Source organism: Emys orbicularis, chromosome 2, assembly GCF_028017835.1.
Source record: "Emys orbicularis isolate rEmyOrb1 chromosome 2, rEmyOrb1.hap1, whole genome shotgun sequence".
NCBI classification, from domain to species: domain Eukaryota; kingdom Metazoa; phylum Chordata; order Testudines; family Emydidae; genus Emys; species Emys orbicularis.
Window position 1 is genome coordinate 110,790,476 of NC_088684.1, and position 541,333 is coordinate 111,331,808.

General features: G+C 42.6%; 8 protein-coding genes across 11 annotated transcripts; 6 read left to right on the plus strand and 2 right to left on the minus strand.

The window, feature by feature from the left end:
- Nucleotides 1-8,939: 8,939 nt before the first annotated feature.
- Nucleotides 8,940-52,695, plus strand: DEK (DEK proto-oncogene). Of its 3 annotated transcripts, none has more exons than XM_065398754.1 (11): nucleotides 8,940-9,119; nucleotides 11,500-11,631; nucleotides 14,775-14,876; nucleotides 15,466-15,575; nucleotides 31,802-31,896; nucleotides 35,482-35,602; nucleotides 39,731-39,919; nucleotides 47,508-47,643; nucleotides 48,152-48,306; nucleotides 49,649-49,717; nucleotides 50,756-52,695. In XM_065398754.1, the coding sequence occupies exons 2-11, from the start codon at nucleotides 11,511-11,513 to the stop codon at nucleotides 50,765-50,767; spliced, it is 1,110 nt and encodes a 369-aa protein (XP_065254826.1). In that variant the 5' UTR covers nucleotides 8,940-9,119; nucleotides 11,500-11,510; the 3' UTR covers nucleotides 50,768-52,695. The 3 variants fall into 3 exon arrangements, with proteins under 3 accessions (XP_065254826.1, XP_065254828.1, XP_065254827.1); XM_065398755.1 differs by lacking the exon at nucleotides 8,940-9,119 and adding an exon at nucleotides 10,477-10,571; XM_065398756.1 differs by lacking the exon at nucleotides 14,775-14,876.
- A 3,645-nt stretch (nucleotides 52,696-56,340) lies between these two features.
- KDM1B (lysine demethylase 1B) lies at nucleotides 56,341-94,785 on the minus strand. The gene is made up of 22 exons (XM_065399318.1): nucleotides 94,735-94,785; nucleotides 94,149-94,213; nucleotides 90,921-91,023; nucleotides 89,831-89,955; nucleotides 87,962-88,051; nucleotides 86,646-86,757; nucleotides 85,629-85,745; nucleotides 84,322-84,360; nucleotides 82,965-83,175; nucleotides 82,144-82,322; nucleotides 80,799-80,975; nucleotides 79,680-79,754; nucleotides 76,674-76,811; nucleotides 74,012-74,183; nucleotides 70,810-70,937; nucleotides 65,782-65,913; nucleotides 63,653-63,727; nucleotides 62,498-62,614; nucleotides 61,390-61,515; nucleotides 59,725-59,847; nucleotides 57,619-57,771; nucleotides 56,341-56,424 (listed from the first exon to the last, which is right to left on the minus strand). Exons 3-22 carry the CDS (start codon nucleotides 91,008-91,010, stop codon nucleotides 56,341-56,343), a joined length of 2,463 nt encoding a protein of 820 aa, XP_065255390.1. The 5' UTR covers nucleotides 91,011-91,023; nucleotides 94,149-94,213; nucleotides 94,735-94,785.
- An 88-nt stretch (nucleotides 94,786-94,873) lies between these two features.
- TPMT (thiopurine S-methyltransferase) lies at nucleotides 94,874-109,988 on the plus strand. Of its 2 annotated transcripts, XM_065398843.1 has the most exons (10): nucleotides 94,874-94,962; nucleotides 96,898-97,124; nucleotides 98,752-98,844; nucleotides 100,508-100,640; nucleotides 101,768-101,820; nucleotides 106,172-106,246; nucleotides 107,587-107,672; nucleotides 108,619-108,663; nucleotides 108,851-108,889; nucleotides 109,611-109,988. In XM_065398843.1, exons 2-10 carry the CDS (start codon nucleotides 96,985-96,987, stop codon nucleotides 109,730-109,732), a joined length of 786 nt encoding a protein of 261 aa, XP_065254915.1. In that variant the 5' UTR covers nucleotides 94,874-94,962; nucleotides 96,898-96,984; the 3' UTR covers nucleotides 109,733-109,988. The 2 variants fall into 2 exon arrangements, with proteins under 2 accessions (XP_065254915.1, XP_065254916.1); XM_065398844.1 differs by lacking the exon at nucleotides 108,851-108,889.
- A 4,240-nt stretch (nucleotides 109,989-114,228) lies between these two features.
- NHLRC1 (NHL repeat containing E3 ubiquitin protein ligase 1) lies at nucleotides 114,229-115,431 on the plus strand. Its single transcript, XM_065400159.1, has one exon. It carries the CDS (start codon nucleotides 114,229-114,231, stop codon nucleotides 115,429-115,431), a length of 1,203 nt encoding a protein of 400 aa, XP_065256231.1.
- A 23,339-nt stretch (nucleotides 115,432-138,770) lies between these two features.
- On the plus strand, nucleotides 138,771-341,741 carry KIF13A (kinesin family member 13A). The gene is made up of 40 exons (XM_065397999.1): nucleotides 138,771-138,906; nucleotides 139,527-139,620; nucleotides 228,534-228,546; nucleotides 236,281-236,341; nucleotides 257,272-257,364; nucleotides 258,026-258,206; nucleotides 262,066-262,153; nucleotides 263,542-263,676; nucleotides 264,947-265,059; nucleotides 271,739-271,850; nucleotides 273,794-274,006; nucleotides 277,075-277,185; nucleotides 278,424-278,558; nucleotides 286,127-286,257; nucleotides 288,364-288,450; nucleotides 288,558-288,724; nucleotides 291,582-291,792; nucleotides 297,012-297,174; nucleotides 299,853-299,993; nucleotides 301,670-301,819; nucleotides 302,470-302,634; nucleotides 303,350-303,523; nucleotides 304,010-304,161; nucleotides 304,298-304,430; nucleotides 304,527-304,673; nucleotides 305,554-305,592; nucleotides 306,995-307,094; nucleotides 307,589-307,715; nucleotides 309,167-309,222; nucleotides 310,460-310,584; nucleotides 312,052-312,228; nucleotides 319,710-319,802; nucleotides 321,024-321,180; nucleotides 321,423-321,496; nucleotides 322,099-322,140; nucleotides 323,929-324,040; nucleotides 325,065-325,216; nucleotides 325,788-325,892; nucleotides 338,227-339,343; nucleotides 341,455-341,741. Exons 1-40 carry the CDS (start codon nucleotides 138,852-138,854, stop codon nucleotides 341,739-341,741), a joined length of 5,988 nt encoding a protein of 1,995 aa, XP_065254071.1. The 5' UTR covers nucleotides 138,771-138,851.
- A 9,475-nt stretch (nucleotides 341,742-351,216) lies between these two features.
- SIRT5 (sirtuin 5) lies at nucleotides 351,217-381,801 on the plus strand. Its single transcript, XM_065397926.1, has 9 exons — nucleotides 351,217-351,306; nucleotides 355,135-355,273; nucleotides 358,705-358,838; nucleotides 362,415-362,640; nucleotides 364,303-364,390; nucleotides 368,357-368,410; nucleotides 376,475-376,598; nucleotides 380,097-380,212; nucleotides 381,222-381,801. Exons 2-9 carry the CDS (start codon nucleotides 355,159-355,161, stop codon nucleotides 381,295-381,297), a joined length of 933 nt encoding a protein of 310 aa, XP_065253998.1. The 5' UTR covers nucleotides 351,217-351,306; nucleotides 355,135-355,158; the 3' UTR covers nucleotides 381,298-381,801.
- A 724-nt stretch (nucleotides 381,802-382,525) lies between these two features.
- On the plus strand, nucleotides 382,526-395,609 carry NOL7 (nucleolar protein 7). Its single transcript, XM_065399234.1, has 8 exons — nucleotides 382,526-382,712; nucleotides 388,449-388,509; nucleotides 389,888-389,946; nucleotides 390,610-390,641; nucleotides 391,900-391,981; nucleotides 393,264-393,385; nucleotides 393,468-393,545; nucleotides 394,986-395,609. Exons 1-8 carry the CDS (start codon nucleotides 382,528-382,530, stop codon nucleotides 395,057-395,059), a joined length of 693 nt encoding a protein of 230 aa, XP_065255306.1. The 5' UTR covers nucleotides 382,526-382,527; the 3' UTR covers nucleotides 395,060-395,609.
- Nucleotides 395,610-397,413: 1,804 nt separating this feature from the next.
- Nucleotides 397,414-466,725, minus strand: RANBP9 (RAN binding protein 9). The gene is made up of 14 exons (XM_065398670.1): nucleotides 466,311-466,725; nucleotides 458,230-458,341; nucleotides 437,448-437,500; nucleotides 433,622-433,789; nucleotides 431,048-431,070; nucleotides 429,141-429,325; nucleotides 426,140-426,252; nucleotides 424,407-424,515; nucleotides 417,588-417,778; nucleotides 415,397-415,544; nucleotides 404,090-404,211; nucleotides 400,639-400,790; nucleotides 399,536-399,647; nucleotides 397,414-398,392 (listed from the first exon to the last, which is right to left on the minus strand). The coding sequence occupies exons 1-14, from the start codon at nucleotides 466,723-466,725 to the stop codon at nucleotides 398,262-398,264; spliced, it is 2,034 nt and encodes a 677-aa protein (XP_065254742.1). The 3' UTR covers nucleotides 397,414-398,261.
- Between the last annotated feature and the right edge of the window lie 74,608 nt (nucleotides 466,726-541,333).

Sequence of the window (541,333 nt, forward strand, 5' to 3'; positions counted from 1 at the left end):
TGAAGTTTTAAGCTTTGAGGCTGTTTCTTCCTTAACCCAGCTCCTGTTATCTTGTAATTTCAATAGTTTCTTGGTGCCTAACAACAGCGAGAGAACTGACAACAGCTTCAGGTAATAAAAGAAAAACCTCTCTCTTGCAGATACCCCTCCCTCTCTCTCCACTTCCTCACTCCTCTACTCTGTTCACTTCTTTCTCTCCTCTATCATTCCCTAACTCAGCTCTCTCTCTTCTCTCCTGAGGAGGATGTTAGCAGCAAGTTCAGGATCTCAGTTGACAAGAGCTGGGGTGGGCGGCTGCAGGACCACCTCTGCCCACATACATCTCTCCGGCTTGGACTAAAGTTGTGCCCTGAGCAAGTCTGGGGAAGGGATACACAACCGCCAAGGTCTGCTCATTGCAATTCATACATGCGGTGTGTGTCTGAAAGCACCGCCTCCTCCTCCTCCTTCTCTTCTTACAAAGGGAAAATTCATTTTTTACATTTCATGAGTACAGTATAGAAACCAGGCCAGGGGTCAGTGTCTGAGGATTCCCACAGCTACTGAATTTTTGAGGGGGAGCAGAAAGAAAGAAGCTCACTCTGAAAAGAAAAGCCTTTTGTGTTCTGGAGAATGTCAGCTTAAATCATGTATTGTCAGCAAACCATTTATTATTGTCCCTGTTACTAATCATACCTTAGATTATAAATGCTAAAGACTTTTTAAAATCCAGATTGTCATTCTTTACACTGTTTACTTCATGTATAAAAGCAACAAGGAGTCTGGTGGCACCTTAAAGACTAACAGATTTATTTGGGCATAAGCTTTCATGGGTAAAAACCTGACTTCTTCAGACTAACACAGCTACCCCCTGATACTTCATGTATGTCTTTCATTTTGGACAATTAAAATCAGTTTGGTTAATTTCACTTTGAATTACAGCTGGTGTAATGATTCTCAGCACTGAATTGTTTGATTGCAATAATAATAATAATAATAATAATGGAAACTTTTCTATTGGTGTTAGATGTAGTAAAACCTTTTTTTAATTATAATTATGTAAGACAATCTAAAGGCCTAGTATCTGTGAATAAAGATTTGCAGAATCAGGGCAAATACCCCTAAATGAAGGGGGAAATGTAAATTAACCGTTTCCCTTTATCTTAAATACAGGTTACATAATGTTTGCACAAGTGACTCACACATACAAACACACTATTCATTACAAAAACTATGCCAAAGGTGACAAGGGGCTAGCAATTGGCTGAACGCTCATCCTGGGCAGCATTCTGCTCCTACCATAGTTGCATTAACCAAACCTCATTGTTTGCAATGATGTTGCACCAATGCACCCGAGAACAGAATTTGATCCCGTGTGTTGAACCATGCAGATCTAGAAACCAATTTCTCAGCCTTATCCACATCACCCAGATCTTTGCAGCAAACAAAGAGGGATTCAGGATAATTTCCACTGCTCTGCATTTCTTAAGAGCGCTGTACTGAGATCTGTGTGCAGAGCTCTCTGACAGTAGATTTAGCTCTAAATATCAGACCTGCTGCATAACACTTTTATATGCTTTCCCTGAATACACAGTTTCAGAGTTTTTACTTTAATTTGTGTACATTTTGAAATACACACTCTGCAGTAATCTCCAAACTTCAGAGTATATGATTGAATTTCACTTTATCCTACAAGAGCCAATTACATTATATATAGCCACTTTCTGGTACCACCCAAGCACAGATAGCTCAGGTTGCCAGAATTAGTGTTGTCATTCATTTTCAATGTATGTATCATATAATCTAATGAAAGGTTTGTAGCATCTACTTAGAAAATGTCCAGTTCAATTACAATTTTGATTCATTATCTATATCTGGGGTTTCTTACAGCTTTAGGATCTAGTTTGATCTTTGCATATGCTTATCTTGAAATATGGTACATATCTATGTTTTGTCCTTTGCAGTAGGAGGAGCAGCTGCAGCTGGAACTACTTGCATCAGTTTATGTTTTACTACTTATTTCGTGTAAATGATAATACCTAAATACACATGAACAGTTTGAATGCAACTATATTCTGCTGTTCTACAAATATACAATAGATGTAGGAGAAAAACACAGCACATTCTCAGGACATTGTTAGAGTCCTGGAGAATCTCATGAGGAAACACTTCACTAATCAATTATTCTTGACAACCAAAACAAGTTTAAATTATCCTGTATAAGCCTGCAGTGAGCAGTTGTGCTATTAGATTAGGCAATTATTGAGTAATCATGATATAAAGTAACTGCCTAGTGTTTCAATAATTTTCTATTTTCTACTGTTTTGATGTTTAGATTTCTATTTTGACAACAATTATGTGACATTTAGGTTTAAAAGCTGTATAAAGCTTCTAATGTAAATAATAATTCTTAGCATTTATATGAGTCTTTAATTTTTTTCAGTGCTTAACAACACTTTACAGACATTAACTAATTAATTCTCTTAAAACCTCTGTGAGGTAAATGAGCAAGTTTTTGTATTCCTGTTATACAGATGGGGAAACTGACGGAGGGGAGATTAAGTGACTCACACAAGGACACGAAGGAGATCAGTGTCAGACTAAGAAGTAAAGGTATTTATTGTATGTATATTATTAAAAAGTAATATCACACTGCCCACTGCAGTAGGTTTTCTTCATGGAGAAGATCATAATCATACATAAACCATTAATAAATAAGGCTGTAAGAAAATTGTGGGCCATGATTTTGCTGCAGAAACCAGAACTTTCAACATTCACTGCAAATTTTTCACAATGCCATTCAGTCAAATTTGGCCTGGCCAACCATCTGACATAATCCAGGAGGATGATGGGGCCAGGACACATGTGGGTTGGGCCCGGCCCCAGAGCGGGCTTGTCCCACTTGCTGCCCCGACTCTGCACCAAGTGCCACGATCTGCACTTAGCCCTGCTGGTGCTGGCCTCACCCTTTGCCCAGGGCCGGATTAAATTTTTGTGGGCCCGGCGCCAAACATATGTGTGGTCCCCCATTGGGGAAATAGGGCATGTGATGGGGGGCGGTCCGCAGAGCGAGGGGCCGGTTGGGGGCAATGAGGCACAGTGGGAGTGGCCCCACTCAGCCCAGCATAAGGGCACTGTTTACAAACCCAAAACTGTTAGACACACACTGGCCCGCCCAGCCCTGCGCTGCCAGCGTGCCCCTTCCACACTGCCCCCTGCCCAGTGCCTTGCCCTTATGCCAGCGCCCCCTCACCCAGAGACTTCCCCCACAGATCCCTATGCCCAGCACCCCCTGCCTAGAGACCCCTCCCACTGACCTCCCACCACAATTGCACAGCACTCTGCACAACACACCCCCTGCCCAGCTCCCCCACCCACAGATCCCTACTGTCCAGCACCCCCTTCACAGTCCCACCATCACAGCTGTACAGTGCCCCATATTCCTGAGGGAATTCTGCATCAAATTATGTGCATAATATTTTAAAATTCTGAATTTTTTTTATAATAAATAAATGTGGAAGCTCCACCACGGCAGTGGGGAGCACAGGCCACTGGCTGCATGGTGGTGGGAGAATACCCTGCAGCCTCCCCCGCCTCCCTGGGACAGAGACTTGGCAGTGAGACTGAACCTGACCCAGCACAAGGGCCAGGCCTGCCACAGAAACACCCTGGGGCCCTGCCCCTTTTGTGCCAGGCACACCAGATATGGGCAGGGAGGCTCAGCCTGGCAGCAAGATCCAAGTGCAGAGGGACTTAGTGTGGGGGTATCTAGATGGGGGTAAGAGGGTTCTGTGTGGGGGGTAAGAGGGTTCTGTGGGGGGCAGTCTGGGGGCAGCCAGCTCAGTGGGGGATCTGGATGCACAGGGAAGTGCCAGGTGCAGGGGCAATGGGAGTCTGTATGGGGGACCAAGTGAAAGTGGTTGGAGCTCAGCGGGGGGGGGGAAGTCTGGGTGCAGGGGAGGTGGGGTTGTTGTATTTAAAGTACTGCACAGGATCTTTTCAGGGGGAATAAGGCAAATGCCACATTCATTGGTAATACATGCATCAATCAACACTGTATCATATGCATATGATCTATATTACACTCATGCACTCACATACACACACACAAACACACTCTGTCTTCTTGTTGTTACCAACTAATTGCTCCCCTTAACTTCACTGGCCAGGTGAGTTAGATAGGGGAGGGGTGGAGCTGGGCTTCTGCCGATCTGGATCGCTGCTCCGATGTTGACAAGACGAGACCCGGGGTCCTCTGCAAGACACTTCACATTTATAGCAGCTTCCCTCTCATGCAAATCTGTACCAGATTCAAAATCTGTGTCTGTGTCAGTTGATCCTTTGTGCTGCTTCCTTCTGGGTGTTGTCCCACTGCTGTTCAAAGAGGGTGTTTCCAAAAGGAGGGGCTTGCTTCTAACCCCCCCCCCCCCCGAGGCCCTCAATATGTCTGCTCTTCTTTAGTGAGCCCACTTGACAAGTTTTATTGTCCTTGGGTCTGGCTTCCATCCCCTCTCCAACTAGCTGTCTGGAGGTGCTTGCCGTCCATGCCTTGCTCATTCATACCTCATTCATTCAACACGGCAATTGATTAAGGGGCGGGGGGGGGGGGGGAGATCTTATTCTACTCCTAGCAAAAAGACACTTTTCTTCTACTTTAACTATCCTTAGGGGCTATAACATTATACCAAGGCTTAACCCAAAGTTTTCTATATGTTTTTCTACATAGGGGTCTGATACAAAGTTCCTATATCAAAGGACTTGATACAAAGTTGTATGAAAATAGCTTAATACAGGGTTATATGAAGAGGCATAACACAAAGTCATATGAAAGAGATTTATCTACAGGGTTCATTTGGGTGGGGATCTAGGTGTAGGTGGTTGGGGCCCAGTGGGGAGGATGTCTGGGGGGGGCTCATCGGGGTGGTACAGATGCAGGGGAGGTGGGGCTTGTCAGGGTGAGGGTTTGATGGGCCTGCTTAACAGGTGAGCCCCAGCTGCTGCCAAGGGGATCCACATGCTGGGCCCCTGTTTCCTCTATCCCAGGGATCGGCAACCTTCGGCACGTGGCCCACCAGGGTAAGCCCCCTGGCGGGCCGGGCCGGTTTGTTTACTTGCCACGTCCGCAGGTTCGGCTGATTGCGGCTCCCACTGGCCATGGTTTGCCACTCCAGGCCAATGGGGGCTGCGAGAAGCCGCAGCCAGCACATCCCTCATCCTGCAGTCCCCATTGGCCTGGAGCGGCGAACCGCGGCCAGTGGGAGCTGCGATCGGCTGAACCTGCGGATGCGATAGGTAAACAAACCGGCCCGGCCCGCCGGGGGCTTACCCTGGCGGGCCGCGTGCTGAAGGTTGCCGATCCCTGCCCTATCCCCTTCTCTTCCCCATCCCATGCCCCTTCCCCACCACTCCATCTCCTCCCCATCCCACCCCCTTCCTTCCCCACTGCCTCTTTATCTCTACCCCTGCTTCACCTATCCCCTTCTCTTCCCCATCCCACCCCCTTCCTTCCCCACTGCCTCTGTCCCCCTGCCCTGCCTGCCCCACCACGGGCACTCACTGTTGTACAAGATGAAGGATGGCTCCCAGCACACAGAAGGGAGCTCAACCAGCACTAGGACCCAGAAGGTGGTGTCCAGCTGCAAAGTCCCCAGAGCTGAGCAGCACCTTCTTTTTTCAGCCTGGCTGTGCAGCTCTGCAGTCAGAGTAGGTATGTTCGTTCCACCCCCTGTCCCCAAGCTCCCACCCCTTCTCTGCCTCCTCTCCCCAGGTGAGCATGCTGCCGCCTGCCCTCCTGCCGGCAAACAGCTGATCAGCAGCAGGGAGGGGGAGGGCGGGAACAGAGCAAGCTGTGAGAGGAGGCAGGGGAGGGGGAGTTTGGCTGCCCTACTGCAGCAGGAGCCTCAGTGCCAGGAGCACCAAGCTTCTGCCCCCCGCAGAAGAGAGCGGGGGGCGGAGAAGAGTGGCCCTGGAGCCCCCCTGGAGTGTGGGCCCAGTGGCGCCATGGCAAATCTGCTACTGCCTTTGCCCAGGTGCAATTCCATCTCCTTCAGATTGTGTGGGCTGGGCCACTGAAGAGCAGTGGCTCCTGTGCAACTTTGAGGACTTCATCTTTTGCGGCTGTCTGGCTGTGCTAGTGCACAGGTTCAGGGAGGCCCCAGTGAGTGGGGCTGGGCACAACCTGTGGCTTATGCCTCCCATACAGTGTGGGACTGGGATAGGGGAACCAGGGTAGTGCCAGCCCTCTCCAGTCTCTGAGCTGGGGCTGCCTCTAGGGTTCAGGGGTGTTGGGGCTCACATTCTGCCTTGAGTGTTGAAGGTTTGTCCAGGATTATGCAGCCCCTGTGGGAGGGTAAAGGACCTGCTACCAACTTGACATCTATTCAGTTACAAAACAAGAGTTTAGGTCCTGCACCATCCCCTGCAACCTGTCCCTCCAGCTGCCAATATGCACCTTCAACCCAAGCGCAACTTTAACAGACTGGCCACAGCTTTCAGATTAACAACAATCACAACTTTCTTATTGTCTTATTTATAAATGTAACATGATGGCCCCCCAAAGATACTTCATGGGTTGCAATATTTGTCACAACTCCTGCCTCAGTTTTCCTATTCTGGTCTTCCCAATAACTGCATCCACACTCTCATGTGAGTCAATAACACCTCTTTGGGGATCTGGTTTATTAACATAGAAATAGTTTAACTTAATGCTATACATTCCTGCTCCCCTAGTAATTTGGCCTCAACAGCTCATTAAGAACCTGTGGGGCTCAGCAGTCTGTTTGCCCTGTTGGAGCAGGGCAATGGAAAGCCAACTTCCTTCTAACCCTAAGCAAGCACAAATGTCAGTTTGCTTTGACACTCATTAGCACTTTACTCCTGGGGGAATTCTGCACCACTGCACATGCGCACAATTTATGTCCCCCTGCAGATTTCTTTGTTTGCCCGCAGAAAAATGACTTTCTGACAGGGAAGCAAAGGGAAGGCACAAAAAGGGTCATGCAGCCCTTCCAGCAGTATGTTTCAGGTGCCCAGGGCAGCCAGCAGAGAGGTAAATAACTGTGGGGCAGGGGCAGGACTGGGGAAGACATGGCTGGTGGCTCCTACCTTGCACCGGGCTCAGCTGCTAGTCCTGGCTGGGCTAGGGAAAACAGGACTTTCTCTTCCCCAGCATGGCATCTGGGGCTGGGTCAGACCCACCTCCAGATTTCTCCCCAGGCTGTAGGAAGCTCTGCAAACTTTCCCACCCCATCCCAGCGCTTCCTGCACACATCGCTCCTCGGCTGCAGGGGGAGGGATCTCTGTACAGGGAGCTGAGCTGTACTCAGACCCCCACTACCTTCATCTGGACCCCCCTGCAGAGTCCCATTACGGCTGCACCCAGAACCTCTCAAGCCCCTGTGCATCCCCCACACCCAGATCCCCCACTGAGCTGCCCACACCCACATTGCCCCACAGAGAACCCTCTCAACCCACACGTGGATTCCCCACACACTAAGCCCCTCCACACTTGGATCCTGACTTGCTGAGCCTGCCTGCCCACACCTGGTGTACCTGGCACAGGGGGGCAGGGCACTGGGGTGTTTCTGGGGCAGGCCCAGTCCTTGCGCTGTGTCAGGGTTGGGTGCAACCTTTTTGCTGGGTCCATGCCCGGGGGGGAGGGGGGGGGGAGCTGCACAGTGATCTCCCACCTCTGTGCAGCCAGTGCTCTGTGCTCCCCAATGCCATGCTGGAGCCTTCACATTTATTTGACAAATAAAATTTGCAGAATCTTGCAGAATTTTATAATGTGCGCAGAATTTTAAATTTTTTGTCACCGAATGCCCTCAGGAGTAGCACTTTCACTGTCCTGTCCAGGCTACTTATTCCTTCTTAAGGAGCTTGATCCTACCCCTGGCTACAGATAGAGCCAGGTCTTTCCCTCTGGCTGCTGTGGAGCACTTCTTCCCCACAGCCCTCTGGAAATGAGGTAGGTGCTTTGCTCTTGCACCTTTCTCTGTCTCCCTCTTATAAGAAGGAGGGAGACAGAGAAAGGTGAAGAGCGCAAAGCACCTACCTCATGTCAAGAGGGCTGACATGAAGTAGGTCCCACCCCCCAGGGTACTGCACATGTTGCCTGGTAACTTGAGCCAACAATACAGCACATTTAGGGAAGAAACTAGGAGATAAAATATGACTGCTTCTTGGCTTTGAGTAGCAGCACAGTCTATCTCAAGGAAGCAACCATGGTGGATAGGAAACAGAACCATTGTAGGAAAAAAGGCCAGTTGAAAAGGAGGGAAACAAGTAGGCTGACCAGATAGCAAGTGTCAAAAATCAGGACAGGAGGTGGGGGGTAATAGGTGCCTATGTGAGAAAAAGCCCCCCAAAATCAGGACTGTGCCTATAAAATCGGGACATCTGGTCACCCTAGAAACAAGCAAGTGGAACGTAAAGACAAAAGAGATTGGGAAAGAGAGAGAGGAAAGAAAACAGTTTGAAAACTACAGATACCAGTAAAGAAAGGCTGGATTTGTGGCTAAGGTATAGGGCTGTGAGCTCAGCTTCTGTTCCCAGCTCTGCACTGACTGGCTGCGGGATCTTAGGAAAAGCACTACCTCTTTCTATGTCCGGGTTTATCCAGGCTTAAAAGGGGGATGAAAATATTGCCCCACCTCACAAGTCCTGGGATAGGAGTATTAGAGTGAGTAACTATTAGAGGGGGAAGTGTGCACCCTTGATACACCCTCCTCGTACTGAGCACCCACATCATTCCTTTCGCTGAGAATCTCCACAGGCTCTACACAGACAGTCACAATTTCATTGCTTCCATTAAGCTAGTGACCAAGCGGCAGGCGCCCGCGCGCTCCGAACAGCCATCGTCCCGCCCACCTGCGCGCGCTCGCCTTTCGTTCGCTTCACTCCCTCCAGCCGCGACTTGGGTTCTGGGCGCTAATTGGCTGCCGCCTTCCCGCTTCCTTCCCCCCTACCGAGAACCCGCCATTTTGAAAACCTTGTTGATTCCGGCCCGGGGACTGTGTGAGCGCAAGACGTGAAGCGCGCGCCTGTCCCCACCCCCATCCCGGTAATTGTGAACGGTCGCCTCCAGCCGCCGCCCACACGGGCGAGAGGAGCCGGACCCCGCCGGGCAGCGCCGAGCCGAGGTGGGTGAATCGCGGCTCCGGCAAGGGACCGCGGCCGCTAGGATCACAGGGCGCAGGGGCTCTGGGGCGAGAGGCCTGTGCGAGCCCCGGATCCCTAGCGTGGGCGGAGTCACTCCGACTGTCCGGCCCTGCAGGGACCTAGCCCGGCCAGGCCTGCGCGGGAGCTTGGGAGAGCCGAGCGCGGCGGACGCCAGGCCCCGCGGGGAGAGGAGCCGGGCCCTTCCCCCGCTCCAGGGTTTCCGATCCTCCGGCTCCCCGGGCCGGGCCTGGCCGCTCTCACTTCTCCCCGCGGCGAGTTGTGTTTCCCGCCTGAAGGGTTTCCTGGGGGCCCCAGTCCTGGCCCGGCGCCCGCCCGCTCGGGGTCGCTGCTTCCCCAGCCACAGCGCGGGGCGACCTGCGCTTCCCTGCAGCGTCCGGGTGCCCTGAGCCCTGCTGTCCCGTCCCGCCCCGCCCCGCCGAGCGGATGCATCCCAGTGGGCCAGGGTCATCAGTCCGGCTGCGCCGCGCACACGCTGCAACGCCCCCCACCTCCCCCGCCTTGTCAGTTCGTGTAGGTCATTCTCCATCCCCAGACACTGGGCGCTGTCCAAAGCTGGGTCCCGTCGGTTAAGCAAGGTAACCTTCAGTGACTTGAGTATTACAAAGGGGGAGGCTTGGCTACGTCTTTAAAATTGCTGCTACTTTTGAGTTGTGTGAACAAACTGAACAGTTGGAAATGCCCTGAGGGGTTCCTCCAGGGCCAAGTTCGATTTTTTTTTCTGTTTAGTATTGGAGTAACAGCACAAATGATTGAAAAGTTACTTCTCAATTTGTTCATTAGGCATCTCTTTTGGCAAACTGTGTGAAAACGCTTCTCTCCTCCTACTTCCCTTCCTCTCCTGAAATCGCAGGCCACAACATCCCTGAGTACCAATGGTTCTCAACCTTTCCAGACTACTGTACCCCCAAGTTTGTCCTCACTTTAAAAGCTCAGGCACTGATTCCAGGGCTGGAGCTACAGGCACCAACTTTCCAATGTGCCGAGGGGTGCTCACTGCTCAACCCCTGCCTCTGCCACAGGCCCTGCTCCCACGCTACCCCGTCCCTCCCCGACCCTGCTGTGCCCTCGCTACCCCCCCCCCCCCGCCTCCTGCATGCCACGAAACAGGAGGGATGGGGAGATGCTAATTGGCTGCCGGTGGGTGGGGAAGCTGATGGGGGGGCTGCTGACGTATTACTGTGGCTCTTTGGTAATGTACATTGGTAAATTTTGGCTCCTTCTCAGGCTCAGGTTGGCCATCTCTGCACTAATACATGATTGATGTTCCATAGATTTTTATCGTCAGAAGGATCAGACTAGATCATCTCATCTGATCTTTTGTATATAACACATGCAACCTAGAATTTCACCCAGTTATCGTTGTTCCAAAAGCAGCATGTACTCCTCTAAGTTGTTTTTTGTTCGTACATTATGTGAGTGTGTACTTACTATTATGTGAGTGTGTACTTACTATATGACAACATAAATGTAGGTCAATATTCATGTTTAACCAAAAGCAGAAGTAAATATTCCCTATCTGAAGTGTGGCATAATGAAGATTGTGGGGTTTTTTTTTAAGCATTTGTATTTTCTAACTCTTGATATTTTTGTCGTCAGCTTCAAGCTATGTTAATGCAATGTTATTGCTTTCAGTAGGTATGGCTGTATAGTTCAGGATGCAGACTATGAGACCTTCATGTCTGGAAGGATTTGATAACATTGCCATTTGTTATAACTAAAACTTTTACTTTAAAATGAGCTGTTCTTTAGTGGGGTATTTGCAGAGTCACAAAAAATGACCAGACTTGCATTAGGAGGATGTGAAAAATTGTTCATATTCCTCTTTAGGTTACTTGAATTTGTGTTTATAGCATCAAATAGTCAGTCTAAAGTACTCAAACATCCCAGTAATATTGTGACAGGACTTTTATCCAACAAAGATGTCTGGTAGATACATTTAGACTTGGACAAATTAGGTTTTTATTGGTACACCCAGGGATGAAAAAATATTTCCATCAATAATAATTTAAATTTACAGATAGGCAAAGTAAGAAAAATGTTGCTTGAAAATGTACTAGAGTTTGATTTAAGGATATTTACTGTGTATATTTTGACATAACGTTGACAGTTTGTATTTTAATGGTTACAAAGCTTTAACTTTTTGAATTTGTCATTAAATAATTGTCTGACCCTCCATAATTTCCCACAACTGAAAATGTTTAAAATAAAGCTTAAAACCCAATATTATCCATCAAAATTATAAAAAAAAAAAAAAAAATCTGAGTTCTGCCATGCCTATATAGATTCAAGACTTTTTCTTAGATGTTGTAATAGCAATGACAGTTCCCTTGTGTTCCACAGAGTCACTCACCATGTCTTCCTCAAAAGAAGATACAATGTCTGCTGAACAAACAGATGAGAGAGAACCTGAAACTGAAAACAAAATTGAGGAAAGTGATGAGGAAGAGGAGGAGGAGGAAGAAGAAGAAAAAGGTAGGTATACATGCAAAGAAAGGGCTGAATTGGGGTCAAAGTATCAGATTATATTCAGCAATAATTCTTTGGAGTAGTCAGTGTTCAAGGATGAGTGAAATGTAACAAAGTAGAATAGCTTTGGGAATGAAAAAGGGGGCATGGCTCTATGTGCAGATATTTCCTAATGTCTAACATATGAAAATCTAAGTTTATTTTATTAAGCTTCCCTAGAACTTAATTTTAGGAAACAATTTCCTTTTTTAATGTGACTAACTGTATTTGTAATACCTGTGGCACATCTCCACATGAGAGGAGCCTCAGTGGACCCTGTTGTTGCAATGGAAACAAGCATCACATGGACTCTTACACTGTATCCATGTAATGGATGTTATTGTGGTGGGCAGTCCAGGGATAAGAAATTCCTGGTTGCTATGTACTTGGCAGAGAGGGAGATTACAGTTGAAGACAGAATGAGTCTTTCCATGGTAGAGCCTTACAAGTAGTTTCTATTCTGGGAATCCAGTGGAAGCTATAAGGAGCAGCTCACCTGAACAAAAAGCTACTTTTCTGTTGTCAAGAGAAGACCACATTAATAGGGGATGCCTTCTTCATCTGCCGAGAAGGAAAGTTCATGTGTGTCTACCCACCGTTACTGCCTATGGTATGATAGGTATTGACTAAGGCTCAATCCTAATAGTTTCACACTGCTCTGGACCAGTGTGGTCCTCAACTCTGTTGTAAATGGCCAATATTGATACAGTCAGACTGGAAATCTAGCCTCAGATAATCTTTCAGAACCAGGGCACCTCACTCCATCCCAAACTGAAGAGCATTTTACCTCACTTCTTGTTTCCTGACAAGGTGGAACTCTGTAGGCATGAGGTCTCTGAGGAGTTAGCTTATATCCTCTTTGCATCTTAGAATTATCAGTCCTTGTAGAAGGCTTCTAAGTGGAATAGTTCTTCAGTATGTTGCAGAATCATAAATTAGCATGGGGAATTAACAGCAGGAGCAGTAACTGAAATGACATAGACGTGTCAGACTGTGCTGGCATCTGAAATCTGACAGTTTGGAGGTTCTGTGGGTCTCCAGTCCGATTTTGTGAATCCCATGTTATATTTCAGCCTTCATTTTGAGTGTCAGCTTGATTATGTGCTTCACTGTATAATGTAACTGTCATGTGGGACTGCATCAGTCCTCTTGTGTTAGGCAGAGCGTGGTACCTCTGAGTTTGATCCTGAATGAGAGAGTCATCACTGGCCATTAACTATTCAATGGCATTACCCTGGCAGGACAATGGAGACTACAAGCAGAGACTAACTGTTAAACCAGCAGCCCACGCAGGGTTGAATGTGTAAGTTCTACTCAAGGGCTGGATAATGGAAAATCACTGCATGAGAAAGTAAAAGCTGTTTCAGGTAGGCTTTAAGAGAGAGGCTTTCTAAGCGGGGGAGACACCATTGCCAGAAGAGAAAATGGTGCTGGACCCCCTCGAGGACACTGACCAAAAACCCAAAAGACTTGGGAGTGGTGAGGACACTAGAGGGAAGGATTTCCATTCAGATACTTGTTGTTTATCCATAAATCTATGAACAAAGTGTATATGGTTAATAAGTTCCTTTGCCTATGAATTCCTTGCTTTGACTATCATGTGATCTCTGAACAGTTCAACTGTAAACTGTAGTGCCCATTATGGGTGGACCTTTGGGGAGAGACTTGGGAGGTCAGCACTGGTTCTATGGGGTCTTGCGCTATATGGCTCCACATCCCAAGAGGATGTACAGTAACTCCTCACTTAACATTGTAGTTATGTTCCTGAAAAATGCTACTTTAAGCGAAAAGATGTTAAGTGAATCCAATTTCTCCATAAGAATTAATGTAAATGGGGGGGGGGGGGGTTAGGTTCCAGGGAAACTTTTTTTTGCCAGACAAAAGACTAATATATACTCACAGTATAAGTTTTAAAGAAACAATTTAATACTGTACACAGCAATGATGATTGTGAAGCTTGTTTGAGGTGGTGGAGTCAGAGGGTGGGATATTTCCCAGGGAATGCCTTCCTGCTAAATGATCTAGTATTCGGCTGAGCCCTCAAGGGTTAACACATTGTTGTTAATGTAGCCTCACACTCTACAAGGCAGCACGAATGGAGGGAGGAGAGACACACATGGTGTGTGGGACAGAGACACGCACATTGTCCCTTTAAGTACCCTGACCCCACTCTAAGTACACTGCCTTTTTAAATAGATCAGCAAGTTGAGACAGCAGCAGCTGCTGCCAGCAAGCTCCCTCCATCCTGAGCCCTGTCGTGTCCATCCCTCCTTGCTCTGTGGAGAAGGGGTACAGGGGAGGGGGACACCCTGACATTAGCACCCCTCCTTCCCCCACCCCCCGCACAGCAAGCAGGAGGCTCCCGGGAGCAGCTTCAAAGCAGAGGGCAGGAGCAGCACACGGCAGTGGGGGGAGGGACACCTGAACTGCCTGGCAATTGATAGCCTGCTGGGTGGTTGCCGCACAGGGAACTTAGGGGGGCTGCTGGCCCACCCTGGTTCCCAGCTCCCACCAGCTAGCTACAATGAGCTGCTCTTTCTGCAAGCAGTGGACAAAGCAGGCAGCTGCCAAACAGTGTTATAAGGGATCATTGCGCAACTTTAAACGAGCATGTTCTCTAATTGATCAGCAACGTAACAAGGTTAACCGGGATGACATTAAGTGAGGAATTACTGTACAAGATGGAGTCTAAATCCTGGGGTGTGGCTGGGATGCTACAACTTAATTAAAATAAGATCTCATCAATGGGCTTGTATAGAGATTATATCGAAACCTACTTTTATCATATTTGTATGTATAGTTCAGCTCAGTTTTCAGCAGGTGTGGCTCCAATTAGTTGTAAATCAGTTCTGTAAGTCTCTTGGTTACGTAAATTATAAGATGTTGTTTGGGGCTCTTCTTGTTAGTTCAGACTAGCATTTTACACTAAAATTTTGTGCAATGTCTCTTTTAAGTTAATTAGGTACTTCTACTGCATGTTAGGATACTATAGCTGATACCTTGAGATATATTGAAATTCTCCCCCTTCTCTCCATATGATAGCAGTGCAGTTGCAGTGTTTGTCTCACTATTTGTGAAATGTTATACTTAAGGGAAACTGTCTTTTGCAGAAAAGAGTCTCATTGTTGAAGGGAAGAGAGAGAAGAAAAAAGTAGAGAGATTGACCATGCAGGTATCCTCGTTACAAAGGGAACCTTTTACAATTGCACCAGGCAAGTTTGTTCATTTATTTCAGAACTATAATTGTTCTAACTAGTAGTGAATAGTGAAATTTCTTAAGTTGACTAAATTATGAATCATAGATAAGATAACTGAGCCACCATAAATCTTAAAATAGGGTGTTGATTTCTTTTTACGGAAAGAGTGGCTATTAAAATTACAAATGTGGAGAGGTTTGTGTAACTGTCCATCAACAATGTTGAAATACTTGAACAAAGTACATTTTTACCTGATCTCAGGCAGGCACATGATATATAGCCACCATTTGTGAATGCAAGAGCTGCTGGGAATAAATGTGCAAGTGTGTGTAACCTCTATTTGGACACAGAGCATCGGGTAACAAAGGAATAATATAAAGGTGGCTAGCAAGTTATTTAATTATGATAGACCTGGTAAACAGGCAGTCATCTGCCATCTGAAGTTTTTGGTTTAGTAGTAAAATAACTTTCCTTCTCTACCTAAAAAATATTTCAGTTTTAAACACTTGCTATATTTAAAACAGATACTACAAGTTATAAACAAATGTGTCATTTTGAAGAACATGAATGAGAGACGCAACATAACTTGCTTTAACTCTTTCAGGAAAGGGACAAAAACTTTGCGAAATTGAAAGGATACAGTTTTTTTTGAGTAAGAAGAAAACAGATGAACTCAGAAATCTACACAAACTCCTTTACAACAGGCCAGGCACAGTAAGTCCGTTAAGTCCATCTTTTGCATGATATTAACGCTCTTTTGGTAGAGTAAAACATGTATAGTGTATCCTCGCTTTTCCAAGTGGACATGTGTGTCTTTTTAAAAGCTACATCGTTACAATGCCTGCCCACAGAATGTTAGCATTAAGGTACATAGTCACTTAAAGGATTTCACATGTAATTATAATTATCTACCATTGTTACAATAACATCTAAGATTACGAACACAGAAAATATTTTTTTTCTCAATTCTTCTAATTGTTTACCCCGTGCGTTTGAGAGCACTACATGATAGTTGGTTTCACTGTGGTCTCTGCATATTTGTGACCCTTTCATACAGCAACTGAGGGGAAGAGGACACTTTTTATTTAAAACAAAACAAAACCCTAGTCTTTTCCCCCCTCAAATATGTTTGAAAAACCACAAAAACTTGCAGGACTTGGGTAGATGAAGTACCTGAAACAACTTAACTTGCCTTTTGAGGCTGATCACACTTCAAGCTGATGTGTTACCCCTTTAAACTAATGTAATTCACATGATTAATCTCTTTAAAGGGATAAAATACAAAAGTAAAATAAACTTGAAATTTGAAAAATAATTTGCTAGTGTAGAAAATGTTCCAAATGATCTTAACTTTCATCAATTGCAAATTTGTTTCTGAACTATTTATATGCTAATGACCATACATTCAGTTTTGATGTGGGGGTGGGAAGAGGGTTGGGTCATGGCTCATGTTGTGGGGAGCATCACCCTTGAGAAGGGAAATCAATCTAATACTTTAGACTTTATTTCTAAAGGAGATGTTTTGAAATATGGAAGAGGCACTTATTCTTAAGCCTCATGCATTAGGGAAATTTTTGCAAAAATTTCTTATCGTTGCCAACACTGGGGTCAGCTTCATTGATGGTAGCAATGTTGAAGGAGCCCTAGTGTGGACAAGATGCTGTAATTTTAAGCATCCTGTTGACTACAATTGCTTCAAGCAAATGTAGATGACCAAATGTTTAAAAGACCAGCTTCTGGTCTAAAGTAGAGCTCTCAATGCTGTAACCAATGGTGTAGCTGAACTGGTGTTAGCAATGACTCCAGAGTTGCTGAAACATGCAAGTCCTTCACCTCCTTTTACATCCCATTCACTTTCACCCACAGGATTCCATCTAACATCATTAAAGCACAAAAAGTGGGTGGGGGGAGAGGTTGCCCACACCACCTTTCCTCTGGTCCCCTGGAGCTGGCAGTAGCCAATGGGATTTATTTGCATACACTACAGGTGCAGTCAGTGTGTTAGGAGTACCAACAGTGAATGATGGAGGCATTAGTTGGGCCTGCTTGGTAAAAGTGTGTTTGATACAAGGACATTTGTGGATTACTTTGAGGTGTTTGACAGAATTGTGATTATATGAGGAAATCTGTGTTTTGCACCCTCCGAGAGAAGAGCTGTTATGTGTACCTTTAGGATCCAGTATGCATAATTTCAGTAAAGAATTGTGCGTTATATCCGTAGTAGGGCATAAATCTCTTATTACAAAGTATATTGTCAGCAGTTTGGTGGAATATGAAAGGATTCTAATGCTTTAATGATCATAGAAATGTAGGGCTGGAGTAGACCTTGAGAGGTTATCAAGTGCAGCCCATTGTGCTGAGGCAGGACCAAGTAAACCCTAGGCCATCCCTGACAGGTGTTTGGACAATCTATTCTTAAAAACCCTCCGATGGAGATTCCAGAACCTCCCCTAACCTAAATTTCCCTAGCTGCAGATTAAGCCCATTACTTCTTGTCCTACCTTCAGTGGACATAGAGAACAATTGATCAGTCCTCTTTATAATAGCCCTTTACATATTTGAAAGTCCCCGTCAGTCGTCTTTTCTCAAGATTAAACATGCCTAATTTTTTTCTTTCTTCATCGATCATGTTTTCTAAACTTTTTAATCATTTTTGTTGCTCTCCTCTGGAGGCCATCGTATTTCCTAAGGTGTGGAGCCCAAAATTGGACACAGTAATCCAGCTGAGGCCTCACCAGTGCCAAGTAGAGCAGGACAATTTTCTCTTGTGTCTTACATACGACATTCCTGTTAATAAACTGAAGAATATTAGTGTTTTTCCCAACTGTATCACACTGTTGACTTGTATTCAATTTGTGATCCGCTATAATCTCAAATCCTTTTCAACAGTACTACCACCTAGTCAGTTATTCCTCATTTTGTAATTATGCATTTGATTTTTTTTCTTCCCATGTGAAGTACTCTGCACTTGCCTTTATTGAATTTTATTTTGTTGATTTCAGACCATTTCTCTAATTTGTCAAGGTTGTTTTGAATTCTGGTCCTGTCTGCCAAAGTACTAGCAATCCCTCCGAGCTTGGTGTCATTACTACATTTTATAACCATACACTTCATTACATTATCTAAATCCATTAATTAAAATATTGAATAGTATCGGACCTAGGACTGGCCCTGTGGGACTCCACTAGATACTTCCAGTTTGATAGTGAACTATTGATAATTACTCTTTGAGTATGGACTTTCAACCAGTTGTGCACCCATCTTAGTTATTTGGTCTAAACCACATTTCCCTCCCCCATCCATTAGGCCAGTAATCTGCTAAATAGTTAATTAGGTTGGTTTGGCATGATTTTTTCTAGGCAGATCTTATAACTATTATCCTCTAGGTCAGAGGCTCTCAAACTTTTTTACTGGTTACCCCTTTCACATAGCAAATCTTTGAGTGTGACCCCCTCCTCCCCATAAATTAAAAACACTTTTTTATATATTTAACACCATAATAAATGCTGGCGGCAAAGCGGGGTTTGGGGTGGAGGTTGGCAGCTGGTGACCCCCCCATGTAATAACCTCATGACCCCTTGAGGGGTCCCAACCCCCAGTTTGAGAACTCCTGCTCTAGGTGCTTACAAATTGATTGATTGATTTTTTTCAGTAGCTTTCAAGGTATTGAAGTTACGCGGACTGCTCAATAATTCCCAGAGTCCTCTTTGTTCCCCTTTTTAAAGATAGGTATGTATGATGTTTGCCCTTCTCCAGTTCTCTGGGATCTCACCCATCTTCCATGAGTTCTCGAAGATGATTGCTTCAGCTAGTTCCTTAAGTACTCTAGGATAAATTTCATCCAGTCCTGCCAACTTGAATACATCTAATTTATCTAAATATCATTTTAAACTTGCTCTTTCCCTATTTTGGCTTGTGTTCCTTTCTGTGACGCTTCCTGGGGGGTACCCAGCACCTACCCTTAGTATGAGGAAGCCTTGTCTCTGCCTGCTGGGTGTCAGTTTGTTTTATGCCTGTCAAAATATAGTCCAGGAATTTCTTCAGATCTGCTTGTTGGGTCAAATCATTCGGGTTCCAATGGGGCGGATTGGCGAGCCTTATAAAATTGCGACCTAATGGGGCCTAATGGGACCTTATGGGGCCTAATGGGAGGAATGAGGGAAACCACTGCCCTTGATAACAAATGCCTGTTGGTCTCACAGTAATGGCCATGTGCAGGAGACAAGGGGGTTTGGGGGCATTCCCAGAGGTATTCACACTTTGGGCTTCCCAGAGGTGACAGTTACTGGCCACAGGCAACACAAGCACTTCCACCTAGGCCTACATAGACCCCACTGCCCCTTTACAAGTTAGCAATAGGCAGCCTCCAAATTTCTCCCTTGAGTGTCCAGCCCCTGATTTACTGGACAGTCATAATATTTACAGATTTGCAGCTCCCAGGGGAATAGTACAACCCAACTTACCAGTTACATCTTTGATCACTGCTCTGTTTTACACACACAGGACTTAGATAATTCTGTAGTGAAAACAAGTAAAGTTTACTTAACAAAATATAGAGATTCGAATGATAACTATATACTTCTGTGTCTTAGAGCAATGCTCATCCCAAAGTCCTAGCGTTTTACAGCCAGGTCCTTCCATTCATGAGACAAACATGATGTCAGCTTGCCTGCTAGGTGAAATATTCTGGGTGTATGCACCCCAAGATATATCAGAACAATCCACTGTCCTTATTCATAAATAGGATGCCCCCGCCCCCAGTTGTTTTTTCCTGTAGTTTTCATATCTTATTGAAATCGCAAACTCCTGATTAGCCTTTGGCTCAGAATGCAAATAGACATGCATTGTGGTGTGGACGATACCCACTACACCAGGTAGGGAAATAAATGTCTGTTACCCCCTGCCTGAAACGAACATTCCTTAGATAGGTCTCACTTGCTTATCTGCCTTAGGGTATGTCTACACTACGAGAGTAGTTAGATTTTACTTAAATCGAATATGTGGAATCGATATTGCAAAGTCGAACGTGTGTATCCACACTAAGGACAGTAATTCGACTTTGTGAGTCCACACTAACGGGGCAAGCGTCGACATTGGAAGCGATGCACTGTGGGCAGCTATCCCACAGTTCCCGCAGTCCCTGCTGCCCATTGGAATTCTGGGTCGAGCCCCCAATGCCTTCTGGGGAAAAAAATGTGTCGAGGGTGGTTTTGGGTAACTGTCGTCATCCAACTGTCACTCCCGCCCTCCCTCCCTGAAAGCGCCGGCGGGCAATCAGTTCGCGCACTTTTCTGGTGGGTGACATCGCGGACGCCACAGCACTGCGAGCATGGAGCCCGCTGCGACCATCGCTGCAGTTATGGCCGTTGTCAACACCTCGCACCTTATTATCCACCTTTTCCAGAGGCAGATGCTGAGAAATCGGGCGAGGAGGCTACGGCAGCGCGGTGAGGACATGAAGTCTGAGAGTGGCACAGACCTGTCACAAAGCACGGGACCCCGCGCCGTGGACATCATGGTGGCAATGGGTCATGTTGATGCTGTGGAACGGCGATTCTGGGCCTGGGAAACAAGCACGGACTGGTGGGACCGCATAGTGCTGCAGGTCTGGGATGAATCACAGTGGCTGCGAAACTTTCACATGCGGAAGGGAACTTTCCTGGAACTTTGTGAGTTGCTGTCTCCTGCCCTGAAGCGCAAGGACACCCGGATGCGAGCAGCCCTGAGTGTCCAGAAGTGAGTGGCCATAGCCCTCTGGAAGCTTGCAATGCCAGACAGCTACCGGTCAGTCGCGAACCACTTTGGCGTGGGCAAATCTACCGTGGGGGTTGCTGTGATGCAAGTAGCCAACGCAATCGTTGAGGTACTGCTGTCAAAGGTAGTGACCCTGGGAAACGTGGAGGTCATCATAGATGGCTTCGCCGCGATGGGATTCCCAAACTGCGGTGGGGCTATAGATGGAACTCACATCCCTATCCTGGGACCGGACCACCAGGCCAACCAGTACATTAACCGAAAGGGCTACTTTTCAATGGTGCTGCAAGCACAGGTGGACCATAGGGGACGTTTTACAAACATCAACGTCGGATGGCCGGGCAAGGTTCATGACGCTCGTGTTTTCAGGAACTCTGGTCTGTTTAGACGGCTGCAGGAAGGTATTTACTTCCCGGACCACAAAATAACTGTTGGGGATGTGGAGATGCCTATAGTCATCCTCGGGGACCCAGCTTACCCGCTAATGCCCTGGCTCATGAAGCCCTATACAGGCGCCCTGGACACTGAAAAAGAACTCTTCAACTACTGGCTGAGCAAGTGCAGAATGGTGGTGGAGTGTGCTTTTGGACGTCTCAAGGGGAGATGGAGAAGCTTACTGACTCGCTCGGATCTCAGCGAAACCAATATCCCCATTGTTATTGCAGCTTGCTGTGTGCTCCACAATCTGTGTGAGAGCAAGGGGGAGACCTTTATGGTGGGGTGGGAGGTTGAGGCAAATAGCCTGGCTGCTGATTACGCCCAGCCAGACAGCCGTGCGATTAGAAGAGCCCAGCGGGACGCGCTGTGCATCTGGGAGGCTTTGAAAGCTAGGTTCCACAGTGAGCAGGGTAACCTGTGACTATTAAGTTTGTTTACAGAGAAGCTGAACCTGCCCACGTTTCCTTACCCAGTGAATGTTCACTATCCTCTCCAGTCACATACCCCCGTTCCCCCCCCCTTCCAACACACGTTTAAAAATAAAATCACTGGAAATTTGTTAATGAACACAGTTTTCTTTATTACTGTTTTCGCGGTAAAGTGTTGAAACTGGGACGCAGACTGTGGTGGGGAGCAGGTGTAGTGTAGTGATGCAAAGGACGCTTCTAAACTCGAGGAATGACAGGCTCCTGCTCCTAGAGTGGTCCGCACTGGTAGACTGGTTGTTTCAACGGAGCCTGCCACCCCTCCTGTTCGGGACTCTGTGTGTGGGGGCTATGTGACTTTGTGGCAGGGGGAGGACGGTTACAGATCCCCTGCTGCGTGGCTCTGTGATCCAGGTTAAGGACCGCTGCATAAGATCTCTAACCGCCCTCCCCCGCCACAAAGTCACATAGCCCCCCCACACACAGAACATGAAAATCACCTCCCAGACTGACCAGGGTGCCTAGTGACTGCAATGTGTGTGTGACCTGCTGCTGAACCTGCCCCTGCGTCTGTACCCTGGTAAAGGTGACTGTCCTGTCCAATTACCAACCCCCTTTCCCCCCCTTCAAACAGACTCTACTCTAAAAGAACATGATGGAAACAGTAATGAACAGAAACGTATTTTTTATTAGCAACTACACACTTAGGGGATGAAACTGGGATGGGGGCTTGGGTGAGGTGGGAAGGAAAGGACTTATCAAATTTTGGGGAATGAGAGCCTTCTGGTACTTGAGCGGTCTGCAGGGGTGGAGTGAGAGTTTTCACGGACTCTGCCGCCCCTCCTTCTTGGGACTTTGGGTGAGGGGGGTATGGGACTTGGTGGCGGGGGAGTGCGGTTACTGATAGACTGCAGCGGGGCTCTGTCCTCCTGCCTCCGGTCCTGCAGAACATCCACAAGGCGCCGGAGCGTGTCCGTTTGCTCCCTCATTAGTCCAAGCAGCGTTTGAGTCGCCTGCTGGTCTTCCTGCCGCCACCTCTCCTCCCGTTCAATGTGTGATCGATGGATTTGGGACATGTTCTCCCTCCACTGGGTCTGCTGGGCTGCCTGGGCTCGGGAGCAGCCCATAAGTTCCGAGAACATGTCCTCCCGTGTCCTCTTCTTCCTACGCCTAATCTGCGCTAGCCTCTGGGAGTGTGATTCCAGGGTAGGTCGGGAGACAGTCGCAGCTGTGGGATGGGAAAAAGGGAGTGAATTCCTCAGAAAGATAAAATTTTTTGTGAACAAAGAACATAGTCTTTCTCTGTGAACAAGACCATGCACAGCACCTATCACATGCGCACTCAGGACAAGGTCGAATTTTCGGCCTTCGCATTCAGTGCCTGGGGTCTTGCAGTGCAGATCTGACAAGCGGGGCAGGACAGCGGAATTTAGGTAGCAGTCTGACATGGTAAGCCGTAGACTTGTGGCTGCTTAAAACTTTAATAATAGCACTGGCCTCCTTTCACGTTCAAAGCAATGCTCCTAGCGTTGGCCAGTTCCTGCTGCCAGCAATCCGGCAAGCATGAACTCTGCCCCTGTCCCACCCCCTCGCGGCTGTCCCAGGGAAAGATCCCTGTATGCTGCCCCTCTCCTGCCTCCACCACGTGGCTGTAAACCGCCGGTTACAGTTCTGTAAAGGAACAGGCAAACAGTCCCAATACTAACATTCCCCTACCTAATTCAAAGCAGGTCACCATGAGCGACATCACTCTGATGAGGATTTCAGAGACCGAGAAAGAAAGGGTGCTTCGGGAAAGCCTGCAAAGACCAGGGCCGTATGCCGCCATGCTCTGCAAGGCAATGATCCCGGAGTACTTGCTGATAGCCTGGTGCGGAAACGTTTCCTACTACGGAGGACACAATAAGGCCGCTCTCCCAAGGAACCTCATGCAAAGGCTTTCCAATTACCTCCAGGAGAGCTTCATGGAGATGTCCCATGAGGATTTCAGCTCTATCCCCGGACATATAGACCGAATTTTACTGTAGCTGCACTGCCAAGGACTAAACAGTAGAGCGCCTAGGGCAAACCAATCATGATAAACCGGACATTGTTAGATTTTTTTTGCAGTAGTTGCAGTGCCAAGGACTGAAACGTTAAGCACCTAGGGCAAACAAATCATGAAAAACACACTGTTAATATTAATGTTCTGTTCAAAATAAATGTTTACATGTTTAAAACACTTACCGACTGATCCTTCCCCTGATTCTGGGTCCGGGTTAACGCCTGGGGACGGTTGGTAGGGGATCTCTGTGAGGGTGATGAAGAGATCCTGACTGTCGGGGAAATCAGCGTTGTAAGCGCTGTCGACTGCCTCGTCCTCCTCATCTCCTTCCTCATCTTCCCCGTCCGCTAACATGTCCGAGGAACCGGCCGTCGACAATATCCCATCCTCAGAGTCCACGGTCACTGGTGGGGTAGTGGTGGCGGCCGCACCTAGGATGGAATGCAGTGCCTCGTAGAAATGGGATGTGTGGGGCTGGGATCCGGAGCGTCCGTTTGCCTCTTTGGTCTTCTGGTAGCCTTGTCTCAGCTCCTTGATTTTCACGCGGCACTGCGTTGCATCCCGGCTGTATCCTCTCTCTGTCATGGCTTTTGAGATCTTCTCGTAGATCTTCGCGTTCCGTCTTTTCGATCGCAGCTCGGAAAGCACGGACTTATCGCCCCACACAGCGATCAGATCCAAGACTTCCCGATCAGTCCATGCTGGGGCCCTCTTTCTATTCTGAGATTGCATGGCCATCTCTGCTGGAGAGCTCTGCATTGTTGCCAGTGCTGCTGAGCTCGCCACGATGTCCAAACAGGAAATGAGATTCAAACTGCCCAGACAGGAAAAGGAATTCAAATTTTCCCGGGGCTTTTCCTGTGTGGCTGGTCAGAGCATCCGAGCTCAGGCTGCTGTCCAGAGCGTCAACAGAGTGGTGCACTGTGGGATAGCTCCCGGAGCTATTACCGTCGATTTCCATCCACACCTAGCCTAATTCGACATGGCCATGTCGAATTTAGCGCTACTCCCCTCGTTGGGGAGAAGTACAGAAGTCGAATTTAAGAGACCTCTATGTCGAACTAAATAGCTTCGTTGTGTGGACGGGTGCAGAGTTAATTCGATTTAACGCTGCTAAATTCGACATAACCTCCTAGTGTAGACCAGGCCTCACAAACATAATTTTCAGTTTAGAGATGTAACGACTTAAATGTTATCCATACATATGTTTCACAAGTGATTATGATGACCAGTTGTTAAATGGCTCTTGGTAGAAACCTCATATGCCACCCTTTCGTGAATTATTATTCATATATCTGATCCGGGGGGGTCCCTATAAAACTGTGTGCATCCCCTGTGCCTTCTCCCAATTGGCATCAAGAGGTTCCTGGGTCATACTTCCCCATTGTTAATTGTGTTGAGTATCTGTTCACTGTTAACCTTGTTAGTGAAGACTGAAGCAAAATAGGCACTAAACACTTCAGCCTTCCTGATGTCATCGGTTAGCTCTCTTTCCCCAGTAAGTGGAGAACCTACGCTTTCTCTCATCTTTCTCTTGTTCCTAATGTATTCAAAGAAGCTTTTCCTGCTTTTTATGTGCCTTTCTAGGTATAACTCTTTGTGCCGTAGGCTTCCTGATTTTGTGCCTATATGTTTGCACTATTCTTTTGTACTCCCCCTTAGCAATTCATCCATGTTTCCACAAAGGATTCTTGTTTGATTTTTCAGGTTATTAAAGAGGGCCAATGGAGCCGTATTGACCTCTTACTATTCTTCCTCTCTTTCAGGGTGGATTTGATTTAAATCACTAGTCAGGAAGACTCAATTTAATCCTGGATTTCTACATAAAAGTGCATTCTTGTTGGTTGTTATAACCTTAATACATATTCTTTACAGCTGCGAGCTATATGTAGGTTTCATTTTTAGAAGGTACACACTATACATTTTTAAGTGATTTATTTTGAAAACTTTTCAGATTAGTTTTACAGCTATATCAGAAAATGAATGATTGTTTGGTTATTTCATTTACCAAAGGTAATTGAAGCAGCTATTTATGAAGTCATTGGGAGGTGAACTATCTCCGATTCAACAGATTAATCATTAATATTTGGAGGATTTTCTTGCCGTGCTGTATTAGGAGAAGAACATCACCAGACAGACATTTAAATTGTTTTATTTAACTAAAACAACAACATTATGTATTCTGGATTTTTTTCTTCAACAGCAAACATAATATTTTAACAAAACGAGCATATGAATTTTTGAATTTAGTTAAACATTCAAGTTTTTTTAAAATCAGATTTGTTTTTGTTAATTTGTTTTTAATTAAAATAGTTAATGAAATATTAAAAAAAAAAATTAAATAGACTGTCAGCCAGGTCAACGTGAGAAACTTAAAATATTGGCTTCTGCAGCTAACTCAGTCATCTTCACCTTCATTTTCCTGTTTGTTCATAATCTGGAAAAGGAAAAACAAGCTTTCCTGCTTTTTCAGGTCCCAAATGATTTCTCAGTTTGGAATGAATTAGTCCAAAGGAAGAAAATATTCTTTCCACACCGTCAGAAGAAGCTACTGCTGTTAAAAGTGAGATCATCACTTCACTAGTCTCTGAATCCAAGTGCTTAAGTGACTTCCACCAGTTCACTGGTGTGACTTTCTTTAAAACATCATCAGCAAACATATATTTCTTGAATGGTTCATCCTTAGCTCTGAAGTTTATTATAGTTGGCATTATGGAGGGATGATTGCTGGATGTCCATGTCATAGCCAACTCCTCTTCTTCAGCATTTAAGGTTTGACCCTGGTATCGAGTATTGAGAATATTTGCAAGAAAATGAGCTGGAGATAGTGCTTGTCCCATTTGTTTTTTTAATGCTTGTATTTTAACTCTGTCACTGCATATTTCTCTTTTTAAGTTCTCACTCAGGGCATGGCTACACTTGCAGATGTAGAGTGCTTTGAGTTAAACCAGCCTTCATAGAGTGCAGTAGGGAAAGCTCTGTAGTCTGTCCATATTGACAGCTGCCAGTGCACTGGCGTGGCCACATTAGCAGCTCTTGCAACGGCCATAGAGAGTAATGCATGCAGGTGGCTGCAACGTGCTTTTCAAATGGGGGGCTGGGGTGGAGTGTGACAGGGAGTGTGTTGTCTGTATGGTGGGAGAGAGAGAATGGGTTTTGGGGGGGGGGGGCTGAGAGCATGTCAGCATGCTGTCTTGTAAGTTCAGACAGCAGCAGACCCCCTTCCCCTCCCCCCCCCCGCCTCTCTTTCTCTCACAGAGCATTCCACAGTAATGGTTGCTTTGTCTCGGAGCAGATAAGCATGCCGGCTGTCAAACGGAGCTTTCAAAGGGCATATCCAAAACAATGACAAGAGTGGCCACTTGCCTTAAGGGGATTATGGGACGTTTCCAGAGGCTGATCAGAGCGCAGTAATGCAACACCTCATTCACACCGACGCTGGGGCGCTCCAGCGGGGACGCATTAAACGTTATTCCACTCGCTGAGATGGAGTACCAGGAGCACTCTACGTGCCTTGCCAGTGTGGACGGGTAGTGAGCTAGTGCGCCCAGGGCTCCTTTAATGTGCTGTAACTCGCAAGTGTAGCCAAGCCCTCAGTTACTTCCAAATTTCAACAGCATCAGCAATAAAACAGCTATTTCCCTGCATTTTGTTCAAGGCTACAGAAATAGGCTTCAGGGTACTCAGCATGTGTTCAACATTTCACTTAAGCCCAATGTTGAGAACTTTGACTGTGACAGTGCCATCTATTTTTTTTCACAATTTTGTTCACAAACTGTCATCCGATTAGGTCAGTTCTTGATATAGTGGTCAAAACAGTCCACTACTGAGTTCCATCGCATGTCTTGTGGGAAAGTTAGCTTGGTTCCTCCCACTTTTTTCAGAGCAGCGGCTGCAAAGTGGTTGTTACGGAAGTATTTTGCAATTTTAACAACTTTAGCCTTTATTTCTGGAACACTGAAGTCTTTGGCTAGGAGGTGCATCAAATGAGCACTGCAACCGTATGTTATTAGCTTGGGACTCTCTTCACTCCCTCCTAAATTTCTTCTAATCTTGGATACATTTGCAGCATTGTCCATGACCAAGCTGTATACTAGACATTTGAATTTTTGTTCACAGTTTGTGATAGCTTTTACTGCTACTTCTTGTAAGTATTCTGCTGTGTGTGTGTGTGCATTTCCTGATGTATCAGTTGTTTCTGTAAGGAAGACATTCCACACAAACACATGCAACAGGATCATTGTGGACATTGCTCCACCCATCAAGACTCAGGTTAACAATTTCACCCTCTAGACCTTTTGCACACTGCTCAATTTCTCTTTGATACACTTTATCCAGCAATTTACTTGCAACATCTGCTCTGTTGGGTGGACTGTATCCTGGTCTTAATGACTGAACCACGTTAATGAAGTGTGTGTTCTCAATCATACAGAAAGGACAGTTTGTTGAATAAACAAACTGGGCAATTTTTTCATCAATTACCTCTTTTTGTAATCTGCTGGTTCTTATCACAAACTTATCTAAGGTTGTTTCTAGATGATGGAGATTTTTTTTCTTTTTGCTACAAGTGATATACTGTGGCTATATGACATACATGATGTGACTGAAACACTATCATTGGCAGATAACTATGAAACTATAGAAAATGGTGATCTTGAAGGTGGATAGTCTTCAGAATCTTGTATGTTGAGGATGGATTCTTATCACAACTGCATCTAAAATGATAGTACCATAGAGTAACAACTATATTTTTTGCTCAAACATGAGAATTCAAGAATAGTCCAGAAAGAAGACAGGTAGTCCTTAAGAAAGAAGTATGAAATAAAAAAGTTTACCAACCTGAAGAGCCTGCATGTTCAGACATGTTCCTTTCATCATCGTTAACGCAGCTTCCTCCTGAGAAGGAACATTTCTCATGATGTTGTTTCATTCGAGCAACCAGGCCTTGCATTTCTTTGTTGCCCTGTTTGCATTTTGCACACATGCCTGTCTTACCCACAGGTAGAGGAACTTCATTAAAATATTCCCAAACTGGGTCTCTTTTATGGCCTGCTGCCATCATAGGTCTTCCCTTCCAGTGAGAGAATGGTATGGTAGATCTCAAATCCATGAAGGCTACACTCAGAAAGACCTCAAGACTTCTGGAATACGCTGCTCAAACAGTTTCACTTTTGTTTCTATTGCCTGTCCCTTCCTTCTCACATTTATTTCCAGACTTTTTCTCCTTGTCCAGATCTAATCTGCCCCCAACAATATTCTATTCATTGAACTTTTTGAAACTTTGCACTTTTAGAGAGAGGTAAGGGACTGACTGTGTACACAAATTTGCAGAGGGACAATAGGGTTGAGGTCTGTTATTTCTCACCTCTATATTTATTTATTTTATTTATTTAAAAGCATTTTTGCTGTTAAGCATGTTATCTCTGGAAACACAAATCCACAGTTTGAGAACTGCAAAACTAAGCATCTCTGGTATCTTCTAGACTGAGCACTGAGTCTCATTGGGTAGATAGAAAGATTAACCTAAATAATCTATACAGAAGCCCCTGGAACCCCATAAGATTGGGTCCCTAATCCATGAACTATTGGAACTCATTTACAAAACTTTTCTTAAACATTACATGACTATATTGTCTCATACTATAGAATTAGAATTTATAATCCCCATTCCAGGATGAGATATCTTTGAGTTATAATGTATCTACTATCTTTAGATCGGATTCTTTTGAGGAAAAAAACTATTTAAATTTAAAAAATCAGATTTTATTTTTATTTTTTTATCCACCCTGCTCTCTTTCTTTAGCACTGGAACAGTTGACAGTTTTGCATTTAATATGGTCTCCTGAAAAACTGCCAGCTCTCCTTATCTCTTAGATCTTCTTCCTACAGACCTTACCTACTAGTTCTCAGAGTTTGTTCAAGTCTGCTTTTCTGGAGTCCATTGTCCTTATTTTGCTGCTCTCACTCCTTCCTTTCCTTAGCCTCAGGAAATCTATCCTTTCATTATCACTTTCACCCAAATTACCTTCCAGCATCAGGCTTGCAACCTATTCCTCCCTGTTGGTCAGATTCAAGTCTAAAATTGCAGTTCCCCTGGTTACTTGGTCCACCTTCTGAGACCAGAAGTTGTCCCCAGTACATTACAAGAACTTATTGGCCATTTTGTGTTTTTTCTGTATTCCTTTTCCAAAAGGTCTCTGGGTAGTTAACGTTCCCTATTACTACCTAATCTTGTGTTTTGGATATTTCTGTTGTTTGTTCTAGAAATGCCTTGTCCAACTCCTCTTCCAGTTCTGAGGGTCTGCAGATGTCTACTATGATGTCACCTCTGTTTTTTCCTCATTTATCTTTACCCAGAGACTTTCAACTGGTTTGCCTCTCACCTTCTGGATATCAGAACAAGTATATCTATACTTGATGTATAATGCAACAGAACCTCTCTCTTTATCTGCCTGTTCTTCCTGAACAATACGTACCCCTCTATACTAATATTCCAATATGAGATTCATCCCACCAAATCTTTGTGATGGCAATTGAGTCATGATGGTTAAGTGAAAGTGTAGGTTGAGATGGTATCCTGTCAGTAATGGTATGTCTACATTTGAAGTGGGAGATCTGATTCCTAGCTCGCGTAGATGTACGCAAGCTAGCATGTTAAAAATATCAGTATAACCGCAATAGCAGAGGCAGCTGATCAGAATAGCCGCCCAAGTACGTATCCAGGAGGTCTGGATGGGTTTGTACTCAGGTGGCTACCACAAGCCACCGCCTGTGCTATCCTTGATGTACTGATCTTTAGCATGCTAGCTCAAGCAGAATCACACCACCCAGTCTGTAAAATGGTTGTACATTTTATGTGCATTGTACAATATGTAAATTGTACATGTATTCTTTCTGGGTAGTTGTCTAAGTGTGTGAGTGTAGAGTAGGGGTGGCCAACCTGAGCTTGAGAAGGAGGCAGAATTTACCAATGTACATTGCCAAAGAGCCACAGTAATCAGTCAGCAGCCTCCCCATCAGCTCCCTCCACCCCACTTCCAGCGCCTCCCACCCACCGGCAGACCTGCTGATCAGTGCCTCCCCCTCCCTCCCCGCACCTCCCGATCAGCTGTTTTGTGGTGTGCAGGAGGCTCGGGGTGGGGGGAGGAGCGAGGGCACAGCAGGCTCAGGAGAGGGCGCGGGAAGGGGTGGAGTGGGGGCTGGCTTGTGGCAGAGCCAGGGGTTGAGCAGTGAGCACCCCTCGGCACATTGGAAAGTTGGTGCCTGTAGCTCCAGCCCCGGAGTTGGTGCCTATACAAGGAGCTGCATATTAACTTCTGAAGAGCTGCATGTGGCTCCGGAGCCACAGGTTGGCCACCCCTGGTATAGATACACCAGGATCTAGAAACTCCTGAATATTATGGTGCCAAGGGCCAGTGTGTGTGCGCGCATATTGTGGCATTGCTCAAATAGGGCAGAGGTAAGGTGATATTAAAAAAAAAAAAAAAAAAAAAAAGGTAAAACAGCACAATCAAAACCAGTCTGTTCTTTACTTTTTATGCTGCTTACTCAACTTATGCAATAAACCAGACCAGCCAATTTCTGCCTCTTAGGCACTGGCAAAAGGCTGCAGATGTTGGGGGTGGAACCACTACATTAGTACTTCATAGAGCTGAAGGCCAGCAGTGACCATCAGACCCATCTCATCTGACCTCCTCTAACATAAGCCATAGCATAACTTGGGTTTTCACACCTCTGAGCGATGTAGTTATAGTGATATAAGTGTGTAGTGTAGACCTGGCCTGAGTACATTTCCCAGACCTGAAGAAGAGCTCTTTATAAGCTTGAAAGCTTGTCTCAGTAACGGGAGTTGGTCCAATAAAATATATTACCTTACCCACATTGTCTCAAATACACCTCTACCTCGATATAACGCTGTCCTCGGGAGCCAAAAAATCTTACCGCGTTATATTGAACTTGCTTTGATCCACCGGAGTGCACAGCGCCCCCCCCCCCCCCCCCCCCCGAGCACTGCTTTATCGCGTTATATCCGAACTCGGGTTATATCGGGTTGCGTTATATCGAGGTAGCGGTGTACATGAATACTCGAGTATTTTCATACATTTTACCACACTATACAATGGCTGATCATAATGTCCTAATTCTGTATTGCCTTTTTGAATGTAAGCATCTGAACAAACTTTCTCATATAGTAATAACAATTAGCTGAATAAACATTGCTGGATGTAATCTATTAAACTGTTTCCAATGAGACGTAATCAATGTGTTCTGTTTTTTAGGTTGCCTCACTAAAGAAGAACGTGGGTCAGTTCAGCGGGTTTCCATTTGAAAAAGGAAGTGATCAATATAAAAAAAAGGAAGAAATGTTAAAAAAGTAATGACTTCTATAACTACTTAATGTAGCTAAATCATGCTGGTTACTCTTATTTTCTAAGGTTTGCTCCAAGTAATCTACATTTTAGGATGAGGGATTGTTTTCTAGAGCTCTGCTTTTTGTCCTTGAGCTCAGCTTAAACAATTTGATTTCTTAATAGGTTCTAAATATTGTTTCAAATCACATTTAAATATTTCTAAAGAACTAGTTTAATTAGACATGCGCTCTTTAACTTCAGATGCAGGTTTAATCTTAATGGTGTAGGATTGTACTGGAAAGCAATTGCTGTTATGTATTGTAATTTTTTTCTAGAGATTAGAAAAAACATATTTAATGAAGTTTCAACACCAGAGTGGCTTGAACGTCATGTAGAAGGCTTTAAATAATTTCCTCTTGTATTTTATGTAATCTCTGGATGTTAGCAAATGTCTACCAAGAAGCAGAACTCCCATCTTAGTTTTCTGTAGCTCTGATCTTTCTTTTGCTAAACCACTTGTAAATGTTGGGTTTGGACAATGCAGCCCCCACATTTCTAGGTGTAGTTGGCCCCAGTGCTCTCCACTCCACCTAATTATTTCACGAGGAATGGCAAGACTGCTGTGGGTAGCATGTTGGTCTGACCAGTGAGAGACTCGGGTTTAATTCCCAAGGTTAAGCAAAATGCTTTGAGGGCAAGTATAACACCTATATTGTGCACTGGCCCTTATAGTTGAGCAAGGAACTCCTTTGGCTCCAAAGGGATCCCCATTCATCCTTCTGCGTCTTATTGAGGAAGCCCTTTTCAGGGCTAAAAAACATTTCTGATTATTTGCATATTTAATTGCAGCCTTATTCCTTTCAAATGTATGCCAAGACCTGAAAATATGTGCAAATAAGAACAGTAGCTGCATGTTTCTGCTGGAAATGTAACTGTAAAATGATTGATTTTTAGCACTTACATTTGTAATTAACTCCTCTGTTAAGAATGGGAGAAGTTCACACCTACTTTGTGCTGCTATTTCAGTCTGGCTTCAAATTCAAGACAATTTACTGACTTACATTTTGAAGTTAGTTCTGGTAAGTGGAAAGAGCAAGCAGACTTTTTAAATTGAAAGTTTTGCCCTTTACTTTCTTCAGTCTGCTGAAAATCAGTGGAAGGACTCCCATAACTTTGTAGAGTTTTGTTCTCTCTCTCTTTCTAGTTCCCTAGGACATGCAGTTTTCCAGGAGTTTCATTTTAAAAGTTAGTGCTTATCAAATATTCATAGACTTACATAACAAATCATGGCAAACTATCGAAAGATGAAAATCTTAATCTTTAACAGGTTGATTTGAAGAACATTTGCATTACCCTCGATATGCAAAATATTATAGGGTATACTTAAACACTTTTGCATATTCACACTCGTGACTAATATGAAAAGCAGTTGATGTATGTTTGATCTGCTGTGCTAATCCTCTTCAACAACATTTCCATGTTAATTCTTAAAATCCTCCTTCTCTGAAAAAGCAGTTGCACATGTGTTATTTTAGGTCCTAGTACATCTGATTATCTGCTTGCTTTACTGACAAGTTTTTACCCCCTTCAGCACTGAAGAGTCTATACAAATGTGTGGGGAAATTCTACTGTAGTATTAATTACATTCTGACTGCAGGACCAAACTCTGCCTTCTGTACACCTTTGCAACCTCACTGGTTTCAACAGGGTTGGACAAGCATAACCGAGTACAATGTTTGGTCTGCAGAATTTCTTATGGTGAAGAAGGGTAAAGCAAAGCAGAAAGAATGAGCTTGAGCTTCAAACAGAACATTGGGTTTGACAGTACGGGCAACTGGCATTTTTACTTAGAAGCTGAACTTGGTCTGGAAGGTACTGACACAAATGAGCATAGAATCCCTCAGTGACCTCTTCAACACTCTTCATAATACAGCTGCACTTTAATACTTACTGGCTTGCACCCTACCAAACATCATTACTTTATCCATAGAGACCTCTTCCAGTGCAGTATAAACACTTATATGTAATTCATAAGTAATGTGGAAGCTTTGCATTTAAAAAAACAGTGTTTACACTTATTCAGAATAATTTCATAGCAGACCATTTAAATCCATGTTGATGAAATATTTGGCGATATGTTGTTGAGGTTTTTGATCATATCACAAAAGGCTCTAACGTAATGCATACCAACAATAACATTGCTCATTGCCATAGAAGCCTTCATCAGTTTTCTAACTTTTGTGAGGCTAAAAAAATCAACACTAATGCAACAAGAAGTGTATTTAAGCCGTATCTACTCATGTTTTCCTTATCAGTACAGCATATCAACTAGAGAATTTAAGTCAACCCTTTCATAAATATACTTATCTTTAGCTCTGTATTGATAGCTTAGAACAGGGGTAGTCACTGGGCGGACCGGGGGCCAAATCCAAACCACCAGAGGCTTTTGAATGGACCAAAAAAATCTTATTTACTTGTTGTAGTTTTTTGTATTGTTTTCTCTGGAGTCTGGACCTTGATTATACCTTCACCAAAAAATTTGGACCCTGACAAAAAAATAGCTGTTGGGGCTACTACCAATATTTCTAAACCAGGGATAATCTAAATTCTTGGAATGCTGTCAGCATATGTGTATCTACTTACTATCTTGTCTGGTGGGTGAAGGATTTGGAATGAATGTTGCAAAGGTAGAAACAGACACTTTCTGTTGTCTCTCCCAATATGATCTAGCCATGATCTGTTCTTGGCTGTCATTCAAAACTCAGTAAGTATAGTGGGAAATAATACTGTTTTTCCTGTTACCTTAAGGACTTGGGGAGCCAAATTAAAGGGACCCTGTTAGATCTGAGCCGAGAATTTCTTTGAATCTCTCTTCCTTGGTTATTACTCTTCTCTTTGCTCATCTTGTACAATGGAGCTAGAACAATGAGTTTCACTTTCTGGTTATTTTGCATAAATATAGTTGCAATTTCTGGATAGAAAATTTCATTGACCACTATGTTTAAAAAAGGCAAAACATTTAGTTTCTGATCCTGCAAACCCTAAATTGTAACATGACACCCAGTTCTATTTTCTCTTTATCCAAAACTGCTGATAAAGTAGACAACGTGTTCCAGTGTCTACTGTATATTTGGGGCATGGATAACTACTAGATGGCTGAATGGAAAGGCAGGAGCAATCAGAAGAAATAGTAGAGGCATTTTTGGTGGGGCTTGCCTGCAAGGTGTTTTTTTTTTTTTTTTTTTTAAATAAGTCATGTTCATCAGACTTGTCCTGGAGTGGATAACTTCAAATCTGGAAAAAAAAGTTCTTTACATTGTAACTAGGGAGACTTTTCTGAGGGAACTGCTGCTTATATGTAGGTATATTTATATCCCACAGTATATAGCTCTGAGTTGGGTTTGGGGAAATTGTTGAGAAGGGAGACTTACTTTCATTGATTCTTGATGCTGACCTATGTATGTAACAGATAGGAGTACTTAAGTTGCCTACACTTGCATGTGTTTGTAGGATCAATGTCTAATCAAAAGTGTCTCAAACTCACAATACTTAAATGTTGACTTTTTTTTAATAACCTGTTAAGATAATTAAATTTTGTTTCTGTTCAGATTCAGGAATGCCATGTTGAAAAGTATCTGTGAGGTTCTTGATTTGGAAAGATCGGGAGTTAATAATGAACTGGTTACCAGAATCTTAAACTTCTTAATGCATCCAAAACCTTCAGGCAAGGTGAGGCACAATTTTATTATGCTTATTCGTTGTTATGATTCCAACTTGGGGTGGGATGTGGGCAGAAAAAAACAATGGGGACATACAAGGTTGCCTTATGCGGTATGCTCCTCCTCCTAAATGTGCTTGTGCTACCATAGCTAAAGAAGTGGGTGGCTCCTCGAAAGTGAATGTCTTTCTAAATCTGCTCCCACAGTGACTCAGTGTAGCTGACCATAGCAGATCACATGTATAGGGCTACAGGCTTAGGCAGAAGCCACAAGCTTCTGTTCTCTTTTCCCATCATGCTTGGCTAGGCTGCAAAAGCATATGTATCCAGCTCATGGAGTTACCATTGGACATCCCTACCCAAGCAGCATGTAGCCTTTTTGCTTTGAGGAACAGAAAGGGAGCTGTAAAATGTGAGCCAAAAAAAAAATAGAAATGAGGTGGGGGAAGGGAGGAAGATGAGAATGGACAGAAAAAGGGTGGCAACTGTATCAGGGAATGATGTGAGAGCTCGTTGAAGGTGGAAACACCCTTCAAACCATTCATCACAAAGCACGAGGGGAAGGGGGGATCACCAGATCACGGCTTTATTGGAACTGGAGTGTGTAACAATGCACTAAAACCAGCTGCACAAAATACTTTAATTAGGCTCCTGTTATTCCACCTTATTTTTTTTTTTTTAACCTAAGCAATACAGAAATAGTCAAAGGCTGTCATTGCTTATCAAAATTCCTTTTATCATAATTGCTACAAATGTGAAGTCTTACACAGAAGTGAATAAGGAATCTCTCTCTCTATGCTGCTTTTTTTTGTTTGAGAAGCAACCCAGATGGTTCCATTTCTGTCAACAGTTAACTTATTGAAGTGCTGTTCTATCCTGGAAAGTTATCTTCATTGGGGAGTTGATGTTTGTTTGTCAATAGTTTCCCACTCTTCTTCATAAACTGAGCAAATTAAACCTATCTTCTAATAGCTTCCAGACCTACAAGTCAGTTTAGGTTCTTTCCTTCTTGTGCATCATCTCCAGTAATAATAATAATTTAAAAAATCTGCTTTGAATTACTTTTGTGCAGTTACACTGAAGGCTTTTAAAAGAAACATGGAATCCCCCAATGCCATTTTCAAAGTTGCTTTTCCAGGGTAGAACCACACTAGAAGGGATTACAAATTAAATAAGGAGAGAATACTTGAGTGCCCCATACAGAGATATTTGTTATTTAAAGCAGAAAATATGGAGCTCTTCCTAATAAACTTTAAATGACCATGTTCGTAGTCTTCAAAGACAAGTGTCTTTTGACACATTGAAGAGGTTAATCTAAAATTAAGCAGATATCACTAAAATGTACTGTGTACTTTCAACCTCACAATGCTTAACTTTAGAGGTCTGCATATTAACGGGGATCAAAATTCTTCCCCTCCCCTGTTGACATCTTTCTACACACATAATCACCTGTTAAATGAGCTGGTTTGTGTCATTGTGTCGGCAGGCATTGTGAAGTTTGGTGTTCGTCTTAACAGTGAGAACAAAAATTCAACAATAATTGAAGTTGGGCTTTTGTAGAATTATGGCTGAGGAATTAAATTAACTTTGCCTCAGTTTGCAAGGGGAGGAATATGTATAGGTAAAATATGTATCTGGAGTTTTGTCCAACTTGAGGAACTTCCATTATATAGCCAACACATACTGCTGTTTGCATGTGATTCTACAATGTAGATCATTGGTTCTCAACCTTTCCAGACTACTGTACCCCTTTCAGGAGGCTGATTTGTCTTACATACCCCCAAGTTTCACCTTACTTAAAAGCTACTGGTTTACAAAATCAGACATAAAAATACAAAAGTGTCACAGCACACTATTACTGAAAAATTGCTTGCTTACTTATTTTTACTATATAATTATAAAATAAATCATGACCCCCAGGTTGAGAAACAATGATATAGAATGTAAAGCAGTACAAACAAGTCATTTTCTGTATGAAATTTTAGTTCGTACTGACTTCAGTAATGCTTTTCATGTAGCCTGTTGTAAAACTAGGCAAATATCTAGATGAGTTGATGTATCCCCTGGAAGACTTCAGCATACCCCCAGGGGTACACGTATCCCTAGTTGAGAAACACTAATGTAGATTATTGGATGGACATATTTGGAGAAACGTGTAGGTGGTAAAATAATTTACAGCAACACCCATCGAAGTAGCTTCACCAAACGTAAGCTCTAAAACTGTTCATGTTAGGCAGCAACAGTAATCCATTCTTACGGAATACAAATGTTTACCTAAACAGGGGTGGGCAAAGTTTTTGGCCTGAGGGCCACATCTGGGTAGAGAAATTGCATGCAGGGCCATGAATGTAGGGCTGGGGCAGGGGGTTGGGGTGCTGGAGGGGTGCGGTGTGCAGGAAGGGGCTTGGGGCAAGGGATTGGGACACAGGAGAGGTGCGGGGTGTTCAAGGGGGCTCAGGGCAGGGGGTTGGGGTGCAGGGAGGGATACGGGGTGCGGCAGGGGCTCAGGGCAGGGGGTTGGGGTGCAGGAGGAGTGCAGCAGGGGGCTTAGGGTTGGGATGCGAGAGTTTGGGGTGCAGTCTCCAGCCCGGCGCCGCTTACCTTGAGCGGCTCTGGGGTGGCAGTGGGGCTAAGGCAGGCTCCCTGCCTGCCCTGGCCTCGCGCTGCTCCCGGAAGCAGCCAGCACCATGTCCCTGTGGCCCCTGGGGGGGGACTCCGCGTGCTGCCCTCACCTGCGGGTACCTCCCCTGAAGCTCCAATTGGCTGCGGTTCCCCGTTCACAGCTCCCATTGTCTGGGAGCTGGGGGGGGCAATGCCTGCAAGTGAGGGCAGCACGTGGAGCCCTCTGCCCCTTCCCCCCCACCCCACCCCGCCCCCGGGGCCACAGAGATGTGGTGCTGGCCGCGGCGCATGGCCAGGGCAGGCAGGGAGCCTGCCTTAGCCCCGCGGCCCCACCGGGGTGGCAATCCCGTGGGCTGGATCCAAAGCCCTGATGGGCCGGATCCAGTCCGTGGGCCGTAGTTTGCCCACCCCAACCTAAACCTATCAGGCAAAGTTCTGTCTAAAAATGAGGATTACACAATGCTCTGAAAACTATTAAATGCTGACCAGACTGCCAGAGGGAGAATTGTACAATTAGGGGACCATCTACTGAAAATGTTCATCTCTGGTTCTCAAGAATCCTTATATGAGCACTTAAAGAGACAAGTCAGGTGAGGTGGTAATTTTGCATTGGACCAACTCCTGTTAGTGCGAGAGACAAGGTTTTGAGCTTACACAGAGCTCTTCTTCAAGTCTGGAAAATGTTGTCAGTGTCACAGTTAAATGCTGTCAGCAGAACGCTTACAGGGTTCTCTGTTATTTTTGTGACTCAAAGGGAGAGGCAGTCTTTAATGCCAATTCACAATAAAATACAGTACAGTATATACCTTTCTCATCTCCAGAATGAGCCAGTATGCTTGGTAATGTCTCTATTGGCAAGAAAAAGATGTCGCATTTTTTAATATGATTGGCGGAAAAAAAATAGGCCATAGCCATCTAGACATTTTAGTAGGGGTGGAGACTCTGAAAGAATCCAGGGTGCCCTTGTCAAAAATGTTTATATTTCTAAATAATGGAGCAATACTTAAGATTAAGAGTCTCAGCTTTTTAAATCTGAAAATTTAACTTGAGTCCATTTAACTCTAACTTGAGTCCATTTTTGAGATAATGGGTTGAAGTGATTGGAGGGCAAGATGTTCATCCACAATGAATGACAGTCTTTTTTGGGGGGGACAGGGAGAAAATAGACACAACAAACTATAAACTCAGTGTCCACCTGATTCCCCCAAACCACAGGCACCGACAACTATGTGGCTACAATTTTAATGTAATTGTGTTTCATTATGCTCTAAATTGTGGTTTTGTCATGAACTTAAATAAAACCAATCCCTTGAATTTTTTTTAGTGTAAACTGTTCACTTTAAAATGATGGTCCCTAGTAACGGGCATCTGGGGTTGCCAAAAGCACATCCTTTTATGGGTCAATGGTGGCTCTAGCTTTGCTTATTCTTGATTCATATGACTTGACAGAAATTGAAATTTAAAAAATTCGAATTAAATTTTATTACTTTTTTAACCCATACTTTTATCTTAAACAGCCATTGCCAAAGTCCAAAAAAACACCCAGCAAAGGCGGCAAAAAAGAACGCAGTAGCTCAGGAACTGCACGAAAAGCAAAACGCACCAAATGTCCTGAGATTTTGTCGGATGAATCTAGTAGTGAGGAGGAGGATGAAAAGAAAGAGAAGGCTGAATCTTCTGAAGAAGATAAAGAGAGTGAAGAGGAGGTAAATATAACAAAACTTCTTTTTCAAGAAAAAATGAATGAGTTTGTCTTGCTTAGTTTGTAACTAACTGGTTATATTGAAACCCCCTTCCGGTAATGTAGTGTTAGTGTTTTGGTGGTGGGTTTGTTTTTTTTAAGGTGGAAAGTAAGCTATAGTTAATTGAAAGGATTGCTTCCCATATGGACAACTTGAGACAAAAGTTCATAAGGTACTATATGTCAGGAAAAGCTGACTTCTTCCATTGTCAGAAATATGGTGTGATCCAAGAACTAAAACTTTGAGGGATGAAGAAACAGAAATCAGAGGACCTGGTTCTGATCTCAGATGCTTATGTGGGTCTTGTAAAATCGGTTGCTGCATGTGATGACTTTTTTTTTAACATCTCTAACAAGCAGTGTGGCCCAGGGTAGAAATTTAAGCATTGCCTTTCTTGTATCTCCTGGTGACGTTTCTAGTGGAAACACCATTGCTTTTTGACTGGGGATTACTGTTAGTGAGCTACAGTTGAAGTAAGCATTGTAGAATTCAGTAAGTAAAGTCACTCCTACCTATCTAGCATTGGTCTTGGGACATAAGTTCCCAGATTCTTGTGTAGTTCTGTAGTGATCCCTCAAATATTTATTAGTACAAAACTAAGCAACCTTAAATGGTTTTCTTCAAAATTTCAAAAGGTGATAGTCCCACTACACTCAATTTTCTACTCTTTTGTTTATTCTTTTCAGAACCTTAGTTTTCCATAAACATAATTGTTTTCTTCAAACACTAGCATTTTTCCTCATACATTCACAGCTTGAGCTTCCCCTCATCCCTTTCTTCCACCTATTCTCAGAAAAGGTACAAAATGTGGAATGGCAATACAAGCATCTTCACATTGACTCAACCCTACAGTATACCAGTGAAGAGACTTCAGGCTTTGTATCCTTTTGACATCTTGATTTCTTAGATGAGATCGTTTATTACCGGCAGTTATGGCTATGGGTTTTGTGATGTGGACACCAATTCACTAATTACAGGACTGAGACCAGCATTTCATATAAGCCACTGAACTACAGGGGATGATAAAACTTCAGCCACTACTGACCCAAATTTATGATTTACAAGTGTGGTAGGCCATATATTTGAATTGTCTGAGCTATGGAAGGTAGTTAATCATGAAAACTTTTTGTTGGAAGGCAAATTCATAAACTTCAAAATGAAAATGTCATAAAATGGCAAATGATATTCCACCACCATTCTCCATAAAACAAGATTGGAACCACACGTTCTTAATTCTTAACTTGCCATTTTTTTGGTGGTACTCCCAGCTGGTGAGTTGAGAGGGCTAGAGTATTAAAAGCTAATTTTATATTTTGTTCATCTGTTCACCAGTACAGTCTTTCTGCTGTGAGGAGAGGAATCTGGCTCTCTGTGGCAGGAGTCTTTAGAAATCCTTTTTATAGATTCATAGATTCTAGGACTGGAAGGGACCTCGAGAGGTCATCGAGTCCAGTCCCCTGCCCGCATGGCAGGACCAAATACTGTCTAGACCATCCCTGATAGACATTTCTCTAACCTACTCTTAAATATCTCCAGAGATGAAGTTTCCACAACCTCCCTAGGCAATTTATTCCAGTGTTTAACCACCCTGACAGTTAGGAACTTTTTCCTAATGTCCAACCTAGACCTCCCTTGCTGCAGTTTAAGCCCATTGCTTCTTGTTCTATCCTCAGAGGCTAAGGTGAACAAGTTTTCTCCCTCCTCCTTATGACACCCTTTTAGATACCTGAAAACTGCTATCATGTCCCCTCTCAGTCTTCTCTTTTCCAAACTAAACAAACCCAATTCTTTTAGCCTTCCTTCAAAGGTCATGTTCTCAAGACCTTTAATCATTCTTGTTGCTCTTCTCTGGACCCTTTCCAATTTCTCCACATCTTTCTTGAAATGCGGTGCCCAGAACTGGACACAATACTCCAGCTGAGGCCTAACCAGAGCAGAGCAGAGTAGAGTGTCCTGCTCACAACACACCTGTTAATACATCCCAGAATCATGTTTGCTTTTTTTGCAACAGCATCACACTGTTGACTCATATTTAGCTTGTGGTCCACTATAACCCCTAGATCCCTTTCTGCCGTACTCCTTCCTAGACAGTCTCTTCCCATTCTGTATGTGTGAAACTGATTTTTTCTTCCTAAGCGGAGCACTTTGCATTTGTCTTTGTTAAACTTCATCCTGTTTAACTCAGACCATTTCTCCAATTTGTCCAGATCATTTTGAATTATGACCCTGTCCTCCAAAGCAGTTGCAATCCCTCCCAGTTTGGTATCATCCGCAAACTTAATAAGCGTACTTTCTATGCCAATATCTAAGTCGTTAACGAAGATATTGAACAGAGCCGGTCCCAAAACAGACCCCTGCGGAACCCCACTCGTTATGCCTTTCCAGCAGGATTGGGAACCATTAATAACAACTCTCTGAGTACGGTTATCCAGCCAGTTATGCACCCACCTTATAGTAGCCCCATCTAAATTGTATTTGCCTAGTTTATCGATAAGAATATCATGCGAGACCGTATCAAATGCCTTACTAAAGTCTAGGTATACCACATCCACAGCTTCTCCCTTATCCACAAGACTCGTTATCCTATCAAAGAAAGCTATCAGATTGGTTTGACACGATTTGTTCTTTACAAATCCATGCTGGCTGTTCCCTATCACCTTACCACCTTCCAAGTGTTTGCAGATGATTTCCTTAATTACTTGCTCCATTATCTTCCCTGGCACAGAAGTTAAACTAACTGGTCTGTAGTTTCCTGGGTTGTTTTTATTTCCCTTTTTATAGATGGGCACTATATTTGCCCTTTTCCAGTCTTCTGGAATCTCTCCCGTCTCCCATGATTTTCCAAAGATAATAGCTAGAGGCTCAGATACCTCCTCTATTAGCTCCTTGAGTATTCTAGGATGCATTTCATCAGGCCCTGGTGACTTGCAGGCATCTAACTTTTCTAAGTGATTTTTAACTTGTTTTTTTTTTTTTTTTTTTTATCTGCTAAACCTACCCCCTTCCCATTAGCATTCACTACGTTAGGCATTCCTTCAGACTTCTCGGTGAAGACCGAAACAAAGAAGTCATTAAGCATCTCTGCCATTTCCAAGTTTCCTGTTACTGTTTCTCCCTCTTCACTAAGCAGTGGGCCTACCCTGTCTTTGGTCTTCCTCTTGCTTCTAATGTATTGATAAAAAGTCTTCTTGTTTCCCTTTATTCCTGTAGCTAGTTTGAGCTCATTTTGTGCCTTTGCCTTTCTAATCTTGCCCCTGCATTCCTGTGTTGTTTGCCTATATTCATCCTTTGTAATCTGTCCTAGTTTCCATTTTTTATATGACTCCTTTTTATTTTTTAGATCATGCAAGTTCTCGTGCTTAAGCCAAGGTCGTCTTTTGCCACATTTTCTATCTTTCCTAACCAGCGGAATAGCTTGCTTTTGGGCCCTTAATAGTGTCCCTTTGAAAAACTGCCAACTCTCCTCAGTTGTTTTTCCCCTCAGTCTTGATTCCCATTGGACCTTACCTATCAGCTCTGAGCTTACCAAAATCCGCCTTCCTGAAATCCATTGTCTCTATTTTGCTGTTCTCCCTTCTACCCTTCCTTAGAATTGCAAACTCTATGATTTCATGATCACTTTCACCCAAGCTGCCTTCTACTTTCAAATTCTCAACGAGTTCCTCCCTATTTGTTAAAATCAAGTCTAGAACAGCTTTCCCCCAGTAGCTTTTTCAACCTTCTGAAATAAAAAGTTGTCTGCAATGCAGTCCAAGAATTTGTTGGCTAGTCTGTGCCCCGCTGTGTTATTTTCCCAACATATATCCGGATAGTTGAAGTCCCCCATCACCACCAAATCTTGGGCTTTGGATGATTTTGTTAGTTGTTTAAAAAAAGCCTCATCCACCTCTTCCACCTGGTTAGGTGGCCTGTAGTAGACTCCTAGCATGACATCACCCTTGTTTTTTACCCCTTTTAGCCTAACCCAGAGACTCTCAACACTTCCGTCTCCTATGTCCATCTCTACCTCAGTCCAAGTGTGTACATTTTTAATATATAAGGCAACACCTCCTCCCTTTTCCCCGTCTATCCTTCCTGAGCAAGCTGTACCCATCCACACCAACATCCCAATCATGTATATTATCCCACCAAGTTTCAGTGATGCCAACAATGTCATAGTTGTATTTATTTATTAGCACTTCCAGTTCTTCCTGCTTATTACCCATACTTCTCGCATTTGTATATAGGCATCTAAGATACTGGTTTGATCTTTCCTCCCAGTTTTGTCCTGACCCTCCTTTCTCTCTGCCAATATAGCCCACACTCTCTCTCGTTTCCGACCCATCTCCCAGGTCTCCATGTTCCCCACTTACCTGTGGGCTTTGCTCACCTGTCCCCGTCGAACCTAGTTTAAAGCCCTCCTCACTAGGTCAGCCAGTTTGTGTCCAAATAGGGTCTTTCCCGTCCTCGAAAGGTGAACGCCATCTCTGCCTAGCAGTCCTTCCTCGAATAGCATCCCGTGGTCTAGGAAGCCAAAGCTTTTTCCGAGAGCTCAGCTGCCTATAAAAGATAGGTAAGCCCCACTCACCTCAGTTTTTTGCCTTTCTTCAAGAGGTAGGAGTTAAACCCTCTGTTCCTTCTGAGCTGTCAGGCAAAACCTGAAAACTTTTAGATGGCTGACACTCCTAAGGAGTGTTTATAGACCCACCTCCGAGGGATTATAATGTTAGAGAACTTCAAAGGAAACTTGATTAGCTCATGGAAAAACTACTCTGCTCTTAAAACATTCTACCTCTTATGCCCTGCACGGGCAACTCTCCTGATTGAGGGTCTTAAAAGAGAAGTTTCATCAAACCAAGGGCTTGTGTATATTTAAAATGCTGACGGGGGGTTCTCCTGTCAGCACAGGTAATCCACCTCCCCGACAGGCTGTCTACACTGGGGATTAGATCAGTGTAACTGGATTTTTCACACCCCTGAGCAATGTTATACCGACATACTTTCATAATGTAGACCAGACCCAAGTAAACTCGCTCAAGTTACCCCAAATTCCATGAGATTCAAACCAGAGTTGTCCAAACAGTGAGAAGTCAGACACTTAGTTTGATCTTCAAGTTGATTGTAAATTTTCACAAACAATCTATAGATGAATGAGGCTATAATGTATGAAGTTACTGAAAATAAATTGAAATGATGAACCTGCTTGGAATAGAAGCTTATTGACAACTGAAACTGGATGTCTCTCTAGCTCAGTTGTGGCAAAAGGTAGGAAAAAACTGCCTATATATTTAAAACAACAAAAAAAGTGGGTTGTTTTTTGTTTTTGCTGTGTGCTTAACAGCACAATAAAAACTAGCTAGATGGCCCTCATTTAGTTAGCTCAACAGAGAGCAGAATAGCCTAACTGTTGGAGTCATGGGTGAGGAGTGGTTGGGACAGATGCAGACACCTGCATGCTTCTCTTGATTGAGATTCCAAAAAGACAGCTTCTTAGAATTATCAGGATTCAAAGACAATTTCTAGAAAACAATCGAGATTCTGAGGAAAGAACACTCCAATACGTTATAAGGCAGACTGAGTTCCATTTAAACTTCTAACCTTGCTCTGTAGCCAAACACTTAAAACACCAAAGCATTCTAGTTTGAAAAGTAACCACTTAAGGATATGATCTGTGTGTATTTCCTGCTGACTACAGTGACAGAGTTCTCAGTGCTTCTGTTGCCTCTGCAAAGCCAACAGCTCTGAAGCAGTGAGCTGGATTCTAGTCTGACTGGGGGACCAACACAATTAACTAAGTTTTATGGGTTGCACAGGTGTAAATGAAAGTAGTTACTGGTAATGTGAGTCAAAATTCAGTTTGGGTTTTTTTCACGTCAAATTGTTTTGCACTATTTACTAGTTACAATTTACAGGACTTCAGCACATGCTTAACTTTTTTGACTTTGAGAAATTCCCAAGTTCTTATTTCTGCAGTATCATTTGATGCTAAACAGTGTTGTGGGGTTCCATGCTTGTCTCAGTAACTTCCAGAGGAAGTTTCTTGGGCTGGCCATTAAACAGACTCTGATCCTGTAGACCTAAATACATGTTTAACTTGTGTAAATAAAGCAAACACATCTAGTTTGTGTATCATGTATCTTCTATTGACTCAGTTGATTTTGACTTCAGCAAACATGTTGTAGTTTGTCTATTTTTCAAGCATCATAACTGAGCCAGTTGTGTGCATTCATTAATGTAGTTCACTTCTACTAGTAAAAATTCACCCATGTATAATAGTTAGAGGCCATGCAGCCATACTTCTGCCTGATTGAAGGGAGAAGGGATGCTAAGTTGCAGTATTGTGGGCAAGGATGGAAACTAAAACTAGATTGTTTATAGAATACCGTGGTTTGCTTGTTTAGTTTTAATCAGACTCTCAAGGAGTCTGTTGTAGGGCAGATGGTGCCTAGGGTGTTCTAGAAATCAGATGACATAGCATTCAGTTATTGGTGCTCCTCTAAAAGGAATTGACTAAAGTTTTGGGATGATAAAACTGACAAAGTAAAAGGAAGGTAAGTATAACCTTGTGGAAGGGATAGGAGTTGGCATTCTGTTAGTAGTGGATTGCTTTCTTGGTGCAACACCTCTGCTTATTTTTGGCAGACTGGAGCAATTATGCATACTTCTTGCTTTGTCTTAAAGGATAGTCACTACTTATAGGAAAAATAGAATCTGCTTTGGAATATTCATTGATGGGACACTATTGTATTTAGTGTAATTCTACTCTAAAATTATTAAAAATGGCACTTTTAATTCCAGTGTCTATCATTTATTGTGAACTGATCCCATATGTCACACTTTCTAACTGCCAGACCTACAAATGTAATCAGGATTCTTTCCCTCTGGTGATTTGTCACCAATAAAATATTTTGTATATCAAATTAGATCCTCCATTACACCCATACAATCTTGTTTAAGACTAATGGGGTTGTCCAGGTATGGGGGGTTGAAATTTTGCTGGCAAAAGCTTTATTACTGGTGATGCTGTGTGAGCAGGAAAAATGTAGCGCTCATGATTTTTCTAAGGTGGAATGAGTCCTGGGTATGTTTGTAGGATTGGCGGTTAGAAAATGCATCTTGCTTCACAGATAAATTCAGGTTACAATAACCATTGAACCCTCTGCCATTGTAGTCCCTTTTCAGAGTAGAATTGCACTTTAACCAGGCCTATGCTCTCTAGTAGCATCAGACATAATTATGAATGGAGATACTTAGCACAATCACCCATAAGGCTAGAAAAAGTTCTAGCTGTTTGTTAAAACAGTCAAGAATTTGATTGTCTTGGTTTGAGCTCCAGAGTTTATGCAAAATTAAAATCTAATCTTGAAGAATCCAGATTAACTTCACAGTACCTATGCATTTTCCTCACTACCATCAACTATGGTACACAGCTATAAGTTGCCAGTATTTCACATCTGAATGTAATAATTCAGTTTGCAATTACATGTTTCTCGCACCCATGTAGCATATTGGTGGGGAGTGAGAGCTGTTGTGCTAGAAGTCAGGATTCAATCCATTCTTTTCCCTCCTACAGCAACCTAAGAAAGCATCTAAAAAAGAAAAACCTAAGCAAAAGATGACTTCGAAAAACAAGAAAGCTGTGAAAAGTGCTAATGTCAAGAAAGCAGATAGCAGCACTACAAAGAAGAATCAGAACAGTTCGAAAAAAGGTAAAGATTTTAGTCTTGTTTTCACTGTGTTGCTTAATTTAGAAGAGGAGTCTTAAGGTTTAACTGTCCAGCAAAACATTGCATACTTTTTACTGCTTCTCTGAGGTAGAAATCACAAGTTTGTTTTGCTAATTTAGATTTGAAATATCAGGATGAGACCCCCTCTCTGCTGGGGGGCCTTGGCAAGGTCTTTAACAGGACCTGTAGAGTTATTTAACAGAATCTTGTAACCTGGTCTGCAGCCATTCTTCAGCCTGATTGATGGGAGAAGCTGAATTGCAGTATTCTGGGTTAGGGTAGAAATTAATACTAGATGGTATTTTATAAACAAAGTGTTTAAAACTAAATCAGCAAAACATGATCTGTCAGACTGTCAAGGAATAATGTGGAACATGGTGGAGGCATATGGTGTTCTGTGGGAGATGACTGTCCTTTGTTTTTTTTTCTGGAGGAAGGAAGCAGCAGGGAGATGTCAAACATTTGAATTCTAATAAAGTAAATCTTCCAGATTTAGAAAGTGAGTCTGAGGATAGTTCAGATGACGAACCTTTAATTAAAAAGTTGAAGAAACCACCTACAGATGAAGATCTTAAGGAAACTGTCAAGAAGTTATTGGCCAATGCAAATTTGGAGGAAGTAACAATGAAACAGATTTGCAAAGAGGTATGTATAATAATTCTACAGCTTTGTTTAAAGCAGCGGTTCTCAAACTTTTGTACTGGTGACCCCTTTCACACAGCAAGCCTCTGAGTGTGACCCTCCCCTTATAAATTTAAAAACATTTTTTATATTTAACACTATTTTAAATGCTGGAGGGGAAGCATGGTTTGGGGTGGAGGCTGACAGCTCGTGACCCCCCTATGTAATAACCTCACAACCCCCTGAGGGGTCCTGAACCCCATGGTTTAAAGCATGTAAGCCTATTTATAAACTAACTTTGATATTCCTCATTTCGTTTTGTAAATTGTAAATGTATTGTGTGTAAATAGAAATATTTCATATACTAATTACACTCAAAGAAATGTGTGAATGTCTAAAGCTGTACCACTTAAGACTTTGATCTTGAACTAGGCTACATTAAATCTTGTCAGCACTTGACTGGAAAGCCTCAAGGAAAAACTCAGGGTGCTATCGGTTAACAGACGGTGCCTCTTTCCCCTCAGCCTCCCCTACCCCTGGCCCTGGCCCTTTTGTGAATTTAGTCCTTGTTGCTTTTTGTCAAAATACCTAAAATAAAACAAAAAATTGAGTCAAAGTATTTTTTGACTTGCCCAAAATTTTGTTTTCAGCTGACCTGAAACTAAACTTTTTTCAATTTTTCAGAATTGCCAGCAAGTCGAAAAATCCATTATTTGCCAGCTTAGTGATTATTTTTTCCCACAATTTGGCTACTGATAGTGTTAAAAGAGTATCTGTTTTTAATAACAGCGCTATGTCATTGATTTAAAGGACCCAAAACTGTATTTACTGTGGACCTGGTCTTTGTTCTTTTAGTATCTTTCATACTTATGGGGAATGCAGCTGACAGCTTAAAGCAGTGGTTCTCAACGTGTGGTCCGTGAAAAACTTAGACTGAAAACTGACTGAACAAATTTCAGCGTGCACTGTGTGTGTGTGTAATATGACAATAGGGGTCTGCATCTCTGTTCAAAGTTTCTTAGGGGTCTACAAATGAGAAAAGGTTGAGAACTACTGGTCTAGAGGATACAACACACCCACTGGAAAACAGCCTGAGTTGCTTGACCCCAGGGTATTCTGTCACCCACACATTGTGCTTTATTAATATGAAAACTGTAATCCCTGTTGTGATTAAACTGCTACACAAAAACTTTCAAAAACTGAGTTTAGGCAAAATGTGGGAAATAAAAGGCTTGACACTTCAAATGACATTGTACAGCTTACATTTGGATTTATACAACTCTGCATTAAAATAATGAAGTTAATATGTTCTAAAAGTAACAGACTTCTCACTCACACTAGCTCTTTTTTGTATTGCTTGCTTTAGGTATATGAAAGTTATCCCAGTTATGACTTGTCTGAAAGGAAAGATTTCATCAAAAAGACAGTTAAAGAGGTAAAAACTTATCTGAAAAAAGTCAATGGTATTTTTTTTTAAACATCTATCAGAGGTTGGGACACTATACAGTACGAGTTTCAAAAAGCTTGGTTTTTAGTATGGGAACCGTGATTCAAGAGCTGGATCTTTGCCCTATGTGCTCTTCATCTAAAAGCAGGTACAGTCTGTTTTTTTTTTTCTTAACAGTCAAACCTGAACTTCACTCACAGGTGGATCCAATAATTTCTTTATCTTTAGGAAATATGAGTTACTACTGAGGAAGAACTAAAATAGTAAAGCTACCATGGCCTCTATTAATCTAACTAGCATAATTAATAATGCACAGCTCCGAAAGTGCCAAATCGTGGCCTAGGCTACACAGCAATTTAGGGATGCAAAGCACTGGCTACTTGCATCACAGGTAATAGCACAGGAGAGAACACAAGCTTCACGTCCCCTCTCCATGCAGCTGTGTGGGGAGAGTTATGATGCTGTCTTGAAGAGTACACTGCATCTGATGTAGACCCCATACTCCTGCTCCACAGCAGTAGTGGAAACAGGAAGGAAACTGACTCCCTGAATTGCAATTTTGCTTTCTTTAGCTGCTACAGCAATATGCCACCCTTAATGCAGAGCTCACGATCTAGGCCATAGCTAGTAATGCTTAAGAATAATTTCAAGGGCATTCATTTTGTTTCTCCCTAAAATAAAAATGGGATGAAGTAAGGGAATCAGTACTTCTGTTAGTAAGAATGCAGAAAAATTGTAAGTGAAATAAGAGATTCAAACCCTCTAATCCACATTACAGATGAATCAAAATAATGCATACACCTCTAATGTCGTGTATGCCAGCTAAAACACAGTGGAATATCCTATCACGAGATGGTACTGAAGAATTTTATTTGTGGTGGCACTCCCATGTAAATAGGATGGTTGAGAGAAGAGCATAATCATTTCTTAACTAGCCTTTTTTTGCATGTTCTTGAACAGCCTTTATCTTAATATTAGACTGGTGTGGAATTGATTAAGGCTAAAGGAGAAACTGTCTCATTTCAGTTGATTTCATGATCTAATCTGACTGGAGGAAATGAAAACTGCTGACTTATCTTCCCATGGATTTGAAGATGATAGACACCAGCAAAAAGAATGTTTGTGATATATTATGTTTAGTCAACGCTGATTCTGCGGACAGAGTATCAGTGTAAATTGCTTTGTGTACCTTTTTAATAATTGCATTTGATGCAGGTTTTAGTTAACTTGCTTACATTTTTTTGTGCATGGCAATAAATGTTCCCTTTTTATAGTTTTGTACATTTTGAATTGCTTTGTAGTAGTAGATTCATTAAGACATCATAGCTTTTAATGTGCTTTAATTCCTTGCATAAATTTTTTTTAAGAATCAAGTAGGATAAAGGTTGTCTAAGTGTTTGCACATACATGCAGAGATTGTCTGGAATATTGCAGTATTGGGTTATACAAATATTGAATACATATCATTCTGAAAATCACTCATGCTAGTGTTTATATTCTGATTTACATGCTATAAATTCAGAATACTCAATCTACATTACTGTCTTGCATGTGTATGCACTGAGAACCATCAAAGCATGGTAACTAATTGGCAGATATTATTTTTGTACTTTTAAAGACTCTGTATATAAAGTTATTGGAGATTTCTGTTGTGCAAATCAGTTTTTTAAATCTCTAGTTATCTTAGGACTTACGACATGTCAGTGTTCAGCAGTGATGCTGGGATGAAAAGTGGGAAGCTCCATAAAAGTTTATACAAAAGAGTTGAAGTTTTACTGTTTGTCTAATCTTGCCTTGTAAGGAAGATTCACCTGTAATTTTATACTTAAGCATTTCAGTGTTTAACTTTATATAAAAGGCTACAGATGTATTTGTTCCAATAGCTTGATCTAATACATTAATAAAGTTCAAAGTGAAGGCTATAGGGGAAAAAGTAACTGACTTGATAATACTAATTTGGACTCTATGGCCAAAACTTTCAGAAGTAGGTGCCTAAAGTGATGAACACCTGCAGGCTTAACAACTGAAAATCATGCCCCAAATTTAGGAGCCCAAGAAGGATAGTACTTAAGTAAATGATTAAGTGCTATTCCAAATCAGAACGCTTTTCTAAATCTGAGCTTAAATATGGTCTATGGTACTCCTGTGGTGTGTGTGTGTGTGGTTTTTTTTTTTTTTGTCCTTGTGGCACTTTAGAGACTAACAAATTTATTTGGGCATAAGCTTTTGTGGGCTAAAACCGACTTCATCAGATGCATGGAGTGGAACATACAGTTGGGAGGTAGAAATACACAGAATATGAAAAGATGGGAGTTGCCTTACCAAGTGGGGGGGTCAGTGCTAACGAGCCAATTCAATTTAAGTTGGAAGTAGGCCATCCTCAAGGAGTGGAGAGAGTTACCTTTTCATATGCTGTGTATTTATACCTCCCTACTGTATGTTCCACTCCATACATCCGATGAAGTGGGTTTTAGCCCACGAAAGCTTATGCCCAAATAAATTTGTTAGTCTCTAAAGTGCCACAAGGACTCCTCGTTGTTTTTGCTGATACAGGCTACCACTCTAGAATCACATCTCAAACTTTGGCCAACTGCTTTTGGTTCAAAGTGGAAATTTTCATGTAAATTGTTTTTGTGCACCATATACCTTTGTGCTATTATAGAAAGTCACACATTTATAATTTATGTAAAATACTAACAGAGGCCAAACAAAGTGTTGCTATCAATGCTATGAAAAACAAATCCTGTAATGACTCCAGTATTCAAGAGCAAAACATTTTTAAAATTTAGTATTCTATATTTGCAAAATTAGGAGTCAGAATTTAAATTCTGAATGTTCAGCCAGTCAGGATGTTAATTAACCTTTACCTTTTTGACTTCTTTGCATGTAATCTTTTTTTTTTTAAAGAAAAAAAGGCTGAATGTTTCAGTTTTGTACTCAATAAATGTCTTTCAGAAAAACTTAAATCAATTTTGATATTCACTTACCTGTACAGTAAAGTTTTACAGCCTCAGATGTATACCTAGTCATCTAGAGGAAGCTATTCAAAACTCTGGAAAAGGTTTCTCTGCTTTAGAGGTGCCGTAATGTCCTGCCATCAAAATATGACTACAACAAATGACTCTTGTGCAAGTGCTTTGAACAATCTTACCAGCTTTAACAAAGGCATTCAGACAATTTCAAAATCCTGGTAATGCAGTAAGTTACTAGTCACTGAATCTTGCCTTGGGTAGTACTACAATAGGTTATTTTTAAATTGTACTTCTAAACCGTCTGTAACTAACACTCATGGCCAAGTCACCACCTTATTTGAATGAGGTGGACAAGACAGAAGTTACTGAATTTCTTCTCAAATGCTTTTCCTTATCCTTGTGTAGGAAAATGCTAATGAAAGCTGGAGTGCATAAGTGTTAATGCTATGATCTAACTCTACCCCACTGGTTCTTAACCAGGGGTATGGTCTGTGGGTGAAGCTTGTGTGTAGAGTATCATCTCTTGTCCCCACCACAGTCACTGCTTGGTGAGGAAATAATCTATCAGTTTGTGAAGTGTTCTGTGATCCTTTGAAAGACCACTGGATCCATTACTGTATAGATAATAGAATCAGGACTTGCAATTGAAAGACAGTTCTAGAACAGTAACTACCCTCAGATAATGCGACCCAATATAACACATTCAGATATAACGTAGTAAAGCAGTGCTCCGGGGGGGTGGGGCTGCACACTCCAGCAGATCAAGGCAAGTTCGATATAACGCAGTAAGATTTTTTGGCTCCCGAGGACAGCATTATATCGGGGTAGAGGTGTATAAGATTCTACCTCTAGATAGTAGTAGTGTGTTTGTCATGTTGCTTAGTACATGCTTAGCATCCATTTCAAAAACAGTGTGCAACATCCAGTGGACACTTTCCAGTTTTATTCTGAGCCATAACACAGTCATACAGACGAGTTGAAGTGTAACAGATCATGCTCTGCCCTCAGACATTTTGGTCATATTTTAAACAAATTTACTTAAAAAGCCATTCTCCAGTTGTTTATTTACAGAGAATAAACTGTACACAAGTTAGAAAAACTGGCATGCTTAATTAAATTTGACATAATTATTAGTCCAAGAACTTCTCCAACACTTAAGTCAGGCCAATTCTAAGGCTCTTAAAGTCTTAAATGAGTGTAAACAAAATGGAACACTCATTTTATGCTCGTTTCTCCACAACTGAATGCAGCATAATACAGTCTAAATGCCTGATTACCAAAGTAATAACAGACATGGTAAATTTTAAACTGTTTAGTCCATTATAAATAATGGTCTGCATTTATTATCCCTCATTCTTGCCTTTTTAATAAGGCCTTAATTCAGCAAAGCATTTAAACATGTGCCTATTAAGAATGTATATAAATTCCAATGCAGCTGTCAGCAGGACTTGGGTCCATACTTAAAGTTCAGCATGTACAGAAATGCTTTGCTGAAGAGGGATAGACTGCTGAATTGGGATCTAAGACACTAAGGATTAACTGAAAGGTCAGGCTCTTAACTGTTTCCATGCTATTACGAAGCTGATTGGAGCTTTGACTAAGGCCTGTAAATAGAGTTTATAGTCTGAGCTTGTACCAATGATTCTTTTATTTAACTCTGTTTCTAAGCTGCTTTCCTATTAAAATTTTGCTATCTTGTATAGTACATTGAGAGAGGCAGGGAGCTCTTCCTTTCACTTTTGCCAACCATGGATACTTTCAGTTTCCCATTGAAATCTCTCTCACTTCCATTATAAACTGGTCTATAAAACATGGAATTATCAAAGTAGCAATGATTTAACAAAAGCAAAATTTAAACTCTGATTACCATTTCTTCTATAAGCAAAGGATTTCAAGCCTTGCTCTATATAACCTTTAAGCCAGTTACAATTTAGTACTTGGAAGTATTTCAGAACTGTAAATATTAGCATTCTTTAGAGCAAAAAAAATTAGGAACACTTACACTTTCAGTCACATCCTGAATTCAATTTTAAAAAGCCGAATATTTAGCTGAAAAACAGATCTAGTTACATGTATAAACATCTTCAACCTTGTAAATTAAAGATTAAATAAAAATATTTAACATCTGAACATCACTTCTACCCTAGAAAACAAATTAGGTATTGAAGAAGAGTAAAAAAATTGCTTTTATTCAGCAGGCTTCTTTTCTAAAGGTAACCTTTCTAGAGTTAAGCACTGTAACTCAAGAAGGCTTGCTTTGTCACACAGAGCATTCTAAAAAGAGTGCATGCTTGAGACTAAGAAAAATAATTAAGTGCTTATTTTCCTTCCAGAATCACACAGAACTCTGCAGTAACATCACAGGAGGAAAAATATATATTTTTTAAATTTTATTTTAAAACATTTTCCATTTACCCTGTTCTGTGGGATGTTATTAAGGCAGGTGTGGATGCTGTGCGTTTTATTTCTTGCTGCCTTCCCCTGTGTGAAAAACTTCTTAGGTATCTGCTTATCCTTTACTGAATTACTCCACAGAGTCTTTTTTTTAATAATACCTTCAAATAATAAAAAACTAAAAGTGCAAGCCACCTTATTTCAGCCCTTCATAAAAAGCATGAATATTTTACCTCATTCATCTTCACCTATTTTAAATACAAAAGCTGAATGAGCTACTAATAACTTACACCCTCTTTATCCCCAATTAAGCTCTCATAATTATATGTGTAAGTGATTCACCTACTCAGCTCAAATGAATTTGGAAGTTCACTTTCAAAGGAAAACATCTAAACCCATACAATTTTTTTTTGCTACCCTACTTACATGATGAGCAACACTGAGCAAACCTAAACTTACTCTTATCATAAAGATCATTCCTCTACATGTACAACTCTGAATATGCAGCACGGAGAACATTTCAGAGATATTTTTACTGTAACATGAAAGCTTTTTTCCTTTTGAAAAATCCTTTAGCTTCAATAACCCTTTGATGATTGCACTATAAACTTCCAGCAGTTTTTATTTAAAAGGAACACATTGCCAAAGCCTGACTGGTGGACAGTAAGTACACTGAAAAAATGTCAGAAGAGGTTATTGGGGATAGGGTGGGGAGATGTAACTGATTTTGTTCTCTCTTACAACCATCTCCATTGTCATTCCATGATTTGGCTTGTTTGTTCAAGTGCTACTCTGATCATGATCAACCTGAGAACAAAATGAATTTAAGAGTCCCACCACCAAATAATCCACCATGTTTTAATACTGTATAGAAATCAATTGCTCTCTTATTCTGAACTTCTTCAATGCAGGTGGGTTACTACAATAGCGTGGGCTGAACCATATAGAAAAAGGCCTCACACAGCAGGCTCTGTTAGTAGACCTGTGTGTGCCACAGTAGCAAGAGACTCCAATGTCAGTGCTGACACGTTACTAATATCTTTGTTGGAAAAGTGACATTAGGAAAAACTATGACTTCATGTAGCACCAGGATTTGAAAGAAAAAAAATTAAAGATGAAGATTTTATCTTCAGATACCATATACTGTTTTTAGTACCACTTGGGGGAATGATAGCAAAGGGGAAATTGAAGAAAGTCTTACCCACAGAAAACAATTAAAAAATATATAGACACAAATGTCAGTATTCAAAATGCTGCTATTTTGCTTGCTTCTCGAACGCCGCTCAAGTAGGCTCCTGTAACCGTCTGTGGAAAGTGCCTGTTTGTGGCCTATAATAAAATAAAAATTGCACAATTTCTGAAACAGCTATAGAAGAACAAAAATAAAATTCTGCTCCAAAACAAAAGTTCTGTGTAGTGGAAGAGTATTTGATATATGCTTTTACACAGATATTTTCTAAAGCAGATACCAATTTTCAAACTATTAAATACTCTCAAATTTTAAAAATAGCTTGTTAAAAAGATGAACCAAAGAAAAGCCTTTAAAAAAAAAAAAGTATTGAATTTAGCAAAAAGGTAAGCTCTGAAGTTGTCATACATCCATTAAAGCTAAGAAATTTGACTCTTAGCAGAGGTAGTCATTTTTGCTAGTTTGAACAATACTTCAGAGAGATTGTTCATACACTTTCATATATCAATACACAATAGTATCAATGGCATGAGTTTCTTACAGCTGCATTAGTGACCAATGGAGAAGTAGTGAGTCAACTATACAGTTCATCTGAAATGCAGTGGGCAATTATACGTGTCTCAATCTACAATATGAACATGCATTTTGTCTTGTTTATAAAATCAGCAACTGACCATATGTATCCAAATACAATTATGCAAAACCAGCAAAACAGAACTACAATAAAGGGCATGCCTGAAGAGTTATTTTTGAAGAACTACAATTTATCATTATTACCCACTTGTGAGACATTCCTCCATACATAGGCAGGGACTTGTCTTTTAAAGAGCCTATTGCTCTTCTGTATTCCATAGGGCAAGATGATAATTACTGTTCACCCCTAAAAACATGTCCCCAGGGACTGAAGTCAGTTATAGCCACGCCAGCATAACAGTTTTCCATTTTGCATCTTGTTTTGGGTATAAATTTTGGTGCAGATTTTCAAAACTAGAGGCTCTGGCTCATATGGCTAGACAGATTAAAACTACACACACTTCTGCAGAGAGAAGTTCAAATTGCAATTAGATCAAAAACGTAAGTAGATTTTGTGGCCTCATCCTCGTCTGCATTTATCCACTCCACAAAGCCACCCCGCAATTTGGTACAACTGGCAGTGCCAGCTCAAAACAAGCCAGGAAGTGCTGCAGGTCAGAATCAAGGTGCATTGGAAAAGGGGATATTTACAAAATGTCTGTCCACTCTGTCTTTCTCTACCCAGCACTTAGTTTTTGTTTGTTGTAAAAGAGATTAAGTTCTTGAACCAATTTTAGAATGACAATAATGAAGACATTTACCTCACCAGCAAAGAAGATTGTTCCTTGTATGTCTTCAGCTATAACATCATAAGCCTCACCACTGCCACCTGTCTTTACAAAACTATATGCCATCTGGATCCAGGGATCTTTGTTCCATCGTGTAACAAAGTACTTAACTGGGTCTGGAACTTCCTGAATTATCAAGGAAATAAATTATGCAGTATAATGAAGAGAACACATTTTTGATAATTTTCCTCCATTAACACAGCTTCTAGTTTTCCTGTACAAGATTAAATGTTTCCTGTTTAGAGTGTACATAATAACCTCTTATTACTACACTTTCAGGAGATGTGCACATTTGCCTAAATTCCTGGTAATTTTTTCTAATGTGAAACATTACTCCCCCAAAAGAGTTTATAGGAACCTCCAGTGAAGAATTATATTTGTTAAAATGTTTAACCTAATGTTTGAAATATTCAGGATATACTTATGCAGCTTTGAATTTAGCAAATTTGTCTGCATAATACAAGGGTTGTAATGTTGCATACAGCTATATTTGGAGAAGAAGAAACTCTTCTTCCCTCAGACTATATGCATTGCTTCTTGTACCTGTTCAGAAGAATATACATCAGTTTACCAGTGATAACCTCAGGGTCAACGTTATTATGCACAAAAGTTTCCGCAACCAAGAGACTAAAGATCAACTTTGTGAAATAATGCTGAGATTTCTACAATAGTAGGGTACATCTTAGAAAGGACTCCTGGTGCATCGTGTCTTTACAAACTGTAGTAACTGGTCCACCCTGAAAGAAGTTTTACAGATAATTTTTTTTTTTTGTAGGAGGTTCTTTTTCTGGTTGTATAAGATGGGGAAAAAAACAATCAGACTGGCATGGAGACCAAATATCAATTTGCCACCTGTAAGTTCTTGAGAGGTCAGAATAGCAAGTAGGTGAACTTTTAATATGAATATAGTTTGTTATAACTAACAGCTGCTCATGCAAGTATATTTTCTGAGGAACAACTGGAAACTCAGGATTCCTTTGGGTGAGTCACTTAAAAGTTAGCTATTAGAGTTAATTCTGTTGAGGCCATTAGCCTCATCCTTGCTGGTGTCTGCCTGCTTCATTAAAATCTCTCCCATCTAAGGGGTGGGGGCTGGAAGTGAGCATGGACTCTGTATGCACCAACTGTTAGGAAGGGCTCATTCAAAGCATTAGAGCCACCAATGTACATCATGCATTACACAACTCCTGGAATTGCATATGGCTAATTCAGAATAGAAAGCTCCAAACAAGATCCAAATTTCAAAATAATACGACATAACAGCGGCAACATTTATTTTACGCATCAACGCAAAGAATCCAGAGGTCAGTATAGCTACTAAGTCTTCCTTAGCGTCCAGCTGTTAAAAATCAGAGCCGCTCTAGAATATCATGAGAGAAAAGTTCAGCCCCCAGGATTGGGTGCAAATGATACTGCTAAGTAATGATCTCCTGCTTCTCCAGAATTGGCAAATAGTGTTTATAATAAACTTTGATATTAGTTATTATCTCAAAGGTGACCTGCCAAGAAAGAGGGGGAAGAGGACTTGTATCCAACAGATATACAAGGAAGGCTTGCCTTTTGGGGGGGGGGGGTGAGACAAAAGTTTTTAGTCTGCTTGGTTTTCACATTAGAAAGCCAGCTCTTGTCTAGCCTATACAACTTTCTGTATGGATGGAGAACTAGTGGGATGATAACATCCGAAAGATCAAGGACATGACACCTGATTAACTGGGAAGTGATTTTTACTGAGACTGTTCAAACTTTGGTTTTTGTTAATGCCTCGAACCAAAACACGTAGAAGAAAAACTCCCATTTGGTTTACAAATTAACACCCCTATTTCTTCAATTCAGGCCCAAGATAGCTCCCACTTCCCATTTTTGTGATCACAGAAGATCAGACTTGACATTCCTGATATTTCTCAGACAAAAGACAGGCAGAAAAACCCACACACACTTCAAAAAAACCCACATGTTTCAGGTCTTATTTCTACATCATAGTGAAGTAATAAAAGGGCACAAACTTTTTGTTTCTTTGCCGGTCCCTCTTTAAATCTGTGGCAAGTTAATTCTTCTTTGACAGAAAAACACTTCTCTTACCTGCTCCTTAAACAGCTCCCGAAGTACAGTCATGCACAGCTGTAGTACTTGTTTGTCATCTAAATTCTTAATGGTTGTCACAGCATCTCCGGTAACTACTGACATTAGAACACTATATTTACCCTAGAATCAAAACATTAACATTTGATATCATTTCAGAAATACTAAGAATGTCTAGAAAGTAACTTAAATTACTACTGTCCCCAATAGACATCAGTGGGGGAAAGTAACTTTTTTTTGGACCAAATCAGTTATGATCCCTAAGAAAGTTTATCCTCTGTAGTTTTTACTCTCAGATATAAAAAAAACTAGAAGAAAGTCAGAGGACAATACAGAACCTCATTAGGTAGTTTTAGTCCTTTTTATAACTGTGCAGAATTTACTGGAACCCATATATTTGTCAGCCTAAATACACAAAGGATGTTAACATGCTTGCATTCATGCATACAAGTCACATTCTCAGTGCCAGATCTAATCTCCTGTTCAATGCTAAAGCTCCACTGCTAACTTCAAGAGACGGAAACAAGAAGAGGCCCCACTAGGATTCTAGTCATTATGGGCCTGAGACAAAGCCCACTGAAGTCAATGAAAGTCTTTATATTGACTTCATTGGGTTTTGGCTCAGGCACCAAGTGCTCTGCTCTAAACCTGCTGTGGTCCTGCTTACCTCTGTTACCAGGAAACTCAGCTATCAGTTAGGAGTTTCAGAAGTGAAAGAGCAGTGGCTACAGAACATGGCAGAAGGCCTCATCTTGCTCACAGTGTGCCATTCCTCCCTCTCCTCTTTATGGGGCAATTAATCTACCATCATTACTAAGCTACAGAACAATCTGCTACCTAAGAATCACACCAGAAGCCCCCAGTTATCCTCAAGAGCTCCCACCACGAGCACACTGAATCTTTCTGCAGGAGTAACTTCTCAAATACTGGTCAGCCAGGAACACAGGATTACAGGACATTGTCTTCATAGGGTCTCCTGGAAAAGCCAGCAAGTTACAGAAAGCTCTTTATTTGTTCACAAAAAGTAGTAGATAACAGGGCAAGGTACACTGAGAGTAAAGGGGGACGGGGGAAGACTTGCTGTCAATCCACAGGCTGGAGTTGGTATTAAAATCCATAGCTTTTGAACTGACCTTACAGCCTTATTATTGTTATGGGCAAAGACAATTTGACTGCAGTGGTGCCAGACTATGGGTCCAATCTATGAGCCTGATTCTCTATCTCCCTTACTGGTTTAAAATGATTACACAAGGTGTAGGGAAAACAGAGAACCAAGACTTATGTTCCTAAGATGAAAACTGAATTCCTCATTCTTTCTACAGCACTTCAGCCAGTAATATCACCCCAGTGCCTTTATCTGACCCCAGAAGCCCAAATCTTTCAGACCTAAAACAAGGACATCCTAGTTGCATAAGGATCGCTCTGCATCCAGTCTTGAAAAATGTCTCCTACTTACTACAAAGCAATGCTTTAAAAAGAGTGTTGTCAATTCACAATCTGTTCTTTTCCTACAGAAAAATACTGGTGCCATTTTTCTAATAGCAAGGGAGCAAACAGCAAAGAAAACCTCCATTGTTCAGTAATTCTTGCACTTGGGTTTCAAACTGAAATTTGTTAAAAGTCAATTGAAAATACTGACATTCCACCATATACAGCATATGGTACCTGTGGATCCATGTCATAGAACACACTGAAGAGCCCACGTTTGCTGGAACTAGGTGGAACGTGACCAAAAAAATCAGCTCCTTGAATTTTGCTGTCCCAAAATCTATAAGGAAACTGCAAAGCAACCTGGAGAGAGAGAAAAGATTCAGTCAGAGATAATTTCACATTACAAAATTTGCAACCTGCCTTGTACCTCTGTATTTAAAATGTATCTCTCTCTTTCCCCTCAACCTCAGGTACCCAAATATGCTAGAGGTTTCTCAGTGTAGGATATTTGGGTCTTTTTAATCAAGAAAGAAGAGTGGTATAAAACTGTTGCGGTCTCTCAGATTAAAAAAGCACAATCTGAGTAATGTTGGCAATCAATTTGGCTACAGAAAACCTTGGGCAAGATACTGGGCTGTACCTCTTATGAGGCACTACACAGAACTCATAGCCCAGAGGGACGGTTGCCCTATAGGGTGCAGCAATACCTGGAATTTCTGCAATGCTGTGTTCCCTCGGCACAGTCCTCCTCCAGCCCCACCCCCAGCACACAAGAATTGTCAATGTGACGGGAACCTCAGTGATAGTCTTATGTGTGACTTACGCACTAGTGGGGGAAGGGAGAATCATCCCCAGGGCAAATATGGGTCTTTCAGTGTCCCTTTATGCCACTCTGGCCCTTTTACCTAACAAAGGAACCAGAGTGGGTGGATTCCACCCCTTATGGCTGTTAGATTTAGTACTCTACCATACACATTGTTCAAATGTAGGCACAACGTTTAAAGACCAGCAGTGATTTTCTACAAAATAATTTGTTTCAAAAAACGTGGTTAAATTAGGATGGAAAAAGAAAGGGGAAGAAAAATGAATATACAGGATCCAGATACCATTTTGCTCTTCTATGCTTTTTTGTTTATTTAAATGTATGTTGTGCAGGTTAAAAAAAAATTATGAAAGCAAATTTCACAATATACATACCCAGGCATACCACAGCAGCTCTATGCTTATAGCATGAAAGGAAATTATGCTACAGGATGCAAGTCAGAATCATCCTACTAAGAGGCTCAAAGCACTTGATGCTCATTTTCTTTCCCATAACTAAAAAGTAACTTTAATTATGTACCTTCTCAATGACTCCTGCTCCCAAACTGTTAATGGCTTTCATTTTTCTCTCTGGCAGTGGTGGATTAAACTGAATGGCATTTTTCTGAAGAAGGGCCAGTGGCACGGTAACTAAAACCTATGGAAGAATAAAGAATCCTGATCACAACAATAGCAAAAGCTTTACAAAGCAATTAAGATGACTAATCTCTCGTTGTAAGTACCCATTGTTCTTGTAATAGAACAAAGATGAGGAGGCACAATTCTCCCAGGGCAACTTGGTGTCTACTGTCACTACACGTTAATGGCAGCCATATCACACATTCAGGGGAGAACAGACTCCTCGGTACAGTGGTTCTCAAGATGTGGTCTGTAGAGTGACTTACAGTTACATCACAGTGATGAACGATGCTAACAGTAGTAATGCTTCCTGATAGTTATAGTTCTAGAGTTTCTAAGTGGCTTTTTTATTACTTTTCTCTACACCCTGCACAACAGCTTCATTTCTTATTCTGCTTGGTTTTTCTTTAGTGTAAATTCAGCCTTGATCAAAGCTGCACACGGCCTCAAAATTTGAGAAGCAGCAAGACTGGGCAGATTAGAGCAGTTGGAGTGATAGGAAATGAGGGGAGATTCAGTAGTAAAGGGTAAAGACCTACTCCCAGAGAAAGGGAGTAAATAGGCTAGATAAAGGGGATTGTAACCAAACAGCTGCCACCATCACTAAAGCAAGCTGATTTTCATCTTGTCTCGTTTATATTGTCCTAATACTGACATCAGAATATTGGATAGACTCTTACAAATAGTTGTTTAAGGCGAAATAAAAATATACTAGTCTTACTAGTGCATTATGAAATATCATTATAATTTTAAAACCATCATCAAAATAAGCAGAGGACACTTCATCATCCGTTAATCTTAGATATTTTTAAAACTGTGTTTGTTTCACTTACTTGCAAAATTCAGGTAATTCTGAAGAGGTCATTAGTTCAAATGAGCGAGTTTCCACAGTATATATAAATTAGCATTCCAAACTCAAACATGCCCAGTGAAAAACGGTCACTATATCAACCAAACATGGGTCACTGAACAATTAAGTTGTAAAAATATACAGTTTTTTTTAAACCTCTAAAGAATCTATGATCTAAATATAGATAACTTGAAACATACTGGTTACCTTTTGTGCTGTCCACACAGTTCCATCTGCTGTAGTGACCTGGACTTCTTCCCCAGAATAGTCTATACTGTGTACCTGATTTACAAAGGGAAAGTAATAGTGATACACCAAAAATTCTATGAAATAATACAATCCACATTCAGAGGACAGCAAATTATTACAAGTCTATAAACTTCACTTCCCGATACGTTAGCTCCCATATTTGATGCAGAAGGGCACGTTACATCAGAAAAACTAGCCATGGTGGAAAAAGGGAACCTGAAACAAAAGTTCACTGTTAAAATGAAGCAACTCATCATATGATGAGGAGGATAACGATGTTATAGAGCAGGGGTCAGCAACCTTTCAGAAGTGGTGTGCCGAGTCTTCATTTATTCACTCTGATTTAAGGTTTTGCGTGCCAGTAATACATTTTAACGTTTTTAGAAGGTCTCTTTCTATAAGTCTATAATATATAACTAAACTATTGTTGTATGTAAAATAAATAAGGTTTTTAAAATGTTTAAGAAGCTTCATTTAAAATTAAATTAAAATGCAGAGCCCCCTGGACCAGAGGCCAGGACCCGGGCAGTGTGAGTGCCACTGAAAATCAGCTCGGGTGCCGCCTTCGGCACGCGTGCCATAGGTTGCCTACCCCTGTTATAGAAGTTCTCTCAAGATTATCCCTGAGTTCCCAGAAATGGTAAGGGTAGAAGTCAAACAGTGCATTAGTAAGGATGCTAAAGCTAAGGAGTCTGACACATGAAAGAAGGGAAAATATATGTTTTTTAAAGTTAAGTTAGTTACAAAAGTGACTTTTTCCAAGACTGAATTTTATGTACTTGCTAAATATTATGATTAAGTTAGTCATAAATTTTAGACTATGCCTCTAGGATGCAGATATCCACCTACATTTCCAGTATCACAGGTTTGCTATAAATAGAATCACTTGCTGACAATTGAGATGAAATCTAAACACTGAAATTATACCGAAATAATTAAAAAACAAAGCTTCCTCCTCTTCCGTCACATCAAAACTAGTTATAGTTATCTCAAACCCAGATTTGTCTGTGGAATATGAAGAGATGCTTGTACAGACACCCCCCGACTTACGCAATCATTCCGTTCCGGAAAGCCTTGCGTAACTCGAATTTTGCGTAAGTCGGAAACGTATACCCGTACGTTACACAAAACTTTCCGCAACTCGAAAATCCTATTTCTGGCTTATGGAACTTTTTCCATGCGAATTTGTGTAAGTCAGGGTTTGCGTAACCGAGGGAGTGTCTGTACGCTTCAAAGCTAATACCCTCTCATTATCTTCACTGGGGGACAACCTTGACTGGGCAGCAGGGAATGAGAGAAACCCAGAGCATATGTATAGCAGGATGTGAGGTGCCTCCCTTCAATACCCTCTTCAGTCCTCTGCTTAGCCACTGGCTGGGCAAAGCCAGCTGATTGATTGTCAGGTGCTCCTCTTCCCCCATTTAAGCTAGCACAGGCATTTCAAAAGCCTCTTTCTCTCCAAAAAGAACGAGGAGTAGACCTAAAAGTCGCAATTCTCCATCAAAAAAACTTCAAAAACAGATTCCAATGAGAAACTGCAGAATTGGAATTAATTTGCAAACTGGACACCATAAATTAGGCTTGAATAAAGACTGGGAGTGGATGGGTCATTACACAAAGTAAAAACTATTTCCCCATGCTAATTTTCCCCCTACTTTTACTCACACCTTCTTGTCAACTGTTTGAAATGGGCCATCCTGATTATCACTACAAAAGTTTTTTTCTCCTGCTGATGATAGCCCACCTTAATTGATTAGTCTCGTTGGTATGGCAACACCCATTTTTTCATGTTCTCTAAGTATATATATCTTCCTACTGTATTTTCCACTGCATGCATCCAGTGAAGTGGGTTTTAGCCCATGAAAGCTTATGCCCAAATAAATTTGTTAGTCTCTAAGGTGCCACAAGTACTCCTGTTCTTTTTGCTGATACAGACTAACACGGCTACCACTCTGAAATCTTTCTCTCCAGTTAGCTGCTTTCCCCTCCCTCCTTCCCTTCCTCTCCTTGGTTGTAGCTTAGGAGCTGTGCCTCTTATGATGCTATGAGTCTGACCGATCCCCTGACACCATCATTTTACAACTCACCGGAAGCTTAAGTCGAACATCAACCCCTTCAGCCAGTTTATCTATGATGGTAGAATACCCTGGTGTTAAAAGGGTGTGATCTCCAGCAAACTGGGCAAAAAATTCATTGTGGTCCCATGAGCGTGCAGATACCTGTAGAAAGAATACAACAGGCTACACTATGCAAATTGTCTAATTAAGCAAAATGACACAATCTGGATAGGTTACTAGGTGATACCCTACTGAGAGCATCATTTGGCACAGTGCAAGAAGAGCACTGTGAAAAAGATTGGTGTATAGGCATAAAACATTTTAGGTACCAGTAAAAGGTGTTTTCTGACCGAAACAAGGGTATACAGCTATCCAATCTCTCAAATGATTAGATGCTACAGTGTTGTTATACCAATAAGGGTTTTTAAGCATTAGTACTCAGATAACAGAATATAAAGAGTTGCATCAGATTCCACACACACACACACGTCTCCGTGGAATGTTCTAGTTTTCTTAGAAAAGACTGGGAGTGTTCAAAATGTTGCTCCAATCAGTTGGCCGGCCTGCCCGCAGAGTGAAAGGCTAAACAGAATGTGAGTGTGCGATTCTAACAGCCACTCATATCAAATATGAAAGATGCTTGAAATGGCAAACTTTGTCCAAAGAGAGGTAATGAATAAATCTCTCGGGTCTGTTTCTAAGGCCAGCGGATTGGGGCCACTACAAAGTTAACAAGCATGGTTACATGAGATTTAAAAACAAAGGGTGAAATTGTTGACTCCTTTGAAGTCAACAGCAAAACTCCCAAAACATATGGCTGAAAAATACTAGGAGGAGGGAAGGTGTTGTTTTGAAATGGTTCTCAGCAAACTGGGCAGGAAGTAAGAGTAAAGGTATGTCATCCATAGGGTTTCTACTGAAAATGAAAATATTCTACTACTAAAATAGTAAAAATATAATGCAGCAGCTATATTAATGATTATCATTTTTACTATCACAATACAGTAGAACCTCAGAGTTAAGAACTGATCAGTCAACAACACACCTCATTTGGAACCAGAAGTACACAATCAGGCAGCAGCAGAGACGAAAGAAAACAAAAAACAAATACAGTACAGTACTGTGTTATATGTAAACTACTAAAAAAAAATAAAGGGAAAGCAGCATTTTTCTTCTTCATAGTAAAGTTTCAAAGCTATATTAACTCTCTGTTCAGTTGTAAACTTCTGAAAGAACCACCATAACGTTTTGTTCAGTTACGAATATTTCAGTTACGAACAACCTCCATTCCCGAGGTGTTCATAACTCTGAGGTTCTATTGTATTCTCAAGTGCTACAGATAACACTGCTCTACAGCCAAAATGCTTCTGAAATAAATGTAGTCAAACTTTACTAATTCTGGGTCACTGAGAACGAAAATGATGCTTAAATTGTTGATTGGCTCTAGTTTTAAAGATATGCTATTGGGTCAGTGTATACGACCCTTGACTTGGGAATGGCGGAGGATAAGTGAGTTATAAAGGGAAGGGATCTCAATTTAAACCAGAAATGACTAAAATACATCTTTGACTGGATCTATGAATAAATCTATGACTGGGTTTGGACAGTACTTGCTTTTTAGGCAAAACAATGAATGATGCAATCTGAAGCTGGTATTGCGTCATACATGATATGAATTGCATCATGTTATTCCTAGAAGTCATGGATGATGCAATCATAACGAAGCTTACATCACTCTGCTGAACAAATTGCCCTATATCAGCTCTAGAAATCATACAGTGTCGTGCTCTCTTATTTGTCAGTGTTTGATTTTGCAAAGGGACACATTTCTGTTTAGCCAAAGTGAGCAGAGATGCCTCATACTTGTGTGAACAGTGCAGATAACTTCTGCTATGTTTATGGTGAAGTGACTTTTGCATCACAAAAGCGCAGTATAACCACTATGGTTAAGAAAGCATATCACCTTTATTTTGGCTGCCAAATTGGAGATCAGGACAAGAGGTGGGCCCCACACATATGCTGCAACACTTGTGCAACAAATCTTGGCCAGTGGTTGAATAGGAAAAGGAAATCTATGCCTTTTGCAGTGCCAATGATTTGGAGAGAGCCAACAGATCATACCAGCAATTGTTACTTCTGCATGGTGCCTCCAGTTGGGAAAGGTGTGTCAAAGAAGAAAAAGTGGACTGTGCATTATCCAAACATTCCATCAGCTATACGCCCAGTACCCCACGGAGAAGGACTGCCTGTTCCTGATGCACCAGAATCATTCTCACCTGAGTCAGACGAGGAAGAGGATGAAACTTCTGGTCCTGAACCATCAATGTCACAGGACCCACATTTTCTCCCATCCTCCTCCTCTGAACCACACCTCATAACACAAGGTGAACTGAATGACCTTGTCAGGGATTTGGAACTAGCCAAGAGTAAGGCAGAGCTGTTGGGCTCCAGACTACAGCAGTGGAGTCTCCTGGCAGGTGATGTTAGGGTTTCCAAGTTCCGTGACCGTCAAAAGGATCTTGTCCCATTCTTCTTCATGGAAGGTGATCTTGTAGCCTGCAACAACATGGATGGTGTGATGGCAGCCCTCAACATCGTTCACGATCCAGATGAGTGGAGACTGTTCACTGATTCGTCGAAGACGAGTCTTAAAGCTGTTTTACTGCATAATGGCAATGTTTTGCCATCAATTCCAGTTGGTCATGCAGTCCATATGAAGGAAACCTATGACAACATGAAACAACTTTTGAGGTGCATAAACTATGACCAACATCAGTGGCAGCTTTGTGGCCATTTGAAGGTTGTTGCTCTCTTGCTTGGTCTGCAGACTGGATACACAAAGTACTGCTGTTTTCTCTGCGAATGGGATAGTCGTGCAAGAGATTCCCACTACATCAAGAAAGATTGGCCACTCCGACAGTCATTGGAGCCTGGGAGGAAAAGTGTTCAGCATCCACCACTTGTTGAATCAAGGAAGATTTTGTTACCACCCTTACACATCAAGCTGGGTCTGATGAAGAACTTTGTCAAGGCCATTGATAAAACACAAGCAGCTTTCAAGTACCTCCGTGGAAAATTTCCAAGGTTAAGTGAAGCTAAGATAAAGGAAGGTGTCTTTGTTGGTCCTCAGATTCGTGAACTTCTTCGAGATGATGCATTTGACCATGCACTGCGTGGCAAGGAAAAGACGGCATAGAAAGCGTTCCAGTTAGTGGCAATAAATTTTCTCGGAAACAACAAGGCAGACAACTACAGGTTGTTGGTGGAAAACCTCCTCAAGGCATACAAAAGCCTTGGTTGCAACATGTCACTAAAGATACATTATTTGCACTCTCATCTAGATTTTTTTCCATCGAACTGCGGAGCAGTGAGCGACGAGCACGGCGAGCGATTTCACCAGGACATTGCAACAATGGAGAAACGCTATCAGGGCAAATGGAGCCCATCAATGCTTGCAGACTATTGCTGGACAGTGACAAGAGATGCTCCATTTAATGAATACAAGAGACAAGCCAAGAAGCGCCGAGTAGACACTGAATAGGACTAAACTATGTACATAATAGTTTTTTGCCTTTTGTTTCATAATAAATTTTATTTATATAACCCTTTGGCTGATTTTTAAAGTGTTACATAAACAGGACAGGTGAAATATTATCATGTAAAGCAACCATAAACACATGAAAAGACCTAGGTTTACAATTTATGATTAAAACTCTACTATCTACACAATATACATAGACATAAAATGTAAAAACTTAAATATCTTAGAAACAGTAGCCAATCAGTTGTTTTAATTGTCATATTTGAATTCAGCACATCAAAATACATAATAAATAGCATATTTTATCTCTGAAGCAGACGACTTCTCAAAAATTGTAGACCAGTGTAATTTATCCAATAATATTTCACAGCAACTAATACAGCACTAGAAAACTGACTACTGCAGGTAAAATGATACATGTAAATACATACGTGCACTCACATACACTATATTGCCAGTACAACACTGCAGCGTTCCCTCTAATTTTTTACATCCATGTGCGGAATGAATTTTGTTATGTGCACCAATATGGAGGTGATGTGTGACATCACCTTCATACTGGTGCACATAACAAAATTCATGTGGTGGGGGTGGGGCTGAGGGGTTCAGCATGTGGGAGGAGGCTCAGGGCTAGGGTAGAGGGTTGGGGTGTGGGAGGATGAGGGCGCTGGCTGGGGATGAGGGGTTCGGGGTGCAGACTGCCCCAGGTTGCAGTGGGGAGAGAAAAGACTCCCCCCAGCCCTCTCTCGCTGCAGCACCTCAGGGCCAGGGGAGAGGCGCCTCTCCCCGGCTGCAGCAGCTCTGGCGCAGCTGGGCCGGGCCGAGGGAGGGGCTCCTCCAGCCGCAGCAAGTCCGGGGCAGGTCCACGCTGTGGCCGGCGGGGAGGGGTGTCTCTCCCCACCACAGCCTTGAGACCCTGCACAGGGCTTAATAGGCAGCTGTGCGGCCACATGGCTTAGAGGAAACTTAGCAACACAGTGACATTTGCATTCTGTGATCACCACTTGCAGTAATCATTTGGGTATGTGGATCAAAAGCTACTTTTCAAAACCCAGTTTCCACTAGAGCAGAGGAATTTACCTCACATTTTGCAGTGAGCACTTGGGTGTAAGGTTCAAACTGGAGGTGAATTTCTTTGAGAGGGGAGTTGTTATCTCAGTTTTAGTGATGAGAACTGAGGCACAGAGAAGTAACCCAGGAGGTCTGAGGTGGAGCAGGGACTGAACTCCTGTTTCCTAAGTTCCAGGATAGTGCCCTAGACACTAGATTATCCTTCCCCTCTCTCTGTTTCTAAGTTACATCACATACACCTCGACCTCGATATAACGCTGTCCTCGGGAGCCAAAAAATCTTACTGCGTTATAGGTAAAACCGCATTATATTGAACTTGCTTGATCCACCAGAGAGCGCAGCCCCGCCCCCCCGGAGCACTGCTTTACCACGTTATATCCAAATTCATGTTATATCGGGTTGTGTTATATTGGGGTAGAGGTGTATTTAATCAATCATGCACTCACCTGATGGAGGTCACTGCCACAGGCGTACTCCAAGTTACTGAGGTGGAACTGTAGTACCTTTTCCTCCAGATCACTGAACTGGATACCGGACTCCTGAATAAAAGCCTTATAGATCTCCTGTATCTTCTCTGTACAGAAACAGATTTACAATAAAAATGTAGAAATAGGTGATCGTAGTTCATTGTTCTCTGAATCTCACAAGTTTACAAGTTAGCTATTAATACTCATTCAAATTTATTTCTTATGTAGTGAAAAAGCTGCTACAGAATATATGATAGCAAGATCTCTCACATACGATCAGATGAAACCCTAATTTGGTTTAGGATTAAAATAATTTGATTTCAGATACAGACAAGGCAGTGTAGGTTTCCCAAGAACTGCCCTCAAAAAGAGAGTAGATATTACTGTCAACCTCAGAAAAAAAAGTCTGGTTAAAAAAAAGGAGCCATATGGGATAACAACATAGACAGCAGAGAAATTCATTGTTCAGCTACCATCAGTACATCATGCTGCAGTGATGTGGTTTAAATGACACTCATTCCCCAAGGCTAATTCATTAAAAAAAAAATTAAAACAAAAACAAAAAAAACCCCAAAACAAACAGAAAACAACTTATGAATACTACTCTGAATGCCACCTTCTATAGAATTCTGTGTAATTTTCACAAAAGCAAAAGATTTGAGCGACTTGGGGCCCAATTCAACAAAGGATTCTCTTCATTGTTTTCCAGTGGGCTTTGGATCAGGCCCTTACTCTGTGTGTACTCATCATAGGGGGAAAAAAGAGCAGAACTATATTCTGAAAATGTAATTTAAAAAATAAAATCACAGCTGCCCTGACCATCTCTATCCAACCAAAACTGCTTCAGCTACTTAGGGTATGTCTACATTGCAATTAGACACCTGCGGCTGGCCTATGCCAGCTGTCTTAGGCTCACGCTAAGGGGCTGTTTAGCTGCAGTGTAGACATTCAGGATCAGGCTGGAGACCGTACTCTAGGACCCCATGATGTAGGAAGGTCCCAGAGGTTGGCTGAACGTCTACACCACAATTAAAAATCCCCTTAACCTGAGCCCAAGTCAGCTGGCATGGACCAGTCGAGGGTGTGTAACTGCAGTGTAGACATACCCTTAGAGACAAACTAGTGGTAGTACCAAAGCCAAGGACAGGTATATTAAAAATGGCCAAACTATGAAAACAACTGATCCAATTGTCACGGAGTTGGGGGAAACAAGAACTGATAAATGAAATGGTTTTTAATTGTTCACTTTATTAATGTAACTTCATAAGTAACGTTTTATGAATGAAACAACATCCATTTCTAAACCGGTTACCCCAATAACTGGCTAATTGACAATTAAGATGCTTGTTAAGATCCATAGCTGTTCAGCCAGTTGCTCTTGTAAATTTCACTATCAATCCAATTCCTGCTTAAATCACTAAGACTTGCACTGTTTCAGTATTGTAACTTCTGTTCACCATTCATTACACTTGACTACATTGTAACTGCTGTTCACTGCCATCCACTACACTTGTCTATATTGTAATTTCTGTTCACTTTTTGCCATATTGTAATTCAAACCCCATTTTAAAACGCTTACTCCATTTTGTAAGGGCTTGCTGTAACCTTCATTTTTGCAAACCCTGCTGTAATCTTATTAGTTTAGTTTAGATGTGTGAATGAGGTATGTATGGATGATGGAATCAACCTCCAGCCCCAGCCTGTCCTGATGAAATCGAGTTCAAACACCAAAGGCTGAAGATGCAGACAAGAGCCCTAACAAAGTAAAAAGAGTCCACCCCAAAAAGAGAAGAACAAAGGTACAATAGAAGGAAGATCAACGCCAGGTCCCAGGCTGAAAGTCACATCTGCAATTGACGGGTGATCAGTCACCAAACCCAGAGGCAGGGTGACACAGCAAGACCTATAGACTCTGGATTCAAACTAAAGCCTACAAAAAGGATGGGTGAGATGGAAAACTTTGGAGGAGGGTAACATTCTGCTGCCAACATGGAAGGGCATCGGTACACGCCCAACAGAGACCCAGCTCGTCCTTGTGCCCGGCTTTCCTGGCCAGTTAGTTGCCACAAGCTACGAACCCAAGCTGCAAACTCAAGCCACAGACTCAAGCTATGTTCAGGACTGGTAACTATGCAGCAGCTGCAGAACATCTGGGGTGTGTGTGTGTGTGTGTGTGTGTGTGTGTGTATAGGTATTAGGTATAATGTGTGTGTATAAGAATTAAGATATTAGTTATTGGTCAAAAATCAAATTATCATCATAATAAATGTGGCATCTTTGTCTTGCTCCCTAAAAAGAAATCTGTTAGTCTTTAAGGTGCCACCAGACTCCTTGTTGTTTTTGTAGATACAGACTAACATGGCTACCCCCTGATACCTGTGTAGTTTTGTCTATAAAACACGGCTTCCTGCAATTCACCATGACTCTTAGCTGGCCAGTAAAGCAGAAGGTTTATTTAGATGACAGGAACACAGTCCAAGACAGGTCTGGCAGGTACAGACAACAGGACCCCCTTAGTCAGGTCCATCTTGGGGGGCCAGAGGAGGCCAGGAGGTCTGTCTGGCCTCCCCTCCATTTTCCCAGCCAGCTTCAAACTGAAACACTTCAGCCCCTCCTCTCCCTTTGTTTCTTTTCCAAGCCAGGAGGTCACCTGATCTCTTTGTTCTCCAACACCTTCAGTTGGCACCTTTACAGAGGAGGGGCCCAGGCCGTTAGTTGCCAGAAGACAGGGTGTCGGCCATTCTCTGTGCAGACCCTTGCACACCCCTGCCTTCTAGGGCTCTGCAACAATCGCACACCCTTATCCCACCACCTTGATACTTAAGAAATGCATAGGGGAAACTGAGGCACCCACACAGTATTCAGAGAAAACATTAAGAACATTCCCATTTCGTCACACCAATCTCCTATGTTACTATCAATGTAGGAAAAAATTACTCTTCAAATGAGATATGGTATGGTCTACAAATCAAGGGGTGAAATCCTGGCTCCACTGAATTCAGTGGCAAAGCTCCCATTGACTTCAATGGAGCCTAGAAGTTTAAGGCCAACCATACACACAAATATTCAGAATCCCCAAATTATGGACGAAATGAAAGGCAAATTGGCATAAAAGCCCCCTTATTCTTATGGTTATGAACACTGTCAACATATCTGGTGTCCAGGACAACTCCTCTCTTACCTCCAAGAGGGACATCTTGATGTTGGGTCTTATCTTTTCTCCATTCTGAGACAACATCCAGGATGGCATTGAAATGAAAGTCCATGCGCTTATCTATAGTGGGGTCAGTTATCCTTCCACCTTCTTGGATCAAATCACATCTCTCCCCTAGTTTGTGCATTTTAATGCCAAGCTTCAAAAGAAAGTTAAAAAATGAATATGAGTAAAATTTCTATGGGGAAAACTTCACTTTCTAAGCTGCTCAAGAACATTTAAAAAAGAAGGGTAAATCCTTAGGAATAAGGCACTGTTGCTAATATGGAGATTTTGCACACTTTAAACAACTGGTCAGGTTAGACATGAATCTCAACCTCTTAAAATAATACAAAAATTTAGTTCTGAATGGAACCTGAAACTCAGCAGTTAAACCAAGCCTATGACTTTTAAGCAACAATACATCAAAGGCAGTACAAAAATCCAAGGATTAGGAAATGGTAAAACTAGAGAGTTGCACACTTTGTTGCTTCTGTAGGCAGAGTGCATTGCACACAGCAGGAGCTCCTTCCCTTCCTCCACATACATCCCACAAACTCTCTGTGTCCCACCCTTCCATCCCACTCTATTTCAGAGACTAACTGCAACCTCTTGGCCCCTTCCCTCATGCCAGGGGCTTTGTGTGTCCTCCATGCTGCTGAGTCTGCCAACCAGAAGCCAGGAGCTCTGTGTGTCCACCATTTGCCCCTTCCAGTTTTCACCAATATCAATATAGTTCTGCCCATAGAGGACTAAAACATTCCCCAAATGTTCTGGAATTGATCAGATGTTCAATAATTCAATAATTATTGCATTATAGACAGAAAGACAGACAGAGGGATGCCATTGAGTTGAGTGTTAAACCTTGCTTTGCTTGGCCAACTGTCAATATTTTTTTTAAAAGAGTCACACAAAGAGTTGACATGTTTCAAAGAGTCCAAGTGAAACAGTTACTTGGAGATGTAGCACAAATTCTTTTCAGTGCACTTTTACCTAGTCAGAGATATGGCCTAAGATTTCCCCATTCTACCTATCCTGTGAGACCCTGGGCTGCTTCCCACTGCAGGTCTCTTTTCAAAATACAGTTCTATTTTTAAAAAAGTAAAAAATACCCTCAATAAATGATCACACGCTATTACTCAACATATGAGCTCCCTCTGGGTATTCAGAAGCCATTCTCACTTTTCTGATTAAAATAAGGTTTTGCTATTTTTCCCCGTTATTCTTCCCAGTGGCATAGAGCATTGGACAGTTACAGGAAAATGAGCTGGATTTTTCCCTGGTCTCCAGCAGACTAGTTAGCTAAGGTCCACATGCAAAAACTCAGCCTGGGATCTGAACATAAAGCTGCTTTGGAGTTTGCAATGTTGGCAGTTAAAAAACACCTTTTTACGGTAGCCTATGTGAATTTAATCTGGAAGTCAATGAGAGACAATATACATGAATCCCCACAATGCCATAAAACCACACATTAAGGTCAGTTGGGGCTTACAGTTGAAAACTATTGCCAACTCCAGTTTAAGGGCTTATCTATACTACAGCCACCAAGCTGCTGGGGACCGTTACATTATCCGCAGTTACAGGCAAAAACATGGCTTCTTCTTGCAGCTGGTGCCTAGCCATTTTTATTTTAGCAATGTGCCTGACACTGTGCTAAAACCCTGCTCTGTCCAAGGCTGTAGCACTAATCAAAGACATGGTTACCACACAGATGTCACTTAAAAGGCAGAATTATGTTTTAAATCACACCAACCAGGTCATAAATTGCATCACCAGATGTGGTTGTTATTGCAATACAGATGGGCCCTAAAGTTCTCAAACTTGATAAACTCTTATGCTTTACAGACTGACCATTTCTCCATATATGTATTAGTACTACTAAGGATGGTTATGAAAGTGATGTTTTTCTATGGAGGTCAATTTGGTTGCTACGAGTTAGAATAGCATTTCATCAGAATCTCTTGTTCTCACCCATTAAGTTGAGAACTTTCTCTATTAACTTGGTTCACTTAAGAGATGGGACTACAGATACTTTGAGAAGAATATATCTGAGCTAGTTATTTCTTCACCTCCTTTCCTGAATCAAAGTGGACGATAATTTCATTTGAATTGTGTGCTGCAAGATCTTCAATTAAAAATTTGCACTCAGAAAACACTTTGTCTTTTGCTTTATTTATAGTTAAAACGTGGCATAGATCAAACTTAACTGTATTTAAAGAGCTATTCAAGAGAAGTACTCTATCTGAAAGGTAGTAGCTGAAACCAAGAATTTTTTTCTATTCTTTAGAATTCATAAAGGACTTAAATGTATCAGGGAAATAATTACAATCATAAATAAGAGCAGCCTTACCACAAGGAATTCTATTGTGAGGGATCATTTGGTTTGATTGTTTTTTTTTTTTTTTAAGATGACTAATGTTAAAATGGAGATATTTTAAAGAAACAAATTATTTTAAGGTTAGCTCAATCATTGCTCTGATTGTAAGAGGCTGACCCACCTAATTCCTGGAAGGAAACTTTTATATTCAGAAATATTAACTCATGTGGAGCAAAATCATGGCACTCACACATATATACATGCCTACATGGCTTTGTAATTAGACCACTTTCACTGACAATAATGCATAACCATTGCAGGGAAGAAACCCACTTGCTCACACATTAGTGCTATCGGGTTGTTGACACAGCCATTCACAATCTGTGCTCCTTTTCCTACAGTGACTCCTTTGAAAGTCCTATCGTCCCACACACGCCCGCCAATTCTGTCTTTCGCTTCTAGCACAATGACCTGTAACACAAATATAGCTTAGGAAGTTGTCAGAGAAGATATTTTAAAAACACTTATCTAGGCTCCAGGACAAAGACAAAATTAAGCTGCTTAGTTATGTTATTGAGCTTAATACTTTACTTTGTTGATAAATGGACACTAATGGAGCAGACCTTCTATTCATGTTTCTCATATTGTAATTTTAAAGTTACTTTAAAGAGATACATACACACAGTTATAAAAAAAGGCTCATTTAAACTTTAGCCAAAATTAATACCTTAATAAAACTAGGCTTGCGCATATTATCATTTCCTTTTTTCAACATCTACAAGGTGAAAAAAATTCCAATTTTTCAGGTTTAGGGAAAGGTGCTCCAGTTGTCCAAGTCAATATATGTTGACCTTTTGCTGCTTCTTTTAAAATACATTTAATGTACATTTCCTATACTGAAAATACATATTTTCTAAAGGGATAAGCAATATTTTCAATTAAAACTGTTTTTGCTGTTTGATATTAATATAATTCATTGCAAAATACATTTCTGCATGACTGACACAATGCACATGGAGGACAACATGCATTCCTGATTCAGCAATCATGGAATGGGCTGAAAATGGGGCAGAATTCCAGCCTTCTGGATTGTGATGCTGTGCATAAGAAAGGTGACCATTTATATCACTGTTGTTACTCTGTTACACAATTTCCATAAGTCTTGCACAAAGTGTATCATATAAGGTGTCAATGGAAAAGTTACAATCTGTCAAATATGATTATCCTGATTAAATCCACTTATGATCTTTGTATCCAAAGTTACGAATATTGGTTATGTATTTGTATCTCCAATATGTGTATTGTTCCTGGGTGACACCCTCCAGATAGATTTATATCAGGGTTAGACAGCTATGTGTTGATGGCCCATTAAGGACACTCAGCTCACAATGGGTCATTGAAGAAATTCATCCTGCCCAGTAAGCCTTTCCTGTGGACATCTTGGAAAGAATATGACAAATAGCTGCATGAGTCAGCAAAGCATGTGAGAACATGTGATAATGACATGTGACCCTGGACTCCATCTTGGGACAGAAAATTTCCATGCACATGGCAAAGGATATAAAAGACACCTGAGACCAGGGACGGCTCTAACTATTTTGCTGCCACAAGCAGCAAAAAAAAGCGCTGACCCCCGACCCCCCCCCCCCGCCGAGCGCCGTGCCGCTGGAAACCCCCCCCCCAGCGCCGCGCCCCGCGCCGCCCCCCGCCAAGCGCCGCCGGAGCCCGCCCCCACCCCCCGCCGAGCGCCGAGCTGCGCCGCCGGAACCCCCCCCGAGCGCCGCGCCCCGTGCCGCCCCCCCGCCGAGTGCCGCGCTGCCGGAGCCCGCCCCGCCCCCACTGAGCGCCGAGCCACGCCGCTGGAACCCCCCCCCCCCGAGCGCCGAGCCACGCCGCCGGAACCCCCCCCCCCGAGCGCCGAGCCACGCCGCCGGAAACCCCCCCCCCCCGAGCGCCGCGCCCCGTGCCGCCACCCCCGCCGAGCCGCCGGAGCGCCCCCCCCCCCCGCGGAATGCCGCACCGCCGGAGCGCCCCCCCGCCACCCCAAGATTGGCCGCCCCTTACCAGGAGCCGCCCCAAGCATGTGCTTGGTTGCCTGGTGCCTGGAGCCGGCCCTGCCTGAGACATCTCCATGTTGCCTCTTTCCTGCTCTAATTCCTTGGACTGTGGATTTATAACTAAATGGAGTATCTTGAACTCTGGACTGAGACCCTTCCAATCTTTTGGAAGTTACCAGAGAGACTTTTGCAAGCCAGCAATCTATTCCATCACTGCTACAAACCTGATATAAGGACTTTGCAATCGTTTGTATGTATATGATCGATTAACCTTTATAACTCTCTTTTCTTTTATTAATAAATCCTTAGTTCATTTACTAAGGATTGACTAACAGCAGGATATTTGGGTAGGATCTCAGATACATCCTGATCTGGGGTAAGTATCTGATCCTTTGGGATCAGTAAGAACCTCACATATGCTGAAATAGGTTTTCAATAATCTCTCATTATATTAGACTTCGTTGTCTGGATGGGAGCCAAGGGCTGGAATGCCCAAAGGAGACCGTGTTTGGCTTCCGGTTAACCAGTGTGGTACTGCAGAAGCTTTTTTGTTACTGGCTTGGGGAATCTAATTATAGAGTAAACCACCAGCTTTGGGGATTGTCTGCCCTATTTCTTGGGGTCTGCCCTGAGTGTGGCCTTCTCAGTGTGGCCCATCCAGGCATCTGGTCACAAGGATTTTCAAAAGAAATCAAGGAACGAGGTGCTCAACTCCCACTCAATCTCCAATCCTGCAAACATTTAGACATGGAAGTATTTCCACTGATTTTAATGGGACTACTCATGTGTGCAAAGTATTGCAGAATCAAGATGAGTACGGGAAGAGGGATACAATTAAATATATGCAATTTACGTACACTTGTTTATTATAAATAGATTGTGTCAATTATTTTTAATTCTGGTAAAGTTAATTTAATAAATAAGAGTTAATTTTTCCTTATTATTTACATTGTGATAGCGCCTAAGAACCACAGTCAAGGATCAGGGGCCCTCTGTTCTGGACACTGTTCTCATATGTCATTTTTTAAAATAGTATGTAAAATACATACTAAACGTACTGCTGTTTTGCTTTATTGTTTGACCTGAACTAAAACAAACAACAGATATTACCTAACCTAATTAAACCCTAGATTTTGTACATTTATTGGGCTCTTCTATGGAGGCATCTGTATTAGGAATATTATTTTTCCACTACTGAGGACAGGTTTCTAAATCCTATGAAGTAGGAGGTCTGCTATTTGTATGTGTTGAAAAAAAATTAATTTATCCTAAAACTTCTTACCTTAATTCCAAAATTGTGCAGTTGTCTTGCAGCTGCTAATCCTGCTGGACCAGCCCCAACAATAATGACAGTTTTCTTTTTTGTTTTAAAAAAGAGAGAGAGAAGGAAAGTAGCAAATGTTCTTATAGAAGAAATCAGTCGATGCAAAACCAAAAATCAATCATTGCACTTTATGGGTGACATCTGTGCTCCCACTGATTTCAGTGGTGTGGGATAAGGCCTGTGTCCTCTAAAATAGTCAAAGATAACTTTGAAAGGCATGATTTGTTAGGGTTCATTTAGAGTCCACGGAAGGCCAGTTACTGCTTTGGGGATACTAACTGGTTTATTTGAGGCCTTTAAAAGCAGATGTCTCAATTTACTTCGACTAAAACAGTGCTGATAAAAAGTCAAGGAAGTTAAGTGACCTAGATCAAACGTACCATGTATCTTGTACGAATCTTTGATCACAAAAGCCGTTAAATAATGAAAACTAGTTTAAAATACACACACACTTTTCATTTACATGTAGCATAAAATTGTACTTGTCTGTATTTCTAGGAGATATGCCCTTACAGCACATATTCATTTTTGATCTACATTTCAGTGTTGTGTCACACAAATTGACAGTCATATACAAGTACCCATTGATCACAGTTCTTGAAGGGGGGAAATGGATCAGCGTCCATGTCACGCTCCCTGTCAGTACCTGGGCCGGGCAAGCTAATGATCCAACCAGCAGAACAAATTCGGTGATGAATCCTGGTCATGTGCCACCTGAGGCATGTTGCGCATACACTAAGAAGAAGACAGTTCTTGAAAGCCATGTTTTCTAGCCTGGGTAAACAGGGGTGAATTACTATGCTAGGACGTGGAGGAAAGCAGAGTGTATACCATGGGTTTATAAAACAGGTTACAACGTAGTTCATCCCTGTCCATAATGGCCACGGAAACCACCGGCTTGATGCGCCCACTGAAGTCAATGGGAGTTAACACTTTGCTAGCAAAAGCTAAGCTAGGTTTAAACATGATCCTTGCTAATATGGTTGGAATTACAGATTGAAACAAGAGCCCAAACATGAAAACAGAAATTAAAGCAGCAGCATATTCTATCTACTAATTAATATTATGGTTACCTACATTGTGGTATTCTTTGGGAAGAAGATGTTGGTCAGGACTGACTAACAAAATCCCTGTATTAATCAGCCCTTTTCTTGCCATAAAATAAAGTATCCTCTCCATCTCTTGGACACAGCGAATACGCACAAGCCCCCGCACAATGATGCGATGAGTACATTTGTGAGGGGTAAGAGCTTCCTGCATTTTGGGAAACAAAAACAAAATAAAGACATGTTCATACAAAATGTTCCATGCTTTCCCAGGCTTAAAACATATTTCAACTGTAATTCAGATGCTGAAGTCTAACCTCTAATCAAACAGGTTTCTAAGAGAGATTAACAAAGAGTAAAGTTCAATTTTGTATGCCAGCCAACTGCAGGAAGAGAATCTCTAGACCATTTGATTCTTCCAATTCTCCCATAACCAAACAGAGTGAATTAACACAGAACAAATGAGATAAGAGTACAATGGACCTCAGCTACATCCATGATGCCTGTCAAGTACATTTAGATATCGCAGCGATGCTAGATATTCAAGCTTTTCCACTGAATGCCCTCTGGATCCACCCAGTAGAGGCCTGTGCAAGTTGTACGCTACTCCAGCCAAAGTAAAAAGAGGATCATATTCAAAAATCTTGTATTAAGAGACCTAAGTCGAGAAGTCTTAGTTTTGAGAAAACCAATAGGGCTTCTGATCTCATTTATATTCCTATAAATCAGGAGTAACTCCAGTGAAGATAACTGAGTTAAATCAGTACAAACAAAGAGAGACTCAAGCCCACAACCATGTCTGGGGTCACTTGTGTCCCTGCAGATACACTAGAAGGTGACTGGGAGACTCCTATTCTCTACATGGTGTTTGTGTTGCAAATAACATGCTCAATCTGGACTAAGTTTCTAAAATGCTAGTTTTGATGTTCTACTTTTACTCCTTAGTCATCCTCAGCTATAGTTTGTCATGAGCCTGTTCTCATGCCTACCCAGGTATCAGTAGTTACCTAACATTCACATAAACAAAAAGTACTGAAGTGCCCTAAAAAGCCATTTAGAAATATTCTGAAGTTTCCCTTTACCAAGCTTGTACAGGGCTTTCATCTTAAAGTTGGAATGTTTCAAAAACATTTGCAGATCACTTTAAAGGAAGTTTCTTGGCATTATTAAGTATAAGCAATTTTTTTGTTTAGTGCTGTTTTTTATTTATTTATTTATTTACAATTTTTTAAAGTGCAATTACTTTGTCTAATGAAGATTCTTCATAGAACACAGACTCCATGAGGGCTCTTCTGCCCATACTTCTTGGAGGCAGTGCCTAAGAGCACATTATTTGTAAATATAAAAGTATACCATTAACTCTCAGCCTTGCTTACTTTGCAATTTGTGTACCACAAAGACAGGATGAGGTTTCTCAAAGCTAGGTACATGGTAGGATCTCGTGAATATTCTGGGAACTCATAGAGCTCATCTAATTCCATGACATCTGGTCTCACACAAAGTGCTTTACCACATTCATTGGGCTGGTAGAAGGGCTGGAAGTATCTGTTCATCCCTGAAATGGAATAAAGACAGGCCGTGAATCAGTTGTACTCTGCTGTATCGACTAGTCCGTTCCTGGCCACTCTAAGATTATACACTGAGCATGCCCAATGACCATCCTCTGGGTGGTAGTGAGGAAGTCCTCAAACCCCTGACAACTCTAAGGATTGTCTCAAGTTTTCACTGCTTTATTCCCTCCTCCACTCTCCAAGTCCTGCAATGCCGACATCATCCTTCCAGCTGAAGAGATCTGGACCTATCCAGGTTAGAGGGTTTTTTTGGCTTTCTGGGTAACACACCCAGATGGGACAAATGGATGCAGTAGAAGGAATCGAGACCAATAGATGTTCTAGTCTGACATTCATATAATTCTTTGTTCTCTCTGAAATAAAACATCACCTTGAAATGCAGAATACATTGAAGAAGAGTAAGTTGCTAGACAGTCTCTGACATCAGCCCCTGCCTGGGGCTGTAGCCCTTGGGCTTCGGCTTTGGTCCCCCGCCTGGGGTGAGAGGGCTCGGGCCTTAGCCCCCTCACCTGGGGCAGGTTCAGGCTTTGGTCCCCCCCCCTGGGGTCCTGTAGTAATTTTTATTGTCAGAAGGGGGTCGCAGTACAATGAAGTTTGAGAATCCCTGAAACAGACACAGAAACAGCCCTTACCAGCTACATTAGGTGCACTCTTTAGGTGCTCTAACTTCACAGCGTTGGATTCACCAAGTAATCGGTTAGTGCTGGTACAGGAGGGACTCATGCCTACGCAGTCTGGATAGTACGCAGAGAGCAAAGGAGCTGCCACACTGTCTTTAAGCAAAGGAGGGAGGATGAGCATGGAGTACCACCAATGGTCTGAAACCTCAGCAACTCTCTGGATGGAGGAGAGAAGGCAGAAGAGAACAAGCATCAATACTCTGAACACATTTTTCCATTTTACCCCTCAAAACTCAGATCTGAGAGCACTAAAAGCCCCAGCCCCAGAGACAAGACAGTTTAAATCACACAGACATTTTTCTTCCCTTTCTCTCCCTCCTGTGCCTGACTTAGAAAGCCTGAACTGTTGCCATGTACAGCAGAAATGAAGCTGCCAAGAGTCACAAACACAGCATCCATTTTGCAAGCTAAAAAAAATTAGAAATACTCATCCAGATTAGGCATTTTTAATTGCTTCTGATTCAAAACAGCTGAATTTAGCTGTTTTAAGAGGCTTATGGCAATACATAATTGATCAGTTTCATTTACATTCTTCCCTCCCTGCGACAATGAACCTTGTCTTGCAGATCTATAGTTACAATGCAAAACAAATACATATCAAAAAGCTTAAATATATAGGCAAGCTCATACAAGTGTTAACAAGAATTAACTTAAACAAATTGTGTGGCATAAAGGAACTGTTCATACACTTGCCAACTTCGGTTTATTGCACATGATGTTTTGCAGAGAAACTGCAATGCACTGTCACCATGCCATTCATGATGGCATCCCATCTAATCAAAATATAATGCCACACTTCAAAACAGTCAAACCTGTGTAATAATTGGGAAAAATTACAGTTTATTTTTTCACGTACTTAGGAAGACAGTTTACGAAACAGGACACCAGCCTGAAAGAAAATGGAGATCCCCAAAAAACCCCAGGGAATTTTCTGCCCAAATCTGGATGGTTAGTGCAGGCACTGTATGCCATTTTTGCCCAATCAGACCCTAGAATCAGGAGTAGACCTAGAATCAGGGCCTTAAGTCAGAGACTATGAGAACCACATTAACATTTATACTAAGAGGGAAGAAAGATTAGAAGGTTGAAGGGCCAGCCCTTCCCCATTATTAAAATAGATCCTCCTCCAGATGAGGCATATGCAATCTCAATTCCTGAGGCTGAAACGCACACATGCCAAAAGACGACGCTGCAGTTGTAATCTCTGGCCAAGAAAGGGGAAAAAAACACCTACCCCATTCCCATGTTTTAATCCCATTTTTACACTATAGAGCAAATGAACAGCCATGTACAGGCAACTCACCAGATCCTCAGGCATGGAACACTGGTCCGAGCCCTCAATCTGAAAGAGAAATTTAACTATGTAAAGCCACACAAGAATATTACATAAAAGAAGCAATCAGATTCTGGTACAACTCCTTTAGACTTAAAAATGTATTAAAAAAAAAGAGAGTGCTCTATTTTAATCTTTCATAGCACAGATAATTACCATATGGTAGTATTTTAGGTTTTTGTTTGTTTGTTTGTTTTGTTTTTTTACAGTACATATTAAAAAATACTAAAAAGCCAAACACCACAGATAAAGTTCCTGCTGATTGAACTGAATGGCCTTGACTATCTAATGATCTCACATTAACATATACATAGCTGGGGGGTTGAGTGGAAACAGAAAGGCATTTCGGCTTACACTGCATTTCAGTGCTCAGCAATCCAGATACTTGCCTCTTCACATATGCATGTATCTGCAGCATTGTACAAACATTCAATAAAATCACTTCCTGTGCATACACAGTATACTACTTTCATATGCATACTAAAGGCACCTGTCCTCAATGAGAACTATGTCAATAGCAAGTTAACTGTTTGTTTGAACAGCAATTTCAGAAATATCTAAAAGGGTCTCAGCAGGTGAAAAAAGTGTTTCATGTTAAAATTCCACAAAACAAAACAAAAAACAGCCAGATGTAATTTTATCAGATATTCCAGGAAGATTCCATGAGAAAATTCTCTTGACCAAAGAATTAAAGGGTGAACTACTGGCCTCACTGACATCAATAGTGCCAGAATTTCACCTTAAATGTCTGAAAGCAGACTCGCGACAAAAGTCCTTCCTCAACCATAACTCTAGTACTGCTAGTAAGATACTGCAATGACTTTTAGGAGTTTACTATCTTCCTATTAAATCTGAATCCTTTCATTTCAGTTGTCAAGCTCAGATGCACATTAAAAAACTAAAAAAAGAGCCATTGGACATTTCAGATGTTTTGACTAGGGGAAAAAAAATCAAACCAAAAAAGGATATTGGAAAGGCACATATATTTTGGAAGCAGCAACTTTCATGGAGACTGATCTCTTAGCATTTTGAAGCATGATTTTACAACTAATTGCATGGGCGTTTCAACAAATGATGTTTTGGATATTGCACTTTCACTCTCATGAGGGAAACATTTAAATTGCTGTAGAATACAAACTATACAGCTCCTAAGATATTCAACTCATCATTCTAACAAATATAAATGTTAAAAGAAAAAAAATAAGCAAAGTTAATGACTATAACAAAAGAACCACCTTAACTGCAGCTTAATTAGGGACAAACAGTGTTGCTGTTACCTTAGTAGAATTGTTCAGTTTCATACCACATCGGTACGTTTTTGCTATTTGCGATGTCAGCTGGATTTCCTTTGTCAGCTGACGCCATTTCCCACACTCTGGTTTTGTGCACTGCACCTAGAAGTAAAAAACAAACATGTGTTAACTTGAGCTTGATCTATAATCTGAGTCAATTACATGATGCAACAAACACCAGCAAAGGAACGTGATAGGAAATCTACTTTGGGACCATAACTAATGGGTAGGTAAGAAGGAAGATGCAAGGGAGTTGTTAAATACATTATTAACATAAGGTGAAATTCATCCTCATGCAGAGGACCAGTACAAGGGTTATGCACAGTTTAAGCCTACTTACTCCCTATGGGTTTATGCAGATGGCCAGGACAAGGCCTATGAACCACCTAAGCCCACAGGGTGTAAATAAGACTTAAGCTGCGCATAGACTTTGTGCTGGTCTTCTGCATGAGGATGAATTTCACTCATAGGACTTAATTCTATGATGTATTGAGCACACAATTTCCACTTATTTCATTGGGGTTTGAAAGTATGCAGTACATCTCAGGATTAAATCTATATTGTCCATTGCTGCCTGAACTCTCCCTTCCATTCCACCTCCATCCAGTGAAGGTATACTCCCTTCCCATTCATTTTACCCACCCTCTGTTCCCTTATGGCTGGTTTTCTCCCTCTCTCTCCATTTTCCCTAGTGTTACCATCCTCTTTGCCATCACCACCTGCCCACTCCTGACATCTGCTTCCATCTGAACTACATCCTAAATGCTTCCTGCTGCCTCAGTAATTAGACTGAGAAACAGAGTATTGCATAGAGAGCACTTAGCCAAGGATTGGGAAAGATTTCTGACAGTGGAGAAACTGATCAGGATTATTATCCGGAGTCTGCCTTATCCCGTCTTCCTAATACCAGAAATCCTCCTAGAGTCCCAGAGCAGAATCTGCTACTTGATCTTCAAACAAACACACACACACACACACACACAAAGCACTATAATTCCTTACCCAGTAAGGAAGCTGTTGATCAGCCATGAAAGCTTTAGGACTGGGCTCACTTTTACCATTACTGGTCCAAATCCTTTTCCAAGCAGTGTATTTCTCATAACCATCTTTATGACTAAGAAGAAAGTTAAAGTAAATGGCAAGCAGTTAGCAAGTGGGCTGGTACAGTCTATTTTAAAGAACAATACTTATTCCAAAAAATCATGTTTAAAAAGAGAGAGACAGACAGACACACATAAGGCTGAGGATAGCACTTCTTTAAAGAAACAAATGTGATAGCAATCAGGGAAGTGTGTAGGCCTACATTTCCTTTCGATAATAAATACCGGGGCTAATATGCAAGGTCGAGGTGAACTACAGCTCAGCACATAACTGCCATGTTAGTCCTTCTAGTCAGTAAACTTTGAGCATCAAATTATTTCACTGATTTGGGATACTTTGAATCTGAAAGGCACTTTGTAAAACCAAATTCCTACCACCCTCATTTGATTTACTCCAAGTGCACTTACTTAAGTAAAAATTGGGCTTGCTTATAATTAGGCTTGGCAGAATTCAAGTCTTTTTTTTTTTTTTTTTGTAATTTTGACAAATAATATCAATGTTTATTAAGTACTTTTTTCTATTTGTATTAGTTTAAATTTTCACAGTTGTGGGAAATTATAGGAGGGTCAGACAATAATTAATTAATGACAGCAGACACTGAGATTCAAAAAAGTTAAAGCTTTATAACTTGACAATTTGTGTTTTAACATCTCATGTCAAAATATACAAAGTAAATATCCTTTAAATTAAACTCTAACAATTTCTCAAGCAGCATGTGTCTTACTTTGCCTATCTGTAAATTTTGATGCTCATTGACGGAAACAGTTTTTCATCGATTTGTGTGTGTATGGTGAAATTGACATTTACGAACATTTACCAATAAAAATCTAATTCTTCCAAGACTACAGTGTATGTATCTTTAAAAATAAGGAAGTTTTTGAATTATTTTCCAAAAGAACAGCTTCATAACTCATTACTTGTTGGTTTTGTTCTCTTTATTTACACTCTTTTCAAAAAGCCCTGAACACTTTTTTAACAAGTCACAGAAGAACTGACATGCAGCTCAGATTGCCACTTTTTGGTTGATGGACGGCCCACACATCAGCTGCAGTTTGTGTAACTTACACTCAGCAGTCTCTAAGTCTCACTTCAAAATAAAGTCAGTAGAGAGGAGAAAGTTTAAAATATTTGTTTCAATAAACGAGACTTCACATTTTTAATATCCAGTCAATCTCTCCAGGACTTCTGAAAACAAGACATGGTCTCAGTAAGTATACCTTCGATAATAGTGATCAAAACACTCATTGCAGAAATGTTCCCCACAGGAGAGATGATACCATCTAGATGTGTAGCCATTTTTAGCACACCTAGGACACAAGAAAACATGTAGACTGCATTATGACACTTAAAAAAAAAAATTCCATGGACTCGGCTTCATTTTAAAATTTAAAGAAATGTTAAGACCAAGGCATGGGAGAAGAGAGTTTGATACTCTGCTGTTTCTTTTTATGTTTGTACAGTGCTTTGCACAATGGGCACTGGCCTCTAAGCACTACAGTAAAAAAAGTAGTAATAATAAAAATAATAATTAAAAAATAATTTTAACTGTATCAAAGATCTCATATTTCATCACGCGCAATACAAGATGCAAAGGTGGCAAAATGTATGTCATGTACAGTTTTATAAGTGCTCTGAGATTGCAGCAGCTTCTCTTTAGTATGGTCAATTGGGCATGCCCTGAGCCAGATCTCAGAGGAGGTTGCTGGATATTGATAATTATTACTCTTATTTATACTGTAGCAACACCCATTTACCTACACACAGGAAAACTCAGTCCGAGCTTCAAGGATCTTACAATTTATTAAAATAAAATAAAATAAAAAAAAAAAGCATGGGACATTTTCTTCTCAAAGCCCAAATTCATAGGTTGATTAAACCATAAATATAGAATGACTTGCTGCTAGGTCTAGGTCTGTGTATATGAAATATCTATTGTCCAATTATTTTCAATTATATAAAATTACTGACTTGGTTGCTATTTTAACCTAAGACAAAAATCTATATAATTACACATTGCAAGTGTTCATTCTCTTTTATTGTCACATATATATAAGGATTACATTCATTAGACAAAGCAATTAATCCTGTACTCCTTATTCAAGCAACAAACCCAATAAAGTCAATTAAATATTCCTCTAAAATTAAAATAATGTGGTGGCAAAGCACAATGGTGTCTGAGCTGGCTAGCCATGAAATGGCCTAATTTCCAATAAGTGATCATATGGAAGTATTTTTAAAAAATAACACCAACAAAATAAGACTTAAAAATGATTAAAATGCCTTAATTGCCTCCTGAATACCAACATTTAAAATCACTTTCCATGGTTTCCTGGGTATCAAAAGTCCCATATGCCACGTACTCAGTTGCCAAAACTTCCAGCTTTCCTGTGACAACTTTTATAATGCAGAAATTCCCTCTCAATATAAAAAGATGCAATACATACACAATTTAAAACTTGGAGGCAGCATAAAATAATTGTATATCATGGTAAAATTAATAGCACAACATTATACTGGGAGGGGACATTGCCACATACATTTAGAGTAACGTGCTGCATATTATAAGCCCTGCCAATATAGTAATGCTTTACTTCCGCATACCTCTAAATTCAGAATGTTAAAATAAAAAAGTACTCATATAAAAGCTGAACAGGAAGTTAGTCCTGAGTGAAAACAGGATGTTATAATGAAAATAGTTTTGTAAGGCTTCGGAGCCAATCCTGCAGACTCAGCACATTAACGAGAGATTACAGAACACTATAACAATACAGAAGTAGTATAGGATAGTATATGATGGTTTCATTTTGTGTTTTGATAGGGAAGCTCTTCTGTGTATGTTTCATAAATACGCCGTTAATTTCACAAAAACAAAATTTGTGCCAGAAAACAGCAGACATGCTGCAATGACAACCCTTATCCTTGAGAAACGTTATTGGCAATACACTGCAAAAAGTCATCTGCAAGAGATGCTGTTTGTGATGATTCACAAGCACTACAACCAGCATTACACTAGTACCTCTCAGTTTTGCCTGTAGATTTAAGAGATTTTGTCAAAAACATAGGTATGTAAGTACAGAAAGACAAACCTTTCAGCAGCACTTGCAAAGCAAACAGGACATGTTGCAGTGCACCCTGCTTTTTCACATTTTCTATATTTCTTCTCTGATGCGTCATCATCATCCTCTGCCGCTTCAGCTGCCTTCTTCTTCACCTAATAAAGAATAGTTAGAATTGAACTCTCATGGGATCTGTGACTGGAAATGACAATGGCGCTGAATTTTCTACAGTGCAACACCCAAAGATTCCTTTGTTTCATAATTCAGAGCACAGCAATGACTGGCTAAAATAATATAAATCAGATCTTTGGAATCCATAGCAGCGTGGGACAACTTGACAACTGTAAAGGAAGGTCACTTTTAAAGAGCCAACAATCTTAGCAATGTCCATTTAAGTTACAGAACTCTTGATTTAGTCTTTTAACTGACACTCTTAAAGAATCTATAAAGCAGGGCTTCCAGTTTAAATTAATATTTACATTCCTCTGGATCCCAGTGTTTCTAGCACCATCACTCCAATCTCTCATTAAAATTCTGTTATTGCACAGAGCCAATCAATGTTAATATACATTAATAAAGATATTGTCATCGGCTCCTAAAATTTATCAATTAATTTTTAAAATAACAAAACTCCAATACAGAACCATCCTCCTGGTCACTCTGGGCATTGTGTGTCCAATTTGTATGGTCTATCTAGGCCTCAATCCTGCCAACTACTCTGTATGGATGTACCCCAAAGACCCATTGACTTTATTTTCAAAATACAGCCAGTAATTATTCAAACAGCTTTACTACAAGTGGATGAACTCCAAATGGTCTGACCGCCCCCCACCCCCCATGGAGGTGGAGCCCATTGCAACATCAGGGCCTTTGCCTAAATTTACATCTCTGTCTTGTCCAATACTTTATAAGTGCCCCCTTCCTGTCTTTTTCTGGAGTTGTAAAATGCTCTCACCTTCTCTTTGGACAATTCCAAATACTTCTCCTCTGTTTGTGGTAACTGGGTGTAACCCTTTTGGGCAGTACAGCGGAGTCCTTTTATAATAAATGTTAAACAAATACATACTCCAACAATCATTTCTATGTAGCTTTAAATATATAATTTTTAACACTTAAGTACCTGTCGCCCAGAACTCCTCAAAGGAAGGTTATCTGGAGACTGGTCCAAAGAAGATGACTTTTTTTTTGTTCGTACCCTTCCAGTTGACATTGTCTTATAGGATCTGCAAAATGAAGTTAGAAGATTGTTAAGTAATATTACAAAATGGTTTGGTTTGAGAGAGTGAACTAATTTGATATTACATGAACATTCACCACCACCATCACATTGGTCAGAGCTAGTTAGTCAAGCTACGTTCAGTCATATCCATTAATGAAAAAAGAAAAGAAAAAGTGGGTGAGCAGGAAAGAGGAACAGTAACTTTATTTTCAACTAAGCTCAATGTGAACAATTAAGAGCAGATCCTCAAATAGTGTAAATCAGCAGAGGGATGGTCTTACTTAGGCATTACTTAATCCTACCTCAGCACAGGGGGATTGACTAGATGACCTGTTGAGGTCACTTCCAGCCCTTCATTTCTATAGCTGTATTGATTTCATTGGACTTAAGCTGATTTGCACCACCTGAAGACTTAGCTGATAATTATAGTTCAAAAAGTGAATAAGCATAAGCTCATAATGCAAGCCTTACACGGTTACTCTCAGTGACACTGGTCCTACCTATTGATTTATGGGGAGGGCTGAGGAATTTGGATTGTATAGCAACTTTTAACATAATGTATTTGAACTCTTATTTAATCTAAAGTCAAGGACAAATTAAACGTATTCCGAGACTTGCACACCTTGCATACCTATGAACGTACTTGTTCATTTGGAGTCTAGACAATTGTAGTTGCATTGTAATTATATGTAGTTATGATACTTCATAAGTTACCAGTAAATGTATTGTAGCATACATTATAAAAATAAATAGTCTTAGTAACTTTAGGCTTCACTATAATTCTCCCTGATTAAATCTTTGATTGGAAGTGGGGAAGAAACCACCATTTATTGCACAAGTTATAAGGTGTGCAGATCTTGGTGTATAAAAACATGCTGCAAAAGATTTAAAAATATGCTATGTCCTTTTCTCCAGTGAGTGAAGTACAAACAAGAGAGAACACAGAAAAAGAAAAAGACACAAAGGGGAAGCGATACCATAGAAAGATATCTATATTAATCCACTGAACCGAGAACTCAGTCTGTATTATTCAGATATAAAAGTGACTATCAACTATAATCCTATGCAGTTCATAATATCTATACTTGTGAGCCTTTCCAATAATCAATCACTGCCATTTCTACATCTACCCTTTTTATGTTATATCTTATTATGAGGCACTAATTGCCACTGAAATGCTCATAGCAATTTCCTTTTGGGAAGGCATTTAAGGCATGGGTATGTCTACACTGCCCATGTTACAGTGCTGCCGCTCTCCTGGCGATAAAAAAAACAAAAACCAAATGGGGGTGGTAGCTTTATCGCCGGGTAAGCACTGTGTATACTGGCGCTTTTCAGCCCTAAAACTTTTGTCACTCGGGGGGGGGGGGGGTGTTTTTTCACACCCCTGAACGACTAAAATTTTAGCACTGAAAGTAGCAGAGTAGAAAGTTTAGTTAGACAACAGGAAGAGATAATAGGTGTTCATACAATGAGATTTATTTATTACCAAGTGGACGTGATGTGATCAACTAAACCAACACAGTGACCTCACCCTGAGGTGAAAGGATTAGACTGAAGTGGGGAAAAAAATCACACTAAGATATCTGTGTAAATGAAAACGGAAAGGGAAGAGAGTTTAGACAAACCAACATATTACCCTCCTTTTGTTTATGTAGCTAACCTAATTAATTAGAATAAGATCAATAGAAGCATGGTGATCTGTATTGTATTGAATAAAGAACAATGTCACCACACCACAGATGTACTGAACTGGGTAACATCTCACCTGCATATAGAAAAAAAACACAGTCTGTATCGTATGGGGCTTTTCCTAGGCATGCACACACCTCTCTGTGACATGGTGCTGTTTTTTCCTGCAACCTGCTTTCAGGAGTGGGGTGTAACTTGTATATCCTTTGTAAGTCTTACTTGGTAACAAAGTGTAATTCCTTAGCAGAGAAGCTTTTGCCATACGTGGCTAGACATGTCTGTTTATAAACTATATTATCCCGAAGAAAAATTACCAATATACATTGAGTTTGGTGAACCTGACTTGAATTGGGTATTTGACTATTACCAGCTGGACAACTGCTGACTAGTGGACCAGAAGAGACAAAGAGAAGAGAAGGTAATTCTTTCTGTATACAGGGTCACAGACATGGAGAAGAAGGCTGCAGTTATCCTCTGCCATTTAGGGCACAGATAACCCTTCACACCTGACGGGTACAAGGTCACGGTTACAGAATGGCTGGCATATTTATCTGTTTAGATGTATAGAGAACTTGCATTTCTGGTTAAACAGTCTGCTTATTGGATCCTGCCAGTGGTGAAATTTTTTTTTTTTTAAGTGAGTAAACTATCCTAAACTCCTATTCCCCAATGAGAAGTGGGTAAACTCTGTTTACCCACATTTACCCTCAGCTACACTACTGGATCCTGGGAGGGATGGGGGGAGAATCCCCCACCCCCCAAAAAACAAAATCTTCATTTCCAGTAGCAAATTGTTCTATTATTCTATGCTAGACTTTACATGTATCTTATTATTATTAATAGTAGCTTTTTGGCTGCTAAAGTAACCCTGAAAGGGAGACATTTATGATACATTAAAAATGTCACATGATGTGACAAAATGTGTTACATATTACTACATGGGAAAATATTTCAGAGTTTAAACATACAGTGACAACTAAGCCATCTGAATGACATTAATATGATAAGATTTTGGATAATCAAAAATTTTATATACATGCACATATTTAAATGTATCCATTTTAAAATAAACTATTTAGGAAAAACATTCAAATGGAGTTTTAACTAAAACATGTCAACAAAACCATTTGACAGAATATTTCAACCCATTAACCATAAAATGGTAAAAATGACATAAAATTAGCATATTTAACATTTTATGTCATTATCTGCAAGTATCTTGCAAGAAAAGTCCCCTTTTAGACACAAGACAACATTAGCAGCTGTAAGGCAATGTGTCAAGGGTCACCACCCCAGCTGGGGATAGCCAGGTTGAGGTTCCTCTTCTAAATCTTGGGGTCCCGCAGGCTCCAAAAGAATCCCGAAGCTACAGAGCACAGGTGGGAACTGCAAGAAGAGAAATCTATCTATGTTCTGCAGGAGCTGGTTTCTGCTCACCTTGGATCCAAATCACCCAGGAGCTGGATATTAAACTAATGTGTCCAAAGCACTTCCAACCAGAGCTGCAATAAGGAGAAACCATGGTAAGGTCAAGCAATAGACCCTCCCTGGAAATAATCCCTGCTGCACTCTGGAGACAAACCCGCGGACACCTGCTCACTCCTAGCGCGGTGCTCCCACCCAGACACTCCCTACTCCCCACAGAGACCCTCCTTCCCACGGCCTGCCAGGTAAGAAGACACCAGACTCCCAGATACACCCCTCTCCTTACCCTCCCCCCCACCCACCCACCATATAAAAATCCCAGAGATCCTACCCCCAAAATAATCCCCAGGGAGCCCCAAATCCCTGATTCCAAGAGCGCGCCTAAGCTCCCACGCCCACAGACCCTCCCCCCAAAGGAAAAGATTCCTTAGGGACCCCCCAAAAGAAAGACCCGCTCGGGGGCTGCTGGGTCCGCTTTGTGCGGCGCTGTCACCACATCCCCGCCCCAGGCGGCAGCAGCGCCGCCTTCCCCAGGGAAAGGAGGCAGCTGCCGCGGCCAAGCGCCCGACCCCGTCGGCAACCGGCCAGGGGCACTCACCGCAGGGCGCCGCCGCTCCCACCATCCTCCTCCCGGGGCGGCTGCCGCTCACCTCTCACCCCCGCCCGCCTCCCTCCGCTGCTGCTTCCGCTCTGCTCGGCGCGTAGCGTGCGGGGCAGGGGGAGGAGACAGCGGGTTCCTCCCCCCGCGGCCAGGCGGGCCGGGCTGGCTGGACTCGGGAGAGTAGAGGCGGCTTGTCCGGCTGGGGGCTTCTCGGTCCGCACCCAGGTCAGGACGGGGCGCTCGCTCGCTAGGAGTCCCGGCGTGGAGCGCTGGGGGCCGGGCCCGGGGCTCGGCAGGGAGCCGGAGGGAAGGGGGGCCGGGGCTTTGGCGTTGGGAGACGGAAAGACGCTGCGGGGGGCGGGGTCCCTGCCCCACGGAGCCAGAGGGGGCTGGCTGAGCGCCAACAGCTCGGGTCGGACTTTACACGGCGGGCGCTGGTGGCATGTCCGGCTCCGCAGCCTGGCCCTTCTTACAGAAAAGATTCTAGGGTTCCCTCGGGTGCTCTGCAGCCTCCATCGCCCTGGCACTGGTTGTCCCCTGGGGTGCTCCTGGTCTGCTGTTTAATCCTCAATATACGGACAAGCCACTAAAGCCCTGATCCAGCAAACGCTTGAGCGCCTGCTTTATTTTAGACAGGAGAGTAAATTTCCTGCCCTTGCTGTCCATCATGGCACTGTTTGAGCTTTAAGTTAAGCATGAACATGTTTGCAGCATCAGGGACCAGGTGAAGTGTGGAGAAATCGCATTGTTCTAAGGCGTTAAAGGAGGGTAGAGTGCTTCAGAGGACCCAAATTAACTGTTTGTGTAACCTCATAGTCTCGTAGTGCTGTACAATACACAGTTTCTCAGCTCAGTCTTTCCTCCTTCTGCTTTGTTTTATTTTATTTCTGTTCTTTTTTGACTGTTTATTTCCTTGGATGCTGCCCCTCCTCCTCCCGGGAAAAAAGTACATTAATGAAATTGCAAACTGAAATAAAAATCAAGAAAAATTACTAGTAAATTTTCCATTGTGAGATGGTCACTTGCTCACATGTGGTATTTTTGGATCACTCTTTAGGCAATTAATTATTTAACTTCTTCTTTATAAGATTGCTACAATCTGGAACTATCATTTGCTGTTCAGTTTTTGGTGTGTTTTGTTTGTTTGTTTTTAGGGAAAAAATCAGTTTTGATTACTAAAAAGTAATTTAAAATGAGATGTTATTTTTCTCTGAAACCTTATGTTATTTATTTCATGACCTTTGTATATTTTAAGCTTTCAACATTAATATTGCATTAAATGTGATTTTGCATGTTGATTTATTTGGCATATGATGTCAGCAAGCTGTTAAATCTCTGTTTTGGGGAACAGAGCAGGGAAGAAGGGCACTGTAACTGTGCTTTGGAGAGGAAGCTATCAGTGTAAAAGTATCTCCCTCTCTCCCCAATGGGGGAAATGGGTGAACGTCCCCTTTTTAATATTAGCCCCCCATTTAAATAGAGCTGCTTCCTACAGAGCCCTGTCCAGCAAACTGAAATTAAGTACAGTTTGAGAAACTTCTGGGACCACACCTAGAAAAAGGAGAAAAATTTGAAAAGAGCAGCCTTGCTATAATGCTTTCTATTCTTTATAATGAATTCCTTTAACCTAGTGGTTTCCACATTTCTGAAAGCTGAACCTCCTTTCAGGAAAATGGAGACCATTCTTGCCCCCCTTCAGTCCGACCATGCGTTGTGAAAAGGCAATTTAAAAATAAGCTGTGGAAATTTATCTTCAAACATTCCAACCAACCCCAATTAAATCCTTGTGTATTTCTTTGGAATCTCATTGCTACTGTGTTATACTGTGCATGAATGGAACATAAGGGTAATGCATAAAATGGTATGTAAAGATTTGTTTTAGAATATAGAACAAAATTTCTTAAACATCTACCCATGCAGGAATTCTGGATCGTCCCATAGATGATATCTGCTCAAAATAAAGTGATCTGAGGTGATAGAAATATTGTCAATAGGTTAGGACCCACATTTAAATTCTGTTAATAAATTAAAGGCAAACCTGATATGAATAAAATATTTTCATGATCTTTTAAAATGCCAGTTTTTAATAGTGCTTTTATTCAGACAAAATTCCAGTTGAAGCTAATAATAGCAATTAATGAAAGTTCTCCCTGATTGCAGGATCAGGACTTCCGTGCATGGTACAAAATATTGGTTGGGGAATATATATTTTTACCCGCTACACAGACAACATAAGTATACAAGACCATGGAAAGTTTTACAGATGTACCAAGAATAAAAGAAAGCTCTGATATTGGGCAACAACAGGACAGAGTGGTGACTGAAGAGGAATGGCTGCAGAAATGGAAAATGAGAAAAATTGGATTTCATAAGGAACAAGGACATCTGTATGTAACTCTTCCTTCTACTTAAACTGTAATGAACAATAATGGAATAATTTGACTTTCATAAAGCCCGTCATAAAAATGTAGCCTGGGTACAAACATCAAAGTGTTTTGTACTAGTCTTGTTCAGAGCTTCTATAATTATGGTTGTTTAAGCTGCCATCAAAAGGATAATGGAGAGCTGGAAAGATCACCTTGCTCGTCAAACTTTTACATCTTAAATGAGATCTTTAGGCCCCGAAACTTATATATGGTGTGTGTTTTCTGATGTGAAATACTTCTGCAGTATTTATGAATTGTTTTAGACCCCAGTCTTGCAATATGTAGTGCATATGCATGGCAGTTTACCCACATGATGCACTGTTACATTGCCAAAGTTGAGTTAAATACAAGAAGTAAATAGTGTAGAGTAAATTCACATGTTTTAGGTTCGTTCAATTTTAATAATCTAAAGTAGCCCTTTCAGAGGTGGGGAATTCTTTTGCCTGAGCAGTAGGCTGTGCCCATTTATAACAGTAATTGAATTTACATTTTTTTGTTTAATTAAATGTCTATTAAAAAGTGGATGTTATATTGAAAATTAATGGAGACAGTTTGAAACACCAAAGTATAGTACACTTGGGGTTGAGTAGAAGCTTTTAGCTGGGCTATTGCATTATGCCTGGCATCGCCGTATCTATAGCTATGGGTTACTTTGACCAATTACCTGTCTCAGGGTGAGGGTTTACACCTATACCTTAATCTCTGAAAGTTCAGCCCCCAAGAATGACTACAGTAGAGAGGTTATCAATAGAAAGAGGACCCCCAAGGTGAATAATAGAGACTGCATAGTGCTCTTTCTATAATAATTACTTTTATTAGCAATCAAACAACAATACACACACTGCAATCTGTTAAAGGAGAGAGAGACCAATACAAAACACATAGTATTTGCATTACTCACACCATGCCTTGTGGAAAAACCTGAAGTGCTAGTCATCCTCCTCATCCTCACCACCACCAGTGGTCATCATCCTGGTTTCTCCCTCCCACCCAAGGCACGTAGGCCACAATGCAGCTTTTATAATCAGTTGTGCTGATGCCCACTGGGGTTCATACATATTTATGATGGTTTTAGGAGCCCCTTTCCTTATTTGACTTTCCATACCTCACTACTTCTGGGGTGTGGCATTTTCCATAGGCTAACTTGTTAGTTCCCCTTATACTCATTAACGTTTGCGTCACCTTACCACCATAGTAAGAGAAAGTCTCTAACATTTCACTCAGGCTGCCAATGGTCAACTTGCGGTGTCTACTGAGCTCTCAGACGTTTTTATCCAAACTCAGCACTTCTTTTAAAAAATCAGTGTATCACAAACATAGACACAAGTTCAGCGAGTTTATTAGTAGCTTACTTAGCTCTATTATAAAGGTAAGTTAGCATAACTTATCCTAAAGCCTAATTTGGCTAAACTAAATATTTTACAGCCAAAGGCCTGTAGGCCCTATGTTTACATCATTAATTAATACTTATATTTCACCTTTATAGCCTATAAATACCTTATACCTTTTATGCTTGGCAACGCTGGCTTTTCAACTATGAACATGAAACAATTCCAATATTAAATAGTTATTTATTTTTCTTCTGCAGGATTTTAAGGAAGTATCTGGATGTTCTTCTTAATGGCAGGAGTGGACTCAGGATATTTTTTCCACTTTGTGGCAAAGCAGTAGAAATGAAATGGTAAAACACAGCCCTTAGGAGTAGAAATCTTCTAAGTTATTTTTCTTGGAAAACATATTATCCTGTTTACATATCTGTAAATAAGTGAATATAATAGTCATTCCTCTATTTTCACCATAAAATATAGTTCCTTTGCTTTTACATGCTCACTAGAGATTTTAAAAGAAGGCAGCATTTAATTCTTCCAGGTTTTCCAGTGATGAGGTAATAGTAACAAAGTTTGGAAACATTCATGTAGGAAAAATAACAGCTGTATAAAAATTTGATGTCTACAAAAGAAGGTAGGTTACAAAAGAGTAAACTGTTTAAAATTTTTGGTATGGTAAGTTGATTGAGAGCTAGAAAAAATTGCCAGGCACCTATTATCCAAATAGGGAGAGTGGGTACCAATGAGCTTCAAGGAAAATGACCTGTTAAGAAGCCCAGTACCTTACACCCTGGCTGCTAGGAAGTGGGAGGGTGCTGGGATTCCTACCAGGGTGCTCTCCCGGGACCCTACTTCAGGAGTATCATAGTATGTACTATCTGCTCATTAGTAAATGTTTGTTTAACTTTAAGCTTTTCAATCTCTGGGGACTAGGAGGGAGGAGAAGCTCTGTCTTCGCTTCCTTCCATCATGTCCCCCTTCTCCCTCCCACCCTCCCCAAAAAAAAGGTTGGGGGGGGGAGTGTCTCTGCTACTAGCCTCTTAGTTAGTACAGTCTCTGTTTTGCCAAACAGCAGCAGTGTGAAAGAAATGTGATTCTTATCAGTTAACTGCTGCACAGAGTTCTGCACAGTGAACCTGACCAGTGTGTTGTTAATTTCATTCTGCTGTTGTTTGGCAAAGCCAGGCAGCAGCATAGGTCTTGAGCTGTGTATCTTGAGACACAAGAGAACAGTATAGTAGTAGTAATGTGTAAAATGTGGTAATGCTGAGTCATTCAGCCATGCAGTATAAGATTGCTCGTTTTTTGTTTTTTTTTTTAAACTCATGTCATGTATTACTATTGATCATGGTTACTAGAGATTTCACTTCTATCCCTTGGCATGGGTTGGCATCCATCTTCAGTTCAAATTTGGAAAATTTTCTTCATAACCATGAAATGAAAGCCTAAGTGTTTGAGAAAGTGATGGTCTTGCTCCTCATGCTTGCCAGAGAAAGTTTCTTACTATTTAACAGCATTTGAGGTTTTCAAACCTTGATGTTGTAATAACTTTAACAGGATGTGAAATATCAAGCAAACACTTTATCCACTGAGTGACTGAATCCTTTGGTCATCCACCATGGGAGGGAAGTATTATTATTGGTCATTGTAGGGCCCCCATATTTTCCATTAATATAGTAAAAATGAATAACCAATTGCATGTAAAGCTTATCAAGTTCACTCCTTAGTTCATATCAAGATCTACTAAAATAACCATGTAAAATTGCATTAAAATCAGATACTGTGTTTTTTTCCAATAAAGTATGAAAACTCCAAGATTAAAAATACCTAGATAAATCCTATCTGACAAGAGCCTGGATTCTGAAAAAATTGCTGTAATAAACCACTGTTCTGTAGGAGACACACATGTACCAGAGCCCCCATCTTGAGCTAGAGAATGGATGAGTATAAATCAAAATTATGTAATAAGAACTATGAATCACAAGTAAACATGAAAACTTTTATTGCTGTGCATAGGTTAGCTGACATGGGACACTATGTAGTTGGTGTGGAACTCAGCGAATGTGCACTGAAGGAATTTTTCACAGAAAATGATCTTTCTTATTCTGAAGAAACAATCCCAGGGATTTCTGGAGCCAAAGTTTTTAAGGTTTGTTTTGTGCTTGCATAGTCAAATATTTTTGTATACTTGATGATGCATTTCAGGGATAGCTGAGCAGGCCAAACCATTCTTTAGCCATTTAGAGCTCCTTTGCCTTGCCTTTCATCTTTCACCTGTTCTAAAGAGGATTTGGAGAGAGAAGCATCAAAGTTGAATTTTGTATTGGGTAATTATTCTCAAGCTGTTATTTAGGCCTTGGCTACACTGGCAATTCACAGCGCTGCACTTGCTGTGCTCAGGGGTGTGAAAAAACACACACCCTGAGCGCAGCGCTGTAAAGCGCCAGTGTAATCAGCGCCTGCAGCGCTGCAAGCTACTCCCCTCTGAGAGGTGGAGTACTTGCAGCGCTGCGAGACAGCTCTCGCAGCGCTGGCGGCGCGACTACACTCGCGCTTCACAGCGCTGCCGCGGCAGCGCTGTGAATCCGCGAGTGTAGCCAAGGCCTAAGTTTGGCCCTCATTCAGCAAGACATTTAAGTGCCTAACTTTAAACACTTTGAAGTTAATGGGACAACTCACATGCTTAAAGTTAAACACTTGCTTAAATGCCCTAATGAATCAGTTGTATGCAGTGGTGTTGTAGCCATGTTAGTCCCAGGAGATTAGAAAGAGATGGTGGTTGAGGTAATATTTTTTATTGGACCAACTTCTGTTGGTGAGAAAGACAAGCTTTCGAGCTACTCAGAGCTCTTTTTCAGGTCTGGGAAAGGTACTCCCAGTGTCACAGCTAAATACAAGATCAAACAGATAGTTTAGCATAAGTAGTTAGCGAATCATCTAAGGGACCAGTCAAGGTGAAGTGGCCTGTTAACATTCCTGTAGTGGTAGGACAAAAAGGGGGGGGTTAGTGATTACAGATTGTTGTAATAAGCCATAAATCTAGTGTCTTTAGTAAAAGATATTACGTCACCCACCTTTTCTCTCTCTTGGAACCTTTAAGCCCATGCCTCATGACAGTGGTGAAGCAGCAGTCACAGGGCCTTGAGATACATCAATAAGGAAAAAGTGAAAGAACATTCCTCCTAATCCCTCCCCCACTTAGGTTTTTTATTTTAAAATATATCTATATTAAAATATGTCGTTCACTAAAAGCTGTTTCCCTGCTTTTCATTGTAGAGTACCTCTGGGAACATTTCTCTGTACTGTTGCAGTATCTATGATTTGTCCAGGTAGGAATGAACAGCATTTTTTGACAATCACATTTTTAACAAATATTGTTAGGTTATGTTTTGTCTGAACTAGCCAAAAACATTTGAGAAGTAAGGACCAAATCATAAGAAGCACTGAGCATCTGCAACTCTTACTGATGTATGTCGTAGGCGAACATCTCCAGGTTGCCCCTTAGGGGTGAGAGCAGGCACCTTGCTTACCTCCTGTGTTCTACAGACAGCCACAGCCCTGTGGTCTGTTTCTGGGATACAGAGTACAGCCCTGCAGCTGTGCCTTGTATGAATCTACCCCCTTCCAGGGGATATAAAGCAGTCCATACAAAAGGAAAATACTTCCCTGATCCCTCCTCCCCCTTCATTGTGCAAGAGAGAAGGAAGTAATCTCTCAAGCCTTACAGGCATTCTCAGTTCCTTAATATGAGTAAAGGTTAGGGCTTACTCATGATAGAATTGTAATAAAGATAACCAGCCCAGGCCATCTGCTTCTCCAGAGAGCCCGGCAGGCAGCATGTGGAAGCCACAGTGAGTGCTACAGGACTCTCAGTCTGGGAGTTCTGCTTGCCACCTCTACTACCCTGATTTCCTCCTTTTTAAGGGCCTGCCTCCAGGCCTGACCCACCTCACAGGTGTGAGAGGTTGGGGCTGATTGTGACCACAGGAGTTTCTTAACTTTGCCTTGTCAGTGGGAGTGGGGCATGTCATCTGCCCCACCACGCTACTGTGTGGGAGATGCAGTTATTCAGCATCTCTCAGAATCAAGCCCTGCCTGCTTGTTACTGACTGGGCTCAGTCCCTTATAATGCCAAAATGCTCTCAGTACCCAGACCAGTCAATGGGTCAGATTTACCAGTCCATTAAGGGGGCTTTGCACCTGTTTTCTGGCTCAAAACTGCCAGATCCAGCCAGTGGAGGCTTTCCTTTGTGCCAGTGAATTATTGGGTGGTACAAAGCCACCTATGCCACTTTCCAGACTCCAGCATAGGGAGGGATACAAAGGAATCTTAAAACCACCTTCCTTGCCTCTGATCATGTGCTGAATACAGTTCAGCCCAACCAGAAAATCTGTCCCATAAGGAGTTAAGGGCACTCAGCATCTGCAAGATAGTCCCAGTCTTGCAGTTCTTTTTTAGATAAAACTCCCTCTAGGATTGGTTAGTTTTGCCTCAATATGAACCTCAGGAGCAGGCTGTTAATATGAGCAGTATTGACCCATAGCTTTACAGAACTATTAAGGAAATCAATCATTTATCTTTGCAAATGATAAGAGTGTCAGAGCTAGTAGAGAGAAGGCATAATTTTAGACTTGGAGACTGGAATGTGGTGTTGGCTCTAAGATATTTTATATTTTGGGTAAAATATCCAAAGTTATTAACATAACAGATGGTCACTAAACCTTTTGCTGACTTAGCTGATTCTCTTTTGTTTGTGTGATTAAGCTGGCCTTGCAAGAATGGAAGTTTTAATATAAAAAATATCTCTGTTCCATCCAAAGTGACAAGGTAGAAAAAGATTTAGACAATGTTGCTGCTTGCACAACAGGCACCTTTAAAACTTTCTAGCTATCATCGGATACACAGCCAGGAAATGTTCAAGCTTATTGTCAGCAATTTTTTAAAACGTTAATGATTTTTAAATATAGTTGTAAGTAACATGGCAAAATGTATAACCTCCATCATACCAATATGGAATTATATTTCAAAGCAAAACAAAATATGTAACACGTTAGCAGTGCTGTCAGTGGGAATCACTAGACCAAATAGTGAGGAGATGTGGTCTGTTATCTACAGAGGACAAAATAAACTGGAGTCACATGCATGTGTTGTGAATTTTCCTCTACATTCCTGTTTTGTTTTGTTTTTGAATAAGATGCTCTTATGCAATGTTCTAAAAGAGTGATGAAAGTGTGAACATCTTTCTGTCAATACAACAACTGGAAGACTCCTTTGAGTATAGAAATGCATCAATACTATTGTGGCTTCTGTCCACACACAATATGGGTAATACGCGGTTAGTAACTACGGCAGTTAAGCTTATTTCACGCTTGCCTTGGCTGGCCTGTGATCAGTCACTTTTGTTCTAAATTCAGAACATAATTTGGGCAGGGGAACCTAGATGTGTTCATGCCCTGGGTCAGAATGAGACAATTCAGACTTTTTTTTGCTAGTTAATGAGTAACAGGAATTATTACTCTTTGCAGGAATGCTGTGTTGAATCTAAAGCAGTTAAACTAAGCAATCAATTGTGGCTCATAACAATTCTGAGTGCTATAATCTGTGTACTTACTAAACACACCGATGGGGCCCAGTCCTGAGCCCTTATTCAGGCAAATATTGCCTTAAATCAGTGGGATTTTTGCTTGAGTTTAATCTTCAGGATTGGGCCTAAAGACAGTATTTAAACCAGGGATGGCCCAGGAGTCACATCTGGCCTGCCACATCATTTTATTTGGCCCGTCACAGGACAGCTTAGGGCAGGAGATCCAGCAGAGACAAGGGCAGGAAGAGGGCAAGGCATCACTGGGGAGTGTTCCATAACATTACATTGTGGCAAGAACAGCGGGCTGGAGCGAGGAGCTAGGCCCAGCCTTGTGGGACGGGAGCCACCTCTGCCAGGGTGAGTGGAGGGTAGGCTCACTCTCCAGCCCACCTTCCTGGGCCCTCTCACCACACAGGGGCAGGACCCTACCCCTCAACCACCCAGACACTTGTGTCACATGCCTCCAGGGACAGGGCCTGACCTGACTCCTCTCCTCACCCCTCTTCCCCTTCCCCGCATCACAGCTCCCAGGGGTGGTGCAGGACATGACACACACACACCTGTGTCACATACCCCATCATCCCAAAGGGTTTTAGTGGTTTTTATGGCCTTCTACTGCCTTAAAGTTGCCCATCCCTTATATAAACGATTGTTTTATTTATTATCATTTGTATTACAGTAGTTCCTAGAATTCCAAACCAAGATCAGGGCCCTTGCACAGCTAGGTGCTGTACAAACACAGTGGGAAACAGCACCTGCCCCAAAGAGTTTACTGTCTAAGTAGACAGTACAGTTAAGAGGTGGGAGGAAAAACAGAAGCACAAGGAGGTGAGGTGGCTTCCCCAAGGCCATACAGCAGGCCAATGGCAGAGGTGGAAATGGAACCCAAATCTCATTAATCCAAATCTAGGATTGTGTTCACGAGACTATGCTTCCCCTCCCCCCCACTTAAATTGCCGGCTCTTAAATATCATGTCTTGGTTGTGAGATGTTCTATTTAAAAGCCAATTGTAAGTGCATGTAGAAGGCAAAGTGGTGTGATCTCCTCTCCTTGCAGACCTTTAAAAGAAAACAAGCTTTTAAAATCTTTCATGTCTCATTGCATCAGACAGAGAAATACAGGACAGGGTTACAGGTCAGAAGCCAAAAACTTGATGATGTTGCGCTTAAAACAACAACAGAAGAAAGTGTGATTTTTGATGTTAGTGGACTCTGAAATGAAGCCCAGTATCAGGTGGAAAGCTGCTGCACAATTTCAGGATATCACATATTTTTTGTTTTAAGGCAAATTTATTTTAAACTCTTCTTTGGAATTATGTCACTTACTCCATTGTTACACAGCACACTAAATCACAATTTTCATATTTACCTGAAGGAAAACTTACCTAATGTCACCCTGCTAATTCCCACCGGCAACTACTGAGGACAGTTCTCTTTAGCAGTAGACTTTATCAAACTGAATTTGGCTGCCAGTGCCACATCAGCCAACACAAGTCCTGATCAATTTGTTGGATTAAAGCAAGCAGCAATGAGTCTTAGCTTTTCTCAAGTGAAAAGATACCTCGGAATAAACATCTGGGGCATATGTTTGGGTCTTGATTTTGAGTTGCAGGTGAGCTGAGCTTAGTGCACATTGAGGAGAATGGAGTGAACTGCTTTGAACCACCTCTATGACCCTCTTGGATCTGGAAGTTCCCAAGGATTGCTGCAGTCCTTGGCATAAATTAGTGGTATCCTCAGAGTTTCTATACATTATGACTGCCTGAAACTGCCTCATAACTAAGAACAGCGGTGCTCAAACTAGATCTCTTCTTGCCCCTGGCACACCCTTGCCAAAGGGCAACAGAATCATTCCACCATTTCTGTGGCACCCAGAGAAGGCCTCTACACAGGAAATGTTCCTTGAGGCCCATTTCAAAATGTTTTATAGCATAAAGGGGCCAGACCATAGCAGCATATCAGCCCTCTATGTATATGCACAGCCTATCAGAAATTTTTCACTTCTTTTGCAAAAGTGTCTCAGTCAAATTATAAAAAACAAGATCATTTTAGTTTTTAATATAAAATCTCTTTTCCCCCCACCCCCTATTTGTAGCACAATTGCTGGCAGGTTTGATGGGATTTGGGACAGAGGATCTCTAGTAGCCATTAACCCATGTGATAGAGAACAGTAAGTAATGTATTTATTTTATGACTGTTTTCTTTCTGATATGTTGTGAAAGGTACAGCCTATCTTCCTGGCACTGACTAATCAGCCATTCCTCACTTAGCTTAAACCCTGAGTAATCCAAGCCAGTCCTTCTTTGCCACGTGGGGCAACTAGAGTTACTGAACACTGTGTTCTGAATCACAGAGTTTCCTTCCGGAAATGGTCTCACCAATGCAAACAATACCATTGGCATAAGGACAGTACAGTAGAACGTCAGAGTTAAGATCACCAGAGTTACAAACTGACCAGTCAACCACACACCTCATTTGGAACAGATGTATGCAATCAGGCAGCAGCAGAGACGACACCCCCCTTCCCCCCCCCAAAAAAAAAGCAAATACAGTATAGTACTGTGTTAAATGTAAACTACTGAAAAAGAGGGAAGGTTTAAAAAACATTTTTTATAAGATAAAGAAACTGTTTCTGTGCTCGTTTAATTTAAATTAAGATGATTAAAAACAGCATTTTTCTTCTGCACGGTAAAGTTTCAAAGCAGTATTAAGTCTATGTTCAGCTGTAAACTTTTGAAAGAACATCCATAACGTTTTGTTCAGAATTACGAACATTTCAGATTTACGAACAACCACCATTCCCGAGGTGTTCATTCAGAACTCTGAGGTTCTACTGTATGTTGCTTATTATGTTCTATACCTAAAGCTGCTGTTCCCTTCTAGTGGTAGATTTGCACAGAGCAGGATGCAGATCTGAATTTTACCTTTACTCTTTGCTTTCCATGTTTGTTTGTTTTGTTTTTGGCCTCCACCATTTTCAGCCTGTTCTGCCTCACTCCATCCTCTTTATTCTCCTTTTCCCCTTTATTTCCCTTCTCCAATCATTCCCATGACCCTCTCTTTTCACCTTACCCCTACTACTGGACATTAAGTTACGTTGAATACATGGCCCTTACTTTGTTTAAAAAAAAAAAAAGCCAAGAATTAACAAAATCAATACTGTATAGGCCATTCTACAGTAACTATAGACTATTGCAGACTTAAATACTATCTCAGCTTTACATTTTCTTGTTTTTGTTAGTTCATATTAAAAAATGGTGTGTGTGTACATGTGCATAAGGTAGATTTTTATTAATTTTATTTAGGATTTCATATGTTGCATGTTTACTGCATGGAATTTTACATTAGAAGTACCTCAGTTAAATTAGTTTATGTGTATTTCAAGGATGCATTTGAACTGTTCTGCATAGGAATACATTATGTTTCTTTTTTGCTGAACATTTTGAGTACTCTATGTACCATATATTTACAAAATAATCACAAATGCAAATATTTATTTTTTCTTTTTAGCTATGCCAATTTGATGTTGTCTCTAATGAAGAGAAGCTGTTGTTATCTCTTGGTTACTGTTTTATATGATTCAAATAAACATAAAGGTAAGAACTTTGAATCATTTTGTTTAGAAGTTAAGTAAAATCATTTTTTACCTTTACACTAATGAATTTATACACACACACACACTAACAATTTTGCCTCAGTTCGTGTCAACAGGCTTGGTGCTCAGATTTAGTATGTTTTTCTGTTTAACTATATTTTGGCATTCACAGTAGCAAAAGTTTGTGATTTGATTTTTGGGGGGGGGGGTATGTACATTTATTTATAACCCTGTTTCCACTTGCTTCTCAGTTTTGGGGGGGAAATTCCTACAAGGCAGAAACTTTTCATGCTTGGTCTCAATTCAAAGGGTTTTGTTTTTTTGAGGGTGTGTGTGGGGGTGAATTGTGAAACAAAATGCAAAACAACGTTGCCTTCGCTATTTTTTGTATAATGTATAGTGTGTCCTGTTTATCTCCTTCTGCTGTGTCCACCTCCTTGGCACACTTCCCCTACCCTAGCATTGCTCCCTCACTTGCACCCTCATTATCTGAAAATCATATTATATTTCTGATGGATACTAACTCAGGATTTTCAGTACCTCATGACCTAAAATCAGGAATTATTGCCCAATTTACTGTAGCAAGGCTACCTCACAGGTGTTATGATAATTCATTAATGAATGTTTGTAAAATGCTTTGAAGATGAAAAGCTCTATGTAAGCATTAAGTATCATTACATCAGGCTGATTAATTATTTTTATTAAATCCAGAAGCTCCTTAAGTTTTCCTTGATAATTATTAACTTAATACAAATAAGTTTTCCACTGCTTTTTTAACTACACTAAGTAATTGTTGTTGAAAGAAAAAGTCTTATAATTAATAACCTATAATAATTCTTTTTTTATATTTTAACATTTTCCTTTGTATTTGGTCAGTGTTTGCTTCATTGTTATATTAGAAGGGTCATTGTGACTTTTGCCAATTCAGCTTTCCCTTTTTTTTCCAGGCCCACCATTTTATGTTCCTGATTCTGAAATTAAAAGTTTATTTGGTAAGTTATCTCCACTGCAGTTATGATTTTTCTCAAAACATGTGGCAGACAAATGTGTTTATATTGTAGTGTTTTGACTCATCCGGAGGCAAATGATAGGGAAGTCTGTAAGGTTGTTTGCTTCTTGTACAAAATCTGGAGATAATATAGACATATAGTTTGAAAATAAATATCCTTTTCACTCCAGGGTTATTGATATCAGGGAAAAACATCACTTCCCTAAAAGGTATACAGGCTCATTGTTTAAATACACATTTTAAAGGAAATTTGAACCAGTGCTACCAGTAAGACATATACAGTCCCTTTTTGGCCCAAGGTTACTTTCCATGCTGAATCTCCAATCATTCAAACTCGATCCCAATGTTCATTCTTATTCCCACAGCTTCTCACTCTTGGTCCTGTAGTCACTTTCTCATGTCCTTTCTGTTCCAACACTTTGGTTTGTTGCCCCCACCACTACCACCCCCAACTCCCATTATCTGCTCATTTTACCCAGATTTAACACAGGAACCTTCCCCTCCACCTGTGTGCTTTCTGCTATAATTTTGAAACCAAAGTTAACTTGCAGGAAAAAAAAGTATGATGATAGGAAAACACTGCGTTAAGGGAATTAAATATCCAACTTAAAGCTACTGAAACAAGAAAATTGAGTTAAGGTTGACATTTCATCCTTGATATGCCTTACATTAAGCTTTGGTACTACAGTTCCTGTAGTTTACACCCTCCTGAAACATCTGAAGTGTCTACACCATGAATTATTCTTAATTAACAGTGGCATACAATTGTGAGAGAGGGCTAAATCCTGCTCACCTTATTTATGCTAGTCTACAAATGAGTTAAGTCAGCGAGATTTTTTCCTAATAGCGTAAAAATTCATGATTAAAAAAAGCAAAACAATCTATCATAATCTTTCATCATATCTGTACCTTGTTATTCTTCCTTTTCAGGAAAAGTCTGTGAAATTAAGTGTCTTGAGAAGGTCGATGACTTCTCGGACCAGCACAAAGCCTGGGGACTAGATTATTTTCTGGAGGTAACATATCTGCTTACCTTAAAGTCTGTTCCTTGATGAAACAAGAGAGACAAAATTTATTAGCAAGGCGGGAAGAATTATATTGATCTCACTTGGAAATGAGCTGGATATTTGGGAATTCTGAAACACCTCAGGGTATGAAAACTGGGTTATGGAACATCTTTGTCTTTTGAAGACTTAATGGTTTCTAAGTCAATTACACTGTACATCTGATTTGACTTACAGTATCTGTATTTTAAGATGTGTAGCACTTAACCACATTGAAACTCTTTATAAACAATCATTTTAACTTTGTACCTTTGTCTCCTGTATTATTTCAAATAATTAAAATTAAAAAGTCATATATATAAAGAAATGACCATTCTCCATAGCTACCAATGTTGTCTGTCTGTCTGGAGCTTTGCAGTCCCATCCCAGCTGTTCATAGTTCCAACCTGTGACCTAGGAACTATGCCGTGCTGACAGCTGTTTTTTGTAATTCTGAGCTCCTGCCACTAGTGGCTGCTGGATAGAAGAGGCAGGAGGCTGCTTGGTGGCTGCTGTCTTTTTCTCCCTACCTCTGTTGCTCTGTGTTATGCAGAGTAGAGACTGGCTGGCAGAGAGCAAAGCAGTATATTCAGCCGCAGCCAGGACTGGATGAGGGGGGACACAGGCAACTAGAGATGTGCAAGAGGGGTAAGGAAAGTGAATCAATTGAGAGGAGAGCAGAAGACACCGGCAGTAGATGCCACCTGAAATTTTCTATAACTGTGATATTCTTCCCCCTCAGTACAACAATTATGAGTCCAGCCACAGGAAGAAGGGTTGTATGGAGAATGTGGATTGTGGGCCCTAATGGAGACCCTTCTGCGGTTTGGATAAGCATATGAGCTTTAGGATATTTATCTGAACTCACATCTTTGAGGGTCTCCCATCGCTAGTTTATAGACACTAGTACAACTTTGCAAAGGGGAGTTTTAGTTTTGAGTCCCTAATAATCGATTATTTTTTAAAATAACCTAAAATTCACCAGGATGCTGACACAGTCTAATGTTCTTTCTCCATCCCCCATTACCTTATGCGGAGAAGGGTCTCTGAAACCGAAGCTGATTTACAGTATTACAACATGACATTTAAAGGGTGTGATGGGTAAGGCCTTCCTCAGGGGTCACACTCAGGCAGCTTCAAAGCCCTTTTCCCCTTTCAAGGGTGTTTTGGGGGTTTGGAAAGTCTTTGGGCGGTGAAGTCTTGTCAGATGTTTTCCTCTCACCTACTCCATAACATGAATCAACTCCTTCTGAGGCACAGCAGTTTTCCTCCGGTTGCTGCCCCTTCCCGTTATCAGCTCTCCTTTTTAACCTTGCTTCCTCCGGCTGGAGTAGGCTCTGCAGGCACGTCTGTTTGGTAGGGATTGAGCCCAGAGGAACTCATTAGCCTTCTCCTGATTGGGATGGGGATGTGCCCCTTCACCCAGGGGTTATAAACATTAGAGTTGGAAGTAGAAGCAATGTCTTGTATCAAGTATGTATGTCTCTCTTGCTCATAATTTTTTTTTTTTTTTTTTTTTGGAGGCAGGTATAGCTAAAACAGTTGTTTGAAATTTTTGAGATTATCCAGTTTAAAAGATTTAGCTGTGCATTCAGTGTATTTGTATCCACATCTGATCAGTGCTCTGCAAACACGGTCCGCAGATATCCACAGATTAGCAGGGCTTTTGAAATACATGGCAATTTTCCTCCATTTCTGTTTATGGCAAGCTTCTGATGTTCATTGCAAACGTATTCAAAGAGCTGCAGACTCAGGTCTGATGCTTTCAGGATATTTGTAGTTGTAGCCAGTAGTGAGTGATCGTTTTAATGAAACTTTAAGGTTTTGTTGTTGTTGTTTTTTTAACCCTTGAAGTTGATGGTGACAGGGTAGAGCAGGGGTGGGCAAACTACAGCCTGCGGGAAACTACGGCAATTCACGTCCCTGTGGCACCTGGTGGTGGGGAGCAGAGGGCTCCGTGCACTGCCCTCGCCTGTGGGTACCTCCCCCCGCAGCTCCCATTGGCCGGGAACGGGGAACCACGGCCAATGGGAGCTTTGGGGGAGGTACCCACAGGCAAGGGCAGCACGTGGAGCCCTCTGCTCCCTGCTCTTCCCCCAGGGGCCATGGGGCCGGGGCCAGGGCAGGCAGGCAGGTAGGAAGCCTGCCCTGGCCCCTGTGCGCGCCACTGCCACCCCAGAGCTGCTCCAGGTAAGCGGCACTGGGCCGGAGCCCAAACCCCTCCTGCACCCTGCACCCCAATTCCCTGCCCTGAGCCCCCTGCCGCACCTCTCCTGCGCACCAACCCGCTGCCCTGAGCCCTCTCCCGCACTCCGCACCCCTCCTGCACCCGAACCCCCTTCCCTGAGTCCCCCTCATACACCCTGCACCCCTCCTCTGCCCCAACACCTTGCCCTGAGCCCCTTCCTGCACACCGCACCCCCTCCCACACCCCACACTCCCTCCCGCACCCCAACCCTGCATACAATTTCCCCACCCAGATGTGGTTCTCGGGCCAAAAAGTTTGCCCACCCCAGGGTAGAGAGCAAAGTAGGACCCCTACTGGCTGGCTATGTAAATACTGCTCTCCCAGCATCCCAGTCAGTTCCTTTGCTTGCAAGAGAGTCGCTCGTCTCAGAAAGATAAGCCAACTACAGAGGATCAACAATGTGCTTTGGCAAATAATAAACTACAAGGATCAAGAGAAAAGCAACTCTCAAAAAGCAACCTCCAAGCACTGAGGAGAGGCAGGCAAAGTGAGTGTCCTGCAGTTTGATATTTTCAGAGAAGAAGTTGAAGGAAGTTCTTTCTCTTCTCCAATGATACTATCTCTGTGCGATTCTCACTCTTGGGCCATGAGATGCTCAAGGGATATTTGAAAATGAAAATGAATGTAAAGCTGAAGTGAGCAGCAGTAATAAGGCCAAGGCCTACAGTGTGAACAAGGAGGTTTTAAAAAATATAAATACAAAAAGGAGCAAGTTACTCCTTAAAAGTCCAGGGTTGGATCTAACATTCAAGTTTGCCAAAAAAGACAATAATCAGGGACAAAATCAATGCAAAAAATTGGCTGTCTAAGCCATGTAAGAGACATCCCTAAAGAAAAATCAACGCTTTGTGGGCATGGGGGAAGTTTGATCCCATCTACCTTGGAAACAAGTTCTGGAACATGGTGAGTCTGAGGGCTTGTCTACACTGGCAATTTACAGCGCTGCAACTTTCTTGCTCAGGGGTGTGAAAAAACACCCCCCCTGTGCACAGCAAGTTTCAGCGCTGTAAAGCGCCAGTGTAGACAGTGCACCAGTGCTGGGAGCCGCACCCCTCATTGAGGTGGTTTTTTTGTTTTGTTTTTTGAGTGCTGGGAGAGCTCTCTGCTCTCTGCTGCAACCACACAAGCCACATTAAAGCACTGCCGCAGCAGCGCTTTAGTGTTGCCAGTGTAGACTAGCCCTGAAACAGCATTCCCAGGAGGCTGAATCCAAGCAATAGTACTTTTGTAAAGGCACACAGAGGGCATGATGTAGCCACTTCACATACATCTGTGATAGAAACACCCCTGAGGCAGGCAGCGGTGGCTGCATTGCTCCTGACTGAGTGAATCTTGGCTTGGCCTCTAGTTGCAGGTCAGCCAAGTAATACCAATGAGAAATGCAATCAGACATCTTATTAAACATGGTTCTCTTGGTCATCGCATTGTTCAGTAAAATGGTGTTAAAAGGAACACAGTCCTGTGACTGTCCAATGTGACCAGATGGCAGCGTCACATCGCTAGCACAGACTAATTGCTTTAGTCCACTTCCAGCAGAACCCCAAGGACCTTTTAACTTCCTTTGAGCATGTGGAGAAGGGCCCTCCTGGACGGGCAATGTGGGCATGGGAGGAATGTAAACAGTTGGAGGTCAGAACAGGAAGCCTTTGGGACCTAGTCTAACTTCCCAACCCCTCTCTAGTAGCAGGATAAGAGGTGGAAGAAACCAGTGGTCTGAACCACCTCTCTAACAGATTGAATTCCTGCTCTTGCCTGGGTTCCTGAAAATGATAAACACAACCCTGTTCATTCATTGCATCCTGAATAACTACCCCACAATTGCCCACTTCCTCTCCCTTCCTCTGGCTTTTGCGAGGTTTATTGGACTTTAATCACGTATTGATTCTTGAAAACTGATGTGGACTATGAAACCATTCTTGCTATGCTAAATTGCCATGGTTGAAATGATATGAGACTGGATTTATAGTTTACAGTTTAGATATATTTTCATGCCAAATGAAATTAAACAAAATATTTGAGGAAAAAGTGAAGATAACAATAAGAAAATATTAAAATACATTTTGGTCAGCCCATTGCATTTTCCCAAGTTTCCTTTAGAGGGCAGGAGACTACAGCAAATGCTTTGAAACGGAACATACCATCAGCATTTATGGGAAGGCCTCTGATGTAACACAGTCCTGTGACTGTCCAATGTGACCAGATGGCAGCGTCGCATCGCTAGCACAGTATAATCAACAATCCTCTTAAAGCTGCAACTATGTCTGCCAGGGCCCCTGATAGAATGCAGATTATGACAGAACTGGTCAACGAAACTGAGGTCAGTCTACTTGAATGCAAAGTGTGTTTTGAAAAATATAGCCAGAAGAAGAAACACCGGCCGAGGAACTTGCCTTGTGGACATGTTATATGCTTGGAGTGTGTGTTCTCTCTAGCACACCCAAGGAATTTTAGGTTGGAGTGCCCTTTCTGTCGAAGAGCTTGCAAATCCTCAGAGACAAGTGACTGCTTACCATTGCTGCACCTGATAGAGATCTTAAGCCGCGCAACTAATATTCCTTTAGCTTCAGGAACAACAACTGGGACAGGTGATGAAGCAGCTGTATCAGCATCTCTAGGCTTAACGTTCAACCTTTCTTTCGGAGGCTGGGGGATGCTGATCAATCCGACTGGGATTGCAATGTGTCGGGGGTCTGACTGTGTAGTAGTGGCACATGATGGCAAAAAAAGGATTAAGCTGTTTGGCTTGAGTGGAAGCTGTATACAACAGTTTGGGGAAAGAGGAGATGCAGGCAATGATATTAAATACCCACTTGACGTGACAGTCACATTGGATGGCCATGTGGTTGTCACAGACAGCGGAGATCGCTCTGTGAAAGTGTTTGATTTTAATGGAAGAGGCAAGCTAATTATAAGGGAATCCTTTTGTTTACCATGGGGTTTGGATACCACCCCAGAGAATGAAATTATCCTGTCTGATCCAGAGGCAGGTGCTCTTTCTCGCTTGACAGCCAATTTTAAAAAAGGAGAACTAAAGAAGGTTCAGAAGATCCAGTCTAACTTATGCAACCCAAGAGAGGTGGCAGTTTCTCAGACTTCTGGAATTATCGCTGTAATAGAGCACCTGATAGCTAAGGGACCAAACTACAGCAGCACAAGAGTGAAGATATTCAGTGCTGACATGAAACTTATTGGCCAGATGGATAGCTTTGGTCTAAACCTAGTGTTTCCCTCCAAAATATATGCCACTGATTTGGCCTTCGACAGGGAGGGACACATAATAGTAGCAGATGCCTATAACCAAGTTGTATTGTGCTTAGGAAAACCTGAGGAATTTCCTGTCTTAAGGCCCATAATTACCCAAGGGCTTTCTTATCCTGTGGCATTGACTTATACAGCAAACAATTCTCTGATTGTCTTAGACAGTGGTGATCATTCAATTAAAGTATATACTGCTAGCTGAATTGTTTTGGATTCTTACTATAATTTCTTTCTATTTCAATTTTTAAAAGAAGTCATTATGGTTTTATCAGATGCATGTGTGGGTTTTTTCTGCCATGATTTTGTGTGAAATTTATCATTTTTATGGACATGCTGTATGGTCTTTGACATTTGCTCATCAATTCTGACTTCTGAGTATGTGTGAGAGACAAACCGGGTCTTGGGGGGCACAGAGGAACGCTTGGTGGGGCATGTTGGGGGGCTCAGGCCAACCCCCACTGTGGGTGGGGATGGAGTGTGTCCCAGCCGCAGCTCCACTCCATCCCCAGCCCAGCTCTGCCTTCATTCCTTCTCCGCCCCCTAGAACAGCTGCACCTTCTGCCCAAGCTCCTCTGCTGACCAACAGTGCAGTAATGGGGGGCGCGGACAGATTCCATTACTGGTAAGTGGGGGCGTGACAGAAAAGTTTGGGCACCACTGCAATAAGGGGTCTGAGGGTGACAAGATTTGGATTCTCCATAAGAATAATTCTGCTGGCCACAATGGGATTCCTCTGTGGGTCAGGACACTAATGCAGGGAGCACTTTGTTACTTCTCTGAGTAGGAAAAAGAACTGTGGTGTCTGTGGAGGATACCAAACTGATTTGATAGAGGAGAGAGAAGGGCACAGTCTTCCTCTTCCTTCAGGGAACTGATGTACTTCTAAATGCATGGGAAGGGTACCTTAGATGTATGTAAAATAATGAAGTGTGCTAGACAGTTTGACAGTTTACGGGGGCTAGACACTCAGGCTGTGATCTATCAACTGGCTTGTCCTTTCAACCAACATAACCTCTTCCCACACCCACCTCCGCAAAACCCCACCCTCTTGTGCACCAGCACAACAGAGAGTAAGAGTTTGTCCTTACTCTTTAACTCGTGGATGAGCAAACTTTGGACCACCTAGAGCCACAATGGTAACTAGCCAGGAGCTGAAATACTGAACTTAATTTTTAAATAAATTCACACCATTTTAAAATCCAAACACAAAATCCAAGCACAAAACACAAATTGTCTTTGTTCCGTATTTCTCTTTTGATAGATAATAGAAATAGCTTGATGATTGAGTTCACAATCAAACAAACTGCTTTTGTCCCCAACCTGCAGTAGTAGGAAGATGGCAGCTGGGACAGAAGGATCTATTCTAGAATGCTGCAGGCTACACTGACTTTTGCTTGTGTCAAATGTGTGTTCTTTAGTTGAATGATACATTATATATTGTGTTTGTTATGAATCTCATTGCTTTGCCTTGTAAAACACGGGTCAGAGAAACTATTTAAAATTCTGTCTTCAGTTATTAAGGTTGGGTGCCTAAAATATGGGCACCTAAATAAGTGTCCTGTCCTATGAAAGTGCTGACTACGTGCAGCAACCACTGACTTATGAAACTGCATAAATATGGATTTAGGTGACTTGGAACTTTTGGCCTGAGTTATTGGGTGGCGGTGTAACCATATGACTGCAGTACATTTTTCTCCTCCTATTTGCTCTTTTATTCTTTGAAAATGTGTGCTAAAACTTAAAATCAATAAAATGCTATTTTTTAGGGGGGGTGAGATCCTCTGTGGTGTTGGAATTTTGTTCCATTTGTTAGGAAAAATGCAGGAATAGGCGGAAATCTTTCTGTGATCATAAGCAAATTATTTTCAGTAACTAAGTATATCCTGAGATTTGGTGTCAGTTGTATAGATAATGAACTGAAATGCCCTTGATTTTGTTTTTCATGTGTTTTCCTTTTTCTTTATACATAGAGCAGAATTGTCACATGCATATTTTATATACACCTCTACTTCAATAGAACGCTGTCCTCGGGAGCCAAAAAATCTTACTGTGTTATATGGAACTTGCTTTGATCCGCCGGAGTGCGCAGCCCCGCCCCCCCGGAGCACTGCTTTACCACGTTATATCAGAATTCATGTTATATCGGGTAGCGCTATATCGAGGTAGAGGTGTATGTCTTCCATTCTTTTAAAAGAAGAGACCACAACAATGGTTGTTTTACAAAGGCCTAATGGTCAAATACGGGTCCCATTGATTGAAGTCAGTTGGAGTTTTAACACAGACTTCAAGAGGATAAACATTTGGCTCTGTGGGAGAGGAATGGCAATGGAAAAGAATTCAAACTCAGATGTCCATATGAACCAAATACAACTGTATCATTGGGTAAACCCTGGTTTCATCTACTTTATACAACCTTAGACTTCATGTGTCCCAGCACATGGAATGTCTTTCTAAAAGTTGGTTTGTTGGTTATTTCTCCCAGACTCTTTAATTTCAATAACCATTGCTTGTATTAAAAAAATAAAAAAAAATAAAAAAAACTTTGTCCAGTCCTTTGTGAACCACATACTCTAACAATTTGCTTCCAAACAAATGTAGTGGCAGAATTCCCACTACCCTCTAATTTCAGATCTTTGGTTCCCAGATAGATAGATCCTGTACATTTGTCTGACATACAAACTGTGCAACTTCTATTTGGTTTTATTTTGAGCTCATGTTATAGCTGCATATAAACATACACTCTGGTATGTTTACAGTATGTGGCAGTAAAATATTTGCCTAGAGGAGTTTCAGAAATGCCAATTTTAGGTGCCTCCTTAAAACATGCCTTGTTGTTTGATTTTATGCTTTGTCAAAAAAGGATGTAGGTTCGTGTCCTCTGTCTGTTTACCCCCTCTTCAGTACCCCTTTGAACAAACTTTCTGCCACCAATGACTCTCAGCCCAGGTTTTCACTGCTAGAAGCCTAATCAGTCTAACAGTTGTATCCATACCACAGCCTACAGTGTATGAAAATTCCACACACAAAATTACACGATTACAAATCTTTAAACTTGAAATATGGTATTTCAAAGAACAACGTAATCCCTTCCCCCCCCCCTTTATCACACACTAATTTGGTAAAATATAAGTTAGAAGGAATAATTATCAGTTCTAGATTTTCCATCCTCATAGGGCACCAGCTGCTTCAACAATGTTGTATTATATTTCCAACCTTTGAGTTAAGTGATATTGGTAACAAAAGTATAGGTTTCAATAGAGAGCTTTCTCAAAAAAAAACACAACCCTGGTTTTTCTGGATGGTTTCAGAGCTATCCAAGGTAAGAAGTATAAAGAAAGTGGATGATGCAGTGCACCTTATACCATTTTCCATGCTATAATCTCAGGGGTTTATAAATATTAATAATTTAATTCTTCATCCCTGTGAGGTAAGCAAGGAGGTAAATATTATGAGCCCCACATTACAGGCACAGAGTTTATCCCAAAGTTACACAGGAAGCCTTTGAGACTAGAATCCAGATTTCCCAGCTCCATGTTTCATGTCTTAAAAAAGGGAGGAAGATTTTGTGGTTACTTATCTTTTTGTCTGGAAACTGCCTTGCTGTTTTTAAGGAGGTTTGACATTTCACTAATGATCTTGTCATTATTCATTCCTTTGGTATTCACTGGTGAAAATGCTTTAATCATGTGAATTAATACCTTTCTACAACATTACATTTTAAGATAATTGGAGCCACTGTACTCTCCCAGTCTGCACAGTCTATACAAATTTTTGGAATGCACTCTAAAGAGATGTACTGCTGTGAAACTTCTTTCTGGTGAGCAAATTCCTTTTTTTAAATTATTTTGGGGGTGGAAGAGAGGAGAACTGATTTAAGGTGAAGAGGAGTGAAAGATTTAGTGAATAGATGTTCATTGCTTAAACACAAGAGGGCCAATATCAATTCAAAGCACAGCCCAAGTGCCATTAAAGGGAAAACATTCTTAAGGCATGAAGTATTTCAGTTTGGAAAATTGACAAGATAAGGGCTCTGTCCTTTAGATTAGTATTGAATTTTGGCATTTAGCCCACTTTTGAGCAGGTGTGACTTCACAGCTAGAATATGGCACTTCCCAGGCAGTAATAAGAGAACTATCAATCAATTTCAACTTAGTATTTGTAATAATAAATGTGTAGGACTTGAAGTTTTTGGACAGAGTAAGCACCCTAGAGCTGCACACACTCTTCATATAAACAGATCTTCAAGAAAAATGAAGTATTCAAAAACAACCCCCCCACACACACACCTTTTTAGCTATACCTCTACAATGTAATGTATTGTGAAAATACAAAATTTGTTTCCATTAAACTTTTTTTTAAAAAATAATGAAAATATTTCTAGCCATGAGGCTTTATAAAACCTTTATTTATCTCTGATATAAATTTTGGGCCTAAATATAGTTGTCCCTTTTAACTATGGAAAATTAGAACTAAAGAATTTTAAGCAGAGGGTAGTCAGATGATAGTAAGACAATATATTATACACTCTGCATACTGATCAGAATCTATTTTGAGGAAATTATAAAGATGTAATAATAGAAGAAGAGTAAAATTGTCTATAGTAAAAGTTACTTTTGAAACATGTAATACAAAAGGCCATCTGCAAAGAACTATCACATCTATTTAATCAAACAAAGTATTTTGTAATAAGTGGATCACTGGAATTTTGTACCCAAGAATAAATAATTCATAGATTTAAGGCCAGATGGAACCATGATAATCTGGTCAAACCTGCATAACATGTGATATATAATTTAACCCAATGACTCCTCCATGGAGCTCAGTAATGTGTGTTTGATGTAGAAAATGCAGAAGGGAAGTCTTGTATGGTATGACAACACATATATCCTAGAAGGAATCTGCATAGATAGCCTAAGAGGAAGTACAATATCTTGAGACAAGCCTAAGAGATCTTGTGACGAACTGGGACTGTTCTTACTGTGGGCTTTGAATGCTGACAGGGGAGTGTGGCTAGGATAGTCTGCATTGGGGGATGGGAGACTGACCTACGGAGAATACCTGAGCATGTAACATGAGAACCCAGGAAGGAGTTAGAGGCGAGGTGACACCTTTGCCCGGGAAACTGAACAAAGGCTATGGGAGGGGTCGCTGAAGGCAGAGTCTCTGGAGCTGGCTGGTGATGTGGCTGGGAGGGAGACAGGTCTCTGACCTCCCAAGGGGGTTGTGGTGCCCTGGGACCCCAAGATGGACCTAACTGAGGGGGGTCCTGTTGTCTGTGCCTGCAAGACCTGTCTTGGACTGTATTCCTGTCGTCTAAATAAACCTTCTGCTTTACTGGCTGGCTGAGAGTCATGGTGAATCGCAGGAAGCCGGGGGTGCAGGGCCCTGAGTCCCCCATACTCCGTGACAGATCTATAGGAAAGATGTTGGAGAGGTAAAATATTAGGGAAAGATTATTTTAAATCTCTGTAAGAATATGTTTCTTAAATCACAAGCTCTTTTGCTAACTGTACTCCAATTTTCATTAATTAAAAGGTTTTTAACTCTTTACAGTAATTTGTCTAAGTTGGTCCTTGATTCCGCATTCTGTATTTATATAAATACTCCTTAGTATCCCAAATGGGACTACTCACATATGTAAATACTCCAGGATTGGACCTTTAGATACACTGAGTCACACAAGTCTCACTGCAGAGGTCAAGCCTTAGAATTTAAGCTTTTGGGGACAGTTACTTGTATCCTTACATGCCTAATGTGCTGTGACATTTATTGTAACATTACAAAAAAGATTTCACCAAACACATTTAACATAATTTATTTTTCATTATGTATTTCCCCCTTTTACCATAACAAACCCTTGGCTGGATCACAGTAACCCACCCAGCCCTAAGGTGGATTAGTAGAATATCTTCACTTTTGGATGTGTAGTTGCTCAGCAACCAACAGATAGGGACTAGATTGACTCAATTGCAGTCAGTGGAAGATAAATACCAGGCCTGCTCTTGCAAATTCTGAATAGGAGGAGAATGGATGGGCCTGTTATGGGGGGTGGTTTAGGATACTTTTTGTGCAAGGAAAACTGTGCAGGGTCTGGTTATTGTGTAGAGCATGGACTTGTGTTTAAGGCTGCTAGACATTTTGATTTTATCTAATCTGAGATTCATGAACATCCAACTAGCATTTGCAACAGTTCAGAGCAATTTTATCATTTTTAATATAGTAGAGTAAAATTAAAGTTACTCCAGAGAGACATGACCCTCTAATTCTAATGAGTTAAACATTTTTGTGTGCACTTATATAGGGCCTGATCCAACCCATTAAAGTTCATGGGACTCTTTCCATTGACTTCAATGGACATTAGATCAGGACCCCATTTACTTTTTAACAAAGGGAATCCCCTCCCTCTCTTCCGCTGCTATTCAAGCCAAGGATTTATTCAGCTTGTTTGGATGGAATCTTTTGATGAATGACTTTAATGATCTTTTCCAAGCAACATAGTTGCCTTTATCCACTGCATTGTATAGGGATATACAATTTTCCGTATGGTACAAACAGGGAAACATATTTGTATGCATAGTTGAGAAGTCATTTTATAAGGTCCAATTGTGGCCAGCGAGTCTGGCTGTCACCTCAGGCAGGCTCTGCAGAGCCACTTTAGCCCCACCTTATGCAGGTGGGCAAGAGAGGGCAGAATGGGCAGGGCAGAGCCTGGGCTTCATCTGCAACCAGGTATCAACCTGGCATAGTTTACTCTTTCTCTGCAGCAGACAGGAGGGAGATTGTGACTGAATTTAAAGGGGTTAATAAAAATCTTTACTAATTTTTGAAAAGGCTAGTTTCATTTACTGTATCATAAAGAATGTGTATTTTATCCATTTCCTGTCTACCTCCATAGAGCAGAAACCATATCTCTCTATAGCTGAACATAAGGGTTTCTGAATGTTAAATAGACTTGATGTGATATTTTACTGCTAACTCTATAGTCTGTTAGACTGCACACTCTTCAGGGAAGGGATTTTCTTTATATATTTTGAACAGTGCCAAGGAAATTATCTGCACTTAGCAAACATATAACAACTGTATTGATGTATCAGACAGTATTTGCAAGCTGGCCCCCTGCTTTCTGTTCCCAAGATCCTAGGGGCTCTCAATTCAGGATTCACATTCACAATAGAACTGCATGGATCTGTTTCAGTCATACTTGCATACCAGACATTCTTTATAGTAATGATGAAGAAAGTGAGGGCCTTCTGGGGTGGGGAATAATGGAAGAGTTGTCCTTTACAATGTTTGCTGGGGCCTGCCCTGCTGATCTACATTGTGATAATGTCAGGAACAGACTGGGGCAGCTAATTGTTTTTGAGGGATGAGCAACTAATTTCTCTATTGTTAGATGGTGCAACTAAGTACTACAAATGAGTAAACACTAAAATTAATGTGGTTAATGGGAAAATCTCAAAAGAAGAAAATGAATATTTGATCCTATTTTAAAAGTTTAACTACTATTTATATTAACAGTATATATCCAATACCAGTAAATCTGAGGCCTGAGACTCAGTATCTTTATTTTGTTCTCATCACAGTGCTTACTTTTTATGTTTTCACTTTTCTTCCTTTCTACCTACCATACACCTGTCACCGTGGTAAATGAGTACCATGATCATTTATTAAAGTGAACCCAAGAAAATCTGCTTCTCTTTCTCCCCCCCATACTGTAGGGGGTGTGTGTGTAATATGTTTGAGGTTTTTTGGTGGAATTATTGAAGGAAGACTAGGTCTTTTGATTCTGTAATACCAACAGTATCTGAAGCCCTGTACTATGATTCCTATTAACTGTAGTGGACATTGCTAGTTAAGTCTGATAACCTACAGTGCTAGTTTTGCTGTTAGTCATTTAAGAAGCTGTTTGAATTCCAATATATTTTTTCTTTTGAAGCCAAAAGTGAGGTGCTGTTAATTTATTTCCCCTTTAGTATTTGGGGTAAATGGTAACCAAAGTAAAAACAAACCATCTTGGTCATACGTACTCAAAAGTCCATTCATATGAATGTGTTTTCTTTTACTGGCAGTAAAGGATTCTGAACTTGGATGCAAAAAGATTACTAGGTTCTGAGCTTGACTGTAGGGATATTAAATTCCCCATTTCCACCATATAGACCTGAGCCAAAGCTCATTAAAGGCAATGAATGGAAAGATTCCCTTTGACTTTAATACACTTTCAGTCAGGCTCCCACTGTACAAGAAGATAAGATTTCCTAATATGTGAGCTAAGGTTTGTTTATTTTGACATTAAAGCTTGTCTACATGCGAAGTTCTTATAAACTTTAAGACATTACTGCATCTGCCACCTCTTCCTCTGCCTCCAAACAACTCCTTGTAATACCTGCTATATAACAAAATGTCTGACTCCAAGATTACTTCTTTTCACCGATACTATTTTTCATCTATAGGTGGCATTGGCACTTAACAGTTCCCACAGTAATTGAACAGTGTGAGGTAGGGCACAAGGCAATGTGACTCCCTCTCCCTGCTCTTAGATCATTGGAGAAGGGAGTATCCTCTGCAAAATTTTAATGCAGTTTAATGTGTTATTTTTACACATACTTCCCTTTTCTCTTGTGTTGCGTGTGTGTACTAAGCTTTTTTATGGCCACCATTACAAAACAGTATAGGGATTAGAGGCACAGACAAAATGTCAATATACTTAATCAGTTCAACGATATTACATATAATTGTACCATCAGCACTGAAACATTTCAGCCTGACAGGAACATGATGGATCCTGCCTCAGCAACGCTTAAAAGAAAGTGCTCACCTGGAAACATTGTCTTTAAAATTCCAGACTGCCTGAATCTCCACTGTTTCAGACATGCATATGAGCAAACCTACTTCAGAACAGGGTGGATAAAAATCAATGATTAAAAAAAAAAAATAGGATGTTTTTTATTTAAATCGGATTTTTTTGATAAAATGCTTTTTGAGGAAAAAACCTATCTAAAGATAGTTTTAATTAAGATACATTATAACTCAAAGATATATCATCCTGGAATAGGGATTATAAATTATAATTCTATTGTGTGAGACAATATATTCATGTAATGTTTAAGAAAAGTTTTGTAAATGAGTTCCAATAGTTCATGGACTAGGGACCCAATTTTATGGGGTTCCAGGGGCTTCTGTTAGATTATTTAGGTTAATCTTTCTATCTACCCAATGGGACTCAGTGCTCAGTCTAGAAGATACCATCAGAGATGCTTAATTTTGCAGTTCTCAAACTGCGGATTTGTGTCTCCAGAGATAACATGCTTGTTAACACCAAAAATGTTTTTAAATAAATAAATACTATATAGAGGTGAGAAATAACAGACCTCTACCCTATTGTCGCTCTGCAAATTTGTGTACACAGAGTCAATCCCTTACCTCGCTCTAAAAGTGCAAAGTTTCAAAAAGTTCAGTGAATAGAAGATTGTTGGGCGCGGAATAGATCTGGACAAGGAGAAGAAGTCTGGAGATAAATGTGAGAAGGGAGATGTGACGGTGTACCCCATAAGGCTTCATGGGAATATGCTTATGAATGTATATATGATAGAACTGGAATATGTTTTATGCTACATATGCCATGTAACATATCTATGTAACATATCTATGTAAAGGTTGTGTGGCACCTTTAAGACTAACAGATGTATTGCAGCATAAGCTTTCGTGGGTGAATACCCACTTCATCAGACGTCTGACGAAGTGGGTATTCACCCACGAAAGCTTATGCTCCAATACATCTGTTAGTCTTAAAGGTGCCACAGGACTCTCTGTTGCTTTTTACAGATCCAGACTAACACGGCTACCCCTCTGATATGTAAAGGTTATGATCTACTGAATACATTCCTCCTATTTGTATGCATGTATCATTTTTGTGCTTGAAGTTAGGAATATTGGCTGTATATTTGCTTGATTTCTAAGTAGCCTTTGTAAAGCATTTGGTCAGCTTCTTGAGAAAGGAATGTGCAAATTAAGTGCCCAGTCAAGAAGCACTTGGAGCCTGCAGAGGACTTGATACAAAGTTGTATGAAAATAGGTTAATAGGGTTATATGAAGAGGCATAATACAAAGTCATATGAAAGTTAGAGGTTATATATGGATAGGCTTAATACAAGGTTATATAGAGCGGCATAATACAAAGTCATATGAAAGTTATGTGAAGATGCTTAATACAGAGATTTATCTACAGGGTTCATTTGGGTGGGGGTGTAGGTGGGTGGGGCTCAGTGGGGAGGGTGTCTGGGGGGGCTCATCGGGGTGGTACAGATGCAGGGGAAGTAGGGCTTGTGAGTGTGAGGGTTTGATGGGCCTGCTTAACAGGGGAGCCCCAGCTGCTGCCAAGGGGATCCGCATGCTGGGCCCCCGTTCCCCTATCCCAGGTATCGGCAACCTTCGGCACGTGGCCCACCAGGGTAAGCCCCCTGGCAGGCCGGGCCGGTTTGTTTACTTGCCACGTCCGCAGGTTTGGCCGATCGTGGCTCCCACTGGCCATGGTTTGCCACTCCAGGCCAATGGGGGCTGCGAGAAGCTGTGGCCTGCAGATCCCTCATCCTGCAGTCCCCATTGGCCTGGAGCGGCGAACCGCGGCCAGTGGGAGCTGCGATCGGCTGAACCTGCGGATGCGATAGGTAAACAAACCGGCCCGGCCCGCCGGGGGCTTACCCTGGCGGGCCGCGTGCTGAAGGTTGCCGATCCCTGCCCTATCCCCTTCTCTTCCCTATCCCATGCCCCTTCCCCACCACTCCATCTCCTCCCCATCCCACCCCCTTCCTTCTCCCCTGCCCCCGCTTCCCCTATCCCCTTCTCCTCCCCATCCCACCCCCTTCCTTCCCCACTGCCTCTGTCCCCCTGCCCTGCCTGCCCCACCACGGGCACTCACTGTTGTACAAGATGAAGGATGGCTCCCAGCACACAGAAGGGAGCTCAACCAGCACTAGGACCCAGAAGGTGGTGTCCAGCTGCAAAGTCCCCAGAGCTGAGCAGCACCTTCTTTTTTCAGTCTGGCTGTGCAGCTCTGCAGTCAGAGTAGGTATGTTCGTTCCAACCCCCTTCCCCAAGACCCCACCCCTGCCTCTTCTCTGCCTCCTCTCCCCAGGTGAGCATGCTGCCGCCTGCCCTCCTGCCGGCAAACAGCTGATCGAAACAGGGAGGGGGAGGGCGGGAACGAAGCAAGCTGTGAGAGGAGGCAGGGGAGGGGGAGTTTGGCTGCCCTACTGCAGCAGGAGCCTCAGTGCCAGAAGCACCAAGCTTCTGCCCCCCGCAGGAGAGAGCGGGGGGCAGAGAAGAGTGGCCCTGGCCGGGGCCCCCTTGGAGTATGGGCCCAGCTGATTGAGAACCCACACTTCATTAACATGGTTCAGTCATTAAGACCAGGATATAGTCCACCCAACAGAACAGATGTGGCAGGCAATTGCTGGATAAAGTGTATTAAAGAGAAATTGAGCAGTGTGCAAAAGGTCTAAAGGGTGAAATTGTTAACCTGAGTCTTGATGGGTGGAGCAGTGTCCACAATGATCCTGTTTTATGTGCTTGTGTGGAATGTCTTCCTTACAGAAACAATTGATACATCAGGAAATGCACACACAGCAGAATACTTACACAAAGTAGCAGTAAAAGCTATAACAAATTGTGGGGGGAAAAAATCAAATGTCTAGTATGCAGCTTGGTCGCAGACAATGCTGCAAATGTATCCAAGATTAGAAGAAATTATTTAGAAGAGAGTCCCAAGCTAATAACATACAGTTGCAGTGAACTGTTTTGAGCACTATATCAAGAACTGGCCTAATCTGATGACAGTTTGTGAACAAAATCGTGAAAAAATAGATGGCACTGTCACAGCCAAAGTTCTCAACATTGGGCTTAAGAGAAATGTTGAACACATGCTGAGTACCCTGAAGCCTATTTCTGTAGCCTTGAACAAAATGCAGGGAAATAGCTGTTTTATTGCTGACGCTGTTGAAATTTGGAAGGAACTGAGTGAGATTTTAAAAAGAGAAATATGCAATGACAGAGTTAAATTACAAGCATTAAAAAAACGAATGGAACAAGCACTATCTCCAGCTCATTTTCTTGCAAATATTCTCAATCCTTGGTACCAGGGTCAAACCTTAACTGCTGAAGAAGAGGAGTTGGCTATGACATGGACATCCAGCAATCATCCCCCTATAATGCCAACTATAATAAACTTCAGAGCTAAGGATGAACCATTCAAGAAATATATGTTTGCTGATGATGTTTTAAAGAAAGTCACACCAGTGAACTGGTGGAAGTCACTTAAGCACTTGGATTCAGAGACTGTTGAAGTGATAATCTAACTTTTGACAGGAGTAGCTTCTTCTGCCGGTGTAGAAAGAATACTTTCTTCCTTTGGACTAATTCATTCCAAACTGAGAAATCGTTTGGGACCTGAAAAAGCAGGAAAGCTTGTTTTTCTCTTCCAGATTATGAACGAACAAAGGAAAATGAAGGTGAAGATGACTGAATTAGCTGCAGAAGCCAATATTTTAAGTTTCTCATGTTGACCTGGCTGACATAGTCAATTTAATTTTTGTTATTTTTTAAAATATTTCATTTAACTATTTTAATTAAAAACAATTTTAACAAAAACAAACCTGATTTTAAAAAACTTGAATGTTTAACTAAATTCAAAAATTCATATGCTTGTTTTGTTAAAATATTATGTTTGCTGTTGAAGAAAAAAATCCAGAATACATAATGTTGTTGTTTTAGTTAAATATAACAATTTAAATGTCTGTCTGGTGATGTTCTCTTCCTAATACAGCATGGCAAGAAAATCCTCCAAATATTAATGATTAACCTGTTGAATTGGAGATAGTTCATCTCCCAATGACTTCATAAATATCTCCTTCAATTACCTTTGGTAAATGAAATAACCAAACAATCATTCATTTTCTGATATAGCTGTAAAACTAATCAGAAAAGTTTTCAAAATATAATGTATAGTGTGTACCTTCTAAAAATGAAACCTACATCTATCTCTGAGTTGTGAAGAATATGTATTAAGGTTATAACAACCAACAAGAATGCACTTTTTTGTAGAAATCCATGATTAAATAGAGTCTTCCTCACTAGTGATTTAAATCAAATCCACCCTGCTTCAGAGTGTGTATATTATTGTCAATTTTTAATTTGAAAAGCTCATTAGGAGTGGTCAACAGTACAGTAAATAAGCTGTTATTGTCCCATCTGATGAACATAAAATACAAAAGTAGAAGCTCAATTGTACTGTTGATGTACTGTCCTATCTTGGAGGAGGTGCAGAGCCACACAACCACAGAGAGAAGTTAAGTGGGGACTGTGCTTCAGGGAGGCATAACCCCTCCCCAGCATGCAGGGAGAGTGAATACGAACCATCAGGGATATGTCTACACTAAAATTAGACATCTGTAGCTGGCCGGTGCCAGCTGACTCAAGCTCGGGCTAAGGGGCTGTTTAATTGCAGTGTAGATGTTTGGGCTCAGGCTGCAGCCCAAGCTCGGGGACCCTCCTCCCTCACAGGGTCCTAGATCCTGTGCTCCACCCTAAGTGACTACACAGCAATCATCATGCCCTTAGTCAGTGCCCTGCGAGACCAAGTCAGTTGGCATGGTTCACCCATGGGCTTTTAGTTGCAGTGTAGACATATCCGGGGTCCCAGGCTGCACCATCCTTTAGGGAACTGTGCCTATTGAAACAGGGCAGAATTTAATCCAAAAATCTTTGCGTTAAATCCTTGAGCCACAGAAGACCACTCTCTCTGTCCTCCTCCTTCCTCTTCAGCCAGCTAGTGTAAGGATGGAAGGATTTGGAGAGGATCCTAGCCAGTAGGAAGAAGCTACAGCTAGCAAAACTGTATGCTAACAGTTGTTGCAGCCATATAGTAATGGCCATATTTTGGGATCCAAGATTCTTGAGGATTATTTGTAATCAGTACAAATATCTCCAAATTCTAGTATTCATAATGACAGAAATTTCAGATCCCAAAACCTCCCAGTCCTAATTTATAACTATTCTTACCTGCCATTGCTTTTTCATATGTACCTTTTATATAATACTTTTCATCTTCATAATCCTCACAACACCCAGAGAAAGAAAGTTCTTATTTTAGATATTTCACTCTAAATTTATTCAGGCTTGGTTTACTGCAGTGGAGATAGAGCAAGAATGAATTTGGTGCAATATTATTTTAATTCAATCAAATACTTCTGCAGAGAAGTCATAATTGTAACACAGTGGACCGTATTCTCTACTGATGTTGGCACAACTCAATTGAAGTCAATGAAGCTGTGCCAAATTACCCCTGCAGAGAATTTGTCCCAATGTGTCTAAGTAAACACATGACATTGTTCTTGTAACTTTTGTCTCCTTTCCCCCATTCTGTTTATTGCTTACATTCATAGCTTGTTGTCTAAATTTAAGCCCTGATCCTGCAGTTGGAGCAATGCAGGTGGACCCACACTAAGCTCATACAGAGCCCTATGGGGGTCTGCCCATGCAGATCTAATTACAGAATCAGAGCTTTAGACTGAAAGATTTTAGTGGCAGTGGCCACACCTTATTTTTATTAATTAATCTGGAACATGCCTATCCCACTTGTGGATGTGGTATAAACAATAATACCAGTGGTGAGTATGATGATATACAGTAAAGTAAAAATAACATTGCACAAAATCAGATTTCTCTTTGAAAAGTAAATTAAGCATGAAGAAAAATAAATGAGAGAGGAATGGACAAGGAAAACTCCTATACTGGTTTTAGTTTGCATTATCTATTGCTGGGGAATTGCGTAAAGTACCCACTATCACAATCCTTTTGAACTACTCCAGCTGTGTACAGTTTCATATAGTCCTCTGGGCCCAACATTCTTAACCACTCAGAAAGAATATTGAAGTTCAATTGTTCTGGACTGGGACTCAGACTTGGGTTCTATTCTCCGCTTTGCCACTGGCCTACTGGATGACCTTGGGCAAATCACTTCCCCTCTCTATACCCCAGTTTCCCCATCTGTAAAATGGGGATAATACTGACTCCTTTGTAAAGACTCTTTGAGATCTACCTATGGAGAGCACTATAGAAGAGCTAAGTATTATTATGTTAGTCTTTTCATGAAGTATTTTACTGGAATTGAGAGATTATCAATCATTCTTTTAAAGAAAGTGTGTGCAGTTGCTGTAAGACTGGTGGTAAAATAATCACATTTCAAAGGTAGGTGGCATATATACTGACCCATAGTCAACTAGCTTCAGTTGCAATTTTACCCACCTATCATAATTAAAATATTGATGTTTTCAAAAATAGTGTCCAAAGTTGGATATTTATATTTATGCACCTGAGCTAAACTTGCCTAATTTCCAACTGTGCAGAACAGCTCGAGTTCTGGTTGAAAATTGATGGTCCCTGCAGATGCTCAGCAATTTTGAAAATTGGCCACTTTCATGTAGATGCCTAAATATGGTTTGAAAAACTTCACCTGATATTTAAAAAAAAATAAAAATAATAAAAAAAAATATTTGTAGGAGAACCTTAAACAAAATAACTAAAGCAAATGTGGCAAAATGTTTAATTTTACAATTTAAGTTATGCTATTAGGATACAAAGAGATATTGTATTAAGTAGTAATAGCTGGAAATCATTACACTAAAAGGGTGAAATCCTGGTCCCAATGAAATCTGTGGGAAAAGTCCCATTCATTTCAGTAGGGCCAGGATTTTGTTCCAGATATATTATCAAATTCCAGCTCTAAGAATGGCAAACATACTGAACATGTTAGAAGTGTTAAGATTTAAAAGTTCTTTCTACATCTGAAGAGAGTGGGCAATAGTATTTTACAAGATTATGCTAATGATGGTCTGAGATCAGTCATCACAAGGTACCTAATTAGCGAGCAACATGAGGGTACATAAGTCACTTACATGAATTGCCTTATTCAGCTCTTTATTCCAGGAATGCAAGAGTGTGGGAAAAATCCTACTCTCTTTAACACACTGGTAGTGACACTGACTTTAGTGGGCCAATTTGAGTCATGGAGTTTGCTAGTTAATTCTCTCCAAAACACAGGATGCTGTAGCTCTGGGCCAGATACTCAGTTCCCTCATCATTAAATGGGAGCTTTGCCACTGAATGTAGGACCAAGCCCTTAACCGTTTAAACTTTAAAAACAGATGGAAAAAGGGGGTTAATAACTTCAAACACTTTTTATACTCAACTCAAAAATAGCATTGGTCTTAAATATTGAAGATATATTAACTAATGATTTGGGGGAATTAAAAATGACCCATTTTTTAATACTTGAACTCAGTGAATGGTACTCTTCCCTACTGATACACAATGTTAAAAGGTTTTGTTTCCTGGAGACATTGTGATCTGTCAGGTTAATTTAAAAGTAGACATTTTTGAAAGATATCTAAATATGCAGTCATCAGCCACATTAAACAATAATGTTTAGGTACATCTATTCTGCATTTGCTCACAGGACTGACACTTAAGATCCTCCCCAGCCCCCTTTTGGGGCTCATAACACCATTCAACCTGAACTCATTTTAGTCTTAAAATGTTTCTATAAATATGTGACATGTAGACTTGTATACCACTCTTGACATGAAGGACACGTACTTCCACATAGCAATTCATCTTCGTGGTCAACCACGAACATTACCAGTTCACGGCACTTCCATTCGGCTTCTCAACAGGCCCCTGAGTGTTCACCAAGTGCACATCGGTTGTGGCTGCCGTCGATGGCAGGTATAAGTATACTCATACCTCGACGATTGGCTGCTCAGGGGCCGCACCAGAGCACAGGTGCGGTCCCAACTCCGCCTGGTCAGGTTTACGTTCAAACGGCTGGGTTTCCTCCTCAATGTGGGGAAGTCGACCCTGGAACCGACCCAGATAATAGAATTCACTGGGGCAGACTCCCAAGGCCGGCTCCAGGGTTTTTGCCGCCCCAAGTGGCGGGGAAAAAAAAAAAGCCGCAATCGCGATCGGTGGCACTTCGGCGGCAGCTCCACCGCACGGCTTTCTTCTTCAGCAACACTTCGGCGGCAGGTCCTTCCCTCCAAGAGGAACCGAGGGACCCGCCGCCCAAGAGCCGGACGTACCGCCCCTTCCCCATGGCCGCCCCAAGCACCTGCTTGCAACGCTGGTGCCTGGAGCCAGCCCTGTAGACTCCATTCAGGCACGGGCCCTCCTACCGGGGTCCTGTTTCCGAGCTATCATGGACATCATTCAAGGCCTTCAGCAATTCCCAACCTCAACAGCAAGAGGGTGCATAAGTCTCCTCGGCCACATGGTGTCCTGCACTTACGTGACCTGGCATACCACGCTCTGGCTCAGACCGTTGCAGGCATGGCTCGCCTCGGCCTACCGCCCGGGGCGCAACAACTTGAATTTGGTGGTCACAGTGCCGGGACAGGTCCTCGCCTCCCTTTGCTGGTGGCTTGACCCCCGAGCGGTGTGCGGAGTCCCCTTCCGCAGCCCCGAGCCTTCCTTGTCCCTGGTTACGGACGTGTGGGCTATGGGGTGGGGGGCACATCTGGGGAACCTTCAGACACAGGGCCTGTGGTCACAGAATGAGCTCTCCCTCCATATCAACGTCAGGGAGCTAATGGCAGTGCGCCTTGCTTGCCAAGCCTTTCAGGCCCAACTGCAAGGATGCTGCGTAGCAGTTCTAACGGACAACACCACAGCCATGTTTTACATCAACAAGCAAGGGGGAGCCCGTTCCTCCCCCTATGCCAGGAGGCCCTTCGACTGTAGTTCTGCATAGCGTCCTTTCTCCCAGGCATTCAGAACACCCTGGCGGACCGCCTCAGCAGGTCCTTCCACACTCACGAGTGGTCTCTCCGACCAGATGTCATACACCCCATCTTCCAGACTTGTTCACCACCCGATGCAACAGGAAGTGCCCATCGTTCTGCTCCTTCCAGGGTCACAGCCTGGGCTCCCTCATGGACACGTTCCTGCTACCCTGCTACCATTGGCGAGACGCATATCTGAGCTAAAGGACTTCACCTTGGAACCGCCTTACACGGTTTTCCACAAGGATAAGGTGCAACTCAGACTGCACCCGGCCTTCCTCCTCAAGGTGATGTTGAACTTCCACACCAGCCAGGACATTTTCCTACCCGTCTTTTACCCAAAGCCTCATGCTAGTCCCCGGGAGCAGCAGCTACACTCCCTCGATGTCCGAAGAGCCCTAGCTTTCTACATCAAGCGTACTAAGCTGTTCAGAAAATTGAACCAGCTATTTGTAGCGGTGGCAGACCTGATGAAAGGCCTCCCGGTCTCATCTCAAAGAATATCCTCCTGGATCACATCCTGCATCCGCACTTGCTATGAGGTGACCAGGGTGCCAACCCCAGCTCTTACCGCACACACCACTAGGGCCCAGGCCTCGTCAGCAGCGTTCATGGCTCAGATGCCAATCCAGGAAATCTGAAGGGCAGCGACTTGGTCCTCTGTACATACCTTCACCTTTCACTATGCCATTGTCTGGCATGCCAGGGACAATGTGGCTTTTGGTAGAGCGGTGCTACAATCAGCATTCCTTAACTCCAACCCTACCGCCTAGGTAAGTTTTGGGAGTCACCTAATTGGAATCGATAGGAGCAAAGACTCAAAGAAGAAAAAATGGTTACTCACCTCTCGTAACTGTTGTTCTTCGAGATGTGTTGCTCATATCCATTCCAAACTCGCCCACCTTCCCCTCTGTCAGAGTAGCCGGCAAGAAGGAACCAAGGGGGCGCTGGGTTGGCAGGGTCATATATTGAGCGCCATGAAGGCGTCACTCCAGGGGGCTCCAAAGCCGACTCGATGGGCGCTGCTAGGGAAAAACTTTCCAACGGCCATGCACATGGCGCACACACACCTAATTGGAATCGATATGAGCAACACATCCCGAAGAACAACAGTTACGAGAGGTGAGTAACCGTTTTTTTCTCACTTTGCTATTTCTCCAAACACTGCTTCAGATCTGAGGAGTTTTGTGTTATCTTTATATACTTATTTCGTCTGGCCAACATTTTCAAACTTGGGTGCCAAAAAATGTTTAGGCACCTAACTAAATGGCCTGATTTTTCAGAGGTGCTGACAACTTACAGCTTCCATCTGATTTTAATGGGAATAGGTGCTCAGGACCTTTGAAATTCAGTCCATTTAGGAGCCTATACATGAATTAGGATCCTGACTGTAGACACTCTGAGACTTCAGTGAAGAGCTGCCATGTTACTGCCTCTGTACCATCTCTCACAGCAATGTTGCCTTTGCACCATCACTTGCTGCAATACCACCTCCATGTCTGCCCAGTCTGGTCCTGAGACTCCGTTTAACCCAGCTATACTGATTTCAGCTGTATTGGTTCTGGGTAGGCAAGGCCCTCTCAGAAGTTCACTCAGCACTGTTGCTGCCCTCTGTAGCTTCAGTGAAGAGACACCTTGCTGCGGCGTCTTTGCAAAGCCTTCAGTAGAGAGGATTAATAGCATATAGGAGCCTTCAGCAGAGTCCCTGCCACCAGGGATGTACTTATTGCCATTTCCCCTCTGTTTAGCTTGTGTCCATGCTACACTACCCAGCATCAGGCTTTCATTATGGTGACTCCTCACACAGGGCATGTTATGGACAGTTCTACTGCCCTTTTGTCACACATTAAGGATAACAACATTTCATTACCCCTACAACCAAAACAGCTAAAATGTACACACCGGAATGGTGGATAAGAAACATCCAAATGAGTTCAGGCTTATTCTGTCTCTTTCTCCAGATCCTCCGCCAGAATCTTTTAATCAGTCTCTTTTGAATATGTTTGGAACTTCCCATCCAGAGCAGGAGTCAAAATGGAGCCAACACATTGTGTTTTTGGTGCATACGTCAAAGAACAAAATTATCGGAATTGTCCCATATCTCCTGATGTTTAGGAGAACCCCAATTATCCATAGTAATAGTACTCCCATAGTAAATCTAGACCAGGGGTCGGCAATGTTGGCACGCGGCTCGCCAGGGTAAGCACCCTGGCGGGCCGGGCAAGCACCCTGGCGGGCCGGGCCAGTTTTATTTACCTGCTGACGCGGCAGGTTCGGCCGATCGCGGCCCCCACTGGCCGCGGTGCGCCGTCCCGGGCCAATGGGGGCGGCGAGAAGCCGCGGCCAGCACATCGCTCGCCCGCGCCGCTTCTCGCCGCCCCCATTGGCCCGGGACGGCGAACCGCGGCCAGTGGGGGCCGCGATCGGCCGAACCTGCTGCGTCAGCAGGTAAATAAAACTGGCCCGGCCCGCCAGGGTGCTTACCCTGGCGAGCCGCGTGCCAACGTTGCCGACCCCTGATCTAGACTATCCTTGACAGGTGTTTGTCTAACCTGTTCTTAGAAACCTCCAATGAGAGGGATGCCACAACCTCCCTTGGAAGCCTATTCCAGAGCTTAACTACACTTATAGTTAGAAAGTTTATCCTCATATCTAACCTAAATCTCCCTTGCTGCAGATGAAGCCCATTGCTTCTTGTCCTGTCTTCAGTGAATGTGGAGAACAATTGATCACCATCCTCTTTATAAGAGCTCTTAACATAACTGAAGATTTATCAGGTCCCCTCTGAATCCTCTTTTCTCAAGACTAAATTTGTCCAATTTTTTTTAACCTTTCCTCATATAGGTCAAGTTTTCTGCATCCTTAATCATTTTTGTTGATCTCATCTGGACTCTGTCTATAGCTTTCTTAAAGTGCGGCACCCCGAACTGGACAGAGTACTCCGGCAGAGACCTCACCAGTTTCAAGTAGTGCAGGGCAAATACCTTCCATGTCTAACATGCCACATTCCTGTTAATACACCCTAGAGTGATATTACCATTTTTTGGCAACTACATCACATAGTTGACTCATATTAAATTTGTGATCCACTATAACCCCCAAATCCTTTTCTGCAGTACTACTGTCTAGCCAGTTATTCCCTATTTTGTAGTTGTCCATTTGATTTTTCCTTCCTAAGTGCAGTACTTTTCACTTGTCTTTATTGAAGATCATCATGTTGATTACAGATCAATTCTCCAATTTGTCAAGGTTGTTTTGAATTCTAATTCTGACCTCCAAAGTGCTAGCAACTCCTCCCAGCTTTGTGTCATCCACTAATTTTACAAGCATGCTCTTTGTTCCATTATCCAAGTCATTAATGAAAATATTGAATAATGCTGGACCCAAGACTGACCCCTGCAGGACTGTGCTAGATACTACCTCCCAGTTTGACAGTAAACCATTGATAACTACTCTTTGAGTAAGGTCTTTCAACCAGTTTTGTACCCACCTTACAGTAATTTCATCTGGACCACATATACATAGTTTGCTTATGAGAATGTCATGTGGGACTGTGTCAAAAGCCTTACTATAATCAAGATATATCATGTCTACTGCTTCCCCCCAATCCACTAGGCCAGAAAAAAATTGGATTGGTTTGGCATGATTTGTTTTTGACAAATCCATGTTGGCTATTGCTTATTACCCTTTACATTTCTCAGTGACAGTCTAAAGAATTCCTTGTTTTGAATGGGGTAGCAAGTCTCACTATCAGAGAATACTTTGCTGGCAAAGGCCTTAGGTTTCTGCTTGCCTTCAACTCTTTGGTGTGTCACTGCTCCCAAACTTGCATTGGTATGTAGAATAAAAGGCTTGCTTGTGTCAGTAAAGACTATGACTGGGGCATCAATTAGTCAATTAATGATTTCCCGAAAGGCCTTTTCACATCTCTTGTCCTGTCATTTTCCCAGATGTCCTAGGTTTTTGTTCAAAAACCTTTGTGGACCTTTCCTTAACCTTTGTCTTAGATTTTTTTTTTTTTTATCATCCCAGACTGGTATCCTATAGTGAGATTATTCAGTAGCTTTGTAGTGATAGCGCAATTATTAACAAATCTGCAGTCGTAGCTGCAAAATCCTAGGAAAGTCTTGGACTCTGTAATTATGTGGGCATGGCTACAGAGCGAGTGTTTCTGTGTTATCAGGATCCGTACTTACATCTCCATGGGACACAATGTGACCCACATATTTGATATTCTGCAGAACTGGAATTTATCAATTGATAGCTTCAGTCCATAGACTTCCAATCAGTCTAACACTTTTAGAAGTCTCTCTTCATGTTCCTTCAGAGTTCTTCCAAACATAGTCACATCATCCAAATAAACTAATACTTGTAATAGGTTCATGTCTCCCACAACTTTTCTCCATGAGAAAGTGGTATGTGGTAGGCACTCCAGATTTTCCTTGGGGGCATGTGTTCAAACAGAAACCTAAAGGGCAGAGAATGTGGTTTTCTCTTTATCATGTTGTCCCAGTGGGATCGGGTAATATGCACATTAAAGATTCACCATCAAGAACCACGGGCTCCCTAGCAAACAGTCGAAGGCATAGAGTCATGGTGCACTCATCAACCACAGCGTGTCTACTTAGGATAGGGTAGTCTATAATCATCCTTATTTTCCCATTCGTCTTCTGGAGCAGCACAATCAGAGAAGCGTATGGACTATGTGGTTTGCAAGCAGTGCATGAGGTCGCACAGCATCATCTCAAAGAGCGCAATCTTCCTAGAGCGCTCGTGAATCTTGCAGTCTGATGTTATCATAGAATCTTAGGATGGAAGGGACCTCGAGAGGTCATCTAGTCCAGTCCGCTGCTTCCTTTATGCATCTCCCATTCCACTGGGGAGCAAGACCATCTGGGAGCTTTCACATTTCCTCAGTCAGATCCTTTCCTCAGACACTAAGGAATCCTCAAAGTCAAACCCTACACAATCTATGGGTGGGGGCCTGGGCTTTGGCCTGGGGTTTCATGGGGGTCTTCTGCCTAGGAGAGGTCTGATCTACACTGTCTTCCCCAGGCTCCTCCAGCCACTGCTCCGCTCTGTCACCCTCTGGTCACCTCTCCCTCATTCACCCTGCTGAGCAGCTTATCCCCCTGGGTCAGCACCTCACCCCCTCCTCCCCGCCTAACACCCGACCTCCACCACGCAGCTTTTCACGGGCTCTTTCACCCGCCCCTCACCTGCCTCGGCTGCTGCTCGCTCAGCGCTCAGCTCCCTCCCACCTCGCCCTACGCGCGCGCCATTGAGGGCAAAGTACGAGCAGGCAGCTCTTCGCGACTTCGCTGTTCCCTCTGCGCATGGGGCGCGAAGGATGTGCGCATGCCTAGGCGGCGGGGGCGGGGTTACCCTGGGACGCTCCGTTCCACGCCCCCTGCCTCGAAGACACTCGGCTGTTTCCGTGTCTTTCCGGAAAACCCTCCCCTCTACCCCCTGTTAACCCGCCCGTCTCCTAGGCTGCTGGCTGCGGTCTGTTCGGCGAGGCAGCCGCTGGCCGTTGTGGGCGGAAGATGGCGGTCGGGACGGGGAGGCGGCAGCGCCGGGAGCTGTTATGCAAACGAGGCTAGAGGCGGACAGACGTGGAGTCAGACAGAGAGAGGCAGCCCGGAGCTGCTCGGCCGCCGCTTCCCCCCCGGGGATGGACCTTGGGGCTGCGCCTCGCCGCGGGCAGCGCGGGGCTGGTAACGACCCGTCCCTGTGAGCGGCCCCCCGGCAGCAGCGGTAGCGCTGAGGGAGCTGGGCGCCGCCGGGGAAGATGTCGGAGACCAAGGTGAAGGTGGCCGTCAGGGTCCGGCCCATGAACCGCAGAGGTAAACCGAGCCGCCGGCTGCCCGCGGGAGAGCCTCGCAGCTGGGCACGCCGCCGCTGCTTCTCCCCACAGCGGCTTAGCGGGTGCATCACGCCCCAGCGCCCGAAGCCGGGTGGGGGGTCGCCAGGGCTCACGGACCCCGCAGCAATCAATGAGCAAAAACTCTCACCCCGGGGTGTGGCTGAAGCGTCCCTTGTCACAGCCGCTGCTCCCACGGGGGTTGGGGGGGACCCTGCTTTTTCAGATCACTTTGAGTCCTCTCTCCCTTCCCCCCACGTGCACACACCTTCCCTCGGCTGGTGGAGGTTCAGGGTGAGCCTGCGGCTCCCCCATGTTTCTCCTCAGGGCTGCCTGGAGAACCGCCCCCTAAGGAGGGCAGTTCTCCAAACAGCCCCGGGGATTAGCTAGGGGAGCCTCAGGCTCTGGGGAGAAATACCAAATTCTTTCCCCCCGCCCACATACCTCCCCAGTAGTAGTGTGGGGTAAGGGTTGTTCTGCAAGTAGCTCTGGGGAGACGTTGTGGGGAGCGCAGTTTGGCAGGGTGGAGGGGGTGTATGTGGCCCCTTCTTTGCACGAGGGTCTATTCTGGTAGGTAAAGCCCTCTGGCATGTTCTCTTCCAGAGCTGGAGTTGAACACCAAATGTATTGTGGAGATGCAAGGGAATCAGACTGTGCTGCACCCTCCCCCTTCAAACATCAAACAGGGAGATAACAGGTACAAATAAAATATCCCTATCCAGAAATCCCTGCCCCACCCTGTCTACGTTGGGTTAAGCATGGGCTCAAACAATGAGTTGCTTGTGTGCTTTTGTTAAGAGAGAAGCAGCTTCTTAATATTGCTTCAGCTACTTTTGGAAGCTCTTTAGAAAAAAGTCCAGTAGCCTGATTCTCCTTTTGCTTGCAGCTGTGTAAGATGCCAATAACATCAATGGAGTTGCATCAGTAGGAGATCAGAATCAGACCCCAAGTTTCTTTTTCCACACCCTGTCAGAGGAATTGGGGGGCAATAGCATTACTTTTTCAGAGGCAAAACCTCAGTAGTAGTTTCATATATGTTTAAAGAGTTATGCTTTCATCAACTGTTAGATGAGATTGATTAGTGGTGGGATTCAAGAAACTGAAAAGTCCATAACATTTTTGGCAGTTTCATTAAGGAGATTCTGTTAATGAGTTGCTGTAACTTTCAGTTTGATTCGTGGGAACAAAAGTTGTGTGCTGGGTTTTAGATGCTGGGGGAGGTTTTTTTTAAGGGCTGTATTTACCAGATTGCAACATATTTGCATTTGAAAAGTTGTGACTGCTGGATCCCTTATTAATTCTGTGCTGTTCTGTGAAGCAGTATAAGAGAGTCCGCTAAAATAATTTGGAAATCTGGCACTTACTTGCGAAGTCCCTGAAAAGAATACTTTTGGAAATCATCCAAAATACCAGTGCACCAGATTGTAAAAATAGAGCAGAGAAGGAAAATATTTTTTTTTTCATTTGGGGTGGGGGCATGAGGGGAAGAGTTGCATTGTGTGCTAATCTGTTTAGTTACATGTTAATTGATCTCTGTACTTGGTGCCCTGAATATATTTTTTGCTTAAGAGCAGAAAATTGGGCAAATAATCATAGTTATGGCCATTTCCCCATAAGACTGCTTGCACATCTCATAGGCATGGCTTTGTGAAAAAACTGCATATGTCCATCTGAATTATTTGCGTTGGTGCTTTTTTGGTGGACGTTATTTTACGCTTTTATGATGCGTACATCTTAAAAATTCTGAGACTTTGTATGAGGTTCCACTTACATTCCAATTCTGCAGTTGGATTAGTGTAATAAATCTCGTGTTCAAGTTTAACTTTATGCCATTAACCCTTTTGATGACAGCATAAGGCAGGCCAATCTTGTGGTTAATGCACTGTCTTGGGACTGGGAAGATCTGGGTTCATTTCCTAGTTCTTTGCCAGACTTTCTGCGTAACTTTGTCAGAGTCATGTAATCTCTCTGTGCCCTGGTTCCCCATCTGTAAAATGGGAATAATAAATGTAGTCTTGGTCTCTTATTTATTTTGAATGTAAGCTTTTCAGGGCACGGACTGTTTCTTACTGTGTGTGTGCACATATAGTGCCTATAGTATATAGTGTGTGCATATATAGTGCTTATAGTAATACAAATGTTCCCAAATGTGTAGGCTTGACAGAACTTTGGTACTGTAAATTTTTTCTCCATACATATTTCATGATTTTGTACCAAACTAAAGGAAGAAATAAACTGTATATAGTTCTTTTTTTTTTGTTTGTTTTTTAAAGGAACAAATGTATAAATATACCAGAGTAGAATCAAATAACTGTTCAAATAAATAAAAAGTCAACAGTTAAAAAAACTAAAAAAACAACCCTTTGTAAATTACCGGTAATCAACTTAAGGTGGGAATGTTACCCTCTCTGTGAAAATTGTTGCAGATATTTGGGAAGAAGTTACAACGCTACGGTAATATAAGACCACATGTGGTTTGTCTGTGTGGGTTTGTGTTTCTTGCTTTATCACCTGTTATGTATATATCTATCCCTTTTTGATCTTGCTAGAATTAGGACCCAATTCTGTCTTGATAACCACATTTGCAGACCCTTGCAGCTGCATGGAATCCCATGACATAAATAGGGCTCTTCAACAAACACGGGTCTGCCCACCTGAATCTCAGTCTGGCTTTGGGGTCTTAGTTGATTGCAAAACTGTAAATTAAATATTAACAAAGAAAACTACTATCTGACTTTGTGCATTGGAAATATCCTTGAAGTGTGTAATGTGCAACGGACTGTGATCAGTTAATATTGATCATATTTGTTTTGGTCTAAATAAAATTGTAATTCAATGTCTTCCAAATCTAGAATTTATGCATAACTTTTTCCTGAAGCTTGTTGGATCCTCCTGGTGTTTAGCAGAACCACTTAAAATCCATTAATTTAATATTAAATTATTGGATCTTACGTTTTTTACCCCTCATCTGAATAGTCACAATACTCTTGGTACTGGAGGAATTCTTTATATTTTTATGCATTTCCAAAGGCACTGTCTATATGAATTTAATCTGAATCACTGCAGCAGTGCTGCTTGTATTTGGATTAATTTCTTAGCAGAGATAAAAGCACCAAATGGGTTTTGGTTTTCTTTGTGTAGCTTGGTTTCATATTTCTGTTACACTATTGCTATAAAGGAAGATCTATTTCAAAATTAGAATTTCACTTCTTAGATTGCTGGTTGATCATTTTACCATTACTTTTGCTTGTAGTTGCATATTAAAGATGAATAGCTATATGTCTAACTAAAATTAACTTTTGTGTAGAGAGCCTGGGGGCACTGAGTGGGGCCTAGTTTTGTCATCTTTACTCTGCTGTATGGTTCGTCATACTTTGAGTTCAGTAGGAGTACTTTTTTACTCATTGTGAGTAAGCACAGCTCAACTGGGCCTGAAGTGTGTGAAGTCATTTTCATTTAATAAGAGTTGTTCATACTTGTGAGAGAAGAGGAGGGGAGAGGCAGTTGAGATAATGTAGGAAAAAGTGTTTTAAAAATTTATATTGTTGTGCTGAAGCTGGCAAATGTAATATTGAAAAAATGCTTTTATAGTTAAATGAAAGTAAAAGTTTATACTGTGATAAGAGCAAGTGGTTTCTACCAAAGGAAGCAGGCAGGCTTGGCTTCCATAATTGCTTTTCCTTAATGGAATTAAAGCCAAGAAATCAGTGATGGTTTAAAAAAAAAAAAAATTCAGGACCTCCTAGAGCTGCAGTTTAAAATGCACAGAACAGATTGTATAAAACAAAATGATCACACAGAACTTTCATCCACATTTATAATTAAACATGCTGACACTCATTTCTAGAAGATTAGCTTTTGGAAAACAGTTCTCAGGTGATGAAAATTGGAGCTGTACAAACTTGTCTGTTTCATAAGGCTGGTTGGTTTTATTTTGGAATTATATCTAACGAATATGTCATCAGTTTTTTTTTTTTTTTTTTTTTTGTAAACTTTAGGCTTAATCTTCACAAGGGTAGGATTTTGTGGTTTACACAGGTGAGTAAATATTTCCTCCATTTTACAGGTGAGGATAACAAGGCAGTAGTTGTGACTTGCCTAAGACCACACAGTGAGACAGTGGCAGAGTAGTGGGGTAGATCCAACATTTCCTGACTCCAGGTCTCTTGCTCTAACCACCAGGTCACATTGCCTTCTAAAAAATTTAATAACAGAAGACACATCAGTTTAAATTACTTTGATTGGTATTAGTGTTCTCTCTTCATTTAGAGAACTACCCAGAGCAGGCTGGCCTACCTGCCCCCACAAACATCATTTTCTAATTCTGTATTTAGCAAGGACATCAAAACCTAGAAAAAGTTAACCAACTGCATTTTAGTCTCATTGAGCTAGGGAGAGCTTATTTGGTACAGTTTTGGACTCGCATCAGGAAGTGAATGTAAAAAGGAACCATTTTTTAACAGGCATCAGTTGCACCCCCTTCAATGCTGGGCAAAACATTGGAGTTGGGTATCTTTTAGCAGTAAGATCAGGGCTAAGTGTAATTAGTAATAGCTGTAATTGTTTCTTTAACTGTTAGCTGTACTTTTTTGTGGCTGAAGAAACAAATCAGGAATACCTTTTGTCTTTCCTCTATACACAGGAGATTACTTGTCCATCTTCAGTTGGAAGAAGGAAATCAGATTCCCTACTAAACTCTTCTCTCTGCATTACTAAAGATATGAAACACTGTATCTCAACTAATATTTTGTTAGAAATGGATATTGCCGTTCAGAGTTTATAAGCATATTCTGTTATTTTATATCTTTCTAAATAGTTCCTGTTGCCTGAAATAAATGTTGCGATATTCAATCGAACTGCCGAGTGATCAGAGCTGATTAGGAAATAGAATAAAAGTTTCTGAAAGTGTTGAAAACATTTGTTTCTGGGTATTTGTTTTTGTTGAAATTTTTGTCTTGTCTCTGAAATTTTCCAACTCATTTTGGGAGTATTATAAGCTACTGCATTTAGAACTGCTATCCCATTGTAAAGTAATCTAAAATGGACTATTCTGGAGCTTCCTTTGCATTTGTGCTAGGGTTTTGGTTGCTAATTGGAATAGACTCATCCCTCCCTCCCTCCCCATCACGGCCAACTTAATTTCTAAAGAACGTGAATTTCGAAAAGCAAATCTTGTTTTGATTTCCCTAATGACTCTAGTATATACATTAATCCTCTGTCCTCCTTTTTTATTTACTAAATTATCTGCATCTTGACTAAAATAAACAAGAAACCTGCAGAACTGGAATATTACTTTATAACTGCCCAATCTAGGACTGAAACCAGGGAGATTTATTGGGCAATTTATTACATTAAAGCTAGGGTTACCATATTTCAGCAAGCAAAAAAGAGGACGGGAGGAGCCCCGCCCCTGTCCTGCCCTAGCCCCGCCCCTGCCCCTTCCACTCCCTCCCACTTGCCGCCCCCCTCAGAACCTCCAACCCTCCCCCCGCTCCTTGTCACCTGACTGCCCCCTCCTGGGACCCCTGCTCCTAACTGCCCTCCAGAACCCCACCCCCTACCTAAGCCTCCCTGTTCCTTGTCCCCTGACTGCCCCAACCCTTATCCACACCCCCATCCCCAGACAGACCCCCGGGACTCCCACGCCCCATCCAACCACTCCCCACCCCCTGACAGCCCCCCCCCCCAGAACTCCCGACCCATCTAAACCCCTCTGCTCCATGTCCCCTGACTGCTCCGATCCCTCTCCCCACCCTGCCCCCTAACAGCCCCCCCCCAGAACTCCCAAACACCCCCCCCGCTCCTTGTCCCCTGACTACCTCTCCTGGGACCCCTGCTCCTAACTGCCCTCCAGAACCCCACCCCCTATTTATGTACAGGCGTGACTACCTGCCCTTTCCTGGTTATTATACGCGGCCAGTCCGCATCCACATCCAGTAATTAAATAAACTAATAATTTAAATTGGAATTTCATCCATTAATAAGTATTTATTATATAATTAAAACCATTCTATTGAAGGACAGATATTAAATAACACTAAATAAATTAATGTTCAAAACAATATTAAAAATTTGAAAATTTAGAGCATGGAAACCAAAATAGCTAAAATTTAGTTTTGGCAAGATACACGGAATGGAAACTCCGGGATCTTTACCTGTCACTGAATATAGCCATCATACCAATAGTGGAATATAAAACAAGTCTACATATACTCTCCTTAAAATTTTTACTTCTGTCCATTCCCAATAATTGTAACAAATCATTATTACCTTCACTCCACTTGCCACGCGCCCCAAGCACAAAACCAAAGAAGTGAATATTTTTACCTCCCGTTAAGTTTTTAATTTCTTCCTCTAACTCAAGATAATAAGCCACCTTCTCACTGTGGGCTTGTTCCAAACTTCCGGCATTATCCTCCCATCGCACTGTAACATCAACCACCACTGCTGTATCTCCTTTTATAAATATAATATCCGGCTTTCTTAACTCACCCTTACTATTTCTCAAATGGGGCTCTATCATTGCCTTCCACCCTAATTTACCAACCTTATCTACAACTGCAGACACTACTCTATTATGCCTTTTTATCCTAGCATTCTTAGTCTTATAACATTGTCCTGAGATATGGGGAACAGTCTCCCGCACTTTACCGCACCATCTACAAAGAGCATTCACACCTCCTCTTCCTCTTGCTAATGTCTCCCTAGTAGGATAAATATTTGCCCTAAGCTGCAATGCTGCGATATACGCTGACGATTTAACTTTACTAGAGTTTCTAAAAATCGAATTACTAATTAAATCATTTTTAAAATATTTTATCCCTATTCCCTGACATCTCAGTTCCGACCATCTTAAAAATTCCTCTTCCCTCCATTTCTTGGGATGAGATGTTACTGCACTAAATGACAATATTTTATCCACAAGATTTTCTCCTGCATATAGATAAGATAGGTCCATCCAATCATCTCTCGAGACAATATGTCTCCTCCATTTACGAATTAACATATTTGGGATTTGCACACTAGACTTAGTGAGAGCTAAACCACCATCCCTACCTCTAGAATAAAATATCCCATCTGTGGTACACTGAGGTAAATGTAAAATCTCTTTAACTATTTTTCTAACTAACACATCAAGATCGTCTAAAAGATTAAAAGGGGGTTCTATTAAAAGAAGATTATAAAATAGCTTCGGTAAAATATATGTCTGTAAAATTAATATTTTTTGGGCCGGTTTTAATGGGGCCTTAATTAAATTCTCACTCCAATCTTTCAATTTTTCTTTAAGTACCGGTCCCCCTACACCTATCCAGGGATCTATTCTAGCTCCTAAATATTTTTCAAAATCCCCTGGTTGAACATATTCAATCTCCTCTGACCCTATCTGCCAATTATCCTTAGGATTAACTACATAGGTTTTATGTTTAGTTAAAATATGAAAGCCTTTCGTTTTCTTCACATTAACAGAGAGATTAGTATTTTTACAAAACTCCTCTAAGATACCCAAATTTTTAATCATTCCTTTATATGAGCTACTTAAAATTGCCACATCATCGGCAAAAGCCAATGACGTGACACCATTACCCTTAACATAAAAACCACTTCCTTCTACTTCTAATCTAGTTAAAAGGGGATCCATAGCAATATTAAACAAAATTGGGGACAACGGGTCACCCTGCTTGACCCCCCTCCTAATTAAAATAGACTCAGTAACTTCATCACCCACCCATACCCTAGTTGTGCAATTATCATAAAGGTCCCTAATAATATCTATAAAATGTTCATCTATACCAAATCTTCTCAACCCAGCTATTATATGTCCGTGTCCCACCGAATCAAAAGCTTTAGCCAGATCTACGAACACTATTGCAATTTCATTCCCATTTCGTTTAGCCCCTTTAATCAAATTATCTAATATAGCAATATTTTCCTCACACCCAGGGGCGGATATAAACCCTTTTTGTCTACTACATATCTTAACTGTTTCCACCAGTCTTTTTGCTAATATTTTGGTATAGATTCTAATCCAAACTGACCCAATTGTCAATGGTCTCCAAGATGTTAACTTCTTCATTTCCTCCTCATCTTGTGTCTTTGGTATTAAAATCGTTCTATTTTTCTTAAATTCATCTGGTACCTGTCTATTTAGAAACCATATATTAAAAATTTTTGTAAGTATTAAGGAGTCTAAATTAAAAATATCCCACAAATTGCTCACTTTTACTTTATCTGGGCCAGGAGCACTATCTTTTCTTATTTCTCTTAAAGCTATTCTAATCTCATCCACAGAGATCGGACTCATTAATATATCATTATCCGCATTCTCTGTGGATGATGGCCACCCTATCATATTACCATGTCCAATTGTTCCCAAAATATTCACATAGTATTCCTCAATTTCTTTCATAGGGATAGCACACTTAGCCTTATCTGGCTCTCCCATTATAATGCGAGTCAATCTTCTTCTATCCTTATCAAATAATTGTTGATAGAATTTATACTTAGCTTTCTTTGTAGCATATCTCCTAATTGCATTAAATTGCTTCCTTCTCCCCTCCTTTCTCATCTTCCCTTTTCCTTTATTCCTCAACTCTATTTGACTTTCATTTCTAGGGTCCTTTCCCTCTACTAATGAATAACATAATTTTTCCAACATTGCCCATCCGAGAGCTTTTGTTAAATCCTCCTTTAATAATCCTTCAATTTCCCCTAAACTATTTATTATTTCTCTTCCCTCCCTACTTTGTTTTCCCCGTTTACATATTTTCTCCACTAAATCCACTTCTGGATGTCCTTTTAGTGGGAAAATCCTCTCTCTTGGGGGCGGAATTTCTAATATATTTACTCTAATGTCCTCTACCTCAGTCACTTCCTCCCTATCTCCTGTTACCACTAACTTCTTCTTTACTAATTCTCGTCTTTTATCTGATATTTGTTTATTCGTTTTGGTCCTCATCTCGCTCTCAATACATTTATTTATATTCCTTTTCCCAATATATTTCCTTTCCAACTGTATAAGCTGCGCAACCTCATCTTTGGTCCATATACGAGATCTAGTCGATCCCTCTTTGATCTTACTTTTAGCAGCCATATCTTCTTTTCTTTGCTCATTCCTCACAGCAGGGTGTCTATGTCTACAGTGTTGGCTCAATCCAGATCTAGTATGAAAACCAAGCCCACAGACCGAGCACGTATGGCTCTTCATTGGGGTATCCGCCTTCTTGGGTATGCACTTGGGGTAGTGGCAAGCTATATTATGATATTGAGAAGATTTTCCACATTTACTACATACAACTCGTATGGCTTTACTTTTATGAACCACATTAATGTGTTTGGCCCATTTACCAAATGTTGGTAATATCTGGGGACATATTGGACAATTAAAACTATCAACGGGATACTCTAAATAAAAAACCCCATCCTTCCACGAACTACTTTCTAATATATTTATATTACTACCAGTACTGTTAAGATCCTTATTACGATCCCTATTAAAATCAGTACTTGGTCTAAAACTATTTAATAAACTAGACCCATTAACTAAATGAGCATTAAGATATCCCGATTCGCTAACATATGGATCATCAAATGTACTTAAATACTTAAAATCTGGATTAAAACTTTCCATAGTTAAATCATTAAAAGTGTCCCTTGTAAAAACCATCGGTAAGATAGATAAAATCTCCTCACCATGATCATCACAAACAGTCTCCTCTACCTCCTCTCCATGCTCCACTGGGAGGACTTGATTCTCACTCTCATGCTCATGAGACTTCATTATAGTCCACACCATTTTATCCATTGGTCCAGCGACCCTAATCACACCCCTAATATATTTAACACTGTCAGCCGGGGCATCAAAGCCAACAGCGGGGGCGTTATTAACCCGGTCCAGCGCCAATCCGGTATAAAAATATAAATTACTTTTTTCCATAGCTAAAAGATTTACCCTTTCCAGGGGGAAACTTACCCTTTCCAGGGGGAAACTTACCCTTTCCAGGGGGAAACTAACCCGTGCCTGGGGGAGACTACCCTTACCAGGGGGAATCTAACCCTTACCAGGGGGAGTCAACCCGTACCTGGGGGAGGCTACCCTTACCAGGGGGGCATCCATGTGGCACCATATGGGGCTGCCCAACCCCACCCCACACCCCACTGAATGTGGGATGTGGGTTCGTCCTCCGCAATCCGCCTGGCTATCCAAGCCAGTTACCGACTCTCACCACGAGGAGGTAGCGGTTGGACTTGCAATCCAGAGGCTTTCCTCAAAGAGGGGTCCCAAACAGCATAATGTCGAGCTCTAACGGGCGTGTGAGAAAAGGCTCAGATCTTGGTAGGGGTTGCCCCTATTGACCGGGCTCACGCCCACCCCCACCTCACCGATAACCCATTCTCTCACTACCCTCAGGCAATGTTTCCGTCCAAGCCCGACAGCTGAGAGGGTCCAGAGACGCATGGAGAGCCATTAAGAGAGCCTCCCTGTTCCTTGTCCCCTAACTGCCCCCTCCTGAGACCCTACCCTCTACCTGTACCCTGACTGCCCAAAACCTTATCCACACCCCCACCCCCAGAAAGCCCCCCCCCCGCTCCCTGTCTCTTGACTGCCCCCTCCAGAACCTACCTGCCCCTTCTCCGACCCCCTGGCCCCCTTACCCTGCCGCTCAGACCAGCGTGCCGGGGAGGAGGAGCAGGGGGTGGAGCTCCAGACTGCTGGTGCGGGCGGCTGGTGATCTGCGAATGCGGGGAGGGAGGGAGTGCTCTCAGCTGCAGGGGAGAGGAGGGGGAAGCGGAGAAGGGGCTCTCTCTGGCTGTCGGAGCCCCATGTAAGTGGCACCATCCGGCCGGCTGCCCTGTCAGCCACACGCGCTCTGCATGGGGGGGAAGTCCGGACATTTACAAATTCCCCCCGGACGCTATTTTTAACTCTAAAAGCCGGACATGTCCGGGGGAATCCGGACGAATGGTAACCCTAATTAAAGCATATTCTTGTGCAAACTTTGTTCAAATACTTAAATTGGAAAGAAAGTAAGAGGTCATTAGCATGTGTAGCTGAACTTAAATATACTATTTAGGTTAGAAAGTGTCCTGGAATTCTTTTTAAATACATCTTAACTTTTTCTGCATGCATTTTGTAAGGTTTCTTGTGAATAAACCATCTGCCCTGCCTTCTCCCTTGATCTCTTTGTGTTACTTACCAGTTTTTATCAAAGGTTAAATCCTTCAAGCATTACTTGAGCAAAACTTTTATTGTAGTTGTAGATTGATCAGAGCTATGGAATAATATTGGGTGGTGTTTTGTAATGTTTCCCGGTTCCTCTTTAGGAGTTTTGTAGGCTTCTCTGCTTTTTTTAAAATGACTGCTTATTACCTTCGAGGAACTAATTTCCTAGCTATTTAATATTATTTAAAAAAGAATTATTTCATACATTTCTTTCCTAAACAATAACTTTGCTTTTCTTTCTGCTCCTTCCTGTCCCCAGAGGAGGGGGAAATCATTAATCTGTATAAACTTCAGTGGTTGTTGTTTATGTTTTGATTTAACACTATTTGGATCATCAGAGGAGACTGGGAGGAGAAGGTCATTGCTCTGGGGAGTTTGTGTATGTTGTAAGAGTCACTGCTTTAAACTGAAACTTGTCTGAAAGGAGTGTCAAGTGAAATGAGACAGCTGCTAACTCTCCACATGTCTGAAGGAATTATCAACCAGATAGAGGCTTGGATGCATGTGCTCTAAATAATCACCTGCCTGAGGTAGTGGATAGAATAACAGCAACCTTTGTCTATAGGAAACTGTAAAAGTAATCTGACTTTGACCTCTCTTAAATTAGTTTTCCTGTTATGCCTCAGTGTTCAGGTTGTGAACTACTAGCTTTGAATCCTCTTCCAAGAAGAGATGCAGTCGCTTTATGGAATATATATATATGAGATGGGAAATTGCATTCCAGAACTGTTTCAGCAACATTTCACTTAGTCATGATTCAGGTAGGAAACTAGGTCCTGTTCTAGAAGAGCGCTGTTCTCAAATTCCACATCATTAAAAATCCTAGAGTTCAAGTTATGGGTATGTGGCAGTGCTGTTCCTGAGGTGGCCTGAAGCAGGGTGAATGGGAAAACTATTGTTCTTTTAATAAGTTTAAAATCCAGACAGCTAGAAGTACCTTGTGCTTGGGTCTATAAATGGCACTGCCGGAGGAAGCTCATGTTAGAGGCTCTTGGAATTGTAGGCAGACTTTTCTGAATAGAAGAAATAGATTGGCGCATATCAGAACAAGAACAGAAAAGAAGCATTTGAGGAAAAGGAAGACTGGTCTTGGTGTTGTCTTGAATGGTTGTTCCCAGTTTTCCAGCCTTCCTTAACATGACCACGGGTGGAAAATTTATTAAATCAGAGGTCAAAAAAGATGAACCAGTCAAAAGTTTCTCTTGCAGATCTATCATAAAATGTTAGGAACACCCCACGCAATGAAATGTTGAAGTAGTTTGTTAAGAGATTAGCAACCCTGTAGATATACTTAAATCCTGTGGTTGGTCTGAATGAGTATGTTTACACCTGCTTATTATTTTAGCTATATAAATGTTTGTTTTTGAGATTAGGATTACTGCTGAATTTTCCTGCTTTAAATACTGAAATTAAATACACATTTTTAAAAGACTTGTAATTTAAAAATAGATTTTTTTTTCTTTTCTAGTAGGGAGAAGGGAGAGGACTGTGAAGGAAAATCTTTAGGGTTCCCTTTCTTCCCTCCTACTGTAATCGTAGTAATATGCAATAACTGTATTAATGAAAAAGGGGTAAAAACCTTGAAACTTGCTGGGAAATAAATTTTCAATCTGCCAGCATTGTTCATCTGTTGTGTATTTAGTAGGATTATTGAATGTGCAAACACCCTAAGGCTTCAAAATTCCGGTTAAATTAACATTGTTATACTGAAAATCTACCACTTTTTTTTTTTTTTTTTTTTATAGTAAAGGTAATACAGTGTCTTTGGTGCTCATTGATATGGCCCTGATTTTAGCAAAGTACTTAAGCACGTGCTTAAGTCTATCCCTATTTAGCAAAACATGTTTAAGTGTTTTAGTGAATTGGGACCTAAATACCTGTTTAGATTGTTGGTGGTAAAGTGGATTCCTGTTTGGCCCCAGCCCTATGATATGATGCACACAAACAGACCTCATTAAGTGGGGGACCATGTGAAAGATTTGTTTAACATTAACAAATATGCTTGCTGTTGCGTAATACATAGTAGTACAATTTCTATCTTTTTAAAGAATTGACAATATACTTTAATCATAACCAAATAACACCATTCACACCCCTCCCCCCAAATATCCCACTTCAGTGGTAGTGGAAATGTTTCGTTTACTGAATTTATGAAAGTGAGGTAAGGAATATCTGTTACAGGCAGGAACGTTCTAATGTTACATAAAACTAATCCTTAAAGCTGTACTCCTTTTGCTGGTATTTCTGTTATCAAACATTTAAAATAATGCATTGCTTACAACTACACCATTAACACTTGACATTTACATTGTTAACCTGAGTTTTTTCTTTTTCTTTCTTTCTTTCTTTCTTTCTTTTAATAAAGATCACTGTATATTTTTCTGGGAGAGGTGCCGGGTTGACATCATCAGGAACTGAAGTCCCCATAGCTTAGGTAAAAGTTGATTAGCGGAGGTAGCCTCATTGGCTGCCCTGTCAGTGAGCCTCGCATTTTATGCTTAAAGGTGAGCGAGTAGCTCAAACTCTCTGCTTATTTATTCCCTGCCTCTCTGTTGAGCCTGTTAATGGAAGTAATTAGTGCCAGTAATATTGAATAACTAATCACTGCAGGAATGCTGTACAGGCACTATAGCATAACTGAATATTTTTTCCAATCATGCAATTCCTGGTCCTTTGTATGTGGGTGTGTATTACAGGCTTCAGAATATGATTGCTCTGTAGCAAATACAAAACTACAGTATAGTGAGAGACCCACAATTGTACACGTTCATTAAGCATGTGAAAGATTAAAGCCAGGGCTGCCACTGTGCAACAATCTGTGCCCCAGCTGGTCAGCCGGTAGTGAATTTGGGACCTCCAGTGCCAAAGCAAAGGCCTCTACTATGTTAACTAAAGGAGTAACTCCATTAGCTGATAGTAGCAGTAATCTCTAACCCTCTACATGGAGGAAGTAGTCAGTAGAAATAAATAAGATCCACTTAGCCAGCATGTTAGACATCATACTGTCAAAGGAAGCTTGTCCCGAGAGCCTGAGGTCCACAGACGTTCAAATCCCTGTACAACTTTAGTGATCCCTCCATCGATTGTTGGTGGATATTGATTTGGGGACTTTTACTGCCAAAAGCACAGGCCTCTACCACTTAATGACTCAGGGAGGAATTAAGGAGAGAGATGCTGCTGGCAAACAGCTTGAATGTTGAGCATACAATAACTGATCAGCACAAAGGAGTTATAGTAGCCATTTACTTTGAGAGAAGCCTGTGCTGGAGAACTATTAGTGGGACTTCTTACACAGGCAGACATATTCTGTATTTCCAATGCTGGAGAGGGGGCTCCTTTATTCCAGTTCCATTGGAAGGAAAATGAACCCCCTTCCAATACTGTAGGCCTGGGTCAACTTTGCTAACTCCCCTCTCAGCAGTTTTGACACTTGTTATTCTGGTAGTTTGTTTTTTTCCATTTAAAACTTGAATATTAAAAACTTCAATATATCTTGAGGGAACTTCCTGTTAATTCGATAACAAACATATCATGTGCTAATAAATTCCCTTGTCATCAGCCTTACACCTTTTTTCAGCCCATAATGCTGAATGGGACACACCCTCAAATAATGATATATTGATAGCTTGTGAGATGTACTAGGAATTAATCTGAAGCAACTGGCTTCACATAGTCACTAACTACTTTTCATCACTTTTAAGCTGATTTGGATTTGAACTAATGACCTAGAGATATAGCGTTTATACAGTACTAGTTGAGTTGTAATAGGACAAAGATTAATTCCTAACTTGTTCTTTTGCGTGAAGGTAAATCAAACCTTAAGTCATTTAAATGGAGATCTTTGCATTCAGCAATAGTACTTAGCATTTTCTATCAAAGACTCTCAAAGCACTTTGTAAACATTAATTATTTAAGCCAGTTGCTTTGGCTGGAATTTTAGGTATATGCACATGTACTCAGAAAAACATTTTTTGAAAATGAACATGCATAATTTCTTTTAATGTAGCGCCTTTCAAAGTAAAATTTTACAGCACATAAATGATTAAAAGTATATGAACAAGTTGCTTTAAAACGTGTTGCTGTAGGTTGAGTGTTTTAATCTAATGTATAAAAAAATACAACCTACCTCTGTGTGTGTTTGTATATATATGTATAAAAAACATGGACATATTTTATTGGACAGGTATGAAACTCATCTAGAAAATTTAGTTCAAGTAAAATGAAGTAATTACACACTAATTTTTTTGGGTGCTTAAGATTTCTTTACTTTTGGTGTCACTCATTTGTGTTTATGTATCAGAACCAAAACAAAAAACGTGGATTAAGTGATATTCAAAAGCATCCACTGAAATCAGACACTTTTCCCTTTCCAACTTCTTACTTCGTAATTCTCAATAGATTCCTGACATATTTGAGGAATCGGTTTTATCTGCATGTAGATATGTAAACTAATCTATTTTGCTTAGTATTGTGCTGATGAATTGCTGATTCTTGTCACATCTTTGAGTAGATAAAGCTTGTGGTTTCATGATTATCTTTTTGAGGTAACTTAAGGGCAGTGTGTTTGCTTTCCATTTTTCCTTCTATCTTTGGAGTCACAGTGAAATCCTGAACAATGTGGTTGATAAGCTTCATTTCAGGAAGTGGGTATCTTTCAAAATTACTGGAGGGAGGAAACAGCTCACTAGTTCATAACCCGTGAAATAAACATTTGTTAGACTTCATGTGCATTGTATCAGATAAATACTCAGTGATCATTTCTGAAATATTCTTTTTTAATTTAGATATATTTTAGTTGGCTGCAATTAAAAGTGCAACTTTTATATGGAAATATACTATTTGATTTATTTTACTTCATTTCTCTAAAACACAATACTTTAATTGATTGATCTTTGTTTTCCCTATGTTTTGTACTCTTTGAGCCTAAATCTTTTGGATTCTGAGCTTTTCATGAAATATGTTGGCATGCATTGCTATACTCCCTATTGTACACATGCCTATAAGTGAAAAATTATTTCCCCCAAGATTACATGGCAATATAGCTATGTACTAGTATCACTTTACCTGAATATTAATCCTTTAAAATGATATCCAGTTGTTAATTGAAGAATTACATTTTTGTTTTTAAATAATAAAATACTCAATTAAAAAAGACTTGGACAAATACCAGAAATATTTACTTTTCAAAACCTGACAATTCAATTAATGAATTCACTGATTAGCATATTTTTACAGCCAGAAGGAACTAAGTCTGACCTTCTGCAAAACACAGGCCATAGTTTTACCCACTAAATTAGCCAGCACTATGTTTTATGTTTCCTAAACTGTTCTACTGTAAGGATAAAATGTGACTTCATACCATCTTTTGGACCTTCCTTTGCTGGAAAGCCTTTTTTGTTTAAGATGATAAAACCTGTATTTGAGAATAGAGGGGTACAGCAGCTATACGTTGCGATATTCCTTTATAAAGGGTGATTTCATGAGTGTTCTCTTTCCTTGCTTTTAAAAAGTTGTGTAATATATAGCTTAATTGGCCTTTAAGCATTTCATTGTTGTGAGTAAAGATTTCAACTTCCTCTTGACAGTTTAGCTATTAGATAACTGCCCTAATTCATACATTAAGTGAGTTAATGTGTAATTATAAAGATAGAAAAGTTCTTTTAGAATATATATTACCTTTCCCAAATTCTCTGCAAGTGCAGTTTCTTCATGGGAGTATAGGAGTGTATTAAACTTATACAACATTTGATCTTGGCCACCGTGAGGAATGTAATTTTTAATTTTCCAAGTTTATACCAAACAGTCTCTGCCAGAGCTGTGAGTTTTGCAAGTTAGGCTTTGTCTACGCTGGCAAGTAAAAGGCAAAACTTTTGTCATTCAGAGGTATTTAAAAAAACACCCCACTGAAAGACAAAAGTTTTGCCAACAACAAGCGCCAGTGTGAACAGCGCTTTGTCGGTAGAAGTGCTCTCCTGCCGACAAAGCTACTCGTTGGGGGTGGAAGTTTTTTGTCGGCAGAAGAGCTCTCTCCTGCTGACAAACAGCAGCTACACTACATGCCTTTTAGTGGCTCGGCTGTAGCGGCACAGCCGTGTGGCTAAAAGCTGCATAGTGTAGACGTAGCCTCAGTCTTCCCAAAAGAACTTTAAACTGACCTGTTATGTCCCCTCAAGACGATAGGTGCCTTAAGGTTCTCATATTGTTTTACAATTTTGAGAACTAAGTTTTGACTCTTAAACTCTAACAGATCAGTATTTTCAACCATGCCCTATTTCCTCTGAGCTAATTGAGGCCCCACAAGTGACTGTTGCTTTCCTGCTCACGTTTTGCTCAAAAATGGAATGTAAACATAAGACCTCTCTGTAGAATAGAATTTGAAATGGGATGTTGTCATAGAGCATAATTTTTGTCGCCAGTTGCTTCTGATTTCCTGGCTTACCTTGCACAAATGCTCCCAAGTAAACTATATTCCTACCATCTGTTTGGCTCCTTCCGTTAAGAAAAATGACTTTGAATACAAATTTTACGAATTTTTTGTTACCGCTTAAATTCTTGTCTATTTAGGTTTTAAATTTAAAGGAATGCTGTTAGAATCCTAGAATATCAGGGTTGGAAGGGACCTCAGGAGGTCATCTAGTCCAACCCCCTGCTCAAAGCAGGACCAATCCCCAACTAAATCATTCCAGCCAGGGCTTTGTCAAGCCTGACCTTAAAACCTTTAAGGAAGGAGATTCCACCACCTTCCTAGGTAACCCACTGTCGTGTACTTCCGTTCCAAATATTAATGTTCATGTGTGAGTATTTTTTAAAAACCTAATAACAAATGTATTTTTGAACTTTAATGGAAAATTTGTTTTGGTTTAAATGTAACCTTACTGTTGCTACCCAAACATTGCAACATTGGGTTAACTGGAAGAAACAGTGAAACTGCATATAAACAAGTTAATACACCTCATCTATTTTTAATTGTCCAATTGAGTGAAATGCAAAAAGTTAAAAGCACAAGCAGTTAAAAACTCCACAGCCCGCCTGTTCCACAACAACTGTTTTCTACATATAAAAGCTAGGGCTGGCGTTAAGGGGTAGCAAGCAGGGCAATTGCCCAGGGCCCCACGGCACAGGGTGCCCCACGAAGCTAAGTTGATCAGGCTTCTGCTTCAGCCCCAGGGGGTGGGCTCAGGGCCCTGGGCTTCAGCCCAGCCCAGCAGGGTTTAGACTTTCTGCCCTGGGCCCCAGAGAGTCTAACACTGGTTCTGCTTGGCGTACTCCCTGAAACTTGCTTGGGGGCCCCTATACCCCTGGTTGAGAACTACTGCATTAGATAAAGGTACTGGGCAGAGCAGTGTTTTTCCATGATTTGGAGAGTAAGATTCCATTGGGGGTAAGGTGACCAGGCCACCAATTTGGTGGGACAGTCCCAAAATGTACATTTCAAGTTCCGGTCCAGACTGAATGACTCTGGGACAGCATTTGTCCTGGATTCCCTGTGGCACTGCTCTGCACCTCCCCCACCACCCACGGTGCCCCCGGACCACCCCTCCCTGCCCAAGTTTTAGTCACAGTGGGTATTTTGGGGTGAATTTTTGTTTACGGCCCGTGACCTGTCCATGACTTTTATTAAAAATACCTGTGACTAAAATGTAGCCTTGCTTATAGTACCTGGCATTCGTCTGCGATCCCTTGAGGTCGAGGCTGATCTATTTCACAGGTTTTATTTTTTTATGAGTCCTTTGGTGACTGAGGAGTCTGATCCTTGAGCCACAAGCTCGTTGGCAGAGATTGCAGGTGTTGTTGGAAGTCAGGGTTGGGCCATGATTGCTGCATGACAGTCGTCTATCCTTTCTTTTCTGGTGTTTTTCTGCGACCAGGGCAAGGATATTTTCCTCAAAAGTGGATGCTCCTTCTTTGACAAGTCTTTGCCAGTTATCCCTATCCTGGGCTACTGTCTCCCAGTGTGTGGTGTTGATGTTACATTTCTTGATGTTTTTCTTGAGAATGACTTTAAAACATTTCTTTTGGACTCCCCATTTCCTTTCTCATTTGGTGAGTTGGGTGTACAGCAATTGTTTTGGTAAGCTTACATCAGGCATGCGCGCACAGTGCCCGGTCCACCTCAGCTAGTGATGGATAATCAGGGCCTTAACACTGAAGATGTTGGCCTCTGTGAGGACACTGACATTAATGTGGCGATCCTCCCACTTTGTTGAGGACCTTTCGAAGAAAGTGCAGGTGCTGGCATTCCAGGTTTTTCAGGTGTTTTCTATAGGTCACCCAAGTCTCACAACCGTAGAGGAGAGTTGGGATTACCTCCGCTTTATAAACTAAAACTCTAGTGTGTGTTCTGATGTTGTGATTGTTGAACACCTGGTGAGAGAGTCTGCCAAAATCAAGGCTGGTACAGGGGATTCTGTGCTCAGTCTCAACGTCTATGTCTGCCCTCTGTGAGAGATGGCTGCCAAGATAGGCAAAGTAGTCCATGTTTTCCAGTTCTCTGTCAATGTCGATCTTCCTTGCTGGGATTGATGATTGACCGGGAGCTGGCTGGTGGCGAACTTTTGTTTTGCCGATATTCAGAGTTAGCCCTAGGCTTTTGTAAGCTTCAGAGAAGCAACTAAGGGCTGTTTGTAGATCCTCCTTTGTGTGTGAAACTACAGCACAATTATCTGCATACTAGAGTTTGGTTATTGTTGCCGATATTACTTTAGTTCTGGCATGGAGACAAGAAAGTTTGAAGAGGTTGCCGTCAGTCCGATATTGGATTCCAGTGCCCTTTGGTAGACTGTCTTGGGTTAACATTTTCATAGCTGCTAAGAAAATGGTGAGAAAAGGGTGAGTGTCAGTACACAATCTTGTTTTACGCCAGTTGGGATGACAAAGCGTTCAGAGGTAGAGCCACTGTACAGGATGGAAGCAGTCATCTAGTCATGGAAGAGTCTTACAATGTTGATAAATTTGCTTGGGCAGCCAAACTTTGACATGATTTTCCACAGAGCCTCACGGTTGACAGTCGAGGGCTTTGGTCAGATCGATAAAGGCCATATACAGTTCCTGGTATTGTACCTGGTATATTCTCCCTGTGAAGGTATTTATATGCCATAATCAAGATACCTTTCAATTTTCTGAACAGATTGGTCTCTTTTAATATAAGGCATTTCCCCCTCATGAATCTTTTCTGCAGCCTTCAGTTTTTCAGCATCCTTTTTAAAATGGATCGGTCTCACCAATGCTATACACAGGGGTAAACTTACCTCTGTAATCCTACTCACTACTTCCTTGTTTATATATCCTGGGATTGCACTGGCCCCTTTTTGTGACAGCATCATACTGGAAGATCTTGTTCCATTGCTAGTCCACTATGACTCCTAAATCTACTGGCTGCAATACAGTCTCCCAGTCTGTAGATACAATCTGCATTCTTTGTTCCTAGCTAAATAACCTTGCATTTGTTCATACAGAGGATTGAGCGCTTTGGCTGTTAGGCCAAACTAGTTTGACCCATGTTTTACTTCAAAAAATTTAATAGTACATTGATCCTCATGATTGGATTGATTATATGCAATACATTCTACATAAACAATGCAATGGGATTTAAGAATATAAAGATACTGGTTCAAACCTTTGCTATTAAATTATTACTGCCTTTGAATATTTGTTTTTCATCTTCATGTATCAGCCCAAAGAAATGGGGTTGTTTATTCCAACTTATCAGATGAAGACAGGAAAAAAACAAAAAACAAAACCCCCCACCTCGTGATATCACCCATCCTTTCCCCTTTATAGGCGCTTGCTAGTTTTCACTCCCAAATATATTTTCTTCAGAAGATGTAAGATATACCATTTTACTGGTATCCAGAAGTTATCTGTTTAACCATCTGAGGGGATGTTTTAGGCCAAGTTTAGTTTCTTTTCCTACTTTATTCTGGGGTTGCGATCATTTCTGGATCAAATAAGTAGGGTTAGTAATTCAATTGCGTATCAGTAGTTCCCATTAGATAAGTGGTTCTCGACCTATTTACCATTGTGGGCAGTACTACTAGTATGGCCTTGAGGATGTCACATAGGTCACAGCTCTGTGCTGATTGGGCTGCAGGTTGAGAACCACTGCATTAGATCCTCCCCCTTCAGTATATAACATAGGACATTGGCAAATTTTTACAGCCTGGTTCCAAGATGTCATTTCCCTGTAAATTCTTCTTGATGGCCCAAAAGAAGCACTATTCTATGGAAAATCCTCATCAAAGAAGTGAAAGGAGGTGAGTGTCAGGGTGTTAGCTGGCAGTTCCATGCATGTTGGGCTTTGTGCAACATATTACACTTGGAATCAGCATCCATGGTCTTCCTACATGAGTGTGATGGACAAAGCCAAGCAAGGTGCGATTCTGTGCATCTTGTGCAAAAGAATAGGTGTGGCGAAAGCCAGACCAATGTGGGGAAGTATTTCACTTGGCCTCTTTTTAGGCTGTATAGTGCAAACTGAGCTACTCCGATCATCCTGGCTTTCATGGCAACTTCCAGAGGATTGTGAAAAGAAAAATACATTCCGTTATTGCTATTTTAGCAGAGCCTGGTTACTGGATTAGTTGTTCACAAATTTTGCTTTCATAGGTACTGAATGCATTTGTTCCCATTCTAAGAAAAGATGTTTCATGACAATGGCTGCACATATCTTTTTCTAATAGTTTTAAACCTAGAAACTGTATCTTCCTTTCTGAAGGCAGATTCTGGCTTCATTTACTAGAGTGCCCTGTTTAAATTTTCTTCCAAGTCTTTGGTTTTAATCAAGTGCTAAAACTAATGAGAATAGCATGTGTTAGGATGTGCCATTTGCATGTTTCCCTTTACAGTTGAACTGAGATGTAAAATTAATATTGAGCTGTGTGATTAGTTGGTGTATGTGTTAACAGAATGAAAATCTAGAAGCTATGTGTTCTACAGCAGTAACAATTGCTCTTTCAAACACACAGAATATGATAGAAAATAAGGGTCAGATGGCATCTGTTTTTATTAAAATATAAAATCAATATCACTTAATTTTATCTGATACTTAATTGTCACTTAATAGCTTTGTTGTTTTCTGTTATGTCTTCAAAATTGCTTTAGTTACCCATACAGTGAAAGCAATGAGTAAAACATAGTACACTGAGAAAATTCCAGAAAATTGTGATATTTATATGCTGGGCTAAGCTTAATGTTTTAGACTACTTGAAGGCCAAATCTTGCAGAGTTCACTTCAGGCTGGGGGATTTTTCTGTTGGCATACAGATCTGGCTAATGTTGTAGTAATTTAATCCTGAGGGAGAACTTTGGGCAGTTACCCAATCAGGGGAGCTGCTGTCAATAGGCTATGTATAGCTGTTGGCTTCCCCCCCCCCAAATTTTACTGTGTATTTTCCAAGAAGAAATCCAAAATGCATAATAAGAACTCAGTCCTGCAAAGTGCTGAGTGCTTCTTTGAAGGTGCTAATCACTCTCAATTTCCACTGAAGCCGTGTCTGACTATATGGAATTAACTGGCTCCAGAGAGGGCAAGGTCTGACATAACCTTCTTTGTTAAAAGGATGGTCTCGGCTGGAGGGTCTATGAAGTAAGGGGGAGGTGAGAGGGGAAATTTTGTGGACAATGAGTGGTACAGAAGAATTCTGTCCTCTTCGAAAAGAAAAAGCCAAAGAGCAGGCCAAACAAATTTCAGATGAGTGTATACAGTTAAAAGCACTACTCACTATGAGTAAACTCTGCCATTTTTTGTTTTCAAGCTTTGACTTACATTTGACATTTCTGAGCCTCCTACTGGAGGTGGCAGATATTCAGATAGGTCCATTGAGCTCAGTGGGACTAGTCCTGCATACATCTTTGCAGAGTGGAGCATGCGGTTTTACTGAAAGTGAGTTGGGCTGAGAGAACTGCGCTCCGAATTAGTGTACAGCCTACTTTAATAATAATAGCAGGGTGGATAAAAATCAATGATTTTTTTTTTAAAATGTTTTTTCCCCTCAAAAAGCATTTTATCAAAAAAATCCCATCTAAAGATAGTTTTAAGATACATTATGGCTCAAAGATATCTCATCTTGGAATAGGGATTATAAATTATAATTCTATAGTATGAGACCATATATTCATGTAATGTTTAAGAAAAGTTTTGTAAATGAGTTCCAATAGTTCATGGATTAGGGACCCAGTCTTATGGGGTTCCAGGGGCTTCTGTATAGATTATTTAGGTTAATCTTTCTATCTACCCAATGGGACTCAGTGCTCAGTCTAGAAGATACCATCAGAGATGCTTAGTTTTGCAGTTCTCAAACTGTGGATTTGTGTCTCCAGAGCTAACATGCTTAACAGCAAAAATGCTTTTAAATAAATAAATATAGAGGTGAGAAATAACAGACCTCAACCCTATTGTCCCTCTGCAAATTTGTGTACACAGTCAGTCCCTTACCTCTCTCTAAAAGTGCAAAGTTTCAAAAAGTTCAATGAATAGAATATTGTTGGGGGCAGATTAGATCTTGACAAGGAGAAGAAGTCTGGAGATAAATGTGAGAAGGAAGGGACAGGCAATAGAAACAAAAGTGAAACTGTTTGAGCAGCATATTCCAGAAGCCTTGAGGTCTTTCTGAGTGTAGCCTTCATTGATTTGAGATCTACCATACCATTCTCTCACTGGAAGGGAAGACTTATGATGGCAGCAGGCCATTAAAATAGTCCCAAACTGGGTCTCTTTTACGAAGGTCCTCAACCTGTGGGTAAGACAGGCATGCGTGTAAAATGCAAATAGTGCAACAAAGAAATGCAAGGGCTAGTTGCTCGAATGAAAACATCATGAGAAGTGTTCCTTCTCAGGAGGAAGCTGTGTTGAAGATGATGAAAGGAACATGTCTGCACATGCAGAATCTTCAGGTTGGTAAACTTTTTCATTTCATACTTTTCTTAAGGACTGCCTGTCTTCCTTCTGGACTATTCTTGAATTCTTTTGTTTGAGCAAAAACTATAGTTGTTACTCTAAGGTACTCTCATTTTAGATGCAGTTGTGATTAAAAAAAAAAAAGCTTGAAATAGGCAGATTTTCCTTTTACAATTTCACCTTTAAAGTAGTACGGAGTGTCAGTGAATGCAACGAATAATACTAAATGAGCAGTATGGTTATAATAATTAAATAACTGCACTGACTTATTTTGTTTAGGAGAATCCATCCTCAGCATACAGGATTCTGAAGACTATCCATCTTCAGATCACCATCATTTTCTGTAGTTTCAGTGTTATCTGCCAATGATAGTGTTTCAGTCACATCATGTATGTCACATAGCCACAGTATATATATCCTGTAACAAAAAGGAAAAAAAAAATCTCCATCATCCAGAAACAACGATAGATAAATTTGTGATAAGAACCAGCAGATTACAAAAAGAGGTAATTGATGAAAAAATTGCCCAGTTTGTTTATGCAACAAACTCTTCTTTCCGTATGATGGAGAACCCACACTTCATTAACATGGTTCAGACATTAAGATCAGGATACAGTCCACCCAACAGAGCAGATGTCGCAGGTAAATTGCTGGATAAAATGTATGAAAGAGAAATTGAGCGGCGTGCAAAAGGTGGGAAGCTGCGTCCAGCACATCCCGCGCCATTTCCCGCCGCCCCCATTGGCCCGGGACGGCGAACCGCGGCCAGTGGGGGCTGCGATTGGCTGAACCTGCCGCGTCAGCAGGTAAATAAACTGGCCTGGCCCGCCAGGGTGCCTACCCTGGCGAGCCGCGTGCCAAACGTTGCCGACCCCTGGTCTAGAGGGTGAAATTGTTAACCTGAGTCTTGATGGATGGAGCAATGTCCACAATGATCTTGTTGTATGTGCTTGTGACAACAGAAGAAGGGAATGTCATACTTACAGAAACAATTGATACATCAGGAAATGCACACAAAGCAGAATACTAACAAGAAGTAGCAGTAATAACTATAACAAACTGTGAAAAAAAATTCAAATGTCTAGTATGCAGCTTGGTCACAGACAATGCTGCAAATGTATCCAAGATGTGAAGAAATTTAGAAGAAAGTGAGGAGAGTTCCAAGCTAACAACATACGGTTGCAGTACTCATTTGATGCACCTCCTAGCCAGAGACTTCAGTGTTCCAGAAATAAAGGCTAATGTTGTTGAAATTGCAAAATACTTCCATAACAACCACTTTGCAGCAGCTGCTCTGAAAAAAGTGGGAGGAACCAAGCTAGCTCTCCCACAAGACGTGCGATGGAACTCAGTAGTGGACTGTTTTGAGCACTATATTAAGAACTGGCCTAATCTGATGACAGTTTGTGAACAAAATCACAGCCAAAGTTCTCAACATTGGGCTTAAGAGAAATGTTGAACACGTGCTGAGTACCCTGAAGCCTATTTCTGTAGCCTTGAACAAAATGCAGGGAAATAGCTGTTTTATTGCTGATGAAATTTGGAAGGAACTGAGTGAGACCTTAAAAAGAGAAATATGCAATGACAGAGTTAAATTACAAGCATTAAAATAACGAATGGGACAAGCACTATCTCCAGCTCATTTTCTTGCAAATATTCTCAATCCTCGGTACCAGGGTCAAACCTTAACTGCTGAAGAAGAGGAGTTGGCTATGACATGGACATCCAGCAATCATCCCCCTATAATGCCAACTATAATAAACTTCAGAGCTAAGGATGGAACCATTCAAGAAATACATGTTTGCTGATGATTTAAAGAAAGTCACACCAGTGAACTGGTGGAAGTCACTTAAGCACTTGGATTCAGAGACTAGTGAAGTGGTGACCTCACTTTTAACAGCAGTAGCTTCTTCTGCCGGTGTAGAAAGAATATTTTCTTCCTTTGGACTAATTCATTACAAATTGAGAAATCATTTGGGACCTGAAAAAGCAGGAAAGCTTGTTTTTCTTTTCCAGATTATGAACAAACAGGAAAATGAAGGTGAAGATGACTGAGTTAGCCGCAGAAGCCAATATTTTAAGTTTCTCATGTTAACCGGGCTGACAGTCAGTTTAATTTTTGTTTTTAAATATTTTATTTAACTATTTTAGTTAAAAACAAACAAAAACAAACCTGATTTTAAAAAACTTGAATGTTTAACTAAATTCAAAAATTCATATGCTTGTTTTGTTAAAATATTTTGTTTGTTGTTGAAGAAAAAAATCCAGATTACATAACGTTGTTGTTTTAGTTAAATAAAACAATTTAAATGTCTGTCTAGTGGAGATCTCTTCCTAATACAGCATGGCAAGAAAATCCTCCAAATATTAAAGATATTTATGAAGTCATTGGGAGAGGAACTATCTGCTTCAATTACCTTTGGTAAATGAAATAACCAAACAATCATTCATTTTCTGATATCGCTGTAAAACTAATCTGAAAAGTTTTTTTCAAAATAAATCACTGTTTAAAAATGTATAGTGTGTACCTTTTTAAAAATGAAACCTACATCTAGCTCTGAGTTGTGAAGAATATGTATTAAGGTTATAACAACCAACAAGAATACACGTTTGTGTAGAAATCCATGCTTAAATCGAGTCTTCCCGACTAGTGATTTAAATCAAATCCACCCTGAATAGACAGTGTGAGCTTAAAGGCTGTATTTATGTCTGAAAATTTTGTTCCTGTTCTTGTTAGAAGTAATACTTGAGAGAGAGAGATCTCATTTGTGATGGTCTTACTTGGTATGTGAAATAATACTTTGTGTATAGTTAGAGTTTCTCAATTAGTCAGGCCGCAATCCAGTAAATGAATCATACTCATGAAAGATGTCTATACAGATTCTTTTTCAGGATTGGACCATTAGTAATTTTCCCCTCTGTATAGGCCACACACACAGCAGTAGGAGTGAGAGAAACATCTAGGGCATGTCTATAGAGCTCATGGCAGCGAGCCTCTCAGCTGGGTTCATAGACTTGGGTTTGTGGCGCTCATGCTAGCACTCTAAAAACTGCTGTGTAGACAGCATTTTGAAGTGGTAGCTTGGGCTCTGAAGCCTAGGGAGGAGGATGGATTTAAGAGCCCTGAGCTCCAGCCCAAGCCACAACTTCAAGGTACTTTCTACACACCTATTTCTAGAACACTAGTGTAAGCCCCACTAGCCCAAGTCTATCAACCTGGGCTGGGAGGCATGATCTGCAGGCAATGTAGACATACTCCTAAAGACAAAAGTGACTGCAAAATGAAAATAACTGACGGGGGGGACTCAGGGTCAGGTTTAGAATCTAAAAATGCTTTCAGCATTTGTAAAAGCTGACTATTTCAGTTTGACACTATCCTTTTAAGAATCTCAAAATGAGCTTATTTTAAACAAAATGTTTAGTTTAGAGATTATGCTGAAACTTTCTTCTGACAGACTAGGATTAAAGCAGGTTAGAAACTGTGTATGATCTTTCACTGGGCTCTTGCACTACAGTTGTTAAAAATTACATATCTTTTCTGTAAGAAGTATAGAACTTTCAGGGAAGTAATTCCTGTCTGAACTAGAGCATCTCTTAGAAAAAGGTCCAGTCTTGATTTAAAAATTGCCAGTGATGAAGAGTCCATCTCAACCATTTGTAAATTGTTCTAGTGGTTAATTACCTTCCCTGTTAAAAATTTGTAGGCTGAATTTGTCTAACTTCAACTTCCAGCCACTGGATCTTGTTATTCCTTTGCTAGACTGAAGAGCCCATTGCAATATTGCCAACCTCAGATCAAAAACTGTAAATAACACCCCCGCAAAGAGATGGAAAAAATCATGGTATTGCCACAAAAAATCATGAGTTCTTTTAAACAATCAAATCACGTTTTTCAGTATGTCTTTTGACTTTAACTCCCCTCAATACCTCTGCCAATGTGTGAGAATTTCAGGTTGAAAAATCAACCTTTAATGTACACCCAAATGCAAGCCCCTCCCTGGTTGCTCAGATGGAGACTTCACTTACTCTCTGCTTGGTCTTAAGATAGGAAATAGATGGCAGTTGCCCTATTACTGTCTTGACCCAGGAGCAACACTTTTCTGCTTCCTGCTGCTTGGGGGTGTATGTATATACAGCTCTGAAAAGGGGTCTGAAAAGGAAGTCTGTGGCCATTGTCTTTGGCAAGCATGGGAACCCAGTGTAAAATGTTCACATCCCATTATGAAACTTCTGGAATGCTCTTTGGAAGATTTTGAGAGTTCCATGCCTTTTTTTGCAATGTCCATAATTTGTTACTCAAGTAACTAGATTAGTTATTTGGGGCAGTTTTTTGGTCTGTTTTTGCTGTCAAACTTCTCTATTATAGGATGCTCTAGGTGACCTGGCTCTTCTTTGCATGGGTAGCAGTGGACTCAATGAATATAGTAATTCAGTCAGGATAATTAGATTAATTTCTGATGATGCTTTACCACTGTTTACATTCCAGATTTTTTTCCCCACCTTTACTCTGAGATTTTCTGTATCTACTGTACTAGCTAGAGGAAGCTCCCTAATGGACTCATGAATAAGAAGCAGATTTGCCAGTTGAATCACTTCTCTGAAGAGGATCATGTATAACACTTCCATGGCTCAATTTCTCTGGTTAATTCTGTTCATAACTTAAAATTTCACAAACTCATGTTTGAATAACTTGGTTAGAATACTAGAATAACTTGGTTAGAATACAGGTGGTTCCTGGAATTTAAAGGTCAGTGCATGAATACCTTTACGTACTTGAATATTTGCCAGAAGTTGAGCCCTAACTGGCAGGAAAAACTTCAATTCTGACACCAATTATTTTCCTCCAAAGAACTACTCTTACTTTATTCCCAAGTCAGGAAGAAGTTTTTGTTTGACTCAGAAAATGGTGATTCCAGATTTTTGATCCAAACTTGGAGATTTTGAAAAGCACAGGCTTCTTTGTTGAGACACCAGACTGTCTTGATGTAATTAAGGAATTGGTTCTGAATCAAGCTTTGAGAAGCTATCTCTTACATTTCAACTCCTCTAAAAGTCTCATAACTTTCACATTTTAATATTAAATGAGTTTAGTACAATTGTTGCAATAATTACCAAAAGAATTAAAATAAAAAAAACCTCAAAGGACTTTGTAAACTATCTTCAAGGCCTCAAGTTCTATCAATATTTTGATCGGGGTGTGAATATAATATATAATTTGAATTCTTAACACTTTATGTACACACATCCTCAATTAAACAAAAACTACTCTATTCATAACCTACATGTAAGTAGTGGTTTGGACTCTTGTACTCTCTTAAGCAGCAGAGTCAATGCAGTTCAGCTGCATTATGAAAGGTTGAGCAGGGCTATGGTCTTTTCTGATTGGGAAAAGGCAGCGTACATTCAATCTTCAGAGCATAGTAGAAAGTGATGATTTAAAAGATGTTAAAACTATGCCAGGTACTTGAAAATTGTTCCATTCAAGGGTTGTTCATTGCTTCACAGAAATAATTTTATCTTGGGTAACAGAGACAATTATATAAATGTATATAGGACAGCATGGGAGTCCTATTCTTATTGAAGATCTTCTCATGTACAGGGTAATGTCAAAGATTACCCTAGCCCAGTTTTTTTTTTTTAGGTATTGCTGTGCTCAGCATTGCAACACCTAAATCTCATTTTCTAAAGGGATTTGGGCACTTGAGTCTAAATCCCATTGACTTTAGAAATCTGTTTAAAACACTTGACGCTGGATTTAATAAAGTGCTTTCCACAAGCACCAGAGTCCTTTACATGACCCTTAATAAGGAGTAGGAACAAGACTTAGAAAAATAGTTTAGAATTTTGTTTTGAACTGATAAAATAAGTTATCAAAACAGGCCTCACAGGAGCAGTTTTACAAACCTGGGATGATTGTAGGCAAAGCTGCAGTACTGTAGTTAATGGTATTAACTTATTAATTATTAAGACAGCAAACAAACCAGAGAAACAAACGTACATTACAGGGAAGCACATATATGGAAATGAAATCATGTAAATAAGGTGGAAATCAAATGGATGACCTTAAATAAGAGTCATGTTCATAAAATAGAAATGTAAAAATGGGGATAGCCAATGAAAGTACTTGAATAATGCAGTTTCTTGACTTGAACAAAATAACTGTACAACAAAATTTCTATGCGGTCTTGTCAGTGCTTTTATTTCTTCTTCTGATGCAAATGTGACAGGTGACAGCATTATAAATCACTGTTCTGTTCCTCAGGTGATGATTAATGGCTGTAGTGAATTCCATTAGTCTATGGAAATTGGCCTGTATTTTAGTTGTGGTAAATATTCACTACAGAAGAGGTTACTGTTGAATTAAGGTTGTAAATTCAAACACACACAAAACAGAAAATGCTTTTCCTTCATAAAACTTACTGCAACTCACTGTATTTGCACCAATCTTCCAAATACAGGTTGTGTTGGATTCCTTCCAACACTTAACTTTGTAACCACTACCTACAACTGCCCTGCTTATTTGGGTTCAAGAGTAGTTTGGAAATTGGGAAAGATTGGGCGCTTGTTATGAGCACAAGGGGATTGACCTTTTTCTGGGGATGAGTGCTGATTTATGTAAAATAAGAGTTTGACAGGGGAGTGGGGGTTAGGGCTTGTCATGTGGGCCAGGAGGGTTTGGCTAGAAAGTGGGCTGGAGGCTTGTTACTTTGGGCGAATAGAGTGAAGAGAGTTTGACAGCTGGGATAAACTTTAGGAGATGGATTTGTCATGCTCTTTTGGAAAAATCCTAGGGAATTTAGTAGGGATGAAACCAATAGGGTTTACCTACGGTTCAACAGAAATTACTATTAAATTTAGTAGAGTAATATTATAGGGCTTTTGAACCATCCTAAGATTAAATTCTGTGGGTTGATCTACAACACCAATGGAAAGGTTACCATATTTTCTTTAAATTCTATAGAATTTTCCCATAAATTGTGAGGAGTGGCTTATGAAACTAGTTCTTTGTGTGCACCATTTGTTTGCATCCTGCTTTGTGTATGCCAATCTGTCTTTCATTATCAATGAACCCTTTTATGCAGTGTCTGGATAATGAACAATATGTAAATTAAAACCTTGTTGACCAATGACAACATTGGGAAAGTCTTATCTCCCATAGAACTACATAGCACTTCCATAAACACCAAGCAAAGAGATGAGGCCAACAGCCCTGGTGGTCTCTGTGGGAAAGTGATTTTCAGATTTCTGGGGACTTTTCTGAGTACCCTATTTCCAACTTGCATGCTTTTGACTCAAGATAAACAAGTATCCCCAGCTTTTGTGGTGGAATCATATGGTTTGTGAAACACTTTGAGACCCTTCCAGATGAAAGATTTCATTTTTTTCTTATAGTAAAAAGAAATCACATGTTGACACAGTTTGTAAAGATTTAGTTACAGTGGGTTAGTTAAGTTTGTAGACTATACAGAGGACTTCTATGCTGGTGTGTGTCTCTGTACTGTGCTAGTCTGTGTTTATAATTTAAGACCTTACGTTCTAAATCTCACATGTTCTTTATACACAGGCAGACATGGTTAATCTATGTCTGGTTCATCTGTTTGAATAGCCAAGAGATTTAAGTGGTAACTAATTGTATAGCATATTCTATGTATGATGGTATACACTCTGTTAATCTGAATAAAAATGGATTTTGAACATTGATCTGTTTTGAATTACTGTTTAAGAGACCATATCAGCCTGTGGTCAGCTGACCAAGAAACAATTCGTTGTCTTTTTTTCTTGTTTTTGAGCAAGTATGATCTTCCAAACAGTTCCTTCTAAAGAGTTTTTGCACATACTACTACTACTTAGCATATGTGCAACTTGCCTCAGGTGGCACATGACCAGGATTCATCACCAAATTTGGTTGGCTGGTTGGATCATTAGCTTCCCTGGCCTGGGCTGGCTACTGACAGGGAGTGCAATGTGAATGCTGATCCATGCCCCCCTCTGCACATACTGTAATAGAAAATTGCATTGGTTCTAAGCAATGACACAATATCAAGGTTTCTATTATATGTATGTGCATATTTGAAAGTCATTGTTCTTCTGTCAGTAAAACAATGATGCAGTGATGCTCCTCAAAAAGAAATTGAAAAGCAACTAGCCAAAGTCTCAAAAACTACCAGCAAAAAATTTAAGTACATCAGAAGCAGGAAGTCTACCAAACAATCAGTGGGGCCACTGGATGAATGAGGTGCTTAGGGAGCATTCGAGGAAGATAAGGCCATTGTGGAGAAGCTAAATACATTCTTTGAATCAGCCTTCACTGCAGAGGATGTGAGGGAGATTCCCACGCCCTCACCGTTCTTTTTAGAACCCAGAGAAGAGCAAAAAAAAATGATTAAAGGTCTAGAAAACATGACCTATGAGGGAAGTTTTGAAAAAAATGGGTTTGTGTAGCCTGGAAAAGAGAAGACTAAGAGGGGACATAACAGTTTTCAAGTGCATAAAAAGTTGTTACAAGGAGGAAAAATTGTTCTTCTTAATCTCTGAGGATAGGACAAGAAGCAATGGGCTTAAATTGCAGCAAGGCAGGTTTAGGTTGGACATTAGGAAAAACTCCCTAACTGTCAGGGTGGTTAAGCACTGGAATAAATTTCCTAGGCAGGTTGTGGAATCCCCATCATTGGAGATTTTTAAGAGCAGGCTAGATAAACACCTGTCAGGGATGGTCTAGATAATACTTAGTCCTGCCGTGAGAGCAGGGGACTGGACTAGATGACCTCTCGAGGTCCCTTCCAGTTCTATGATTCTATAATGGAGGTTTTGGAACAAATTGATAAATTAAACAGTAATAGGTCATCAGGACGAGATGATATTCACCCAGGAGTTCTGAAGAATCTCATATGAAATTGCAGAACTAACAACTGTGGTATGTAACCACCATTTAAAATCAGCTTCTGAGACTGGAGGATAGCTAATGTGAAACCAGTTTTTAAAAAAGGCTCTAGAGTAGGGATGTAAATATTGGTTTAAAAAGTTAACCAGTTAAACAGTTAATTATATCATTTAACTGATTAACCGTTAACTGAGGTCACTCCAGCTGGGGTCATGCCGCCCGGGGCCAGGGTTAAAGGTTAAGGTCACTTAATGGTAAGCCTAATGCTTACTGGTTAACCTTTTACATCCCTACTCCAGAGGTGATCCTATCAATTAGAGGCCAGTAAGCCTAACTTCAATACCAGGCAAAGTGGTTGAAACTATAGTAAAGAACAGAACTATCAGACACAGATGAACATGATTTGTTGGGGAAGAGTCAGTGTGGCTTTTGTACAGGGTAATCATGCCTCACCAGTGGATATAGTGTACTTGGACTTTCAGAAACCCTTTGACAAGGTCCCTCACCAAAGGCTCTTAAGCACAGTAAGCAGTCATGGGAGAAGAGGGAAGGTCATCTCTGGGTTCAGTAACTGGTTAAAAGCCAGAAACAAAGGGTAGGAATAAATGGTCGGTTTTCAGAATGGAGAAAGCTAAATTGCGGTGTCCCTCAGGGATCTGTATTGGGGCCAGTACTGTTCAGCATAATCATAAATGATCTTGAAAAGGGTAAACAGGGAGGTGGCAAAATTGGCAAATGATACAAAATTACTCAGTGTAGTTAAGTCCAAAGCAGATTGCAAAGAGTTACAAAGGGATTTCACAAAACTGGGTGATTAGGCAACAAAATGGCTGATGAAATGCAATGTTGTTAAATGCAAAGTAATGCACATTGGAAAACAAACCCAACTATACATACCAAATTATGGGTTCTTAATTAGTTGTTACCACTGTGACAAAGTTCCTCCTCTATCTTGGTGGGTCCTGTGCTTATTGGTGGATTTTCTTGCCTCAGAGAGATTCACCATGTGGGTTGGGGAACAGCCCAGAGACCTTCCCCTCTGGAAAATACACAGTCCAGGTCAATTGGGAGGTTTGGGGGGAACCCAGGCCTGCCCTCTACTCTGGGTTCCAGCCTAGGGCCCTGTGGACTGCAGCTGTCTATAGTGCCTCCTGTAACAGCTGCATGACAGCTACAACTCCCTGGGCTACTTCCCCATGGCCTCCTCCAAACACCTTCCTTAGTCTCACCACAGGACCTTCCTCCTGGTGTCTGATAACGCTTGTGCTCCTCAGTCCTCCAGCAGCACACCCTCTCACTCTCAGCTCCTTGCACCTCTTGCTCCCAGCTCCTCACACTCCCACCACAAACTGAAGTGAGCTCCTTTTTAAAGCCCAGGTGCCCTGATTAGCCTGCCTTAATTGATTCTAGCAGCTTCTTAATTGACTCCAGGTGTCCTAATTAGCCTGCCTGCCTTAACTGGTTCTAGCAGGTTCCTGATTACTCTAGTGCAGCCCCTGCTCTGGTCACTCAGGGAACAGAAAACTACTCATCCAGTGACCAGTATATTTGCCCTCTACCAGACTCCTGTACCCCACTGGTCTGGGTCTGTCACACCACTCAATAAAGAGATCATGGAGATGTGGATAGTTCTCTGAAAACACCTGCTCAATGTGCAATCAAAAAAACTAACAATGTTAGGAACCATTAGGAAAAGGATAGATAATAAGTTAGAAAATATAATTCCACAATATAAATCCATGGTATGCCCACACCTTGAATACTACATGCAGTTCTGGTCATCCCATCTCAAAAAAAGATATTAGAATTGGAAAAGGTACAGAAAAGGGCAACAAAAATGATTAGGGGTATGGCACAGCTTCCTTGTGAGGAGAGATTACAAAGACTGAGTCTTTTCATCTTAGAAAAGAGACGACTAAGGGGGGAATATGATAGAGATCTATAAAATCATGACTGGTGTGGAAAAAGTAAATAAATAAATGTTTACTCCTTCACATAACGCAAGAACCATGCATCACTGAATGAAATTAATAGGCAGCAGGTTTAAAACAAAAGGAAGTACTTCTTAACACAATGCAAAATCAGCTTGTTGAACTTGTTGCCAGGTGATAAAGGCCAAGACTATAACAGGGTTCAAAAAAGAACTAGATAAATTCATGGAGGATAGGTCCATCAATGGCTATTAGCCAAGATGGTCAGGGAAGTAACCCCATGCTCTGATTGCCCGAAGCTGGAAGTGGACAGCAGGGGATGGATCACTCAGTGACTGCCTGTTCTGTTCATTCTTTCTAAAGCACCTGGCATTGGCCACTGTCAGAATACAGGATACTGGGCTAGATAAACCAATAGTCTGACCCAGTGTGGCTGTTTTTATGTTCTTAAGTGGTATAATTTCATAGAAAGTAGAGAGTGAGGAAAGGAGAACTGTCACCATGCCTTTGTGGGTCACAACTGAGAATACCAAATTCAGGATAAACTCCTGAGAAATAGGGCAGACACACCCCAAAATGGGCGGTTATTCTCCCTTAAGATATACCAAACCAGCAACAAAAGTAAACTTCTGTTTCACCATACTGGCTAACATAGGGTTACCATATTTCAGCAAGCAAAAAAGAGGATGGGAGGAGCCCTGCCCTAGCCCCGCCCTGTCCTGCCGTAGCCCCGCCCCTGCCCCTTCCACTCCCTCCCACTTCCCGCCCCCCTCAGAACCCCCAGCCCTCCCCCCGCTCCTTGTCCCCTGACTACCCCTCCTGGGACCCCTGCTCTTAACTACCCTCCAGAACCCCACCTAAGCCTCCCTGTTCTTTGTCCCCTAACTGCCCCCTCCTGAGACCCTACCCTCTACCTGTACCCTGACTGCCCAAAACCTTATCCACACCCCCACCCCCAGAAAGCCCCCCCGGAACTCCCGACCCCCCCCCCCGCTCCCTGTCTCTTGACTGCCCCCTCCAGAACCTCCCTGCCCCTTCTCCAACCCCCTGGCCCCCTTACCCTGCCACTCAGACCAGCGTGTCGGGGAGGAGGAGCAGGGGGTGGAGCTCCAGACTGCCGGTGCGAACGGCCGGCTGGTAATCTGCGAGGGAGGGAGGGAGTGCTCTCAGCTGCAGGGGAGAGGAGGGGGAAGCGGAGGAGGGGCTCTCTCTGGCTGTCGGAGCCCCATGTAAGTGGCACCATCCGGCCGGCTGCCCTGTCAGCCGCGCGCGCTCTGCATGGGGGGGAAGTCCGGACATTTACAAATTCCCCCCGGACGCTATTTTTAACTCTAAAAGCCGGACATGTCCGGGGGAATCTGGTCGAATGGTAACCCTAGGCTAACAAGAAGTCAGAAAAGCAGTTTCCTGAGGCATTTCAGTCCTGGCTTCAACACCCAGACACTAGACTTAAAGATGAGTGGTTCTTTAAAACCAATTTAATCAAATAAAAGAGTTCTTTTGATCCCAAAGGACCAGCCACATGCCCAGGTCAATATATAACTCCGATCTTACCCAAAAATCATGCTGTTGCCAATCCTTTGGTATCTAAAATCTAAAGATTTATAAGAAAGAAAGAAAGGTGAGAGTTAAAATTTGGTTAAAGGAATTAAATACATACAATAATTGCAAAATTCTTGATTCAGGCTTGTTGCAGTGATGGAATAAACTGCTGGTCTAAGTCAAGTCTCTGGTTGCTTTCAAATCATTGGAAGGTTCTCAGTCCTTTGGTTAGAATGCTCCCATTAGTAAAGTCCATAGTCCAGAGGCTTGAGCAGGAAAGAGGCAAAATTGAGATGTTTCCAGCACCTTTTATAGCTTCTGCTATGTGGAGGGAAATCCATTATTTCAAACAAAGCCCTCAGCACATCTAGTGGAAAATTACATGAAAAAGATGGAGTTTGGAGTCACATGGGCAAGTCACATGAGAAGCCATTACCTACACCCCAGACAACATTCACAGGACAGTCCATTCAGTGTAGGTGGGCATCTTCCACTGTGAGTTAAGTGTCCTTTTGATGAGCCACTTAACTTGAATAGTTCCTTCACAGTGTGCTGGCTAAACACCTGGTTGGTATTTCCCAGAAGCAAACATATTAGAAATACAGGTAAAGAGCCAATACTCATAACTTCAGATACAAAAATGATACATGCATACAAATAGCATAATGTCAAGTATCAGAGGGGTAGCCGTGTTAGTCTGGATCTGTAAAAAAGGATAAATGGACCTAAGTCAGATATCAGGAATGGCAATATACAAAAACCTGTAGGAGAACACTTCAACGTCCCTGGCCACACAATAGCAGATGTAAAGGTAGCCATCTTACAGCAAAAAAACTTCAGGACCAGACTCCAAAGAGAAACTGCTGAGCTTCAGTTCATTTGCAAATTCGACACCATCAGATCAGGATTAAACAAAGACTGTGAATGGCTAGCCAACTACAGAAGCAGTTTCTCCTCCCTTGGTGTTCACACTTCAACTGCTAGCAGAAGACCTCACCCTCCCTGATTGAACTAACCTCGTTATCTCCAGACTGATTCTTGCCAGCATATTTATACCTGCCCCTGGAAATTTCCATTACATGCATCCTACAAAGTGGGCATTCACCCATGAAAGCTTATGCTCCAATACATCTGTTAGTCTTAAAGGTGCCACAGGACCCAAATAGCATAATGATATTCAGTGAATCATATCCTTTCCATAGACATTTTACATGCCACATTTTGTTCAAGATTTGGTGCAATTATATAACAGTGGTAGCAACAATGATCTACGTGGTCATAGTTTAATCAGATAACATCACAGGAGATCACTAAAATGTGGGGAAAATCCATTTTTAAACACCTAATTCAGACTACCAAATTGAGAGTTGCAGGATTTAGGGAGTACAGAAACAAGACTACTTCTATATACCTCTAATGATAATTCAGCTGTGTTGTTTTTTTTAAAGCTGCATTGTACTTAAGACACATATGCCTTTTTCTCTTGTTTGTTTAGAATATTTAAGAACAAGATATATTAAATTGATTGTCCTTGATCATATACTTGTGATATCTGTAATTCCTAACCTGCTCACTCTGGTAGATCATGTGGCTATCTTCTTATCTGTGCTGAATTAAATATTGGAATTCAGATGCACAAAAATGCCTTATGGAGATTTGCTTCAGAACACATTGTGTTGCCTACTTCAAAATGTACTTTATGAATTCCCTCTGACATCAGAAAATATCCTGGATAGCAGAAAGCAGTTGGTGATTCAAAAAATCCATCAGTGCAATTTCACCTTTCTCTTGAGTAGTAAGCAAGTCATTTGCAGTCTTAGGGTATATCTACACTACCCGCCGGATTGGTGGGCAGCAATTGATCCAGCGGGGATCGATTTATCGTGTCTAGTCTAGACGTGATAAATCAACCCCCCGAGCCCTCTCCCGTCGACTCCTGTACTTCAGCGCCGTGAGAGGCGCAAGCAGAGTCGACGGGGGAGTGGCAGCAGTCGACTCACCACGGTGAAGACCCCACAGTAAGTTGATCTAAGTACGTCAACTTCAGCTACGTTATTCACGTAGCTGGGCTTAGTAGTGGCAACAACCCCTGAACTTAAACACACTAGTCCATCTTGAGAAGCATCAGAAGGATTTGTCATGCACTTAGTAGTGCATAGAATGCTTATGATAGCTATCTTATCATTCTGAATTCTTGGGCTAGCAAGATTTTCATTTGCATACTTCTGGAATCATGCCTACCTTTATTTCACATTGTCTCATATAGCAGTTCTTTCATATTGTTACAAGATCCAGCAATCAAACTGCTGAATGGTTTTGTGTCAGTCCAATCAAGCCACCTTTTGTTTTTTTTTAATCTTTATTGCAGGTTTGTTCAATTGCCTGATCATGTGCAGTTGAAGAGAATCCATATTCGCTTTGATGTTGAACTATCCACTGTCCTTGAGTGCTGAGTTCTGTGTAGCGTTCTGGATGTTTCACCATTTCCAGATAGTATGACGGATGATGACACGTGGCATAGCTCACCCAATATTCATCATGCCCTGGTTCTTCTCTTAAGTGGATAGCTGAAGGATGCAACTCCAGGTCATACTCACCGGTTGTTCTCACAAAAAGGAGCAGGATTTGCACCATATCAATGTAAGAGCTCTAGAAGGCAAATGCTTGGTTCTCTTTGCTCTTCCTCTGGACAAAGTCTTCGTATTTCATGACCACATTGGTGAATTCATCAGCTCTGTACAGAACATCAAATGAGTCAATGAGGAATGCTAGCTTCATTTTTTGATGACTTCTAGGTATTTGTTTGCTTAGTCCAGTGGTAATGATTTAAGGAAAGTCTGGAATCTCAGATGCTACTTGCTTTCATGTAGAAGTTTGTGCGCTCTCATATTGTGATTATAATGGTGACTATTCACAGCACCATTAATTGATCCTTGGGTGACAACTTCTGACTCTATCAAGAAGTCACAAAGTCTTGCATCCACAAATCTTTTGCCAAGGACACCTAGAAATGATATCCAAGTATGGAATTTACCGAGCCACGCTATCAAACATCTTGTGTAGTCGTCAGATTTGTTGTGCTTTAGCATATATTGCTTGGTCAAAGGCCAAGACTACATGCTTAATTTCAAGATGATTAGCTATATCAGTACTTTATTTCAGAATAGTATAAACAGTAGACGTCTCGATGACTAGAAAGCAATGGATAGCTGACTTCTTGAGAGTATAGTCATGTTGAAGAGTAGTAGGAAAACTTGTCCAGCCGAGGAGTGTACATGAGTTAGCATTGAGAGTCTGATAAAAATGTATGCCAGCTCAGTGCTGCTTCCAGGTTTGATCTGTACCTGTCAGCCTCTCTTGGGGTATGTGCATGATGACTCAGATGTTGTGGACCTCACATTCTGATGGTTGCTCTATCGCAAAATGAGGGAGTGCTTTAAGAGAACACACTTTTTTGGTAGTGGGGCTCTCCGTAATGATGGGGTTGAGTCAGTGAGTGGCTCTGCAGCATTATTCCATTTGTATGGTGTGTGGTGCCATGCCCAGGTAGTTTCTTCTCCAAAATCAATATTGACCCAGACTAGAACTGGTGGAGCCTTTTTGGCAAAGCCCAGTAGAACCTCTGTGACGCTGGCAGATCAGGGCCCCAGGCCAATTCACTTGTGTATTAGTATAGATCAAAATGTTAGAGTGTATTCAGGTGTTTAAACTTCATGAAAACTAGTGGAATGTTACTTGTATTGTCACTTATCTATTCCTGTTACAATGTAATAGCAAATATTTACATTGGGTATACCCCTGTAACTAAATAACCCATCAAAGAAATCTTGTGAAATGCTAATGAAGGACTTAAGGACTTCAATAGAAAACGCTAATTTCAAAGCAAGGCGCCATTATGTATGATGGTCGGAGGTAAAAAGATTAAGTGGATTTCTCACTTATCAAAGGAAAAGCCCACGTGGATAGAGACACTGTTAGCTTGTCTTCTGTTAGAAGAGACCTTCATCTCTGAACTATTTGGACTCTTACATGGAAGTATATCAGATGCAAAGCTGAGATCCCCAGAGACAATCTGGGTACCCTGAAAGACTTTTGGGAAATGGGTAGTTTATTACAACACTGCCACCATTTGTAATTACAAACTGTGACTTACCTGTTGTTATATTTTACCAGCTTTAACCTCTCAATAACACTCATTTCCTTTTTTAGCTAATAAACCCATAGTTAGTTTACTATAGAATTGGCTGCCAGCGTTGTCTTTGGTGTAAGATCTGGAGTACCAGTTGATCTGGGGTAAGTGACTGGTCTCTTGGGAGTAGAAGCAACCTGATGTGGGTTTTTTGTTTTTGTTTTTGTTTTGTTTTTTAGTTTAAATAACCTTTTATCACAAAGTCCAGCTTGTCTGGGTGGTAAGATAGACTGGAGAATCTAAGGGCACTGTCTGTGACTCCCTGGTAAGACTGGTATAGTGATTCAGAAGTTCACATTTGTTATTGTTTTGGTGAAATCTAATTATAGAACATACCACCAGCTTGGGGTATCTGAACTGTTCTCTGAAAGTGTGCCCTGAGGTAGGCACTCGCAATTGTGAGCTGCTTCAGACAGCATGACAATCTCATCAGAACATTTAACAAGCTGTAGCTGAGCAAATTTGGCTTTTGTCATGGCTAATGATAGTATTCCAAGGTGCGCAGTGTTTCAGATTGTTTAGTATGGAGACCACTTCAGATCCTGTCAAGTGTTTAATTGTCAATTCAAGGCAAAGGGATTTAGGTGTCTATTTTTGACTCTTGGGTACAAGGTAAACAGCATCTTGGCAAAATTATATGAGTTTAAGGTTCACATCATCTGGAAGATCAACATAGACAGCCAGTGTTGGTGCTTCTGATGCTTTAGTAATCCAGGTCATCAAAAGTTTAAACTTGACTTTACAGCATCAACAGTTAAATCAATTGATGTTGGTAGCCAGGGACAACTCATTCCAGACCTGTCAGCCAGTGTGCTCTTGATGATCAGTGCAGCATTTAACAGTTGACTGCACATCAGGAGCTGGTGTACTTACTGTTGATAATCTATGGGGTGGTAGATCAGCGTGTGGTTGAGAATGAATTCTCTCCTCTGCATTCCGAGTTGTCTCTGTATCTGTTCCTGCCTCTGATTGGATAAGGAAATCTGTTAATAAGCGTACTTGTTGACAGTGTGTCAGTGTACACCATTTAACTAACATTCTTGTGGTGTGGTGAAAGATGAGCTGAAGGAAATCACATTTCAGTCTGTCAACTGTGTAATACAAACACATGCATGATTTCTAAAAACGGGTCTCTAAAAGGACATTGATTGTAGTTGTAAGGCATGAGTCTTGCTATGGTGTTTTAAATTTATTTATTACTATTGTATTAAAAATTTACTACAAACTTAGAAAAATACTGTGATGTTTACATTTCCATTTTTCTCTACCACGATTGTGGGCAAATGATTATGGAAAATGTCAGCCTATGGAATGCATCACTTACCTATAATTTGAAGCATCAAGACCTTCGTACTTTTTTACAAGCTTGATGAAAATCTGGGTATGTCTTCACATTCACAATGCCTCCTAGTCTACAGTGAGCCTCGGGTGGATTATAGTGGCACAAAAAATCTTGTAGGCTTTGCTATACATCTGCTCAGCACAAGTAGGCTTATTCTTATCTGCTGACTTTGTCAAAAATCTTGTGTAGTCTCTGTAACATGTTTTATGATACTGAACTTCAACTGCCACATGATTCTTGTATGTGAATGACAATGCTCTGATCCTCTTTCAGCTTTCCTGCACCTACAGTTTCTTGCATTTATGAACCACAATGATGTATCGTTCCCTTTTCTTGAATGTGATGCAGATGGCAGGAAGGACTGGTTCAGAAGCATGAATAGGAAGGCCAGATCTTGACCTTAGTGTCGTCCAGGGGTTGGGCAAAGGTGTGGAACTGGTGTTGGAGGAGGTAGACTGTCCATTTTTCTGTTTTTCCTGTAATACTGACTACTGAGCACAGCATTTTCTTGCACTCTCTATGTGTTTTTTGTCTGTAAAATGCCTATGGCAGGTAGGGTGGAAACCTGCATCACTGGGGATGTTGTCATATTCTTTTGACAGGTGATCTTGAAACGAATCAGCAATGTATCGATTATCACCATTCAAGTCCAACTGTGCTTGAGCCTATTCATGGTATTTATGCCACCTGACGTGTGTAAATGGTTAAATGGACTCCTTGATTGAGGCTAGATGCAACTGACAATGGAAACCGGTTATAAAACTGGATTTCTTTTGAATCATAGATGATTAATTGGGATTTCTTGGTCTTCATCACCATCGTTGAGGGGTGGCCATGTTGGTTGTGTATGAATACATTTGTTAATTAGTCAAATTCAAAGCCTCCAAGCTTTACTACAGTCTCCTCTTATGGCTGGCTCAGTATTGGGTCAACTTTCTAATATTTGCACACTGGATGCTGAAAAGTAAACAAAACACAATAAAAATCACACCAAGTCTTGGAAACTGCAATGAAAAGTCACTGCCTGAAAAGCTGCATAGTTGACAGTGTTCATTGCTGTGCTTGCTGTAGCCCATAAATATTAATTGTTGCTAGGAAAATGTGGTGGTGCTAGGTACAAACACTTTTTTATTGTGTTTCTACTCTTTTTTTGTTTGAAATTAAATTTATCATCATTTGAGACATCAAAACCTCCCTGAAAGATGTAAAGACTTTGTGCTATTTTTCTACAGTGCTACAACAAAGGAAAATAAACTGCCATGAAAACACATGCAACTTTGAATATTTAGGAAGAAATTAATATCTTGCATTTTTTTCAGAGTAGCAGCCGTGTTAGTCTGTATCCGCAAAAATAACAGGAGTACTTGTGGCACCTTAGAGACTAACAAATTTATTAGAGCAATTTGTTAGTCTCTAAGGTGCCACAAGTACTCCTGTTATCTTGCATTTGTAATCCAAATATTTTGCCTGGAGTTACAAAGGAACACATTAACAGCTATATTGAACAGTGAGTATTGCTGATGGTAAATCAGGAGTAGGGTAGCGTTTTCCCCCTGTAATTTTACCAAAATAGAGAAATGGCTGATTATTCACATTATCTGTTTGCATGATCAATAAGGAAAATTTTGGTGATAATATGCACTAGATGGACCAGACTTCTGGGCTTTTAAAACAATTTCAACTATAATTCAAAGATAAAATACAAGTTTTTTTGAGTATTTTAAACATGTTTTCACCCACGTATAATATAAGCTGTATGATTCTTTCACTAATCATTTCAATACATTTTTGAATATGTCAATCATTTTGAACCATCTCGGTCCCAGATTAGGCAAGTATTGTAGAAATTATAGCCAAAAATTCTTTAATCAGTATGGTGTCAAAATTGGTTGACAACCAGGTAACTTTTGGATGTGCCATGATAGAAAACTGCGGGTTTTCTTGCAAAGAACCTTTAACATAAGCTTGCTCAGGTTATTGCCTACATACAGTTGCATAGAATATGTTGTAGTGCTCCTCTTGCTGGAATGGAACAACACAATAATGAGCCTCACCATATGGCCTATTAGTGTAGACTTGGTGCAGGTAGTTTTACAATTTTCTAGACCAACAGTGGAAGAATTGCTAAAAATTCTCAGTGTAGACAAAGCTTTAGTGTATGACCTTTTTCTAACGTGACAGTGCTGTCTGTCTCCCCTCTACAGTTGTCTGGTAACAATTGTGGAATGGTGTTCTAAACCTGGTTCATTTACATAGATTTTAATCCTGGTTTAGGCCACTTTTTGGCTCAAAAGCAAGCCACATGAGAACCATATTCTTTTATGCAGGGGAGGTCTGCAGACCCCTTATAATAGATCTTCTGTTGAATGTTGTTGAGAGGCAGAACCAGACCTGTCAGAGCATGGTGAGGCTGGCTAGTTTCTGAGATCAGTTACAATCCCAGGGTAGTGGGATGATAGTTACTGCTTCCTTTTTCATCGAAAGATAAATATGAAATCAGATTAATATGAAATACCAAATATGCTGGTATTTAATATGAACTATAAGGTGTATTTTTAAAACATTTAAGAAAAGCAGGTATTGTTCTGAAGCAGGCTGTCAAATGTATTGGTTCAACTAACTTTTGTTTAAAAAAAAAAAAAAGCTACAGGGAATTGAGGCTTGCAAAATCCCTCTTAAAATAAACCACTTAAATTAGAAATGACTCTTCTCCGAGTTCCTATCTCCCCTTCCAAAAATCCCTTCCAAAAAATCAAATCAGAAACTGAAGTATTTTATTTGATTCAACATTTTGTTAATGGAGGAGCACTGGGAAATTGGGGTTAATCATGTCACACTAAAAATTAGTGTTACATAGGAAACACTGACATTCTCTAAGAGGCACACCTGAAGTGGATTTTTGTCCGCCTCTCTCACATACACAAGTATAATGTAACCGTGTATAAGAGTGTAATAGCTTGTAATGGGATACATATTTTTATATGTGTATGTTTTTAAAATTGCCATTTTTGTCCAGTTTGAAATAGGGTACGATGTATTTTGAGGCTAGTTGTTGTCCTTTTCTTTTCCTCCAAGTTTTGCTCTTTTAGAAAGTGGTTTGGCCCCATCTACACGGAAGGAATCAACTGTTATTTGTACAAGTAGGATAGCACCATTGTAAGCAGCACCAATGCAGTGTATCCACATTAGCCATACCACCTGGAACTCAGATGCTTCCCTAAAGCTAGATCTTATCCTTCTTGGTATTTTTGTTTTAAATAGTGAAGTAGAAAATAATCTCTCAAACTGCCTTTAATTTTCTAATTGCCATAATATAAATATTTTAACAATAAAATTGAGTTTGGTCACTTGTTTATATTGGTCACAGTCAAAGCTTCCTACCAGCTTTGTGTTTACTGCTTTGTTTTTAGCTGAGCTTCTATTTCCATGGAGCCTTCCCTTGCATCACGGTTCAGTCTGTGTTTGGCCTGACATGCATAGCCTTTATGGGAACAAAAGGTCCTGGAAGATTGGTCTGAAGTTGAAGCAGGATTCCTGGTTATCTCTCTTGCCAGTTTTTTTTTTTATCATGCCATTAAGGAAACAATTGCTCTTGCTGATAACGATTTTTTCAGATGCCTTCTTTGTTTAGGAGGTGGTTGGAAATAATTACAGCATATTTGTACTGCTGCTTCTCTAAAAATCTTCTGGAAATATATTCATTATCCATGGTGTATTGGTTAAAGTTCTGTTCCTCAGCATGTTTAAACCAACCCGAGGAACCTTTGTGAATTGTATAGGTTTTTTGACTGCTGTGAGTTAATCATTAATGTGTAGTAGTATATGGTGTCATTAACTTTCTGTTAAAGTTGTTAGGTGGTAGGGTTATGACTAAGGACATCCCAGTTATAAAAGGAGTATTGTTGCAATTCAAATAGAGATGTATTGTGATACAATGCAATTCATGTTTTTTATTTTTATACAAAGCATTGGGTGTTTCCCCTTGGTGAGTGGACTTGATGTTCTGTGCATCTCTTCCATTCCTATTTTAAAAAAAAAACAAAAAAAATCATAGCTTTAATTTTTGTCTCCTTTTGTCTGTCACACTTTACTCTCACCCTTCTGTATATAGCTATCCATCCTGCCAGCTGGAGGAAGACTGAAAGTGCTTCCATTCTCACCCAGCACTAATCCCAAGGTGTCTGGAAAAGTCACTAGAGGGTGACATAGTTTACCCTTTCACCATCCTAATCTTTTGATTGTTGCTATGGCAATTATTGTGATGTCAAGTGACTTCACTCTGTGATCAAATAAGAGGAGACTATAGACTGAGAAGGAACAAGTTATTGTTTAAACACACACAACTTTGATAGCTAGCAAACTAAAATACGTTAACTGGAAAATGTCTCTCAGTATATCAAATTGGTTCCTCAATATGTCTCACATGGAATGTTAAACATTTTAAAACAATTTAGGTTTCAGTAGACAACAGATATTCTATTCTGTTGAATTGCAATAAGATTTAGGTATCCACTACTCCAAATAGCTGTTACCTACCTTTGCTATAAATAGACTTTATATTCAGATGGTATCGTGGTTGTAAGGATGTGTTTTCTAAAAATCTATAAAAAGCTGTACATAGATCTCTGTCAGAAAAGACCTTCTGGTGATCATTTACTTGAAAGCTGAGGTGTATCTTCCTTTTCAGAGCCTTAATCATCATCTTTTATGCTGCAAATGCTCTGGTGTTCCATGACTTTGGGAATTGCTTCCCATTTGTCTCAAAGATCTACCTAGCACACCAGTCCCTGAAAAAGCTTGTAATTATAATCAAATAGAAGGTTATAAATTGTTCCAGAATGCCAAGAAATTATTTTGGGGTTTGGGAGCCATCATTACTAAGCTAAAGAGCTTTCTGGGTGTTGCTCAGCTCCTTAAGCTGTTTCTCAATTCACACATTTATCAGGCAAAATTTTTAAAATGCTGTCTTTTTTTCTATTGTACTATATTCCAAATAAGTCTTAGATTCGCTCCCAAAAGACTTTGTTAATGCAGAGTTATGATTTCTTAGTGCCACTTTCATGCCCTTGCAGACTCTGGAAGGGGGCTAAATTTAAACCTCTGAAAATCAGGAAATACAATGTTAAGGTAGGAGGTTGTGTGACAGATACTATCTCTGTCCTCCTTTTGAGTGATGCCTCAACCTGTCTCTGTCAGATCATAGGAGTGTATCCTTCCTGAAGATATGGAGAATGGGGGAAAGTGCACAAGAGTAATGAAGGGAAACTCTATACTAGGATAAAAGGTGGATTGTTAGTACATATTTGACAATTTTGAAGTAGATAAGTTGTATTTCATTTTATTTGCTAAATTGATTGAGTTTAAAGCCTAGGGATGAGCCTTGGAATTTAGGTCAAATAAGATCTAGTGAGGCATATCCTACACTCATCCACTTTGCCTAGTCCAGACAAACAACCAAAGTTGCTAGATGGTAACACTTGTTTGTTCCTGTCTTTGGATTTCTCTCTGGGACATCACCTTATGGTTAGCAGTGACTGAACTTTGTGGTGCACTGTGATGTGTCCCCCGACAACTAGTAGTTATTAAGGCAATGATGCAGCCCAGAAGGCAGAGAGGGTGCATCACAGTAAGGCCATGTCAACACTACACAGTTAAGTTGACACAAGGGAGCTTACATCAGCCTAACTGTGGAGGTGTACACACTGCAATGCTTCTTCTGCCGATTTAAATCTCCTGCTACGCCGACGTACTAAATCCACGTCGACGAGAGGCGTAGAGCTTAGGGGGATGTAGTTAGAAGTGATGCAGTAACAGTGTAGACATTGCATTGCTTATGCTGCCCTAAGTGGCCTCCAGGAGGTGTCAGACAATGCCCACCAGTTTGAACTGAGCTCCCCTGGAGTCTGGTACACAGGCATGCGCTCCTCCCCCTTGAAAGCCCTGGGAATTTTTGAAATTCCTCTTCTTGTTTGTTTGGTGTGGGCAGCTCACATAGTATCTTCCCAGCTGACCATACTGGCTCCCTGCAGCAAACACACTCAAGCCTGGTGTACACTGGAGTTGGTGGATCTGCTGGGTCTGTGGGGAGAGGAGGCTGTCCAGTCACAGCTCCACTCCAGCGGCAGGAACTTTGATACCCATGGGCAGATTGCTTATGGCATGGAAGAGAAAGGGGCATGATAGGGGGACACAGTAGTGCTGTGCAAAGATCAAGGAGCTGAAGCAGGCAAAGGAAGCCAATCGTCTGTTTGAAGTGTCGCCAAAAGCATGCTGCTTCTACAAGGAGCTGCATGCCATCCTCGGCATCGACCCCACCTCCACCACCAGTAGCCCCATGGATAATTGGGGGGTGGGGGGTTGGAGACAGTGGCCAGTGGAGTGAACCCTGAGGACGATGTGGTGGAAAAGGATGGGGGAGAGGTGACAGGGACATCTGGTGGCGTGGCGAGCCAGGACCTCTTTTTAACTCCAGAGGCGCCTGATGCAGGAGAGGGAAGCTCCGGTAAGTACTCATTGTGCTTTGGTGTACTGCAGGGAGACATGAGCTAGTGCCCGTTTGTATCTATTTCTCATACCCCTATGCAGCTAGGCAGAGGGGGCCCTGTGGAAAAATTTGTTTACACACACTGGGATGTCCCAGGAATCATCCACAAAGATCTCTAGGAAACTTACCTGGAGGTACTCTGCAATCCTCTGCTGCAGGTTTCTTGGAAGTGCTGCTTTGTTTCTTCTCCCATGATGGGAAACTTTTGCCGTGCCAATCAGTTACTTCTGCAGGCACCAAAGCAGCACATAGGCAAGCAGCATATGGATTTGGGTCTGCAGCTGCATGCATGCAGGAGCTGCATCCTTGCATCCTTTGTTAACCTCAGGAGCGAGATGATAGCTGCTGTCACCTCCTGCCTGTGGAAAACTGTGCCAGTATTCAGAATAGTGGCCCTAGGTGCTTGTAGTGATAACCCTCTGAAATCCCCCCACCCTTTGTCCCATCTCGCCCTTTCTCCCCTGGGCCAAACTTACCATGACTGGGGTTCTCTCTGTGCTTCCTAAGGGAAAGTGAGAAGTGGTGTTTCTAACTTGTTTGGATCAAGGCTGTGAGTGCACTCTCAATAGTGCCTCTGTCTATTGTTTCTTTAGCTTCTGTAGATGTGGCCTTGAGGGTCTCCTTCTGCACACAGGCTGAATGGCTCCGTCTGATAGGAGATGAAACAGGAGGAGTAATGAAGACATATTCCAAGAGGTGCTGCAATCCTCTGATACTTCAGATTGTGAACAGAGAGCATGGAGAAGAGAGGCTATCCATGAGAAACTGCAAATGGATAGCCAAGGTTGGAAACAGGCAGGAGTGGGTGATACAGCTGCTCCGGGACCAAACAGACATGTTGAGGTCCCTGATTGAACTGCAGGCAGAACACATCTGCACTTGCCTCCCTCTTCAGCCCATACAGAACTGCCTTCCATGCCCTCGCCACACTCCCCTCTTCCCCCTTCCCCCATTCTTCGAGTACCTCATGCACTCCACCCTGAGGGATGTGTTTCAGAATGACAGCTGGACATACACCTAGCTGTGAGAGCCTCATTTAAAAATGTGCTTTTGATTTTCAAGTTCTGTGCAGAACATAGAAATGTTTGCATCAGCGTTGAGTAAAAATGTGTTTCCTGAAAGCGAAGGAGTCTTTGGGTACGTCTATACTTACTTCCTGGTCCGGATGTAAGCGATCGATCTTCTGGGATCGATTTATCGCGTCTTGTCTAGACGCGATAAATCGATCCCGGATCGATCCCGGAAGTGCTCGCCGTCGATGCCGGTACTCCAGCTCAGCGAGAGGAGTACGCGGCATCGACGGGGGAGCCTGCCTGCAGCGTCTGGACCCGCGGTAAGTTCGGACTAAGGTACTTCGAATTCAGCTACGTTATTAACGTAGCTGAATTTGCGTACCTTAGTCCGAAGTGGGGGGTTAGTGTGGACCAGGCCTTTGTCTCCTAGATATGGTGGTTGCTGCTGAAATTCATACACAGTGGCAATTGGTGCATTTGCATTGTAAAATTAATGCGCACACACAGCAATCATTACACAGTGGTCCCCAAACTCTGGGGGGTGGCCCCCAGGGGGCATGGTGGGGCTGGGCCAGCCCCCATGGAGAGGGAGCGCCACTCACCCTGCCCTGCCCCCAGCTCTGCTCTAGCCCAGGCCCTGTCCCCAGCTGCAGCCTTGGCTCCTGGCCCAGCCACAGCTCCGCACCTGGCTATGGCCCCAGCTGCTGGCCCTGACTGTGGCCTGGCTGTGGCTCTGCTGCTGGCCCCAGCCCTGGCCATGACTCTGCTCCCGATTGTGGCCCCGCACCCACCCACAACTCCAGCCCCGACTGTGGCTCAGCTCAGGGGGGCACGTACCAGGGTAAGGGGTAGGGTGACCAGATGTCCCGATTTTATAGGGACAGTCTCGATTTTGGGGTCTTTATCTTATATAGACTCCTATTACCCCCCACTCCTGTCCCGTTTTTTCACATTTGCTGTCTGGTCACCCTAGTAAGGGGGGCGCGATGTAAAATGTTTGGTGACCACTGCATTGCAAGGTTCATGCTGTGTTGCAAGAAAACAATGCCTGGTTCAGTGCATTACAGAAACCCACATTACTGTGGCTCATTGTCAAAATACTCCTTTAAAGCCTCCCTGATTCGAATTAACCCCTCTAACAGCCTTGGTATCTGGCTGCTCAAAAGCAGCAGCCACCCGATCCACCCCAGCTCTCAACCCCTGCAGAAATTTCTCTCCCTTACCTGTACAAATGTTATGCAGAGGCACAATAGGTTGCTATGACCATGGGAATATTTTCCTCATTAAGGTCTAACCCAGGGGTTCTCAAACTTCATTGCTCCATAACCCCCTTCTGACAACAAAAATTACTATACAACACCGGGAGGGGGGACTGAAGTCTGAGCCTGCCTGAGCCCTGACACTCCGAGTGGGGGGCACAGCCAAAGCCCAAGGGCTTCAGTGCCAGGTGGGGGCCTGTAACCTGAGCCCTGCCACCCAGGGCTGAAGCCTCTGGGCTTCGCCTTTGGCCCCAGGTGGTGGGGCTCGGGCTTTGGCCCCGGACCCCAGCAAGTCTAACGCCAGCCCTGGTGACCCCATTAAAAAGCGGTCATGACCCACTTTGGGGTCCCGACCTATGGTTTAAGAACCGCTGGGTCTAACCTGACAAAAAGACAGTGCCAGAGCCCCTTTAAATGGCCAAAGGCACATTCAATAGTCATTCTTCACCTGCTCAGCCTGTTGTTGATGCGCTCCTTGCTGCAGTCAAGGTTGCCACTGTAAGGCTTCATGATCCGCAGGAGCAAGGTGTAGATGGGGTCTCCAAGGCTTACTATTGGCATTTCCATATCCCCAGTTGGAATCTTCTGGTCTGGAAAGAAGTCCCTGCTTTGCAGCATTCTGTACAGACCCGTGTTCCTGAAGATGCATGTGTCATGCACTTTCCCTGACCACCTTGAGTTGATATCAGTGAAATGACCCCAGTGATTCATTAGACCTCGCAATACTATAGAAAAGTAGCCTTTTCTGTTGATGTACTCCATCGCAAGGTGGTCTGGGGCCAAAATGGGGATGTGTGCGCCATCTATCATGCCGCTGAAGTTAGGGAATCCTGTTGTTACAAAGCAATCCACTATTTCATGCACATTGCCCACAATCACAGTCCTTCCTATCAGGAGGTGCTTAATGGCCCTGTACACTTGCATAACTGCAGCCCCCACTCTGGACTTCCCCACTCCAAACTGATTTGCGACTGATTGGTAGCAGTCTGGAGTTGCCAGCTTCCACACAGCAATCGCCATTCGCTTCTCCACCATTGTGGACAGCTCTCATTTTGGTGTCCTTGTGCTGCAGTGCAGGGACAAGCTCTGCACACAGTTCCAGGAAGGTGGCTTTGCACATCTGAAAGTTCTGCAGCCTCTGCTTGTCATCCCATCCCTGCATAACAATGTGATCCCACCACTCAGTGCTTGTTTCTCGCACCCAGAACCGACGGTCTACCGTGTGCAGTTGCTCTATGAATACCAAAAGCAATCTTGAATTGTTTGTCTATGGCACACGGCAGGGCAGATACCATGGAGTCAGCATCAGATTTGCAGCTCATGAAATACTGCAGGATCAGCCGCGTTGTGTTCATCACAATACAGTAACTCCTCACTTAACGTTGTAGTTATGTTCATGAAAAATGTGACTTTAAGAGAAATTATGTTAAGTGAATCCAATTTCCCCATAAGAATTAATGTAAATAGGGGGGGGGGGTTAGGTTTCAGGGACATTTTTTTTTTTGGCCAGATAAAGGTATTATATACATTTTAAACAATTTAAAACAAGCAATTTAATACAGGTATAAGTTTTAAACAATTTTAAACAAGCAATTTAATACTACAATCATCACTGCTGAGTGTTAAGCTTGGTTGAGGTGGTGGAGTCAGAGAGTGGAAGAGGATGGATTGTCCTGCTGCTCCTCTTGCTGTTCTGTTCTTGCAAGCACAGGCACTGACTTTGCCAGGGGCAGGGGGCTCAACCCTCGGCCCATCCACTCCACCCCTTCCCCCAAACCCCCACCCTTGACCCGCCTCTTCTCCCCCCCCACCTCCTCCCCTTTTACTTCGCACACTGCGTCCCCCCTCCCTCCCCTCCTTTCTGAACGCTGCAAGCCAGCTGATTGCCGCGGGCAGGAGGCAGGGGAGGGAGGGGGGAGGCGGGCCAAGTCCTCGCTCCTCCCCCCTCCCTCCTGTCTGGGGCAATCAGCTAGCTTGTGGCATTTAGGAGGGAGGGGGGAGTAGCGAGGACTTGGCACACAGGCTCCCCCTCCCTCCCACCCCTGCCTCCTGCCCGGGGCAATCAGCCGGTTTGTGGTGTTCAGGAGGGAGGGGGAGCCTGCGTGCTGAGTCCTCGCTCCTCCCTCCTGCCTCCTAAACACCGCAAGCCAGCTGATTGCCACGGGCAGGAGGCAGGGGATGGAGGGGGGAGGGGCAACGAGTCCTCCCCCCTCCCTCCTGCCTCCTAAACTCCGCAAGCCAGCTGATTGCCACGGGCAGGAGGCGGGGGGAGGAGGGGGAAGGCGCTGATCCGCGGGGTCTACCGGCAGTTGAGAGGCTGCCAGTTGTGGAGAAAGCAGGCAGCCAAACAACGTAATAGTGGAGCATTGCACAACTTTAAATGAGCATGTTCCCTAATTGCTCAGCAACAAAACAACATTAACCGGGACGACTTTAAGTGAGGAGTTACTGTACTGCAAAGCAGTGCAGAATCCATGCTTTCAGACAGAGATGGGGCAGGGGTGCAGTTTACAGAGGCTGTTGAAAAGCAGTGTGAAATGTAGTTGGAAGCCCATGGAATGATGGGATGGAGAAAACTGCATCATGGGATGCTGAGCCCACCTCCATGAGGCACTGCAATCCCTTCCCAGAACCACCAGTGGCGATGGTAGCAAGAGCACTAACTATGGACACGCTCCACTGTCACAAGGAGCGATGTGTGGCCATGCAAAAGTGTTTTTTTAATTATAGCGGTGGATGAATGTTGACACAACTTAAGTTGACTTAACTTTGTAGTGTAGACATAGCGTAAGGCTATGTCTGCACTTCTGGCAATGTGTAGAGTGCGCACACTTTACACCTCACTAGTTAGATGATAAATTGATTTTTTTGAAAAGATTTGATTCTGTTTTAATTGTTTTTTCTTTTAAAAAATAAACCTGTAGAAAATGAAATGTTGTGTTAAATATAAAGTATGTTAAGGCCTAACCTTTTTATCGTCTCTTCAAACATAAATAAATAACTAAATTAACTAAAAAATTAATATGCTGAATCCATGAGCTTCTATCAAAAACTTGGAGTTAAAGCCTGCTTTTCTATATAAAGAAAGAATCGGAGGAAAAAATCTAACTTCTGAAGTCAAGCTTTATAAATATGGTGCAATAGGTCATGTACTGTACTAAGGGTTTGATCCCAGGGACTGTGTTACTGGGTGGAAGAGACTGGCAAAGTCATCACAGGCATTGAACGTGGCCTTTAACGCCAATAATGTGTCTTATCAGGATCAGGGAACTATGATGCGATTGGAATAACAGAGACTTGGTGGGATAACTCACATGACTGGAGTACTGTCATGGATGGATATAAACTGTTCAGGAAGGACAGGCAGGGCAGAAAAGGTGGGGGAGTTGCGTTGTATGTAAGAGAGGAGTATGACTGCTCAGAGCTCCGATATGAAACTGCAGAAAAACCTGAGAGTCTCTGGATAAAGTTGAGAAGTGTGAGCAACAAGGGTGATGTCGTGGTTGGAGTCTGCTATAGACCACCAGACCAGGGGGATGAGGTGGATGAGGCTTTCTTCTGGCAACTAGCAGAAGTTGCTAGATCGCAGGCCCTGGTTCTCATGGGAGACTTTAATCACCCTGATATCTGCTGGGAGAGCAATACAGCGGTGCACAGACAATCCAGGAAGTTTTTGGAAAGTGTAGGGGACAATTTCCTGGTGCAAGTGCTGGAGGAACCAACTAGGGGCAGAGCTTTTCTTGACCTGCTGCTCACAAACAGGGAAGAATTAGTAGGGGAAGCAAAAGTGGATGGGAACCTGGGAGGCAGTGACCATGAGATGGTCGAGTTCAGGATCCTGACACAAGGAAGAAAGGAGAGCAGCAGAATACGGACCCTGGACTTCAGAAAAGCAGACTTTGACTCCCTCAGGGAACAGATGGGCAGGATCCCCTGGGAGAATAACATGAAGGGCAAAGGGGTCCAGGAGAGCTGGCTGTATTTTAAAGAATCCTTATTGCGGTTGCAGGAAAAAAACATCCCGATGTGTAGAAAGAATAGTAAATATGGCAGGCGACCAGCTTGGCTAAACAGTGAAATCCTTGCTGAACTTAAACGCAAAAAAGAAGCTTACAAGAAGTGGAAGATTGGACAAATGACCAGGGAGGAGTATAAAACTATTGCTCAGGCATGCAGGAATGAAATCAGGAAGGCCAAATCACACTTGGAGTTGCAGCTAGCAAGAGATGTTAAGAGTAACAAGAAAGGTTTCTTCAGGTATGTTAGCAACAAGAAGAAAGTCAAGGAAAGTGTGGGCCCCTTACTGAATGTGGGAGGCAACCTAGTGACCGAGGATGTGGAAAAAGCTAATGTACTCAATGATTTTTTTGCCTCTGTCTTCACAAACAAGGTCAGCTCCCAGACTGCTGCACTGGGCAGCACAATATGGGGAGAAGGTGACCAGCCCTATGTGGAGAAAGAAGTGGTTCGGGACTATTTAGAAAAACTGGATGTGCACAAGTCCATGGGGCCGGATGCGCTGCATCCGAGGGTGCTAAAGGAGTTGGCGGATGAGATTGCAGAGCCATTAGCCATTATTTTTGAAAACTCATGGCGATCGGGGGAGGTCCCGGATGACTGGAAAAAGGCTAATGTAGTGCCCATCTTTAAAAAAGGGAAGAAGGAGGATCCGGGGAACTACAGGCCAGTCAGCCTCACCTCAGTCCCTGGAAAAATCATGGAACAGGTCCTCAAGGAATCAATTATGAAACACTTAGAGGAGAGGAAAGTGATCAGGAACAGTCAGCATGGATTCACCAAAGGGAAGTCGTGCCTGACTAACCTAATTGCCTTCTATGATGAGATAACTGGCTCTGTGGATGAGGGGAAAGCAGTGGATGTGTTATTCCTTGACTTTAGCAAAGCTTTTGATACAGTCTCCCACAGTATTCTTGCCGCCAAGTTAAAGAAATATGGGCTGGATGAATGGACTGTAAGGTGGATAGAAAGCTGGCTAGATCGTCGGGCTCAACGGGTAGTGATCAATGGCTCCATGTCTAGTTGGCAGCCGGTTTCAAGCGGAGTGCCCCAAGGGTCGGTCCTGGGGCCGGTTTTGTTTAATATCTTTATTAATGATCTGGAGGATGGTGTGGACTGCACTCTCAGCAAGTTTGCAGATGACACTAAACTAGGAGGCGTGGTAGATACACTAGAGGGTAGGGATCGGATACAGAGGGACCTAGACAAATTAGAGGATTGGGCCAAAAAAAACCTGATGAGGTTCAACAAGGATAAGTGCAGAGTCCTGCACTTAGGACGGAAGAATCCCATGCACTGCTACAGACTAGGGACCGAATGGCTAGGTAGCAGTTCTGCAGAAAAGGACCTAGGGGTCACAGTGGACGAGAAGCTGGATATGAGTCAACAGTGTGCTCTTGTTGCCAAGAAGGCTAACGGCATTTTGGGCTGTATAAGTAGGGGCATTGCCAGCAGATCGAGGAACGTGATCGTTCCCCTTTATTCGACATTGGTGAGGCCTCATCTGGAATACTGTGTCCAATTTTGGGCCCCACACTACAAGAAGGATGTGGAAAAATTGGAAAGAGTCCAGCGGAGAGCAACAAAAATGATTAGGGGTCTGGAGCACATGACTTATGAGGAGAGGCTGAGGGAACTGGGATTGTTTAGTCTCCAGAAGAGAAGAATGAGGGGGGATTTGATAGCAGCCTTCAACTACCTGAAGGGAGGTTCCAAAGAGAATGGAGTTCGGCTGTTCTAAGTGGTGGCAGATGACAGAACAAGGAGCAATGGTCTCAAGTTGCAGTGGGGGAGGTCCAGGTTGGATATTAGGAAACACTATTTCACTAGGAGGGTGGTGAAGCACTGGAATGCGTTACCTAGGGAGGTGGTGGAGTCTCCTTCCTTGGAGGTTTTTAAGGCCCGGCTTGACAAAGCCCTGGCTGGGATGATTTAGTTGGGAATTGGTCCTGCTTTGAGCAGGGGGTTGGACTAGATGACCTCTTGAGGTCCCTTCCAACCCTGATATTCTATGATTCTATGATTCTATGATCATCCACAGATCCTGCCTGGTTGGTTTCCTACTCCTGTTTTATGGCTTCTCCATACCTGAACTCTGATTAGCTCAGTTCACAAAATTGTCTCCACCCACAATTAGGGTGATCACAAAAAGCAGCCCCCAGCCCGTGTCCCCACCGCCCGGGGCACGCCGACCAAGGCAGGTGGAGGATCCAGGGCTCCCCACAGCAGTCCGGGCTCCCTGGGCAACTCTTACTACTGTCCGGATTTTGGCCTTGTCAGTGGTGGGGCCTTGGGGGGAAGTGGAGGAGCAGGGGGCGGGGCCTCATGGCAAATGGGGGGCTCAGGCCAATCTCACTCTCCTCACCCCCAGGTTGTTATTTTTTTTGAACATATCTAATGGAATGTTACATGTGGATGTGACTGACAGCTGTACTAGTTTCTCTGAAACTCTAGATGTTCTTAAAACTATCATACATAGATAATGGAGCTAAGAGAGCCAAGTGATGTCTGTTCCCTCTATCTACAGCTGCACCTGTCCTCAAATGGCAGAGCGGGGTTTGAAACCTGCTGCAACTAATCACTGGATCAAACAGTGAGGGTGAATAAGTGTATGAAGAAGAAAGAAGGTATAGATTTGTGTTGGACATCACACAGAAAGTGGCAGATTTTGTTAGGTTTGGTTTGGCCCATTGGCTGTTGCCAGTTCCAAGGGTGCAGAATTAAGGTTGTTTAGGAGAGTGGTGTGAAAAGCATTTTCATAATTTTATTTTCTGGTTTTCAGAGGTTTGTTTAATCATCTGTACATTCTGCAGGAACATGAGGTAGTGCTTAGTGCATTAAGGTTTTGGGCAGTGAATTTCCCTTGTTTTAAAGAAAGTGATGGTAGATGTGCTTTCATAGCCCATTGTAAACCAGATGGAAACAGAAAGGGGGAAGGCAGGGAGCCCAGAATCCTTACTCCAGTTCAGAGGCTAGTATAGAGGAACGTGGCTCTGCATGTGGGTATGTAGAATAGGAGGCTTAATGGGATGTTCTCATCTGAATTGGAACACCCCAGTGGGTGAATAGAGCCTGAAACAGCTCTAAAAAGTGTGAGCTACTCCATTTATTTCAATGGGTGTTCTTTTCCATCCTCTTGTGATTGCATCTCTATGTGCCTTTGCCATGAACTGAGCATGCCTGTTATCAGTTCCCCACCCTCTTGTCAGAACTGTATGCTTGTTCCCAGCTCCTGACCAGCCCAGCTTAACTTCTGTACCAGGAAAGATAATGGAGCAAATAACTAAGCAATCAATTTGCAAACATCTAGAAGATAATAAGGTGATAAGTAACAGTCAACATGGATTTGACAGGGTGAGAAGCCTTGTGGATGGGGGGGAAGCAGTAGACGTGGTATATCTTGACTTTAGTAAAGCGTTTGATACAGTCTCGCATGACCTTCTCATAAACAAACTAGGGAAATGCAACCTAGGTGGAGCTACTATAAGGTGGGTACAAAACTGGTTGGAAAACCCGTTCCCAGAGAGTAGTTATCAGTGGTTCACAGTCATGCTGGAAGGGCATAACGAGTGGGGTCCCGCAGGGATCAGTTCTGGGTCTGGTTCTGTTCAATATCTTCATCAGTGATTTAGATAATGGCATAGAGAGTACACTTATAAAGTTTGCGGATCATACCAAGCTGGGAGGGGTTGCAAGTGCTTTGGAGAATAGGATTAAAATTCAAAATGATCTGGACAAACTGGAGAAATGGTCTGAAGTAAATAGGATGAAATTCAATAAGGACAAATGCAAAGTACTCCATTTAGGAAGGAACAATCAGTTGGACACACATACAAATTGGAAAATGACTGCCTAGGAAGGAGTTCTGCGGAAAGGGATCTGGGGGTCAAAGTGGACCACAAGCGAACAACATTCTGGGATGTATTAGCAGGAGTCTTGTAAGCAAGACACGAGAAGTAATACTTCCACTCTACTCTGCACTGATTAGGCCTCAACTGGAGTATTGTGTCCAGTTCTGGACACCACATTTCAGGAAAGATGTGGACAAATTAGAGAGAGTCTGGAGAAGAGCATCAAAAATGATTAAAGGTCTAGAAAACATGACCTATTAGGGAAGATTGAAAAAATTGGGTTTGTGTAGCCTGGAAAAGAGAAGACTGAGAGGGGACATGATTACAGTTTTCAAGTACTTAAATAAATAAATTCATAGAATATCAGGGTTGGAAGGGACCTCAGGAGGTCATCTAGTCCAACCTCCTGCTCAAAGCAGGACCAATCCCCAAGGATAGGATAAAGATATCCTATCTCCTAGAACTGGAAGGGACCTTGAAAGGTCATCAAGTCCAGGCCCCTGCCTTCACTAGCAGGACCAAGTACTGATTTTACCCCAGATCCCTAAGTGGCCCCCTCAAAGATTGAACTCAGAACCCTGGGTTTAGCAGGTCAATGCTTAAACCACTGAGCTATCCCTCCCCCCTGGTTGTTACAAGGAGGAGGGAGAAAAATTGTTTTTTTTAACCTCTGAGGCTAGGGCAAGAAGCAATGGGCTTAAATTGCAGCAAGGGAGGTTTAGGTTGGATATTAGGAAAAACTTTCTGTCAGGGTGGTTAAGCACTGGAATAAATTGCCAAGGGAGGTTGTGGAATTTCCATCATTGAAGGTTTTTAAGAGCAGGTTAGACAAACACCTGTGAGGAATGGTCTAGATAATACTTAGTCCTGCCTTGAGTGCAGGGGACTGGACTGGATGACCTCTCAAGGTCCCTTCCAGTTCTAGGATTCTGTGTTTCACCTAATGCTGGCCAGGAGAAGTTCAGCAATCCTTTTCTAGGACAGAACCAGTTAATCTGGGACAGTACTTTTGTTCTGGTCTATGTGGTGTCATTTTGTACTCCTGCTGTTGTTGTGGCAGTTGTTTGTGACGATTTCCCTAAGCACACGCATTTTAGAGCATTTTGAAAAATCAGCCCTAGCGTTCTTCCATAGTAATGCCTGCACTCAGAGTAAAGCTTTCAAAATCAGTCTCACACAAAGCAGAATGCATGTGTGGAGTTGTAATGTGCACAGCAGACATTCTTGTAAACCTACCAAAGGCAGGACCTGAGTCTCATAGACTCATAGACTTTAAGGTCAGAAGGGACCATTATGATCATCTAGTCTGACCTCCCGCATGATGCAGGCCACAAAAGCTGACCCACCCACTCCTGGAATAATTCTCTCCCTTGACTCAGCAGTTGAAGTCCCCAAATCATGATTTAAAGACTTCAAGTCGCAGAGAATCCTCCAGCAAGCGACCCCTGCCCCATGCTGCGGAGGAAGGGTCCATTTGACATGAGTGCAAATTTATAGTCTAATAACTTTTAAATATTGCCTTTCTGATCTTTAAACTGGGTTCCAGATGTTAGCTGATGTCAAATCCAAGCAGGCAAAACTCAGTTTAGTGCAGGTCAGACTTACAGCATGGACCCCAGGTGTGTGGAGAGAACTGGCAAAATATATTGACCAGCTTTTTTTCCTCAGGCTCTGTATCTGTGGAACCTCTAGCCCAAGGGACCCCAAATATGCACTGCTAACCCTACCCTAAGTGGCTTACTGCTCCTGTGTCGGGGAAGGCCATGCCTCAGTTTTCTTTCATGCTGTTTAGATAATCTATCCCCTTGGCAAAAACAAGAACACTATGACAAACAAAAAAGCCTTCCTTCCCTTTTGAGGAAACTAAAGCCCAAAAGAAAACAGAACTCTTAACATGAAGCCTTGGCCTGGTTCTTCACAGCTGGGTATGAAGGGGGGTGAAGGGTGGTTTTTGTCGTCCTACTCTCAGGCTATGTCTAAACAATAGACCTTACAGAGGCACAGCTGTACAGCTTGCGCTGCTGTAAGGTCTCCCGTGTAGCTGCTCCATCTCCCACCGACATAGTGCTGTCCATGCTGCTACTTATGTCGATCAGGGAGGTGTTTTGTTTCACATCCCTGACCGACAAAAGTGCTAGTGTAGACAAAGCCTCAGAAGCTGCTGTCTAGCATTGTTAAATGAAAAACAGGTGCACATTCTGGACCTCAAGCCCATATGGCTGCTTTTTTGGCCAGGTCACTTCCTTCATCTGCTTCCAACCAGTTTAAACTTGTACCATTTTGGTAGGGGCTCACCCCTCTGGGTCCAGGGGCTTACAAGCTTTCTTTCCACAATGAACCCCTTTCCCCTTTCCAGGGGTCTTTACTGCCATAGCTGCCTCTGCCCCTCTCCCCAGCCCTTTCACGGGTTTCTTTCCCCAGCCTCTGCCAAGCTCCTTGCTTCAGGTTCTACCCAGACTCTGTCAGTAGAGAGGAGGGGCTGCTGCTGCTCCTTGTGAGGGAAGGAAACTCGTTTGTATCGTCCCTCACCATCATTCCAGCTTCCATTATGGGATGAAATCAGTAACAGCCCTGTAAGTATCTTAAAAGATTAGCACATTCTTTTGTATACAATTGTAGGTGAACTGCAAAGAGCAGAAATATTGGGTTTGTGTCCTTTTATTTGCTGTTTTATGATGTGTAAAGCAGGTCTGAACTTAACCGTGTTACTTCCATGTGTAACTCCCAGGCCAAAGTGATCAGGATGGTCATGGGCACACATGTTAATCCCATCTCTTCTTTTTTTACTTATTTTTGTGAAGCAGGATGGTGTGAAGCAGTGAGCAAAGAAGAGTAAAATTGTGGTAGAAGAGGAGAAAGAAGGGGGACGGAGAGTGGGAAAGAGAAGGATGGATTTTGAAGGGTGGAGAGAGGCTGAAAACAGATTTTGGCAATATGACTGTATGTGCTGCTTATGGTGGAAACTTTCTGCAGCCATATATTCTAAATGTTCATGTTCATAGTTAAAATCTGAATCTTACAGGCATCGATGAGCTCTGTCCTTGGACGAATTAGCTTTCTTCATAGAGATATGTTATTTTCTTTAGCAGTGATCTGAGACCCTCCTTTTCTGGCAAAGCAAAATTCCTGTGAATATGTCTAACATGAAGTATCCTTTCCATTATTCTCTCTCAGGAAGTTTTTGATTGTTTCTGCGGCAACTTGAGACCTTGTCTGTGACTGATCTCTTACCTGAGGAATTTGTCCACTGCCTTTATTGAATGAGCACATGTTGTGACCATTTAACGTGACGCTTTGTTGTTCACTATGCTATTTCTGGAAAAATAATTAACAGCATGAAAATTGTAGTTACTTCTTTATGTAGAATGATAATCCCCTGTGAAAAGGAGTGGTGTGTGTGTAATTTTAAAAGCATTGTAACTATGTAAATATAGCTAACCTATGCACTCACAAATCTTATCTCAACTCTGTAGTGTGTGAGGCATTCACCATTGCTTTGGTGCTGAAAATCTAATATTGGTAATTCTCAAGTCATAAGAAATTCTAGTAAAAATGAAAGTACTAAGTCAACTATAATGCCTTTTTGGTGTCTCACTTTAGTAATTAGTGTAACTGCTTTTTCAAAAGCTCTCAAATAGGTTACAGTTTTTTAAAAATTGTGAAAATAAGACCTGCATATTCTTAAGTAAATCAAGTGTGTACACATTTATCCACAATATTGTATTTCTCCTTTCAGTTATTACCCTTTGTGACAATTTTGGGAGCTTTTAGTTATTGGTCTCCTTGATAAACCGGGTAAGGGATTAAAGTACCAGAGGCAGTTTAATCCAGGTCATTCAAACAAGCCAATTTGGTCCTAATAATCAATTTATATAAACTGTCATTATAAATCATTTAACATCTGTACAAATGAAAATCTGTAGCAAATGTGCATTGCCTTGAAGCAACTATGGTGGTTGTAGGAGAAAATGGTTCCTTTTGAATTACTGTGTAGGTTGCCCTGGAATGTGCAAACGATCATATTGTTTGTTATCATAATTATTTATCTATCCATAAATTAATCTTATTTTCGTTAAAGATGAAGTCCAGTGAAGAATTTCATTCTAACACACTTTTTGTTCTGATCTGAAGTTTGTGCCTTGAATTCTATGTGCTTTTTAGTGAAGGGTAGTTAACAGTTATGAGGATTTTTTTCCTACTTTAAAAAATCTGATCTGTAGTAGTTGGGGTTCTTAACAGCTGGATATCCTTTTAAAATTGAGGTATCAGCTGTACAGTATATGGCTGGTGTGTATTTATGCGTATAAAGAAAAAATTGGTTAGAGCGGGTGTATGTGGATGTAACTAAACTACGTTAAACAATGGGTGCTAAGACATTATTAAAAATACATAATTCAAACAAAGTTTAGAGCACAGAATAGGCACTTAAGATGTGTATAAATATAAAATGTATGCAGTGTTGTAGCTGTGTTGGTCCCAGGATATTGGAGAGACAAGCTGCATGAGAATCTTTTATTGGACCGACTTCTGTTGGTGAGAGATACAAACTTTCGAGCTTACAAAGCTTGTCTCTCTCACCAACAGAAATTGGTCCAATAAAAGAGATTACCTCACCCACCTTGTCTCTCTCGATATAAATACTGATAAATAGTCTAGAATAAATTCTGAAGGAGGTGGTCTTCTTTTGGTTTTGCATCCCTGCCCATTCTGGCTAATAGCCATTAATGGATCTACTCTCCATGAACTTTAGATTTTTTTTTTTTTAAACCCCATTATAGTCTTGGCCTTCACAACATCCTCTGGCAAACAGTTCTACAGGTTGACACTGCATTGTGTGAAGAAATACTTCCTTTTGTTTATTTTAAACCTGCTGCCTATTAATTTCATTGGGTGACCCCTAGTTCTTGTGTTATGAAAAGGAGTAAATAACACTTCCTTATTTACTTTCTCCACACTAGTCATAATTTTATAGACCTCCATCATATCCCCCCGTAGTGGTCTCTTTTCCAAGCTGAAAAGTCCCAGTTTTATTAATCTCTCCTCATATGGAAGCTGTTCCCTATCCCTAATCATTTTTGTTGCCCTTTTCTGTACCTTTTCCAATTCTAATGCATCTTTTTTTGAGATGAGGCATCCAGATCTGCACACAGTATTCAAGATGTGGGCATACTATGGATTTATATAGAGGCAATATGATATTTTGGGGAGGAGGGATAGCTCAGTGATTTGAGCATTGGCCTGCTAAACCCAGGGTTGTGAGTTCAATCCTGAGAGGGCCATTTAGGGATCTAGTGTAAAAATCTGTCTGGGGCTTGGTCCTGCTTTGAGTAGGGGGTTGGACTAGATGACCTCCTGAGGTCCCTTCCAACTCTGATATTCTTTGATTTTCTGTCTGATTATCTATTCTTTTCCTAATGATTCCTAACATCCTGTTAGCTTTTTTGACTGCCACTGCACACTGAGTGGATGTTTTCAAAGAACTATCCACAATGACTACAAGATCTCTTTCTTGAGTGGTAAGAGCTAATATAGCACCCATCATTTAATGTCTAGTTGGGATTATTTTTCCAATGTGCATTACTTTGCATTTATCAACACTGAATTTCATCTGCCATTTTGTTGCCCAGTCACCCAGTTTTGTGAGATCCCTTTGTCTCTCTTCACAGTCTACTCCTGAGGGCATTCTGCGCCAAAAAATTAAAAATTCTGTGCACAGTATTTTAAAATTCTGCAAATTTTATTTGTCAATAAATAAATGCAGAAGTTCCAGCATGGCAGTGGGGAGCATAGGCCACTGGCTGAATGAAGGTGGGAGATCACCCTGCAGCCCCCCCACTCCCGGGACACAGACTAGACAGTGAGGCAGCATCTGACCCTGACATAGCACAAGGCCTGGGCCTGCCCCAGAAACACCCTGGGACTCTGCGCCAGGTGCACCAGGTGTGTGGCGGGCAGGCTCAACCAGGCAGGATCCAAGTGTGGAGGGGCTCAGTGTGGGGGGATCCAGGTGCTTTAAGGAAACAAGGTGAAAATCAGTTTCTTTCAGCGCTAGAGGAGCAGCTGCTTAGTTAAATCTCTCCCCACCCCCCCACTCCTCCTTCCATCTCAGCGGGTCATTTTCTCTCTCAGGATATAGCTCAGTGGTTTGAGCATTGGCCTGTTAAACCCAGGGTTGTGAGTTCAATCCTTGAGGGGTCCATTTAGGGAACTGGGGTAAAAATCTATCTAGGGATTGGTTCTGCTTTAAGCAGGGGTTGGACTAGATGACCTCCTGAGGTCCTTTCCAACCCTGATATTCTAGGATATAGGACCTCACATTTATTGGCTGACTGCTCTAAGCTCTCCACAAGTTTGTAGCGTGAAGTCTTTGCAGTTTAATTCTGTGCTCCTGTGCATTTGCTATCCTTGCTGTTTTTTACTACCAAATTTTGATCACAGCTGTATTTACCCCAAACATATGAAGCAGCTGCAGAGGTGCAGAGAGAGGTTCTTGTGGGTTTTGCTGCTGTTTTTTTAATCTGTCATTGTCAAAAAATCCTGAGGATATGGCTACACTGCAACTGGGAGATGTGATTCCCACTATGAGTAGACTGACTCATGCTAGTTCAGCTTGAGCTAAAAACAGCAGTATAGCTGTTCCAGCAATAGGGGCAGCTGGGGTTGGCTGTTAGAGCTTAGATACGGGGTGTTGGGTGGGCTCGGACTCAGGTGGCTAGCCTGAGCCACCACCAGTGCGAGTTTGTCTGCCTGTACTGGGAATCACTCTGACTGTCTTGAATGGCTACAGGTAGCAGAAGTATTACTCTTTGATGTCTGACAGCTGCTTCCCCATGGTGAAAGGAGCAGCTCTGCAAACCACCTGGAAGTGCTCCACCAACCACAGACTGAGCACCACTCTTGATGTGGATATGTGTGTAAATAAATATATAAGAACCAAAAAATACAAATGAACATTGCTGTTCAGTCTTCAGATCTTTAAAAACTGAGTCAAATGTTTCCATTAGTTCTGCTGAATACCAGAGGTGAAAATACCATTGGGAGAGTAGTGTTTTTCCTTCTTGTAAGGGTGCTATAAATACTTTAAACTGTTAACATAGGCTCACTGTTTTTAAGAACAGTTATTTTTTTGTGAGACAGCAGCATGCTGACTTCCAGCTTCATTTGGACACTGGCCATAAAAAGAATGTAATGTATTCAACTTTGAGTTTACAGGGCAATTCAGAAATGCTTTCACTGTTCCCAAAAGATCCGAGAATAGACACATTTCTAGCCATGAGTGTTTTTATTTAATTGGTTGCTTCAATTGGGCAAGGAAAGTTCACATCTAAGGTCAAAATGGTGAAAATATGAACTCTTCTAATCAGTCACTTCAAAAGGTTAGCTTCTGCCCGAGAGCTTCTGCAATTTACATTAGTCCAAATTAAATGAGTGTGAAATGGGTTTTTCCTTCAAGAGATTGTGGCCCATCAAAGTGATGTAAAAAGCTAGTGTCCCGGGTTTTCTTGAAACATAACAGTAGGCTGTTGCAGTTACTTAGCTATCAGTGCAAGTGGAGGGGGGGGGGGACTTAATTTCATGATATGAAAGCATTTGTGCTAGTAAATACTGTAATGTTTACAATTCTATTATAATATTTGTATTACTGTAGCCTCTAGGAGTCCTAGTTATGGACCAGGATCCCCACTGTGCTAGGCACTTACAAGCAGAACAAAAAGATTGTTCCTGCCCCAAGTTGTTTACAATCAAAGTATAAGACGAAACAACAGTTGAGTACAAACTGGGGAGTAGGAGGTACCAATGTAACGATATTGGTCAGCATGGTAAGCAGTGGTCTCTGCACACCAGCAGCCAAATCATTGGTAAGATTTTTTTGTGGGCATCACTGCAAAGAAGAATTTAAGGCGGTTAATTAAATTGTCTCATAACACTGTGTTTGCTCTTGTTCATGTAACTTTCTGAAAAAAATCCTGAAAAATGGTTGAACAAAACCACTTAAATCTATAGTGTGATTGGTTTTTCCAACAAGAATTTCTTCGCTAAAGTTGATTAAAAAACTAATAGTTAAAAGTTGGGAAAATTCCTTCTGATCTGATCTTGTTCAGTGGATATATGTTAAGATTTTAACTTGCTAGTGAAACAATCCTCTCCTAGATGGGGGCTGGAAGGACTGTATGCTTTTTCCAGCCCGACATGCGAAGGAGCTACTGCTGGGGCAACCATATGGCAGTGGTAAATGCAAGGTCTTCCATAAAATTGCCTTGCTGAGAGGAATCATTGGCACTGAAGGCAAGTTTATGATGCCTCCTGCGGTGTTCTGTAATGTCTGAATTTTATTTCAAAACCCAATAATAAAACACTATATTTTCCTTGAAAGGTACAACTCTCCTCATGTGCTGCTGTCCAATTAACCCAGTCTTGTACAATAAATAAATAAAATAAAAGTGAACCAAAAAATCTCCAAACTGGTTCCAGTCAAACAATGGCAACAACAGCTTGTGAACACATGTACTTTATTCTCCTCAGGAAGGTTTGATTTGAACTTAAAATAGAACTGCCTATGGCCCATATAGGCTTTAAAGGAAATGCTCAAACAAATTACATGCTATAAATGATACACCAATAAAGTTTTAAAATATGATTGCACAAACGTAAAGAAACAGTTAAGGTTCTCATAGTAATCAGTTTGCCCATAATAGTGCCTGTTGTAAATATTTCAGTATAAATTCTTCTTCCTAATATCAAATATGTCATGTAAGTGAGTTAATGTTGTTATGCCTATATATAATATATTACATTATTGAACCTTATTTGTTACATTTTTCTGACTTTTGCATGGTTGACTGTTTATATATATATGTGTGTGCGTTTGTTGCATTTAATTTATTTTATATTTTATATAACAGAGCACATTTTTTGAGTTTATATGGATTTAGGCTTAGCAAACTAGTCAGTTGACCCGTCAAATAATGTCAGTTGACTGCTCAGTTGATCACCTATTATTTGACGAGAATGCCCTGATATAGGTGGTGTCCTACCTTTTTAAATTGCATCATGGTGCCGTCTTTAGTAAGCCCATTTAAATGCCTTGATCATTCACTTTGCTACATACTGATGCCATCTGTTGGAGGGAAAAAGGTGAACTAATTGAAAACTGAGCATCTTGATTGGCTGGAATCTTCTAGAATGAACATTATATGTGTATCTTTTTGTATACCAAACCATAAGTGTACAGGGTGGCTTACAAAGCACATTTGTAGGCATTCTCTACTAGAGGGGCCTCTGAACTTAATTGAGAATGTTTCATTTGGGAAGATCCTGAGTGCTGCAATCCAGCCTTGGAGACTACGACTCCCATGATGTTTTGGGGGAAGAGCGAGACTTTTGCTTCGAGGGTTTTGAGGAGAAGTTCCATCTTTGTGGGGAGCTGAGATTGCTTTGTGGAGCTCTGTCCAAGCAAGGAGCTGCTGCTAGAAAGACGGAAGCTGTTGCTGGGAAATTGTTAGGGCTTTGACTAAGCAGTGAGCCATGGAAGCTATTGCAAGGCTTCATTGGAGCCAGGGCAGAGGCTGTTACTGTGTCCAGAACTGACTGAGGTTGGCATGCAGTGAAGGCAGCATGAGTAACCACCACCTTTGTGCGGGAAAATGATTCCAATGGGAAGGGGACAGCAAAGAGACTTTTAAGGGGTTTCCCTGAATCTGAGAAGAGAAGAAGTGGTCTTATTGTCTAACCAGGATCCAAGGTTACTGACTTCTGATTATAACAACTCCCATCTTCAGAGGGGTTGTACATCTTGGAATCATCCCAACTTACAGTTGTTCTGACTCTTGTTGCCTTGGCTGGACTGCTTTACTGGACCAACAGAGTGCTGTCCCCAGCTTCCAAGATCTTCTGGTTCTTCAACACAAGCACCTAGAACTCTGAATTTCAGAGTTGAGCATGTTCAGAGGTGGGATAAATAGTGCCAGGGTGAATGTAAGTTGGATGGGTCTCATTTACTACTGTGAACTGCATTTATTAGATTAAGTGAAGTGCCACCTGCTGAATTAAATTGGTTGTGGCATTTTAATTAATCTCAATCTGTTATATCATGTGTTTCTGTATTGTTAAGTAAAGGTGTATTAACTCCAATCGAAGAGTATATTGGTTGTATATTGTTTATAATTGGTACTTTTGAGTTAGATCCATTGAATAGATTAGCTCAAGTTTACTCCTAGAGGCTCCCAAGGCATGCCAGTGAGTGTGTAGGCAGGTGGAGGCACTGCCAAGATTAATTTCCTTTATAAGTAAAAGGATGGCAGCAGAAGAATGGATAGAGAATCCCCACCTATCTATCATCACCAGTGGGATACTCAAGATTTCTTTTACCATTGCAACATCAGGCGCCCAGGCACACAGGTGAGTGTTGCCTGCTCCTGAGTAACCCAGGAAGGAAAGGGGCTTTACACATTAAACAAGTTAAAAGAGACAGTCCCTGCCCCTAAGAGTTTACATTTTAAACTGACTAAACAAACAGTGGGAAAGAGGAGAGGAGGGTTCACAATCATTAAACCGCCTCCTAACACAGTGAGAAGATGCACAGCTATTAAGCTGCTTGAAGAGTTGGCTTGCTGGATACCTAGCTTAAATGCATTTAAAAATTACTTTTCTTTTATAAACCTCTACCCTGATATAACGCTGTCCTCGGGAGCCAAAAAATCTTACCGTGTTATAGGTGAAACTGCGTTATATCGAACTTGCTTTGATCCGCCGGAGTGCGCAGCCCGCCCCCCACCAGAGCACTGCTTTACCAGGTTATATCCGAATTCGTGTTATATCGGGTCGTGTTATATCGGGGTAAAGGTGTAATTGCTATGTGTTTCTTTTAATTTCATTTCTCTTTTGTAACTATTCAGTCTTGAATAACATTCACATTTAAATGCTAACCTAATTTTGCTAAATAGATAATTCTTTCATTTTTTTAGAACTTCATTTCATTGTCTCTCACATTTTTCTGAGTTAAAATAACTCATTAAGTAACTTGTTTTTTGTAGTTAAGCATAAGTATCTATCTGAGGGCTGGTCTCCACTACAGATTTAGGTTGGCTTTAGGTTCAGGGCTGTGAAAAATTTCATGCCCCGTGCAATGTAATTAAGCCATTCTAAGCCGCAGCGTAGACATTGTTAGGTCAATGGAAGAATTCTTCTGTCAGACTCTCTACTGCCTCTCAGAGATGGGTTTACTAGAGATGGAAGAGCCCCCTTCTGCTTCTTCAGTTAGTATCTATGCTACAGCAGCATAGTGTTTCTAGTGTAGGCTCAACCTATTGCAGACCCTAAACTCTTCCTCTTCTTTTCTGTTAGTCTTATTAATGTTCTAATTAGTGTTTTAAAATTTGACCAGTCAAATGCCTAGCCCTATACTAAGGAAATGTTATATTGAGCTATGAGCCCTGATCAGACCCAGTAAGGGACAAGTTAACTTCAGATAATGAAATGTATCAGATAAATTGCAAGAGCATGAAGTGGCTGATTGCTACACTGCTTTCATGGCTATTAGCTAGCTAGACTTGTTGCATGGAGAAATAGGTAGGTTAGACAGATGCTTCATGTGACTTGGTGAATGGTTTGTATATGATGAAGATGAGGCTTCCTGATCTCTGCATGTCATTTAAAGAGGCATAGTGTAAGTGGGAGCTCAACCATTTCCCCCAAAATGTAGCTGCTTAGTTTATAGTACTATAATAGAGTCAGAGAATAGTGTGTATGTATAAGCATTTGTGTTCCATTTGTCTTGTTCCTCAGTATTTAGAATATGTGGGGTAGAAAAGCTAAGGCACTTGAAAAAATTTCCATTGCAGCCTACTAAGTGGAGAGAGCAGATATTTTCGGTCCTTTGGATAGTGAAACAGAAACATGGCGCCTGGCCATACTTTGCCTTGGACGTTATTGCTTGGCTGTAGCCTTTCAATTGTGATTCATACCTATTCATTGAATTTATAATGTATTAAAAAGTTGCTTCATGCGACCTAATTCTGAGGCCACTTAAGTTGTTGTTGACTTTAGTCAGAGCAGGAGTGGGCTTATGAAGTTTTAAAGCCCAAAATTTAACTTTATAATCAGTTTCATGTAGGAAGATGGTGAATCTCACATCAGTCTCCCTGCACTAATGCATATTTGTCTGAAGTGCCCTGATGGTTTAGCACTGGGTTTCTGCCCTGAGAGCCTTTTAAGAGGGGAAAAATAAGATTGGTTACTGTATTGCAAACTAGCGAAAGTATAAAACAAAAATAAAATGCTAGGACAAGGAAGGGGCATTGCTGTGATCTAGTGAACCTGAAAGGATAACTTACTTATGGAATGCCTCAATATTTTTGTTGTATTTCATCTTGTTACTGCCAGTTCTGCTTTAGACTTTGTGTCATTTTCTCACATGTTATCTATAGCTATTTCTTCAGAGGGAAAGAATAGCAATGTTTTAACGACTCTGTTACTACAAAAAATATGTACAGTATGTAAGTGTAGACTGGCTTTTTGGAAAAGTGTGATTGAGGTCATATATAGCAAATTCATTTATCACAAAGTTTCAAGGAAATTAGTTTCTCTTAAAAGCAGGTCTAGAAACAAGAGTGAAATATTATTGTGTATAGCCGTGGTTCGCCGTCCCGGGCCAATGGGGGCGGCTGGAAGCCGTGGCCAGCACATCCCGCGCCGCTTCTCGCCGCCCCCATTGGCCCGGGACGGCGAACCACGGCCAGTGGGGGCCGCGATCGGCCGAACCTGCCGCATCAGCAGGTAAATAAACTGGCCCGGCCCGCCAGGGTGCTTACCCTGGCGAGCCGCGTGCCAAACGTTGCCGACCCCAGTGTATAGAGTTCGACTTTTGAAACCTTTTCTAAAGCTGTCTTCCAGAATTCCTTCCTACATGAATTATAGTGTATTCCCAATTCACTATAAGTAGGTAGGTTAGCTACAGGATCTGCATATGTAACCCTGTCTGTACTTGCTTTGTCTTTCCTTACCCTTTCTGTTGATTTCCTAATTTTTTTATTACATTTGTAAACAAACTTTTAGAAATGTAAGAATGATAGAAATATTTTTACATTTTTTAAAAAATTCCAGTTAAGTTTTTAAAACTAGTGCAGCAACATTTGGGTTTCAGATACTGCAGAGGAATAAGAACCTAAAATGAAATTCACTGAATTGATTTTTATTTTCCTATCTGAAAGAAATGCTAGCAGTAAACAATGAATGTAAGTAGTGATGAGTGAATATGATTTTTAAAATTTTCACTCTGATAGTGTACAGATACTGTAAGTCAGGGGTTCTCAAACTGGGGGTCGTGACCCCTCGGGGGTTGCAAAGATTTTACATGGGGGGTTGCGAGCTGTTAGCCTCCATCCCCAAGCCCCGCTTCGCCTCCAGCATTTATAATAGTGTTAAATATTTTTTAAAGTGTTTTTAATTTATATGGGGAAGGGGGAGATCACACTCAGGGGCTTGCTGTGTGAAAGGGGTCACCAGTACAAAAGTTTGAGAACCACTGCTGCAAGCGTTCCTGCATAAGCTGTGTACCAGTTACTTTGGAAGATGTATCTACAGATAAAGTCCCACCAGAATACTTAAATCATCATATTTTAAAATTGTAATAATGATTAGTGTTGAGAGAGGCTTAAATGCCTAAATATCTGTCTTCCTAATGCCTGATGATGATATTTACCAGAGATTCCCTTGAGGACTTCTTGAACTTTATTAAATTTGAATTAGTTTTTCCAAACAGTTTAACAGTCCCGTAAATATCTCTAGATCAGTTCCACAGTGGACATTTCAACAATTGCTTTTGTCTGAGCTAGCAATTTAAACCATCTTTGCTCAACTGCAACAGAATTTCTGTCAGACAAAGTTTTGATTTTTTTAAATTGTTAGGTGACTGTCCCTTGCCTACGTCATCCATTGTTGAAGGTTCCTAGTGCAAACCAAAACATCAGTTGTCCTAGCTTTACCACCTTTAAAAGTCTGGAAAAATCTATGTAATTGCTCTTTTAAAATATCTCAAGACTATAACCTAATACCAAGCAGGTGATGCTTAGTACACTTTTTAGATATTATAAATTTAACTCACTAACTTAAAGCTCAACTCATCCAAATAATCTTGTAAAAAAAAAGTCCTACTGTGACATTCACCAGGGTACGCTCCCTTAATTCTCCAGCCTGGGGTACCTCGTACACTACTTTGCTGGTGGACAACCACCTCTCCAATAGGGTGACCAGACGTCCAGATAAAATTGGGACTGTCCCCATATTTAGTTTTATCCTGTGTCCCGACTGATGTACGGTCGGGATGCCATTTGTCCCAATATTTTGGCTTGGGACTGGTGAGCGCTCACCTAGGGTCCCGGTGGTGCTTATTTGGGGCAGCTCCCAGGAAACAGCGGGCAGCAGGACCCTATGGCCCCTAGGCACGGGGTGACCAGGAGGGGTCTCTACGTGCTGCACCTACCACAAGTGCTGGCTCCATTGTGGCCAATGGGATCTGCGGGCGTGGACAGGGTGCAGACCCCCGCCCCCCGGCTGCCTCTGGGGTGCTGTGTGCTACTCCCGCCCCCAAGTATGTCCCGCCCCCACAGCTTCCAGCCAATGGCAGCTGAAGCCAGTGCTTGTGGCAGGCGCAGCACGTGGAGTGGAGACCCCGCTGGCTGCCACTGACCCTAGGAGCCAGAGGAACCTGCCAGGTGCATCCCAGTGGGTGGGAACCATCTACCAGGTAAGCGGCGGGGCTGCTGGTGGGGCCCTGTGCCCGCGGCTTGGGGCGGGGCTGTGGGCGGGAGCTGGGGCCGTATATTTGTGGTGGGGGCTGGGGCCATGCGCCCCCAATCCGCAACTTGCAGCAGGGCTGGAGTGGGGGCAGGGCTGCAGCTGGAGCCAGGGCCCTGCACCACTGACCCCCTTCTGCCCTGCCATGCCCCGATTGCCCCAGCTCTGGCCCTCTGCTATGGGGACCGGTCCCTACTGTGTCCCACTGTGCCCCTGCCCCTCACTCCAGGGACTGATCCCACCCCACCATGCCCCGATTGGGCAGGCTGTCAGGCTCCACATCAGCTCCTCCCAGCCTGGCTCTGTAGGTAGCAAGTGAGTTCCGGGAGGGCAGGGAGTAACGGGGCGGGGGGGAGGGTGGAGAGCGAGGAACGGAGGGAGAGGGGAGAGGAGTGAGTGGGGGACAGGGCCTTGGGGAAGAGGCGGGGCCTTGGAGGAAGAGGTGGGGTAGGGGGCAGGGCAAGGGTGTTTGGTTTTCAGCAGTTAGAAAGTTGGCAACCCTTTCTATGCACATTCTCCTGGCCTAGCTGAACAGGGACAAGGCCTGAGGAAGTGGGTGGGCAGGGTGAGGGACTGGTGCTCTCAGGTTGTCTCATTGAAGAACGCAGAAGAGAGTTCATACCTTATCAAAGACATGAGGAAATTGCCGTCATGAAAAAAAAAATCTGTATTGGTTTCAATAAGTTCTTAAAATTTTGACCAAATTTTGAAAATTCTATGCTGATTTTTAAAAATGTTTTCTTTCTGTTATACTAAACCAGTGTGGTGCGTAGATGTGTAGAGTGAATACAGTATAATACAGAATACAGAATAAAGGTTTTATTGGCATGAGTTACATTACTTTGAACCATGAACTAGATGTGCAGGTTATCGCTCATGAGTGCCAATAAATCCATAATGCTACACTGACCACCATATTTTGTGTAGCCACTTTAGAAATGTTTAAGAGCTCTAAAATATTCTATTGGTTCTGGATATCCCCCAGTCTGTAGAACCATAAATCCAACTATATAGCCCTTGAAATGTGAGAAATTTATGACTAATACTAGGTAGAAACTTGTCTAAAATAGTGATTCTATAAATCTTACTTTCGTTATATTTAATGTCCCGTATCTGTAACCTGTAAAGTTCCCATTAGAAAGAAGGATTTCCAGCTTGTCTTGAGTGTGATATATTACATCCGTTTTTAGCCCTGATGGCTTATAAGATATTAGACTGTTAAACCTTGTCGCTGTTATATGGTTAAATGCTGCCTGTCCTGTATCTCAGACAAATGTAACTCTTCAGCAAAAAATATGCTATCTCTGTGTAAGAGGAGAGCGTGGTGAGACATTGTTTGCAACAAATCAGTTAAAAAACAAACAAACAGCTGTTCTGACAGATGTTAGGAGTTTTGAATACTGGTACTCTAGTGGATAGAAATGGTGGACAGTGCAGAGGAGAGTCCAGAGATACAAAATGTATCACGTTTCACCCAGTTACCATATGGATATCAGCAGTATAAATGCAATATGCATGTAGTTCTAGATATTAGAAGACAACTTATACTTCAAAAATGTTGTGTTTAAGGTTTCCCCGGAAAAAAATAAACAGAAGTTTCAGACTTTTACTGGCGCAAGAAACGGGCATAACGTTTCTGCAAGTGGCAGTTATTTAATAGGTTGTTCTTTGAACCCATTTGTCTTGCTGTTTACTTCCATTTGGGGTTCTTGTGACTTGAAAGTGCATCATCTTATCCTTTTCTTCTAGTGAATCAGCTTATTGTTATCTTTGAAGTTTCTACTCTGTGGCAGTTGGTAGCATGTTCACACTTTTATCTATTAAGGCAATTAATATAACTTCTCAAACACATGCTGACACATGACACACTTTTCTTCTACAGAATTCTTTCTAGTGAGTCAGTGGAAATTGTTGAATTAGTGTGTTACCATTAAAATTAAGTGGTGTTTTAAAAAATATGCTGATCAGCAAACACAATATTTTATTTCTGATCTGCCATATCAAATGAATGGATACTTTTATGGTTTTGAGTAGTCATCTCAATATAAAGCGGAAAACTGGTGTGAATTTTGCTGTAACACGGTCTCTGACAGACTAATTTTTAACTACCAGTTACATTTAGGGAATTTTAATGTACGGTTGTATGGCCATGTGAAAGGATGTGGTGTCATGCCTGATTAGCATCTCTCTTGAAATCTCATTAGTAGCATAAATTGGATGAAAATTGAATGGTGATTTTCTCCAGCATTGTAATTGAATGTGACAATGAAACTCAGGGGTTCTTGCTTGTTGCCTACATTTTGAACATGCTGCTGAGCAAAGAATGTTTATATAAGATCGAAAATAAAATTTTAAACTTCACAACTGGGTCTTTTCCTTATAATGAGATTTGGTTGCTGATGTATGCCCATGTCCAACACGGGGTTGGTAGTCACTCTTCTGCTCATATTAAATCAATGAGCAAATTAAATGTTGTGACCAAAATGGAAAAAAGGTCTGGATCTTGTTTATTTTAGTTACTGCACACCTCCTATTTATTGTAACATGGAAAGGATTAGGTTATTTTCTCTCAATCTGCACTAAGCATGCTGTCACCACTCAAAGTATTGTTACCCTTTATTTGTTGGTCTTCATTGAACATCACCATTTACTTTTTGTAGGTCATTGTGATTTATAGCACTTTGAAGGTTTCTAAACAGATATACTACTAAGATGTACTCAATTTTTAGTATTATTGACAAGACTATTTACCACCTTTTCACTCCAAAATGCGGGGGAGGGGGAGAGATTATTCCTGCCAGTGATTATAGTTCATATCTGGGTAGCAGATTGTAATATTTGGCTTTTAAGTGTGCTTTTACTAAAAAGATGAAATTTAATTTGTGAAGCTTAACAGGTTTTGTTTCCCCCTCTTTTTAGCAATGATCCTTTCTTGTCTTTAATACTTGTGGTGTTTTTTGTTTTTTGTTTAATAAATAAAAGGGCTGTGGACCTTATACAGAAGGAGTATAACTTGAGTAGTCTGGTATTTTGATTGTCCCAATTAGTCCGTGTGTACTAATTGTCAGGTTGGGAATTGTAACCTTGGTGATTAGAGTTTCTGGAGTCAGCAAAGTCTGGCAAGGGACTTCTTCCACGGAGATGGTAAAATTCAAGAGGTATTTAAGAGTCAGCTGTGAGCTGCTAACCAACTGTGCTAGTTGCTTGGTTATATTGGTCTCAAGAGCCTGTGCTGTGGGTTTTAATTCACAAAATCTTTTACAGAGAAGAGGACAGTAACTGGCAATGGAATAAGAGTTGTGAACAACAAAGGAGTCTACAAACAGTCTGGGGAGATAGTATTTTCTGTTCTGATCACTGAGTTCTTTCCCTCTTCCTCTCTTTAAAAAATAAAAAGTAGTATTTAAATTGTTAGGGCATGTTGTAATCACATCAAAGGGTAGAGTAGGTCAAATTTTGTGTGTGTGCATGCATGTGTGCAAACATCAAAAGATCTGGGCACTGGTAGTGCTGTCTAACTAAAATTGGTTAGTTTCAGAAGTGAGAAAAAACAAGTCCCTGCTTACTTTTTAAAAGACTCTGGAGGATGGCATAAATGTAATTTGTCAATTCTGTGATATACCAGGCATTTTAAATTGCTTATTTTTGGTAAACCCAAATACGAAATTTTCAGTACATGTGGAAATAGGGAAGCAGTGAAATGAAAATGTTTTTTATATTTCCTACAGGAAGATGTGAAGGAGTTTTGGCCATGCAAAATAGTGCTGAATTGTCAGGATTAGACCAGAGGACCTGCCGTAGGGTTGCATCACCTGCTGGCCAATGATAGGACCTCCCTGTTTAAGAGTGCTGCCATAGTTAATTTCAGTGCCTGTACTGGGAGCCAGGATTGTTGTTTGTTTGAGCATCACACACAGAAAAAAGTGATAGGTAGAAGAATGCCCTTTTCCTTCCTGCTCCCACAACCACCCGGGGCAGCGTACTACCAGCATTCCCACAAGTTCAGACTATATTATGAGTGTAGTTGTACTTTTATATAGAGATTCTTTCCTAGTCTGAATGTGTGTATGGTTGTTTGTTTGCATTTTAGATAAGCATAGTGGTTTCCATTTAGATTACTCGGGTGTTGGGCTTGCATACGCAGCTTGAGTGGGTGTGGATTTAGGACCATGAGCACAAGTTTCTTTAAATTCAAAATGTATTTCTCATTTCACGTAATCACAGCATCCAGCAACAGGGGTAGATTAGCAGAGTTGTTTGGAAAATGTTCTTTGTGCCCACAAAAAACAGTGAGTTTCCATTCTCAAAAAAAAAAAAAAAAAATGTTTTTTTTTTTAATTGAAAAACTGGCCAATTCTTTTCAGTTTTCAGTTGCTGAAAATATTTTAAATTTTTCAGGCTTTTGTTGAAAAACCAAAAGCTAATTGGAAAGGGACCTGTCCCTTTGAAATGTATTTTGATGAAAAAGCCATTTTTAAGAGGGGTTGTTTTTTTTTTTTAAACTAGCCCTATAAATTAGCCTTTTGGGTGTGTGGGTTCTGATTCTCCCAACCCATGGTGGTTTGGAAAGTAAGGAGATGCTGTTACCTGCAGATTGGGCATCATCCCATCTCGTGCCAATGAGAGTTTGCTTCATGGAAGCACCCAAGTTCTCTGTTCAAAGCTGTAGTTCTTCACACAGTAGTTTATGGGCTTGCTGGCTTGGAATCATGGACTCCTTTGGCAATTAGCACATGCAAGTCTTGTAGTGAAGAGGTGTTTGGAACAGTAGTGGTTCAGGGCTATTGTCATTTTCTCCTCTCCCTTTCCATAGGTACCAGGACACGTTTCTAATTTGATATACTCGATCATAAGCCGGTTCGTTTATAAACCGACCCCCCCAAGATGGATAAGTAAAAATGGAAAATTTTTATAACCCGTTCATAAGCCGACCCTATAATTCAGGGGTCAGCAAACTTTGGCTCCCGGGCCATCAGGATAAGCCACTGGTGGGCTGAGATGGTTTGTTTACCTCAAGCGTCCGCAGGCACAGAGGAAAACCTAAGTAAACAAAGTGTCCAGGTGCACCAGCTGCTTACCCTCATGGGCAGGGACAGCAACTGGTGGGGACATTTTTTGGGGGGGGAGAATCTGGGAGTCAGGAGAGTAACCCCTGTGACCACCCCCTAAATGACCCCACCCCAGCACCCCCACACTCTCCCCATTCCATCCCTTCCCACCTTACCTGGAGGGCCAGGGGAGGATGTCTCTGGCCTGGCTGGAGCTGCTCCGGCAGGCGGGGCACCGCGGCTGCAGCCTGCTCCGGTGGGCCTGACCCGGCAGTGCGGCCACAGCATGTTCCAGCGGGCTGGGCTGGGCGGTATGGCCGCAGCGTGCTCCGGCGGGCCGGGCGATGTGGCCATAGCTTGCTCTGGGGGGCGCGGCCGAGCAACACGGCTGCAGCCTGCCAGCCCCGGGGCTGCAGCTGCTTCGGAGGCTGGGGGGAGAGCAGTGTGGCCAGAAGCAGAGAGACTGTGGCCCCGCCTCTTCCCTTCTGGCTCTGCTGGCTGTGCTGCCTCGCCTTGCTCCCTCTGTTGGGGGGAGGGGCTGTGTCCCACCTCTCCCTCTCTATACCCGTTCATAAACCGACTCCCTTCTCTGGTGCTTCCCTTTTTTACTAAAAAAAAAAATTGGCTTATGAACGAGTATATATGGTAATTTTTGCCTGTTGGGCCATAAGCTGTGTAACTCTCGTCCTCCATGGTCCCTGCTTACCACAATGATGGCTTAGGTTCTTGGGATTGCTGATTGCTTGGTTTTCCTTTTCTATTCTAGGTTTCAGAGTAGCAGCCGTGTTAGTCTGAATCTGCAAAAGGAACAGGAGTACTTGTGGCACCTGAGAGACTAACAAATTTATTTGAGCATAAGCTTTCGTGGGATAAAACCCACTTCATCGGATGCATGCAATGGAAAATACAGTAGGAAGATATATATATACACACACACACACACAGAGAACATGAAACAATGGGTGTTACCATACACACTGTTAGGAGCGTGATCAGTTAAGGTGAGCTATTACCAGCAGGAGAGAAAAAAACTTTTTGTAGTGGTAATCAAAATGGCCCATTTCCAGCAGTTGACAAGAAGGTGTGAGGAACTGTAGGGGGGAAAAAATAAACATGGGGAAATAGTTTTACTTTGTATAATGACCCATCCACTCCCAGTCTTTATTCAAGCCTAATTTAATGGTGTCCAGTTTGCAAATTAATTCCAATTCAGCAGTCTCTTGTTGGAGTCTGATTTTAATAATTTCCCCCCCTATATTTTGCAGGAGCTTTTGGCAGTAGGATTTAGTCCACTATGGCATTGTACTAGCTACATTATTTAACTTTGTGTTGGCTCCATTTTCCCCATTATGATCACTATAACTGACTTCATCTTTCTGCCTGTGTCAGATGTGGCAGTATGTTGTGCAGGTTATCATTTAAGTAGGGTTTACATGGAGATTGAGAGTGGGGCTGTGGAGATGTTTTGGCAGCCTGGTTTCTGATGAGGATCAGTTTACTGTTGTTCATGCAGGTCCTTAAAAAACTACCTGATGTGTTAGAAAGCTTTTTCTTTTTCTACTCTTCCAAGGACTGTTTTGCATTCTTACATCCTGTGTGTATGTGCTGTATAAGGTTATTGGCCTGGGAATCTATTACCAAATTGATATGCTGATTTCATAACCAGTTAGCTCCACAAAAGGTGCCCCAACTGAACAAATAAATGAAAGTTCAGCTATGGCTGTTTACCATGGTGTTCCAGTTCAGACCAGTGTGTCTCCTATACCCTGCTAAGGGGGAGAGGAGATGTGGGTAGCTAAATTCCTTGGTGCTGTATTCTCCTTGAAGAAAATTGTATGTTGAAGGTGAGTTACTGTGAGGAAATGTGTGACTCTTGGTGAACATTCACTTCTATTGAAAATAAAATGGTCATTGACTGTGTGAGCACGAATTTTTAAAGTGTTTGGTTTCAGACTTGCAAATGGCAGTCTGTAGTAATAAACAAAACAGTGGACAATGTAGGATTGTTAAGCAATATAATCCTACGTAATTTCTCTGTTTGATGGGGGCGGGAGGGGGAACCCTCGTGTCTCTGCTCTCTACACAGTTCACACTGTTGTGACAAGTTCAGTTGCATGCCTACTTTTTCCTTTTGATAGCAAACCTCCTTTGTTGTCATAAGAGGTTGTGATGCTGGCACACCAGGTGCCAGCTCATGCCAAGGTCCCCGTGCCTCACTTGAATACTGACAAATTCATAGCTGGAATCAGTCTGGCTAACCTGTGTGTTAGTATTGTTAAAGTAGGTGTTAGAATCATAAGAATATGCTTGGTGTTTAGACTTTATTGAATGCTTGTAAGTTGCTGTATGTATTAATCTCACATATAATAATTGTATCCCATATGGTAAGGTAATATTTGAGCATTTGCATTGTAAGCCTCTGTAACTGTGTAAATCACCAGACAGGAGAGAAACATTAATTAGTGTGAAGTGCTGGCCACAGTGTGTTATGTCCTGCCCCACAGAGACGGCCCATTGATACCAGATGAACTAGTGTGGATCATTGAAGAGGACAAAAGACTTTGTTGCTTGCTTCCTGCCCCTTCTCCTCCACCCTCCCACAATAAAGAGATATGCAAGTGAATTCCTCCCGTCAACTGAGTTTGCAGGGCGAAGTAGAATGGGGGGAAGAGATAAAAACGCCTAACAAGGAGGAACTATATCTTTATGCTGCTTTTATTCGGAGGGGCAAGGATTACTAGGCATAAGCAAAAGGTCCCCAGTGCATTGCCTGGGTTAGCCCTACAAGATATATAGAGCTTGCCTATTACAGAAGTTTCTATTACCTTTTGAAACTTAAGATTGGAACTCATTTCTGTGTATACAAGCTTACCTGCTTTAACTTTGTAAATAACTCTTGTTTAATTTTCCTATATAATAAATCTTTAGATAGTTTATGATAGGATTGGCTACAAGCATTGTCTTTGGTGTGAGATCTAAAGTGCAATTGATCTGGGCTAAGTGACTGGTCCTTTGGGACTGGGAGTAACCTGAATATTGCTGTTATCATCTTTCACAAAGGTAAGCTTACCTGGATGGTAGCAGATTAGAGTACCCAAAGGGACTGTCTGTGACTCCATGTTAAGGCTGTTGTAGTGTCTGAGCAGTTTACACATGATTGGTTGGTGAAATCAAAGCATAGATCTCTCAATCAGTTTGGGGTTAGAACCCTCTTTCCTAACAGTCTGCCCTGAGGTTGGTACCCATGCTCTTGAGCCACTGCAGGACAGCTTGAAAGGGGCATTATGAAGAAAACCCCCAGTACACCAGTTCCTTCACCATTTCCTACCTTTAAAGCAAACATAACCCATGGGATATCCTCACCTTAGGACAGAAGGCAGGCTCACTCAAAACTATTTAGATGGTGTTAGTTATAAAAGACTAGCCTATAGATTTCAGTGACACTGGATGGATCATCAGAGAGGACAGCATCCATAAAGACAAGACCAAAAAATCTCTGCACACTTTCAAGAGAGCAAACCCCTCTCCGTTGTCCCCTCCCACACATGGAGAGGTAGAACAAGTTCTCAAGCTTGCTATAACTCGATATAGTTAAGAAGAGTTTTGCAGCACACTCATACAAAAGAGCCCCACTATTTTCAATTGCTCCAGGACACTCAACAAAACGAACTGCATCCTAGGGTGTAACTGGAAACCGAAAGTTAGAAACTGCAACTGTCAGATGCTTGTAAGGGAAAGCTCATTATTTTTATCAAGAGTACAAAAGAGAACTGGAGCAAGGGTCCAAGTGCAATACACACTTACATCATTAAATAATGATGAAATTACATCTCTGCCAGGATAATACTCTTTAACTTGCTGATCCCGGGCACTTGTAGGGAGATGATGTGGGGAGGAATTCTTTTTAAAAAAAGTTCATATTAAAATGCTGAAAGACCACTGTGACATGGCATTCCATATGCTTTATGAAAATATGCTTATGATATGAATATGCCATAACTGAGATATACTTTATGCAAGATGGCTCATGTAAGGTATCATTGGAAAGGTTATCATTTACTGAATATGATTATCCCATTTGTATGCATGTATCATTTTTGTGTCTGAAGTTAGGAATTTTGACTATGTATCTGTATTTAAACAATGCTACTTTGGGTGACTCCCACTGCTAACACTTCAGGTACAACAATGTAAAAGCCCGACAGTGTGGGTGACCCATCAGCAAGGACAATGGATTGTGAAAAACTTGGCCTTTGGGTGGAGCTCCATACTGCCCCTGACTCATGGATGCTGTAATCCTACAGAGTCAGGTGGTCTTGTCACCTGATACTAAAACATTACCTGGGACTTCTTGTAACTTTCCACTGTAAGGGAAGGGGGGTCAAATGAGGGAAACAAAGGACTCCCGCCTTGTGCAAATCCTATTTAAGGGTGGGGAGTGAGGTAATCCTGGTCGTCAATTCTCCCCTGCTACCCCACCCAAGATGACTGCTGGAAACAACCTGACTGAATGGGGGGAAAGAACTGGGCCCAGGCTGGAAGGGCGTCTGGCCTGTGAAGATTATTAGAACCACATTACATGTGAGTTCTCACCCTAAACCTTAGTTTGCATGCTCTGTTTTATTTTCTTAGTAGTCTGCCTTGTTCTGTCTGCTACCTCTTTAACTACTTAAAATACACCTGTTATAGTTAATAAATTTACTTCTGGTTTATAATGCAACCCAGTTTGTGGTTGCTAACTGGGAGGTGGGTGAGAAATTGTGCATACCCTCTTCCACACTGAGGGAAGAGGTGAATATAATATATCTTTGGGTCTGTACTCCAAGGGAGGTGGACATCTGAGTGCTGGAGCAAGTCCCTTAAGCTGAGTCTTCCCAGAGCTGATCTGCAGCTGGGTGTGGCCCTGCCTGTATATGTGTGAGAGGAGGTTTTAAGAGCCTGTCTCAGCAAGACAGGTTAAAGGGGGCCCATGCTGGCAGAACAGGTAGACTCAGTGGTATTTCAGCACATCAGGTGACTTCTCAGGGGGTCCAGCCTGTCACAACCACCTCACCTCTTTTGGTAAAAAATTATTTTGTCCATTAAAAATTATATTGGTCATTAAATGCTCCCACCATGTTATGACTCTTAAAATATAAGTTTTGCTGTAGTCAGCTTGAAAATGAGGTGAAGGCCCCATAGTTTATACATCATCTAGAATCTTCATATTTGATTGCTTAGTCTTCATAAACTAATGCTGAGAAATGAGAAAGATCTACAGAATAGTCACTAAAATGCAAAATAACTATAGTGGAATGACTGTGAAATCACCGGTTATTTAGTGGAGTCAAAATAAGACCATTTTCTCAAAAGGTCCCTCTACTGTTGTATTCTCTGTTTTTGAGTACCTAATTTTACACCTACTTTTTCATTTCAAAGGTGTTGAAAACTTCAATTGAAGTCAATTTGTTAATGCTACTTACAGAGTGGAAGGAAAAGATCCTAGACAGGTTTTTGCAGTGTACGTTTTTTTAAAATGAAGAGCTTCTCTTCTGGTTGATCTGAAGCTTGAATGGAAATATTGGAACAATTCTCCCTCTGGGCCAGCCCATGTTCCTATTAAAGTCAATGTGAACAAGATTAAGCTGTATGGGCCGTAGTATAAGTAAATGTTAAACTGCTTTTCATTACACAGAAGTAGCATTATAGTCAGAATATAGAAAAGCTAACTGGCATTCTTCTATGCAAAATATTCTGTATGGTAAAGAGACAACATTTTGAAACTGCTAAAAAGTGTGATATAGGATTTGTTTTCTTTAATAAGAAAACAGAAAGAAAGTAGTATTGCAATACAAATCAATGTGCAGTGTCATTACTAGACAACTGGGAAGGCAAATGCACTCTGGTTACACACCTTCACTTGCTGCTGTTGCCAGTGGTGAATGGCATGTAGCTGTGCTGAAGAGGAAATGTGCATGAGTTCAAGGACACATCCCAGCCCAAACCAAGTTTACCTTTTGCAGTTAATTCCTTACTGCTTTCAGTAAATCAGAAGTGTATTGTGAATATGATTTTAACAAGATAGAACATAAATTATGCAGTAGCAACACAAACAAACATTTGTAAGTGTTTGTATAAATTGGTTTTCTTTAACTGAAGGAAAATTTGTGAGAAATGGTTTATGCATCCTAAAATCTTGCTGTATGTCAGGGAAGTGAACCAAACAGTTGCAGTGCTGATGTGAAAGTATGTCTTTGAGCAGGCTATAAGAATGAGTGTGAATAGCTTTTAATTTCTGAAGATTAAAAAACAAAACCACTGGAATTTGATCATGTTTGTTCTGGTTTTGTAAACAATTTTTTTCAAGCTTCTCAAGGTATTCAGACAGGACAGTTTTGAGATCTTTGACCTAGAGAATCACTTGACCTGAACTGGTAGTGAACAGGTTATTCCTGGAACTGGGTTATTCTATAGCTCTAAAGCCACTATTGTCTGTCCAGTTTACAAAATTAGATAATACTTTGCAGTGTTTCTTGAAGTCCTCCACATCTAGAGTATTGGTTTTCAGTAAGTTTAAACTTGGCACTGAAATACGCACATCTACAATTGATAATTTATTCCATATGTTGGATCTTGCAAGTGCCTGTAGCGCAAAGCGAAGACAGTTATAGTGATTGCTGTAACTGAACCATATGCTAATTTTTGCTTGATTGTTTTCTGATTCTTGTGCTCTTTTGAAGTGGAGACACAATTTTTTTCAGCATGTGTTCTGCTGGGTTTACATCTACAGAATCATTTTCTCCTCTTGAATGAGATAATACATTACTAAATGGATTACAGTACTAATGGATACAGGGCTTGGGGCCTGTGTGTTGTATGGCACATCTTTCAAAACAGTGATCTACATTGACATGAAAATCTAGTTGCATTGAAGGAAGTTAATACTGGTAAATCATAACACATCTCCAGATTATTGTATTTTGAAATATCAATTAAATTGCATATGCTTAAAAAAAAAAAAAAAAGCAAGTCCTTAGATCAAAATAAATCTTGTGGTGCTTCTCTGTCTGAATTGTTGCCAGGAAGATGATTAGTGTGAATTGGCAGAAGATTCCAAATAACTAAAAAGAAAAATGTAATCTAAGATAGTTGAATGATTCCAGAGACCCTTTGCCCTTGTTGCTGCTGGTGGAACCAGCAGGTGTTCTTGTTGTTGAGTTGCTAGTTTGGGCTTGCTGGCAAGAAAAGAATTTTGGAATAGGAAGCAGCTAATCCCTGTGGTTTGAAATCAAGAAAATCTGCTGGAGTGATGAGCATCTTGCTGGATGAAATTGGCAATTGGGAGCTTGCATCTGCCCACCACCAATAAAAATGTCACTGTTTAAGAAAAAACATAAAGTAGGTTTCAGAGGATAACAGAAAAAAATTACCCAACCATAAATTTAAGGAAATATTTTACAGAGGATGTATAAAACTATCTGTTCCTTAAGAAAACCACTTGGACTCAGTTGCACCGCAGTAGATCCACCTTCACAAAGGACTATTGATGTGAGGGTTATACACTCAGGATTGTTTTGCTCAGAAAGACAATTAAGTGACTTCACATGGCATCTGTCTCCCCTTTCCTCAACCAGATACTCTGTGTATTTGGTGATCCTGTGGTGGGTCAAGGAGGGACATGTCAGCCCTGCAGAGAATTCCCCAGTAAAATGAATACATCCTCAGACTGTTAATTTTGTCTCCTCCCAAAAACCTCTGGCTGTGAGGATCTCCTTTAAGAAGTAATGGAGCACCCCTTTGCACAGGAGCTGTGCTGTTGAGTAAGGTTGGAGGGTGTTGAGCTGGCGCAGGGTCAGTGTACAGACAGCTCCATTCTCCTGCTGGTCTCCTGACATGTCTGAGTATTTCTTTGGGTAGTAGGAATGTATGCCTGTCTTGATGTGAGTAATTGGACATGGGTGAGGCCTCATTTCTTGGGAGACAGGATTAGGGAAGTAAATGGATCAGCAGGCTGGAAATAGAATGTCTATACTAGCTAAAATAAGGGGGAACATCCAGAGAACATTTACAATGGGCAAGATAACAATGGATAAAGCATAAAATGAGGTAAATAATAAGTAGTGCATAGACTGTGTGTACTCTACAGAGATTGGGTTGGCACTTTGTAGAAACCAATCCCAAAGCATGTAATGCAATGTAATGTGTAAATGTATATAAAGAAAGAGGTTTTCTGTGTAACTGTAAATGTGTGATATGCTCTATGCCAGTAGTTTTCAACCTGTTGTTGGTCTGCAGTGTCTAAGGAGTCTGCAAAAGGTTGTTGTTACTATAGAACAGTGCTTTTCAACTGTGGTCTGCGGACCAGTGGGGTTGGGGGGGGGGGGCACAGACTATCTACGATTTCCAAAGGGATCTGCACTTCCATTTGAAAATTTTAGGGGTCTGCAAATGAAAAAAAGTTGAAAACCAGTGCCCTATTCCCACCCCCAACCCTTGAGTCTGATCAACTCAATGTAGCTTTGCTGTATGCCGGATAAAGAAACCTGAGTGATGAGACTGGAGTCTAACTGAATTCTTGGGGAACTGAGTGGAAGAGGTCTCAGGGGAACCCTCATAGGGAGCAAACTCTGTCTGCTCCCTCACACTTCCTTCCCCTTAACTCCGTCTGCCAGGACTTCCTGCAGTAGGGGGCGATCAGACAGTTGCTCTGTAACACCATTGAAAATTGTTTTGACTTCAGCAAAAGTAAACTTCTGGAGTTGCAGCATGTATCTGAGAGCAGGATTTGACCCCCCATGTGCTTTCTGGTCGGGAACATAGTAGCCAAATGGTTCTGAATTTTTTTTTGTTGGCACCCCCATCGGTGGTGGTTGGATAGATGAAGCCCTCTTGGAATCCCCTCATAAATGCCCTCCCTCCTTTGCTACAGTCTTTCCCTCTTTCTGTCCATTTTCTTTGCTGTCCTTTCCTGGTTGTCTCTCACAGTCACCTATGTGTATTTTTCTAAAAGCAAAAAGGAGCTCCTGTGGCTTTATGTTTTGGACTCTGATTTGGCAAAGCACTTAAAGCATATACTTAAGGCCATCCTGAATCATAAAAGCGCTTATGCACTTAAATCCCATTGATATCAAAGTTAAGCACTCACTTAAGCACTTTGCTTCAAACTGTGGCGTTAATTTTTGCTTTCTTTCTTTATACTCGATGGTAGCATTAGTTGGAGAAGTTTGTAAAAGGGCAGTTTTCAAGGAACTGCTCCCCTACTTTTCCCAAATGCAAGGGGAGCTGTGGAATTTCTTTCTTTCTTTTTCTCTTTATCTCTTTCCCCCCCCCCCCCCCCCGTCACAAAACTTTCCCCATCTCCACTGTTTCTATTTCTGTTGTCTACCCTTATGAACCTAGATCAGTCTAGTTCCCCAGGTTGGGAGACCCTGTAGTTACTTGTACAAGAAGCTGTAGACACAACTGTCATCATTACAGGGTGAACTTAACTTTAGATCCCTTTAGTCCATTGCAGGTGTGCCCCTTTGGGGATTAGGCCTCGCTATCTTCACCTGTCTCCGTCTGGAACTATGCTGTTTAACTGCTCCAGGACTGGATCTGTGGGTGGCAGCCCATCTGTTTCCCAACAGTGTTAACACTATAGGCCGAACAGAGTTTGTAAACTGACGTTTATCTGATATTATCTGTGTGATATGATTCTGGCTGAATGCATAGAATTAAATCAAAGGAAGCTGCAAAGAGGAAACCAACAGGAAACAAAATAATGGCAAAAACCTGACACCTGTGACAGCAGGTGATTAAAGCGACTCAAAAATCATTTCTTCAAAACAAAAGATTACTTATTCATTCACCCAAAGATACAAAGCATACAGAACAAAAGAGTAAAAATATAAAGGTCTATACACATATTTCCCTTTGCCTAAGCCTTATTCGTTCTTTGCAAGCTTTGGTACATTTCATCCATCTCTGGCTAGGGAGAAGCAGAGTGCCTTGCCACAATTAGTGCGTGTGTTTCGTCCCATTTCTTCCTCCCCCGACCTTGTATGTCTTTCAGCTCTTACTGACACTCTCTGAGTAGCCCCCAACAACTCACTCAACCCCACCCTTTTCTAGGGCTGAGTTCCTATAATGGCTTAGTATCCCCATTTGATCCTAGGCATAGCCTTGGGAAGAGTAAACCTTTGTAGCCTTGACAGAGGGCTTGTCTACACTGGCACTTTACAGCGCTTCAACTTTCTCGCTCAGTGGTGTGAAAAAACGCCCCCCTGAGTGCAGCAAGTTTCAGCGCTGTAAAGCACCAGTGTAGACAGTGCACCAGCACTAGGAGCTACGCCCCTCGTGGAGGTGGTTTTTTTAGAGCGCTGGTAGAGCTCTCTCCCAGCTCTGCCGCGACTACACAAGCCATGGTGCTGCTGCAGCAGCGCTTTAACATTGCCAGTGTAGACTAGCCCAGAGTTAGGCAGGTAGCTTCTTCTCAGTTGATAGCCCAGCCCTTGTTATTTTAACTCGTTTGAAACTATTTACTGTACATGTCATGTCTATGCCATCATTTTGTTTCCCCCTTACAAGTTCCTTTGATTTAACTCTGCGTTCTATCAGGATAATATCACACAGCTAAACTGAGATGCAACTGGTATTTATTAAAAATAGATATTTCCCAGTTCTAAGCAAACCTCAAGATAAAAATGTTCAGTCTTTTTTGTTCTTCCTCATTTAATAACAAAACTTGCTCTGCCAAAGTAGTAAATGAGTGTAGATTTGCGTAAGTTCTAATCCTGCAACATGTTGGACTTCTGGGCCGATGCTAAACCCCGTTGAAGTCAATTGGGCTATGCCCTGCCACAGCAAGTGGTCACCTTATAGTTCAGATTTAAAATATATAATATAAGATATATATATATATATGTGTAACTACATAATTAGTATTGGACACCAATACTTTGTACACTTGATTTTACTTCTGTACGAAGCATTTAATATGAAAAGTTCAAAAGTATGCTAGACGTTCACCTTGTTTGTATTTGTTTCTTTTTATTGCCTTCCTGGGATCTGGGTGATGTGTTGGCAATCTTCTTTATGGCTATTGCTGATTCTCCAACATCTAGAAAACCACCAAAGGTAAGTGTTTGATGTCTCATTTTGTAAATATACTGACTTTAAAAATGCTGAAAATTGAAGAAATGCCCAGTATCTTCTATTAGCATGTTACATGAATGCTGCCATTAAAGGAAAATCTATTTTAAAAGCACTTGTTTCACATATTATGTTCAAATTACAGATTTCTCAAATCAAATTTAAATTGCATGTTAATTAGATTAAAATATACAGAAAGATAAAGCTGCTTCTTAAAATTGTGCAACCAGGCGATGCTGTTATTTTAGTGCGGTTTTTAAAAATTCTTTTGTAGGTAGAAATAAGTACTCCATGCAGAATACATCATTGCACATAATGTTGCTTTTTACAAAAAAATCATATTTTTTAAAAAGTACTAAAATGCAGGAAATGGATTTGATAAGAAGCAAATTGTCCTTTTTTGTAATCGGCGTTCTTCAGGTGTGATTATCTGACAAAACAGCCTGTGAGCACCTGACACAGTAAATCCCCTAGAGAGGATTATCTGAACTATATATTTTTTTTTTAAAGTGTGTGTGCGTGCGCGCGTAGGGGAGACAGATGACAACACTGATTTAATGATAAATAGTCACCACCTTGTTCGTTAACGTTATTTTTGTTTTATCTTTTTTTTTTCTTAATGATGAATGTAGAATCAGGTATCAAGTGCAGGTACCAGTGATAAGTTAAAAGGACACTACTTTATAAAATATAGCTTGTGTAAAACGTGTGAAACAGACCGAGCCAGCTGCTATTTCATTTTCAAGCTTCTAACATGTTTGTTACCCTTTTCTGTTTGGCAAACATTGGACTTCTTTTATTTCTGTGCTCCAGACAGAGGTGGAATTACCATGTCTGGGTTTTTGTTTTGTGTTACTTCCTTGATTTTTGTACCATCATTCTTTATGATGGTGGGAGTGTGTAGAAATCTGGAATTGGGCTTTAGTTGCTTCTGCAAAGGGAGTACAACAGCACAGAATACTTGTCTAGGTCATCAAAGAATAATGATTGATGTATATTTTAAGAAAAATAGCCATCTAACTGCAAGATTAGGTGTTTTGACCTACCTTTCCAACCCTTCTGAAAATTAAAAATGTCTGCAGTTAAATTATAAATTAATGGAGATATCCCATCTCCTAGAACTGGAAGGGACCTTGAAAGGTCATTGAGTCCAGCCCCCTGCCTTCACTAGCAGGACCAAGTACTGATTTTTGCCCCAGATCCCTAAGTGGCCCCCTCAAGGATTGAACTCACAACCCTGGGTTTAGCAGGCCAATGCTCAAGCCACTGAGCTATCCCTCCCCCTGCCCCAAATGGTAATGCTGTGTGTCATTCTGAAGATTTCATCAAGCAAAGGAGGATGGAACAGAGTACTGTAATTTAATAAAGCACTCAGTTGTTAAGGTATTTGAAATATAAAGCAAAATTTTAATCAGGTGTTGGGCAGGTAAATGGGATGATAAGTTGGTTTTAAAGAGGAAATGCTGTGTGTTCTACATAGAAAGGAAAGGAAAATATTACAGACCTTGTATTTGTGTTTTGAGGGGGAAAAAAACTTTTTCATGTTGCCCATCATAGCTACAAAGTCTTATTTTATACATCTGTTATATTAGTGTGAATTGATAGAGAAGCTTGCTGTACTTTTATGTAACATTGTGACATATCTAATGCAAAACAGGACTATTGATCATCATAAAAATTACAATTATTTAACATTTAATTTTATAATTTTACAAAAATATAGTCACATTTCCTTGTGTGCTCTTTCCTTATCATTTGGAGATAGAGCACCGTAATCTGCCTCACATTATAATGTAAAAACTTGTGCATGTGTCAAACCTGAACTATTTGGTCGTGTTACTGAGATTTTAATTAATCTTCGCACTATAACGCAAAACTTTTAACATGTTGTGTATAAGGTTCCCCTATCTGTTGGAGGCAGAAGGAAATTCTTGTTCTGCTACAAGTGATTGTGTGTATTGTACACTCCTCTGTATGTTTATGTGCACCCAGTGCACTCAAATCAGAGACTTTTGGCAGCTGTACCAGCAGGGTATAAAGGGGTATGGTCACTGTCTCCCTCTCAGTTCCTTCTTACTGTCTGTGGTGAGTGTTAGAGCTCCCCATCAGTCTTTGAGCTCCAGTTTAGGCAGCCTTTAGGAAAATTCTCCTTCTGTATATAGTTCTAGCTTAGCCTAGTGTTAGCTTTAGAGTAGTTAGTAATTTGGAGAATTTAGGTTGGGCTACCATGCAGAAATCCCCAGGTTTCAAATGTGCCACCTGCAGTGCTGTAATCCCTGTTAGTGACAATCATAAAAATTACCTAATCTGTTTAGGTGAGGGGCATGTGAGGGATTAATGTCCTATTTATACCTCCTTCCCAACAAGAATGAAAAAGCAAAGGGAATTTCTCCTCAAGAAGGAGATGAATCCCTCTTCGGAGCCCGACCCCAAGACAATGCGGTAGCATAATGTCCTCAGCATGTTCAATAAAAGGAAGTTTTTGCACAAAACCGGACATTAAGTGCTTCCTTAGGGCATCAGCCTTATTCCAACCCTGCAAGGTCATGGAATGTGACCTTGGAACCTTCTTTTTACAGCACTTCCCAGAGTGAACCCCTGCAGGAAGTATCATTATACTTCTTATCCATTAAAGTAGGCCTTCCAAGGGCTACTATCTCCAGTCAGATGAGTGTTTTATTTGAAACGGATGACGTTCTCTGAGACAAGATTTGTAATTTTAATTCAGACAGGTAGTCCTCACAACTGTCATAGCGTTCATTCCTTAAATAAATTCAAGAAATATTCCTTCTTTAGTTAATTTTCCTATTCTTCATGCTACCTCATCAGATCCACTACAATGAGATTTTCATAAAAGTATGCCTCCAAAGTGGGAAGCAGGATCACCTTTTAAATATGGGGAAAAAAACCAACAAGGAGTCCTTGTGGCACCTTAGAGACTAAAAAATGTATTTGGGCATAAGCTTTCGTGGGCTAAAACCCACTTCATCAGATGCATGGAGTGGAAAATACAGTACAGAGGTATAAATACACAGCATATGAAAAGATGGGAGTTGCCTTACCGAGTGGAGGGTCAGTGCTAATGATCCAATTCAATCAAGGTGGAAGTGGGCTATTCTCAACAGTTGACAAGAAGGGGTGGAAATCACTTTTGTGTGCTAATGAGACCAATGTAATCAAGGTGGCCCATTTCAAACAGTTAACAAGAAGGTCCTAGTATCAGCAGGGGTCAATTAGTTTTTGTAGTGACCCATCCCCCCCCAGTCTTTATTCAGGCCTAATTTGATGGTGTCCAGTTTGCAAATTCAGTTCTGCAATTTCTCGTTGGAGTCTGTTTTTGAAGTTTTTTTGTTGAAGAATTGCCACTTTTATGTCCGTTATTGAGTGACCAGGGAGATTGAATCCTACTGGTTTTTGAATGTTATAATTCTTGATTCAGATTTGTGTCCATTTATTCTTTTGCGTAGAGACTGTCCGGTTTGGCCAATGTACATGGCAGAGGGGCATTGCTGGCACATGATGGCATATATCACTTTGGTATATAACCTTCTTGTTAACTGTTTGAAATGGGCCACCTTGATTACATTGGTCTCATTAGCATTACAAAAGTGATTTCCACCCCTTCTTGTCAACTGTTGAGAATAGCCCACTTCCACCTTGATTGAATTGGCTCATTAGCACTGACCCTCCACTTGGTAAGGCAACTCCCATCTTTTCATATGCTGTGTATTTATACCTCTGTACTGTATTTTCCACTCCATGCATCTGATGAAGTGGGTTTTAGCCCATGAAAGCTTATGCTTGTTAGTCTCTAAGGTGCCACAAGGACTCCTCATTGTTTTTTTTTTTTTTTTCATATTTAAAAGGTGATCCTGCTTCCCACTTTGGAGGCATACTTTTATGAAAATCTCATTGTAGTGGATCTGAGGAGGTTAGCATGAAGAATAGGAAAATTTATCCATATTTATCTTTGTTTGAATGATATGTCACGGATCCACAGGATCAGTGCTATGCCCTCAGCTTTGGAACAGTCTCTAGGAATAACCCCTTCAGGCGCCTCCCCCCCTCCCAAGGGCAAGAGTGCTGGAACCTCAGTAGAAGGGGGGAGGCACAAGGCCACACCCCTCTCCGTGGCTCTACCCTCTGCTCCTCCTCTTCCCACTGAGGCCCTTCCCCCGGCAAGGCCAGAAGCCAGAGCTAGGCAGTGGTAAGAGTCACCCAGGGAGCCCGGGCCACTGTGGGGAGTCCCAGACCCTCCTCCTGCCCTGATCTCCACCCATTGCAATTTGACACTATTGAAAGATGTATATTGTGTTGGAGCATGGGGTAGGTGGAATCTTAACTGTGTATGTAAAGTATAGTCTGTTTGACCACTTCTAATTGCCTTAGTAGCGTGGGAGTACGATCAATTGTAAAGTGACTAATTCTTAAAAATGGCAGCAAATCCAGTGAAAATTGGCAAGGGACCTACCAAACTACAGAAGCCATAAGAAGTGCAAATATTTTACATAATAATATGATATTAAAGCCACTGATGTGGACAGTTGCTTTCTTTGGAAGAACAGAATATAGAGTTTTCAAATGAATCATTTATAACATACAGGCCAACTTGTAGGTAAAAAATGTCTCAAAGAAAATGTAGACAGTCCTGAGCAATCCTCTTAATTGTGTTTCTTAAAGTACCATATAGTGAGGTGGAGATGGCACTCCTATTATAACCTATCAAACACCTACTAGCCAGAAGACAGTATGAAAGATAAGTGGGGACCCAGTCGGTGAGCTCCAGGGGCAATTCTCTGTTGATAATACAAACCCCACCTCTCCTTGTTTGGAATACAGCAGATGCTACTAGGGTATTGTCCCATACTACCAGGAGGTGGGCTTCATCTTGCATAACAGTCTCCGCCTGGTAGGATTTCTGTTTTTCCTTTGGCCAATGGAAGGAGAGAAGGAATTTTTTTCTTCCTCCTTGTTCTCAACACATGAATGTTGGGCAGGGGACTCCAGTCTCCTAGTTGCCTCTCTAATTAGGGAAGGGTTGTCTTTGCTGCTGCACCCTCTCCTCCAGCCTCTTTTTCTAGGTCATCCTCTCCATGAATAATTTCAGTCCTTCTGTTGCTGCTGATAGTTTCCCCATGCAGTAACAGAGTGAGACTAATGTAATTATCAGTTTTTCTGCTGCCGAAAGGGTTCTGAATACCAGCAGTGAAACAGGCCAGATTTAAGGTTCACTGAGATGCTTAGCAAAGCAGAGCCACTAGAGCCTCAGGTATACATACGCTATATGCAGGAATAGAAAATTCTGCATATCTTTTGTGTATTGAAAGATCTGAATGTAATGTGTTCACATGGTGAGCTGAGTTAAGGGTACCAGAACTGAGTTTCCTGCCTGATCTTCATGTAACTTAAATCTGAATCACAATACCACAGCCATTTTGAATTTATTTATAACATGGCTGTTGCTTGGTGACCTACACAGTTAGGTCAACGTAAAACAGCTTACCTGGACCTAATTATGTCAGTGTACACACTACAGCTTTGTCTCACCGATGTGAGTGCCGTACTGCACCGACATCATAACTCCATTTCCACGAGAGGCGTAGGGCTTCTGTCGGTGTAGTTAGGCAGACACAGTATCTGTGTAGACAATGCGTTACTTACATCACCTGTTGGTTGTCTTGATAATTTCAGGGCTCTATAGCCTTGAAATTGACAAGAAAGCCGGGCAGCTAGAGCCTGTCTGCCCCAGCTCCCTACCAGGTTGCGCACACCTTGCTCTCCACTCAGGGAGGTGAGAAGCCCAGGCAGCTGCCCCACCCCCGGCTCCCGGTGGGGAGCTGTGCGGAGCTGAGAGCTCTGGCTCTCAGCCCTCTCTCCCCCATCCCCCCACGCTCCTGGTGAGGACACGCACCATTGACAGAATGAGAGTAGTGTGGACATAATTACTGCAGTGGTTGTAAGTTGACTAACATAGGTTGACTTAAGTCTATAGCGTAGGTGTGCAATTAGTCATCATGTATTCATCTGTTTGCGCCCCACACCAGGCTCTCCATTCCCAGTCTTCTTGCCTAGCCACCTACAACACCCAGTCAGTTCCCCTGTTACCACAGCCTCCAGTTCCAGTCTCATCAAGCTTCTTGTCCCTATCTGCTCCCTTTCCTCTCTCCCCAGCCTTCAAGGCAGATGTTATCATCCATGCTGCCTAGGTGCCAGGGACAGGTAGGTCATTGAGAGCACAGGAGAGACAGGCTTCCTCTTCTCAGTTCTGGTGCCTGACCCTGCCCAGAGTAGTCAGTGTAGGGGAAAGTCCAACTTTGCCCTGTAGACCTGGACTGGAGCATGCTCACTTGTTTTGTGGGGATGGCACATGTGCAATCTGGTCAGCACTAGGAGCTGTGGGGGGTTAGAGCAGGGGTGGGCAAAATACAGCCTATGGGCTGAATCCGGCCCATCTAACATTTCTGTCTGACCTGACAGGCTCTTTGCCTGCCCCCTCGCAATCTCCAGGCCATGGCGCAGCGGGGTGCTCAGACAGGCTGCCTGCCTGTCATGGCTCCACGCCACTCCCGGAAGCGGACGCTGCTGCTGGCATGTCTCTGCACACCACTGGTGGGGGGAGGGGAGGCGGCTCTGCACACTGCCCCTGCCTCCAGCACCATCCTCACAGCTCCCATTGGCCAGAAACTGGCCAATGAGAGTTGTGAGGGTGGTGCTTGCGGATGCAGGCAGTGAATGGAGACTCGCTGCCCCTCTCCCCCCAAGGGGCACGCAGAGACATGCCACAGTGCCAGCAGCTGGCCGCTTCCAGGAGCGGCATGGGGCCACGGCATGCAGGCAGTGTGCCTGAGCACCCCGCTGCGCCGCTGGCCGGGAGCCGCTTGTGGTAAGCGCCTCCCGGCCAGAGCCTGCACCTTGCACCCCTTCCCGCACCTCAACCCTCTGCCCCAGGTCAGAACCCTCTTCTGCATCCCAATACCCTGCCCCAGCCCAGAGCCCCCTCCTGCACCAAACTCTGTCCCATAGCCCACACTCCCTCCTTTAATATAGTAAAAATGTGTGGCCCGTAACGACTTACTAAAATTCATGGAGTGGCCTCCCCTGCGAAAATTATTGCCCACCCCTGGGTTAGAGCATGCTCAGTGTGCACCAAATCTTCTTAGATTTTAGTAGCTAAAAATCTCCGAAATCTCTTCTTAGCATGTGCAAAAACAGATTTCCAAAATGCTTGTAATTTGGGCAGATTTTCCCAAGAATAGCAAAAGGCTCAACCCCTGACAAATTTCAAGACTAGGCTGCAAAGTATGCTGATGCTAGAGCTTCTCAAAGAAACGGTTCTAAGAATTTTTTAACATGGCTAAACTTATTTCTCCCTACCCTCTTTCTGAGAAAAGACTGAACTGCTTTGGCTGAAACTTTCCAAAAAATTCAGCCTGAGGTGGACACCCAACATGGAATATTTCAGCTCAGATACTTAAAGTTGGCAAAGTCTTATATGCAACTGAAAACAGTCTTATAATGGGAAATGTGGGGCAACCTTAATAATGGTGCTACCAGACCTTCCTATAATAACTATCCCCCTACTCCTGTTGGGATCTGTATTAGGTTCTGTGGAAATAGTGTGGTGCATCTGTCATTCAAACAGGTATGAGGAGTTGTGCTTCAGGGATGGATGTCTTGTGTGTTGCAAGCTCTTCATTTGTCTTTTATACTCTTATGCAGGTGTTTGCCTTTGATTACTGCTTCTGGTCCATGGATGAATCAAACACCACAAAATATGCAGGTAAGTCACTGATTTTCACCGTATTTGGCAGTGTATAAATACTTTGAAAATGGGTAATTTTCTGTTTCTTTGACTGATCCTCTGACCTTTTTCTCACTAAAATGGACTTTTGGCCTTTCAGTGGACTAGGCCCAAAAGAGTGGAGTCTCCTCAGCTCAAAAAAATACAAAATTTATGGGGCCCACTGTAATGTTAGGAAATAAGGCTTTTTAAAAATCTATAAGCTTTAATGTTTTCTTCCTTTTTTCACTCCCTTCTAGCCTCCTTTGAGAAATGATTCTTTCAATTAAGGTGAAATTTCAATTCTCTAGCAGAAATTATTTCTGGTTCCTAATGCTAGGTGTGAGACCATGTGTTTTCCGTGCCCCACACCAAGATTGAGGCAGAGCCCACTGACTGCTGCAGAGAGGAATAATCTCTCTTCATCAAAACATTTAACCAGTGTCACTCAAACCCTAGTAAGCAGACGACAGGTCAAATTTCCAACTTGTACCCTTCTCTAGTGGCTTGATGTCCTATGTCAGATGGTCAAGGCCAGTCACTACTGCCTCTTGTCATATAACTTCTTATTTTTATTACCTTAAAACTTTTACTATCAAAAAGGAACCATTTTGATTGAATAGACATTATTTGTATCTTCAGAAGACAAAGGCGTTAGGGGATGGTCTAATGACATGAACTAACTTTAGCTATGCAATCTCTTACAGAATGTGCCTTTTATTGTTGCAGACCATAGTTATCGGATCCTAAATCCCAGAGGTGGTAATCAGTTCAGTGGATTCTACTGTGTCACCTGCCTAATCTGGATGAGGCCTTTTTATGTAGCAAACTTCTCCCAGTGACGTTAGTGTGAGTCTTTTCATTGACTTCACTAGGACCAAGGAGAGAGCCTGGAACCAAATGAGCAACTAAATTTAAACCCATTTGCTGTCTCAGCCTAAACCCACTCCAAATTAATTTAATGGGAGTTACCTCAACCCTACCCCTCTGCAGCCTACTGGATCTCTGAGTTACACCCGAGTTTCCTCTAATGCCACCCCAAAAAAGTTCTATTGACGTTTTTTAGCTTGAGAACTGTACTTATATACAGCCCTAGTCTGTTTGATCAGACTGTAGAATGGTGATACTTCTTTCGATCCCTCTCTTCAGCAAAAAAACAAACCAACCAAAAGGCCTTTTCAAGATTTTCTTGATGAAAAAAGATGCTTTTACCATCCCTTATCAGTTAATACGATTTTGTACATTGCTGGAGTTATCTTGTGACTGTCTTAATTCTTTTAAACAGCTGGTGTGCACTAGAACATAATAAATTTTGGGGGAGGATAAAAGATTTTCTTTTATCTCCTCTAACATAAAGTGACTGGGATTTTGGCTGGCTAAATCAATCTTGTGTTAACTGACTCTATTCCATGTCCTACAATAACATACCTTGTTTTAGTGCCAAACAGCTGAGTGCAGAAGTGATCAGAACTCTTAAAATTTCCTTCTTTTCAGTGGAAACAATTCCCCCCCCCCCCTTTTTTTTTTTTTTTTGATATCTTCACTATTTAGTTGCTTTTAAGGGATTCATAGCTTTGCCTAGATCATCTTATTTGTTGTTGTGGTTGCTGATTTATTATTTGTATTGTGGTAGCACCTAGGATTCCAGTCATGGGCTAAGGTCCCCATTGTGCTAGGCACTGTACAAATGTACATCTTGTCCAACACCAAAGACTGAACTGGAGATCCTCCAGTGCTAAAAACATGATGTGACAAGTTCCCCCCAGGGTGCCACCTGGAACTGGGGTACCACTGAGCCCCCTGACCCACCAGCCTGGGCTTCTTCTCACACTGTACTGCTGTGACAAGCTGCAGAGCCCTCCAGCCTGCACTTTCACCAGCATTCATACAGGTAGGGCCATACCCAGCTGCAATTACATGCAGGCTCTCTGTCCAGCTCCTGCAATGAACCAACAATAGAAAGGGTACAGCTAAGGCAACTCCCAGTTCCCCAGGCACTCACCCGCTTTGGAGTATAAACACAAAATTAAACGGTCTTGCGCTGCACAGGGAACTATGCAGCGTAAGCTCAGAAAGTTCGCCCTCTCCCTCAGTGTGGTGAGGAATAGGCAACACCTTTGCCCCTGAACTATGATTCCCACAAACTTCACTCCAACTCACTAGTTTAGATAAAGCAAAAGCAAGCTTCTTAACTACAAAAGATAGATTTTAAGGGATTATTGATAGTAAACAGATCAAAGCAGATTACCTAGCAAATCACCAAAAAATGCAAACTAAGCTTAATATACTGAATAGATTGGATAGGAATTGACAGATTCTCACCCTAAGAGATGATACAAGCAGGCTGCAGATTCTTAAGGGGCAAGCTGCACTTGCTTTACAGCTTGGAATTCCCAGGTGTTTCATTCACAGGCTAGAAATCCCTTTAGCCTGGGTCCCGCACTTCCCCCTGTTCAGTCTTTGTTCCTCAGGTGTTTCCAGGAGTCTTCTTGTGTGGGGAGTGAAGAACACCATGTGATGTCACTCCCTCCCTTATATTGCTTTTGCAAATGACAGGAACCCTTTGTTTCCAAGCTTGGTTTCCAGACCAATCTGTGCAAAAATACTGACATTCCAAGATGGAGTCCAGCATTATGTGGTCTGATCACATGTCCTTGCAGAGTCAGAGTTGCCATTACTCACAGGCTGTTTGGAGCGTTCTCAGGAAGGGTCATCACCAGGTGGGAGATAAGCTTCTCCTAAGGCCTATTTTTTCCCCTAATGGCCCATTGCGCTGAATAGGCCCTTCCCCACTCGCTATCTCGACTGAAAGCATCCTATCTAGTGGGCGTTACCCAGGTGTAACTACATTTGAAATACAGATACATAGTCAATATTCATAACTTCAGATACAAAAATGATACATGCATACAAATAGGATAATCATATTCAGCAAATCGTAACTTTTCCAATGACACCTCACATGACTTATCTTGCATAAAATGCCGCATAATTATGTCATAATCATATCATAATAACATCGCTATGAAGAATATGGGGTGCAGTGTCACACATGAGTCTCTACTGCAGTAATGGGCAACCTGCGGCCTGCGAGCCACACGCGGCCTGTCAGGGTAATCTGCTGGTGGGCCATGAGACAGTTTGTTTACATTGACCATTAATATGCTTGGCTGCCCAACCTGTGCAACCACACAACTTGATTGTTGTTGCCCTTGCCCTTTGGTGTGTGGGCTTATCTGAATATGTTTGAATTGTAAATGTAAATTGTAAACTTTATGGCATTGGGTTTGTGTCCTTTTGTTCTGTAAAGCACCTAGAACGCTTTGGATGTCACATAAGAGCTAAATAACAGAGCTGGTTGAAAAATGGAACATTTTCAGCAAAATACTTGTATGTTTAAATTTTGAACTTTTTGAAAATAATATTCTGACCCAGATAATGCGGTTTCTTTGCTTTCCATTTGCCTGGCTAAGATTGGTTGAGGTTAAAGAAGTTGATGCTTAATCTCGACACGGGACAAATAGTGCTAGTGGGTTAAGGGGAAAGCATCTTGAGCACAGGCAGAAGGGTTTGATGCATCCCCTATTAGCATCAGTAGGAGTTTTCCCATTGATGTCAATAGGGCCAAGAGCAGATCCATGGGTGGAGACACATTCCCTGCCCTGAAAAGTTTACACTTTATAGACAGAGACCATACAAGTCATGGCACAGCATTTTGGCCAATGGAGGGCACTGAGAGACTCACAGCAATGAGAACAAAGTAAGGACATTTTTACAAGTGTGTGAACTGCAGTAGCATTTCAGAAATCTGGAAAGAAATGGGTTTTGAGAAAAGGAGCGAGAGAGAGAGAGAGCTTCTTGACTTGCGGATTATACTTCCTCCTCTGCAATTAATGTTAAGTGCAGCCTAACCACTTCCAGACTGCCTGAGGCTGCATGTGTGGAACAAAGGGGGGTAGGGTGGAGAAAGGTGGCCTAGATTGTTCAGTCAGTATCCCTTTCTAGGTGGGTTATTTTGATTAGGATTTAGGGCATGTCTACACTTGCCATTTAAAGTGGGGAAAAGTCCCTTTTTTGCGCAAAAACCGTGGGAGCATCTACACTTGCCAATGACTTTTTGCGGTGAAACTCAGAAGTTTCACCGCAAAAAGAAAATCACCTCCACGAGAGGGGGCCACTTAGGGATCTGGGGCAAAAATCAGTACTTGGTCCTGCTAGTGAAGGCAGGGGGCTGGACTCAATGACCTTTCAAGGTCCCTTCCAGTTCTAGGAGATGGGATATCTCCATTAATTTATAATTTAACTGCAGACATTTTTAATTTTCAGAAGGGTTGGAAAGGTAGGTCAAAACACCTAATCTTGCAGTTAGATGGCTATTTTTCTTAAAATATACATCAATCATTATTCTTTGATGACCTAGACAAGTATTCTGTGCTGTTGTACTCCCTTTGCAGAAGCAACTAAAGCCCAATTCCAGATTTCTACACACTCCCACTATCATAAAGAATGATGGTACAAAAATCAAGGAAGTAACACAAAACAAAAACCCAGACATGGTAATTCCACCTCTGTCTGGAGCACAGAAATAAAAGAAGTCCAAAGTCGGCAGGGCTGTTCTCCAATCAGTTGTTCCATGACTCCTACCCTCCTCCTATGGTAAGCTTGTGAGTCACCTAATGTGTAATGGACGTGAACAATCACTCGAAGAAGAAAAACCGGTTACCTACCTCATGTAACTGTTGTTCTTTGAGATGTGTTGTTCACGTTCATTACACTTCCCACCCTCCTTCCCCTCTGTCGGAGTCACCGGCAAGAAGGAACTGAAGGGGGGTCGTGTCGGCAGGGGTATATATGCACCAGCGTGGAGGCGCCACTCTGGCGGGGGCTCCCCTGCCGGCCTGACAGGAGCTGCTAAGGGAAAAAGTTTCCGACGTCCATGCACGCGACGCGTGCACACCTAATGTGTAATGGACGTGAACAACACATCTCGAAGAACAACAGTTACGAGAGGTAGGTAACTGTTTTATTTCCCTTTTCATTTTAGTTTTTGTTACACTAAAGTGCAGGAAATAAACAATAACTAATATATATTTGCTGAGGATTTCTGGAACAATGTAAGCCATAAGATATTTTTGCAGCAGTACAGAAAAAGAATTAAATCTACTAGGCCAATTTTACCCCTGGTGTAATTTCACTGGAGTCAGTGGAATTACAACAGATTAATTATACCCCTAACTTTCAAAGTGCAACAATGTGCCATACCTTTCAATACCTCACTGTATACAATACAATATAGCATACCTTCCAATACCCCACTGTACACAAATATGCCATACTTTCCAACCCAACACTATACAATACAGCACACCTTCTAATACCCCACTCTGTATACAGTATTTTCAGAGCTTGTAATTTATAAGCCCCTATTAGGTATCCACGTATTGTAATAGAAATAATATTGAAGTATGTATCCATGTAACACTCAGCCATTGCAGGGTTGGGTGCAGTAAAGTGACACTCAGGATCACTGCACACCTGTTGTGTACTTTGCACCTGGTGGGAGAGGGGGTTGGGTGCAGTAGAGTGACACTCAGGATCGCTGCACACCTGTTGTGTACTTTGCACCTGGTGGGAGAGAGCAGCTAACAACACTTTGTCCTTACACTTTCTTGGCAAACTCTTTGCAGTGCAAACATTGCCATCAATGCTACTTTCTGTATTTCCAATGTGAGCTGGAAGTGGCTCTCTTGTTACATAGCAAGACCACCAAAATGCTACTCTGGGAATAGGGCACATATGCTGTGGACCTACAGCAACCCAATATAATGAGGTGCTACCTCAGAATGTGCTGCGAAGGGCATAGCGTGAAAGGAGGCCATCAGCTAAACATGCTGTACAGCTCTACCAGCGTTAGATACAAATCACACTCCCAGCAAAAACAGGAGAGGGGATTGTGGCTCTCTGAGGAGACTAGGGTCAGCAACTGCTTCTGTCTCAAGGCTATGAGAGATGGTGAATAATGAAAACCAAAAGACACGTTGCTGGAAAACGCACCCACAGCCCTCCTTACTATACAATAGACCAGTGTTTCCCAAACTTGGGACGCTGCTTGTGTAGGGAAAGCCCCTGGCGGGCCGGACCAGTTTGTTTACCTGCCGCGTCCGCAGGTCCGGCCGATTGCGGCTCCCACTGGCCGCGGTTCGCTGCTCCAGGCCAATGGGAGCTGCTGGAAGTGGTGGCCATTATGTCCCTCGGCCCACGCCACTTCCAGCAGCTCCCATTGGCCTGGAGCGGCGAACCGCGGCCAGTGGGAGCCGCGATCGGCCGGACCTGCGGACGCGGCAGGTAAACAAACCGGCCCTGCCCGCCAGGGGCTTTCCCTACACAAGCGGCGTCCCAAGTTTGGGAAACACTGCAATAGAGCAATTTTCCTACTTTAAAGTCTATACCTGAGGGAATAAAGGAATGTGGGGATATGACATTGACCCACCCTGTCTAGACTAGGAAATAGGTTGTATTGAAAAACGTGATAGTTCAAGCATGTTAGCTAACAAGTTTTTAAATACTTCCTATTCTCCCAGTTTAGACCTGCCCATTCAGAAGAGGGGCAAGGAAACAAGGAAGGGGCACTGGACATGTTAGAAAGTCCCAGTTCAAACCACTTGCGCATCCACCAGAGAACTCAAGCAGATACACCCCAGCCCAGAGAACTCAGCTGGCCATGAGCTGCTCTTGTCAACCCCAATAGTAGAGGCCTTCGGAAGGTGAAGTTCACTTGTCTGCAGACACAATGGCATGAACAGAAAATCCCTGGGAATTGTGGTCCTACCATAATTAATCCTAAGGGATTCATCATGTGAGGGAGGAAAGCCAGGGTATTTTAATTCTGACCTGGGATTCTGGGTGGGAGGGCAATGGAGTGAGTGAGCAAGCATTCACCTTTGGGCTGCCACTACATATACAGACTCTACCCCACTCTTTTCCTACAAGCCAGAGAGGTGCTCATTGCTTCTCTTTGTTTCAATCTTTAAAAAAATAAAACAGTGAATTTAGTGCAGGGAAGAAGTGCCAGACTGACTGACATAGAGGCTAAATCATTTACAGCACTGAAGGGCTTGGAAATCCTCACCCCTCTGCCCTGATGCTGCCTTCCCCAGTCTCCCCCAGAAATACCCCATGGGTTTATTTCTCCCCCAAACACTGCCCCCCTCCCCCACCGCTAGCCCCTGGCCCTGCTGCCCCCCCACCCACCCCCAGACACCAATCTAGGCCACATGGCTCTTCTCTTTCCTTAGTGCGGCCACACACACACCCCGCAGGCTCCCAGCCCTGACCTATGCTGCCTCCCCCTCTTCATGATAATCCAGTGTCCCTGGCAGCCCCCACTTCCTCCCTGAACCCTCCCATTTTGTCCCGTCACTTTAAGAAAGAAGCTCCCCATTTTGCTCACCGGGCAGGCAGCGGCAAGCTCCTTTCCTCTGCACATACCTGAACACAGCTGTAACTGGGTGGACAGGACAGGGAAGTTTCCCCTCTGGAATGTGCCCCCTCCAGGGTGTCTGGGGAGGGGCATGTGACCATTCCTTCCCCTCCCTAGTGTTGCCCCTGACTGTTACAACCTATTAGCTAGCAATAACTATCAAGTCCTAAAACTGGATGAGACAAATTTTACTTTAGTACATGCTAAACTGGTCAAGGGAAGGACCCTACTCTTCATCTCTACCAGTTTGGCATATGTTAAAATCAACATTGCCTCATCAACAGTAGAGCTTTAGGGCGCAATAGTTAGAACATGTTCTAACATCACACCATGAAATTCCAGTCAAGGCAAAGTGCCTTGGTATGTCTAAAAAAGAATCAAAGGTGTCTTGTTAAAAAATTTGTTTAAACTAATGTTTTAAAATCCTAATCTAGACAGAGAAAGTTGTATTTTTAACAAGAGTTAACTGGTTGAGGTGAAGCAAATAAAATTTTCCATGTCTCCATTTGGTTTTTAAAATTGCTAGCTGGCAGATTTTTTAAAAAGTAACACGCCTGTTCTTCTTCGAGGAGTGTCCCTGTGGTGCTCCACTTTAGATGTCTTGATGCCCTGCACTTGTAAGGAGATTTGTGGTAGCGGTGCCCGGATGGATTGCGCACGTGCCATTGCTGTCTCGTGCCATTCCAAGCAGTTACATAGCGGTGCACAGCCAATCATCCCTCAGTTCCTTCTCTACTGCCTTTAACTTGAGTCAGAGCACTAGATAGATTAGAGTTAGATAGCTCATAGTTTGAGAAAGCATAACAGTTATCCTTTATACATTTCATTTATTTAAAAAAAAAATCTTCCTTTTTCCAGTTATCTACCCTCGGTAAAAAGTTAGGTTTAAATAGACTGTCTGTTCCCTCTTGTTACGTTTCAGAGACAGATGTATCTGGCATGCCCGGATCACCGGGTTTCAAATGCTGTCTGACTTGCAGACTTTCTATCCTGGTCTCCGACGGACACGCACAATGCATTTGGTGTCTCGGTGAGGCCCACATCATGCAATAGTGTCCAGATTGTTGCAGTCTCGCAGCCAGAACCAGGAAGGCGAAAGATCTCCAACTGAAATTGCTCATGATGGAGAAATCATTGCGACCAGCCTTGGACCCTGAGTCTTGGACCCCTCCAGGCCAATGGTCTCCATCAGCAGCCTCTGACAAAGGACCTGCTTCTACGGCTCCTCATCAGGAGCCTTTACCCAAAAGGGCAACTAAAAAGAGGGCTCAAACTTCTCCTCAGAGGGAATTAGCCAAAAAGAAGCAATCCTCACCGGCCAAGTCCACCTCGGTACCAACAGCACCGAGCACATTGGACTCCGAGATCCCGGGTCCTTCCAGCGTCGGGAGCTCTCACAGAGCGAAGGACCCGAAGCAGGCTAGGTCTAACGGCGCCTCACAGGAATCTCATGTTCGACTGCAGAAATACAGCTGATTGTTGCAACAATAAACATTATTCACAAACCCCCATTATTTGTCGAAGCTTCAACATATTTGGTGTATTCCCCAAAATGAAGCATCTCACTGGGTCAGAGATTACACAGTAAATAAACTTTGACTGACCTGAAGTTTCATAAGGTGTATATGAATCCATCAAGTGTCTAGAATGTCCAGACCCGAAAAAGGAGAACTGGAGTTGCAGAAAAGTAAAGTGCCCAAAATGTCACATAATATGACATCTGATGTTTGAAACTACATTAATCTTATGGGGTGTCTGGACCAGAGACCTCACTCTCCCTTTCACTAATCTGTTCCACTGACTTTTTCTTCAAATTGACATGTTTGAGGTATGAAAGTACTAGACTTCTAAAAGGAAGAGCATCGCCACTAAAATCAGTTTTTCCCACAACTGAATTTGAGATCAAGTGCTCAGCAGTGATTAGAAGTGGAGATTATGAAATAAACTATCAACATTTTACAGTCTATTCACTTTTTGCCTGTAGGGTTTTGTGGGAAGTAGAGGATTAAAATTTGTCATCCATGTGTTGTGGCTGACCCTTCACCCTCATCCATCACCAACCCAAGAGAGAAATTGTATAGATCAGTGATACTCAGACCTCAGTGGTTCAGGAGCTAAGTTAGTGATCAACATTACCCAAAAGAGCCACAACACATTAATTGTTTCATTTACTATTACTATTTTATTACTATTTCAGTTACTATACATATAAAATTCTCCCAGCAGAATGGCTGACCAAGTATTCTGCAATTGGTTAATAACCTAGTAAAAGCATCATGATTGGTTAATAACTTAGATTGGTTGTTAATTAAATCACACTGTGTTTTAATATCATGGCTGCAAAGAGCTGCAGGAGGCACATTAAAGAGCCACTTCTGGCTCCCGAGCCTCAGTCTAAGTATCACTGGTATAGATGTGGAACACGATCTTGCAATGAGATTTATGTGGGTGGATTTTTACATCCTCACACAGAGACCCAGTCTGACATTCCTCAGGGCACAACCTGGACTGCTGAATAGCTGTGTCTCCTCAGTTCTCCAGCCTGGGATGCCTTTTACACTGCTTTACTGGTGGACAGCCACTCTTGGCCAGTTAACACACAGCCCGCAGCACATAACTTGCTCCCAACTGCACAGTATGGAGTGCTACGAGTTAGCCACTCATGAATTACACTGCAGAATACCAGCAGATTCCTAGTCTCAGACTTCCCCCAGAAATGTGCATCTTGTAGTGCTCAGTACCCTCCTGAACAATACAAGCTTGTAGAAAGTCTGTCATTTCATTAAAGGAAAATGATATGCACGTGCCTTGTTATCCCAAATGGAGTTTCCCACACACTTTAATCCAAACCAGGCGTGGGCAAACTACAGCCCGCGGGCCACATCCGGCCCACGGGACCGTCCTGCCCGGCCCCTGAGCTCCCGGCTGGAGAGCCTAGTCCCCGGCCCCTCCTCCGCAGCCACGCTGCCACGCGGGCCGCGCTCTGGCCCGCCACTCCTGCTGGGCAGCGTGGGGAGCACAGCTGGCTCTGGCCGGGTGTTGCGGCTGCGAGTTCCTGCTGCTGGTAAGATGGCAGGGAGTCCTGGGGGGCAGTCAGGGAGGAGGGGATGGTTGGATGGGGAGGAGGTTCTGGGGGCCAGTCAGGGGATGGGGAACAGGGAGGGTTGGGAGTGGGAGTCCCGGGGGGTCTCTCAGGGGGCGGGGATGTGGATAGGGGTTGGGAGGGCAGTCAGGGGACAGGGAGCAGGGGGGGTTGGATAAGGGGGTGGGGGGTCCCGGGTGGGGGTGGTCTGGGGACGAGGAGCAGAGGGCGGTTGGATAGGGGGTGGGAGTCCCGGGGGGGCTGTCAGGGGGCGGGGGTGTGGATAGGGGTCAGGGTAGTCAGCAGACAGGGAGCAGGGGGTTTGGATAGGGGGCGGGGGTCCCAGGAGCGGGCAGTCAGGGGACAAGGAGCAGGGGGGTTTGGGGGTTTTGAGGGGGGCGGATAGGGGGTGGGGGTCAGGCTGTTTGCGGAGGCACAGCCCTCCCTACCCAGCCCTCCATACAGTTGTGCAACCCCGATGTGGCCCTCGGGCCAAAAAGTTTGCCCACCCCTGATCCAAACACACTGGTTAAGATAAAACAATAAGATAAGGTTATTAACTACAGAAAGATCGATTTTAAATGATTACAAGTAATGATTCATAAAAGTGATGATTGGTTACAAAAGAAATAAGAGTAAAACACAAGCTAATACCTAATTTAACAAGCTAGGTGTCTTAAAAGCAAAAAGGTTTTGTCTCATGATATGTATACAGCAATCTGTACTGGCTGAAAAGCCTTGCAGCCAGGACCATCCCTCCCCCAGTTCAGTGATGCTTTCTTTGTCTTTCAAGCATTGTAGCTACTGTGAGTAGAGATGCCGGGAGAAAGAGGTGATTTGGAGGCCTCTGTCTCTCATTCTTGTACTACTCTCCACTCTTTGAGGAGTCCCCCCAGCTGGTGTGCAGGCGACAAGTAGTCTCTTGTGGACCTGAGGTCTGTGACTCCTCCCTGTGATGGAATGTAGATTTCTAATTCACACCTTACCCCTGCCAGAGAATGGTCACTTACACAGGTGATAGTTTTTAACACCTGGGTGTTAGTCTGTCTTTTGTTTCTAAGGCTATGTCTACACTACAGAGCTTTTAGCGACATGGCTGTACTGGCACAGCTGTGCCGCTAAAAGTTGCACAGTGTAGCTGCTGTTTGTTGGCTCTCCTGCCAACAAAAAAAACTTCTATCCCCAACGAGCAGCGTTCGCATTGTCGGCAGGAGCAGCACTTGTCGCAGCAAAATGTTTGTCTTGGGAGGGGGGGGGGGTTAACACCTCTGAAAGACAAAAGTTTTGTTGTTCAATTGCCAGTGTAGACATCGCCTTAGAAACTGATTTTGGCCTGCTTTTCTTAAACTTGGACCATGTTACAGCAATGATACAGAGTAGAAACTTATAACTTCACATACAATGTTGATATACATATTTTACTAGGACAGTAATGTTCAGCAGATTGACATTTCAAATGATACCTCTGTGACATTCTGTACCTCAAAGTAGCACCCTGGAATCCCCATAATCATCACTGTGATATTATTATATGGCTTGTACAAAGTATGCTTTGTGAGGTATCATTTTGTCAGTCTTGATCTGTTGAACAATAATAACCTGTTGGATCGTATGTACTATTATTGTATGTGACATTATGAAGTATTACTATATGTGTTACTGAAATATGTTGTGAGGCTGTGAACACCCACAACCAATCTTTCAGTTACAACAAAGGAGTAGCCATCAATAGCTAGATGGCGTTAATGGCTCATCAACACACAATCCGCTGTCCTAGAGATTTCTAGGAGGAGGCATGGGGGTGGACTAAAGCAGGTCACAGCAAAGATCTTTCCAACAAGCTGAAAGAAAATATAAAGGAGAGACTGACATCATCACATGGCCTCTCCCCTCCCCCGCCATCTCAAACCTAGTGGAGCATCTGGAGGACAAAGACTTTGAACTGGGGAAGGGTGGTCCCAGGTTGAAAGGTAGTCCCAGCCTGTGTATTGAGGAACTGTAACCTGCTTGTACCATCTTTCAGGGTGAGACATTTTTTGTTTAAACTTTTGCTTAAACTAAAAGTTTAGGATTTAGAAAACATGCTGACTTTTCATTTTCTTAAGGTAACTGTCTCTGACCTTTATGCCTACCACTTATAATCACTTAAAATCGATCTTTCTGTAGTTAAGAGATCTGTTTTATATTTTACCTGAAACAGTGTGTTTTGGTTGAAGTACCTGGGAAATCTCAGCTCAGGTTAACAAGAGCTGTTGCACGTCCACCACCCTTTTGTGGAGTGGCGAACTAGGTAATGAGCTTACACTGGCCTGGCTTTTGACCAGTTTAAGACAATGCAGTTCTGGGGTGCAAGGCTGGGAAGCTGGGGGGAATTGGCTGGAGCTTCTCTATTGATGGTTCATGAGTGACTGGGAAATCATTCATGTAATTCAGTTGTGTCCCTGCCTGTGGATGGCTGTGTAAGTGCAGTTCCTATCAGAGGTTTGTAGCTTGTCATCAGCATCACAGTGTGAGAGACAGCCCGGGCTGGTGGGTTTGGAGGGCTCAGCAATCCCACAGTCCAGGTTGCACCTTGGTGACCCCGTCGCAGCAAGCAGGGTGAAATGCACAGCTTGTTCTGAGTGAGATTTGCAATTCATACACTAGTGTAGAGATTTTAAGTGAGACTTTAAATGCACTAGCTGAGAACAGTCAAAAAGAAGGTTACACGTTTGTTATTTTCTGTTTGCTTATTTTGGGAAAGGGAAGTAGGGGAAAAAGCAGAAAGATGGGCATCAGTGATGCAGTTTCAAAGTTGGCAGGTGGCAGGAAAAGAGAGAACATCAGTGAATCTTGGAGCTAAGGGAACTGGAAATAGGGGTTCAGAAGCAATCTGAGGAGTTAGCACATCAGTGAGCCCTAGAGCTGCAAGCCGAAGAAGCTGAGGCCCAGAAGCAAGCAAGTCCGTGAACCCTAGAGCTGAAAACCTAGGAGGCTGAGGAAAGAGTGGGAGAGACCAAAAGCACCAACTGGATCTGGCAGACAAGCAAAACCAGAACCTCCCCACACCATGGATTCCCACCTCAAAAAATCCACAAATGGGAACAATTGTGTCCTGAATACAAAGAGACAGACGATGTTGCAGAATATTTCACAAGCATACTTTGTACAAAACGTATCATAATCTTGTAAAAGTGGTGAACATCAGACCGTCACACCCAGTATAGTCAGTGAGTTTCCACATGAGTATAGAGGTCTGACTGCATGGATCTTACTCCAGGATCAAGGCTTTCAAACTGCATGGAAGTGATTTGGAGCAGAGGAAAGAATTGGGGTGAGGGAAGAGGAGTGTGTACAGAGGACTAAGAGAGATTCTTGGTGTACCCCTAGTGAATCTCTAATCCTAAAAATGGTTTGTGTTGTGACATTTATGAACAAGAGAGCAATTCTGTTCCAACTTATTTTCAGTGGCTTATTTTTTACTTGTTAAATATCTTTTGGTTTAAATTCTCTGAGGCTTGGTCTTCATCCAGAAGCAAACTTTTTGTGTGGGAAGTTTAATAAAAATCCAGTTTGAATTTAGCTCATGTGATTTTCCCCCCACCCCCCCCCAAACTATGGGCTTTTCACAGGCAGCTTTTCTCTTGGATAACTCAGAGGCTTTATTTTAAATGTCAAATTTAGCATGTACAGTGACAAGATATAGTGCCGTAATTGTGTTTAAGAAGTTTGGCTCTGAAATAACTAAGCTATATATATAGATCAGGTGTGAGAAAATATTCCTTCATTTCAAATGTCACAGTCACACTATGTTAGTAAGATCCAAATGTTCACAAGCATGATATCTGAAAAGTTACACATCTTGGTGTATTATAATGTGATCATTCTAAGAGAAGAAGTGTGTTGTCTGTATCAAAGGTGCCGACTCTGTGAGTGCTCCGGGGCTGGAGCACCCACAGGAAAAAAAAAAAGGTGGGTGCTCAGCACCCACCAGCCACATCTGTTCGGCAGGTGCCCCTGATCAGCTGTTTGGTGGGCGCCCCCAATCAGCTGATCAGGTGGCTTGGGGTGTGTGGAGGGTGGACGGGGGCCTCAGAGGGCTGGGGCAGGAAGAGGCAGAGAGGGTTGGACCCTTGGGGGAGGGGGTGGAATGGAGTCTCGGGGGAGGGGCAGGGTGGGAAGAGGCAGAGTGAGGGTGGGGCCTTGGGGGAAGGGACAGACAGGGGCGGCGAGTTGTATGGGCCCGTGGTGCCCGGGTTCCATGAATATTCAGGGCCGGGGGGCCCAGCTCCACCAATGTTCGTGGCCGGGTCTCTCCCCCAGCCCTGCCTGCTACCCCTGCCTGCTGCCCCCACGTGCCTCCCGGTCCCTCCTGCTGCCTCCCGGGGCCCCCAGCTGCCGCCGCCACCACCACTGGCAGCGCAGTGGTGTTACATGTTACAGTGTGGCCATGGCAGCGCTGTGATGTGGGCAGTGTAGTCCCGCTTTATCGCTGGGGGAGAGCTCTCCCGGTGATAAAAAAAATAACCACCCCGAATGAGGGGTGGCAGCTTCATTGCCAGGAGCATGGCTCTCGTCGATAAAGCGCTGTCTATACTGGCGCTTTTCAGTGCTAAAACTTTTGTCGCTCAAGGGTGTGTTTTTTCACACCCGTGAATTACTAAATTTTTAGCACTGAAAGTGGCAGTGTAGACACAGCCTAAGGCGATTTCCTGCCCATCCGCTCCACGCTGCTCTGGGAAGCAGTCGGCACATCCCTGCGGCACTGGGGGTGTGTGTGTGTCCCCCGCGCCACCCCCGCACCGAGCTGCTGCCAGAGGGGTGTGCGGGTCACTTTCAGGAGCTGGCACCGCCCGAACTAAGCGCTGACCCCCTCCTACACCCCGACCCTCTGCCCCATCCCAGAGCCCACACCCAAACTCCCTCCCAGAGCCCGACGACTCACCCCTCCTGCACCCAAACCCCCTTCTGCACCCCAACCCCCTGCCCCATCCCAGAGTCTGAACCTAAACTCCCTTCCAGAGCCTGCACCCCCTCTTGTATCCCAACCCCCTGTCCCAGCCCAGAGCCTGCACCCAGCACCCAAACTCCCTCCCAGAGCCTTAGGCGAGGGGCGGGACTTGGACCCATTCTAGGCACCACCAAAAATTATCCAAAACTGCCGCCTCTGGGGATGGAGTGGGGGGTGAGGCCTTGGGGTGGAGCACCCCCAGGGAAAAATAAAAGTCAGCGCCTATGGTTTGTATTATTATTTATCAAGGAATGTCACAGACTTGATGTTGTACAGAACATAGAGAGGAAAACCTGATTCTTTCCAAGGAGCAGATGCAAAGATTTTTGTTTTAGTGTCCTACTAGAAATGGATTCTTGACAGATTAAGAATAATAGCTCATTTGATTTCTCTCTCTCTCTGTCATTTTCTACTGTCAGCACTGGGTTTTGCCAGAACGTATTAGCAGGTTTTATGTTTAGTTTTTACCTTTGTATGTTGTTTTAGCTCTGTGTTCATTGTAAGATGAACAAAGTTTGTTGCTGGACAATGATGGTGAATTATAGGCACTATGCCAGTGGATCTCAAACTTTTTTACTGGTGACCCCTTTCACATAGCAAGTCTCTGAGTGCAACCCCCCTTATAAATTAAAAACACTTTTTTATATATTTAACACCATTATAAATGCTGGAGGCAAAGCAGGGTTTGGGGTGGAGGTTGACAGCTCGCGACCCCCCATGTAATAACCTCACGACCCCCTGAGGGGTCCCGACCCCCAGTTTGAGAACCCCTGCACTATGCTAAGTAACATCTTGAAGCTGTGATGATAATTTAGTTGTGATGGCAATGTTCTAGTCAAGACGGAAAAGGAGCTTCCATAATACCTATCCTTAAAGACGAACTTTTAAATTGTGCACTCAATTTCTGATTTTTTTTTAAGTCATTTTTGTTTTTATACGGAATGTATGCTATTAATACAATTTTAAGGTTGTGTTTTGTCACCAACATATTAATAGGTGTGGATTACCAGAGCAACCCTATATGTGCCCACTTCTGCTTGTGTTACAAGAAGGTTTCCTCACTTTGGATTACACAACTAGCTCAGCTAGTGCAGCAGAGAGTTCTGGAGCAGAACGCAACAGAATGAAAGAACCTTAAGTCAGTGTTTTGATAACTAGCTTGAAGGAGCCTTAGGGTTTGTCTACACAGACACTTAGGCCTTGGCTACACTGGCGCTGTACAGTGCTGCAACTTGCTGTGCTCAGGGGTGTGAAAACGCCCTCCACCCCCCGCCCCCCCTGAGCGCAGCGAGTACAGCGCTGTAAAGCGCCAGTGTAATCAGAGCCTGCAGCGCTGCACACTTGCTCGCAGCGCTGCAAGCTATTCCCCTCGGAGAGGTGGAGTACATACAGCGCTATGAGAAAGCTCTCGCAGCGCTGGCGGCGCAACTACACTCGCGCTTCACAGCGCTGCCCGAGTGTAGCCAAGGCCTTAGTTCGTGGCAAATTGGGGTGTAATTCTCTCTCTCACTTGCCTGCCATGCACTAAGTGTCTGTATGGACCTTCCTGCCCAACATTAAAAGTTTCCTAGTGTACATTAATCTACTCCTGTTTCAAAGAGAGAAGGATCAAAATGCACTAAGCACCTCAGTATGCAGCAGCAGGGTCCATAGCAATGCTTAGTGCACGGCAGACTAGTGCAGGGTAGATTTACACCCCAGTTTGCCACAAACCACATATTTGTGTAGACAAGCTTGTCATTTTCACTTGCTTTATTGTAAAGAGGAGCTGTGGTTAGGGCAATGGGTATAATGCCATGAGCTGGGAAACCTGTTTTGCTCCCAAATCTGTCAAAGATTCACTCTGTGGAAGGGTAAATTGACTTACGCTATCTGTAAAATGGAATTTTAATAATGCTCTACCCACTTTTAAAAAGTACTTTGATGAAAAGTCCTATAGAAATGCAAAGTATTAACAGTGGGTAGCATGGGATTATTCAGCAAATACAGTATATAGTGGTATAATACAAAGGCACTTCATTTACTTCCTATAATCATAGATGTACATTTGCATAATTTTATATAATTCTCATAGAGTTTGTGACGACTTAACAAAAAAACTAATGAAAATTAAAAAGAAACCTAATGAAAGAGGAAAGAGATGAGGTGTCTGTGGGAACCATAACTCAGAATTTCCTGGTTTCCATGCAGTTACAATCAACAATACCACTGCCTTATCCAAAAAAAAAAAAAATATTCCACATAATAGAAATTGAAATTCTTCTTTTTTTCTTGTGAATGCATTTTGAAAGTAAGTTTCATTTTATCCCATAACAGTTTAACGTCTAGACTAAACAATACTCTATACATCTGTATTAGAGTGGTTCTGATCTGAAAAGTGACTCTGTAAAAATGCCACTTTAGGTTTCTGTACTAGTGTCTGAATGTCTTCCAGAGCAAGTGGTGCTCAATTTAAATTTTTTTTTTTTTTCTGATTGCCAGCCCTGCAAAAACTCAACTGGTCTTGTGAGTCAAGCTATGGTCTTGCCTACATCTGCATTGTCATCAGTAATAAAGATTCTGCAGGCCAGATTATATCCATCACACATGTACTCCGTTCTATACTACTTTATTTCCATCTTCTCTTTTGGGATAGGCTGGAAGTCCTCCTCGTATTACTGGTCAGGAGTGGGTGCAATGCGTCTTCTGTACCGAAATAGAATTTTTTTGATATTTCCTGTTTTCTTTCCCCACAAGCGCTCTACTGAATTTTAATTTTACCTTCTTTGAAATATACATATTCAACCTCAATCACCATTTAACTTTGCAGTCTTATCTGGCAGAAAAGCAAGTGGCTCCCTGTGAAATGAATGCTTTGATAACTCCAGAATGTGCCATCAGGAGTTGGCTGAAGAAGCAAGTTTGTGCATTCTTAGATCCTCTGATTGGTGCTGCATATTCTTCACCCAAATATCCGTGATAAGTGTCTGTTTTAGTGTTTTCTATAGTGCTTATCACCATAGCTTCTAAGAAAGACATCCCAATTCCTTACTGTAGAGATGGTTGCAATATTGTGGAGGGTTGTGACTTCAACCAAAAAGTAAACTGCAGGAGGAAACAAACTCTTAAGCCACAAAGATCCTGTTTTCAACTGCATTTCACTAGCAGTAAAAATATGGGAAGAAAGAAAGTGCATATTTCAGCAGAATTGTTTCTAAGGCATCAAGTGACTAAAATTTTTAATTATCTGACAGATTTGTGGCACAGAAATCTCACACTGTAATAAAGGACGTTGCTGATTGTTTTAAGCTGCTAATGGGTAATGAAGTACCTGTAAACAAGACTAATTTCAAGTTGTACAGAATAGTTACGACTGGACAATGTGTATCATTCAATATATTATAAATGAGTGAAAATCTTTTATATGATGAATTGAGGTAACAGAACACTGATGTATCTGTGGTAATTTCAAAAATGCCATATTCCAGATTGCAGCAGTTGTCTACATCCTTGCATCATTTGGCATATTTGAGTTATGAAATTCACAAAAGAGTCTGCTTAGCAGTTATGGAGATATATATTGTATCCCATATATTCATCACCTTGTGTTATTTGAAACTTATACTTTTTACCTTGAGGTAATTCAATCCAATGCTGGAATGCAAATGGGGTTCTCCTCTTTTTTTCTGGTTTCAGAGTAGCAGCCGTGTTAGTCTGTATCCGTAAAAAGAACAGGAGTACTTGTGGCACCTTAGAGACTAACAAATTTATTTGAGCATAAGCTTTCGTGGGCTACATCCGATGAAGTGGGCTGTAGCCCACGAAAGCTTATGCTCAAATAAATTTGTTAGTCTCTAAGGTGCCACAAGTACTCCTGTTCTTTTTTTCTCTCCCTCTGTATAAGCAGTGCCGAGTTAAGGGTGGGAAGTTTGTTTTTAACTTTATATACACCGCATAGTGATTTTGTAGAATATTTGATGGTCATTGCTGCTTATCTCTTATTTAAGACTGAGCTGTTTAAACACTTTGAAGTGCAAGTAGCCAAACTTTTCCTTGGCTTAGCAGGTATGCTGATGAGTTTAACTGCTCTCAGATCAGGAATGTTTTGTGGGATCAAAATCGATTTTATTTATATACACATGAATCACAATATTTTGTTTAGTCAAATATTGTCATTTGTGTGTGTATATAAATAAAAATGCTTTTGATCTCTCAAAATACGCCTTATCTGAGAGCAGTTAAACTCATCAGCATATCCGCTAAGCCAAGGAAAAGTTTGGCTAGTTGCACTTCAGTGTTTTAACAGCTCAGACTTAAATAAGAGATAAGCAGCAATGACCATCAAATATTCTACAAAATGACTATGCAGTGTGTAAAAAGGTTAAAAACACACACACACCCCGCCCCAAACCCCACCCTTAACTCAACACTGCTTATTTTGGGAGTCGATGTAGATGGCACACTTCCCAGAGCAGAGCTCAAAATACACAACATACTTGCCCTGTTGGTGGTGCACAGAGTCTGAACTTTTGGATGACATCCACTGTTCCTACGTTCATATCTTGGCTCGTAATGCTTAAAGCATACTTAAAATCTGCTATGACTGTTGCACACAACAGAGGATTTTCATATGGGATCTTTGTATCTAGATTTTCAAACTAATACTTACCAGAAAGAAAAAAAAAAAAAAAAAAAAGATAGGCTGGAGTATATGCTAAGCTAAGCCATTCAGCCCAATAATATACATATCATCCCTAGACAGAATCTCAATTCTTTCATTTTGCTCAAGGTGTCACCTTGACATGGGAAGAAAAATAACTGGCTTTTATTGAAACTTGAGAACCAGATCACAAGAGTGAATAGCTGGGACAATCTCTAGTAAGTGTTCTTTAAACTGGGACACTAACACATTATAATAGTGATGCTGCAGTAATTAGCAATTTTGCTACTACACTCCATGTGTATTTTTGTAATTCAAGAATGCATACTGGCTAAAATTTTCACACTTGGTTGCCTTAAAGTTTAGCCACCTAGATTCTTTTCTAGGCACCTAATTTTAGTTGCTTGATTTTCAGAGGTGTTGGATGCCTGTAGTTCTCACTGAAGTAAATGTGAAGTGCTCAGGACCTATGAAAACTGGGCAACTTTTTTTAAATACTTAAATATAGCTTGTGGTGCCAGTTTTAGGCAACCAGGCTTGAAATCTTGGCCATTTTGATTTTTGTGTGTTAACAATGTTTTTCTTCCTTAGCAATGCTCTCAGAAGAACAAACATTTCCTTTTAGATTTCCATGTCAGTAAAATCACAATTTACTCAAGGTTTAAGAATCTTGCTCCTTTATTTTAAATAAACTGTGATGTTTCTTTATGATTTGCTATTTTGTTTTTGTTTATTTTAGGTCAAGAAGTGGTGTTTAAGTGCCTTGGAGAAGGAATTCTTGAAAAGGCCTTTCAGGGATATAATGCTTGTATTTTTGCCTATGGACAGACAGGTGAGAGGGTCTTCTGTTGATCTGAGGAAAAGGTGGAGATGGCTTCTTTGTGAGTTTGTGGGGGGGAATCAAACAAAAATATTAGAACTGAAAAGAGAATCTAAAAATTCTGTGGGAAAACAGTAAAAATAAAAAAATCCTTCAAACACCATTGTTTTGCTACAGTATTATATCTTCTGTTTCATTTTTAACTAAGTACTTGATTGACAGCTCTGGAGATTGAAGTCATCCTCTATTTAAACAGAAAATGGGTTCAGCAAGGCCAGTGGCAGTGCAATATTCCTTACACAGTTGTAAATGGATGTTTAGTTTCTACCTGCAGGAGCCACTGTCTAGGATTGAATTGGAAATTCATATTCTGTGCCCATTCATCCTTTTGTGTGTGTCAGGTGAGACTGACAACAAGGGTTGCCAATAAATGGCAGTTGTGGTAGAGGTGTTGTGAAAGATTCCTGTATTGATTTACCTATTTCTTTTCTTTTGCACTCAGATGAACATGCTGACTGCTTGGTATCCTCCAAGTCACTTTGTTCTCTTAGGTGCTTCTTGAAGAATAAACGAGAGAGGAAAACATACATTGTGTGAATAATTTAGTGACTATTTGAGAAATTGCAGGATGCTTTAAAACATTCCATTTCTCTTTCCCTTTGCTTTTCTCTAGGTTCAGGAAAATCCTTCTCAATGATGGGCAATGCAGAGCAGCTCGGCCTGATCCCACGGCTCTGCTGTGCTTTATTTCAGAGAATCTCTGTAGAAGAAAATGAATCTCAGACCTTTAAAGTTGAAGTGTCCTATATGGAAATCTATAATGAGAAGGTCAGAGATCTGTTAGACCCTAAAGGGTGAGTAGTTTTTTATATTAGTTGAAACTGCAACATAGAACTACCCACTTTGAAAGGGTTTGAGAAGCTTTTGTGAACTTGTATATGTATAAAACTTGTTCAGAAAGGATCACATGCCCAAAATGTTAAAGTGAACAGTTCTCAAATAATACCAAGTTTGTAAAGCGTGAACATGATGATGTTGATTTAGGTTTGGTCTATACTAGAAAATTAGGTCGGCATAACTAATCCAATCAGGAGTGTGGATTTTTTACACCCCTGAGCAATGTAGTTATGTCAGCCTAACTCCGTGTGTAGACATCTCTAGGTTGGCAGAAGAATTCTTCTGACCTAGCTACCGCCTCTTGGGGAGGTGGATTACCTATGCCAATGGGAGAACCCTCCCGTTGGCATAGGCAGTATCTACACTGAAACGCTGAAGCTGTGCCGTTGTAGTTTTTTAAGTGTAGACATACCCTTCCTTACTTGTATCTATTTGAATAGATGCTTAAAATAGCACCTTTTAACTAGTCACGTCATTAACTGTAGAAATGCAGTCACTTTTGGATCAGCTTATTACAGCTGTTGAACAACACACACTATCTCTATATACATCCGTTTAAGACAGGAAAAGAATGCTGCCCTTTTACATGGGGAAGAAGGGATGAATGTATTTGATATAAGAATATTTATTGCCATAGTTGCAGAAGTGTAACCTTGAATATCAGCAGCATTCTCAGATTTTGTATATTTTGTAAGACAATGTTTTTATAGAGAAGTATTTTCTTTTTAGGAAATGTAGATTAATTTTAAAGGACCAAGAACACTAAGCAGAGTAAATATATGATTGTAAGGGGTGGGGGAAATACAGAAAACTAAAAAGGCATATCAAATTCATCAATACATTGGGGCAACTTGATTCTTCCTTATTTGTGGCTGTGTGATATATGGCAACTCCTGATATACTAGCTAAAATATGTCATTATTTTATAGAAATATTTGACTCACAATTTCTCTTAACAGCTTGCAGTGCTTGTGGAAGCCTTACAAGGGAAAAGACGGCCCAATCCTGCATCCTTCATTACACACCCCATACTCCTAATTATTTCACTAGGAATTCTGATTGTGATAGGAATGTCGGATTAGGCCTGAAACTTGTTAGATGACTTTTGTCTCCCCTCCCCACTGTACTCCCTCAAAACAAAATAAAACAAAAAAATCTATCCCCTAAAATTGGACATAAACTAATATACGCACTTATTATGTGTTACATATTACATGTGTCTATCCAGCCATTCCCTATAACTAGACATCAGTGATGATGCTTGAATCTTTCTCTCCTAGTTCCCTGTATTTAAAAGAATGAATAATTATGAGAAAACTAAAAAACAAATTAAAGACATTTTATTCAGAGCATTATCCTTCATTTGTGTAGAATTAGATATGGACAACAAATGAAAAATCCAGTCATACTCTCCAGTGTCAAATGTGAAGCTTTCTCTGGCAAGCAGAGGAGACCTAAACCATCAGTTTCTGCATTAAAAAAACTGTCTCTTATGGTTCCAAAAATAACCTTGTAAATGTAAACCAATGCTGGGCTGACTTCTGAGAATGCAGAAACTTAAGTGTCCTATTTAATGCTCATAGTGCATCAGAATGAAAGTACAGTAGAACCTCAAAGATATGAACACCAGGGTTATGGACTTATTGGTCAACTGGATACCATATGGAACTGGAAGTAATCAATCAGGCAGCAGCAGAGACCCCTCCACCCCACCCCAAAAAAATCCAGCAAATACTGTACTGCTGTGGGGCTTCAGCCACAGTATGGAGGGAGTCAAGGCTCGGGGCTTTGGCCACATGGGGGGCACTGAATCTTGGGGCTTGAGTCCTGCAGAGGGTGCCGAGGCTTGGGGCTTTAGCTATGAGGGGAGTCCCTGTTTTAGCCTCAGCGCTCTCCCCGTAGCTAAAGCCCTGGCGCCCCCCCTCCCCCCCCGCCAGCTGAAACTGGGAGTGGAACTGTGGGGAGCCACGGTGCCCCCCACGGGGCAGAAGCCAGGAACGGAGCTGCAAGGTTGAAGCCCTGAGCTATGGTGCCCTCTGTGAGGCTGAAACTGGGAGTGGAGCCACGGGGCTGAAGCCCTGAGCCCCAGTGCCCCCCCAGGTCTAAAGCCCTGAGTCCTAGTGCTCCTGCAGGGCAGAAGCCCTGAGCCCCCCACCCTCCGGCTGCAGCCCCAGTCCCCCTGTGGCTGACGTCCGTAAGGTCTAGTTCAGAGTTACGGAACATTTCAGTTACGAACAACCTCCATGCCCGAGGTGTCCATAACTCTGAGGTTCTACTGTAACTGACTCTGGTCAGTTTCTTCTATTGAAAACCCTGTATAGCAATGAAATGAGAAATCATGTCACTTTCACTCTGTTCGGGCAAGCTATGAGGCAAGGCGTACAGGTATTCACAGGGGAAGAGGACTGGAACACCAGAAGCAGGGGGAGAAGTAGTCAGGGAATTCTGGAGTTGGAAAATACCTTCTCCTGGTAGTCACAATGAGACTGATATACAGAAGGGAGTCCTAGAAGAAGGTTTGTAAAGCCTAACGCTTGATCTACAATAGAAAATTAGGTCAGGTTAACTACATCAGTCAGGGGTGTGAAAAATCCACACCCCTGATCGTTATAGTTAAACTGGCCTAAGTCCCTGTGTAGATAGCGCTAGGTCAATGGAAGAATTCTTCTGTCGACCTAGCTACTGCCTCTTGGGGAGGTAGATTACCTATGCCCATGGGAGAATCCCTCCTATAGGTGTAGGTGTGTCTACACTGAAGCCCTATAGCAGTGCAGCTGTGCCACTATAACCTTTTAAGCAGTGGTTCTCAAACTTTTGTCTGGTGACCCCTTTCACATAGCAAGCCTCTGAGTGCGACCACCCTTATCAATGAAAAACACTTGTTTATATATTTAACACCATTATAAATGCTGGAGGCAAAGCGGGGTTTCGGGTGGAGGCTGACAGCTCGCGACCCCCCATGTAATAACCTTGTGACCCCCTGAGGGGTCCGATCCCCCAGTTTGAGAACCCCTGCTTTTAAGTGTAGACAAACTCTAAATATGTAGTGGTTGACTTAATTGTATTTATTAGGTGATAAATCCTAGAACCCTCCCCCTCCCAGCAGCCACTGATAGGGGCTGAGCTTCTCAATAAGGCATTGTCCCATGGACTTCACTGAGAGCCACCTGCCATCCCTTATACTTTGTATTTGCCCTGGCAGGTGGGTTTAGTTCTCTGGATAGGTTTCTGTTTGTTTGTTTTTGTTTTTTTTGTTTTGTTTTGTTTTTTAAAAAAACACTGACTGTGAATATGTGCCCAATATATACAGAATTGTATATGTCAATTAACAGATACAATTTAAAGATTAGGTTGTTACATTTGGATAAAGTGTGAAAAAATATAAAGGTTTGAGTTTCTTCCTTGATTTGCTCTATTACATCCCAGATTTTTGTTTGTTTTCCATTTTTGTCTATAGAAAAAAGTAATATGAAGCATTTCAGGGTCTGTTATAACCCCCCACCCTCACCCAACCCCTCCAACAAGTGTGTGCATTTAAAAACAAATTCAGATTGTAATGATTAAAACCTAGTAGGTAGATTTAACAATAGAAATAAGAGCAAAACAAATCCAGAGTTTATCTGGAAGGTGGTTTTGCTATTACTTTAATCATTTAAAAAAAACAAACAGAATTTTAAAAATGGATTTCTAAGTTCTATAACTGATATATTGGCACTTCAGACAATTACTTTCATTGATTTCTTTTTTAACCAATAAAGTTCATAATAATAGATTGCTATGGGAAGTTTTTGAATAACACCCTGCTTTGTTCCTAAGGAGCCGGCAGTCCCTTAAGGTTCGAGAGCACAAAGTATTGGGGCCATATGTAGATGGCTTGTCTCAGCTGGCTGTTACTAACTTTGAGGTAAATATAAACTGATGACAAATAACTAAATAACATTTCTGTAAACAGGGTGATAAGGAATTTTGTACTATGTAAACCAGTATCTACTCAGATGTTTTGGTTCTTTGAGATGATTTACATGTTCTAATATTTGGCTTCGTTATTGACAGTCACAAAAATGTCTGCCTGAAGACTCAGGTCTATTTATTTCAATTAAAAGATTTTGGTCCAGTCTTTTTTCCCCATGGAAGTCAATGGAAAAATTCCTGTTGACTTCTGTGGCAGCAGTATCAGGCTCTTCGTTTTTGGCGATTACAGTGTATATGTAGCCAGTGTGTTAAGTTTGCCAATATTTCTTTATTATTTTCATTGTTTTCTACCCATTGGTTACACTTTTCTTGTATTATTTGTATCAGATTTTATCATAGCTGCAGAAGGGCCCACTTGAGTCACTCTGACTCTTTTGAAAATGTTATGTTTCTAGGGTTTATAAAAGACAATAAAAGGTAATATTTACAGAAATGCTGTACACGCTGCATGGAGCTTTCTTTATAAAGGAAATTGGATGAAAAACCTGTTTAAGTATTTTTTAAAAATGGCAGAAAATCTTCACTAATACTTTTCATGTACTACTAAAGGAGGAAAGACTACTCTTTTCAGAGACTTGTATACTTCTGAGGCAGATGTACACAATGTAAGCATGAAAACTACCTTCTGGTTCACTTAGATAGTATGTGTTGAATATAATATTAAAGCTCAAATAAATGAAAGAAGCAGTTTCTCTCAGTCATTGACAGATTGCAGTTTCTCTGGTTCCAACTTTTATGAATTATGGTAGCTAAGGGAAAACCAAATGCAGTCAATCCTCTCCAAAAGAACATTTTGCTAGTGTGAATTTTCACAACTTTTTTTTAATGCACATTTGCTCAGGAGAGTCAGCAAGCACATGTATCAAACTCAACATAATTGCCTTTGGTTTTATACATATAGAAAGGTACAGTCTCTAAGTGAGGTAACCCTTTAAGCCAATTAAGTGAAGATAGTATTAGTGCTGCTCACTGAAGAAACAAGTTGTGTTCATCTATCTAAATGGTTTTCTATTGGCCTAATTACTGGCATTAAACAAATATGACGAGTAATGTGGATGTTGTCAGCATGTTCTCAGCTACAGAGGAATAGAGATTGTAGCTTTGTGTGTGTCAGAACTGGGCTTAAGTACAGCACTTAGAAATTTAGTGGTGTGAATAACTTCAGCCTATCAAATTATGCACCCTTTGTACTCTATATATCTCAAAATGTATGGAGAAGGTCCTCATCTTTTCTATGTTAATGAGAATTTTGTTTAGTGGGAAGAACAATTTCACCCACTTTTATCTTAACATCCCTTTTTACTATGTGTTATGCTCCAGGATATTGAGTCCCTGATGTCGGAGGGAAACAAATCTCGAACGGTTGCTGCAACCAACATGAATGAGGAAAGCAGCCGCTCTCATGCTGTATTCAATATTATAGTAACTCAGACACTTTATGACCTGCAGTCTGGTGTAAGTGTGTGTTTATGGTGGTCCTTGTTTGAAATAAGAGGGACTTGCTGCCATTTTTCTCCTTTCAGCCACTCAGCCTCCAGGATTTACATTTCAAGGGTGATAAATTTAAAGGAAACTTGGAGAACACAATTGAAGTCCATTGTCAGGATGCATACTGTTATACATCTATAAGTAGCACTGCTTAATCTGGGATAAGGAGACACAAATGGCCTACCATTTTAAAACTTAAGCTGCCTTGACTCCTGAGGGGAGTTTTTACCTCTGCCTTAAGAGTCATAATGTCACCTGGGGACACAGTTTCCTGTATGATATTACATTACCCTTTCCTTTGATCCTGTTAGTGTTTATTATTTGTGTGGAAAGGTAGAACACATGAGTATTCTCTTGGTTTGGCTTTTCTTTTGTCTTTAAGAGTGTGAGTACACTGCCGTTGGAAGTGTGATTGCAGCATGGGTAGCTATATCTGAGCTAGCTTTACTCAAGCTAGCATGGGTTACCAATAGCAGTGAAGCTACAGCAGCAAGGCCTTAGGCCCGGGGTAGCCACCCAAATAAGTTCCCAGCATCCTGGGCGGGCTTGTACAGCCCTTACTGAAGCACATGCTGCCATGGCTTCACTGCTAATTGTACCCATGGTAGCTAGATTGCAGCATGTGTAGGCAAACCCAAGCTAGTGTTCACCACACTCCCTGATTGCAATATAGACCTATCCTGTCTTTATTGTAACTTGAACTATTTTCCATTGGTACTTAAAAGGTAATCCATCCTCAAATATTTTTTTTGAGTCAAATTGAAACACTTTGATGATTCCCTTAGCTCATCTATTAAAGATGATGATTCAGATTGAAATTAAATGTACAAGGAAAACTATGGAAGCAGCCAGTTGCCAAATGAGAGATGAGCATGCTGTTTAAGACTGACTACTGTAAAACCTGTCCTAGACAGAAGATTTTTGCTGCATTAGCATTGGCAACACTTTAATAGCTTACCATGCCAGTAAAGTTATTGAACTTACACCATAGTTAATGCTATTTCATAAGTGGTGCAATCCTTAGGGATAAAGCGATATGAGAGTAACTGTTTAAAAAAATTAAAAAGCTTTATGGGAATTCCTTTTTCTTCAGGCTCTCTTACACCTCTAGTTTGTCACTGTTCATAATGCACTGCTCATAATACAGCAGGATTTAAGTACTGCACGTATATCTGGTTCTCTAGCATTTTGTATTCACATTTCTTGGCTATTTGTCTCCTATGTTTCATTCTTCTAGAATTCTGGAGAGAAGGTCAGCAAGGTCAGCCTGGTGGATTTGGCTGGTAGTGAGAGAGTGTCTAAAACAGGAGCTGCAGGAGAACGTCTGAAGGAAGGCAGCAACATAAACAAGTAAGGACACTGGCAAATATGAAGTGTGAAAATTAATCTTCCAAGATTAGTGTTTCACTGCCTGCCTGGAATCACTTGTCTCAAATCACTTCAAGTGATGCTTCTGGTGAACAAGCAGTTTAATTATGTTTTTTCAGCAACTATGTGCTGAACACCACATTATACATTGATGTAGGGAACCCGATTCATACATGATTCAGTTGAGATCTTTGTGCTGCTTATTTGGAAAAAGTGACAACAGCACTCTTAAAGAATACACCTTTGTGATTCATTTACACACTCTTTCCTCAGACACATGTAGCAATCTCATCATTGAAAAATGTAAGCAATAAAAGGAAGACTACAAACCATAAAACATTAGGTGAAAACTGGATGGCTTTGCTCCAACATGTGCTAAAAATATGTAAGAGTATAATTCACAGTTTAAGAAAAATAGGTCACAATGAAGGTGTGTAAGTTTAAGGTTGCCTAGGGGCATCTGTAACTCAAGCAATGACAATGTATAGGGCATTTTGCTACCATAAGTACTGTGTTATTCCACAAAACAAATACTTAGCATGATATCACCATTGTCTTAAATATATTAATTTCTGGGAAAAATGAGATAAAATGCAGCATCCAAACCTAGCACTTTTTTCAATTACCAATTTTAAAAGTTTCCATACAACTTTTTTGGTTCTCTGTAAGGGGAGCAGGACAGCAGAGGTATATTTCAGCAACATTTATACTATAATATTAAAAACCTAATCTCTTTTAGAAGCTGGACAGGTCCAGAGATTCTTCTGTAAACACCAATCTACTTTGCATCAGGGTGTCATGTTAAAAAGTTTACATGATTGGCACAGTAGGGTTAAGAATCACTACATGTGATGGGAAACTGGATGGCTTTAGGTTAGTAGTGTGGTATGTGGAGTCTTAACCCTCAAGGTCACTGATTCAATTCCAGCTCTTAGTTTTAGTTTCTGGTCACTATGAATCTCATGGTTGGTCACAGGCCTACGGGAAATGAGATGGTTGTCTCAGTCTAACTCCTAGTGGAAAAGTGACACATCACAAAGACCATTGCCACAAGAGACGCTAATTGCCATTCATGCTGGCAGTCTTGGCATATATACCGAGAACTGAATGGGCATTGAGAGTGAACTCTCCTCACTTTTCCCTATAACCTGATCCCTCCAAGTCAGGCTTTACATCCTTTATTGTGGTGGCAGTTTTGGAATCTTGTTCTGTCCGGGCTGTATCTTTTCTGTGGATAGAGATACATAGATTTCAAATCTTTCATGAGTACTAAATTTTACTTTGAAACATGTCTAAAAAGAGAATAGAAAAAAAAAAACCCTCTTCATACATTTCTGTATGTACTTTTACCCCAAGTTAAGTTCTTGCATGGTATAAGTCTGTGTCCCCTTTATCCATTTATTCACTGCTCTCTATTTGGAACTCCACTTCATGCTTGAAGGCTGAAGAGAATTCCTTCAGTGTTGTACTGTGGTGTTCTTTACCTCTCTTTTCCCACACCTTGTAGAATTATCTAACTCTTTCACTTACAAGAAGGCACAGAACTTGTATTTGTTTTGCACTTGCGGAAAAAAGGCATTTTTATTTTGAGAGAGGTAGATTTTTCCCTCTCGTTCTGAAAGTGCATTGCAACCAATAATTAAAGTTTGTTTCTAGAAGTTGTGCTACTAGAACTGATTTTCACAGAACACTGAGCATAAACCATTTCTCCTATTAAAATGTGTGAATAATGTGTAGCACACATACTTTGTATTGTCACTCAGAATAGTATGTCTCTGAAATAGATAGTGAGCTCTTTGGGGCAGAGAAAATAGTTGAGATTTCCAAAATGGCACTGAAAATTTTAGCAACACACCATCTTACAATAATCAACACATTTTATAACATTGTGGACAGTGAATTTGACTGACTTGTAAAGTATCCCAGGTTTTTTTTATCATGAGGTCAAAAGCAGAGTGGCTATAATTGCTTGAAATGGCAATAATCCATTAGAACAGTGGTTCTCAAACTAGGGCCGCTGCTTGTTCAAGGAAAGCCCCTGGCGGGCCGGGCCGGTTTGTTTACCTGCCGCGTCCGCAGGTTCAGCCAATCGCGGCTCCCACTGGCCGCGGTTCGCCGCTCCAGGCTAATGGGGGCTGCAGGAAGGGCGGCCAGCACATCCCTCGGCCCGCGCCGCTTCCCGCAGCCCCCATTGGCCTGGAGCGGCAAACCGTGGCCAGTGGGAGCCGCAATCGGCCGAACCTGCGGATGCGGCAGGTAAACAAACTGGTCCGGCCCGCAAGGGGCTTTCCCTGAACAAGCGGCGGCCCTAGTTTGAGAACTACTGCATTAGAATATAATCCATATTGATTGCTATATGTAACTGCTTTGGATGAGAATGTGAAAATAAAGGAAGGCAAAGCAGTCTGACATGCATTAACAGGGCTGGGCCACCCCTACAGTACATCCACATAAACCAAAAATTTTGCAGGGCGACTTCTGTGGCATCTAACCAGTTCCTGCAGATTTGCTTGGAAGTTCAGTTTCTACATAAAAGCAAACACTGTGGATGAAATAGACTCTTCTCCAGTTATATCCTCCCCTTCTCTCCCCCACAGCTCATCCTACCTCAGGCACTCCTTTTATTTTTGGGAATGCTTTGGAGGGAAGGGATAGTTTGCTCCATCCCCATCAGCTCCAGAAATAATTTGCACAATGTAAGTCTTAGATCTTGCTATCAGTGTATTAGGAGTCTGCTTTCTGCAGAGAGCACTTCTGTTTTGTTCTCAGAGGTAGTGCAACTCCTTTTAAAGGAGATGCACACGTTGTGCTCTCTCATTGAGACTTTGTTTGTTTTCTCTAGTTATTTACCTTAACCTAAAATAAGTCATTCAGGCTTACAGTGATCCAGATATATGACTTCTTTTTGTATATAAAAATAACATAAGAAGATGGCCCTCTCCAGCCTTCCTTCCAGAGGGTGCTGGGTGGCTACTTGTCTCCCCTCCATCAGGGTTTTCAAGGGACCTGCCCCATAACGGTCTTCCTCTGTCCTTGCAAAGATCTTCAGAAGAGCTGAATGTGCCTGCTTCTCTTCCAGTAGAGTACTGGCTAGCATACTGACCATAGGGGCAGCGGTACCCCACAGTCCTTTGCAATGTATCTGGGGAATCTCTAGAAAACACATAATACGAGGCACAGACTAAATCAACCATTGATTAGTGCCTGCCAAGAGTTAAAGCACTCTTCTTAAACAGGACGTAATTTCGATGCTTTTTAGTAAAACCACAGTTGTTGCTATCATAATTGTAACTACTAAGCAAGCCTTTGAAAACAAAATTAATATTGCCCACAATACTGTGATCTGAGTAGCTTTCATAATACTAGGAGCAGTAGCTGGGTTCTATTTACTAAATGTCAATGAAAACCCTATGAAAATGGGCTGAAACTATGCCATTCAGTGCAGTGTTCTCCACTCTGATAAGCAAGCACCACCTCTACCACTGCTGCCTCAGGGACTTGTTCGGAATGTGCAGGCCTCCAACTGCACAATAGCAAGTGAGCCCAGTCATGCATAAGGAAAAGGGATGTTGAAAATGTGAAACCCACAGAAGCGACTCTCTTTCATGTATTCTGCACCAGGCTGCCAAGTAAACTTACTCTTTCTGAACTGTCCCAGCTTATTGGGTGGTGGTGGTGGCTTTTGTTAAAGGGCATTATGTAAGCAATATCAGACAACAGTGTGTAGATTAGATTAAAGTAATTACACATCTCCGGTGCATTGTGAGTTATGGAGCAAAGTAGACACTGGAATAGTTTAATTATTTTATTGCAGCCATTTCTCATAATACTTCCCTTACAATGTTTAGACAATGGCTTTTGTTACAATTTCTTCATTTGTATTTTTAAGGGATGTTTATTTTGGTATTATTACATTTGTTAACAATTAGCTGTATAAAACAGATTGTATTTTTTTATTAATAATAATTCATAATACCTAGCTCTTGTGTAGCAATTTTCATTGGTAAATCTCAAAGCTTCTTACAAAAGAGGTCACTATTGTTATCCCCATTTTACAGATGGGGAATCTCAGGACAAAGGTGAAGTGACTTGCCCAGCAGGTCACTGGTAGATCTGGGAATAGAACCAGAGCTCCTGAGTCAGTTCAGTGCTTTGTCCACTAGACCACACCGCCTAGTTAAAGCCATTTTTCTGAAGTAGCAATAAAGGGTTAAATCTTTAATGCTGTGTTAATAAGTGACTATTTGTTTCACTAAAATAAGTGCCCCTTTATTAAAGCCTGCTCTATACAGTTAAATTAGTTGGCTTTACATAGGGCCTTTGAGGAGCAGTTTTGGATGCAGAGGTTGCTTTAGTGTTTTCCTTCGGACTACTTGCTTGGGTGAAACTTTTCCCACTTTCTCTTGCTTTTACATTTCTCCTTATTCCTAGGGGTCTTCTGTTTTTGCCACTGTTCCTCTAGCTCAGTGTTTCCCAAACTTGGGACGCCGCTTGTGTAGGGAAAGCCCCTGGCAGGCCGGGCCAGTTTGTTTACCTGCCGCGTCCGCAGGTTCGGCCAATTGCGGCTCCCACTGGCTGCGGTTCGCCGCTCCAGGCCAATGGGAGCCGCTGGAAGTGGCGGCCAGTATGTCCCTCGGCCCGCGCCGCTTCCAGCAGCTCCCATTGGCCTGGAGTAGCGAACCGCGGCCAGTGGGAGCCACGATCGGCCGGACCTGCGGACAGGGCGGGTACACAAACCGGCCCAGCCCGCCAGGGGCTTTCCCTACACAAGCGGCGTCCCAAGTTTGGGAAACACTGAGCTAGCTGATGGATATTCAACAGCACACCCTTAAAGAGTCTGCTATTGGTGCTCCTTAATTGTCTTGGGAGGTTGGTCTGGAGCAGTGTGTGGCACCCCAATATTTGCCATCTTCACAGCCTCTGGAAATGAGAGATTAGGAATCCAGAAATCAATTTTCCCTGACAGTACTGCAAAGGCTGATGTACTTTCACTTATACAACAATTTAAAATTAAAATACCCCTTTGTGCTGCATGGTATGGTCATTCATGCACTGGTATTCTATGTACAAATAGGCAAATATACATGCTAGGACAGGGGTGGCCAACCTGAGCCTGAGAAGGAGCCAGAATTTACCAATGTACATTGCCAAAGAGCCACAGTAATACATCAGCAGCCCCCATCAGCTTCCCCCTGCTCCCAGCATCTCCTGCCCACCGGCAGTCCCGCCGATCAGCATCTTCCCCTCCCTCCCCGCACCTCCTGATCAGATGTTTTGTGGTGTGCAGGAGGCTCTGGAGGGGGGGAGGAGTGAGGGCATAGCAGGCTCAGGGGAGGGGGCGGGAAGGGGGGTGGAGTGGGGGCAGGGCCTGTGGCAGAGGCAGGGGTTGAGCAGTGGGCACCCCTCGGCACATTGGAAAGTTGGCGCCTGTAGCTCCAGCCCCAGAGTCGGTGCCTATACAAGGAGCTGCATATTAACTTCTGAAGAACTGCATGTGGCTCCGGAGCCACAGGTTGGCCACCCCGGTGCTAGGATGTGTGATCATAAGGACAAATTGACATGCCCCTCCCAAAATCTTATTTCCTTCTACTCCCTTGTCTATACTCCATCCATGCCTCCTCTCATAACATCCCAGTATGTCCTTCTGCTGCACGATATTGGAACATTTTCCATAAGAGTTGTAACAGCTGGAACTCCTTCAGATCTCTCATTAAAGCACTTTTATGCAACATCTTTTGACCATTATTTACTGCTTTTATTGCAATAACACTCAAAGGCCCCAATCAGGGGCATGGCCTCATTCGGATAGGCACTGTGCCAAGCCCCACTGTCCCTGCAGCTAAGGGCTTGTTTAAACTTACAGTGCTGCAGCAGCATAACTGCACTGGTGCAGCTGCGCTGCTGTCGTGTCTAGTGATGGCGCTGCTTACACATGTATATGATGTGTAAGTACGAATGTAAAACTATATCTACATAGTATATTAAAATATGTAAATATAAGTAGAATATATAAAGGGCCAACTATTCCCACCTGCTCCTCAATCCAATCAGCATTAGTTAGTTGATTCTTTGTAAAGGGTTTATGTGCGGATTGGGAACATGGTGGTGGGAGTAAGAATCTTTGCTTTAAAACAAGACTAACTTCCTTTAACCTGGTGCTTTAACTATTTTGTCAATCTAATTGAGGCCCTGAACCTGCATACATTTATGCACATGCTTAAGCATGTGAGTAGTTCTGTTGACTTCAGTCCCTCTTATTCAGCTCTACAGCGCCATCAGCAGTGCTTAATGAAGAAGTATTGAGGCAAAAGGTCTCTTACCTTTGGACGTTAGCCTCTGAGGAAGGATACATAAGATGCTGTAACCTCACATGCTGAAGTATTTAAAATATTGTAATATTTTAACTGAGCTCCAAACTTTCGGGTTTAGTCTCATTAGGTTGCAGTATGGAATCCTAGGCAACCACTTAGACTGCTCTCTGAATCCAATTCTCTTTTTATAAATATGGTTACTTTAACAGGGATCTTTAGAAACTGTATATGAACAACTGCAAGCCACAAAGTCTAGTTCTCTTTCAAGTCCTCCTCCTCTTCTGCATTTTACCAAATCATGTTGTTTGGAATACATATACAAAGCTGTTAATGTTTTGCTATTTTCTTAGGTCACTCTCAACGCTGGGATTGGTTATATCATCACTTGCTGACCAAGCAGCAGGAAAGGGGAAAAACAAGTTTGTGCCTTATAGAGATTCTGTACTCACTTGGCTTCTCAAGGTAACGCATGGTCTCATTTCACCCTGTAGACCAGTGGTTTTCAAACTTTTTGAGCTGAGCCCCCCTTTGACTTATAATTTGTAGTTGCCCCTGCTCCCCAACCCAGACAAAACAGACCCACAGACTAGGTGGCCCACTCAGGTGAGTCGGGGGTGGAGGTGGTGCTCTGTCTCCGAGCCCTGCCGTGCAGGGCTGCCCCAAGCCTTGCCATGTGGGGCTCATCCAAGCCTCCGCCACTGCCCTGAATGGGGGTGAGGGAGCACAGTGTGGGCCCTGCGTGGGGCATTATGGTCACACATAGGGGAGCAGGGCTCTGAGCTGCACCCAGGAAAGTGTGCGGTGAGCCTGTGAATGCGAGACTGTGAACAGGCAGACAGTTGAGCAAGCCACCTTCTATTCAGTGAGGCACTGGGCGCCCTGGATTTGCACCCCACAGTGACTCCTGCTTCGGGGTCTGGCTGCAGCAGGGGTGGAGAAGGAGCCACAGTGATCCCGAAGTAACACAGCTTGGGTGGTACTGACAGTGTCTCCTTCCTGGGCTGCGCCCGGACTGCCTGTGGCTTGCCAGGACAGCTGCAGTCATGGGCAGGGAATAACCTTCCGGGGCACATGCGGCTGCCTGTGGCAGGTGGAGATCCCACCCCTCTGCTGCAGCACTGGCCCGGAGGCCCCTGTCTGGGCTTCTTTATGCTGTTTGAAGGTTGACAGATTCCATCACCCGGGGGGAACCACGCCACCCTGACCTGGGCTGGGGAGGCTGCCTGCAACCCGCTCAGGCAGACCCCGGGTGGCAGGAACCTATAGGCAGAGGGCAGCTCCGCACAGCGCTTTGGGCGCCTCATGCAGCTCTGGGACAATACAAGCCCCATCCCACACCCAGGGCCGGCTTTAGGCGCTGCGGGGCCCGATTCAAAAGAGCTGCCGCCGAAGACAGCGGCGGGATTTTGGTGGCAGCTCTATTGGCTGCCGGTGCCTTCAGTGGCACGTCAGTGGAGGGTCCTTAGGGACGTTGCGGGGCCCTCTTAGGGGCACAGGGCCCGATTCGGGTGAATGGGGTGAATCGCCCTAAAGCCGGCCCTGCCCACACCCTCACCTTTGGTCCCAGGAGCCACTGTCCACGCAGCCCCCCAGCACTTCCTCTCTCCCCACACTTATCTGCAGCTCAAAACGGCAGCCTGTTTGACTTTGGTGCTAAATGCCGTGAGGGGAGGAGTGTGAAGTCATCATGGGGGCAGCTGTTGGAGTACAGCCATCCCTGTCACAAGAGTGGGGAAGTGGTGGGATCTATGTGCAGGTTGGAGAAGCTGCTGTCCATTCCCAACCTAGGCAGAAGTGCATCATTGGTCTTGCCACTGCCTGCTCCTCTGCATGACGGTCATGAGCAAAAAGACACAGGTTTCCTACATGTGGCCAGTTGAGTCTACCTTCTTGAGCCACCTCAAGAGGGGGTTGGGTATCGGGAGGGGCCAGCCCTGCGCTGGACCCCCCTGGACATTCCTCCGCACTCCTCTGGAGAGGTATGCCCCACAGTTTGAAAACCTCTGTTATAGACAAACTGTAAGCGTGATGTGTTATGGGATCGGAGCATACAGTTTGTGTACACACAGGTCTTGATTTTTAATGAGCTGGGGCGTGGCTGCTGCTACAGACTTTTTTCCATATTACTAGGAACAGATTCTCTGCTGCTGTTTTTGCTCTCCCAGCAGTGATATCTTATTACCTACAGTACTAATCTGTAGTGGGATCATGTCTAATGCTTGAGACCTAGAAATTGTTTGAGTTATAGATCAGATTCAAATTAATCAGTGCACTTTGGTGTCTAAATAGATGTCATTCATATTTCAAATCCGTTCTTTGCAAGGACACATTATGACTACAGAGAGCATTGGGTACGTTTTAATCTGTCCTGTATTCCTCAAACTTTCGAAGATTATGCTTTACAGGACAACTTGGGAGGAAACAGCCAAACTGCCATGATAGCCACAATTAGCCCATCAGCTGACAATTATGAGGAAACGCTCTCTACGCTGAGATATGCAGACAGAGCCAAAAGGATAGTTAATCATGCTGTGGTAAATGAAGATCCAAATGCCAGGGTCATTCGAGAACTACGTGAAGAAGTGGAAAAACTCAAAGAACAGCTCTCGCAAGCTGAGGTAAAGTAATTTGGAGCTCTGTGTATCTAGAGTTCTATAAGGAAATGTCAAGTGTGTTGATAGGAATTTAGTTCTATGTGTAGTTCTTACAACAAAGTATGGAAAGTGAGATTGCTATGTTAATTATATTGTAAGTCATTAACTTGGTTTCTTGAAATAAGCTGAAATATCTGATAGTTCATGGGCCTCTTGTAAGCATACACTGGGTTGTACAGAAGGTGTACCTTGCCAAACTAGATCCTTTCCTGAAGAACTTAATATAAAGGCATAAGTAGATGCTGTGTAGTACAGCACAGAACAGACAGTGACCTGTGATCATAACTGCATAGTAGGTTTTCAACTTTTTTGTGTGTTGGGGTTTTTTTTGGGAAGGAGTGGGCTGTAGCTTGGTTAAGTTAAATGGGGGCAGTTAAGTGGGAAACAAAAACACTAAAGGAACTGGTTTGCTGTGACCGCTGCCTATTATGCTAATAGTAATGGTCTCCCTGTTAACCTTGTTTTCCCCCATCTATATATTGTTTTCACCTCTTGTCTCCCACATAGATTGTAAGCTCTGTCATACAGAACTTGTCTTTCGTGTGTGTGAGTGTGTGTGTCACCCTTTCCAGACTACTGTACCCTTTTCAGGAGTCTTGCGTACCCCAAGTTTCACCTCACTTAAAAACTACTTGCTTACAAAATCAGACATAAAAATACAAAAATGTCACAGCACACTGTTACTGAAGAGTTGCTTACTTTCTAATTTTTGCTATATAATTATAAAGTAAATCAATTGGAATATAAATATTGTACTTACATTTCAGTATATAGAGCAGTATAAACAAGTAATTGTATGAAATTTTAGTTTGTACTGACTTTGCTAGTGTTTTTTATGTAGCCTGTTGTAAAACTAGGCAAATATCTAGACGAGTTGATGTGCCCTCTGGAAGACCTCTCCGTACCAGCAGGAGTACGTGTACCCCTGGTTGAGAACCACTGGCGATCACTGAGCCCTCTCAGTACTACTGCTTTGGACAAGCATAAAGAATAGGAGATGAGATTAGAGATGAATCTGAGGGTGGATTTGTGTAGTGTAAGCAAGAAAGAGAAGCTAGTGTAGAGGTTGTTAAAGAAGATATATGAGGCTAAAATGGCAAAGTTTCCATGAACTCCTGTTTTTCTTTGCACTGTAGACTATTGACTCTGTCCATAAATTTTAAAAAATGCCTAATTTTACCTATTCTTCTAACAATTTAAAAAAAAATCAGGTTAAATTAATTGTTTTTGTATTAAACAGTCGTTTGTGTTCATGGTATGTGAGCGACCTCTGACTGAATACTGTTGTCAAGCAGTGTTGGTATAGCCGCATTGGTCCCAGGATATTAGAGAGACAAGGTGAGTGAGGTAATATCTTTTATTGGATCAACTTCAACATGATCCGATGAGTTGAGCTTTCAAGTTTGCATAGATCTCTCCTTCAGGTCTGGGAAATGTACTCAGTGTGTCACAGCTAAATACAAGGTGGAACAGATTGTTTAGCCTAAGTGGTTAACATTTACTTCATTTTGAATGGTCCCTTGAAATATGGGTTTCGTCAAAGGAAACCTGTACAACACCTTCAAAAGATGAGCCATGGAGCTTAAATTCATAACTTTGCTAGACACTAAAAATCATTGACTGAATGGAGAAACTGGATTTATGGCTTATTACAGCAATCTATAACCCACTTAACCCCTCCCACCACTTTTTTTCCTTTCACCCCTATGATTGGAAATGTGTTAATAGGCCACTTACCTTGAATGGTCCCTTGATATATATTACGGTATCTACTTATGCTAAACAATCTGTTCCACCTCGTATTTAGCTGTGGGACTGTGGGTATGTCTACACTGCAATTAAAAACCCCTGGTTGGCCCATGCCAGCTGACTTGGGATAAGGGGCTACTTAATTGCAGAGTAGATGTTCATGCTTGGGTTGAATCCCAGGCTCTAGGACCCTGCAAGATGGGAGGGTCCCAGAGCTCAGGCTGCAGCCCGAATATTTACATTGCAATTAAACATCCCCTTAGCACAAACCCCATGAGCCTGAGTCGGCTGGCACGGGCCAGCTGTGGGTGTCTAATTGTAGTGTGGACATACCCTCTCAGTACATTTCCCAGACCTGAAGAAGAGCTTTTTGTAAACTCGAAAGCTTGTCTGTCTCATCAGCAGAAGTTGGTCCAATAAAATATATTACCTCATCCACTCTGTCTCTCTACTATTGTCAAGGATGTATTTGAAGCTACCTAAAAGTGCTCTGAATTTACCCAAAATTACATGTTGTCTTGTCTGTCTGACTAAATTATGTAAAACTTTCAAGCTTACTGTTCTCCTACCCTTTTACTGACACCAAAGAATCATGAGAAACAAAAATACCTACTGAATTTTTACTGATCACATGGATGGTCTCACCACCTTGTTTAATTTCTTTTTGACAATCATTAGGGTGAGAAGCCTCTCCTAGTCCTAGAGCACATCTGATATTGTTTTATACCCACTGCCTGTCCCAGTTTTCATCTGCAATCCTCAATTTTTCTATAATTGGCTAGGCCACCTACAAAATCAGAATAGGCAAAATATTAGGAACTCCACATGTGTCCTGAATCTAGGGAAGGCATTTAATCCAAATAGTTATTAGAAGAATAAATTAAAGAAGGGCGATTGAGAATATCCAAGTACAAACTTGTTAGATATTTTTGTTTGAATATAGTCACCCAGTTTTTGCATAAATATATTGGGTCAGATCTTTAGCTTTGATAAATATGCATAGCTCTGTTGACTCTGATAGAGCTACCTAGATTTGCACCAGCTGAAAAACTGTCCCATTATTGTCAACTGATTCTTTCAGTGCTCAACTAAGAATCTATCTCACCTATTCACAGTTTCCCCTGTAAAATTAACTCAACAAGAAAAGGAAAAATCCTGTCATGGCTCGATTGGTGGTAATTGCTACCTGTGGCCAGCAGCTTGCTAAAACCAGCTTGAGCAGAGTTATTTTATGTATGATGATATTTTAAAATTGTAATAATTTTCTTCTTCTCAACATTAAGGCCCTGAAAGCACCAGAACTGAAGGAAAAATTGGAAGAATCTGAAAAACTGATAAAAGAACTTACAGTCACGTGGGAAGAAAAGCTAAGGAAAACAGAAGAAATTGCACAGGTAGTCCAGATACTTTAACTACTGAGACCTGGATCCTCATCTGGTGTAAATCAACATAACTGTATAGACTTTAATGGATCTTTGCTGACTTACAATAGCTGAGAGTCTGGCCATGGATATTGCTGTTTCCTACTCCCTTACTTCTGTGGGGCACCTTCTCTTGGTCTTTCATCCTTTTTCTGTATTTTCCATTTTTTTTATCATTTCATTCAACCTTGCATCCAGAGTACAGTGTAACTTGCTAACACTGACAGTTTCATTAGAATAGATTTAATGGGATCACTGCCATGATAGCTAAAGTCCACTATATGTACTTAAAACAAATGGCAGTGTGTACGGGGCACTTCGTGAAATCATAGCTTAATTCAGAATTAAGATAACCCAAATGAAGGCCAATTCAATTCTGAATGTGTCTACACAAGGGTTTACTGCAGTTTAACTAATCCACTTTTAATTCACACCTTTAGCTAATTTGGATTAATTTTTTTGAATGTCCCTTGTAGACAACCCTAACATTACCTTTGATTAGAACTTACAGAATTTTTAGATTCTGGTTTATTTGCCATCATTTATGCTATTTGTTCTTTGTGGCTTGGAGAGTGAATAAGTCCGTTACACTTTCAAGTTCTCCTGCATCAGTGGTATGTTATGATGTTGGGTTGCAACTACTACAAAATAACATTTAGATCCAAACAAAAACACTTTTGCTGAATTACTTACAAAATTGGGGAAATGTTTCTATTAGTAGTAGGTACTTTGTAGCTTTTTAAAAACAAAATAAAACTCTGAGCCCACGCTCCTTTATGGCATGCCCCTAAACCTGAAATCATAGCTGCTAGTATGCTTATCTTTCTGGTATTTGCATGTAATGTGACAAATTTGCAATTGACATGATTAGTCAGAACCTGATTCTGCAACCCATATGGTGCATAGTAGTTACTCATGTGAGCAGTCCCACTGAAGTTGGTAGGACTACTTGCCTAAGTAAGTGTTTTTCAAAGTGAGTGAACATTAAAGGAGTAGGTCATGGTGCATAACATTACAATCTAAAGAAGAATACAGGGTATGATCATTGTCTATTTTAGTTGATCCTTTTACTGTAACTTATGTGATAATACTTTTAGTAACAGTGTCCTGTGTGTAGATTAGTATTCAGCTTTACTCCTTGCTTTCATTTAATTATTTTATTGTCTCAGCAAACTATAATATGTGAGATCAACCTTTTTATGTGTTTGTAGGAGAGGCAAAGGCAACTAGAAAGCATGGGAATTTCCCTAGAGTCCTCTGGTATCAAGGTTGGGGATGACAAGTGTTACCTGGTTAATCTGAATGCAGACCCTGCACTCAATGAACTTTTGGTTTATTATTTAAAGGTAAGAATGCAAACAGGACATTGACATATTTAACAAATCATACTGAAGACCAATCTTGTTTTTAATTTCTGAAAGAATTTGGAATTTAGAGTGACGGACTCATAGGATTACTTACAGCAAAGTAGAGTTGTCCTGATTTCCCCCTCAATTGCGTAGACTTATATTTTCCCTGGCACTTTGGCTCCATTGACTTCAGTGGGATAACTCCTGATTCACGATGGCGAGACAGGAGAACCAGGCTTAGTGTGTGCAAGTGTTATGTAAACTCCTGTGTTGCAGCCCCAGTTTTTCCAACTGAAGACTAGATGTGACTCCCCTTTGGACTCCATCAGCACTGCTCCCAAGAGGTTGATGTGAGGCACTCCTGCACAGCACTTGCAATTCCTTCCTACCCATGAAGTGAGAATTGGATTCCAGGGATCAAATCTGGAAACTACCATCTGTTTAGCCCCACAGTGTTTGATTTCTATACCATATTAGCATAGGCTAGTTCTAAGAAACAATTCAAGTATTCTGAACAAGTGGTTCCATAATTCATTCAATGACTCTATCAGATATCCTCGGTTGACAAGTAAAAAGATTTTAGGGCTATTTTTGTTTTCACTGTCTGACACCCCATATGTGCTCAGAGAGCCAAGCTGGGGTCCTTTCCTTATGCATTTTAACCTGTAATAAAGTTTTTGCAGGCCAAACTAAGCCCCCAGTTACACCTGTGCAACTCCATTGTCTTCAGTAGATTTGCACAATGTAACTGATTAAAACTTGGGGCTGGATTCCATCACCCTCACTCACGCTGTGTAGTACTGTACTTCCTAAATTGTCCCATTGATTCTAATGGGAGTACTCATGAAGTAATGTACTATCCAATATCTGTAAGGGTGGTGGAATCTGTCCCTTAGTAAGCAATTCTGTTGATGCTAAAGAAGAAATAGGATCTAGCTTGCTTTCTTTTAGCTGCATTGGCTAACAGGAGCAAAAGGCAGTAAAAACGTACTTTTGCTCTCTAAAGTGAGCAGATATCATTCTGAATACGTATAGGGAGTAAATCTGTTTTTTTTTAAACTTAATTTTCAGTTACAGAAAACCTTGTAGTCATATAGCTCTTAATATCCTTATATCAATTAAAATATTGCATCATGATAGACTAGACAGAAAGCCAGTCTAGTCAGTATGAAAGGGCCATTTTTGGTAATCACTTTTAAGAGTAAAAACACACTTTAAATGTAACATAATAAAGCTGTTAAACATCAGAGTAATACATTTTTCCTAACTTTTTTCTTCATGACACTAACTTCTGTCCATTCCGGTTACTGGAGATGCTCTTTATTTGAATGTGAAATACTGTCAGTGCAAATCTTCTAATATATCAATATATGTAGGAAATGTTCTGACACTACAAGCTCCCTCCCAAGTGAATGACAGAGAAAGCACTGTTCATTATAATAATACTTAGCTCTCACATAGCCCTTTTGTCAGTATATCTCAGAATGCTTTACAAAAGAGGTCACTATCATTATCTACATAATAGTGAGTTTCTATTTTAGATAATGTTTAATGATAGGGAGCTTTTGTATTGTACTGTTTAAAAATAAGGAAATCACAGATATAAATACACTGAAATGTTTCACCCTTTTAATATTATCTTTAATGAGCTGTGCAATGAGACTTGGAATGACGGTGTCTCCCTAGGGAAGTTGCAGAGGGCTTATCTGTGTTAGAAGTGTTCGAGTATGGATGTAATACCTGTGGGGAGTTGGTAGAGAAACCTGCCATGCACAAGCTTATAGAATGTTCTGGGGAGTGGACTAAACTAGCGTTTCTCAATGACTGGTCCATGAGATCTCCCTTACACAGTTGAGGAAGACTGCAAGCCAGTTCCTAGTATCAAACAGGTTGAGAAACTCTGGACTAGACTCTCCACAAGGTTCTTTCCAGCCCTAGCTTTATCTGTGGAGCTCCCATTGACATCAGCTGTGTGGTTAGGTGTTGGCATGTTGCTCCAGAAATGTAACCCTCTTCTTCAAGTAGTGTCAGTATTGGTGCTCCACTTTAGGTGTGTGTACACCCCATGTGCCTTGTATCGGAGATTTTTTGTAGCAGTGCCTATTAAACTCACACGTGTGCTCTACATGTCCTTGTGCCCTGTACCGAGGATATATCGAGCTGGGTGAGTAAGCCACCCTCAGTATATTCTTAGCCGCCTCAGCCTGAGACAGAGCATTTAATGTGCCCTCTTATATTGTTCAAAGCTTGTTCCTGCATCTAGTTATCTTTTTTCTTTCTTTAACTTTTTCTTATACCTGGTCCATTTTGTAGAGGAGTTTGTTTATAATCCCTTCCCTTCCAGGAGTTTTTACTTTCAAGTTCCCAGTTGGCCTGGGGTAAACCAGGATCTCCAGACTTCAAATGTTGCCTCGCTTGCCAGGAAGCTCTCCCAATCAGTGGTGGGCATTCTTGGTGTCTCTGTTGCTTGGGGGAAATGCATATCCCTCAGAAGTGTAGCATCTGCTCAGCATTTAAAAGCAGAGCTAGGAAGAATTGGGAGATAAAACTTAATGATGGAAGATTCTCTCTGTCTGGCCTCAGATCCAGGCCAGGAGACTGCACCCTGGCCATCTGCCTCTGAGTGAGCGTAGCCCCATCAGTGTCTGCACATTTGCCCAGATCTGCTCAGGAGAGACCCATAAAAAGAGGACTCATTCTCCTCATAAAAAATTCACTTTGAGAGAGCCTCAGTCTCCTCAACATTAGACCTCATTGGAGACCTCACATCTCAATATGGGTATCACTGAGGCTCCAGGCTCTGGTACTAACCCTATGCTAAGGACTTCGAGCTCCTCTAAGACTAAAGGCTCCAAACATGTCTCGGTACCTGGGTCATTGTCCATACTTACAGAACCAAGACCCTTTAGTGAAGGAGTCTAAGCACTCTGCTTCTAAAAGGGTGGTACCTACAACCCTTTCCATACCTAAGCTGCTCACCCAGATGCCTGTGGTACCAAGGAGATGCCACACTTCTCATGCTATCTTGGCTCCACCCAAGCAACCATCTTCTTCAGTACCCTCAACCTCCATTGGACGAGTCTCACCTGAACAGTCTGTGCCTTCAGTGCTGACAGTGGAACGTTGCCCCTTGCGAACTCAGATCCATCCAGTACCACAGGAATTTAGATACTCCAGAGACTTATTTGTCTCAGATGAGCCAGAGTCTCCCCTGCTAGTGGGTGCATGTCTGTTGGTACAGAGATTGACATGGTTATCAAAGTTGGTACTTCCCCCGGTACAGCTTGTTCTCTGGTTCCTTCTGAGATTGGTGGAGCTCCTCCTTTAGATGAGGAGGAGTTCTCTTCTGACTCCCAGATCTCAGTGCAGGATTCCCCTACTTAAATTAAGCAAGGGACTTTGCACCTGACCCTTTTGGGGAAAGGGAGGAGCTACACCCAGGATGGACCTGTCCCCCTTCATGCTAGTTTGAGCAGCATTGGATGCCACCACCCATAACTTATGGACCTCCTCAGTGACCATACTGGGGTGCTTGGGCTGCATATAGATAGCAGTTTTCGCGGGTCCTAGTTCTTTTTGTGGGGACCATAGAAGAAAACATTCTCCTACTCCATCTCCTCCACTCTTTTCAACCAGAGGAATCCTTTGAACAGCGGGGGGCCAGAGCAGGTAAGGAGGCTATTCCACAAATGACGATTTCCTTATCTTCTCCAGATGAGAAGATGCCTTCTCTGGCAGATGACTTCAGACAATTCCAGGACTTAGTTAAATATATTGCAAACTACTTATAGATTCCTGTAGAGGAGGTTAGAGAGTCACAGCATAAGTCCTGGATATTCTACAATGGACACCTGGTCATCAATAAAGCCCTGCTGAACCCTGCCAAGACCATTTGGCAGAGCCCAGCAACAATACCATTGACATGCAAGTGTGCCAATTAAAAATAAATAAATTACGTCCCAACCAAGAACTCTGAATTTTTATTGTTCCATCCTGCACTTAACTGTCTGGTTGTAGAAGCAGTGACTAAATGTGGTAGAGAGCAGCACACTGAATCACACCTTATGATAAAGACCAAAAACATCTTGACCTGTTTGGCCATAAGACCTGCTCATCTGCAAAGCTTCAGTTTAGGATTGCAAATTTCCAGGCTCTTATGGCAAAATATTACCATACAAATTATTCTAAGTTTGCCACCTTTATTGAGCACCTTCTGGCAGAATATCGTGAATAATTCCAATCCGTTATTAATGAGGGTCAGCTGCTTGCTAGGACCTCGTTGCAAGCAATGGTACAGTTGACACTGCAGCTTGTTCTATTTCTACAGCAGTGGTCCTGTTTTGAACATCCTGGGTCTAACTGTCTGGGTTCCAGAGAAAGGTCCAAAATGTGGTAGAATATCTCCCCTACGAGCAATTAAAACTCTTTGCTGAATCCACCGATGAATCCTTGCACAACCCAAAGTATTCCAGGGTCACCTTGTGATTCCTTGAAATGTATACACTTGCAAGCAAACAAAAGTTTAGCAGATTTCAGACAGCACAGAGATCCTGTCCTATTGAATTTTCAGGATTTCAGAGCCCCTCAGAAAGAAGTTGAGGTTGCGAAGACAGAGCCTGCCTACTTGGTCTGCATCTACAACTCAATTATCTTCATCAAAATGACAGTTCTGACAGATTGGTTGAGGGTTTGGAACAACCTCACATCATATAGCTGCAACCACACCATTCTACCTGCCTCCTCCCACTTTGGAGTCTCTCTCCACCATTTTCATTCTGCATGGCAAAAGATTATATCATGGGTGTTGAGGTTCTAAGATCAGGTTACTCCATCCATTTAACTTCCCTTCCTTGTCCCTTTTCAGGAACTTCTCTCATGAGCAGTTCTGGTATGGGAGATAGATTCCCTTCTATGCATAGGAGCCATAGAACCAGTTCCAGCTCACCACGGCGGGAAGAGATTTTAGTCCAAGTATTTTATGGTCCCCAAAAAGTACAGGGGCTGGAGTCCGATTGTAGATTTAAGATTCTAAAACAACTTTGTGACAACCCAGAAATTCAAGATGGTGACTCTTGCACCTATAATTCAGTAGTTGGAGCCAGAGGATTCATTTTCGGTCCTTGGCTTTCAGGATACATATTTTCATGTCATGATTCATCCTTCTCACAAGAGATTCCTTCAGTTTTCTGGTTGGTCAAGATCACTTCCAGTATCGAGTGTTTCCTTTTGGCCTTTTTTCTGCCCCAAGGGTGGTATTGAAAGTATTGTGAGTGATTGTCGCTTATCTTCAACTGGGGATAATTGTTTTTCCATACCTCGATGATTGGCTGCTCGAGAACTGGTCTTAAAACAAGGTTCTCTCTGCCACAAAGACAGCAATGTCCTGATTCTTCAGGCTGGGTCTTCAGCGCAACATTGAGAAATCCACTTTGAGCCCTGTGCAAATGATATAATTCAAAGGGGCCTCCTTAGATGCAGTATCAGTCAGAACTTACCTTCCCATGGACAGGTTCATGACATTAACAAACCTCATTTCAAAAATTCAAGTCAGTCCACAGACATCAACAAGAAATTTACTTGTGATGAGTCTTCTGACAATTCCCAGTCTTCTGTCTCAAGACACTGCTCAGACTCTTCATCCCAACCAAGGAGTCCTTTGCCTCAAGGCTTGGTTACTCGAAGGTTCACAGGAATAGAGACTCCCTGCTCTGCAGAGGTACAGTAAGTGGTATTAAACAGTAGGAAAAAGTCTGTGCGAAATATTTACCTGCAAAAATGGAAACATTTCATCACTAGTGTGACCAGCGACATCTTTCATCTGTTCATTCTCCTTTCTCTGCTGTCCTCAACTGTCTGCTGGCATTAAAGTCAGGATTATTTATGAGTTCCATTGGGGTTCACTTGGTTGCTATAATGGCTTTTGTTCCCCGGTTGAAGGAGTCTCAGTGTTTGATCATACCGCCACAGCTTTTTTCCTCACATTAGAGATCCCATCCCTGTATGGGATTTAAATTTCATATTCAAATGTCTTATAAAACCCCCTTTGGAACAGATGGGCACCTGTTCCCGTCTTCACCTAGCAATGAAAACAGCTTTTTTGGTGGGCATCACTTCTCGAAGAATTGGAGAAATGGGAGCTTTAATGGCAGACTCTCCCTTTACAGTGTTTTCCAAGAACAAAAAATTAGTCTACATCCTAAGTTTCTACCTAAGACATTGTCTGAATTCCACATCAATCAAGACCTCAATCTCCAATTTTCCCCCCCAAACCATGTCAGACCAGGGAAAATTCTGCTTTCCATAATTTAGACAACAGTAGGGAACTAGTCTTCTATTTGGAAAGAACCAGACTATTTAGAAGTTTCCCAGGCTGTTTCAATTGCCATCAGATCCAAAGGTACCACAGTTTCCAACCAGAGACTCTTGAGGTAGATTTCTGGATGTATTTTTTTCTTGTTATGAAGCTGCCAATATACAACCCCCTTCTAGGATATTAGCCCATTCCATGAAGTTTCTTTCTATCTCTATGGCATTACTCAAACACATCCCCATTGTTGAGATCTGCAAGGCTGCAGCTTGGACTTTAATACGTACTTTTTCCAAGCACTGAGCAGTTATTCATTCTTCTAGATGAGATGCTGTCCTTGGGAATCCGGTCTTTTCTTCAGTGTTGGACTCTGCTCCAAAGCTCTCTCCTCCTCATGAGGGTTCTGCTCAGAAGTCACTTGAAGTGGAGCGCTCATAGGGATAGTACTTGAAGTAGTAGTAAAGGTTATTCACTTTGAGCAGCAAATGTTCTTTGAGATGTGTGTGTCTGTCCACTACTTGCCCTCCCCCTCTGCTTCAGAGTTTCTTCTGTATGACTTTACGGTGGAGAAGGAACTGAGGGCAGTGCACCTGTATAGCCCTATGTACCCTCGGAATATGGGGCACAAGGATGCGGAGTGCGCATGCATGGGCCAAACGGCCCTTACTACCAAAATTCTTGGATCAAAGGCACATGGGATGCAAGTGCATCTGAAATGGAGCACTTATAGGGGGACACAATTGAAACGCCAGTTACTGCACAATATGAGTAACCTCTCCATTTGGGTCAGATTCTAAGAGACAAAAGCTGTGGAATTGAGTTGACTAATACAGTATGCTTACCTCAGTTCTAGTGTGCCCAAGTTTTACAGCCCATGTTGTCCTTTCTTATGGACTGTGGGACACAGCTGCTTTTCCTTACTATGTGCAGTAATGCATAGGCACCACAGAGACTTGTGAACATTTTAAATCAGAGTTAATTTGCTTCTGTGGTGTTTTATGATTTATATAACAAAACTACTGAGATGAAATGCTGCATAGAAGAATTGGTTAGTTGCCTCTTTCAGTTTTACCTCTGTCAGACCAGCATTATTTTTTGCTGTGTGTAAGTCCTCAGCATAGGATTTCAGAGTGTTGGTTATGCATTTTCCATTCTTGTTATGTTAATATTTTTGTTGTAAGTTGTATCTGATAAGTTATATAAAGGGAAGCAGTTTGCTTGATTTTCATTGATGTTTTATTAATAACCTGTGAACCAGGACCACACCAGGGTTGGTGCAGATACCTCTCAGGACATACAGCTGTTTGGTATAGGGATCCAACCAGAGCACTGTGAGATTGACATTGCATTAGATGGGGAAGTTTCCCTCACACCAAAAGAAAATGCAAGGTAAGGAAGTTCAGCACACTTGCCCTGTGCAATGTTTGCTTCTCATCACCAAAAGGTGCGTGCATTTTTATTTGACTATGTCACAAATACTGTGTGCTCTGGTCAATAACCAGTTTCAATTCAGGTGATGTCAACAGAAACTTAAGACACAACAGACCTCCATGCAAAAGAGGAAGTCTCCATGCTGGTTCTGGATAAAGCATAATGAAGGAGGTCTTGGGAACAAGGATGGGATCATTGTTTACATAGACTCTGTGGAATAGGCAGGATGATAGAGATGTGCAGCTGCTGCTATTCTAACCTCTGGGATGGAATAGCAGCCTGTCGATTGGTTGGATGGATGAATTCTACCCCTGTGAATTCACTCTCTTAGGCTTCATGAGAATAGATAAATTTCATCTGAAAGCCTCAATTATAATAATGCCCAGTAAATATACAGTAAATGTATGAATCCAGACTCTCTTCCCTCTTGTTGCTCTTTCAGAGTTATAGGAACATTCCATTTATAGGGATTGTTTCTTCTTTGCTAGCATTTAAAGCTGTTTAGCCTTGTAACATCACTTTTGGCATGTGCAATAATTTCACACAAATATACTGCCTGTGATCTTACTGTTTAATTAATTTCACAGATGTAGGCATTATATGGTAAACAAAAGATTGAGGGATAATCTATTTTTCCAAACCCTATCTTCACTGTGCATTTTATAAAGTACATCTTAGCGTGTATATCGCAGTGCTGCAGACTAATAATGTAAATTACAAAATTCCAGCTAGATGGTATTCAGACTTATGGTGATAGAGTTACAGTACAAGGAGTTCGGAGTTTTGACTGGCAAGAACAGAGGAGAATGTCAGTGGAAAATCATATAACAATGTTTTGTTTGTGACTGATCTGAAATGCTTAAGTAGTTGTTTCTGGGATGTTTATATCAGCATGAACTTTGTTACCAGAGTTACAACTTTAAACAGAATGGATTATTTCATATCTGACACATAAGATATTTGTGATACAAAACTGAATTCAGAACTCTGACTCAGAAGAGACAGTATTGCATTTCATCTAGGATATTACGTTTTAGAGGGAAATACTATTTGATTTATTTTTCTGCTTTGAGCCACAGAAGCAAGAACCAAACAATTCCATTTCACTTTTTCATGAATAAAGCTTAAATATAGATGACCCTAGATGCAAATGCTGTTTTCCAAAATTTCTCAAAAATAGAAACTTTTGACTAATAGAAGCCCAGTTTATCAAAAGAATGAAATTCAGTGATATAAGGCATATGTATAAATAAATTATATATCATCTATGATATGTATTAGCAATATTTACCATCTGTTAGACTAATCTGCTTCTTAGAGGTTTCCTTAGAAATGGCAAAATAACCATGCATAAGCTTTTTCTAATAGTGTTTAAATGTAACTAGGTTCACAGACTGTTTACAATGAACAGTCTGTGACCCAGTTTCTGGAATGTGCATGCGGCTTTTTTTAATCACCAGCTATGAAACTAAAATGGAAGCCCTCTCCCCCTACTGTTTATAGTGCAGAGGTGCAACAGCAGCAGTTTTTCAAAGGCAGTGGGAATTGATCCTTCATTAGCAACCTTTCACATTTACACTTTAATAAGAACTTTGTTAGTCTGTGTATGGTGTATTACATATGATCTTGCATAGGTGGGGAAAATAGACTAGATCAGGAGTCGGCAACGTTCGGCATGCGGCTCGCCAGGGTAAGCACCCTAGCGGGCCGGGCCAGTTTATTTACCTGCTGATGCGGCAGGTTCGGACGATCGCGGCCCCCACTGGCCGCGGTTCGCTGTCCCTGGCCAATGGGGGCGGCGGGAAGCTGCGGCCAGCACATCCCTCGGCCCGCGCCACTTCCCGCCGTCCCCATTGGACCGGGACGGCGAACCGCGGCGAGTGGGGGCCGCGATAGGCCGAACCTGCCGGGTCAGCAGGTAAATAAACTGGCCCGGCCCGCTAGGGTGCTTACCCTGGCGAGCTGCGTGCCGAATGTTGCAGACCCCTGGACTAGATGAACTTGTAGGTATTTTCCATATATCATTTCTGTTAGCTCACCAAAGTGGTCTTATTGTTCTTTTAGATCCTGTGTAAATGGCACACTGGTATGTACTGCCACTCAGCTGTGGCATGGAGATAGAATCCTATGGGGAAACAACCACTTTTTTAGGTAATTTTATATTCTTTGATTTCCTTCCACTCACACACCTTATTTGCTTACCTATTTTCACTCTTGTTGTTTTTAAAATCTTAAGTCACTTTTAAATTTTTAAATAGAATCAATCTGCCAAAGAGGAAGCGACGAGATTGGTTGAAAGACTTTGAAAAAGAAACCGTGTTAGCGGAACATGATTTGGATGCAACTAGTGAAGCTTCTTCAGAACCAGATTACAACTATGAATTTGCACAAATGGAAGTTATAATGAAAACACTGAATAGTAATGGTAAGAGAATTACCATATCAAGTGAAGCACAAAGGTTGTTTGGGTCCAATTAAAAAAAATCTTCTCAGATATATGAATTTAGGAGTTGCTGGAGCATATCCATTATCCATCTAGTCCAGTATCCTCTGTGATAGAGGCCAATATTGGATGCTTCAGAGGAGGATGCAAGAAATGCAGTCCTGGATAATTATAGAATAAACTGCCCACAGGTGGAATTTCTTCCTGACCCCATCAGTCAATGGTTAGCTTATGCCCTGAAGCATCTTGGTTTTTATTCTTTCCACATTATTGTCCTATATAATGTAACTGTGAATGATGATCATATAAATGTCTAATCCTTTTCTAAAACCTGCTAAACTCTTGACTACAATTACTTGTGAAAGTATGCTATAAATTTAACTTTGAAATGTATTTTATGGCAATTTCATCCTTTCTTTTCCATCACATACTGTTGATGTGATACCATAACATTGTTAACAAGACAGTAGCGAAACCAGAACAGACATTTTGGCAAAATAATCAGCCAGCATGCTTTGACAGTTGTTAAGCTCACAGTATTTTATACAATCCTCACTTATTAAAATCTGTTAAAGGATGTCTCATGCAGAAGAATCTCAATGTTTAGTGTTTAGCAAATTAGAACTGCCTGTATTGAAATGTAAAAGCTCATATGCTACTTAATCCACTTTCTGCAGATATTGGAAATGTTACTTGAAATGAGAAAACTGTTGGCTTCCCAGATGTTACAAAGAATATTTTTCATACTGTGGTTTGTTCATGTAACAACTTTTAATGTGATCTGTAGTAGCAGATGTCTGGGGAGATCGTTCATTCGATCTTGTTGGGGAACTCACTTTCTGGCATCAGTTAAAAAATAGTCTTTGAGTAATTTAGCAAACCCTTGTCTCAGTGATTCATCTTTAGAATTATTTCCTGTACTTCCAAACACAGTAGCATCTTTTCATTTCTGCCATGCTTGTCCTTTATCTTCTGCGTAATGTTTAATTTCTCAGTCATTCTTCTGTATAATTATGGTTTCAAAATATTTTAGAGATGATGCTATAAAAACTTGCAGATGTGAAGATAATTCTGCTTGCATTATGCAAGTATTTAATAAGAGTATTATAGACAGGCAAATAAATAATTCAGCTTATATGCTTCTCTCAAAACTCCATTCAAGCAATAATCCTTTTTGCTCCAAAATGTATCTGGAAGTTAAAAATAACTAATCATTCTAATGCCAATACAAATTCTAGCTACTTGTGAATAGAGTCTACTACTTGTGACAATTTAAGACACGTAGTATATCATTTAATGTCTTGTGAAATGTTTAATATTTACATTTACGAGTTTTTACTTTGTATTTCATAACTGCTATAATGGTGGTATCCCTATAATAAGTCTGTGTGCAAAGCATGAGTTCTTTTCTTCGAGCGACAGTGGTACGATTAAAATAGTAACTTGCAGTAGTTTTCAGTTTTTCCAAAGATACGTTGAGAAGACTTATATCCTAAATTAATACTTTTAATGATGCTAAAAATGACGCAGATAAACAAATTCAAACTATTATTATAGCAGATCACAGGCAGCCCTCACCACTGTTCTGTTCAGATGAGAAACTGGGTTTTATAAAGAACTTTTCCTAGTTACATTACAAATAGTGGGCCAAATTGTCCTCAATTAAATATATGGGGCTTTGCAGAATCTGTCCCACTAGTTTAAATATTAATTGAATTGTGAGCAGTTGCCAAATGTGAAACTTTTGCCACGTTTATCTATAAAGACATCAGAACTAATTTTTTTTACCGAAAGTTGAGTATTGACAAGCATCTCTTTACCTGACCAACGCCTTGCAGAGTCTACCATACAGAGCCTCTATTTAACATGACACCTTTAACAATGGCACATCTCTCCATGCGGCACCAGTATTGTATATGGGACTGTAACAGGACTTGATATTTGGAGCAAAGGCAGGACTACTAGCATCTAAGGGCTTGTCTACGCAGCCCCAGAGTTTGGGCTGCAGGGGTGTGAACTGCACCACACAATAGTGTGCTGTGACTATGTTAATGCGAACTATGTATCTTTCAGTTCGTGTTCACAGGATTTACATGTGGCATTTACAGCACAGCAAGCTAATTTATTACTCAATAAAATGTTGACTTAAAGCTTCTCTTAACTGCCAGTTCAGTTACTACATGTAAGTCTTCAAAACTGAAATCAACCCAGAGTTTATTGTACATTAGTGTGGAATGTACATATGAGACGGATTTAAAAATGACAATATGTGGGAAGGTTAATTTATTATAGAAGTTTATTCTCTTCCAGAACCGCAAAGAAGTTCTAGGAAATGTACACAATCTATAACTTGCTTTTAAAAAGGAAAAAAAATGGTTCTTTTCTTTCAGTGGTTGTTACTAACTGAAGTAGATAATTTGGTTGTTTGCTTCAGTTTTCTTCCACCACCCTCCATCACATTTCCTCAGCAGCTAATACAGAGAAAGTGAAGTTATCCTTTCCCTTCTTCCCTTGTCCTACTTCCTTGCTCTTATTAATTCATCCCCTTCTCTATCCTTCCTCCACGTGGGGGTCCATAATATATTTTAAAACAACATCAAAAAATAATAATGGAACTAAATGTTTGTCAGCGATCACTCATCTCACTTTCTCTATACGCTGTATTCCTTTCCTTTTGTATATTTATTTTGACTTTTGGATTGTAAGTTCTTTGGGGCAATAGCTGCATTTTTCTTTGCTTTTGGAAAGTACCTGTGAATTTCTGAATGCTACTGAAATATAAATAATAGGATAGTAATTGAATTCAGGTGTTGTGTTTGCTCATTTCTTCCTTTTCTAGACCCAGTCCAAAATGTGGTGCAGGTCTTGGAGAAGCAGTACTTGGAAGAGAAGCAGAGTGCTCTTGAGGAGCAGAGGTTGATGTATGAGCGTGAGCTCGAGCAGCTCAGGCAGCAGCTTTCTCCAGAAAGGCAGCATCAGCACGGCAGTGACAGGCTCTCATATACAGCTCAGACTGCCCAGCAAAAAGTAAACATCTGGACAGAAGAGAGGTGAGAATACTGGAGTTAAAACCAAAATGAATGAGAAATACAAAGGAGAGGGCTTAGGGGATAGAAGGACAAGGTGATCCATCTATCTGGAAACAATCAACATTTTGGCTCATTGTTAAACTGCAGTATCAGATCTCTCTTCAACCCAGTTAAATCCCACTTTCATTTCATTTAGAGCTAGATTCTGACTTCTGCTGCAGTATGGGGCTTCCCATTGGTTTGATTTGGTATCTCACATGCACCTTTGAGAGCAGAATTTTGCCCTGCGTGGTGTGGTGACTTTTATTTTTCTCCCAATGGACTCTTCATAGAGCAGTTCAGATGCTATGCAAGTGTTAAATTCATACAGTTTTAACATTCCCTGCATGTGTTGCTGACAGATTACTTGAGGGAGGGAGGGAAGGGACAAATATGTAAGATCAAACTTTGTCAAATATTACTGTGCCATCAGTGTACCCAACACTGTGAAAACACAGTCCATGCCCCATTAATCTAACAATGTGTATCAAGCACAGTCAAAATTCAGAAACACAGGACATGCGCAAAAAATTAAAGGTTTACTCTCATGTTGTGCAAACTTTTAAAAATAAATAAATCTATTTTTAGAACACTGTTGTTGAAAGGCCTCACACAAAATGTGCATTTTGAGAAATGATTTTGAGTAAAGGCAGGTTGTTTAGTGTGCAAGGGAAACACAGGAGTTCCAGTCATAAGGGATGGTGTGGAAAAACACAGACAAAGCATGGGTGAAAGATTCACAAGGGACTTTTGGGAGGGAGATTTGGAAGGAGAGCTTAAGAAGTCAGAGAAGGAGTAGGAGGAGGGAAAAAAATGAGCTGAGTTTAGGAAGGGGTAGGGATGTATATTGAAGATGACAGAAGTTTGTTGATGTAGGAGGTGAGAAGAAGCTATTGGACTCACAGAGGGGAGTGATATGGTCAGAGCAGAGGGAGAGGAATAAGATTTTCAGCAGCTGCATTTTGTTGTAAACAACGTAATATTCTGTTCTTGGTTCTATGATTTGTCCAATAGAAGGAGTGACTAAATGGACTACTAGTTTTTTGTCCAACTCTGTTTTCTGTGAATGTTTATTTGCATTGTACAACAGAGACTTCATTGTTCACTCATCTCTTTTTTTATAAATGGTGACTTTGAGCACTCCTTTCTATCTTGATGTATTTCCACTTCCTCCATAAAAAGTCAATGTAAAACAAAAGTCTAAACAGAGTAAGCCAAAATTGTCTTGCCTCATTCAGACCCAGAATGTAGGAAACAGAAAATAGAATCAAGATCTAGCCCTGTAAAACTATGCATTTTGTGTTAGTTTTTGTGCAAGCCTTACTTTCAGCATTCACAAATTCTGCCAAACTGGGCTTGAAAAAAATCTGCTCGTCTATGTACCAGTGATGACTAGAAAGATTTCACAGGCAAGGAGGGAAAACTGTAGTGTTTCAGTTTTAATTAAAAATAGTTTCTAGCTCTTAGAGATGTAAAGAGAACCATCCTAATGTGAACTGAATGCAAAATGATGCAGTCTCATCTTCCTGAGTTTGCAGACAAAGCTCTAGTACTTTTATAGCTTCTTGCAGCTTTGCCAAGTAGCAGATTGAAATGAATAGGCCTCTGGTTGGATTCACTGTTGTTCTTCATAACTGCCTTGTGAACAGTAGTGAAGCTGTCAAAAAATTACATAATTGATATGGTACCACTGCCTGGGAAAGGCTGTGAGCAGCAGCATAGGTATGAACTGGAGTCACTCACAAGGGAAGGCCACTCACAAAATAGGTGGCTGGAGTAGAGTAGTAGAGGCATTCCCCCCCCCCCCCCCCTTACCCTTTACAGCAGCCAGAATGCTCTGGAGCATGAGAATGGACAGAAAACTAGAATGGATGACGATATCCTCTATCTTCAGGCTGATATGAAAAGATGAAGCCCCCAAGCAAGAAATGTAGTGGCCATGCCATCACTCACCCTCTGTACAGCAACTGTTAGGGGAGTTTGGGAGGAATGGGCCTTCAAACAAGAATGTTGTCCTTGGATTTCACTGATGAGTATCCCACCCCTCCTGCAGTGGCAGGAGCCCTGGGCCCTTTAAATCCCCACGGGAGCCCTGCCACTGCTACCCAGGGGCTCCGGCAGCCGGGCTCAGGGGTAGCAGCAGCAGGGCCCTGGGCCCTTTAAATCACTGCCCGAGCCCGGCTGCTGGAGCCCCGGGGTAGCGGCAGCAGGGCTCCGTCAGCGATTTAAAGGACCCAGAGCTCTGCTGCGGTAGCAGCAGCCAGAGCCCCAGGCCCTTTAAATCGCCCCTGAGCCCCAGGGCTCCCAGCCGCCTCTGCAGCTGGTAGCTCCGGGGGTGATTTAAAGGCCCCGGGGCTCACAGCCACAGCCGGAGCCCCGGGGCCTTCAAATCTTGATTTAATGGCCCCGCCTCTTCCGGTTGAGGCCCCGCCTCTTCTGGTTGAGGCCACGCCCCTGCCCAGGACTCCGGCGTACCAGTAAGTCCTTTAACTTACTTTCACCCCTGAGTAAAAGGTATCCTGTAAGAAATAGTGAACATTTCTAGTCCTGCAGAATATTGTCTTAGATTTAATTTTTTCAGCTCTAAAGGAGGTTCGGGCTTCTGAAGAGGGGAGAAATGGTCCATGTACTAGAAAGAGAAATCAAGAGAAGTCTGTGGGGAATTTCTAGTGTTAATTAGGCAGTGAAGGCAGGGTAGTATTTTGAGGGGGAAGAGGGCATCTACTGAGCATATTTTGAGGGGGAAGAGGGCATCTACTGAGCACGTGATGGGAAGTATGGAAAACATATTTCATATTCTAGGGCACAACACCATCTGTTCAGTTTGAAGGGCAAGGTGTAGCAGACCTTAGTGACTGGACTTGCATGGAATGTGACTGGTGTGTATTATAGTGGCACTTTCCAAGTGCCACTATAGTTAAGAGTTAGCTGCTGTTTGTTTTAAAACCAATGTCTTTCAAGACTCGATATCTAGATGGATATTTGCTTTCGTTTGTATCCAGTGGAACTTGGCATACACACTTTGTATAGTAAAAATACAAAAATCCCATCTAAAACTTATTTTGTTCGCTTCAGTTTCTGTGGTGTGTTTTTGTGGTGCTGCCCTAAGTGCTTTCCCACAACTACACAAAGAAAACAAGAATTAAAATATACAAAAAATAATGAAAACTCCCTAAACTAATACTTGGCTGAGGTAACAGCCCCACCTAGCTACGCTATGCTTGTCACCCATTCCTTCCCCAAAAGCCTGAGGAAAAGAGATTGGCTTTGTCACATTCCCAGAAAGTTGTTAAATTCAGGCTCTACTTGGACCAAGAAAGGGAGCCAAGGACTTCTCCTGGAAAGAGTCTTGTCATCACCCTCCCTCCCTTTTTAAATTAGTAACCTGTTAGCTTGAGTACATCTGCTGATCTCACATGCGGAAGCATCACACAGGGAGAAAAGGGGGCGGGGGGGTGTATTTTATATAGCCAGATCCTGTACCATTTAGAGCATTTATAGATCAAAAACACATTCAATTCCACATGGAAGCCAGCAGTATGACAGAGCACTCGTGTAACTTGCTCTCGGAACAGAGCACTGCTTAGTGAATAAGTAGCTGCTCTAGCTTCAGCTTCTAGGTGATCCCACAATATGTCTCTTGGTAGAATGCATTATTGCCATCTAATCTCAAATTGCTGATGGCATGGATAACAGTAGTAAGAGGGATGGGGAAAGGAGTTTCCCTCTTTGCCCCAGAACAAGTGGCGGGGGGAATAGGGGCTGGAGGAGGAGAGGAAGCAGGCTTGGACACAGCTGCTGCCTGAGTATCTGGCCTCTAACAAGGCCCCACTTGTATTGCAGTACTGAGCCAGATAGGAAATAGGCACTAAGCAGGGTACTTTAGAATACTAAAGACCCCACAAAGCAGGCCTCCTCGCTAATCCTACCAATGGTCTTATCCCTTTCTGTTCAACATGTACATAATTTTGTGTTACCTTGCATGAGAGAGCCTTCAGGGCAGAAGAACAATTGCTCAGAACTACTGTCTGGAACTCCTCTCAAAGAAGAAAAGTGTAGCCACTCAAGAGCAGTTCCTGCTAGGGACTACAGGCATGACAACAATACGGCATGGTCTGGGTATTTAAGGCATCTGACAGATCTACATGCCCCACAGAACAAGCTTGCCACTCCTCCCAAACTTGTCTCTAATCCTATATAATTGATTTCTGTAGGATTTTGTGTGTGTGTGTGTGTGTGTGTGTGTATGTGTGTGTGGAGTCCTGGGGACTAAGGAATCTGAGGTTTAATTACGGGTTTTATGCAAGAAATTATGGGATACAATATACTCCCTTGTAAGTGCTGCTGTGCATCCGGGATCCTTTGTGCAGACCCCTAAAACAAGGCAGAAATGATTGGGCTTCTCTCTCTATTACCCAAAGAATAAACATGTAAAACTAAAAAAATTAATGTTGGGGATCCTGCATGAGGCAAGTCTAGACTTGCATCATAGGGAGGAGCACCATATGCTGGTTGTTGCTGCCAGTTTTCATATTAGATTAGGTTTGTTCAAACAGGTTTGGGAACCCTTTTTGGAATTCATACAAAGGGTGTTAACCTGCACACAGTGCTCCAGTTGTTAATTTGTGCAAGTATTTTTTAATTATAGGGTGCATTTCATATGTGGAACATATGATGTTTTATACTAGGGATGGCTAGTACAGTGGGCCATGGAATACTACAGCACAGCAGGGCCCCCCAGCTAGCCTTATCTTTTTAATAAGAAGGTGTGGACACAGGTTGTAGGTTCCAGCATGCAGTTTGTATAAAGATGAAGCATCACATGCTGGGGCTGGTAGTCTCTGGGGGGCCACACCTCCAATTAAAGGGAAAGACAGATGCAGTGTATTTTATTGCGTCAAAATTAGGAGCAGCCTTCAGGCTCCTAGCAAATTACCAGTATAGCTGTTCCTCTGTAAATGTGACTTTTAGGGAAAGGTTTGGGTTTAATTGCTCTGGGCTTTCCTTCATAGCTGTATGTTTATTTCATATGCTAAGATTTTTCTCAATAAAATGATGTATAAGACATGTTTAGTGTTAGTACACCATTTCTTTGCAGATTTGTTTAAGAAAAAAAGGACTTGACTAGCCATTCCGTTTGTGACCTTCCAATAATAAAAATAGGTTTCCTTCTATTTTTCATGTTCCCTGCTGCACTACAGGGATGAATTGTTCCGGCAGAGCCTGGCTAAACTTCGAGAGCAAATAGTAAAGGCCAACACACTGGTGAGAGAAGCAAACTTCTTAGCAGAAGAAATGAACAAGCTAACTGATTATCAAGTGACACTTCAGATCCCTGCTGCAAACCTCAGTGCCAACAGAAAGGTAAAAAGAGCTAATCTCTGAAAGAGGGAATTATCTTATTATCCTGACCATGCAGGAAGAAAGATGAGATGCAGTGTTTGTTGTTTAATTAGGCCGCAGTTTTACTCACCTAACATCTGAGAATACCTGGCAATCAGTTGTACAGTGCAGGTCATCATTTTTTGTTAATAATTTCCATTTATCTGGGAGTGCTGCTGTCAGCCCTCACCTTTCCCAACCCACTCCCAGCCAGCCCGTTGCTGGGACCCTAAAGCCCTCCTCTTGTATGAGAGTTAAGGAGGACTGGAAAAGGGGGATGGAGTTGGCTCTCCACTATATCAACCCCCCCACTTTTTTTTTTCAGGCTTCCTTAGGGGATTCCTCCCCCTAAATCTACTTCAGCTTCTGTTTATCAGTGAACTGTATCCTCTGTGTAACAAGTACCTGCTAGCTACTGAGTTTCAGCATCTTGACTGGTGCTGTCGATTAATCTCACGCGATTAACTCAAAAAATTTAGTTGCAATTAATCTCAGTTTTAATCGCCTTGTTAAACAATACAATACCAATTGAAATGTATTAAATATTTTGGATGTTTTTTAACATTTTCAAATATATCTTGTATTCTGTGTTGTAATTGAAATCAAAGTGTATATTTTAATTACAAATATTTGCACTGTAAAAATGATAAACAAAAGTAATAGTATTTTTCAATTCACTTCATACAAATACTGTAGTGCAATATTTTTATCATGAAAGTGCAGCTTACAAATGTAGATTTTTTTTGTTACATAACTGCACTCAAAGACAAAACGATGTAAAACTTCAGAGCCTACAAGTCCACTCAGTCCTACTTCTTGTTCAGCCAATCGCTAAGAAAAACATGTTTGTTTACATTTACAAGAGGTAATGCTGCCCACTTCTTATTTACAATGTCTTCAGAAAGTGAGAACAGGCATTTGCATGGCTCTTTTGTAGCCGGCATTGCAAGGTATTTATGTGCCAGATATGCTAAACATTCGTATGCCCCTTCATGCTTTGACCACCATTCCAGAGGACATGCTTCCATGCTGATTACACTCGTTTAAAAAAAAAGGTGTTAATTAAATTTGAGATTGAACTCCTTGGGGGAGAATTGTATGTCCCCTGCTCTGTTTGACCCGCATTCTGCCATATATTACATGTTATAGCAGTCTCGGATGACGATCCAGCACATGTTGTTCATTTTAAGAACACTTTCACTGCAGAGTTCACAAAACACAAAGAAGGTACCAATGTGAGATTTCTAAAGATAGCTACAGCACTCGACCCAAGGTTTAAGAATCTGAAGTGCCTTCCAAAATCTGAGAGGGACAAGGTGTGGAGCATGCTTTCAGAAGTCTTAAAAGAGCAACAGTCTGATGTGGAAACTACAGAACCCAAACCACCAAAAAAGAAAATCAACCTTCTGCTGGTGGCATCTGACTCAGATAATGAAAATGAATATGCATTAGTCCGCACTGCTTTGGCTTGTTATTGAGCAGAACCTGTCATCAGCATGGATGCATGTCCTGTGGAATGGTGGTTGAAGCATGAAGGGACATATGAATCTTTAGCACATTCTGTAATTGTTTAACAGTGCGATTAATCGTGATTAGTTTTTTTAATCGCTTGACAACCCTAATCTTGACCTAATATCCTTTCCTACCTCACTGGGTCCCTTACTTGCTGTGGGGAAGGCCTACTACAACCCCATGGGAGAGAACGTGGGTACCGCTGATATTGTGATTGGGAGAGAGTGAGTTCTTTCTGGAATGCATGAGTACAGGTACCCTCCCCTTCCTCCAGTGCACATGGTGAGTCAATGCCACTATCTGCTCTGGCCACTTCCTGGTCCCCCCAGGTTGGCTCTGGTAGGTCTGTTGCCCAAGCCCCTCCCTCGTAACCCAGATGCAGTTAGCACCCATAAAGGAGTGCTGTCCTCTTTTTTTTTCGTGCTGCTCAGGCAGAGTCACCACATTCAGTTGTGGTGAGCACACTTTCATTTTAAAAGGAGGACATTATCATGTTTGGATCCAAAACTTAGTCATTAAAGTTAATAGTAGGTGGAGTATGGACATTTACTGCTTAATATGTGGAGAGTAAATAGTTTTAAAAATAAGAGAGCAACATTAAGTATAGCTCCTATAACTTTCTTTTACAAGTATCCTTCCATCCATGCATGCACATCATGGGAGCTGATGACACCTGTTCTGTTTTCTTGCTGTGCAACCTAAGTAGAGTTCCTTGCTTTTTAAATTCAAATTGAGACGATTTAAAAAAAACAACACTTTTTTTGGCCTATGTGATATTGTCTTTACAAAACTTAAAATAACCTATTTAGTCTTTTCAGAGGCTTATTGACTTTTGAGATATATAGTAAAATCTACTGCTGTCAGTTAGGATATTACTATCCATTATCACGTGAATTTGTGAGAGATTGTTCTTATTTAACATGTCTACATAAAAAATAAGTTATTTGAGAAAGACAAAGGGAAATAGCCACTGGATCTTCACAGCACTACATGCTGAGTTAGAGGGCAGAGATGGGGTGGCTGGAATATAAAAGGGAGCCATGTACTCTGTATTTTAGTACTCTTTGAGAATATAATTTGAGTGAGGAGTTTAAATATTTTGAAATATGAATTTCTGTGCAGTCAATAATTATTCTTCTCTGACTCAGAGGGGGGCAATAGTAAGTGAGCCGGCTATTCAAGTACGAAGAAAAGAAAAAGGTACTCAGGTGTGGACTATTGAGAAACTGGAGAACAAATTGATTGACATGAGAGACCTATATCAAGAATGGAAGGAGAAAGTTCCTGAGGTATTTAAAATACATTTTAAAAATGTCAAAATGTATGTATGTTAGTATATATCTCTATCTATATCTTTACAGGTTCAGTACAAAGAATGTAAATACTGTATGTGTACATAAACTGGCATGTACAAATACTGTACTTTGGTGAAGAAGAATTTTCTGCATGAGTTGTTGATGGAATTGTGAACAATACTGAAATGCACAATGTACATTACAATGCAGAATAAAGAATAGGCTCCTCATTCTGCCCTCATATACGCACTTTACACTTTTATTGACATAATTCTAATTAACATTACACCAGTGGAATTGGCACAAATATTTGAGAACAGAATTTGGTCCTAGAACTTAAAATTTGCTACACTTTCCCTTGTGTATTTTTTGTACATGTTAACTTCAAAGCCCTAAGTAGAGTTAGTATTTGCTGAGAATTAAAATATAAAGTTGGCCATAAGTGTAAAAATATTCATAATGCTTATGCATAAATATCATGCCTATATATAATCATATTAGTCCGTGGCTCATTATGCCTTGCAAGAGAATGAAATAGGATTTGGTTGTTCGAGAGTGTACCCTTTAAATTGCCAGGTAGGAATGTATCAGCAGCATGCTATCACATGGCTGATATGGGGAGCACAAATTATTCTGACTCCTGCAGCCTACATGGAGCATTATTCTCACAACAGTTTGAGCAATCACTTGGCTTCTGTGTGCATTATTGCTTCTTTGGACATCATGATGAGAAACTCTTTCAAATCATGTTTGTATTGTGGGTCTGATCCTGCACACATTGAAGTCAATGGACCGTTGATTTCAGTGAGCACAGGAGCGCTAAAAAGTACATTCCTGAGTATTAAAAGTACATCTCTTGGTTGTACTAGTCTATTTTCTTGGGCATGAATTATCTTTCCTGGAAGTACGTATGTAGTGCCCTATATGCTATTACAGTATTATTGTGGTTCAAATGTTTGTGTTTGGAAAGGGAGGGGAAGAGGCAGGCAAAGAGGAGGAGCAGGATGCAGGGTGCTCATGCGTCCACAGAGCAGTATACATCTCTATGAGGATTCCTAGCAAGATACTTTGAGGCGGAGCCAGATGATCTGCTGTCATGCATGGGGTGTTTGTATTTAAAAAATTGTGGAGATTATTTCAGCCATGTAGCAGTAAGGAAGCAGCTCCAGGCCTGTGGGGGAGATTCCTCCTTGAGTGCTCCCCTAACACCTCTTGCACTTGCAGTGTTCCCCAGCATCCAGCCCTTATTCTAGCTGGGTATTGAATAATTTGGTTCTTTCTTTTTAAAGACCAGTTTCAGATGAGATATAAGGAGGTGCAACTCCTTGAAGTCCCTGGAATTGCACCGACTTAGAACAGGGTCTGAATTTGGCTGAAGCTCTTTCAAAATGTAGGTCATATTTTATTATTTGTATGAGTGAAACTAAAGGCATTACATGATCCCCATCCAAAGATCTTATTTGAATTTTATGATGAGCTTCACATCTAAATTTAGGTGTGATGTGATGACTGAGAGAGAAACATCAGTGGGGTGGGGTGACTAAGGGTAAAGGTCACAGAATAAAGAATATATGTTTATTCAATGTTGGTTTGTGTACATTTTGATGGTTCCGCTAAGTTTACAACTTTTAAAAAGTAATTAATGTACCTTCTTAAAAAATCCAAAACAGATAAGGAAGCTCATTGGTAAAAAAGGTGACCCTTTCTATGAAGCACAAGAAAACCATATCTTAATTGGAGTAGCAAATGTCTTTTTGGAGTGCCTTTTCTATGATGTTAAACTTCAATATGCAGTGCCGATCATCAGCCAGCAGGGGGAGGTAAGGCTAAATAGAATCTTAATGTATTGGTAATGTATAATGTATTGCAAGTGGAAAGAGGGAATGGAATTAGTTCTAGGTTTGTAACCTGTTTTATGGATAAATATCTCACACTAAAATTTTGACTAACCTAAGTGCTGATTTTTTATTTTTATAACGTTGAGTCTTTTTTGTACCTTTAAATATCCAATCAGCAAAAAACTGTTCATTTTATGGCTAAGAAAATTTGTTTGACTAAAAACATAAAATGCATTTTGTGATGGTAGTTTGGCAGACAAGTAATAAAAGGTCAGAGATTAAGGCGCCCCAGCTTTATGCACAAATTTCTTTAAACCCAATTAACGTTCAGCCACAAATCCACTGCAGTAATGTCCCTAAGTACTTTTACTGTTTTGAATTTAATTGAATTGTGTGAATTGAAAAGTGAAAAGTTGAATAGTGGGATAAATGTATCATGCATTCATTTCCTCCATAGTCTCTCCCTTTTATTTTTCCCTATGGTATTATTCCCCTTCTATTCAGTGTTTAAGGTGCAGTGGCATTTCAATTCTATTGCTTGTTGCCTGCTCCCCTTCTCTCCCCTTGGAAATTGGATATTATACAATGTTCTAATGTTCTTAAAGCATAAGTACTTAGTATTTGTGCTTCAGGTTGCAGGACGGCTGCATGTTGAAGTGATGCGAGTCACTGGTGTTGTTCCAGAACGTGTAGCAGAAGGGGATGACTCTTCTGAGAACTCCAGTGAGAGCGGAAGCCTGGAAATCATGGACAGCAATGGAGAAATTATTCACAGAGCAAAAAAGCTCACCTGCAGGGTAAGTAGGAGACAATCTGTTAGTTGAGACATTTTTTTTTAAAAACAAATGTATTGTTACAATCCAATATAAATATTAAATTTTGCAGGACTTGGTTGTTTAGGACATTGTTAATAGGAAAGAGACTCATCTCTCTCACTCTGGTTCAGATGTAGTCCAGATCAGTAGTGATCAAAAATGATTACCATTGAATGACTATGAATTGAGTGGTTTCAGTTCAGTTTCTAGTGGACACAGGTCCTCACCACAAATACTGACATCCCAAGAGACACCCTTCTTGGCAGTCACAGAAGAGGTGATCCTTGCATTTCAGGGTTGATTTGTCAAGTAGAGAAGTTTTTGTGGCTGTTCATGCTGTATGGTTAGAGACTATTTCAATCTCAGTTGCCATCAGTACAATTCCTTTAATAAATAATTGTGTGTATATATAGCTTTAAAATGTAAACTTACATATTCAATTTTGGGAGCCTAGCATTTTACACGATCAAAAATGTGTATATTGGTCTGCAAGTTAAATACTTAAACACTGTGCACACAAATACATTTGAGTTTTTGCATATGCAAAACTGCAGGCTTCCAGAATAGATGCATGTTTAGAGGGTGGTTTGAGGTCTCTTTTGAAAATTTGGTCCTGAATGTTAATTGTCACTCACATGCTTTAGTTTTTAAACAGTCTATAATCACATTACTTTGAGTGTCTGTTTATCTCACCCAGGTAAAAATAAAAGAAGCAACTGGACTACCACTGAATCTGTCTAACTTTGTCTTCTGTCAATACGCATTCTGGGATCAGTGTGAGTCAACTGTAGCAGCACCAGTGGTCGATCCTGATGTGCCATCACCTCAGAGCAAGGAAGCTCAGTTTACAGTGACCTTCTCTCACTGTAAGGTAATTATTTTATTTTAACACAGCATATCAGGAGGGCAATATGTTTGAGATGAACTATTCAGAGCATGACCCTAAATGGCATCAGGGCCGGCGCTTCCACTAGGTGACCCTAGGCAGTCGCCTAGGGCGGCAGGATTTGGAGGGCGGCATTTTGCATTTTGCCGTCCTCGGTGCAATCCCGCGGGCTGGATCCAAAGCCCTGAGGGGCCGGATCCGGCCCGCAGGCTGTAGTTTGCCCACCCCTGATTTAGAGTGTGGTTGAAATGTTCATAATGTTAAAATGTTAGAAACACACATATATGGATTCTTCAGATTTGTCTCAAGTCTTCTCTGCCATCAAGGCCCTGCCTGTGAATCTAAGGCTTCTCATCCAAATGGTTACCTCTACCATACAAGCAGAGACCACATTTGCTCTGCCCCCCATTGCAAACAAAATGAGGAGATTTGATTTATTAACTGAATACAGTTCCCCTTCTCTGTTTCCAGGACTATGTGGTGAATGTCACAGAGGAATTTCTGGAGTTCATTTCAGAAGGAGCTCTTGCTATTGAGGTGTGGGGTCACAGATGTACTGGCAATGGCAGCTCCATTTGGGAGGTTGATTCTCTTCATGCTAAAACTAGGACACTGAGAGACAGGTATGAATAAGCTACAAGGAATGATTCCATCAGCTTTCCAAAGAGTTTAGGGTAAGATACTTGCAGTGTTAGAGAAACTTTGTACTCTTACTGATCTGAATTACAAATGTTGCTTGTTTGGGGTCTCTCTCTCTAGGTGGAGTGAAGTAACTCGCAGAATAGAAATGTGGATTTCCATACAAGAACTAAATGAGATGGGGGAATATACAGCAGTTGAACTCCATCAGGCAAAGGATGTAAACACTGGTGGGATTTTCCAACTTAGGCAGGTACTGAGTCCTTTTCCTGCCCTGTTAATCTGCTTTAAGAGTATTCTTAAAATGTTGTTCTTAATTTCTCTCTCGTTCTTCTGGTCACTTGTTCAGGGTCATTCTCGAAGAGTTCAAGTGACAGTGAAGCCTGTACAGCATTCGGGAACACTTCCCCTCATGGTGGAAGCCATTCTTTCTGTCTCTATAGGCTGTGTGACTGCCAGATCAACCAAACTACAGAGGGGGTTGGACAGCTACCAGGTAGGGCAACTGGTTAATACACCAAGTTAATTATTATTTGCTTTGCTGTTCGAGAACCTCCTTAAAATAGTTCCAGTTATAAAATCAAAATGGAGGCCCGAGTATTTTAATATAATCACATCCATACATAATATTCTGTTACTTTTGCTCACTTTAACAGATGCCAGATATATATGTGTGTGATATGTGCTTATAGACCCAAGTTTGTTCCTGTTGAAGCCAGTGGCAGAACACCTACTAATGTCATTGAGAGCAGATTTGGGCACAGAAATACACATTACCTATGTGTGTATATACAAGCATTTAATGTACATATCAGTTCACTAACTTTCCCTTGCCTGTTTACGTTTGCATATATAATAGAAGTGCTCAGTCATAATGTTATATCTAAGGGCTTGTCAATATTTTGTACAATCCATTATTTTCAGGGGTTCCTACCTCTACCATAATAATGTTGATCTGATTCCTTAATTCCTGCCTACTGTCTAGTGTTACCTGTTCTCTTTAGAAATTTGACTGCTCATTGTCTGTTTAAAAACTTGTGCAGTATGTATAAGAAGCAAAATATATTTGAAATTTTTTTTAAAATATACACTAACAACAATGCTCATATCACAGGTGAGATACTAAGATCAAGTAAGAAAATTGAGACCAGTACTTTTATTTATTAACCAATATCATATAACCAAACAAAAACACGATGAAATCCATTAATTGTATGACTCTGGTGATTAAATTGTATAAATGCTTTGCCTTTGTACCAGTTTGTGTGAGATGGAAATGTTTGGGGTTTTATTGGTATGTGTTTTTTTCGGTGTGCTGTTTTGTCAAGAAAAATGCATGTTCTTTGTGTTTTACAAAATTTATTTTCTCCTACCAGAGAGATGATGTTGATGATGGTGATATGGATAGTTATCAGGTATTGCTGCTGTTGCTGTATATCCTGTGGCATGGGGCACAGCTAATGCTAATAGCCAGCAACTTTAAAGTGGATAAGAGTATTGGAGCAAGCAAAAGCAGCTTTAAAAATACATTCTCTGCATTAAAAAGACTGCCTGGGCTATAAAAACATTGCCATTTCAGTATATATTATATTATAATTTACTTTATAATCTTACACTTCACTTCTTCTTTCTATAGTATTTCCAACATTCAGATCTTCTATCTTCCTGTTACTTTAAAAAATAAATAAAGCTTAGCAACTTTAATATTAGAATGCAAATACAGTTTCTTACAATAAAAACATGCAACCTTCATTAACATTTACTATCCAGAATTTACATCATAGGTTGTTCTTTAAAAAGCAAACACCTTGTCTTTAGAAAATGTATTACTGTTTGAAAATGCTAATAGAGAGGCAAAGTGGAAGTGCTGTGAAATTAAATATTTTAATGAGAAATTTTGTTTTTTAGGCTATTGAAGTTTAGTTTTTGCTTATCTAAAAAAATAAAAATGTTAGTCTGCATTTTGTATTCTGAGTAGCTTTAGAGATGTTAAAATTTGGAAAGCTAAAAATATGCATCACCAAAAGGTAGCATTTAAAAAGAATAAGAACAAATGCTAAAAATGGAAATCATATTCCTGATATCTTCCTAGTTGTAAGACTTATATTTGATTTTGGCGCTTGGAAGAAGCAAAACCTTATTCAGGCATAGGTGTTGACATCCCTTAATATAGCATATTATGTTCTGCAGTAGTCTTCAAAATGTCAGTTTAGGTACTAACTTCCCGCGGGCTGTTTGTGCGCTTCCTGACACCTTCAATCACAGAGAAGAATAGTCCAAGTTTTCCTGTGATGTCATAAAGCATGAATGCATGATAGATTCTGTTTGCATGGGGAAATTTTTATTGCACTGATGGCAGCTAGTAACAGAATTGTATGCAGGTTTAAGGGTATACTGACCTGTCTGCAGTCTTCAGGAAAACACCTGGCCAATGTATAATACCTATTTTCCCCATTCCACTGCTATTAAACAGTTTGGATGCCACTTCCCTAGTCTTAATACTTACCTGTAAATCACAAATTCTGTATATGAACATCTTAGAAATGTTGACAGCTTAAAAATTATACAGCAGCTGGTATAGTTTCAACTTTTCATGCTTTTCCTCTTGTAATTTGAAGCTTGAAAGACACTGACCTTTAATTCCTGGATGGTGTACTGCTTAATCAATGTGCATGATATAAATGAAAGCTTCCTGCATATTAATCATGCAAAAATTTTCAATAGCATTTCTGATCACAAATCATCACATACAGTTGTATGTCCTTTGTAAAGATCAATATGGTATGTTCAGGAAAATATTTTCTCTCCCCACGTTAGGAAGAAGATTTAAACTGTGTGCGAGAAAGGTGGTCTGATGCGCTCATAAAACGCAGGGAGTACTTAGATGAACAGATTAAAAAAATCAGCAATAAGCAAGGTTTGTATCATTTGAAGCTTATACCTATCTTATAGAACTGGAAGGGACCTTGAAAGTCATCAGGTCAAGTCCAGTCCCCTGCCTTCACTAGCAGGACCAAGTACTGATTTTGCCCCAGATCCCTAAATGGCCCCCTCAAGGATTGAACTCACAACCCTGGGTTTAGCAGGCCAATGCTCAAACCACTGAGCTATCTCTTTGTACTTTGTCCCCCTTTCCAAACAGACATAGTTTAACTTGACGTGAACCTTATAATTGTGCTTAGCACGTTGTTTAGAATAAAAAGGGTTTGTTTTTTTAAAAAGTCACATTAACTTATAGAGGAACTTTTTCTAGTAAAGTTGAAATTTATACAGTAGTTCAGATTTCAGTGTCACAAGTCTGCATAGTGTGATTTATAATCTCGTGATAAACTGTAATTTTGTTATAGGGAAATGTGAACTACAAATGCAGTTTAAAATCATACATCTAATATATTGTCTCTTTCACTGTAGAGAAAACGGAGGATGAAATAGAACGGGAAGCACGGCTACTAGAACAGTGGATGGGACTAACAGAAGAGAGGAATGCAGTGCTTGTCCCAGCCCCAGGCAGTGGCATCCCAGGTGCTCCTGCAGATTGGTATGTGTAAATAGAGCTCAAGAATACAAAACCTCAACATCATTTTTTTGTATGTGTGCATAGAAAATTAAGTGATGAAATTTGAGGGTCTGATTCACCACTGTTTGTATTCCAGTGTTACACTAGCATTAATTGGTGTGAAGCTGGAAGAACAGTGGTGAATCAGGCCCAGAATCTGTAATATCCTAATAGGAATATAAACTATTCCTCAGTAAATTTCCTGTTTGATGCTTTGCATTGGATACAAAAGGAACTGCATCTCAACTTCCTCCTCCAAGAGCAAAGAACTGTTTGGCAAAATGTAATTGAGCTAACTTGTAGAATGCACAAGATATTCAGAATCTGAAGGAAAAGTTGCCTAGCTAACTTGTTATATAGAAACTCTGAGGTAACAATCCTGTAGTTACAATTTGAGCAGTCACGTTAAATCTAAGGACTTGTTTTCAGGTGGTTATAATTCTGAAAACTACCCGTAGGTTGAAATCTTTCATATGTCCATTTTGTTGGCTCAAAGACAAATTATAGAAAACTTTATAAAATTTCACTTTGCCTTTTTTAAATGTTTGGACCAATTTAAAAAGGTTTTGTTCCCCACTCAAACACACACACAACTTTCAGAGGCCTTTATTTGTACTCAAATAATTAAAACTTGCTTTAAGGAAAAAAACCCAAACCAAAATCAAACTTGGCTTATATGTAGTCCACACTTCTTAAGTTGGGAAAAACTTGGCTAAGAATAGTTGTTCTATTTGACTGAAAATAGTATACAATGCCAGGTAGGCAGTCCTTCATTAGCAGGAGGCTGGATTAGATGATCTAGTAGATTTTTTTCCTATCTCTGATTTCTAGGTTCCTGTGACTTTTCCTTCTCAATTTAGATATTGTGTACCATTTAGCCAAAAATATACACATTGATATAAATGCTATGGCATTTAATTTCAGTGATTAGTTACACACACACTTACTTGAAAGTCTGTTCACCTATGTGTATGAGACAATTGAAATAAACAAGTAGTGTTTTATTTTAATGTACTATGATTTGACCTCTTTTAAAAAAAAAAAAAAAAAGATGAGTTAATTCTATGTGGAGAAAAACTATATCAATTCAATGACATGGCTGAAAATGTATATGCACAGAACAAGTCATTTAAAGATGAGGTTCCCATAACAGTTGAAATGTGCCACATGACCATGGTGAATGTTTTTATTTAAGCTATACATATAGTCATATATACAGGTATACAATGTCTATAATAGGTGGGTGAATTACTATGGGTACTATAACTTTGAGTATCCTAACTTTTTTTGGTGCAGTTAAATTCTCCACCAAAATGTCTGAAGGTTTTAATCATTGGATGCATTGTAAGTAAATACTGCATGGATAGCTGCCTGTGCGGGTTAGCTTACATATTTATTTTACCATATTGACAGCAGTTTGTTCTTACTTCCAGGACCCCACCTTCAGGAATGGAAACACACATACCTGTCCTTTTCCTTGATTTGAATGGTAAGTTGTACCTGCAGGTTAGGAAATTTCTTTAATGCTGTTTTTACTGAAATAATTGAATACAGCTCAATAAACTGGTAAATAAAGGAGTGGCCCTGAAAGGCAGGGAAAAGAAAAACTTGAGTTATGCCTCTGATTCCACTATGTTGTACAGCTTTTAGAAGGAAAAATCCTTTTTTTCTGATTTCACAGATTGGTGCAAGTAAGCAGAGAATAACTTTACAACTGGGACCAAATAACAAGGGATTGTAAGAGACCTGAAGGAGATTTTCCTAAAAGATACTTGAGGAAATTTGGTGCATTATAGTGCCCCCAAAAGAAGCAGGGTTTAAACTTAAGATCGACAGCAGATAGGTAAATCTAGTGCAAGTTTCAAAAGGTGCTTCAGTTCTATCTGCAAGAACATATTTCTTTAAAGCACTGATAGAAAATTGTCCATGTGCTATTGAGAAGTTATGTTGTTGTTGTTTTTGCTCTCCTTCTGGTTCAAAAGTAACTATTATTTAAACTGCAAGTTAGTAGCATAATTAAAGAGTTTTATGCATAATACAGAGTATTTGAAACTTCTCCCAGGGAAGTCACCAAGTTCTTCATGTGAAAGGACTACTAAAATTAATTCTTAGTGTTTGTTCTCGAAAGAGATGGCATCTCTTAGCTGAAATTTGTTTTATATCTGAGGGTTTGGGGAAGTTAGCAGGTAGGAGACTAAACAAGATGTTTAGGAAGAACTACCTGATTCAGTGGAATATTACAAAACTTGCTTGACTATGACCCTAATGTAGTCCCGTGTGTAAAATCAAATGTCCAGATATCCTAGTATTCTAGTCTCCTAAAGATGCCTTGATACCTCAGCGATGGTTGTGATATGAGAAGCTAGCTGGTTACGATGAATGGACAGATTAAAAAAAAATTCAGAGCCTGCCTGGCACAATATATTAATTCATGAGCCTCTAAAAATCTAGTCTGAAATTTTGTTTGGGTCACAAGTGAGAATGAATGTTATGGTCTCAACCTAGTTTTCCCTGGCCCCTTTTGTGTATGTTGCAAGCTTCCCCACAATTTGGCGTATTAGTTATGATTAGCCAACACTTAATACAGTATGAAAGATGTACAAAATCACCTAATAGGCCTTTGTAACAATTCAGGCCTTTATAACAATTCAAACTTTTATTAATTTATATCCTTTGGTGTAGACCTAACTTTTTCATTTGTGTTCTTTGTGTGTTGATTTCATTAGCTGATGACCTCAGTGCCAATGAACAGCTTGTAGGTCCCCATGCATCAGGAGTTAACTCAATACTGCCAAAGGAGCATGGGAGTCAGTTCTTTTATCTGCCGATCATAAAACACAGTGATGATGAGGTAAATTACTAATAAGCCTCCTTCCTGGCAATTGTGACTTACATTCATGCTTGCTTTCTGCTTTGTGTTTTTATTATGTGTTTAATTCTTATGACTAGTTAAGTAACAAATTAATTATAAATGTTTATTAATTTATTGTTAATGTTAATATTTTTGATGCCAGAGTCATTCTTTCAGTCTTCAGACCATGCAGTTTAATATCCATATTTATAAAACTATAGTCATGCGTTCTATTGCGCTTTTCATTGGAGTAGAGTTGCTAACAAATTCAGTTTCTGGTAATTACATTCTGTAGCCCCAAATTCTTTTATGCAGTTTCATTTGGATGGGATATTCTTTGTTTCCTGTGCTATATTGATGTGCGATGTCAAACAGCTGCCATATCCTCCCCAGAATTAGCTATATTTCAGTGGTGGATGAAGTGATCCATATTTGATTTTTTCAGTTTAAAAGTGACCTCTAAAGCATTAAAAAAATATAGGGTTTTTATCTCATGAACAGAAGATATGAAAGTTGTTGATAAGGTTATTTTTTAGGTCTCTTTCTGATTTTTATCCTAGAAATACCGTGAACATCTAGTGCATCCTGTATTTTGTAGAAGCTTTCTTTGGGATCTTAGAGAATGTAAATTTTTAGCTCTCATTGCTTAATTTGGAGAAGTGGGGGATGTTGAATCTTTTTGGAAAAGACTTTTTAACTGTCTAAAAATCCTTTCCTCTCTGCATTGCTCAATTTGCACCTCTTGGCTCTTGTCATAATTTCACTTATTCTGTAGTCACTACAATGTCTTCCAAACTAGATATGGCCTTAATTTCTAAAGTAATAAATTGATTATTTTTCCTGTTGTGGGTCATGTTTGTTTGTAAAAGGTTTGGGACCGTTCAAAGTGAAAGGCGCTATATAAATGTAGATTAAATCTGGAGTTGTACTTGATTTTCACTTGTTCCACCTTCCATGCTATCTCATTTAGGCATATATCCTGAGACCAGTTCCCAGGATGAATAACTTGGCTGGGTGGTAATGGGGATGCTTACGGAAGGAAAAGGAAAAGATCTTCCACAGGATGGAAGATGCAGAGGCCTTTGTGTGCCCCTCTGCTATGGCCCACTCCAATGCCAATTGAGTTCAGTGAGCTTTGGATCAAGTCCCAAGTAAGGGACAACCAGAGGATTCATGTAGCGAATCCTGTGGTCCCTCCCTCCACTTTAACCTTTTGCTTGCAGCTGTGTATAGATCCCCGGTACACATGGGCTCTGCACTGCACCAGGATCACATGCTCCAATGTGGCCTTTCAGATCCTGACACACCCACGACACTTCTGCTCCTAAAGTGCCCACTACAGCTATTGTTTTTCTTTCATTAATGGTGTTACTATTTCTTGTTAAATTCTGGTAAATTTTAAATTGAAGTAATTGACATTCATTTTCTTTTTCTCCTTTTACTCCACTACCCAATTTGTCCACTTAGGTTTCAGCCACTGCAGCTTGGGACTCTTCTGTCCATGATTCAGTGCATTTGAACAGGGTAACACCACAAAATGAGAGGATTTACTTAATAGTGAAGATCACTGTGCAACTTAGTCATCCTGCTGCTATGGAATTAGTACTGCGTAAAAGGATTGCAGCCAATATTTACAACAAGCAGGTAATGGGTTTTATTTGTATGTTCACATCTGCTGATATAGCTCTTCATTTCATTGCTGTCTTGTTCTTGCCCTAGTATTATTCCATTTTGCAATTGGCTTATTTTTCATGGCTCCTAAGCCTCATTTATCTAAAATGGTCTCTTAAATGAGAAGATTTCAGTTAGTGGTGAAAGAACTCCCCGTTGATCTAGATTCCACATAGAGCATGGAACAAGATAATACTTTTGCCAACAACCTACAGTATGAAAATTATGGTTGCTATATAAATTAACTGTTAGGAGTCAAAATTATACTTCTTGGAGTAGTGTCCTTATGGATGCTCCATTGTAGGTGTGTGTGCACCCCCACGCTGTCGATCGGAGAATTTCAATAGCAGTCCGTCCTGCCTGTGCACGCATGGCTCCCTGCCTGCCACAAGGCTAGCGAGCATGCGCAGGCATTTATTCGCTGCCTCGGGGAGAAGCACAATCCACAAAAGTGTGGTTGGTGCCAGCAGCTAAAACCCATGCGCGACGACTCACCCTCCAGCGCCTCCTGCTGGTCGTCCAGGGAATTAGCTCTCCAGCCTTTGGACCCAGGAGCGCCCTCTGCAGGCCGGTGTCTCACCTTGCCGCTGACCCCCATGTCCCTCCCAGACCCCGGTGCCCCTTCTGCCGGGGTTCTGCCCCCTGCAGTACCCCACGGTCTCCCCAGGGAATCCCCTATCCCCACCTCACCTCAGTCTTTGGCTACTGCCATTCACCATCTAGCCCCCGCTCACTGGGGCAGACCGCAGTATAATTGCCACTCATCACTGGCAAGGAGGGTTTGGACCTGCTGCCTCTGCCTACCCTTGGGCTGCCCCGTTGTAACCCCAGAACCTTTTCGGCCCTTAACAAGGCCTGCAGCCTGGGGGTTTTCCAGGCTGGAGCTCCTCAGCTCGTCTGGCCTTTCCCCAGCCCTGCTCCACTTTAGGTACTTGGTTCAGCTTCCCAGCAGCTAGGCCCTTCTCCCTCTAGAGACAGAGAGAGAGACTCTGAATAGCTCCTGGCCCACTGCCCTCTTATAAGGGCCAGCTGGACTCTGATTGGGGCATGGCCACAGGTGAGGCTGCTTCCCCAATCAGCCTTTCCCCAGCCACAGCCCTCCCCAAGGCTGCTTTTTAACCCCTCTGGGCAAGAGCAGGGTGACCACCCCGCTACAGAAGGACAGAGAGTTATGGCTAAAACTCCTGCTGATGGAGTTGGTCCTTCAATTTCTGGAGTTCCAGAGTGAGATATCACTGCAGTCTTCTATGTTGAGGGCAGGTGAATCTAAGGAAATGAGCTACTCATTAAAGACTGGTAAGAAGAGGTCTGTGAGTCACCGTAGTGAGCCCAGATCAAACTAGAAACGTTCTCTGTCTCTATCGGTATCTTCTGTACCGATGGCGTGAAGCCACCTAGAGTCAGTACCCTGGACATGGACAGTACCGAGCCGACAGAGGCAGTCGGAATGCCCAAAGACCCGATGGGCACAGGCAGAGAGATACCAGTACTGAGGGCGTGATAAACATAGATGATCCGCCCCAGGGAAGGCTACATCAATGAGGTCACCAGCACCGATCCTGGTGCGCGTGGCACTGATGGACCATACAACCAGGTCCACATCACCAACTCCCTCAGCGTAAGCTCCTCAGCACCGGCAGCCTTCGGCACTGATACCAGTACCTGCGGACTACAGGTGTGCATCGGACCTCTCTCGGTATGTGATGCACCAGACTCACCTCTTCTCAGTACTGGGGCCCTGGTACTGAGCTCGCTAGGAGCAGTGGACACAGTGGCATCTCCACACCTCGCAATGCCTCTTTCCCATTCAGACTCAGATAGCGAGCCAGAGGAACTGGGTTCTCACCAATCATCCTACCCACCATTCAGACCTCAGTCCCACCAAGGATACCAGGGGTGCCACCCCGGCTCTAAACCTCCTTGTTGTGGACAACCATGGTTCCAGCCATCAGCTCCCTACCCACAATGGCCATACTGGGACCCCTGGCAGGCACAGAGACAACAAGCCTCACAGGCCCCTAGCATGATTTACCAGCGGGTAGAGAGACGTCCTCCTTCAGCAGTGACATCAAGGACACCAGACCCTCCTGAATTCTTGGAGGAAGAACAGGAAGTGAAGGTGGAAAAGGAAGAGGCTCCTCAAGCCCACCTCTCATTATCCTCACCTGACGAGGCGATGGGTTCCCCGCCTCCCCCCACCATCTCTGGCAGATGACTTTCGGTCATTCCAGGACCTAACTCAAAGAGTGACTGAGGCCCTACAAGTGCAACTTGATGGTGTCCGAACCTCATCATAAACTGGTGGACATTCTTCCACCTCCGTCAGGGTAGCCCTCCCTAAGGCGCTCCTAGACCCTGCAAGGGTCATATGGCAGACCCCAGCGTCCATCCTGCCGACATGCAAGCAGCCAGACAAAAAGTACTATGTGCCAGCGAAGGCACACAATTTTTATTCACCCATCAGCCTCCAAATTCCATCATAGTGGTCGTGATCAATTCGAGGGGTCGCCAATACCAGTTTAAATCTATGCTATCTGACTGAGATGAGAAGCGCTTGGATCTGTTTGGCAGAAAAACCTATTCTTCCAGTTTCAGGTTGCGAACTATTAGGCCTTACTAGCCAAATATGATTATCAGAACTATGCAAAATTAAACTCCTTTATTGAGCAGCTTCTGGATGCATACAAAGACCAATTCATGGCTATCGTTAACGAAGGCCAGCTAGTGACGAAAATGTCTCTGCAGTGCGCATTGGATGTGGCCAACATTGCAATGCGATCAATCTCCCCGGCGGTGCTTATGAGGAGGACCTCTTGACTCCATTTGCCCAGCTTCCCTAAGGAGGACCTCCCCTTCGAGGGAACAAAGCTATTCGCTGAGAAGACAGCTGCATCCCTCCACACGCTAAAGGATTCTTGAACAACTCTGGGATCCCTGGGGGATATACACGCCAGCCTACAAAAGAAAATACAGTCCTCAACCACAGTTCAAGCTGAGATCATTGTAGTACATTCTTCAGTACTTGTTGCAGAGATCGTATGAGCCACAGAGAAATAAATCAAAATTCTCTACGTTCAAACAATCGGGGCCACCACCACCCTTGTCTCAGCCCTCAATTTCAAAGTGATACTTTTGATGGGTTGTTCGAGGTACTGATAGAATGCTTTCATTACAGTTGCACGTTGGGAAAACCCCCCTCCTCCTTTTGGAGATCGCCTTTCCCCATTCCGCAGCAGCTATGAATGGATAACCTCTGACAAGCGGGTGCTGGAAATTGTCCAGAATGGATATGTCATCCACTTCTCCTCCCTTCCCACTCCCAAAAATCCTTCCCCGTCCCTCTTCAAGGACCCTTCTCACGAGATTCTACTACCCCAAGAGGTGAATCATCTCAGCGTACCCACACATCTCAGGGGCAAAGGCTTCTACTCTCGTTACTTCCTGATACCGAAGAAAAAGGGAGATTGGAGACCTATAGTGGACCTCAGAGCAGTCAACAGGTATGTCAAAGCGCAGAAATTCAAGATGGTTACGCTGTCGATGATTATCCCAGTGTTAGAAAAAGGAGACTGGTTCTCAGCCCTCGACCTTCAAGATGCATACTTTCCCATTTCTATCCTACTGAGACACAGGCATTACCTCAGGTTCACACTAGGCCAGGACCACTACCAGTACAGAGTGCTCCCTTTTGGCCTCTCATCGGCCCCGCCAGGGTATTCTCCAAGGTCCTTTCGCTAGTAGTGGCCTATCTACGTTCTCAGGTTATTAAGATTTTTCCCTATCTGGACGATTGCCTTCTCAGAACACAATCCTTCACAGAGGTCCAACGAGTCACTCAGACCACACAAGACTGATTTCTAACACTGGGCCTACAGATCAACAAACAAAAATCAACCTTAACACTGGTTCAAAAACTAGAGTTTATAGACGCCAACCTTGACTCTGTTCAAGTGAGAGTGCTCCTACCACATCACAGATTTCTCAGTCTCTCCTCATTGATAGAGACAATACAGTCCAGCCCTCAAATCTCGGCCAGACACTGCCTTCAGCTTCTGGGACACATGGCTGCGGGCACATCAGTCATTGTTATGGTAGACTACACATGAAGTGCTTCCAAGCATGGTTTGCCTCGGTGTACAGACCAAACAGAGAGAATATAAACAAGCTCCTGACCGTAGTCAAACAATCCTTAAACTGGTGGAAGGACCCAAAAAACATTTGCATGGGGATCCCATTCGCTCAGTCTTCCCCATCTCTTCTTCTGACCACCGAGGCATCCCTCATAGGCTGGGGAGCACATCTCAGTGGTCGCACTGTTCATGGCAAATGGTCCCCGTCAGAGACATGTCTCCACATCAATCTGCTAGAGCTCAGAGCGGTCTGAACTTTTTGTGCTCACTTCCTCCTGCTGATCAAGGACACACATATGAAGGTCATGATGGACAACATGGCCTGTTAGGTACTACATAAACCGGCAAGGAGATACCAGGTCTCATTCCTTATGCACAGAAGCTCTGAAGCTATGGAATTGGTGCATCTCCCACAATGTCCTATTATCAGTGGCCTACCTACCGGGAATACACAACACAACAGCTGACAGTCTCAGCCACAAGTTCCTGCTCTACCGCTAATGGGAGGTAAACCAGCCATTCTACACAATATATTCCGGCAGTGGGGGTTGCCAGAGATAGACTTGTTCGCTACCTACCAGAACAAGAAATGTGTGCGGTACTGCTCCAGAGTGGGGATCGGACAACACTCCAGGGGAGATGTTCTCCTCCTCCCTTCTTTACGCCTTTCCTTCATTCCCTCTCTTGGTAAAGGACCTGTTGAAGATAAAAAAGGAAAAAGCAAAGGACATTCTGATTGCCCCCACCTGGCCCAGACAGACATGGGACCCTTACCTGTCTCAGCTGGTGGTGTGTTCACCGGTGACTCTACCGATCACTCCCTGCCTCCTGTCGCAAAACGAGGGTTGCATCCTTTACCCCAATCCATGGGTCCTACATCTCAAAGAGTGGCTCCTTTGTGGTTCCAGCACATAGAGGCATCCTGCTCGGAGGAAGTACGGGAAGTACTATTGCACAGTAGGAAGGGTGCTACTCATTGCACCTACCTACAGAAATGGAAGAGATTCCAGACATGGTGCCAACCTAAGGATGTCACCACTAATTCAGCCACCTTACTGGTGATTCTGGACTATCTGTTACCCTTAAAGAAATTGAGTCTCTCTGTTAGCTTGCTGAAGGTTCACTTGGCAACAATTCAGCAGGTAGAAGGCTACTCAATCTTCTTTCACCCGACTACAAAGAGGGTTCTAAAAGGCATAGTAAACCTCTTCTCACAACCCAGGACACCCATTCCGTAATGGGACCTCAATCTAGTGCTAAAGGGCCTGACTAGACCACCATTCGAACCCATGGCCACTTGTTCGTTAACTCACCTTTCCTCATCACCATCACTTCTGCCAGAAGGATAGGGGAGATAGCAGCTTTGATATCCCCCTTTTACACTCAGACCACACCTGAAGTTCACTCCCAAAATAACTTCTGCATTTCACATGAATCAACTCATTTAGTTCCCAAAATTCTACCCCAAACCTCATACGGATAACAGAGAGACCATCCTCAATACACACAATGTGTGGAGAGCCTTAGCCTTCTACTTAGGACAAAGGCCTTCAGAAAATCTTTGAGGCTCTTCCTTTCGGTTGTGGATAGGTCAAAGGGTGCAGCGATGTCAGCTCAGAGGTTCTCCATGTGGGTCTCTGGCTGTATTAAACTCTACTACCAATTATGGGGGGCAACACACCTATCTTCAGTATGCACGCATTCCACAAGGTCAGTGTCCTTGTCGCTTGCCCTCTTTAAGGGTATCCCCATATCAGAGATATGCAGAGCAGCTACATGGGCATCTGCACATAACTTCACAGAACGTTATGCAATTGTGAGTGATTTGGCTTCAGATGCCAAGTTCAGGGCCTCTGTACCACAGGCGCCAGCTTCCTCCGGGCCCTGGGGGTGCTCAACCCCCTGCTCTGCCCCAGGTTCTGCCCCCACCTCTTTCTGCCTCACCTCTTTCTGCCCCAGGCCCTGCCCCCACTCCACCCCTTCTCCCTAGCCTCCATCCCCCCCCTTTTCCGACCCAGTTCTGCCCCCTCCCCCGAGCACACCCTGTCCCTGCTCTTCCCCCCACCCCCACCCCCAGCCACCTCCTACACGCCGCGGAACAGCTGATCGCGGCAGGCGGGAGGTGCTGAGGGAGAGGAGTTGATCAGTGGGGCCACCGGTGGACAGGAAGCGCTGGGGGGGGGGGGGGAGAGCTGGCTGCCAGTGGGTGCTAAGCACCCACTAACTTTTTTCCTGGGTGCTCCAGCCCTGGAGCACTCACGGAGTCGGCGCCTATGCTCTGTAGTATCATCTATATCAGACACGACACTGAAGTTCCAACCTCCAGCAGTGGGCACTGCTCAGGAGTAACCTACAGAGGAGCACCTATAGGGATGCTACTCACCTTGTGTAGTAATGATGGTTCTTCGAGATGTGTCCCCCTTGGGTGCTCCATGACCCTCCCTCCTCCCATCTACTTCAGAGTTCCACTGGTTGACTCTGTGGTAGAGAAGGAACTGAAAGAGAAATGCCTGCACGTGCTAGCTAGCCTTATGGCAGGTGGGGAGCCTTGCATGCTGCTATTGAAATTCTCTGATCGACAGCGCAGGGGCGTGCACACATGCCTACAGTGGAGCACCCATAGGGACACGCATCTTGAAGACCCATCATTACTGCACAAGGTAAGTCTCTTGCCACTGGTGACCACTCACCCCCTTTCTTCTCTAGGTGGGGAGCTTTAACCATTGTTACTGCACAAGCTGTGAGTAACTTTCTCTTCATCGTCCTAGAGACATGGTCAAAGACAATTTCCACCACATATGTCCCACGAAAGCTTATGCTCGAATACGTCTGTAAATCTATAAGGTGCCACAGGACTCTTTCTCTCGCTTTTTATAGATCCAGACTAACACAGCTACCCCTCTGATACATGGTCAAAGACAAGTTTTCCAAGTTATTTTGCAGCCTGGGGTCCAGAGAATGAGAAATATTGACATGTATTGAGATCTGATTCTCAATTGCCCTATGCATTGTGTAATCATTTATGCCTGTGTAAAGAAGGTGTAAAATGCTACTCTTCTCATTTGGTTGCAGTTTATATTCACAATTTATACTTTGCACAAATGTAAAAAACTACATAAATTGCAAGGCAATGGAAAACCTGGGCCCTTAAGTGTAGAAGAACGTGACTGCTTCATACTAGGAAGCAGCATCAAAATGTTAATGAACTTACAGATGTTAAGAGGGTATTTTTGGTTTTACCGTTAAAGTGTGCAAAATAATAAAATTATATGCTAAAAATTACCATTGTGGATACAGTAATTTAAAATTCTTTTATCTTTCTAGAGTTTTACCCAGAGTCTGAAAAGGAGAATATCCTTGAAAAATATATTTTATTCCTGTGGTGTGACCTATGAAATAGTATCCAATATACCAAAGGTAAATTATACTGCACTTCTTTACAATCTGTTAAAGAAGCAGAATGATATTTTGGGGCAGGATATATTGTTTGGGTGGGAATTGAATATTCTGTTTTTGTTGATATGAAAAGAACTTGTTAGTTGTACATTTGAATTCCTCCAGGCCAAGTGAATCTGTATATAAGTTTTTATTTGAATAATGTGTAGAGTGTAGAAGATCTAGCCTGATGGGGGATTTTATTGATTTAGTTAACTTTTTTACTTTCTGGACTGAGAGCTTGGGTATCAGGTTTGAACAAACTATTACAGACATTTTTAAAATGTACTTTATTTCCTTTTGTACAACGTCATTATAAATATTTATGTATACAAGGCTGGTACCTAGTTTTAAACCCATTTAAAAAAACAACAACAGGATTTTAAAGGAAAATAATTTTTGGTATAGATTTTTCTCATTCAGCACAACTAGGACTATTACTGAAAAATTGCTGACTTTCTCATTTTTACCATATAATTATAAAATAAATAAATTGGAATATAAATATTATGCTTACGTTTCAGTGTATAGTATATAGAGCAGTATAAACAAGTCATTGTCTGTATGAAATTTTAGTTTGTACTGACTTCGGTAGTGCTTTTTATGTAGCCTGTTGTAAAACGAGGCAAATATCTAGATGAGTTGATGTACCCCCTGGAAGACCTCTGTGTACCCCCCGGGGTACATGTACCCTGGGTTGAGAACCACTGAACTAGGACATCTGAAAATAAAAGGCTGTAACCTGAAAAAGAGCGCTTGAAAGCTTGTCTCTCTCACCAACAGAAGTTGTTCCAATCAAAGATATTACCTTACCCATTTTGCTACCCTCACATAGTAGTAATTACAGTTTACAGTCTATGAAGATTATACAGACTATTTAAGAATCAGGAAGGAAGACTTAATAGTCATGAAATAGTTAACCCATTACATTCACACTTTTTATTTTTCAGGTTAAACAGTCACATTTGGAGGGAGATGTAGTGTCTGATAAATATGGAGAGCTTTCCCCACCATGGGGCTGTTGTTATATTCTTCCTTCTATATCAATACAGATTCTGGACAGTCTTAGTTCTGTGGAGCGAGCATTGATCAGTCTAGTCCTCAAAACTGAGAGATTCTGAATAATTGAATCATGCTGCATTTACATCAGTGGATCTCAAAAAATGTATCTATTTAAAAAAATCTTACAATTTATAATTTTAGGCTACAGAGGAAATTGAGGATCGTGAGACTCTGGCCCTGATGGCAGCAAGAACTGAGAATGAGGGTACATCTGATGGTGAAACTTATATAGAGAAATATACACGTGGCGTGTTGCAGGTGGAGAACATTCTAAGCCTTGAACGACTAAGGCAGGCAAGTAGCAAGGAAAGGAGATCCAATGGAAATCTTAAGACTCTCGGGAGATTTTGAGGAGGTGTTTGTGGTGAAAATAAGATTAAAAAAAGTCTAGCTAGATGGCAAAAGCACAATATGTGGACTTATGCAAGAGTGTACTTCAGCAAAATGGACAAATCTTGTCTTAAACATGCTGTTGTGTAGAGGAACTATAGCTTCAGTGAATTAGACAAAGGTCAAAATATTCCATCTTTTCACAGGCAGTGACAGTGAAAGAAGCACTCTCTACTAAGGCAAGACACATACGGAGGAGCATCAGCACACCAAATGTCCACAATGTAAGAAACTCTTTCTGAAATAGTGCTAGAGACATGGGTCTTTCTTTAATTTATAGAGTGGATAAAACGATTCCTAACCATTATCACACCAAGTGTCTATGTATTCTGAGCTACCACTAGTAGAAGCTCTAGAACTGTCAGTATGAAGGGGGAATTGGGTCAAGATAATTATTTAATAGCAAAAAAAAATTAAAAAATCAAGGATTTTATCTAAAATCTGTCTCTCCTTCTATCAGGTGAATTTTGGTCTCAGGTGCCAGTTTTGGGTACCAGCTCAAAATCCCTGCATTACACTGGTGTGGTCAAAACAGTCTGCCCAGAAGTTTTTAAAGTTTTCACTTTTAAACAACTGATTTCATGTTTTTTCTATTAAATTTTATGAAGGGTCTTGCAGATCCCTATGACATCTATGAATACGATTTGCCCTTGTACTTACTTTATTCATTCTCCTATGTAATTAAAACAGCAGTTCTATTAGCTGACTACATCATTGATGTAGACACATAGAGCAGGTCAGACTAAATGATCATAATGGTCCCTTCTGGCCTTATAATCTATGAATACAAGATATTTTGTCATACCTGTTCACTGGTGTCTTCTAGGTATCCTCTAGTCGATTAGATCTTTTTGATGAAGATGATAAGGTATGTAAATTTGGATTTTCAGAAGAATAAACTGCACAAATCTTCAATTCTCTTGTTTTTCTAAAAAAAAAAAGCACCATAGCAGAAATGTATCCTTATCTGAATCTTGGATTCATATTACTTGTTTTCATTTAGGTGTACCATTTTTAGTCATTTGGATGATACTTATTTGTAACCTAAGTAAAGCATAATTTTAGAAACTGACATGACATAACTAAGGGAGGGGGATTGGAAAGATGTAGGAGAATTTAGAACATATCCTTAGAGCCAGTCAACTTCCTATGCAGATCAGTGTGACTGAGGTCCTAGTCATACTGCAGATGAAACAACACTATGAATACCCATGTTTTAAAATAATTATTGCAATCAGGGTCTATTATGGTCTCTCTGGTCAGCATAAATAGGATTCTCTTCTCTTCTATGCTGCGGGGGAGAGAGTAGGAAGTAGTGTCTAGGATGGTTTTGTAGAGAATGCAGGGCCGCCCAGAGGATTCAGGGGGCCTGGGGACTTCGGCGGCGGGGGGCCCCCGCTGCCGAATTGCCGCCGAAGACCCGGCACTTCGGCAGCGGGTCCCGGGGCGGAAGGACCCTCCCACCGCGGGTCTTAAGGGCACTTTGGCGGCGGGTCCCGGAGCGGAAGGATTCCCCGCCGCCGAATTGCTGCCGAAGACCCGGAGCGGAAGAAGGTCCGGGTGCCCGGGCCCCATGAGAGTTTTCCGGGGCCCCTGGAGCGAGTGAAGGACCCCGCTCCAGGGGCCCCGAAAAACTCTCGTGGGGGCCCCTGTGGGGCCCGGGGTCTCCCCCCCCCCCGGCAGCCCTGAGAGAATGTGAGAGATTTCTGTATTATTTCTGTTAATATTATATATGCTTCAGTTTATCTTCTGGATATTAATTTTGCATAACTGCATGGACTTAAATCAAAGGAGGTTGTTAAGGGGAAACAAACAGGAAATTAAACTGACAGAGCAGAGATAAGATACCTCCAGAAAGAATAACAAGGGCTCTTAACAGAACAGTGGGGAACTATTAATTGGAAAATACCCACCTCCCTGGTTTCTGCCAGGCTAGCAGATTTATTTTGTTTTCAGACCTGAGCCTAACATAAAAGGGAACTAAGCCGTTAAAGCTCTCTGCATAGAGAGGAAAGGGGGTGAGCAGTGGCTGGCGGTGAGTGTTCAATAGAGAGACTGAGAGAATGCTGCAAGGGGCTGTCTCTCTCCCAGCCCAGGAGTAGGGGTGTTTAGGCTGACTGGAACTTATCTAAACTTCATTATTTCCTTGCAAGTTTAGGGTAAGATTCACATGTGTAGGCTGCCTTTCGGTATGTGTACACTGCCGTATGGGACTACAGCACATGTAGACATACCCTAGCTAGCTTTGCTCCGGGTAGCTAGAACAACAACAACAGTGCAGCTGTGATGGCAGTATAGGCGGTACAACCCCCTCTGGGAGCCTGGGTATGCCCTCCTAGCCTGTGCTGCCGTGGCTTCATTGCTATTGTTATTTAAGCTAGCGAGATCAAAGCCAGCGTCAGTATGTCTACATGGGCTGTGGTCACATCTTTGATTGCACTGTACACGCAGTCTTTGTTATTTTAACTCATGTCTCTGACTGCTGTGTACCTGTTGACTAATTAATACTTTGTAACCAGAAAATGTATGCAGTGACACAGTTAAACCAGTACCTTTAAAATTGCATAGGTGAAGTAATTAAAAACTTTTGAACTTTGACTTTGCCTATTAGTTTCTTTTTTGTCTTGATTAGTGTGCATTTTTTAAAATTCCTTAGGGTTGGTCAGAAAGCCACCTGGATATATCTGACTGTTCTTCCAGTTATCAAGATGTATCATGTTATGGTACTTTACCGAGGGATTCCCCTCGCAGAAATAAAGATGCTGGTGGTAAGTCTTTCAAATATATATGCCTTTTAAATTGTTCTTAGAGAAAAAAAACAAAATATTGCAACAAGAGATTGAAAATAAAATGCAGGGTTCAAAGTTCATGTGCAGTTTACAGAGTCAATACTCTGGAAAAGTATCTGCTTAGTGAAGAGCCTGATTGAGACAGTATGGAAGCAAGGAGAGAAAAAGAGGAAGAGACCTCCAAGCAGGAAAAGAGAAGACACAAATGTGTTGAAGAAGCAAAAGAATAAGGCGAAAAGAAGTGAGAACCAAAATAAGGAGGGTTGGAAAGAACAAAAAAAAGGGGTTTCTATATTGTTTTGTGCCTTTAAAAAAATTAGTTACCGTGGCATGGATTTTATGGGAAGGTATCGCTTCAATACTAACACTGACTCCATAGATGTCCTGGTTGCTTGCTTTTTGTGTGTCAGTATACTTATACCATCGACAATTTATTGCTTTGGATCAGATTGTAACAAGATATTGTGATTGGGGAGTGGAGGTATGGATTCCATTGAAAGTACAGAGCAGGGCAGAGAGCTACACGTGCTTATAGGCTCCTTTTAAAATTCTCTTTGGGTCTTCCTTGATTCTGTCACATAGTGTGTGAATGCAGGCTTAGCTCAGTGCAGAGCAACATCAGGGAGCCAAGCAGGGGAACGCTGAGACAGAGGAAGCAAAGATCTGGTAATTGTGATTTCAAGGACAGTGAGTCTCTCTTGTGACCGAGGAGGAAAGGGGAAGTTGGGGAGCTTCTGCATCAGCCTGGAGGGAACAGCCTGTCCCATCCTGCAGTCCTATGCACGAGGCTGTTCCTTAAGGAGGAACAATCCCTCTCCCATGGAGCTCTATGCCACCCTCTTCTTGGGCCAGTGGCTAAATGCCACAGTTTCACCCTTTTTGTAACCAGAAACCTTCCTAATACACTGTTTGACCTTCCCTGACTATACATTATTCTCTTTGCACTTAAGATGGTGCAATAACTACACACAACTGAACTACTGTATTTTTGCTCTTCCCTTAGGTTGTATATCGGAGAATCCACATGCCTTAATGGCCAGCCCTTTTAAAGCATTTTCTCCTCAGCCACCAAAGTTTTTCAAACCCTTAATGCCTGTAAAAGAGGAGCATAAAAGAAAGATCCCTCTCGAAACTCGACCTCTGCTTAGCCAAGAGGTAAATTTTTTTTTTGAGTAAAGCAAAACTCTGAATCTTTATTTATTTATGAGTAAAGAGTAATTTACTGTACCTAGCAAATGGTAGCATGTATCCATAGCATGAAAACTTTGTGATCCTGTGTTGGTAATGACTGGTGTGTGCTTCAGGGGTTGCTCTCTTTCATTGGAATTGGCCCAGTCTCACTTTTTTGGTAAGTATTTTTGTATGGAGTGTATTGGTTCTTTTTTTTTTTTTTTTTTTTTAACAATATTCATTTTTTCTTTGATTAAAAAAAACTGTGTCCCTTGAAAAAATTTTCTTGTATAAAACAGTGGCAGTATTTTTTCAGAGTGGTGTTTTTAGGATATCCATAACTGACACCTTATTTCTAACCTAAAACACCATTCAGAAGATTGCACAAATTTCTTGTTAACTGTATTAACTTGAACCATGGTACGGTATGTGGTCTGCCTGTGTGTTTCACTTTAGTAAGACGTCCTTGTCTCTTTCTAACTTGCATGGGTATAATACTATATTCAGCTGTCAGTGTCTTCTTTGTGTGATGTGTTGTGTGTCTTAACATTTTCAGAGCATGCCTTCAACTCAGGTACATAACGCTGGCTGTGTTGTGCCCTCAGGAAGTAATGCCAGCAGCATGCCAGTAGAAAACAATAGCATACATGAAGAGAAGATTGTAAGTTTGTATCTGTTTCTGTCATAATGCCTGGTGGTGGGTTTAAGGTCCTTTCACGGGCGATTATGCTACAGCTGCAGTGTGGGGAAGGTGATGTGCATTTGGTGTTTTTAATTTTTAAACTGGCTATTATAATGTACTGTTGCTTTCTTGTGAATATAATCTATAATTTGCAATAACTCAATTGATTCTTTGATCACTCAAGTATAACCTATCGGGGGGGAAATCAGTTTTAAGGGTTGCAGTGTGCAAATGGTGAAATAGATGAAAGGTACTTTTAGCAAACCATATTGAAATCTTTCTAATGTACTCCGATTTTGTGACTGTACATCAAAGTAAATGGAATGTGATCCCATTTGGTGTAAGTTATCTTGCGTTTAGTGGTGGGCCCATTTTGAAAGCTTCAAGTTGCCTGATGTTGAAATGCTGTGGCTAAAATAAGATTGCAGATCTTAATTAACAGACAACCCTGTCTTCGCCATTTTTAGATTGTGGAAATTGTTTATTTTTCAGTAGCCTGGTTAAATTTTTAAATGCTACCCCCGCTAGCGCAGCTTCTATGAAAGGTGTTTCAGCATTTTTCTTGTACGGTAGATAGGGCTGTAGGACTTGGCTGTTAGCACATGCTTCAGTCTGAAAGTTGGTATGCAAATTCAAAACTTGAAAACTATTGGGAGGAGGAGGTTTAACAGTCCTGTAGACCTCAGAGCATGTGCTGCCAAAAATTCCTCCTATTCTGTAGATTCTTGCTTTCCTACTGTATAACTCTAGTATGGCTTGTCTTGTCTGGATGGGTTTTTTAATGAAATTTTATAGGCCCTTACCCTCAAGTAGACTTGGCCTTTTGGTGTTTACATTTGAAAAATGGCTGCTGTTCATGGGAGTAGCTGATTTTTTTAAATTCTACATCATGTTACAGTTCCATAGCATAGTGTGTGTCAGCAATCAGCACTTGTGAACTGTGGGTCATTGACTTGAATACCATGAAGGGAAGAGAGGCAGGTTAAAACTCAAGGAGTCCATTAGAAAAATGTATAATTTAAGGTCCGATAGGGACTGAAATAACTTAATTTGCACAAATTCCCTAACAACTTCTTAACAATATAGCTTCCCAGAGCTAAAATAAAACTCCCAGTGCTACAGGAGGTCTGTGCTGAGGGTGGGCTCCCAGGCTAGGCTAAATCTTTCAAAGCTAAAATAGAGCTGTGCCTGAACCTGGCTGGAGTGGATGTTACAAGCTAGAGCAAACCTTTGGCTAAGCTGGGCTCCCAGGATGATTTCAGTGTTTGAGTTATGGCAGGCTTCATAGCTCGTTAGCCCACTCTACTAAACTTCAGCCAATCTGATCCCCTCCACCTGACTCACAATGAAGACTCCCAGCTAACAACAAACACACTGATTCCTCCATCACACATAGACTGATGTAATTAACATGGCCAGGTCCTCAGCTGGTGTACCTATTGGGTTCCGGGAAGCGGGCGGGTGAAAGCCCGCCCACTGCTGAAGGACCCGCCCCCCCAGCCTAAGGGGAGGATCTACGTGACCTGGAAACCAACTGATTTCGGGGGACAACTAATGAAATAACAGGGACAGGAGTGCGGTCAAAGGGTCAAAAGAAGGGAGCCTGACGGGGACACTGAGTAGAGAACCCCAGACAGCGCCCACTGCTCCTCAAAGGCATCAAGGGAGCCAGTGGACGCCGCCCAGAGGAACTCTGCCCAGATACGTGAACGGACAGAGAATCGGAAACAGGCCCCACAGTCACAGGAGTCTCCAGCGGCCAACCTCCTCTCCCTGGTTTTGTAAATAGGCAGGTTTACAGTTCTAAAAGAAGCTGCCAATAGCACTGTAGGCCTGGATCTGTGAATAGTTGAGTGCCACATCAGATATGACACCTCAGCAACATCTTCCAGGATTAGACTGCATATAAATAACAAGAATTCTAAATGAAGACTGAATATGTATTTATAAAATGGACAGCTGATTTTTTTTTTTTTTAACTAGGGTAAAATGTTACACATTTTTAAACATGTTTACGTGACATTTGATTGGCCTGGCTCAGAAATTCTCACATTCTGTGGGGGGTATAGTTTTGATTTTTGTCTTTTTAAGCTCCTTTCATAACATTGAAAAATAAATGAAAAATAAATAGACCTTGAACCACAAAGGACAATATTAACATTAAGGATTTGGCCTAAATCTTCAAAAAGCAAGGCAATATGGCATTAAACCTAAAACATAAGATAACTGGCATATATTGTATGTATGTGCTGCAATACATGTGTGTAGTGGCATGAAATAAGGTTAGATTAAATGTTTGAATATTGTGTGGGCATTTCAAAGCTGTTTGCAATTAACATTTCTAATCTTGTTCCAGCAGATTTCATACCCGTAGTGGGCAATAAACTTGGTGCTGTGAAAATTAAATGTAAAGCACCTGCGGCGTAGCCACTAAATAATGTGTGCCTTGTTTGAAATTAGTAACACAATAGCTGGGAGTCTAAGGGCTACTTGTGACCCCTAAATTAAGAATTTTGGCACTTTCAGATACTTGGATTTATCTCTGCTAAATTCAGAGAAGGCATAAAAGGCTCTTCACATAAGCAAGATATCACAGTTTTACTGTGCTGTCACTTCTCGTTCTCTGAATCCCTGTGCTATTGCTGCTCCCCTATTAACTACTTGCAGTTCTTTCTTCTTAATTTCTGCTGCCACATGCTTCTTACCATTTCTCTTGAGTCTGTTTTTGGTGCTGCTGGCTTCTTTTGCTTTTCTTGACACCTGGCTGGTGCTCCTTTCCAACCATGTTCTTCAGGGATTCCCTTTTTGGTTCTTATTTTGTTGATGACATAGGCTAGTTTCTAATTCAGATTTTCTATGGAAAATTATGCAGTAGCTCATATTAAACTAGATATGTTATCAGCAAACGTATAATATTTGCTAGGAAAATAGTGTTTTCCTTTAATGTTTTGAAAATAACCCTAACTCTGTCCCTTTGGGTGGTATGCGTTATTTGGAGGGTCTTTTACTGTATAATCACACAATTGTAGACAATGTGATGTGCTATTCAGCTGTTATAAACTATGTTTTCTTCTTCGAATGTTTGCTCATGTGCATTCCACAGTAGGTGTGCGTGCTCGCCACGTGCACCGGTGCTGGAAGTCTTTCCCCTAGCAGTACCCGTAGGGGAGCGACCCCTGGAGTGGCGCCTCTATGGCACGGTATAAAGGGTGCTGCGCGCTCCCCCCACCCTCAGTTCCTTCTTGCCGCCAGTGAAGGTGCATTGGAACTGCTCTGCTCCAGCTTGACTGCAGCTTTCCTCTTGAACTCTTGTTCATTCATAGTTAGTAGATTAGTGTTAGTTTAGTTTAGTGCACCCGGGTCGGGGCGTGCCCCCTGCCCCGGGCTTTAAGTCGTGCGACACTTGCAGGCGGCCAATGTCGATGCACGCGGACTGTTTACACTGTCTGGGGGAAACCCATCTCAGCGATCGCTGCAAGATTTGCAGATCTTTCAAGCCTCAGACCAAGAAGGAAAGGGACATTTGGTTCCGAGCCATTCTGATAGAGTCGGCGTTGACCCCAACTCCGGTGCGCCGCTCCGAGTCGGCACCGGGTACCGCGGTGTCGGTGCGCGGCGACCCTTCGGTGCCTTCCACCAGTTGGCACTGCTCCCCGGCCACGGGACATGCCAAGAAGGCTAAGAAGAAGTCTTCTCCGCCAAGACACTGGAGCAAGACCGGGGGAGAGACTAGACCCACGTTGAGCAGTTCTTGATCCCTGTTGGCCTCCAGGCCTCCGACTCAGGTTGTAGTAGCCCGGCTCACTCGGCGCAGGCCTCCCTGGATGTCCGGGTGTCCTCCACGTCATAGGACCTGCAAGCGGCCTGGGACGTTATGTCTCTGCCAGTACCAGGGGCACCGCCACCGTTGGCTCTCCGGTCCAGAGGCAAGCCACCGCTTGGATCTCCACAGTCGCCGCTTGGTCGGTACCGTTCGCAGTCGAGGGAATGTTCCCGATGCTGTTCGCCGCTCAGCGACCGCCCCATGCGCAGTCCGCACCAGTCCCCATCGACCCACACCAGGTTGTTCTGACTGACAGGGGTTCCAGCCACCGCTCTGCCTCGAGGGACCGTAGACCTCGCGAGGGGAGCGGGCCCCGTCGAGACCGGGACAGACAGCACCGGAGGTCCTCATCTCCGAGAGGCTACCATAGTCCGTCGCAATACGGGTGTCAACGCCATTCCCGTTCTCCATCTCGCTCCAGGACCCTGCCACGGCACCGCTCCCACAGTCCCAGGCGTCGATCGCCGGCGTGGATCCGCCCGCCGGAACAGATCGCAGAGCAGCTGCTACTGGTGGTACCGCTCCTCCATGTCGGGATCAAGGTCTCATGGTCTGCACTGTTCCCGACGCCACCGCTCCTCCCAGTCCAGGGACAGCGGCAGGTCGTACGCCAGCCCGGCTCTCCCTTCGTAGTCGTCAGTCGATTGGACAGGCTAGTCAGGCTGAACAGCCTGCTCCGCCGGTGCCACAGCAGTGGCACTGGGCTCCTTGGCCAGCACCGTGGTTCCAATGGGCCCCGTTGCCCCCGACGCAGCCCCTGGTGGGGGCTCGCTCGGTGGCTGGAGCCTCGGAGAGACCGTCGGCCTCCCTTTCCCAGCCTCCCAGAAAGGAGTCAATGGGGCGTGCATCTTCGGTTTCGTGCCAAGAAGGCGACCAAGTGGTGGGACCTCTGGTACTGGTCAGAGTACCGCACCTGCATCCTCATCCTCCCCTGATGAGGCGATTATGGTCCCTCCTCCCCCTGTTCCGCAGGAGGACTCTAAGGCCCACCAGCAACTATTGAAAAGGGTGGCATCGAGCCTCAACCTTCAGGCCGAGGAGGTGGAGGAACCTTCGGATTCCCTCTTCAGCGTCCTCTTGGCACCGGGCAGAGTGGCCCTCCCCCACTCCACGAAGGGGTGGCAAAAATTTCAAATGCCTTGTGGCAAACCCCAGCTTCCTTGCCCTCCATCTCTAAGAGAGCGGAACGGAAGTACTTTGTGCCCACCAACGGGCATGAATACCTGTACACCCACCCTGCCTCCAACTCCCTGGTGGTCAAGTCGGTCAACCACAGGGGGATGCAGGGCAAACCAGTCCCTACTCCGAAAAATAGACTCAAGGAGGCTGGACTTATTTGGGAGAAAGGTTTATTCATCTTCGGGTTTTCAGTTACAGGTGGCGAACCATCAGGCCCACCTGGGTCAGTATGCGTTCAATTTGTGGGGCTCTCTGCCCAAATTCGAGGACTCCCTCCAGGAGCGTGACAAGAAGGAGTTCAAAGCTCTGGTGGAGGAGGGTACAGCGGCTGCCAGGGCAACCCTGCAGGCAGCATCTGATCTGCAGATACGGCTGCAAGGTCTATGGCCTCCACAGTGTCCATGAGGAGGGTGTTGTGGCTCCTGCTGTCTGGGCTGTCCAGTGAGGTGCAGAACTCCTTGCAGGACCTTCCGTTCGATGGCAAGGCCCTCTTTGCGGAACAGATGGATGTGAAATTGCATGGCCTGAAGGATTCCCGCACAATGCTTAAGACACTTGGCCTCTACATTCTGGCGCCGGCCAGGGTCAAGTTTAAGCCTCAGCAGGCTCCCATCCAGGCCACCCACTCTAAATATGAGCCCCCTTATAAAAAGTCACGGGACTATAAGAAACGCCCGCAGAGGCACTCCCGGTCTGCCCCCCAGCCTGGGCTCTCCAAGGGCAAACAGGCAGAGAAATGTCAGTTTTGACGGGATGCCCAGGGGCGACTGACTTACCGGTTCATACCAGGGATCCACCCGCAATAAAGTTTCCCTTCTCCAACCAGTTTTGTGCTTTTCTCCTGGAGTGGTCGCGTCTGACTTCGGACCGTTGAGTCCTCAACACTGTCTCCCAGGGCTACACCCTCCAGTTTACTTCTACCCCGCCCAACCACTCTCCGTCCCCATCCCTGGCGGACCCCTCTTACAAGGCTCTGCTCGAGCAGGAGGTGGGGTGGCTCCTTGGCTTAGGAGCGGTGGAAGTGGTGCCAGCGGAGTTCAAACGCAAGGGGTACTACTCCTGCTATTTCCTTATCCCGAAGGCCAAAGAGGGGCTCAGGCCCATCCTGGACCTGCAAGGCCTGAACCAGTATTATGGTGAAGCTCAAGTTCCGCATGGTCTCTCTGGCCTCCATCATCCCCTCCCTGGACCCCGGGGACTGGTACGCTGCCCTCGATCTGCAGGACACATACTTCCACATTCATATATTCGAGGGACACAGGCGCTTCCTCCGTTTCATGGTTGGGCAGGAGCACTACCAATTTATGGTCCTCCCGTTTGGCCTGTCCACTGCTCCCAGGGTATTCACAAAGTGCTTGTCTGTGGTGGCGGCCTACTTCAGACATCATGGGGTTCAGATCTTCCCCTATCTGGACGACTGGCTGGTCAAGGGCAGCTCCCGGTCGCAGGAGCGGAATCACATGGCGCTCCTCCTGTCCACGTGTGCCACTCTGGGCCTGTTGGTAAATGACACCAAGTCCACGTTAGTCCCGGTGCAGCGCATAGAGTTTATCGGGGCAGTCCTGGATGTGACATCAGCCAGGGCCTCCCTCCCACCATACAGATTCGAGACCCTGAAAGGGCTCATCGACAGTCACAAGGTTCCCCGTGACCACAGCCAGAGCGTGCCTCCAGCTCCTGGGTCACATGTCGGCATGCACATATGTGGTTCCCCACACCAGACTCAGGATGTGGCCCCTCCAGCTCTGGCTGGCCTCAGTGTTCTCCCAGTCCAGAGACAGGATGGACAAAGTCCTCACTGTGCCCGAGCCGGTGATCGCCTCCCTACAATGGTGGTCCTCCCCGGGGAACATGCTCCATGGGGTCCCTTTCAGAGGCAAGCCCCCATCGGTGGAGCTGGTGACTGACACATTGGACCTGGGGCAGGAAGCTCATGTGGGGAACGTTCAGACCAAAGATCTGTGGTCTGCGCAGGACCTTGCCCTATATATAAATGTCAAGGAACTCAGGGCGGTCCGGCTGGCATGTGTGGCCTTCCGCTCGCACCTGGAGGGCAGAGTGGGCAGGATTCTCACAGACAACACGGCCTCGATGTTTTACATCAACAGGCAAGGCAGGGCCCGCTCCTCTGCCCTCTGCCACGAAGCCCTCGGGCTGTGAGACTTCTGTATAGCCCACAACATTTGCCTACAGGCCCGCCACTTACCGGGTGCCCAGAACTCACGGGCAGATCGCCTGAGCCGAGACTTCTCTTCTCAGCACGAGTAGTCACTACACCCAGAGGTGGTGCACAGGATTTTCCAAAAGTGGGGAATTCCCCCAAGGGACCTGTTCGCGACTCAGCAGAACCGCCGGTGTCCCCGTTTCTGCTCGGGGAGATGGGGATTGGGAGTGGGTGTCATCTCCAATGCCTTCCTCCTATCCTGGTCGGGCCAGCTTCTCTATGCCTTCCACCTGATCCCGCTGATTGGCAAGGTCTTGGAGAAGATAAAAATGGACAGGGCCTGGGTCCTCCTGATTGCCCTGGTGTGGCCCAGGCAACAATGGTTAGGCCGGGAGGAAAGGACTTACTCAGCAGGGGTTCAGCGCGTCCTCTTGGAAAGCAGGCAACCCTCCACGCGCCGAGCCTACTTGGCGAAGTGGTCTCGATTTTCCCAGTGGGCAGCTGAGCGGGCCATTTTGCCCGTGGCTGCTCTGATCCAACTCATTTTAGACTACCTTCTTCACCTTAGGGCCCAGGGCCTTGCACCCTCATCCATCAAGGTGCACTTGGCGGCCATCTCGGCCTTCCACCCGCCAGTGCAGGGGCACATGGTATTCTCCCATGCCATGACTGGCCGATTCCTTAAGGGATTGGATCATCTCTTCCCGTACGTTAGGCCCCCAGTCCCGCAGTAGGACCTAAACTTGGTGCTGGCCTGGTTGACAGGTTCCCCTTTTGAGCCGCTAGCTACATGCTCCTGATTGCACCTCTCATGGAAGGTAGCCTTCCTGGTGGCAATCACGTCAGCTAGGCGGGTCTCAGAACTCAGGGCCCTGACCTCCGAGCCCCCGTACCCGGTGTTCCATAAGGATAAGGTCCAGCTCCGCCCACACCCTTCGTTCCTCCCTAAGGTGGTCTCCGCCTACCAAATGGGTCAGGACATCTTCCTGCTGGTTCTCTGCCCCAAGCCCAATGCGTCCAGTGAGGAGCGCCGCCTCCACATGCTGGATGTGAGACGGGCTCTGGCCTTTTACCTGGAGCGGACTAAGCCATTCAGGAAGTCTTCGCAGCTGTTCATCGCCTCGGCTGAATGCATGAGGGGTCGGCCGATCTCCACTCAGCAGCTCTCCAACTGGATCACCTCGTGTATCCGTACCTGTTAAGATCTGGCGGGAATCTCCCCACCATCAATTGTGAGGGCACACTCGACTAGGGTGCAAGCCTCATCGGCTGCCTTTTTAGCCCATGTCCCCATTCAGGACATTTGCAGGGCTGCCACATGGTCTTCTGTTCACACGTTCACCTTGCATTATGCGAGCGTCTCCCGAACCAGGGAAGACACCAGGTTCGGCAGGGTACGGCTCCGTCCCGAAAGTCTGTGAACTCCTACCCACCTCCAACAGATATAGCTTGGAATCGCCTATTGTGGAATGCACATGAGCAATCACTCGAAGAAGAAAAGATAGTTACCTTTTCCGTAACTGGTGTTCTTCGAGATGTGTTGCTCATGTCCATTCCACATCCCGTCTTCCTTCCCCTCTGTCGGAGTTGTCTGGCAAGAAGAAACTGAGGGTGGGGGGATCGTGCAGCAGCACCCCTTATACCACGCCATAGAGGCACCACTCCAGGGGTCCTTAGGGGCGCTCCCCCACGGGTGCTGCTAGGGGAAAAACTTCTGGCACCAGTGCACGTGGCGAGCATGCACACCTATTGTTCAATGAAAATGAGTAACACATCTCAAAGAATACCAGTTATGGAAAAGGTAACTGTCTTTTCTGTAACCATAGATGCTCATAAAGTATGAAGGAGAAATATTTTATGCTCTTAAAGTACTTCTCTAATAAGACTAAAAATAAATTGAACTGTATACTAATGATTTGTAATATCTGCACTTTCTTCCACTCTTAAATGTACACATGTAACATTTTTCAATACTGTCTATACAGCATAATGTGTGATCATGTAAGGAAAGAACATTACACATAAGTGTTGTAAGGAAGCTGAGTAAAAGATGCTGTTAGAATTTTAGTTCTGAAGTTCCTAATAAATTTCTTCTAAAGGAAAGAACATTAACAGGAAAATATATTAAATAAAAAGTGTAGCGGGGGAATGCAAGCAGAGCTACTGAAAAAAGTTTCATAGGAGATTAAATATCAGATAATCTGTGATGCACAAAACAGACATGTTTTACACACTATGCTTGTTCATGGGAGGGGTATTATCCAATTGTGGCCAGGCCTAATTTTGCTTAGATTATAAGAGGTGACAACTTCTCAACCCGTGGAAGTAGAGTGGCTTTTTGTAGTTTTGTCTATTTAAGGCATGGAGTGAAATCCTGGTCTCATTGAAGTCAATAAGGATTTTGCTATTGACTTTGGTAGGGTCAGGATTTCACCCCGAACAACAAGATTATAGGAGCAGAAATCAGTCCCACATCTCTCACGTGACACTGTGTAGCACTGCCACCAGCCTCCAGACCAAACATCAATAAGTAAAATATTTAAAATAAAATCCTCATTGAAATGTATACATATGAAATCGTTAAGAGTAGCTAATGCTGTTACAAAGAAACAACAAATAATCACCTGACCAAATACTAACAGAGCTGAAATCTGCTTAGCTTTTATACTCAGCTCAGGCATACCCAAACCAGTAGGACCACCTGCCTTAAAGCATTCAAACATTTTTCCCCATCAGTGAAAGTTTAGTATGACTTGCAGAATTTATTCAACCCAGGATCCAGTTCTCCATTGGTAATAACATTATTTGAGTTACTCATACAATTGGTTTTCTATATTTGTTGAGCACTACACAGGTGACAGGCTAAAATGTTAAGGAAAGTCGAGCTACAAAAAAGCATCATGGTGAATAATGTTCATCATTATTAAGGATCAAACTATGTAGGAAGTTTCTAAAAACTCGCTGTGAAAACTCTCTTGTGGTTGAGAGAGACCACTTAATCAAATATACATAAGTGTGGCCTTCTAAATATGTGCCTTAGAGGACATTTTAGAGAATTGCTTCTTTCTGAAATTAACAAAATGAACAAACTGGTTGCTCTGTATGCTTTTTCTAAAGTTTCATAGCTTTATTTAAAAATTTATTTCAAACAGGCTATAAGTGGCATCAGTACTAGTACTACTTGTACCACATTTAGTGCTTAGATACTACAGTGATGGGCACAGTATAAATACTTAAAATAAATCATGTTTTAAAAAAAATTTCTGAGCTCTCAGAGTGCAGAATTGTAAAAAAAAACATTAAACACTCAAGTGAAAACTGAAGGAAAGGTCGGATGGTCTATTTTGGTCAAGGCATCTGAGTGGGACTAGGAAGACCTGGGTTATCTTCCTAGCTCTACCACAGGCATCCTGTATTACCTGGGGCAAATCGCTCTAGTCTACTGCCTCATTTTCCCTATTTTTAAAATGGGTTTTATAATACATCCCTGCCTCACACTGGCATTGAGGATGAAGTCATTAATGTTTCAGACATTTGGATGCTATGGTGATAACTATAGTGAAAAAATCCAATCAATAAACATAAAATAATTAAAAAAGCAAACATTTTGGCCCAGATTCTCTCCTCTATTGAATCTGCTTGAGGCAAGGGATGGGAAATCAGGGAGCCAGTCACAGGTCACTCTTGTAGCCCTGCCATAAATTAGAACATCTTAGGAGCATGTGCTTAAGTGTTTGGCTGGATCAGGGAATCATTTCAGGCCTCTTTTTGTGTACCTTAACTATGTTATAATTGAGGAAGTCAGTTGTGTAAGGATGACAAATTATGTGGGTAGAGGGTGCCATTTTAAAATATTTAAATATTTTAAAATGGACCTAGTGTAGTAGAAGTAGTACTGTAGGAACATTGTTAGATATCTTTGCATAATGAGCACTCTTGTATTTTACAATATGGCTCTTTAAAATGTCAGTATTCTAGTTAGAGAAATGAATGCTATACACCATGAGGGGTGTTGCTTATGTTCTGCAGTGCTAGACCACGACTATTACAGTAGATAGGTTAGTGTTACGTGCTGAAACAAATGTGTTATTTTTTTAAAACTGTATTTCTAAAATTTAAACTGAAGTCCTGTGTTTCTTGGTAACTGACCCATGCTTTTCTCTATCAAATACCACTTGCACAAAAAGTATGCATTGGCACTTAAGAAAAATATAGTACAACAACTAAAACTGTGAAAAAATGTATGTTGATTTGCCTTTTTTCTTTGTGTGATGAAGATTTATGACTGAGTTTAAAATAATTTCAAAAGCAGAAATAGTAAAATATTTAAGATATTTCCATAATTCCAAAACCAAAGTACTTTGAGATTTTCTGAATTTTCTCCCATCTAAGAGTTTACTTTTATATTTTGAGCATGTAAGCATTTTTATATGGTGGGAGGTGCAGGAAAGGAGGTTCTAAAAGAGTCTCAGAAAGCACATTAAGCTGCACTATAGGACTCATACTGTGTTCATGTAGCAACTTAGTACAAGACAAGCTGGTGTACTTTGCATTCATGTCCTGGGTTGCTGCGCACTAACTCGCCATGTAGAAAAGTCTTATAAAAACTTTAAAAATATATCTTATGTGATGAAGTTACCATAAAAAGATTACTCTCTAAAAGGAATGCATTCATAATTGGTCTATGTCATGAAAAGAACTGCAACATATTATATGGTTTCCAGGAATGAGATTTGACAAAAACCTATTTTGTACTCAATAAGTGACTCAGAACACGACTCATTAAGTGACACTTGTTTGGTCTATTTACATATAAATTCAGAGGTAAAAATATTTTGGACGCTTGAATTTCATTAAAATGAGCAGCTTAGAAAATATTGATAGGGCAGCACTTTCAGTGGCTTCTTTTTCTCTTTTAGTTACTCAGGCATTAATTGCTGTTCAGAGGTGACTCATTCTTTGTTTAAAGGATGTAAAATTATTTTTCTTCACTCTTTTGATATTTAGGAGACAAATTAATTTGGAATATCGCACAATATAAGTTGTGGGATAGTACTTAAATTAACTAAGAGAATTTTTTTGAAACTTTAATCTAGAAAATGTTTCATAAAGAGCTAACCCTATGTAACTATGTCTAATTTTTGCAGGACTCTGATGAAGAGGACAGTGAGTTGGAGGCCATTAATAAGAAACTGATAAGCTCACAGGGTTTTCATAATTTTCGGCCTTATGTACCTGAGGAGTTTGCTGACTTCAGTGTTTACAATGCTAGTCTGGAGAACAGAGAATGGTTTTCCACTAAAACAGACTTCATGAATTCTCGTGTCCTTGAGAAAGAGGTATCTCGCAGCCCCACCACTAGCAGTATTACTAGTGGCTACTTTTCGCACAGTGCCTCTAATGCTACACTGTCTGACATGCTTGTTCCCTGTAGTGATAGCACAGACCAGCTAGCCAATCAGATGAAGGATTTGGACTCCAGTGATCATTCAGGACCATGTCTTGCATATGATTTGAGATCTTTGAACAAGGAATTTCCAGAAAGGGGCTTAGCTAAAGATAAGATACACGTGTCACCACTCAAAGAAAACAGTGCCTTAGCAAAAGAGATTCCACCATCCCTAAATACCACTGACAAAAACTCTGAGATGTTACATAGAGCTGGCTCTTGTTCAGGTTTAGATTCCTCAATTAGCAAAAACATGCGAGACAAAATTGAGTTTTCATCCCGGGAAGCAACAATTGAGCACACTTCAGATGTTCTCGAAGATCATTCATTTACAGAGTTCATGGGTGTTGAAGATGGAAAGGACTTTGACCAGTCAGTAGATCCAAAGTTATGTTCCACTGATTCCTCTAATGGAAGGAAAGAAATACCAACTGCTGGGGTGGACAGTGCCTCGGATTTATCACAAAACACTTACAAAGAGGGCATTCGCTTAGGCCAGCTGGAATCTGTGGCTGTGGGTTACCAGCTGTCAAATGCCATTGAAAACCCTCAGTTTTCTGTATTAGTAAAAGAGACTTCATACTGTCAGACATATCCTGATTCTTCCCTTAATGATTTTATTACAAAGAACCATTTAGATGTTTCTGACTCTGAAGATGGTGCTTCTGCAGACCAAGCCCACACGTTGCCTAGCTGGGTGGCAGTGGGAGAACAAGTGTGTGTAGGAAGTAATAAGACAGGCACAGTGAGATATATTGGACCAGTGGATTTTTCAGCTGGAATCTGGGTTGGAGTTGAACTAAGTGTTCAGTTGGGTAAGTAACCACAAATAAGGTACTGTGGGTTATAAATACAATCTTGTGACATAATGTAAGGTTACAGTGTATATTCGCATACTATATACTCCTCGGGGAATTCCGCACTTAAAAATTGAAAAACCTGCATTTTAAAATTCTGCATATTTTATTTGTCAAAATAACACAGTATAATCACACCAGTTTCAATTATTTATTTCACAATACCTGTCAGCAAGTATGTCTGTAACAATACAGATAACAAAAAGATTCAAGAAATGTTTTTTGACAAATAGATTTCTGACTAGGCATATTAATACAGAACTTTGAGTAATAATTCATTTAAACTACAATACAGAAACGTATTTCCCACATCCCTCAGAAGCAGTGCAAAGGCTTGAGGGAGTCAAGGGTAACGGAGGAGCTGAGGGAAAGGGAAGTAATTGGTGGGCAGGAGCCCAGTGAACCTGGAGGGTTGTTGGGTGTGGGTGGCAGAAGTATGGAATAGGTTTTTTGTGGGGGAGGGGGGGATTGTTAGGGAGTTGGGGAGTCTCTCCTATGCAGACCCTGGCTGACTCCCAGCCTCTCCCATTCAATCAGGCACATCTGCCCTGTCCCCATATGTCCCTGCACCCTCACTCCCATTCAGCCCCCACCCCAGTCTGTCCCCCCTCACTAGCCCTTCTGAACCCCAGTCTATGTGTGCTCCCCTCCCCCCCAGAAGCCCTGTCTGCCCTGCTCTGTCTGTCCTTCCCTCCATATCCTGTGCCTCCTCACCTGGCCCTGCAGGCAGGGCACTGTGAGGAATGCGGCCTCTCCTCCTCCCTGTCAGCTGCTGGCTGCTAGACCAGGTGAGCCAGCTGCCCTCTGTTCTGGTGCCACAGCAGCCTCTGTTGGGCAAAAGGCATAATTGCAGTGCCTCTCTGGCAGAATGTATTTTCTGGGTGGGGACATGAATTCTGAAGTGGTGCAGAATTACCCCAGGAGTAACTATAGTGTTGGGAAATACCAAACCAGTCAGGAAGCGGGGCTATTTTATATACTTATCTTTCTTAGTGTAGTATATTACTGTTTAAGTTTACAGTTGTTTTTGAAGCGCTAATTTTTAAATGCTTTTGTTTTCACGGTTGTTTTAAACAAAGAACTATGTTCTACTTGCTTTATGCAAAGTATTTTCATACTTCAGGTCATACAAGCTGCCATTGGTTCCCCTTTGTTCCCATGTTTTTGTAAAAACAACAAGGAGTCTGGTGGCACCTTAAAGACTAACAGATTTATTTGGGCATAAGCTTTCGTGGGTAAAAACCTCACTTCTTCGGATGCAAGTGAGGTTTTTACCCACGAAAACTTATGCCCAAATAAATCTGTTAGTCTTTAAGGTGCCACCAGACTCCTTGTTGTTTTTGTAGATACAGACTAACACGGCTACCCCCTGATACTTGACACCATGTTTTTGTAGTTGGGCGAAGTTAAGGTAACTTAAACCTTTTAAAACTGTCAGCATTTGAAATAACCTTGTGTTGCCAATTCAGCATTCACCTCCATTGACTATAGGAACCAGCAGCTGAAGAGTTCAAATGTTTGTTTCCGCTGCTGTCTGTTATCTTTGCCAGAGATCACTTTTCATGAGAAAAATAGTAAAGAGAAGTGTTTAAAGTACTATTTTAAAACTCTTCTTTAGCTTGATTTTATCAGTACAACTTCCATTTTGATGAGAACATTGGAGCAGAAAGGGAACCAATGCCATTTGAGTAAAAGCTTTTTATAGAAATCACGTACAGACTTTTGAAGTTAGTGGGTTTTTAGAAAAATTAAGAAGCCAGATTTTGGACTGGTGTTGGAACCTTTTTGAACAACAAACTGAATTTTTATTTTTTAAATATTCAATTCTGATGTTGAAACGACATTTGTTTTTGTAAAGGGAATAAATGGTACCTAAGAGTTAGTGCGGGGAGTTGTCATTGCTCAGAATGCTTCACCACTCATGTGTTACGTACTTTTGCTCTCACCACTAAGAGCTTTAAGCTTGAGTACGCAGAGTATTTTCAGGATAATCACCACATATACATACTGTAACTGCACATGATGGCTAAGTATTGAAAATTAATGCCATATATTTATTTTCATTTAAGGGAAACATGATGGAACGGTAAAAGGTAGAGAGTACTTCCACTGCAAGCCACGACATGGTTTGTTTGTTCGTCCCGGGCGCCTCAGTAAAGCACCAGCTTCAACAAAAAGATGCAGTAGCACTTCACAATCTCAGGCATCCTCAAGTTTAGAGAAGCGAAAAAGTTCTGTACTTCAGGGGTCATCATCCTCTTCTAAAGCAGGAGAAGCACCCCTCTGTCAATCAGGAGATGCAGCGGCTTCTGCTTTTTCTAGGAAACAAGAGAACAGGAAGTCTTGGATTAAATAAGCCGTAGTATTTTTGCACTTGCTACACACATCAAAGTGTAGAAACCTTTATGGATTTTAAAAGTCGTTGTACAGTTCATCTGTCCATACTGAATGTGCACTCTGTAGAGTCATGGACTTAATTCTCTAATTTTTTATAAATAATATATATATATTATATATATATATTAATGTGTATCTATAGTTAGTCTGCCAATAGGCAGATATGGCTGCACACTAAAATACAGTTAAAGCTGTTTTGTAGATACTTATGAGGTACTGGACTATTTGTTATACAGCAACTTGGGAGATGTATTTTAAACAACAACAAAAAGAAAATATTTTATTTTGGGGGAAAAGGATGTAAAACCATATTTGAAAAAGCTACACTATGCTGTTCTTAATTACCAAAGAACTTGTATTAGACTGACACATTTGCTGTTTATATCTTGTTTTTATTGTAAACGTTTGTTTTAACTATTAGCTTGGTGCCATGTTTCTTTTAGTCACTGGGCACCATGCTGCCTTATGTCCTGTGTTTAAGTACACTGAAATATCTGACTGCTTCATATATATATATTTTTGTCTTCCTAGAGGCCTGCCACTGTGGTGATTTGGCATTGTATTGCAAATACTATCAATGCCGAGCCTGTATGTTTGGAATTTCGTATGCTAACCCAAGCCAGGCAGTTTGATTGCAGAAACAGTATTACTGCAAGGAAGTGAGGACAACATTTCCTTTAAAAATGGCTTTTAGGCAAATGGGGAAACAAAGCAGCAGTAATGGATCACGACTGCAAACCTTGCACTGTTATTTGCTGGTTATGATCAAGCTAAAATGGAACATTCTAAAATAATTGGTTTCAGAGTAGCAGCCGTGTTAGTCTGTATCCGCAAAAAGAACAGGAGTACTTGTGGCACCTTAGAGACTAACAAATTTATTAGAGCATAAGCTTTCATGGGCTACAGCATATGCATCCGAAGAAGTGGGCTGTAGCCCACGAAAGCTTATGCTCTAATAAATTTGTTAGTCTCTAAGGTGCCACAAGTACTCCTGTTCTTTTTTCTAAAATAATTGTAATCTGTAAAGTCTATTTTAATAATGGAAATGATGGAGGGATTTATGTACAGTGCTTGTGAGTTCTTGAGAAAGCTGTTCCACATGTAGATATTGTAGATGCCTGTACAATGTCCTGGATATTTGTAAAGTAACAAGTGGTAAAAATGAGTGAAATGAATGGTCTGCTGTACCTGTTTTTCTTTATTTCTTAGCCAAGTGAATGAGTGAGATACCTGGGACCTTACTGAAAAGCTGCTGTTATTCCTTTGATTTTGTGTATATTAAGCTGACTCTAGTGTTTTACTATTTACTGTAAAGAACTGTAATTTATATTCTATTTCTGCCATACTGTATTTAATTGGTACAGATATTTTGTGTTTTAGAATACAGACTGTTTATTTCAGATTTTAAAAAAGATTGTTTTGCTTGTATTTGACTTCAATACTGTATTTAAGGATTCATTATCAAAAATTAGGTTTAACAAGTTTGCTAGTTCACACTTTGGTATCCAGTGGGATATACTGTATGCACCTCTTGATAGATATACATGCTAAAAAGAGACTATACCTTTTAGGAGTGGAAGAGTGGACAGTATTAATCACTGATACCATTGACTGGCTCATGTAATATAGGGTTTCAGTGATGACAGAATACAATGAATCTGACTGTGCCCAAATGTATGATTTGCTTTTTGGAAAAGAACATACATAGAGCAACAGTTCACAGTATCGCTGTCCACCCAGAACTGATCAAGCTGTATCAGTGGAAGAAATTATCATGAGGATTGTAACTGAAGAATTCCGTTGTGAAAAAGTATTTTATCAAGGATAATAAGTGATCCTAGAAAATATCCAAATGTTTATATCAAAACAATGTTTTAAATCTAAATTAAGAATATAAATTAACAAAACTTTAAAAAAAAATTTTTTTTAAAAAGCTACAGAATTTGCCCCAAACAAATATTTGGGATCATTTGAAGACTAACATGGACATTATCTTATGGTAAAAATACAATGTTATTTTGGTTTACGATGGTGTTTAAACACGCACTCTTCTATTTATTTTAGGCCTTCATGAATACAAAATGTGCATTTACTTGATATTTTGGGGATAGGTTTGCTTGTGTTAATATGCAGCCTGTAAAGACATTGCACAAAAATAACAAACCAGTCAACCCTATCTGAATGCTATACATCCATTCAAGAACTATTTATACAATCGTGATCTCTGTACTGACTAAAACTCCTGTGCTTCTGCTAAGTCTGTATGTTTCATAGACCCCAAGGCCAGAAGGGACCGTTCTAATAATCTAGTCTGACCCCCTGTATAACACAGGCCCCAGAACATGTCAAAATTCATTTTGAACAAGAGCATTTTTTATTTTTTTTTTTTTTATTCCAATCTTGATTTAAAAATTGGTAGTGACGGAGAATCTACCACGACATGTGGAGATTGTTCCAGTGGTTAACTATCCTCACTGTTTAAAAAAAAAAAAATAATTATGCCTTATTTCCAGTTTGAATTGTGTGGCTTCAACTTATAGCCCTTGGATCTTGTTACACCTTACATTAATATGTCCTTCACCAAAATAGGTTAAGTGAAGAGAAGTGTTATCCAGTGGTCAGATCAGGGAAGTAAAAGTTAGGCCTCATATTTTATTCCTAAATTTTGCTAATGCATGTCTGTAGACAAATCACTAAACCTTTCCATGCCTCATTTTCCCCATCTGTAAAGTTAGAATGATATCTAAACACTCAGATGCATTGAGGCTTAATATCTAGCTGATGAACACCAGAGATTTCAGAAGAAACTTTTTATCCAACTACAAACTGTTACACTAACTACCTACGCTCTTATTCAGATCCTGTAACAGAACTCTAAAGATGTTTCCTAACCATTAAGATTTCTTCCTTAAAATGTTTGTATAGTACCACCATCATCTTCAGCACTTTATAATAATGTGTGCCAAACACACAACAGAATCCTTGCCTAAAATGATCACTTGCCAGAATGATCACTTGCATAAAAAAACACAAATACTGTACAATACAGGGCAGACCAAACTCACCTCAATGAGCTGGCTAATCCAGATAATAGTTTTAACCTTATTCAAGATCCTTCTAGTATTTAACTAGATCATAAAGGGCCTTATCTTGATCTTTGGATTTAATGTGTGCGTTTTTGTTTCAAGCTGTGCATTTTCTAAAGACTTCATAGGATGCTATTGTTTTTATGGCTTTTTAAGTTTATAAACAGGGTAGCTTTGTTAGACCAAATCTATGCTGTGGGGGCCATAGTGGCATAGGTTCAGTACTATAGTTATGCTGCCATAAACCTGTAGTGTAGACCAGGGGTAGGCAACCTATGGCATGGGTGCCGAAGGCGGCATGCGAGCTGATTTTCAGTGGCACTCACACTGCCCAGGTCCTGGCCACCGGCCCAGGGGACTCTGCATTTTAATTTAATTTTAAATGAAGCTTCTTAAACATTTTAAAAACCTTATTTACTTTACATACAACAATAGTTTAGTTATATATTATAGACTTATAGAAAGAGACCTTCTAAAAACATTAAAATGTATTGCTGGCACGCGAAACCTTAAATTAGAGTGAATAAATGAAGACTCGGCACACCACTTCTGAAAGGTTGCCGACCCCTGGTGTAGACAAAGCCTATAGCAATGAAAGGGGGTTTTCTGTCACTGCAGGAACACCATCTACCCAAACGACAGTAGCTAGGTCAACAGAAGCATTTGTCTGTCAACCTAGCTGCCCGTACACCAGGGGTAAGATTGGTATAGCTATGGCACTCGGGTGTGGGCTTCACACCCCTGAGTGCTGTACCTATGTCAGACTAAATTGTATGTGTACACTAGGCCTTACAGTATAGAGAAGTGAGTCATTCTAGATACTTTGCTTCACGTGGTATCACCTATGTTTTATCTAACAAAGTACAAATACTCATAGAAATGTAAGGTTGGAAGGGGCTAAAGAGATAATCTAGTCCATCTCACCCAACCCTTGACACTGAGACAGGACCAATTATTTTTTTTCCTGCAATATTACTGCCTAGCCAGTTATTCCCCATTTTGTATTTGGGCATTTGATCTGTCCTTCCTAAGTGTAGTACTTTGCACTTGTCTTTACTGAATTTAATTTGTCATAATTTAACTCTTTATTCTGTTCCCTATGGTTTAAATATTCACCAACAGAAAACTTCATTGTTGTTAAGTAGACTTGGCAGAATTTGATTTTTTTAATAACTTTGTATAATATCGATGTTTATTTTTAAGCTTTTTTTTTCAATTTTTATCAATTTAAATGTTTACTGTTGTTCAAAATTATGGGGGAGGCTCCTACACCCACCCTGGCAGTGTCCTCACACTGGTGCCTCCCTATTCCTAAAATTAACACATGATAAAGCACAGAGGCCAGCGGGAGGGGGTGGTTCCCCCCAGCCCTCTTCACCCAACTTAAATGGTGCCTCTGCTCCAGCTCCACTAATAGCAGCGTTACAACACATTTTATACACCTTAAGGTGGGACTCAAAAGTTTGCAAGCAACATTTTTCTTACTGTGCCGACCTGTAAAATGTGATTATCATTGATGGAAATATTTTTCATTGATTTGTGTGTGTGTACAGTGAAATCAACAACTGATAAAAATCTAAGCCTTCTAAGCCTAGCTCCAAGGTCACTATCAAAGACAAAAGATAAAATACCAATGATACAAGTAAAAATAACCCAAATATTGAGATATGAACATTATAAATTGGTTTTCTTTTAAAAATAAGACCCAACACTTGTAAGCGCACCAATAAACAGATTTTTCACTCAGCAACAACCGAATAACCTTGACAATGGATGCACATAGAACTGGCACTTCTGAAACGTATAGCCAAGCATCTAATTGCTATATGCTGAAAATATACTTTCTTGGTATGTTGTAAATGTTCGGTGCACTGATAGTGATATGACATCAGAGCTTAGGTGATGTTATGAGCTGTGCAGGCTCATTCTGAAACAGTGAGTTAGCGATGACCCTTGTCTCTTGCAGTTTCACAGGATCTGGGAGCTGAACTGAATAATGTGGGGGAAACTCCACAAGTGACTCCTTTATGGAGTTTTCTTGCTCTAGCCTCTCCTGTGGTTTTTGATCTGGCTGTCTGCTTTTAATCTGTTTGTATACTTTAGTACCTATATTTTAGAAGAGTAATACTGGAAATGGATTGAAACTGTGTAGTTCAAACCTGAAATTTCCTAAAGTTCAAGGACATTTGAACGGAAAGTTTTGATTCGGGCAGTTTTCTCTACTTAAAATTTCTACTTCTGTCCTCTCCAGTTTTTGATGTTTCTGGTCTTTGAAAGCCACTAACTGCAGGTATGCAATAAGGTCTTGGCCATTTAACTAAGTGAATCAGTATTGCAGGGTCCTTGAAAATGTCTTTGTCAGTCTCTCCTTGGCTGTGTGCCTTCCCTCTGCTGTTGATTTCAACACTGTGTGTGTAGTTTTCAGATAAATGGGAGGTAGAGTGCTAATGGCTGAGTTAATTCTGCGTTGCACACTAGTACTCAGCAATGAGAAGAAAGCATCAGAAGATGGAAAAGGGAAAGAAGCCAAAATGGGCAACAGCAATATTTGAAGAGACTGAAGAAAGGATAGAGCAGTAAGGGGGAAGAGACTGTGCCTTAGCCAGTTGGTGTGGGAAAAGTGTAAAAAGAAAGCCAGTACCATGTAGGCCTTAGGGCCCTGGTATCACCCTCAAAGGCTAAAATCTGATTCAGTTCAGATCTGAGAGCTAAGAACCGAAGGGAAAATTAGCCTATAACAGGGGTGGCCAACCTGAGCCTGAGAAGGAGCCAAAATTTACCAATGTACATTGCCAAAGAGCCCCAGTAATACGTCAGCAGCCCCCCATCAGCTCCCCCCTTCTCCCAGCGCCTCCCTCCCAGCGCCTCCCACCCACCAGCAGCCCTGCCAATCAGCACCTTCCCTTCCCTCCCCATCAGCTGTGGTGGTGAGTAAGAGGCTCTGTGGGGAGGGGTAGGAGTGAGGGCACAGCAGGCTCAGGGGAGGGGGCGGTAAGGGGTGGAGTGGGGGCAGGGCCTGTGGCAGAGCCAGGGGTTGAGCAGTGAGCACCCCCTGGCACATTGGAAAGTTGGCGCCTGTAGCTCCAGCCCTGGAGTCGGTGCCTGTATAAGGAGTTGCATATTAACTTCTGAAAAGCCACATGCGGCTCTGGAGCCACAGGTTGGCCACCCCTGGCTTATAACATGGGCCCTGTACCCATCAGAAATACCTGTAAGTGTCTGTTTCAGATTGTAGCACCACAGCGTAGGGGAAATTAATATCGCCTCCTGGCCAGGCTAACCCACATAACCCCCCAGCACTGGAGGGGCTGCAGGTGCCTGTGTCGCTTCATGGAGCGAGTCGCTGGTGGAAGCAGTGTTTTCACCATAAATTGAAAGGGGGGGGGGGTTGAATTTACAGTGAGGCGGGGTCAGGGCCGATGGGGGTGAGACTGTGAAGGTGGGCTGTAGGGCACCATAGTAAAAACTGAAAACTGTTTCATGACCATTTTATTAGATTTAACTCATGTTTTGAAATCACACAAATTAAAGTTGGCTACTCAAGCATTCTATGAAGCATGACATCTACATCCTTCTTGGTTTCTTGTTATAATTTTGCACAACTCTGTTAATGAACTTCTTGAATGCAATGCGTTCATCTTTGGTGGCTTCTCGTGTGTCCGGTACTTCCATTCCTTCAATTGATATGCTCATTAGTTCATTCACATGATCAGGCAGAAGGCGACTTCTTTCAGAACATAAAATTCTATTCAATGATGAAAAAGAACATTCAACTGTAGCTGTTGTGACTGGGAGTAGCAAGAGATTAATTCCTACTTCTTTCATCCCAGGAAACATAGCATAAAGATCGGGTCAAGCCACTAGTGATGATAAAAAAAGAAGTTGAAGTCAAATCTTCATTCATTCGTCGTATGATATTCCACTCTGTGTTCAAATTTTCTATTCTGCCTGAGCACATGGCAGCTCCATTGCTGGTAGTGCCTCACTTCACTCAATTGTCAGTGTTTTATAGGACAGGGATCTGTAAAAGCTATGTCGAGGTTGAGTAGAATCTAGAAGTTGCTGTTGTAGATTTTTAAGAATAAAGTCTGTGTACTTTTTCAGTTGTCTTAAACACTTCTTGTCCTCTTCATTTAAGGATTCAATATAAATGCCTTCATTAGTCAATTTCTGGACTGAAGTCTTTGCTTCTTCCAGTACTTTTTCCAATGGATAGCTCTCTGATTGATCCAAATGTAGCTTCTATTGCTGGACAAAGATCTACTATTGTTGTAGCAGATGCCTGGATGGCATAGTTTAATGACCCAAGTGGTTTCAACAGTAGACTTACAAGAGAGAGAATGGCAATAGTCTCCTCTGAACGTAGTAGCAAAAGTAATCCACCAGCCTTACTACTTAGATCTATCCCATCTTGGTAGATACTTTCCAAAGTTAGGAATAACAGCTGGAGTAATTTTAAGACAACAGCCAAGGATCGCTCATGAGAAAGCCTGAGGGTTTTCCTAGGTTGGACTAATTTGAACTTCAGTCCCAGTGTATCTTCTATATTTTCCAAGATATTCAGTCTTTTTGGACTGTTGCTGAAAAAAGAATATAATTAAGACATTAAATTTATAGCTTTTTAAATGTCTTTTGAAGATTCTGCAGCTTGTACTAGTGCTAGTTGGAGTAGATGGCCTCTGCAGTGTGTATAGGAGAGATTAGGGTTACACTTTTCTCTGAGCAAAGCTTGTACTCCACCACGGCTTCCAGAGAAGTTTGCAGCTCCATCAAATGCACAAGCAGCCATCTGTTTGGGGTCCAACTGACAAGCATTTAACTCTTCTAAGATGTCACAGATGGAGCTGATGTGTCTTCTATAACTTGAACATCTAGAAATGCATCTACTGGCCTACCACTGACATTGATAACATACACAATGACTTAATACTTGCCCATTTGTATGGGTGCATTCATTAGCCATGTATGCAAATTTTTTTAATGGGGTGAGAGAGGTCTTCATTTTTTTCAACTGTTGAGTCTTTCACTGTTGCACCATATGCTTCTAGCCAGTCAGTTGAGTTTCTTGCAGAAAGATAGTGAGCATTTGCTGGTCTTGTTCAGAACCAGTGTTCAACTTCAGGATGAACAAGTGACAATACACTTAACATTGGCCTCCAGTTTGTAGTGTGTAGTATCTCTTGCTTAAATAGAAAATATTATGCCACACCCATGTTTGTTTGCATGTCTCTTCAGGTTTCACCCAGCTTACAGTGATTTCAGCTGAGCTTTCAGTGGGGGGACCTTGCTGCTAGTGGAGCCTGGGCCCTCTCTTCCACTTAGATCTGATTATCAGTGATTTCATATGTAGTGGTCACTTAACAAAACAAAGGACTATCTATGGAGCGTAATCAGCTCTGTCTTTAAACAGTGGAGAGGGGTTTGTCAAATAGTACTGATGACTCAGGCAGACCATCAAGCAAAACGCCTGTCCCCACCCTCTCTCTTGATGCCCTCAATCAGCACAGGCCAAGTACAGTTCTACTGCCCTTTACTCATACAATAAGAACAACATTTCATTCCCCCGCCCCCTTCAAGTGATTTGTAACCCAACCCCAGCCAAAATCTATCACTTGGGCAACATAGCTCTGTTTGTTGGATACCTAGGTAGATTAGGTGTGACTGTAAATACAATCTGGTCCCGAAGCCTTTCCCCCACAGCTCATCACTTGCTGTCAGGGAAAGCTCATTTAGACTTTGCTTACAAATCATAATCTGGCCAACATCACCTAAACAAATGCACCGACATCGTCATAAAAACAAAAGCTGTATAAGAAAGCTAGTCTGTGTTCATACTTTTCAAATCTATTATACTTTTTTCAGATACACATTTTATCATACACTTTATGTGCTTTTAAAGTGTGTATTAATGTTTCAATTTCAATTCAAATTTCCAATCACTAAATTGGCAACACTGCATGTAACTAATTCACAAAACTGGAGCAGGGGGTGTAGGGAAATCCCTGGCTGGAAGATAATCTCTGCCGGGAAGGGGGGAGCTCCCAAGGGCAGGAAACGAAAGCTGCTGTCAAGGGAGCTCCGCAGCTTCTGTACAGGACCCGGCCCCACGGGCGGTGTCACGCGCCGAGCCGAGGGACAGGCGCTGCTGCGCTAATGGGCCGCCTGGGCGTGTGACCAGTGGCCTGAGCAGAGCCCGAGGGGCCCGGCCCCGGCAGCCCGAGGGGCGCAGCCGCGGGGGCTCGTTGTTAGCGGCGGGGTTTGGGCTCCCGCCAGGCGCGGGCAGGGCAGGGCCGGGGGCGTGGGTTGGCCGGGGCCGGGCCCGGCTCCTCCTCCTGGCGGCGGCTCCAGGGGCGGGACGTGCCGCGCTGCACGCAGCAGCGGCCGTAGCTGGGCCTCGACACCAGCTGCTGCGGCCTCCGACCGGGCGCTGCTGCGGAGGTGGGTACCTGCCTTGGGACGGGCCGCTCAGGGACGGGGCTGGGCTCCCGGGAAACCTGCTGGGCTCGGGCCTCCCCGGGGGACGCGGGGCGGGCTGGGGGTGAATTGGGGGGTCTCCCCTCACGGGCCTGTCAGGGGCTGGGCGGGGCTGATAACATCGCCCTGACATAACCCCGCCCGGGCCGGCCTCGCCTTGTCAGGGGGAGCCATGCTGGGACCTCGGGCTCCCAAAGCCTGAGCCCCTGCTGCCTGCGAGCCACCCTGCGTGGCTTACACCCTCCTCCTCCTTCAGCCCAGGCCCCTTAGGCCGCCACCTGTTAAACCATGGGGGTGGGTCGCTGGTAGCCCCCGTGTGAGCCTCTGTTGATTGAGCTAAGAGAATGGGTCGGGTGCGAAGTCAGTAGCAGGCGGATGAGTCTGTGTTGCCTAGCCCAGGGGTTCTCAAACTGGGGTCAGGACCCCTCAGGGGTCACAAGGTTATTATGTGGGGGGTCACAAGCTATCAGCCTCCACCCCAAACCCCACTTTGCCTCCAGCATTTATAATGGTGTTAAATGTAGAAAAAAGTGTTTTTTAATTTATAAGGGGGGGTTGCACTCAGAGGCTTGCTGTGTGAAAGGGGTCACCAGTACAAAACTTTGAGAACCACTGGCCCAGCCACTGCTAGAGGGATAAGAGTGTCACACCGAGTGGGTGTGGGTTACACTAACACACATTAAGGGCTTGCCTATTACTTCTATGGTTTGAATTATACCCGGTGTAGCTTTCATTACACTGGGTATAATTCAAGCCGTACAAAAACTGTGTGAAGACGAGCCCTAGCGCATTTGAAAATCCGAGCATAGAAAAGTCAAGTTGTATTTTCATAGAAATGTAGGGCTTGAGAGGTTCATCCCCCCATGCTGCGGGGGAGGGATGACCAAGTATACCCTACCATCCCCAACAGGTGTTTGTCCAGCCTATTCCTAAATGCCTCCAATGATGCAGATTCCACAGCTTCCCTGGAAGCTTATTCCACAGTTTTACTCTTACAGTTAGTAAGTTTTTCCTGATATCCAGCCTGAATCTCCCTGGCTGCAAACTAAACTGATTACTTTTCTCCAACCATTGGTGGGCATGGAGAACAACTGATAGCTGTGTTCTCTCTATAACAACCTCTTACATATTTGCAGACTGTTATATTGTTCCCTCTCAGCCTTCTTTTCTAGATTAGACATGATTTGGTCTGGGGTGTAGATCCCTAGTGACCTCAGGATCACCCTTGAATCCTTGAGGGAGTGGAGCACTTCATCCAACTTGTTGGATGTCCTCTCTAGTCACATGTACCTGCTATGCAATAAATATTGGATGCCTGCAATCAAGAGGCACACTGTGTGGTAAAGCTAATGGCCATGAGCCATCTGACGTGTTTATAGCCACCTGCAGCACCATCTTTTCTACCATCTGGTACTCTTTGATGGCTTTTCTTAGCTCTTCTCTACATTCCTGATGGAATTTGGATATGTACGGGCTTATCCTTTCCCATGCCAAAAATCTGTATTTAGCAAAAAGGACCTTGTAGTTTGTGATACAAAATTGGAGGGAGGCAGATGAATATGCCTTATACCTGAAAAGATCCAGGTCTTGGAGTCCTTATTTTTCAGCATACCCTGTGTAGATCAGGTCTTTTCTTGGACCACGGACACAACCAGAGACTCTGGGGCTGGATGAGTGTAAAATTTTTTGACATTTTTGATAAATATTTTTCTACTCCCTTTGAAGTAGGGGGAAGCGAGCCTTAATGTGTTAGCTGGTTAAGGTCACCCCAATACATTTAAAAAACAAATACCTATTATCCTAGTCTAGACAGACCCCTGGCATATAATGTGGGCAGGATATGTTGTGTTTAACCCAGGCTCCCACTCAGGCTGAACACAACGTGCTAGCACATTTTTAAAGTGCTAAACTGTGTCTACACTAGGTGCAAAATTGCATTTAAATTGTTAACGCTCACATTTTTCTAGTCTAGAAAAGAGCAAGTGAAGGTTTTTCCCATGTTTAATCCAATATGACACTTTAAATAAGACTTCCCTTTATCTGTCTCTCATTCCTGCCACAAACCGTTGCCTCAGTGAGATTCTAATCGGAGATCCTGCAAATTGTTACATGAATGCAAACACCCACAGATTGGGTCTGTGAACACAAGTCCACCCACGCATTGATCATTGCAGGAGTTAGGCCCAGATGTTTCTGTTTGACATACTGTTGTTGTCTTTTACTTTGTTACACAGTGAAACATCATATACATGCTACAGTATGCTCTCAGCAGTACAGTTGCTTGTCTAAGCTGTATGTATGTATGTGATCTATTTTGAGTATAATTATTTTTAATGTATGCTTGAACAAAATTAATGTTTTTAACGGGTCTGATAGACAAAATTATTATGCTTTGATGCCAGTAATGAAATCATGATCTTTGTAAAGTGCAATAAACTCTCTGCATTAATATAATCTTAGTATGTAGTTCTGTCATCAATACCAGATAGTTAAAATTGGTTTAAATATTTTTATATAGATTATTCTTTCAATATTATAATGAGAATGATGACGTAATATAAGGGAAATAATCACTGGTTTTGTGTGTGGTTTTTACCTCTGACAGTTTCCAAATATAGGGGGAGCTTCTTCTTTTGATTGGGATGTAAGAACATCTGAGTCAGTGGAAAGTACTGTGGATTTTAAATATCTGGGAAGATTCTATATAAGGGAAAAAATATGTGGTTGTAGCGAACATAAATATGAAGGTTTTTTTTTTTTTTTATTACTTCCCTCCATTTTTGTATAGTTGATTATCTCTATGCTTTTGTGGATTGTATGGGATTTATCTTTTAAAAATACTTTAAATTCCATTTACCACTAAAGAGGAAATTGACTTATAAATACTACCAATAACACTTTCCAATATGTTCATTCTTGATAAATGTTACATAGTATAAAGAAAATTACAATACCAAGGTGAAAAGGATAGAGCAGCTGTACTGTGTTGAGAGGTAATTGGATCTAACATGCTAAACACCAGGATTGAAATCTGTATTATGGGCTTGGCTGAATGGTTTTAGCCCGTTGGCCCACTAAGCACTTGGTCACCCTTACCCTGTCTGAGAGTCTCATCAGCCTTGTCATAAGGGGACACAATTCCCAGTGAAATTAGTGTAAGTTGTAATAGTTTACTCCAGTTGTGAATTTTGCCTAGTGTATGTTTTACCATCTGTAAAGGGGGAATAAATCTCAGAATTAGTTAATGGTTGTATGAGGTATTAAAAATTAAAAGCCCTGTATTGCCTAAGCATCACTGCATCTGCACAGTATCACATTTTTCTTTATTAAACCCATGAGATCATACTGTATGTTTTCAATACAAGGACTCAAGAGTCACAGCAGAGTGGAAAGAATTAATTCATTTTATGGGGGAAAATATTAATTGGCTATTCCACCTTGAGTTCAAGTAAGATTTTGACATGTCTGTGTTTCGTACTGGGAAAAAACCTGGAAAAATATACGTATTTCAGTACTTTCTCCACAAGAGGAGGATTGGCAGTCCTTTAAATCTTTTATGTTATGTTTTATCATATTATTTGATTGCTCTGTAAGTTTGAAATACTGTAGTTGTGAACTTTGTCCATAAGCAATACTTGGGCTGGATAAACGGGGTGGAGGATGAAATAGTAAATACTGAATCTCGTTCTTTTTGTGACACCGAAAAGAGAGTATTTAAGAGTATATTCGCTGTATAGTCTTTGCCACATAAACATGTATTCATATAACTTTTCATTTGATCTCTCTTTTCAGATTAAGAACTATAAAGTGATCCTGATGAGTCTCTTCCAGTTTACCAGTAGAAGGCTGGTTTCGCAAGCATACTGTGGACTTAAGCCTCCTTCTTCCAAGAAACAAAGGATTTGCTTAGAAATGGCTCGCCCTAATTCAAGTAAGATAAATTCATTCCTGTGCTATGTATTTTTCTTTCTATACTCCAGACAAATATTCTGTAAATTATTTTTCTCTCTTCCTTGCTTTCTGAGTTTTGAGTATCTTAAAGTTAAGCAGCATTGTTGTAGACACAAAGTACTGAACAACATAAATGTTCCAAACTAGAGAGAGTGTATTATATAAACATACAGTATAACTCCTGCACATATTGCCTTATTTTAAAGATTGCAAGGTCCAAACCACCAGTCTCCTTTGCTGAATCACTTTTGGCTCTGTGATTGTAGTATCAGTTCTCTGCTTTATCCCTTTGTAAAGTTATGGGAAATTAATGTTGTTTGCGCGTTCCTTGTGTTTCTGTAACTTTTTAATCCTAACTTTTGGAAACAAGTCAAATTAGTCATCATGTGGATGCAAGCTAGAAGTTTAAAAAATGTTTTGGTTGTTTAAGTGCAAGAAAATCCTATGGAAAATGTAATAAATGGTATGTTTTTAAACTTTGAATTCAAATGACTGAAAAGATTTAAAAAAAAAAAAAAAAGTTTAAAAAAAATTCCTTCTAGGCTTAGACCTAGCATGAGAAATTTCAGCCTTCAAGGTAACCTGTTACAAGTGCCTGATAATGAGTGTTTAGAATGGAAATGCAGTCTCAACATTAAATACAGCATCACTACAGTGAAGCTGTAATAATCAGGAGGAGAATGATGATTGAATAAAAGCTTGATTTGAACCTGCCCGGGCTTTAATAATAACAATCTATATTTTAGTTTGAAAGTGAGATTCTTGGAGAGACCAGTATTTAAATGGAGAAGTGTGGCTGTGAAGCTTTGTTTTTTTTAAAAATGGGTGAAAGTCACCTTCCTTGCAATCAAGCTGAATGATTGCCAAGTTCCTGACATAGTTAGGGGTCAAAATGGCTATTCCTGTTAACACTTTTTATCATGTCAATATCTATAAAATAGGCAATATATTTGTCACTGTATATTTTTGTGTGTATATTTAGATTTGTCTTGCATATTCATACAGAGTAAAATTCACTCCTCCGCTTCTGCAGTGCAGGCTTTCTGCAGGAAGTGAGGTAGTGAAACCACTCCCACCAACTCATAGGTAAGGTATTGGGTAATGCTACAGCTGTTCAAATCCAGGTGATAATCTACATGAAAATCTTTCATCAAAAGAGTTAGTTTAACTTGAATACAACAAGCAAGAGCTTTCAGATCAGGGATTCTCAAACTTCATTGCACCGCGACCCCCTTCTGACAACAAAAATTGCTACATGACCCCAGGACGGGGGACCCAAACCTGAGCTTGCCCAAGCCCTACAGCCCAGGATGGGGGGGCCAAAGCCCGAGCCCCACCGCCCCGTGTGGTGGGGGCCAAAACTGACGCCCAAAGGCTTCAGCCGCAGGCAGGGGGCCTGTAACCTAAGCCCTGCCACCCACGGCTGAAGCCCTGCCACCCACGGCTGAAGCCCTCAGGTTTCAGCCGCGTGTGGTGGGGCTTGGGCTTCAGCTTTGGCCCTGGGCCTCAGCAAGTGTAAGCCAGCCCTGGCAACCCCACTAAAACAGGGTTGCAACCCACTTTGGGGTCCTGACCCCCAATTTGAGAACCACTATTTTAGATTGTAATAGTAAAATACAAATAGTCAGTATTGAAGGTCCACCTCCACAGTCACTTTCTAGGAGGGTTTGAGCTGTGAGACTGGGAAGGTCACGTAACATCTGTCAATTTAAAGGGATGCTGTTGACCTACAAATCATATTTCTTTCTGCAAATATCTTGTTTGCTATAGTTCAAGGAAACATCTAAGATGACTATAATTGAATGAGATTAGAGATGCAAATATTTTTTGTTTTTCAGTTTGTGCATTTGACAAGCCCTTTGTGTATTAGTTTAATTCTTTGCTCTTTGTAATCAGTCACTTTTCCAAGCTACTTGTGTGGTTTTTTTTCACACATTTCTGGGGAAATGACTGATAAATGTAAATGCAAACCAAAAATTGACAAGGTGACTCAGAGGCAGGTGTCATACCTTAAACTATTTTCAATTAATGTTTTTACACTAACTAGATTTTAGTTTGTGTCTTCCTTTTAATTAGCATAATGTATGAAGAATTTTAAGATGATTGTATCACAGGTCAGGGTAACTACATCTGTATTTCCCCTCAGTGGTCCAGCAAGGGCACCCACTCTCAAGCTTCCAGCTTCCCAGCCATTGTCTTTCTGGGTGGAGACCCGCATCTCTTTCCCTTCTGACTGGGGTATTTCCAGGCTGCACAGTTCCCTGCCTTCACTGTGTTATTCCCAGCACAGACAGGTTGCCCAAGGACACCTGCTTGCTTTCTCCTCAGCGATGGTTAACAGGTGTAATTGCTATAGTTATAAAGTAGCACACAGCACTTCCCATGCAAGCCTATTTTATTCTTACGGTAAAAAGCGTTACCGAGAAAACATACTAAAACCAATAAAAGAACCTACATGCATGCTAATAAGCTTACCAGCCATCACCCGAAACCGAACATTAGCTATGGGAGGAGGAGTCCTTCAGCCTTCCCCCGGCCCACCGATTTCCTTTGTGATCACAAGATTATCACAGCCACAGTTCAGAACTAGCAGCTGTACTTATGGGGCCTCACTAGGCCCAGTCCTTTCAACCCTAATCTAAGGATTGGGGCCTTCCTTGGAAGGCGTTAAACAGCCTGGGTTTAAACTGTCTATCCAATCCTTTCATTGTCCTTTGGTCCCTGGAGAATCCAGTTTGAATTAGAATATGCAGACCTCTAGGGAGAGGTGGGGGGTGGCTTCAAAGAGGGGAAGTAGTATATTAGCATCCCTCTCCTACTAGAGAAGGTACATACAGTGCCACAGTATCATATACACAATTGCATTTTTAATACAGTGTAACCCAAAAGTATTAACCCTAACTCAATAAGGTTATCTTAATTCAGTAAAGTTTATCTTAATTCCATAAGGTTTGTTCAGGATATTACAGGATATTGTCAGCCTGTCACCCCTTGATTGAAAGGGGTTTACATATAACTAGAAATTACAGCATTTCAGAATTATTATTATATCCCGGTTAATTCCAGCATAGGAACTTTTGTTTAAGGCCTCAATCTTCCAAACACTTAACACGTGTACTTAACTTCATGCACAAGAGTAGTCCTCTTGCAGCTAGTAGGGCTACTTGTGTGCATAAGTGTTTACAAGATCAGGGCTTAAAATGGTTTCTCATAGATAACACTTCTAATTATGATCTACAGAACATCAGGAAAGAATAGATATTCTAAAAATTAAAAGTGTGGCTGTTTTGCCCAACAGCCACATTTGTGCTTGTATGCCCATTGCTATATATCTGAGTGATTAAATGGTCTCTTTAAAAATTAAACAAAACTGGTGGCTCAATTATTGTTCATTTTTTCCATTATATTTAGATATGGCGGATTTTCGAGAAGTGTTTGCCAAAGCAAAGCATATAGCCATTATTACAGGGGCTGGTGTTAGCGCCGAGAGTGGTGTTCCTACCTTCAGAGGCACAGGGGGCTACTGGAGAAAATGGCAAGCTCAGGTATGTAGTTGGGCCAGACATTTGATGAGCTACTATTATTCCTTTAATTCAGATGTGCCATTACAGTGAGTCGGAAGCAGCTACCTATTTAAAGGGTTGCAGTGCTCCAGTAGTGACAACATGTTCTCTGCTCAGCCATCTCTGCAGCTTCTTTCTCACGCTCCACTGTGGTAGCCTCATGCATCTGCAACTTCTTTTTCGCTGGTCAGCACAACAGTCTTAGCTGTCTTGGAGACACTGAGGGGTCCTCCTTGCTGCTTCCCTGCTTGCTTTTTCCCCGCAGGACACCTCTCCCTTTCTAAATTCAGACAAATATAAAAAACAGGGATGGACAGTATTGAGTACTTTTTTTTGTTTATTTGATTGCTTCTTGCCTTGATGCTTTTGTCTGTCACACTGACAACTTCCTACTGCAACCTGCTGTCTGTGCTCCTTCTGTGGCTCAAAATTAACTTGATTTAATGTTCCCTTTCTTATATTTGCACTGCTATCATAATCCATTTTGTGTGTGTGTGTGTGTGTGTTTAAGATAATGCTCATGAAAGATTTAATTCTTCTGGAAACTAGAGCAGCTGTGCAGTTATCCAGTTACTGGCATGATAAAAGTGCACCTGTATTTATTTCAGTAATTGTGCATTTAAATACAGTATATTTATATAAATGTTGTTTTTTTTCATGAGAACTTTGACATATTAATGTTCAATCTTTATGTAGCACTGCAAGTATATAGTTCAGATGGATTTATTTGAATGAGCTTTCTCCCCCTATCTTTTAAACTAGAAAACTGAATGCAAAACCCATATTAATGCAGAATTATGGCTGAGATTTTATAGGCATGCAGGAGACAAAGTATTAGTTGCTGCCAGAATGAAAACCTATTATTTGGCTACATTATACATAAATTAAGGCAGAATTGAAATTACCAGTAGCACAAAATATATCATGCAAAGGTATCCAGTTTTATGGCTTCTTTAGTGCATATAAAATATTAACTATTATGTTGCACTTAATTTCTTTGTTTTTCTTTTGTATTGTGTTTGTACTCTCAAGAGGAGGCTTGGTTGGGCAGTGTAGAATGAGTTCTGTGTGCACAGTGTAAAAGTAGAGAATTCTGGATAATATTACAGTAAAATTATATGCAACTTTGAATGGCCTTACTTCATTGCATAAAATACAGTATTTATGGATCCATAATTATAAGGCCATAAGGAACGGTTATGATCATCTAGTATAATGATGATCCATACATACATCATATAGGGCCTCCTGTATAACACTGACTTATCATGGCCCTATAGAAAAAGGAGGACTGATTCTGGCTATTGACTTGTGTTCTTGTTAGATATAGCTGGTTACAAATACTGTGATGTTATTATCTTGTCATCTACATAATAACTAGAGTTGTCGATTAATTGCAGTTAACTCACACGATTAATTTAAAAAAAAATTGCGATTAATCCCAGTTTTAATCTCACTGTTAAACAATAGAATACCAATTGAAATTTATTTGCTACATTTTCATATATATTGTATTGTGTGTTGTAATTGAAATCAGTGTATATTTTGATTACAAATATTTGTACTGTAAAAATGATAAACCAAAAAAATAGAATTTTTCAGTTCACCTAATACAAGTGCTGTAATGCAGTCTTTGTTGTGAGAGTGCAATTTACAAATGTATATATTATTTTGTTACATAACTGCACTCCAAAACAAAACAATGTAAAACGTCAGAGCCCCCAAGTCCACTCAGTCCTACTTCTTGTTCAGCCAATTGCTAAGACAAACAAGTTTGTTTACATTTACTGGAATTAATGCTGCTCTCTTCTTACTTACAATGTCACCAGAAAAAGAGAATAGGCATTTGCATGGCACTTTTGTGGCCAGCATTGCAAGGTATTTATTTGCCAGATATGCTAAACATTCATATGCCCCTTCATGCTTCAACCACCATTCCAGAGGACATGCTTCCATGCTGATGCTTGTTAAATAAAATAATGCGTTAATTAAATTTGAGACTGAACTCCTTGGGGGAGAATTGTATGTCCCCTGCTCTGTTTTACTGGTATTCCGCCATATATTTCATGTTATAGCAGTCTTGGATGATGAACCAGCACATGTTCATTTTAAGAACACTTTCACGCAAAGAAGGTACCAATGTGAACTTTCTAAAGATAGCTACAGCACTCGACCCAAGGTTTAAGAATCTGAAGTGCCTTCCAAAATCTGAGAGGGACGAGGTATGGAGGATGCTTTCAGAAGTCTTAAAAGAGCAACACTCCGATGCGAAGACTACAGAACCCGAACCACCATAAAAAGAAAATCAACCTTCTGCTGGTGGCATCTGACTCAGATAAGAAAATGAATATGCTTCAGTCCACGCTGCTTTGGCTTGTTATTGAGCAGAACCTGTCATCAGCATGGACGCATGTCACCTGGAATGATGGTTGAAGCATGAAGGGAGATACGATCTTTAGTGCATCTGGCACGTCAGGGCCGGCTTTAGCAAGAGCGGGGCCCAATTCCTGGGGGCGGGGCTTGCCGCAAGCCCCGCCCCCAGGAATGGAGCCACGCTCCAGCCGGAGCTCCGGCTGGGGTCGCGGGGCTTAGGTCCGGCCCGGAGCCGGTCGGCGGCCGGAGCCGAGGGACCGGGCCGGACCCGAGCCGGACCCGCGGGGGCCGGAGGGAGCTGCTCGGCCGGGGCTGGACTGGGCCGCGCCTCCCCGGAGCCCTTCTCGCGCCCCCCCCCCGCCACCCCAGCTTACCTGGTGCTGCCTGCCTGCCCCTGCTTCTTTTCAGACTTCCCGCGAACCTCTGATTTGTGGGAAGTAGGGGAGGGGGAGGAGCAGGGGGCGGAGCGTTCAGGGGAGCGGAGGAGGGGGAAGTGAGCTGGGGGCGGGGTGGAGAGCTGCGGCGCGGGGCCCTCTTAGCGCGGAGCCCAATTCAGCTGAATCGGCCTAAAGCCGGCCCTGTGGCATGTAAATATCTTGCGACGCCAGCTACAACAGTGCCATGAGAATGCCTGTTCTCACTTTCAGGTGACATTGTAAACAAGAAGCGGGCAGCATTATCTCCTGCAAATGTAAACAAACTTGTTTGTCTGAGCGATTGGCTGAACAAGAAGTAGGATTGAGTAGGCTTGCAGGCTCTAAAATTTTACATTGTTTTATTTTTGAATGCAGTTTTTTGGTACATAATTCTACATTTGTAAGATCAACTTTCATGATAGAGATTGCACTACAGTATTTGTATGAGGTGAATTGAAAAATAGTTTCTTTTGTTTATTTACAGTGAAAATACTTGTAATCAAAAATAAATATAAAGTGAGCACTGTAGACTTTGTATTCTGTGTTGTAATTGAAAACAATATATGTTAAAATGTAGAAAACATCCAAAAATATTTAAATAAATGGTATTCTATTACTGTTTAATAGTGTGATTAGTAATGCGATTAATTTTTTAATTGTTTGACATCCCTAATAGTAGATACAGTCACATGTAAGTTATTATCAAGTGTAGTTGTTTTGCTCTTATTACTAATGAATGAATGTGTTTTGTTTTTTTTTTCCCCCCCAGGAACTGGCTACCCCAGAAGCCTTTGCAAGGAACTCCTCCCGTGTGTGGGAATTTTATCATTACCGGCGGGAGCTGATGTTGAGTAAACAACCAAATCCAGCACATATTGCCATTGCAGAGTGTGAAGCCAGACTGAGCAAACAGGGAAGGAGTGTTGTGGTCATTACTCAGAACATTGATGAGCTCCACAGAAAGGCAGGCACAAAACACCTCTTAGAAATTCATGGTTAGTATTAACGCACGCATACACTAGAACTGATCAGAAGATGGAGGGGGGAGTTTCTACTGAAATCTTTGAATTTTTGCAGAAAATGAAATTTTCAGTCAAAAACGTCAACTGAAAACCAAAACCATTTTTATTCAGAAATGCCACATGCCCAGTGGCCCAGTTCTCCTTTATGGGTCTGGCTTCCTGGCCAGATTACATCTCCCATTACACATTGTGGCCAAGGCCGCCTATGATGCACTGTGGCTTCTTAGCACGAAGGGACACCAGGGTGCAGCATGGGAGATGTAATCTGGGATGGGTGCATGAGACACCTGCACGATCGCTCGCAAGAGGTGCTGTGGTGGCATTTCCAAAAAATTTTTTGGTTTTCAGGTGTTCGAGTTTTAGATTAAAAGTCAACATTTTCCAGGGAAAACAGACACTTTTTTTCATAAACAGTTGTTTTCTTGAAAACCCAATTTCTGTCAAGCACTGGAGATGGAAAATTTCGACCAGTCTTAATGCATGTGTAGCGCCGACAGACCCCAGTTGTCAGTGGGCAGGATCGAACCTGGGACCTCTGGAGCTTAGTGCATGAGCCTCTATCGCATGAGCTAAAAGTCAGCTGGTTGTTAGCTAAGGCTGTAGAGCAGACTCATTTAACTCTCTCTCTAAGTGGTCTCAGTGCCACTAGATGGGACAGAACACCACACCCAAGGAGGTGTGTGGGTTACACATGTACTTACTCTGACCAACTATTGCTGAACTTGTCATCACCTGCTGTCTCTTCCCTTTGTTGTTTGTCGTTTTGTTTTTTATACTGACAATGGCACTGGAACTCTCTCTCTCTCTTAACACTTTCTCCTTGCATGTCTCAGATCCACTTGGATGAATATACTCATACAATAGAACTTAGCTTATTTATCCTAAAGGGTAGGAATTACAAATTGCTGAGTTTTCCAGTTCGTGAGCAGGGATAATACATCACAAAGTATTTTGGTCACTTATTCTGATAAGTGTAGTTTAATTTTGATTATAATTCAGTTTTACAAAATATACTACAGTATATTACGAAGTCTTAGTAATGTCAGGCCTCACTATATCATTCGCTGTTAATTATTTGAGAAGTCAGAGGTACCTTTTTTTGAGCATTTTTTGTGCAAATTACAAAGTGTGTGTTTTAACACAGTTCTCCTGTATGCAGAAGGAAATGCTACCATCATAAGTCATCCTTCTTAGCCAGATTGCAAACAATTCCCCCTTTTTTTTTTTACAAAAAAATTTCAGCAATACTGTGTTAGTCATCTAGATGTCATGAGATAAACCAGAGTATAAGCCACAGTCTACTAGAGGGACCATTTCTCTGGTTCAGCATGGCAGTTTCTATTAAACTTGCACTCCTGCCTTTGCTATCCTGGCTTTGTGAATACATATGCTGTTGGTTTCTTTGACTGCCAATCAAAAATGTTTTATGTACATGCTTTATAATAAACTAATTCACAGTGCTGCCAAGCTGGAATTTCTTAGTTCTGTGTCCCTGTAACTTAAACTGCCCACAAGGTCTGTTCTCCAGTGTCAAATAAGGGAACACTTGGGATGGATAGAACTGTTTGCATGCGTAACCCCATCTGAAAGTCATTGTTTGATATTAATCTGGAATTGCTGCTTTGTGCATTTCAGGTAGCTTATTCAAAACCCGATGCACCAGCTGTGGAAATGTGGCAAAGAATTACAAGAGTCCAATATGTCCAGCTTTGGCTGGGAAAGGGTAATATATTGTGAAACCCATACTTTCTCTTTTTCAGTTTGCTACTTATTTATTATCTTTAGCAGGGTAGATATTTTCAGAGCTGGGCTGGGTTTTAGCAGGTGTCTCCCATTTACCTCAGTGGGAATCGTGTTTAAAGCCCATATGATGCTTTGAAAACATAGGATATATTGTTTCATTAACTCTAGCTTTATTCACTGAGAACTGGGGGGATGTCAGACCTCTGAAACGGCTCACTGCTAAAGCGCACACGGGGCTTAGCCATGTTTTTCCAAGTTTTTTAAGTAATGATCTTACTTACAGGAAGTTAGCAGAATAAGTTTATTAAAAATAACCCACTAGCAGAGACTAACCGGGATCCAGTTGTGTTATGTATTTAGGTTTATATTTTATATCTCTCATTAAGGTTTTTTTTTGTATCTTCATTTACCTAGTGTGACACCAAGCCCCATTTGTGGTTCACTACTGTGTGTCAGCAAATCTTGTCAAGCCTGACATACTCACTACACCTACCACACTGGTAAAATTCAGAACTGGCAATGTATTTGGGGTCACCTTGGTGGTTGTAACCAAGGCTAATGGAAGCCAGAGTGGGGTTCAGAGCTGCTGAACCAGGACTGTTTAGCACACAGACACAGGGTGTGACCTGCATGCTTGTAGGTGGGTTGGGAGCTACAGCAGCAAAATATTGTAAGGCACCCAGGATTGCAGGGCAAGTGGTGACAGCCCCCTACTGGTCTGGATTGCCACTGAATGCAGTGACACCTACAGAAGAGAAAAAATGAAAGATGTTTAACTACAGCTCTGGGAAGTTCCAAAACCAACAAGCTGTATTTCAAAGATCAGTTAAGATTCCTGAGTGACACATCAAATAAAATTTTCTGTCAAATACAAATTATATCAATAATGAGCACTTTAATGACACATCAATTATTTCAATGGTGAGGCCACATAATGTCATACGTTTGGCTATTGAACTACAGCTACACCCTTATTCTCAAGAAACAGCAATGGGTACTTTTATTTTTCTGATATATTAACTAATATCCCCATATACCAATATTCCTTTAAATATTTAGATATCAAAATCAAAAATACATTAAAATTCCCCCAGCGATCCATGTCTCTCAGTTGTGATTGATATGATAAAATACATACTTTGTTTAAAAAATGTTGTGGAAGGTGTAGTGTAACCTTCAGGATGTCCTTACCTATTTTTTATTTGCTTTCAAGTACTTCAGTTTTGTAAATGATGTGATATATGGATACATTGCTGTCACTTGGCAACCTTGACTGGATTTGAAGCAAAGTTTTCTAGTTTTGGAAACTTTTAATGTTGGACTCTAGGAAATGAAACATTGGTTCTGTGCACGAGATTTTGACCAGATGAATTAAATTATGTACTATTTCTCCTTTCCTCACTTTCCCCTTTTTAAAATTTTTGCCACTCTGTCATCAGAAACAAAAGTTCAGAAGTTTTGGAGGCTGCTGAAAAGCTGTTTTAGGGAGGAACCCTTTGTCCAAATCACTTCACATTTAGTAGAAAACATCTATCTCCACCCCAGTCTTAATCTGACAGTATTTAGACTCCTATTCCTTTGTTGTGGATTTTGGAGATAGGAGAACTATCAGGCTTGTAGTAAAAGCTTGATTATAACCTTAACTTTGGAATGGCTTTGGTGCTCCATAGTATCACAAGATATAAAGGTGGTGTATGAAAAATTGTTGATCCTAAATCTTACACAAAAGTATATATCCGTTCCATTAGAACAAACATTTCAGATGGTCTGGAACCATCAAGTTGAGTGGTTACTATCCTATGTTACCATGTGAACTTGTTACCTTTATCCCCTTTTCTTCCTCCCGACCTTTCTACCGTTTGTTATGCTCACTTGTTACATCTTGTCTTAAATTAGATAGTAAGCAGTTCGATACAGGGATTGTCTTTCTATAGGTATGTCTACACTACATGCTTCTTTTGGTGGAGTGTAGAATACATACACTATGCTCCCTCCTAGCATGGGTATAAATAGCAATGTAAACCGTGAGGCACCGCTTAGGTGAGTAAAATAAAGACACACCTGAACCCTGTGGCTGTGTACCTGGGTATATACACCCTACACAGCTCTCTACTCACCCAAGTAGTGCCTCCGATGTTTACACTATTATTTTTAGCAGTATAGTGTCCTGCAGTTGCTTCCCCACTGCTGGAGTCTTTCCCTGCCACAGGGACCTTCCAGAGCCTTTTCCTGCCACAGAGAGACACTTTGGCAGCAGGGAATGGCTCTGGCATGGGGGAGGCAGTGGGGAAAGGCTCTGACAGGTTCCCCTACAGCCAGAGCCTTTCACTGACAAGTGTAGTTACACACTGCAGTGTGGAGGCAACCTGCTTTTCATTATGGCATGTAGCTACACATTCCCTATGCACTGTGGCCTGTATATTTTTACAGCACCTTGCAATCAATCCTGATCGTGTCTCGGGGACTTAGGTGTTACAGCAGTACAAATAATAAATAACAATTTGCATGTAGCCTACAGAAAGTAGAACTTCAGGTAAAAATGATGGCAAATCTGACTTCAGTCATTTAACAAGTAATTTCCTTCTAGATCTCCTGAAGAGAAGAGCTGCTTCAAGTTAAAGGCCAGGTCTACACTCGGAGCAGTTTGCTACCGTATAATATAGCAGCAAAACACTCTTTGTGTGAACATAGTTTATGCTGGCAAAGTTGTGCTTTTGCTGGTACAGCTTATTCCAGCTGTGCTGAATGAAATAAACTATACTGGTAAAAGTGCAGTTTTTCTAGTATAATGGTGTCTATGCTAAGTGCCTTGTGCCAGCACAGCTACGTCAGTCAGGAGTCATACTTCTTCACACCCCTGACTGACAGCTATGCCCTTTGTAGTGCATACCTAGCCAAAGATGACCTGCAAAGGGAAGATTGGATTTGTGCCCACTTTTGCTGCTTTATGACATATAAAGAAGATCTAAAACTCTTTTTTTTAACCTTTATATTAAGGATATCAAATCTGGTCTCTCTGAATTTGCTTGATGACATGTGGTGATGGGGAAAAATGGAGAGAGAAGTTTGGAATTTTCTCACCTCTTAGTTGAAAACATGGGGGCATTAGATCCAAACATGTCTTTTCTTCCAGTTGCATTAGGCCTGGTCTACGCACACAATTTGTATTGGTATAACTATTTTGGTTAGATCTGTGATTTTTTTTGTTTTTTATTTAACCAATTACAGTTATGCTGGTACAGCTCCGAGGGAGGACACAATTATACTAGTGGGGATGCACTTACACCAGTACAGCTTATTCTCCTTCCTGTACAGGAATAAACTATACTGTTAATAACTGTATCCATGCTAGGAGTGTTGTACCAAAATAACTGTATACCAATATAGTTAAAGTGCTATAAATTTTGTGTGTAGGGAAAAAACGTAGTTAAATAGGCATGAAAAAAACCAGTATTTTAAATGGTCTGACTGAAAATTACATTTCCCCTCAATATCAGGTTTCACTTCCTTGGTATCTGTGTAGTGATACTCTTGCCCCATCTGTGGTCATATAGTGTTGTCCCAGGTGGACAAGTCTTGAATTTCTCATATGTGACAAAATCAAGAAAAAAATGTGTTTTGAAGGAAGAAAAAGCCCTTCCCAGGACTTTTTACATTAGAGAAAAGCAAAAAAAGGGCATACGTGCATTCCCCTATGCCCTTTGTGGTGCTCCACATAAGTGGAAACCACCTTTTTTTGTGCCTCGCACCTGAGCCCTATTATTGTTCTTGCCATTCTAACACCAATGATGAGCCTGTTTTACTGACTTTAGTGTTGTAGTATATATATTTATTTCCTACGGCTACTAAACCACCTTGATTTGCGAGAGTGCTCTGGAGAAATACATTTTACTTGTAATAGCATTTTGTTTGGTACATAAAATGTTTTTTTATTTTTTGACTTCAGTGCTCCAGACCCTGAAATAGAAGATGCCAAGATTCCAGTGGAAAATCTTCCTCGGTGAGTGCTGACTATCATCTCTTTTCACCACACCAACATGATCCCCCTCAAATTGCACAAGTACTTTGAAAGGATGCCTCCACAAATGAATTTATTAATATTATTTACCTAGCATCAGAAGAACGTGAAAGTGGCTTACAAATTGAGAGACAGAACAAGTCTACACTACAGACTTATATCAGTATAACTATGTCACTCAGGGGTCTGAAAAATCCACCCCTGAGCGACGTAGGTATACCGACCTAACCCCCCGGGATAGCGCTGTGTTGGCCAGAGAGCGTCTCCCGTTGACATAGCTACTGCCTCTTGCAGAGGTGGATTAACTATGCTGATGGGAGAAGCTCTGCCCTCAGCATAGGAGTGTCTTCACTTAAGCTCTTCAGTGGTGCAGCTGCCCCAGTGCCGCGTTTTAAGTGTAGACCTGCCCATAGTGCCAAACATCTTAAATTTAAACATAACATTACAAGAGATAACTGACAAAGGAAATGTGGATAGGGGTTATAGTGAAGAAAAATAGGTTGCTTATTTATGTGTAAGCATCTGGTAAAGACCAGGCTAAATTAATAGATTGTTTAGCAAGTGGGGAACTGAACAGTGGTAGCAAGCAGCCAAGTACTACAGGATAATCTGCTGTTTATTCAGTAGCTAGCACTCTTTCCTCTGAGGCAGTATCTAATACTATGCTTGGCGATGTCTGCTGCAAAGTATCTTGTGATCATTAAAAATTCCATGGCACTTTTTGTGGCAGTAAATGATTTACCTCAACTTCTTGCACTTGACTACAATATTTTTTATTCCTTGCATAAGACTGTTGGGTAGCATTGTTCAGTCTTGTTAAACAGCTTCTGTACTTCACCCAGAGATATCGTTGCACTGTATAACAGAAGAAGCTCTCCCTGTATACTTTAGTTAAGATGATGTGGTCCAAATGGAGGGTAGCAGTTTAAATCCCCAATCGTTCAACTGACTCCATACAAACATACCCCCCTTTGATGTCTGCCAGCACAAAATCAATTTTGTAAAGTACTATAGAGTCCTTTGGAATAAGAGATTTGATATCTTAGCTTCAGCTGTAATGTGAAACATTATTTTTATATTATCATGCCTAAGGCTGCGAGTCTTTCACGGAAGTCACAGATTCTGTGACTTTCTCAGACCTCCGTGACTTCTGCAGCGACTGGTGCAGCTGACCCCAGGGCCGCCCGAGCAGCTGGGGTGGCTCTGGGGGACGGCCGCTGCCCGGGCAGCCCCAGGCAGCTGGTCCCGGAACAGCAGCAGCGGAGCCCCGAGCTGCCCTTCCCCCCCCCACACACACACAACAGCATTGGCGGGGCCCCAGGCCACCTCTTCACACACACCCACAGCAGCAGCGTCCCCCGGATCCTGTCCTGTTTCTTCTTCGAGATGTCCTTGTGGGTGCGCCACTCCAGGTGTTGGTGCGTCCCTGCACCTTTGCTCGGAGATTTTGACAGCAGTACTTCTACCGGTCGCGCACACGCAGAGCCTGCCCCACACGCTGAGTGCCTTAATAGTACACGGGTACGACCGGTCTCCCCAGTTCCTTCTCTACCATCCCCGGCTGAGATGGAGCTCAGCAGACTCATTAGAGACTTTTCTCTCCCTTTGTTCAAATACCTTCCTTGTTAGTTAGTTTTTCCCAGTAGTAATTAAATACCACTTCTCCTATCTTTTTCTCTCTTTTTAAAACAAACAAAAAAACCAACCTTCTCGTTCCTGTCAGCAGCAGCCGCTTCCGACATGCCTGGCTCCCCAGGCTTTAAGCACTGCTCTACCTGCCATGATGCCATCCCTCTCTCAGATGACCATTCAAAATGTATAAAATGTTTGGGAGTGTCCCACATCCCCCCCCCCCCCCAAAATGTGCCCACTGTAGCAAGCTAAAATCCAGGGCACATAAGGACAGGGAGTTGAGACCAAAACTGCTCCTCCTCCAGAAGTCCTTAGGATCAGCTTCAGACCCGGGCGCCGACTCTGCTACACGCCGCAAGCCGCCCCCCGCCTCAAAGAAAGAAAAGAAAACCTCAAAAAAACAGCACTCACTTCCACCCGCAAAGGGTACTTCACTGGAGAAGACTTCCCCGGGCAGGTCTACAACCTCCCTCCGGCGCTTCCCCGGCTGAGCACTTTTGACGCGCCGGGCTCCTCTGGCGCTGTGTGAAACCCGCCTGCGGCGGGAGCACAAAGCTTCAGTGCCGAGGCTTCCAGTTGCTGGCCTCTCTCACGGCACCGTTCGGTGCAACACATGTTGACATGCCTGACTCCCCCGCAGGCTATTCTCGCTCTCCCGGCACAGTCATCCTCTGAGCTGGCCGGCAGCGTAACAAAGCTCAGGACACCGGTGCAGAGGAACCTTTCTTCACAACAGATTCCTCTTGCACAGCCCTCACCTCACAGAGGGGCTGTGGCACAGCAATTCACACAGTCGAGGGACCTGCTGGTGTCCCCTATCTGCAGTCACCCCTACTTAACGCTTGCTTCTCTCCAAATGCTCAGTCAGGGTCCGGACAGCCTTCCTCCAGTGATGAGGAATCTGGACTGCAGGGAAAATTTTCACCCTATCAAATCTCCCGTCCTCAGACCCCAATCAATAGAGGTCATAGAAAAGTTACCTTGTCCTACTCTCAGGATCCTGCCCTGTGGTGTGTCAACCCCTGGATGGCACCACCCATGCCCTTCCCACCACAGTGGCAATATTGGGCTCCATGGGCACCTTATCCTCGAGACCACACTTGCTATGCTACCACAGCCAGGTGTGATGCCTGCCCGGTACCGCCAGTTGACAAATCTGTCACTGACTTAAGACACCAGGCAGCACCATCACAACTGCAGGATCAATCACGACCTGCCTCCAACCCAGTAGACCCAGTGGTTATGCCTGATGAAGCATTACTTCCTCCTCCCCGACATCTTCTGATGACTTCTCAAACTTTCAAGATCTTTTTAAAAGAGTTGCCAATGAGTTAAGAATTAACCGGGAGGAGGTTTCTGAACAGCAGTATGAGCTAACTGACATCCTGCAGCCCTCTTCTTCTTCTAGGATTGCATTACCGATCAACGCAGCCCTTTTGGAACCTGCTAAGGCTATCTGGCAAACTCCCACTGCAAGCCTACTTACCTTTAAGCGAGCGGATCAGAAGTACTTCATCCTTTCCAAGGCCTCTGAATTCCTTTTCACTCATCCAGTGCCAAACTCTCTGGTAGTAGACGCTGTCAACCAAAAGACCAAACACCAGTTTCCCCGCTCCACCCCATTCAACAAGGAAAGTAAGCGATTAGATCTGCTCAGACATAAGGTATCCACATCCTCCATGTTACAATTTCGCATTGCTAATTATACAGCCGTTCTGGCAAAATATGACCACAAAAATTACAATAAATTCATGGACTTTATTGATGACATTCCGGAAGAAAAGAAACAATTTACAGTCCTTGTTTCCGAGGTACAAATCATCTCCTGTACCACTCTTCAAGCGGCCCTTGATGCAGCCAATACTGCAGCAAGATCCACTGCTACAGCAGTGCTGATCCGCCAGAGTTCATGGCTCTCCTCCTCTTCCTTTCCTCGAAAGGTCCAGAGTACCATTGAAGATCTTCCCTTCGATGGCGACAAACTCTCTGCCTCCATGACGAACAATGTACTTCATTCAATGAAGGACTCAAGGACAACTCTCCGGTCCCTAGGAATTCAAACCCCTATGACCAGAAGATGACAATATAGATCTCAACCTTACCAGCGTCCACGCTACCCCACATACACCCAGCAATTCCATAGATCACATGAGAAACAACAACAGCAACACCAGAGACCCAGTTACCAGCGCCGCCATCCCAACTCCTCAGCAGCATCTCAACCCCCTCTGACTAATAAGCAGATTTGAAGCCGTGGTCCTGGGTATAGAAAACAACGTTCCCACTTCAGTGCTTACACCGCCTGCCCCTCTTTTTGGACATCGCCTACGACCATTCTCCCATCAATGGCAGAACATTACCACTGACAAGTGGGTTATAGAGGTCGTCACAATTGGCTATTCCATCCCTTTCCTATCCTTGCCTCCTACCCACCCACCCTCCCCATCCCTCTTCAGAAACCCCTCTCAAGAGCAACTGCTCCTCCAAGAAGTACATCTCCTTCAATTGGGAGCAGTGGAAGTCATGCCTGAACAACACAGAGGGAAGGGTTTCTATTCCCATTATTTCTTAAGAGCAAAGAAACCCGGGAGATGATGACTGATCCTCGACCTCCGGCAGCTCAATAAATTTATCAAAAAGCAAAAGTTCAAAATGGTTACCCTCACCACCATAATCCCAGTGCTGGAACTGGGTGATTGGTTTTCAGTCCTCGACCTACAGGACACCTATTTTCATGTGACTATACATCCGGCCCACAGATGTTTCCTTCGTTTTATCCTCGGCTCGACACACTTTCAATGCAGGGTGCTACCCTTCGGCCTATCCACCGCCCCCCGTGTTTTTTCCAAGCTCCTAGCTATAGTAACTGCCTACCTCAGGAAACAAGGGGCCTTAATATTTCCTTACCTCGACGATTGTCTCCTCAAAGCCTCAACGCTCGACGAAGCTCTTCGATTCACGCAGCTCACCGTTGCTTGCTTCCTGTCCCTTGGCCTACAAATAAACAAAAACAAATCCACCTTATCTCCTACCCAACACCTGGAGTTCATAGGAGCACACCTCGATTCCTAGACGGGAATAGCATCTCTCCCGCCCGACTGTTTCAACACCATAAAACTCCTGGCCATGAAACTTCGCAACAGTCCTCAGGTCACTGCTCAAGACCGTCTACAACTCTTAGGTCACATGGCCTCGTGCATGTTTGTGGTCAAAAATGCGTGATTATACATGAGGTGCTTCCAAGCTTGGTTGGCCACTTTTTACAAACCGAATGTACACGCTCTAAACAAGCCTCTATCCATACCTTTCAGAGTCAAAGACTTTCTCCTATGGTGGACGGTTCCCTCCAACCTCTGCTCAGGAGTCCCCTTTCTCCAGGATGCTCCATCCCTCATAATGACTACCGATGCACCCCTCACAGGGTGGGGTGCACACATGTCCCACCACACAGCCCAGGGGCTATGGTCTTCAACCGAAACCTCCCTACACATAAATGTCCTAGAGCTTTGAGCCATACGCAACGCTTGCCGTCACTGCCTCCCATTGATTCGGAACCAACATGTTCGAATAATGACAGACAACATCGCCTGCATGTTCTATGTAAACAGGCAGGGAGGAGCTCACTCTCACTCGCTTTGCACAGAAGCTATGAAGCTCTGGAATTGGTGCCTTGCGAACAACATCCGGATATCAGCCACCTATCTTCCCGGAGCTATGAATACCACCACGGATGAATTAAGCATATGCTTTCCCTGGGATCACGAATGGGAGATAAACAAGACGATCATCATCAATATATTCTGCATTTGGGGCTACCCAACCCTAGACGTCTTCGCAATTGCGAAGAACAAGAAATGTCCCGAATTTTGCTCCAGAGCAGGACTGGGGAAACATTCCCTAGGAGATGCGTTCATGATCTCATTGGATCAGGACTTACTGTATGCATTTCCCCCAAGACCGGTCCTCCACAGAGTTCTGACAAATATACGAACAGATTGTGCCACGGTAATTCTGATTGCCCTGTTGTGGCCCAGACAACCATGGTTTCTGTTCCTCACCAGAATGTCAATTTGCCCACTGATTTCGTTGCACCTCACTCCGAACCTCCTATCGCAGCAACCCCGCTGATTTCTTCACCCCAACCTGTCCATGCTTCACCTCAAAGCTTGGTTCCTACATGGTTCTCCCAAAATGCACTAGCATGCTCTGAGCAGGTTCAAAGAGTGCTCCTACATCTCAGAACGCAATCTACTTGCACCACCTATCTCCAAAAGTGGAAGCGATTCACACAATGGTGCTCAACCAAACAAATTCCTCCTACTTCTGCACCTCTTCCATTCATACTTGACTACCTATTAGACCTTAAGCAATCTGGCCTCTCTTTCAGCTTCTTCAAAGTCAACGTAGCTGCTATTACAACTTTTCATGACAAGATCAACAATACCTCTGTTTTTCCTCATCCAGTCACCAAGCGTTTTCTCAAAGGGCTCCAATCCCTATACCCGGACATTAAACCTCCTACCTCTCCGTAGGACCTTCACTTAGTATTAACCTACTTAACTCAACAACCATTCGAGCCCCTAGCCACTTGCTCCCTCTTACACCTCTCTATGAAAACAGCATTCTTAGTGGCAATCACCTCCACCAGATGCACAGGAGAAATAGCAGCTCTCATGGCGGACCCACCGTACACACTATTTTTTAAGGACAAAGTTACCCTCTGACTACATCCCAAATTTCTTCCAAAGGTGCATTCGTCATTCCACATCAATGACCTTCTTCCTAAACCACATGCAAACTCTTTTGAATGCACAATGCATACGTTAGATGTCCACAGGGCTTTGTCCTTCTATTTGGATAGAACCAGGCCCTTTAGGAACTCTTCCAGACTCTTTGTCTTCATTGCAGAGCGATCCAAAGGCACACCTATTTCTACCCAGAGACTTTCCAACTGGATCTCTGAGTGTATCTGACTGTGCTATCAGATAAAGAACTCTTCCAGCCGGCATCAGAACTCACTCCACTACCTCCGTAGCTACCTCCGTGGCTTTTCTACGGAAAGTTCCTCTGGCTGACATCTGTAAAGCGGCCACTTGGACTTCTGAACACACATTTGTTAAGCATTATGCCCTTAATCAAGAACCTCTCTCTGATACACGATTGGGCAGAGCTGTACTATCTACTGTATTCCTACCAGATCCGAAGTCCCTACCTCCTTGAGATACGCTGCTTTTAAGTCACCTGGAGTGGAGCACCCACAGGGACATCTCTCGAAGAAGAAGAGGAGGTTACTCACCTGTGCAGTAACTGACATTCTTCAAGATGAGTGTCCCTGTGGGTGCTCCACTACCCACCCTCCTTCCCTCTACTTCGGAGTTGGGGTAGCCTCCGTTGTAGAGAAGGAACTGAGACCGGTCGCGCACTATTAAGGCACACTTAGCGCGTGGGGCAGGCTCTGCGCATGCGCGACCGATACGAGTACTGCTGTCAAAATTTCCGAGCAAAGGCGCAGGAACGCACCCACACCTGAAGTGGATCACCCACACCTGGAGTGGAGCACCCACAGGGACACTCATCTCGAAGAACGTCAATTACTGCACAGGTGAGTAACCTCTCTTAAAGGGACAGTCCCAGTTTTTGGGACTTTTTCGTATATAGGTGCCTATTACCCCCCGCCCCGTTTTTTCACAGTTGCTATCTGGTCACCCTACCTAAAGCAGTGGTTCTCAACCAGGGGTCTGGGGCCTCCTGGGATGCTGCAAGCAGGTTTCAGGGAGGCCGCCAAGCAGGGTCAGTGTTAGACTTGCTGGGGCCCAGGGCAGAAAGCCAAAGCCCCATCGAATGGGACTGAAGCCTGGGGCTCGGAGTCCCACCACCCATGGCTGAAGCTGAAGCCTGAGCAATGTAGCTTCGCCAGGGCCCCTGTGGTGTGGAGCCCCAGGCAATTGCCCTGCTTGCCACCCCCTAATGCCAGCCCTGGCTTTTATATGCAGAAAACCAATTATTGTGGCATAGGTGGGCAGTGAAGTTTTCATAGCATGTTGGTGGGGGCCTCAAAAAGAAAAATGTTGAGAACCCTTGCTGTAGAGAATCAGCAGCCACAGGAGTGCGCCTCCCCCCCCCCCCCGCACCTTAGATTAATTAGGGGTATTTTTAGTAAAAGTCAAGGACAGGTCACAGGCCGTGACTTTTGGGTTATTGCCCGTGCCTTGTCCGTGACTTTTATTAAAAAATACCCGTGACTAAATCGTAGCCTTAGTCATGCCTAGATTGAATATATTGTTGTCCGAAGTGTGATCTAACAAACCTATTGTAATAGAAATAAGTCTATCTTAAACATTTTTAACAAATCAATCCAAGGCTCAAAATCACTTCAAGTGTTGTATCTCCTTCTATTGTTGTAACTTTTCACAGGTGTGAAGAGGAAGGCTGCAATGGCCTCCTCCGTCCCCATGTTGTGTGGTTTGGAGAAACTCTGAATTCTGACATTCTTACAGAGGTTGAAAATGAACTTGAGATCTGTGACCTCTGTTTGGTGGTAAGGAATGCCTTAGTTTCATATTTAGTCAAGCAAGCTGCAATTAAGAAATCACATCTCTCAGATATGGGAAATGTAGATACAGCCATGAGACAGTTTCAGTGAAACGTAATACATTAAAATAAAGTCTCAGTATGTTAAGGTAGCATTAAGTTTGATAATTTAAACATACCAGTGAAGAATTTCTGAGTTGAAGCAAATTCAGCAGTGTTAACTTGGCCACATAGCACATACTATCTATATTAAAGTTATACATTAGCTGCATATGCAGTAGTTGAAAGTACTTATGCAATATGACCAACCTAATATTGCTTAACTTTTGAATTCCTTAAACGCTGGAAACTTTAAAAAAATCACACTTTTGACTTTTTTTTGTTTTGTTTTTTTTAAATATAACTGTTTAGGAAGTTGTAAAAGCTAACAAATCATTTTTTTAAATATATTTTGTTTTAACTTTGCATTTGACAGAACTTTATAAATAGTCAGATTAATAGAGCCAATCAGTTGCTCCTGTTTGCATGGATTTTTCATATAGCTAAAAGGGGAGAAAACTATGTTCTGTAAGTTGGTAGGACGGGAAAGGGACAGGTATAGTACCTGAAACTACTTTTAGCTTTTTTCTTTAATTGAATGTGTCCTTATAATGTGTTTACATTCTCAACTTTAAGGTTACTTTAACATTTAATTTATACTAAATAAGGAAAAAAAGAGAAGAAACATCTTTGCAATGATAGCACAATCTGTGCTGGTAGGTGAGTGACAGTTTCCTCGAAGCTGCCTCTCCCACCATAGATTATTCTTTCAGGTGCAACTTCATCTTTTGCTTTTTAATATATTCAGTGTTTTACATGTTTAGATTAGGGCTGTCGATTAATCGCAGTTAACTCATGCGATTAACTCAAAAAATTAAATTGCAATTAAAATTATTCGCAATTAATCGCAGTTTTAATCGCACTGTTAAACAACCGAATACTAACTGAAATTTATTAAATATTTTGGATATTTTTCTACATTTTCATATATATTGTATTTTGTGTTGTAATTGAAATCAGTGTACATTGTTTTGTATTACAAATATTTGCACTGTAAAAATGATAAACAAAAGAAATAGTATTGGGGGTAGTCATGTTAGTCTGTATCCACAAAAACAACAAGGAGCCCGGGGGCACCTTAAAGACTAACAGATTTATTTGGGCATAAGCTTTCGTGGGTAAAAAACCTCACTTCTTCAGATGTATTTTTCAGTTCACCTCTTACAAGTATTGTAGTGCAATCTCTTTGTCCTGAAAGTGCAGCTTACAAATGTAGACATTTTTTGTTACATAACTGCACTCAAAAACAAAACAATGTAAAACTTCAGAGCCCCCAAGTCCACTCAGTCCTATTTCTTGTTCAGCCAATCGCTAAGACAAACAAGTTCGTTTACATTTACTGGAGATAATGCTGCCCTCTTCTTATTTACAATGTCACCTGAACGTGAGAACAGGTATTTGCATGGCACTTTTGTGGCTAGCATTGCAGGGTATTTATGTGCCAGATATGCTAAACATTCATATGCCCTCTACACGCTTCAACCGCCATTCCAGAGGACATGCTGATGATGCTTTTTTAAAAAAAAAAAATGCGTTAATTAAATTTGAGATTGAACTCCTTGGGAGAGAATTGTATATCCCCTGCTGTTTTACCTGCATTCTGTCATATATTTCATGTTATAGCAGTCTTGGATGATGACCCAGCACATGTTGTTCATTTTAAGAACACTTTCACTGCAGATTTCACAAAACAGAAAGAAGGTACCAATGTGAGATTTCTAAAGATAGCTACAGCACTTGACCCAAGGTTTAAGAATCTGAAGTGCCTTCCAAAATCTGAGAGGGACGAGGTGCAGAGCATGCTTTCAGAAGTCTTAAAAGAGCAACACTCCGATGCAGAAACTACAGAACCCAAACCACCAAAAAAGAAAATCAATCTTCTGCTGGTGGCATCTGACTCAAATAATGAAAATGAACATGCGTCGGTCTGCACTGCTTTGGCTTGTTATCGAGCAGAACCCCTCATCAGCATAGACGCATGTCCCCTGGAATGGTGGTTGAAGCATGAAGGAACATGTCAATCTTTAGCGCATCTGGCATGTAAATATCTTGCGACGCCAGCTACAACAGTGCCATGTAGAGGTGAAAGTAAGCCGGTACAGTACGGCGTACTGGCAAGAGCCAGCCGGTACACCGGACCGGACCGGCTTCCCCAGGCTGGCGATTTAAAGGGCAGCAGCCAGAGCCCGGGCCCTTTAAATTGCCTCCTGAGCCCCGCTGCTGGAGCCCTGGGCTAGCAGCAGCGGGGCTCTGGCGGTGATTTAAAGGGCCAGGGGCTCCAGGCGTCTCTACCGCAGCAGAGCCCCGGGCCCTTTAAAACTTGATTTAAAGGGCCCGGGGATTTAAAGGCCCCACCTCTTCCAATTGAGGCCCCGCCCCCCTGCCCAGGACTCCGGCGTACCGGTAAGTCCTTTAATTTACTTTCACCCCGGTGCCATGAGAATGTCTGTTCTCACTTTCAGGTGACATTATAAACAAGAAGTGGGCAGCATTATCTCCTGCAAATGTAAACAAACTTGTTTCTGAGCGATTGGCTGAAAAGTAGGACTGAGTGGACTTGTAGGCTCTAAAATTTTACATTGTTTTATTTTTGAATGCAGGGGTTTTGGTTTTTTTTACATAATTCTACATTTGTAAGACAACTTTCATGATAAAGAGATTGCACTACAGTACTTGTACTAGGTGAATTGAAAAATACTATTTTTGTTTTTTACAGTGCAAATACTCGTAATCAAAAATAAAGTGAGCGCTGTACCCTTTGTATTCTGTGTTGTAATTGAAATCAATATATTTGAAAATGTAGAACGCATCCAAAACTATTTAAATAAATGGTATTCTATTTTTGTTTAACAGTGCGATTAATCGCGTGAGTAATCGCGATTAATTTTTTTAATCGCTTGACAGCCCTAGTTCAGATCCCTCTATAAATATTAATCTCCACAATACCCCTGAAAGGTAGGTGGGAGGCTACTTTCCTTCATATATTTAAACTTGCTTTAGGTTGTGTTCTGTTAGGATTTCCTTTATTTATTCCCTTGCCAGTGGCCCCATATCTGAGTGATTTCTCTCCCCCCACCCCCCAACCACATATGACTGGAAATGGCTTACTTTGTAACCAGTCACCACCATACCACTGTCAACTAGAAGGGCTGAAGAGCAAACTTGAGTGCTGTTTTTACTCCCTTCCAGTCCGAGGAGCACTGCATCAGACCTCTTATCCCTCAGGTTTCAGCAGGTTGCACTAATCAGGCCATATTAATACTTGTAGACTTGTATTGTAGGGTTGAACATGAATTAGATGTTTTAGCAAATCTGCAGGTCGAGAGTCTCTCAGGATGTCTGAAGGTTACTGAATTCTTTTTTTAAAATGCTGGTCTGGTGCTATTTTTTTTTTTTTCCCCTGCAGGTGGGAACCTCTTCTGTGGTGTATCCTGCTGCTATGTTTGCTCCTCAAGTATCTGCCAGAGGAGTGCCAGTTGCAGAATTTAACATGCAAGCCACCCCTGCTACAAATAGGTTCAGGTAAAACTGCTCATATTTTAGGTAGAAGGGGGAAGCAATGTTAACTTAAATGATATCTTATGTTGTCCTGATAAAACTTAATGCTCTTAAGTGTCTAGAACAGTGGTGTCCAAACTTGTCCTGTTATGCCCCCCTTTCTAGTAATGGAATCTGTCCGTCTCCCTCCCCCCCCCATTACTGCACAGCCCCCCCCCCCCCATTACTGCACAGCCAAGGCTTCAGCAGCAGAGGAGCTTGAGCTGACAGTGGAGCTGGGGGAAGAACTGGGGAGGAGCTGGGGCTAGAGGTGGCTCTGGCCTGAGGGTGGAGAGGGAATGAGGGCAGAGCTGGGTTGGGGGACAGAGCAGGGGGTGGAGTGGAGCTGGGACTGGAGCTGGTCTTGGGGTGGAGTGGAGCTGCAGCTGGGGGCCAAAGTGGAGCTGGTCTGGGGGCAGAGCGTGGTCTGGGTGGCGCTACCTCCCTGCCCCCTGTGGGGGCTGGCCCAGGCCCCGCCATGTGCCCCCCTAAAACACTTCCCCCATGACTCCCTAGGGGGTGCGCCCATAGTGGGGGGACCACTGGTCTAGAAAATGTTAGGAAAAAACATTGTCCATCTCTTTGTTTACTATTTTTCCAAAATCTGCCTAAACTTTATAGAGGAGGGCCGAAGCGTTTATAATTCTGTCAGATGGTATTAAACTCTCCTGTTTTATTTTTAGTGTTTTAGTTTAGTTTTTGTATTTTCAATAAATTGGCAGTTAATATGAAGTCTATAGGATTATGGTCAATTTACTTCTTCACTCTGGTGAATCATTTGCTGCTTAAACAGCTATTACAACAGGTGCTGCTTGCTCTGGAGTCTGTGTAGGAAAAATTAACCCTTTTAAAATGACTAGACAAACTGCAGAAACTGGATTAAGGGAAGTGTATAAAGGGCAAAAATGCTGTGGCGGTAATTTGTATTATAACTGGCTTTCTGAAAAGTTCTCTATCATCATTTTTCCCCTAACCATTCTGATTTCTGTTTCAGATTTCATTTCCCAGGTCCCTGTGGTACCACCCTGCCTCCAGCGCTTGCTCGTCATAAAACTGAACTAATTTCATGAGCATTCATCTGAGGAAGGGAGGGGAAATAATTAAATTGCTAAGAATATCAAGAAGTACACACAAGGTGAAATGGATGTTTGTAGAAGAAACCCTAAGTGTTGTAAGGAGACTAGATCTGTGGAAGAAACTAATCAAAGAAATCCTGATTCTCAGTTACACTGATGGCAGAGATAGGGTTGGGAACAGGGGAAAATACTGGACTTTGGAATTTAAAAAAAGGTCATGTTTCTGTCGGAATAAAATCTTTTCTGTCAAAGGAAAACAAAAACAAGCATGAATGACTCCAAAATTGACTGGCTACAGTAGGAAGATGTTGCTCTGTTAGATGAATCTGAACTCCACAAAGACTTCGTTGTAAACCAATTTGAGGCTTATGTATCTTTGACAATTTTTATAAGAGAGGTGAAATTTCTGAAAGGATGTTGTGTGGAAGGAGGGAAAGTAACTAACACTTCAGCACTTTGAAAATAAACAAACACAATAAAAACTTTGAGTCCTGAGAACGTTTACACGAGGGAGAGGTTTATGCTTGTGGTGCTGCACTTTGTCTGTGACACTGATGGAAGCACAGTGCACGAGGACCATTTCCATCCTAGTTGCTTTGCCATCTGCACCAGGGAGCTGCATGGTCTTTGTGTTATTTCCCTTGCTTAAGCACCTGTTACCTTGTTATGGGTATTGTTATTAAACAGCGTTACTGGCGCCTGGGGTCGCTTTTTACTGCTGAGCTGTGGTTTGTGTCTGTCTTTGCCTAAAGTAATGCAGGCTTTGGCGGGGCTGTTGCACACTCTGCTTGGGCTCTAGGCGTGGGCCCCCGCTGGCAGCGCTACTGCAGCCTGGCTCAGGGCACTTTCACCGCGGCGTGGCTAAGTGCGAGGCGTAGGTCGGGATGGGGGAGGGGCTGGGGCACAGTGTCGCGTTGATTGCCGGGCGCGCGGCTAGGGGCCTCCCCGGCCCGGGGCAGGTGCGGTAGCGCCTGGGGCGCTCGGCGGGTCTGCGCCGAATGAGGAAGCGGCTCTCGAGCTCCGCTTCGCCCCACGGGCTGAGGGCGCCCGCCTGCAATTGCAAAGCGCGAGCGAGGGGAGAGCGCGGCACGTGGGCGGGCCTAGGCTGAGCCGGCCGCGGAGCAGGCTGGGAGCTGTAGTGCGAGCCCTGCCGCGGCGGCCTGGCGACTGCGTCCGGGTCAGAGGTGAAAGGGTGATTCCTCGGGTCGGGCGGCTCGAGACGCTATGGCGATGACGCGGAGGCGGCGCGCGATGCTGGAGAAAGAGGTTGCTGCCCCGGAGCCGCTCGCGGACGCCGCCGTCTCCTCCGAGGATGAAGAGGAGGATGAGGCGCCCGAGGAGGTGACCTTCGAGCGGGCGAGAGCCGCGGCGGAGACCGAGCGGAGACGCGCCGGGGAGACAGCGCGGAGGTAACAGCCCGACCGGCCGGAATCGCCGCGCGCGGGCCCGGGCCCTGCCCCTCCGAGGGGGGGCCGACACCCCGCGCGGGGAGTCGCTTAAAGCAACGCGCTGCTCGCTGGCCCCGGCTGCGGGCGGGGCGGGGAACCGTTGCGCGTCAGAACGCGCTGCTCGCTGGCCCAGAGCCGGCGCGTGCGGCCTGAGCCTGCTCCGCAACACGCTGCGGGGCCTCCTGTGCGGCGCTCGCTGGTCCTTGAGCAGCTGCGGTGTTCGGCTGCAGCGCCCGTTCGGGGGGTCCTGGGGTCACTTCACCTAGAACCTCGTGAAGTGACTAGTAGCGGCTCCCCCCCCCCCCAACTGCCCTTAGGCGTGAGTTGTCTGGCTGGCGGGGCGCTACAGGGGGCAGTTAGTGCACAGGGCCGTGAACCCCGCCGGGGGTTTCGTTCAGAAGTGAAGTGGCCTCAGTTTTGACCGGGGCAGGCAGGGCAGCCATGCAGGAGTCCTGCCCCAAAACACTACTAGTCATCAGGCCTTTCACCTGTTGGGCACGTTTACCATTTTGCACAGTGCTGGGGTTACAGTGGGGTTATGGAGCCAGGCCCATGCTCAGAAGGGGCCCCGACCTGCTCTGCTTGCTGGCTCCCCCTGCCCACCACTTGCTCGTCTCGGCCTGCAGGGTTGTGCAGGGTGCTCTGCATTTGGGGGGAGGGGCCCTCTGGCCATAGGGAGTTGGAGGGGTTGCAGAGGTGCTGAATTTCTGATTTCCCCATGGGTGCTTGATCCCAGCTCTGTCCCAAGCCCCCTTCCCCCAAGGCCCTGCCACCCACCTCTTCCTGCCCTATTCCGCACCCTCCCCAGAGTGCCCCCGCCTCTTCCTGCCCCTGCTCCTCCTCCTCCTTCCCGCCCGCTGCTGAACAGCTGATCAGAGGCAAACCGGAGGCACTGTGGATGAGGGAGAGGATCTGATCGACGGGATTGCTGCTGGGTGCCGAGCACACACACTTTTTTTTTTTCTGTTGGTGCTCCAGCCCTAGAGCACCCACGGAGTCGGCACCTATGGGGTGTTGGGCCAGGGGGCTGTGTGGCGTGGCATGGGCCCGCCCCCGAGGGGAGGGGGTCACACTGGCAGCACAGGGCTGGCCGGGCCACTGCATTTGGCAACTGCCAGTTTGTAAACAGTGCCCTCGCACTGGGCTGGGTGGAGCGGGGCCACTCATGCCATGCCCCATTGCCCCTGGCTGGCCCCTCGCTCTGGGGACTGACCTCCCTGCGCCATGCTCCATTGCCCCTATGGGGCCCCACAAATATGTTTGGGGCCAGGCCCACAAAATGTTAACTTGGCCCTGATTTTGCATGGTCCAGGTGTAGCCCCGATTTGATTTTTTTTTTTTAAATCCAAAGAGGAGGAGTGAAGTAGTGGAGCACTCAACTTTCTGACTGTTGCCCTGTGTAGGGAAGCCTTTGCAATATTTTACAGGTATCAATTTTGACCTGACAAAATTTTAATAAATGGTTTAAGGTTAAAATTTAGGGTAGTGGTTCTCAAACTCTCTGGCAGCCGCAGCCCTGGAGCTGGGGAAAGTCGCTTCTTTCTCTGGCCGCTGCAGCCCTGCACGTCCCAAATTCCCCCCCAACCCCTCTTCTCACCCCACTGCCCCCTCCCACCTACCCCTTCTTCCCCCCAAGGCCACCACCTCACCTTACATGTATGTCTTCTCCAGGGTCCAGGCACCTAATTACTGGAGCCACGCCTGCACGTCTCCACTAATTAGGTGGGTGGACCTTCATTCTCTTTTGTGCGGCTGCCCTGGCTTGCACTATCCGTGGACCACCTGAATAGAGCTTGTCCGCGGACCACAGTTTGAGAACCTCTGATTTAAGGTGATCTCTCCTCCTTTCTTTCCTGCACCGGTCATGACATCTTTCATGAGCAGGAGAATGAAGCCCAATAGAATCATGGGAGATTCTGCTGGGCACACAGAGGATGTTGGCCTAGCTGTACAGTGATCCCCTCTATAAGCAATGCATATAAAGTGGTGGCACTTTTATCCTATTATAATTAACCAACTGATCCATGTTTTAACTGTAAAGAGTCCTCTTTGATTTCAGCCTCTACCTGTTTGCTAACCACAGGTGATAGAATCTTGTGTTTTTTATTATGTGCTTGCAGGAAAATTTAACTTACAAACACAGCATATGTTGTGTTTCCATCTTTCTTGCATTATGGTGATAATATTAATAAGTCCATTATTGTAATAGCCACAAAAGTGTGAGGACACAAGTCTGTCAGGCTGCAACTAAAATATTTTCAGCTCATTTAGAACATTGTGATGTTGTGTCTCAGCACACATGTAGAGTGCAGGGCTGATCGCCTGGCTCAGAAACATACATAAGTAAGATTATGAAGAGCTCTCTGTGTGGCTCAAAAGCTTGTCTCTGTCACCATCAGAAGTTGGTTCAATAAAAGATTTTATCTCACACAACTTGTCTCTCTAATAGGATGTGGCAGTTACTAGAGCGACTATACCAATCAGAGCTCAAGGGGGGGACATGTTATAAATATCTGTTGAAGAGAGCCTTGTGACTTCAGTGTCTGATCAATGCAAGAGCATGCACATGTCTGCAGTGAGGGATGATTTTGCTGAGAACACTGAAAAATGTTTTGAAAAGAAAGAGGATACTGACATTCTTAAGAGCTGAAGAAGCAAGGCGTGTGCACTACATATTCTGGGCACATTATAAAATCACAGAAATGTAGGGATGGAAGGGACCTTAAGAGGTCATCAAGTCCAACCTGGAGCTGAGACGGAACCAAGAAACCTAGATCATCCCAGACAGGTGTTTGCCTAACCTGTTCTTGAAAACTTCCAGTGATGGGGATTCCACAACCTCCGTTGGAAGCCTATTCCAGAGCTTAACTATCCTTATAGTTAGAAACAACTTTCTAATATCTAGCCTAAATCTCCCTTGCTGCAGATGAAACCCATTACTTCTTTCCTACCTTCAGTGGACATGGAGAACAAATGCCCAGTATTTTTTAACCCTTCCTCATAGATCAGGTTTTCTAAATGTTTTATCATTTTTGTTGCTCTCCTCTGGACTCTCTCCAGTTTGCCCTCATCTTTCCTAAAGTGTGGTGCCCAGAACTGGATACAATAGTCCAGCTGAGGCCTCATCAGTGCCAAGTAGAGTAAACCAGTTACCTCTCGTGCCTTACATACCGCACTCCCGTTAATACACCCCAGAATATTAGCCTCTTTTGCAGCTGCATTGCACTGTTGACTCGTATTTAATTTGTGATCCACTATAACTCCCTGCTCCTTTTCAGAAATATTGAATAGCTGTTTTTCCCCATTTTGTAGTTGTGCATTTGCTTTTTCATTCCTAAGTGAAGTACTTTGCACTTGTCTTTATTGACTGCCATCTTGTTGAATTCAGACCAGTTCTCCAATTTGTCACGGTCATTTTGAATTCTAATCCTGTCCTCCAAAATGCTTGCAAGCCCTCCCAGCTTGCTGTCATCTGCAAATTTCATAAGCATACGCTCCCCACTCATTAATGAAAATATTGAATAGTAGCAGACCGAGGACTCACTTCTGTGGGACCCCACTAGATGTGTCCTCCCAGTTTGATAGTGAACCATTTATGATTACTCTTTGTGTATGGTCTTTCAACCACTTGTGTACCCACCTTACAGTAATTTCATCTAGACCAGGGGTCTCAAACTCAAATGACCAGGAGGGCCACATGAGGACTAGTTCATTGGCCCAAGGGCCGCATCACTGACACACACACCCCTTCGCTGCCCCTGGCCCTGCCCCCACTACACCCTTTCCATGAGGCCCTGCCCCTGCCCTGCCTCTTCCCACCCCTTCCCTGCCCCCATTCCAACCCCTTCTCCGAAGTCCCCATCCCAGCTCCGCCCCCTCCCTGCCCACAGAGGGTGCAGGACAGGTGTGGCGGGGGCTCAGGGCAGGGAGTTGAGGTGCAGGGTGCGACAGAGGGCTCAGGGCAGGGAATTGGGATGCGGCAGGGGGTGAGGCGTGCGGCAGGGGGCTCAGGGCAGGGAGTTGGGGTGCAGGAGGGAGTGTGGGGTGTGGCAGAGTGTTGGGGTTCAGGCAGGGGGCTCAGGGCAGGGGTTTGGGGTGCAGCGGGGATGTGGGATGTGGCAGGGGGCTCAGGGCAAGGGAGTTGGGGTGCAGCAGGCAGGGGGCTGAGGTGCAGGCAGGGGTCTCAGGGCAGGGGGTTGGGGTGTAGAAGGGGTGTGGGATGCAGCAGGGGGCTCAGGGCAGGGAGTTGGGGGGCGGGGTGCAGGAGAGCTTCGGGCTCTGGCCAGGAGCTGCTTACCTAAAGCCGCTCCGGGGTGGCAGCGGCGCACACCGGGGCCAGGGAAGGCTACCTGCTGGCCCTGGCCCCGGCCCCGGCCCCACTCAGCAGCTGGAACCATGTCCCTGCATCCCCCCTCCCGCAGGGGCCGCAGGGCTCTGTGCGCTGCTTGCTGCTCCTCCAGGTACCTCCCCCGAAGCTCCCATTGGCCGCGGTTCCCCGTTCCCGGCCAATGGGAGCTGGGGGGAGGGGGGGTGCCTGGAAACCAGGGCAACACATGGAGCCCTCTGCCCTTCCCTCCTCCCCCCGGCCATGATGCCAGATGCTTCAGGGAGTGGCGCGGGGCTTGAGGGGGGCAATCCCGCGGGTGTAGTTTGCCCACCCCTGGCCTGGAGGTAGGCCGAGGGGGGGGGTGTGTGCAGGCGCAGGCTGCTTGGTGGGCCGCAGGAAATAGCCCCCCGGGCCACATGTTTGAGACCCCTGATCTAGACCATATTTCTGGGGGTCTGGCCTGGTGCGGGCAGCCGGGGGCTGGGGTGTGGGCGGCTGGCCAGGTGTTAACAGTTAAGGTCGGTTAACATTTTACATCCCTAATTGCAGTGCATAAGTCCCTTTGTGAATCTAGCCCTTTTCTGTTTTGTTTGACTTGGAGTAGCTAAGGTGTGGGTGCTATTGTGAGCTAAAAACACAGTGCGGACAAGCAACTTCAGTTTTAGCAGTGAGGCAAAGGCCTGAGAATATATCTCGGAAATAAGATTGGGAGTAATGAGCTCATATGTTTGTGCCAAAGTAGAGTAGTACACATTTATGTGTAACGGTGACAGTGGTGTGTGTGTCTGTATATGGAACAATAGTAGATGTTCTGCCTAAGAGCTTTTGTTGACAATGTATTGGTTAGTGTTTAAAATACTATTTACTATGCCTTCAACTAGTTTGTGTTTTGTGTACATTAAATGTTTGTTTACTATAGAAACTGTATGGCCTAACTACAATGGAAGGAGACTAATAAAGAAATAACACCATCTTCATTCAGGGTTTTGCATACACTAGCCCTGTGGTTTAACTCTGTAGAACGCTTTTCCAAACTAGAAAAATACCTTGTTTTATTTGTGCCCAAATTTAAAATGGAGATTTCACAATGGTAGCAAATAGTGATGGAATTATCACAACTGGCTGCCCCCGAATCTGGAGATGGGAAAAGTAAATTTCAACAGCTGAACCCTTATACATCACTATTTGCTTCCCTTGGACCAGAGGATGGGGAAAGGTAGAGATAGCAGATTGTGACAAGTGTACCCGCATCTGTCACAATTTGCTACCCCTGGACCCAAAGATGCCGAAAGGCAGAGACAGCAAATTGTGACGGTAGCAGTTTATAACATTGTACCAGCTCTGACCTGCATGTTCTCTCCTCCCCACAGGGACAAGGAGCTGCTGAAGGAGAAGCGGCGGCGGCGAGAGGAGTTGTTCAAAGAGCAGAAGGTAAAGAGGGTCCACTTGGGCCAGGCCAGGTTGCGCTTTGTGATCGCAGGTCCTGCTCACTGCGGGTGCCTGGCTGCTGCAAGAGAAATGTAGCCTATAGGCCAAGAGGCGTCCTTGTTTACCACGAGCCTGGATGATGATCCACCGGCCCCCTGCCCGGGGACAGCGTCTCCCATGACAGTGCGGGAGTGGAGGAGCCTTTACTGCAGAGTCCACTCAATGTGGCCAGGGTATTAGCGACTTCTGGTTAATATTACCACTCTGCAGGAACCAATTGCACCCCATCCACTGTAGTGTGAATGGGATTTGGCTGTTGGCAGCCACATGCCACTTGGTGAAAATCAAAGCCCTGGCTGCAGGCAGGGAAGGAAGCCCTGAGAGCCCATCACAGGCAGGTTTGCAGGACTACAGCCAGGCAAGGAAGCATTGGGACCTGCCTTTCCTCGCTGCAGCCACGCAAACCGGCCTACTCACAGGGAGTGCACAGGCGATAAGGGCCTGCACGCTGGGAGGGGAGGGGAGGCTGTGGCCAGGGCAGTAGCAGGGATGGGGACTGCAGAGCCGATGCCAGAACTGCATGGTACCCTCTCTCTGCGTTCTCCAAGTTGCACCCCGCTGGGGGCTTGCACCCAAGGACAAAAAGCACGCTGAGCCCTAGAGAGTGCGGGGGAAAACGGTATCGTGCAGCTCCGTGGGCCTCCAGTGCCCCCACTCCATTTGGATAGCAGTACCCCTCCCCACTGCTGCCTTGCCTGCAGGCAGGTTTGCAGAGGGCAAGCAGGGAAAGCCCATTCTAGCACTTGCCTGGCTGCAGCCTCGCAAACCTGCCTTCCCCTTATTGGCAACTGCCAATAATGGCAACTTTTTGCTGGCTGCTGATGGGTTGCTAATAAGCGGAGTCTACTGTACCAAGATTTACAAAATCTGTGGCTATTTGAACTCAACAGTTGGGCGGGCTGGGTCGCTACTACCACCACTTATTTATTTCTTCAATCAAGACTGAGCTAAGCCCCCTAATCTCTAGGAACCAGTTAGAACTCACGGGTCTGTTCAAACCTACTTATCAGTAGCCGAGCCTAGAGACCCACATGAACATATTTTGAACATCTGCACAATCTACTTACAGCAGTACTCTTTGTAGTAGAGTAGACAGGACTGAATTTGCTGGTGGAGCTTGTAAGAATAATCTCCCCCCCCCCACCCCCTCCCAGTTCACAAGTGATTTTTCTCCAAGAGTTGAAGTTAACCAAAGTTTTGAATATTTGTTGACACTGGTATTTGACATGTTCAAAAATATGTAGAAGAGCTTTGCTGTCATCAAATACTGCCTTGAAAAGGAAAGTTGTAGCCATTAAAGCATTTTCTTAATTTTCTTTAGAAAAGAAAATTACTTCCTGAAAATGTTCTAGAGGAGTTAACTTCAGGACCACAGATTAAGTAAGTATAAGTCGTGCCCTAATGCACAAAACAATGCCCTAACTTTTAGGACTGAGCTGTATTTTCTGGCTTGCGAAAAAAACATCAGCAGTAATAAAGAATCTGTGGTTGGAACTTCGATGATGGGTGGGCAAGAACAGAATGCATTTCTCTCTCCTAGACCTGCATTGTCTCTGCGGGTCTAAGAGTAAGAGGTTTCTTCATACTCGCTTTTCTAATTATACTCTCAGCACATCTTTCCAGATATGGTTACAATCAGAAAATTAGCTACGTAAAAACATCACGTTGCTTAGATTGTTTCACCCTGTATGTGTGTCATTAATAAGGAATTGTGTTGTTGCAAGTGTATGGTTTATGGCATTAACAGGATTGTGCATGTGCTATTGTAGCTTACTATTTAAGGTATTTTTGAACATTCAACAGCATACTGACACTAAAAGACAAAGTTCTAGTAGGGTTACCTAGGTTGTTCCGATTCCCATCTAATCTTTAAGCCTCAAGATCATATACAGAAATAATTATTTAGAAGTATTTATTCTATTTAGGACTCTAAATATTGTAAGGAGTTATAGACATTTAAAGTACATAACTGTGCATAACCACAGCTCTTTCCTAAATGTGAAGAATAACATTTCTAAACAAACTTTCTCATTCCCTCCTAAGCAACAATAACCTGTCTGACACAACCAAACAAGGTAAGATACAAACTTTTTATATTAATTTCTTTTTATGATGTTCCAGACATAACGTCCATTTTGTGTTAGAACTAGCTGCAGTAAGATTGTTCTGTGACGCTGCAATCCCTTGTGATAGTGAAACCTGAATTTAACAATTGCTGATTGCTTCAGCCTATCAATTCTAACTTCCTCTCTGACCCTCCGTTCTTCTGGAGTTATCAGTGTTGGCCCTAGTTCCATGTCCTCTTGTTTTGAGAGGCCTGCTGTGCAAATGCTTGATTTAAAATACTCAGTGTTGTTTGAAGAAATGTTTAGCTTGGAGAGCTGGACAGCCTAAGTAAAGAAGAGGGATCAGTAGAAGACAATCGGGCAACCTAACAGTGGGAGGCATTCATTTGTATTTGCATCTTTGTAATTCTCAGAAATGACCACAACCATAAAACAGCCTTTACTAATACACTTATCTTCCTTGATTCTTGGAGCAGGGCCATGTATGTTCCATATTCTCATGGCACTGTAGAAACAGAGGAGAAACTTTTCACCTCATCAAAACCAAAATCCAGGGCATTCACAAAGACATAAATGTGTAGTGCTGTAGCCCCTTTTATCTGCAGATCTCAGTGTTTTACAAATATAATTTCACAACCTCCTGTAAGCTATGTAAACATTACCCCCAATTTTATATCTCCATAATGCTTTAGAAACAATAATGGAGTTGAACTCTAGGTTTCTTGAGAAATCAGTCTTCATGGGCGGTGCTTAATTCTCTTAAGATACAGGGAATGAAGCCAACTGTGGACTGTATTTTAGGACTCCCTGGGCTATGCACGGCCATTGTGCAATATTACGGGATGTCTCTACTCTACAACTTTATTGCTCATTATAGCAAAACTTGAAGTGCTAAATACTGATCCAGCCATGTTTTGTCTCTTGCTAAATAGCATTGATTCTTGCCTCTCATCCTTTCCTGTGACCAGGCCATACCAATGATTCCCCCTCACACCCTCTTATTGTTCAGGAAGGTGGTGATTAAGCTCTGATACCACATTTAAAGGTGTGTCCTCCAAAGCCTGTTTTGTCCTCTACAAGGCCATTCAGGCAGAGTTCTGAAGGCAGCACCTCTTTCTGTTATGAGCTGCTGCTTCTGGAAATGTGTTTGGTTCAATCAAAGACCTATGCATTGTTTTCCTCAAGGGCCTATCAATGATCAGTTTAACTTACTATCTGTGGATTGACAGTGTGTGGAAATAGTTTGACTGTACTGCATTTATTTTAGGTGAAAATCAAGATGAGTCTGGAAATAAGAATGAAGGATGTAACAGGGGACAGGACCATGAAGGAGGAAAACAGGTTGTTAGGTATGATGTTAAGTAGCTCCAGTTCAGTTAAAGTGTTACTGTGGTCAAAATTGTAAAGGGCTTGAACTCTACTTTGAAATCAAACTTCTACCCCTCAGTCATGTTAGTTTGACACAGGCCACCCCATGTGAGTGACCTCTTTCCTGCAGTACAATGCTTTTTCACTGATGAGAGGAATACTTTCTTTTGTCTTATTAATGTTGGGGCATTGGCATCCCCTGTGTTATTACAGGAACCCCACACTTTCATGCACCCCATATCATTCCTCCCTCTGACCAAAAACCTCTGGGCAGAACCCCCTCTAACATCCTTTTGATGCAAGTCAGAAGTGGTCTCCTGAGAACAATGCATTTTAGCACCTCCCACACCTGTGCTATTTTTGAAGCAATATGTGGCTATGAGTAGGTTTTACAATGAAACTACACTATGCGTTGTTTGAAATGTATGGCAGTTGATCTGTACATAGAGGCAGTATGCTCAGTCTGGAGCAGCAGAGGATATGGAATATTGAGAGAGGCCCTGGGGCTGATACTGTACATGTCATTAACATGCTGTGGAGGGAAATAGAGGGCAAAGATAAACTTGCTAAAAATTGCTGTTTGGACTGAGTGTGTCTCAACAATCCTGTGCGTTTCCTTCTCCCTTTTGTCAGGAGCTTCAGGACACAGATAATTCCTCCTCAGCCTATAGTGAAAACTATGCCCAGAAAGCCTGCCTGTGTGCATGGATTCCCCTAGTCACTCTGAGTGCTGCAGAGAGATCTCAGATTTCATCTGCAAACATAGAAAAGAAGGGTTAAGGTTCATGCATATGACCTGGCTATCATACCATACAACAGTAGTGAGGGGCTAAAGTGATGCCTCATGCACAGTCAAATCCCCTTGCTGGAAGCAGTGGGATAATGGAAGAAAAGAGAAGGATCCCACAGAAAAAATATCAAAAATATTCAGACATGGTCTAAGCATCCAGCTGGTGATGTGAGTCTGCAGAGTAGCTGGTACTGGCTTTTGGCAGGAATATTTTTAAGCTCCCACAACTTTAAATGCAGCGACATCATTTTTGGTGCTGTTGAACTCAGTGGAAAGGTGTGTATGAGCTCTCCATGCTGGGATAATATAGAAATAGTTTTGAATTTCGCTGAAAGTTTTTTTATTTTTTCCCTAATGAAGATGAATTAGAAGCCAGTAAAAGCAGCTCTTGTAGCAAGATGTTGGCCAGTACATACACCGTTTGGGGGTTTTAAACAACAGTGACTTTATTTTTTTAACGTTTACTTAACTAGATTGAAAGGAAGCTATATGGCCGTGCGCTTGAAAGACCACGATCTAACCAGCCAGCACCAAAAAATGGCCAAAGACTTTGTACAGAGTCATCTATATGGACCAGGCACCAACCGAACAACTGGTAAAGTAACTCTTCTAGGTGTCATTCTGTATCTTTTTGATCAGCTGCCTGTATGACCAACTTTTCCTTTCATTTATTTCAGCAAACCAGTTCTTTTCTTTTGCAAACAAGAAGAGTCCAGTTAAAAAAGCTGCAGTTCAGTTTGTGAACAAATCTTGGGGTAAGTGCAATGAATCCAAAATACTTTGTTAGGTATTTTTGCACCTTTTAAATACAGAGTATGATTAATTTTTGACCTCCCTTTAGCTGACAAATATGCCATGCAGGGGTTTGGCTAACAGTACACAGTCTGGAAGAGTGTAGTTTAATATTTATAATTAACTACTGTAATATTGTGCTTAAGAGCCTTTTGTTGAAGGGAAGGCTAAACTATATAAGCTCTATGGAAGATGATAGTTTAGGTTTGAGTGAAGTGCAGAGAGGTTAAGACAACGTGCAGCAATTTAAATGCACCTGATATTCTGTTTTACTGTAAACAAAAGTCAACATTTTGAAAACTAGGGCCCTGAACCTGAAACCATTTAAATAGGCTTATAACTGTAGTCATAAGAATGGTGCTTTGTAGGAGCAGGGCTAAAAGTTCCTTTATTAAATGTGTTAAGTAGAATCTACCACTTCAAAACAAAATGGCTTCAGTATTAATGTGTAAAGCTAGCTCTTGTGAACATTTTTATACACTTAAGCCAAAAATAATGAGATTAGGAATATAAAACCTATTTCTTTCAAACTGCTGGTCAACGCATTTGTTTTCTTGAATTGTGAATGTTCAGTATATCAGAGGATGGAGTTTGCTTAGCAACATGGTATTTTGAGTTCACAATGTTCTCACAGTAAGGATGATGTTGAGGCCCTGAACCGGGCATTTTAAGTGTGAAACTTCGGGGGGGGGGAGAAATAACTATGCAAAATCTGAAAGTCTTAGTACTAACAAGCCCAGAACATCTACTTCAGCCCCTTAAAGGGGGAAGAAAGCAAAGAATAATATTTTTATCCATGCAGCTAGGCATTTTAGAGTGGGGTGAAGCAGTTAGAGTCACTGAGGCCAGAACAACAGTCTAGGTGGAATAAAGTTGGAGATGTCCAGGAAAACCTTAGTAGTGTGGGGGGGAAAGGAGGATTAACTAATGTGTACAAAACAGTACACACTAATATCAAAGAAAGCAAGTGACAGAAGTTGAAGGTGGTTTTTTGTGTGTAATACAGATTTAAGGTACAGTACTCAGCTGGGGGCTTCAAAACTGAAGAAAGCAAGTCAGCTATTTTTTTTAGACAAAAGGCAAAGTTCCTTTAGGTGACGACGTATTTGTGCTCCTATTAACGTATTGTTCTTTGCCATTTCAAGAATGTCATAAAATCCTGGTGCATAGTGGAGTCAAGTGAAACCCCTTGCAGTAAAGTCTTCTGACACTGTACATGCTGATTCACAGGGTTTTCTATACTACCACATTGTTCCTTTTGCTGTAAAATGGAGCCCCTTTTACAGCATTTCAGAATAAACTGGCTAAATAGCACTCAGTGCTATGTAGCCTTTTAATTCCAAATGAAAACTACCTTGCTTACCACAGTATGCAGCCTAATACTACTTTTTTTTTGCTTTTAGGGACAGAGAAAAAACAGAAAGCTAAGCAGTTTAAAAAACGCTGGATGTCTATGAAGATGGTGTCTTCTGTATGAAGGAAAAAAAGCCCTCCAAGATGGGCACTAAGGAAAATGCTGGCTTGCTCTCAATTTTTTTTGCTTGTCTGTAAAGCTCGTATGTTTCACTTTATTTTTAGGATATTACCTGTACAGTACTATAAATTACTGGTATAACTGCTTTAAAATGGGTTTGTGGTCAAGTGGCTGTCTCTTGCAAAGACATCACTGAGTAAACATGTAAAGTTTTATGCACTAACTTTTAAAATATGGCCAGGAGCCACCTTATTTGTCCAGAGATGTTTTTGTAGGCTCTGAATCGTATATTTTTATTTAAGTTAATCCACAGGCTATCACTTTTTTGGATCTCCACTGTTTAACCTTCAGTAACTTTGTAGGTTTTTTCCACATTAAATACCTTTACTTCTCTTAAACCCACTACTGCTGTGATGTCTGTGAGAAATCAGTCATTTGTTTTTTAAAATCAATATCCAGCTGACGTAGACTCACCCTGCAACCTAAGAAGTTTGGTTATAAATATAGCTCTTGTACATTATACCATAATTGACAATAAAACCTATTTTAAGTATGTGTCCAGCTGCTGGCTGATGTTTTCTGCAAGCAGAACCTTGCTCTGGCTGCCCACCATCTGGAAGGCTCCTGTGATCAGCAACTTGTGCCCATGCCAAGGGCAACTGCTATTTTGAAAGGCGTCTTCCCCATCCAAGCTGCAATCAATGGAATGGTACCTGAGGTCACAGGATAGGGCATTTGAATCAGCTGTGATGCTACCACTCTGCACAATGCTTGAGTTCTGCCTCCAGGAACTTTCAGCTTGACAAGGTCAGGGGGTTTGTTATTACTGCACATTTCCCACCTCATCTTTTGATTTTGTATTATCTCAAAGCAGATTACAAGGCAAGGATTGCTTCTGTACAGTACCCACCACAGGTTTCCCCCACTTCTCAGCCATAGTTCAACTTAAATGAAATGAGTGAACAAAAGGCTGTAAGAGCACACAGCCAAGGTGAGAAAGGTCTGAGGATATGCAAGGAAGTCCATTTAAAAACAGCCGTCACCTGAAGAATTAAGTCTCCTGGAGCAGATTTTCATATCTGCGATTCATGGGGAATCTGAAGCAAGCTGTCAGCAGGTGACAAAGCCAGTCTTCATAAAAGATGAAAACAGCAATCAGAATGAAGTTACACAGCAACTTCAGAGACTCAGTTGTGAGCTCAAGTTTAATGTTTTCTATAGAAGTGCTCTGAGGCAAGTAAAGGGCCAGATTCTCAACCCTCAAATTATCTACTCACTAACTTTTCACAAATCTAATATTCCACTACCACCACTAGGGTTAGGAGGGAACTTATGCCCTAGCACTTCAACTTTCAACATGGCAAAAGGTTAATCTGTTTTTTCCCTCAGGCAACATTCCTGCCTCTTCCTGCATTATCTAATAGCCTCATAACAGACTGTCAAGCTGTTGTAAAGCAAAAAAGTCAAACTAAATCTCAACACAATTCTAGTAAACTAGATGCATAATTTTGCTTAATTAATGGGTTCCTATGATATATTCTAGGTGTAAATTTTGTTAATTTTCCTGGTTGAATTAGCAGGATTATTCCTGCTGCCTCCCATTTGCTGCTATAGTACCTGATTTTAATAAGACTGCAGCATTAGCAGCCCCACCAGTTCCCTCCTTCAGAACTGTGTCTTTTCTTTAGAAATTTATTGTTCAGTGATTAGAGATGGATTGTCAACTTGCTGACTATTTTCAGGTAACAGATTCTTCAGTGGCCCCGAGGATGGTCTCCAGTTGACTCACTGCACTGCCTTAGAGGCTGCTTTCAAGTTGAGTATTCACTCTTCAAATTCCCTTTTAGTACTTTACCTTACCTGCAGTAGTTTGAGTAAAGGGCAACAGAAACACACTGCTTGCTTTTTGATGCCTTCTGTGACTCACTAGCTTTCTTGCTGACTAATATAAGTACAGAAATAAAAATTCAGAGTCTGAAGACTAGCATCTTTTTTACATTCCCTTTTCTGAAATCTAGTGTCAGTGCTCTTTGGGTCTGATTAAATTAAATCTTAGGGCAAGTAGGAGGTTGAAAGCATTTCCTTGGTGGCATCCTCACAGCACATCACAAATTGTTGGCATGTTCAGCTGAAACTTCAATCCACTAGCCCAAAGACTGGGAAAACTGGACTATATCCCAAGCAATAACACATCTGGAAGCAGGCAGTATTTTGCTTATGAGAAAGCAACTTTAACTTTCTACAACCACTTGATGCTTCTGCCCTGTACATAATTAAAGTGATCAATTCACATCAGTTTCAAAAGCTAGAACACAAAGTAGAATCAGTGTAGCATACAAATCCATGCTTCTAATATCTGTAGAAGTAAGTTTTTAATGGCTGGTTAATTATGATATCACTACATTTTATTGCAATATAGTACTCATTTAAGCACTTTTAAAAATGCAAGGTGTACAAAGATTAAATTAAGACTGTAAATTGACTAATATTTGGTTTTTATATAAATAGAGGTCGTAACCACACTGTGACATGTAATACTGTTATTATACAACAGTTAAACTGGTGAGTCTATAACAGAAGTTGTCTGTAGTTAAACAAAGAAAGTTGAAAAGACCATGTTAAAACAAAAACTACTAAGATCAACAGGTAGGGATTGTAAGTAGCAACAAACATATTCACTCAGCTCCTGAGTATTTCAAGTTTTACAGTACACATTAAAAAATATTTCTTCCCATCAACACTATATATCCAAACTGTCAGGTGTTTATGCATTTTGCAAGTTACACTGATTGAACTATGTAATAATGAGGGTGGAGGCTGGCAAGTCATCCTGCTTGAAGTTTACATCACCCACATGCTAACACATCCACAACATTTTCTATTCTTCTGCCCCACCTCAAGGTGGTAGGATTTTTGGTTTGTTTTGAACAATCATTTAAAGAAAGAATTTGTAATTGTCAATTTGGATGTCTGACATTATCAGTGATAATTTTAACTCTCAGTTGTCTAAGAGGTTAAAGATGGAAAATTTCTCCTAACACTAAGTTAGAAAATCATTTGCATCATGCTGTAAACTAGGAAGCAACGTAAAGCGACAGACCTGTCCTTAGTACATAATTAAAAGATCCAAATTCCAGTCAGCAGAGCTGATCTACCTCCATGTTGAATATGCCACAACACATACTTGAGATCTTCAAATGCATAGCTAGTGTAGATAATCTTCCACTGTGGCAAATGCACACGATCCAATTCCCGAACGTGCCATCAATCCTAGACACTGTGAAGCCTGTCCCATTGCTAGGGCAAGTGGTGGCTGCTTTGGCAGATTGTGGGTCTCTGAAAAGATTCAACAATGCATGTAAATCACTTTCTAGGACACAGTACTAGGAACAGATCTACCCAGTTTCACACATTGTGAGCCTTTCAACTATATAGTAACAAACTGCGAATCTGTGATTTAGGCAAGTTTGTATGTATAATACAACATGCACATTTCATATTACTAGTTGTTTAAAATCATTAACCTGTTGCATTTCCTTTGTGCATTAGGTTTTAGATATTTATCAAAAGTCTTACTGTATGATGAACTGTGGTTGCCCGTAAGCCATTATTTACCAAGTTACCACAGAATGGTTTCTGATACTGCAGCATTGCCTATTCATGAAATAACTGCATTGCGATCATCAACTACTACTGTAGTAATTTGAAAAATTGCTGACTTTAATGGTGAAAGGCATATGTACTCTGGTACTCTCTCGGCTCTGAGAGAAGCAAAGCAATATAGTTGTGGCACTAATACCATGGATGAGGACTTTGACCCCAATACCAGGGTTTTATGATAAATTACTGCAAAAGCAAAATCACAGAATTTTATTCTGTTTCTCTTCTGCGGTGCACTGTCAGTAATTCACGGGGCCAGGGCCGGCGCTTCCACTAGGCAACCCTAGGCAGTCGCCTAGGGCGGCAGGATTTGGGGGGTGGCATTTTGCTGCCCTCGGCAGAAATTAGGCGGCGGGGGGCCCTTCTGCTCCGGGTCTTCAGCGGAAATTCAGCGGCGGGTCCTTCACTCACTCCGGGACCCGCCGCCGAAGTGCCCCGAAGACGTGGAGCGGAAGGACCCCTGCCGCCGAAGACCCCAGGCCCCCTGAATGCTCAGAGGAGGAGCGCTGCCGCCTAGGGTGGCAAAAACCCCGGCGCCACTCCTGCACGGGACTGATGTAATCTGTTCAGTTTGAGGGGTTTTTTGGTTGTCCATTGTGCCATAGGTCTTCAACACTCAAGTTTGTCAAAACTGGTTTGCAGATTTTATATCAGTTTATTTCAGGTACTTCCAGTAATACAGGTACAGTGATTATTTAACTATACATATTGCAGAATACACAGTCCTTTGCAAGAGTCTAGGGAATGCAATGTCATTTGTGCTTACAGCACCACTTACCTGAATAAACATGCCAAGAAGCAAAAAGCATATATACTTACCTAGTATTGCACTATTAAGAACAGAGCACACAGGTTCTCTCTGTATTGGATCAAGCTGGTTTCCAACTGGACTGCTCCAAGGATCCGAATATGCAAGTAAACTGAACGCATCCTGTTAGAAAACAAAACTGAACACTAATCTTCCATCTAAAACGCACACAGCTATATCCAGTTACTGACAGAAAAGCTATTTTCCTCATTCATTCTAATCTAGAACTAAAAATGAGCTGTCTGCCATAAGAGACTGCAAATGCACTTTGTTAATAAATGGGCATCCAGGGATACCATATGATTAGGGCATGTGCCCAATACTGTCGTTAAGAAAACGGAGCTCACGCCATTTAGCCCAGCAACCTGCAACTTTGTAATATTAGAAAAACCTAAAAAAAGTTATTTTCAGTGTGTGAAAAGGTGACTTAGATCAAAACTATTTGGTGACAAGGAGAGCAAAAGAGGTTTAAAAACTGTATTTATAATAGAGTGCTTGTTTCCGCTAGCAAAACTCAATATGGTTTTTGTATGGGAATTATTTTCCACCAGTCTCGTGTAACTATAAAAAGCAGATGGAGAAATTATAAGGAAAAAGAAAACCTGACAAAAAGATTTTCTCTCTGCTTCCCACCCACCCACCCAAAGAGAGAAAACATTGCATCACATTTCACGCATATGTATTCTCCCTTGATAGAGCACTCCGTGTTCTGCTGCTTCCCTGGGTCCAATATTTACCGTACCGGAACTCAAAATGGCACATATGTAGTCTACATTCTAGATTTATTGGGAGGCAACTATATGATTTGTTGTATTTGAGGAGGAGACTGTGTGCCTTGTATTTTTAAATCTAGGAGTTTTTAAAAAAGAATTTTTAACATTTGCCACTTATCCTCTTGCCAGAGTAATGTTCACCTTATATATTCAGACTATAAAACTGCTGTACAGAAGATGGGAAGCCATGCTCCTCAGAATAGAAAAATATTGCAATAGCGCTTATTTTCATGAAGAAGAAAAAATGAAGCAAAAAACTAGCATGGTCAATGCAGCAGAGATTGCAAAATTCCATTTGGAAGTGCAGGCACCAAAAACACTAACGGGAAATATTGCCATACCTTTAGCATTTTCTTATTTGTTGTGTTTTTGCCACATTCTCTCCTTAGCTGTTCGCTCATTGCCTGCAATTCTCTTCCAAAATGGATCATTCTTTCAATGGCCGCCTGGCTACCTCCACATAGCTGACGTCTTAACTGACTTGAGTCAACTTCTGCAAGAATGACAAACCATCATCACTAATACAGTATGGCAGTACAAATGTACGGTACTAGTAAGTTTCTGCCAACTGATTAATTCATGTAATCAGGAGCAGATATGCGAGATCTCAGAATGAAAGCAATTCAGGAGCAGGATTCTTGGCACACTGTGCCTGGTGTACAGCACACAGCTGTGGAGCTATTTAAATAATTACTAAAGTTTCTACCTACAGAAATTGCATTAGTTTAACAGATTTAATTAAAATGGCCAAAAACCTCATGTATCTTGCATTGGAGCAAATGTAATGACAAGCTGAACTGCTATAAGGCAGGTTCAAAAATCAGGAGTATCGGAACAGGATTTTGCACTGGTTTAAAGACACGTTTAGTTAGGCTTGGTCTATGCAGTGTTGCACCAGTTTAATGAGGAAGCCTATTCTCTACTGGAAGAGGGAGGGCAGGGTGGGGGGTGGGGCAACAATTCTTGTTGCCTGTTCACATTAGCACCCAGCATTACAAATTCTGAACTGTCAAAACAAAGAGGTTAGCAGATCAGACATTGCTACAGAGCTAACCCCAGAAACGTACTTTATGTCTGCAAGTTCACTGTCACTTCATAGTTATTAGGAATCGATAGGACCCTTGGGGAAAAAGCTAAAAATATTAAATCTCAGATCATAGAAGGGTACTGGCTAAAAACTGGAGGTTTTTTAAATCTTATTTGAGCATTAAAAATTGGCACAATTACAGGTGACAGTACCCACTTCTAATATTTTCCACCAAGGGATTTCAAAGCACTTTATGAACATTAATCCATTTCAGCATGTTATGAGATTAGTGTTATCCCTATTTTTACAGATAAAGAACCTAAGGTACGGAGAAGTTAGCTGACTTATCAAGATTACACGGGTGGCTATGGAACAGAATTAAGATCTCTAACTCTGACTTGTGCTTTAGCCACAAAGCCATCCTCCCTATCCCTTTAAAAATAGTCTAGTCTGTACATAACTTGCTTGTGATAATAACAGTCTAGCTTTTAATAGTGTCCAGCAAATTATAACACTCATTTTTACCACAATTATCTTAGGTAAGTGAACTGTCACTTCCAAAACAGATCTCTGGTTACTTCAATCACACACTCATGTGTACATTACACTACAGAGAAATTGGAAAGAGTTCAAAAAACAAAATATCATAAAATAGTTCTCAAACTGTGGGGTGTAAAGTACTCTGGGTAGTCCAAGAAGCCACATTTCTTTTACAGAAGTGAAACACCCACGAGTCTTGAAGCAGCGATGTCTGTTGCTAGCTGGAGCCCAGTCTAGGACTTCATTTTCCAGAGGCTGTAAACAACTACATTAAAAAAAAGCAACTCTGTGCCTTTGCAGCTGTTTCATGTCTATCACAGAAAGCCTCTGTGGAAAAGGCTGCAAGAGAGTAAAGAAGTGGTTTTTCGAACACAAACCAGATCTTGTTATTCAGTTTAAGCAATGTAATACACAGGATAAGACTGAGAATTCAGATGACTCTCTTTCAGTGCTGGGAACAGAAGTACTGTGTTGAAACAATGACATAATGTTAGTTTACTAGGGAAGCTGCAGAACAGCACTAGTGTATGCTCTGAGACTGGAGCAGTTTCACAGATCTTTTTAAGAACTGTTGTACTCTGAAAGTCTACAAAAAAAATCCATGTTTGTCTCACTTTAAGTAAAAACAAACAAACAAACAAAAGTTTTTTTTCCAACATGCAGCCCTGCAAATACAGGAATTGATTGTCAAGCTGGATTCTCTCTCACACACATGAGGAGTATGAAAGATTTAGTGAGGCCAAATTATGGCCTATTTACACCAGTGTAACCCTCAATGCCTTCAGCATGGTTGCACAGGTACATTTGATAGGCCCTACAATTGAAATTTAGTTAACTTCCTCTTAGTTAAAGTGGCTCTATATGAAGCTGTGAAATTTATGTGTCACTCAAGTCAACAGGAATGAGTGAACACAGAACAGATCTGATAAGTAAGAAAGATTGGGCCATTTTTACATAGCTACTTTTTAAAGTAGGACTGTATAAGTCAAATGTGGAAAATATGAAATTTTTCTCTAGTGGAAAGCAGAACCATTTCAATCTCTTATCAACTCTTCCTGTCTCTGTCCATAGGGAAAAGAAGATGGTCCTAAAACATCTCCCCAATTCCTTGGTATAGGCCATTTTGGGGACCCCATCCTGAAATCTTTCCTAAACCCCCTCTTCTGGCCTTCAAACCACCACCAACAACCACCTCTCCAAGCTCATCAGATGCAAGCTGCCCACACACCAGGACACACTAACTCAAAGCAGCACCAGAACTCACCAGAACAAATGCAAAACCTGCAGACATATCCCCACTACTACAATTATCAACATACCTTTCCATACCCATGGGTCTCTACACATGCTTATCAAAACATGTGGTGTACCTCATCCAGTGCACTAAATGCCCCAGTAACAACTATGTGGGTGAAACCTCAATCACTACACTCTTGAATGAACTCTCACAAGCATAATGATAAAACACAGACACCATATCACCTGTGGGTGAACACTTAAAGCGATCACTCCCTCAGTCCTCATCCTCCAAGGAAATCTGGACAACACTTTCAAAGACAAGCCTGGGAGCTTATATTCATCACTCTGCTAGACACTAAAAATCATGGACTGAACAGAGTCACTAGATTTATGGCTTATTACAACAATCTAACCCACTAAACAACCTCTCCTCCTGCCCCTCCCCCAGCTTCTGCCCCCTACTTCCTTTCCTCCTTAAGAGAGGTGTTAAAAAGCCACCTCATCTCGAATGGTCACTTGAAATATGTGTTAACTACTTATGCTAAACAATCTGTTCAAATCTTGTAGTTTCCCAGACCTGAAGAAGAGCTCTTTGAAAGCTTGTCTCTCACCAACAGAAGTTGGTCCAATAACAGATATTGGTTGTACTGCTATCAACGAGTGTTGAGTTTTCAGGGAAAAAATTTACTGCTAACATCAATGAACTAAACAAAAAGCATGATGGTTTCCAAATGAAGTTATGTGCCGGTTATTTGATTTTTTTTTTTTTAAATATCTATTACAATATTCCCCTCTCCCCTGCTTGTTTTCAGATTAACATTATGCCAGATAGTGTTATGAGATTTACATATAGTACAATACTAGCAAAATGGAAAGTTAAGATTTCAGTCATGTCACTAATTTTCAATTTGGGAAGCATTGCAAGTAAAAACATAACCTTGTTGCCATCACTTTTTATTAAAAATGTAAGAAATATCACTGCAGACCCATTTCTGTGTCACATTCTTCCATTTCGTGATCATGTTTAGAACTACCATTTAGGAAGCCATTGGATGAAGTCTCTGCAACTCCATTGGAGTAGTGATCTGTTTCCATGTCTACATCACTGCTGAGAAAGGGAGAAAAAAACATATCACTAACTTCAAAAATACTTTGGTTTGCTTCTCCACTTTACAGTTTCACCGTAACAATTTCCTGTCTGCTCTAGTCAAAATATCACCTTTTAAATAATATCACATTGGATGAGTAATAATTAACCATAGGATTTATTCACAGCAAATAACTACACAGGCATCAGGGATTTTGGATTGCCCCAACCCAACAGCCAATGTGAAATACATTAACACTCAGCATGAGGTAGTACAGATCTCTGGTGCTAAGAGATGTGAAAAGTTAATTTTACTATTTTGTTGAAATTTGTTAAAATACATGTTAAAACATATAGCTAATTTAGATATAATTATCAGAGATCCTAGTTTTTCTTGATAAAAAAGCTCTCCAATAAAATAAAAAAATCGGTGTTTTTCCACGATTAAAATGAAAGACTGAACTTTAGTTTCTCTGGCCATAATATTATATAAGTTCAATATGTTTTATTGATACAGTGGAACCCTGTTTATCCAAACTAATTGGGACCGGGGCCAGATCAGATAATCAAAACTTTGGATAATCCAGAGAGCTTCAGCCCGGGTGACGGGTCTCTGGTGAAACTGGAGCCCTTCAGCCCCAGTTTGGTTAATACGGAGAACCAGATAATGGAGGCTTGGGTAAACGGGGTTCTACTGTATGTTTTTATTTTTTCACAAAATGTAAAAACTAAAGATTCTCTGTAACAACGCAAATTCCTCATTTTTCCGTGCTTTTCTGTGGAAAACTGATTTCTAGGATCCCTGATAATTATACACAGAAATTCCAACGTGTGTTTTGAGCTTGGTCACAAGCGGTAGGATGTATACTTCAACTGCTGAGAAAATCTGCTATTCCAATTCTCTCTTATTTTTTATACCAAAGGGCAAGGCAAGCATGAAGCTTATTTGGAGAACACCAGCTTTAGGCAAAACAATGCAGTTCTTTCAGCAAGTTTCAGTCCATAGATTATTCACTCAGACTGGAAAGCAATACCAGGAATAAGACGGAGGGCAGAGGAACAGAGTTGGGGAAAGAACCAAAACCCAGTCAGCCAAAGCATGCACAAGACACAAAAGAATCTTGTTCAGAAAACACACATGGAGCACAAGACTGCATGACAGATCTCTGTTCATGGCACTGGACAAAAGCACTCTTTGGAAGCTGCATGTGCTCTGGTTGAATAGAGTGCCTTCAGACATATCCATATTTTTAAATGTATTTAGGCGTTGCAACATTTAAATGATGTAGGAGCCTAAATCTCATTTTCAAAAGGAATTTAGGCACTTAGACACCAAAAGGCACTGCCTAAATACCTTTAAAAATATGGGCTATAGTAACCGATAATACTCCAGCTCATTCTATTATCAGTTACGAAAAGCACCGTTTAAAGATGCACTTCTTCTCAGACATTGCTTTTAAGGCTAAAAGAAATCCAGTTTACAACTAATTTCACTACTAGGGAATATTCAGCGCCTTTTTAACATCAGGAGAAAAAGGCCCCTTGTAAATGATGGGCTGTAGTGCATCTTACGAAAAGCTTCAAAAGGTGGGTTAGAGTTCATGAAGCCCTTTGGCAGAGACAATTGCTAATACAAAACACTTCCTTGAAACAAAGACGTGTTTTTGGAACCTCATCTGTTTATGCTAATTTTCTAATTTCTAGAGAAGGGACTAGAAACCACAATTGCATTAAAAAGGCAAGAAGAAAAGCAACAGGGCAGTCTGCAATATATCTTCAGTGCCTGTACACAAATGCAAGGAGCATGCGGAACAAGCGGGATGAAGTGGAAGTCATGGTATATGAAGAAAATTATGACTTAATTGGCATTACGAGACTTGGTGGGACAACTTCCAGGATTGGAATACCAGCATTAAGGGATATAGCTTGCTCCGGAAAAAACGGTTACTAACCTTTCCGTAATGTTTGTTCTTCGAGATGTGCTGCACATGTCCATTCCGTATTCGGTGTATGCGCGCCGCATACACAGTCGCCAGAAATGTTTTCCTTCAGTGGTACCCGTTTGGCCAACCCCGCACCCTCTCAGTTCCTTCTTGCTGGCCAACGCCGACAGAGCAGTAGGAGGGTGGGTTGTGGAATGGACATGTGTAACATATCTTGAAGAACAACACTTACAGAAAGATTAGTAACCGTTTTTTCTTCTAGCGCTTGCGCGTGTCCATTCCACATTAGGTGACTCCCAAGCAGTACCATAGGAGGTGGGCTCAGAGTTCATGGACATGCAGATCTCAACACAGCTCGACCAAACCACAACCCTAGCTGGTTGATGGCGTAGTAGGAAGAAAATGTATGCGCCAACAACCAGGTCGCCGTTCTGCAAATGTCCCGGACTGGTACCTGGGCCAGGAATGCTGCTGAGGAATATTGTGCCCTCGTGGAATGGGCAGTCAGAATGTTTGGTGGAGGGACCCCCACCTGCTCATAGCACATGCGAATGCATGTGTTCGAGTATGAAATCCTATGAGCCCAAAATGGGGCGGCCTTCCATTCTATCTGCTATTGCCACAAAGAGCTGTGTGGATCTACGGAATGGTATTGTCCTTTCTATATAGAACGCTAGCCTAACATCCAATGTGCGGAGCTGCTGCTCCTCCTTATTGGCGTGTGGTTTCGGGAAGAAAACAGTCGGAAAAATAGCTTGATTACTGTTGAAACGGCAAAACTACCTTCATGAGAAATGCAGGGTGGGGGCAGAGCTATACCTCGTCCTTAAGGAAGACCTTGTACGGGGTTCTGATGAAAGGGCCCTGATCTCTCAGATCCTCATGGCCAAGATAATTGCTACCAGAAAAGTCACCTTCCAGGTGGGAAGCATGATGCCAGGGGCTTGAAGGGAGGGCCCGTGAGCTTTGACAAGACCAAGTTTAGGTCCCACAGGGGAATGGGTTCCCAAATCTGCATCCATAGCCTTTCTAATCCCTTGAGGAAACGAATGGCCATTTTGTGCAAGAAAACCGATTGGCCATACACCAGAGGGTGGAATGCAGAAATGGCTGAGAGATGTTATTTAATCGATGAAATTGCTTCATCTGAAACACCAACGTCTAGCAGATACTCCAGCACCATCTGAAGAGATGACTGAGCAGGCGAGAGGCCTTGTTGCGATGACCAAACGGAAAAAATGCTTCCACTTGGGTGGAGCATTCAACCATAGCCCTGAGAGATCAGATCTGGGAGGGAGGGAGAAGCATCAGACTCGCTACTGACGGGTCTAACAGTGTGTCGAACCAATGCTGATGTGGCCAGGCTGGGGCTGTAAGAATAACCCTCGCTCTGTGCCACTTGACCTTCAGCAGGACTTTGTGCACAAGTGGAATGGGGGAAAGGCATAGAATAGGTGCTTTGTCCAAGAGAATAAGAAGGCGTCCATGAGTGAGCCTGGGCTGTAGCGCACAGAGAACAAAACTGATGACATTTTCTGTTCTTCCTGGTTGCAAACAGATTTACAAGGGGAGATCCCCACCACTGGAAAATGACCTTTGCTATGTTGGGATGGAGGGACCACTCATGATGAGTGGAGAAAGACCCGCTGAGGTAATCTGCCAACTCGTTCTGGGCTCTTGGAAGGTGAGAAGCTTTGCGGTGGATCGAGTGCTTTATGCAAAACAAGCGAATAGTCTCCTGACACAGGGGGAAGAGTGAGCCCTCCCTGCCTGTTGGTGTAGAACGCGGCTGCTGGGTTGTCTGTAAGTACCCTAATGTCCTTGTTTACAATGTGGGGAAGAACACCTGTCATGCTAGACAGACCACTCTAAGCTTTCTGACATTTATATGTATAGAGCGCTCTTCCGGGGACCACAGACCTTGAGTCCTGAGGTGCCCTAAATTAGCCCCCCAGCCTAACTCCGAAGCATCTGAGACCAGGGATATCGAGGGCTGGGGCCTGACAAAAGGAATGCCTGAGCCCACCAACCAAGGATCCCTCCAGCTGTTGAGGGAGGCAAAGACTGGAATGGGCACTGAGAGCACCAAGTCCAAATGATGGCAGTTCGGCAAGTACACTAAGGCCAGCCAAGCTTGAAGTGGGTCTGAGGCTCAGTCTCACATGCTGCACTACATATGTGCACGTGGCCATGTAACTTAAAAGTCTGTCACAACAGCCCATTTCTGCCATAGAGTGGGCCTTGGAGTGCGATATCAGTGACGCCATCATCAGGAAGTGGGCTTCTGGGAGGAAGACCCTGGCTTGGGTAGAATCGAACATCGCTCCGATGAACTTTATTCTCTGTACCGAGATGAGGTTTAACGTCTGATAGTATATCAGTAGACCCAGTGTTCGTAAGGTTGCCTGAACAAGGTGGATATTGGTCTTCTCCTGGGCCTAGGATTGGCCTTTGATCAGCCAGTCATCGAAATGCAAGTAAATCTGTGCCCCTCGCCTTCTCAGGAAGGCTGCAACTACCGCCATACATTTCATAAAGACCTGTGTGGCTGCCAACAGGCCAAATGGGAGAACTATGAACTGGTCGTGGGTCTGATTCACAACAAATCTGAGAAACCTTCTGTGATGGTGTACCAGTCCCTGTGATCCAGGAAGGGAATGACTGAGGCGAGGGAGACCATGCAGAACTTCAGCTTTTTGAGATAGCTGTTGAGGCAGCGCAAGTCTAAAATGCCTCTAATTCGCTTCTTGTGCAGGTCCTGACAGGGTGGTGGAACTGAGAAATGGGTGAGCTGTTAGGGCCTGAAATGTTTCCTCGAAGGCACCATGGCAGACACACTCAGGAGTTCTTCAGGCCATGGAGCTTCACATCTGTTTGCTCTGAGAAGAGTGAGGACCCTTCAACAGATGATCCTGAAGGGACTGCTGGACCTTCACCGGTAGGCCAGAGGACTGTAGCCAAGAGAACTTTCATATGGCCACCAGATCTGGCTGCTGCATCCAGGGTGGTGTGCAAGGAAGCCCTGGCTATTGCCTTCCCCTCTTCCACCAGAGCAGATAACTCCTGCCTGGATTCCTGAGGGAGCGAGTCCTTAAATTTTGATATGGAGTCCCAGACATTAAAGTTGCATTTCCCTAGCAACGCCTGTTGGTTGGGGATGCGAAGCCGTAAACCACCAGTAGAATAAGCTTTTCTACCAGAGAGGTCTAGGTTTTGTTTGAGTTTTTGAGTCTTTTGCCCTGGGGGTTGCCCCTTACAGTCCCTGCCTGTCCCGCCGACACCACCAGGGACCTCCCGGGAGGGGTTGGGGGGTACAAGTACTCATAACCTTGGGCAGGGGCAAAGTGCTTCTTTTCTGCCCACTTCAAAGTGGGGGGGCCAGAGAGGATGGGGTTTACCAGAGGGTTTTAACTGGACCCATAATGGCCTCACTGAGCGGAAGAGCCAACTTTGACAGGGCCACCGTGGCCAAGATGTCTACTAGGCTGTGGGAAGACTCTTAGTACTTCCACTTCCAGTCATAGGTTCGAGGCCACCCAGGGTGGCGGGCTGACATGCTTGGCCCTGACACCACCTCATCTGGGGAGGAGGCGGCGGCCTGTACCAGCAGGGGTTCCTCCTCTTCTTCCTCTGCACCACATGGATCCCACAGGTCCAGGTCCTGAATGTTGGTGCCGGAGTCCGGGTCAGGTGCCGCTCAGTGAGATGGAGGAGCCCTTTTCTCAGACACCACTGAACAAGAGCATCCAGAGGGGGGGCTTGGCACTGGGGGGAAGCCCCACGAGTTCCAGAATGGCCATTGCATTTGTATAGGCCAGTGCCCACTGGGCTATGCACTCAGAGGTACCCCCACACCAGGATCCCCCATCATATAGGATGGGGGGGGGGAAAATACTAGTATGGATTCCTCAGCTGGATGCACGACTCCACCTCCAACTCAGAGCCGTCCTCCAGGGACCATGGAGGTGCAGTACCTGTCAATTCCAGGGATTGGTGCCAAGGATCCGGGGACCTGCACCAAGGTGGGGGAGCCCGTGTCGACACTAGCAGGGATGGTTTCCCTCTGGACGGTGCTGATGGTCCCGGTACTGAACAGGAGTTCAAGTCAACATGCTCCCTTCTACTCGCCAGCACAGATGTCAACTCTTGGACTGCTGGCGATGGCAGTACTGACAGGACCAATAAGTCTCTGGCTATAATGAATGCCTCCAGCGTGGACAGCACCACTATCTTGCTGATGCCATGCTGTCCCTCTGCTGCCAACGGCTGATCCTGGACTGGACTCAGAGCCTGCAAACCGGACGCAGTTGACAGTACAGCCTGTCAAGCAGGGACAGAGGAATGGCCAGACTTAAGTTGCACTCCACTGCTCTTCCCATGCTTGGTCTTTTTGGGGAACGCCCTGTTATCCAGCTGCTTCTTACGTTTCTTTCTCAAGACCGGTAATGGGTCCAAAGGGTCTCTGTTGGGGCGATACGTTTGGGCTAGGCACAGCTGTAACGGTCTGAGTTTTAGGTGGGCATGTCTGACTACGTGTGTGCAAGCCGCCATGTGCCCCAGGAGTTGCATACAGCATCTGGCCATGGTCGTGGGAAACTGTTGGATAGAGCTTACGACCTTTTGGATGGCCAGGAACCTGGAAGCTGGAAGACTTGCCCGTGCCGCCACCGAATCCAGGACTGCTCCTATGAAATCCAGTCTCTGTGTGGGGATCAGTGAGGATTTGGGTACATTGACCAGTAGGCCGAGCTTGCAGAACACCTGTAACGCCAGTGCCACATGGGAGCGGACCTCGTCCTCTGACCTGCCTGCGAGGAGCCAGTCGTCCAAGTACGGGTATACCCGCATCTTCCTTTTTCGAAGAAAGGCTGCCACCACGGACATGCATTTTGTGAACACTTGCGGGGCCGTTGCTAGGCCGAAGGGTAAGACCGCAAATTGGAAATGGTGTTGGTTGATGGTGAAGCGCAGGAACCGCCGGTGGGCAGGGCGGATGACAATGTGAAAGTACGCATCTTTCATATCGAGGGCAGCGTTCCAATCCCCCGGATCCAAGGACGGGATAATAGCGCCAAGGGAGACCATACGAAAACGTGCCTTGACCAAAAATTTGTTTACTTTGCCGAGGTCCAAAATAGGACGGAGGCCCCCTTTTGCTTTGGGAATAAGGAAATATCTGGAATAAAACCCTTTCCCTCTTAGGTCCGGAGGGACCACCGCTCCTACTTTGAGGAGGGCCCGCACCTCCTGCATAAGGAGTTGCTCCTGAGAGGGGTCCCTGAAGAGGGACGGGGATAGGGGGTAGAAGGGAGGGGGCGAGGAGAACTGAAGGGTATATCCCGCCTCCACCGTGCGAAGGACCCAGCGGTCCGATGTTATACGGGACCAAGCACGGCAGAAATGGGACAAGCGGTCCCTGAAACATAGGGGAGGATCCGGTATAAGGGTCGGTACGCTGTCCTCGATCACAGCTTCAAAACCCTTGCTTAAATCCCGGCTGTGGCTTGCCTTGGCTTTGGCCCTGGTTAGGCGTGTTGTTCCGTCTATGTCTGTTGTCCCTGCCCCTTCTGCGGTACGGTTCCTGTCTAGGACGAGGGTGGTACTGCCTCTGCGGTGGTTGGGGCTTAAAGGGTTTCCTCTGAGTCACTGGGGTGTGCATTCCCAACGACTTGAGGGTTGCTCGAGAGTCTTTGAGGCTATGTAATCCGTCTGGTCTGAGAACAAGCTTGACCCCTCGAACGGGAGGTCTTGCAAGGTGTTTTGCACCTCTGGGGGAAGGCCGGAAGCCTGTAGCCATGCTGAGCACCTCATCACCACTCCTGACGCGATTGTCCTGGCAGCTGCGTCCGCGGAGTCAAGCGAGGCCAGCAGAGAGGTTTTGGCTACTGCCTTCCCTTCATCCACTAAGGCAACGAACTCGGGTTGTGAACCCTGGGGCAGGGAGTCCTTAAACTTGGAGACGGATGCCCAAGAATTGAAATTGTGTCTGTTCAGAATCGCTTGTTGGTTAGCGATCCTCAACTGGAGGCCCCCGGACGAGTAGACCTTCCTACCAAATAAGTCCAAGCACTTTGCCTCCTTGGCCTTGGGGGCCGGGGCTTGCTGGCCATGCCGCTCTCGTTCGTTGACCACCGAGACGACCAGCGAACAGTGTTGGGAGAGAAAAGAGGAAGTCGAACCCTTTGGAGGGGGTGAACTACTTCCTCTCTAGGCCTTTCGCAGTTGGTGCACTGGAGGCCAGTGTTTGCCATACTGTCTTATAGTTAGATTGTACTGTTTTTATGAGCGGGAGTACGATCCTGGAGGGGCCTTCCGGGCTTAGGATGTCAACCATGGGGTCCTCCTGTTCTACCGTCTCCTCCGCCTGCAACCCCAGATTGAGGGCTACTCGGCAGAGCAGTTCCTGGTGCGCCCGATGGTCAATCGGAGGAGGGCCGGACACTGTCGTGCCCGCCACGGCTTCATCTGGTGAGGAGGAAGAGGTTAGGGCCTTCTGAGCGTCCGCCTCTTCCTGCAACTCCTCACCGACTGGGCACTCCTCTGGGGTCTGCTGTATCTGAGACGGTGCCAGGCTCAGTGCCGAGTCAGCTCTTTCTCGCTCCGGTGGTCTGGAGACCGTGGCCTCCTTGCGAGAGGAGGGGCGCCCCTGCGGGGAGCGGGACCGGTGTCCCGAGGGGCCAGATCTCGAGGTCCTGGACGAGGGACCTTGCTGGTGGTAGGCCCAAGGGGTCCAGAATGGCCATTGTCCTGGCTGGCCCCACTGTGGGTGCCAAGCGGCTTCGTGTTCCCTACCGGCCGGTGCCCTGTGGGTAAATCTGCTGGACTGGCCCGAGTCTGCCTCCGAAACCACGGACGGTGACCTGGATGGCCACGGTGGTGCCGTGGGACGGTGCCGGTCCGGGGTCGGAGAGTAGTACCTCCGTGACCGGGACCGGGAGTAACGTCTTGCCGACCTGGACCGGTACCGACGACCTCGGGACCGGGAACGACTGCGAGTGGTCAGTCTCGGGGATCGCGTGGCTGACACCTCCCGGTGCCTACTCGAGTAGGGCTGCTGGGTCGGTGCCGGGCGCTTATTCGGGCCTGACGGCTGTGCGGTCCTCTGCGCCGAGGGTAGCCGGGAGTCCACCGAGGCGGAGCTTGACCAGGATCGGCGCCGTGAATGGTGCCGAGATGGTGACCGTGATGGGCGCACCATTGCCGGCTTTTCTCTGGATGGCAGTCTTGGCGGATTATCCTTGGCTTGGAGGGGGCCTTCAGCGGACAATACGATTAGGTCCTTTGCCGCCTCAAATGTGTCCGGGGTGGAGGGCTGCTCCAAAAGCTCCTCCAGCCCTTCCTCCTCACTCGATGCGCCTATCCCGGGGCTTGACGGGCCTTTCGGCGCCAGAGCCACTGGCACCAGGATCTGCCCTGGGGCCGCCACGCCCTTAGGCGCACTTGAGGTCTTCGCGGGCGCTGCCCTCTTATGTGGGGAGCGTCCTCGGGCCTTGGGTTGGCCCTTCGATTTTGCCGGTGAAGATGACCGGTGCCGGGGGCGGTCCTGCTGTGCCGTAGGCTTAGGGTGCCCCGCCGGTGCCAGATCATGAACCGATGCTGGGGCACTCCGCACCGAAGTTGACGGTGCCTCGGCCTGCTGTGCCGAAGTGGAGGGCTGTAATGCAGCCTCCATGAGCAGCTGCTTAAGGCGAAAGTCTCTCTTTCTTAATCCTGGGCTTGAAGGCCTTACAGATCTTGCAGAGCTCTTTTTGGTGTGCTTCCCCCAGGCAATGGAGACACGAGTCGTGGGGATCGCTTATCGGCATAGGCTTGCGGCACGTGGCACAAGCCTTGAAGCCTTGGGCGTGCGGCATGCCCCGCCACCCAGGGCCGGTGTCGGGATTGACCAAACACCTAACACAAAGGAGCTTAACTACTACTAAAGAACTGATAACTGCTAAGGTTAACACTAACAACTAACGCTAAGGGACACTCTCAAGCAAGAGAGCGAGTTGTTCCAACGCCGTCACGGACAGTAAGAAGGAACTGAGGGAGGGTCGGGCCCGCAGGGATATATATATGCTAGAGCGGGGCGCCGCTCTGGCGGGGGGGGGGGGGGTCCCTGCCGGCCCGACGGGAGCCGCTGAGGGAAAAAGTTTCCAACGTCCGCGCACGCAGCGCGCGCGCACACCTAATGTGTAATGGACGTGAACAATCACTTGAAGAAGAATAACTACTGGGAAGAAGAAAAAAGGAAGGCTGGAGTGACAAACGAGAACCACTGACTATAGCTTGCCAAAGAAGAGGAGCAGTTACAGTGACCATCACAGGCATTAAGAAGGAACTGAGAGGGTACAGGGTTGGCTGGACCCTTTACACTGCTCCATAAGTGCGCAGCACCAGAGGGTGCTAGAGCTGACCTGACAGGTACCACTGAGGGAAAAAAATTCTGGCAAGTATATGCAGGGCACGCGCACACTTACTGTGAAATGGACATGTGCAAGCACTCCAAGTAGTAGTTCCATATTTGTCATCATAACGGGTTTCTTTATCACAGACAGTTTTAAAAGTAAACGCTTCCCCTCCACTTGCTAGGTCCGTAAACTCTTCCTGCACTCTCAAGTCTGGTTCCGTCCATCTCACCCAGCAATAAACATTTTACAGGCCAAATTAGGCTCGGTTATACCTATGCTATCTATCATTTTAGAATTACCACCTCTGACATATGCAAACCCATTAAAAGCAAAGGGGTTGCACACATCTAGTGCTTGCAGCAAGCCATTGTGGTTATGTACTACATACAAGAGAATCCACAGTTCACTCAATCTTATCTGCATACAATGAATAAAAAGCAGTGAATATGTTTGTCATTGAAGTCCTCACATATGATTTTGAATAAGCACCAGACCAGAAGATGAAGGGAGAAGTCTGACAACCAGAAGAAGCTGGTCTGAGAACAAAAACTGATGTCTCTAATGTCACAGTTAAAATAATTTGCCTTTTCCCAATTTACTCATTTAACAGAACAGTATATGTGTACTATTGTACTGAGTCTTAAAGGTGAAAGTATCACAATACATTTAATGAAAAATATGAGAAAGTAATTCCAACCCCCTCACCCCATCCCATTTTATCAACTATTAGTGAGTACTCAAAAACACATGCTATGCCTGGGTCCTAAAAACCCATATAAAAACTACTCTCTCTGCAGTGCAAAATAAAGATATTTATGACAAAAACTAGCATCATGGGTGGATCAGACATCGGTTTGGGAGATTACTCACTTGGTGTAGCTGTTAACTTGCTGTGATCTTGATACATTTATATTGTTGAGTTCAGGTACATTCAAACTTGTGGACTGGTGTTTAATATGACAGTAAGACTGATGTGCTTTGTTTGATATTAATCCATTACTGCAACTACTTTCAAAACCTAAACAAAAGAATATTTTAGTAATTTCAGTCAGTTACAAATTGTGATTTTATGTACACATTTCTGAAATAAGTATAAGATTGATTTGTTCATGTACAGTAGATTTATCAAATAATTCCACATACCTAGCTTCCACTCCTCAAGCCTTTGAAACAGATTTAAGGCTTTCACAGTAAAGAAGCCAGGTAATAAAATTAACTAGCAAATGAGAACAGCAGCTTACAGATCAGATTTTCAGTTCATTAGCGAAAGTTCCCAGTGAAATACACAAGTCAGAAGAACTACAGACCTTTTTCTTGGAATATACCATTCAGAAAGTATCTGAAAACCCTGACTGGGCTAGTGTCTGCCTTGGTTTTTAATGGCTACACTTTATCTTAATTGGCTTTGTATAATAACTGTTACAAACAAACACTTATTTTTATGTTATTTTTCATAAGCAAGTTCAGTAATTTGAAGGTATATTCAATATTATCGAACAAACGATTAATGATGATCAAAATTTGATGGAGAATTACACTTTGCTAAACCGCAGAACATTTGGTTAAACATTACTCCAGTCTGATGTACTACTCTTTCCGCTAACACCTCATCCCTCCCTGGTAATATTTAATTGAGGAAATCTGTAATTTAAAAGCAGACACATTAAATATGTATTAATTTGATACTTTATTTTATCAAGTCCTGAAAATGGGACTTTTCTACGGTAGCAATAGATCACAAGCACTTTCAATCTGCCATTCAATAAATCCATCAGCCACTACTAATATACAACTTCGCATAGATTTATTATTATTAGGTGTGGCTTTATCTTCAAAACAATAGAAAGTCAAAGTTTTGGGGGTGAGAGATTTTCTCCATCACATCCTACTAAACTTTCAAAGCTGAAAATAGGAGAAACAGGATACAAGTTATAAATACCTTCTATTTGAATATTATAATAGCTATATGTTTAACTTTTCATAAGGTCTTCAGTCCCTTCCCCACGACAGCAGTTGCCTTTCCAGCAGCAGTGTCCCCCCCACTGGCCACTTAACCCTCACTTTCTACTTAGGGAAAACTAGACTGAAGACAAGACGTTGGCCTCAATTTAGATTTTATAACAGAATTGAACTGAAAGTGGACAGAGGGACACCAACTACTGCTGAAAGAGGACTGGGTTCAGTGAAGATATACAAAACTTCCACTTACTTTCACAGAGCACAATCTCTCCCTCTGTCCAACCCACTTGCACTTTAAAAGTTGGTCCTCCCCTCAAATATTTAATATTACTTAAACTGAACTGGAAGCCTTGAAACATTCAAGTCTGTCTTTTAAGTTAAAGATCTGCTTAAGACAGCCTGATCACCCTCAGTGATCAGGCTGAGCGGCATCAACTGAAGTTTGGTTGTCAGCAGAAAGTCAGAAACTGACCTGCCTGACCACCAACCCCGCAACCCCTCATACCAGCACACCACTGCTCTGGGACTCCTTACAAGTCATTGTCTGTTCTCTATGCCCTATAACCCATGCTCATTCCTAGGCTGAAGGAGATGGTAGCTTCTGGTCATGTCAGCAGATCAAATGGGGCAGTATGGGCGAGGTGGAATACAGCGGGTCCCCTGCCAAGGGAAAAGCAGTGCCATTTGGGATTCACTCATAAGTCCCACCCTGGAATCACCTCCAAGCAGCTAACCACATACTAGATGCCAAAAACCACCCTACTACACAGAAGACTTCCCAAAATATTTGGAACCAGTCCCCAAGTGACATACACCATGGGATTAGCTGGTTGCCCAAGCCTTTACTTTCACCTAGCTGGATTTATACTTTGATGACTGGACCTCAGCTATGCACTATTTCCAGTTGGCAAATGACTGACATCACCAAAAACAGCCAATTGATGAGTACTAACTTCCCTTTGGATAACTAATTCAGTATGTTGAACTAGGAGAACAGAAATCATTAATATGCAAATCTGACAGATCTGTAATTTTTTTCTTGACATTCAGAATTGAAGAAAGATCTCAGTATAGCGTGGGGTTTTCCCCTAGTGTGACTCACCAGAAAAGTGTGTGCTGCTTCCTTTGCTTGCTGCTAAACTGTGAATATTCATTCCATGGCTGGGGCTCATGCTAGGACTACTAAATGATCGAGGGCTTACAGGGTAACTATCTTGTGATTTTGGACTATGGCCACCCAGACACCGCACTTCACTGTCTGTACCATTCACCATTTCTATAAACTGGCGCACCCTAAACAATTAAAAAAAGACAACATTATTTTAGGGAGAAGACATGCCACTTCAGAATTTCAGATAAACATTCAATGCAAGCAGAAGTAATTTAAGTCTTGAAAACAAAGTTTTACTCTCTGACAAAGCACTCAATGTCAGAGATTTAGGCCTGGTCTATACTTAAAAACTAGATCAACCTAGCTACGCCACCAATGGCTGTGAAAAATTTCACGTTCTGAGAGCCATAGTTAGGTTGATCTAACCATCAGCGTAAAACGCTTCCGTTGGCCTAGCTACTGCTTCTCAGAGGTTGATTAACCACATTGATTAAAAAAAACCCTTCTGTCAACGTAGGAAGTGTCTACGCTACAGTGCTACAATGTCATAGCTGCAGCTGTACCAGTGTAGCGCACGTAGTGTAGGTATATTCTCAGTCTTCAGATTATGAGGTTAGAGAGTATCCAACCAGAATGTAACCACAAGAGAACAAATAACTGATTTGTGGGGAGAACATACAAAAGCAAGAACCTTATCCTGCAAGAATAAATTTTGACAATCAATAGTCTTTAAAAAAAGGAAAATTTAGAAAGATTAAATGTTCTATTTTAAATTAAACTTTTTCCTCAGGAAGAGAAGGTTTTTCACCTTGTGCAGTAACTCAGGTTCTTCAAGATGGTTGGCCCTGTGGGTGCTCCACTTTAGGTGCTTGATGCCCTGTGCTTGTAATCTAAGATTTGTGGTAGTAGGCCCAGTTGGGCCGCGCATGCGCCAGAGCTGTCTCGCGCCGCTCCAATTGGTTACATAGCGGTGTGCAGCCAACTGCCCCAGTTCCTTCTCTACCTGAGAGAATTGGCCTGAAACTCCGAAGTAGAGGGGAGGAGGGAGGATAATGGAGCACCCACAGGGACAACCATCTCCAAGAACCTCAGTTACTGCACAAGGTATCTTCTTCAAGGAGTGTCCCTGGGAGTGCTCCACTTTAGGTGATTGTTAAGCACTGCCCCTGAGTGGAGGGGAGGGGCTTCAGAGTTGGTCTACTGACGGTGGATAACACCGTAAGTCCAAAGTGGAGCATTGGATGTTGATTGTTGTTCTAAGGCATAGTGTTTAGTGAAAGTATGGACTGATGCCCAGGTAGCTGCTCTGCAAGTCAGTGATAGGGACGTTACTGAGAAAGGCCACAGATGCTGCTACTGCCCTGGTGGAGTGTGTTCAAACTCCCAGTGGATGTTGAAGATTGTGGTTTTGGTAGCACAAATGGATATATCCTACCATCCATTTGGATAGTCTCTCTTTTGAGATGGTTTGACCCATCAAGCGTTCTGTTATGGAAACAAATAGTCTAGATGATTTTCAAAATGTTTTTGTTCTTTCAATGTAGAAAGCTAATGCTCTGCGAACATCCAACGTGTGGAGTGAGGCCTCCTTCCCATCCGCATGTGGCTTAGGGAAAAAAAATACAGGTAAGTAAATGGGTTTGTTTAAATGAAAGGGGTAAGCAACTTTGGGTATGAACTTAGGATGCGATCATAGGATTACTTTCTTTAAAGCATGTTGTATAAGGTGGGTGTGCCATTAGGGCACCTAATTCTCCCACCTGTCTGGTGGATGTGATGGCAATGAGGAAAGCCGCCTTCACGGATAAGTGTAACAAAGAGCAAGTTGCAAGGGGTTCAAACGGCTTTCCCATCAGTCCACAGAGAACGAGGTTGAGGTCCCTCATGGGTGTAGTTTCTTATTGTGGGATAAATGTTTTCAGTGCCTTTAAGGAAGCGTTTAATCGTCAGGTGAGCAAATATAGTGACCCCGTCCACCTTGTCGTGGAAAGAGATAATAGCAGCCAAGTGTACTATGATGGAGCTTGTGGATAGCCCCGATTTTTTAATTCCTAGTATACAGTCCAGGATCCTCAGTGGGGGGCACGATTGTGGCAAGATTTGTTTATCTGGGCAACAGGTGCAGAATCGTTTCCACTTATGGATATATGTGTTTCTTGTACTTAGTCTCTCACTGTTCAGTAATATAGCGTTTACTTCCTCAGAACAGGCCTTCTCAACCCCAGTCAGCCATGGAGTACTGAGAGGTTGGGGTGACGGACGCATCCCTCATCTTGTGATAGAAGGTGAGGTACTAAGGGAAGGGTTCAAGGCGGTTTCACTGCCATCTGGCGCAAGTATGGGAACCACGTTTGTCTGGGCCATGTGGGCACTATGAGAAAGACCCTGGATTTGTCCTGCTTGATCTTGTGACCGACTCGGCTTAGGAGTGGGGTCGAAAGAAATGCATACATCAGTGGCGCCTCCCATTTTATGAGGAGAGTGTCGGCTAGGGAGTGGTGTCCCAATCCCACTCTAGAGCAATATTGTGGGCATTTGGCGTTTAGAGCTGTTGCAAATATATCTATGGTAGGGAACCGCCATAGTTTGAATATGGATTTGAGAATTCCAGGATCCATCCCCCACTCATGGGTTTGTGAGAAATCCCTGCTTAATACATCCGCCGTTGTATTCTGACATCCTGGCAGATAGAATGCCGATATCTCTATGTTGTTGGTGATGCACCAATTCCAAAGGCGTATCGCCTCTGTACATACGGAGTATAATCGTGCTCCCCCCTGGCCGTTTATATAAAACATGAATGCTATATTGTATCTGAGGATCTTGATTGTATTGTTCTTGATTAGAGGGAGAAAGTACTCGCATGCATTTTGGACTGCCCTTAGCTCCAGTAAGTTTATGAGCAGGTTGAACTCTGCTGGGGACCAGCACCTTCGACAGTATTGTTGAGTAGATGTGCCCCCCAACCTATTAGGGAAGCATCTGTCGTGGTTGGAGTTCTTTGATGGAAAGGGACTCCTGAGCATATGTTCTTTGGTTATATCCACCATGTTAACGAGTCTTTTACTCTGCGTGGCATCTGTTGAGAGGGTGTCTGTATGGTATATACACTGTTCGAAGCCAGGCCTGCAAGCATTTCATGTGGAGTCTGGTATGCTTGACAACAAACGTTGCCAACATGTGCCCCAAGAGTTGTAAACATGTTCTGGCGGATGTTTGTGGGCTGTCCCTCACTGTTGAAGTTATGTTGACTAGGGTGAGGAAGCATTGTTGGGTTAGTGTTGCTGTTAGACAGTCGAGACAGGCTCCTGTGAATTCCAACTTTTGGACAGGAACCAGTGTGGACTTTTGCGTGTTTATTTGCAACCCTAGATTTGTGAAAAGGGTTATCATGCTCCGCGTGGCGTTCATCGCTTCTTGCTGTGTTGGTGCCTCTATGAGGCAGTCGTCCAAGTATGTAAATATCATTACTCTGTGTCTGCATAGGTGAGCTGCAACGACAGGGAAAACCTTGGAAAAAACCCTTGGGGCAAATAGGCCGAAGGGTAGTACTCTGTATTGGAAATGCTGTTTCCCTAGGATGAATCTCAGGAATCTTCTGTATGACAGGTGGATGGTAATATAAAAATAAGCATCCTGAAGGTTGAGGACCGAGAGCCAATCTTCATTCTCTAATGCCAGAATTATTGTGATTAGAGTCACCATTCTGTTGTGTTCTCATGAATTTTTTGAGTTTTTGTAAATCTAGACTGGGTCTCCACCTGCCGGTCTTTTTCTGATTTAGAAAGTAATGTGAATAAAAATCTCTCCCTGTGTTGTGATGGTACGGGTTCCACAGCACCTAGTTGTACGAAGTGGTTTATTTCCTGTTTTAACAGGTGCTTGTGAGAGAGGTCCCTGAAGAGGGATGGGGAAGGGAGGTGGATAGATGGGATAGAAATAAAGGGGATGGAGTAGCCCTTCTGGATAATCTCTAAAACCTACAGTATTTGTCTGTCGTGATGGTATTCCAGACTGGGTATTATGGTGACAGATGGTCCCCAAATGGGCGAGGCACCGTTTCTGTTTCATGATTGTTTAGAGGTGGATTGTCGCAACATCGAAGGCTGATCTCGGTTCTGCTGACGTCTGTTCTGTCAGTCGTATTGTCTTTAGGGCTGAGAGTATGGCATAGACCGGAATCTCTGATTGTAAAACCTGCCTTGTTTCTTTTTGTTTGCAGGTACGTAAATGCCAAAGGTGTTTTAAGTCGCCCTTGAGTCTTTTAGGGTGCGTAATGAAACATCAGTTTTGTCTGCAAATAATTTCTGCCCCTCGAAGGGTAAGTCCTCGACCGTTGCCTGGACCTCCCTTGGGAACCTGGAGAGGTGGAGCCATGATGCATGGTGTATGACCACGGATGTCACGATGGATCATGCTGTCGTGTCTGCAAAGTCATGTTTGTCTTCTACTGTTTTTTTGTCATATTGTAAATTGTCAATAAAAGTTGACCTTTTGGAGAACAGATTGTGTGTATATTTGGCTAGCAGGGCAGCATAGTTGACTATGCGGAACTGAAATGTAGCTGAGGAATAAGCTTTCCGCCCAAAAAGGTCTAGCCTGTTCCAGTCCTTATCATATGGGGTCGTTCGAGACTGGTGGTGTTTGCCCTCTTGGTTGGCCACCTCCACTACTAGGGAGTTTGGTGTAGGGTGTGTAAATAGGAACTCAGCCCCTTTTGCTGGCACATAATATTTTTTTGTCGGATCTTTTACATGTGGGTGGTGCTGTAGCAGGTGTCCACCAGATTATTTTTGCAGGCTCCACGATTGCATCACTAATTGGCAGAGCTATCTCTGCTGATGAGGATGCCTGGAGTATGTCTGTGAGATTGTGTTGGGCTTCTGGTAGCTGAGCCAACGAAACATCCAGGGATTCAGCAACCTTTTTGAAGCAGTCCTGAAAGGATTTGAAATCATCCCCCATTATGACATTATGATTTCATCCGGTGACGAAGATGAGAACTGAGTAGGTGGCGAAGTGTCATGTTCGGCTGTGTCCTCAGGTTCCTCAGTGTCTTCCTCTTGTGTTTCTGAGGGTGCCTGGACAGTTGAAGGGTACAAGGCTGTTCTGGACCTAGGTGGGCTAGGGGGCCTGCAGTTGGACCCTATACACTGCCCCAAGATCCCAGTATGACCAGTTAGGTGGGAAAGGTATGGGGGGGTGCCCATGGGTGACCATATCCTCATATATCTGCAGATGGTTGATGATGAAATGGTCATGGCTTGGGTGAGGAGTGGCGAGGAGTATATTTTACTGCCTCGTCCTTTTCTTCCTCATCACTGGAGATGGAGGGGAGGGAGGGAGGCTGATTTGCAGGTAGTAGTCAGCTGGCTTGGTACCGATCTGCATGGGGTACCCTCAGTGCCGAGTAGAGGAGATTCAGGTGTTGAGATCACTATCTGGGCCGCATGCCTCATGAATTGCAGAGGAACCATGAGTCTCGGTGCCGGAGACAACATGGTGGACAGCCCGGGAGCATGAACTGAAGCTGCTAGTGCTGAGGATTTAGAGCTGTGCAGCATAGGTACAGCAGGTGGCGCCATTGTACCGCTCGGTGCAGAGATCTTCTTTGGTTCCGTGGGTGCGGTTATATTTCACTTTAATGTGTAAACTTCCATTAGAGTTTTCCCACACAGAGTCTTTAGCTCTTCGGCAACACTCTGTGCCAGATTTTCCTGGTGCCTCGCGGTCCGGCACACTCAGTGCCGTTGATACCAGGGCAAATTTTTCAATTGGGAATCACTTTCTTTTTAGACAATTCTCAGTGCGGAGATGTCTGCGACTGCTTTTTGGTAGCCGTTCTAGGAGTAGGCTCCTTGGCAGCCAATGTTGAAGTGGAGCCCATGTCAGAGACTGGCGACCGTTGGCCAGGGGGTGACCTGGACTCGGGGATCAGAGGTTGGCCTGAGGGATTTCTCCATCATAAGAAGCTTCAATTGGAGATCCCTGCCTTTTCTTGTCCTAGCTGTCAGTTTACTCAAAAATACCCACACTGCAGAAATGTGCATCTCACCAAGGCAGCAGACACACTGAGCGTGACCATCAGAGACCAGTATGGAGAGTCTGCAAGTCAGGTAGCGTTTAAAGCCATGTGAGCTGGGCATGCCTGAGGGAGTCTGTCTCTTAGAGAAAAATAGAAGGGTAAACCCTGTTTGAGGCTAAGGCTGTACAACTGCCAGAGAGGCAGGGGTAGATAGGAAAGGTAAAGGAAAAATTTTATTTTTTCAATTTTAAAGAAATTAGAGTAAGGCAAGTATTAGTTTAGTTGTAGTTAGCTTCCCTAAAACTATCATTATGAACTATTTATTATAAATCTTATCTGAGGTAAGAGAGGGCACTGCTGATTGCTCCGACTCAAGCCAAAGGCAGTAGAGAAGGAACTGGGGGATGGTTGGCTGCACACCACTATGTAACCACTTGGAGCAGTGTGAGATGACTACAGCGCATGCTACCACAAATCTCTGATTACAAGAGCAGCGTGTCAAGACACCTAAAGTGGAGCACCCACAGGGACACCCCTCGAAGAATCTACCATTTCCCTCAAAGTCAATGAGGGAAGAGGACTCAGTGTCTGGAACTAATAAGTATAAAGTGACAAAAGAAAGTTTAACATTAAACATTCATAATGGAAAACAGTTCCAAAAATTTAAGCAATTTCTAAAAATTCTGTTGAATTTAAAGCTTTCACAGGAACAAATTAATTATGTAATAGCTCCTAAGACTACACAGTTATCTATAGACAGACAGCTGCATAACTCGAAGACTCACTTTAATGCAAATAAGAGATTAGGATTTCTTTCTAGTAAACTTGGATACAACTGTTGTGTTGTTTCAATGGCTTCTCCCATTCTTCCTGCTAAAACCAATTTTTGAATTCCTGTTCACCAAAGCACAAAAAAATAAGTTTAAAACTTACAGTGTAAGGATTCATATACATTAATTATTAAAAATACCACCAACATGAATCAATAGGATTTTTACCAAAAAAAATTCATGGAAAGAAGAAATGGGTTGGTTTCCTTGGAAATTCTGAAATATTTTAAGAGTTGTATTTATTTTACAGATATTTATATGAGCATTATATACATTATATATTGCCAGCTGCTTTGCAAACACACTGACCTACCAGTTTCTCAAATAGCTCATTTAAAGGAAGATTAAAAAATTAAGAGGGAGGGATAGCTCAGTGGTTTGAGCATTGGCCTACTAAACCTAGGGTTGTGAGTTCAATCCTTGAGGGGGGCCACTTAGGGATGTTGTGAGTTCAATCCTTGAGGGGGGCCACTTAGGGATCTGGGGCAAAATCAGTACTTGGTCCTGCTAGTGAAGGCAGGGGGCTGGACTCGACCTTTCGGGGTCCCTTCCAGCTCTATGAGATAGGTATATCTCTTACAGTCTAAGACACTGTTGTGATATTTTTAACTGATATATCTTCATAAAGTATGTCCACACTGCACTACTGTCATTTGCAAGACCAGGAATACCAGGCTATATCTAGCTCATAAAGGCTATATCTAAACTATGTAAAATGGTCAAGTTTAAATTGTGTTTAGTTAATATGCTAGCTAAGCCCAACTTAAATATGACCTCTCGCCTAATGAAAATCAGAGTAACACCTTAACTTAATTTATAGCTTAAGCTCCTGACTAGACTGCAACTCATCCTGCTAAAACTGAACTAAAAGTGTTGATCTTTTCCAAGTGTAAACTTGACAAACTCAATCTGCATCTAAACAGCACCTGCTAGCTAAGCTTCTACCACTTTTCCTACTCAAGGCAAAGTCTATGTCTGTGGTCCCATTCAAGTTAACTGACTGACAATCAACTCTGGTTTACTAATGTGATTGTCAACATTAGTCTAGACCAGTGGTGGGCAACCTGCAGCCTGTCACGGTAATCTGCTCGCAGGCCACGAGACAGTCTGTTTACATTGACTGTCAGCAGGCACGGCTGCCCGCAGCTCCCAATGACCGCAGTTTGCCGTTCCCAGCCAATGGGAGCTGCGGGAAGCGGGGTAGGCAGCAGAGACGTGCTGGCCACACTTCCTGCAGCTCCCATTGGCCGGAAACGGCGAACCGCAGCCACTGCGAGCGGCAAACTGTCTTGCAGCCCGCCAGCGGATTACCCTGACAGGCCATGTGCGGCCCGCAGGCTGCAGGTTGCCCACCACTGGTCTAGACACACCATTAACATTTGTTCCAGGATAACACCAAACATGTTTGTGTCCTCCCTTTCAAACATCAGTGTCATGGTAGGTAATTCATAACATTCCTCTTCATTAAACTAGTTCCAAAATTAAACAGTACTTTCAAGATTAACAAACCAGTGGCTCAAGAATCCATGATTGTGCATTAATGCGCTGAATTATAATGGTGTAAGATTGTTGGAAGGACATTCCATGATGAAGAGTTTCATAGATTAAATTGTAGGGAATTGTTTTTAATATGAGACAACTTAAGTTAATTTGTTTTAAAAAGCATATAGTGTACTTTCCAGCCTTACTTTGTCTATTTTTAATGGAGGCTAATTCTTCTAGTACAGTCTGGTCTGTAGATCTGGCAAAAGCCTCTGCTGTTGCACAGTACCCATGATGAACTAAATAAGATGAAACCATTCTGAGAAGAGAATTCAAACAGTTAAAATATGCAACATCATTTACACCATTATGCAGGTAAAATAAACTGAAGACAATTTTCAAACTTCAAGTCATATGAGCAAACAAAATCACTTGCTTGATAAAAGCAAATAGTGGAATTAGTAAGATACCTAAAACAGAAATATATATTTGCAACATATAAAAATGTCCTATCCCAGTTATCTAGTCATGAATACATTAATTGAATATATTTGATTCCTTCCCAGAAGAGCTAAGCTCCTTGTTAGAGCATATTCTTACTTGTACTTGTTTTTTTCAAACTATTTAACATTTTATTTCAATTATATAGAAACAATTGGGGTTTTTTAACGAATCCCATTTGTTAACCCAAGCGATGATCAATTACATATTGATTTTTTTAAGTGTATTCCTGGCTCATGAAACGTGTTGGACTTAAAGCCCTGTGAGGCCAAATTCTGTATTAATCCACAGAACAGATACAGTATGCTCAGCAGCAATGAGAGTTTCTCTAAATAGCACCAAAAATGTTCCACACCCCAGAACTGGCATGAAAGTCTGCATGTCTACACTGCACAAGAGACCGGCAGCATGTCTCAGGTCAACTGACTCAGGCTCATACCACAGGGCTAAAAATAGAAGAGATATTTGGGCTCAGGCTGGAGCCAGGACAATGAAACACAGTGAGAGAGGTGGGTCTGAGAGTTTAGGTTCCAGCCTAAGCCTGAACATCTACGCTGCTATTTTGAGCTCCACGAGCCCGAGTCAGTGGACCTGGCCTCTTAGACTTACCACTGTGGGGTTTTTTTTTTTTTTTTGGCAACATAGACATACCTTATGAGTAAGAGGGAAGACTCCATGGTTAAGAAAATCTGTGACTGTACCGACACTCACTTGTCCACTGGCAACTAGACAGACTACCAACCCAATTTAAACAAGCCCCAGAGCAGCCGGTTGAATTGCAGTCACTAGTGACATTGGTATGAATTTGCACTTATGACCTAACTACTGATCTCCTGCAAACACTTAAGTCCGTGCACATAAATTAAACACGAATAGCTCCACTGACATAATGGGTCTACTCATATGCATAAGCACACGCATAAGTGTTTATAGGATCAAGGTCCTAAAGGAAAAGCCTCATATCCGTTGAACCATCTAAGTCTTCGTTTTAACAGATTTTTAGCACGAACACTGGTGCAGAAAACAATCGTGGCGACAAGTGTTCTGACTCTGTATGGTAATTAAAAAATTCAAATACTTGTGACAATTCACTTAATCACATGAATTGTAATTGATCCAAAATACTGTATTTAAGGTTCTGAATCTAAGTACACTGAGAATGACAAATTGTTACATTTCCCCTTCAGTAATTTTTTTTTTTTTTTAATTAAAATGCTTGTTTGGCTGGGAAAGATGACAAAATGGCTTACTCTAGCACTAATGTCAACACATATGGTGTCAGGAGGTGGTGAATCAACAATATAGTGAGCATTCACTTAAAGACCAAAATGTTAATTGGGACATTCCCACAGCCAGTGAGTCTGCTCAAAAAATTCAAATTAATGCCACATTAATACAAAACACTGTTGTAAACAATGCATTCCAGCAAATAGCTGGACTAATATATCCAAATTTACAAGTTCTACTGACATTGTGTGAGTGCAGAAAGGAAAACTGCCATAAAATAGGTTTTCAAAATCTGATTTCTTTAGTTTAAGTGAATTTAGTGCTCATTAAAAAAAAGGGGGAGGCTATGACAGAGAAAGCCAGAGAAGCAGCAATTTTTAAACTGCAAATTTCATCCCAAAGTACTTTACAAAGTTAAACAAATTACATATAGAGATCGCTTCATTTCCTACTGGAACAGATACTATTCCACAGCACATAAACACAAACAACATTGGCAGTGAGTAAAAACTATATCCAACTGAAAATACAGGAATTCAGGCATGTTTAATTTAAATTACCTGAGTTAGGCAATATTTTTTTTTATATATATATATATATATATATATATATATATATATATATATATATATATACATATACACACACACATACATATACATACATACACACATATATATATATATACATATACACACACACACACATATATACATACATATATATATACACACACACACACGTATATACACATACATATATATCCATTCCATGTAGACTACCGCAACTCATGAGTCTATGTCCATAACCTGTGTGTCTCAGTTTCCATATCCACTCCCTCTATGTTCACCTTCACTTGTCATTTCAGATTGAATGTTCTTTGGGGCAGAGACCAAGTGTATTCCATGTTTGTGAGGCACCTAGCACACTTCAGGGTGCCAGATAAACAGTTATTAATCTCCATAGGCCGTTCAGTGCCCTGCTTCTCTGCTGAGACAGCCATTATCTGTGTCAATTAGTGTCAAGTGATACAGTTGTTTCTTTGATACAGACACCTGTCTACTGTCTACCAGGACCTGAACGGATAGAGATTTCTACATATGCCATCCCAATGGCCATTCAACAGAAATAATTTTCGGTCACTACTGATCAAGGCTGCATTTGCACTGGTGACCAAGAAGTCAAATGTCATATAGCTTTTCACTAATTTTATATGCCAGCCAGCTGCCCTGATGAATCTTAATGGTAATCATTCTTACTGTATCAAAGAATGCACTTCATTTTTTACCATCACTTCAATATGACAGGACAAATATAAAGTTGTCATGAACATTTAAGAAGTGCCTATATTTGTTCTAAAACTATTCGAACAGTTGAATTTAATTAGGATTTCGTACAAACATTTTTTTAAATGCCCATTTTAAAATCCCTTTTAGCAAATTTTAAGTATACAGTCTTTAAAATCCCTCTAATTCTTACTTTTGAATCATTGTCTGCCATTCTCCTTCCCGATCTCCTATAGGAAATCTGTCGATCTGAGCCTGAATTTTGGTTCTCCATTCTCGCATATAGTCTTCAATATCAAACACAAATGGATGCTGCCCAAAGTTAGCATCTACCACTTCTCCTGGTGTTTGAAGCCCTACTGTAGGGTACAAGTTTGGCTGCAAGAGATTTTTTTTTTTAAATCAATACTTTTTCCTTTTATTCCAAATTCCCCCCCTTTTTAATCAGCTTCAACATCCCCACCCACACCTGGGGAGAAGTAGTACTCACTCTCCTAGCATTCCCAGTGGTTAGTCAAATGTAAGTAACTGATACCAACTCAGCAATATGAGGACAAACAAGTCTGACACCAGTGGGAGAGAAAATAAAACACTGCCCATTATTTTAAGATCCAAACCTCAACACTGGTAATTCTTCATCAAGCTAACAAATGCAGTTTTTAAAGCATGGTAAACGTCACACTTTTTGGCTTCGATTTTATGTTGAAAACATGCATCTCCAAGTTAAATAATCCTGGTCTTTTAAAAAAAATATTGATTTCTAAACAAGAGCAAAAAAAATTTAACACAAATTTATAAAGTGGGTCATTTCCATTTTCAGGTGTACCACCACTAAAATTCAGATATTTTCGCAATGTTTTAAGATAGAGAATTGACAAGATAGGGGCAACTCCTCAGCTTAGAAATTCAAGTATAATGCCTACAAAGAACGGTACCAGTTCACTAAAGCCCTCATGATTTCTTTGATTTGTATCTAAAATGACTTTAAAGCATTGTCTTCTAAATTCTATTTTCTTTTCAGAGATTGGCCTTCACAGTGAACTTTTAAATATGGTCCCAATTCCCAAAGGGGTAAAAATCTGTTTTGCCAGCACTTATGTATTCTAGGATCAGAATGAATTTTTGGATGCCAATAGTGTCTCTTCAGCTTTTTCTCTTAGGACATAGTGGCGCAATGATGCCCTCCAACAGGATTGTGTGTCTAAATCATTGTCCTCTAAATCACAACACCAAAGTCCAGATTGAAAATGACGTGAATGAGAGAAAGGCAAAAAAAAGAGACATCATGGTGTACCCAAGGTACAGGGGGGCCCTTCATACAGAATGCTGCTGGAGAAAAATCCAATCAAAAGATAACTAGGGTTTATAGAATTTTATGCAGAATGTAACAATATTAAGGTATTTTTAATTTATTTTAAATAGTTTACATACTTCGTACTATGAACTAAATTACGATTAAAAAGTCAAGTGTGACTAGTATTGACACAAGCTCATTAAAAATAGCCTTTCTTGGAGGAAATGCCTAAATTTGTGATTTTACACACACACAAAAGCTAGTGTTTTAAGGAGTCTTTGCATACAATATAGCCACCACTTGTGTTTGAACAATGGGCATTTTGTGCTTCCAACTCAGGTATTCTCAAGAACGAACACAGACACACATACTTACATATTTGGGCATAAAACTATTACAATATAAAATACGTTAGCTTTATCATTATTGTTCACAGATTATCTCTCAACCGTTTGACAAGCACACAGGGTATATAAATAAAATATTTTAAAATCATGCATTACATTCTCGTCCTGATTTTCTGGTCAAAATCCTCAAGAAAATGCCCTGATACTAAAATCTGAACAGAGAAAAAATCGTAACTATTTGCTTTTCAGTATTAGTGTTTACAGATACTGAGTGTCAAGTTTTTGCCTCAGTGATATTTGTCAAACTCAAAACCAGACAGATATAAAATGATATAAAAAGGGCATAGTGCACATTTCCAAGAAGCATAAGCTAGACAAGAACAGTCACAGTACATTTGAAACAGCTATTTATAGTATGCAGAAAATTCTATTTTCTGTTTGAAAATCCACTTATCTTACCGGTAGATCCGTGAAAGCAATACCTGCAATAAACAGAGATGCATTAAAATACTTTTTCATATATTTGTATTCAAAATGCATTGGAAAAAGTTGAGCAAGTAACTTCCTAGAGGCGCTTTTTTTTTTTTTTTTTTTTTTTTAGTATACAGGAACATTCAAGTAGAATTTGAATGCTCCTGTATACTAAAATTTGTTAAATTTGTCAGATCTTAAAATTGTTGAAGGGAATATCTAATAGGGAATATCTAGATGCTAAATATTTAGTTTCTCTAATCATTATCTGTTATAGGTTTCCAATAACTTCCCAGACCTGCCTCAAAAGTAAATATGACAGGCATGTAACATCCATAATGCTTCTGCACAAGTTAGTGTAGAAGTAACAGGAACCAAAAGGTCAGTATTTGGCAAATAGAAAAGAAATATTTTCAAAAGATGATAAACATTTAAACTACCATACAGAAATATGCAGACCAATATTTTGAAATTTGGTAGTTTAAAGCTATGTTCTCTTACCCGTGTTATATAGGAGTCTAAGTATAGATTTGACAGCCTATCTTTAAGCAATCAAGTGTGAAAATTTTGGCCACAGTTGACTGTCTTAAATGCTACAGGAAAAAAGCAGCAATTGCCAGAATATCTTATGAAAATGCAATGTACAAGTTCTGTCATATGCAACTATAATAATGAGATGAAAGTTTACTGCAAAGAAGTCTCTTCTACTGGCAATGCATAGAACTTTTCTTGTTTGCAAAAATTAAAGGAGAAGTAGCATGTTTGCCAGAGGCTTTGTTGAAAATTAATTAGTTCTCATCCAAACTAAGTATTCTATTGGAGTTTGATTAACTTAAACCAGGTATTTTAGTATGTAGATATAAAATATGAGAAGATGATAAATGATAAAACCGGAAGAGCAATTTTGTAATTTACTGGGATTAGAAAAAAAAAAATTTAACCTTTATATGTTCCCAGAGCTTTAGGTAAATTTTAGAAAAATTCCGATTTCAAATAGATTCTTTTGAAGGAGTGAAATTCTGTATCTGAAACCCACAGGGTATATCACAATTTCCTTCTCATGATGAAGATTTTTATTTTTAACCTTGTTACTAGTTGTCCATCTATGCTGACAACTCAAAGCTACTTCTGTTTTATTTCTCCATCTGATATAGCACTACCATCTCAAATGTACTATGGCAAAAACAAAGCTTCTAATCTTTCCTCCTAAATCCAACCCCATTTTCCACCACCATTAACAACTTCATCCCTCATCACTGAGGCCCTCAATATAGGGATCACTTTTGACTCCTTATCGTCATCTTTCTCCCATGCAAACTGTAACCAAATCCTGCTGCTTCTTTCATCACATCCAAAATTGATCATTTCCATATGGCTAATTTGCTGTCCATGTCCTAATCTTCCCTTGCCTTGACTACTGGAACTTCTTCCTCTTTGGACTTCTTGACTGTCACCTCCTCCTCCAATTTCTCCAAAATAATCTCTTGCATGTTGCCATGATCTTATTACTCCACCCCTTCACTTTTGCAGCCTCCCAACAGCTTTCCATCACTCTAAACAAGCTTTTTGACCTTCCCTTCAAGGCCTATATTAAGCTCCTGCCTAAATCTACAACCAGTTTCTTTCCCAGTCCCACTCCTACCAACAAGAGACATCTTAACTCTTCCCCTTTGTCATTTTCTCACACTGTCTAAGCCTTATTCCGTTAGCCCCTATTTCAACACTCTTCCAAAACCTATTCACCAAGCCACAACCCTCTCCTTAAGCCACTGCTAATACAAACATGCAAGACATGAGGAAAGAAAAATATCTTTCGTCATTAAACTGTGTGCAGACTATCTGAACTGCCGGACAGGTAACTTATGTAAGATTAACACCACCCATCCCTGCTGTGCTCATCCTCAACGTTTCTGTACAATGTGGTATAATGAGACATGATGCTAAAACATACGGTGAAGGGTTAACTGGCATAAATTTGGGATGGCCTATGTAACTAACTTGTGGCTTTGTTCCAGCTCTAAATGGCTTGGGAACTGGTTACCTGAGAGATCATCTCTCTTCCAGTTGAGATAAATGAATATGTCCATAAAGGGACACTATATTTGAAATGCACTCTCCTATGCTCTGGGACAAAGGGTAATTAGATTTGTTAGCAGACTTCATCTAACAGTAACACACAGTATATAATTACAAATTCAAAAATATAAGCTTGAATTTAATTGCGACAATTGAAGACTAGAGACCTTCAGAAAATTCAGATGCCAGATCTTAGTTGAAATATATGCAGATCTCCTGGGAAAAATGGTGTGGGCAAACCCCTCCAAATTCATGTATAAGGTTTTAATGTTGCATTAATAAGTTTTTCCATTTTTCTTATCTGCTAGTTTAAAGCCCTGCAGTATAAACCCATTAAAAAAAAAATCGGTCCATATTTAAGGTGCTTATGAATCTTGGACTCCAATGTCAGGGGCAGTATAACACAATTTTAAGATTCTGAATGTACAAAAAACTGCACTAGGTTTGATGACATCAGCTATCATTAGCAGTGATTGTTTTCCATACCCAAACTATGTCCATTCTTTGTGTAGAAGCAGGTATTGTTGATAAGGTTTACACAACAACCAATGACATCCCCAGTTGTAAATGTTGGGCCATAGGGTTGTCCAGTTCCAGAGGAACAAAATGAATGTCCATCATCTCCATGGTAACCATATGAATGTTTATCCCAACCTACAAGAAAGCATTTCAAGTTTTATTCACTTGTTTCCACTACAAATTAATGGAAAGAAATAAATGTATATAGCAAATCCAAGCAGTTACAATCCAAGCAGTTTTTTATTAAGGTTAATTACTACACTCACCGTTATTCCTGTAAAACAGTAAAATAACTGTTACCAATACACATAAGACACAAATTGCTAACATTAAAATGCTCTGGTTCACTTGAATATCAACTTCTTTCAAAAATGGTTGAATATAGAATTCTATTTACAGGTGCCAAATAGACTAATCAAGAAAAAAGGGAAAATGTTGCAAAGACTGTCAATTCCCTCTCCCTTTTTAAAAGATTTGAGATTCAAAATTGTCAACATTTGACAACTGACCAGATCCACTGCCTGAATATTAAAGTACCTGCATGTCTGGCATGTCCTAATAAAATAATGAGGTTTCCTCTTAATTTCCCACATTTTACAACATCCATACTTGAAGGCACATGTCACAGTCACATTCAGACTGTCTAAAGACGCAGACATGTCTGGAGAAAGTCACGGCCACTCTTGAACATCCTTAATTGTTGTTCAGCAGCAAGTAGCACTACCTCCACATGATAGCCAAGCCCACAGACTGTAGTACTACTAGCCTTGCTGCCCTAGAAAACTTCAAATCCAGAAGTGAACTCAGGGGAAAAGTCACTAACACTAGATAATCAAGAAGGCCTAATTCTGCATGTGGAGAAGCTGTAGAATAAATAAGTTTCACGCAACTGCACACTTTCCTCTGTTTTCAAAAGGAAAGTTATGTATGAAGCATCTATATTGTTCCCTCAGTACAAACACAAAAAACTCTCTGGAAAGGAGTGACCTTGTAGGCATCATGTATGCTCCTTTACAGATCTGAACATCTGATACCAGGGTATATAAAGGAGCTCAAACCCCAATTCCAACCCAGTTTCATTCCACATAATCGGCAGTTAACGGACTCCAAAGAAGTGGGGAATGTGGATCTATATACAATCTGCCTGAAGACCTAGTTACTTTGGAAGTAACTTCATTTTCCTGAGTACTATCCGACAGCCCCACTCATGGGAGATTACCCAGCAGTAACTGTCAAAGGAAGAGTCACAGAACTAAAGTTTCAGGACTGCTCTCCTGAATTTGCAGGATTTTTTTTTTTTTTTTTTATTGGATGCTGGCATTATTGTACTCTTGACAGGAGGCTAAGACTGAAAATGCAGCTTGTTTGGATGCATGATAAACTGGAGACTAAAGATGCTGTAAGGGTAATTTAACGTTATTTACATTTGGTTAAAATTAACCAAGCTTTTTAAAAAGGCATTTTTTACGTCTCCTATTTCTTATGTATTCAAAAATGGGAGCTGCATTCCCAGTCCTACTCAAAGGGCAGCTATTTTAGTGATCAGAATCTTACTGTGTTACACTGAAGCTTTTCTTTAACATAACATTTTAGGTGAAATGTGTAAACACTACAATTTGGGGAAGTTACAGTTCCCACAACAGCCATACTTTGCATGCACATATAATAAGGACACATTTAACAGCACAGACAATAAATGTTATATTACACTACAGGATCAGTTTGATTTACTGTCAGAACTAACTTGTTTTGTTAGCCTCTGAACACTTAAAATCTCAGCCATAGGATTACTACTATTTTTCTTATTAAAAAAACCAAGCAGTTCAAAAAGAAGGGGGGGGGGTGGTTTTAGGCCAATACGATTTGAAATAGCGAAGTTTAAAACCTCTGAAAAGCCAGGTAAAGTATATACTAACGCTTCACAATGTATTGACAATGTACAACAATATTCCATGTATTTGTATTAAGATATAGGCCCTGATCCTGAAAATCAATGGACTACTTGTGTGATCAAAGTTAAGCATGTGAGTGTTGGCAACATAGGAGCTGACTCCGTGGGTGGCTCCAGGGCTGGATCACCCATGGAAAAAAGTTAGCGGGGAATACCTTTGATTGCCCTGCCGATCAACTCTTCCCCATCCCTCCCAGTGCCTCTGGCCCACTGCGGATCAGCTGTTCCGCGGCATGCAGGAGGCACTGGGAGGGAGGGAGAGGAGCGGGAATAGTGTGACCAGACAGCAAATGTGAAAAATGAGGGGGAGGGGGGTAATAGGAGCCTATATAAGAAAAAGACCCAAAAATCGGGACTGTCCTTATAAAATTGGGACATCTGGTCACCCTAAGCGGGAACGGGGTGTGCTCAGGGGAGGAGGCAGAAAGGGGTGGAGTGGGGACACGGCCTGGGGCTGAGCAGGGCTTGAGCACCCCCAGGGAAAATTGGAAGCCAGCACCTATGGTTGGCACCATGCTGTGCATTCCTTAACATTCTTAAAACAGATAAGGAATCAATGTTGAGACAAGAGTAGATGTCCTGCTCTACTCTTAAAAACGATATGCTTTTGATCACAGCAGGAAATCTCTGTTAGCTATTAGAAAATGATGTACTACAAATTTGCTGAGCAAGGAAGTATTCTGTGATTCAGGCTTTCACACAACTGCTTACTTTCCCAGATTTGTATTTGTTCTGTAGCTGAAGTGTCTTGGTGGCGTTCTAAATAGGAAAAGTATGATGGATATTAACAGGCTGGATTGATTAAGTCAGTGATTTAAAATGAGCTATTTTAATCATGATTTAAATCAGCAAACAGGGAACACTGATTTAAATAATCAGTTTTAATTGTGTTTTGTATTTGTATGTTAGTTATTTTCCTAAAGCAAGGTTAGTAACCATTAAAACACTAAGTAAATCTCACCTTCTCACACCAATTTAATATAGCTTTTACACTACATCTGGTGCTTTCTTCACTAACTAGCAGGATACACTATATCTAAAACATTTATTTATGCAGTTACATAGCTTAACTTACATTTATTCTAATTTTTATTTATTAAGAAAATGGTGAATGATGGGTTTCTTATTTACTAGATTTTTTTACTTGTGATTTGTGTTCAGCTCTATTCAGATTAAAATTCAAATTCAACTAAAATGCACAAAAATAGCATTTTAATTTTTTTATTAAATAAAACTACCTTAAATGTTCTGGATATATAAGAAAAAAATTGTATTTAAAATTAACTCATTTATTAAACAAATTAAGCATAATTTATAGTGAATTGAACTGACTGGTTCCAGATCCTTAACCAGTGATTTCTACCTCTTCAGTAGTTTGACTTCAAAACTTTGGCACTAAACATGTATTGTTGACTATTTTTGTATTTCATTTAAAACATTTTAATAGATTATAATAAGCAGAGACTTTAACATAGGTTGCCAATTTCAAAGCGAATTTTAAATAGATTTATTATTAAAAATAAGTCTGCATTTACTTTAAATCAAAAAATCTTATTTAAAATAAAAAATAGGGTTTAATTTTATTTGCTTTTATCCACCCTTGATTTTAAATGCCCTGAGAGCCAAAGTACAGTGACCATGATTAAGAATTAACTTTTTAGGCTGTAAGCTCTACAATATCAAGGACTGTCTTTATAGTGTATTATGCCCTGCTAAACACACTGTTGATGTTCATTAGGATCAAACATATTTCAAAATATATTTACTTACTATATTGTAGAACCATTAAGTTAATTATATTGTTTAATTGTTTCTAAAATCAAACACAAACATTAAACGTACCTGGTAGTCTGTTCATATTTACACCTTGAGCAGAAAGCCCAATTCCCATGTAACTGTAAAAAAAATCAAAATAAAACAAAAACTTATCTTTCTTTTATAATACATGAACAAAAATATACGAAAAACATTTCCAATAAACATTATCCTGATGAATCTAGTGCCAGTTAAATTGCTGAGCGATCATTTAAGACACTGGCAGTGCAATCAAAACAGGAAAGACATTCCCAATGTACTTGCTGATTTGGTCAATCATGGATGAGGTATTTGTCCTTGAGGGAGGAATAATTTCGGAACAAGTTCCCTCTCCTGCAAACATCTCAGTTTTTATATAAAAGTACTAATGGAGGCCATCAAGTTCACAATAGGCCCTTGCTTCACTAGGCCAGTAACTGTTGCTATGAAGAGGGAGAATCAAAGGAGCTTTGCTGAAGAGAAGGCAATTCCAGAGAAAGACGAACCCCTAGAGGGTCCACCAACCCCTTGAGAAAATGCAGAAACAAATTACTTTACCAAATACATACACTTAGACTGCATGCATATTTAAAAACAAATGTATATTTTCAGAAGACATTTATTAAAGTCACCCTAATAACAGTCTTTGAATGTTGTTTGCCAGAAGCTGGGAATTGGCAACAGGGGATGGATCAGTTTATGATTACCTATTCTGTTCATTCCCTCTGGGGCACCTGGCACTGGCCACTGTCAGAAGACAGGATACTGGGCTAAGCAAACTGTTCAATTTATTGTGGTTTTGAGAATCATAGAATATCAGGGTTGGAAGGGACCTCAGGAGGTCATCTAGTCCAACCCCCTGCTCAAAGCAGGACCAATCCCCAACTATTTTTTTTGCCCCAGATCCCTAAATGGCCCTCTCAAGGATTGAACTCACAACCCTGGGTTTAGCAGGCCATTGCTCAAACCACTGAGCTATCCCTCTCCCCCCAATAGTTCGACTAGTTCAAGTTAGTTCACATAATATAAGTCAAAGAGACAAGGTGGGAAAGGTAATATCTGTTATTACATCAAACTCCGTTGGTGAGAGGAAAAAGAAGCTTTCGAGCTACACAGAGCTCTCCTTCAGGTCTGAGAAGGTGTGACGTTGCACTCCATAATGTTTTATGGAAATATGCTTATGAGTGTAATATGATGTAACTGGAATATGCTTCATGCAAAAGGTCTCTTGTAAGGTATCACTACAAAGGTTATAACCTACTGAATATATTCCTCTTATTTGTATGCATGTATCATCCTTGTATCTGAAGCTAGAAATATGAAGTATAACTCTGAGGTCCTATTGTAATTATGCAGAGTGTGGGCCATTAATGGTGGTTTAGAATCTTGATGGCTCCCTTTGACTACGACAATTGGTTGTAAATGGTTTATTTTACCTGCAAGCCTTCCTGTATATGTGCCGGCCAGCCCTGGAAGAATGGAGGGGGGCTCACAGTGACATGTGACCATGTCACCTGATACTGGAATCCATCTTAAACCTGGTACTTTTCCATTTAGGAGGAGGGGTGGGGACCCAGAGAAAAAAGATTCCCGCCTTGTGCCGAAGATATAAAAAGGGGGTGGAACAGAACAAAGGGAACTTCCAGTCATGAGAAAACCCCTAGTTTCCACCTAAGATGTCTGCTGGGAATGACAAGGACTGTACCAGGAGAAAGGATTGGGCCCAGACTAGGAAGGCGTCTAGTCTGTGAAAGAAGCTTATTGGAACATCTCTGAGGGTGAGATTTAACTGTAATCAGTTTCTTAATGTATTAGGCTTAGACTTAAGTGTTTTGTTTTATTTTGCTTGGTAACTTACTTTGTTCTGTCTGTTATTACTTGGAACCACTTAAATACTACTTTTTATACTTAATAAAATCACTTTTGTTTATTAGTAAACCCAGAGTAAGTAATTAATACCTGGGGGAGCAAACAGCTGTGCATCTCTCTCTATCAGTGTTATAGAGGGCGGACAATTTATGAGTTTACCCTGTATAAGCTTTATACAGAGGAAAACAGATTTATTTGGGAATCCATTGGGAACTTGGTGTCTGGCTGTTGGAGATAGGTGACCTGCTGAGCAGTTTTTGGTTAAAGTCTGCAGCTTTGGGGGCATGGACCAGACCTGGGTCTGCGTTGCAGCAGGCTAGCGTGTCTGGCTCAACAAGGCAGGGTTCTGGAAGTCCCAAGCTGGCAGGGAAAATGGACTCAGAGGTAATTCCAGCACGTCAGGTGACAGTCCCAAGGGGGTCTGTGACCAAACCCATCACAGAAGGTACTCAGAGTTGGTCCATTAAAAGATATTACCTCATCCATCTTGTCTCTCTAATATCCTGGGTCCAACACGACTACAAAACTGCATACATAAATCAATCAAGGCACAGTAGCTAATGAACACACAGTATTAAACACAAAAGATCCCCTAGGCCAATTTGAAAATAGTCTATGCTAATAAGCTTGTTCTTAACATTTTTCTCTTTGTATACATCTGATTTTCAAATAAATTTTCTATTATGGAGTAGAAGTTAACTTGGTATTTTAACTACAACTACTAACCAGCCATGAGATAAATGGCCTGAAAGTGACCAGTACATCTTGGATGTAACATGCTTACTTCTGGGAATTCAGGGTTTCCGGTCACATCTCCTGATCACCACAATTAGCTGCTTTCCTGCTGCCTCATGTACCGCTACATGCAAAGCATTCCTTCCAGTGATGCCTGATGTATCCCATACACACCCCTGAAGTGCTGACAAATCCATGATGGAACCTCAGCACTTCAAAGATGAATGCCATAGTTTCTGATACAAAGAAGCTGAAGCATCAGTCAGTAAACAAAGGGGTTAGGAGTTGGACTTTTAATTACATTACTGAGGCACTGATCATGACAGTCAACATAACTATTCCAAATAACGTAAATGGAAAAACCTAGATTTCCATTAAATATGTAAAGGGATCAGATTTACAAGGCCAGCCTATAATCCGCAATATATGAAGGACTCCAATGTGAAAATTATAAATCAGTCCAAAATACAACTGACAAGAGGGTTTGTAAGCAAGTGTAAAGGATACCAATTTAATCGGCATACATTTAGACAGATTCTTTATGAAGTCTAACTACAAGAAAATGTCCAAAGTTTAAAATTAACCAAATTACACCAGAAACAATTTTTCAGCCTGGTAGTCAAATTTTCATATCAGTATTTTATAAAGAAACAGTACTAAGACTATGTCAAACGGCAGGATCAAAGACAGAGATCAAGTATACTGAAAGTTGAGACTGTATGCAATATGTTGGTCAGAACTTCCATTTAATCTTAAGAAGGAGCAGAATATGCTCCTGCCTGTGAAGATAAAAAATGTTCTGCCCCCTTCTTTCCACCTCATATCACTTTTAAATGGTGGCTCTATGGATATTAGTCTCAAAAAGGGACATGTCATTTAATACATCTGTAGACAGTTGTTTCATGTGGTGAAGAAAGGGGCACACTAACTACCCCTCCCCACTAACAGTACTGTTACTGTAGATATCATGTGAGTCACTTAATACTGCTAAGAAAGCTAAAGGATTTCAGCATAGTGTCTTTATGGAAACTAGACAATATTTCAATTAGTTTATATTGTTGTAGAAATCTGGAAAAGGAAAGGATGAGCTAGAAATCAGTCACAAGTATGTGAAATCAAATATTGACAAAACACAGTTAACCTCAACACGGATCAACGCATCTGTGAAACTAAGAAAAAAAAAGTCAGCACACTTTGGTTCTCACTTTTAGTTACTGCAAATCACAACTTCTACACTGATTTCCTCTTTGCGTACTAAAATACCGCATGTAAATTAGTTGAAATAATAAAGCTTTTGTATTTTTACTTGTTATCCAGCACCTAGAGCTATGGATTAAGTGTTTTATGAACTGAAAGATTTTAAAAAGTACAAATTTTTGCCCAGAGTAATTGTTTGTACAAGAAACACTCATTAGATGAATTGCACAGTTAGATCCTGCACCCTTAAGGTTCACATATCAAGAATTTCTATAGTTTTGGAACTGGAGTAAAATTAAGGGCAAATATATGGATTTAAGAAGGGGCCCAGCACAAAAGGACAATGAAGCAAAAGGCAATGGCAGGCCAGGCTCAAGGTACAGAGTGGGACTCTAGGCTGCTGTCCAGGGCAATTACTGCCACACTTACTGGAAGCACTGGCATAAAGTGGGGCTCAGTTTCGGAGGCAGTCACGAAGAAAGCTAGGGACAGTTACCCCTCCCCCACTCAGGGCATGTCATGGTATAACAGTCCATGTAAAGATGGTGAGAACACAACAGGAAGCGGGATGACTCAATCTGTAGACCAATACGACTAAAGTACATGGTGAGAATGAGAACATAGCTACAGCTCAAAGATATGTATATATTTTAAAGATTGCAGTTCTCTCCTTGCCTCTTCCCCTACCCAAAATCCAGCCCCCATTTTGCTACTGATATGAGTAGACTGAGGAAGAGGGTGGGTCAGTGAGAGTGTCTGGGCCTTAAACCAAATATCTGGAAGGAAACCATGAAGTCATATAGTGCTAGCAAGACTCGGTATGAACTAATATTTCAAAATACAGTGTAATCTTAACCATGCATCATATACAATCATTTTAATCAGCCCATGAGAAAGCAGGATAAAAGCTTAAGGTTGACGATAGAACTAGAGGCGAAATGCTAAAAAGGACTATTCCTAATAGTATTTAAAGGCTTTTATATTTCCCTCTTTTTAATTTAAACACTTTTTCTTCAGGTTTTTAAACTAATCACATGGCACAAGAACAAGCTGTCTATTTGAAATAATCAGAGTATCCTCTATCTTATATGCAGAATCAAACTCGCATTTCAACCAATATAAAAATTCCTCAGAATGCTAAGGAATTACAGAAAGGTTAAGGTTCAACTATTTGAATTCTCTTTTTGTAAAATGTAATCTGCTAAATGGGTAGCATTAACAGACTGCTGTGTTTTTTCACTAGATTTACATTTTGTCTACACTTCAAATTTAATGTGAAACAATTCAAGTTGACCCACAAGAAAGTGCTTGGTGTCCACAAACAAAATATATTGTTGCAAATCATCTGGCCTTTGAATATGCATTAACAACTTTACTTTGGAAGTGTGTTCGCTGAGGGTGAAATCCTCCCTCATCTCAGTAGAGTAGGTGTGGGTGCATCTCCATCTCATGGCAAATGCTACACAATTTTACTGCCAAGTCATCCTGCTGGTATCCCATGCTGCTCTGCTGACTACCTGGGTCGCTTGCCTCTTTACCTGTGTGCCTTCTACTGCTCCAGGATTATCATGGTTGGCTATTACCTTGCAGTTTAAATGATGGCATGCAGCCAGAATCTTTCCTTTGCAATTCCACCTTGTGTAGGTTTCAGATACCTGTGTCATTCTCCTGATCATTGATTAGGCAGTCATACCTCATGCATCAGTGTGGTCTTGTTGTGACAAAGTCCTTGACTTCATTGCCCTCTGGGGAGAGGTGTGCGTAGTCATCTGAAGTGGAATCACCACAACACACAAGTATACCAGTAGTTATCCAAACAAATGGAGAGAAAGCACAACTGGGATTCAACCCAGTGCTGCACTGAGGAAAAGGAGATCCAGCTGGGCTAACAGTATTAAGGACAATAATAGGACCTATGAGAGATCTTAGAGGTTCTGTGACTACAATGACTCTCATATATATCTGAGAGAGATGCCATCACTGAGCTACTGCATTGTGTGGACACCAAAGAAAACCCTGCTGACAGCAGTCAGGATGCCGAGCATGGAAGATAGCAATACTGAACCTCAGATCTTGTTGCTATGGGGGATACAGAGATGGACACAGTCCCAGAGACTCAGGAGCTGAATGAATCACAGCCAGATGATCCTGCTGCATCACAAGGCGAGAAAAAAAAAGAAAAAAAAAACTGTGGAGGGGAACACTTCAAGTATTGTATATTTTTATATAAGTTTATGGGAAAGGGGTTTTGAGCAACTTACTTCTGAGTACCATGAGGATACCATAATATTTGTCTACAATCACACTGACTCCTGAGCTTTTACACCCCCGCCCCTCTTGGTCAAAACGGCGGCCATGGCAAAGAATGTATAAACTCGGCCATCTTCCCCCCTCTTTGCTAACTCAGCCACCACTATCTTGCTGTCTCCTGTCCCACACACCTTACCACTGTGTCTGTTGTCTAAGTATGCCCCTGTACCCAAGACGGCAGCACCATGGGAGTTAACAAAAAGTTTTAAAAGGAAAGCACTTTTTATCATAGCAGGAAATACAGGGGGGAAAAGCAACTGACTCACTTTTATTAGTGCTCAGTTTTATTAATGCCCTCTCCACTTTTAGCGAATATGAGTCATTATGAGGTAACTCAGACAAGACATGGCGCAAAAATTAAACAACGAAAAGCACTATAAGAATTTAACCCACTACACACAGAAAAGAAAGAGCCCCCCCCAAAAAAGTTTCTTGATCTTGGTTTCATTACTGCCCTCAGCTTTGAGGCAATGCAAGTTATTACGAGGTAGACTGACCAGAGCATGCTATACCGACATATGAAAAAGAAAGATTTTAAGGTACTTTATGAAATTCACCCGCTCTGGCACTACTGCAGAATTCTATTTATTTTGCAGTACACTTTATGCTAATCCTCGGGTGTTACAAAAGAAAGTTTAAGACAAAGGTAATACTCCAATTTAGCACCGAGATTACATGGCAATCTCGGAGCACTGCCCCAGACAGCTTGTGGATCTCTTCCTCTGCTAGACCTGCTCTGGGGTCACGATTCTGGCACACAGTAGCATGGCATATTTTCCTGGTTTGCCCATTGCTTTTCTGAAAAATATCCTCTCTGATTCTTGTGGACACACTTGAGCGTAACATCCTCCACCTTTTTCTTTCTGAGGCCCCCCACAACATGTTATAAAAATTCCATGGCCCACCTGTACTACAACAACTGTTTTTCTGCATATAAAAGCCAGGGCCAGCATTAGGGGGTAGCAAGCAGGGGAATTGCCTCGGGCCCCATGCCACACAGGGCCCTGTGAAGGTAAGTTGCTCAGGTTTCAGCCCCAGGTGGCGGGGGCTTGGGGCCACGGGGCTTTGGCTTTCTGCCCTGGACCCCAGTGAGTCTAACGCTGGCCCTGCTTGGCAGACTCCCTGAAATCTGCTCACAGCCCCCCAGGGAGCCTCAGACTCCAGGTTGAAAACTGCTGCTCCATAGTAAGCACAGCCTACAAAAGTGTAAAGTCAACTAACTAGGCTGACTGATGCTTCCCCTGCCCGCACTCTGCCATCTGCCAGCAGCATGCCAGTCTGCACCTTTCATTTATTATCCTCCTAGGTGTGGAACAACTAACTCCCTGCTGCCGCCTTCATACCACAGGGCTAATGATCCTACTCAAAATGGGAATAATTTGAAAGTGTCTTACCACGTCCAAGCAAAACCCAAAACTCAAAAAAGCCCAAGGAAGTGCAATTCCAACATCAAGGGGGGCGGCGGAAAGCCAACATTTTATCACTGTTGGCATGAATACTACAGCTGGAACAACAACTAGTTTTTTCCCCCATAGCTACTGAGACTTTGGAGTGACCAAGGACACGGGTGCTATCATAAAACAAATGCCTGTCCTATATAGGATAAATAGGTGTTCAAGAGAGGGCATTCAAAGAGCTCTTGAACACATCAAAGAGAGGGACAGAAAGATGTGTGGAGGGAAGGGTTCCTGAAGCATGACAAAGAAGAGGGAGAAGGACAGAAAAATGGCTAAAACTTCACAGACACAAGTGCTGGACATGTTGGAAAGACAATCCTCCTGCAGACTAAGGCACCTGTGTTCAAGGACTAAGCCACATCCTGTGCCTATGTCACAACCTGCACATCCCCAGCAGCCCTTTATCTGAATTGTGGAACAGATCATTCAGTGCAACCTCGCCCAGAAACAGGTCTTTCAAGGCATTCTGTGCCACAAAATAAAGAAAATGCTGGCTTTGTGAGTTACCTTTAACTCCGTCACAAACTAGGGAGATGCCATTCTGCCACCATGCCACTCCCCAAGATGCAGAGCACAGTGTAAGGCCCTACATACACATATTTATGACCTTTACAGCAAAAATTTATGCTCACTTTCGTTTTAAAAACTTTGTTTTTGTTTAATGTTCCAAATAAGGTGTACACTTCTTTAAATGCCAAGTTTATAACATACTGTTATTTATTAAACATTCGCGTTTGTACAGTGTATATGAAATTATCAACATGTTCTCTTTTAAAATACTCATACATTTCATACTATGGTAACAGCATATTTCCTACAAAGGTAGGTTCCTATTTCCTTCAACAGCCATATATTCCATGTTACGGGCTGTTCATTTCATAGTAAGCTCACCATAGGTTTCCTACTAACGTAACCCACATTCTCTCCTAAAACACACTAATATTTCATACAAAGGCAGCCAAATAAGTAAGATAGAAGCTATGCTCCTTGGAGATTATATTGTTCACAATTGTCCCTAGACTCAAAGCAAGAGCACAATTCATCCCTAACACCATTTCCCTGAGTAGCTGCAGCATGTAGCAGAGCCCCACTCCCCAGCGGTTCAAAATATTCAGAAAGTTTCCCCAATTTCTTCCTCCCATCCATCCACAAGACTCTCTCCCTTGCCCTCAGACAGGATGTACAACACACCCATTATAAGAAGCAGATACATCTAGGCTGGAGGCTGATGGGCCCCCCGCCCCATGTACCTTTCAGTCTCCTAAATGTACATTTCACTGTCATTTTGCAATTACTCTGGTCACCGTTAACAAGTTCCAAGTGTCAAGTAAAAGGCTTCATCAATGCAGGAAGCAGACAGTGAGCTGGGTTTCCCAGAATGACTGGAGGAACAGCAATGCCATCAATATCCAGAAAGACCACAAGAAAAATAGTTCCTGTTTATAATACAGAAAACACTCCAAATATTTTACAGATTCTGGCATCATGGACCTTTCCAGACCAGCCCATGTTAATATTGGGAAACCTTCCATGGTAATCAACCAGGCCATACTGCACCAGTGAGAAATATCCCTTTCATTGATGAACTCCAAGGCCAGGTGGGGGAAGGGCAGGGTGGGACAAGGAATAAGCATATGCTGCATCTCATCAACAGCCCCAATACAATTGGGGAAGCTCAAGCTTGTAAACCCATTAATAACCTTCTGTGCATTGCACAGCTTTCTGACTCGGGGGGGAAAGCAATTCTTGGACAGCAGCACACACCTCAATGACAATAGCCCTGACAGTCGATTTACCAACCCAACTGGTTAACAAGCTTCCAGATGGTGACAGCCACAAACTTCTCCACACAAAAGAAAGTTCTCATGCAGGTGTTCTACCACTGCAACTCTGGGGCAAACTCTGCACAGATCTCTAGGAAAGTTGCTTTAGGCATCCTGAAGTTCTGCCCCCATTGCTGATCATCCAAGGTCTTCAGCACTACCTTGGTCCCCGCAATCATTGCTAGTTTTCCAAGATAAAAAAGTAGTGCTTCACTGAGAAGAATCGTTTGAGGAAGAGATCTAGAAGGGTCTGTACGTCAGCCTACTCCTCCTCAGGTGATGCCTTTATATCCCTGGTTCTGAACTCAGGCATAACAGTAGACATCCTTTAGCAGCCTATTTATATTCATCACTTATATTCATCACTATGAGGATCACAGCATTGGTCAAAGTTTCCTCGGAGCCGCCTGACAGCACTTGTGAGCCACCACCATTATCCTACCAGTAAAAAGGTACAGACTGGGGGGGCGGGGGGGGGGGCGGAGGAGTTTAACTACCCCCTCTGTATGATGATTTAGATTCCATAGTATAAAATTTTAAGAGGTTTTCGCATTGAGTCACTTGCAAGGATATTAAGAAATCTCAAATGCCCTACAGTATTCTACCGTCGGTCTTCATTGATGCCTGATCGTTAAGAGGTCAGAAAACTAAAATCCATCTTTACAACATGCATTAAAATTCTGAGAAAATTAATGCAAGAGCTCTATTGTCAAGACAACCCATGACTCAACATAATGAACTGTTTTATGTTTCCTTCCCTATAAATTGCTTCAAAATATGCAGGAGGCCTAGTCATTCATTCAACCCAAACTGAATGCAGCTTTCTTTTTCCAAGAAATTTCCTAAGAAGCCATTTTTGAAAGTAGAAGACTAGTCCATTCACACACAGTTCTATAACTAGTGGTAGAGGAAAATGAGATTACAGTCCACTGTAATAATGACTTTTTTTCTTCCATGGTATTTGTCCTCAGAAGATTTTAATACATTGATTCGATCTTCATAGGTTTCTTCTGGCTTTCTAAGGTCAGTCACACAATTTTTCTCCAGTGGATATTCTCTGCATGGATGCAAGTTATACCAGTTGAACAATACACAGAAAAAAAATGCATACAAATATGACCCCTGCCAAACAAATATTTGCCAGTTGTGTTTTTTAGTCTAGTGCACAGGGACTAGTCTCATATGACTGGAGCTTATTAGAAGGAGCAAAATTTAAATTCTCAAAAAAAAACCAGGGAGACCAAAAACCAGAAGAGTATAACTCTTTTGGGACTGGCTTTCTTTTAGGTTAACAATTTTTTCACTCCTTACTAAAAAATATTTTGGTAATAGAACAGCTCCATTTCTTCAACTTCTCATATCCCTAATCAAATTATACACAAATGCAATCTTCGAAAAATCCCTTTTACCTTTGTAAGGTTCCATTCTCTTCCTCACCTCCAAATCACCAATCAAATACACTCAGCAGGAAATTGAAATTTAGGTACAGTCTAAACATAAAAAATTGAAGCATAGCAGTTTGCTACACTTTCACAGAACCATCATCTTGGATTTTAGGTTACGATGGCAATAATGTAAATCAATGCACTAACATCAGACTTCTCGTGCACCTGATTCTGCTCTTTCTCCAAATACACTGCTATTAATACTGTTTTCACATTCAAATGGTAAGCAAAAAAAAAAACTTCATACACTATGACAACAAAAGCCTATTTCCAAAAAAAATTGACAGTTCTGCTGTTTGAATAAATACCTCAACCCACCAAAAACAAGTTTGAAAATTCTGCATAAAATCCCTGGACTGAAATACTGTAGTAAAAACAAAGATTCAAACAAAAACAGGAGTTAGACTTCCCTTGTGTTGTGCACAGTAAGTATCCGATCAGGACAAACGTTTAACAAACAGACATACGTGTCAAATGCTAAAGAAAAAGCTGGTTTGGGATCACAGAAAAAAGTTTGTATATAAAAATATGAGAAACTGAAGGACAGGTCACACCAAGAGACTACAAATTAAAATAGCACAGATTTCAGACTGCATTCATGCATGTGAAAATTCAAATTTGTGTTTTCACAGAATTTGCTAGTTTAGACTAGTAGCTCCTCTTTTTTCCCACTTCTATATGTACATGATGTATATTTCAGTGCACTGCCAAAAACCAGATTACTGATTAGAGTCACAGTTAGAGAAGAGCTGTGATCTGAAAGTTGTCTAAACCCTTGTTTATACTGGGAATATGGAACAGCTTCACTGATGTCTAGTGTAAACCCTTAGTACAGGCACTGTTTGCTCTGATGCAGTATGTTTTTATGAGTGCAGTTTATCCCCTTTCAAAAATGGGGTAAAGCAGCACCAATATAAATCATGTCTACACTAGGGATTTGCACGAACTCAGCTATACAGTTGGCCACAAAATAGCACTGTAGACAAGGCTTAAGTTATTGTACTTCAAAGTCCAACTTGCAAAAACAGTAAGGCCTTTTTATACTTGGTGTGAAGTTGGCACTCCATAATGTTTTATGGAAATATGCTTATGAGTGTGAATGTGATGTAACTGGAATATGCTTTATGCAAAAGGTCTCTTGTAAGGTATCATTACAAAACTTTTAATCTACTGAGTGTGTTCATCCCACTTGTTTGCATGTATTATTTCTGTCTGGAGTTAAGAGAATAAGATATAAACTTGTATTACTGATGTAAACATATTAAGTGGAAGCCATTAATGGTGCTTCAGAATCAATTACCTGTAAATGGCCCTGTTTACTTGCAAACCTTCCTGGGTACTTGCGGGCCAGCCCTGGAAGAATGGGGGCTGGGGTCTCAGAGGACATGTGAACATGTCACCTGATACTGGAATCCATCTTAAACCTGGTGCTTTTCCATTTAGGAGGAGGGGGTGGGGACCCAGAGACACAAAAGATTCCCGCCTTGTGCCAAAGCTATAAAAAGGGGGTGGAACAGAACAAAGGGGGCTGCCAGTCATGAGAACACCCCTGCTTTCCACCTAAGATGTCTGCTGGAACTAACAAGGACTGTACCAGGGGAAAGGGTTGGGCCCAGACTAGGAAGGAGTCTAGTCTGTGAAAGAAGCTTATTGAACATCTGAGGGTGAGATTTTACCTGTAATCAGTTTCTTAACGTATTAGGCTTAGACTTGCGTGTTTTTGCTTTATTTTGCTTGGTAACTTACTTTGTTCTGTTATTACTTGAAACCACTTAAATCCTACTTTTTATACTTAATAAAAATCACTTTTGTTTATTAATAAACCCAGAGTAAGTGATTAATACTTGCGGGAGCAAACAGCTGTGCATCTCTCTATCAGCGTTATAGAGAGCAGACAATTTATGAATTTACCCTGTATAAGCTTTATACAGAGGAAAACAGATTTATTTGGGAATCCGTTGGGAACTTGGTGTCTGGCTGTTGGAGATAGGTGACCTGCTGAGCAGTTTTTGGTTAAAGTCTGCAGCTTTGGGGGCATGGACCAGACCTGGGTCTGCGTTGCAGCAGGCTAGCGTGTCTGGCTCAACAAGACAGGGTTCTGGAAGTCCCAAGCTGGCAGGGAAAATGGACTCAGAGGTAATTCCAGCACGTCAGGTGACAGTCCCAAGGGGGTCCCTGTGACCGAACCCATCACACTTGGTTTTTGTTTTTACCTATCTTTTGGAGAACTTACTTTCAATTCTTTGTTTCGTCCTCTTTTAAACTCTTGAAGGGGTCTTATCCTGCTCATAGTTCAATAATTATATATTTAATTCTACATACTGAGAGGGTTGTGCATTTGGAATAGTCATCCTCAGTTACATCATGCAAATGTTTTTACTTCAGTTGAGCTGTGTGTGTAAAGGCAAAATGTAGCCTCCGATTTTGATTACTGATTAAGAATTCATTGCAGGGGGCTGGGAGAAGAGGAGGGCAATTTGGATTACTAATATCTGATAGTGGAGGGCTTTCTGACTTTGCTGACAAGTGTGAGACAGGATCCAGTGGCTGGAAGTTAAAGTTAGATAGATTCAACCCTGAAATGAGATGCAGTTTCCTGGGTGGGATTGTGGTTGACCACTGGTGCAGCTTACCAGAGGTGGCAGCAGACTCACCATCACTTCAATTCTTTAGGACAAGACTGGATTGCTTCCTAAAAGAAACTTTAATCCAGCTTCTGGGGGAATTCTACAGCTTGGAGAGGGAGGGTAGGAAGTGGGATGTCTGGCCTTGGTGATCCCCTCTAGCCTTGGAATCTGTGACTATAAGATCTCCACCCCCAATTATCCCCTTCCTTCACGGGCTCAGGGGAGAACTGGATTGCCTGCATTGCCCTCAAGATGTTCTTAACACTTGCGGCTCTGCATAAAGAGAACGATAATCAAATCTTATGCCTCAGGGCTTCAGACAGTTGCCTGAACAACTCAGGGAGGTTTCGCCCCCTCCCACCATGCACAATTGACTAGATGTATTCCTGGGGAGAAGGAAGGGTTTGGTTTTGCCTTCCAATTAAGCATCAGGGACCACAGCTGGAGACAGGACACAAGACAAGGTGGACCAGTGTTCTAGGATGGTACAGAGAATCCTCTTTCCAGATGCCTGGGCTTGTGTTTTGCTCACATGCTCAGGGTCACAGTAATTCACCAGAGCTGCGGCTGGCAAGGAATTTTTCCCCAGGTCAGATAGGCTGGGATCTTGGGGGTTTTTCTCCTTCCTCTGCAACAAGGTGTGGTTCACCAGCTGGGACCATATGGACATCTCTCATCTAATCAATTCCCTGCTATTGCAGGGGCCACACTGGCACCTTAATCTCTCCTGTTCTCTGCCTGTGGCACACAGTAAAGTCTCTTACGAATTTAGACACCCTGGTCTAATGTTTTTGGGTTTCATACAGAGGTACCTGAGTGATGTCTAGTGGCTTGTGATATATGAGGTCAGACTACATCAGTAGTAACAAGAAACCATTCTACAAATACATTAGAAGCACGAGGAAGACCCAGGACAGGGTAAGCCCATTACTCAATGAGGGGGAAGACAATAACAGAAAACGTGGAAATGGCAGAAGTGCTAAATTACTTTTTTGTTTCAGTTTTCACCAAAAAGATTAATAGCAACTGGATGTCTAACATAGGCAACGCCAGTGAAAATGAGGTAGGACCTGAGGCTAAAATACAGAACGAGAGTTACTCACCTTCTGCAGTAATGATGGTTCTTCAAGATGTGTCCCCACTGTGGGTGCTCCACCGTAGGTGTGTCTGCGTTCCTGCACTTCTGATCAGATATCTTTGGTAGCAGAGTCCGACCCGCACATGTGCTCTCCCCTCACTTCGTGCTCTGCCTCGAAGCTAACTAGCACTGGTTGGGCAAACCACCCTCAGTTCCTTCTCTGCTGCAGAGTCCCTATTGCGAACTCTGAAATAGAAGGGAGGAGGAAGGGTTGTGGAGCACCCATAGGGACACACATCTCGAAGAACCTCGTTACTGCACAAGGTGAGTAACTCTCTTCTTCGAGTAATGATCCTATGGGTGCTCCACTCTAGGTGACTCCCAAGCAGAATCCCCCATGGGAAGTTGGGGCTTTGAATAGAGTCTGTTATGGATGATAATGGTGCAGAGCCAAACACAGCATTGGAAGCAGAGCCTCCAGTAATTGCACAATGTTCTGCGAAGGTATATGCAGATACCCAGGTTGCTGCCCTGCAGATTTCCAAGATAGGAACATTCTTGAGGAAGGCGACAGAGGAGGAAACTGATCTTGTGCAGTGTGTGCAGATTCCAGATGGAGGTACCACATTGCGAACATGATAGCAATGTTTAATACAGTTCAAGACCCATCTAGAGAGTGTCTGGGCCAATATCACTGTGCCTTTAGACCTTTCCACAAAAGAAAGGAAAAGCTCAGAAGATCTCCTAAAGGCCTTCGTCCTATCCAGATAAAAGGCCAGGGTTCTCCTAATGTCTAGCATGTGCAGTATAGCCTCCCTGTTATCATGGTAAGGCTTAGGGTAAAAAGTCAGGGAGTGAATCATCTGTTTTATGTGAAAAGACGAGGTCACCTTGGGGATGAACTTTGGGTATGACCTAAGAGTAACCTTGTCTTTAAAGAATACTGTAAATGGGGTGGGGGGAATATGCCATTAGTGCCACTATTTTCTCTATTCTCCTTGCTGAGGTATGACTACCAGAAATGCTATCTTCATTGACAGTATGTGAGCAAGGTTCTTTAAAACTAGATTTAGGTCCCACATTGGAGTGGGATGTCTGGGTTGGGGAAAGAGGTTCACTGTGCCCTTGAAGAATCTCTTTGTGGTTGGGTGTGAGAAAACTGAGCAACCCTCTACTTGTTACTGGAAAGTCACTATGGCTGCCAGGTGTATTTTGAGCGAACCGAGGAACAGCCCTGACCTCTTGAGATCCAGCATGTAGTCCAACACCCTGGGGAGAGTAGAAGATGCTGGGGTAATTTGTCTGGAATTCCACCAAACCTGAAACCTAGTCCACTTTTTCAGGTAAGTTTGACAGGTAGCAGATTTTCTACTGTATAGTAGCGTTTCCTCTATCTCCTCAGAGCAAGAACCATGTTGGAAACATGAACGAGCCAAGCCTTGAGCCGGAACATCCACAGGTTGGGATGGAGAATGTGTCCCTTGTTCTGTGAGAGAAGGTAATGTGTGGGTTGAGTAGGGATCTGTGGACATGTCGCAAGCTGTGACAGGTATGGGTACCACATCGGTCTCGGCCAGATGGGAGCAATCAGCATGATGTTTGTTTTTTCCCTTTTTATGTTTAACAGGACTTTCAACAGCAAAGGGAATGGGGGAAGGCATATAGAAGGTCCTTGTCCCATGGAAGAAGTGTGTCCCCTAATGAGTGCTGTTTGAGGCAAGCCCTGGAGCAATAGTGTGAGCATGTCCTGTTCAGGTAAGTAGCGAACAAGTCTATTGTTGGTATCCCCCATTGATAGAATATGCTGTGGAGTACTGCTGGGTTCACTTCCCACTCATGGTCATGCGAGAACTTGCAACTGAGACTGTCTGCTATTATATTCTGCATCTCCCAGTAGGTAGGCTGCTGATATTAGAACACTGTAGTGAATGCACCAGTTCTATAGCTTTAGTGCTACTGTGCATAAGGAGGATGATCTGGCGCCCCCAACGCTTTATGTAGTACATGCACGCTATGTCATCTGTCATGATCTTCATGTGCATACTCTGACCAGTGGAAGAAAGAGAGCAAAAGTGTTCCCAATTGCTCCGAGTTCAAGGAGGTTGATGTTGAGAGTCCTCTCCATAGACTACCACTTGCCTTGAGTCATGAGGTTGTTGATATGTGCTCCCCAACCTATAAGGGACGCATCCATAGTGAGAAGTAATGTCAGGGGTGTGGGGTGTGCAAACAAGACCCCTGTGCAAACATTTGCTGGGTCTTTCCACCCATCCAGGGAGTCTTTGATCCTGGAGGGCATCAAGAGAGGTTTGTCTAACCTGTCTTTGTTTGGTCCGTGAACCAATTTGAACCATGTCTGAATACACCTCATGTATAGTCTGGCATGAGATACTAAAAAAGTGCCAGCCGCCATGTGCCCCAGAAGCTGGAGGCAATGCCTGGCTGTCGTCTATGGACTGGCCTGAACTTATGAGTGTGGACAGACTGTGAAATTTGTGTTGCGGAAGGAGCGCTCTCGCTTGCAGGGAGTAGAGATTGGCCCCTATAAACTCTGAACACTGTACTGGAGTTAAGGTTGACTTTTGGACATTGATTTGTAGCCCTAGCTTCGTGAATATTTCCATAGTCCCGTGAGTGGCCCATAGGGCATCATCGAAGGAGTGGGTCTCTGAGGAGACAGTCATCCAAGTATGGGTAGATCATGACCCCCAAGGTGCATAGGCGAACCACTACTAAGGAGAGAACTTTGAAGAATACTCTGGAAGCCAATGAGAGGCCGAAGGGGAGTATTCTGTACTAGTAATGGTCCTGACCTAGGGGAAACCAGAGGAATCATCTGTGGGATAGCAGAATCGATATGTGGAAATAGGCATCCTGGAGGTCGAGGGCGGAGAACAAATTTCCCTGTTCCAGAGATGGAACAATCGCTGCTAATGTGACCATCTTGAATTTTTGAGCCTTCACAAATTTGTTCAATGCTCTGAGATCTATGCCTATTTCCTATCTTAACAGTCTCTTGTGAGAAGGGTGCCTGAGGAGGGGCGGGGAGAGGGGGTTAAATGAATAGCATACCCATTGGAGATAATATCTGACAGATGGGGGTTTGGAAATTGTGTGTTCCCAATTTTGACGTAACAGACCAAGGCGGCATCCAAAGGGATGTGAGAGATCAGAAAGTTGTAGCTGGTGGTGTTGTTAGTGATCTCTCAGGGCCGTGACCAACGTGTCAAAACTGGTGTTTTGAGGTGGAAGGCTGTGACATGGAGGATGGAGGACCTGATGGTCTGCACCTCTGAAATTTGGACATTTTCTGCTGTGGCGTGTACTGGGTCAGATGTGACTTATGAGAAGACTGAGGACTAAACTTCCTTTTCTGTCCAGGTATATAGATCCCAGTGACCGTAGTGTGGCCCTAAAGTCTTTCAGAGTGTAGAGTGAGGCATTGGTTTTATCTACAGTTTTGAGCCTTTAAAGGGGAGGTCCTCTACCATTATCTGAACCTCCTTCAACAGCCCCAAAACCCGTTGCATCACAACCGATGTTGAAATCGAGCGGGCCACAGTATCCATGGTATCTAGTGCGGGCTAGAGTGCTATTCTCTCCACTAACTGTCCCTCATGAATGATGGCATGAAATCGGTCTCTGTGTGACTCTGGCAGGTAGTCAATAAAGGTGTTAAGTTTGGCATAGTTCATATGATTTTATTTGTCCGTTAGGGCCTGGTAGTTTGCAATTTGGAATTGAAAATTCGCAGAAGAGCAGGCCTTCCTCACAAACAAGTCAAGTCTTTTCCAGTCCCTATCCTAAGAGGTGGATTTCGAGTGATGCTGATGGCCACTGGAGTTCACTGCATCCACCACAATGGAATCAGGCGAAAAATGAGAGAAGAGAAATGCTATATCCTTGAGTGGTACAGAATACCTTTTGCTGGCTCTTTCACATGTCGGCGTGGCCAGTGCTGGTGCTTACCATATGAGCTTGGCCAGATCCAAAAGCGGCCTCGTTGATGGGGAGGGCAATCCTCGAGGAGGATGTATGTAAAATGTCCAGCAACTTATGGTGGGTGTCCTTCACCTCCTCGAGAGGGATTTTCAGTGTATCCACCACCCTCTTTGTAAGGTCCTGAAAAAGCCTGTAAACCTCTGCCATGGATGCAGGAGGGGGCATCACTGCCTCGTCTGGAGAGGAGGAAGAGAAATTAGATTGCGGTGTGGCCTCCTCTTCTAGTCCAATCTCCTGTTGCTCAAAAATTTCCTCAGGAGGCTCTAGATATGGAGGCAGAGGGAGGGACCTCACGGATTCCCAGGGGGTGACACTAGCTATCCAGGAGGTATGGTGTCTATAGGCCACCCTGAGACAGGCACTTGGAAAAACAAGGTGGGATGGCTGAACTGTCAGAAGGAGTTAGGTAAGCCACAGAGGCCATCACATCATGAACGCCAAAAAGTTGTCTTAGAGAGCTCCAAGCTTCCAAGAGGAAACTTTAGGGCACCCTCATGTGCAGCCATCATCTCAAATTTAATCATTCCAAAACCAAACTGATTATATTTCTCTCCTCTAACTCCTTTATCTCCACTGACTACTATTATCCTTCTGGTCTCCCAGGCCTGCAACCTCAGTGTAATCTGATTTATAACTCACTGTTAACCTCTTCCCACCCCATATCCAGTCTCCATTGCGTCTTCCACATTAACTCAATCAAAAATCCACTCTTTCCTCACTATTCTCCCTGCCAAAATCTTTGTTCATGCACTAGCAGTCACTTGACATGCCGTAAATAATCTTTTAAACTCTCACCATGCATCGATCCAAAAGACTGCTTTAGTAAACTTCCTCTTCTGATCCCCCAACTCCTCCTTCAATCCCTCAACTGGCTTCCTGTCCTTGCTCCATATTCTGTTGAGAGGCTGTCATCCCAATATGTCCCTATCTAGTCAATGCTCTGACCAGTAGACCAAAGGTTACCCATTACCTCAAGGAGGACTTGCTGGTGCCTTAAAAAGAAGGTGAAGTGATGGGACAAAGTGAAATTAACTGTACTTGACACCTTTAATGAAGCTGAATAATCTTGGCAAGAGAAAAAAAACTGTCAAAAAAAATTCCTGGCATAGGGCACCTCAAAGTCAATTACGTGCTTGTACAACACCTGTACCAACGAAACACCAATACTACTCAGGCCTTTAGGTGCTATCACAATAGTTACTAAACCACATTGGAGAATGATTACTCACCTTTTGTCAGAGCAACACCACGAAAGTGTTATAGTGGGCAGTCTCCCAAAGTCCCCCAAGCAAAAAATAAATAAATAAATAAATAAATATACACACACACACTACTGCTTTTAGAACTTCCCCACCAAAAAATGAAAGACAAATGTTCCCCATATCATTGAGGCATATTTGCCAACCCACCTTTATTTATTCACACTTCAGAATTTTCCCAGTAAGCCCTTACCTGACTTAGTTAGATAATATGCCTTTTTATAAAGCGATGCAGTCTAAAAGTTCTGAGATACAAGAGAGAGACTCATGACGACTTTCACAAACCAAAACACTCTGGAAAATAACAGCTGTACTTGCTCAACTGTTCAAGAGCTTGTGTTCTTTCCATGGGGTCATTGCTTAATTACCAAACATCTACTCAGCACATTTAACATTTGAAATGTTTTCAACAACAGTTCATTGCCAAGTAGTTTAATATACACAAATGTCATTTACTTTTTTAAATTAATACAGTACTTGAAAAAGGTGCTGGATTGACAGTCCCAGACAATAAACTTCTCTATTTGGCCACACAATGGACAGTATTGGGTGGTAGCTGTGCCATTACCATGCCATGACAACATGCCTCCGCCACACTGTGAAAGCACTACACCTAAGAGAGCAGGCTCAGTCTTTGTGGCCATTCAATCCATAACTCCTCTGCCAAAACTGCCAACAAGGATGCTAATTATGGTGTTTTTTATAACCAGGACACTTAACTATTGGGAAATGAACTAAGACTACTAATTCATCTAACACAGGCTGCCAGATGGTAGTTTCTGGTCAGTAATGAAGAAGGCTAGCTTTAAAACGGTGAGAGGTGAAAAGCTCACTATATGCATTGTTACCAATCTCCTGAGCCATCTAGTTGCTATAAAGTATTTTTAACTGAATAATCTGTTTTGACTTTGAAGCGATCAGACTGATTAAATGAAAACTGGTATGGAGATGTAGAAATATGTAAAGTGCAACTCTTCCAGAAAGGCAGAAAAATAATATGAAAACAAACGGATACATTCAATGCTTACCCATCTCTTCCTTTACTGACAATTTTAACTTCAAAATAGTATATTCCACAGGCTGCAGGTATAGGATGTGTGGCTCGAACTGAAGCAGCATCCTTTGGAGTTTTGCCATGACCTGCAAAACAGTCACATTAAAAATCTAAAGTATATTTTAAATTAGTGAACTGTAGAAGTGCAAGTTTGACAGTGTACAAGCCAGTCATTCAAAATAAAGGATTTACTTTGAGTAGTCAATTTACTTCAGTGCATAAAAAATTTCTGATCAGACTCATTATTTGGGTATGGAACAGCATATGAAGCAATGTTCTCTCTTATGAATGTGTTCTAGAATATGCTAGCCATTGTCCCTTGTCTAAACAAGCTGAGAGAGGTACTCAATGTCTGCTGCTTTAAAAAGGCTTTACAGTTATCTGAAAACAAACAATTACAAAACAAGATTCATTCTGTTTGCAATAAAATGTGGATATATGATTGTGACAACAGTCCACATAATAAATCTTGAAAGCGTTGCATGGCTTCTCAGTTGCACAGCATTTACTGATTTTTAGAAACTGAAATGTGATACAGTTGATTTTAATCTACTGCTTGGTATACTTATATTTCTTTAAACAATTTCAAGATATTTTGTTACTATTGTCTACAATAGAACTGTCAGTTACTTTATAGCCAGCACAGTAGGTAGCTTATTTCCATGTTCTGAATTTCTTTGATTTCAACAATGCATTAACCTCATAAAGTCTTCAAACAAGTAAACACAGATCCTACTCTTTTTGTTACAAAACAGCAAATGCTATATCAATCTGCTACTGCAAGAAGTCCTAGTCTCTGTATTTTTGGCCTTGGACAACTGTTTTCATTTTCTAGTTGTGTACTACCTTTAGTAGTGTCATTAATAACCTCTTTTTATCAAAAATTGTTTGAATAATCCAACATTGATTTTTTACTGAAGTTTATATATAGCCTTTATTTATTTTCTGCAGTCAAGTCATGCTCCTGCCATGTACTCAAATTACAAGACTGAATGCATTTATTGTATTTCTCAACGCTGGTAAGTTATAATTATCCCAGGCTGATTCAATTAGAATAATAAGCAAATCTACAGCTCTAGAAGTTCCAGAATAAGTTTTTGTTTTGTTCTTAAGTGCTAGCAGTTCATTGTTTAGATGCCATAAATTAGGTTGCCATACTTGGCTATACAGAAGTCCTTGGGCCTATTAAGCAGCCAAAGCCTTAAAGGGACCTCTCTGAAGCTTGTGAGCAGAGCATGAACTCTGACTGTCCTGTTTAAAGGTGGTACCATTTATTTAGAAATTACTTGTGTAAAAAAAAAATGTCAACCTGTTGCAAGTAAAACCAAAGAACTGACTACAGAAAAAATATGTTCCCAAGTTTACTTTATGCATTTGACAGTGATTTTGTAGTTAAACTGCTTCCACTGTATATTCAAGTCAGTTTCCGCTACGTGTGTGGGCCTTTCATACAACAGAAGAGAAAAACATTTTATGAACTAAGAAAACGCAACTGTAAAGCCACTACTATTGCCAGGGAGACTCAGGAGAAAGTGGCACCCCAAACTACTTCTAACTCATTTTAAAAACTGACATTTCAAGTTTCTGTCCCTTCAAAAGTTTCCTTATTGTTCCTATGTAGGTGCTGAATTTTAAATACAGTTTTTTGTCTCAGATTATCTATGGTTCTCACTTTAGACAGTGAATTCCACTGCAAGTAATGCAGTCAGCTGAGATCTCAAACATTCTAAAGAACATCTGTAAAGCATCCCAACGTTTTTCTCTACATTACCTAAAGTAGAGATCTTTATTTTTAAAGACTATCATAGCCTATCTCTAGTTTATTTTTCATAAGGGTCTTCACGGGATGACAATTTTGAAGTGTACATTTATAATATTTAACTAAGAGCTTTAAAAAAAATCTTCTGCAAAAAGATAGGATCTTACACAGCAGTTTCACTGCCATCCACTACAGGTTTTAGTTTTACTTTGTAGGAGGGGTTACAGACAACTAATTACAATAACTAACTTTTTCAAGTTTAAACTTTGACTTTGTCCAAAAATGTTTTAAAAATTTGGAGGCTACAACATTCTATGAATAGGGCTTCCTGCTTTTATTATAGCAGCTAGACATTCCTGTTGATTACCTTAAAGACTTTTTGGGCATTTACAAATTGAAAATTGGTTCTGAAGTAAAACAGTGTAAAAAAAAAAATCTAAGCATAAAAAAAAAAAAAATCAATCACATTTGAAAAAGCCAGTTGGAACATAATAATTTAGCATCTACTGAAAATGACATTTTTAAGCTTTCAAAAATGTAATATGTAGGCTCAATCCTGCAAAGCTCTAACCCAGAAGTTCTCAAACTTCATTGCATCACGACCCCCTTCTGACAACAAAAATTATTACACAACCCCAGAGGTGGGGACCGAAGCTGAGCCTGCCGGAGACTTGCTGCCCTGGGCAAAGGGGGATGGGAGAGGGGGGGGGAAAAGAGAGCCAAAGCCGAACCCCAAGCCCTGCTGCCCTGGGGGATCCGGGGGGCTTCAGCCCTGGCCCGGGGGGTCCTCTAGCCTGAGCCCCTCTACCCAGGGCTGAAGCCAAAGCCTGAGGCAGCGGGTATCAAGCTTTGGCCCCAAGTGGTGGGGCTTGGGCTTCAGCAAGTTTAACGCCAGCCCTGGTGACGCCATTAGAATGGGGTCATGACCCACATTGGGGTCCTGACCCCCAGTTTGAGAACCACTGCTCTAAGCACATACCTTCACAAACACTGAGTAAAATAGTCCTACTTAAGTCAATGGGAGTACCCATCTGGACAAAGCTATGCATGACCTTACACTCTTTAAATACAGCTTATATAAATACAGTTCCAAAATCTGATTTTTGTTAGTTTTAGCAGACAACTGTGAGCCAGCTGAGAGAGAAATAAGAACAAAACTACTCTCAGTAAACAAATGGGGAAAGGTTTTAATGAGACCAAAAAATGGTCTGTTGAATACTGTCTTACTTCAATTTCTTCCACAGATTACACTTGGCTTTAATCGGGCAAAATTAGATCCCAACTTTGCTGTCTGTGTTACAATGGCAATCAAAACAGAGTCACTTTGTCATTCTTGCACAATGTTGGTTTGGTGGTACTTCAAGTGGTCCTGGAAAAACTATTCAGGATTACCACAACCAGATCCTTCCCTTTTGTTTATTAGGGAAATATAGATATACAACTGGATGCACTGGAAGTCAGCTAGAAGATTTTTAACTTGGCATTAGAGGCAATTCAGAGAGGACTTGTCTTTACATGGAAAGAAAAGACTGCACTGTCAACAAAGGTGTGGTTAATATCTATTCGCCAAAGCCTCACTGAAAAAAATCCTATTGATGGCTATTTATTCAAATTGTATCATTTTTGCCCATTTTGTTTAGGCAATCACCACACAGGTGACCTAAATGAAGTCTGTTTTTAGGAAACAGCAAGTTAAAAAACAAACCAACCAGGATTACTGATTTTTTGTTTTAAAAACTGTACCGCTTATGGTTTTTTCCTATTTAGGTAAATCTCTTTATGATTATCTTTGCAATTAAATCCTGTGCTACTTTTTGGCTTATGATCACATACACAGTATTAGAAAACATAACTATCAGTTAGTTTCAGTGAACATTAACATGTTAGAAGATCACTGGAACATTTTCATTTCACATTTTATTGCGAATGAACAAAAATTTTAAAAATATTTAAATCAATAATTCAAAGATCGTATTTTCATAGTAATTCCATTTTGTTGTGGCCTTTACCCTATAAAAATGGACCTTTATGTCTGATTAACGTTCTCACCTTCAGCTAAGGACTGTTAGATGACAATGAAAGGTATATTAGAAAGTTGACAGAAACATGTTTTTCTGAAATGGTTTTACCTTTCTTGTTTATGAAGATATACCAAGAAAAGTCTAAGTAATCAATGTAAATAGTGCTAGGTCAATTCTAATCAACATGTAAATAGTTTGTGGTGTCCCAGAGGGCTTAATTTCAGCTTATTCCTATTTTATATTTATTTTGTGACCAATTTAAGAAACATAGGTGAGGTATTACCGATGCCCATATATGTATTTTTTTGTGTGTCTAAACCTTGACAAAACTATAGAATTAAGAATCGGAATTTCTGAAATACATAACTGAATGACTGACTCAGAAGTTCTGGGAAGAAATTATGCTGGTTCTGATAGGTGATGTGAGGACAGCTAGATGCTCCCCTCACACACAGTCTCACCATTTTTATGAGGGTATGTTTCAGATGGACAATGTTGTTCAGTTTTGGCAGTGATCTTTGATTTTTGTTTGCCCCTGAGAAAGCATGCTCAAGGCATGTTTTCATCATCTTAATGCCATCAGACTGTAGTCCTTCCTCTTGCACCTTGACCTGGTAACCAATATCTCCTTTTGAGACAGATTTGATTAGTTCAAGTGCTCTATAGTACGCTGACAAAAAGACAATGATCCAGTGAATGCTATTCATGCAGAATGAAGCAGCACAACTGTCAAGGCTGGCAGAAGACATTCTGTCTACCTGAAGCTCTGTATGGACTATCTGGTGGTGGGCAGGAAAATTACAAACCCTCAAATTCCATCAGAGATATGGATTTCCTTTTTCTCATAAACCAAAGAAAACAAAAGCCTCAAATCTGGCAATATGTCAGTATGTTCAAATTATTAAGTGATCTGAAAAAATAATCAGAGGACAGACTGATTGTGGCTTTTTCACACAATTATTTTTTCATAGGCATGTTAGGATTTTAAGATATTGCACACTAATATCTGGGAGGTCAAAATATGGCCTGCAAATGACATACTGACCTCTACATTTTTTCCATACAGCTCACTCGATGGCAGGATTTTCCTACCTTTAACTTACTTCTCTCCTCTTCCCTTCATCTTCAATATTTCACAAAGAAAACCTCCCATCAGAGAGGCAAGTTCACTTGGGATATTAAACAGGAGGGGAAACAAAAGTGAAAGAAACAGGTGGAAGGGAAAAGAAGAGGGAAAATGTTTTGGGGGAAAAAATGATGTTATCAGAACAGTGCCACTCACAGATAAGGAACAAATGCCTCCAGAAAAGTTGATTCTATCAGAATGTTGCAGGGGCAACAGAGGAATCTTAAATAAATGTGTTTAAGATACAAAAACAAGACAGAGGAAGAAGGATGATTTAGTTGGTGTTGGTCCTGCTTTCAGCTGGACTAGATGACCTCCTGAGGTCACTTCCAACCCTATGATTCTAAGGGAGTCATTTTTTTGGGTCTTGTATGCTTCTCGACTGTATCTATTTTTCAAGTGGACTGATGGAGGATCCCACAAATCTCTCCCCAATCCAAATGTGCCAATCAAGATCTTTACAAAAACAAACTATCTCCTGTTCTTTCCCCATTGCCTAGATAGCTGAAGGTGTACTTACTGCCTGTGCCAGCACTTTACAAAATTAGAGAGGCTGAACCTTTTCTTTAATTGGAGCCCTATTTGAAATTGTTTTGCAATGGGTGACATTCTATACAATGCAAGAACACAGTTGATACCATCTTTCCTTATTTCCATCATCCATTCTCCATCCTGACCTATTTTCTTTTTGTTTTGTCTTGCTTGTTTTTGTCTCTTAATGTTTTGTTTTTTTCTCATTTATTTTCTTTTAGTTCTCCCCTCACAAATAGGTACAGAGAAGTGGGGGTGGTGTCTGTTGGTGCCACTCATAGCTTAGCCAAAAGTTGCAAAAGCAAAGAAGCAAAGCTTGGGCTACCAGCCTATATAGGAGCTACTCCAATGCCCGTCTACCGGCTTGTCTACACTTAAAAGACTACAATGGCACAGCTATACCAATGTAAATTCTTAGTGTAGACCAGGCCAAAATTAAAGGTGACAATGGAACAGGGAGGGAAAAGATGGGCAGTTTTCAAGGAGCCATTCACTGCTTTAATAATATAGCACATTTCAGTTAAAGGAAGGAGAGGAGGCTATGTGTATTACAGTTGCCCCTCACCCACTCCACTTCTGATCCACGTTCCCCCGGACTAGTCTGGTGACCCCTAGTAGTCTATTCATCCTTAACCCCCGCATTGTCAAGTAAGATTAAGTTAACAGTAATTGGTGACACAACTTAGTCAATGTACTTTTATGGCAACTATCTCCCTAGTTTTCGAGTGCCCAATGTTCACTAAGTAGTCGCCCACGTTTCAAAAACACATGGTTACATCCTGCTGGTGGGAGGGATGAGGAATACGGCAAAGAGAAAAACAACTATATTATCACATTAAAACAGATCAGAAAGATTCTATATCTACCTGATTGTAAACTATTATTTAAAACACACAGCAAAAAACAAAAATACAAGTGGGAGGACTTGCTAACCATAAAGCTACACCCTCGCTATGAGAATCTTTACAGCAGCCAGATCCCAGTACACACAAAATACTCCTAAAAATATCAAAGTAATAAAAATCCAAACAAAAGCCAGAAAACTCAAATATAAGGACATACTGTTAATATTAACTTACTCTAGGTGTCCTCCAAACAAAATACAAACCAAAAAGGCTAAAATAAGGCTTACCAAATTTATTGGCTTTTGTATGTTTGCATCAAACTTTGAGTTACTTAAAATGAATATTTTGCATTTAATATAGATTAGGACCTGTCTATTGTAGGTTATTTTACAGAATACATCTAACCTTTCTTGGCACCCAAATCATATGATTTGTGTTTTGTGTTGCCATCTTCCTCCTGTTTGAATCAACTGTAAAATGTTTCTCAAGAATTCACTTGAGCTTCACCTCTGTAAACTTTGAAAAAGGGTAACCACACGGCTTTGGGGTTATTCCTCCCCGCCCCCATACTCATTTTGACTACAATCTGACCTCGCCTTCGTTGCCAACCCAGAAGCTGCTTTTAATCTGAAGCACTTCTACTTTAGGACTTGGGCGTGGAATGCCAGATGTGTGTTTTTTCAGGTCAGAGTGAACTCATGTTTCTAGCTTATATGACATTTTCTCAACAACCAATACTTAAAGTACTTTATTGTTATCTCTGGCTGATTTACATGAGCATATGTAATTTGTATATCTTTTCTTCTGAAATAAAAGCCTTACAATACTGTAAACTGATCTGTGAGAAACCTGAGCACAAAGTATGAGATTATTTTCTCCTACATTTTAAATTAATCTTGAATATTACCCACACTACTACTCTCAACATTATGTATAGTACTTATACAGGGACTATAATCAGGGACTACTTTTAATTCTATTATTTCATAAATGTTTCATTTCCTACAAATCAAGATGTGTTTTCTCGGTGGCTTCCCCTCCCTGACATTTCCGTGTTTAGTAGTTTTACATTTACTGATCTTATAACTCCCTATAACCCTTGTTCGCTCCATTTCTAGACAAAAAGCATTTCATCCTGCTTATTTTTGTAGCTAGACACGACACCAAGCCGATTCTGCTTTATTCTCCTGCTTGTCCTCAAACTCGTTTGATAGCAGAATCGACAGGCTGAGAAAGTCTACTAGTTTATAGCCCCCCCATCCCAAAAATCCAGAGTGAGAAAGGAGAAAAGATCTGATGGGCCTTTCCCCTCCTCTCCCACAGGTTTATATTGGGGGGAGGGGGAAACGGGGAATCCGGATCATCACCCCCGGTAATGTAAACTCTTTAGCAGATTCCAGAAAGAGTTATTTTTTGTTATGTCTTCTTCCCGATCAAGCTGGTGCCTTTCCCAAGAGGTGAGGAGGTGAGGAGGGGACCCAGTAGGGGAGTAGACTTAAGTAGAAGGGGCACTGAGGTGAGAAGCCAGGAGCCCAAGTCCCCCTCCTCCAGGGAACTGGGCAAAGGGCCCCATGGGGACTGCATGTGTACATGCTCCCCTCACCCCCAGGATGTGTGAGTCTATATAGAGAGAGACGTGGCCTAGCTCCCGGCTCCATGGGGGAGAGGGCCCCGGGTCCAGGCGGAAGGTGGGCAGAAGGGGGCGCCCCCACTGTGGGGCCGGGCCCTGCATCCAGCCCAGGGCGGGCGCCCCCCGGCGGGCCGGGCTCTCACCTTTGTAGTGCACCCGCAGGTTGTTCTGCGAGAGGCCGATGTAGCTGAATTTGTCCTTCGGGCTCCAGGAGCGGGGCAGCGGTGTTTCCTGTTCGTCCACGGCCGGGTAGAGCCGCTTCAGCCGCCGCTTCAGCTCCTTCTCCTGCTCGTTGAGGGCCGGGTCCCCGTGCGGGAAGGCGGCCGGGGCGCTGCTCCCCGCCGGCAGGCCCAGGGCGGGCAGGGGCCCGGCGGCGGGCGGGGGCGGGGGAGGCGGCGGGGCCGCGGTGGCCGGTGGCGGGGGAGGCGGCGGGTGGAGCAGTAGCGCGGCGGCCGCCGGGGCCGAGGCCGGAGCGGGGCCGGCGCTAGCGGCGGGGGCGGCGATCCCCGAGGCCTGGGGAGCCGCCGTCAACGGAAGCTGCTGCTGTTGCCCGGACATCCCGGCCTCCGCCACCTCCTGCTGCGGCGGCTGTCTGCGGACGGTCTCCGGGGCGGGCAGGCCCGGGCACTGCGGAGCAAGGCGGGGTGGGGGGGGGGGGGCGGCGGTTTAGACGGGCAGCCCGGAACCGGAGTCGGGGAAGGGGGGAGGAAGGCGGCGGTTACAGACCCGGGGCTAGTGGGGAGGGGGCGCGCGCGGGGGGCTCGGGCCGCTGCGCAAGACAGAGGGGAGGGAGTGAGAACGCGAGACGCCGCGGCTGGTCCCCAGGCCGGCGCCAGACGCTGCTGCTGCTGCGGTGGAACGTCCCGGATCAGCTGAGCAGCTCCCCGCGGCGGCGCGAGGAGGAGGAGGAGCTTCCGCCAATCACAGGGCGCGAGGGCGGTGGCCAATGCGCTACTGCACGAGAGAAGGCGTGAAGGCGAAGGAGTCTGGGCCGCGCGGTGCTGCTGCACCGGGGCTAGTGCAAAGCGTGGCTGCTGCAAGGGAGGGCTGCATGTTTGCCATGGTCTTAGTCTCCTCCGAGCCTGGGACCCTCCTGTCCCGGTCCTGCTTGGCGGAGGGGACTGAGCAGGGACTAGCTCAGGCTACGAGCGACTGCCTGGAGGAGGGACGGCGGTCTGCAGCTCCACCGGCGCCAGCAAAAATCCTGTGGGGTCTCCCCAGCCCACTCTCACCCCTGAGCCAAGAGGGGTGGGATCGAGCAGTCCTGGGGGTGAAGCAGCCCCATGCAGGCTTGTGTAGAGTGAGGCACAGTCTTGGGGGACTGAGGGAGGAAACTGCCCTGCTGTACTAGTGGCAGCCAGCACCCTTCACAGGCATTAATAGGATCACACTTGCCTCAGGGTGCTACTGTCCAAGAATCCTATTTTATAGACTGGGTTTGTTGATTTCAGGCAAGGAGCCTTCTGCTCTGCAAAGGATAACACTGTTCTGTGGAGGGGTCTAGGCATTTGTTGCTTAGCATGTATTTGATCTTAAAAGAATGATACCTCTTAGATTGTCAGGAAAAAAATAATCTACAGTTATTACAAGGAACACCTTTGATTATTGTATATGAAAGAAATTAGAGTATCAATTCCTAAACTATGGCCCATGGAGTGAGTACTTCCTTGTGGTCTACAAGAGTTGCTCCTCCCATAGAGTGGGTTTTTCTCCCTGGTTCCAGGTACTAAAATTCAATACATTCATACTACAGCTATTCACAAAGCGCTCACTCCATATCTGACCCATCAGTCCTCATCCTCAAAGGCAACCTACAACATAACAGTTTCAAAGGATGAGCCTGGGAGCTTACATTCATAACTTTGGCTGACACTAAAAATCATTGTCTTAATAAAGATACTGGATTATGGTTTATTACAACAATCTGTAACCCACTAACCCTCATTTTTGTCCTATGACTATAGCAGTGTTAACAGGCCATTTCACCTGGAATGGTCCCTTAATTTAGCGTAAGTCAGTGGTTCTCAACCTATTTACCATTGCGAGCTGCATATGCAGCTCTCTATGTTATGTGAGCTGTATCCAAACACTATATATGTAACTATCTGTATGGCCATGAGGATGTCAATGGGCTGTAGCTATGTGCTGATTGGGCCTCAAGTGGCCCCCGAGCCATGGGCTTAGAACCACTGGCATAAGTAGTTAGCACATATTCTATCTGCTCAAGGTTGTATTTAGCTGTGACACTGGGAGTATCTATCCCAGACCTGAAGAAGAGTTCTGTGGAACTCAAAAGCTTGTCTCTCTCACCAATAGAAGTTAATCCAATAAATAGGGCCCTACCACATTCGTGGCCATGAAAAACCCATCACGGACCGTGAAGTCTGGTCTTTTGTGTGTTTTTACCCTATACTATGCAGATTTTACAGGGGAGACCAGCGTTGGTCAAATTGGGGGTCCTGACCCAAAAGAGAGTTGCGGGGGGGGGGTTATTTTAGGGGAGTTGTAGTATTGCCACCCATACTTCTGTGCTGACTTCAGAGCTGGGTGGCTGAACAGCAGCGGCTGTTGGCCAGGCACCCAGCTCTAAAGGCAGCGCCCGCTAGCAGCAGCACAGAAGTAAGGGTGGCAATACCATAACATGCCATCCTTACTGCTGCGCCGCTGCTAGCAGGGTGCTGCCTTCAGAGCTGGGCTCCCAGCCAGCCACCTCCGCTCTCCATCTGCCCAACTCTGAAGGCAGCACTGCTGCCGGGAGCAATGCAGAAGTAAGGGTAGCAGTACTGCAACCCTCCCTACAGGGCTGTCCTTAGGCATAGGCAGCATACGCAGCTGTGTAGGGCACCATGAAATTTGGGGCACCAAATTGCCCCAAATTTCATGGTGCCCTAGGCAGCTGCGTGCTGCATACGCGGCTGCACCAGCCCCGGTGACCAGCCCTATCCCTCGTCCATCCCCCACTGTGGGCTGCGCCCACTGCAAGGGGCAGGGCCATCCCTAGGGGAGTGTGGGGCCCAGGACAACTCCCTCCGCCCCACCTCTTACCCTTCCGCCCTGCTCCACCCCCGGCCCACCCCCATTCCACCTCTTCCCCCAGCCGCCCCGTACTCACCAGCAGCGGCGGGAAGCGGACCAACATGGCCCCAGCCCGCTCCGTTTCCCTTGCCCCAGCCGTGTAGCTGGGGGAGGGAGGGGCTGGGGAAAGGTCCCCACACGCACACTCACGGGCAGCAGCGGGAAGCGGACCAACATGGCCCCAGCCTGTTCCACTCCGCCAGCTCCCAGCCATGTCGCTCCGCTTCCCACTGCTGGTGAGTGCAGGGAGCTTGGGGAAAGGATCGCCCCCCGCACTCTCCGGAGGCGGGAAGCGGAGCGATGCGACTCCAGCCCGCTCCGCTTCCCTTGCCCCGTCCCCAGCCATGTTGCTCGGGGGAGGGGGGTTGGGGAAAGGTCCCCCACTGCACTCACCAGCGGCAGGAAGCGGAGCGCCACGGCTGGGAGCAGGCAGAGTGGAGTGGGCTGGGGCCGGGCTGCTCTGCTTCCGCTGCTGCCAGTGAGTGTAGGGGGGCGATCCCTTCCCAAGCCCCCTCCCCTGAGCGAGACGGCTGGGGCAGGGGCAAGGGAAGCAGAGCAGGCAGCTGCTCCTGGCCCACCGGCTAATCCCCCGGCCCACTCTGGGCCTGCGGGGCCCCCAAAAGTGCCCCCAACAGCTCCTGCCTCCCGACCCTGGGGGAGGGAGGCTTGGGGGGGGCTGCGTAGGGCATCCAAATGGCTAGGGACAGCCCTACCTCCCTACAATAACCTTGCAAACCCCTTCCCCCCCAAAAAACCACTCCTTTTTGAGTCAGGACCCCTACAATTACAACACCATGAAATTTCAGATTTAAAGAGCTGAAATAATTAAATTTATGATTTTTAAAATCCTATGACCATGAAATTGACCAATAAGGACCGTGAATTTGGTAGGGCCCTACCAATAAATGATATTACATCACCACCTTCTCTCTTTAATATCCTGGGATTAACATGGCTACAACAACACTGCATACAATCTTTCTTTTAGCAAATAGTCCATACTATGAGAAAGTTTGAGAACTCCTGGATTAAAGAGGGAGGGGAAAAAATGTTCTTATTTCTCCCATGTGTTTACTTTGTGGTTTTGACAGTGCTTTGAATAGTTAGTTTCATTGTAGTCAAGTAGTTGGTCAGCTACCTGTGCAAGTCTCTCACACAGCTACTTAGGGCATGTCTTCACTACCCGCCGGCTCGGTGGGTAGCAATCGATCTATTGGGGATCAACTTATCGCGTCTAGTGAAGACACGATAAAATCGATCCCCGATGGCTCTGCCGTCGACTCCGGAAATCCACCGCGGCAAGAGGCGGAAGCGGAGTCAACGGCAGCACGGCAGCGGTCGACTCGCCGCCGTCCTCACAGCCAGGTAAGTCGACCTAAAATACGCAACTTCAGCTACGCTATTCACGTAGCTGAAGTTGCGTATCTTAGGTCGACACCCCTCCCCCCCCCCCCCCCCCCCCCGTAGTGTAGACCTAGCCTTAGAAAACATTTAAGAAACAGAAAAATTTGAAAGCCATAAGTATTGGAGGGGAGGCTCAAGTGCACGCAGAGTACCTGAAACAAATTTTAAATAAATTATTTTAGATAGCAAGACTTTAAGTTGGCAGTGGCTCAAGACAAGAATGAAAATAGGAAATTAAAAGAGGAGATAATCTTCATTCCATAGTTCTGGGTGGCAGTGGTGTAATAAAGGTATTGCATTCAGGAATGCTGGTAAGAGACTAATTATTATTTCCTGTATCTAGTCAAATGACATGGGTCAGAGTTATAAAATGTACCTCTGATATATGTGAGGGCTCTGTATATATGGTCTCTAGCAACTACAGTTTTTGGTTTAGGGTTTTTTGATCAAATGGAAAGAAAGCATAAATACCATTAACAAAAAAACAAACAAACAAAAAAACCAACCCTGCTGCAACTCCAATTAATAAAAACACACAAATAGAAACATCTAGGACAGAGGTAAAAAATGAATTGCCATACTGGATTAGATCTGAGATCCATGTAATCCATTACCTTGTCTCAGACAGTGGCCAGTACCTGATGCTTCAGAGGCAAATGTAAGAACACCATGCCAGCACAGGGACCCCCACATTACATCTTATCCTGATTGCCAATACAGTCAGAAACTGGCCTAAACCTTGCAAGTTTAATGATTTAGCATCCCCAATTAATAGGCAACAGGTTTAAAACAAACAAAAGGAAGAATTTCTTCATAAAACGCACAGTCAACCTGTGGAACTCTTTGCCAGAGGATTTTTTAAAGGCCAAGACTATAACTGGCTTCAAAAAAGAACTAGATAGTTCATGGAGAATAGGTCCATCAATAGCTATTAGCCATGATGGGCAGGGATGCAAAACCATGCTCTGAAGTGACCTTAGCCTCTGTTTGCCAGAAGCTGGGAATGGGCAACAGGGGATGGATCACTTGATGATATCCTGTTCTGTTCATTCCCTCTGAAGCACCTGGCATTGGCCACTGTTGGCAGACATAATACTGGGCTCTATGGACCATTGCTCTGACCCCGTATGGCCATTCTTATGTTCTAATTTTTTGTTAGCAGTAACTGTTTTAATTCTGGATATTCATGTTATCCATACAACTGCCCAGTCCCTTTTTGAATCTTCCTGAGGTCTTGGCCTCAACAACTTCCTGTGGCAAGGAGTTCCATGGTCTAATTACGTGTTGTGTGCAAAAGTATTTCCTTTTATTCGTTTTGAATTTGCAACCTTTTTATGCCTGTCCCTTTGTTCCTGTACTAAGAGACAGGGAGAGCAGAAGTTCCTGCTCTGCCTTTTCTACCCATTCATTATTTTAATATACTTTTACTATCTCCCATTTTATTCATCTCCTTTTTAAGGTAAATAATCTCAGTCTTTTCAATCTGTCTTCACATAAGAGTTTTTCCATGTTCCTAATCATTCTTGTATGCAGTGGTGTTGTAGCTGTGTCAGTCCCAGGCTATTAGAGAGGTAAGGTAGGTGAGGTTATATCTTTTATTGGACCAACTTCTCAAAAGAGTTGTCTTTCTCACCAACAGAAGTTGGTCCAGTAAAAGATATTACCTAAAGCCACCTTGCTCTAATCATTCTTGTCATCCTTTGTGCTACAAGACCAATTGCCCTTGCTCCCATTCTTCTCATATCCTTTTTGATATGGAGTGAGCAGCAACACACACAGTATTCCAGGTGAGGCCACACGATAAAGGCATTATAATATTTTCTGTATTATTCTCATTCCTTATGTATCCTAACATTTTGTTTGCTTTTTGAATGCAGCTGCATATTGAGCCTCTTCCCCAAGATGTCTATAGTGATGCCCAAGTCCCCTTCCTGAGCTGATACATACCTTATGAGGTTCTAAATTAACTAAGAAATTTACATTTTTCCCTCCAATATGCAGTATCTTGCAGTTATTGACCTTGAATGTCATTTGTCATCATGTTGTCCATTCATCTAGCTTTCTTAGGCCTTCCTGAAGTTCTTTACAGTCCCTGCTGGTTTTGGCTAACCTAAATAACTTTGCGTCATCAGCAACTTTTGCCACCTCACTACTCACCCCACCCTTTTCCCCCCCACATACAGTAGAACCTCAGAGTTATGAACACCAGAATTACGAACTGACCGGTCAACCACACTCCTCATTTGGAAGTACACAATAAGGCAGCAGCAGAGACCAAAAGAAAAGAACAGTACAGTACCATGTTAAACATAAACTACTAAAAAAATAAAACAGAAAGTTTTTAAAAAAGATTTGACAAAGTAAGAAAACTGTTTCTGTGCTTGTTTCATTTAAATTAAGATGGTTAAAAGCAGCATTTTTCTTTGCATAGTCAAATTTCAAAGCTGTATTAAGTCAATGTTCAGTAGTAAGCTTTTGAAAGAACAACTCTAATGTTTTGTTCAGAGTTATGAACAACCTCCATTCCTGAGGTGTTCATAACTCTGAGGTTCTACTATACAAATTAAACACAGAACCTACTACTAGCACGTGAGGCAACCAACCCACTGATCAGCTTCTGCAATGTTGAAAATGACCATTTAATCTTACAGGCTGGGTAAGGTAATATCTTTTATTGCACCAATTTCTGTTGGAGAGAGAGAAGCTTGGGGGTGGGGGTGGGGAAACACGGCTACAACTACAATGCATATATTTAGTCCTACTCTTTGTTTTCTATTTCCTAGCCAGATTATGATCCATGACAGAACTTTGCCTCTCACCCATGATTACTTGTCAAGGCCTTTTGAAAGTCTAAATAAATTAGCAGCCAGTTCTCCTTTATCCTCTAGTTTATTGACACAAAGAATTCTAACAGATTAATAGATCAGTCAGAAATAATTTTCTTTTGCACAAGCCATGCTGGTTAGACCCTACCTCCCATTTTTTAAAATTCTAATTTTAAATGAGCATTTCAACCAATGAATAGATAACGTGAGTGCCCTGACAATAGAAGGGATTATTTTGCCTCCTGTTGGACATCTGTCAACAGCTATTATCTTTTAACCTTAATGATTTTCTCATTACATAGACACTTCTTCTTGCAAAAGAAGGCATTTTGCAAGGCCCGTTCAGCTGCACAGGTGGATCCACTACTTGCATCCGGTGTTTACTACTCCTCATGTTTTTCATCATCATTCAATGAGTAGGAGTAGGTCGCTTCTGTTTTTAAGTGATGTCAGGAGTAACATTGTGGCCATCTTCAAGAAAGAGAGAGCCAGTATTCTCCTTTGTTCTCTTTAGACATCTTCTATTCTTCCTGCAGGATTGACCCTTGGGATAGTTATGATGTATGACGTCTACCTGGAGGGTTTCTATCAAGCTCTTCGCTATTTGATCTGACTTTTCTGAAAACCTGTTTGCCCATATGTTGAAAGAATTGCCAAAGTGAGTCACTTATGATTTATGGGCTATCGTCAGTTATTAACTTTGTGGAATCTAATAGCGAGCAAGCTGCAATTTACAATGTTGCTATAGTGTTACTCATGTATAGCACAACAATTCTATTTTTATAAAACTGGGTAATCCATTAATACAAGTGTTTTTGTTTAAGTAACAATATACCTGTCCCAACTTTAGACAAAGGGCAAAACAGGAATCTCACATGGTTTCAATGATGCTTTTGCATTCTGCTTCTTATGTTTATTTTAGATTTCCACATGGATACTTTATCTTCAATTACAGCATTTATGCCTGGTATGAAAAGGACATCCTGGGCTCTATGTTTACACATTTAATACCCAGATGGGCACTGTGTCTTATGCTAAGCATTACAAACCTCCTGGTGTGCAGCACTATGATATGGGATTCTGTACAAAGCACACTATATGCAGCAACTTAATCCTTATTGGCCTATTATATTTTCATGTTTGGAGATACCTAGGCTGCTTTTCTGTTGGCCATCGAATTAGAATTACTCACTGTCGTGAGGGTGGATTATGTTGCATTACTTATTTCAGCTTGTCAAATTTTGTTTTGGAAATAGGTAGTAATACTTGAGTCATATTTACTTCAAATCTCTTTTCCTTGTTGCTGTCACAATACATAGAAATTCATAAACGCATATAAGCCATAGGCAGTTCTTTACCAGGCTCCAAATTTACATTTCAGAACAAGTATTTTTGCAAGTTCACAAGCTAAAGCATACACTTTGCACAATAACAGAAAGACATTTTTAGGAGCTCATTGGAATAGATCTGTAAGCAAAAGTTTTCAGTCTGCATCATCTGGCCTAGTGTGCAAGTGTCCTATTCTGACTAAAATGTCAAAACAGGCACAGAAATTAAATACCTAGCAAATGTGAATAAAAAGCCTTGTCGTGAGAGGAAATATATGGGGGAGTGGGATAAAACCTGCCTGGAGTATACTGGCTTATCCGTTTTGTGAAAGCAGAAAATCAAGCTATCATGCTATCTTAGAACAGTTGTTCCCAACTGGTGGGTCATGATGCATTTGTGAGTCACTTTGAAGCAACCCACCTAGCACAAGCAAGTTGGCATGTCTTAAAGTTTGTAATATGTAATGTAAGAAAAATAGTTGTATTTAATCCTGAGTCTAGTTTTAAAATGGACTGGAGTGTGGCGGGGTGAGAAATAGTAATGGCCACAGTTTCCAAAGTGGAGGAATGATCAGTAGCGTAGGTAGGGGGGGAGCAGGGGGAGCAACCGCTCCCCCTGAGCACATTTTCCAAAAGTGGTGCCTTTCCGTGCAGCCAGCACCAGGCTCCGGACGCAGAGTCCGGAGCCGGGTTTTGCGTGCAGCCGCCGGCTGGCTCTCAGCTCCGCACCGCCCTCCCGCATCCCCAGCCCAGCTCGCTGGCTGGCTCCGGGGCTGCAGGCGGCGGTGGCTGGTTGCCTGGCTCCCCGGCAGGAGGAGGAGGAGGCTCCCGCCCGCAGCTGCCCGGCTCACTAAGCTGAGCCCCGCTTGGCACACGCCGCCCAAGCAGGGGTGGGCTCTGCCGGGAGGGGAAGGGGCGGAAGCGCAGCCCCCCAGCGTGGTGGGGGGCGGGGCTGAGGAGCAGCAGCCCCGTTGGCCCCCGGCAACCCCATGCAGAGCGAGGTGGCCGCGCGACGGGGAAGGCAAACACCTCCTGAGCTGTCCTGGGTGAGCTCTCACTCCTGGGCTAGTGATGCAGGAGGCTGAGACCTTCCCTTGGAGTCAGTATTGAACCAGCGCCGCAGCATGATGCTCAGGGGACACTGTGTGCCATCTCTCAGAGGAAGCTTAAAACCAACGTCCTGACCATGTGTGATCATTAAAGAGTCCACTTCCTCACTGCTTAACCTTCCTGTCCTGGCCAGCGTGGGCGATTGTATCCTGCTGACCCATCTTGCCCCTGCAGTTGTGACAGGAGGAGACATTTTTTCACTTTGTCGCCTCTGTCACACTGTTGTGGTGTAAATTGGCTGCCAAGTTCCACCTGAGAAGCAGCTGCATTTCAGGCTGGGATGAATGGTCTCTCTGTCTGTACGTATGTATTCTATAAAGCACAACGCATGAAGTGCATCAATGGCAAGTACTGGTATCCTGCTGGCATGATAGCCAGGGCACCATGATACTGTGTTGCATTGTTTGCATCTTTAATTGTGATGATGCCTCACTGCAGGACACTATTGTGTGTCCTGGGGCACAGTCATTATGTGACACCATCACAATGCACTACATTAACATGCAGCTCTTTAATGGCCCATGCTCATGGGACACAGGACATTTACAACAGTAGAATTATAGGACTGGAAGGGACCTCAGGAAGTCTTCTAGTCCAGTCCCCTGCACTCGTGGCAGGGCTAAGTATTATCTAGACCATCCCTGACAGGTGTTTGTCTAATCTTTATTAGAAATCTCCAGTGACGGTGTTTCCACAACCTCCCTAGGCAATTTATTCCAGTGCTTAACCACCGTGACAGTTAGGAAGTTTTTCCTAATATCCAACCTAAACCTCACTTGCTGCAATTTAAGCCCATTGCTTCTTGTCCTATCCTCAGAGGTTAAGAAGAACAATTTTTCTCTCTCCTCCTTGTAACAACCTTTTATGTACTTGAAAAATGTTATCATGTTCCCTCTCAGTCTTCTCTTTTCCAGACTAAACAAACCCAATTTTTTCAATCTTCCCTCATAGGTCATGTTTTCTAGATCTTGAATCAATTTTGTTGCTCTTCTCTGGACTTTCTCCAATTTGTCCACATCTTTCCAGAAATGTGGTGCCCAGAACTGGACACAATACTCCAGCTGAGGCCTAATCAGCCTATTACTGTCCTGAGACCTCCAGGTGAAGTGGCAATCCAACTGTATGGAAGCAGGAGACATGCATTCAATTCCCAGCTCTGCCAGTGACTCCCTGGGTGACTTTGAACAAGTCACTTAGTCTGACTGTGCCTCTGTTCTCCATCTGTAGGTACGTCTACATTGGAGCTAGAGGCGTCATGCCCAGCTGGAGGAGACATACTGGTGCTAGCTCGGATCAAACTAGAGTGCTAAAAATAGAAGTGTAACGGCATGAGCACCAGGAGGGGCTAGTCACCTGAGTGCTTATCAAGGGTCTCAGGTGGGATCACACTCAGGATGGCTAGCCCCTTGCACCACTGTGGCTCTGTTTCTATTTTTAGCACACTAGCTTGATCAGCACTAGCACGGGTATGTCTACACAAGCCGGAAATTACACCTCCCTTTTCCAGTGTAAACATACCCCAAATCATGGGGATACTTCCTTTCGTCCACCCTCTGTATATATGGGGGGGGGGGGGGAATTATTGACCTTGTGCATATGTAATGGTGTTTGGTGTTTGTAAGACAAGGTATAATAATCACACTTCCAAATTGCAATGAACTGTGGAAAAGTTCCTGTTTGGTGTGAGAGATGTTACTTATACCTAGATGCACTCCCCTTCCCCACCCCCAGCCCTACACATGCTGGCTTGGGAATATCACTGCTGTAGTGTCAGCTTTTAAGAGCGCTTCACATGCACCACTTCTAGTATTACGGTAAGTTAAAACAAGCTACAGTACATTGGGACATTAATACTCTATTACAGTGTTTGCATTAGCATATTAAAAGCAATAACACTTAACAGACCAGTATATCCAGGACATTACTAGCACACTTTTCCCCCACCGATACCTACCAGTTGCACTGTTATCTCCCATAGCTACTTACGTTGCAGCTTTTTTTTGTTAAAACTAAATTGGGAAGAAAGACTACTGATTCAGAACTTGTTTAATGGTTACTTTATTGCTAAAGGGTGTAGTGGGGTGTAGGCTTGGAGGGAGGAAGGTTTCTATGATGTAGGCAAGATCAGGTGTTTTATCCAAAACCAGAATATGAATGGTACTGGTCTTCTTGGTGGCTGGCTGACCTTGAATTATTGTCAAAAGTTAGAGGGTGTACTCTTCTCCTTCCTCACATTTTGGTTGAGGATTCCATTAATAAAGGGATTGGCCTCAAATACCTGGTTGTAGGATCTTCCATGGTGTAGTTTTCATCTTGGGTGGCCCGGTCCTAATTATATTAAAGCATGTACTTTAGTGTTTGTAATTATCTGTTATAACTCTGTAGTTTTTTATGAAGGCAGGAGTAAAATAAAAGTAGCTGCAATAGTTCCACAGTTAACTAAAACTGAAAATTTACATAATTTAAATCAGACTCCTAATCTTAATTTTTGCTTAATAAATAAGTCCATAAGAAAACTCTCTTGGGAAACTGCTACAGTTTACTTAAAAAGTGCACTTCTCCTATATAGGTCATAAGGATCCTATCTGTCTGAATACTGGCTGCTCTTTCTTTCTTTGATCTGCAGAGTGACTGATGCTTTTCAGACATCAGTTCTGGGTACAGGAGAGTTTCATTGCATCTTCTTTCTTGGCCCCAGCTATTATTCTCCCTTCTTGTTGCATTGATAGTGGGTGGGTATGTCTAGGGCTACCATACATCCAGATTTCCCCAGACATGTCCGGCTTTTCCTTCTTTAAATAGCCGTCTGGGGGGGATTTCTAAAAATCTAAAAATGTCCGGGATTTCCCCCCAGTTGGCTATTTATAGACCGAAAAGCGGCGGCCAAGCGCCGCTCGGCAGCCAAAGCCCTTTCCCGGCTTCCCCCATCCCCTGCAGCCTTAGCATGCCGCCCGGTCCCGCAGCTGTCCACCCCTCCCCCAGCTCACTTCCCCCTCCTCCCCTACCCTGAACGCTCCGCCCCCCTGCTCCTCCCCCTCCCCTGCTTCCCACGAATCAGATGTTCGCGGGAAGTCTGAAAACAAGCAGGGGCAAGTGGGCAGCAGCAGGTAAGCTGGGGCGGGGGGGACGCGAGGAGGAGGGCTCTGGGGAGGCGCGGCGTGGCCCAGTCCGGCCCTGGCCGTGAGGCTCCCTCCGGCCCCGGTCAAGCGGCTCCGGCCCGGCTTGGCTCGGGCCCCGGGGCACCGGCCCCGGTTCCGGCCGAGCGCGCCGGCCCGGCCCCGGCCGAGTGGTGCCAGCCGAGCACCCCCGGCCCCAGCCCCAAGCCCCGCGACCCCGGCCGGAGCTCCGGCCGGAGCGCAGCCCGATTCCTGGGCTCTTGCTAAAGCCGACCCTGGTCAGGGAACAGGGAGGGGGGGTTGGATGGGTCGGTAGTTTGGGGGGGGGCTGTTAGGGGGGCAGGGGTGTGGAGAGGGGTTGGGACAGTCAGAGACAGGGAGCAGGGGGGGTTAGATGGGTCAGGGGTTCTGGGGGGGCTGTCAGAGGGACAGGGGTGTGGAGAGGGGTCGAGGCAGGCAGGGAGCAGAGGGGGTTGGATGGGTCGGGAGTTCTGGGGGTCCTGTCAGGGGGCGGGGAGCAGTTGGATAGGGCATGGGAGTCCTGGGGGTCTGTCTGGGGGCAGGGGTGTGGATAAGGGTCGGGGCAGTTAGGGGACAGGTAGGGTCCTAGGGGGGAAGTTAGGGTGGAGGGTTCTCAGTAGGGGGCAGTCAGGGGACAAGAAGCAGGGAGGCTTAGATAGGGGATGGGGTCCTAGGGGGCAGTTAGTGGCAGGGGTCCCAGGAGGGGGCAGTCAGGGGACAAGGAGCGGGGGGGGGTTGGGAGTTCTGAGGGGGGCTGTCAGCGGATGGGAAGTGGGAGGGAGTGGATGGGGGTGGGGCAGGGGCAGGGCTAGAGCGGGGCTCCTCCCCCCAGTGTCCTCTTTTTTGATTGTGGAAATATGGTAACCCTAGGTATGTCTTGCCTTTTTTTTTAAATCATATATGCTAGGGACAGTCTTGTCCTCTTCTCCTCTCTTGATGTCAGTGTAGATGCAAGCAGTGCAAAATGTACTACAGTCAAATAGTATCTCAAATACAAAGCTGCATTTCTCTGATCTGAGGTTTGAAGAACAATGTGGAACTAGCTATTTTACGGGATGTCTAAATTTCATTCCTGTAGTAACAGAACTGGTGATAGGAAAGCAGGAAGAGGTTTGTTTTTTGTTGTTGGTTGGTGTGTGTGTGAGAACAGCTTAAATTGGTTAAAAACCCTAACTTTCAGTACTCAATGTTTCAAAAATGTTAGACTGCCAACCTGTGTCATAGAGATGTCTTTTGTTTAAAAAAAAACCCCATGAATAAAGCTACTTTAAGGGAAAATACTGCTTTGTCCAACCCCGAAGAGCTATGAGATCTTTGCTCACCAATTCTCATAAAACTTGTATTTGTCATGCGTTTTTGGTGGCTTTAGTATTACAATCTATTATAAATAAAGTGCATTTCATTGATTGATTTTAAAATGAAATTAGTAACTGGAAAAAATGGCCAGTATTTTTTTTAAACCTGTGACAATTATAAACTGCTGTATTCTGTCATTTACTTTCTAGAATCTAAAGTATATCTAAGTATAATCTAAAGTTCTCCTGTGAAATGCCATCTGTGCAAACCCTTCCGTGGCTGGATCATTCTTATGTTTTTATTTTAAGTACAAATAAATATTATAACAGATTTAAAAGTATGTAATTAGTAATTTGAGATGTCGGGTGGCGCCTTTTTTAATGTGTTCGCTCCCCGTGATGTTAGAACCTGGCTACCCCACTGGGAATGATCATGTGCAGTCAGGACAGCAGGAACTAAAAGAACCTAAGTGCAGAGAGATCATATGGAGTGAGGATAAGAAACAGGAAAAGGAACGTGAAAGAAGTAAGAAGAAAAGAGTCCAGAGAAACTAGTAGCTTAAAGTATACTACTCCCCTTTTTCTCCTATGCACATCCCTTTCCCACCACCCTCTGCTTCAGCGATCTGTCTCCAGTGACATAATGCAGGGGTTCTCAAACTTCATTGCACCACGACCCGCTTCTGACAACAAAAATTACTACATGACCCCAGGAGGGTACATGAGCCTGGACGGGGAGGCCAAAGCCAAAGCCCAAGGGCTTCAGCTCTGGGCAGGGGGTGGGGCCTGTAACGTGAGCCCCGCTGCCCAGGACTGAAGCCAAAGCCTGAGAACCGCTGACATAATGGATGAGTTCCAATACAGTTTGTACTATCAGAGGGTCATTGAAAGGTTACATGTGTCAGAGGGTCACAGAACTGAAAATATTGGGAATTATTGTACCAAATGATACCACTGAAGCTCTCTTTCAAGAGGTCTAGGATAGAAATTTGCAAATTACGTGTTCTTGATAAGCACACTTCAGACTTCCTGACAAACTAGACTATGGTTTTCTATCTAGTCTATTCATTAGTAGTGTGCCCATCATGACAGACTCCAGGTAACATAAATCAGAGACCATCCAGTGAATCCTTGTTTACAAGTTACTGAAACAGATGATGTTCCAAAACACTGGCAAGCGTCTACCCTAAGTTTCTGGAAGATAAAGTTACATGAATCCTTTTGGAAATCACTACTGGTTGTTTCTACGTGGAGAGAATGACCGAAAGAGAGAAAAGGTAGTAAATGAAAAAAATATAAGAATTGATAGATATGGACCGATTTTATCAACAGCCATTCTCAAGAAAACTCAGGGTAAATGTCATTTCTGTAAAAACTGGTAAGTTGCAGCACCTATCTGGGAAAGAATAGGTGAATTACTAGATTTCTAGAAAGTTAGTATAATTATCCTTTAGCATTCTTACATGGCTTATTCTGCACAGTAGCTCCTGAATACAAGATATGCCCTTCTGCGGGCTCAAGAGAGATCAGTTGTAGCACTGACAGTTTCAAGGTAATCACGAGGGAGAATTGGTAATTGAAAGGATTGAAGACTCAGATCCCTAAAGGTATTTAAGTGCCTAACTTCCATTGATTTCAGCAGAGTTACGTGAATAGTGTAACTCAAATCGATGTAGCTTAGATCTACTTACCCCGGGGTCCACACTACACGACGTCGACAGGAGATGCTCTCCCATCGACTCCCCTTATTCTTCTCGATCAGGTGGAGTACAGGAGTAAACGGGAGAGCGATCGGCAGTCTATTTAGCGGGTCTTCACTAGATCTGCTAAATTGACCACTGATGCATTGATCGCCACAGCATCGATCCTCCAGTAAGTGTAGACAAGCCCTTAGTGTTTAAGTGGTTTTTGAGGTTTTGTTGATGCTGAAAATATACTTTTTTTTTTAAAGCTGGGGGTAGCAAGATTTGAGACTGCAGACTTCTAAAAACGTGTGTCATGCTGACCCACTTCTTCTTGAAAACTAATTTAGGGTTTTTGGCAAAGATCCTGTACTAGCTACAAGTGATGTTATGATACCAAGAATGTTGAAGTGTCCAATAATTATCCTAATTATTGTTATTGTGTTTCTAGAAGTGGGAAGACCCTGAGGGAAAGGAGAACCAGGAAGTGGGATGAGTAAGGCGAAAGGAATTGTTAGCTGCACATACACAGAGAGGTTCATCGTGCTTTTTCCTTTAAACTGACCTGACTAGTATAATTGATGTTTTATAAGAACAGTTTTTCCCCCTTTCTGTGCCTAGCACACTTAAGAATGCACATACTACACATATGAGTCTCAGTGGTAGAAGTGGAATTTTAAAAAGAGACACTGAACTTGAAATCAAGACACTTAAAAAATAGGAGTTCAAAGAAGTTTGAAGTAATACAGCTGCCTCTAAATCCTACTGCCAATGTTCGTTGTGCTACCAACAACACATTCCTTTCCCCCCCCCCATCTCCCCTCTTGCTGTGTGAAGTACACACACCAAAAACCAGGAGGAAAGAGTCTAAAGTGAAATCATGAAAATAACTATGCAGAAAGAGGTCCAAAATAGCTCAGAATTTCAGGGAGTGCTGCAAGATACATCACCTTAGAAGAGCTGCTGAAGAAGTGAATATTGGTTGGGGCAATGTTTAGAGAAAAACAGGGAATTTATTTTTATACTTCCTGGATATTTAGTATTATAAATAATATGCTATTTTAATTATTGTATTTTAAGCATGTTAGAGACACCTAAATGTGCAGATAACCACTGTGACGTTGCACCCTATAATGTTTTATAAAAATATGCTTATGAGTGCAAATATGACATAACTAGTATGCCATGTAACATATCTCTGCAAAGGTTATGATCTACTGAATATATTCTTCCGATTTGTATGCATATATCATTTTTGTATTTGAAGTTATGAATATTGGCTATGTACTTGTTTGATTTTAAGTAGCCTCAGTGAAGCATTTGGTCAGCTTCTTAAGAAAAGACTATTCTCAGTAAGTGTCCAATCAAGAAACACTTAAGCTAATAATGAACTTTGAGAGACGCCAATCCACATCTGAGCTTTCCTGGGAATGTGGCGTCGGCCTGTAAGGAACTGAGTCATGCATGGACATGTGACTCCAAAACTCCATCTTGGAGCTGGATTCTGCATAGGAGAGGAGAAGGGGTTTCCACCCACAAGAGAAAGTTATTTAAGCCCCTGGAAACTCCTCCATTTTATCTTCAGCTGGCACAAAAGATAGCTTCTCCATCCCAAGGAGATGCCTGAAAGAAACTGGAACAAAGGACAGTAACTACAGGGGTGTGAGCGATTGCTGGACCCAGACTAGGAGGAAGTCTAGTCTGTAAAAGAGGCTTATTGGAACATCTCTGAGGGTGAGATTTACCTGCATTTAGTTTTTACTGTATTAGGCTTAGACTTGTGTGGTTTTGTTTTATTTTGCTTGGCAATTTACTTTGTTCTGTCTGTTATTACTTGGAACCACTTAAATCCTACTTTTTGTATTTAATAAAATCACTTTTTACTTATTAATTAACCCAGAGTATGTATTAATACCTGGGGGGGGGGGGGAACTGTGCATCTCTCTCTATCATTGTTATAGAGGGCGAACAATTTATGAGTTTACCCTGTATAAGCTTTATACAGGGTAAAATGGATTTATTTGGGGTTTGGACCCCATTGGGAGCTGGGCATCTGAGTGCTGGAGACAGGAGCACTTCTTAAGCTGTTTTCAGTTAAGCCTGCAGCTTGTGGGGGACATGGTTCAGACTTGGATCTGTGTTTGCAGCAGGCAAGCGTGTCTGGCTCAAACAAGGCAAGGTACTGGAGTCCTAAGCTGGCAGGGAAAACGGGCTCAGAGGTAGTCCCAGCACATCAGGTGGTAGTCCCAAGGGGGTTTCTGAGACCCAACCCATCACAACCACCTCTTATTTCATACATGTAAAGAACAAATGCACAAACTAAAAAAGTAGAAATATTTTTTGTAATCTCATTCAGTTATAATAATCTTAGGCAATACTTGCAACACTAGTAGACAAAAAAATTCAAACAGAAGAAGTGTGATTTTGAAGGTAATTTTTAAATTATATGATCCAAGATGGAGTTAATCTTGATGATTGTAGGAAAAATAATTTCCTGATCTAGCACAGAGAAAATAAGTAGTTATTTAGGTCTGTCGGGTTACACCTATGTTAACACCTACTCTCGTTCTAATTCATTGGTGATGCAGTTCAATCAATGGCACAGTAAAAATGTCTGAATTCTATCCACGTTGCAGCTTTCTTCATTGCTACCACCAGGGAAGTTGTACCAGTGGTGAGTTATGGCTAGAGTTTGGCATTGAAGACAAGGCCCTGCAGGCTCATCTCCATATCCAGTGTGCTACATTTACATAGTACCTCCATTTGTGAAGTGATCATTTAACAAAATATGATGGATATTTATTCTACTGAAGGAGACACAGTTTTTAACCTAAGAATGTATCTTGAAAACTAAATCTCCTTACTTATGTTACTAATAAGTTCATAGAGAAAAGTTGAAATAGATTTTTAACAGTTCACTTTTAATCATTTATGCTGTTCCATTTAGTTTTTGACATGCATGAGTAGCTAATTTGCAGTCAGTTTTACTCTAGCAGGATGCAGCAGTGTTTAGGTTGCTAACATGGCAGGGCAATGCTTTCTTTTTTTTTTTTTTTTTTATAAAATCTAAACTAAGATATACATTTCCAATATTGCCAACCCCAAGTGTTCAAAAATCATAACTCTGGTCCCACTCCAAAAAAATGAGGTGGGCTCAAAAATCCTTATTTCTTAAAAATAATAAATATTGGTACTTTTTATTTGCCTTCTGGTTTCTGAGCCTTGATGGTACACTTATTTCTCATTTACAAGTTTTTTTTCTGTTACCATGAGGGTTAGGAACTTACATTTCAAAAACTGAAAGCTGAGATTCTGACTTAATCACTTGACTTTATCAGATGAAGTTTAAGAAAAACACCAAGTATCATGATACTCGAAATAAGATCACAAGAGTCAGCAATACTAAATTTGACCTGATAGTACTCTAGCAGCCACTGATTACTGAAGATTGCAAGCTGGATGTGGGAGCCAACTTTTGACTATGTTAAAATGATTTCCTTCAATATTGTATTCTCAATATTCTGTGAGAAAGGAAAAGTACAGCTGTACAGCCTAAATATTTTCTCCCTTAGAAAGCACATGCATTAGTATGTTTTATTATATATTGGTAATTTCACTGTGCATTTTTAATCTTAGTGTTATTAACAGGGCCGGCTCTAGGATTTTTGCCGCCCAAAGCAAAAACAATTTTGGCCGGCCCCCCCCTTTTTTAATTACCCCACCTCCGCCCCCGCGTCAACTCCTCCGCTTCCCCAAATCCCCAGCCCTGCCTCCTCCCCCCCAGGCTCTCAAGCCTAGGAAGGAGGGAGGGAGGGAGGGAGGGAGGGAGGGGGAGAAGCGGCGCCCGCGCCGCGGCCACTCGGAGTCTCCCCCTCCCTCCCAGGCTCTCAAGCCTGGGAGGGAGGGGGAGCAGCGGCGCGCGAAACGGCTGTCCGCTCGGGATCTCCCCCTCCCTCCCAGATTTGAGAGCCTGGGAGGGAAGGGGAGACCCCGAGCGGCCGCGGCGCGCGAAACAGCTGTTTTGCGCGCCAGCAGCAGCGGAGGTGAGCTAGGGCGGCCGGGGCACATTTTTAGGGGCGGCATTCTGGCGCCGGCCATGCCGCCCCTAAAAATGTGCCGTCCCAAGCACCAGCTTGTTTTGCTGGTGCCTAGAGCCGGCCCTGGTTATTAACATCTAATTGTGACAGATACTGCAATTACATGCAATATCTTTGGGGGTCATATTGTATTACAGTTATGAATGATTTATAGAATCATAGAAATGTTGGACTGGAAGGGACCTTGTTAGGTCATCTAGTCCAGTCCCCTGCACTGGAGGTAGGGCTAAGTCAGGGACTCTCAAACGGGGTTGTGACCCCTCAGGGGGTCATAAGGTTATTACATGGGGGTGCGAGCTGTTAGCCTCCACCCCAAACACCGTTTCACCTCCAGCATTTATAATAGCATTAACTATATAAAAAAGTGTTTTTAATTTATAAGGGGGGGGGTCGTATTCAGAGGTTTGCTGTATGAAAGGGGTCACCAGTACAAAAGTTTGAGAACCACTGGGCTAAGTATTATCTAGACCATCCCTGACAAGTGTTTGTTTAAGGTTCTTAAAAACCTCCAATGACAGAGATTCCACAACCTTCCTAGGTAATGTGTTCCAATGTTTAACTACCCTGACAGTTAGGAAGCTTTTAATGTCTAACCTAAATCTCCCTTGCTGCTCTAGGCTTTATTTCATCAGGCCCTGCCAACTTGAAGACATCCAAGACATCTATTGTCTAAGCAATTCTTAAATTGTTTCTGCCTTGTTTTAGCCTCAGATCCTACCCAATTTACACTTATGTTCACTAGGTTAGCCATCCAATCACTGCTAACCTTTTTGATTAAAGTAGAAACAAAAATGGCATTTACAACTTCAGCCATTGCTGCATTTTCTATTATTGTCTTTCCCTCCTTATTGAGTAATGGTCATACCCTATCCTTGTTCTTCCTCTTGCTTCTAATGTATTTGTAAAATGTTTTCTTGTTACCCTTTAGGTCCCTAGCTAGTTTGATCTTGTTTTGTGCCTTGGCCTTTTTAATTTTGTCCTAACATGCTTGTTCTATTTTTGTATGTTCATCCTTTGTAATTTGACCTAGTTTCCACTTTCTGTATGACTCTTTTTTGAGTTTCAGGTCACTGAAGATCTCCTGGCTAAAGCATGGTGGGTCCTTACTATGCTTTCTATCTTCCCTACTCATTGGAATAGTTTGCTTTTGTGCCCTTTATAATGTCTCTCTCAAAAACTGCCAACTTCCCTGAACTCTTTCCCCCACCCCTTAGACTTGCTTCTCATGGGGTCTTACCTACCAATTTTTTGAGTATGCTCAAGTCTGCCATCTTGTCTTTGTTCTGCTGTTTTCTCGCCTACCATTTCTTAGAATCATGAACTCTACCATGTCCTGGTCACTTTCACCCAAACTACCTTCCACCTTCCAATTCTCAACCAGTTCCTTATTTGTCAAAATCAAATCTAGAACAGTCTCTTTCCTAGTTTTTTTTCTCCGCCTTCTGCAATACATAAGAGAACTTTTTATGATTGTTCTCTGCTCACAGTGGGAGGGTTGCCACACTCCTCCAGGAACTAAAATAAAATAAAATAAAGTGTGTGTGTGTGTGTGTGGGGGGGGGGTGACTAAGGTGAGTCACTGAGACTAAACAGCTCCAGAGACATTGCACCTCTTGGAGAGGTTTGCATGCGTGTACTGTTCAGGCTAGATTTCCCAGAAACTAGAAGACAAACAAAGGGCTTTTAGTATAAAAGGATGATCTTGAACTGATCTCATGGCCTTCTTTCTGATCCAGCAAACAGACAGGACCTTTTGTTCCATGGAGGGCCCCGCAACCCTTGTAGAGGGGTTGGAAAGACGATGGTCTATTAAGACCCTAAAGACTGATGGGTTACTCCTAGCACGCTTTTAGCATACTTGTAGAAATGTTTCATGGTTTTTTTTTAAATGTTTCCTCTAATGTTTTTACCTTAAGAATAAATGTGCATGCTTAGAAAGAGCTGTGTGGTCACTTGTAACTGCTGGCATATACTGTTCATAGCCCTCAGGCAGGAAGCAAAGCACAGGTGCTGGCCTTTAGACTGACTGGTTTGCTGGGGATATCACAGTGTAAGGCAGGGAGCTGTGCAGCTTTAAAACTCCCTAGTTAGAAGGGCGTGGGACAAGGGTCCCTGTCCAGAGACAGGTGACTTCGGGAGACCTGACAACTCTGGGAGCAGACCCCAGAGGATTAATACAGGTGCAGTTAGCCTGAAACTGTGACACTAATAATGTGTTAACAAATGGGTGTTTGGACCTAAGTCTGCCATTGGCATTTCAGGCCCAAGTCTGTTAAAGCTCTAGTCAACATGATTTTGTTTTTAAACTAAAGACTACAAATAGTAAATGTCTGGAAACCAGCTTCTTTAACAATTCAGCATTGGCACAGATTTATCTCAGTTAGTTCTTGGTAATTAATGGGCTTTTTTAATAAGCTATTTGTTTGCTTAATCATGGCAGTCTATTTACGGTTAGATATCCAAGGATAAATTTACTTGGCAGCCTGTCACTGCTTGTTCTGGTGCAGCCACTATGTCATTTGGACATTTTTAAAAGGTGTCTGTATGTCTCAAGTATGAATAGCAACTCTGCTGAAATCCTGTGAATATACATCTCTCTTGTATAGAACCTTCTAATTAGCAACATGAATGTTCAGCTTAGATTCTAGAAAGCTAGAAAAGTTGCATATTAAAATCTTTATTTTTACAGACTTTGTAGCACTGAGCCCAGGATTTGCAGTACACCTCTACCCTGATATAACGCTGTCCTCGGGAGCCAAAAAATCTTACCATGTTATAGGTGAAACCACGTTATATCGAACTTGCTGTGATCCACTGGAGTGCGCAGCCCCACCCCCCTGGAGTGCTGCTTTACTGTGTTATATCCAAATTCATGTTATATCGGGTCGTGTTATATCAGGGTAGAGGTGTAATTCTTACAAAGATGCAGTCTACAAGGGTTTAAAATTAATGTATGGCACATCATCCTCGTCTTGCAGAGTGGTTTTATTATATATCCTTTAACATAGTTGTAGTTTTAGATGTAATTATTCCCTGTTGAGGGCCACTTTGCACCAGAAATCAAATTATTCATATGAGGACAAAAGATTTTAGTTTAGTCAGCTGACTCTGCTCTCTTTCTGTGCAGATTATGCCAACACAACTTGCCTGGATTCTTTGATCTAGTTCCATGTTTCAGTAATATAGTTTTGGTTATTTAAAGTTATGAGGACAGACAGTAACTAAGCCACCTAAGTAGTGATGGGTGCAGTATAGATCTGTAGGAGGAGGGACTGCCTGCAATGCTGTTAGGGCTATTACACCAACACTGGGGCTGTGCTGGTGTAGGATCACCTGGTGGTTTGGATTAGATTTGCTTCAAACAAGGCTAACAGTAAAGCCTTCACACCAAAGTGCTTCAAATGGTGTAGATACATGTTGGGTTACAAGCATGCTATGGGCACAAGACAAGGTGATTACCATGCCACATTTCAGTAGTGAGTGTTTATGCAATAAGCAAAGTCTCCTTAGAATGAGACCACTAGTGTCTGAATGTTAAGACTAGTCAGTCATGTTTAACTCATTATATTTGGCCTTTCCATAAACTATATAGTTTTTTTACACAGGGTAACATTTTCAAAAGCATATAATTCCCATTAAAAAAAAAAAAAAAAAAGTGACTTTGGGCACTTAAGAAGCCTAAGTCCCATGGACTTTCATTATGCTTCTAAAATGACCACATCACTTTTGAAAATGGAATTTAGGCTTAGACACTTTTCAAAATTTTTACCCTTGAACACCATGGTACTCAGTAAGGGGTGGAATTCTTTTATTTTTGAAAACAAAGAAAATACTTCTGCCTGATCATCATCAAATGCCTGCTGAGTAAAATAAGGTCAAAAACATCAGCACCGACAGAAACTAGTGAACTTATAGGCTAGCCTACAAAGCCTCAGAGTGACCATTCTTCTACATGACAACTTTCAAAAATGAAGTTGTTAGTATTATGTTGGTGGTAGGAGAAATGAGAAGGATAGCTAAAACATTCTGTAAGGATGTGACAAAGCTCATATTATGGCTGTGACATGACCTGATTGGGGAAACCCTCCCAAGTCAAACTTGGTCTGCAGCCTCTCAAATCTTAATACTAACCTTGTATAAAGCTAATCACATGGGAATGACAAGTTAGAGAGACTGGCACAGCTCGGAGAGAGAGAGAGAGAGTGTGAGTGAGTGAGTGAGTGTGTACATTCATCAGTATGATCCAGCTACTAGGACTCACCAGGGCATACGATGCCCCAGATGCATCTCCTTTTCCCCAGCCACATACACTAACCTGGTCCCTGAGGAAAGGTATGACACAGGTGGCACAGAGCTGTTCTAATTGCTCTGAGGATCCTTCTATAAAGAAAAAAAATCCTAACGAGGCCAAGTAAGCCAACTTTAATCTACTGGAGAGGCACAAAGTTGTGGCACCATGGCTAAGGATCTAGCCTTATTATAGGTGGGGCTGGTAGCACCACCTCTTAAGGTTGACTGACATTTCCCATTATAAGACTTTGTTTTCAGTTGCTTATAAAACTTTGCCAAACTAACCATTCAGGTTGAAACTAACCGGTCTCACAACGGTCTAAACCCAGCTCACGTTCCCTATTAGTGGGTGAACAATCCAACGCTTGGTGAATTCTGCTTCACAATGATAGGAAGAGCCGACATCGAAGGATCAAAAAGCGACGTCACTATTGAAGTTTTTCATGCCAGGCATCTGCCTCAGGCTGATTCTCCTCTCCCCCTCACTTACCCATTTAATTCCAGCCACAACAATTCAGCCATTTCCATGAATGAGACTAGGGGAAAATGTACTGTTTTACTCATGTTAAAAAAAAATACTGGTGAGCTTTTCTTTAATAAGCTTTAGCACCCCCATGCTTTGGAGCAGGGACTTGAAATTTAGTAAGGGGGTGGCCTTTGTCTTAGAGATGGGCCTTTTGCTCTCCACATGAAAATCCAACCAAATGTGACCAAGTTATAAGCCTTTGAGGGGTGGGGGAGAAATCACAGTTCACAATGCTCAGAGATTTGCTAGAGCTTCACAGGTAAAGTTTCTGAAGATTCTGTCCACACTGAGCTTGCTCGGAGATGAGGACTTTCCCTGGAATTACAGTTCTAGGCTGCTGTGGGCTGGCCCAGGGCCAAGCCAGGTTGGGTCCAGGCATGGGAACTAAGAGCAAGGAGCCTGCCTCCCCTGTGTTCTCAATGACCTCCTGCTGGGCCCATGCAGCATGAAGGAGGAAGTTGCCAGATTCAAACGCTGAAGGGACAAGAGCCAGACCTGGGATGGGTAAGACAGCCTGGAAGATGGGGGAGAAAGACTAGGACTGAAGGCCAACATGGGGCAGATTGGGTAAGGAGCCAGGAACAGGTGGGGGACTGGGAGCCAAGGGTGGGGAGAGGAGACCGAGATAGAATAAGTTGTTGGCAAAGGAGAGCGGTTCTGGCCAGATGAGGAGACTGGGACTGGGGGGGAGGGAAGAAAGAGAGCGTGGCTTGAAGACTGGGACAGGGATTACAGATGGTAGAACTATCCAGGCAAAAGAGAATGAGACTGGGATGAAAAAGTCTGAGAAGTAGAGACTGGGACTAGTTAGGTGAGGAGGATGGGACAAACAAGGAGCCATGATGGGGAAGAGAGAGCACAGACAGGTTGGAGGGACAGGGCAGAAAAGTCTGTGCCCACTAGGGAACATTCCCCTCCAGACCCTGGAACAGAACCGGACTCTCATCATTCCTCGGCTGTTAGCAAATATTTGTGAAACCCACTGGCAAACAAAGTCTCTTCCTCCTTTAGGGCTGCTCCACATAAGAGAAGGTAATCAGTTACTCATTAGCTCAAGTGGCAGAGGTCTGTGTGATTGATATAAAGGTGCCAGTCCTGCTGCTGATCCGTGGGGTGTCGATATGATGCCACATGATGGAATTTCTATTTTCTCCAGTTTGTTTTTTTAAAAACCTAGAAAGTTACACACAATAAAACGATATTAAAAGAACAGAGGTTGCAAAATCAAGCCCTCAAAAGTTATGAAGTGCCAGAATTGTTTGCCTGTGCCATGTATTTAATGGCAGCACTACTAGCAAAACAAAAACACAGAATTGTCATCGGCATCTCAACGGTTGGCAACTTGCCAATCACTTTTTTTAAAAACAGGTTTTAATACAATGGCTGGTACATACGATACATTTGTCTAGTTCTGCAAGGTTTCATGGACAGATTGTTAGGATAGCAATACTTCAGATGTCTTCTGAAGACCTACCATTTCCTTGAAGTATTCCATCTATAAATGCCATATCCCACTCAGTGCACTTCTATAAATGCACTGTAGTGCTTTGGACCCTTTCATGTGGAAATAAAAGCTCCTTGTGGGCAGGGATGCTTCTTTGTTCAGCATATTTTACCCACAGTATGGTGTATGCACATCTCTGGAGTTATATAAAGAAGGAAGACTATTAATAACAGAGGAGAAACTAAATGTTTATATTTCACCATGATCTATGTACCAGTTCAAACACGAGCATTCCTCCTCTCTCCCCATGCTATGCATCTTGAATGTCAATTCCTGTAAAAGGAAGTTTTTGGTTAAGTGGTGAATTGTTTTCTCCAGTACATGCGGTGACAGCAGTCTGATTTTCTTTATTTAATTGACGTGTCAAAATGGTATTGTCTTATATAAAGCAAAAATATTTTGTCCTCTAAAAAATGCAAGGAAAAGGAAGTACTGTAGTAAAAATCGGACACACTCAAAGGACATCAAGTCACCAGAATTTTTGAAGTCCTCATTGATTAGATTCCACGCCTAATGTAGTGATTCAAAAACATGGGTTCCAAGCCTCTCTACAAAACAGGACTGATCCAAACAGCAGAACAAAAAGTACAACTGTTATTTGGGCAGCAATGCAGTTCTGTAGCACCTGCAAGGAGAAGAGCTATTAACTAGTTGTAGGAATAAGTGTGTGAATTTAGTTAATTAAAAACCAGCAAGAGATATTGGATAATGGTTGGAACAAATAAGTATTGGTCAACAACACTGATGTGCTACACCTCTTTGATTAAGCAGTCCTTAGTGATTATCCAGAAATGTTCTCTTTCAGCTGGCTAAAAGGTGAACATCAAAGGTTGTGTAAAGAAAAACACCAAGTGGTTTGTAAGGTTTCCACTGCAGGGGGAGAAATATATGACATTGTTGAAAAGTGGAATTAGCCCTGCATTTTAAAAGTTGATAAGGTCTCAGGATGTTAATGTGATTATTTTTGCTTTTGTTTTTCCAAACAGAAAAAGTGCAATACAGTTAAAATATGCATGTACTCCTACAGTCTTTACTGCAGCAAAACTTCCATTGAATCAAGTACTGCAGGGGCCCAGTCTTACTGCAATGTACTGAATTGAGAGAGATGTTTTCAAGTTCATGAAGCCTTAAATTTCTTCTTTTTTTTTTTTTCCTTTCATGCAAAGTAACATTCAACATCCTTAAGGAGGTCTTTAATGCAATATCCTAAATTTGGATCCTCATTGACCTCAAAGATGTTTTAAGCACCATGTTCTCTAGGGATGCATATACACTGGGCAAATTGGCTGCAGCTCCATCAGAGTTTTCAACAGGAGAAGCTGTAGTGCAATTAGGATGCATGTGTTTTTACCACATCATCTAACCTTACAGGATACAACTGGTAAAAATCTGCACCCTGTCTGCACTACAGCTTCCACTAGTGGAAGCACGGGGGGCACTCCCCTGTCACAGAAACATGCTTACTAGTTTTGCAAGGATAGGCAAAACCCTAGTTGGGAAACATGAATGCATGAAGGAAGAGGGGCTTTCCTAAGTACAGTAACTCCAATTTGATTCCTCTTCTAAGGCTTTGTCTTCACTACCCGCCGATCCGGCGGGTAGCAATCGGTTTATCGGGGATCGACTTACCGCGTCTGGTGAAGACGCGGTAAAATCGATCCCTGATCGCTCTGCAGTCGACTCCGGAAATCCACCTCGGCAGGAGGCGGCAGCGGAGTCGGCGGCAGCGCGGCAGCGGTCGACTTTCCCGCGTCCTCACCGCTAGGTAAGCCGACCTAAAATACGCAACTTCAGCTACGGTATTCACGTAGCTGAAGTTGCGTATCTTAGGTCGGACCCCCGCTGTAGTGTAGACCTAGCCTAAGATGCTTTTGGCTACAAACAAGAATTGCATACATTATTGAGGAGGCCCTTTCCAGTCCACTTACAATTTTTCTTTCAGTAGTTCTGAAACAGTAACTAAACCTCGGTGAGGCCTGATTCCAGCCGCCACATTTTTCTTAAATGGTTGATTCACTGGCAGGAAAATTCTTGAACTCTCAATGGAAAACACAAAAACACTTAAAAAGTCAAAATACCCTGTGAATAGGAGCAAAATGGCATGTGGACAAAGAACAAGGAGCCAATCCATAGGTCTGAAATTCTGCAAAAGAAACCTTGACATATTCTTCAATAATCATTTGGTACTTTCTCCCTGCTTTGATCCTCTGTCCCTCTTGCTTGTCTCTTCTAATTGAGCTTATTGATGCAGATGACAACAACAATAGTGCTGAAACCAATTTGAATTTCTACCAAGGCCTGGTCTACACTATGAGTTTAGTTCGAATTTAGCAGCGTTAAATCGGATTAACCTTGCACCCGTCCACACAACGAAGCCATTTACTTCGAAATAAAGGGCTCTTAATATAGATTTCTGTACTCCTACCCGACGAGGGGAGTAGCGCCGAAATCGATATTGCCATTTTGAATTAGGGTTAGTGTGGCTGCAATTCGATGGTATTGGCCTCCGGGAGCTATCCCACAGTGCACCATTGTGACCTCTCTGGACAGCAATCTGAACTCGGATGCACTGGCCAGGTAGACAGGAAAAGCCCTGCGAACTTTTGAATTTCATTTCCTGTTTGCCCAGTGTGCAGAGCACAGGTGACCATGCAGAGCTCATCAGCACAGGTAACCATACAGTCCGAGAATCAAAAAAGAGCACCAGCATGGACCGTATGGGAGGTACTGGATCTGATCGCTATATGGGGAGAGGATTCCATGCTAGCAGAACTACGTTCCAAAAGATGAAATTCCAAAACATTTGAAAAAATCTCCAAGGGCATGATGGAGAAAGGCCACAATAGGGACTCACTACAGTGCCGCGTGAAAGTTAAGGCGCTCAGACAAGCCTATCAGAAAACAAAGAAGGCAAACGGTCGCTCCGGGTCAGAGCCGCAGACATGCCGCTTCTACACTGAGCTGCATGCAATTCTGGGGGGCCCCGCCACCACTATCCCACCTCTGACCGTGGATTCCGAGGCGGGGGTAATCTCAGCCATGCCTGAGGATTCTGCGGACGGGGAAGATGAGGAGGATGACGACGAGCTTGCGGACAGGACACAGCACTCCGTTCTCCCCAACAGCCAGGATCTTTTTCTCAGCCTGACTGAAGCACCCTCCCAACCCCCAGGCTATGAGGCCATGGAAGGGACCTCCAGTGAGTGTACCTTTGTAAATATAAAACATGGTTTAAAAGCAAGCGTTTTTTAATGATTAATTTGCCGAGGACTTCGGATGCATTCACGGCCAGTGCAGCTACTGGAAAAGTCTGTTAACGTGTCTGGGGATGGAGCGGAAATCCTCCAGGGACATCTCCATGAAGCTCTCCTGGAGGTACTCCAAAAGCCTTTCCATAAGGTTTCTTGGCAGTGCAGCCTTATTCCGTCCTCCATGGTAGGACACTTGACCACGCCATGCTAGTATCAAGTAATTTGGTATCATCGCATGACAAAGCCTGACACCGTAGGGTCCTGGTGTTTGCTGGCATTCAAGCAACATCCGTTCTTTATCTCGCTGTGTTATCCTCAGGAGAGTGATATCGTTCATGGTAACCTGGTTGAAATACGGAAATTTAATTAAGGGGACAGAGGTGGCCGTTCCTACTGGGCTGTTTGCCTGTGGCTGAAAAGAAATCCTTCCCTGCAGTTAGCCAAGCGGGGGGGAGGGAGGGGGAGGGAGAGAGATCATTGGTGCTGAGCTTTTCGCGTTTGGCTAGCAGGAATCTTCCCTGATACCAGCCACGCGGTGGGGGGAGGGATAAAGCGATCACCCCAGAGAATTGGATTGGGAGGGGGGTTTAGTTTGGTTTCTGCTGCTGCACGTTAACAGGAAAACCGCAGCACTCAATGGGCTTTGCTTGGTATGTGGGAAAGGAGGGCGCTGCTCGTAGGAAAGCTGCAGACGCCGAAAGACAATGGCTTACCATGGCCGCATGCAAGCCAAATTCTGTTGCCCGAACCTGCGTCTGTGATCTCTAACACCAAAGCCGCAGGCACTCAATATTAAGATGCAAAATGCGATCTTGTACCGAAATCACATGTGCTATGTAATGTGAATAGCGTTGTTCACCGTGAAAGAGTATAAGCATTGTTCTGTAAAATGTATCTTTTTAAATACTTCTCTCCCTTTCTTCCCTCCCTCCCTCCCGCAGCTGCAAATTTTTCAAGCCTCCCTCCTCCGTCCCGAAGGCTATCTCAGATAAGGCGGCGAAAAAAAAAGGACACGAGACAAAATGTTCTCGGAAATCATGGAATCCACCCGCAATGAAAGAGCTCATCTGAATGAGTGGAAGGACACGGTATCAAAGTACAGGAAAGATGCCAGTGAACGTGAGGCCATGAAGGACGCTCGAGATGAGAGGTGGCAGGCTGCAACGCTGGAGCTGCTGCGTGATCAAACGGACATGCTCCGGCGTCTGGTGGAGCTTCAGGAATGGCAGCAGGAGCACAGAATGCTGCTGCAGCCGCTGTATAACCTCCCTCCCCCCTCACCATGTTCCATAGCCTCCTCACCCAGACGTGTAAGAACGTGGGGGGGGGGGGGGAAGGCTCCGTGCACCCTCCCACTCCATCCCAGTGGACAGCCCAACCAAAAGGCTGTCATTATATTGAACTTTTTTAGTGGCCTTTTCCTTCCCTCCTATCCTCCTCCCAAACCCCACCCGGGCTACCTTGTCAGTTCTCTCCCTCTTTTTATAATCAATTAATAAAGAATGCATGATTTTTAAATGATAGTGACTTTATTTCCTTTGAAAGCAAGCTAGGATCGAAGGGAGAGGGTGGGTTGCTTACAGAGAACGAGTCAATCAAGGGGGTGGGTTTTCATCAAGGAGAAACACAGAAATTTCACACGGTAGCCTGGCCAGTCATGAAGCTGGTTTTCAAAGCTTCTCTCATGCGCAGCGCTTCCTGGTGTGCTCTTCTAATCGCCCTGGTGTCTGGCTGCGCGTAATCAGTGGCCAGGCGATTTGTCTCAGCCTCCCACCCCGCCATAAAGGTCTCCCCCTTACTCAGAGATTGTGGAGCACACAGCAATAACAATGGGAATATTGGTTTGGCTGAGGTCTGAGCGAGTCAGTATAGTGCGCCAGTGACCTTTTAAATGTCCAAATGCACAGTCTACCACCATTCTGCACTAGCTCAGCCTCTAGTTGAACAGGTCCTGACTACAGTCCAGGCTGCCTGTGTATGGCTTCATGAGCCATGGCATTAAGGGGTAGGCTGGGTCTCCAAGGATAACTATAGGCATTTCAACATCCCCAACGGTTATTTTCTGGTCTGGAAAGTAAGTCCCTTGCTGCAGCCGTTTAAACAGAGTAGTGTTCCTGAAGACGCGAGCGTCATGAACCCTTCCCGGCCATCCCACGTTGATGTTGGTGAAACGTCCCTTGTGATCCACCAGTGCTTGCAGCACCATTGGAAAGTACCCCTTGCAGTTTATGTACTGGCTGCCCTGGTGCTCCGGTGCCAAGATAGGGATATGGGTTCCATCTGTCGCCCCACCACAGTTAGGGAATCCCATTGCAGCAAAGCCATCCACTATGACCTGCATGTTTCCCAGAGTCACTACCTTTGGTAGCAGCAGCTCAGTGATTGCTTTGGCTACTTGCATCACAGCAGCCCCCACAGTAGATTTGCCCACTCCAAATTGATTCCCGACTGACCGGTAGCTGTCTGGCGTTGCAAGCTTCCACAGGGCTATTGCCACTCCCTTCTCAACTGTGAGGGCTGCTCTCATCTTGGTATTCTGGCGCTTCAGGGCAGGGGAAAGCAAGTGCCCTTACGCATGCGAAAGTTTCGCAGCCACTGGGAATTGTCCCACACCTGCAACACTATGCGGTCCCACCAGTCTGTGCTTGTTTCCCGGGCCCAGAATCAGCATTCCACGGCTATAACTTGCCCCATTAACAGCATGATCTCCAAAGCGCCGGGGCCCGCGGTTTGATAGAATTCCATGTCCATGTCCTCATCACTCTCGTCGCCGCGCTGCAGTCGCTGCCTCCTCCTTGCCTGGTTTTGCAGGTTCTGGTTCAGCATAAACTCCACGATAATGCGTGAGGTGTTTACAATGTTTATGACTGCTGTCTTGAGCTGAGCGGGCTCCATGCTTGCCGCGGTATGGCATCTGCACTGTTCACCCAGGAAAAAGGCGCGAAACGGTTGTCTGCCATTGCTTTCCCGAGGGAGGGGGAGGATGTACCCAGAACCACCCGCGACAATGTTTTTGGCCCCATCAGGCATTGGGATCTCAACCCAGAATTCCAATGGGCGGAGGAGACTGCGGGAACTATGGGATAGTTATGGGATAGCTACCCACAGTGCAACGCTCCGGAAATCGACGCTAGCCCCGGTACATGGACGCACACCGCTGAATTAATGTGCTTAGTGTGGCTGCATACATTCGACTTTATACAATCTGTTGCCAAAAATCGAATTCTGTAAATTAGGATTAATCCCGTAGTGTAGACATACCCCAAGAGTCACTAACAACTATTGCGGTGTACAGAGAGCACAGGGCAGCAGCCACTTGATGGTATGATGAACTTCCCTGTGTGTCAAGAGTAATTTTATTAGTCCTCAGCCTAATCTAGGTTATTTTCTTATCACAATTTTTAAGCCCTCAGAGAAGCATTTTAAAAATGCACAGCCTCTAACTATTTGTATGGCTTTTATTGGTTTTCACCATGTATTACTACACTATGGAAGGATGAATATAAAATAATCTTATTACATTTTACCTCGTCTATTTAGCAAACATTGGCTTTTTTTGCCCACCCCTGAGTGAATGAAATGTGTTTGTTTTTAATTGTGTGTTCATATCAGCATCACAGATTAAGAGTATCCTACTTCTGGAAATATTTGCTAGCAGAGGAAGCACAAAAGTGTATAAACCTGCACTCGGTGAGTTCCACTCAAAGGATTTAGTTTTTCCATAATTTTCTCCGTGACAGAATGGCTATAACAAGCGATACAGCCCCATTGACCTAGCCTTTCTTGCACTCCATTATTGTTCAGTACTGGCCAGAGATCCCAGTCAGAGCAGGGGGACTCATTGTGCAAAGCACTGTATGTACATATAAGAGAGAATTCATGCCTCAAAGAGCTTATAGACAAGATGAAACAAGTGGGTATAAAAACAGAGGGAATGGAGAAGACAGATAAGGGTCATTGTTCCTGATTTGGTCTTGAGGAAGAATTGGAAGGTGCAGTTTCCTACTTTACAGATTAGTTTGGGAAGGGCAGCATGGAAGAAAGCACAAAGGTACTTTTGTGAGAACTAACACCAACACCCACTAGAGCTATCCATGCAGACAAATGAGTGTCTAACCCTTAACCATCCAGATGAGGTTGTCCTAGCCAGCCCTCATGGGGTACTTTCACCAAGCCTATTCGCATTTAACCCTGTCTATGGAGAGTTTCATATCAAGTATTCATATTAGTAATCCACAGCATGCATTATACTACACTGTTGCCATGGCAAACAAAAGGGACTTGTTAAGATGGACCTCAATCCATTCTCCAATATTGTGAGTGCAAGTAATTGTACCTGCAATCACATCAATTTAGAAACCTAAGTTTGTGTACAAACAGGTAGTCAGTCTCCCACATGTGGGCAATTTGGTGGAAGCTCTTTAAAAGGATATTTAAGCCTCAAGGCTCTAATAACAAGACTTATTGAACCTAGGCTTATCACTTATCTGGCTTAAGAGCAGTTCCGTTGCTGTTTTTCTAATGGTAAGTACATTGAAGCTAAGCAGAGGCAGAGTTCAATATTTACTTATAAATAAACGGTGTTATTAAAGTGAGTGCTTGGTAATGCTTGCCATAGTTAAAAGAGCAAAAAAACCAGTGTCAAATATAACTTTTCACATGCTGATTACTTTCTGAAAGTAATGCCACTCCCCCCCACATCCATTTCTGCTATGAAGCAGACAAGAAGTTAGCCATCTAATAATGGCTAGGTTGAGAGGCAGGAAGGGATAGCAAGAAATATAGAAAAATATTTTCTGGAAAATTTAAGCAAGTTCTCATCAGCCAAGAGTGGCAAGAGATAGAAACTTAACATGAACTAGTGTCCTCGTTTGGTTTGAAAAAAAAAAGTTTTGATATAACAAAACAAATCATTGCTTGACGACTGCACTAAGCAGGTGCAATGGAAAATTTCCTTATTTATATTACAGTAGTGTATAGAAACCAGTCAAGGATCATAGCCCCATTACACTAGATACTGGACAAGAGAGAGAGTGTCCCTGCTTCATGGAGCACTCAGTCTAAGATTATGATTAAATAATACAACAGGTGGATAAGAGGCACAGGCACATGTTAACACAGTCCAATGAAAGTGTAAATAAAACCCACCCTCTTAAAATTCAAAACAAGGCATACAAAAGGATTTAAAGTAAGAGGGTATAAAATAAATGGGAGAAAAAGGCAGTGGCAAGGGAAACACTGGGACAAATTAAACGATCTACAATACATTAAATACAGAGTGCTTCTGAGACTGCAAGTTTCTTGGGACAAAGACTCGGTCTTGTGCATGTCCCTTACACAGGGCCAAGCACATGACTGACACACAAAATAATAATCCATAGATTTTAAGACCAGAAGGGACCTTTTTGATCATCTAGTTCAACTTCCTATCTAACACAGGCCATATAATTTCTGCATGAAGCCTGTATCTTGTGATTGAGCTTGGGCAAATTTTTTAGAAAGTCATCAGATCTTGATTTAAAGACATCAAGTGACAGAATTCACCATATCTCATGGTGAGTCATTCCAGTGTTTATTATCCTAACTAAAAGATGCATAGCATCTCTCTAGCTTCAGCTTCCAGCTATTGGATCCTGTTAGGCCTTTTGTTCTGCTAGATTAAAGAGTCACAAATCTTCTCTCCCTGTAGGTAGATTGTGATTAAGTCAGCTCTTAACCTTCTCTTTGATAAGATAAACAGATGGATCATCCTAAATCTTTTGCTATAGGGCAGATTTTCCAGACCTAAAGATAGTTCTTGTAGCTCTTCTCCAAACCCTTTCTTCGGGCTTGTCTATGCTACAGGTTATGTTGGTATAACTTATGGTGCCCAAGGTCTGAATAAGCCACACTCCCTCTGAGTGATGTAAGTTACACCGACCTAAGCACCACTGTGCATAGTGCTGTATCTGCGGGAGAGCTTCTCCCACCAACATAGCTACCGCCTCTCGGGGAGGTGGTTTTATTATGCCGACGGGAAACCTCTCTCCTGTTGGCAGAGAGCATCTTCACCAGACGTGCTACAGCAGTGCAGCTTCATTGGTGCAGCACCACTGTAGCATTTCTAGTGTAGACTAGCTCTAATTTGTCAACATCCTCTGAAGTATTGACATCAGAACTTGACATCCTATCCCAGTGATGGTCTCACCCATGCTAGAATACCACCTTCCAACTCCTACTAGATATTCCCTGCTTATACATCTCAGAATTGCTGTGAGTAAGAGGGTGAGTGCATCAAACTGGGAACACGTGTTCAATTGATTATCCACCAACAGGTCTGTTCTCTCTCTAAGTCATGTGATTCTATGATTCATCCAAAAAGTTGTCTGCATCATTGCAGCACTGGCATAAGCAGGTTAGAGAGAGAGAGAGAGAAAGGAGGAGGAAGCAACTTAATATTCAGTGGCTATGGTTTTAAGGCTCCTTGACTGCATTGATATGATACCCAGTTAAGTGTTTGTTTACAGGCATAAAGCAAACAGCACAGGAAATTATGCAGACACTTTTCTAGCAAAAAGAAAACATATCCCAGGGTACACTGAATTGTCACACAAAGTTCCATGGTAGTCTGAAACATAGGCCACTGCAGTACCATTAATTGGATAATCTGTTTCAAGATTTTATTGTGACTCAAGTACAGTGAGGACAGGATTGCTTCCATGGAGAATAAAAGCAGTTTACAGATATAAAAATCTAAGTGAATGAACAGAGTTTTTATGAATAGCATCTGATGAATAGAGGGGTTTTCCCCTAGCAAAATTAATAGACAATGCTGAAAACATTTCTAAGTACAGTTACTCTTCCAAATCTTGTTATTCTGTCATTTAAAGAAAGACGCAACAAAATCAAAGTAATAAAGAGGTAGTCATGTTGCATATTGTGCTACAATGCCTGGAACAGATCATACATAATTCAGCCTACTGGAAAGTGTTTACTGTTTGACAGCTTAGTTTCTAGTTGCTATATTTCATGACAGTAGCTTTGTTCTCATTTTAAAACTTCCTTTGATGTTCCATTAAATTTCTTAACTCAAAAATATATTTGGAAGAGGCTAGACCACGTAATGCTGACCTACTTTTTGTTATCTTGCATGTACTAAGGTTGTGAGGGCAGGGTTCACAAACCTTAAAGTCAGCAGGTTATTCAGTCCTGTGAGCAGACTGTTCAGATTTGGATTTAGTTGTTGTGCATAAAAGAAAGAGAAAGCATAAAAGAAATGGAACAGGGAAGGAATACCGAAAGATTATGCTAAATAGGTATAATGTCTCTGCAAGCTGAAATGTGAAGAGCCAGAAGCTTTTTTTTTTGGGCCAGCTCTGAAATATAAAACCCCAAGGTATATACTGGGCCTAACTTCTCTTTCTATTATGCTGGTGAAAATTCAGAGTAAATTCAGAGTTCAGAAGAGTTATTCCAGATTTACACCAGCATAACTGAGGGCAAAATCTGGCCCAGTATTTATGTATATAAATAAAAATACTGGGCCAGATTGTGTGTGTGTGTAGACACACACACACACACACACACACACACACACAGATAATGAGAAAAAAAATATTGTCTGGGAATGAATGAGGGGTCTCTTGCATCTGTGTTAGTCCCAAATACGAGAGAGAGAAATTAAGGTTAAATAATTTTCCCAATCTTTCTCTTTCCCATTGCACTGCCATCAGAAACCATTGCACTCTGGTCAGTTTACATCCACTCCATCATTCCCAAACTACGTGTTTTATCATTTTTCTTCTTATCCATCTGCACATTTCTTAACTAAAATGACATTTTTACTTGCCTCACTTCTCATAGAATTTGCCTCATTTCTTAAAGAGAAAAATGATTTGCAGTTGCTGACATGAATTTTCCAGTTATGAAATCCTTTATCTGTATGGTAGACTCTGCCTGCTGAGCTAACCCATAATAACCCAAAATGCAAATGGGCATGCCTCTCCTGACCCCAGCTTTGAAAGCTGCTTTTACTTTCCCTGCTTCACAGGCCAGACAAAGGGAAGACAGACTGTTACTTAGAAGTCAGCAGGAAGGACTGGAACACCTGCCTGTGTGCCAAGTGATCTGGATCCTCCATTTCATCCCACAAATATTGTTATACCAATAGAATAAAAACCAGCAGGATCTTATTAAGAGGGATAAGGCAAAGATGCCACATTTATTGTAAATATAATGATAAAGCAAAAGATAAAAGTAAACAACGTTGTTTGACTACTTATTCCTATCACTACTTATTCCTTATACACACACATATATATATATAGATAGATAGATAGATTCATTCACACAATCATTCATTCAAGTTCTGTATAGGTGTTATAGTTACCAGCCTAGAAGTTGCTCATGCCAAGTTACTGGCCAGGTATCTTGGTCATGAGGATGGAGCCGAGTCTGTGTCAGATGCACCTGATGCTCCTGGAGGCTGGCAGCAGAACCAGAGACTCAAAGTCATCAGTCTTTAGAGTCCATTCTTATAGGAATTAATTCCTATGTTAGTCTATGGGAGCTGTTTCATCCTGCTGTTGCTGACTCAATCAGCAGATGGCACATTCCTGTCCAAAGTGGCACATTCCTGGTGGCTCCACACTGTCCAAAGTTTGTGTTTCTCATCCTTCCAGGTGATGGGGTGGATCCCAGTTTACCCTTAGGGGGTTGTCTGGTGGTCCTACTCGACACATTCTTCGGCCGATGGATACTCCCTTTCTAGGCTGGCACCTCCCTAACCATCCATGTATATCAAGCATTCATCAGCGTACATTCCATACCTTAACCATATTTTAATTTACTGTCTCCACCACTTTCAGAGTGTGTGCTAATTCATTTGAGACTCCCGGCCCTTTAATCACAGAGGGTGGGGGTCTGTCCTAGGAGCCCTTGAATGAAGTGAAAATCACTTAACGGCTTATAGTGTTTGTTTACATTGTATCAATTACTTCAAGAACAACGTCAATTAACTTGTTTGTAAATTTTACATAGTAATAAAGTATCTTTCACAGGATAGATATAATCAATGGTTTCTACAGACAGTAGCTTACAAGTTTTAACAGAAGACCCAAGAGATTTTTGTACTTGGTGAAACTGTTGGATTTTAAAGTGTGGGGGACAAATTATGAGGGGGTCACTGTCACTTGGGGGAATCACTGTTCGTACCTTCAATATTCCTACAATATGAAGTGCTGCAGACACTGAGAATCTGGCAAATCAATCCCAGGGGAGATTATGGCTGATGCCAATTAGGTTAATTAGAGAGTTCTACATTCTTTTCTCCCTGTCTCTCTCTATTTCCCCCCAGCCTCCTTTTTACTCTCTCCTTCCCCCCCTTCCCCTCCCCCATCATCCTTGTCAGAGAACCAGCTGTAACATCTAAGGATTTGCTGCCAAAAGATTTTCAAACATGGGATCTCCAGTATACTTTAAAACATCCAAATTAATGCTCAGAATAGAAAGAATGTCGGCAAACTCTCTCTTTCCTTCTCTATGCAAAATTATTCTCTTGCGGAAAAGTCTGCATAAGATCTACCCTGACCTCCCTCCTTCCCTAGTGATTAATGCTAGGTTTTTCACTGGTTCCCCTCTATTAAGAACTCCACCAGCACCAGTGACAATCTCCTCCTGGCTACTTACTTCCCTTGCCCCCATTCTCACTCCCTTCTTAGCCTCTGCCTCTCTTGCTTACTTGTTCCTCTCACAGGGCCGGCTCCAGGCACCAGCCGACCAAGCACGTGCTTGGGGCGGCACCTTGGAAGGGGCGGCCAATCTTGGGGTGGCGGGGGGTGCTCGGGGTTTGTTGTTTTTTCTGGTTCGGTGGGGCGGCGCTCGAGGTTGTTTGTTTGTTTATTTATTTTTGTTTCAGCGGCGCTGCACTGGGGGGGCAGGGGCTGGCACGGCACTTGGGGGGGACGGGGGTTTGGGTGGCCCGGCGCTCAGGGTTTGGGTGGCCCGGCCCAGCCCTCGGTGTGTGTGTGTGTGTGTGTGTGTGTGTGTGTGTGTGTGTCCCCGGCCCGGCACTCGGGGGGGGGGGGGGGTTGGTGGGCGCAGCGCTGGGGGGGGGGGGGTGTTACGGCAGGGCGGCACTTTTTTTTTTTGCCTGGGGCGGCAAAAAAGTTAGAGCTGGCCCTGTCCTCTCAGTACAAGCAGTCTCTAGTTTCTCCCATCCTTGACACACTGTGCTGTCCAAGTACTGCCCTAACTCAAACTTGACATTTACTTTGGTTGACCAAAATTTCTTTCCTACTGTTTCCTGGATTCCTGCCAGTCTGGTGTCCAGTCTCTCCTCACTACTGACATTGCTCTCAGTTTATAGTGACCTTTTCTTGGGGTCTCCAATTCATTCTTACCCTTCTTGGCCCCTATTCTGTTTTTGGTACAGTAGATCAGATGTTCCTTCTGAACATCTCCTCCATTAGCTTTCACAACTCCATCCGCACCTGGTTTTCCTCCAACTTCTCTGGTCGTTCCTTCACTCCTCCTGTTGGTGGGTCCTCCTCTTCCTTTCTCACTCAGCATAGAGCTCTGTCCTTGACTGTTCCTCTCTTCTTCTCCTCCTGCTACACACAGTGGGTGATAATCTTGTACAATCATATGGCTCCAAGCTATTATTTCTACGTGTATGACTTGCAATTTACCTTGGACTCTTGAACTGTTGGCCATCCAATCCCACACGTCCTGTAACTCTGACATCTCCTCATAAGAACGGACATACTGGGTCAGACCAAAGGTCTATGTAGCCCAGTATTCTGTCTTCCAACAGCGGCCAACGCAGGTGCCCCAGAGGGAATGAACAGAACAGATAATCATCAAGTGATCCATCCCCCGTCACCCATTCCCAGCTTCTGTCAAACAGAGGCTAAGGACACCATCCCTGCCCATCCTGGCTAATAGCCATTGATGGACCTATCCTCCATGAATTTATCTAGTTCTTTTTTGAACCCTGTTATAGTCTTGGCCTTCACAACATCCTCTGGCAAGGAGTTCCACAGGTTGACTGTGCGTTGTGAGAAAAAAAATACTTCCTTTTGTTTGTCTTAAACCTGCTGCCTATTAATTTCATTTGGTGGCCCCTAATTTTTGTGTTATGAATAAATAATACTTCCTTATTTACTGTCTCCACACCAGTCATGATTTTATAGACCTCTATCATATTTCCCCCTTAATCATCTCTTTTCCTAGCTGAAAAGTCCCTGTCTTATTAATCTTTCCTCATATGGCAGTTGTTCCATACCCCTAATAATTTTTGTTGCCCTTTTCTGAACCTTTTCCAATTCCAATATATCTTTTTTGAAATGGGCAACCACATCTGCATGCAATATTCAAGATGTGGGTGTACCATGGATTTATATAGAGGCAATATGATATTTTTGGTCTTCTCTATCCCTTTCTTAATGATTCCCAACATTCTGTTTGTTTTTTGACTGCCGCTGCACACTGAGTGGATGTTTTCAGAGAACTATCCACAATGACGCCAAGATCTCTTTCTTGAGTGGTAACACCTAATTTAGACCCCATCATTTTGTATATATAGTTGGGATTATGTTTTCCAATGTGCATTACTTTGCATTTATCAACACTGAATTTCATCTGCCATTTTGTTGCCCAGTCACCCAATTTTGAGAGATCCTTTTGTAGTTCTTCGCAGTCTGCCTGGGACTTAACTATCTGCAAATTTTGCCACCTAACTGTTTACCCCTTTTTCCAGATCATTTAAGAATATGTTAAATAGGACTGGGCCCAGTACAGACCCCTAGGGGACACCACTATTTACCCCTCTCCATTCTGAGAACGGATCATTTATTCCTACCTTTCGTTTCCTCTTTTAACCAGTTACCAATCCATGAGAGAACCTTTCTTCTTATCCAATGATTGCTTACTTTGCTTAAGAGCCTTTGGTGAGGGACCTTGTCAAAGGCTTTCTGAAAAATCTAAATACACTATATCCACAGGATCCCTCTTGTCCACATGCTTGTTGACCCCCTCAAAGAATTTTAGTAGATTGGTGAGGCATGGTTTCCCTTTACAAAACCCATGTTGACTATTCCCCAACAAATGATGTTATCTAGGTGTCTGACAATTTTGTTCTTTACTATAGTTTCAACCAGTTTGCTCGTTACTGAAGTCAGGCTTACTGGCCTGTAATTACCGGGGTCACCTCTGGAACCCTTTTTAAAAATTGGTGTCACATTAGCTATCCTCCATTTGGTACAGAAGCTGATTTAAATGATAGGTTACAGACTACAGTTAGTAGTCCCGCAATTTCACTTTTGAGTTCCTTCAGAACTCTTGGCTGAATACCATCTGGTCCTGGTGACTGATTACTGTTTATCAATTTGTTCCAAAACCTCCTCTAATGATACCTCAATCTGGAACAGTTCTTCAGGTCTGTCACCAAAAAAAAAAAAAAAAAAAAGGCTCAGGTTTGGAAATCTCCCTCACATCCTCAAGCATGAAGACAGATGCAAAGAATTAATTTAGTTTCTCTGCAGTGGCTTTATTGTCCTTGGGTGCTCCTTCAGCATCTCGAGTGTCCAGTGGCCCCACTGGTTGTTTAGCAGACTTCCTGCTTCTGATGTACTTAAAAATTTTTTTTGCTATAACTTTGAGTCTTTGGCTAGCTATACTTCAAATTCTTTTTTGGCCTTCCTAATTATATTTTTACACTTCATTTGCCAGAGTTTGTGCTCCTTTCTATTTTCCTCACTGGGATTTAACTTCCACTTTTTAAAGGATGCCTTTTTGCCTCTCACTGTTTCTTTTACTTTGTTGTTTAGCCACAGTGGCTTTTTTGGTTCCCTTACTACGTTTTTTAATTTGGGGTATACATTTAAGTTGAGCCTCTATTATGGTGTCTTTAAAAAGTTTCCATGCAGCTTGCAGGGATTTTACTTTTGGTGCTGTACTTTTTAATTTCTGTTTAACTAACCTCATTTTTCTGCAGTTCCCCTTTCTGAAGTTAAATACTACAGTGTTTGGCCGCTGTGGTGTTTTCCCTGCCACAGGGATGTTAAATTTAATTATATTATGGTCACTATTACCAAGCGGTCCAGCTATATTCACCTCTTGGACCAAATCCTGTGCTCCACTTAGGATTAAATCAAGAATTGCCTCTCCCCTTGTGGGTTCTAGCTGCTCCAAGAAGCAGTCATTTAAGGTGTCAAGAAACTTTATCTCTGCATCCCGTTCTGAGGTGATATGTGCCTAGTCAATTCTATGGTACAGTTTGGTTCATTTAAGATTTTTTACTTCATTTGATTCTATGCTTTCTTTCACACATAGTGCCACTCCCCCATCAGCACGACCTATTCTGTCCATCCGATATATTTCGTATCCTGGTATTACTGTGTCCCATTAATTATCCTCATTCCACCAAGTTTCTGTGATGCCTATTATATCAATATCCTCATTTAATAGGAGACACTCTAGATCAGCCATCTTATTATGTACACGTCTAGCATTGGATACAAGTACTTTAAAAACTTGTCACTTTTTTAGCGGTAATTGAATGAGACTTTTTCATTTGACTGTTTCTCATCAGATCCTACCTGTATTTATCGTCCATACTCTCCTCCTTACTAGGACAAAGAATCTCCATTAGTAGAGCCTCCCCTAAGGGATGTCTCTGTCTGAACCATGTGCTTCTCCACACCTGTCGGCTTTCCCCCAGCCCTTAAAATTAAAAAGGTCATAGAGTAGTTTTTAAACTAAGTGCCAGCAATCTGGTTCCATTTTGGTTTAGGTGGAGCCCATCCTTCCTGTATAGGCTCCTCCTTTACCAAAAGTTTCCCCAGTTCCTAATAAATCTAAACCCCTTTTCCCTACACCGTCATCTCACCCCTGTATTGAGACTCTGCAGTTCTGCCTCTCTAACAGGCCCTGTGCATGGAACTGGAAGCATTTCAGAGAATGCTACCATGGAGGTCCTGGACTTTAAACTCTTACCTAGCAGCCTAAATTTGGCCTTAGGGATGTTCCACCATAAATTTAAAACTTAGCTTCTAATCAGTCCTCCCAAGCCCCCTGCACACTTGACAAACACCAGTCTGTCACTCAAGCCTATAACTTGGAGTCGTCAAAGGTGACCCTCCTCCCAAATCTTTCTTATCCAGCATATCCAGGTCTTGTCCAAATCTTGCAGCTTCTTCCTCCATAGCAACTTCTCCCCCTCTCTCATTCAATACACATTGCAGTAATCAAGGAGGTCAGTCTCCTCCTCTCTGGCCTCCCTGATACCTACAACTACTGCTCTCCCACCATTCATTCAAAACAAAAACTGCCAGTTTTCCTTGCCTGTTGTCTGACCATACCCCTCCCCCCACATTTACTGAATCCCACCCCTGGCTGTCCCTTTTTCCACCTCATCACATTCAAGCTTTTTGTCCTTATCTAGCTCCTTCACAACCTTGTCCTGCTCTTCTTACTTATTCTTGCCTCTTATGTCACCCCTTTGTCTCCTGTATGTCACTAATGTCAGCATCAACCCTTGCTTTTATTTGCTCAGACATTTTCATGCTGTCATCCACACTTCTGTTTATATGTGAAACACCTGTTCTGAACTGACCCATAAACCACTAACCCTCATCTTTCGAGATCCACTTCTCCAGCAACAACTACAAGACACTAGCCAATTGATAATGACTTGGATGACTGGGAGTCAGAGAGATAGCGGATATGCATTTAAGAATTCTGTAAATGTATATATTGCGATTTTATCCCTCTCTCCAACATCAGTCTAATTGACAAGATACTGTCAGTGATTTGGAATAGGGACCATATCATCCTGTGTATTTGGATATACCCAGGAAGCAATTGTGGAAGTCACGGGAATACCAACAACAAGAAGGCTGAATCCATTTTTTTCTTCCCCCATCTCTGAAATTGAAAGACAAAATTCTTTGTAAATCTGAAGTAGCTAGTGAATAAATTGAAGTTACAAATGATTTACAATAGATTTAGCTGGTCCCCTCTTTAATTTCTGTGTGTTTGATAAGATGGAGAAACTATTTGCATAGATGAGAGAATCAAACACTAAAGAGAACAAGCTAAATACAAGGGAATTCATAAATGTCAAATGTACAGTTATGAATACACAGAATAATTTGCCAGTTGCCTTAAGTACATCAAAGGTGAGCCATTGGCTCAGGGAAACTTTGACATCAAAGCAAGTGGTATAAGTGCATAAGAGAATATTTTTATGAAGAGGGTGTGAAAGGGAAAGTTAAGAATAGTGTGAAAAAGCAGGAAAGTGAACGACACAGCCTTGCAAGACAAGTAGCCTTTTTGCCTGTTCCAGCAATGCCACGTTACATAGTCTGCTTGTACTTCTGCCTGGCACTTCCTAATTTAGGCCCCAATCCTGCATGCTGTTCTTTGCACGTTGATCCTTACACTTAAACTTAAGAAGGTTTCACCTGGACGCAGAAGTCCACCCATGCAGAGCACTTTGCAGGTTCAGGGCCTTTGAGTCTGAAAAACCTCTGTATATGCATGCATGCTGGTCCTATTAAAGTGAAGAGTAGATGCACATGCAAATCTGCGCGGGACAACCGCACACTTAATTTCACTTTTGTCTCCCAAGTCCAGAGACACTGACTGCATTGCAGCCAAGCCACAGAGAGGGAGTGACTGGTAAGGCAGTGTTTGGGTTCAAATACACTTGACAATGATTTTCTCTCCTAATTTTTAAAAAAATATATCAGCTTTAGCTTCGGTCAGGCTGTCAAATAGGTTGCTACATATCAGAGGAAAACAGCTGATTTACCAAATGCCTATTTTCAGTCAGGGCACAAGGATCCATGCTAGCAGAAGGCATTGAAAGACTGGAGCCTAAACAATGGACTTGACAAAGAAGAAAACAAACCTACACAAGGAGAGTGGAGCAGTAAGGAAGGACTTGGGTTATAGAAATATAATTATATGGTTACTCAGTTTAGTCATACATACACTTTTTTTGTGTGTGTGTGTGTGTGTGTGTGTGTGTGTGTGTGTGTGAAAAAGACCGGTGTAAAATGTAAGCACTCAAATGAGTTATTACTCACTTACAAGGAAGGGTATCATTCACATATGTAGTGAGGCAGGTCAAATGAAACAAAAAATTATGTTTGTGCATCTTTTCCCAAAACTGAACACAAAACCTCCTCCTTGCCAGGGGATTGATTACGGATATTGTTAAAGCAGTATAAACTCCACACTGTGGATGCAAGTCTATCGGTATAAAAAGGTGGTTATGCCATATACCTATTCCTATAAAGGGAGGGACAGATATACTGGGATAAAGCATCTGAATCCACTCTAGGCATTCTACCGGTATCACTTTTTAAAAAAAAAAATTATTAAGAGAGCCAAAACATTCACACCCTGGTCCCTAACTGAAAGTTTAACTGGTACAAAAAAAATCTGCCTGTGGATCAGGCCTCAGGCCTCTCAAGAGGGGTTTGTGGCAAAGTCTTCACAAAGTAAGATACAATCTCATGAAAAACAAACTACCTAAGTTATTTGTCCATAACTTTCACAGGCTCCTTCCAGGTCTCTGACTGAGGGCTGCTGTTTCTACAATCCTCTTCAGTCTCAGCATGCTGAGCCAATGCTCAGCATAGGTTAGAGGATAAGGTAGCTTCAGCACATGTTGCCAAGCAGCATCTCTTTACCCTACTCAATTGTTTTCCCCAATACAATTTCCTGCGCAAGTCAGGTCACCACCTCCCATGATTCATAGCTATATTTCCTGGCATTGGGTAGTACTGGCCAGGAGACTTCTGAAACACATTGATACACACATCCATACATTTTATAGCCCAACTTTCATTTTGTATCCCATAATAATGGAGCCATTTTAGTGTACATATTCCAGAACTAGTCTTCTATAAATTTTCTGTGGCACTCCTAGCACACTTGTGGCACTATTAAATAGAAAATACAGTAAAATGAGGACTGGAACAACGTAAGCAGTCAGACCTGATATACAAATGAGTCAACGTTGAGAGTTACGTTCAACACTGAGACAAATTCTGCCTCTTCTTCAGCTTCTATGGCGAGCCCTTCCTTCAGCAGAACTGTATGACTCAGTTCAGCTCTATGCAGAAATGTGAAGAGTTATTCTGACCCACTAGACCAGGGGTGGGTAAACTATGGCCTGCAGGCTGGATCTGGCCCGTCAGGGCTTTGGATCCGGCCTGTGGGATTGCCACCCCCATGGCGCCGTGGGCCCTGCATCACTCCAGGAAGCGGCCAGCACCACCTCCCTGCGGCGGGGAGGGGCGCACAGAGGGCTCCGTGTCCTGCCCTTGCCTGCAGGCACCGCCCCTCGCAGCTCCCATTGGCTGGGAATGGGGAACCGCGGCCAATGGGAGCTTCGGGGGAGATACCCACAGGTGAGGGCAGCACACAGAGCCCTCTGCGTCCCTCCCCCCAGGAGCTGCAGGGACGTGGGGCTAGGGCAGGCAGGGAGCCGGTCTTAGCCCCACTGCGCGCCACTGTTACCCCGGAGCCGCTCCAGGTAAGTGGCGCCAGGCCAGAGCCCGCACCCAACCCCCTGCCGCACCCCCAACCCCCTGCCCTGAGCCCCATCGAACACCCCACACCCCTCCTGCGCCCCAACCACTTGCCCTGAGCCCCTTCCTGCTCACTGCACCCCCTCCCACACCCCACACTCTCTCCCGCACCCCAACCCCCTGCCCCAGCCCTACATTCATGGTCCTGCATACAATTTCCGCACCCAGATGTGGCCCTCTGGCCAAAAAGTTTTCCCACCCCTGCGCTAGACTGCAAGTGTGCCAAAACCCAACTTTGATCTAGTCCAGGGGTCGGCAACCTATGGCACGTGTGCCAAAGACGGCACGCGAGCCGATTTTTAATGGCATGCTGCTGCCTGCCGGAGTCCCGGCAGGCAGCAGCATGCCATTAAAAATCATGCCCAGCCTGGCCTGGCCTGCTCTTCTCCATCCCCCTGCCCCCTCCCGCGGGAGCAGGGGGCAGAAGCTTGGTCCTGCTGGCTCCTCTGCCTCTTCCCGCAGCAAGCTGGGTTCTTGCCCCTCCTCCTCCTCTCCATCCCTCCCTCCCTGCCGGCCGATCAGCTGATGGCCCTTGTAAGGGAGGGGGGTCGGGGAGGAGTGGAGTCAGCGTGCTCGCTGCTCCCGGTGGAGGCAGAGAAGAGGTGGAGGGAGGGCCTTGGGGAAGGGGGGGTGGAATAGGGGCATATCCCCTCCAGCCCCCTGCCGTGAGCACCCACGACCCCAGCCCACACCCCCAGCCCTCTGCCCTGATCCCCCTCACACAACCCAGCCCTCTGCCCTGACCGCCCCTCACACACACACACACACCCAGCCCTCTGCCCTGAGCCCTGTACCCCCCCTCACACACAACCAGTCCTCTGCTTGACTCCTTCACCACCACCCCCCACGACCCCAGCCCTGACTCTGGCACCCCCACACATACCCAGGCCTCCCACACCCTATGCCCTGACACCTGCACCCCCCTCACATGCCCCTAGCCCTGACTCTTGCACCCCCCACACACACCCCATGCACCCCCCACACCCCCACCCTGAGCACCAAACGGGAGCGCCTGCCCCCCCCCCCACATTCCCACCTGCACCCCTTGCACCAAATGGGAGCTGCCTAGGTAAGTGCTCCACACCCAAACCTCCTGCCCCAACCCTGAGCCCCCTCCCTCATTCTAGCTCCTGGCCAGACCCTACACCCCAACCCCGAGCCTGCTCCTTCACCCCCAGCCCTGTGCTCAGTGCACTCCCACCCTCAGCTCAGTACAGACAGAGGAAGAGAATGGGCCAGAACCAGGGAGAAGGTAGGTACCCACTGTATGTGGGCAGAGCTGGGACCCCAGACCGGCAGCGGGCTGAGCAGGTCTGGCAGCTGGGATCTCGGCTGGCAGGAGCCAGCGGATGGAACCCCTGAGCGGCAGCTGGCTGAGCTGCTCAGCCCACTGCCCATCTGGGGTCCTGGCCGCCAGCCCCGCACAGCCCGCTGCCGGTCTGGGGTTCTGGCTGCTGGACCCTTGCCAGCCAGGGTCCCGGCCGCAGGTCCCGCGCAGCCCGCTGCCGACCTAGGTGAACAGAACCCCAGACCAGCAGCGGGCTGAGCAGGCCGGCGGCATAAGATCAACTTTTTAATTTAATTTTTAATGAAGCTTCTTAAACATTTTGAAAACCTTGTTATTTTACAATACAACAATAGTTTAGTTATATAATATATAGACTTATAGAGAGACCTTCTAAAAAATGTTAAAATGTATTACCGGCACGCGAAACCTTAAATTAAAATGAATAAATGAAGACTCGGCACACCGCTTCTGAAAGGTTGCCGACCCCTGATCTACTGGATGATTTCTTCTTAGTGGGTGGATTATAGAATCAGTTGACCATAATGACTGTAACTCATTCATGAAACTGCTGCACATGCGCCAGTGGTTCTCAACCCACAGCCCACTTGCGGCCCAGTCAGCACACAGCTGCAGCCCATGTTACATCCTCAGGGTCAGGACAGGAGGGGCACCTGCCCCAGGCACAGAGCTGGCAGGGGTAGTGCAAAATGGGGCAGCACAGGATCAGACCCAGCAATGTCAGCCGGCCCCGAGCAGGATTGGGCTCAGCTGCAGGCCAGGGTGCTCGGCCCCCTGCAGGATCACAGGTCCAATGACCCTGGCTGGAGCAGGCTTCCCAGCACTAGGACCACAGCAGCGGGTGGGCAGCACGGGCAGCTGGGGTAGGACACCAGCAGGCATGGGGAGGAGGAAGTGCAGCTGGTGTATGGGGGACAGACTACGTGGGGGGAAATGGTGGCAGTCCCTGAATGGGTGGCAGTCTCTGGGTTAGCCATTCTGCCCTGTACAGGCATGTGTGCCAGCCGAGTGTTTGAGGGGGGAGGAAGGGGGGGGGGAAGACAGTCCCAGAGGAGTTGGGTGATGGGGGACTGTCCCTGGCTGGGGGAACCTTGCACTGGCTAGGGCAGACAGGCTCCGCAGCTGCGCACTCCAGGCACTCAGCCCAGCCATGCTGCCAGCAGCATGGAAGTGAGGGTGGCACAGTACCATGGCATGCCATGCCACCCTTACAGTAAAGTAATTATAACCGCAAATGTTTTGATTTATTTTACTAATTTAAAATGCTCTTGGTAGACATTTGCCAGTACGGAAATGAAAGGTACTATAGCGATTTGAATCCTATTGCTGTCATATAATACTAAACCTTTTTTTTGGTAGATATACATACTGCGTGGAGGCAGCCCACATAACACAGTTAGAATCATAGAATACCAGGGTTGGAAGGGATCTCAGGAGATCATCTAGTCCAACCCCCTGCTCAAAGCAGGACCAATCCCCAATTAAATCATCCAACAGATTTTTGCCCCATATCCCTAAATGGCCCCCTCAAGGATTGAGCTCACAACCCTGAATTTAGCAGGCCAATGCTCAAACCACTGAGCTAGCCCTCCCCCTGACGGAGCTGCATATGTGCCCCACAATGATAAATAGGTTGAGAACCACTGACATGCATACTGAGAGCTATATTCCAGTCTCAATGTGTGTAAATCCCAGAGCATCAAGACGAGAGCAACTTAAGTCTCTGCTTTTTGTTCCCTCCCTCTCCTCACAATACATTTTGTCTATATGCAGAAACCACACATCCAACTAAGCAAATGGGAACATAGCAAATATTTTAAAATTTATTTTCTCCACATAAAAATAATTTTACAAGTTTTGTTATTTCAAAATGAAAATTTTGTAAGCCACAGAATGAGAATGGGCACGTGTTGAAATTAAGTACAGTAAATTTGGAACAAACAAAAGGAAGTGCTTTATTATGCAACATTTGTCAACCCATGCAGTTTGTTGCCGCAGGAGGAATTAGAGGCAAATAATTCTGTGGCTGGATTTGCAAAAGCATTGGAAAATTGTTTGACCAGGAACAGCATTTGCAGCTAGGGAAGCTAAGAGTATAATAAGGGTAACTACTTCATGCTTCTTTCCATAAACTGGTTGCCTGCAGGAGGTAAGGAAGGAATATCCCCCTCAGGTCAAAGTGCAGTACTATACAATTGGCTACCCACATGGTTTCCTTTGTGGCCCTTCTCTGAAGCATCAAATATTGTCCCATGCTGTGCAGTATCAGGCCTTTTCCAAGGATTAACAGTTGGAGCTAATAAGGTATTTATTCTGTGGGGTACATTTTCAAAATGGTTGGGACAGGAGTATTCAGCTCTGGTTTGTACAGGCTTTAATGAAAGCTGTGCTACTAATATTTGAAAATATTTTTTCAGGATGGTTGGCCAATAACGGCACCTACCCTCCAATGTGTATTTTTGCTGCACTCCATTTTGACCCCATCTTTCATTTTATTATGTAACTGAATACATTTTAAACAATGGCATACTACTAAATACATTTCTATGCCACACTTCCTTATAGCATCTGGGCACCACTGCATTTAGTAGGGATACCATAGTAATGAGCAGTCTAAAACTAGATACGTTAGATTGAAAGAGGAACTCATATCACATCCTCTCCCTTTATAGACTAAGACCACTTATAGTGTTTAGAGTAGCAGCCATGTTAGTCTGTATCCACAAAAAGAACAGGAGTACTTGTGGCACCTTAGAGACTGACATTTATTTGAGCATAAGCTTTCGTGGGCTACAGCCCACTTCATCGGATGCATAGAATGGAACATCTAGTAAGGAGATATACATATACATACAGAGAACATGAAAAGGTGGGAGTTGCCCTACCAACTCTAAGAGGCTAATTAATTAAGAGAAAAAAACTTTTGTAGTGATAATCAAGATAGCCCATTTCAGACAGTTTGAGAAGAAGGTGTGAGGATACTTAACATGGGGAAATAGATTCAATGTGTGTAATGGCTCAGCCATTACTTATAGTGTAGCTCTACTTTGAATAATTACTAAAAGCTACCTTGTGGTGTTTACAAGTTTATTGCCTCCCTATGTATCAAAATACATTCAGTTTATAAGTAAGTGACACCCCCCGTCCCCCCCCTTGCTGTTTCTAAGGGCTTTAACATGGCTTGTGTAATCGCGGCAGAGAGCTCTCCCAGCGCAATAAAAACAAACAAACACACACCCACCTCCACAAGGGGCGTAGCTCCCAGAGCTGGTGAACTGTCTACACTGGCGCTTTACAGCGCTGAAACTTGCAGCGCTCAGGGGGGTGGTTTTTTCACACCCCTGAGCGAGAAAGTTGCAGCACTGTAAAGTGCCAGTGCAGACAAGCCCTTACTGTCAGCTCTGCAAACTCACCCTATGCTCTCAGAGTCCCATTGGATTCCTTCCTTCTCACACATCAGTGATAAGGGTTCTGTAGGCCAAATTAGGCCTTGTTTACACTGCCCAACACCACTGTTTTCAAGATGTGCCCTCAGCACTAGATACACAGGTATAGCTGATTGGAACTTAGTAAACTATTTTGATTATGATACACAAGATGGAATTGAATCCAGCTTCTTCTCTCTATGTTGTGTTGGTTCTGTAGAGATGACCGGAGTAAAAAAGCAGTAAACATTTGTTGTGGTCACGAGTTAACAAGCCCAAAGTCAGTTGGTTTGATTCTGACTACTTAGAGTAAGCCAGGTATGCTTTCAGAAGACTCATAAGGGGCTCATGGTCAAAGGCATTCCTTAGGAAGATAGAGTTATGCAAATTGGAATCTAATTTGTTCCCAATATTGTATGTTCTTGGGCAGAAAGCTAATGTCACATATAAAAATCAACTTTGTTTTCTTCCCTTTAGTTAAGCTTTAAAAATAATATAATATAAAAAAAAAAAAAAAAAGGTCAGGAAGAGATCTTGTACAAATATTTCAGCCTCTGTTGAATTTCTTCAGCTAAACTACAAACCTCTATCCAGTGTCTCCCAGACAGCTCTCCCCCCCGTCCCCAACCATGACTGGCAAATAACTGAATACTTGGTGGTAGTCTCAGGGTATGTCTACACTACGAAATTAGGTCGAATTTATAGAAGCCGGTTTTATAGAAATTGGTTGTATACAGCCGATTGTGTGTGTCCCCACATAAAATGCTCTAAGTGCATTAAGTTGGCAGACCGCGTCCACAGTACCGAGGCTAGCGTCAACTTCCGGAGCGTTGCACTATGGGTAGCTATCCCACAGTTCCCGCAGTCTCTGCCGCCCATTGGAATTCTGGGTTGAGATCCCAATGCCTGAATGATGCAAAACAGTGTCGCGGGGGGTTCTGGGTACATGTCGTCAGGCCCCTCCCCCTCCGTCAGAGCAACGGCAGACAATCGATTCGCGCCTTTTTACCTGGGTTACCTGTGCAGACAACATACCACGCCAAGCATGGAGCCCGCTCAGCTCAGCTCACCATCACCATATGTCATCTGGGTGCCGGCAGACGTGGTACTGCATTGCTACACAGCAGCAGCTAATTGCCTTTTGGCAGTAGATGGTGCAGTATGACTGGTAGCTTTCATCGGCGATCTGGATGCTGGCAGACGTAGGGCTGGTAGATGTGGGGCTGCATTGCTACACAGCAGCAGCCCCTTGCCTTTTGGCAGAAGATGGTGTATTATGACTGGTATCCGTCGTCGTCGTACTGCAGTGGCTGAAACGCTGTATGTCCCCCCGTCATATTCTGCTGCCTTCCCAATGACGATGATGGCTATCAGTCGTAGTACGCTATTTTCTGCCAAGCGCCCAGTATTTTCTGCCAAGCACCCAGAAGATGCCGAGGGCTATCAGTCATGCTGCACCGTCGTCTGCCAGCTTAAGATGTAAAAAATAGATTTGTTCTGTATTCATTTGCTTCCCCCTCCCTCTGTGAAATCAACGTTCTGCTAAACCCAGGGTTTTGAGTTCAATCTTTGGGGGGGCTATTCTGTGTGACAGTTGTTTGGGTTTCTCCCTGATGCACAGCCACCTTTGTTGATTTTAATTCCCTGTACACCACGTCGTCACTCGCCCCTCCCTCCCTCCGTCCGTCAGATACTAGTTTCGCGCCTTTTTTCAGACCAGATGCCATAGCACTGGGATCATGGAGCCCGCTCAGATCACCACGGCAATTATGAGCACTATCAACACCACGCGCATTGTCCTGGAGTATATGCAGAGCCAGGACATGCCAAAGCAAAACCAGGACCAGCCGAGGAGGCGATTGCAGCGCGGCAACGAGAGTGATGAGGAAATTGACATGGACATAGACCTTTCACAAGGCACAAGCCCCAGCAATGTGCAAATCATGGTGTTACTGGGGCAGGTTCATGCCATGGAATGCAGATTCTGGGCCCGGGAAACAAGCACAGACTGGTGGGACCGCATCGTGTTGCAGGTGTGGGACGATTCCCAGTGGCTGCGAAACTTTTGCATGTGTAAGGGCACTTTCATGGAACTTTGTGACTTGCTTTCCCCTGCGCTGAAGCGCCAGAATACCAGGATGAGAGCAGCCCTCACAGTTGAGAAGCGAGTGGCGATAGCCCTGTGGAAGCTTGCAACGCCAGACAGCTACCGGTCAGTCGGGAATCAATTTGGAGTGGGCAAATCTACTGTGGGGGCTGCTGTGATCCAAGTTGCCAGGGCAATCAAAGACCTGCTGATATCAAGGGTAGTGACTCTGGGAAACGTGCAGGACATAGTGGATGGCTTTGCTGCAATGGGATTCCCAAACTGTGGTGGGGCGATAGACGGAACCCCTATCCCTATCTTGTCACCGGAGCACCAAGCCACCAAGTACATAAACCGCAAGGGGTACTTTTCAATGCTGCTGCAAGCCCTGGTGGATCACAAGGGACGTTTCACCAACATCAACGTGGGATGGCCGGGAAAGGTACATGATGCTCGCGTCTTCAGGCACTCTGGTCTGTTTCGAAAGCTGGAGGAAGGGACTTTTTTCCCGGACCAGAAACTAACCGTTGGGGATGTTGAAATGCCTATCGTGATCCTTGGGGACCTAGCCTACCCCTTAATGCCATGGCTCATGAAGCCGTACACAGGCAGCCTGGACAGTAGTCAGGACCTGTTCAGCTACAGGCTGAGCAAGTGCCGAATGGTGGTGGAATGTGCATTTGGACGTTTAAAAGCGCGCTGGCGCAGCTTACTGACTTGCTCAGACCTCAGCGAAAAGAATATCCCCATTGTTATTGCTGCTTGCTGTGCGCTCCACAATATCTGTGAGAGTAAGGGGGAGACATTTATGGCGGGGTGGGAGGTTGAGGCAAATCGCCCGGCCGCTGATTACGCGCAGCCAGACACCAGGGCTGTTAGAAGAGCACAGCAGAGCGCGGTGCGCATCAGAGAAGCTTTGAAAATGAGTTTTGTGACTGGCCAGGCTACGGTGTGAAACTTCTGTTTGTTTCTCCTTGATGAACCCTCCGCCCCCCACCACCCGGTTCACTCTACTTCCCTGTAAACCAACCACCCCCCCTCGCCTCCCCCCCTCGAGCACCTCTTGCAGAGGCAATAAAGTCATTGTTACTTCACATTCATGCATTCTTTATTAATTCATCACACAACTAGGGGGATAATCGCCAAGGTAGCCCGGGATGGGTGGGGGAGGAGGGAAGGAAAAGGACACACTGCAGTTTAAAACTTTAACTCTTATTGAAGGCCAGCCTTCTGATGCTCGGGCAATCATCTGGGGGTGGAGTGACTGGGTGGCCGGAGGCCCCCCCACTGTGTTCTTTGGCGTCTGGGTGAGGAGGCTATGGAACTTGGGGAGGAGGGCTGTTGGTTACACAGGGGCTGTAGTGGCGGTCTCTGCTCCTGCTGCCTTTCCTGCAGCTCAACCATATGCTGGAGCATATCAGTTTGATGCTCCAGCAGCCGGAGCATTGACTCTTGCCTTCTGTCTGCAAGCTGACGCCACCTATCCTCTTCAGCCCGCCACTTGCTCTGTTCATCCCGCGATTCAGCCCACCACCTCTCCTCTCGTTCATATTGTGCTTTTCTGTAGTCTGACATTGACTGCCTCCACGTATTCTGCTGTGCTCTGTCAGCATGGGAGGACATCTGGAGCTCCGAGAACATATCATCCCGAGTCTGCCGTTTTCTCCTTCTAATCTTCGCTAGCCTCTGTGAAGGAGAAACATTTGCAGCTGGTGGAGGAGAAGGGAGAGGTGGTTAAAAAAAAAAAAAAGAAAGATACATTTTAGAGAACAATGGGTACACTTTCACGTTAAATTTTGCTGTTCACATTACACAGCACATGTGCTTTCGTTACAAGGTCGCATTTTTCCTCTTATATTGAGGGCCTGCCGGTTTGGTGTGAGAGATCACTCACGCAGTGCCAGGCAACAGATTTCGGCTTGCAGGCAGCCATGGTAAGCCACAGTCTTGGCTTTTTTAAACCTTCTTAACATGTGGGAATGGTTTCAAACAGTAGCGCCCTCATTTCCCATACCAAGCACCCGTTGGGTTGGCCATTTAAAATGGGTTTGCAATGTAAAAGGAGGGGCTGCGGTTTCCGGGTTAACATGCAGCACAAACCCAGCTAACCCCCCTCCCCTGCCACACCCAATTCTTGGGGATGATCCTTCACCCCTCCCCCCCACCGCATGGCTAACAGCGGGGAACATTTCTGTTCAGCAGAGCAGGAACGGGCACCTCTGAATGTCCCCTTAATAAAATCGCCCCATTTCAACCAGGTGACCATGAATGATATCACTCTCCTGAGGATAACAAAGAGCGATAAGGAATGGATGTTGTCTGCATGCCAGCAAACACCGGGACCATACGCTGCCATGCTTTGTTATGCAATGATTCCAGACTACGTGCTACTGGCCTGGCATGGTAAAGTGTCCTACCATGGCGGACGGGATAAGGCAGCCCTCCCCAGAAACCTTTTGCAAAGGCTTTGGGAGTACATGAAGGAGAGCTTTCTGGAGATGTCCCTGGAGGATTTCCGCTCCATCCCCATACACGTTAACAGACTTTTCCAGTAGCTGTACTGGCCACGATTGCCAGGGCAAATTAATCATTAAACACGCTTGCTTTTAAACCATGTGTAATATTTACAAAGGTACACTCACCAGAGGTCCCCTGTGTGCCCTCAGGGTCTGGGAGCACGCCTTGGGTGAGTTCGGGGGTTACTGGTTCCAGGTCCAGGGTGATAAACATATCCTGGCTGTTGGGGAAACCGGTTTCTCCGCTTCCTTGCTGCTGTGAGCTATCTACATTATCTTCATCCTCATCTTCCTCGTACCCCGAACCCGCTTCCCTGTGTGTTTCTCCATTGAAGGAGTCAAAGCACACGGTTGGGGTAGTGGTGGCTGCACCCCCTAGCATCGCATGCAGCTCCGTGTAGAAGCGGCATGTTTGCGGCTCTGCCCCGGACCTTCTGTTTGCCTTTCTGGCTTTGTGGTAGGCTTGCCTTAGCTCCTTAATTTTCACGCGGCACTGCTGTGCATCCCTGTTATGGCCTCTGTCCTTCATGGCCTTGGAGACCTTTCCTAATATTTTGCCATTTCGTTTACTGCTACGGAGTTCAGCTAGCACTGATTCATCTCCCCATATGGCGAGCAGATCCTGTACCTCCCGTTCGGTCCATGATGGAGCTCTTTTGCGATCCTGGGACTCCATCACGGTTACCTGTGCTGATGAGCTCTGCATGGTCACCTGTGCTCTCCACGCTGGGCAAACAGAAAATGAAATTCAAACATTCGCGGGGCTTTTCCTGTCTACCTGGTCAGTGCATCTGAGTTGAGAGTGCTGTCCAGAGCGGTCACAATGAAGCACTGTGGGATAGCTCCCGGAGGCCAATAACGTCGAATTCCGTTCACACTACCCCAATTCCGACCCGCTAAGGCCGATTTTATCGCTAATCCCCTCGTCGGAGGTGGAGTAAAGAAACCGGTTTAAAGGGCCCTTTAAGTCGAAAAAAAGGGACTTAGCCGTGTGAACGTGTCCAGGCTTAATTCGATTTAACGCTGCTAAATTCGACCTAAACTCGTAGTGTAGACCAGGCCTCAGAGACACCAAGGATTACCAGGGTGTGGAGACTGAGCTATCATATTATCCTAAAAGTTCTTCCTCCAGTTCAAGGATGAAGCACATATAAAAGGTGATCTAGGAAAGTTTGCACTACCATTGCCTGGATGGCATATGTTCTGCAGATAGATATCTGCAGTCTCCTAAACTGTATCTAGCCTCTCTCACTCCATCCCCTTCCCAGAGAACAAATGGAATTCTGACTTAATGGAGCAATGGACATCACCTGGAGTTCTCTGCTCAGTGTCCCATCCAATATGACTTTGATCACAACCCCCCCACATTTTCTTTTTGGTGACCCCAGTTCCTTTTTGGTCGCCCCCCCTCATTAAGAGGGTGGTCATCTGTGATAAATGAAGGCCGGGGGGGTGGGAAGGTGTAGCTCAGCCAGCCAGTACGCTATAAAATCCTTCTTAGTAGCTGTTCTCTACTTGCTTTACCTGTAAAGGGTTAAAAAGTCTCACTGCTATGCATAGGTAAAAGGAAGTGAGTGGGCACTTGACCCAAAGAGCCAATGGGAAAGCTAGAACTTTTTAAAATTGAGAAAAAAACAAAACAAAACAAAAAAACCCTTCCCCTTTGTCTGTCTGTGGTTGTTCTCCCGGGGAGAGGGGGACAGAGCAGTGATGCTGTAAGAAGCTTTGGGCCAGGTATGAAAAATCATCTGTATCATACCTAGAAACTACTCATTTGAAACCCCAGATATGCAAGTAGATCAGGAAATGTCCAGGAAGACATGATTAGGTGTATCTCATTTCTTTATGGCTTGTGGATTCCTCTGTGCTAACCCTAGGTACTTTTGTTTTGCTTGTAACCTTTAAGCTGGACCTCAAGAAAGCTATTCTTGGTGCTTAATCCTTGTAGTTGCTCTTTTAAAATCTAGCAATAGATGTATTTTCCTTCTTTTTTAATTAAAATTTACCTTTTTTAAGAACAGGGTTGGAGTTCTGCGTCTTAAGCGGTTTGTGCACTTTAAAAAAATATTATTATTAGCTGGTGGCAACAGCTGATTTCCTTTATTTTCTCTCTCTCAGCTCTTCCCTGGGGGGGAAAAGGGTGAAAGGCTTGAGGGTACCCCACAGGAAGGAATTCCCAAGTGCGCCTTTCTGAGTTCTCAAAGGGGTTTTGCACTTAAGTGGTGGCAGTATCTACCCATCCAAGGTCAGAGAAAAGCTGTAACCTTGGGAGTTTAATATAATCCTGGAGTGGCCAGTATTAATTTTTAGAATCTTTGCAGGCCCCCCACCTTCTGCACTCAAAGTGCCAGAGTGGGAAATCAGCCTTGACATCATTTGCTCAAAAAAGTTCTTTGAGGGGCCTTGCCTATTCCTTATCATGAGATCAAATAAACTGACCTGTCATCATCACTAAGTAGAAACATCTGGAAAGTTTCCCCAGGATCACCTAATTTCTTCCCCTCCTCACTCTTATAAACCCACACCATGACAACTGGCCCCATGGCTGAGTAGAGCAGGATACAGTTCTTCAGTAATGCAAGAACTATGCTCTTTACATAAAGGCTAAACCTGGTTACTTCCTTAGCACCCATGGTCCCTGTTGCTCCAGAGGAAGAGGTACCTGAATCCAGATGAAAAAGGAGTTATAATGGAAATGCTGACACAGTCTCAACAATTTAACCAATGGAGACATTATGTTATTGATGTCTTTAGTAATAATTTCTCACTAATGAGAATATGTATAGCTTGTGTTATACACAGGTAGTTAAAAATGCAAACAGGACAGTGTCATTTCTGTGTACTCCCACTACAGCAGGTTTGCAAAAAAAAAAAAAAAAAAAAAATAAAAAAATTATATATATATATATATATCTCAAATGCATACTTTGTTAGGTTAGATGCACAATGGAAAAAGCCCCGATAAACATATTTGCCACAGAGATCAGAACAATAGCCCATCAAGGCTGGCATCCTGCTTCTGGTAGTAGCCTAAGCTTTTCATATTGCTCTAAAGAACTGGCAAACTCTGTACTAACCTAATTATAATGTGCTGCACATGGGGGAATAGGTCTTTCTTCCCACTGAAGAGGTAATGAGCATTTATCCATATTTGTCATTTCTTCCAGTTATGTAGTTGAGTAATTTCATTGATCTGGACCATATGGTGGTTTGAAAAACAAGTGAAGAGACCACAAATAAATTAAGAGCACAAGCCTCTTGGGATATGGTTCAAATACCATACACTGATCTACTCTAGGACCTTCCTATGATTGGTGCACCATTCCTTGTCTTTACGAACTCTGGGATCTGATCCAGGAAGAGCCTTCAGCCCCCCCACTATCACAACAGAGGACTGAGGGGCCACCTGCCACTCAGCAGAGACTATGTTGGGATCCTACACATCTCCAGTAGAGAACCTTCTGTGTAACCCGCATGCTGGGGTGGCAGGACGCTCTCTCACAGCCCACCCATTCCCTTGGTGGGGCTCATTTCTCCCTATTGTCAAGCTGGGGTCTGCACTGGGAGGAGGCAGAACTCAGGCACTTGCCACCCTAGCAGAGGGCTCTCTGGGGACAGGTCAAAAAGTACCCTTCTGCTTTGGACAGCTGGGTTTCCACTTAGCTCAGCTGGGGTAGAACTGGGAGGACTGGTCTGATGTGGGTGGGGACAGAGCAAGGCAAGCAAACTCTCCTGACTCACAGCTCTGGGTGGAGTAGAAACTATTGCAGCTCCTCCCTCTTATAAAGCAGATACCTCACTCAGCAAGGAGCTCCTTGTTCCTTTCAGGCTGTAATAACAATGACCTCTTCAAGTTATCATGGGATTCCTGAGCTCGGGGTCCTAGGCATAGACTTGTTACTTAATCAAGCCCTGCCTTTAGCGTATGCTGGCCAAAATTGCATTGCAAGCTCCTATCTAATTTGCTGTTTGTTCATGGTCACTTCTAGGTCTCTTCGCATTACTGCTTGCGAGGTTTCTCCATCCCACTTGAATTCTTTCCCCCCAGAAATATCAGTTTGCTTTGTACCATGAAGAATCTAATTTTGATATTTTCTGCTCACATATATAATCTCTCTCTTCATGGGTACTTGCAACTCCTTATGATTTAGTCTCTTCCGTGAGTTTCACCACCATACTGCTTATTCCTACTATATCATTAATGATGATTAAGCATACTTTCCTTTCAGTCATTGACAGTGTATACAAAAAGTATAGGTTAGAGTTATGCCTAAACACCCTACATTAGAGCGACATTACATTTGAGGTTTTAAAAATCAACAGAGGTGGACAATGATGGTCCACCCAGAAAATAATCTATAGTTAACTAAACTAAAGTTAAATAATTTCTGACACACCATCGCCACTAGTTAAAAGAAGGGGTAGGCAGCCAAAGGCAGTTCAAATGCATTTGTTAAAGTGTAGCTCTCTACTACTACATGCATTCAGGCTTATTACAAAGGGCAATCAGGGGCACTGCATACCTCTACTCGTATATGGACTGTGGATAAACCACTTTAGTGATTTTTTTTTTCTCCCACTTGCTACTATTTAATCTAATTAAGGTGTTTATACCACACAGTATGGTGGCTTTTTAAACACCTTTTCATGCTTTTCTATATGTATGTTTATCTCTATCTATGTTCTTGTCTTACTCCGATACTAAAGTACCTATTGTGCACCAAAACAGCATGGCCCACATGTTGATGTTTTAACAGTACATTAGCTTTCAAGCAGCAAGTTGTTTAGTACAAAAAAAATCTCAGACTGATACCTATCAGATTATGTGTAAAAGTCTCATTATCAACTATCCCATTGACTTCAGAGTGTAAGGATTTGTAAGACAGAGGTCTCTGGGTTACATTATATTGCATTAAAATTACTTTGCTTTATGTTAAAACCCTAAAATGAAAGGAAATGCAACTTTGTTGCCAACTCATGCTTTTATTGTGACTTTCACTATGTGGTGTTTTTTTCTTCGTGTCACTGCTCCTGGATTCTTGTGAGTAGGTAAAATTCTCAGCTTTCATATTTTAAAAATGTATGTAGAGAAAAAAAAAAAAAAAGCTTAAATAGAACCCTGAAAGTTCAAAAACCAAAAGACAAATTAAAAGAATCCAATATATTAAAGTCTCATGATTTTTTGAGACTAAACATGATTTTATAATGCTTGAGGTCAGCAATATTCTATTTTTGACTGTACTGGGGTAGGACTACAGAAGTGCCATTTTATTTTTTGTTTCTACTTGAAAAAAATATATATTTCCTTTTTCTATGCATATTTAAATATTGGCACGCATGAGAACGGAGGTGAAGTCCTACTAGACATTTACCCCTCAGGCTACATGCCTTTGCTTTGGCAGGTGGTTATTACCCAAGTTTGCTATATCAAAGTAGATTAACTTCATTGTGGAAAAAAAAAAAAAAAGAGGATGCCCAACCCCTGAGAACACCTTGTTATCACAATCAAGTTTATAACTCTAAGTGCAATAAGGATCTGCCAGGCAGGTTAGGAAGAACCTGGTTGTCCAGCAGCCCAGGATAACCAAACATCTGATTTGATCAAGTGAAAATTATCTGCTTACTGCCTGCTGGAACCAACACTGTTGACATTTCAGGAATCCTGGGTGCATTTGGACTGAGTAGTTAAAAGGGAAATATGAAGGGAAAAGCAGCACCCTTTTGCCCCAGAGCCAGTCTTTGAGGTGTGTGACCATAACCATAGGTTCCCTCAAATCTGAGAGGGAAGGAAACCAAGCAACCGGTTGGATAATGTGCTGCATCATACACAATGGAAATTAACAACTACATTGGGCGATATTACAACTCGATTTATTGTAATAAACATTTTCATTGGACAATAAAGGCTTTATGGATCTGACTGCAATATAGATGCAGTGTTTTAGACTACTACTGATAGGATGTCCAGATACGGCAATGAATATTAAAAGTGTGTTCTCACTCAAAAATTAAGATGATTGAGCAGCAGACAGAAAAAAGGAAAGAAAATGCCGTTTGAGTGATATACACGTCACAATGTTGACAGTTATAGCCAGACAGACAGACATGCAGATTTGCTCAGGAAGCAAGAATATGAAAAATCTCTCTCACTCGTTAGGTGTGGTCCTTAGGCTCCCAGCAAGTTACTGGTGCAGCCAATGCAGGCACCTCTGTTATAAACTCACGTTGATCACTCCTTAGCCTTCCACTCTCCTAACAAATTCAACCCTTACATAATATTCTAACAAACATTCTCCTTTACTCAGCCTAACAAGTCCACATTCACTGATGTCCTCTTTATAAAGGTGAGCATCAAATAAAAAACTGAAGTGGAATTAAGCACAGTTCTATGATGCCTGTCCCAATAGCTTGTTTGGGACATTCGGCACAGAAGTAAGTTTCAACTCACCTTTTGAAAAATTCTTTTTTTCCCCTCCCATCTTTGAATTATCATGGTACTTCCTAGTTCACCACATGTATCCCAGAATGCTTCATTTGGTGACATCACAAATATAATGTTGCAATGACAGTTCTGGCATTTGTGAACTCACATTGAGATTCCTTCAGTGAAGAAACAGTAAGATTTTAGGGAATTTTTTTTTAAGTTAGTTAAATTGTATTTAGAACCCAGTTAGTGGGAACATTCAACTCAGAAACTTATCTCACTAAACAAAGAGTGAGAGCTAAACTTTCACTATGGCCTCCTTTTGAAGACAACTAAGAAATAATACAGTAATTCCTCACTTAATGTTGTAGTTATTTCCTGAAAAATGCCACTTTAAGTGAAACGATGTTAAGCGAATCCAATTTCCCCATAAGAATTAATGTAAATGAGGGGGTTAGGTTCCAGGGAATTCCCCCCCCCCACCACCAGACAAAAGACACACACACACACACACACACACAAAATAAGTTTTAAACAATTTAATACTGGTACACAGTGATGAGGATTGTGAAGTTTGGTTGAGGTGGAGGAGTCAGAGGGTGGGATATTTCCCAGGGAATGCCTTACTGCTAAAATGATGAACTAGCAATTGGCTGAGCCCTCAAGGGTTAACTCTCACACTGTACAAGGCAGCAGGAATGGAGGGAGGGGAGACAGCATCACAGACAGACAGAGACAGAGACACATGCCGTATGTGTGTGAGAGAGAGAGATGCGCATTTCCCCTTTAAGTACACTGGCTTGTTAATTAGATCAGCTTGCTGAGACCTCAGCTGCTGCCAGCAAGCTCCCTCCATCCTGAGCCCTGTTGTGTGTGGGGGACCTGCTCTATGGAAGATGGGGTAAGTGGGGTGCAGGAGCAGGGGGAGGGACACACCCTGACAGCCCCCCTCTTCCTTCCCTCCCCCCCGCACAGCAAGCAGGAGTCTCGGGGAGCAGCTCCAAGGCAGAGGGCAGGAGCAGCTGGGCAGCTGCTGCACAGAGAGCTTAGGGGAGCGGGGACTGATAGGGGGGCACTGATGGGGGGCTGCCGGTCCACCCTGGTTCCAAGCCCCCACCAGCCAGCTGCAACAGGCTGCTCTTCCTGCAAGCAGTGGTCAAAGCAGGCAGCTGCCAAACGACATTAGAAGGGAGCATTGCACAACTTTAAAAGAGCATGTTGCCTAATTGATCAGCAACGTAACAACGTTAACTGGGACGACTTTAAGTGAGGAGTTACTGTACAAGGAATTATGGACATTTGATCCCTTCTTCCACAATTCCCAGAAGAATCCTAGGTTGAAGATCTCCCAGAAGCAACTGCATCAGTCAGCTGTAACTGGTTCTGTGGAAGCTTTTGCGAACAGGGGCTGCTAACAGGGAGTTTCGCAAGGGAGTTCTCCAGGTGAAGGAGGAGCAATACAGCACCCTTTTGGGCGGACAGGGGGCTGCAGACGGGAGTTTGACAGAGGGAGGCTTACGATGGTTAGGAAGACCCGCAACACCTGTGCCAGCACTGCTTCTGTCTCCTCCACCTGCGCCTGTAGCCAGATAGAGCGCCTGAGCATGGATGCTTCTACCCAGATCCTGGTGTGGTTTTGCAGAGACTGTAACTTGCAATTTCCACTTACTGATATCCGGGCTGGGGGGACCATCCAATGTGAAAGGTGCCTGCTGGTGGAATCTCTCAGGCAGCAGGTGGGAGAGCTACAGGAGGAGGTGGCTAGGTTGAGGAGCATCCGAATCCACGAGCAATTCCTGGACAGTGTCCATGTGGAGACAGCTGAGGTAGCTGTCCCAGTACACAGGACTGCTGATACACCACTGGTGGAGGAGGAGATGGCTCAGGGTGGACACTGGCAGCTGGTTACTTCTGGCAGCAGGCAGTGCTCCACCCCTGCTCCGAACCCTCCCGCTGTGGTAATAGGTAACCGTTATGCTCTTCTTGATACAGGAAAGGAGGCATCACCCCCTACAGTAAAGGAGGAGAAGCCTCGTACCCCTAAGGCTGGGAGGTCTGCTGCCACCACTGCGAATAGGAAACGTAGGGTAGTGGTGGTCAGAGACTCTCTGCTGAGGGGGACGGAGGCGCCCATCTGTCGCCCTGACATTTCATCTCGGGAGGAATGCTGCCTGCCGGGAGCCCGTATCCGAGACGTTACGGAGGCATTGTCGAGGATTATCCAGCCCTCTGACTACTACCCCATGCTGGCACAAATGATACTGCGTGGTGTGACACTGAGCGGATCAAGAGTGACTACAGGGCTCTGGGAGTACGGGTGAAGGAGTTTAGAGCGCAGGTGGTATTCTCTTCGATTCTTCCTGTCAAAGGTAGGGGCCCAGGCAGAGACAGATGCATCATGGAGGTGAATGCCTGGCTGCGAAGATGGTGTCGCCAGGAGGGCTTTGGCTTCCTAGACCACGGGATGCTATTTGAGGAAGGACTGCTAGGCAGAGATGGCGTTCACCTTTCGAGGAGGGGAAAGACCCTATTTGGACACAGACTGGCTAACCTAGTGAGGAGGGCTTTAAACTAGGTTCGACGGGGACAGGTGAGCAAAGCCCGCAGGTAAGTGGGGAACATGGAGACCTGGGAGATGGGTCGGAAACGAGAGGGAGTGTGGGCTATATTGGCAGAGAGAAAGGAGGGTCAGGACAAAACTGGGAGGAAAGATCAAACCAGTATCTTAGATGCCTATATACAAATGTGAGAAGTATGGGTAATAAGCAGGAAGAACTGGAAGTGCTAATAAACAAATACAACTATGACATTGTTGGCATCACTGAAACTTGGTGGGATAATACACATGATTGGAATGTTGGTGTGGATGGATACAGCTTGCTCAGGAAGGATAGACAGGGGGAAAAGGGAGGAGGTGTTGCCTTATATATTAAAAATGTACACACTTGGACTGAGGTGGAGATGGACATAGGAGACGGAAGTGTTGAGAGTCTCTGGGTTAGGCTAAAAGGGGTAAAAAACAAGGGTGATGTCATGCTAGGAGTCTACTACAGGCCACCTAACCAGGTGGAAGAGGTGGATGAGGCTTTTTTTAAACAACTAACAAAATCATCCAAAGCCCAAGATTTGGTGGTGATGGGGGACTTCAACTATCCGGATATATGTTGGGAAAATAACACAGCGGGGCACAGACTATCCAACAAATTCTTGGACTGCATTGCAGACAACTTTTTATTTCAGAAGGTTGAAAAAGCTACTAGGGGGGAAGCTGTTCTAGACTTGATTTTAACAAATAGGGAGGAACTCGTTGAGAATTTGAAAGTAGAAGGCAGCTTGGGTGAAAGTGATCATGAAATCATAGAGTTTGCAATTCTAAGGAAGGGTAGAAGGGAGAACAGCAAAATAGAGACAATGGATTTCAGGAAGGCAGATTTTGGTAAGCTCAGAGAGCTGATAGGTAAGGTCCCATGGGAATCAAGACTGAGGGGAAAAACAACTGAGGAGAGTTGGCAGTTTTTCAAAGGGACACTATTAAGGGCCCAAAAGCAAGCTATTCCGCTGGTTAGGAAAGATAGAAAATGTGGCAAAAGACCACCTTGGCTTAACCACGAGATCTTGCATGATCTAAAAAATAAAAAGGAGTCATAAAAAATGGAAACTAGGACAGATTACAAAGGATGAATATAGGCAAACAACACAGGAATGCAGGGGCAAGATTAGAAAGGCAAAGGTACAAAATGAGCTCAAACTAGCTACGGGAATAAAGGGAAACAAGAAGACTTTTTATCAATACATTAGAAGCAAGAGGAAGACCAAAGACAGGGTAGGCCCACTGCTTAGTGAAGAGGGAGAAACAGTAACAGGAAACTTGGAAATGGCAGAGATGCTTAATGACTTCTTTGTTTCGGTCTTCACCGAGAAGTCTGAAGGAATGCCTAACATAGTGAATGCTAATGGGAAGGGGGTAGGTTTAGCAGATAAAATAAAAAAAGAACAAGTTAAAAATCACTTAGAAAAGTTAGATGCCTGCAAGTCACCAGGGCCTGATGAAATGCATCCTAGAATACTCAAGGAGCTAATAGAGGAGGTATCTGAGCCTCTTGCTATTATCTTTGGAAAATCATGGGAGACGGGAGAGATTCCAGAAGACTGGAAAAGGGCAAATATAGTGCCCATCTATAAAAAGGGAAATAAAAACAACCCAGGAAACTACAGACCAGTTAGTTTGACTTCTGTGCCAGGGAAGATAATGGAGCAAGTAATTAAGGAAATCGTCTGCAAACACTTGGAAGGTGGTAAGGTGATAGGGAACAGCCAGCATGGATTTGTAAAGAACAAATCATGTCAAACCAATCTGATAGCTTTCTTTGATAGGATAACGAGTCTTGTGGATAAGGGAGAAGCTGTGGATGTGGTATACCTAGACTTTAGTAAGGCATTTGATACGGTCTCGCATGATATTCTTATTGATAAACTAGGCAAATACAATTTAGATGGGGCTACTATAAGGTGGGTGCATAACTGGCTGGATAACCGTACTCAGAGAGTTGTTATTAATGGTTCCCAATCCTGCTGGAAAGGCACAACGAGTGGGGTTCCGCAGGGGTCTGTTTTGGGACCGGCTCTGTTCAATATCTTCATTAACGACTTAGATATTGGCATAGAAAGTACGCTTATTAAGTTTGCGGATGATACCAAACTGGGAGGGATTGCAACTGCTTTGGAGGACAGGGTCATAATTCAAAATGATCTGGACAAATTGGAGAAATGGTCTGAGTTAAACAGGATGAAGTTTAACAAAGCCAAATGCAAAGTGCTCCATTTAGGAAGAAAAAATCAGTTTCACACATACAGAATGGGAAGAGACTGTCTAGGAAGGAGTACGGCAGAAAGGGATCTAGGGGTTATAGTGGACCACAAGCTAAATATGAGTCAACAGTGTGATGCTGTTGCAAAAAAAGCAAACATGATTCTGGGATGTATTAACAGGTGTGTTGTGAGCAAGACATGAGAAGTCATTCTTCCGCTCTACTCTGCTCTGGTTAGGCCTCAGCTGGAGTATTGTGTCCAGTTCTGGGCACCGCATTTCAAGAAGGATGTGGAGAAATTGGAGAGGGTCCAGAGAAGAGCAACAAGAATGATTAAAGGTCTTGAGAATATGACCTATGAAGGAAGGCTGAAAGAATTGGGTTTGTTTAGTTTGGAAAAGAGAAGACTGAGAGGGGACATGATAGCAGTTTTCAGGTATCTAAAAGGGTGTCATAAGGAGGAGGGAGAAAACTTGTTCACCTTAGCCTCTAAGGATAGAACAAGAAGCAATGGGCTTAAACTGCAGCAAGGGAGGTCTAGGTTGGACATTAGGAAAAAGTTCCTAACTGTCAGGGTGGTTAAACACTGGAATAAATTGCCTAGGGAGGTTGTGGAATCTCCATCTCTGGAGATATTTAAGAGTAGGTTAGATAAATGTCTATCAGGGATGGTCTAGACAGTATTTGGTCCTGCCATGCGGGCAGGGGACTGGACTCGATGACCTCTCGAGGTCCCCTCCAATCCTAGAATCTATGAATAGGAACACAGCAGTGTGACTGAATCTATGTAAAACAGCACTGGTTTTGCACCAAAAACAGCAAGGCTCATGTGGACATACCGCACTGTTTGTGCTATCTCACTAAATCAGTTTTCTAGTGTAGACAAGGCTTATGGCACTAACTTGTCTTCCAACAATTCTCCAAAACTAAATAATTGGTTAATTCAGTCGGGCCTACTCATTGACCTCTTTTTTACTCAGCTACTCTGTAAAACAAAGGATCTCTTCTGGTCTGACTACAGCCAGAGTCCACTCTTTGCTGTAAGCCTCCACACAAATAAGACTGTGCTTAATCCACAAAATCCCCTTAACTACTGTAGGCAGCCATTTAGGTGTCCTGTCAGCAAGGCTCTGTACATTTGTCCCTATGGAAAATTTCATACAAATATTTGATACAATCCATGTAATGTATTTAACTGTACCTTTGCCATAACAAGATGATGGATAATGCATAAAACAAGAATTGCTTAGGACTAAATTCTGATGCCCCAGCAGAACAGGGCATAATACTTCAAAAAGTTGCATTGTCTGCCCAAAGGGTGCCACACAACATCCTGACAGAGATTACTCAGGAGCAACAGAGAGGGTGCTTATGGATTACAAGCTAGTTAGACATATTTTTAAACACACACTGACTTTATCTTTTACCCCTAGGCCCTGCCCTGCTCTCCAATCCCACCATTCCCCTCCTGGTTATGACTTTGAAGGCCTGCATACAGATGCAGGCCAAGCTAGGTCTTGGCTTCTAAATTTTCCAACACACACAGGGATATTCTGCACCTGCAGCTAAAATACCTTTAAAGCCATGAAAGTGAGTCTAATTTTGAGCTAATGAGGGAAATTCTTTTCAAGACAGTGAACTGTACATACATTTATCTATGTACGTTATAACATTAGGAAAGTTTTAAGTACCATAACAGTTTGTGACCACATCCTCTTCCATGTCCCAGGCAAACACCAGGCTTGAGTAGGATACAAAAATGTCTAGTTATTGAGGCAGTTTCCCACACCCTACCTGTGAAGGGATTCCCTGCAGCAGTCTTAGAAGGCCCCTCAGGCCTCTCCCAGGTAGCCCTACCTGAGCCAAAGTCCTTTTATAATCAAGCAAAGAGAAACCCAATAGCTTTGGCTAAGCCTACCTTCCTCCACAAGGCTCTGGAGTCAGTAGTGTCTGTATAGATCCTAGCCTAGGCCTTTCTCTCAAAGAGCAACACATAACAGATCTGTTCTTCTCCTTCATCAGCCAGCTAGTGAGCTGTCCTCCTCCCCATTTAACTTCCCCTTCATTACCTGATTGCAAGGGCAGGTGTAGCTGCTTGGGGCTGAGTGGGCCCACAGCAGCTCTTTAGCCCTTGCTGGCTCTATGTGGCCTTGGTATATCCCATCACACAGTTCAATTAAAAAATTATTGGATAACATTGTATACGCGCAACTTATCCTTTAAAAAACATCTGCCCAATATCTGTAATGTGAAATTTTACAGATACAGCAAGAAGGGACTGGCCATTTAATGTTAATCGCAACTTTACTATTACAAAATCTGTAATAAAACTGAGCAACCAATGCGCTTTTAAAAAAGAGCTTGACAGGAGGTGGGCAGGGGAAGACCTGCAAGGAGAAGTTAGCATAATTGGAATATTAGGCAATGTTCATCTACCTTGAGGACAGGAATAAACATTAGCCAAAACTATAGATTTTGCTGTAAAAAATTGTTTTTTGATATCCTGTGTTTTGATTTGTTACCAAGTAGGCATCACCCCAAGCAATTAAGTCTCCATAGGAAACAAGTCTTTAAGGACGGTGTGGTGGAGAAATGCTACACTAATACTCAGCACTTTTTACCCCAAGCCTTATCTACTACACTTGCAAAAATCCACGGTTGATAACAACAGGCATCTACTGGTGTTGTTGAGTTTAGAGACATGCACAGACAAAGATTAGCCATGTTGTTCTGCACTACTTCAGGAACAACAGTTAAAAGCACATGTTGCAAACACGTCAGCAATGTAGTTTTCCTAGTGTAATGTAGACAAGGCTTCATTTAGTGCCAAGTCACTCAGAAAAGAAAGTAAGTGTAGACAATACTTTGTTATTCCTTAGCTACCAGCTTCGTGGCTGCTCTTACCTTTACTTTCCACAGTGTATGTATGCTTGATTTGACTTCTCTGTTGCTATAAAAACTTATTTAATGTAAGCCACGCTGATTTGGATACCTGACTTATCTGGTGCAGTAGTTGGCATCTGGAGAAAACTGACCACAGAAGAGACAGATGAAGGTAAATGCCTGCATAATGGATCACAGGAACAGAAAAGGCAGGACTCAGACCAAACTTCCTATTTCCTCTAAAGCAGTAGCAGAGAACAGCTAGTGAAGACTATTGTGGGCACACAGAAATCTGAATTCTCTACAGGGAAAAAGGCAATAATTACTTCTAAATAACTTCTGTCAGGAACATAACAGTCTTTGAAGTGGTAGAGGAGCAATGTTCAGAAAAATGGTAAAATGTGATATGCTGCTAAAAAGTATATTCCACTTATCTTGTGCTAGGAAGAATAAAATTCTCAATTATATCAGTTTTGATAAAAATAATAGGCAAGTCATTTTGTCAGCATATATGCTTTTATTTCAGATTAAAACAAACACCAAATATTCCACACATTTCATTAATGGCAAAAGTCAGTTTTCTATTTATGCACTTAACATGAACAGTTGATGATGTAACAATTGCTCAAATAGAATGCACTTTTTTAATCTGTAAAAATATAAATATAAATTCAATAGCTGTACAATTAAAAACAAGATATGATAAAAAAACAATTAAAATGCATTATGAAACTAAAAAGTGATCAAGGAATAAAGATTCATTTTTCAAATACAATTCCTGTTCCACTATATTTAAAAAAAATCAGTATATCTATTTTTATGAACTTTTAATTTATAATGCAATTATATCATGAAAAGTGACTATGTATGTATTGTGCTGTTTCATGTTCAGTGTCTTTCAAATAGAATTTGGTTAGTTTAGAAGCAAACAAGATCCCCCTATTTGAGCCCTGAAAACTTACAATGGGATGTCAAAATCAGTCTTGCCCATGCATTGTGACCAGTAATAACAAATTGGCAACTGGAATTCTGGCAATTGGAATTCAGCTAACAATTATACTGATAGAAAAAAATAAAATTGTGCTGTGTCGACTCTGCAGGTAGTAGCAGGAGTGAAAAAACAAAACAAAACACTTTTTTTCATGGAAGTAAAGCAGACATGACTTGCAATACATGTAGGGTGAAATCCTGGCTCCACTGAAGTCAATAAGGAATTTTGCCATTGACTTCAGTGGGGCCAGGTTTTCACTCAGTGAGTACATATGTTAAGAGAGAAAATGTCATTTTATATGCCATAAACACACTGTAAAGCTTTTAGTATATTTTTAGTATAGTCAAACTTTTGGCTTGAGATATGATCCTAATTTTAGATGGTTTTAATGATCATTCTAATATTTTGGTCAAATTGCAAGATCCAAGGCAGTTAAAATAGAAGCAAACAGTTTAAAAGTGAGACAAATAGATGAAGTCTTAGTGACAAGATTGTTTGCTGGCATAGACACAGACAGGCAGAAGAATAGGAAAAAGGATGCAGATTACCTATGCCAGGGTATATAAAAATGGATAAAGAAAGAAGAAGAACATTCAGCAATTACATTAGAGGAATCAGGTATACGTAGTTAAAAGCAATAGACTGCTTCTGGTGCTGTGAAGACAGATACACAGTACATTAACATTAAGGCAGATCATGTGTGAAGAAGAATCAAGGAACATTTCCAGTTAATGCAAAGAAAATATCTAGTTTTAAACAACTCTTCTTTCTCTACTCATGGTTTTAGCACATAAGCCCTTAACACCACACTTGAAAAAGGACACAATCAAGGTTTTTAATATCTACAGGGCTAGGGTAATTTAACTCTAAGGAAACAGAAACAGGTTAGAACTTACAAGGGAAAGAGGCGTTTTTTGGTTACAGATTTTAACTAAAAAACAAAAATGTAAGCAAAATAAAAAAAACTGTAAGAACTCCCATCTCAGTTTCTTCTTCCTACTAGTATATTTACATGTAAAGTTTGTTTTGTGAGAGGTCCTCCTTAATTCACATTTGCTCCCCAGAGCCCCAAGGCTTATTATAGGATCAACCTGTATTTCTGGCAGAGGAAGACTGCAATGCTCTCTCTGCCCGATCCCCCCCAAAGAAAACAACCTCTACCCCCTATACAACCCCCTCTGCAGAATTTTCTATTCATGCTGGCCTAAAGGTACTCAGAACCTGAACTCCCATTCCCTGCCCAGCAGCATACTGTACTATTGACAGAAAAGTAGGCTGCCTTGAAACTTTCAGAATTGCAGTGGTTTTATAGAAAGACAAAAGCCCACCCAGTTTGCAGCTATGCCAGACAACCACACCTTCTGAACTGAGGTCTGCCTGTACAAAGCCAAAATTTTGAAATCTGATACGGAAATCCATTTCAAATCCTGATGAGAAATATACTATAATACTGAAGACATTATGTAGCATGTGTGCAGAAAAAAGCTTTTAGAGAAATTAAGGAATGGAAAATTAATGGCAGTGGAGTTGGGTTTCCCAGTTGCTGCTTGTAGTTATCATTTGTTCTTTGGATCAAATCTTAACATTCCAAAAACTAGTTCATGGGTGCTGATGTGCTTGCTCCTCATCAATATCAGTAAGCTGGATTTTGATTTTAAGGATCAGATTGGAAGGGATTTATTTGAGCTTTTCAAATGTAGAAAGGGATTTTGCACTTTTTTTTAATGCCAGTGCAGGTAAAGATATTACAGCTTGTGTGAATATGTCAGAAACTATCATAACTGATCTGCAATGGCTTTTAAATGCATAGCAAACTGTACCATGTTCCCTAGTCAATGAAGGTTTTGCATCTAACAACATATCTGATTTAGAAATTTCATGGCCTTGAGCACCATACTTGGAGACTTTACAGGCTTGGAATACTGAATGTTTCCTATTTTTTATGTTGCCCCTTTTCGTGAACTTTATTAATTCCAGTCTACAGCAAACATTGAAAGTGCTGTTTTTCCTTCAAGATCCATTTCTGGAGCAAAAAACAAAAACAAAACAAAAAGCAAACAAAAAACCCCCTTACAATCTTGCAGCTTTATTTCACTGCAAAAGTCTCAGATCCTCTTGTAGAAGAATCTCACTTTTCAGCAGAATTCACTCAACATTTGAAATTAAATATGCAGATTAATTTACAATTCACTAATATTTTAGTCATATGACAATTCACTAACTGCTTAGGCATCCAGTTGACCAGAGATATAGTCTTGTTACCCTGGAATATATAGTTCCCACTACGTGTGTGTGTGTGTGTGTGTGTGTGTGTATATATATATATATATATATATATATATATATATATATATATATATATATATATATATATATATATATATATATAAGTGAAGTAGACTACACCTAACGTTTACCTAAATTATAATGCCTGACACTTTAAAATAGTGACATTTTAAATAAATATAAAAATCTAGCTTTAACACAACCCTTAAGAGTTGCATAATTATTATAGCTTTTCCACACACACAAAACCAATTCAAAAGATGCTGGTAATTTGGAGGATGTTGTTTTGTAATACTAGCTTCCTTTACACTGCCTCTTGAATGTTCTCTCCTTTTCATTTATGTTGTTTCTTAACTCTTAGCAGCTGGGGTAAGGTTTACTAAATTAAGAATCACTACTAATAGGAAAGACCAAATGGTTATTTTTTATTAAGAGTGATTAAACTCAGATTATTATTATTAGTTACAGTTTTAATGATTATCCATTAGCCATTAGGTCCAAGGTAGTTCTAGCTTTTGTAAGATACTTCTACCTCCATCTGGCCTCCTCTCTGCCTTCATATAACAAATGATAGCCCCAACAGCCAAGGAAGTTCAATGGCTACTTGGGTATATATACCCAAGTTAGCCAGCCTGCCAGGACTTCAATAAACAAAGCAGGGAGCAAAACTGGTATGGTACCCTGCCAGCCTTTACCATCAGCCCACAGAGAGGGAAAAAACAAAAAGAGAAGCTAAGCAGAGAGACAGGACCCTAGGTTAATGAGAGTGATCGGACCTGGCAGCTCTATTTGGTGGTTGACCCTGGACACATTAGCCCCATTTCCCTATAATTTCCCCTCATTGCTACCACTAGTGGAAGCATTAATGTAGAGAAGGCATTGATATTGTAACTACCATTCCATATGGCCTTGCTCTGTGCAGGATTAAACAGTGGATAGTCTACATTAGTGCTCCTACCATTGCTACCAGTAGAGGAGCTGTACCATTTGTAGAACCAGTGGGAAACTTTTGGGAAAATGGCTAGTGTAGATGCGTGAAAACATTATTCCCTTAGTGAGCACAGTCCTAAGGCTGTCACTCTAGTAAGTGATAGCCAATTGCTCTTTCCTCCCTAGAAGAGAACTAATCAGCTTTAATTCTCACCTCAAGCGTAAAAGAAGCAATTCTCCTCTATCAATCAAGCAGTGACAGAGAGCAGTTTGTATCTCTACATAGGCTTGTAGAAGAGATTAATATCAGCTATTAGATCTTACTGCTCTTCAAACGTCTATTCCAGCTTTAGTACAAAATTTACAATTAGCATGTGCAATGAGTTTCAGAACCTTGTGTCTCCT

What these genes read in the sequence shown, in the direction of transcription:
- DEK (XM_065398754.1), top strand. Translation starts at nt 11,511, where the DNA reads ATGTCTTCCTCAAAAGAAGATACAATGTCTGCTGAACAAACAGATGAG. An exon ending in ACCTTTTACAATTGCACCAG is followed by an intron (nt 14,877 to 15,465) that starts GCAAGTTTGTTC and finishes TAACTCTTTCAG; the next exon opens with GAAAGGGACAAAAACTTTGC. An exon ending in TGAAACAGATTTGCAAAGAG is followed by an intron (nt 48,307 to 49,648) that starts GTATGTATAATA and finishes TGCTTGCTTTAG; the next exon opens with GTATATGAAAGTTATCCCAG.
- KDM1B (XM_065399318.1), bottom strand. Translation starts at nt 91,010, where the DNA reads ATGTCAACTGGAAGGGTACGAACAAAAAAAAAGTCATCTTCTTTGGAC. An exon ending in GTTCCATGCCTGAGGATCTG is followed by an intron (nt 83,176 to 84,321) that starts GTGAGTTGCCTG and finishes TCCTCCATCCAG; the next exon opens with AGAGTTGCTGAGGTTTCAGA. An exon ending in TCAAGATGTCCCTCTTGGAG is followed by an intron (nt 70,938 to 74,011) that starts GTAAGAGAGGAG and finishes GTTTCTGTACAG; the next exon opens with AGAAGATACAGGAGATCTAT.
- TPMT (XM_065398843.1), top strand. Translation starts at nt 96,985, where the DNA reads ATGGAAAGTTTTACAGATGTACCAAGAATAAAAGAAAGCTCTGATATT. An exon ending in CATAAGGAACAAGGACATCT is followed by an intron (nt 97,125 to 98,751) that starts GTATGTAACTCT and finishes TTTCTTCTGCAG; the next exon opens with GATTTTAAGGAAGTATCTGG. An exon ending in AGTATCTATGATTTGTCCAG is followed by an intron (nt 101,821 to 106,171) that starts GTAGGAATGAAC and finishes CCCTATTTGTAG; the next exon opens with CACAATTGCTGGCAGGTTTG.
- NHLRC1 (XM_065400159.1), top strand. Translation starts at nt 114,229, where the DNA reads ATGTCTGCCAGGGCCCCTGATAGAATGCAGATTATGACAGAACTGGTC.
- KIF13A (XM_065397999.1), top strand. Translation starts at nt 138,852, where the DNA reads ATGTCGGAGACCAAGGTGAAGGTGGCCGTCAGGGTCCGGCCCATGAAC. An exon ending in AAACAGAAGAAATTGCACAG is followed by an intron (nt 277,186 to 278,423) that starts GTAGTCCAGATA and finishes ATGTGTTTGTAG; the next exon opens with GAGAGGCAAAGGCAACTAGA. An exon ending in CCAATATTTACAACAAGCAG is followed by an intron (nt 312,229 to 319,709) that starts GTAATGGGTTTT and finishes TTATCTTTCTAG; the next exon opens with AGTTTTACCCAGAGTCTGAA.
- SIRT5 (XM_065397926.1), top strand. Translation starts at nt 355,159, where the DNA reads ATGAGTCTCTTCCAGTTTACCAGTAGAAGGCTGGTTTCGCAAGCATAC. An exon ending in GGAGAAAATGGCAAGCTCAG is followed by an intron (nt 358,839 to 362,414) that starts GTATGTAGTTGG and finishes TTTCCCCCCCAG; the next exon opens with GAACTGGCTACCCCAGAAGC. An exon ending in ACACCTCTTAGAAATTCATG is followed by an intron (nt 362,641 to 364,302) that starts GTTAGTATTAAC and finishes TGTGCATTTCAG; the next exon opens with GTAGCTTATTCAAAACCCGA.
- NOL7 (XM_065399234.1), top strand. Translation starts at nt 382,528, where the DNA reads ATGGCGATGACGCGGAGGCGGCGCGCGATGCTGGAGAAAGAGGTTGCT. An exon ending in GTCTGACACAACCAAACAAG is followed by an intron (nt 390,642 to 391,899) that starts GTAAGATACAAA and finishes CATTTATTTTAG; the next exon opens with GTGAAAATCAAGATGAGTCT. An exon ending in GGAGGAAAACAGGTTGTTAG is followed by an intron (nt 391,982 to 393,263) that starts GTATGATGTTAA and finishes TTACTTAACTAG; the next exon opens with ATTGAAAGGAAGCTATATGG.
- RANBP9 (XM_065398670.1), bottom strand. Translation starts at nt 466,725, where the DNA reads ATGTCCGGGCAACAGCAGCAGCTTCCGTTGACGGCGGCTCCCCAGGCC. An exon ending in CCTGCGGGTGCACTACAAAG is followed by an intron (nt 458,342 to 466,310) that starts GTGAGAGCCCGG and finishes ACTGTTTTGCAG; the next exon opens with GTCATGGCAAAACTCCAAAG. An exon ending in TCTTAATAGTGCAATACTAG is followed by an intron (nt 398,393 to 399,535) that starts GTAAGTATATAT and finishes GAATCTTTTCAG; the next exon opens with AGACCCACAATCTGCCAAAG.